Source organism: Mobula birostris, chromosome 29 (assembly GCF_030028105.1).
Source record: "Mobula birostris isolate sMobBir1 chromosome 29, sMobBir1.hap1, whole genome shotgun sequence".
Taxonomy (NCBI): Eukaryota; Metazoa; Chordata; class Chondrichthyes; order Myliobatiformes; family Myliobatidae; genus Mobula; species Mobula birostris.
Genome location: NC_092398.1, coordinates 18,677,346 through 19,149,953, shown reverse-complemented (window position 1 = coordinate 19,149,953; position 472,608 = coordinate 18,677,346). Strand labels below are relative to the sequence as shown.

Sequence of the window (472,608 nt, the reverse complement as noted above, 5' to 3'; positions counted from 1 at the left end):
CCCCTCTCACCCTTCATCTTCCTCCCCTCTCCCCACCATCTCCTTCCTCCCCTTCCCCTCCATTTCTCTCCTCCCCTGCCCTTCATCTTCCTCTCCTCCCCTCCTCTCTCCCCCTCCCCTCTTCCTCCTCCCCCTCACTCCTCTCCTCTCCCTGCCATCTCCTTCCTCCCCTCTCCCCTTCCATCCTTCTCCCCTCCACCTCCCCTCTCCCTCCTCTCCTCTCCCTGTCATCTCCCTCTGCTCCTTCCCTTTATCTTCCTCCCCTCCCTTCCTCCCTTCCATCTTCCTCCCCTTTACCTTCCCTCTCCCTCCTCCCCTTCCCCTCCATCTCCCTCCTCCCCTTCCCCTCCATCTCCCTCCTCCCCTCCCCTTCATCTTCCTCTCGTCCCCCTCCTCCTCCTCCTCTCCACTCCCTTTCCATCTTCCTCCCCTCTCCCTCCTCCCTCTCCCTGCCATCTCCCTCCTCCCCTCTCCCCACCATATCCCTACTCTTTCCTCCCTGCTCCAGTACTCCCCTACTGCTCCTCCCATCTCCCCCTTGATCTCCCTCCTTCCCCTCCCCTGTAGCTCGCTCCTCCCTATCTCCCTCCTCCACTATCTTCCATCTCCACCTCCTCCCTCTCCCCACCCCTCCACTGTTTCCCCACTGCCATTCTGTCTCCCCCACCCCTCCTGTCTCTTCACTCCTCCCTGATCCCGTGCCTCCACCCTCTCCCCGTCCTTCTCTCCCTCCTCCTGCTCCTGTACCCCATCACTCACACCCTCATTGCTCCAAAATCCAACCCTCCTCCCACCGCACCTTCTAATTCGCTCCATCCACCCCTTCCTCCCTCCTCCACTGTCACTCCAAACTTTCACTATATCCCCCCAATACCTCCCTCCACCTCACTGAACTCTTTCTTCCTCATTTCTCTGGACTTCTCCTCCTCCTCTGATCTCTCTCCACCCCCTACCCCCCACATTTGCTGTTCCACTCTCTCCCTTCACATTCACCTCCTCTCTCCTCTTCTCACCTGCAGCCTCCTCCTCCATTCACCCCTCCTGTTTCCAGTCTCTTCACTCCCACCAGCCCTTGTCCTTCTGTCCCTCCCCATTCCCCCCATCTCTCCTCCCACCCTCAACCTGTCCACTGTCCATCCTCCACTCTTTCTCAAGCCCTCCTCTCTCAGTTCCGTCCCGTTCCTCCCACCACCCCTCCAGTCTATGACTCTCCTCCCTCTCCCTCTATCCTATTCCCTCCACCCTTGCACTCCTCCCTGTTCCAAATCTCCTCCCTGCTCACTCTACCTTATGCCCTTCACAACCTCCCTCACCCCCTCCTCTGTCCACCCCTCCACTCTCTCTCCAACCCACCAGTCTTTACTTCTCTCCCATCAGCCCTTCAACCCCTCCCCTCCCTTTCTCCACCCCTTCTCCTAGCCACAACACCTACTCTGACCACCCCTCACAGCTCTCTCCCACCCTCAAACCTTTGTTCTTCCCTTTACCTCCCCTCCCTCCACTTTTCCATTCTCACTCCAGCTCTCCTTCCCTCCCCTAACTATTCCCGCTACTCTTCAACGTCTCTCCTCCCCCACTTCTGCCATTTTTTTCCCTTTCCCCACCCCCTCCCTGCTCTCCCTCTATTGCACCCCTCTCTCCTGTATTGCTAATCCTTCCCCCTCTCCTTTCCTCACCCTTTTGTTCCTAAGATTACCCGCACTTTATCCAAATCAGAATCAGGTTTAATATCGCCGGCATATGTTTTTTGTGGTTTTATGTAGCAATACGTTACAATACATAACAATAAAATATTATAAATTACAATAAGAAATATAGATAATAATTAAATTAGTACAAGAAGGTAGCAAAAATAGTGCATTAGTGTACATGAGTTCAATGTCCAATCAGAAATATGATGGCAGAGGGGAAGAGCCTGTTCCTGAATCGTTGAGTGTGTGTCTTCAGGCTTCTGTGCATCCTTCCTGATGGTAGCAATGAGAAGAAGACAAGCTCTGGGTGATGGGGGTCCATAATGATGAGGCATTGCTCCTTGAAGGTATCTCTCTCTCTCTCTCTCTCACTCACTCTCACGCTCTCACTCTATCTCTCTCTCCCTCTCTCTCTGTCACTTGCTCTCTCTCAGTCTGTGTGTGTCTCTGTCTCTTTCTCTCTCTATCACTTTCTTTCTGCCTCTCTTTATCATTCTCACTCTCTGTCACTCTCTTTGTGACTCTCCGTCTGTTTCTCTATCTTTGTCATTGTCTCTCTCTCTGCCTTTCACTCCATCCAGTTATCTCCAAATACCCCCTCCCCACTGTCTCCCCATCCCTCACCTCTCCCTGCCTTGCTTCCTCCATATTTCTGTACCTCTATTGCTCTCTCCACCATCTTCCTCTCCCCTCCCCAGCTCACCCCAGCCCCCCCTCCCCCCCTCACCACACCCCTCCCTCCTGCTGTGTGCTTGTTCAGTTTTGCTTCCCGCCCCGTGTGTGTGTGTGTGTGTGTGTGTGTGTGTGGGTGCGAAACATAGAAAACCTACAGCACAATAAAGGCCCTTTGGCCCACAATGCTGTGCCGAACATGGACTTACTTTACAAATTATCTCGGGTTACCCATAGTCCTCTATTTTTCGAAGCTCCATGTACCTGTCCAGGAGTCTCTTAAAAGACCCTATCATATCTGATTCCACCGCCGTCGCCGGTAGCCCATTCCACGCACTCACCACTCTCGGCATAAAAAACTTACCCCTGACATCTCCTCTGTACCTGCTTCCAAGCACCTTAAAACTGTGCCCTCTCGTGTTAGCCATTTCAGCTCTGGGGAAAAAGCCTCTGGCTATTCACACAATCAATGCCTCTCATCATCTTATACATCTTATCCTCTGTCGCTCCAAGGAGAAAAGTGTGTGTGTGTGTGTGTGTGTGTGAGAGAGAGAGAGAGAGAGAGAGAGAGAGAGAATGGGGAGTGAGGGGGTTGATCCCCTCTTGCAGGGAACAGGCTGCCTGTGTAAGAAAGAGAGAGAATGAGAATGAATGAATATGAATGAATCTCCTCTTACAGGCTTCAGACTGTCAGACTTCGTGTGTGTGCATGTGTGTGTGTGTGAGAGAGAGAGAGAGACAGTAAAAGTAAGTGGGAGTGAATGGAGAGTGCAAGCGTGAAAGGGTGAATCCCCTCTTACAGGGATGTATGTGTGGAAAACTTGCTTGTGAGCCAAAACATCTGCTTGAGTGTACTTCAATTAATAGTCCCACAGAGAGCCCTCAGTCCACAAAAGTATGCAAAGTATGTGTGATAATACATAGTGTGGCATGCAGAAGTTTGGGCACCCCGGTCAAAATTTCTGTTACTGTGAATAGCTACGCGAGTAAAAGATGACCTGATTTCCAAAAGGCATAAGGTTAAAGATGACACATTTCTTTAATATTTTAAGCAAGATTACTTTTTTTATTTCCATCTTTTACAGTTTCAAAATAACAAAAAAGGAAACGGGCCCAAAGCAAAAGTTTGGGCACTCTGCATGGTCAGTACTTAGTACCACCCCCTTTGGCAAGTATCACAGCTTGTAAACACTTTCTGTAGCCAGCTAAATCATTCAATTCTTGTTTGGTGGATTTTCACCCATTCTTCCTTGCAAAAGGCTTCTAGTTCTGTGAGATTCTTGAGCCATCTTGCATGCACTGCTCTTTTGAGGTCTATCCACAGATTTTTGATGATGTTTAGGTCAGGGGACTGTGAGGGCCATGGCAAAACCTTCAGCTTGCACCTCTTGAGGTAGTCCATTGTGGATTTTCTTTCTTTCTTTTTCAATCTTTTTATTAATTTTCAAATTCATAAACATAGCAACAATACTAATACAAAGAGATTGGGATTGCATTATTGGTAATTAACATATGTGAATATAAACTACAGATAATACAGGTACACTAGGCCTCCCAAACTCTTAATATAATTAAATATGATAAAAAGAAAAATGAAAAAAATAAAAAAAACAAACTAGAAAAAAAACTAAACAAAACAAAAACTAAACTAAAAAAAGCTGGGCTATTATATTACATTGGATACAATCATTAATGTCATTAACTCCACTCCTCTGTCCATATATTTTAGGTTAATAAAAAGGATTCGGAAAAGGTCAAGCTACATCATATGAAAGTGTTGAATAAATGGTCTCCAAGTCTCTTCAAATTTAACCGAAAGATCAAAAGTGACACTTCTGATTTTTTCTAAATTTAAACAAGATGTAGTTTGGGAAAACCATTGAAGTGTAGTAGGAGGATTGATCTCTTTCCAATTCAATAAAATAGATCTTCTAGCCATTAATATAACAAATGCAATCATCCGACGAAGAGGTAGTCCATTGTGGATTTTGAGGTGTGTTTAGGTTCATTATCCTGTGGTAGAAGCCATCCTCTTTTCATCTTTGGCTTTTTTACAGACGGTGTGATGTTTGCTTCCAGAATTTGCTGGTATTTAATTGAATTCATTCTTCCCTCTACCAGTGAAATGTTCCCCGTGCCACTGGCTGCAACACAAGCCCAAAGCATGATCGATCCACCCCCATGCTTAACAGTTGGTGAGGTGTTCTTTTCATGAAATTCTGCACCCTTTTTTCTCCAAACATACCTTTGCTCATTGTGGCCAAAAAGTTCTATTTTAACTTCATCAGTCCACAGGACTTGTTTCCAAAATGCATCAGGCTTGTTTAGATGTTCCTTTGCAAACTTCTGACGCTGAATTTTGTGGTGAGGATGCAGGAAAGGTTTTCTTCTGATGACTCTTCCACGAAGGTCATACTTGTCCAGGTGTGGCTGCACAGTAGAACAGTGCACCACCACTCCAGAGTCTGCTAAATCTTCCTGAAGGTCTTTTGCAGTCAAACGGGCGTTTTGATTTGTCTTTCTAGTAATCCTATGAGCAGTTCTCTCTGAAAGTTTTCTTGGTCTTCCAGACCTCAACTTGACCTCCACCATTCCTGTTAACTGCCATTTCTTAATTACATTACGAACTGAGGAAACGGCTACCTGAAAACGCTTTGCTATCTTCTTATAGCCTTCTCCTGCTTTGTGGGCATCAATTATTTTAATTTTCAGAGTGCTAGGCAGCTGCTTAGAGGAGTCTATGGCTGCTTATTGTCGGGACAAGGTTTGAGGAGTCAGGGTATTTATAAGGCTTTGAAATTTGCATCACTTGGCCTTTCCTAATGATGATTGTGAACAAGCCATAGCCCTAACAAGCTAAGTAAAGTTCGAGACCTTGGTAAAAGTTACCTGAGAGCTCAAATTTCTTGGGGTGCCCAAACTTTTGCATGGCTCTCCTTTCCTTTTTTTCCACTCTAAAATTGTACAATACAAAAATAATACACTAATCTTGCTTAAAAAGTTGAAAAGAATGCTTCATCTTTAACTTTATGGCTTTTGGAGATCAGTTCATCTTCTACTCACTTAACTATTCACAGTAACAGAAATTTTGACCAGGGGTGCCCAAACTTTTGCATACCACTGTATGTGCTTATGTGTGTGAGTTTCAGTATGTGTCTATATTTGTATATATGTGTGTATGACTGTGTGTTTGTATATGTGTGTGTGTGTGTGTGTGTGTGTGTGTGTGTGTGTGTGGCTCCAGTTACCTCCCATAGTCCAAAGACATACTGATTGGCAGGTTAATTGGTCATTGTAAATTGTCCCATAATTAGGCTACGATAAAATCGGGGAATTGCTGGGCTGCGCGGTTCAAAGGGCCTATTCTGCGTTGTATCTCAGTAAAATAAAATAAGTTAAAAAATATATATATGCACATACACACATCTGTGTGTATGTGTGTGTGTTAGTGCAGTGGGGAGATGTTCTCTGCTGTCTGGGACCGTGTCGGACCCTCCGAATTGGTGGACAGTAGAGGTGGGGGGGGGGGCGGGTGTGAACTTGTGGGGGAGGGAGAGCGAGCTCAGCCTTTGTCACATTTTCCATCCCTGGGGCATCCTGACAACGGCCCATAATGCCAGGAAGTGACAACTGATTATTGAGATGAAAATAAGACTGGTGGTGGCCCGCCAAAACCCAGCTCCTGTCCTGCTTTCGCCCGCCCTGCACCTTCCTGCTGCTCATCCCGTGCCTCTCCTCCTTTCTTCCCTGTTCTCCCTCACGCACCCCATTGGTCCCTCTCCCTGCCTCATCCTCTCTCTCACAGTCCCTCTCACAGAATCTCTCTCCTTCTCTCCCCTCCCTGCTTCTCCATCTCACTGACTCCCCTTCCCTCTCCTCCACTCTCCCAACCTCCCTCTCTTCCATTATCCCTCACCCATCCTTCTCCCAACCCCTCTTCCATCACCGCTCCCATCACCTCTCCCACCACCCCTCCCATCACCCCTCCCATCACCTTCCCATACCCCTCCCATCCCCCACTCCCATCACCCCTCCCACCCCCCTCCCATCACCCCTCTCATCACTTCTCCTATCACCCCTCCATTCACCCCTCCCACTCCCCTCTGATCACCCCTCCCATCACCTCTCCCATCACCTCTCCCATCACCCCTCCCACCCCCCTCCCATCACACCTCTCATCACCCCTCTCAATACCCCTTCTATCACCTCTCCACCCTCCTCCCATCACCCCTCCCATCACCTCTCCTGTCACCCCTCCCACCCCCTCCCATCACCTCTCCCACCCCCCCTTCCATCACCCCTCCCATCACCTCTCCCACCACCCCTCCATTCACCCCTCCCACTCCCCTCTCATCACCCCTCCCATCACCCCTCCCATCACCTCTCCCATCACCCTCCCACCCCTCTCCCATCACCCCTCCCACCCCACTCTCCCACACCCCCTCCCATCACCCCTGCCATCACCTCCCCATCACCCCTCCCATCACCTCTCCCACCCCCTCCCATCCCCAATTCTCTCTCCCTTCCCCCCAGAATCTCCCTCGTTTGTCTGCCCCAGTTCCTCCTCCCTCTCCTTTTCTATATCTCTCCCTCTGTTTCCACCCTCCCTCTCTCCCCTCTCTCACATCTGTGTCCCCCCACTCCCCTCCTCTCTCTCTCTGTCTCCCTTCCTCTTTATCTTCCCCTCCCTCTTTCCCCCATATCTCTCTTTCTCACTCTCCCATTTTTAGAACCTGGTATAACATGTCTTCCTGTGGTTTCAGCCTGTGCGTGACTCGCTGCTGCTGCTGCTGCTGCTGTGTGTGTGTGTGTGTGTGTGTGTGTGTGTGTGTGTGTGTGTGTGTGTGTGTGTGTGTGTGTGTGTGTGTGTGTGGCTTGCATATGCGGCCTGTGACCATACCAATTTCTCCTCCACCAGTTCAATTTAATGCCAGACAATGTTCACAGTATACAACCAGAAATCCTCACTCATCGCAGACGTCCACGAAACAGAGAGAAAAGAAACAAAGAACAAATGACAGAAAAATGTTAAAACCCCAAAACCCCACTTCCCATGCACAGGCAGCAGCAAAGCGTCAACCCTCCCACTTCCCCCACCCCCTTGCTTCTGCAAAAGCATTAGCTCCCCACCACCCACCAAGCAAATAGCAAGCCCACAGAGACCATGATCTATCGACCACCGAAAACTGCTGTTTACCTCAACACTTTGATATCTCAACACTTTGACATCTCAGCAGGCCCTCCCGCTCACTAACGAGGAAGAGAGAGAGAGAGAGATATCGCTCCTGCAACAACGAGAGGGGGAGGCCAACAGCTCGCTGTTTCAATGTCTTCAGCGTTGCTCATTTCGAGTTCCACCGACTCGAGAATCAGCAGACTCTCTCTCACCAGCGAGAGAGAGGGAGAGAGACAGAGAGAGCAATTGCTTGGTTCATTGGCTACATTGAGTCACCTCCAAGAGTGTGCGGGTGAGGGACAAGAATCTGGGAAATGGCGGTGGAGTGGGTAGTTGGGTGGGGTTTGGTGTAGAAGGGATCCCGATGGTCGGCAAAGACTCGGTGACCCAAATGGCCTGCTTCCCCACCCTGCGGCACTACAATTGGTGTAAATGAGGGGCTGACAGAGTTACTGAGAAAGCAATGAGACTAAATTGGTAAATTATAATTGTCAAGGACAAGAGAGGGGGAGATTGGGGCAGACAGGAGAGAGAGAGAGAGATAGAGATTCTAGGACAGTGAGGAGGGGATGGGGAAGACAGAGAGACAGACTGGAGGAGAATTCTCAGAGAGAGAGAGGGCGCCAGGATAGTGTAGTGGTTAGCGCGACACTATTACATCTTGGGATGTCGGAGTTCAGAGTTTAATCTCAGTATCCTCTGTAAGGAGATTCCCTGTGGGATGCATAGGTTTTACTTTACTCCTGATGCTCTGGTTTCCTCTCACAGTCCAAAGTTGTACTGGTCAGTAGGTTAATTGGTCATTGGAAACTGACCCATGATTAGGCAAGGGTTAAATTGGGGGTTGTCAGGGGTTGCTGGGCAGCATGGCTGGAAGGGCCAGAAGGGCCTATTGCTAAGTAAACAAACAAACAAACAAACAAATAAATAAATGAGGCTGAGAGAATGAGACAGAGGAGAGAGATTCTCAGAGAGATGGTGGGGGGGTGGGAGAGAGAGATAAGAGAGGTTCTAGGAGGGGAAAGAGAAAGAGGAGAGTTTGGGATAAGGAGTGAGGTGGTGGTGGGGGAGAAAGTGGTGGGAGAGGGAGCAAAAGATGCTGCAAGGGTGGGGAAGACAGTCAAGAAAGACATTCTGGAAAGGGGAAGGGAGAAAGAGTTTGGGAGAGGGAGAGAGATGGTGCTGAGGTGGGTCAGAAGGAGAAATGCAAGTGTGGGTGGGTCAGAAAGAGAAATGCAAAGACAGGGGAAAGACAGACAAGAAAGAGGGGAGAGAGGGAAGTGTTTTAGGAGAGGGAGAGAGATGGTGGTGGTTGGGCAGAGAAAGTGAAGAGAGAGGGGGACAGAGAGAGTGGGGGAGGTGCAGTGAGAGACATTGCTTTGTATGTTACCCACGCAACCATTCACCACATCAGTGCATTGAGGAAGTATGCAAGAAATTTCAGAGTAAAGTGTTATGGTTACAGAGAAAGTGCAATGCAGTGTAGACAGTTATGGTGGAGGGTAGAAGAGGTTCGAGAGGGAAAAAGAGGGAAAGTTAGTAGGGGTAAACTGGATTCCTGTGTGAGCTAGCACAAAACATGATGGGCTCAATGGCCCCTTTTCTACGGCACATGGAAATGTGCCTCTTTGCAAGTCATAGCCTTCTGCTGCACAGTCTGATCCAACCAACTGGACTGTGCTAACCAATATTCCCATCATTGGGTATATTTAAACCTCTGCTTCAAATACACCCAATGCCTTGCCTCCACATCTGTGTATGGCAATGAATTCAACAGATTCACCACCCTCTAGCTAAAGAAATTCCTCCTCATTTCTGTTCTAAAGGGACACTCCTCTATTCTGAGGATGTGCCCTCTGGTCATGGACTCCACCACAGGAAACATCCTCTCCATGGAAATTTAAAGCAGAGTTGATAGGTTCTTGATTAGTAAGGAATTCAAAGGTTATGGGTAAAAAACAGGAGAGTGGTGCTGAGAAGGAAAATAAATCAGACCTTAAAAGGCCGAGCAGACTCAATTGTCTGAATGGCATAATTGTGCTTCTATGATTTATGGTCTTATTAAAAAATCTCTACCTTCTCACCCTAAACTTGTGCCCTTTGATTCTAGATTTCCCAGCCCTGGGAAATAGACTATGTGCCTTCATCCTCTCTATGCCCCTTATGACTTTGTATCTCTAAGGTCACCCCTCATTCTCCTACACTCCAAGGGAAAAGGTCCCACCTACTCAAATTCTCTCCATAACTCAGTGCCTTGAATCTCAGAAACATGCTGGTAAACCTCCTCTGGCTTGGAGGAGGTCTGCAACAGCAGGGAGACCAAAACTGCGCACAGTACTCCAACTGTGGCCTCACAACCTTGCACAACTGCAAAGCAACAGCCCAAACCCTGTCCTCAGAGACCTGATCGATGAAAATTATCACACCAAATTCCATCTTCACTACTCTGGCTACCTGTGACGCCACTTTCAGGGAACCGTGTACCTGTACTGCTAGGTCTCTCTGTTCTGTAACTCACTCCAGATCCTGATGGTTCATTGTTAAAATCCTACCCTGCTTTGTCATTATACTGTGTGTGCTGGATACGGAAATAACTTGGTGGTTCAGAGCAGGCGAGAACACAGGATACACATGGCAATGTGATGAACAGTCTTCACAATGATAATTAGATTTCACTTTCCAGACTGTGGAGCAACAGCACAGTGCTCCCTCCTCACCACCCCTCCTGCGGCAGATGCGCGATCGGATCTGCTGAAACTCAGCCAGTCCATAGGACGAGAATGGGAGCTGCCTGACTTCTGACAGTCGCAGCCCCGGTGATATCTTTACTGGCCTGAGGGGGCACTACTGCGCACTGCCCGGCAGCACCTTTGAGCTGGGCATTACAAGGGGTGGGAGGTGACGGGGGGGTGGGGCAAGAGAATCCATTTCCCTGTCGCATGCGCTCCACCCTCTCATTTTGCAGGAAGGACTCAGCCCTTCCCTTCAGCATCCATCATCAAGGACCCCCTTCATCCAGGCCAAGCTGTCTCCCCGCTACCACCATCGGGCAGCAGGTACCAGAGCCTCAGGTCCCAGACCACCAGGGTAGGGACAATTATTACCTTTCCTGAACCGCTTGGATAATCACCCACCTCAACAATGAGTGGAATTCCACAACCTATGGACTCACTTTCGAGGACTCTACAACTCCCGGTTTCAAAATTATTTATTACTTATTTATCTATTACAATTATTACTATTTTCTTTTGGTATTTGTAGTTTGTTTTCTTTTGCACATTGGCTGCTTGTTTTAAGTACACTTAGTATCAGAGTATGTATCCAATACACAACCTAAAATTTCCTCTTCATTGACATTGACCGAGGGAGCCCTATTGAACATTGAAGCCCTGGAGTCCCTCCCTTCGCAGGATCAGCAGCAGAAAGTATTGACCTCCCCCATCCACCCCCACCCGTGCCAGCACCGACCACTCCCCCCTCCCACCATGTAGTTTTGCAATAATTCTATTATGTTTCTTTATCTTTATTTTATTGAGACACAGTGAAGACTAGATCCTTCTGGCCCTTGGGAGCTTCATTGCCCAGCAACCTCTGATTTAACCCTAGTCTAATGATGGGACAAGTTACAATGACCAATCAACCTACCAAGGTGAATGCCCACAAGAAAATGAATTTCAGGGTTGTGTATGGTGACATTTACATACTTTGATAATAAATTTACTTTGAACTTTGAACTCCACGTGCTGAGATGAATCTGTCAGTACCAGTGGGCACTGCAGGACCTCACACTTCACCCTGAAGGAAGATCGTAGCTCTCAAAAATTAATAGATTACCAGTTCACTTTGTTTAAATCAAAAACAGCCGAGGTCAAAGGCTATCCCCGGAGATTTGAGGCTGCTTCGGAATCAGAATTGAGATTATCACTGATGTACGTCATCAACTTTGGGGCATCAGTGGAGGGTATAAGCAGTCAACGTTTTGGGTTCTGGTGAAGGATCTCAGCTTGAAATGTTGACTGCTTATTCCCCTCACAGACACTACCTGACCTGCTGAGTTCTTCCGTAGAGAGAGTTAAAGGCACCAAGTTCCTGGGAGTTCACATCATGGATGACCTCACCTTGTCCCTCAATATCACCTCCCTGAATAAGAAGGCACAGCAGTACCTCCACTTCCTGAGGAGATTGAGATAAGTGAGGCTCACTGCCCCCAACTCATCTTAACTGAATTTTACAGGAGCACCATTGAGAATGTTCTGACAAGCTGCTTTTCCATCTGGTATGGGAGCAGCAGAGTATCAGATTGGAAGTACCTACAAAGGACTGTGAGAACGGTGTAGAAGATCATCGGGGTCTCCCTACCATCGATCGGGCACATTTAAAAGAAGCGCTGCATGCACAGGGCCCGTAGTATTATCATGGATCCCAACCATCCATCCAGCATCCTCTATGACTTTCTACCATCAGGCAGAAGACTCCAATCCATAAAGACAAGGATGGTCAAGATGGGAAGCAGTGTCTTCCCTCAGGCCATTAGGCTTCTGAACTCCATGCTGCAACACATTTGAAGTGTCACCGGAGAAGTCTTTTCATCTTTTTTTTCCCTCCAGTCCAGATGAAAGGTCCCAGTTCGAAACATCAACTATTTTCTCATTTCCATAGAAGCCGCCTGGCCCGCTGAGTTTCTCCGGCATCTTGTGTGCGTTGCTTTGGATTTCCAGCATCTACAGATTTTCTTGTGCTTTAAGTACTGTGCTCAGTTCTGGTCGCCTCATTATAGGAAGGAATTGGAAGCTTTGGAAAGGGTGCAGAATAATTTTGCCAGGATGCTGCCTGGATTAGAGAGCATGTCTTATAAGAATAAGTTGAGAGAGCTGGGGCTTTTCCCTTTGGAGTGAAACAGTATGAGAGGCTGCATGACAGAGATGTCCAAGATGATAAGAGGCATAGACCAAGTGGGCAGCCAGAGACAGAGTGGAAATGAGGGGGCATAATTTTAAGGAAACTATAGGGAAGGGATTTAAGAGTTGAGTTTTTTTCACCAAGAGCACTGGGTGTGGGGAATGCCATGTGTGGTCTTTGAGGCAGATACATTAGGGGCATAGAAGGGACTCTTAGATGGGCACATGGATGAAAGAAAAATGGAGGGCTATGTAGGAGGGAGGGTCAGATTGATCTTAGAGTAGGTTAAAAGTTGGCACAACATTGTAGGCTGAAGGGACTGTGCTGTGCTCTTCTATGTTCTTAATAGCTTGACTTGGTGTTTGGGTTTCAAGGTTGGCTGAGGGGAGAGGCATCGATAGGGTAGATGGTCAAGAGCATTTTTGCCCCGGGATCCGAGCGTCTAAGGTGAGAGGGGTAACTTCAAAGAAGATGTGCGGGGCAATTCTTTTCCTACACAGAGAGTGATATAGCAGTGATATTTTTCCCAAGGTTGAAATGTATAACACTAGAGGGCACTTAAGTTGAGGGGTGAAGTTCTAAAGGAGATGTGCAGGGCAAGTTTTTCAAATGGTACAAATGGTTCAATTTAATATTAGAGAATGTATACCGTATACAACCTGAAATTCTTACTCTTCACAGACATCCATGAAACAAGAAACCCCTAAGAATGATTGATAGAAACATCAGAACCCCAAAACCCCTCCTTCCACGCACAAGTGGCATCGACCTGCCTCCTCCCCCTATTCCCACTCGCGCCAGCAGAAGTGCTGACCACCCCCTCCCACTATGAAAGCAATAGCAAAAGCACCCAGCCGCCCTCCAAAGAGACCTCGATCTAAAGTTCACCAAAAACTACAGTCCGTAGCCCAGCACTGTGGTGTCTCAGACAGGCTGCCTCTCACCAGCCAGGGCGGTGGGTGCCTAGGATGCATTGCCACACATGGCGGTGGAGACAAATATGATACACGGATTCAAGAGGGTCATAGAAGAAAGAAGAAGAAAGCCCTTAACTCCGAGTGGAGTCAGCGGGACATCGTCATGACAGCATTTTTTTAGCGGGCTTTCTTATTTTTACGAGGCCGAGTTGCTAGCTCGACGCTCAATCCAGCATGGATGGAAAGCGTGCAGGGGAGATGGCTGGATTCGAACTCGGGAGCCTTCATTCCGAAGTCCGGCGCTGATGCCGCTACACCACCGGCCGGCTCAAGAGGGTCACAGCTAGTCATATTGATGCACGTTTGAAGGATTTTGACCCAACATCATGGGCCGAAGGGTCTGCACCCATGCCATACAATTCTCTGTTGAATGTCATGGCTAATGAAGACAAGCCTTCATCCTCCCCCCATCATCCTCATCTTCTTATTCTGGCTTCTTTATCCTTATTTCCAGTCCCAATGAATTGTCGCAACTCAAAACATAGAGGGCTCATTTCCCTCCATAGATGCTACCTGACCTGCTGAGTATTATGTGTGTGAGTGTGCCTGCGTGTGTGATTTCCAGCATCCGCAGAATTTCTTTTGTAATCAATTCCGGTGAATTGATTATGGGGAGCAAGGACATGGCAGACCAATTGAATAATTACTTTGGTTCTGTCTTCACTAAGGGGGACATAAATAATCTTCCGGAAATAGTAGGGGACAGAGGGTCCAGTGAGATGGAGGAACTGAGCGAAATACATGTTAGTAGGGAAGTGGTGTTGAAGGGATTAAAGGCAGATAAATCCCCAGGGCCAGATGGTCTGCATCCCAGAGTGCTTAAGGAAGTAGCCCAAGAAATAGTGGATGCATTAGTGATAATTTTTCAAAACTCTTTAGATTCTGGACTAGTTCCTGAGGATTGGAGGGTGGCTAATGTAACCCCACTTTTTAAAAAAGGAGGGAGAGAGAAACCGGGGAATTATAGACTGGTTAGCCTAACATTGGTGGTGGGGAAACTGCTAGAGTCAGTTATCAAAGATGTGATAACAGCACGTTTGGAAAGCGGTGAAATCATCGGACAAAGTCAGCATGGATTTCTGAAAGGAAAATCATGTCTGACGGATCTCATAGAATTTTTTGAGGATGTAACTAGTAGAGTGGATAGGGGAGAACCAGTGGATGTGGTATATTTGGATTTTCAAAAGGCTTTTGACAAGGTCCCACACAGGAGATTAGTGTGCAAACTTAAAGCACACGGCATTGGGGGTAAGGTATTGATGTGGATAGAGAATTGGTTGGCAGACAGGAAGCAAAGAGTGGGAATAAACGGGACCTTTTCAGAATGGTAGGCAGTGACTAGTGGGGTACTGCAAGGCTCAGTGCTGGGACCCCAGTTGTTTACAATATATATTAATGACTTGGATGAGGGAATTAAATGCAGCATCTCCAAATTTGCAGATGACACGAAGCTGGGCGGCAGTGTTAGCTGTGAGGAGGATGCTAAGAGGATGCAGGGTGACTTGGATAGGTTAGGTGAGTGGGCAAATTCATGGCAGATGCAATTTAATGTGGATAAATGTGAAATTATCCACTTTGGTGGCAAAAACAGGAAAACAGATTATTATCTGAATGGTGGCCGATTAGGAAAAGGGGAGGTGCAACGAGACCTGGGTGTCATTATACACCAGTCATGGAAAGTGGGCATGCAGGTATAGCAGGCGGTGAAAAAGGCGAATGGTATGCTGGCATTTATAGCAAGAGGATTCGAGTACAGGAGCAGGGAGGTACTACTGCAGTTGTACAAAGCCTTGGTGAGACCACACCTGGAGTATTGTGTGCAGATTTGGTCTCCTAATCTGAGGAAAGACATCCTTGCCATAGAGGGAGTACAAAGAAGGTTCACCAGATTGATTCCTGGGATGGCAGGACTTTCATATGATGAAAGACTGGATGAACTAGGCTTATACTCATTGGAATTTAGAAGATTGAGGGGGGATCTGATTGAAACGTACAAAATCCTAAAGGGATTGGACAGGCTAGATGCAGGAAGATTGTTCCTGATGTTGGGGAAGTCCAGAACGAGGGGTTACGGTTTGAGGATAAAGGGGAAGCCTTTTAGGACCAAGATTAGGAAAAACTTCTTCACACAGAGAGTGGTGAATCTGTGGAATTCTCTGCCACAGGAAACAGTTGAGGCCAGTTCATTGGCTATATTTAAGAGGGAGTTAGATATGGCCCTTGTGGCTAAAGTGGCTAAAGGGATCAGGGGGTATGGAGGGAAGGCTGGTACAGGGTTCTGAGTTGGATGATCAGCCATGATCGTACTGAATGGTGGTGCAGGCTCGAAGGGCTGAATGGCCTACTCCTGCACTTATTTTCTATGTTTCTATGTATCGATTGCATTTTCCACTGCCTGGAGTTTGATATACACACACACACACACACACACACACACACACACACACACACACAAAATACTCGGGGAATTCAGCAGGCCAGGCAGCATATATGGAGGGAAAAAGTAGCCAGAGTTTCAGGCCGACCCTTCATTGGGACTGACATGGGACGGGCAGGGCAGAAGAGAGAATGTTTGGGGTTTAAAGGTTCAAAAGTCCAATTTAATATCAGAGAAATGTATACAATATACACCCTGAAATACTTTTTCTTTGCAAACATCCCCGAAAACCGAGTAGTGCCCCAAAGAACGAATGACAGTTAAACCCCAAAGCACCCCCCAACTCCCCCCTCCCACACGTAAGTAGCGGTGAGCAACAATCCCCCCTACCCCCACCGGCAAAAAAAAAGCAAGTCGCTGGTACTGCAAAGCGTTGTGCTACCACGACATTACTGTAGCAGATATGATACTGGGATTTAAGGATCCGCACACCCAAGATACTGGTGGAGCTCAGCAGGTCGGGCAGCGGCTACGGAGGGGAATAAATAGTTGTCATTTTGGGCCAAGACCCTTCATTAGGACTTGGGGAAAGGGCAGGGCAGAAGACAGAATGTCCGGGTTGGGTGGGGGGTCTTTGATTATGCTGGCTGCATTACTGAGGCAGCGAGAAGTATAGACAGAGTCCATGGAGGAGGAGGCTGGATCCCTGTGATGTACTGAGCTGTGTCCAGTCTCAGGCAGAGCTTTTGCTGTACCAAGCCGTGATAGGATTCTTCCTGTGGCGCATTGATAAAATACAGCCACATGTTTCATCCAGCTGCCACTAACTAAATGAAATTGTCAAATAAATGCTCGTGATCTACCTTAGTTCATGCCAGGAAATGTTCTGAATCCCCCTAAACGTTTGTTTATGGATGCAATCTGGTTAGGCTGGCATGCCAACAAAGAGTCTCGGCCCTTTATTCCCTCCATTGATACTGTCTGACTTACTCATTTCCTCCAGCTTTACACCATAAGGAATAGGAGAGGAATTAGGCCATTCAGCCCATCGAACCTGCTCCACCATTCCATCCTGGCTAATTTATTATCCCTGTCAACTCCATTCTCCCCATAACCTTTGACATAACCTTTGTCAAGAAACTATCATACTCTGCTTTAAATAAACCCCAATGACTTTGACTCAACAGCCATCTGTTTGCAATGAATTCCACAGGTCCACCACCCTCTGGCTAAAGAAATTCCTCCTCATCAGTGTTCTAAATGGATGTCCCTTTATTCTGAGGCTGTGTCCTCTGGTCCTAGATTCCTCCTACTATAGGAAATGTCCTCTCCGTGGCCATGCTATCTAGGCCTTGCAATATTTGGTAGTTGCCCCTTCATTCTTTTAAACTGCAGTCAGTAAAGGCCCAAAAGCCATCAAATGCTCCTCATACATTAAACCTTTCAATCTTGTGAACCTCCTCTGAATCCTCTCCAATGGCAGGTACAAGGTCAAAAACTGCTCACAATACTCCAAATGTGGACTGACCAATGCTTATAAAGCCTCAGCATTATATCCTTGCTTTTATAGCCTAGTCCTCTCAAAATTAATGCAAACATTGCATATGCCTTCCTTTCCATGGACTCAACCTTAAAGTTAACCTTTAGGGAATCCTGCACGAGGACCCAAGTCCCTTTGCACCTCAGATTTCTGAATTTGCTCACTGTTTAGTAAATAGTCTACACCTTTACTCCTTCTACCAATGTGCACGACCATACACTTCCCTACACTGTACTCCATTTGCCAGTTCTTTGTCCATTCTCCCAATCTGTCTAAGTCCTTCTGCAGACTTCCTCCTTCATCAACACTAGCTGCCTCTCTGCCTATCTTTGTATCTTCTGCAAACTTGGCCACAAAGCCATCAATTCCATCATCCAAGCCATTGACATATAATGTGAAAAGAAGCAGACCCAGCAGTGGCCCCTGCAGAAGACAAGTCACTGGCAGCCAATCAGGAAAGGCTCCCTTTATTCCCACTATTTGCCTCCTGCTAGTCAGCCACTCTTCTATCCACACTAGTATCTTTCTTGTAGCATGTTTAGCAGTCTTGTGTGCGGCACCTCAAAGGGTTCTGAAAACTCAAGTGAAAAACAACCTCTAACTTTTGCCAAAGTACATGGCTACATGCTACACATATTTTATTTCTAATTGATCATGATTTCCAACATCTGCAGAGCCTCTCATGTTTCCTGATTTGTTTGAGGGAAATCAGTTCATTATTCAATAAGTTCCGGGAATTTCCCATTATCCTATTCCGAAGAAGTGAAGTGGGAGAGGAGGGGGTGGGAGGGGGCAGTGGGTGGATGGAGGTAAAGAGTCATCTTCTTTTGCTGAGTCATAGTCTGATAGGCACCTCTCTATTTTCGGACACTGTGACCTCACTCCAGCTGAGGTGTGAAATAGAACTTCCTGCCAATGGGCAAAGATGTGGCTTTGAAAAGGTTCTGTGTTGAACAGACGTGCAGTAAAGAGGGAGAGAGAGCAGGTCAGCTGTGGGAAGTGAGGGAGACTTGAACCGTCTGACCCACGACATGGTACACTGCAGAGGTGAGTGTGCGATGGGTCAGTGTGGAGGAAGCTTCACCCCATCGGAACCGTGCAGAGGGGGCTTCACTCTGTGTCTGACCCTGGGAGTGTGCAATAGGATGGTGTTGAGGGAGTTTCACTCTGCGCCTAATCCTGGGAGTGTGCGACGAGATGGTGTAGAGAGAGATTCAAACTGCGTGACCCTGGGATAGTGCGATGAGATGGTGTGGCAGGAGCCTCGTACTTTGTCTGACCCCAGGGATTTGTGATGGGAGGGTGCAGATGGAGCTTCACTCTGTGTCTGAGCCTGGGAGTGTGGGATGGGACTGTGTGAAGAGGGTGTTTCACTCTATGTCTGACCATGGCAGTGTGTAATGAGATGGTGTAGAGGGAACTTCATTCTTTGTGACCCTGGGTGTGTGTGATGTGATGGTGCACAGGAAATCTCACCCTGTGTCTGACCTCGGGACTGTGTTCGGTGCGGAGGGAGGCTCATCCTATGTCTGACCCCAGCAGTGTGTGAAGGGACAATCTGCAGGGAATGATGCCGTGCCGTGTCTAACTTTGGGAGAGTGTCAAGGGAGTTTCACACTATGTCGGACTCCAGAACTTTGTGACGGGAGAGTGTAGAGATAGCTGAGAAGAGACATAGCTATGCTCCAGTCTTCTGGCTCCTCACCTGTTGTTAAGGATGATTTAAATATCTTTCCTCAGGCCCCTGCAATTTCTGCATTTGCCTTCCACAGGGACTGGGGGAACACCTTGTCAGGCCCTGGGAATTTGTCCACCATAATTTTTCTCAAGACAGCAAAGACCTCCTCCTCTGTAATTTGTATAGGGTGCATGACCTTGCTGCTGCTTTGCCTCACTTCTATAGACTGTGTCAATCTCCCAAGTAAATACAAATGCCAAAAATCCCTTTTAAGGTTTTCCCCATCTGTTTTGGCTCCACGCTAAGATTACCATTCTGATCTTTCAGAGGATGAATTTTGTCCCTTGCAATCCTTTTACTCTTGACATATCTGTAGAATCCCCTAGGATCCTCCTTCACCTTGTCTGCTGGAGCAATCTCATGCTTTCTTTTATCCCTCCCGATTTATTTTAAAGTGTTCTCTTGCATACTCCTCGAGTACCTTATTTATTCCTACCTGCCCATACCTGCTATGCACCTCCCTTTTTTTTCTTAACCAGGGCCTCATTATCTCTCAAAAATCAAGGTTCCGTAGCTCTGTTACCCTTTCTTGTTATTCTGACAGGCACATACAAGTTTTGTATTTTCAAAATTTCACTTTTGAAGGCCTCCCATTTACTAAGTACAGCTTTGTCAGAAAACAGCTGGTCCCAATCCACACATCCCAGCTCCTTTCTGATGTCATTAAAATTGTCCTTTCTCCAATTTACAATCTCAACCCAAGGACCAGACCTATCTTTTTGCATACTTACTTTGAAACTAATGGCATGTCTCATTCCCTGATCAACTATCGCACACTCTCTCATTGGGACTTCTACATACTGGTTAATAAAACCTTCCCAAACACATTTGACAATCTCATCCCATCTAGTCCTTTTACGGTATGGGAGTCCCATTCAAAATTAGGGAAGCTAAAATCACCTATGATCACAACCATATGTTATTGCAACCGTCTGTAAGCTCTCCACAAAATAATTCCTTTAAATCTCACACTGTTGGATAGTCTATAAAATAGCCCCCATTAACATGGTCACCTTTCTTATTCCACAGTTCCACCCGTAAAGCCTCACTCGACGAGTTTCCAGTCTGTCCTGATTGACCACAGCCGTGATAATTACCCTGACTAGTAATACCACCTTTCCCCCTTTAATTCCTCCTGCTCTATCATGTCTAAAACAAGTGAACCACAGAATAGTGAGCTGCCAGTCTTTCCCCTCCTGCAACCATATCTCAGTAATGGCTACAATATCATAATTCCATGTGTTGATCAATTCCCCGAGCTCATCTACAATACTTCTTGCATTGAAATATATGCAATTCATATATTCTCTGCCAATTTAAAATATTTCTATAAGTCAACCCCTCAATCCAGATTCAAGGTTTATTTGCCGGTATACCACTGTAAAGGAGAACAAAACATTTGTTACTCCGGATGTGATGCAGCATAAAAAAAAAACCCACGATACAAATAAAGAACATGATTAAAAAACCCAAAACCCCACAATAAACATAAATATAAAAGCAATCCTACAAAACACAATGTATAAGCAACTCATATACATAGACTGATGGTATGTGAATGTAGTGGTGGTGGGGTGGGTTAATGGGTGGAGGTGGTAATCTGCCAGACGGCTTGGGGAGTGTAGCTGTTTTTGACACTGGCGGTCCTGGAGTGGATGCCGTGTATTTTCTCGCCTTCTCCAATGTTCCAAGGAATAAAGAGCTAGACTGGTCAACCTCTCCGTATAACTTCAGGCCCTCTAGACCTGGCAACACGTCCACAAATATTCTCAGAATCAGAATCACAATCAAGTTTAGTATCACCGGCATATATTGAGAAATTTGTTGTTATGTGGCAGCAGTACATCACAGTAAATATATAGCAACACTCACAACACGCTGGAGGAACTCAGCAGGTTGAGCAGCATCCGTGGAAACGATGAGTCGACGTTTCGGGCTGGAACCCTTCGTCAGGAAGGGTTCCGGCCGGAAACATCGACTCATCGTTTCCACGGATGCTGCCCGACTTGCTGAGTTCCCCCAGTGTGTTGTGAGTGTTGCTTTGATCCCAGCATCTGCAGAGTATTTTGTGTTTATAGTAAATATATATACAGTCAAAGTGTCATAGAAAGTACAGAAATAAATAGAACACAAGAAGTCGTGTGGCAGTGCTCAAGGGTTCAATGTCCATTCAGAAATCTGAAAGAAGATGTTCCTGAATCATTGAGTGTGTGCCTTCAGGCTCCTGTCACTCCTCCCAGTGTAGCAATGAGAAAAGGGCATGACCTGGATGGTGTGGGTCCCTTAAAGAAGGAAGCTGCCTTTTTAAGGATGCTACGGAGGCTAGTGGCCATGATGGAGCTGACTTGAGTACTCTGTACTCTTTTAAGTTAACCACGTCATTATTACAGGGTGACCAAAACTGTACACAGTAGTGCGGCCTCACTAATAACTTATACAACTCAACATAAAGTCCAAACTTCTTTACTCACTGCCGAGCACGATGAAGGCCAGCATGCTAAATGCCTTGCTACCTGTGACACTGCTTTCAATGTAAGCTATGCACTGTAATCCTATGTCCTTCTGTTCCATTACACTGCCCTGTGCCCTAAGTCTTACGCTGGTTGGACTTTCCAAAATGCGTCACCTCACACTTATCTGTATTGAAACCATTGAAAACTCCTCAGCCCACCCCCCAACTGATTAAGATCCCCCAGTAATTTAAGATGACCTTCTTCGCTATCATCACCATACACACACACACACACACACACACACACACACACACACACACACACACACACACACACACAGAAAGATGCCAGAAAAGGGCCAGCAATATCATGAGGGATTCCCCTACCCCCTCCCATTCTGGTTACGAACTGTTTATCCCACTCCCATCAGGGAGGAGGCCACATAGCATCCATGCCAGGACCACCAGACTCAGAAACAGATACTTCCCCCAAGCAGTAAGGCTGATCAACGCTTCTACCCACTAATCCGCCCCTCCTCACCTCCAACCACCACTACTTCATCAATTCCTGCCAGTGTCTCTTACGTACAGACTTTCCTGTGCTTAGTGTTACATTATAGACTGATAGTCAGTCTATATATATATATATATACATATAACCTATCTTCTATGTTTATATTTATCATTTTTAAAATTTTATTGCTCTTTTTTGAGTAACAATTATTTTATTCTCCTTTACACTTGTGTACTGCAAATGGCATTAGACAATACCGAACATCCTGTACGTTTGCACCCAAAATCATTGATACCAAGTATGAATAAGAAGGGTCCCAGCACCAAGCACCAGGCACATGACTACTTCACTGGCCTTCATTCTGAAAAACAACCTTCAACCACCACCCTCTGCTTCCTATCTCTGAGCTAATTTTGAATCCACCTGATTAACTCACCCCTGATTCCCTTCCACACCAGCCTACTGTGTGTGGGATCTTACTGAAGGCCATGCTAAAGTCTAAATAGACACTTATTTAATAGACACCTACTTTCTTGGCTCTTCAAAAAGACACCAACTCCTTGAAACTGATCTATATTCTGATGTATTCTTTGATAGCTATCTAGTCTATTCATAACCCCACCAATCTCTGTGGCATCTACAGATTATCTACACTTTGATCTTAAACACAAAATAATCTGCAGATGCTGGGGTCAAAGCAACACTCACAACATGCTGGAGGAAATCAGCAGGTCGGGTAGCATCCGTGGAAACGATCAGTCAATGTTTCGGGCCGGCACACTTCGCCCCTCTCCTAATCTGATAAACTTTTATCAGATCTCTCCATCTCTCCACAGAAAACAACGTAACTTTTTCCAACCTAACCTCACTGTTGGTATCTTCTTATGCGGGCAGCTTTTTCCGACACCTTTTCCAAAGCCTCTGCATACCCCTGTAATTGGGCGACCAGAATGGCGGTCTGTTCTCCGAGTGCGGCCGAGTAATAGTTCTACGTATCTGCAAAATGATAACCTCAGTGCCCCAAATGATGAAGGCAAAATGCCAGATGCCTTCTTTACCATCCTGTCTACTTGTTCAGCCATTTTCAGGAAGCTGTGGCCTTGGACCTCAAGATCCCTCTGAACATCATTGCTGTGAAAGGAGCTACCTTTAACAGTGTACTTTCCCTGTACATCAGATGTCCCGAAGAGTAACACTGCCTGCTCCAGAATTAGTATCAGGTTTAATAATTCCGACATATGTTATGAAATTAGTTGTTCCCTGCTGCAGCAGTGCAGCACAATACATAACAAATACCATAAATTACAATAAAAATATAAATTAAATTTAATAAACAGTGTAGAAGAGAACAAATAATACTGAGGTTGTGTTCATGGGTTTGTTCATTGTCCGTTCAGAAAACTGATGGTAGTATTGAGAAGAGGGCATGTCTTGGGTGATGGGGGGTTCTTCATGACAACTTGCCGGCATTAAACTCCATCTACCATTTCTCTGCACGTATCTGTAACCCATCTATATTCTGGTGTATTCTTTGACAGCTGACTACTTTGTCTGCAACCCCATCAATCTTTGTGGAATCTGCAAAACTCACCAACCTACTTTGATTTAAGACATTTATATACATATATATCTTATTATATATATCACAAACATCAGGGGTGGCATGGTAGCGTAGTGGTAAGCACAGTACTGTACAGTACCAGTGACCTGGGTTCAATTCCTGCCACTGCTTGTAAGAAGTTTGTATGTTGTCATATCGTGTGACATGGTTGATCATTATCTTGACTATGAGCGTTCTTGGCAAATTTTTTCTATAGGAGTCGTTTGCCATTGCCTGCTTCTGGGCAGTGTCTTTACAAGATGAGTGACCCCAGGCATTATCAATACTTCTCAGAGATTGTCTGCGTCAGTGGTCGCGTAACTAGGACTTATGGAATGCAGCAGCTGCTCATATGACCATCTAGCATGTACTCCCATGGCTTTATGTGACTCTTATCGGGCATTGGGGAGGGGGCTAAGCAGTTGCTACACCTTGCCCAAGGGTGACCTGCAGGCTAGCAGAGGGAAGGAGTAGCTTACATCTCCTCTGTTAGAGATGCATCTGCCACCTATCAACTTTGCCATCCCCGCAAAAACACCCCTATCTGTACGACAGGGTCTGCTCTGCACAAAGCCATACTGCCTGTCCCCAATCTTGCCATGCATTGATTCCAATGCATGTCCTTCTTATCCCTCTCCAATGCAGTTAAAGTTCTGTGTGTGTTCTGTACCTGGTTGCCTGTGATGCTGTGCAAGCAAATTTTTCCCGCTTGCCGCAGCATCACCACACCTCTGAAATCTTTTAACGAGCTTACGAAGAGGACCCTGGAACACTTTCTTGAAGATAACATACCTCCTTGTTTGTGTCAAGAGGCTGTAGGGATGTTTGATGGACCACCTTAGTCAGTTTCAGCTGTAGTTCAGTTCGAGGGCTGAGTGAAGGTTAGTCAGAAGATCGAGCGTGTCAGAATCGGGTTTGTTATCACCAGCATGTGCCGTGAAATTTGTTAACTTAGCAGCAGCAGTTCAATGCAATACATAATATAGAAGAAGAAGAAAAATTAATAATAATAATAAATGAATCAATTACAGTATACATATACTGAATAGATAAAAATTGTCCAAAAAACAGAAATAATATATATTTAAAAAGTGAGGTAGTGTTTATGGTTCAATGCCTATTTAGTAATCAGTTGGTAGAGGGGAAGAGTTTTGAATCACTGAGTGTGTGCCTTCAAGCTTCTGTGCCTCCCACCGGATGGTAACAGTGAGAAAAGGGCATGCTCTGGGTGCTGGAGGTCCTTAATAATGGATGCTGCCTTTCTGAGACAGCACTCCCTTGAAGGTGTCCTGAATACTTTGTAGACTAGTACCCAAGATGGAGCCAACTAAATTTACAACTCTCTGCAGCTTCTTTCGGTCCTGTACAGTAGCCCCCCCCCCCCCATACCAGACAGTGCCACAGCCTGTCAGAATGCTCTCCATGGTACATCTATAGAAGTTTTTGAGTGTATTTTTGACATACCAAATCTCTTCAAACTCTGAATAAAATACGGTCGCTGTCTTGCCCTCTTTATAACTACGTCAATATGTTAGGACAAGGTTGGGTCCTCAGAGATCTTGACACCCAGGAACTTGAAACTGCTCACTCTCTCTATGAGGATTGGTGTGTGTTCCTTCTTCTTACCCTTCCTGAAGTCCAGAATCAGCTCTTTCATCTTACTGATGTTGAGTGCAAGGTTGTTGCTGTGACGCCACTCCACTAGTTGGAATATCTCGCTCCTGTACGCCCTCTTGTCTCCTTCTGAGATTCTACCAACAATGGTTGTATCATCAGCAAATTTATGATGGTATTTGAGTTACGCCTAGCCACACAGTCATGGGTATAGAGAGAGTAGAGCAATGGGCTAAGTACACACCCCTGATGTGCACCAGTGTTGATAGTCAATGAAGAGGAGATATTATCACCAATCCGCACAGATTGTGGTCTCCTGGTTAGGAAGTCGAGGATCCAATTGAAGAGGGAGGTACAGAGGCCCAGGTTCTGTAAATTCTCAGGATTGTGGGAATGATGGTATTAAATGCTGAGTTATAGTCGATGAACAGCATCCTGACATAGGTGCTTGTATTGTCCAGGTGGTCTAAGGCCGTGTGAAGAGCTATTGAAATTGCATCTGCCATTGACCTATTGTGGTGATAGGCAAATTACAATGGGTCCAGGTCCTTGCTGAAGCAGGAGTTCAGTCTAGCATTTCAAAGCATTTCATCACTGTAGATGTGAGTGCTACCAGATGATAGTCATTAAAGCAGCTCACATTATTCTTCTTAGGCACAGGTATAATTGTTGCCTTTTTGAAGCAAGTGGGAAGTGGGAAAAGGTTGAAAATGACCCTGAATACTCCACAGGTGGTTGGCACAGGTTTTCATAGCCTTACCAGGTACTCCATTGGGACCTCCCGCCTTGTGAGGGTTCACAAAGACAGCCTAATATCAGCTTCTGAGACAGATATCACAGGGTCACCAGGTTGCAGCAGGGATCTTCACAGCTGTAGTTATATTCTCCCCTTCGAAGCGGGCAAAGAAGGCGTTGAGTTCATCTGGTAGTGAAGCATCGCTGCCATTCATGCTGTTGGGTTTCGCTTTGTAGGAAGTAATGTCTTGCAAGCCCTGCCAGAGCTGCCGTGGACGACACTGAAATGTAGTCAGAATCAGGTTTGCTATCACTTACACAGCACACACAAAATGTTGGAGGAAGTCAGCAGGTCAGAAGGTATTTATGGAGAGCAATAAACAGTCGATGTCTTGGAATATGAGGAAGTGTTCCTCCAAATTATATTCCTCATGTACAACTCATGTTCTGTGTGGGTTGCCTCCAATCTGATGGCATATCATCAATTTCTCTAAGTTCCGATAATTTCTCTCCTCGTTAACTTCCCTCTCTTTCTATTCCTCATTCTGACTCCCCGCTTATCCCATTTTTCTCCTCACCTGCCTCTGGTTCTCCACCTCCTTCACTTTCTCCCATGGTCCACCCTCCTCTTCTATCAGATTCTTCAGCCTTTTACCTCATCCACCTATCACCTCCCAGCATTTTGCATCTTCCCTATACAACCACCCACCTACCTTGCCCCTCACCTGGCTTCACCTAACACCTGCCAGCTTGTACTCCTTCCCCTCTTTCCTCCACGCCTTCTTATTCTGGATGCTTCCCCGTTCTTTTCCAGTCCTGAGGAAGGGTCTCAGCCTGATAACGTTGACTGTTTATTCCACTCCATAGATTTTTATTTTTGTTTTATTTAGAGATAAAGCATGGGACAGGCCCTTCGAGCTGTACTGTCCAGCAATCCCCGATTTAACCCTCGCCTAATCACAGGACAGTTTACAATGATCAATTAACCTATTAACCAGTGTGCCTTTGGACTGTGGGAGGAAACCCACGCAGTCACGGGGGTGGGGAATGTACTGTACCAACTGCTTATAGGCAGCGGCAGGAATTGAACCCGGGTCGCTGGTACTGTACAGTGTTGTACAAACCACTATGGTACTGTGCCACGTCTCAGCCTCATAATGTTGACGGTTTATTCCTCTCTGTAGGTGCTGCCTGACCTGCTGAGATCCTCCAGCATTTTATGTGTGTTGCTCTGGATTTCCAGCATCTTCAGAATCTCTTGTTTATTATCACTAATGCCTGCTTTGATTGATAGGATGTGGAGGCACCTTCATGAACTCCATACACTGTGCTAATCCTCTGATCTCAGTCTCTGCGACCAACATATAGTGCCGACACAGAGAAGACATGACAGCGCCTCTTCTTTCTTTGAAGCTGGAGTAGATTTGGCATGTCATCAACAAAAAAATCAACAAACTTCTATTGATGCATAATGGAGGATATCCTAACCAGTTGGTTCATGACCTGGAGTGCCCAGGAAAGTGGGAGAGACAGCCCACTCCATCAAAAGCAAAACCCTCCCCACCATTGAGCACATTTATATGGAGTGCCGCCACAAAAAAGCAGCATCCATCATCAAAGGTGGCACGATGGCCTAGTGGTTAGCACAATGCTTTACAGAACAGAACAGCTGGCTTCAATTCCCTCTGCTGACTGTGTGTGATTCCTTTGCATGTTCCGGATTCCCCCCACATTCCAAATACGTACAGGTTGGTAGAGTAATTGGTCATGTAAATTGCCCCATGATTAGGCTAGGGTTAAATCAGAGGTTGCAAGGTGGCACAGCTCAAAGGACCGGAAGGTTCCATGCTCTAGCTCAATAAATAAATAAAAAAGGACACCGACCATCCAGGCCACGCTGTCTTCTCACTTCCACCAACATACAGCAGGTACAGGAGCCTTAGGTCCCACACCACCAGGTTCAGGAATAGTTATTACCCCTCAGTCACCAGGCTCCTGAAATGCCATGGTAACTTCTTTCACCAATACTGTGAACCAATTCTACGATCTAGAAACTCACACTCAAAGACTCTTTACAACTTATGCTCTCAGTATTATTTTTATTTCCACAGTTTATCTTCTTCTGCACATTGGTTGTTTGTTAGACTTTCATAAGTATAGTTTTTATAAATTCTATTGTATTTCTTTTTTTCTCCTTTACACGTCTGCAAAGACCAGCTGGAGAAATGGGCTGAAAAATGGCAGATGGAATTTAATATTGACAAGCGTGAGGTGTTGCACTTCAGTAGGACCAACCAGAGTAGGTTTTACATTGTGAATGGCAGAGCACTGAAGAAGTGTGGTAGAACAAAGGGATCTTGGATTACAGGTCCATAATTCATTGAATGTGGTGTCACTGGTAGATAGGGTTGAAAAGAAAGTTTTTGGCACATTGGCTTTCATAAGTCAACGTTTCTAGGAGATGGGATGTTATGTTGAAGTTGTATAAGACATTGGTGAGGCCTAATTTGGAGTATTGTGTGCAGTTTTGGTCACCTACCTACAGGAAAGACATAAATAAGGTTGAAAGAGTACAGACAACAACCTCACTCCCTCTGAACGCACTGCCCTACACTCTCTCCGCACTAATCCCAACCTCACCATCAAACCTGCAGACAAAGGTGGTGCCATAGTAGTCTGGCGGACGGACCTCTACCTCACTGAGGACAAACGGCAGCTCTCTAACACTTCCTCTTACTTACCCCTGGAACAGGGCACACCAAAAAACATCAAACCATTGTCTCCCATACCTTCACCGCCCTTATCAACTTCAGAGACCTTCCATCCTCAGCTACAAAACTCATAATTCCCACACCCCCTACTGCTTGGTTTTACCTCCTCCCCAAGATCCACAAGCCTGAATGTCCCGGTAGACCCATAGTTTCTGCCTGCTCCTGCCCCAGCAAACTTGTATCTGTCTACCTGGACTCCATTTTGTCACCCATAGTTCAGTCCCTCCCTACCTACATTCGGGATACTTCCTATGTCCTCCACCTCTTCAATAACTTCCAGTACCCTGGTCCCAACCGCTTCATTTTCACTATGGATGCCCAATCCTTATACACCTCCATTCCCCATCAAGAAGGCCTCAAAGCCCTCCACTACTTCCTGGACAATAGACCTCACCAGTTCCCCACCAGCACTACCCTCCTCCGGTTGGCGGAACTGGTACTCACACTTAATAACTTCTCTTTTGGCTCTTCCCACTTTCTTCAGACCAAGGGTGTAGCTATGGCCACTAGCATGGGCCCCAGCTATGCCTGCCTCTTTGTTGGTTATGTGGAACAGTCTGTGCTCCAAACCTATACTGGTACTGCTCCCCAACTTTTCCTTCTCTACATTGACGACTACATTGGTGCTGCTTCCTGCATCCATGCTGAGCTTGTCAATTTCATCGACTTTACTTCAAACTTCCACCCAGCCCTCAAATTCACTTGGTCTATCTTGGACACTTCTCTCCCCTTTCTCGATCTCTCGGTCTCCAGCTCTGGAGACAGACTGTCCACTGACATCTTCTATAAGTCCACTGACTCTCATAACTACCTCGACTACTTGCCACATGCAGAGATGCCATTCCCTATTCCTAGTTCCTCCGTCTCCGCCGCATCTGCTCCCAGGATGAGGCTTTCCATTCCAGGACAACTCAAATGTCCTCTTTCTTTAAGGATCGTGGTTTCCCTTCTACCGTCATCAATGATGCCCTCACCCGCATCTCCTCCATTTCCTGCACTCTGGCCCTCACCCCATCCTCCCGCCACTACAACAGGGACAGAGTTCCCCTTGTCCTCACCTACCACCCCACCAGCCTCCGGATCCAGCACATTATCTTCTGCAACTTCCACCACCTTCAACAGGACCCCACCAAGCACATCTTTCCCTCGCCACTTTCCATAGGGATCGTTCCCTCCGCAACTCCCTGGTCCACACGTCCCTCCCCACAGATCTCCCACCCGGTACTTATCCCTGTAAGCGCAAGAGAGGAGGTCCCTACACCTCCTCTCTTGCCACCACTCAGGGCCCCAAGCAGTCCTTCCAGGTGAGGCAACACTTCACTTGTCAGTCTGTTGGGGTCATTTATTGCGTCTGGTGCTTCCGGTGCGGCCTCCTCTACATTGGTGAAACCCACGCAAATTGGGGGACCGCTTCGTCGAGCACCTCCTCTCCGTCTGCCTCAACAGTTAGGATCTTCTGGTTGCCACCCACTTCAACTCTGCTTCACATTCCCATTCGGATATGTCCGTACATGGCCTTCTCTACTGCCATGATGAGGTTAAACTCAGGTTAAAGGAGCAATATCTCATATACTGTCTGGGTAGTCTCCAGCCCCTTGGTATGAACATTGAATTCTCTAACTTCCAGTAATTCCCTCCCCCTCCCTTCCCCCATCCCAGTTTCACTCTGCCCCCTCCCCCAGCTGCCTACTACCTCCCTTATGGTTCCGCCTCCTTCTACTACCCATTGTGCTTTCCCCTTTTCCTTCTTCACCTTTCCTGCCTATCCCCTCCCTGCTTCCCTTCCCCCACCCCTTTATCTTTCCCCTTACTGGTTTTTCACCTGGAACCTTCCAGCCTTCACCTTCCCACCCTCCCCCCACCTTCTTTATAGGACCTCTGCCCCTTCCCTCTTCAGTCCTGATGAAGGGTTCCGGCCCAAAACATCGACTGATCGTTTCCATGGATGCTGCCTGACCTGCAGAGTTCCTCCAGCGTGTTGTGAGTGTTGCTTTGACCCCAGCATCTGCAGAGTATTTTGTGTTTAGCATTTACAAGGATGTTGCCAGGAACAATAAGGAAAGATCAAAAAGGTTAGGACTTTATTCCTTGGAACGTAGAAGATTGTGAGGAGATTTGATAGAGGTACACAACATTTTGAGGGGTATAAATCAAATATTTCAAAGGTACATTTAATGTCAGAGAAATGTATACGATATACATTGAAGATGCAAGCAAAGGAATTGCCATTAGGTGCTGTAGGTGGTGTAAATGCAAGCAGGCTTTTTCTACTGAGGTTGGGTGGGACTACACCAGAGGTCACGGGTTAAGGGTGAACATGAGGGGAAGCTTCTTCACTCAGAAGATGGTGAAAGTGTGGACAAGCTGCCAATGCAGTTGGAGGGAAGGAGGAATTTTTTTAGCCAGAGAGTGGTGAATCTGTGGAAACCTCTGCCACAGTGTGTGGTGGAGACCAAGTCCGTGGGTATATTTAAGGCAGAAGTTGATAGTTTCCTGATCTGCCAGGGGGTCAAAGGATATGGCAAGAAGGCAGGTGTATGGGGTTAAGTGGGATCTGGGATCATCCATGTTGGAATGGTGAAGCAGACTCGATAACTGAATGGCCTAATTTTGCTCTAATATCTTATGATCTTATAACATCCATGCCAGAACAACGAGACCCAAAAAGTTACTTTCTCCAAGCAGTAAGGCTGATCAATACCTCCATCCACTAACCCACCACCACGACTTTATCATTTCCTGTCAGTCACCTTATGTATAGACACTTTCTGGATATTCAATCAATCTATATATATAAGCTATCTCATGTATTTATCTTTATTGTGTCTTTTTAAATTTTATTGTGTTCCTTGTGTTATTGTGTTTTTTTTTGTGCTGCATCAGATCTGGAGTAACAATTATTTTGTTCTCCTTTACACTTGAGTACTGGAAATGACATTTGGACAGTTTTAAATCTTAAGGTAGTATATGGTAATGTATACATAATTTATCATAAATTTACTTCCAACACCTTTCCTTGTTTCTGTACCTCGCTGTACTTGTGCAATAAACTCAACTTGACAGGATATTCACTGACCATGAAGCATGTGATGGGATGGTGTGGAGGGAGCTTCACTTTGAGTCTGAGCCCAGATGTTTGGAGGAGATGGTGTGGATAGAGGGTAATCTGTGTCTAACCCTGTTGATGGAGATCTATGTTTTACTTGCAGGCTTTGTGTGGCTGGTTCTCAGCTTGTCGCTCTCTGTAACCATTGGCCATCGCTGCCCAAATAGTTTGCAACATGTTGTGGCGGCAGTTCAGGACACCAGCCTTGTGAGTAGATCTAATGGTTCTACAGGAGCTTTGGAGGTGGTGATGGTGGGGAGTGATTCTGTAATGATTCTCTATGTTCATTGCTACCAGCTTTACTGACCAAGGTCCCATTGACATTCTCTCCTAGTTATCAGATGTCCAACCTTCTCACCTCTTCCCATCCATCCAAGCCTTTCTCTCTCTCTGTAGTCTTTCACGTCCCATTCTCCTGCAAAAGCTCATCCATGGCCTTCAACTCTCCACACAGTCTGTCATCCACTCTGGTCCCTACACTCCCCTTCTTCCTGTATAAATCCCTTCCTTGCTCACACCTCCCATCTGTTTACCTCCTCTGCCCCTACACCGCTTGTCCTCCCGTTCAAACCCCTCCCTCGCACCCCCCCTGTAACCCCTACACTCCCCGTCCACCTGTTCAAATCCCTTCCTTGCCCCCTCCCTATCTTGGTTACCCTTATACCCCGTCCTCCTATTCAAACCCTTCCCGCACCCACTACCTATCTCTCTAACCCTTACACTCCCTGTCCTCTTGTTCAAACCCCTCCCTGGGCTCCTCCCTATCTCTGTAACCCCTACACTCTATCCTCTTGTTCAAACCCCTCCCTAACTCTGTAACCCTTACACTCCCCTTCTTCTTGTTCAAACCTCTCCCTGGCCCCCTCCCTATTTCTGTAACCCCTACACTCCCCGTCCTCTTGTTCAACCCCCCCCTCAGCCCCCTCTCTAGCTCTGTAACCCCTACACTCCCCAACCACCTGTTCAAATCCCTCCCTATCTCAATAACCCCTACATTCCCTGTCCTCCTATACAAACCCGTACGTGGCCGTCACTCTCTTGCCTATTTCTATAAACCCTACCCCCCAACTCAATCCAACACCTTTTTTCCTGACCTTTCCTGTTCAAACGCCTTGGGCTTGAACTCTACCACCCACCCCTCCTGCCGACCACGCTTTGCAGTCAGGGTTGTGGGTAATCCTGAAGGAGGGGCATCTCCCAGTTCTAAGCCAAGGTTCTCTCTTTCAGATAAAGTCATTCCCCAAGGACTACAAAGTGCGGGTCCACGTAACTTCCAATGACTTGGTGAGGACTTTTCTCTTGGATGGGTGTCGGGTGGGGGTGGGGGTAGTTATTTGGCTGGTATCCTTTGTATCTCATGCGATCTGTGGTGAGTGGTCAGTTTGACTTCCTTCAGGGCCGACATGTCCCCCTTAACCCTTCCCTATCCACGTTCCCCACTGTGTCCTTTCGAGGCATTTAACAAACTCATGGATGATAGATAAATGGAGGGCTATGTGGTATTGAAGAGTTAGATTGATCTACATGAAACGCTGTTGTAGGAGGACAGCAGCCATCATCAGAGATCCTCACCACCCAGGTCATGCTCTTCTCGCTGCTGTCATCAGATAGAAAGTACAAGAGCCTCAGGACGCGCACCACCAGGTTCAAGAACAGTTACTCCCCCTCAACCATCAGGCTCTTGAATAAAAGGGGATTACTACACTCACTTGCCCCATCATTGAAATGTTGCCACAACCAATGATCTCACTCTAAGGACTCTTTAACTTGTTATTTAATGTTCTCGTTATTTATTGCTATTTACTTATACTTGCATTTGCACAGTCTGTTGTCATCTGCACCGTGGCTGACCTTTCACTGATCATGTTATAGATTAGCTGAGTATGCCTGCAGGAGAGGGAACCTCAGGGTGGCATGTAGTGATATATATATATATATATATATACACACATAATAAAATTTACTTTGAACTTTAATTTACTTTGAACTTTAATTAACCGACTCTCAGTAATTAGAGTCGGTTAAATGGTTGGCACAATATCATGAGCCGAAGGGCTTTAATGCTTTATGCTTTTATTTATTTATTGAGAAACTGCTTGGAATAGACCCTTCTGGCCCCTTCGATCCATGCAGTTCAGCAAACCCCCAGTTTAACTCTAGCCAAATCATGGAACAATTCACAATAATTAACCTATAAACCCGTATATCTTTGGACTATGAGGGGAAACCCACATGCTCACGGGGAGAATGTACCAACTCCTTAAAGGCAGCGGTGGCAAATTGAATCTGGGTCGCCTGTGCTGTAAAGCATTGTGCTAACCACTACGGTACTGTGCCGCCCCATGTTCTAAATGCACTGAAAAGAACTTTTTTGGTACTAAATGTGTTATCTTTAAGATCATGTATGTTGACATTTTTCTTATCAATGCTGCTTATCTGATGCTCTGTGCCTGAGGTGTTGCTGCAAGTAAGCAAGTAAGATGTTGCTGGGAAGAGAGTGGCATCCCTCCACTTCCTCATCCAGGTCATTTATTAAAAAATCACGAAGAGAAGGGGTCCCAGAACAGATCCCTGAGGCACACCACTGGTCGCCTACATCCATGCAGAATGTGACCTGTCTACAACCACTCTTTGCCTTCTGTGGGCCAGCCAATTCTGAATTCACAAAACAATGTCCCCTTGGATCCCATGCCTCCTTACTTTCTCAATAAGCCTGGCATGGGGTACCTTATCAAATGCCTTGCTGAAATCCATATACATTACATCTACTGCTCAGATTTGACAGAGATATACAAAATTATGAAGGGTATAGATAAAGTAAATGCAAGCAGGCTTTTCCTTCTGAGGTTAGGTAGGACTACAACCAGCAGCCATGCATTAGGGTGAAAGGTGAAAAGTCTAAGGGGACGTGAGGGGAGGCTTCTTCACTCTGAGGTTTGTAAGAGTGTGGACTGAGCTGCCATCACAAGTGGTGTATGCGAGCTCGATTTCAATGTTTAACAGAAGTTTGGATAGGTAGGTGTATGGAAGATTACGGTACCGGTGCAGGCCGATGGGAGGAGGCTGTTTAAGTGGATCAGTTGAAGGACCTGTTTCTGTGCTGTACTTTTCTATAACTCTCTGACTCTAAGACAGGTGACCCCAGTCATTATAAACACTCTTCAGAGATTGTCTGCCTCCGTCAATTTCTTCCCCATTCTGATGCTTAGTCTGAACAACAACCGAACCTCTTGACCATGTCAGCATGTCTTTATGCATTAAGTTGCTGCCACGTGATTGGCTGATTAGATATTTGCATTAACATGCAGGTGCACCTAATAAAGTGGTTACCAAGTGCAGCACGCGATACAGCACTGATCTTTTAACCGATCCTTACATGACCAGGACTTTTGATGTGCACCTGCTGCTCATACAACCATCCATCACCTGCTCCCAGGGCTTCAGGTGATCTTAGTTGGGGGGAGGGCTAAGCAGGTGCTACACCTTGCCCAAATGTGATCTGCAGGCTAGCAAGAGAAGGAGTGCCTTACACCTCCTTTGGTAGAGACATATCTCCACCCTGCCATCCAGCACTGTGCTGGTGTCAAAAACAACACATTCCATGACATATTGAGAAAATGGTGGGTACATGCAATGCCCTGCCAGGGGTGGTGGTAAAGGCAGGTACATTAGGGACACTTAAAAAATTCTTACATACGATGGCACAAAAATGGTGGAGGGAAGGACTGGTTAAAAGGTCATCACTATATTGCGTGCTGCACTTGGTAGCCACTTTATTTGGTGCACCTGCGTGTTAATGCAAGTATCTAATCAGCCAATCACGTGGCAGCAACTTAATGCATAAAGGCATGCTGACATGGTCAAGAGGTTCGGTTGTTGTTCAGACCAAGCATCAGAATGGGGAAGAAATGTGATCTGTAACTTTGCCTGTGGAATGATTGCTGGTGCTAGACTGGGTGGATGGAGTATCTCTGAAACTGCTGACCTCCTGGGATTTTTCACGCACAACAGAGCACGTTGCAAGAAACAAAAAACATCAAGCGAGCAGCAGTTCTGTGGGTGAAAACAACAGATACTTGAACCAAATGGTATAATCCTGATCTCTACATAGCAACACTATGACCATTAAGAACAGTTGGCACTAAAATGGACTTTCTTCATTGTAATTGTGTTCCTTCTTGTAAAAAAATTGCATATAATTTCTGTTTAAATAATGTTTCACTTGTGAATGGATACAATAGATACATTATTGATCCCAAAGGAAATTACAATGTCACAGCAATATTATACATGCGCAGATGTACAAGTATACAAATATTAGCAGAGACATAAGAAAAAATGAAAAATAAGTTACCTCAGACAGTCTAACTGGAGGGGGTCATCACTTCCCCATCTATGGGTTGACTCATGAAGGAGCCTAATGGCCGAGGATAAGAATGACCTCATATAGCACTCTTTGGAGCAGGGCAGTTGTCTTAGAATATTACTAAAAGCACTTCTCTGTTCAGCCAAGGTGGCATGCAAAGGATGAGAAACATTGTTCAGCATTGCCAGGATTTTCCGTAGGGCCTGTTGTTCTACCACAGCCTCCAGTGTGTCCAGTCTGACTAATATAACAGAGCCAGCCTTTCGAATTAGTTTATTGAGCCTGTTAGCATCACCTGTGTTGATGCCATTGCCCCAGCATACTACCGCGTAGAAGATTGTACTGGCGACAACAGACTGGTAGAACATGTAAAGGAAAGGCCTGCATACTCCAAAGGACGTCAGTCTCCTCAGGAAGTAGAGGCAACTCCGGCCCTTCTTCTAAACAGCTGCTGCGTTGGTGCTCCACTCAAGTCTGTCATCTAGGTGCACCCAAGAATGTAGCGAATATGATGCTGACGCAAGTAAGTTTTTTAGCTGCACTTGTACACACACAAGGACTTGTGCCTCTGATAATAAACTCGACTTGGACACTGAGGCAGTGAATGCAGATAGTTCTGACCCCCAGGGCTGGGGAAATCAAGAACTAGGGGACTAACGGGAATAATTTGAAGGGGGTCCGAGGGGCAACTTCTTCACACAGTTTGGTGGTTAACTGGAAAGAGCTGCCAAAACAGCTGATAGAGGCAGGTATGATTACAATGTTTAAAAAACATTCACTTGGTATATTTAAAGTGGAGGTTGATATGTTCTTGATTAGCCACGGCATGAAAGGATATGGGGGGGGGAGGCAGGGGAATAGGGTTCAGAGGATTGATGAATCAGCTATGATGGTATGGTGGAGCAAACTCGATGGGCTGCATGGCTTAATTCTGCTCATATGTCTTATGGGCTATGTGTATGTAGATAGTGATCCATGTGAAGGTTAAATGTGCTCAATGATAGTGAAGGTTAAATGGGCTCAATGTGGGCAAATGGGGTTAGCTTGGGCCAGCATGGGCATGTTGGGCCAAAGGGCCTGTTTCTGTACCATATGAATTTATTATTTTCTGAATGTTTGTTGCCTCTCGTCTCTTGATTCCAATACCTCTTCTCTCAGTGAGTTCCAGATGTCACCCACTCTCTGTATAAAGAGGGGCACTGTGGGAGAAAGGGAAGGTGGAGGGACACCAGAGGGAAGTAATGGGTGGTGAGGAGAAGAGAAATGGTTAAGAGGGGAGCTAGAATGGGGGAATAGGAAAAGAGAGAAGGGGGAGGGGAGAGATTACCGGAAGTTAAGGAAATCAATATCCATGCCATCTGGTTGGAGGCTACCCACATGGAATATGAGGTGTTGCTCCTCCAAGCTGAGTCTGGCCTCATCATGGCAGTAGAGGGAACAATGGGCACTGACCATCATGGACTGACATGTTAGAATGAGAATGGGAAGTCGAATTGAAATGATGGACTGTATGGGCTCCCTGAATCGTGGTGAGGAAGGAAGTGGAGGGGTATATGTAGCACTTGTTCTGCTTGCAAGATATGTGGTCCATATCGAAGTTCAAAACAAATTTTATTATCAAAGTACATAGACGTCACCATATACAACCCTGAGGTTCATTTTCCTGTGGGCATACTCAGCAAATCTATAGAACAGTAACTATAATAGGATCAGTGAAACATCAACCAGAAGAGGACAAACTGTGCAAATATAAATAAATAGTAATAAATAGTGAGATCATGAGATAGAGTCCTTGAAAGTGAGATCATTAATTGCTGGAACATTTCAATGATGGGGCAAGTGAGGGTAGTTATCCCTTTTATTCAAGTGCCTGATGGTTGAGGGGTAGTAACTATTCTTGAACTCGGTGGTGCGAGACCTGAGGCACCTGTGCCTTCTATCTGAAGGCAGCAGTGAGAATAGAGCATGCCCAGGGTGGTGGGGATCTCTGATGATGGATGCTGCTTTCCTACAACAGCTTTTCATGTAGATGTGCTCACTGGTTGGAAGGGCTCATTCCTTGCATAGCCTTATGTCTGTCTAACAGCATCTTAAATGCTTTGATTGTTTATACAGTACTTCCACCACTAGTCTTGATAATCTGTTCTAGACACCCATCTGTGTGTAATATACAGTATTGAGAGAAAAGATCTATGCCTCTCGTAGTGCTCTATGCTTCTCAGAAGGCAGGTGGAGTAACAACACATACAAGATATTAGGACGTGTAAGACATAAGACCATAAGACACAAAAGCAGAATTAGGCCATTTGTCCCATCGAGTCTGCTCTGCCATTCCATCATGGCTGATTTATTATCCCTCTCAACCCCATTCTCCTGCCTTCCCCCTGTAACCGTTGATACTCTGGTTAATCAAGAACCTATCAACCTCCGCCTTAAATATACCCAGTGAATTGGCCTCCACAGCCATCTATGGCAAAAAATTCCAGAGATTCACTGCTCTCCAGCTAAAGAAATTCCTCTTCGTCTCCATTCTAAAAAGATGTCGTTCTATTCTGAGGCTGTGCCCGATGGTCTTTTCTCTCCCCCACTATAGGAAGCATCCTCTCCACATCCACTCTTTGTAGACCCCTTGGTTAATGGTAGGGGTCCATGGCATAAAAAAGGTTGGGAACCCCTGACATAAGCCTTTCAATATTCGATAGGTACGTGGAGAGAACAGGTTTAGAAGGATTTGGCTGAATGTGGGCAAATGGGATGAGAAATCTTGGTTGGCACAACCCAGAACTGCACATAATACTCTGAATTCAACCCCCTCTCTCTTTGTCTCTCTGCCTCTGACTCTCAGAATGCCACAGCCTGTGCCTACACAGTACTAGCCCTGCTCAAGGGAGACTGGCAAGCCCTGAAGGAGAATGTCTGGGAGGGGCAGCAGAACTGGAAGCTTATCGAGTGGATACTGAAAGGACTGGACGATCTGAATTTGAAGGAAAAGGTAGCCAGCCCCTCTCGCCGAGCCAGTGCCCATTAAACCACCCGACGATCCTGGTGGGCCGGACCCACTCGGTGGGATTGACCTCGCCCCTGGGACTGATCCCTCCCTGGCAATTGGACATCTCGGTGGAAAAGACCTCTCTGTCCGGCACTGTCCGGTCCCTGGGATTGACCTCTCAATGTGACCAACCCTGTGGTGGGACCGACCCCTCACTGGGGCTGATCCCTCACTCTGGGAGTTCCACTCTGGAACTGGATCTCTGACCCCACTCCCTGGGACTGACCCTCTGATCCCTCTTGCTGGGACTGAACCCTCTCTCTGCACACTGACTCCTCTGAGTTCTCTGAAGTTCTCCACAGAATGAGGGTGTACATAGTTGGCGCCAGGAGTGACCTCCCCCTCCCCAGACCGTGCTCTGTGGCCCCTCTTGATGCAGAATGAGGGATGTTTGTGGCAGGTGCCAGGACCCCTCCCTCTCTAGGGATTGAACTCCCTGTGACTGATCCCTCTCTGGCCTCTCGGCCGCCCTCTCTTTGCAGAACGAAACCTGTACATGGCAGGAGCCAGTCTCGAAGCTGATTAGTGTCACTCTGCAGGCCCTTGACCTTCTCAAGAGATCCCACTGCACCCCCTGCAACAACTGGGCTGGCCGCTGGTGCCGCCGGGACAGGGCAGCCACAGGGAATGATGTTCATCGGGTGGTGAGTACTAGACAGGGTGTGTGGTTGGTGGGGGGGAGAGAAGGGAGAGAGGGGGCCGGGAGGGTAGGGACACTGGAGAGAGAAGTAGAGAAGAAGAGGGGTGAGGGAGAGGGGAAGACAGGATGCAAGGAAAGGGGAGAGAGAGTACAGAGAGGGGAGACAAGGATGGTGTGATCACGTGAAAGAGGGCGTGAGAGCGAGGGAGAGAGACAGAGAGCAGGAGGGAGAAAGGGAATCCAAGAGAAGGTCAGAGAGGGAACTAACAGGAAGAGACTGGTGGCAGAGAGGGGGAGAGAGACAGAGGGTGGACAGGAATGGAGGGAGAGGAGGATCAGAGGGAGAGGGAGAGGAGGAGCAGAGGGACAGGGAGAGAAAGGGCAGTGACAGCGTGAGGGTAGATAAACAGAGTGAAAATAGAGGGGCAGAAAGAGAGCTGGGGAGAAGGAGAGGAGAAAGAAAGGACATAGAGAAAGGGAGAGGGGAGCGAGAGAGAGGGGAAGAGAGAGAGGGGGGAGAGGGAGAGAGGGGAGAGATGGAGAGAGGGGGAGGGGAAGAGAGAGGGAGGAGGGGAGAGGTGGAGAGAGGGGGGAGGGGAGAGGGGGGAGAGAGAGACGCACACACACACACACACACTCACACTTGGTGTGACCCAGGGAGGGAAAAAGACAGAGAAAGGTACTGAGGGACAGAGGGGCAGAGAGATGTGGGGGACACTGTCTCTCGCTCTTTATGTGGGGCACCCTCTCTCTCTCATCCCCTAAGTAACATCCACTCTCTCTCCCAGTCATTCACCCACTCTACCTCTGCCCTCTCACACCTCTTTTTCTCCCTTTCTTCCACAATTTCTCACCCCCTTTCTCCCCAATCACTCCCACATTCTTTCACTGCCCCAGTCACTCTCAACGTTTTTGCCTCTTGCAATCACTCATCGTCCCCTCCTTAAATCATTCTCATATTCTATCTCTCCTGCAATCACTCTTATCGTTTCTGTCTCTTCCACAATCTTTATTCTTCGGAATGTAGAAAGTTGAGAGGAGATTTGATAGAGGTGTTCTTCACCCCTCTCCCTGCCTTTTCACCCCTCTCCCTGCCCCTTCACCCCTCTCCCTGCCCTTTCACCCCTCTCCCTGCCCCTTCACCCCTCTCATTGCCCCTTCACCCCTCTCTCTGACCAACCTTCTCCCTATCCCTTCACCCCTCTCCCTGCTCTTTTGGCCCTCTTCCCACCCCCTCACCCCTCTCCTTGCCCCTTCACTCCTCTTCCCACCCCCTCACCCCTCTCCTTGCCCCCTCACCCCTCTCCTTGCCCCTTCACTCCTCTCCCCACCCCTTCACCTCTCTCTCTGCCTCTCATCCCTCAGCCTGCTGCTTAAACCGTCGAATAGGTGGAACTCTCACCACTCTAGTGTATAAATAATCACCACCATCCTAATAAGTAATAATCGTAATAAGGTGGATGAATTGAAAGTGCAGATTGTTATTAATGATTATGATATAGTTGGGATCACAGAGACATGGCTCTAGGGTGACCAGGGATGGGAGCTCAACGTTCAGGGATATTCAATATTCAGGAGGGATAGACATGAAGGAAGGGGAGGTGGGGTGGCGTTGCTGGTTAAAGAAGAGATTAACGCAAAAGAAAGGAAGGACATAAGCCGGGAAGATGTGGAATCGATATGGGTAGAGCTGCGTAACACTAAGGGGCAGAAGACGCTGGTGGGAGTTGTGTACAGGCCACCTAACAGTAGTAGTGAGGTCGGAGATGGTATTAAACAGGAAATTAGAAATGTGTGCAATAAAGGAACAGCAGTTATAATGGGTGACTTCAATCTACATGTAGATTGGGTGAACCAAGTTGGTAAAGGTGCTGAGGAAGAGGATTTCTTGGAATGTATGCGGGATGGTTTTTTGAACCAACATGTCGAGGAACCGACTAGAGAGCAGGCTATTCTGGACTGGGTTTTGAGCAATGAGGAAGGGTTAATTAGCAACCTTGTCGTGAGAGGCCCCTTGGGTAAGAGTGACCATAATATGGTGGAATTCTTCATTAAGATGGAGAGTGACATAGTTAATTCAGAAACAAAGGTTCTGAACTTAAAGAGGGGTAACTTTGAAGGTATGAGACGTGAATTAGCTAAGATAGACTGGCAAATGACACTTAAAGGATTGACGGTGGATATGCAATGGCAAGCATTTAAAGGTTGCATGGATGAACTGCAACAAATGTTCATCCCAGTTTGGCAAAAGAATAAATCAAGGAAGGTAGTGCACCCGTGGCTGACAAGAGAAATTAGGGATAGTATCAATTCCAAAGAAGCAGCATACAAATTAGCCAGAGAAAGTGGCTCACCTGAGGACTGGGAGAAATTCAGAGTTCAGCAGAGGAGGACAAAGGGCTTAATTAGGAAGGGGAAAAAAGATTATGAGAGAAAACTGGCAGGGAACATAAAAACGGACTGTAAAAGCTTTTATAGATATGTAAAAAGGAAAAGACTGGTAAAGACAAATGTAGGTCCCCTGCAGGCAGAAACAGGTGAGTTGATTATGGGGAGCAAGGACATGGCAGACCAATTGAATAATTACTTTGGTTCTGTCTTCACTAAGGAGGACATAAATAATCTTCCAGAAATAGTAGGGGACAGAGGGTCCAGTGAGATGGAGGAACTGAGCGAAATACATGTTAGTAGGGAAGTGGTGTTAGGTAAATTGAAGGGATTGAAGGCAGATAAATCCCCAGGGCCAGATGGTCTGCATCCCAGGGTGCTTAAGGAAGTAGCCCAAGAAATAGTGGATGCATTAGTGATAATTTTTCAAAACTCGTTAGATTCTGGACTAGTTCCTGAGGATTGGAGGGTGGCTAATGTAACTCCACTTTTTAAAAAAGGAGGGAGAGAGAAACCGGGAAATTATAGACCGGTTAGCCTAACGTCGGTGGTGGGGAAACTGCTGGAGTCAGTTATCAAGGATGTGATAACAGCACATTTGGAAAGTGGTGAAATGATCGGACAAAGTCAGCATGGATTTGTGAAAGGAAAATCATGTCTGACGAATCTCATAGAATTTTTTGAGGATGTAACTAGTAGAGTGGATAAGGGAGAACCTGTGGATGTGGTATATTTGGATTTTCAGAAGGCCTTTGACAAGGTCCCACACAGGAGATTAGTGTGCAAACTTAAAGCACACGGTATTGGGGGTAAGGTATTGGTGTGGGTGGAGAGTTGGTTAGCAGACAGGAAGCAAAGAGTGGGAATAAACGGGACCTTTTCAGAATGGCAGGCGGTGACTAGTGGGGTACCGCAAGGCTCAGTGCTTGGACCCCAGTTGTTTACAGTATATATTAATGACTTGGATGAGGGAATTAAATGCAGCATCTCCAAGTTTGCGGATGACACGAAGCTGGGTGGCAGTGTTAGCTGTGAGGAGGATGCTAAGAGGATGCAGGGTGACTTGGATAGGTTGGGTGAATGGGCAAATTCATGGCAGATGCAATTTAATGTGGATAAATGTGAAGTTATCCACTTTGGTGGCAAAAATAGGAAAACAGATTATTATCTGAATGGTGGCCGATTAGGAAAAGGGGAGGTGCAACGTGACCTGGGTGTCATTATACACCAGTCATTGAAAGTGGGCATGCAGGTACAGCAGGTGGTGAAAAAGGCGAATGGCATGCTGGCATTTATAGCGAGAGGATTTGAGTACAGGAGCAGGGAGGTACTACTGCAGTTGTACAAGGCCTTGGTGAGACCACACCTGGAGTATTGTGTGCAGTTTTGGTCCCCTAATCTGAGGAAAGACATCCTTGCCATAGAGGGAGTACAGAGAAGGTTCACCAGATTGATTCCTGGGATGGCAGGACTTTCATATGAAGAAAGAATGGATGAACTGGGCTTGTACTCGTTGGAATTTAGAAGATTGAGGGGGGATCTGATTGAAACGTATAAGATCCTAAAGGGATTGGACAGGCTAGATGCAGGAAGATTGTTCCCGATGTTGGGGAAGTCCAGAACGAGGGGTCACAGTTTGAGGATAGAGGGGAAGCCTTTTAGGACCGAGATTAGGAAAAACTTCTTCACACAGAGAGTGGTGAATCTGTGGAATTCTCTGCCACAGGAAACAGTCGAGGCCAGTTCATTGGCTATATTTAAGAGGGAGTTAGATATGGCCCTTGTGGCTACGGGGGTCAAGGGGTATGGAGGGAAGGCTGGGGCGGTGTTCTGAGTTGGATGATCAGCCATGATCATAATAAATGGTGGTGCAGGCTCAAAGGGCTGAATGGCCTACTCCTGCACCTATTTTCTATGTTTCTATGTTTCTAATTTGATAGAGGTATCCAAAGTTATGAGGGCTACAGATAGGGTGAATGCAAACAGGCTTTTTCTACTGAGATTATGGGTTAAGGGTAAAAGGTGAAAGGTTTAAGGGGAACACGAGGGGAAAACTTGTTCACTCAGAGGGTCATGAGAGTGTGAAATGAGTGGCCAGTACAAGTGGTGCGTGCGAGCTTGATTTCAATGTTTTCAAGTGAGGTTTGGATAGGTACATGGATGGTAAGGGTATGGATGACTATGATCTGGGTGCAGGTCGATGGGAGTAGGCAGTTTAAATGGTTGGCATATACTAGATGGGCCGAAGGGCCTGATTCTGTGCTGTACTTTTCTATGACTATAACAATCACTCACCTCCTTCTCTCTTCCCCAATCACTCCAAACCCTTTCCCACTCTCCCTCACTCCCAACCCCTTCTCCTTCTCTCCCCCACTCACACACCCTCTCTCACTGCCCCTTCTCCCACATATTCCTCTTTCTCTCTCTCTAGCCCACACTCCTCACTCACAACCTCTCTCTCTTCTCCACAGCCTCTGGCAACACCACTCCTGTCAGATGACCGTGCTGGGGTGAAGATCGACATAGAAGGCAGCACAGGCAGCCCCAGACCGAGGAGGACTGGCCCCAGCTGCCGCACCCCTGGCTCTGAGGAGGATGAAGAGAATAGCATATCCCAGAACCCCTCACTGACTCCCACCTCCCACAGTGGCAACAGCACGATCTGTAACTTGGCTCACGGCTGTCTCTTCGGGGCACCCAGAAGGCAGCCCTTCTGCCGGAAGTTATTCCAGCAGTGGAGGGTTCTGGCTCAGGAGCTCCGGCGGCTGCGCCAAGGGAGGAAGGGACAACTTGTTGCCCGACTTGTCCTCCGCGGGAGGGAGTAGATAAGTCAGGGCTGGCCCGGGGTATGTGTGACACAGAGGGGGTGTGGGTCAGCAAACTGCTAAGCGTGCCCTGCTTGACCCACTCATCCCTGCCCCTTCACCACCACCGTCTCTGTGGCTCCTTAACATCTCTATCTGATCCTTAGCCCCTTGCCCCACCTCTCAACATCCTCCCCACACTTCCCTACCCATGAACCCTTTGTCCCTGCTCTAGCCTCTCACCCACCGATGCCCCTTCACCCCTCATCCTTCCCCTTTAACCCTTTGCCCTACTCCTCTTCCGATTCCGTTAAACCCTTGCCCTGCCCCTTCACCTTTCCTTGCCATCTTAGCCTCTCTCGCCACCCCATTCACCCTTCAGTCCTCTCCCCACCCATTCGCCTTTCTCTCCATGCCTTCACCTCTCTCCCCACCCCTTCACCCTCCCCAGCCCCTTCGCCCCTCTCCCCAGTCCTTCATCCCTCTCCATGCCCCTTCACCCCCACCTCCTCCTTTCACCCTTCTCCATGCACATTCAGCCCTCTCCCCACCCATTCACCTCTCTCCCTGCCCTTCACCCCTCTCTGTGCACCTTCAGCCCCTGCTTTAACCTGTTGACCAGCTGGAACTCTTGCCATTACAATGCATGACCACCATCACTATTTTAATCCCTCTCCTTGTCTGCTCCCCTCCGCTGGGGTGAGAGCGATCCTCTCCACACCCTTCCCACGGTGCTGCCTCACACAATAGGAAGAAGTTGGAATAGTTCTCTAACACCCCCTCCACCCTCACAACTTACTTGCAGCGTTTCCTTGTGAATCTCACAACGAGAAGGAAACACTGCAAATGAGGGGAGGTGACCAGTTAACAGGAGGAAGGAAGGAAGGGGAGAGAGAGAGAGAGAGAGAGGAGAGAGAGAGAGGAGAGAGAGAGAGAGAGAGAGACAAGAGACAGAGAGGAGAGAGAGAGAGAGAGGAGAGAGAGAGAGAGAGAGAGAGGAGAGAGAGAGAGAGAGAGAGAGATGCACCCATACAGTGAGACACAGGGAGAAAATCACATACAGTGAGATAGCTTGAGAGAGAGAAGCAGACACAGTACAGACACATAGAGGGAGATACACAGTGAGATAGGGCGGCATGTTAGCGTAGTGGTTAGCACAATGCGCTTTACAGTACAGGTGACCCAGGTTCAATTCCCGCCGTTGCCTCTGAGGAGTTTATACATTTTCCTCGTGACCACGTGAGTTTCCTTTGGGTTTCCTTCCAAAGATGTATCAGTTGGTAGGTTGTATGGGTCACTGAAAATTGTCCCGTGATTAGGCTAAGTTTAAACTGAGCTGAGCAGCGGGGCTTGAAGAGCCTGTTCTGTGCTCTATCTCAATAAATAAATCAAAAAGGTGCAGACAAACAGAGACACACACAGTGAGAGAGGCAAACAGAGATGTACACAGTGAAAGGTGCAGACAGAGGGAGTGAGACGCACATACTGAGAGAGATAAAGAGAGAGATGTGGGGATATACACACAGAGACGAGAGAGACACACACATTGGGTAACATGCAGAGTGAGAAAGACATAGAAGTACACATACATACACACAATAAGAGACGCATCAATAAACAGAGAGAGGTATACACGCAGTGAGAGAGAGAGAGAGAGAGAGAGAGACATACTTAGTGAGGAACACATTGAGAGATACGCACAGTTAAAGTGAGGGAGAGTGAGACACACAGTGGGAGATACCCACAGAGTGAGAGATACACACAGCGGGAGAGACAGACACACAGACACAATGACGAACAGACACAGCTAGTGTGAGATAGTGGGATACACACAGTGACAGACACTGTGTGGGATACACAGTGTGAGACACACAGATGCACCCACACTCCGAGGAAAAAGACAGTGAGTGAGAGAGACTCGCACCCAGTGAATTATAGACAGAGAAAGAGGCACAAGCACAGTGTAGGGAAAGAGAAAGAACATACACAGAAAGAGGGAGACATGCGAGAGTGACAGAGTGAGAGCGAATGAGATTAGAGGCAGTGAGGTGCAGAGAACAGGCTTTCAGGGGTGTGACTTTGTGACTCCAGTGAGGCAGAGCGTTACACCAACAATCCCTTCCCACTCTTGCCACTTGTAAACTGAGGTGCCACTTATCTCGGTTGACGGTCCCAGCCACGAGGTCTCGGACACCCACCTCTCCACACATTTCCTACTATAGCAGCCTCACCAATGGTTTCACTGCGTTGGGCCAGTCCATTTTGGAAACATGTCTGTCTGTGTCTGTGCTGAGCTCTGCTTTCCTGTGCCTTTTGAAGAGTCATGGTCACAGATTGCAACTGTGATGCGATGTCTTGCGAGTTTACATTCCTGTATCCGAAATTTAAAATAAATGTTAACTACTCTCTGAGGTGGAGCCTGTCACTGTAACAATGCAATATATGAGTTACTTGGGGCGTCTGTGGCAGTGGCAGAGAAAGAGTGGGAGAGAGGGGGGCACAGGTAGAGCAAGCAGGGAGAGGGACAGAGGAGAGCGTTACAGGGAGGGGAGAAGTAGAGACAGAGAGGAAGGGATAGCGTGATAGGGAGAGAGGGCGATGGACATAAACGACCAAGAGAGCCAGGAGAGTCTGAGAGGAAGGAGAGAGATAGAGATGGAGGGATAGGAGAGGGAGTGAGGGCAGAGGGGAGAGATGAAGCAGGTCAGAGACAGGGAATAAGAGATAGGGTAGGAAAGAGAGAGGGAAGGAAGTACAGAGAGAGAGAAAGTGTGGCAGAGGTAGAGGATAAAGAGATACAGAGGGAGGAACAGAGAGGTCAGATGGAGAAAAGGAGGAAGGGTGGACAGAGAATGTGTGTCAGAGGGAAGAAGGAGTGTGGTAGAGGGAAGAAGGGAGGGATAGAGAGGGAAGTGCGAGGAAGGGGAAGAGACAGAGAGAGGGACAGAGGGGTTAGGGAGAGGGAAGAGAGTGAGGGAGGCACAGAGAGGAAAGAGTGAGTTACAGGGAAGAGAGATGAAGAAAGGGAGGGAAGAGGGACAAAGAGAATGGGAGCAGATGGGAGAGGGAAGAGAGGAGAACTGGGAAAGTGAGAAGAGGCAGCAGATTGGGAAGAGAGACAGACGGGGCAATGAGAGAGGGGGGCATACACATACAGATCCATTTAGAGTCTGTGGTGGCCAGTGCTATCTTGTTTGCTGTCGTGCGCTGGGGCAGCAGGCTGAGGGTAGCAGACACCAACAGAATCAACAAACTTATTCGTAAGGTCAGTGATGTTGTGAGGATGGAACTGGACTCTCTCACGGTGGTGTCTGAAAAGAGGATGCTGTCTAAGTTGCATGCCATCTTGGACAATGTCTCCCATCCACTACATAATGTACTGGTTGGGCACAGGAGTACATTCAGCCAGAGACTCATTCCACCGAGATGCAGCACTGAGCGTCATAGGAAGTCATTCCTGCCTGTGGCCATCAAACTTTACAACTCCTCCCTTGGAGGGTCAGACACCCTGAGCCAATAGGCTGGTCCTGGACTTATTTCCTGGCATAATTTACATATTACTATTTAACTATTTATGGTTTTATTACTATTTATTATTTATGGTGCAACTGTAACGAAAATCAATTTCCCCCGGGATCAATAAAGTATGACTATGACTATGACTGTGACTAGAAACAGGAAAATGTGGGGTAGGTGATACAGAGAAACAGCAAAGATGCAGAGATACAGACAGAAGACACTGTAAACATTGCCTCGGACAGGAGGTGTGCATCAAGAGAATCGGGGGTCGATGGTTTCAGCTCCTGACTCTTCATCAGAGAGGCAGGAGAAGGAATGGTTCGGATAAAGGGAACATTTCCTGAAAGGGCGAGGTCACGTCTGCAGCATGGACAAGTTGTAAAAGTCCTGTAGTCAAATGTGGTAACAGGGACAGATGAAAGGTGGAGGGTTTCCCAGCCATCCCAGACTCCCAAAGTACTGACAAAGACCTTTCAGCCCAGCACAGCCATGCCAATCTTTCTCCCCAGCTATTGTAATCCCATCTGCCCGTGTTAGTGCCACGTCTGTCAAGGAAGGTACATACACAGTGAGAGACAGAGAAAGACACACACACACATACACACAGTGAGAGACAGACACACTGTAAGAGACACAGAGGTACAGGCAGTGAGAGACAAAAAGAGAGACAGAGAGACACATCCACACTTTGACACAGAGAAAGAGATGAGAGAGATACAAACAGAGATTCAGACAGTGAGAGACGGAGACACATACACTGAGAGACATCTAGAGAGATACATACATAAAAATAGTGTATGCACAAAACACCTAGAGAGATACACACACAGTGAGAGACATCCAGAGAGAAATACACACATACACTGTGAGAGACACCTATAGAGTGAGAGACACTAAAAGAGAAATACACACATACACAGTAAGAGACACCTATAGAGTGACAGATACTAAAAGAGAAATTCACACATATACAGTGAGTTACCAAGACAGAGATACAGATACACACACACAAACCTAGAGAGATACACACTGCAGTGAGAGAGACACTTAGACATAGATACACACAGTGTGAGTCACCTAGAGAAAGCCACACACACGTACAGTGAGAATCACCTTGGGAGTGCAACACACACACCACATTCACACCAGCCTTTTTACCTATGTCTTGTAATCCCATTTGCCTTCGTTAGGACCACATCAATTGAGGATTTGCTTATTTAACCGTCAGTTTAAATACATTGTAACTGTCACCGATTCCACCGCCTCTTCTGAGGCAGCACATCCCAGATATCCACATCTGGAAAAAATAAATCTTCCTTTAAATCTCCTTTCTCTCCCTTAAACCTAAATACTCATGTTTTGATGCCTTACTGAGGTCAAAAGATTTTGATTCTCTATCCTATCTAATGATGGGATGGTAGCATAGTGGTTAGCACAATGCTAATTACAGCTCAGACTGGAGTTCAGAGTTCGATCCTGGCGACCTCTGTATGAAAGTTTGTACGTTCCTTCCTGGGAGTGCGTGGGTTTCTTGTGGTTGCTTTGGTTTCCTCCCATAGTCCAAAGACATACCTGCCGATAGGTTAACTAGTCTTTGCAAATAGTCCTGTGATTAGGCTGGGACTAATCTGTGAGTTGCTGGGCCTTGTGGCTCGGTGGGCCGTAAAGGCCTGTTCCAGGCTGTATCTTTAAATAAAATAAATAAATAACACGGGACAGCAAAGATTTTGCTTCCTGAATACTTTTGGGTGAATCTTATTGATTTTGGGCTGTTGATCATGAAAATTACCATGAAATTACCCTATCATGCACCATTTCTTAAAAAAATTGCCTGTATTTGTTATTTCAATTCAAAATTCAAGACAATTAAAATTTTGCCCACAATGTAAGCTGAAAAGTATCTTTATCTTGACCAGGCATGCCTCCGTATGTTCAGCAGGGCGGATGCTGCATGGCAGGGCAGGCTTTAGAAAGACTATAAATTTCCATGAAGGATTTTGATATTTGAGACAGACGTTTCCCAGAATAACTGATGCCGAGATTAAGGAAGGCATTTTTGTTGGTCCACAAATCAAACAGGTCATCAGTGACAGGCAACTCAAAGGACTTCTAGTGGGACCGAAGAAAATTGCAATGAAGGCACTCAAGGACGAGAAAATCTACAGATGCTGGATATCAAAGCAACACGTACACACAATGTTGGAGGGACTCAGCAGGCTAGGCAGCATCTATGGGAAAGAGTCAACAGTCGATATTTCGGGCCAAGACCCTTCATCAGGACTGGAAAACAAGGTGAGAAGTTAGAGCAAGAAGATGTGGGAAGGGAGGATGCACTTTATCGATTACAGCTCAGCATTTAATACATCGTCCCCTCAAAAAACAATCAGTAAACTGGCCCTCAATACTCCCTTGTGCAATTCGATCCTGAATTTCCTCAATTGCAGACCCCACCTGTAGCAGTCTTCTGTAAAAGCGGTGTGTCTTGCCAGACAGAATGTTTTAGCTTCGGTTAAAGATAAGGAGCCATGTTTCCAACTTAGGAATGTTGCGTCAGTCGATCAGGATTGTATGGTGTGAGAGAAGGTTCTAGAGAGCTGGGGGGAAGAATTTTCTGAAGGACGGTAGTCTGGCTTGGGGTCTTTAGGTAGGACGTGCGGGGGGGGGGGAAGAGCATCAGGGACGACGCTTGGAGGATTCCAAGAAGGGAAATTCTATATGCGGTTGGTGATGAGAATTCAGTGCTGTAAGTAAAGAGATACAGCCCTACTACCCCTGAATGAGCTCCAACATTTATGTACAGATTGGACTAGTTTAATTGTAAAGGGCCCTTTTACTTTTTCTTTACTTTTTCCTATTTTCTGTTTAATAAAGATGAAATTGGTAAATAGTTGTTATAATTTTATGTGGTGTGCGATCTGTTATTTCTTGGCAACCATTAATTGTGTATGGGCAGTATTTACACAGCATTTGCTCAGGTGAGGTTCCTTTAATTGGAACATCACAATGTTCCTGTTTGCCTGAATCCCAAACCATACTGACCCTAGCTGGGTATGCTTATGGAAGGCAGCCTCCTCACCGCTGAGTCATGTGGCTGTTACTGGAGTTAGCTAACGAACCAAGTAGGTGTACGAGTCCCGGTGAGAGGATTGCACCAATGACTGTGTGACTAATTACAGCCCCAACAGCATGTAGAAGTTCGCTGATGACTCCACTGTCGTGGGCTGTATTAAAGGCGGCGATAATCAGCATCATCAGGAGGGAGACTGGAAATGTGGCTGAGTGGTGTCATAACAGCAATGACTTATGGAGCTCAGGCTTCCCTCTCCTGAAGTCTACAATCAGCAAAACCAAGGGACTGATTGCAGACTTCAGGAGAGGGAAACTTGAGGTCCATGAGCCAGTACTCACTGGAGGATCAGAGGTGGAGAGGGGCAGTAACTTTAAATTCCTGGGTATCACTATCTCAGAGGACCTGTCCTGGACACATCATAGAAACGTAATTGCAAAGACAGCATGACATCGCCTCTACTTCCTTAGGAGTCTGAGGAGTTTGGGCTTGTCATCAAAAACTGAAACTTCTATCGATGTGTGGTGGAAAGTGTATTGACTGGCTGCATTATGGCCTGGTTTGGGAACACTTGATGCCTTAAGATGGCGTACATCGGCGACTCTCTGTGGGCTGCAGGAAATTGTACCAGCTTTCCTCTTGAATATACCCCTTTTGAACTACTTTCGCTGCAATCTACAGCATGTAAATTTTTTCTCAATAATGGATTATGAAATTACATCAATGATCTTCAGATCACACGTTCGACAATGCAGAGCAGTTAAGCGCCAAGGCCAAAAATGCAGCAGGCGAGGTGGAATTCAAACCAGGCTGAAGTGCAGGGGAATGAGGCCTCTTGTCGGTGAATATGCCGTCGCTTCAACATAAGATTGGTGATATTAGGGCACGGCTGCTGTATTTGAGGCAAATCTCAATTGGCTGGTGCACTGAGACTTGGTTAACGGCAGACGCAGCTATCCGACCAGAAGGTTTTACTATTTTCGGAATGGATTGAATCTCAAATTCTGGTAGGGAAATAGGTGGCGACGTGTGCTTTTTAGTTAATTCTCATTGGAACATGGACATTGGGGTTATGTCAACCTCTTGTTCCCCTGACAGGGGCCATTCTGCTAGCCTCGGGAGTTCTCATCTGTGACCCTGACCACAGTTGATTAACACCAGCAGCTGATTATAAGCAGGCACTGGAGAAACAGCACGACGCTGATTGTAAACAAGATGTGGCCCATCCCGTCGCATTTCAAATTATATTCGGCGACTTTAACCAGGCCTGTTTCAAGAAAACCTTGCTCAGTTAATACCAGCATGTAACCTGTTGCACCAGAGGTCCCAACGCACTGGACCACTGCAACACTACAGTAAGAAATGCCTGCATACAGACAGAGCTGAAAGAGCCAGGCTTCAGAGATCTCGCGGGAGGTTGAGAAACGGTAACAGGATTGCTTTGAATCACTGGACTGGGCCATCTGAGGACCTGAATGACTCCACCAGGGTCGTTACAGACTTTATTAAAGCAGCTAACAAGGAGTGTGCCCCCACAAAATCATTCAGGGTTTCCTCCCAACCAGAAACCCTGGATGAACAATGAAACCCAGAACCAGCTGAGAGCTAGGTCAGAGGCATTCAAGTTTGGAAATCAAGAATGCTGCAACAGGTGCAGGTATGATTTCCGGAAAGCCATCTCTCGGGTGAAGTGGAGATCTAGACTAGACTTGAATCAATGAGGGATGCTCGACAGCTGTGGCAGAGTGTGATTACGTAACCTCCAGCAAAGTTAAATCTTGTGACACAGGGGGCTGCAGAGCTTTGCTTCCAGTTGAGCTCAATGCCTTGCTTTGACAATCAGAACTGGGATTTTTAAGTATGGCCACAAAAAAAGGATCTTAGGGTTCTATGTGGTGACACGTATGTACTTTGATAATAAATTTTATTTTGAACTTTGTACTTTGAATTACGGTCTGGTATGGAAACACCAATGCTTCTAGCAGAAATTCCTACAAACAGTAGTGGATTTTGCCGAGTACATCACGGGTAAAACCCTCTCAACCTTTGAGCACATCTACATGAAACGTTGCCGTAGAAATGCAGCATCTACCACCAGGCCATGCTCTTTTCTCACTGCTTCCAGCAGGTAGAAGGTACTTGCACCAGCAGGTTCAAGAACAGTTACTACCCCTCAACCATCGGGCACAAAGAGGTTAACTATAGTACACCCATTCTACTTCTGATGTTCCCACAACTGACGATCTCACTTTAAGGACTCTTTATCTTGTTATTTCACGCTCTCATTATTTATTGCTATTTATGTTTGCATCTGCACAGTTTGTTGTTTATTGATCCTATTTACAGTTACTGATCTATGGATTTGCTAAGTGTGCCCACAGGAAAAAGAATGGGTGATGTGTATGTACTCCGATATATAAATAACCATATAACCATTACAGCACGGAAACATAATAAATACTTGTGATTCAAAGTGCTTTACATAGAACAAGATATAAAAATCAAACATAAAATTTTAGACAATATATAAGAGAATAAAATCACTCAAAAATTACAGTACAGGAGATTCTAATTAAAAGCTACAGTGAACATTAAAAAAAAAAGCCTCAATTAAAATGAGTTTAAAGTTAGGGCAGATCAGATCCTCTGGAAGGTTATTCCAGATATGTGGAGCATAGTAACTAAAAGCTGCTTCACCATGTTTGGTTTGACCCTCGGGACGGTAAATAAACCGGCCACAGACAACTCGAGAGCTCGGGAAGGTACAAAGTGCAGCAAGAGACTGAAGATGTACTTTGGCCCTACAACATTCAGTGCTTTAAAAACCAGTAGTGCTATTTTAAGGTCAATCCTCTGATGGACAGGAAGCCAGTGTAGCAATCTGAGAATTGGAGTGACATGTTCTACTTTCTTGATCTCAGTGAGAAATCTAGCAGCAGATCTTTTTTACAGAGACCTGCGAAAACAGCATTCGAGTAGCCAAGCCTACTAAAAATAAATGCATGGATGAGTTTTTTTAGATCTTCCTGAGATATTAGCGCTTTAACTATCACTATATTTTAAAGATGGTAATAGGCTGACTTTGTAGTTGTCTTAATATGGCAGTTAAAATTTAAGTCAGAGTCCATCACAACACCAAGGTTTCTGGTTCGGTGTGTGGTCTAGAATGACAGGGATTCTAAGCGAACACTGACTTTTGATTGTTCTTTTTTTTGGTACCAAAAACAATTATTTCAGTTTTCTCTTTGGTAGGTGAAACTGGGGGAGGGGTGAAGTAAAGAGCTGGGAAGTTGATCGGTGAAAGAGATGACGGGCTGAGAAGGGGGAAGCTGATAGGAGAGGGCAGAAAACCGTGGAAGAAAGGGAAGTGATTGGAGCACCAGAGGAAGGTGATAAGGAGATAAGCTGAGAGAGGAAAAATGGAATGGGGGAAGGGTGAGGGCGGGGGGCAATTACCGTAAGTTCAAGAAATCGATGTTCATGCCATGGTTTGGAGGCTACCCAAATGGAATACAAGTGTTGCTCCTCCAACCTGAGTGTGGTTTGATCGTGGTGGTAGAGGAGACCTTGGACTGACATGTCGGAATGTGAATGGGAAGTAGAAGTGAAATGGATGGCCACTGGGAGATCCTGCTTTTTTCGGTGGACACAGAAGTTAGGCAAAGCGGTCTCTCAATCTACCGTGGGTCACATCGATATAGAGGAGGCCACAATGGGAGCACCGGATACAGTAGATGACCCCAACAGACTCACAGGTGAAGTGTCGCCTCACCTGGGAAGACTGTTTGGGGCCCTGAATGGTCGTGAGGGAGGAGGTGTAGGGGCAGGTGTAGCACTTGTTCCATTTGCAAGGATAAGTGCCAGGAGGAAGAGCAGTGGGGAAGAACGAATGGACAGGGGAGTCACATAGGGAGCTATCTCTGCAGAAAACAGAAAGGTACTTGGTGGTGGGATCATGTTGGAGATGGCGGAAATTACAAAGAATTATCTGCTGGACACGGAGGCCAGTGGGGTAGTATTTCAGAATAAGAGGAACTCTATCTTTGGCGAGGTGGCGGGAGGATGGGGTGAGGGCAGACATGCACGAAATGGAAGAGATGCAGATTAGGGTAACGTTGATGGTGGAGGAAGGAAAGCCCCTTTCTTTGAAGAAGGAAGACATCTCAATAGTTCTGCAATGAAAATCCTCATCCTGAGAGCAGATGCGGCAGTGTCGGAGGGACTCTCAGAAGGTGATGGAATTTTTACAGGTGAAAGTATGGGAAGACATAGCTGTGAGAATCAGTGGGTTTATAAAAGATATCAGTCGATAAACTGTCTCCGGAGATAGGTAGAGATTGAGAAAGGGGAGGAAGATTTTGGAAATGGACCGTGTAAATTTGAGGGCGGGGTGGAAGTTGGAGGCAAAGTTGATGAAGTCGACGAGCTCAGCAAGGGTGCAGGAAGCAGCATTCAGGCAACAGCCTTCAAGGATGTTGTTGAAAATTTTCTTGGCAACTACAGAGCACTACTATGTGCAGCTGGTTGACACCATGCTTCAAGCATTCAAAACTATGAAGCACGAGTCACTAAAGATTCCTTTTCTGCATAAGCATTTAGACTTCACTGCAAATCTTGGTACTGTCAGTGATAAGCAAGGATAAAGGTTTCACTACGGCATTGCAGTCATGGAGAAATGGTATCGGAGCAACTGGAATCCATCAAAGCTGTCAGATTATTGTTGGATGCTTAAGCGAGAAGCCTCAGATACTGAGTATAAATTGAAATCAACAAAACAATTTTACCTTATTTGAACTATTGCAAAGCGTCAACACTGTTATGCAATTTTACACATTATATTCAAAAGTTCATTTCTTGTTTCTCCAAATTCCTATGTGATGTAAGTAGTCTGAAATTATATTTGTGTTCAGCTTCAAGTGGTCAGGTAAACAAAAAAACAATTATGAGGAAGCAACACTTACGAAAGAATTTGTTGTCCAGTGAAAACTCATGGATCTCTGAACCCGCTTCGCTGTAGGGAATGCTAGCCCATTCTCTCCCCATAACTAAAATCCTCCAATCATAGATGTACAATGGAATCGGATTGAGTTCATTACTGTCACATGTACCGAGGTACAGTGAAAAGCTTGTCTTTCATAGTGTTCATACAGGTCAGATCATTACACAGTGCATTGAGTAGAACAAGGTAAAACAATAACATTATGCAGATTAAAGTGTTACAGCGACAGAGAAAGTACAGTTCAGGTAAACAATGAGGCGAAAAATCATAATAAGGTAGATTGTAAGGTCAGGAGTCCATCTTATCGTACTAGGAGACCGTTCAATAGATTAATAACAGTGGGCTGGACTCTGCCCTTGAGCCTGATGGTATGAGTTTTCAGGCTTTTGTAAGTTCCATTGGGAAGGGGGAGAAGAGGGAATGTTCTGATTGGGTGGGGTCTTTGATTATGCTGTCTGCTTTACCAATGCAATAAGAAAACTAGACAGAGTCTGTAGAGGGGAGGATGGTTCTGTGTTGTCCAGAGCTCTCTGTGGTTCCTTACAGTCATGAGCAGAGCAGTTGACGTACCAGTGGAGAGCATTCTGATTGGTTGCTTCACGGCCTGGTGTAGAGGCTCCAACTCAAAGGATCTTAAGAGGATGCAGAGAGTTGTAGGCTTAGCCAGCTCCATCATCATCCAGGACACTCAAGATTCATCATGGCATCTAAAACTTTGTCAAATGTCTATAGATGTGCGGCGGAGAGTATATTGACTGGCACATCATGGCCAGGTATGGAAGCACCAATGCCTTTGAATGGAAGATCCTACAAAAAATAGTAGATACAGCCCATCAGGCTCTTGAACCAAAAGGGATAACTTTACTCAACTTCACTTGCCCTTCGTTGAAATATTCCCACAACCAATTGACTCACTTTCAAGGACTCTTCATCTCATGTTCTTGATATTTATTTATTTTATTCTTTCTTTTTTAATTTGCACAGTTTATTGTCTTTGGCATACTGGTTGAATGCCCAAGCAGTTTTTCACTGATTCTGTATTGGTTATTCTATAGAATTATTAAATATGTCCACAAGAAAATGAGTTTCTGGGTTGTATACGTGACATATATGTACTTTGAGAATAAATTTACTTTGAACTTTCTTTTATTTTGTTTTGTGTCATACATATATGGCAAGATCCTTAACAGTGTTGATGTACAGAGGGGTCTTGGGTCTAAATTCCTAGATCCCTGAAGATGGCAGTACAGGTTGACAAATTGGTAAAGGTGGTGCGTGGCAAGCTTACTTTTTTTTGGACATGGCACTGAGTTCATGTTTCAGGAGTTATTGTGCATCTTTAAAAAATCTCTGGTGAAGCTGCATCTGCAGTATCACATTTAGTTCCTGTCACTGCATTACAGGATGTGGAGGCTTCAGAGAGGGTGCAGAAGAGGTTCACCAGGATGCTGCTTGAATTAGAGGGCATGGGCTATATAGGGAGGTTAGACAAACTTGGGTTATTTTCTCTGGAGCAGCAGAGGACAAGGGGAGACCTGATAGAGGTTTATAAGATCATGAGAGACATAAACAATATCTTTTTCCTTGGGTCAAAATGTTTAATGTCAGAGGACATGTACTTAAGGTGAAAGGAGAAGAGCTCAAGTGTGTGGAGCAAGTTATAGAGGTGGGTGCTTGGAACGTGCTGCCAGGGCTGGTGGTAGAGGCAAACACACTAGAGCACGGGTCCCCAACCATTTTTATGCCATGGACCAATACCATTAAGCAAGGGGTCCATAGACCATCGGTTGAGAATCCCTGAACTACAGACACTTAAAAGTAACATTAGCAAATTTGCAGATGACACAAAGCTGGGTGGCAGTGTGAAATGTGAGGAGGTTGTTATGAGAATGCAGGGTGACTTGGACAGGTTGGGTGAGTGGGCAGATGCAGTTTAATGTGGATAAATGTGAGGTTATCCACTTTGGTAGGACAGGAAGGCAGATTACTATCTGAATGGTGTCAAGTTAGGAAAAGGGGAAGTACAATGAGATCTAGGTGTCCTTGTTCATCAGTCACTGAAAGTAAGCATGCAGGTACAGCAGGCAGTGAAGAAAGCTAGTGGCATGCTGGCCTTCATAACGAGGGGAATTGAGTATAGGAGCAAAGAGGTCCTTCTGCAGTTGTACAGGGCCCTGGTGAGACCACACCTGGAATATTGTGTACAGTTTTGGTCTCCAAATTTGAGGAAGGATATTCTAGCTATTGAGGGAGTGCAGCGTAGGTTCACGAAGTTAATTCCCGGGACGGAGGAACTGTCATATGTTGAAAGATTGGAGCGACTGGGGTTGTATACACTGAAATTTAGAACGATGAGAGGGGATCTGATTGAAACATATAAGATTATTAAGGGATTGGACACGCTAGAGGCAGGAAACTTGTTCCCGATGTTGGGGGAGTACAGAACCAGAGGCCACAGTTTAAGAATATGGGATAGACAATTAGAATGGAGTTGAGGAAAAACTTTTTCACACAGAGGGTTGTGGTTCTGTGGAATGCTCTGCCTCAGAAGGCAGTGGAGGCCAATTCTCTGGATTCTTTCAAAAAAAAGTTAGATAGAGCTCTTAAAGATAGCGGAGTGAAGGGATATGGGGAGAAGGCAGGAAAAGGGTACTGATTGTGGATGATCTGCCATGATCACAGTGAATGGTGGTGCTGGCTCGAAGGGCTGAATGGCCTACTCCTGCACCTATTGTCTTAGATAGGTTGTACAGAGAATGGAAGGATATGGCTAGTGTGTCGGCAGAAGGGATTAGATTCTTTAGACATTTAATTACTAGTTTAATTAGTTCAGTACAACATTATGGGCTGAAGGGCCTGTTCCTATGCTGTAATGTTTTATGTTCTATAATTTACATTAAATTGATGCAATCGATGTTTGTCTTGTCTATAACGTAGTGTGCTGCTTTTGCAGAAGGCTGAGTCTCCATGTATGCCCATGACCATACATTGGGACAACATAATAACATACAGTACAAGGGTATGTACAATAAACTTGCAAAACACTAATATTCATGGCACTGATACCTCATGACAACAAAACTGAACCTGAACTTGAACAAACTTCTATCAGTCTCCTCAGTAGGCTAAGGAAATTCAGCTTGTTCCCATTGACCGTCATCAGTTTTATCAATGCACCACAGAAAACGTCCAGTCTGGATGCGTACAACAGGAATTCTGCAGATGCTGGAAATTCAAGCAACACACATCAAAGTTGCTGGTGAACGCAGCAGGCCAGGCAGCATTTGAAGGAAGAGGTGCAGTCGACTCTTCAGGCCGAGACCCTTTGTCAGGACTAACTGAAGGAAGAGTGAGTAAGGGATTTGAAAGTTGGAGGGGGAGGGGGAGATCCAAAATGATAGGAGAAGACAGGAGGGGGAGGGATGGAGCCAAGAGCTGGACAGGTGATAGGCAAAAGGGGATATGAGAGGATCATGGGACAGGAGGTCCGGGAAGAAAGACAATGGGGGGGGGGACCCACAGGATGGGCAAGAGGTATATTCAGAGGGACAGAAGGAGAAAAAGGAGAGTGAGAGAAAGAATGTGTGCATAAAAATAAGTAACAGATGGGGTACGAGGGGGAGGTGGGGCCTTAGCGGAAGTTAGAGAAGTCGATGTTCATGCCATCAGGTTGGAGGCTACCCAGACGGAATATAAGGTGTTGTTCCTCCAACCTGAGTGTGGCTTCATCTTTACAGTAGAGGAGGCCGTGGATAGACATGTCAGAATGGGAATGGGTTGTGGAATTAAAATGTGTGGCCACTGGGAGATCCTGCTTTCTCTGGCGGACAGAGCGTAGATGTTCAGCAAAGCGGTCTCTCAGTCTGCGTCGGGTCTCGCCAATATATAAAAGCTGGATGCATCACAGCTTGGTATGGCAACTGGTCTGCAAGCGACCACAAAAATCTGCAGAGTTGTGGACACAGCTCAGCATATCACAGAAGCCAGCCTCCCCTCCATGGACTCTGTCTAGACTTCTTGTTGCCTTGTAAAGTAGCCAGCATTATCAAAGAGCCCACACAAGCTGGATATTCTCTCTTGGGGCAGAAGACTGAAAAGCCTGAAACCATCTCCCATCATGCTTCAGGACACCTTCTATTCTACTGTTATCAGACTCTTGAATGATTCCCTGGTAATGATAAGATGGACTCTTGACCTTACAATCTACATTGTTATGATCTTAGATTCACTGAAAAGTACAGTGGAAAAAAGGCCCTTTGGCCCATCTAGTGTGTGCTAAACCATTTAAACTGCCATTCCCATCAATCTGCATCTGGCCCATAGCTCTCCATGTCCCAGCCACCCATGCACCTATCCAAACTTTCCTTAAATGTTGAAATTGAGCTCGCACGCACCATTTGTGCTGGGAGCTCATTCCACACTCTCACGATCCTCTGAGTGAGGAAGTTTCTCCTCATGTTCCCCTTAAACTTTTCATCTTTCACCCTTGACCCATAACCTCCAGTTGTAGTCTCACCCATCCTCTGGAAAAAAGTTTGTTTGCATTTACACTCATAATTTTATAATATTGCATTTTATTGTTTACCTGAACTTTCTCTGCAGCTGTTATATTTTATTCTGCATTGTTTTTGCTTTATCGTATTCCAGTTCAATGCACCGTGTAATGACCGGATCTGTATAAGCAGTAAACAAGACAAGCTTTGCACTGTGTCCAGTACAAACGTTGTACATGAGACATAATAAACCAATAAACTAAGGGAGTCTGAAACTAGAAGGCACAAGTTTAAGGTGAGGGGGAGAGATTTAAAGGGGAATATTCTTCACACAGAGGGTGGTGGGTGTGTGGAATGAGCGCAGGAGTGGTGGAGTCGGGTACAGTTCATCATCATCATGTGCCTTGTCGCAACACATGGGTGTTTATGGTCAATTGACCATGATTGTTCTCTGTAAATTTTTCTACTGAAGTGGATTGCCATTATCTTCTAGTGGGCAGTGTCTTTACAAGATGGGTGACCCCAGGCATTGTCAATACTCTTCAGAGATTGTCTGCCTGGTGTCAGCGTTCACATCATCAAGACTTGTGATACACCAGCTGCTCATATGACTATTCAACACCTGCTCTCATGACCTCATGTGACCTTGATTGGGAGTGGGGGGGGGTGGGGGTTAAGCAAGTGCAACAACTTGCTGAAGGGTGACCTGCAGGCTAGCAGAGGAAAAAAGTGCCTTACACCTCCTTTGTTAGGGATGTATCTCCACTCCGCCACCCATAGTTTAAATGTGAGAGGTATACGGAGAGGAAAGCTTTGGAGGGATATGGGCCAGATGCGGGTAAATAGGATTAGCCTTCTCTAAGGATTGTCACTCCTTGTTGTGGTGGAAAGGCTTGTGATTTCTTGAGATTCCAAGAGCGATGCCATCTGGAACTTAACTCCTGGTAGGGTTCGCCACGGTGGTAAGGTCATTGGTGAGGCTCCAGCGATCCAACCAAGGCCTCAGTGGTAGAACTGATGGACGATGATGACACATCACGATGACATCAACACTGTGTGTATATCCCTGTGCGTGTGTATTCTCGGAATCAGAATCAAGTTTAGCATCACCGGCATATGTTGTGAAATTTGTTGTATGTGGCAGCAGTACAAAGCAATTCTTAATAATAGGAACGGTGTGTTTCATCAAAGTGTCATTGAAAAGTACAGAAATAAATAGAACGCAAGAAGTCATGTGGTAGTGTTCAAGCGTTCAATGTCCATTCAGGAATTTGATGACTGAAGGGAAGGAGATGTTCCTAAATCATTGAGTGCCTTCAGGCTCCTGTCACTCCTCCCTGATGGTAGCAATGAGAAGAGGGTGGTGTGGGTCCCTTACTGAGGTATGCTGCCTTTTTGAGGCATCGTTCCTTGAAGATGTCCTGGGTGCTACGGAGGCTAGTGGCCATGATGGAGCTGACTTGAGTACTCTGTACTTTTTGAGATAACGACGTCTTTCCTATTACAGGGTGACCACAACTGTACACAGTAGTGTGGCCTCACTAACAACTTATACAAATGCAAAATAAAATCCAAACTTCTTTACTCACTGCCCAGCTCGATGAAGGCCAGTGTGCTAAATGCCTTTTTCACCTCCTTGCTACCTGTGATGCCACTTTCAATGTAAGCTATGCACTGTAAACTGTAATCCTAAGTCCCCCTGTTCTGTTACACTACCCAAGTGCCCCAAGTCTTACGCTGGTTGGACTTTCCAAAATGCATCACCTCACACTTATCTGTATTGAAACCCATTGAAGGCTCTTCAGCCCACTTCCCCAACTGATTACGATCCCCCAGTAATTTACACTAACCTTCTTTGCTATCAGCACCACCTCCAAATTTTATATCAGCTGTAAATCTACTGGTCTAGCATTTCCGCCATCAAGCATGTGCGTGTGTGCGTGTCTATATATATATATATATATATACACATACACATACACACACATACAGAAAGGAGGTGCTGGTAAAGGGCCAGCAATATCATGAAGGATCCCCCACACCCTCCCATCCTGCTTATGGACTGTTTGTCCCACTCTCATTAGGGAGGAGGCCACATAGCATCCATGCCAGGACCACCAGACTCAGAAACAGATATTCCCCTCAAACAGTAAGGCTGATCAACACTTCCACCCACTAACCCAGCTCTCCTCACTTCCAACCACCAGTACTTTATCATTTCCTGCCAGAGTCATCTTATGTACACTCTCCTGTGTCAAGTGTTACATTACAGACTGATAATTAGTCTATGTGTATAACCTACCTTATGTGTTTATATTTATCGTATTTTTTTTATTTTATTGCTCTTTTTTGTGCTACATTGGATCCAAAGAAACAATTATTTTATTCTCCTTTACACTTGTGTACTGCAAATGGCATTAGGCAACGTTGAACACCTTGTGCGTTAGCATCCAAATCATTGATCCGAGTACAAATACGAAGGATCCCAGCACTGAGCACTGGACACATGACTACTTCGCTGGCCTTCATTCTGAAAACCACCTTCAACCACCACCCTCTGCTTCCTACCTCCGAGCTAATTTTGAATCCACCTAACTCACCCCGATTCCCTTCCAGACCACCCTACTGTGTGTTGGATCTTATTGAAGGCCATGCTAAAGTCTAAATAGACACTTATTTAATAGACACCTACTTTCTTGGCTCTCATTCCTTGAAACTAATCTACTGTATATTCTGATGTATTATTTGATAGCTATCTACTCTACCTACAACACTACCAATTTTCGTGGCATCTGCAAACTATCTACACTTTGATCTAACACGTTTATCTGCACTCTCAAGTGCATGTAGTCTAGTTTCTGCTTTGAGATAAAGATACTAACTCTCTGCACTCCCTCTACCTCTCCTAATCCGATAAACTTGTATCGGATCTCCCCACTGGTTCACAGAAAACGACGTAACTTTTTCCAACCTAACCTCACCGCTGGTATCTTCTTATGTGGGCAGGTTTTTCCGACGCCTTTTCTGAAGCCTCTGCATACTCCTGTAATTGGATGACCAGAATGGCGGTCTGTTCTCCGAGTGTGGCCGAGTAATAGTTCTACGTATCTGCAAAATGATAACCTCAGTGCCCCAAGTGATGAAGGCAAAATGCCAGATGCCTTCTTTACCATCCTGTCTACTTGTTCAGTCATTTTCAGGAAGCTGTGGCCTTGGACCTCAAGATCCCTTTGTACGTCATTGCTGTGAAAGGAGCTACCTTTAACAGTGTACTTTCCCTGTACATCAGATGTCCCGAAGACTAACACTGCCTGCTCCAGAATTAGTATCAGGTTTATTAATGCTGACACATGTTATGAAATTAGTTGTTCCCTGCTGCAGCAGTGCAGCACAATACATAACAAATACCATAAATTACAATAAAAATATAAATTAAATTTTAATAAACAGTGTAAAAGAGAAGTAATAATAGTGAGGTTGTGTTTATGGATTTGTTCATTGTCCGTTCAGAAAACTGGTGGTAGTATTGAGAAGAGGGCATGTCTTGGGTGATGGGGGCCCTTCATGACAACTTGCCGGCATTAAACTCCATCTACCATTTCTCTGCACGTATCTGTAACCGATCTATATTCTGGTGTATTCTTTGACAGCTGACTACTTTGTCTGCAACCCCATCAATCTTTGTGGAATCTGCAAAACTCACCAACCTACTTTGATTTAAGACATTTATACACACATATATCTTATATATATCACAAGGATCAAGGATCGCAGGTAGCATAGTGGTAAGCACAGTGCTCTACGGTACCAGCGACCCGGATTCAATTCCTGCCACTGCTCGTAAGAAGTTTGTATGCTCTCCGCATGAATGCGTGGGTTTCCTCCGGGTGCTCGAGTTTCCTCCTACAGTCCCAAGATGTACCAGTTGGTAGGTTAATTGGTCATTGTAAATTGTTCAGTAATTAGGTTAGGGTTAAATAGGGGGGATTGCTGGGCGGTGCAGCTCGAAGGGCTGGAAGGGCCTATTCCATGTTGTACCTCAAAAAATAAATGAATAAATCAAAGATTCCAGCAATAATCTCTATAGAACACTAGTGCTGATGGATCTACAGCTAGAATAACAGGCTTCCCTCTACTGCCCACTGCCATCTATGGGCAAGCCAGATCTAAATCCAAACTAAATGGATCCCTTGCATCTTCACTTTCTGGGTCTGTTTACTACAAGTAATCTTGTGAAATGCCTCACCAAAATCCACATAGACAATATCATTGCCCTACTCTCAGTAGTCATCTTCATCATTCAATCATTGTTCATTACGAGAAACAATGGCAGGAGGAGAAGATGGTGGCGCGACGCAACTCGCAGTGGCCACTCCAGTGGTGATGCCTGTTATTTGTCAAGTAGGGTGCCGTGCACAATCCTGATTTGATGGAGACGGAGGTGAGAGCACAGAGGAACATCTGGTGAAACTTCTGAAATGTCTGCTTCGCTGCTGCTGCTGCTACTGTGTGGTCCAGAATCTCCGGAGGAGAAGGCCCCGAGTCCTCGGCTTTGCTTGTTGCTCGGCAGCCAGGCGAGGTGGAAGCGCTCGGCAGAGGATGGTGCTCGGAGAGGCTGTGTTGGAAGGGCTGGTTGGAAGCTCGAAGTTTTCCGGCAGACTCAGAGTCTGCTGCGGTCGGGTGCTTCCAATGGCGCTGCATCGGCAAGTTGGTGGCGCTTGGAGGTTCATGGCAGGGAGAGTTTCTCCCTTCTGCTGCCTGCGTGAGATGATGAGTGTATCGGGACTTTGAGACTTTGTTAACCGTGCCCATGGTCTGCTCTTTATCAAATCATGGTATTGCTTTGCACTGTTGTAACTATATGTTATAATTATGTGGTTTTGTCACTTTTAGTCTTGGTTTGTCCTGTGTTTTCTTGTGATATCATTCTGGAGGAACGTTGTATCATTTTTTAATGCATGCGTTTCTAATTGACAATAAACGAGGACTGAGTGTCCTCATAATCTAATCTAATGTGTCGTATCCTGTGACATGGGCGATCATGGCCTTCACCATAATTGTTCTTGGCAAATTTTCTCTGCAGAAGTCATTTGCCATTGCCTTCTTCTGGGCAGTGTCTTTACAAGAAGAATGATCCCTGCCATGATCAATACTCCTCAGAGATTGTATGCATCAGTGGTCGCATAACCAGGACTTGTGGAATGCAGTGACCAGTGACCGCTCATATGACCATCCACCACCTACTCCCATGACTTTATGTGACCCTTATCGAGCATTGGGGCTGGGGGTGGCTAAGCAGTTGCTACACCTTGCCCAAGGATGACCTGCAGGCTAGCGGAGGAAAAGAGTGTCTCACACCTCCTTTGTTAGAGACGTATCTCCACTCCCCCACCTACAGTTTAACTGTGACAAGTACACGGATAGAAAAGCTTTAGGGGAATATGGGCCAGATGCGGGTAAATAGGATTAGCTTTCTCCAAGGAATGTCACTCCTTGCCATGGTTGAGAGGCTTGTGATTTCTTGAGATTCCGAGAGCAATGCCGTCTGGAGCTTAACTCCTGGTAGGGTATACCATGGTGGTAAGGTCAATGGCGAGGCTTCAGACAAAGAGCGATCCAACCAAGACCTCAGTGGTAGAACTGATAGAAGATGATGGCACATCACAATGGCAGTGAAGGTGGAGGAAAGCTGCAGCAGTGAAGGGTCCCCAGTCATCTTGGAAGCCATGCTACTGGACCCTGCCCCTGACCTGGTGCGGTGCCTCCTCATGTTAAATGAAGTCACGCACAGGCGTTCTCTATGAGTACAGCCCAAGAGCAACATCTTGGGAGAACATCACACTTGCATCAAGTGACTGCACTATTAAGTGGGATTAACTCAAGTAGTGACCTCGCTTGGCATGGATGTGTTGGGCCGAAGAGACTGTTTCCAGTCTGTAGGGCTTTTAATTAGTGAAACCCTTCAGAATCCTGCACTTCTCGATGCAGATCCCCACGATTCTACTCAGCTATCCAAGTCGAACCTATCTGATCTTCCTTCATGGGGTAAACCAGCATGGGCTTGGTCCAGTCAGCCCTTATTGACCTGCTGCCCATTCCCTTCCACACCCGAGAAATGACGAGATTGTGAAGACATGCCAATGTCGTTTATTTTGGCAACACACATCAAAATTGCTGGTGAACGCAGCAGGCCAGGCAGCATCTCTAGGAAGAGGTACAGTCGATGTTTTGGGCCGAGACCCTTCTGCAGGACTAACTGACAGAAGAGCTAGTAAGAGATTTGAAAGTGGGAGGGGGAGATCCGAAATGATAAATGAAGACAGGAGGGGGAGGGATGGAGCCAAGAGCTGGACAGTTGATCGTTTATTTTGGTCTGTCTTTACCCGTCGAGGTGGATTCTACTGATGGGAGTTTGGTCTTCGGTGGGTGCACTGCGAGCTGCACCCACCGTCGAGCACTCGACCTGCTGGTGGCACTTGCACACCAGGCTGTGGGCTGAGAGTGGATCTGACTATGCTGCATGGAGATAGAGATAGGGAGAGTGTGTGTGTGTGTGTGTGTGTGTGTGTGTGTGTGTGTGTGTGTGTGTATCACTCTGTGTGCATCCCTAAGTGTCTGTGTGTATATATGTATCTGTGTGTGTGTTTGTATGTGTGTGTATGCCTGTGTGTATCTGTGGGACAAAGAGCAGGGCTGAACCTTTGGACCTTTCCCACAGGTCAACTGCTGGTCTGCCTGAGTGACATAAGCAACTTTCTCTTCCCACCCACCACCCCTCTCCGTCGCTGCACCCGCCACACCTCATGGCCACTCGTCACCAGCTCGCTGCCCCGCCCTCTCTCGTCCCAATGCTGTCCTCGTCCTCCTGCTCCTCAGCTCTGCCTCAGTTGCCTGCCGAGCTCGTGCAGGTGGGCCAGCGCACGGGATCCCCGGAAGGAGATGGCCAGCCCCGATTGCCGGCGCAGCCACTCAGACACCCTCAGTGACAGCAGTGCTGCCAGGTCTGCATCTGTGTGTGAGAGGGTGGGGGTTGGGAGCGGGAGGGGAGAAAAAATGGGGGAGGGGCAACCCATCAGTCAAGGTTGAAAGACACTCAGACAGGTCTTCATATGAGAAAATTCTACAGGGATAGGGGCCGAATGTAGAACATACAACAGCACAGAATAGTTTCCACCCTTCCACCCAAAATGTGGTGCCGACCTTTCAACCTATTCTAAGATCGACTGTATCTAAACCTTCCTCCTGCACAGCCCTCCATTTATCTATCATCCATTTGCATATCTAAGAGTTCCTTAGATGCACCTGCCTCTACAACTCCTGGCAGCGCACTCCACACAGCCACCACTCTCTCTGTTTAGTACTTATTTCTGACATTCCCTCATGTACTTTCCACTCATCATCTTACAAAGTACGCCATTGCTCTCCTGGGAACAAAGCACAGGCTGTTCATAGTATGCCTCTTATCATCCTGTACACCTCTATCGAGTCACCTCTCATTCTGGTCCGCTGCAAAGAGAAAAGTCCTCCCTTGCTCAACCTATCCTCACAAGGCATGCTCCCTAATCCAGGCAGCTTCCTAGTAAATCTCTAAAGCTTCCATAACCTATCTTTCATATAACCCTGAGCAATGAATATTATCGCACAGTAATTGTATATTTTAACTGACTCTATGATCAATCTAACAATTCTCTCCTATATAACCCTCCATTTTTCTTTCGTCCCTGTGTCTGTCTAAGACTCTCTGATGTATCTGCCTCTCCCACCATCCCTGGCAGTACCTTCCACACACGCACCACTCTCTGTGTAAAACAAAACCTACCTCTGACATCCCCCTTATATCTTCCTCCACTCATCTTAAAAATACACCCGCTCGTATTAGCCATTACCGCCCTGCAAAAAGTCTCTGGCTATCCACTCATCCTCCTTCACTCCAGAGAGAAAAGCTTGCTCCAGCTTTCCTCAAAAGACATGCTCTCTAATCCAGGCAGCAACCTGGTAAATCTCCTCTGCACCTTCTCTAAAGCTTCTACATCCTTCCTTTAATGAGGTGACTAGAACTGAACACAATACTCCAAGTGTGGTCTAACCAGGGTTTTATACAGGTGCAACATTACCTTGTAGCTCAATCCCTTGACTAATGAAGACCCACATACATCGGGTTTTTTACCAACCCTACCAACTTGCACAATATCTTTGAGGGATCGATGGACATGGAGCCCATGATCCCTCCTTTCCTTGACACTGCTAAGAATCCTGCCATTAATCCTCCTTTGTCCTCCTTTTGACTTTCAAAACTGCATTGCTTCACACTCTTTCAGATTAAACTTCATCTGCCTCTTCTCATCCCAGCTCTCCATCCTATCATTGTCCCGTTGCAATCTACGGCAACCTTCTACACCGTCCACAACACCACCAAATGTGGGGAAATTGGGCTGAGCTCACATGGGAGTCATGATTAGCATGGACGGATACAAAATTATGAGGGGTATTGTAGTGTATTTAATATTTCAGTAATATTTGAGTATTTTGTTTGATTAAGCTTTTTTTGTTTGTTCACATAATTCATTATGGGTGAAATGTAATAACTATGTGAAGGGCATTTGTCATTATGCCACCATGTCATATTTGCGCACTTCACTGAAGCAGAAACAAAGTGGACACGTTATCCTGGGCTCCAGTGTTTTTCTTTCAATTGGTTTCTGCAGTTACAAAACATAACAGGTATAATTAAGGATTTTTCACACAGGTTCTCCTCCCTCAAGGTGGGTGAGACTTGAACTAGAGGTCATAGGTTTAGGGTGAAAGGTGAAATATTTAAGGGGACTCTGATAGAGGGCTTCCTCACTCAGAGGGTGGTGCAGTGTGGAATGAGCTACCAGTGAAGTGGTGGATGAGGGTTCATCGGTAACATCTAAGAGAAGTTTGGATAGGTACATGGATGAAAAGGGTATGAAGGGGAATGGTCCAGGTTCCGATAGATGGGACAAGGTAGGAAACCAGGCCAGTATGCACTAGATGGGCTGAAGAGTCTGTTTCTGTGCTGTATGAATCAGGAGCTCTAAACTTGCACCACCCTCACCTTAAAAGCTTTGCTCTTTGGCACTTGATAAGTCCACACCCTGGCGAGAAAGACACTCTACCTTATCTATGCCTCTTGCTGTCTGCAACTGTAACATTTTTGTTCTGCACTCTGCTATCGCTTTTCCCTTGACGTATTCATGTGATGAAGTGATCTGTACAAATGCATGCAAAACAAAGTTTATCGTTGTACCTCGGTACGTGTGATGATAATCAGGGTCGAGATCAAAGACGCCCATACTAAACCATATAGATCTCAGGCTGCGCATGTCCTCCCTGACCACATCAAACATGGATCCCAGGTGAGAAATGGCCTCAGCACTCACATTAAACATGGTTCCCAGGGCAAGGACGTCCTCCTGCCCATATGAGGCATGACTCCCAGGCAAGCAAACGCTTCCCTTCTCACATTAAACATGGATCTCAATCCAAAGATACCTTCCCTGACCACATCAAATATGGATCCCAGTGCAAGGGTGGCCTCCCTGCCCACTTCAAACATGGATCCTAGTCCAAGGTGGCCTCTCTGCCCATGTCAAACATGGATCCCAAGTGAGAAATGGCCTCCTTGTCTACATCTTCCCAGGCTGAAGATGGCCTCCATACCCTTGCCAAAAATGGACTCAAGATCAAAAATGCCAACCCTGTCCACATTAAACCATAAGGATCTCATTGCAGCTGTCCTCCTTGCCACATCAAACAGCTCCACGGTGAGCAAAAGCCTCTGTACTTACTTGCTTACTGGCCATTATGCTGCTGGTGCTTAGGGCAGCCATGAATATCTCTGTCTGTCCTTGGCCATCTTTTCTACTGTGGTTCGTGGTTCAGGGTTCAGGGTTCTCAGTCACACATAGATATAGAAGAGGCCTCCAAGAGGACCACAACCTTCATTGCTGTTTCCATAACAATTATTTTTTGAACAGTCAAAGTTGTTAGCCTTGAGCTGAACCCTCAAACATGGAGGATTGGTGGACAACTCTTAGTCTGGCCTCTACTCTTTAACCTGTTTGGCATGGGTGATTCTACCAAGAGCCAAAGCACAAGACCCTGACTCCAGCCAACATAGTTCTCAGGTCATTGAGGTATGCAAGCCTCCAAAAGGTTGTGGTCCTCTTGGAAGCCTCCATGCCCACATCAAACATGGATCCTGGTATGGAGATGCCCCAACCCCCTACACCAAACAAACCCGCAGTGACAAATGTAACCCTGTGCCAGTAGGTAACCTAAAGGTGGATGGGACTCACCGGTGTACGTGACGCTGCTGGGGCTTCCCTGCTCACGGTATTGGTGTAGGAGGAGGAGCTGGAAGGCATGGGCGAGCATCAGTTCCTTGACCTGCTCCTGCTGGGCTCGTCGGGCCAGAGCTGCCAGGAGCTCTCCGTTGCCGGAGGTGCAGCGGCCAGCTAGCACGAGAGCATGGGCTAGTGCCGCCCTCTCCCGCTGCACCCGGGACAGGCGTCGCAGTCGGCCGGCCATCAGCGCTCCAAAGAGGACCAGCAGCAGGGCAAAATTGAGCCGCAGTCCATACAGGCCCAGCACGATCAGGTTGGCGAAGAGGACAGCCCCGCCTGCTGCCAGGCTAAGGTAGAGGGAAGTCCGGCCTGGCAGGCTGACCCGCGGCTGTGCTGCGGGCAGCAGGTGCTCCAGGTTCTCCAGCGGGATGTCCTTGAATGACCGGAGGACCAACCTTCCCTCCCGCTCACGGGCCGCCATGATCACACGCTTGCAATAGCTCCTGGCAAGGAGGAGGAGGAAGGAGATCTGGAGTTAGGCTGTTATGCAGTGGGTGCTGTGTCTGCCCATATCAATCATGGATCCCAGATCAAGGTTAGTCTCTCTGCCCACATCAAACATAGATCTTCAGTCAATGGTGGCCTCACTGCTCACATGAAACATAGACCCTGGGTCAAGACTGGTGACTCTGTCTACGTTGTATATGGATCTCAGGTGAGTAATGACTTCCCTGCCCACATCAAACATCTATCCCAACTATTAATTTATTGATGTACAGCGTGGAATAGGCCCTTCTGGCCCTACGAGCCATGCCACCCAGTAACTCCCGAGTTAATCCTAGCCTAATCATGGGACAATTTACAGTGACCAATTAACCTACCAACCGGTATGTCTTTGGACTGTGGGAGGAAACCGGAGCACCCAGAGGAAACCCATGTGGTAAAAGGAAGAACGTACAAACTCCTTGCAGACAGCTGCAGGATTTGAACCCAGGTTGCTGGAACTGTAAAGCATTGTGTGAACCACTATGCTACCGTGCTGCTAAGCAGTGCCCTCCCCAGTCACATCAAACATGGACAAACACAATGGGTGCCTCAGTGCCCACATCAACCCTGGAACTTGGGCTGTAGATGTCTTCCTTGCCCACATCAAACACAGATCCTCAATTTGCTGGTAGAGGAGGGGGGACCATTGCTTTGCTGCTGCTTACACGTGGGAGGGGGGAGCTGGGGGAGACTTTGGGGTTCTAACATTTAACTGTCATTCATTCTTTGGGGGCACTCCTTTGTTTTCCTGGATGGTTGTGAAGAAAAAGCATTTCAGGATGTATATTGTATACATTTCTCTGACATTAAATGTACCTTTGAAACCTATGAAGGGTTGTCTCACTGTCCACATTAAACATCAATCCTAGGATGAAGGTGGCGACCCAATTAAACAAGGATACTGGGTCAAAGGTGGCCTCCCTGCTCACATGAAAAATGGATCACAGGTCAAGGGTGGCATTGAATACAGCAGTAAGAAAGTTATGATACAGTCAAAGAAGATATAGTTGAGTCCGCACTTGCAGTGTTGTGTACAGATTTGGTCATCCTGATATAGGAAAGATAGTTTTAAAACAGAACAAGTGGAAAAAAGATTCACCAGGATGTTGCCTAGACTTGGGGTGGGAGTGGGGAAGTGAGGCTGAGTTACAAAGAGTGGTTGCATAGACAAGGACATCATTCCCTGGAATGTAGGATATAATCATGAGGGGCACAGACAGGGTGAAGGTACACATGTTTTTTTCCAGGGAGGGGATTGCTAAAAGCAGGAAGGTGCAGTTTTAAGATCAGAGGTGAGAGATTTAAGAGGGATGTCAGGGGGAGCTTCTTCATGGAAATGATGGTGCGTATTTGGAATGAGCTGTTAGAAGAGGAGGAATTTCTTTAGCCAGAGAATGGTGAATCTGTGGACTTCATTGCCACAGGTAGCTGTGGAGGCCAAGTCATTGGGTATACTTAAGGCAAAGGTTTATAGGTTCTTGATTAGTGAGGGCATGAAGGCAGGACATTGGGGCCGAAAGGAAAATGGATCAGCCATGAGGAAATGGTACAGCAGACTCGATGGGCCAAACAACCTAATTCTGTTCCTATATCTTATGGTCTTAAAGAACTAGTGTCTGAGGCAGGTACATTTGTTCGTTTGTTTTGTGCTGTGTCGTAAAATGTTGGGGATCATGGCTTTTCCATGAGCGTGATTGTTTTTGGCAAATTTTTCTACAGAAGTTGTTTGCCATTGCCCTTGTCTGGACAGCACCTTTAGAAGACGGGTGACCCCAGCCATTACCTATACTCTTCAGAGGTTGTCTACCTGGCGTCAGTGGTCACATAACCAGGACTTGTGTTATGCACCAGCTGCTCATAAGACCATCCATCACCTGCTTCCATGGTTTCACATGACCCTGATTGGGGGGGGGGGGGGGAGCTAAGCAGGTGACTTGCAGGCTAGTGTTGGGAGGGCGTGCCTTACACCTCCTTTGGTAGAGATGTATCTCCACCCCACCACCCTGCAGGCACATTAGCAACGTTTAAAGGTCACTGAGATAAGATGAATAGGAGAGATTTAGCGGGTTGAGCGGCAAACATGGGCAGCTGGATAACACAGTTGGCATGAACGAGTTGGGCCAATGGGACATATGGCTTGGTCGGAGAAAATTGAGGAGACCACCAAGAGATTTTTTTAAAAGTATGTTAAAGGAAAATGAGTAAATAAGGAGAGAATAAGACCGCTTAAAAAACCAAGACAGAAATCTATGTGTGGAGCCATTGATGAATGGGCAGCATTCTCTGTGCAGCAAACAAAAAATACTGGAGGAACTCAACAGGTCAAGCAGTATTTATGAAAAGGAATAAACAGTCCACATTTCGGGTCGAGACCCTTCTTCAGGACTGGAAAGGAAGGGGTAAGATGCCAGAATAAAAAGGCGGGGTAGAGGAAGGTGATAAGTGAAGCCAGGTGGGTGGAAAAGGTAAAGGGCAGGAGAAGAAGGAATCTGATAGGAGAGGAGAGTTGTCAGTGACTACTTCTCCTTTGCAAGTCTGCTCCACCATTTCATCATGGCTGATCCATTTCCCTCTCAGCCACAATCTCCTGCCTTCTCCCCATATTCCTTCATGCCCTGACTACGCAAGTATCTATCAACATGTGCTTTAAGTAAACCCAATATATCCAATGACTTGGCCCCCACAGCCATCTCTGGCAATCAATTACACAGATTCACCGCCCTCCTGCTAAAGAAGTTCCTCCTCATCTCCATTTGAAATGGATGTTGCTCTATTCTGAGGCTGTATCCTCTGGTTTTAGGTTCCCCTACCACAGGAAACATCCTCTCCACATCCACTCTATTGAGGCCTTTCAATATTCAACAGGTTTCAATGAGAACCCCTTCATTCTTCTGAATTCCAGTGAGTTCAGGCCCAAAGCCATCAAACGCTCCTCATATGATAAGCCTTTCAATCCTGGAATCATTTTTGTGAACCTCCTTTGACCCTCTCCAATGTCAGCACATCCCTTCTTAGATAAGAGCCCAAAACTGCTCACAATACTCCAAGTGAGGCCCCACCAGTGCCTTTTAAAGCCTCAACATTATATTCTTGCTCTTATATTCCAGTCCTCCTGAAATGAATGCTAATACTGCATTTGCCGTCGTCACCACCCAGGTCCCTTTTCACCTCTGATTTTAGTATTTTCTCACCATTTAGAAAATAGCCTAATTACAGAGGCCCTTGCTAAGATAATTGCAACATTTCTATTCTCTAGTGAGGTTCCAGAAGACTGGAGGATACTAAATATTGTGCCTTTAACTAAGAAGGGCAGTAGATAAAGACCTGGTAGTTATAGGCCCGACAGCCTAATGTCTATGGCAGGTGAATTGCTGGAAAGTATTCTGAGAGATGATATGCAGTACTTGCATTGGGAAAGGCTGGGGTTGATTTGGGGTAGCCAGCAAGGCTTCATGCCTGGGAGATGTCGTACAAATTTGATTGAATACCTTGATGAACCAATAAGGAAGGTTGACCAGGGGAGGGTGGTAGATGTAGTATATGTGGATTTAAGTATGGCTTTTTATAAGGTTTCACATGTAAGCTGCTCTGGAAGATTTGATTGCATGCATATAGGGAGAGTCAGCAGGTTGGATACAAAATTGACAGGATGGTAGGAAACAGATACTGGTTGCATCACGTCCTGGAATGCAGAATACAGGGAAATTCCTTTAAAACAGAGATGAGGAGGAATTTCTTTAGCCAGAAGGTGGTATCTATGGAATTCATTGCCATGGCTGGCTGTGGAAACCAAGTCATTAGGTATATCTAAAGTGGGGTTAATAGGTTCTTGATTAGTAAGGGTATCGAAGGTTATGAGGAGAAGGCAGGAGAATGGGGTTGAGAGGAATATTAAATCACCCATGAAGGAATGGCGAAGAAAATTCGATGAACTGAATGGCCTACTTCTGTACCTATGCCTTACAGAGGCTCCAATGCACCGGATGGAAAGAGGCTGCAGAGGTAACCAGCTCCATTACGGCACAACACTTCCCACCATCGATGACAGCCTCAAGAGGCATTGCCTCAAGAAGGCGGCATCCATCACTGAGGAGACTCATCACCTGGGACATGCCCTATTCTCACTACTATCATTGGGGAGGAGATACAGGAGCCCGAAGAACCGCTCAATGTTCTAGGAATAGCGTCTTCCCTATGCCATCAAATTTCTGAACAGTCCATTAACCAATGATCTCTACCTCGCTCTACTTCTTTTTCTCTATTTAGTTATTACAACTTACAGTAATTTTTATTTCTTGTACTGTACTGCTACTGCAAAATATCAAATTTCCTGTCAAATAAACCTGATTCTGATGGTAGAAGGTTGTTTCTCAGACTGGACTTCTGTGAATAGCAGTACATCCTAGGGATCAGTGCTGGGCCCATTGTTATTTGTTATCTATAGTAATGATTTAGATGAGAATATACACTCAGTGGCCACTTTATTAGGTACACCTGCTTGTTAATGCAAATATCTAATCAGCTAATTGTGTGGCAGCAATTCAGTGCATAAAAGCACGATCAAGAGGTTCAGTTTTTGTTTAGACCAAACATCAGGATGGGAAGAAATGTGATCTGAGTGACTTTAGAACTGTGGAAAGATTGTTGCTGCTAGATAGAGTGGTTTGGGTGTCTCAAAAACTGCTGATCTCCTGGGATTTTCACACAACAGAATCAGAATTATTATCACCAGCATGTGATATGAAATCTGCTAACTTAGCAGCAGCTGTACAATGCAAAACATGATGATATAGAAAGAAAAAAAATCAATTATGTTAAGTATATATATTGAATAAATTACAAATAATGCAAAATCAGAAATAATATATATTAAAAAGAGTGAGTTTGGGTTCATGGGTTCAATATCCATTTCGGAATTTTTTGGCAGAGTGGACAAACTGTTCCTGAATCGCTAAGTGTGTGCCTTCAGCTTCTGTACCTCCTTCCTCATGGTAACAATGAGAAGAGGGCATGCCCTGGTGCTGGGGGTCCTTAATAATGGACGTTGCCTTTCTGAGGCATCGCTGCATGAAGATGTCTTGGATACTATGGAGGCTAGTGCCCAAGATGGAGCTGACTAATTTTACAACTTTCTGTAGCTTATTTCGGTCCTGTGTAGTAGCACCCCCATACCAGACAGTGATGTAGCCTGTCAGAATGCTCTTCATGGTACATCTATAGAAGTTTTCAGTGTTTTAGTTGACAAACCAAATCTCTTCAAACTCCTAATGAAACATAGTCACTGTCTTGCCTTCTTATATCTGCATCAATATGTTGGGATCAGGTTAGTCCCTCAGAGATCCTGACACCTAGGAACTTGAAACTGCTCTCTCTCCACTGCTGATCCCTCTATGAGGATTGATTCATGTTCCCTTATCTTACTCTTCTTGAAGTCCACAATCCGCTCTTTCATTTCCTGACACTGAATGCAAGTTGTTGCTGCGACACCACTCATCAAGCTCCTGTATGCTCTCTCATCTCCATCTGAAATTCTATCATCAATGGATGTATCATCAGCAAATTCATAGATGGTATTTGAGCTATACCTAACCATACAGTCATGGGTAGAGAAGTAGAGTAGTGGGCTAAGCACACACCCCTGAGGTGCGACAGTATTGATAGTCAGCGAGGAGGAGATATTATCACCAATCTGCACAGATTGTCCTGATTGTGCAACGTTCTCTAGAGTTTACATAGTGTGAAAAACAAAAAAAAAAAATCCAGTGAGTGGCAGTTCTGCGGGCGAAAATGTTTTGTTAATGAGAGAGATCAGCGGAGAATGACTAGAGTGATTCAAGCTGACAGGAAGGTGACAGTAACTCAAATGACTATGCATTACACGATGGTGTGCAGAAAGCATAACACATTGAACTTTGAAGTGGATGGGCTACAGCAGCAGAAGACTATGAACATAACTCCGTACATAATAAAGTAGCCATTGAGTGTATATTAATGACTTGGATGACAATACACAACAAAGATCTTGATCAGTTAGGGGTGGGCTGAGGAGTGGCAAATAGATTTCAATACCGTTAAGCAATCAGCCATCAACCCTCAACCATTAGGCTCTTGAACCAGAGGGGAGAACCTCACTTGCCCCCATCACTGAACTGTTCCGACAACCTATGGACTCACTTTCAAGGACTCATCATCTAAATGTTCTTGATATTTATTATTTTGTTTGTTTTTTTCCTTCTTGCATTTGCATAGTTTGTTGTCTTTTTCACATTGGTTGTTGGTCTATCATGTTGTGTGTGGTTTTTCATTGATTCTGTTGTGTTTCTACTGTGAAAGCCCACAAGAAAATAACTCTCAGGATAGTATATTGTGACAATATACTTTGATAATAAATCACTTTGCACTTTTGAGTATGAGATGATGGCTTTTGGAAAGTAGAACTTATACTATGAATTGTAGGGCACTAGGGAGTGTAATGGAATAGCTGGAAAGAGGGCATAATTTGCTGAGAGCAGCATGTGAGGTGGACGGGTGGTGAAAAAGGCAACAAAAGACACAAGACATAAGTTGCAAGAAAATGTTCGTGAATCCTTTGCAATTACCTGGTTTTCTGCATTAATTACTCATAAATTGTGGTCAGATCTTCATCTATGTCACAATAACAGATAAACACAATCTGCCTAAACTTATAACACACAAACAAATGTACTTCTCATAAATACTGAGTACACCATTTAAATAATCACAGTCCAGGTTCAAAAAAGTAAGTGAACCTGCAGAGTAATGACTTCTACAAATGCTATTAGGAGTCAGGTGTTTCAATCAATGAGATGAGGTTGGAGGTGTGGGTTGTAGAGGTGCCCAGCCCTATAAAATAAGGACACGCAAAGTCAGGTTACTGATAGAGCCTGCTCTTCTCAAAAAAGATCTGTTTATGGGCACCATGCCTCAATCACAGCAACTTTCAGAGGGCTTTAGAAGAAAAATTGTAGAGATGCATCAAGCTGGAAAAGGCTACAAAAACATTTCTATAGCGCTGAGTAATCATCAGTCCACAGTAAGGGGAATTGACTACAAATGGAGGAAATTCAGTACTGTTGCTGCTCTCCCTAAGAATGGGCATCCTGCAACGATCACACCAAGGGCACAACATGCAATGCTGAAGGAGGCGAGAAAGAACCCAAGGGTTACAGCAGGAGACCTGCAGAAATCCCTAGAATTCGTTGTCTCTGTTCATGCGGTCACTATAAGAAAAACAGTGAACAAGAATGCTGTTCATGGAAGGACACTATGGAGAAAACCACTGCTCTCCAAAAAAAAAACGCTGCTACACATCTCAAGTTTGCAAAGGACCACCTGGATGCTCCACAATACTTCTAGGACAATATTCGTTGGACAGATGAGACAAAAGTTGAACTTTTTGGCAGAAAAAGTATGTTTGGAAGAAAAAGGACAGTGGACACTAACACCAAAACTTCAGCTCAACTGTGAATATGGTGAAAGGAACATCATGGTTTGGGGCTGCTTTGCTGCCTTAGAGCCTGGAAGCTGGCAGTCATTGAGAAACAATGAACTCACAATGTATCAAGACATTTAACTGTTGAATGTCAGGGTAGCAGTCCATCACCTGTAGCTTAATAGAAGTTGGATGATGCATCAAGACAATGATCTGAAACACAAGAATAAATCAATGACAGGATGGTTTAAAAAGAAGAGAATTTGTGTTCTGGAATGGCCAAGTCACAATCAGAGTCAGCAGCTACAGGAAATGTTTGGTCGAAGTTATTGCTGCTAAAGGAGGTTCTACCAGTTATTAAATACAAGAGTTCACATACTTTTTCTAGCCCGGACTTTGAATGATTAAACAATATGTTCAATAAAAATATGAAAAGTAGAACTGTTTGTGTGTTATTTGTTCAGGCAGATTGTGTTTGTGTATTATTGGGACTGAGATGAAGATCACATACACATTTTATGAGTAATTAATGCAGAAAAACAGGTAATTGCAAAGGATTCATAAACTTTTTCTTGCAACTCATACTATGAATTGTAGGGCACTAGGGACTGTAATGGAACGGATGGATAGAGGGCATAATTCGCTGAAAGCAATATATGAGGTGGACAGGGTGGTGAAAAGGCAGCTTTCCTCAGTCAGGGCACTGAGTGCAGGAGACACAAAATGTTCTACAGATGATTGAAATCTTGACCAACAGAAACCAAATGCTTAAGAAATTCATCAGGTCAGGCAGAACCTATGGAGGGAAATACTGCCTGACCTCCAACATTTTGTGAGTGCTGATTGAGTTTAGCACTAGGGACATTATGTTGAGTTTGTATATGTTGTTGATGAAAATGCACGGAGCACTGTATACAGTTTTGGTCACCTTGATTTTGAAAGATGTAGTTAAGCTGGAAAGAGTGTGGAAAAAAATATCTTTGTGGATGTTGCCTGGACTAGAAGGCCTAAATTACAGGGAAGGGTTGGCTAGGCTAGGTCTTTATTGCCTAGAACATAGAGAATGAGGGGTGATTGTATAGTACAGGGGTTTCCAACCTGGGGTCCATGGAACCCTTGGTTAATGGTAGGGGGCCATGGCATAAAAAGGTTGGAAATCCTTGGTAAAGGGTTTCTTAAAATGGTGAGAGGCAGAGATAAGGCGCAAAGCAACAAGATTCACAATTCAATTTTATTTCACACATGTATGTCAAAACATACGGTGAAATAGGGAGTCCAAAAGTAAGGGGCATAGAATTACAGCGGGGGAGAAAAGATTTGAAAGGGACCTGAGGGGTAACTTCTCTCTTGTCTCCTGTACTCATTGCCCTGACTGCTGAAAGCTGCCATTTTTTCACCAACCTGCCCACCTCTAACACCGCTTTCAGTGAACCACAGTGGTGTAGAAAGTTTCTGAACCCTTTAGAATTTTCTCTATTTCTGCATAAGTATGACCTAAAATGTGATCAGATCCTCATGCAAATCCAAAAGCATTATACTGGTTCATTTATTTATTGAGAAAAATGATTAGGTCATATATGTATTTATTGGAAAAAGTATGTGAACCCTTATGTAATGCCTTCTAATTGTGTACAAATGGAGGAAACTCAGTATTATTGCTACTTTGCCGAGGAGTGTGCTTCCTGCAAACATCACACCATGAACACAATGTACAATGTTGATAGAAGTGAGAAAGAACCCAAGGGTAACAGATCTGCAGAAAACAGTGAAGTCATGGAAGAATACCACAGAGGAAACCACTGCTCTCCTAAAAAAAGACATTGCTGCACATCTCAAGTTTGCAAAAGGCTACTTGGGTGTCCTGCAATACTCTTGGACAGATGAGACGGAGGTTGAATATATAGGCAGAAATGCACAGTGCTATGTTTGGAGGAAAAATGCACCGCACACCAACATCAAAATGTCATCCCAACTGTGGAGCATGGTGGAAGGATCATAATGGTTTGAGGTGTGACAAAAGAGGGTTACAAAAGTACACATAGACTAAGATGTTAACTGTCCTGTGCTATCACAAGTGGGATCATCAGTTGATCTGCCACCTGTTTTCAGGAGAGAGAGATAAGTAAGACAATGGAGCAGCATTTGGAAACGTTAATGAGGAGACGAGAGAGTTTAACGGAAGGAGACACCGGTCTGAGTATTGTCAAGACCGGCTGCTTTGAACCCTGAACTGTTTGAAGTCTGATGGACAGGCGATACCCCAACAGGGGGGATAAAAAGGGACAGGTTCGCTAAGGCAACAGACACCACACACGACACCCGAGGTAACGAGACCCTGGAAGCAGTGCGCCCCCACAAGTCGGTGGGAGTTTTGGAGGTCTGGTCACGGGACCAGCCATAGACGCACAGGGTGGAAAGATACGGTCGGCGGGAACCTGGTGTGTGTCCACTCTTGCCTGGGTGCCAGGTTCACCGCTGAAGAACGATCGTGTCTGGAACAGAGGGGTCACAGTCGGTGACCTCAGAAGACATTACAAAGGGCTCGCCCGAAAGCTAACTGCAAGGAATATCGAAGGTCTGTTTGGAATCCGATTTGCATATTCATTCGTTCTCCTCTCTCTCTCTCCAACAGCACAACGGCGATTACTGCGAACTGAACTAAACTGAACTCTGTCACTTGTGATTGATCATCTTACCCCTAGACTGCGATAGAGCTTGATTGACCCTATTATCCTAGTTCTGTGTACATGTGTGATTATTCATTGCTAACCTGTTGCATTTATATCCTTACTATTAGAGTACTGTGTTGCTTATTTCTTTAATAAAACTTTCTTAGTTCCAGTAATCCAGACTCCAACTGAGTGGTCCATTTCTGCTGGTTTGGCAACCCAGTTACGGGGTACATGACATAAGTGGGGGCTCGTCCGGGATTTCGAACGCTAAATTTGGGACGGGGTAAATTGATTTGGTTAAAATTCCCGAAAGAAAGAAAAGGCAAACAGCAGAAATGGAGATTGAGGAATTTCTAAAGGCGCCGACCTTGGAGGCATTAGAGGATGCCAGGAAAGCGGAATTGGCAGCTGTGGCCAAACGGTTGAATCTTGTAAGGAGAAGTCGACAATGAGGAGAGAGGAGATACACAGAGCTATCGTAGAGCACTATGTATCTAAAGGTGTGTTTCCCCAAGGGGAGCTGGAGGTGATATCTATTGGAAAACCTGGTGGAGACACAGTACAGGTGCAGCTTGAAAAACTGAGACTCGAGCACGAGTTCCGGGTACGGCAGCTAGAACACGAAGGGAAACAGTTAGAACGACAACGAGAAGAGAGGCAGTTGGAGCGAGAAGAGAAACAGAGGGAAAGGGAATTCGAGTTGGAGAGGTTAAAGATAAGGGCAGAGCAGGGGCCTATGCCGAACCAAGGTGGAGGGTTCAGGGCGACCCAGGAGGTTAGGCTGGTTCCCCCATTTGACGATACCGATGTGGATCGGTACTTTCTCCATTTCGAAAAAGTTGCTGCAAGTCAGGACTGGCCAAGGGATAAGTGGGCTGTCTTGCTTCAGAGTGTACTTAAAGGGAAAGCCCAAAAAGCTTACTCGGCTTTGTCCGCGGAAGATGCCCAGAGGAATGAGGTGGTGAAAGAGGCCATCCTCAGGATTTATGAGTTGGTCCCGGAGGCATACTGGCAGAGGTTCTGGAATGTTAGGAAGCAGGGGGGCCGCACGTATTTAGAGTTTGCCCATGAGATGCAGACATATTGTGAGCGTTGGTGCGCCTCGAAGGGGGTAGATGGGGATTATGACAGACTGCTACAGCTGATCCTGATTGAGCAGTTTAAAGGTTGTGTCCCTGACGGTATGAGACCCTACCTAGATGAGAAAGAGACAGACACGTTAGCCGCAACTGCTAAGTTAGCGGATGAGTACGCGTTGACGCATAAAATGAAGTTTGCCCCAAGTAAAGGCTACCAGAAGGGTAGTCAGGACAGCGGGGAGAGTCCGCCAGAAAAGTCAGTAAGTAAGCCGGGGACTAGTGAGAAGGATAAGGTAGACCAGGAGCAGTCTGGTAGGAAGTCTCCTGGGGTCGTCTGTTATAATTGTGGGAAAGTCGGACACTTTGCGTCCAGGTGCTTTGCCCCAAAGAAGGAGACGGGAAAAGGAAAAACGGCGATTTCGACTGGTTGTATTGAGCTGGTAAACAAACCGCTAGGAGAGGAAAGGTCTGCCAAAGTTCAGGAAGGGCGCGAGAGGTTTATCTCGGCTGGATTGGTGTCGGTGAAGGAGGGGTTAAACCTAGTTCCAGTACGGATCTGGAGAGACGCGGGAGCGTGTCAGTCATTGATATTAAAGGGTGTGTTAGACTTTAGTTCAGAGACCGAGACTGGGAAAGTCAGGGTCATAAAAGGCATTGGACAAGGGACTGAGGCAGTCCCTTTGCACCAGATACACCTACAAAGCAACTTGGTCTCTGGACTAGTCACGATCAGGGTGAGGCCCGAATTACTGATGAAAGGCGTGGAAGTCTTGCTCGGTAATGACCTCGCCGGGGGAATTGTGTTCTCAGCAGTGAGATTGACAGTCAGCCTGCCAGCATTGAGGCCCCGCCCATGGACTCACAGGTTCATCCCGCTTGTGCAGTGACTCGGCGTGTGTCCAGAAAGACTGCCGAAGTAAATTTAGCTGAGACGTTTCTACCAGCCTTGTACCAGGAGGAGGTAGAAAGTGAAAAGAAGGAGTGTAGTGAAACAGGAGGAAGTGAAGGAGCTGAGGCAGACTTAGCATTAGCCAGGAAGGAATTTGTACAGGCGCAGGAGCTGATGGTTTCGGCGGAGACAGCTCTCTCTGAAGCAGGATTAATAAGAGAGCCAGTAGGCTATTGTGTGGAGGAGGGAGTGCTAAGGAAGAAAGGGAGACCAGGTACCATACCCGCAGATGAGGAATGGGGGAATGGTACAAAAAATTTATGAGGATGAGATTCTTAACCTGGCCCACAAGATACCCCTCGGTGGACATTTTGGGGGGAGGGAAACAGTCGGTGGAATCATGAAAGAGGTTTACTGGCTGCACAGGAGGAAGGATGTTATTGACTATTGCAGACGTGAGTTAACACAGTTAGAGGCTATTAACATGTTAAAAGCCCAGCACGATCAGAGAACAGATCTACCTGGTGATATCATGAAAATTAATGAGGCTAGGGTGCCACCTGATAAGGGGAGGACCCATTTTGAAAAGATAAGTGTGGTGCCTCACTATTGTGTTGACCCGTTTTGCTGATAAGGTCTCTCACCTAACCCCCGAACAAAGCGGGCCATTGATAAAGCTAATTAACCGGCACGCGCACATAGGTCTAGATGTCCCGAGGCGATGCAAAGAGCTGGGACATGAGGCTGTTGTCACATCAGGTTAGCCTAGTGAGCAACACCCCTATAGAATGATTAATTCAGTGACAAATGGGCTAAAGAACACAGAAGTGTATATTGGCGACGTAGTGGTCTGGAGTAACACATGGGAGGAGCTGTTTGAAAAGCTGTTTGAAGCCAACCTGACAGTAAATCTCGCAAAGAATGAATTCGGCCACGAAAAAGTCACTTACCTGGGACTTGTGGCAGGACAGGGGCAGCTGGCTCCGATGCAAGCTAAGGTGCGGGCTATCACTGAAGTCCCCACCCCAAAAGACAAGAGAGCACTGAGAAGGTTCTTGGAGATGGTGGGGTACTATCAGAAGTTTTGCAGAAAAAAAAACAACTTTGCGGATAGTACCCACCCTCTTACAAAGCCCTTGCCAAAGAATGCTAAGTGGGTATGGGACGACCCTTGTTATCTTGGTCCGGGACGAAAACCACTGAGAAGTTACACTGATCACAATTCATTAGTGTTTTTGGCCACTATGAAGTCTGCTAAGTTGGAGCCTGGTTTGAGAGGATTATTAAAATAACACATATAAAAGGAACAGAAAATGTGATTGCTGTCTGTAAGGTGTTGACAACTTAAAATTCTCTGTATTAGCCAAATAGCTGATGAAGATGTATATTTGTGTGTATCTAATAATGTATTCATGCTTATAATTTTTACCCCGGTAAAAATCCTTAAAGGGGATGGGTGTGACAAAAGAGGGTGACAAAAGTACACATAGACTAAATGTTAACTGTCCTGTGCTATCACAAGTGGGATCATCAGTTGATCTGCCACCTGTCTTCAGGAGAGAGAGATAAGTAAGACAATGGAGCAGAATTTGGAAATGTTAATGAGGAGACGAGAGAGTTTAACGGAAGGAGACACCGGTCTGAGTATTGTCAAGACCGGCTGCTTTGAACCCTGAACTGTTTGAAGTCTGATGGACAGGCGATACCCCAACAGGGGGGATAAAAAGGGACAGGTTCGCTAAGGCAACAGACACCACACACGACACCACGAGGTAACGAGACCCTGGAAGCAGTGCGCCCCCACAAGTCGGTGGGAGTTTTGGAGGTCTGGTCGCGGGACCAGCCATAGACGCACAGGGTGGAAAGATACGGTCGGCGGGAACCTGGTGTGTGTCCGCCCTTGCCTGGGTGCCAGGTTCACCGCTGAAGAACGATCGTGTCTGGAACAGAGGGGTCACAGTCGGTGACCTCAGAAGACATTACAAAGGGCTCGCCCGAAAGCTAACTGCGAGGAATATCGAAGGTCTGTTTGGAATCCAATTTGCATATTCATTCGTTCTCTCTCTCTCTCCAACGGCACGACGGCGATTACTGCGAACTGAACTAAACTGAACTCTGTCACTTGTGATTGATCATCTTACCCCTAGACTACGATAGAGCTTGATTGACCCTATTATCCTAGTTCTGTGTACATGTGTGGTTATTCATTGCTAACCTGTTGCAATTATATCCTTACTATTAGAGTACTGTGTTGCTTATTTCTTTAATAAAACTTTCTTAGTTCCAGTAATCCAGACTCCAACTGAGTGGTCCATTTCTGCTGGTTTGGCAACCCAGTTACGGGGTACGTAACAGAGGGTGCTTTGCTGCCTCAGGCCTGGGTAGCTTGAAATCGTTGAAGGAACAATGAATTTATAATTGTATCAAGACATTTTATAGAAGAATGTCAGGGTAGCAGTCCGTCACCTGAAGCTTAATAGACGTTGAATACTGCAACAAGACAATGATCCAAAAGACTATAGTAAACCAACAGCAGAATAGTTTTAAAAGTGTTTTGGAATGTCCTTGTTAAAGTCCTGATCTTAATCCTTCAGAAATATTGTAGAAGGACCTGAAGCAAGCAGTTCGTGCAGAAAGTCCAGGAAGTCAAGGAAGTCCATCGACATCCTGGAATTGAAGCAGTTTTGTAAGGACAAATGGCCTAAAATTCCTCCAAGCTGATGTGCAGGACTGATCAACAGTTACGGGAAACGTCTGGTTTATTGCTGTACAAGGGGTGATGAAGTTTACAGGTGTTGGGGAAGTAAGAAATGATTCTCTAATTCTGGTAAATAGCAGGTTAAAATTAGGTGCCAACTTGCGTATGTTCTGTTCTGTGAAAAGTTGGAGAGAATGTCCTTGACTGAAAAAAACTGCCTTCAGTGTTTTTTTTAGCAACTCACAGCTGTCCCTTTGAGAATGATCTGTGGGCTGTATTCACACATGCTGCATACATCATATCTTATGAGTTGATCTATGTTCCCACCTTCTGCCTATTCAAGTTTTACTGATAAGATAAGAGTTTGTCTGTACTTAAAACCTGTGATTTAGTGTACTCTCTTATCTAACTAATTAAGTTTGCTCTAACTGACTTGGCGGGAAAATCATGGTAATTAAGTGTTCTTTGTCTGTTAGTCCTATAAATTGTAGCATTCCAGCTTGTTAAATCAGAAGCTCGATTGAGCCACCAGGGAGACAGGTAGAAACTCTGTCTCTTTGATGTTCGGCTTCAAGTTTTCTCACTGGCTGAGCTCGAACAATAAACTAGTGAAAAGGTTAAAGTGAAGACTTGTGTGTGGTGTGATTATTTGATCTGGCAAAATTTAAGTTTACAGGGGGTCAGACTAGTTACTGAAAGCAAAGATGCACATACTTTTTCCAACAAATACACATAATATTGGATAATTTTTCTCAATAAATAAATGAGCCAACATAATGTTTTGTGTTATTTGTTTAATTAGGTTCTCTTTATTTAGCTTTAAGACTTATGTGAAGATCTGATCACATTTTAGGTCACATTTATACATAAATAGAGAAAATTCTAAAAGGTTCAGAAACTTTCTAGCACCACTGTAGTTCGCTGAAAGCAGCGTTAGAGGTGGGCTGGTAGGTGATAAAAAGGCAGCTTTCATCAGTCAGGGCACTGAGTACAGGAGACACAAGAAAAGTTACCCCTCAGGTCCCTTTCGGATCTTTCCTCATTGACCTTAATTCCATGCCCCTTACTTTTGGACTCCCTATTTCACTGTATGTTTTGACATACACGTGTGAAAAAAAATTGAATCGTGAATCTTGTTGCCTTGCGCGTTATCTTTGCCTCTCACCATTTTAAGAAACCCTTTACCAAGGATTCCCAAACTTTTTATGCCATGGGCCCCTATCATTAACTGAGGGTTCAGTCTCACTTCCGTCAGCATTGCACATTGTGCTGTTGGTGTGACTATTGCAGGATGCACACTCCTAGGGAGGGTAGCAACAATACTGACTTTCCTCCATTTGTACACAATTTCTCTCACTGTGGATTGATGAACACTCAGGTCTTTAGAAATGCTTCTGTAGCCTTTTCCAGCTTCATGCATCTCTACAATTCTTCCAAGGTCCTCTGAAAGTTGTTTTGATCAAGGCATGGTGCACATAAAGAGATCTTTCTTGAGAAGAGCAGGCTCTGTCAGTAACCTGACCTGTGTGTCTTTCTTATAGGGTAGGGCACCTTTCCAACTCACACCTCCAATCTCATCTTATTGATTGGAACACCTGACGCCAAATAGCTTTTGTAGAAGGCATCAATTACCCAAGGGTTCACATACTTTTCCCAACAAATACATGTAATACTGGATCATTTTTCTCAACAAATAAATGAAGAAGTATAATGTTTGGGTGTTATTTATTCTGGGTTCTCTTTATCTTGTTTTAGTACATGTGAAGATCTGATCACATTTTAGGTCATATTTATACAGAAATAGAGAAAATTCTACAGGTTCATAAACTTTCTCACATCACTGTATGCCCTCTGTCCGTCTTTCCATGACACTCTGGAGTATCATACAATTCATAGTATTCATCCTATTCTGGCTTGACTTGCCAAAATGCATCACTACAGAGCAAGGTGAGAGCATGTAACAAGCTGCCACAGGAAGAGGTTGAGGTTGGTACATTTAAGAAGCATTTTGATAGGTATGTGAAGGGGCAGGGCTTGGATGGATATAGAACACAGAACATAGAACAGTACAGCACAGTACAGGCCCTTTGGCCCACAATTTTGTGCCGACCCTCAAACCCTGCCTCCCATATAAGAAACCACCTTAGGTCGAGCCCAGGAAATTGGGACTAGATTGGTGGGCACTGGGACCTGCAGTCATGCTGTTTTGCTTTATGACTCCATCTTTGAGCCTTCAGTTGGTGGAGAAGCTTTGGGGAATTAAGATTCTTAACCTCTGTGCTGCACAACACAAAAGAAAGGACAGAGACTTAATAGGAACCTGAGGGGGCAACACTTTCACCTAGAGGTCAGTACATGGAACAAACTAACAGAGGAGGCGGTGGAGACAGGTAGAATAGCATAATTTAAGCATTTGGATGGGTCCATGCGTGTGAAAGTTTGAGAGGTATACGGGCCACATGCAGGCAGGTGGGACTAGCATTGTTGGGTATCTTGGTTGGCAAAGACCAGTTGGGCGAAGGGCCCGTGTGCTTTATGATACTAAGACAAGGGACAGATTTAACGGGAATCTGAGGTGCAACTTCTTCCACAACGAGTGTGGTCAATATATGGAATGAGCTGACAGAGTAAGTAGCTGAGGCAGGTACAATAGTATAAGTTAAGGAACACTTGGATGAGTCCATTAATACGTAAAGCTGAGAGGGATACGGGCCAAACACCAACAAATGGGACTGACTTGGATTGGGTCATTGCTCAGTTTGGACCAGTTGGGCCAAAGGGCCTAAGGGCCTGTTTCTGTGCTGTGGCAAGAAGAGAGGGGTGAGATTCAACAGAAACCTAAGGCAAACATTTCATCCAGAGGGTGCTTTGTACATGGAACAAACTGACAGAGGAAGTGATTTAGGCAGGTGTGACAGTATCTTTTAGATTATAAGACCATAAGACATAGGAGCAGAATGGCCTATTGAGTCTGCTCTGCCATTCAATCATAGCAGATTTATAATCCCTCTCAACCCCATTATCCTGCCTTCATCCCATAACCCTTGAACCTTGACTAGTCAAGGAACTCTCAACCTCCACTTTAAATATATCCAATGACTTGACCTCCACATCTGTATTCGGCAATAAATTCCACACATTCACTATCCTCTGGCTGAAGAAATTCCTCCTCATCTCTGTTCTAAAGGGACATCCTTCTAGTCTGATGATGTGCCCTCTCGTTCCCTCACTATAGGAAATATCCTCACCACACGGAGACACCTTTCTCCTTTATTACGGAGAGAGAGCGCCGGTGGTATGTCAAATACTGGGTGAGTGAGTAGTCTTTGGGGTACTGCAAGTCTGTGTCTTTGCTGTTGCTTTGCTCCATGCTTCATTGCTCGGTGGTGGGTGCCGACGCTTTTTTTTTGTTGATGGGGGCAAGGGGATTGTTGCTTCTGGCCACTTATGCATAGCAGGGAGGGGAGCTGGGGGGGGGACTTCTGGGGTTCTAACATTTAACTGTCATCCATTCTTTGGGGGCACTCCTCTGTTTTCATGGATGGTTGTGAAGGAAAAGCATTTCAGGATGTATATTGTATTAAATTTCAGTGTGCAGTTTTGGTCTCCAAATTTGAGGAAGGATATTCTAGCTATTGAGGGAGTGCAGCGTAGGTTCACGAAGTTAATTCCCGGGACGGAGGGACTGTCATATGTTGAAAGATTGGAGCGACTGGGCTTGTATACACTGGAATTTAGAAGGATGAGAGGGGATCTGATTGAAACATATAAGATTATGAAGGGATTGGACACACTAGAGGCAGGAAACATGTTCCCGATGTTGGGGGAGTCCAGAACCAGAGGCCACAGTTTAAGAATAAGGGGTAGACCATTTAGAACGGAGTTGAGGAAAAACTTTTTCACACAGAGGGTTGTGGATCTGTGGAATGCTCTGCCTAAGAAGGCAGTGGAGGCCAGTTCTCTGGATTCTTCCAAGAAAGACTTAGATAGAGCTCTTAAAGATAGCAGAGTCAAGGGATATGGGGAGAAGGCAGGAACAAGGTACTGATTGTGGATGATTAGCCACGATCACAGTGAATGGCGGTGCTGGCTCGAAGGGCCAAATGGCCTACTCCTGCACCTATTGTCTATTGTATACATTTCACTGATATTAAATGTGTCTTTGAAAGCTTTGAAACACACACACTCTATCTAGGCCTTCAGTATTTGATAGGTTTCAGTGAGACCCCCCTCATTCTTCTAAACGCCAGCCAGTACAGGCCCAGAACCATCAAATGCTATGTTAACCCTTTCATTCCCAAAATCATTTTCGTGAACCTCCTTTACATCCTCTCCAAAGCCAGAACATCATTTCTTAGATATGAAGTCCAAAATTTCAGAAGCGCTTGGACAGATCCATGGATAGGAAAGGCTTAGAGGGATACAGGTCAAATGCTGGTAATACGACCAATTTGGATGAGAATCTTGGTTAGCACAAAGTGGTTGGACAGAAGGGCCTGTTTCTATGCAGCATGACCTTGTGACTCCCCCCACCAAGTCCCCTGTCAGGGAGATAGATATCAGTGATCCTAGGTCGCTGGCACTCACCGGTCCTGGGGCAGCTTGACCTGGCGGCGGAAGAACAACCTCGAGGATTTCAGCTGCCTCATCTCCTGCGGCACCACCCCCTTGCGCAGGCCCAGAGCCCAGAATTTCATGTATTCATAGTCCTCCAGCCGGACATTGACCTGTGTGTGAGAGAGAGGAAGAGGGAGAGGGGAAATGTTGCTAAACCTGGGGATCAATAGGGGGCAGTGGGATTAGAACGGGAAATGATAAAGGGCAGTTGTGAGAGAGGGGGTAGTGGGTTTAGTATGGAAATAGATATAGGGTGTGGGGAGAGAGAGGGGCAGTGGAATTAGTATGGGATTGATACAAGACCATGCAGAGAGTCAGTAGGATTAGTTTGGGGACTGAACAGGGCTGTCGGCAGAGAGCATGGCTGCGTGTTCACACAGTGTCCAAGCGTACCTGGGACTTGAAGACGGGGTCGTGGTGCTGCATAGCGTACTGGATGGTTTTCTCAGACAGCTCGTTGAAGTTGGCCTGGTCCATCACATTGCTGAGGTTCCTTAGCACCGCCTTCTCCTGCTCCAGTTGTCTGGGTTCACCCAGGTTCAGGGCAGGCAACGTGTCTCGATCAGGGTTAATAGGCTCATACAGCCCCTGTGACAGCAGCAGAGAGCAGCCAGTGAGATACCTGCACAAGAACAGGCCCTTCTGCCCACCTGCACCGATCTCCTTGGCCCGCAATAAAACACAGTGCAAGCAAGATAATTAAGAATACACCATTGCCGTATTCAAGTTGAAGTTTAATTGTCATTCAACCATACATGAATACAGCCAAGCAAAACAGTGTCACTCTGGGGCCAAGGTGCAAGCACAGGACTGACAGTCCCATACAGCACAAGGCACATGTATCAGTAAAATACAGTCACACAAAAAAAAATAGTCCAAGATCCTGAATTGCAGCAGTCTGCAATCGAACACAATACAGCTCGTCTTAGGCTGAGCGAACACCAGGGGCAGCATCGACTCCAGCTTGGGTGCCGCGCCTCCAGTGCAGCATACTGACTCTGCCCCCTCTCTCCTGTGTGGCTGTAAACTGGCGACATCATGAATGGAGGCCTAGTCCTTGCTATGACCGAAGCCACACAGCTCCCCTGCTGATCGCCCCTGCCGTCCGCCAATAAGTGAGTGAATCGGATGTGCAGCCTTCTGCATTGACAATATCCAACAGGATCTTGCGATCACAAGAAAAGCGACTAAGATGATCACTCACTGTCAGCCTGCACACTGCCTTCACAGACCGACTCCTCCAATGCCTCTCTGACCCAGGCAGCAGCACAATCTGCATCAAGTCCAGCTCCTTCAGTTTCTCCACCAATGAGCAACTCGCTGATGGGGTAGACCTGCAGTATCTTAAGTTCTTAATGTCCAACACGGTCTTGTGATCGTAAAAAAAGTAAGTTTAAAAATAAGACAATAACACCTCCAGCTGACCCTGTAGAAGCTGCTGTGATCAAACACACTGCCATCTTACTGCTGAAAGCATGGTGACACTTGCAGGTTGCCCCCAGCACAACTCTGGACTGTGTTGGTCGTTGACGTAAATGGCACATTTCAAGGACTGTACACATGACAAAACAAAGCCAATCTTTACTCAGGAAAGAGTTAGATATTTTAAAACCACCAGGCTCCTGAATCAGCGTGGATAACTTCATTCAACTCTGCTGTGAACTGATTCTATGACCTAAAGACTTCAATGAGTCATTACAATTCTTTCTAACCAGGATGTAAAGCACAGTTGTACACATAATACACAATAACTTAGGACAGTAAGAATTAAACCTACCAATGAATTATGCATAGATAAACAAAGTAAGGTGTTTAAATTGAATATTGCAGGGTACAGTACAAATCATCCAGTGACACTCCAAATATGATGTTGCAGGGAGTTCAGAAGCCTCATGGCCCGAGGGAAAGCTGCTTTCTATCCTGACTGCTCAGGAGTCTCCTGCCTGATGGTAGAATATCAAAGAGGATGCTAGATGGATGGGGGGGGGGGGAGTCCTTGATAATACTAAGAGTCCTGCATATGCAGTGCTGCTGATAAATGTCCCCAATGGAAGGTAGTGCGACCTCTATGATCCTCTCAGCCATTCTCACAGTCCTTTGAAGGACTTTCGGTCCAGCGTTCTGCTGTTCCCATACCAGCTGGAGATGCAGCTTGTCAGGACACTCTCAGTGGTGTGCCTGTAAAATTCAGTTAAGATGGGGGTTGGAAGAGCATCGCTTGCATTATTGTCTGGTGTGGAAACTCCAAAGTTCAGGAATGGAAAAGGCTCCAGAAAGTGGTAGACACAGCCCAGTCCGTCACGGGCAAAGTCCTCCCCACCACTGAGCACAGTTACAAGGAGCACTGCCACAAGAAAACAGCACCCATCATTAGTCTGGCTATGCCCCTTCTCGTTACACCCATCAGGCAGGAGGTACAGGAGTCTGAGATCCCATATCATCAAGTTCAGGAATGATTTTTACCATACAACCACCAGGATCCTGAACTGGCGAGGATAATTTCATTCACAATAATTCTGAACTGATTGTATGACCTACTTTCAAGGACTTATTTATTGATTGAGATACAGGCAGTATAGGCCCTTCCAGCCCTTTGAGCCGTGCCTCCAAGCAATCCCCCGATTAAATCCCAGCCTAATCATGGGACAATTTACAATTAACCTACCAACTGGTACCTCTCTGGACTGCAGGTGGGAACTTGAGAACCTGGAGGAAACCCACATGGTCATGGGGAGAATAGAAAAACTCTTTATAGACAGCAACAGGAATTGAAACCAGGTTGCAGGTACTGTAAAGCATTGTGCTAACCGCTACACTACTGTGCAATCCTACAATTCTTTCTAACTTCTTAGAAAATCTCACCTCAACTCAGAACCAACCTACAGGCTCACTTTTGAGGACTCTTTGCAGCTCATGTTCTCAGTATTATTATTTATTTTCAGTTTGTATTTCTTTGTACATTGGTTGCTTGATAGTTTTTGTCTGTTTATGTATAACTCATCGTAAATTTTACTGTATTCCTATTTTTCCCTCTAAATCCCTGCAAGAAAATGAAACCCAAAGTAGCATATGCTAACAGGTACGTACTTTGATAATAAATTTACTTTGAACTTTGATGTTCTCAGTATTATTTTTATTTGCATTTTGTCTACTTTTGTGCATTGGTTGTCAGTCTTTGTATAGCTGACTGTAAAAATGTATTTTATTTTTTTTCCTGTAAATGCCTGAAAGGAAATCAAAGTTCAAAGTAAATTTTATTATCACAGAACATGATGTTACCACGTACAACCCTGAGATTAATTTTCCTGTGGGCATACTCAACTAATCTATAGAATAGCTACTATAACAGGATCAATGAAAGATCAACTAGAGTACAGAAGACAAAAAAACTGTGCAAATGCAAATACAAATACATAGCAATAAATAATGAGAACATGAGATACTGAAACAGAGTCCTTAAAGTGAGATCATTGGTTGTGGGAACATCTGAGTGGATGGGGAAATGAGTGTAGATTAGATTAGATTAGATTCGATTCAACTTTATTGTCATTGTGCCCAGTACAGATACAAAGCCAATGAAATGCAGTCAGCATCTGACCAGAATTACAAAGAATAATGTTATTTACAAAATAACTGTGAATAAAAAGTAACTGCTACAGCACACAAATATAGAAGTACTGAGACAGCACAATATGGGTGCAATACTGCTTAGCACTGTGATGTGAGGTTCAGCAGGGTCACAGCCTCTGGGAAGAAGCTCTTCCTGTACCTGCAGGAGCGGAGGCTCCTGTAGCGCCTACCGGATGGGAGAAGAGTAAAAAGTCCAAGGTTAAGGTGAGATGCATTCTTGATAATGCTTTTCGCCCTGCCTGGGCAGCGTTTATGGTAGATGTTCTCAATGGTGGGCAATTGGGTGCCGATAATCCACTGGGCAGTTTTCACCACACGCTGGAGTGCTTTGCGGTCCGATATGGGACAATTGCTGTACCACACTGAAATGCAGTTGGTGATTATGCTCTCAATGGTACAGCGGTAAAAGTCCATCAGTATCCTGGAACAGAGGTGAGCTCTCTTGATGCTTCGCAGGAAATAAAGGCGCTATTGCGCCTTTTTGATCAGGATGGAGGAGTTCAGGGAACAGGTGAGATCCTTGGAAATGTGGACACCAAGGAATTTGAAGCTTGATACACGCTCCTCTACTGCTCAGTTAATGTAGATGGGGACGTCAGTGTGGTTCCTAGCATGCCTGAAGTCCACAATGATCTCCTTGGTCTTCTGGGTGTTAAGGGCCAGGTTGCTGTCAGCACACCACGCGGCCAGGAGCTGGACCTCGTCCCTGTAGGTCGTCTCGTCATCTCCTCTGATCAGGCCAACCACCGTGGTGTTGTCTGCGAACTTGATTATGGAGTTCGAACCATGTACAGGAACATAGTCGTGGGTGAAAAGGGAGTACAGAAGAGGGCTCAGCACACAGCCTTGAGGCACGCCAGTGTTCAGGGTGACAGTGGAGGGGGAGAGGTTGTCTCACTTAACTGATTGGGGTCTGTTAGTCAGAAAGTCCAAGGGCCAATTTCAGAGGGATGAGCTGATACCAAGCTGGCAAAGTTTGGCGACCAGCTTGGAGGGGATCACAGTATTGAATGCCGAACTGAAGTCAATGAACAGTTATCCCCTTTTGTTCAAGAGCCCGATGGTTATGGGGTGGTACCTGTTCTTGAACCTGGCGGTGTGAGTCCTGAGGTACCTTCTACCTGACGGCAGCAGCGAGAAGCGAGCATGACCTGCCTGGGGTGTGGTATGGAAGCCGATACAGCAGATAAAGAAACTTGGCACATTACAGTTGATCATCACTAATTTTTATCAATCCACTAAAGAGGGCATCCGATCTGAATGCATCATAGCTTGGTACAGCAACTGCTCTGATGGAAGGAACTGCAGAGGGTTGTGGACACAGCTCATCACACTACGGAAACCAGACTCCCCTCCATGGACTGTCAGAATCAGAATCAGGTTTAATAGAACTGGCATATGTCATGAAATCTGTTGATTTGCAGCAGTTATTCATTGCAATACAGAATAATAAAAACTATAATTTCTAATAACAAATATATATAAAATTACATTAAGCAGTGCAAAAAAGTGAAAAAGGAAAAAAAATAGTGAGAGTAGCTCCGTCTGCCAGAACAAGCAAGATCTCCCAGTGGCCACCCATTTTAATTCCACTTCCCATTCCAATTTGTCCATCCATGGCCTCCTCCACTGTCGTGATAAGGCCAAACTTAGGTTGGAGGAACACCCTATATTCCATTTGGGTAGCCTCTCCTTGCCTGTGCATCGCCCCCCATGCCCCCCCCCCACCCCGGTGCTCCTTCCCTCTTTTTCTTTCTTCAATGGCCTTCTGTCTCTTTCACCAATCACCTTCCCAGCTCTTTACTTCATCCCTCCCCTGCTCCAGGTTTCACCTATCACCTGGTGGTTCTCTCTCCCCTCTCCCACCTTTTAAATCTACTCCTCAGCATTTTTTTCTCCGGTCCTGCTAAGAGTCTCGGCCCAAAACGTTGACTGTATGTTTCCATAGATGCTGCCTGGCTTGCTGAGTTCCTCCAGCATTTTGTGTGTGTTGCTTGAAAAAAATAGTGAGGTAGTGTTCATGAGTTCATTGTCCATTCAGAAATCTGACGGTGGAGGGCTAGAAGCTGTTGCTGAAACGTTGAATGAGTGTCTTCAGGCTCCTGTACCGTAGCCTTGATGATAGCAATAAGAGGGCATGTTCTGGGTGATGGGTGTCTCTAATAATGGATGCTACCTTTTTGAGACATCGCCATTTGAAGATATCCTGAATGTCGGGGAGGCTCATGCCCATGGTGGAGCTGGCTGAGTTTACAACCCTCTGCAGCTTTCTTTCTACACTTCTCACTGCCTTGGTAAAGCATAATCAAAGAATCCACCCACCTTGGACTTTCTCCCTTCTCTCCCTCTCCTATCGGACACAGACATAATAGGCATCCGTTAGTCTCGTGAGACCATGGATTTGCGCCTTGGAAGGTTTCCAGGGCTCAGGCCTGGGCAAGGTTGTACGGAAGACCGGCAGTTGCCCATGCTGCAAGTCTCCCTTCTCCACGACACCAATGTTGTCCAAGGGAAGAGCACTAGGGCGCATACAGCTCGGCACCGGTGTCTTCGCACAGCAATGCATGGTAAGTGCCTTGTTCAAGGACACAACACGCTGCCTCAGCCGAGGCTCGAACTAGCGACCTTCAGATCACTAGACCGACGCCTTAACCACTTGGTCTCTTATGACAGAGACATAAAAGGCTGAAAGTACATACAACCAGATTCTAACTCAGATTTATCCAGATGCATGTCGAAACATGTGGTGAAATGTGTCATTTACATTAACAAGTAACACACCCAAGGATGTTCTGGGGTTGTTGCACATTATGACACCAACCTAGCACACCCACTATTGTGAACACAACATTACAACACACACTCAGGGCCAAGGACAGCTTCCACCCTGCTGTTGTAAGACTATTGAATAGTTACCTACTATGATGAGATGGGCTCTTGACCTCACAATTGACCTTGTTGTGATCTTGTACCTTTTTTGTTCCTAAGGTTGTTGCAGCTGGGGGTGCAGTGGGGGTAAGCTTGCACTTTCTATTAAATGCTCCAATGACATATGCTTCAAATAGCCTCTGACTATGGTCCAGCTTCATATTGGCTTAGCTACCAAGCTCGGTGGAACTGTTTCTACTGACAGAAGGGGACAAAGGAGGGTTCCTGGTGCCTTAAAACCAGTCACTTCAGATAGGTGCGGCTTGTCAGCCACAGTTGACAGCTCATCTAGGAAAAGAATTCTGATCTGAAACCTCCAATGCCTTGCATCTATATCCACTCATGGGGAAGGATTCGGGATTAAACCCCAAGGGGAAAAAATCAGGAGCTGGAGTCCCTAAGGCAGCCCCACACTGAGTTCAACACTGAGTGGCCACTCCAGCCAAACTGAAATGGTCTCTGCCATTCTTTGGGTTTATCAGATGTGTGGAGAGGGGTGCTGCATGAGCAACAGCTTGTTCTCCACATTGTACTGCCCTGGCTCGCCTATCACTAGATAGCTAGGATGCTACATCCATGGTTGACCCCTCGACCAATGGACGGCCTTAAATCTTATACCTTATTGTTTACCTGCAATGCACTTTCTCTGTAACTGTGACACTTTATTCTGCATTCTGTTATTGTTTTACCTTGTTCTACCTCAGTACACTGTCTAACGATCGGGTTTCAGATTTCAGGATCACTGGGGCAGGTGGGACCTGTACAAGAGAGATGGGTTACACTTGAACTACAAGGGGATCAATATCCTTTCTGGGAGGTTTGTTAGTGCTATTGGGGAGGCTTTAAATTAGATTTGCAGGGGGATGGGAACCAGAGTGCCAGAGCTGACAGTGTGGCTGGGGTGAAAATAAATGATGTTAAAAGTTCAAGCAAAGCCGCAAATAGAAAGGTTGTGAGTGGTGGTAAAAATCTTCTGAGGTGTATATATTTCAACGCTAGGAGTATTGCGGGGAAGGCAGACGAGTTGAGAGCGTAGATTGACATGTAGAATTATGACGTTATAGCAATTAGTGAAACTTGGCTACAGGAGGGGCAGGACTGGCAGCTTAATATTCCAGGGCTCCGATGCTTCAGATGTGATACAAGCAGAGGAATGAAAGGTGGCGGTGGGGGGGGGGGGGGTAGCATTGCTTGTCAGGGAAAATGTTACAGCAGTGCTCAGGCAGGACAGATTAGAGGGCTTGTCTACTGAGTCCTTATGGGTGGAGCTGAGAAACAGGAAAGGTATGGCCACATTAGTGGGATTGTATTATAGACCACCCAACAGTCAGTGAAAATTGGAGGAGGAAATCTGTAGAGATAGCAGGCAACTGCAGGAAACATAAAGTTGTGGTGGTAGGGGATTTTAATTTTTCACATATTGATTGGGACTCCAATATTGTTAAGGGTCTAGATGGGTTAGAGTTTGTAAAATGTGTTCAGGAAAGTTTTCTAAATCAATATATAGAGGTACCAACTAGAGGGGATGCAATATTAGATCTCCTGTTAGGAAACCAGTTAGGACAAGTGACGGAAGTGTGTGTAGGGGAGCACTTTGGTTCCAGTGATCATAACACCATTAGTTTCAACTTGATCATGGACCAAGATAGATCTGGTCCTAGGGTTGAGGTTCTGAACTGGAAGGCGGCCAAATTTGAAGAAATGAGAAAGGATCCAAAAAGCGTGGATTGGGATAGGTTGTTCTCTGGCAAGGATGTGATCGGTAAGTGGGAAGCCTTCAAAGGAGAAATTTTGAGAGTGCAGAGCTTGTATGTTCCTGTCAGGATTAAAGGCAAAGTGAATAGGAATAAGGAACCTTGGTTCTCAAGGGATATTGCAACTCTGATAAAGAAGAAGAGAGAGTTGTATGACATGTATAGGAAACAGGGAGTAAATAAGGTGCTTGAGGAGTATAAAAAGTGCAAGAAAATACTTAAGGAGATCAGGAAGGCTAAAAGAAGACATGAGGTTGCCTTGGCAGTCAAAGTGAAGGATAATCCAAAGGGCTTTTATAGGTATATTAAGAGTAAAAGGATTGTAAGGGATAAAATTGGTCCTCTTGAAGATCAGAGTGGTTGGCTATGTGCGGAACCAAAAGAAATGGGGGAGATCTTAAATGGGTTTTTTGCATCTGTATTTACTAAGGAAACTGACATGAAGTCTATGGAATTAAGGGAAACAAGTAGTGAGATCATGGAAACTGTACAGATTGAAAATGAGGAGGTGTTTGCTATCTTGAGGCAAATTAAAGTGGATCAATCCCCAGGACCTGACAGGGTATTCCCTCGGACCCTGAAGGAGATTAGTGTTGAAATTGCAGGGGCCCTGGCAGATATATTTAAAATGTCGGTGTCTATGGGTGAGGTGCCGGAGGATTGGAGAGTGGCTTATGTTGTTCCGTTGTTTAAAAAAGGATCAAAAAGTAATCTGGAAAATTATAGGCTGGTAAATTTGACGTTGGTAGTGGGTAAGTTATTGGAGGGAGACAGAATCTACAAGCATTTGGATAGACAGGGACTTATTAGGGAGAGTCAACATGGCTTTGTGCGTGGTAGGTCATGTTTGACCAATCTATTGGAGTTTTTTGAGGAGGTTACCAGGAAAGTGGATGAAGGGAAGGCAGTGGATGTTGTCTACATGGACTTCAGTAAGGCCTTTGACAAGGTCCCGCATGGGAGGTTAGTTAGGAAAATTCAGTTGCTAGGTATACATGGAGAGGTGGTAAATTGGATTAGACATTGGCTCAATGGAAGAAGCCAAAGAATGGTAGCAGAGGATTGCTTCTCAGAGTGGAGGCCTGTGACTAGTGGTGTGCCACAGGGATCAGTGCTAGGTCCACTGTTATTGGTCATCTCTATCAATGATCTGGATGATAATGTGGTAAATTGGATCAGCAAATTTGCTGATGATACAAAGATTGGAGGTGTACTGGACAGTGAGGAAGATTTTCAAAGCTTGCAGAGGGATTTGGACCAGCTGGAAAAATGGGCTGAAAAATGGCAGATGGAGTTTAATACAAACAAGTGTGAGGTATTGCACTTTGGAAGGACAAACCAAGGTAGAACATACAGGGTAAATGGTAAGGCACTGAGGAGTGCAGTAGAACAGAGATACAAAATTCCCTAAAAGTGGTGTCACAGGTAGATAGGGTCGTAAAGAGAGCTTTTGGTACATTGGCCTTTATTAATCAAAGTATTGAGTATAAGAGCTGGAATGTTATGATGAGGTTGTATAAGGCATTGGTGAGGCCGAATCTCGAGTATTGTGTTCAGTTTTGGTCACCAAATTACAGGAAGGATATTAATAAGGTTGAAAGAGTGCAGGGAAGGTTTACAAAGATGTTGTCGGGACTTGAGAAACTCAGTTACAGAGAAAGGTTGAATAGGTTAGGACTTTATTCCCTGGAGCGTAGGAAAATGAAGGGAGATTTGATAGAGGTATATAAAATTATGATGGGTATAGATAGAGTGAATGCAGGCAGGCTCTTTCCACTGAGGCAAGGGGAGAAAAAAACCAGAGGACATGGGTTAAGGGTGAGCGGGGAAAAGTTTAAAGGGAACATTAACTGGGGCTTCTTCACACAGAGAGTGGTGGGAGTGTGGAATGAACTGCCAGACGAGGTGGTAAATGCGGGTTCTTTTTTAACATTTAAGAATAAATTGGACAGATACATGGATGGGAAGTGTATGGAGGGATATGGTCTGTGTGCAGGTCAGTGGGACTAGGCAGAAAATGGTTCCGCACAGCCAAGAAGGGCCAAAAGGCCTGTTTCTGTGCTGTAGTTTTTCTACGGTTTTTATGGTTTCTATCTGTATGAACAGTGTGCAAGACAGGGTTTTCACTGTATATTGGTATTGGTTTATTATTGTCACTTGTACCAAGTTATGTGTCAAAATGGTTGTTTTGATGCATCTAGTGTGGTAGGGTAGTGGTTGTTGCTCTCGCTTTCACCTTCCACTGCTGGCTAGCAGACTTGTGAAAAGGAAAGCTGAATGTGTAAATCTGCCCCCGCCAGAACACAGTCTCTCCAACAGCAAGTCTCATGTAGTGCCTCTGCACTGGTGACACACAAAAACTGAACTCTTTTTGGACTATAGAGGATGGGGAGGAGGTCTAGCTCCTACACACATAGCAGACAGGCCCACCAGTGTGCGGAAATACACTGGTGCTCGTGAATCAGATCCCCAGCTATGGGTAAATAGCACCACTGCCTTGTGGGCAGCCTCAGGAGGGACTTAGGCTATGGGAGTAAACCCAGACAGAAAATCTGGAGTGGGCTCCATAAGGCAGTTGGACGTCCCTGACTATCCTTGCGGCAGTTTCTGCAGCCAAGCTGGTGCCTACATATTGCTTCACTTTCTTTTGGACTACACCGGTGAGGCTGAGAAGGGGCTCTTGACACCTGGGGATCCCAGGATCTCCATACCTTCTACCCAGGCTTGATTGATTCATTGATTCACCCATTATCCTTTGAGGCAGACAGATGCCATCATCATCATGTACCAAGTTCAAAGGAGAGGTTGTATTTTCTTCATTTTTATTTAGATACAGCACAGAATAGGCCCTTCTGGCCTTTCGAGCTGTACTGCCAGTAACCCACGATTTAACTCTAGATTAATCACAGGACAACATACAATGACCAATTAAACTATTAACCAGGAGGAAACCGGAGAACCCAGAGGAAACACACACATTCCACAGGGAGAATGTACAAACTCCTTACCGCGGATGACGGAATTGAACTCCTGCAGGGCTAGTTTTTTTTTGTTAAACACAGGGAGTGAGGGTGACTGGAGACTGGAATGCTTTGCCAGGTGTGGTGGATGCAGGTACAATAGAAGCCTTCAAGAAGCTCTTAGACTGGCCTGTGAATGACTATGGACCACAGGCTGGCAGAAGGTACTATATGTCAATATTGTAAATAGTTTGGCATAACATCACAGGCCAAATGACTTGTTCCTGTGTGGTACTGTTGTGTTCTAAGGAGAGTTCAGCCTGTGTCCCTTGAAGACAGAAAGAAGCATCCTTGTTTTTTCTAATCTGCACCTGTCAAAACTTTGTAGGTTTCTACAAGATACACTCTCCTGCTTCTAAATAGAAGAATATGCGGGGTTCGGGGGAGGGGGGTTGGAGGGGGAATCTCATTGAAACCTATCAAATACCGAAAGGCCTATATAGAGTGGAAGTAAGGAGAATGCTTTCTTTAGTGGGGAAGTCAAGGGCCAGAGGGCACAGCCTCAGAATAGAAGGATGTCCATTTAGAACAGAGATGAGGAGGAATTTCTTCAGCCAGAGTCTGGTGAATCTGCATTATTCATTTCCACAGAGGGCTGCGGAGGCCAAGTCATTGTGTATATTTAAAACAGAGCTTGAAAGCTCATGATTAGCACGGGTGTCAAAGGCTATTGGGAGAATGGGGTTAAGAGGGAATTAAATCAGCCATGATGGAATGGTGGAGCAGACCCGATGGCTGAATGGCCTTATTCTACTCCTATATCTATGGTTTAAATCCCACCCATCATTCCCCCCCCCGACCCCAAACATTCAATGACAAGAGCATCACTGAATCCCCCCCCCCCCGCCCCCCGCATCATGTCTAATACTCTGGTGCATTACTACTGACCAAATATGAAGTGGAGTCGTGTGAGAAGTCAGAGGCTGGGAACCCTGGGTGAGTAACTGTATTGGGAAATCCCTGGTCCTGAACATGGATACTCGCAGTACAAACGTTTGGTGTCCTAGCTAAGTTCTTAACCAGCTGCATGCATACGTGACTCACAGACCAGTGGAGGAACTAGTCAGTTCAGCAGCATCCACAAGAGGAGAAAGGGACTGCAACAATGCTTCGAGACCTGATGCAGGGTTTCAACCTGGGATGTGGACAATTCCTTCCTCCACCCCAGTCCACAGATGCAGCTCAACCATAATTCACAGGAACACAATTAGGTCATTCAGCCCATCTATTTTACGCTGCCATTTGATCATGGCTGATTTATTATACCTCTCAACCTATTCCTCTGCGCTCTCCCTGTAACCTTTCATGCCCTTACTAATCAAGAACCTATCAACCTCCACTTTAAATGTATCCAATGACTTGGCCTCCATAGCCTTCTGTGACATTGAATTCCACAGATTCATCCCCCTCTCATTGAAGAAATGCCTCCTCATCAATGGTCTAAAGGGACACCCTTGTATTCTGAGGCTCTGGTTCTAGACTTCCTCACTATAAGAAACATCCTCTCCATGTAGGACTTTCAATATTCAATAAGTTTCAATGAGATTCCCCCTCAATCTTTTAAACTCCGGTGAGAACAGGCCCAGAGCTATCAAATAGCACTCATGTTAACACCACTGTTCCCAGGACCATTCTTGTGAACCCTCTCTGGACACTCTCCAATTTCAGCACATCCTTTCTTCGATATCGGGCCCAAAACTGCTCACAATACTGTACTCCAAATGTGATCTGACCAGTGCCTTAGAAAGCCTCAGCATTACATCTTTGCTCTTCTATTCTAGTCCTCTTGACATGAATGCTAACAGAACATGAGCCTTCCTGTCTCAAACTGCAAGTTAACCTTTAAGGAATCCTGCACGAGGACTCCCAAGTATCTTTCCACCTTTGATTTCTGAATTAGCTCCCCATCTAGAAAATAGTCTATGCCTTTATTCCTTCTACCAAAGTGCATGACCATACACTGGTCCAAGAGTTCAAATTTCAAAATTTATTATCAAAGTACATAAATATCAGCACAACCCTGAGAATTTATTTTCTTGCAGGCATACTCAATAAATCCAATGACCACATCAGAATTATCGAAAGACTGCACCCAACAGGGTGGACAATCAGTGTGCAAAAGACAACAAACTGCAAATATAAAAGGAAAAAACAATAATATGAAATAAATAAGCACCAAATATTGAGAACATGATATAATCCATCTGCAAACAACAGGAATTCTGCAGATGCTGGAAATTCAAGCAACACACATAAAAGTTGCTGGTGAACGCAGCAGGCCAGGCAGCATCTCTAGGAAGAGGTGCAGTCGACATTTCAGGCCGAGACCCTTCGTCAGGACTAACTTTAGTCCTGGCGAAGGGTCTCGGCCTGAAATGTCGACTGCACCTCTTCCTAGAGATGCTGCCTGGCCTGCTGCGTTCACCAGCAACTTTTATGTGTGTTGCTATAATCCATCTGTGCTCTTTGCCCTTCCTCCTAATCTGTCCAAGTTCTTCTTCACACTCCCCATTTCCTCAACACTACTTGCTCCTTCACCTATCTTTGACTCCTCAACACTACCTGTCCCTACATCAGGTTTCTTGTTGCTTCAGACTGCAGCATGACCAGTATGACAGACATGCTTCCTTCCATAACATCTTGTTCCATGTGACAATGATAAACCAATAGCAATCTACCATCTCCTGCGTCTCTTCTTGCTTAAGTCAGGGCACGGTCCACATTCACCCAGTCTTCCTGTTGAAACCTCAGCTCACAAATTCCCCTTCTCCTCAATCCCTTTGTAAAGGTGGTTCTTGGGGACCATAAGACTATTAGGAGCAGAAATAGGCCATTCAGCCCATCGAGTCAGCTCCACCATTCCATCATAGCTGATCCTAGATCTCACTCAACCCATAAACCTGCCTTGTCATAACCTTTGATGCCCTGACCAATCAGGAAACTATCAATTTATCAATTTTAACTCTAAATGTAGCCTTGGTCTCTTGATGACCACATTGGACTTTGAGCAAGTTATCCTTCATTGAAATCAGGGAGAAAGAAAAAACACAGGAAGACTGGAAATATAAAATAAAAAAAAGGAAAAAACATTGCGAATACTCCAGTAAGGCCTCAAAGTGGGGAAAGAAATGCTTGTAGAACAGAACTGACCAGAATAAGACCCATCATTTGTTCATGATGTGCCATGTCATATGACATGGGTGATCATGATCTTTCCAAGACCATGATTGTTCTCGGCAATTTTTTCCACATTAGTGGTTTGCCATTGCCTTCTTTTAGGCAGTGTCTTTACAAGACAGGCAACCCCAGCCATTATCAATACTCTTCAGAGATTGTCTACCTGGTGTTAGTGGTTGCATAACCAGGTCTTGTGATATGCACCACCTGCTCCCATATCTTCTCATGTCCCTGGTCCGGGGGGTGGGGTGGGCGGTCTTAAGCAGGTGCTACACCTTGCCCAAGGGTGACCTGCAGGCAAGCAGAGGGAAGGTGCGCCTTGCATCTCAAGCCTTGCAAAGTGCACCTGGTCCCTCAACTCCAGCTCCATAGCAAAGAAAGCCCAGAAGTATCTCTACTTTCTGCAAAGGTTGAGAAAAATCCATCTCCCACCCACTATCTTCACCACATTCTACAGAGGTTGTATTGAGAGCATCCTGAGCTGGTTCAGAAATTGCACCATCTCGGATCGCAAGACCCTGCAGCGGATAATGGGGTCAGCTGAGAAGATCATCAGGGTCTCTCTATCTGCCATTAGAGACATTTACACCACACGCTGCATCCGTAAAGCAAACAGCATTATGGAGGACCCCACGCACCCCTCATACAAACTCTTCTCCCTCCTGCCATAGGACCCCACGCACCCCTCATACAAACTCTTCTCCCTCCTGCCATCTGGCAAAAGGCACCGAAGTACTCAGGCTCTCATGACCAGATTATGTAACGGTTTCTTTCTCCAAGGCATCAGACTCAATACCCAGAGCCTGGACTGACACCAACCTACTGCTCTCTACTGAGCATATTGTCTTGTTTATTATTTATTGTAATGCCTGCACTGTTTTGTGCACTTTATGCAGTCCTGGGTAGGTCTGTAGTCTAGTGTAGTTTTGTGTCGTTCTTTTACGTAGTTCAGTGTAGTTTTTGTATTGTTCATGTAGCACCATAGTCCTGAAAAACATTGTCTCGTTTTTTCTGTGTACTGTACCTGCAGTTATGGTCAAAATGACAATAAAAAGTGACTTGACCTCCTTTAGCAGGGACACATTTCCACTCTGCCACCTATCACAGATGCCAGTCTAACTGATCTCATCTGCCTGCACATGGTTTGTATCCTTCTGCTCCCCATCAGTTCATGTGCCTGTCTGAATGCTTGTTACACCTTGCCAGCATGTCTGCTTCCATCAGCTGTCTTGTCAGTATGCTCCAGCCACCCATCACTTTCTGCATAAAAGTGTGCTCTTTATCTCCTTTAAACTTTACCCCTTTCACCTTAAACCTATTTTTATATCAAAATAAACTTTATTCATAATAAAAATATTTGCAAGAATAAACCATACAACACCTTTTTATTCTTACATTCACAGTCAATGTGTTATGTTTTATTAGTTCCTTAAGTTCCTGGGAGAGATAGTGGGGATAGCTCCCAGTACCTATTAAACGCTCCCACTGGCATGTGTCTGACAGCCCCTGACAATCAGTTCCAGCTCCTAGCTGTCACCTGTGACTTAGCTACTAAGCCTGGTGGAACCATTTCTAATGACAGAAGAAGGGGCAAAGGTGGGTAATCAGTGCCTTAAAACCAGTCACATTGGATAAATGGGGCATGTCAGCCATGGCTGGTAGCTCATCTAGAAGGAAAACTCTGATGTCAAACCTCCTCTGCCTTCCCCACTCGTAGGGAAGGCTTCGGGAGCATAGCCCAAGGAAAGATCCTGAGGCTGATTCCCTGCAGCAGTTCAACACTGATGGACAACTTCAGAGACGCTGCTGGTGCCAAACTGTATCGATTTCTGTTGTTCCTTTAAGTTCAGCAGCTGCGCAGAGAGGGGGAGCCTGCTGCTTGGGTGATAGCTTGCTCTTCATATTGTACCGCCTTAGCCTGCGTACTGCATTGTGTAGACAGCTAGGATGCAATATCCATGGTCAGCCTTGACCAATAGAGGGCCTCGTGTTCTATTGTATTTTTAAAAAACAACAGGACCATTGCCACTTATGTGACTACCTGGGTGATACATGTCTACAATAACTGAGGGGCTTCCTCATCCAACCGAACCCCGCGCAGAAGAGTAGGAGTCCCAGAACAGATCCCTGAGGCACACCACTGGTGACCGACCTCCATGCAGAATATGACACGTCTACAACCACTCTTTGCCTTCCGTGGGACCCCTACTCTTCATGATTTTTATAAATAACCTGGATGAGGAAGTGGAGGGATGGTTAGTAACCATAAAGGTTACAGGTGTTGTGGACAGTGTGGAGGGCTGTCAGAGGTTATAGCGGGACATTGATAGAATGCAAAACTGGGCTGAGAAGTGGCAGATGGAGTGCAACCCAAATAAGTGCGAGGTGGTTCATTCTGGTAGGTCAAATATGATGACAGGATATAGTATTAATGGTAAGACTCTTGGCAATGTGGAGGATCAGAGGGATCTTGGGGTCCGAATCCATAGGACAAGAGTCCCCAACCATTTTTTGCATCGTGGACCAGTTTAATATTGACAATATTCTTGCGGACCGGCCGACGGGGGGGGGGGGGGGGGGGGGTGTTAATAATGAGCAGAATATAGGTGATAAGTCAACTATAAGTCACTTATCAATGGCTAATACACTCAATCTTGTTTCTAAAAGGGTTTATCTACCGAATTTAATATTAAACACACAGCACATATTTTCCTTGCATGAATATAGTGGTAAGTCAATTATAAGTCATAAGGGGGTTCCTTATGTCCAGTCTATTCCGCAATTTAGCTTTCGTTGCATTCATTGCAGAAAACTCCGCTTCGCAGAGATATGATGTTGGAAATGGAAATGTTTTCAGTGCTTTTGTGGCTATCTCAGGATATTCAGCCTTGACTTTGATCGAGAATGCTGGCAGAGATGTTATGTCAAACATACTTTTGAGCCCACCGTCACCTGCAAGCTCGAGGAGTTGATCTTCTTCCCGCGCTGACATGGATGATTCACCGTGGACATTCACAAATGGGTCACAGACCCATTCCTTTGCAAGTCTTGGGTCATTTGTGGTTGGGGAGTAATGCTCGAATTCTGTCGACAGCGAAGATAGGTGTTCACGCACCAGCTGTGAGGAGGACGGTGTAGCCTCAGTCTCTCCCAGATTCCCAGCTAATGTTGGGAACATGTCAAATATGCCCTGTCCACTCCCCGTCCCCACAGTTCCAGTTTGGCTGTGAAAGCAGACACTTCATCTGCCAACTTGAAGACAGTTGTCATTCTCCCCTGAAGTGACAAATTGAGTTCATTGAGTAGGTTGAAGATGTCACACAGATAAGCGAGTTTTGCTACCCACTCCTCGTCACTGAAGTGTGCTGCCAGTGGTGACTTTTTCCCTGAAAGAAATCTCTGTAGCTGCTCTCTTAACTCAAAAACCCTGGCCACGGCTTTCCCCCTTGATAGCCACCTGACTTCAGTGTGTAAGAGAAGGCGTTTGTACTCTGCATCCATTTCCTCGCAAAGCTGCTCAAACAGACGTGAGTTAAGGGCTTTTGCTTTGATGTGATTGATAACTTCAACAATGCACTCAATACACTGTTAAGATCAGGTGACATTTTTCAGCTCGCCAGCATTTCTGTGTGTGACACAGTGTGTAGACCGGCATTCAGGAGCAACCTCTTTGACATGGGTAGTGAAACCAGACTCGTTACCGTTCCAACGGCTGTGCTTCGATGTCCTCCGCTATGTCATCGATTCTCCTTGAAACTGTGGTCGCTGAAAGAGAAACCTGTGCCATCTTGTTAGCTGCAGCTTCTCCCAACAGTTCACGACACATGTCCTTGGCAGCAGGCAGAATCAATTCTTCACCAACAGTGAAAGGCTTCCTAGCCTTAGCAATACGGCTAGCCACTAAGTACGACGCTCTCAGAGCAGCAGCATTTGTGGAGGTGGTGGCTCTCAGCACTTGCTTCTGTCCCGCTTGCTCACGTTTTCTCCCCTCAAAAAAACTCAACGGGTTTGTCTTTAAGTGCAGGGTGCTTGGACTCCAGGTGCTGAAGCAGTTGTGAGGGCTTCATTGCCTTATTAGACAGCTTGTCTCCACATATCACACACAGGGGGCTTGGAGCATGCGAGTCACCGGTCGCAATAAAGCCATATTTTATGTACAACTCCTCATATTTTCTGTTGAAGGAAGCTTTATTTTTTTTTGCAGTCTCAGCCTCAGCTGTGTCTGCGTTATCATCATCATTAGGCCTTTTATGTCCCCTACCATCTCTTCCAAAGAAGCTCTCAAGCGACGTTTGTTTTTTACTCATCGAGTAGTTGTAGGTTAATGACCGACTGATATCCACGCGTGGGTAATGACCTCGCGTGTGTTCAAGTTCAACAGTGGGCGTGACAGGGAATGAGTTAAGGTGCACTTGACTCATATCGTTTCCTCATGGCCCGGTATCGGTCCGCGTCCCAGTGGTTGGGGACCACTGCCATAGGACAGTCAAAGCTGCTGCACAGGTTGACTCTGTGGTTAAGAAAGCATACAGTGTATTGGCCTTCATCAATCGTGGGAGTGAGTTGAGAGGTAATGTTGCAGCTATATAGGACCCTGGTCAGACCCCACTTGGAGTACTGTGCTCAGTTCTGGTCACCTCACTATCGGAAGGATGTGGAAACTATAGAAAGGGTGCAGAGGAGATTTACAAGGATGTTGCCTGGATTGGGGAGCATGACTTATGGGAATAGGTAGAGTGAACTAGGCCTTTTTTCCTTGGAGCGACATAGGATGAGAGGTGACCTGATAGAGGTATATAAGATGATGAGAGGCATTGATTGTGTGGATTGTCAGAGGCTTTTTCCCCAGAGCTGAAATGGCTAGCACAAGAGGGCACAGTTTTAAGGTGCTTGGAAGTAGGTACAGAGGAGACGTCAGGGTAATTTTTTTTTATGCAGAGAGTGGTGAGAGTGTGGAATGGGCTGCCAGCGAGGGTGGTGGAGGCGGATACGATAGGGTCTTTTAAGAGACTCCTGGATAGGTACATGGAGGTCAGAAAAATAGAGGGCTATGGGTAACCCTAAGTAATTTCTAAGGTAAGGGCATTTTCGGTACAGCATTGTGGGCCGAAGGGCCTGTATTGTAATGCAGGTTTTCTATGTTTCTAACTGTGCTCCTCCCTATCTTAAACCTATGCCCTTTGGTATTAAATACACTCACCATTCCATACAAAAAAACTCACCTCAAATCTCCTTTAAACTTTAGTATTCGATCTGTAGTATTTAACATTGATTTTTATATTTTTTTTAATTCGAAGATATGCATGGAACAAGCCCTTCCAGCCCAATGAGCCACTCCACCCAGCAACCCACCTATTTAATCCTAGCCTAATCACAAGACAATTTACAACGACCAATTAACCTACTAACTAGTACATCTTTGGAACGTAGGAGGAAACCGGAGCACCTGGAGGAAACCCACACATTTACAGGGAACACACAAACTCCTTGCAGGTAGCGTCAGAATTGAACTCCAAAGTCTTGAGCTATGACAGTACTGCGTTACCCGCTATGCCACCATGGCACCCTCTTAAAACTATTAAGACTGTTGCCACTCATGTGGTCCACTGTGGTGATAGACGACTGCAATAATTGAGGGATTTCCTCACCCAATCTGACTGCAGCCTGTCCAGTAGTGGAAGAAACCCAACCTTCGACCTGTGCCCTCTGGTATTTGACACAGCCACCAGTCTCTGTGTGCAGAAACTTACTTGGTAAATTTCCTCTGAACTTCACCCTCCCGCTGTTAACCTATGCCTTTTAGATTTGACATTTCCACATTACTGTATAAGGGCTTGCTCTCTGAATCTCCTTTAAAATTTTCCCCTCTCACCTTAAACCTGTGCCGTCTAGTAACTGATACACCCACTACCCTCCATGTAAAGAAACTTGCCTCATAAATCTCCTTTGAACTTCACCCTCTCGCTTCAAACCAATGCCCTCTGGTGTTCAATATTTTGAAGCATCCACTGCTATCTGTGTTTAAAAAAAAGGTTGTCCTGCACATCTCAGAGCACTGCAGCTCAGAAAAAGACCCTTTGGTCCATATAGTCCATACTAGCCCAGTTTTCTGCCTGGTCCCATCTACCCATACCTGCATCAGAGCTGTCAAGCTCTTGCCATCCATGCGCCTATCCAAACCTCTCTTAAATGAACCCACATCTACTGCTTCTGCTGGCAGCTCTGTCCACTCTCACACCACCCCTTGAGTGAGGAAGTTCTCCCTCTGACTCCCCTTAAATATTTTACCTTTCACCCTAAACCTAGTATGACCTGTAGTTCTAGTCTCATCCAGCCCGAGGGGAAAATGCCCTTTTTGCATTAACATTAGATAGTGCCTTTAAGTAGCATTCACCCCCCTTGTACCGTATTTTATTGTTTCAGAACACTGAATCACAGTGGATTTAATTTGGCGCTTTTTTTAAAAAACACTGATCAACAGGCTGGCTCTATTATAGGAGTCAAACTGGACACACTGGAGGCTGTGGGAGAACGAAGGACCCTACGCAAAATCCTAGGAATGTTTCTCACCCTCTGCACCTTGTTTCTCACCTTGTCTGAAGACAGGAGCACTTTTAGTATTGGACTAATACAACTGCGCTGCTCCAAAGAGCGCTATACGAGGTCATTCTTACCCTTGGCCTTTAGGCTCTTCAATGAGTCAAGCTATAGCTGGGGAAGTGATGACCCCCTCCTGTTAGACTGTTTGAGGGAACTTATTTTTTATTCTTTCTTACTTCTCTTCTAATGTTTGTATATCTGTGCAGTTGTAATGCTACTGTGACACTGTAATTTCCTTGGGGGATCAATAAAGTACCTATCTATCATTTTCTCTTGGATTCACTGAGTGTGCCCACAAGAAAATAGATCTCAGGGTTGTATATGGTGACATATACTGCATGCACATTGATAACAAATTTACTTTGAGCTTTGTTCCTGTGATGACATTACAAACCAAGATTTTCATTGCAACCATGTAGACATGTACTTGAGCATATGACAAAACTCCACTTGTCATTACATTTCTACTCTGGGGAAAAGACTGACTCACCACCATATCAGGCCTCTCGTGATTTCATGCACTTCTCTCTGGTCACCCCTAAGATACTCTAGAGCAGGGGCGGTCAACCTTTTACATTCCATGTGTCAATTTTTTCACTCACGAGTTCAGATGTGCCATACAACTCTTGTACCCCCATTCAATTCTTGGAAAAATATGTTAACATAGAACTCGTGCGTGAAAAAAAAATCGCATCTGAACTCGTGCGTGAAAAAATTGACACATGGAATGTAAAAGGTTGGCCACCCCTGCTCTAGAGAAAACAATCCCAGTCTATCCCCCTCATCAGATCTCATACATTTCATTCAGGCAACATCTGGGAAATCACTTCAGCATCTTCTCCGAAGCCTCCACATCCTCCCTACAGTGCAATGGCCAGAACTGCAGATGATATTCTGAAGTTTCATATGCTGATGAAGAGGTTCATTAGGAGTTTGAGGACATTTGGTATGCCACCAAAGACACTTGCAAATTTCTATTGATGTATCGTGGAGAGCATTCTAAATGGTTACATCCATCTGGTACGGAAGGGCCACTGCACAGAATTGGAAAAAGCTGCAGAAAGTTGCAAACTCATCCAGCTCCATTACAGGCACTAACCTCCCCAGCATCGAGGACATCTTCAATAAGTGATAGCTCAAAAAGGCAGCATCTGTCATTAAGGGCCCCCATCACCCAGGGCATGTCCTCTTCTCATTGCTAATACTGGAAGGAGGTATAGGCGCCTGAAGACACACAAAGTTTTAGACACAGTTCCTTTCCCTCCACTATCAGATTTCTGAATGGACAATGAACCCATGTACACTACCTCACCATTTGTTTTCTTAATGCTTTTTTTTTTGCACTATTTAATTATAGCCCCTCAGCTATGTGGAGTACTTCGCCATGTATTCAACCTGAGCCTGAGGCTCCGGAGAGTTCCTGTATTGTGGAAGATGTCCTGCCTCGTCCCTGTGCCGAAGACGCCGCGCCCCAGCGGCCTCAATGACTACAGACCGGTGGCATTGACCTCCCACATCATGAAGACCCTGGAGAGACTTGTTCTGGAGCTGCTCCGGCCTATGATCAGACCACACTTAGATCCCCTCCAGTTTGCCTACCAGCCGCAACTAGGAGTTGAGGATGCCATCGTCTTCCTGCTGAACCGTGTCTACGCCCACCTGGACAAGCCAACGAGCACTGTGAGGGTCATGTTTTTTGACTTCTCCAGTGCGTTCAACACCATCCGCCCTGCTCTGCTGGGGGAGAAACTGACAGCGATGCAGGTGGATGCTTCCCTGGTGTCATGGATTCTTGATTACCTGACTGGCAGACCACTGTACGTGTGCTTGCAACAGTGTGTGTCCAACAGAGTGATCAGCAGCACTGGGGCTCCACAGGGGACTGTCTTGTCTCCCTTTCTCTTCACCATTTACTCTACTGCACAGAGTCTTGTCATCTTCAGAAGTTTTCGGATGACTCTGCCATAGTTGGATGTATCAGCAAGGGAGATGAGGCTGAGTACAGGGCTACAGTAGGAAACTTTGTCACATGGTGTGAGCAGAATTATCTGCAGCTTAATGTGAAAAAGACTAAGGAGCTGGTGGTAGACCTGGGGAGGGCTAAGGCACCGGTGACCCCTGTTTCCATCCAGGGGGTCAGTGTGGACATGGTGGAGGATTACAAATACCTGGGGATACGAATTGACAATAAACTGGACTGGTCAAAGAACACTGAGGCTGTCTACAAGAAGGGTCAGAGTCATCTCTATTTCCGAGGAGACTGAGGTTCTTTAACATCTGCCAGACGATGCTGAGGATGTTCTACGAGTCTGTGGTGGCCAGTGCTATCACGTTTGCTGTTGTGTGCTGGGGTAGCAGGCTGAGGGTGGCAGACACCAACAGAATCAACAAGCTCATTCGTAAGGCCAGTGATGTTGTGGGCATGGAACTGGACTCTCTCACGGTGGTGTCTGAAAAGAGGACGCTGTCTAAGTTGCGTGCCATCTTGGTCAATGTCTCCCATCCACTACATAATGTACTGGGTGGGCACAGGAGTACATTCAGCCAGAGACTCATTCCACCGAGATGCAGCACTGAGCGTCATCAGAAGTCATTCCTGTCTGTGGCCATCAAAATTTACAACTCCTCCCTTGGAGGGTCAGACATCCTGAGTCAATAGGCTGGTCCTGGACTTATTTCATAATTTACATATTACTTTTTTTATTTAACTATTTATGGTTCTATTACTATTATTTATGGAGCAACTGTAACGAAAACCAATTTCCCCCAGGATTAATAAAGTATGACTGTGACATACAAACATACATATACATCAGAATCAGGTTTAATATCACATGCTAATGACATGAAATATGTTGATTTTATAGCAGTACAATGGAATAAATAATAGGAAAAACTGAATTACACAGATAAATTATGTAGTGCAAAAATTGAAATAAAAATATTGAGGTAGTACACATATCTGCATACATATATACACACACACAATAAGTGTATATATAGATATATATTATTGCAATTTATAGCTTAAATTATGTATTGCAAAGTACTGCTGCTGCAAAGCAACATATTTTACAACAAACAAGAACATCACACGAGATCACACAAGACAAAGGAGCAGAAGTAGGCCATTCGGTCCATCGAGTCTGCTCCGCAGCTCCCCCATGAGTTAAACTATTCACCCATCTAGTTCCAATTTCCGGCTTTTTCCCCATATCCCTTGATACCCTGACTAATTAGATACCTGTCAATCTCCTCCTTAAACACCCTCAATGATCGGGCCTCCACAGCCATATGTGGCAACGAATTCCACAAATCCACGACCCTCTGGCTAAAAAAATTTCTCCTCATCTCTGTTTTAACTGGGTACCCTCTAATTCTAAGACTATGGCTTCTTGTCCTGGACTCACCCACCAAGGGAAACAACCTTTCCACATCTACTCTGTCCAACCCTTTCAACATTCGAAACGTTTCTATGAGATCCCCTCTCATTCAATCCAAGAGCCGACAGACGCTCCTCATATATTAGACCCTGCATTCCAGGAATCATCCTCGTAAATCTTCTCTGAACTCTCTCCAACATCAGTATATCCTTTCTAAGATAGGGGGCCCAAAACTGCACACAGTATTCCAAATGAGGACTCACTAATGCCCCATAGAGCCTCATCAACACCTCCTTACTCTTATACACTATTCCTCTTGAAATGAATGCCAACATAGCATTCGCTTTCCTTACCGCCGATCCAACTTGGTGGTTAACCTTCAGGGTATCCTGCATGAGGACCCCCAAGTCCCTTTGCACTTCCGATTTTTGAATTTTCTCCCCATCTAAATAATAATCTGCCTGATTATTTCTTCTTCCAAAATGTACAACCGTACATTTGCCAAACATCTGCAGATGCTGGAAATCCAAAGCAACACATAGGAACTCAGCAGGTTAGGCAGCATCTATGGGAAAGCGTAAACAGTAGACACTTCAGGCAATATCCTTCTTCAGGACTGAGGGGGAAGTGGGGGAGGGGGGAAGAATGCGCGAATTAAAAAGTGGGGGGTGAGGGGAAAGAGGCTGGCTGAAAGGTGATAGGTGAAGCCAGGTGGGTGGGAAAGGTGAAAGGCTAGAGAAGAAAATAATCTGATTGAGGAGGGTGGACAATGGGAGAAAGGGAAGGAGGGGGGACCCAGCGGGAAGTAATAAACAGGTGAGAAGAAGTAAATGTGCGGCGAATAAAGGAAGGGGGAGGGAAATTTTGTTCACCAGAAGGAGAAATCGATATTCATACCATCAGGTTGTGTGATACTCAGATGGAATATAGGGTGCAGTTCCTCCATCGAAGATGGGTTCATCTGGCACAAGAGGAGGCCATGGATCGACACGTCGGAATGGGAACAGTAATTAAAATGTTTAGCTACTGGGAAGTCCTGCTTCAGGCGGATGGTGTGACGGTGCTGGACGTAGCTGTCCCCCAACGGACACAATACAAGATCCCAGCAGATTCGTAGCTGAACTGTTGACTCTCCTGGAGGGACTGATTGAGGCCCTGAATGGAGGTGAGGGAGGTGGTATATGGGCAGGCGTAGCACTTAGGCAGCTTGCAAGGATAAGTGCGTGGAGGGAGGTTAATGGAGAGGAACAAATGGACAAGGGATTCACAGAGGGCGCAATCCTTACAGAGAGGGGAGGGAGGTAAAGACATGTTTAGTGGTAGAGTCCCTTTGGAGATGGCAGTAGTTGCAGAGGATAATGTTTTGGATATGGAGACACACACAAAATGTTGGACGGTTTCGGCCCAAAATGTCGACTGTACTTTTTTCCCCCAATAGATGCTCCCTGGCCTGGTGAGTTCCTCCTGCATTTTGTGTCTGTTGCTCAGATTTCTAGCATCTGCAGATTTTCCCTGTTTGTGCAAATGGAGGCAGATGGAGTGATAGGCAAGGACAAGAGGAACTCTATTACTATTACAACAGCCAGAAGATACTGCGAATGTAGATGTACGGGAAATGGAGGAGATGCGGATGAGGGCAGCATCAATAGAAGAGGGAGGGAAACGCCATTCTTTTAAGAAGGAGAACATTTCCGATGTCCTGGATTGGAAAGCCGCATCCTGCGAACAGATGAGGTGAAGGCAAAGAAACTGAGAAAAGGTTTTACAAGATACAGGGTGGGAAGAGGTATAGTTCAGACAAATACAGGATTCAGTAGGTTTATAAAAGATGTCGGTTGACCGTTCGTACGCAGAGATGGTGAGAGAGAGATCAAGAAAAGGTAGGAAAGTGTCAGAGATGGCCCGAGTGAATTTAAGGGCAGGGTGGAAGTTAGAGGCAAAATTGATGAGTGCATGGGTGCATGAGAAGCAGTGCAAATGCAGTCGTCAGAGTAGTGGAGAAAGAGTTGGTGAGTACAATGGGGAAAGCTTCGAACACAGACCGTTCTACATAGCTGATGAAGAGACAGGCATAGCTTGGGCCCATGCAAGCGCCCATGGCTACCCCTCGGGTTTGGAGAAAGTAGGAGCCGAAGGAAAATTGTTCAAGATGAGGCCCTGATCTACCAGATGGGGGACGGTAGGGTTGGGGTATTGGTTGGTATGTTATGACATACACCAGTGATATAAACCTGATTCTGATTTTGACAAGGCTTCTTCGCAAGGCCTGGCCTGCAAATGCTTCATTCTGCTCATATATCTCGTGGTCTTGTGCTGAGTATTTCCAGCATTTCCATTTTTTTTTCTCTTCAGTTTTTATTGTTTCAGGGGAGTTGTGTAAGAAGGGTTTGATGATCCCATTGAAATAGGAACAGTCTTTCTCCGACATCAGAGCACACTGCAGAGGACTGAGTGAGATTCATACAGTCGAGGAGCAGGCTGTCTGTCTGTCTGTCTAGGAACCATATCCAATGCGGATTTCGGTGACCACGGTTTTCCATATAGATCTATTCTTCGTTTTTTGGATGACTTCCATTTCCTCGATGTGTAGCCACCTGGCTGTGCTTTTGATGTACATAAGCCGAGGTCTTCCTCCAAGTTCCCCTCAATCTTCCCAGAGAGTATGTGTTTTTCTAGTTCATCTTTCCGCATGATGTGTCCTAGGAATCTGAGTTGTCTTTCTCTTATTGTTGGTATGAGTGATCGAACTGCTTGGGCTCTTCTGATAACTTCTTCATTTGATGTGTGTGTGGTCCGTGATATTTTTAACATTCTCCTGTAGAACCATAATTCAGTTGCTTCTGGTCTCTTTTCCATTGCTGGGGAAATGGTCCAGCATTCACTTCCATAAGTCTGGATATAATAAACGTAGCACTGCAAATGTAGGAGGCTGTAGGACTATTCAATTATAGGAGCAGAATTAGGCTATTTTGCCTGTTGGGTCTGCCCCACAATGTAATCATGGCCGATTTTATTTCCCTCAAACCCTTTCTCCCGCTTTTCCCTCTCACCCCCGGCTGAAGGAATTCTTCTATTCACAGTTCTAGTCACACCCAACCTCAGTGGAAAAAGCCTCTCATTTTATTTTAATCAAATCTCCCCTCATTCTCCTGCACTCCAGGGAATGGAGTTCTACCCGATACAACCTTTCCCTGTCACTCAGGCCCTCAAGTTACAGCAACAGCCTCATAAATTTTCTCTGCAATCCTTTAATCCTATTGATATATTTCCTGTCGGCAGGTGACCAGAAATGCACATAATATTCCAGATTTGGCCTCATCAACATCTTGTACATCTTCAACATAACATCCCAACTCCAGTACTCATTATTCTGATTTATGAAGGCCAATGTGCCAAAAGCTCTCTTTATGTCACGCAGGTGAGAAACTGCTAGAAAGTTCAGCAGTCTAATGAACAAGGAGGCAACTAAAAGAGAAAGAGAGTATGGCATGAGCTGAGAGGCGAGCTGGGAAGTCACCATGGTAACAGCTCAGAGTGCTTGAGCTAACGGACGCCGGAATTTTGGATGGGTTATAAAAAATTGATCCTTTGGTCTGATAACGGCAGAGGAGACACGACACGAGAGAACTGGGGAAGCTACCCGAGAAACCACTGGTGGAGTTTAAGACCACCACGAGGGTGGAGGCGACGGACCACTTAACTTTGACCCGTGATTACCAGTGTGGGTAAGAGCTTACCTGTGGGGGTCTGCTGGTGGTGAACCCATGCCGTGGGTTAGTAGGTCGTTCCCTAGAAGGGGCTCTGTCCACCTGTGTCTGTGTGGGGGTCACACGAAGTGACTCTGAAGACTTCACAGGCAAGAGCAACTAAAGCTGCCAACTTCAACATCAACTCAATTAACTCTCTCTCTCCATCAATTCAACTCGACGCAACACAAAGTGAACTGAACTGCATAAACTTACCTGACACCGTAAGACTGATATCTACCTCCTGGACTATTATTTTTGTATCCACACACACATTTACGGGTATATATAAAACAGTTTACAACCTGTATTGTATTATTTGGTTTAATGATATTAATTCATAGTAGTAAAAAATATAGTCTTAATTTATAGTGAACCAGATTCCAGGTGTGTTCCATTTCTGCTGGTCCTTTTCAACCCGTCACGGGGTTCGTGACATTTACAACCCAATACCACTTTCATGGAGTTACGATCTGTTTTCCCAGATCCCTCTGTTCTACTACACTCCTCAGTGCCCTACTGTTCACTGTGCCGTGCAAGTCCTACCCCCTAGTTTGACCTCCCAAAGTGCAACACATTACAATCGTCTGAATTAAATTCAATCTGCAATTTTTCCACATGGTATAGATGGTGCTGTAAGTCACAGGCCTCCAATCATAGGGGCAACCATCTACTATCACTCTTTTACTTCTCTCGCTAAGTCAATTTTCAATTCAGCTTACTACCTCATCCTGAATGCCAAGTGACTCAGCCTTGTGGGACCTGTCAAAGATTCTGCTAAGTCCATATAGATAATGTTCACTGTCTTTCCTTCATCAACTTTCAAATACTTACTTGTCCCTTGGATTACCATCCCATAATTTACCCACTATTCACAGTCCTAAATTTCCCAGCTTATTTCTAAAGCCTTTCTTGAACAACAGAACAACATTAGCTATCCTCCAGCACCTCAGCTGTGGCTTGCTGGGGGCCACGCAATTTCGGCACTAGTCTGCCACAAGATCTGAAGTGGCATCATGTCAGGTCCTGGGGGCTTATTCACCCTAATTTGCCTCCAGCAAGCAAGCACCTCCCCTTCTATAATCTGGATACTGTTATGCCTTAGTTCTATTGACTCTGTGTCCATCTACCAAGAAATTACAGATGTAAGAACTCCTTTCAGCTCCCTGCACAGATGAACACACTGACACTCAAGTGGGTCAATTTTGTTCCTTGCCATCCATTTGCTCTTAATGTATCTGTAGAAGCCCTTGTGATTCTCTTCACCTTGTTTGGTAGAGCAACCTCATGCCTTCCTTTAGCCACCCTGACTTCCCTCTGAAGTGTTCTCTTGCATTTCTAATACTTCTCAAGTGCTTCACTTGTACTTTGCTGCCTATACTTGGTATGTACCTCCTTCTTCTTAACCAATGCCTCAATATCCACTGAAAACTAAGGATCCTCGACCTGTTACTCTCTAAATTTCACTTTTGAAGGCCGCTCACTTATGAAGCTCACCTTTTCCAGAAAACCTGTCCTAATGTACACTTGCCAGATCCTTCTTAATGCCATCAAAACTGGCCTTTCTCCAATTTAGAATCTCAACCCTAGGTCTAGACCTAATCTTCACCACAGCTCAGTTGAAACTAATGGAGTAATGGTCACTACAATCAAAAGTGTTTCTGTGCACACACTTCTGTCACCTACCTAGCTGGGACCTCTAATGATTATGGAAACTTTTCTGAACATATTTGACAAACTCTATCCAATCTTGTTTTTTTACTGTCTAGGAAATGTTAATACATCTATCACAAAATCACCTATCACAAACTCACTTTTCTTGCTATCTCCAAATCTGCTCCTCTAAATCCCATTGACAATTGGATGGTCTATAATATAATCCCATTTATGTAGTTATTCCCTTCTTATTCCTCACTTCCACCCATATAGCCTGAGTAGGTGAGTCCTCCAGTCTGAGCATTATCACAACATTTTCCCTAATGAGCAATGACACCCTTCCCCCTTTAATATCTCTCCCTTTATCATGTCTAAAATAATGGAACCCCAGAACATTGAGCTGGTAGTCCAGCCCCTCCTGCAACTAAATCTCACTAACGGTTGCAATGTCATAGTTCCCATGCTCATTCACCTTACCTACAAAACTCCTTGCAGTGAAATAGATACAACTCAGAAAACTAGTCTCACCATGCTCAACCTTTCGGTTAAGGATTTAGGATTAACATCTACTTTCCCCAACAACCATTCCACTAACTGTCCTGGCACTATGCGTCCCAATCCCCTGCAAAATAGATAGGTGACAGACTTTTTCCAGGTTTCTAATGCATTTAAGGTGAGAGGGAAAAGTTCAAAGAAGATGAGGGAGCAACTTGTTGTTTTTACAGAGAGCAGTAGGTGCCTGGAATGCATGGTGGTAGATGAGATACGACAGAGCCATTTAAAAGGCAGATGAATGTGCAGGGAATGGAGGGATATGGACATTGTGTAGGCAGAAGGGACTAGTTTAGTTGGACATTTAATTACTAATTGAATTGGTTTAGAATGACTTCATATTCCCAAGCTGTACTATTATAAGTTCTTGTAGTCAATACCCTGGCTAATAAAGGAAAGTATCCCTGCTGTAACACACACAAAATGCTGGGGCCAGATCTCAGCAGAGCTGTGGAAATGAATAAATAGCTGATGTTTTGGGCTGAGACCCTTCTTCAGGACTGGAAAGAAAGGGGGAAAGATGCCAGAGTGAAAAGGAGGGGAGAGGGAAGGAGGATAGCTAGAAGGCGATAAGTGAAATTTGGTGGGTAGGAAAGGTAAAGGGCTGGAGAGGACAAAATCTGCTTGGAGAAGAGAGTAGACCATAGAAGAAAGGAAAGGAGGAGGGGCATCAGGGTGGGGGGAGATGAAAGGCAAGTGAGAAAAGATAAGAGGACAGTCTGGGGGAATAGAAGGAGGGAACTGAGGGGAAAATGTAATTATTAATTTATTGAGATACAGCACGGAATAGGCCCTTCAAGCTGTGCTGTCCAGCAATGCCCCAATTTAATCCAAGCCTAAATACGGGACAATATACCGTGCCCAAATAACCTACCAACTGGTACATCTTTTGACAGTGAGAGGAAACTGGAGCACCTGGAGGACACCTATGCATAGGGAGAAGATACAAACTCCTTACTGGGAGCAGCAGGAATTGAATACATGTCGCAGCTATTGTAAAGCATTGTGCTAACCACTACACTACTGCAAGCTGTTCGGTAGGAGAAATCAAAAAGAGATTTTTTTTTAAACTGGAAGGAGAAATCAATATTCATGCCATCAGGTTGGAGGCTACCCCAATGGAATATAAGGTGTTGCTCCTCCACCCTGAGGGCGGCTTCAACGTAGCACAAGAGGACACGGACCAACATGTCAGAATGGGAATGGGAGTTAGAATTAAAATGTTTGGCCACCATGAAGTTCTGCTTTTGGCAGATAGTGCTCAGTGAAGCGGTCCCCCAATTTATGACAGGTCTCACCAATGTAGTGGATTCTGCATCGGGAGTACCAGGCGCAATAGAAGACAGCAGCAACACTTCACCTGGAAGGTCTGTTTGGGGCCCTGAATGGAGGTGAGGGGGGACGTGAATGAGGAGGTGTAGCACTTTGGTCGCTTTCAGGGATGTGCTGGGAAGAAGACTAGTTGGGAGGGATGAATGGACAAGGGAATCCCTGCAGAAAGCTGGGGGGGCGGCGGCGCGGGGGGAGAGGGGAAGGTAAAGATATATTTGGTGGTAGGTCTGTTTGCAGATGATACCAAGATTGGTGGAGGGGCAGTAGTATTGCATGTTGGAAAACGTATGGTCATGCACATTGGTAGTAGAAGTAAATGGGCGGACTATTTTCTAAATGGGGAGAAAATCCAAAAATCTGAGATGCAAAGGGACTTGGGAGTCTTTGTGCAGGACACCCTGAAGGTTAACTTGCAGGTTGAGTCGGTGGTGAGGAATGCAAATGTAATGTTAGCATTTATTTCAAGAGGTCTAGAACATAAGAGTGGGGATGTGATGCTGAGGTTTCATAAGGCGCTGGTGAAGCCTCACCTTGAGTATTGTGTAGTTTTGGGCTCTTCATCTTAGAAGAGATGTGCTGGCATTGATGATTCCAGGAATGAAAGGGTTATCACACGAGGAACGTTTGATGGCTCTGGGCCTGTCCTTGCTGGAATTCAGAAAGATGGTGTTCTCATTGAAACCTTTCGAAAGTTAGAAGGCCTAAACAGAGTAGATGTGGAAAAGATGTTAGAGAGTCTAGGACAAAAGGGCACAGCCTCAGGATACAGGGGTGTCCATTCAAAACAGAGATGCAGAGAAATTTCTTTAGCCAGAGGGTGGTGAAATTGTGGAATTTGTTGCCATGTACAGTTGTGGAGGCCAGGCCGTTGGGTGTATTTAAGGCATAAATTGATAAATTCTTGACTGGACATTGTATCAAAGGTTACGGGAAGAAGGCCTGGAAATGGGTGTGAGGAGGAGGAAAGAAAAGTATCAGCCATGATTGAATGGCGGAGCAGACTCGATGGGCCAAATGGCCTAATTCTGCTCCTATGCCTTATGGTCTTATGTTTGGCGATGGTGAAGAATGTGTTGGGTGCTGAGGCTCATGGGGGTGATAGGCAAGGACAAAAGGGCTCATCACTGCTAAAGCGGCAGGAAGATGGGGTAAACATAGATATTTGGGAAATGGAGGAGATACCAACGTTAACAAAATACTGGAGGAACTCAGCGGGTCGGGCAGCATCTATGAAAATGAATAAACAGCGCTTTCGAGTCTTACACGATGGAAATAGGCTCTTCAGCTCAACTGGTGGTCCATGCTGAGCAAGATTCTGATCTAAGTTAGTCCCATCTGCTTGTTTGTTCCATATCTCTCAGTCCAATGCACCTGCCTTACCCACACCCTCTGGCAGCAATGAATGCTCACTACCTGCTTTCTCCACAACCTGGTGAGACCACACCTGGAATATTGTGTACAGTTTTGGTCTCCAAATTTGAGGAAGGACATCCTAGCTATGGAAGGAGTGCAATGTAGGTTCACGAGGTTAATTCCCGGGATGGTGGGACTGTGATATGTTGAAAGATTGGAGCAACTGGGGCTGTATACACTGGAATTTAGAAGGATAAGAGGGGATCTGATTGAAACATATAAGATTATTAAGGGATTGGACACGCTAGAGGCAGGAAACTTGTTCCTGATGTTGGGGGAGTCCAGAACCAGAGGCCACAGTTTAAGAATAAGGGGTAGACCATTTAGAATGGAGTTGAGGAAAAACTTTTTCACACAGAGGGTTGTGGTTCTGTGGAATGTTCTGCCTCAGAAGGCAGTGGAGGCCAATTCTCTGGATTCTTTCAAAAAAGAGTTAGATAGAGCTCTTAAAGATAGCGGAGTGAAGGGATATGGGGAGAAGGCAGGAAAAGGATACTGATTGTGGATGATCAGCCATGATCACAGTGAATGGCAGTGCTGGCTCGAAGGGCTGAATGGCCTACTCCTGCACCCATTGTCTGTTGTCTATTAACCACTCCACTAGCTGTCCTGCTAATCTATTTCCCAACCTGCAGCAATATAGTGGTGAATGTCCCCCGCACCCTGCTGCACACCATTACCACCCTGCGACAGTTTAGCACTGTGCCCTCACCATGAGGTGCTCCAGAACTGTGTGGTACTGCCTCACAGTAGCTGTTTCCGCCTCCTTGCACAAGGTCCTCAGTGAGGTTCTCGCCTCCTCCGAAGTGGAGCTCATTTCCTGTGGACAGGGAGGGAGAGCATTAGGTGTCTCTGTGTGTCTCCCCTCACTCCACTCCCCCAGGGTCTCTTTGTCTCCATTTCTCGGTGCTTGTCCTCTGCTTCTGCCCTCAGGCACCCAGTAAAGGATGCCCAAAGATCCCAGTCCCCCTCCACAAAACCAGGGGTAACCCCTCCCTCTCAGTACAGCATGGCACACCCAGTGTGTTTGGTGCCCAGGAACAGTAGGAGTACACTGGGTTACGCCCCTATACGGAAAGGGGACGGGGAAGAAAACCTCCCAGAGCCCTGTGGTAGTGCCTCACAGTGGTTGCTTCTGCCTCCTCGCACAAGGTCATCAGTGAGGCCCTTGCCTCCCCCAAAGCGGAAGAAGGGGTTGACTGAGTTGTCCCATCACACTGGAGGAAGGGTGTGACTTTATTCTGCATTCTGTTTTTGTTTACCTTGTTCTACCTCAATGCACTGTGCAATGAACTGATGGGTTAGAACAGCACGCAAGACAAGCTTTCACTGTACATCTCTACGTGAAACAATAATAAACTAATTTCAGTTCTAATTCTGCCCCTGCCCGGACTTCATTCCTCCACTGATTTCTGTCCTTTCCACTGCCTGGATCTCCCTCCTGTGACCCATCTTCCCAACGCCGCTCCTGTCCACCCCACTTCCTCCATCAAACCACCCTCCAGGACAGCGCTCCCCACCTCCGCCAACAGAAGATACCTTCAGTAACAGCTGCAGTAGAACATCCTTGTCGAAGGGGATGAAGTGTTCCTCATAGTCGTCCGGCATCTGCTCCGGCTCCTCAGGATTCACTCCTTCCCCGTGTGATGCAGAGTCACCGACCCTCACTCTGTTACCACTCAGTAGGGAGTAACCGACCCTCACTCCTGCCAGCTGCGTTCCAGACTGATTGGTTCTCACTCTGTCACCCCTCGACAGAGTGTTACCAACACTCGCCACTCTGCTCTGCGATCCGGTGTCAATGACCCTCAATCCTCTGGCTCTCAGCTGCGCCACCGTTGCCCAGGGGAGCCAAACCGGGATCCAGTGGGGCGGGAGAATGAGCGCAGTGCGGAGAGATGCCGGGAAACGGAGCATCCTGCCGGAAGGAGGAATGAAGAAGTGAATGACCAACCAAGGAGGAAGGTGGAGACCTACGCTACCCCTACCAGGGACTCTCTTCCTCTTTTTGTACAGGGGAGTGATCCAATCTACTCGCACTGATCCTAGGCACCAAACAAGCTTCAAGTTCCTGGCTGTTGATATCTCAGAGGATCTATCCTGGGCCCAGCATGTTGATACAATCACAGGGAAGGCACACCAACAGCTCATTACTACCTTCAGGGAGGACGTACAAGAGCATAACGATCCACACTCACAACTCAGGAAGTTTCTTCCCCTCTGTTGTCAGATTCCTGAATGGTCCATGAACACTACCTCGCCATTATTCTTTTGCAGAGCTTTTTTTTTTAAATGTAGCTTATAGTAATTAGTTATGCCTGCACTGGACTAATACCAGAAAATGACAAATTCCACGATTTGCATCAGTGGCAATAACCCTGATTCTGAGTTCAGTGCAACAGGAATAGGGCTGAAGGTGGAGGCAGATATGGTAGAGGTGTTTAAGAGGCTCTTAAGCATATGACTGTGGAGGGAATGGGGTGATATGGACATTGTGCAGGCGGAAGGGATTAGTTTAAATACCAGTTCAATTAGCTCGGCACATTTCATTGGTTTTTCACTCAATCCTGGAACACCTAGACAGCAAAGATGCAAACATCAGGATGTTTTGTCTACAGCTTGGCAATAAGTACTATCATCACCTCGAAACTAACCAATAAGCTTCAAGACCTTGGCCTCAATATCTCTTTGTACAATTGGATCCTCGATTTCCTCACTTGCAGACCCCAATCAGTTCGGATTGGCAATGACATTTCCTCCACAATCTCCAAGCCCTGTTCCTCTCTTCCTCCAACCCACACAGACAACAGTCCTTCGGCCCCAGGACAGGCCTCCCCAGCGGAGTCACAGAGATTTGCACGCCTGACTCCATCCAACAGGGCTTGACTTCCAGACTTCCAAGTCGACCCTTGGGCCGTGATCCTTGGCATCGATTCCAGGATACGCCAGTCATTGAACACTAGGCATTGAGCTCTGGACTTGACTGGACACTAGGCCTCAAACATCTCTACTGTAAGCCCAGGGGGTCATTCAAACTCCTTCTTCTTGCCCACAAGGAACTCCAACTCCACAACCCACTGACAAGTCAGGTAAAGATAATAAAGACAAGTATCCCTTGTATGTGCTTTAGAGTCCCTGTGAATGTTCAAAGTACAGAGGGATATAGACCCCAACCCCTCACCATGATTCCATCCCCTTTGGAGTGACCATCCAGAAGACAAAATACAGGACTAATTAAACAGGATTAATGCCAGTGTGGAGGAACAGTATCCTCAATAGAATCCTCAAAGTTGCCGCGCAAGTTGATTGGGTTGTTCAGGTGTGTATTGGCCTTCATCACTTGAAGGATTGAGTTCAAGTACCATTAGGTAATGTTGCAGCTCTATACAACCCAAATGTGGAACATTTTGTGTTCAATTCTGATTGCCCTATTATAGGATGCGGAAGTTTTTAGACAGGGTGAAGATCTGACTGGATTAGAAAGAATACCTTATGAAGAAAGGTTGAGTGAGCTAGGGCATTCCTCACCCTGCCAGGGTGCTGAGAGAGGGAACATTTACAAAACTCTTACATGGATGATAGGAAGATGTTGGGTGATGGAGGAGGGAAGGTTTAGATTGATCTTAGCGTAGATTAGTAGGTCAGCACAGTAGCGTAGTGGTTAGCAAAATGCTTTACGGTACCAGTGACCCGAGTGTAATTCCCACCACTGTCTATAAGAGGTTTGTACCAAATCCCCATAACCGAGTGGGTTTTCTCCATCTGCACTGGTTTCCTCCTGCAGTCTAAAGAGATGCCAAGTTGCCCCATGGTTAAACCGGGGGTTGCTGGGTGGTGCGACTTGAAGGGCCAGGAGGGTCTATTCTGCGCTGTATCTCAATAAATAAATACTGTAAACAAACAAATACCATGGGCAAAATGCTGTGTGTTGGAATGTTTCCACGTTCTTTAGGGTTGGGAAAGATGTACTCCATGATGCATTGGCAGAGTTCACTGTTCTCTGCAGCTTCTTAGCTTCCCGTATTTTGAATTGCAGTCCCCGACAGTCAGGAAACTTACATCTGTTAAAGTGTTCAGTGACACGTCAGATTTTACATCACCAACATGTCATGAAATTTGTTGTTATGCAGCAGCAATACATTGCAATGCATAATAATAAAAACTATAAATTACACCGTCTACATTTTAAAAAGTTAAATACATGATGCAAAAAGAGAAACAAAAAAAGAAAAAAAGTGAGGTAGCGTTCGTGGGTTCGATGTCCATTCAGAAATCTGATGGCAGGGGTAAGAACCTGTTCCTGAATTAATTGTTGAGTGTGCATCTTTAGGCTCCTGGACGTCCTCCCTGATGGTAACAATGAGGAGAGGGCATGTCCTTGGTGATGGGGATCCTTAATAATGGATACCACCTTTTTAAGGCATCACTCCTTGAAGATGCCCTAGACGCCAGGGAGGCTATTGTCCACGATGGAGCTGACAGAGCTCGCAACTTTCTGCAGCTTATTTCAATGCTGTGCTATGCCTCCCTATACCAGACAGTGATGCAGCCAGTTAGAATGCTCTCCATTGTACATTTGCAGAAATTTGCAAAAGGTTTTGGTAACATACCAAGTCTCCTCAAATTCCTGATGAAATATAACCACTTTATATATAGCCTTTGTAGCTTATCGATATGCTGGGCCCAGGGTAGTTCCTCAGAGGTGATAACATTCAGGAACCTCCGAAGAAAGTAAAGACACTGGCACACCTCCTTTGTGATTACATCTAAGTGCTGAGCTCATGACAGGTCATCTGATGTGTTAATGCTCAGGAGTTTAAAACTGCTGGCTCCCTCAACCACAGTTCCCCCAATGTAGATTGGCACATGTTCATCCCCTTTTCATTTCCTGAAGTCAACAGTCAGCTCTGTGGTTTTAATGAGGTTGACAGAAAGGTTTTGGTTGTAGCACCACTGAAACAACTGTCATCTGTGCCCTACGTTGGGCACTCTGACAAATCTTTATAAATGTAATGTGGAGATCATTCTGACTGGTTGCATTACTGCCTGGTATGGAGGCTCCAAAGCATAGGATCGCAAGAGGCAATTCCAAAGTTTCATACGCTGACAGAGAGGTTCATCAGGAGTTTGAGGAGAGTCACTAAAGACTCTAGAGCAAATTTCTAGGGTTACCCATAGCCCTCTATTTTTCTGAGCTCCATGTACCCGTCCAGGAGTCTCTTAAAAGATCCTATCGTATCTGCCTCCACCACCGTTGCCGGCAGCCCATTCCACGCACTCACTACTCTCTGCGTTTTAAAAAAAAACAAACAAACTTACCCCTGATATCTCCTCTGTACCTACTTCCCAGCACCTTAAAACTGTGCCCTCTCGTGCTAGCCATTTCAGCCCCGGGAAAAAGCCTCTGACTATCCACACGATCAATGCCTCTCATCATCTTATACGAAGGCAAGCAATGGGAAAGAGTTGCACCATCTTTCAAGTGGACCAATTGACAACCAGCACAGCAGAAGCGGCTTCCAACCAACAAGTAAAGTAACCCTTCGCATTAAACTACCCCATCATTTCTTTTTTCCCTATTCTATTTATTTACATATGTAATTTACAGTAATGTTAAATTGGGAATCACAAATTTAGAGGCAGGAAAGTTGTTTCCACCAGTGGGTGAGAGTAGAACTAGGGGACACAGCCTCAAGATTTGGGGGAGTAGATTTAGGACGGAGATGAGGAGGACCTGCTTTCCAAGAGAGTGGTGAATCTGTGGAATTCTCTGCCCAATAAAGCAGTGGAAGGCTACCTCAGTAAATATATTTAAGACAAGTTTGGATAGATTTTTGCATAGTAGGGGAATTAAGGGTTATGGGGAAAAGGCAGGTAGGTGGAGATGAATCCAAGGCCAAATCAGCCATGATCTTATTGAATGGCAGAGCAGGCTCGATGGACCAGATGGCCGACTCCTGCTCCTATTTCTTATGTTCTTCAACAGATGTACTGTAGAGTGCATTCTAACCAGCTGTATCACCGACTGGTACGGGCTACGGGCTGTCGTGGAGTGGGAAGGCACTGCACAGAATTGCAATTGACAACTTTCTGCAGTCTACGCAGTCAACTCCATCATGGGCACTCGTCTCCGTAGTATCCAGGACATTTTCAAGGAGCGATGCCTCAAAAAGGCGGCATCCATCATTAAGAACCCCCATCACCCAGGACAAGCCCTCTTCTCATTGCTACCATCAGGGTGGAGGTACAGCTACCTGAAGGCACACACTCAACTATTCAGGAACAGCTTCTTCTCCTCCTCCATCAGATTTCTGAATGGACATTGAACCCATGAACACTAACTACTTTTTTGCATTACTTATTTACAGTAATTCAGGTTTTTCTCTATTATGTATTGCATTGTATTGCTTCTGCAAAGTTAACGTTTCACGACATATGCTATTGATATTAAACCTGATTCTGTTGTCATTTACTTTCAGTTTATTATTTATTTATTGAGATACAGAGCAGAATAGGCCTTACCAGCCCTTTGAGCTGCACTGCCCAGCAATCTCCCGATTTAACCCTGGCCTAATCTCTGAACAATTTATAATGACCAAATAAGCTACCAACCGGTATGTCTCTGGACCGTGGGAGGAAATCAGAGCACCTGGAAAAAAAACACGCGTTCTCAGGGATGGCGTACAGACTCCTTACAGGCAGCAATCAGTGGGAATTGAACGCAGTTCGCTGGTAGTATAAAGTGTTGTGCCAACCACTAAATTACCTGCCACCTCAATTATCTGGATTATGTACAATTTAAGGGTACATCAGTTTATGGTTTGTCATGTATTGTGCTGCTATTGTAGAAAGCTAATTTTCATGATATTTAGATCCTAATTTTTCGTTTGGAGGTATTCATGTATGGTTGAATGACAATTAAACGAACTAATGATAATAAACTCAAAGTCGCATTTGAAACTTCAATCTTGCTGCCGGCTCTTCTCCCACTACAACTGCGCAGTGCGGACAGCGGCCGTTCACTCTGCCAATGCGGTTGCGCTGTGGCTGCAGCTGGGCAACAATACACCGGCACCTCGGCAACAGCACTTGCGCAGTGCCGACGTCACATGGCAGACAGCCGGCACCCCAGCTAGTCCTCCTCGTTACAAGGTGGCTGTGCGGTGTGGGCGGGGGCCATTCACTGCCGCCGCCTGCCCCGTCCATACAGTGGGACTGCGATTTGGTGGCGGATTTACGGCAGGAAAGAAGGAAGAAACGACGAGGTGGGGCCGGGACACGAGCGTGTTTACCTGTCGTGAGGCGGGGGGAGGCCCGTCAGGGATGTCGGAGCCGCCGACTACGGCCCCGGCCCGGCCGCTCTATCACGAGCGCCAGCGTCTCGAACTGTGTGCCGCGCATGCGCTCAACAACCTGCTGCAACGCCGCGCCTTCGGCAAGGATGAGCTGGACCGTCTGTGCTACAGGTAACCTGGCAACCGGCCGCGAAAGTGATGGCGGTTAGTGGGGTAGGGTCGTGTGGGGAGGGGCCAATAAGAAGACGGTAGTAGGAGGAAAGTTTTTGGAAAGACCAATAGAAAGAGGGGACGTAGGGAAAGGGGCCAATGGGAAGGAGCGAATGGTGGCCAAAGGGAGGAGGGAAGAGGAAGGGGAGTACGGAAGGGGCGGGGAAAGGGGGAAGGACAGCCAATAGGAAGGGGAATAGGGTTAGAGCGGGCTAATAGGAGGGGGAAGGGGTAAGGGAGGCCAATGGGAGGGGAAAGGGGGTAGGGGAGGTCAATAGGAGGGGGAAGGGAGGCCAATGGGAGGAGAAAGGGGATAAGGAAGGCCAGTGGGAGGGGGAAGGGGGTAAAGGGAGGCCAATGGGAGGGGGAAGTGAGTAAGGGAGGCCAATGGGAGAGAAGGGAGGACCAATGGGAAGGGCAGACGGAAGGGGGAAGAGAAGGCTAATGGGAGGGGTTGGAGGGGGAGAGGAAGGCCAACGGGAGGGGGAGAAAGGGGAGCCAATGGAAGTTGGTAGAGGGGAGGATTGGAGGGGGGTAAGGAAAAACAATTGTAGGGAAGCCAATGGAAGTGTGAAAAGGTAAGGGGTAGCGATCGGAAGGGTGGATGAGGGGGTAAGGGAGGGCAGTGTGGGCTAATGGGAGGAAAAACTTTTAAAGGTTCATGACGCTCTACCGGAATAAATTCCTGCACATCTCACTTCTAAAGAGATGGCCCATTATTGTGAGGTTGTGCCCTCGGATCTGAGACATTCCTCCTGATGGAAACATCAGCTCCATGTCCGCTTGATCCAGACCTGTCAATATAACAATAAGTACTTTATTGATCCCGAGCAGAGAGTTATTTGTTACAGCAGCAACATTTAAAACAGACTTAGCAATAATAATAAATTATAAGTCTAATAATAATAACTAATAATAAAGTAGAGATTAATAATAATATGCACAAAATATATATATATATATATATATATTAGGTAGGTTTGAGCGACATCTCCCTCCTGAGTACAGGGCCAGGCCCGGAGACATCAAATGCTCCTCATATGTTAAGCCTTTCATTTCGGGATCATTCTTGTGAACCTCTTCCATAGCTACGAAGCCCAAAATTGTTCACAATCCTCCAGATGTGGTCTGACCAATGCCTTACAAAATCTCTGTATTATCTCTTGCTTCTATATTCTGGTCCTTGAACTGGATCCCCGTGGAACTCCACTAATCACAGATCTCCGGCTTGAATGAGTGAGTCCCTTCAACCACAACCCTCTGTCTTCTATGTGCAAGCTACTTCTGAATCCAAACAACCAATTTGATGCAGATCCTATACATCTTAATCTTATGGGTTAGCCTCCCATGAGAGACTTTGTCAATTGCCGTACAAAGATCCATGTAGACAATATCCGTTGCCATAAATCTCTCTCGTCCCCTTGTCAAAGAGCTCAATTGAGTTGGTAAGGCATGGCCTGACCCACAGAAAGCCAGGCTGGCAGTCCCAAATTTGACCATGGGTTTCCAAATGCTCATATATCCTATTCTGAATAATTTTCTCCAGCAATTTTCCTGCAACTGTTGAGTTTATTGTCATCTGCACAAGTACATGTATTCACAGGTGCAATGAAAAACTGAGTTGCAGCAGCATCTCAGGGCCATCATGGAAACCAGCTTCCCCTCTGTCCACTCTTGTGTATATTTCTCGGTAAAGCGGCCCACATACCTAAAGCCCTCATCCACCCCGGACATTCTCTCTTCTCCCCTCTTCCCATTGGGCAAATGATATAAATGCACGTATCACCAAGTTCAAGGACAGCTTTTACCCAGCTGTTATTGAACTATTAAATGGTTCCCTACTTTGATAAAATGGACTCTTGACTTCACAATCTATCTCGTTGTAAACCTTCCACCTTATTGATTACTTGCAGTGCGCTTTCTCTGTTACACTTTATTCTGCATTCTGTTATTGTTTTGCTATGTTCTACGTCAATTCCCTGTGTAATGATCTGATCTGTATAAACAGAGTCCAAGATGAGCCTTTCGCTGTATCTCAGTACCTGAGAGAATAAATCAATTCCAATATTCTACGGTTGTACTGTGAAGAGCATTCTTACTAGTTGCGTCAACGCCTGGTATGGAGGGGGTCGCTGCACAGGATCGGAAGAAGCTTCAGAGGGTTGTAAACTCAGCCAGCTCCATCATGGGCACTAGCCTCCCCAGTATCCAGGACACCTTCCAAGAGGCGATGCCTCAAAAAGGCGGCATTCATCATGAACAACCCCCTTCACCCAGGACATGCCCTCTTCTCACTGCCACCATCAAGATGGAAGTACAGGAGTCTGAGGACACACACTCAACATTTCAGTAACAGCTTCTTCCCCTCCGCCATCAGATTTCTGAATGGACAATGAACACAATCTCAGTATTATTTTTCCTCTCTTTTTTGCAGTACTTATTTTTTATATATACTTACTGTAATTTATAGTTTTTATTATTAAGTATTATAATAATAATAATGCAGCAAAACAAAAAAATTCATGGCATACGTCAAATTCTGAAAATTCAAAGTTCGAAGTAAAAATTATTATCAAGATCATCATAGGCAGCTCTGAGATTCTGATTCAATACTAATAATAAATATAGCATCATAAAGCAGAAGCAACATTCACAAGAAAAGCATAAATTAAACATACCGTAAGTTTTTACAGGAGAAAACAATTAGAACGATAAAGTAAACACGAGGAATTCTGCAGACGCTGGAAATTCAAGCAACACACATCAAAATTGCTGGTGAACACAGCAGGCCAGGCAGCATCTCTAGGAAGAGGTACAGTCGACGTTTCAGTCCGAGACCCTTCGTCAGGACTAACTGAAGGAAGAGCTAGTGAGAGCTTTGAAAGTGGGAGGGGGAGGGGGAGGGGGAGGGGGAGGGGGAGATCCAAAATGATAGGAGAAGACAGGAGAGGGAGGGATGGAGCCAAGAGCTGGACAGGTGATTGGCAAAAGGAATATGAGAGGATCAGGGGACAGGAGGCCCAGGGAGAAGGAAAAGGGGGAGGGGGGAAAAACCCAGAGGATGGGCAAAGGGTATAGTCAGAGGGACAGAGGGAGAAAAAGGAGAGAGAGAGAAAGAATGTGTGTATATAAATAAATAATGGATGGGGTACGGGAGGGGGGAGGCGGGGCATTAGCAGAAGTTAGAGAAGTCAATGTTCATGCCATCAGGTTGGAGGTTACCCAGACGGAATATAAGGTGTTGTTCCTCCAACCTGAGTGTGGCTTCATCTTTACAGTAGAGGAGGCCGTGAATAGACATATAGACATAACAATAAAGTATCCATTTCAGTGGAGGTTGTTCACTGTGGTCATACTGTTGCTAAATTGTGGGGTTAGAGTTTTGCCAGTTGGTTCAAGAGACTGATGGTTGAAGGGAAGTAGCTGTTCCTGAACCTGGTGTGGGTCTTCAGGCTTCTGTACCTCATTCCTGAAGGTAGCTGTGAGAAGATGGTATGGCCCCAACGGTGGCAATCTTTGATGGTGGATGTGTGGATGTGTCAGCTTTTGTCGTCTTGAGGCAACGCCTCCTGCGGATACTACTGATGCTGGAAATGGATGTGCCCATGATGTATTTGGCTGAGTTCACCAATCCCTGTAACTTCTTGTGATCCGGTGCATTCGAATTGCCCTACCAGACTGTGATGCATCCAGTCAGGATACTTTCGACAGAATATCATTAACCTCCTAAGAAAGTGGAGATACTGGCATGCCTTCCTTGAGATTGCATCCATGTACTGGGTCCCACCTCTAAAGAATTTGAAGAGATTTGTCAGACAAGATCTGGTCTCTCCACCCTTACAGGCTGTCCCCGGACGCTATGCTCAACCCCCACCGCAGCATGCTGGGTACCGGCAACTATGACGTCAACGTGCTGATGGCAGCTCTCCTGTCTGAGGGGCTGGCAGCTATCTGGTGGGACAAACGCAGGTACTCCTCCTCCCCTCGACTCCTATCTTCCTTGCCGCACGTGTCAGTCCCCAAAAGATCTGGGAGGCTGGATGCAGAGATGGGGCAGGGGAGGATGTGGGATGTGGGTCACGTGCAATGATGAGGTGGTGCGCTTGCGGATCGGAGGGAGTACTTGATAAGATGAGGGGCGTACGTGGAGATGAAGGCATGAAGGCAGAGCTGATGGTGCACGTGGCACGTAAGCTGAGACTGTGCATAGTTTAACAGTACAGGACAGGATGTTTTGCCAAACTAGTTAAGCTAGTAAGTAAATGGCCTAACTAGACTAATCCCTTCTTCCTACATGATGTCCATTGACTTCCATTCCCTGCTCATCCATATGTCCATCTTAACAGCCTCTTGAATCATATCTGCTTCCTCCAGCGCCCCTGGCAGCGCATTCCCAGCACTCACCACTCTGTGTTTTTGAAAAAAATACTTTCCCAGCACAAACAACAGGAATTCTGCAGATGCTGGAAATTCAAGCAACACACATCAAAGTTGCTGGTGAGCGCAGCAGGCCAAGCAGCATCTGTAGGAAGAGGTGTAGTCGACGTTTCAGGCCGAGACCCTTCGTCAGGACTAACTGAAGGAAGAGTGAGTAAGGGATTTGAAAGTTGGAGGGGGAGGGGGAGATCCAAAATGATAGGAGAAGACAGGAGGGGGAGGGATAGAGCCAAGAGCTGGACAGGTGATAGGCAAAAGGGGATACGAGAAGATCATGGGACAGGAGGTCTGGGAAGAAAGACGGGGGGGGGGGGCACCCAGAGGATGGGCAAGAGGTATATTCAGAGGGACAGAGGGAGAAAAAGGAGAGTGAGAGAAAGAATGTGTGCATAAAAATAAGTAACAGATGGGGTACGAGGGGTAGGTGGGGCCTAGCGGAAGTTAGAGAAGTCGATGTTCATGCCATCAGGTTGGAGGCTACCCAGACGGAATATAAGGTGTTGTTCCTCCAACCTGAGTGTGGCTTCATCTTTACAGTAGAGTTCCCCCCCCCCCCCCATCTTTCTTCCCGGACCTCCTGTCCCATGATCCTCCCGTATCCCCTTTTGCCTATCACCTGTCCAGCTCTTGGCTCTATCCCTCCCCCTCTTGTCTTCTCCTATCATTTTGGATCTCCCCCTCCCCCTCCAACTTTCAAATCCCTTACTCACTCTTCCTTCAGTTAGTCCTGACGAAGGGTCTCGGCCTGAAACGTCGACTGCACCTCTTCCTACAGATGCTTCTTTCCCAGCACATCCCCTTTGACCTTTCCCCCTTCACCTTAAATGCAAGACCCTGATCGTCTTAAAGATGCTGACTGTCTACTCTTATCCTGTGACCCCTCTTCTTGTGAGACGGGCAAGGCTCACTGTCCATTCTTTCCCCCCTCCGTGATGACTCTTCCCACATCTCATCGATGTGCTGGTCCAGATAAATCACGACTGGATTGGTGCTGGCACACACCGCTGGTACTACCCTACCAAGAATGCAGGCTCTTGCCCCCTCTCCCCACCACCAACCTGTAACTCTGCCCCCTCCCATTGCCTCCCTGTCCACAGCAGGAGGTCCACCAGGATTCTGCCGAGATTAGAGGGCATTAGTCATAGCCTTAAAAAAGTACAGCTCAGAAACAGGTCCTTTGGCCTATCTAGTCCATGCCAACCCATATCCCTACCAGCCATGTACCTATCCAAACTTCTGTTAAATGTTGAAATTGAGCTTGCATGCACCGCTTGTGCTGGCAGCTCATGCCACACTCTGACGCCCTCAGGTTCTCCTTAAACTTTTCACCTTCCACCCTCAATCCATAACCTCTAGTTGTAGTCACACCCAACCTCAGTGGAAAAAGCCTGCGTAAATTTATGCTATCTATACCCCTCATAATTTTGTATACTTGTATCAAATCTCCCTTCAATCTTAAATGTTCCAAGGAATAAAGTCCTAACCTATCCAATCTTACCTTATAAGGAGAGGTTGAACAAATTTGTTTTGTTTTCTTTGGAGCAGAGGAGACTGAGGGGAAACCTGACAAGAGTTTTATAAGATTATGAGAGGTGTAGATATTGTAGACAATGGTCCCAACATATCCACTCTCTCCTGAACAGTCCCAGCCTATCAACTCTCTTCTTGTAAATCAAGCCCTCCAGAGAAACACATACAAGAACAAGAGGAACTCAGCAGGTCAGGCAGCATCTTTGGAAAAGAACAAACAGTCGATTTTTCGAGTTGAGACTCTGGAATTGAAGGGTTAAGAGTCCAGAATAAGAAAGTGGGAGGGGAATGAGCACAACCTGGCAGGTGATGGCTAAGACCAGGTGAGGGGGATGAAGTGAGAAGCTGGGAGGTGATAGATGGAAAAGATAAAGGGCTGAAGAAGGAATCTGATAGGAGAGGAGAGTGGCCCATGGGAGAAAGGGAAGAGGAGGGGCACCAGGGGAACGTGAAAGGCAAATGAGAAGAGGAGAAAAGGTAAGAAGGGAGCCAGAATGGGGAATGGGAGAAAAGAGAAGCAGGAGGGGGAAGAATTACTGGAAAATAGAGAAATTGATGTTCTTACTGTCAGGTTGAAGGCTACCTAGATGGAATATGAGGTGTTGCCTCATCGCGGTAGTAGAGGAGGCTATGGACCGACATGTCACAATTGGAATGGGGATTGGAATTAAAACAGTTGGCCACTTGGAAGTCCTGCTTGTTGAGGATGGAGCAAAGGTACTTGACAAAGCGGTCCGCAATCTACGGTATGTTGAGTCTCACCAATATAGAGGAGACAGCACAGGGAGTGCTGGACCTCCAGTTTCAGGAACACCCTCATGAATCTGAAGATCAGAATGAGCTGTCAACCCAAGAAGTGCTCGATTTCAATGGTTAAGAGAAGTTTGGATAGGTATATGAATGTAGAGGTATGGAGGGCTATGGTCCTGGTGGAGGTGTCTGGAAGTAGGTAGTTTAAATGGTTCAGCACTGACTAGATGGGCCAAAGGGTTCCTGTGCTGTACTTTTCTATGATTCTAAAATCTATTTTGCACCCTTTCCAGCTTAATCTGGTCTTTCCCACAGAACTATACGCAATATGCCTAATGTGGTCCCTTCTGTTTTATAAGGTGCTGGTTAGACCGCATCTGGATTATTGCACTCAGTTCTGGTCACTTCCATCACAGGGAGGAGGTGGAGAATTTGGCGAGGGTACAGAAGGGGTTCGCTGGGATGCCGCCTGGATTTGAGAGCATGTACCTCCTGCTTCGACTTCTCTCTTCTCCATAAGGAGAGGTCAGACAAACTTGGGTTGTTTTCTCTGGAGCAGCAGAGGCTGGGGGGAGACCTGATAGAGGTTCATAAAATTACGAGAGGCGTTGACAGAGTAGATAACTAGTATCTTTTTCTCCAGGGTGGAAATGTTGAATACTAGAGGCCAAGTTTTTTTTACACAGTGGGTGGTGGGTATCTGGAATGCCCTGCATTGATGGTAGAGGCAGATACAAAAGCAGCATGCAACAGGCACGTGATTGCGCAGGGAATGGAAGGAGGTTGAGGGATTAGATTAATTTGACCTCGTGAGTGGTCGGGTGTAGACAATCAGGAGGAGCATAGATTGAACAGTCTATAGTCATAGTCATACTTTATTGATCCCGGGGGAAATTGGTTTTCGTTACAGTTGCACCACAAATAATTAAATAGTAATTTGTAAATTATCCTATTTTCCAGGGTTGGGGAATCAAGAACTAGAGGACACAGGTTTAGCATGAGAGGGCAGAGATTTAATATAAGAACTGAGAGACAACTTGCTTTTTAACATAAAGGGTGGTGCTTATTTTCGACAAGCTATCAGAGGAAGTGATTGAGGCAGGTACGCTAACAGCATTTAAGAGAAACTTGGACAGAAACAAGTGTAGGAAAGAGACAGAAGAATATGGGGCAAAGGAGACAAACTTAGATGGAGGTATTGGATGGCAGGGATGAATTTGGCTGAAGGGCCAGTTTCCATTCTTTGTGACTCTGTCTAGATATGATGGGCAAAAGGACCTTGTCCTGTGCTGCCCTACAATGTGAGCTGCCAACAGCTCCTGTTAGCCATCATGTGCCCTTCTCTGCACTTCCTGCTCCCCTGTACTAATCTTCTCTCTCTCCTTCTCCCTCCCTCCCACCTCTGCTCCCTTCCCCCTCTTCCCCATCTCTCCCCTTATCACCCCTCTACCATTCATCCCCATCTCTCCATCCTCACCCTCTCACCCCTCTCTACTATCCCTCTTGACTAAAACACCCTTTGACCAAAACACCGCTCTCTCCCAACCACCCCTCTCTCAACCACCTTCCTCCCTCCCACTCTCTACACCACCCCTCTCTCTCCCCCTCCCTCTCTCTCCTCTCCCTCCTCCACCCTTCCCCCACCCCTCTTGCCCCTCCCCCACCACTCTCCCCACTTATCACTCACTCTCCACCCACCCTCTCCCCACCACCCACTCTCTCCCCACCACCCACTCTCTCTCCACCACCCACTCTCTCTCCACCACCCACTCTCTCCACCACCCACTCTCTCCACCACCCACTCTCTCCCCACCACCCTCTCCCCACCACCCACTCTCTCTCCACCCACTCTCTCCCCACCACCCTCTTTCTCTCCACCCATCCGCTCCCCACCACCCACTCTCTCTCCACCCACGCGCTCCCCACCACCCACTCTCTCTCCACCCACTCTCTCTCCACCCACCCACTCCCCACCACCCTCTCCCCACCACCCTCTCCCCACCACCCTCTCCGCCCACCATCCACTCTCACCTTCCCCTCTCTCACCTTCCCCTCTCTCACCCCTTCTCTCTCACCCCTTCTCTCTCCTCCCCCCTCTCTCCTCTCTCTCTCTCCCCCTCCCCTCCCCTCCCCCTTTCATCCCCTCTCTCCCCCTCCCTTCCCATCTTTTCTCGATCTTACCTCTTTCTTCCTGCTCTCCTACCTTCCCCCCACCACCCTATTTACCCTCTCCCCTTTTCTTGTCTCTCTCCTGCTTCTCTCTGCTTCTATCCCTCCTTCCTCTCTCCTCCTCCTCCTCTCTCCTCTCTGTACTTCCTCCACCCCCACCCCAGGTCCCTGGGCAGTCTGGATCTCAGCCGGGTCCTGGGCTTCATCCTTAACATCCCGTCCAATGTGTCTCTGGGCCCAGTGACTCTGCCCATCCGCCGCCAGCATTGGGTGGCTGTTCGGCCCGTCCATGGGTCCTACTACAACCTCGACTCCAAGCTCAAAGCCCCCGCTGCTATCGGCTCTGAGGCTGAGCTCAGGTGAGTGGGGTGGTGGGGTTTGGGATGGGAAAGTTGGGGGAGGGGGGTAGATGAGGGTTGACATGGAGGTGGTGGCCTGTGCAGCCTACCCTCCAGCCCCTTTTGTTTACGTCCCTTCCCTATCTCTGTAATCCCTGTATTCTCAGTCCATTCTGTTCAAACCCCCTTCCTTCTGTAACCCCTACACTCCCCATCCTCTTGCTCAAATCCCTCTCTCGCTCCGTTCCTCTCTGTAACCCCTTACATTCCCAGTCTCCCAGTTCAAAACCCTCCTTTGCCCCCTCCCTGTCCCTGTAACCTCTATACTCCCCATCCTCCTGTTCAAACCCTTCTCTCGCTCCTTCCCTATTTCTGTAAACTCTACACTCCCCAAACTCCTGATCAAACCTCTCCCTCGCCCCCCCATCTATCTTTGTAACCCCTACTCTCTCTGTCCTGCTATTCAAATCTCTGTTACCCCACATTCTCATGCCTTCTGTTCAAACCCCTCCCTCGTCCCTCCCTATCTGTGTAACCTACACTCCCCGTCACCCCGTTCAAAACCCTCCCTAGCCCACCCATTTATCTCTGCAATCCCTACACTCTCCATTCTCCTGTTCAACCCTTCCCCAGCCCTCCCTATCTCTGTAACTTTTACACTCCCTATCCTCCTATTCAAACCCCTCCCTCATCCCTTCCCTGTATCTGTTAACCCCCACACTCCCTATCCTCCTGTTCAAGCCCCTGCCTATCTTTATAACCCCCTACACTCCCCATCCTCCTGTTCAAACCCCTCCTTATCTCTTTTAACCCCTACACTCCCCATCCTCCTGATCAAACCCCTCCCTCGCCTCCTTCTTATCTCTGTAACCCCTACACTCCCCATCCTCCTGTTCAAACCCCTCCTTATCTCTTTTAACCCCTACAGTCCCCATCCTCCTGTTCAAACCCCTCCTTATCTCTTTTAACCCCTACAGTCCCCATCCTCCTGTTCAAACCCCTCCTTATCTCTTTTAACCCCTACAGTCCCCATCCTCCTGTTCAAACCCCTGCCTATCCCTGTAACCCCCTACACTCCCCATCCTTCTGACCAAACCCTCCTCCTTCTTATCTCTGTAACCCCTACACTCCCCATCCTCCTGTTCAAACCCCTCCTTCACCTCCTCCCTATCTCTGTAGTCCGTAGACTCCCCATTCTCCTGTTCAAACCCCTCCTTCGCCTCCTCCCTATCTCTGTAGTCCGTAGACTCCCCATTCTCCTGTTCAAACCCCTCCTTCACCTCCTCCCTATCTCCGTAGTCCGTGCACTTCCCACTCTCCTGTTCAAACCCCTCCTTCGCCTCCTCCCTATCTCCGTAGTCTGTGTACTTCCCATTCTCCTGTTCAAACCCCTCCTTCGCCTCCTCCCTATCTCCGTAGTCCGTGCACTTCCCATTCTCCTGTTCAAACACCTCTCTTGCCCTTCTCCCTATCATTGAAACCCTTACACTTCCCATCCTCCGGTTCAAACCCCTCCTTCGCCTCCTTCCTGTCTCTGTAGCCCCTACATTCACCATCCTCCAGTTCAAACCCCTCTCCCTAACTCTGTAACCTCTATATTCCCATTGATCCTGTTCAAAACCCTCCCTGACCCTCTCCCACCACTACCCCTTTGCTTATGGTCACATGCTTCTTTGTGTGGTTTAGCCCAACGGTTCTGTGCATTTCTGTAGTGTGAAGCTACCGTCTTGAGAACTGATGCTGGTTTGGCTGTTTTGTGCCGACAGGAAGTTCCTGACAGATCAGATTGCCCAGGACTCCTGTGAGCTACTGCTGGTGGTGGAGAGGGCAGTGGAGGAAGACGGCAGCTGGCTTTCCCCTCTCTGAAGGCCCGGAAGGCCAGATGGGGCATTGGATGGAGAGAGGGGCCAGGGAGTGGAGAGTAATAGAGGAGAGAGGGGAGACACAGTGAGGGGGGAGAGAGAGTGAAAGAGAAAGGGAGAGAGAAAGAAAGAATGGGGGCGGGGTGGGGAGATGGTGTGAGGGATAGAAAGGGAGAGATGGGGGAGACAGGCAGGGGAAGAGTGGGTGTAGAGAGAACCTTGCTTTCCCACCTCTTAACATGTGGATGGCAGTTTGGACATCAGATACAGAGAGAAGGGGGAAAAAGGAGGGGAAGCAGAGAGAGAGAGGGGAAGAGAGATGTAGATAAGAGTAGTTGAATGTGTACATAGAAACTTTACCTCACATCTCTGATTATCAAAAGATTAAGACACCAGATGGAGGGAGCAGAGGAGAAGGGTGGCGAGGGGAGGGGAGGGTAGAGAAGAGAATGGAGAGAGAAAACATTTGGGAAGGGAAAGAGAACAGGAGGGGTGGCTTAGGGAAAGGATTTGAGAGAGGTATGGGATAGATGGTGGGAGTGTTGTGTTCGAAGAGATAGATGGAGAGGGGAAAGGAGGAGGTTGGGAGGAGACCATCCTTTGTCCAGTCTGCACTTTAACCTTCCTCCCAGTTGTTGGAAAGCATGTGCCTCACCAGATCTGTTGGGCAGTTCGCAGTGGTAAGCCAGCATCTGGAAGAACCTGGCTGTCGGCAGGAATCCTGCTGAATTGGAGGGTGCTGAAGGAAATCCAGTCCTCCCTCCCTCCTTCACCCAGCCCCCCCAGAGCAAGGAGAGTGTGGGATCCTCTCCCCCTGCACCTCCTTACAGTAGTGGTGGTAATGAGATGGTGGGGGGAGATGTGGCTTGATTGTCACTCTGAATTTGCATGGAATGTAAATATGCAACCTCCATCATTCGATTCACTTGGAATATGTTGATTGCCCTACATATGCATACACACACATTAAAAAAAATATAATCAATATATCTCTCTCTGTCTCTCTCTCTCTCTCTCTCTCTCTCTCTCTCTCTCTCTCTCACACACACACACACACACACACACACACACACTCTCACACATGTTTTTCTCTCTGACATAAACTTTCACGCAATCTCTGTCTCTCCCTTTTGTATACATATATGCACACAAAGAGACACTCATTTGCACACCTTATGAATATGAGTATGCAATCTCCCACCCCAGCCACCCACTCCCCCATCCATCCTCATTGCAGCACTGAATAAATCTGCCCAATTCTTTAAATTAAGTTTTGTTTCTGCTGCAATCTGGTGGCTGATAAACTGACTTTCCTAGGCACCAGTCCATACCACAAACTGAATATACTTTGAATATGCAAATTCTCAGGGGCTGTGCATAGAACTTGTATATATTTCTCCACGCTAACGTGCCGTGGTTGTGATATTAATGTTCCAAATATGCAGTTTCTGCCTGCTTGTATTTTTTTGAAAATGCAGATTTTCCTGTCTTCTATATGATTTGAAATAAAAGGTTTTCTTGTGTGCGAGTCCAGTATGGGAATTATTGGAGCTTGTATTTCTAAGTTAGGTTCAAAATGATAAAATATACCCATGTTGTAAAAGTCAATCTCCAAGAGGACCATAAGCTTGTCATAGGGTTTGGAGGGTTGTGTGCCTCAGTGACCCAGAGAACTATGTAGACTGGAGTTAGAGCTTTGTGCTTTGACTCTTGATTGGGTCACCCATGCCAAACAGGTCAAAGGGTAGAGGCCAGAGTAAGAGTGGTCCACCAGTCCTCCAAGTTTGGGGCTTCAGCTTGGGGTTAATATCTCTGACTGGTAAAAAAAATAGTTTTGGAAACAGCAGGGAAGAATCCTTCTATATCCATGTGTGACTGCATGGACAGACAGAGATGAAAGACCTTCATTGCTGCCCTAAATGTCAGTGGCTAACAGGCAGTAAAAAAACCCAGTCCAAAGTAGTAGAAAAGTGGTCTTAGTGTTGCTTCTGAGGCAGTGATTACTGTTGTGCTAATTGGTTCAAGAACTGAATGGTTAAAGGGAAGCAGCTATTCCCGAATCTGTTGGTGTGAACCTTCAGGTTTCTGTACCTCCTGCCCGATAGGAGTTGTGAGAAGATGGCACAGCCCAGATGGTGGTTCTTTCATGATGCATGTTGCTTACCTCAAGTTTCGTTGCTATTCAACCATGCATGAATACCCACAAGTTTGATCGAGGGACGGCTGTGCAAGCACGTGGACGTCAGTGAGTTAGACTGGTGTGAAGTTTAAAAGGAGACAGCTTTACAGAGCTGGTGACAGAGTAGAGGGAGACAAAGTAGGAGGGCTTTGGTGATAATGGGTCGAAGCCAGGTAGGTTATCTGTGAAGAATAGAAACAAGAAGTATGTCTGTGAGGCCAGTGTTCTGTACTGGATGTCAGATGTGGGAAGTCTGGGAGATGCCCAGCCTCCTGGAGGCCACATCTGCGCCAGATGCATCGAATTGCAGCTCCTTAGGGACCGGGTTAGGGAGCTGGCGCTGCAGCTCGATGACCTTTGTCTGGTCAGGGGAAGTGAGGAGGTGATAGAGAGGAACTATAGGCAAGTAGTCACACCGGGGCCTTGGGAGGCAGGTAAGTGGGTAACAGGAGAGGGAAGGACAAGAGGCAGATGCTAGAGAGTACCCCTGTGGCTGTCCCCCTTAACAATAAGTATTCTGTTTGAGTACTGCTGGGGGAGAATGGCCTTTCTGGGGTAAGCAACTGTGGCCATGCCTCTGGCACAGAGTCTGGCCCTGTGGCTCAGAAGTTTAGGGAAAGGAAGCAATAATAGGGGACTCTATAATTAGGGGTCACACAGGCGATTCTGTGGACGCAGGAAAGAAACACGGATGGTAGTTTGCCTCCCAGGTGCCAGGGTCTGGGATGTTTCTGATCACGTCCACGATATCTTGAAGTGGGAAGGTGAACAGCCGGAGGTCCTGGTACATGTTGGTAACAACGACATAGGTAGGTAAAGAGAGAAGATCCTGAAAACAGACTACAGGGAGTTAGGAAGGAAGTTCAGAAGCAGGACCTCAAAGGTAGTAATCTTGGGATTACTGCCTGTGCCACGCGACCGTGAGTATAGGTATAGAGCTAAGGTGGAAGATAAATGTGTAGCTGAGGGATTGGAGAAGTGGGCAGGGATTCAGATTCCTGGATTGTTGGGACCTCTTTTGGAGCAGGCGTGACCCGTACAAAAAGGATAGGTTGCCCTTGAATCTGAGGGGAACTAATATCCTGGCAGGGAGGTTTCCTAAGGCTCTTGGGGAGGGTTTAAACTAGAATTGCTGGTGGCTGGGAACTGAACTGAAGAGATGGAGGAAAGGACTGTTGACTCACAAATAGAGAAAGCTTGGAGACAGTGCGAGAGGGAGGAGAGGCAGGTGATAAAGAAGGGATGCGTTCAGACTGATGGTTTGAGGTGTGTCTATTTGAATGCAAGAAGCATCATGAACAAAGTGAATGAGCTAAGAGTGTGGATTAGTACTTGGAGCTATGATGTTGTGGCCATTACAGAGACTTGGATCGTTCAGGGCAGGAATGGTTATTAGAGTGCCAGGCTTTAGATTTCAGAAAGGACAGGGAGGGAGGCAAAAGAGGTGGGGGTGTGGCACTGCTGATCAGAGATAGTGTCACAGCTGCAGAAAAGGAGGAAGTCATTTAGTCACTGTGGGTGGAAGTTAGAAACAGGAAGGAGTCAATAACTCTACTGAGTGTTTTTTATAGACCACCCAATAGTAACAGAGACACAGAGGGGCAGATAGGGAGACAGATTCTGGAAAGGTGTAAAAATAATAGGGTTGTTGTGCTGGGAGATTTTAATTTCCCAATGAGGTGGAGTTTGTTAGGTTTGTTCAGGAATGTTTCCTGACACAATATGTGGATAAGGCTACAAGAGGAGAGGCTGTACTTGATCTGGTATTGGGAAGTGAACCTGGTCAGGTGTCAGGTCTCTCAGTGGGAGAGCATCTTGGAGATAGGGATCACAAGTCTACCTCCTTTACCATAGCGTTGGAGAGGGATAGGAACAGACAATTTAGGAAAGTGTTTAATTGGAGTAAGGGGAAATATGAAGCTATCAGGCAGGAACTTGGAAGCATAAATTGGGAACAGATATTCTCAGGGAAGTGTATGGCAGAAATGTAGCAAATATTCAGGGGATAATTGTGTGGCGTTCTGTGCAGGTACGTTCCAATGAGATAGGGAAATGATGGTAGGGTACAGGAACCATGGTGTGCAAAGGCTGTTGAAATTCTAGTCAAGAAGAAAATAAAAGCTCACAAAAAGGTTCAAGAAACTAAGTAATGATAGAGACTTAGAAGATTATAAGGCTAGCAAGAAGGAACTTAACAATGAAATTAGGAGAGCCAGAAGGGGCCGTGAGAAAGCCTTGGCAAGCAGGATTAAGGAAAACCCCAAGGCATTCTGCAAGTATCTGAAGAGCAAGAGGATAAGACGTGAGAGAATAGGACCAATCAAGTGTGACAGTGGAAAAGTGTGTATGGAACCGGTGGAGATAACAGAGGTACTTAATGAATACTTTGCTTCAGTATTCACTACAGAAAAGGATCTTAGCGATTGTAAGGATGACTTACAGTGGCTTGAAAAGCTTGAGAATACAGACATCAAGAAAGAGGATGTGCTGGAGCTTTTGGAAAGCATCAAGTTGGATAAGTCTCCGGGACCGGATAATCTGTATCCCAGGCTACAGTGGGAGGCGAGAGAGGAGATTACTGAGCCTCTGGCAATGATATTTGCATCATCAATGGGGATGGGAGAGGTTCCGGTATTTGGAGGGTTTCGGTTGTTCCCTTATTTAAGAAAGGGAGCAGAGATAGCCCGGGAAATTATAGACCAATAAGTCTTACTTCAGTGGTTGGTAGGTTGATGGAGAAGTTCCAGAGAGGCAGGATTTATGAACATTTGGAGAGGCATAATATGATTAGGAATAGCATGGCTTGTCAAAGGCAGGCTGTGCCTTACGAGTCTGAATGAATTTTTTGAGGATGTGACTAAACACATAGATGAAGGTAGAGCAGTAGATGTCATGTATATGGATTTCAGCAAGGCATTTGATAAGGTACCCCATGTAAGGCTTATTGAGAAAGTCAGGAGGCATGAGATCAAAGGGGACCTTGCTTTGTGCATCTAGAATTGGCTTGCTCACAGAAGGCAAAGAGTGGTTGTAGATGGGTCATATTCTGCATGGAGGTCAGTGACCAGTGGTGTGCCTCAGGGATCTGTTCTGGGACCCCTTCTCTTTGTGATTTTTATAAATAAGCTGGATGAGGAAATGAAGGGATGGTTTAGTAAATTTGCTGATGACACAATTTTGGGGGTGTTGTGGATAGTGTGGTTGGCTGTCAGAGGTTACAGCCGGACATCGATAGGATGCAAAACTAGGCTGAGAAGTGGCAGATAGAGTTCAACCCAAATAAGTGTGAGGTGATTCATTTTGGTAGGTCAAATATGATGGCAGAATATAGTATTAATGGTAAGACTCTTGGCAGTGTGAAGGATCAGAGGGATCTTGGGGTCCGAGTCCATAGGACACTGAAAGCTGCTGTGCAGTTTGACTCCGTGGTTAAGAAGGCATACAGTGCATTGGCCTTCATCAATCATGGGGTTGAGTTTAAGAGCCAAGAGGTAATGTTGCAGCTATATAGGACCCTGGTCAGGTCCCATTTGGAGTACCGTGCTCAGTTCTGGTCACCTTACTACAGGATGGGTGTGGAAACTATAGAAAGGGTTCAGAGGAGATTTGCAAGGATGTTGACTTGATTGGGTAGCATGTCTTATGACAATAGGTTGAGTAAACTCGGCCTTTTCTTCTTGGAGCAGCGGAAGATGAGAGGTGACCTGATAGAGATGTATAAGATGATGAGAGGCATTGAGCGTGTGGATAGTCAGAGGCTTTTTCCCAGGGCTAAAATAGCTAACATGAGAGGGCACAGTTTTAATGTGCTTGGAAGTAGGTACAGAGGAGCTGTCAGGGGTAAGTTTTTTATGCAAAGAGTGGTGAGTGCTTGGAATGGGTTGCCGGCGATGGTGGTGGAGGCAGATACGACAGGATCTTTTAAGAGACTCCTGGATAGGTACATGGAGCTTAGAAAAATAGAGGGCCATGGTAACCTCAGGTAATTTATAAGTAAATACATGTTCTGCATAGCATTGTGGGCTGAAGTGTCTGTATTGTGCTGTAGGTTTTCTATGTTTCTAAGTACAGTACAGCTAAACAAAACAGAATTATTCTGGGGCCAAGGTGAAAAACACAGTATCAACAGTCACACACAGCAGAAGGCGCATATGGCACATGTAAGATATCAGTAAAATACAGTCACACCAAAAAAAAAAGTCCAGGACACTAAGTCCATGAATGTTGCAGCAGTCTGAAGTTGAACACAATACAGCTTGTCTTCTGCTGAGCGAACACTTGGGGGCAGCACTAATTGCAGCTTGGACAACACGCCACACCTCCTCCAGTAGAGTGCACCAACTGCAACACCCCTTCCTGGGCAGCTGGAAATAAGTGACACCATGTCTTGAGGCCTGGTCCTTGTTATGACCGAGGCCACGTAGCTCCCCGCTGTCCACCAATAAATCAGTGAATTGGACTTGCAGCATTCCACATTAACAATGTGAAACAGGTTCTTCTGATCAGAAGAAAAGTGACTGTTGGACTACACACGTTCTTCACACACCAACTCCTCTGATTCCTCTCTGATGCATGGAGCAGCAGCACGATCTGCACCAAGTCCAGCTCCTTCAGTTTCTCTGCCAATGACTAACTCAGTAGACCTGCAGTACTTTAACTTCTTGATATACAGCAGGGTCTTGCGATTGTAAAAAGAAATAATATGTTTAAATGGGTCGTAATGGGGTGACCAGGAAGATAAAGATCTTTAGGGATTAGCTTAATTTGTCACCGGTACATCATACCCCAGAGGCCCACCGTTGATCATGGATGTTGCATCTCAGCTGTGTTTGCAATACACCAGCCAGAGCTATACAATGTGGACTGCAAGCTGTTACCTATGTAGCGGGCTGTCCCTCTCTCCACACCTCTGACGAATCCAAAGGAACGGTAGAAACCAATACAGTTTGTCACCAGCGGCATTGCAGGAGTTGACAGTTAGTGCAGAACTCAATGTAGGGCTGCCTTGGAGGTTCCAGCTCTGGATTTTTCTTGGAGTTTACTCCCAAAGCCTTTGTCATGAATGGGTATAGCTACAAGACAGCGAGATTTGAGATTTGAGATCAGAGTTTTCCTTCTTTTAGACGAGCTGGCGACCACTGGTAACAAGCCTCATCCACGCAAAGCAACTGGTTTTAAGGCCCCAGTCACCTGCCTTTGCCCCTGTTCCTGTCAGTAGAAACATTTCTGCAGGGGTTAGTTATTAAGTCACGTGATGGCCAGGAGATGGACTTGGTTGTCAGAGTCTATTTGCGACATGGGACAGTGGAAGCATTTAATGGGTAATGGGAGCTTATCCCCACGATCTCCCCTAGCTATAATATTCTTAAGGAACAGTGTGCATCAAAACATCGAAATGTACACAGTGAAATCTGCCATTTGTGTCAATGGCCAACACAGCCTAAGAATGTGTGGGGGTCAACCCCCATGTGTGTTATGCTTCCAGTGCCAACATAGCATACCCACAACTTACTAATCCTAACCCGTATATCTTATGGAATGAGGGAGGAAACCCACACGGTCAAGGCGGCAGGAATGGAACCCCAGGTTCTGGTGCTGTAATGTGTTACACTAGCCACTATGCTACCATGCCACCCACAACACAAAATACTCCAACTTGAAAGTAAATTTACTATCAAAGTACATATATGCCACCATATACAACCCTGACAATTTTCTTGTGGGCATACTCAATAAATCAATAGAATAGAAACATAACAGAATTAAAGAAAGACCGCCCAACTAGGGCATTCAAACAAAACGTGGAAGACAGCAAACTGTGCAAATACAAAAAGAGGAATGAATGAATGAATAAATTAATTAATTAAAGGCATCCGTTAGTCTTGCAAGACCATGGATCTGCGCCTGGAAAGTCTTCACTCTCCAGGGCGCAGGCCTGGGCAAGGTTGTATGGAAGACCAGCAGTTGCCCATGCTGCAAATCTCCCCTCTCCACGACACCAATTTTGTCCAAGGGAGGGCATTAGGACCCATACAGCTTGGCACCAGTGTCGTCGCATATATATTGAGATAATGAGATGAATAGTCCTTAAAAGTGAGTCCATTGGTTGTGGGAACATTTCAATGATGGGGCAAGTGAAGTTGAGTGAATTTATCTCCTTTGGTTGAAGAGCCTGATGGTTGAGGAGTAATAACTGTTCCTGAATCTGGTGGTTCTGTGGTTGATAGGCTAAACAGCTTGAAGTTCCTCAGCATCCACATCACCGAAGATTTCACATGGTCTGTACACACTAGCTATGTGGTGAAAAAGGCACAACAGCACCTCTTTCACCTCAGACGGTTGAGAAAGTTTGGTATGGGACCCAAATCCTAGGAACTTTCTACAACTGAGAACATCCTGATTGGCTACATCGCTGCCTGGTATGGGAACTGTACCTCCCTTAATCGCAGGATTCTTCAGAGAGTGGTGCGGACAGCCCAGCACATCTGTAGTTGTGAACCTCCCATGATTCAGGACATTTACAAAGACAGGTGTGAAAGGAGGGCCCAAAAGGTCATTGGGGACCTGAATCACCCCAACCACAATCTATTCCACATCTGGGAAATGGTACTGCAGCATAAACGCCAGGACCAACAGGCTCCAGGACAGCTTCTTCCACCAGGCCATCAGACTGATTAACTCATGCTGATTTGAGTGTATGTCTATGTTACATTGACTGTTGTATTTATTATAAATTACTATGATTGCATATTGCACATTTAGATGGAGACGTAATATAAAGATTTTTACTCCTCATGTCTGTGAAGGATGTAAGAAATAAAGTCAATTCTGGGGCCAGCTGGTGGCACAACGACATCGGTGCTGGAGCCGGGAGCAGAGGTTCCCGGGTTCGAAACTAGTCGGGTCCACTCCCAAGTACGCCTTCCATCCGTGCCGTGTTGAGTGTCAAGATCGCAACTCGACCTCGTAAAAAAAATGAAGGGAAAATACTGCGAAACTGTCTGTGTGAGGAGTGGCGCACCACACAGTTTCTCCCTCGCTCCGCACCTTGTAAAAGCCATGAAAAAGACATCATCGTGGATGCACGCACACACAGACGCACACGTACAGTCTTGCACACACGCAGGCACATGCCAAAAAAAAAGAAAAAAAGGTCAGTTCAGTTCAATGGTGTGAGTCTTGAGGTGCCTATACCATCCTTCCTGATGACAGCAGTGAAAAGAGAGTATGTCCTGGGTGGTGGGGGTCCTTGATGATGCACAGTGATTCATGCTCAATGGTGGGGAGGGCTTTACCCATGACAGACTGGGCCATTTCCATTACTTTTTGCAGTGTGGCCTAAACAAAGTTTTGTACAGCTGCAACATGACAGGGCTGAGAATATACAAGCATTAGCAGGTAAGGAAGAGTTGGTAAGTTTGCAAACTTACTTGGGCAGCACGGTAGCGAGGTAGTTAGCACAACGCTTTGCAGAACCAGCAACCAGGGTTCAATTCCCGCTGCTGCCTGTAAGGAGTTTGTACATTCTCCCCGTGGAATGCGTGGATTTCCTCTGGCTGCTCCAGTTTCCTCGCACAGTTTAAAGATGTACCAGTTGATAGGTTAATTGGTCCCATGATTAGGCTAAGTTTAAGTCGGGATTGCTGACTGGCACAGCTCAAAGGGTGAAAGGACACATCTCGTGCTGTTTCTCAATAAATAAATCAATGGAAGAAGCCAAAGAGTGGTAGTAGAGAATTGCTTCTCCGAGTGGAGGCCTGTGACTAGTGGTGTGCCACAGGGATCAGTGCTGGGTCCATTGTTATTTGTCATCTATATCAATGATCTGGATGATAATGTGGTAAATTGGATCAGCAAATTTGTTGATGATACAAAGATTGGAGGTGTAGTAGACAGTGAGGAAGGTTTTCAGAGCCTGCAGAGGGACTTGGACCAGCTGGAAAAATGGGCTGCAAAATGGCAGATGGAGTTTAATACAGACAAGTGTGAGGTATTGCACGTTGGAAGGACAAACCAAGGTAGAACATACAGGGTTAATGGTAAGGCACTGAGGAGTGCAGTAGAACAGAGGGATCTGGGAATACAGATACAAAATTCCCTAAAAGCGGTGTCACAGGTAGATAGGGTTATAAAGAGAGCTTTTGGTACATTGGCCTTTATTAATCAAAGTATTGAGCATAAGAGCTGGAATGTTATGATGAGGTTGTATAAGGCATTGGTGAGGCCGAATCTGGAGTATTTTGTTCAGTTTTGGTCACCAAATTACAGGAAGGATATAAATAAGGTTGAAAGAGTGCAGAGAAGGTTTACAAGGATGTTGCCAGGACTTGAGAAACTCAGTTACAGAGAAAGGTTGAATAGGTTAGGATTTTATTCCCTGGAGCGTAGAAGAGTGAGGGGAGATTTGATAGAGGTATATAAAATTATGATAGGTTTCGATAGAGTGAATGCAAGCAGTCTTTTTCTACTGAGGCAAGGGGAGAAGAAAACCAGAGGACATGGGTTAAGGGTGAGGGGGAAAAGTTTAAAGGGAACATTAGGTGGGGCTTCTTCACACAGAGAGTGGTGGGAGAATGGAATGAGCTGCCAGACGAGGTGGTAAATGCGGGTTCTTTTTTAACATTTAAGAATAAATTGGACAGATACATGGATGGGAGGTGTATGGAGGGATATGGTCCGTGTGCAGGTCAGTGGGACCAGGCAGAAAATGGTTCAGCACAGCCAAGAAGGGCCAAAAGGCCTGTTTCTGTGCTGTAGTTTTTCTATGGTTTCTATAGTTTCTAAATACACATAAAGATGAAACCATCATAGGGAGTGAAGGGGAGAATAAAGAATAGCACTGGAATACACTGGACAACAAAGATTTTGTTTCCTGAATACCTTTGGTGTATCATGGATTTTGGGCTGCTGATCATGAACTTTTCCTATCACACACCACTTCTTTGAAATCACCTATATTTGTTATTTCAATTCATACGTCAGTGAAAATGCTTCACATAATGTAAGCTGAAACCATGAAGTACAACATGTCACTAAAAATTCATTTTCTACTTTCCATTTTGACCTCTTCCCTGCAAACCTTGGCACTGACAGTGATGAGCATGGTGAAAGGTTTCACCAGGACATTGCGGTCATGGAGAAATGGTAACAGGGCAACCAGAACCCATCAGTGCTGGCGGATTGTTGTTGGGCACTTAAGCAAAAAGCCTCAGACACTGAGTACAAATGAAAATCATCACAGAACATTTTTAGCTTAGTTGAACTATTGCAAAGCATCAGCACCATTATGCGATTAAATGGATTATATTCAATAAAATTTAATTTCTTGTTTCTCAAAATTCCTATGGGATTCAAGTAGTCTGCAATTATACTTGTGTTCAGCATCAAGTGATCTATCATAAACTAAAAGAATTAATGAGCAAGCAGCACTTTTGAAAAAATTTGCAGTCCAGTGATATTGATCGGCTGGATCAATGGACTGAGAAGTGGCAAGTGTGATTTAAAGTACAGAGTTCAAAGTAAATTTATTATCAAAGTACATACATAATCACCATATGCAGCCCTGAGATTCATTTTCTAGTGGGTATACTAAATTATCATAGAATAATAACCATAGTAGAATCAATTTAATTCAGGTAGTTGCAAGGTGATACAGTTTGGAACGGTAAATCATGGTAGGATACTTACATGGAATCGAAAGGCCTCGGTTCCTATTGTAGGCAAAGGGGCCTGGGAGTACAGGTGTGTAATTCTCTTACAGTGGAGCTACAGATAAACTGGGCAGGGCAAAAGCCTTTTGGCATGCTGGTCTTCATTAGTCATGGTACTGAATATAGAATTTGAGAGGATATACTATGATAATGTCTCAGGTTGTTACGGTCTTCTGTTGGACAGGCTGCAGCTGGCATATTCGGTTTGTTTTTCACCATCCTGTTACATGAAGGAAAAAGTGCCAAAAAAACGAACAAAGTAAAAAGTAAAAGGTTAAATTCTCCCTCTCTCTCTCTCTCTCTCTCTCTCTCGAAATTCTGCAGATGCTAAAAATCTGGAGTAATACACACAAAATGCTGGAGGAACTCATGTAGTTAGGCGGGAGGGAGGGAGGGAGGGAGGGATGGAGACCCTTTTCTCCCTCTACTTTCTCCCTATCTCTATCTCTGTCCCCCACCTGTGTTCTCACTTTCCCTATCTTTCCTCTCTCTCTTAAACAAATGAGATTCTGCAGATGCTGGAGATCCAGAATAACACACACACACACACACACACACACACACACACAAAATGCTGGAGCCAGGCAGCATCTATGGAAATGAATAAACAGTCAACATTTCAGGTTGAGACCCTTCATCAGCACCATTCTTTCACACTTTTTATCTCACTGTTTTTCTCTGCCCTTCTCTCCACATCTTTCTTTTGCCATGTTTCCTCTCTCCTCTTAATCTCCTTCCTGTTCCTCGTTCCTTCTCTCTTCTCTACCTTCCCCCTTCATCCTCTCTCACATCCTTCTTCTGTGCCTCTCTCTCCCCTTTGCTCTCCACACCTGCTCTCTCCCTTCCATCTCCTCTGTTATCTTCAATCTCCTTTTTGTTAATTCTCTACCCATATTTTTTACCCTCTCTTTCCCTCTTGTCCCCTTCCCCCACTCTCCCTTCCCCCTTTCTACCTCCCCATCATTCCCCCCTCCCTAGGCCCTTCTCACACTTTCCCTCTCTCTCCTGCTCTCTTCCTCTCTCCTACCTCTGCCCTCTTCTCCCTCTCCCCATCCCTCCTTCTCTCCCTTCCTTCCGTCCTTCAGACCTACTCCCTGCCCCACCCCACTCTGTCACAGATGCCTGACACCTACCGTGGTGAGCTGATGGACAGGGGACAGGTGTCTGGGAGCCTGCCTCCTGCGCACTTGAGTCCTGCTCACCATTGCTCACCCCTCCTCCACCCTCTTCCCAAACTCCCATGATTGTTTGCGCTACGGACCATATGCGGCTGCAGGATTGGCCTCTGCTACACACACACACACACAAAACTTTCTCTGATATTCCCCCTCTTTCTTTCTCATACTCCTCTTTCTCTGTTCTCTCTTACATTCTCTCATATTCCCCTCTCTGTGTTACTCCTGACCTTCCTCATCCCATCCCCTCTTTCCATAAGATATAGCAGCAGTATTGGGCTTTTTGGTCCATCGAGTCTACTCCGCCATTTCATCATGGCTGATCCATTCCCTCTCATCCCCAATCTCCTGCCTTCTACCTGTACCCCCTCATACCCTGACTAATGAAGAATCTATCAACTTTTGTCTTAAATATACCCAATTACTTGGCTTCCACTGCTACCTGTGGCAATGAATTCCACAGATACACCACTCTCTGGCTAAAGAAACTCCTTCTCATCTCCATTCTAAATGGACGTCCCTCTATTCTGAGGCCGTGTCTGCTGGTCTTAGACAACCATGCCATGGGAAACATCCTATCCACATCCACTGTATCAAGGCCTTTCATGCCTCACTTCTCTGGGTCCTTCTAATTTCTCCTTCTTCTGGTTGTCTACCTTCTCCTCTCACTCTCTCTCCCCACCTCCCTCTTCCTCTACATTCTCTCTCACTCTCTCCCCTCATCCAATCTCCCTCCATTTTTTGTTGACACTTCCTTTCTCATTATCTCCCTACCCCCTTTCCTCTTACTTTTATCTCTCTCCTTCCTCTGATCCCCTCTCTCACCTTTCTCTGGTACCCCCTCTCCCTCCCTCCACTACCTGCCCCTTTTGTCTCCCTCACTGTTCCAATCCCCTCCACTCTTTTTCTTCACTTCGTTCTGCCTTCTCCTCTTCTTTTCTTTTTCTCTCCTCCCTCGCTCTCCTTTCCTCCCGATTCCTCTCCAATCCCTGTCCCCGCTTCTCCCTGCTCTCTTCTCTTCTTCCTCCCCCGTCCTCTTTCATCCTCTACTACTCTCCTTCCCCTCTTTTTCTGCCATCTCACCTTTTCTGTCCCTCCATCTACCCTCACTCACAATCTTCGTTTCCCCTTTTACACTGCATCCTCTTAACCCACTCTCCCTCCCCCTCCACACCCCTCTTTCTCCCCCCTCTCCCTCCACCTCTCCCTTCTCTGTCTCCCTCCCCCTCTCCCTCCACCTCCTTCCCCTCTCTCCCTCCTCTTTCTCCCTCCTCTATCTCCCTCTGATTTCGCTCTCTCCTTTCTGCCCCCCTACTTTTTCTCCCCCTCTCTCCCCTTTTTCCCTCGCCTTTCTCCCGGTTCTCTCTCTCCCTTCTCCCTTTCACCCCTTTTCTCTTTTCTTCTCCTTCCCACCACTCTCTCTCTCTCTCACACACACCACACACACACACACACACACACACACACACACACACATTTCAGTTTCTCCCTCCCCTACACCCACCCCACCCCCACCTCCCACCTCCCGCTCCGCCTGCGTCTCTCCCGTCAGCAGTCAGCCGCTGACGAGATGCCATGCTGCCCTCGGCGCCCATGGTCCTGCACAGGTGCAGCGCGCCCGTCTTCCCGCAGACTGCACCGCGCTATGCCGGACTCCTCCAGGTAACGGCTGCCCGCCGTCAACCCTCCACACCGCGCACCCCCAACACCACCGACCCCGACCCCGCCAGGAGATCCAACGTTCTCGGCTGCGACGCCAATATTTTTCAGCAACTCTGACACTCGACTGAAGGGCTGAGAGTGGGCATCTGATTTATGGGTGGAGGTGGGGTTGGTGAGAGAGGGAGAGAGAAGTAGTCAGAGAGAGAAAGAGGTGTGAGAGGCAGTTAAAACGTGAGGGTGAGAGGTTAGCGGAGATAGGGAGGGAGAGAGGCAGAAAAAAGGAAGGGAAAGAAACAGGGGAGATGGAAGGGAAAGAGATAGTCAGAGAGAGAGAGAGAGAGTGTGAGAGAGAAAGAGAGAAAGAAAGATAGAAAGAGACTGAGATAGAGAGACGTGTAGAGAGAGATTGAGGAACTGAACCGAGAAAAGAGAGGGAAAGAGAGAGAACGGGAGAGGGAGAAACTGTGTGTGTGTGTGTGTGTGTGTGTGTGTGTGTGAGAGAGAGAGAGAGAGTGGAGAGAGTGAGGGAGAGAGAGAGACAGCGGGGTGGGGGGAGGGAGAATGAGAAAGACGGGGAAGGGAGAGAGAGAAAGAGATAGATGAAGAGAGAAAAAGAGAGAGTTAGAGATAGGGACACAAACACATGTTGGGAATGTGACGCATGTAGCAGCGGAGTTCTATTTGTGTCTCAGCATCTTCTTTCCCTCACCCGGTCCCGACGCGAAGGGGCCGCCACACTCGCCACAGTGAATGCGGCCTGACTGATTCGGACGCTTTCTTTCTCCTGAATTTCCTCTGAATCCTCTCCAATGCAAGCACGCTTTTCCTTAAATACGAGGCCCAAAATTGCTCACAATATTCTAAATGCAGCCTAAACTCGAAATGCATGCTAAAATGGCATCTGACGTTCTTACGACTGACCCAAACTGCAAGTTAACCTTTGCAAGTTGATTTGGGGATCTGTGCTGGGACTTGGATGAGAATGTGGATGGGTGGATTGTTACGCTTGCAGGCAATGCAGGATATAGATCAGTTGCAGATATGGGCGGAGAAAAGCTGATGGAGTTTAACTTGACCAAGTTGAAATTTTGCACTTTGGGAGATCAAATGTAACGGGACAATATAGCGTTAAAGGCAAAATCCTCAATGGTGTTTAAGTTCAGAGGGTTTGGGGTCCAAGTCTAAATCTCCCTGAAAGTTTTTGCAGTTTGACGAGGTGTAAAGGTGCTGCATTAGTCGACGCACTGAGTTCAAGAGTCGGGAAGTTATGTTACAACTTTATAAAATTCTGGTTTGGCGGCATCTGGAATATTGCAACACACATAAGAGTTGCTGGTGAACGCAGCAGGCCAGGCAGCAGTTAGTCCTGACGAAGGGTTTCGGCCCGAAACGTCGACTGCACCTCTTCCTAGAAATGCTGCCCGGCCTGCCGCGTTCACCAGCAACTTTTATGTGTGTTGCTTGAAATTCCAGCATCTGCAGATTTCCTCGTGTCTGGAATATTGCATTCAGTTCCCGTTGCCCCATTACAGGAGGGATGTGATGGATTTGGAGAGGGCTCAGAAGACGTTGACCTGGATTCGAGAGCGTGCCGCTGCAGGACACACATTTCACGATGTATGTCAGTGATATGAAAACTGATTCTGATTCTGAAAGGCTGGACAATCTACAGTTCTTTTCTCTGGCGGAGATGAGGGGAGCCTCGATAGAAGTGTGTAAGATTGTGAAGGACATAGATAGAGTAGATCGATGTTACCTTTCTTTTCCCCATGATCGAAATGTCTAATATTTCGAGCGTTTGCCTTTAAGGCGAGAAAGGGGGCAAGTTCAAAGGAGAGAGCGGCGAGTGCCTGGAATGCACTCTCCTGCGCTCCCACGAGTGGTGGTAGAAGCGAACGTCATGGTCCTCTTGGAAAGGCACATTGATGCGTAGGGAATCGAGGGACATGGACATTGTCCTGACGAAGGGTCTCGGCCCGAAACGTCGACTGTACCTCTTCCAAGAGATGCTGCCTGGCCTGCTGCGTTCACCAGCAACTTTCATGTGTGTTGCTTGAAATTCCAGCATCTGCAGATTTCCTCGTATATGAACATTGTGTTGGCAGAAGGGGTCAGTTTAATTACTTCGTGCAGCCCAACACTGCAGGCGTGTTCCTGTGCTGTACTTTGTGATCTGACTAGGACTTCCAATTCCCCTTGCAACTCCGATTTCGAAGTTTTCTCCCCATTTAAGAAAATATTCCAGAACTTTATCCTCCGGACTAAAGTGCATCACGTCACCCTCCCCTCTCCGGGTTTCCGAAATGACCTATCACCCCTTCCCCTTCCCCCACCCCTTCTCTCTCTCTGGGCTGTATCAAGTCACTGGTCACAATCTTATCGCGGGTGTCACCAGTCTGAGTCCCGCTGTCCTTGCCAACTCAGGACACTATGATAACAGCGTCGTCAAACTCATTCTCTGTCACCCCCGGTCCCGGCTGCGGAATGCGACGGAAAGAAGCCGCGTTGCCTTTTTAGGAAGGCGTTTATTTATACCGATTCAGCTGCCGCCTCGGGTGTGAAACAATTCGAACCCAAGGCAAGGGAGACAGTGAGTGAGTGGGGGAGGGGAGCAGGGAAACTTGGCAAAGATCGGGTTACCTGCTGCTTCATTCTTTGAAATTCCCGTCTCGGGATGGTGATCTTCCCCGTGCTTCACCACCAGGACCCTATTTCCCGTTCCGTTTACACTCACCGGGATCCCATTTTCCTCTCCCTTTATACCCACCTGTATCCCGTCTCCCGCTCCCTTTAAACCCAGAACCACTTTTAATATCACAGGCATGTGCCGTGAAATGTGCTGTTTTGCGGCAGAAATACATCACAATACATTAAAAAAACTCTAAATTACAAAAAGAAATATATTAAAAATAAATTAAATGAGTAGTGCAAAAAAAGAGCAAAATTAGGAGAAAAAACATATCGAGGAAGTATTCATGAGTTCATTGCCCATTCAGAATGGCGATGCTGAAGAAGCTTTCCTAAAACATTGAATGTGTGGTTAAAAACGCAAACACGAGGAATTCTGCAGATGCTGGAAATTCAAGCAACCCACACCAAAGTTGCTGGTGAACGCAGCAGGCCAGGCAGCATCTCTAGGAAGAGGTTCAGTCGACGTTTCGGGCCGAGACCCTTCGTCAGGACTAACTGAAAGAAGAGCTAGTAAGAGATGTGTGGTTCTTCAGGCTCTTGTACCTCCTCCTTGATGGTAGCAATGAGAAGAGGGCAAGTCCCGCATGATAGGGTTTTTAATGGCGGATGCCGCCTTTTTTGAAGCATCGCCTTTTGAAGACTTATTGAAACTCTGTTCCCCGCTACAGTTAAACCCACCGGGACCCCGTTTCCGGCTTCTTTTCATCCGACTGGGGCTTGGTTTTCTGCTCCCTTTAACCCCACCGTGACCCCGTTCTCCATCTGCTCATCGAAAATGGGCACCTCCGCTCCACCTGCCAAAAGCGGAATTTTCCAGTGGCCAAATATTTTGATTCCAATTCCCATTCCTACATGATGGTCCATGGTCTCGTCTTGTACCACGATGAGACTACCATCAGGGTGGAGGAGAAACGTCTGGGCAGCCTCCAACATGGAGGCATGAATATCTCTTTCCGGTAAAAAAGTTCCCTAACCCTCTCCTCTTCTTCTGTTCCCCATTCTGGTCTCTTATCTCTCCTCACCTGCCGATCACCCCCCACCCCTTAGTTCCATCCTCATTTCTTTTCTCATATGGCCCACCTCTTCTATCAGATGTCTTCCTCTCCATCCTGGCTTCATCTATCACCTTCTAGCTATTCTCATTCCCGTTCCCCACTTTTTTTTTACGTCTTTCCCCTTCCTTTGCACTCATGAAGAAGGGCATCTGTCTGAAACGTCCACTGTTTATTCATCTTCATAAAAGCTGCCTGACTTGCTGAAGTCCTCCTGCATTTTGCGTGTGTTGCATTGTTAACTCTCAGAAATTTAGAGGGTGCATCATGCAACCAGTGGGAAATGGATTGTTTTAAAGCATACAGTAAGGAGGATCCATGCCGGTGGAAGCGTTCAGGAACAGTATATTTTTCCAGGAGTTTGAGGAGACTTGATCTGGGAAATACAGGGTTTAACGTGTGGGTTCCTGGGGGTGTACACGCTGGAGGTTAGAAGAATGGCGGGGGGGGGGGGATCTCATTGAAACCTATCGAATATTGAAAACTGTAGAGAAAGAGTGGATGTGGAGAGGATTATTCCTAGTGGCGGAGTCTGGGAGAAAAGGGCGCAGTCTGATAATATAAGTACGTTCCTTTAGAACAAAGATGAGGAAGAATTTCGTTAGCTGGAGAGTGGTAAATCGGTGGAATTCATTGTCACAGACAGCTGCGGAGGTCAAGTCATTGGGTGTATTTAAAAGTGAGGTTGATAGATTCTTGATTAGTAAGGGCATCGACGATCACGGGGAGAAGGCAGGAAAATGGGTTTGAGACGGGTAATAAATCAGCCACGATAGAATGGCAGAGCAGACTCGATGTGCCTAATGGCCAAATTCTGCTCCCATGTCTTAGGATCTAATGGTCTAAGGACACCATAGAAAGCCAGAAAAGAAACTGTGTGTGTGTGTGTGTGTGTGTGTGTGTGTGTGTGTGTCTGTTGGGGGGGGGGCAGAGGTATTCGCAGCGTCGTTAGCCACGGATGACATGTAGACAAAGAGTGGTGAATGTAGTGTCTTAATTTGAGAAAGGGGGCAAAGACAAGCCTGGGAATTGTAGTCCAGTAAGTCTGACGTCTGTGATAGTTAAGTTACTGGAGCGGATTCTCGGAATCAGAGCCAGGTTTACTGTCGCTGACATATGTGATGAAATTTGTTGTCTTACAAGACCATAAGACAAAGGAGCAAAATTAGTCCATTCCGTGCTGTTTGATTCTAACTGCGCCAGTCCTTGTAACACCCACAGTCTGCGTCGTGGATGTAGAGAGGATGCTTCCCCTTGTGGGAGATGATAGAATGAAGTTGTGGTGGGGTTTGTGAGGGGGCATACATCACATAACAGGCCTTTCGGCCCAGCTGTTCCGTTCTGACCGAATGCATATCAATGCTAGTCCCATTTGCCCACGTTAAGCTATTTCCCCTCCAACTTTTCCAGTCCATCTTCCTGTCCAGGTGTTTTTTAAACGTAACTGTACCTGCCTCTATTACTTCCTGGGGCAGTTCCTTCCACACCTCTACTGCCCTCCATGTGGGAAAGTTGCCCCTCAGGTTCAAAGTAATGTTATTATCGAAGTACACATATGTCTCGATTCAGTGGATGAAGAGAGGATGTTTCCTATGGTGGGGAAGTCGAAGACAGAAGGACACAGTGGTAGAATCAAGGGGCGTCCATTTAGAACGGAGATGTGGAGGAACTTCTTTGGCCAGAGTGCAGTGAATCTGTGGAATTCGTTGCCACAGACGGCTATGGAGGCCAAGTCATTGGATATGTTTAAGTTTGAGGTTGATAGATTCTTGATTAGGCAGGGCATGAAGGGATACATGGAGAAAGCAGGAGACAGCGGCTGAGAAGGAAAATGGATCAGCCATGATGAAATGGCGGAGCGACTCTATGGGCCAAATGGCCTATTTCTGCTCCTATATCTTATGATTTTATGTCTCCATATACGCGTCCCATTTAAATCTTTTCGCTCCCATCTTAGACCTTAGCCCTCGAGTTTCAGACTCCCCCACGGGGGAGCAAGCACACAGACATAGTCTCTCACACAGGCACACGCATACACAAGTCGCATTCATATAAACATGCACAATCACACATAAATGGATAAACATAGTCACACGGTCTGATATACACACACAGAAATAGTCTCACACAGAGGCAGATACATACAGTGAGCTCTACTTTCTCTCTCTCTCTCTCTCTCTCTCTCTCACACACACACACACACACACACACACACACACACACACACACACAGTAACTTGAGTTCGGATAGAGCCCGGCACTGACAGGTATCCCCGGCACTCCAGACTCCCCTAACTAGTGAGCAGATTCCGGGGCTGAGTGCCTGAGGTTGTGTGTGTGTGTGTGTGTGTGTGTGTGTGTGTGTGTGTGTGTGTGTGTGTATGTGTATATGTGTGTGTGTGTGGGGTGGTGATGGTTGTTGGTGGTTGGGAGGTGACTACGGCAGGGACAGGAACGCAGAAGAGGGAGAAGAAATTCCTGAGACAAGTGTCCTGGGACCCCCGCGAGCTATTTTCGCCGGGTGACAGATGTAAAAATATCTCAGGCAGCTGCTGTTGAGAGCGAGCAGGTGTAGAGGGGGTAAACATGCACTTAAAAGGAAAAGAGTTGGACGCCAGGGGATTGGGCCGGATCTGAGTGCTGGGGATTCGGTGCTGCCAGATACTGCGGCCGGCTCACCATTGGCCGAGAGGGGCAGGGGTTGGGACGGAGGGCGTGGGGAGGGGTTTCTGGGGAGAGGTGGGTGGAGAAGGAGAGAAGGGTGCCGGAGGCTGCAGAGATCGAAGCAGCATGCGCAGGGGACGGAGGCTCGATTCAGGAGGGACGGATGAGGGCTGAGGGAGAGCGGAGGGACGGATGTTCCTGGAGGGGCGAGGGCTGCCCCGCTGGGGAGTGGGGGCATTCGGGACCACCAAGATCCTGTGTGGAGTGATCAGCGTGAGTGGGAAGCGAGGGACCGGGTGACGCAAGTGGTTACGGGGATTTTGTGTGTGTGTGTGTGTGTGTGTGTGTGTGTGTGTGTGTGTGTGTGTGTGTGTGTAGGTGCGTGTGTGTAGGTGCGTGTGTGGGAGGACATTTGGTAGGCTGAACAGAACATGGAATTTTGTGCGTGGGGCTATGTCTGGGTGTCAGTGTGAGAGGATCGGCATGTGTGTGTGTGTGGGGGGGGCGGATCTGTACAATGGCCCCTGTGTGTGTGTGTGTATATATATATATATATATATAGAGGGAGTGATGGGTGTCTGTGTGACTGTGCTAGTCTGTGTGTGTTTGTGTGGGATTCGGTGTCTGTGTGTTTGGTGAGTGTGTGGGGTGTCTACGTGGAACGGGGTATATGTGCGTGTGTGGGGTGTCTGTCTGGGCGTGTGTGTGTTCTCACGTGGGGATGTCGATGTTTGTAGGGTGGTGTTGGTGTGGGGAGTAGCGCGTGTGGTGGGGGGTGGTGGTGGAGTTTTATTGTCTGTTGGTTATTGCAGTCATTCGGGGAGAGCTGCTGTCACATTCAGTCCCCTTCGCACCTAGCGCTCTCTCATCTTCTCACTCTTCTTCCAGGTTACGTAGAAACGTGTCGTTCCGTCCCACACCCAACAAGCCACAGAACTGCTGCCCACCATCACCCAATCACACATCCCTCCAGCTTCACATCGAGATCCCCTCCTACGGTGTACTCCTCCTGTACGCACCCACAGACCCGACACCCCTTCCCTTCCATAAGACTCGGCCTTATCTCCATCCTGTGTGAGCTGCGGGAGAGGGTGGGTAAACTCTCAAGAAGTCGGGCAGCGTCCGTAGAGAGGGGAAGAGGGTCTTGTGGAACCCCGGCTCAGAACTGGGAAAGGAAAAGGTTATATTTGGTTTTCGCCTAGCCCTCTAATTCTGGACTCCGTTCTCGGTCCTCAGGGGACGCAGGATGCACCCGGCTCCGGCGAGGCGCTGCCGCAAGGGTACCCGGCCCAGTACCCTCCTCCGCCTCCTCAGACCCGTCTGCCGGCCGAATACCCCGCTCCGCTCCCTCACCCCAGCCAGGAGTACGCGGGGCAATCGGTTACGGAGGCTGGCCTTCGACTCTACCCCCAGCCCCAGGCTCTGATTGAGACGACGACGGCGGTGGAAGGACCGATAACCGGAATCCCCCCTCCCCCCGCGGTAAGTGGCGAGTGACTCCGGACTGCCGGCCGGGCAGATCACGATGAGATTACTGCAATTTAAATATTTTTATTATTGTCAGATGTACCGATATGCAGTGAAAAGTTTTCCTTGCATGTACTGTTCATACCGATCAATTCACTCAGGTGGCTGGGTAGAGATTCGTCTCTGCCAAAGGAGGTGTAAAGCACCCTTTCCCTCCGCTAGGCTGCAGGTCACCCTTAGGCAAGGTGTAGCACCTGCTTAGCACCCCCAGCAAGTGAAGCCATGGGAACAGGTGGTGGATGGTCGTATGAGCAGCTGGTGCGTATCACAGCTTCTGGTTATGCGACCAGTGACGCCAGGCAAGCAATCTGTGAAGATTATTGACAATGTATTTGAGAGTTGTGCCTTGATTTGTTGGTTAGGCTGGCTATATTTGTGCATATGTCCCCACCCCCCAACCCCCCAGGAATCATCTAACTATAATGTCCATTTTCTGTTGGAGAACTGAAGTTTGGGATGAAGGGAGAGGTACGGATGGAACAGGAGGGTAGCGTAACGTAATGCTATTACAGAGCCAGTTACCCAGGTTCAATTTCCGCCGCTGTCTCTAAGGACTTTTTGTACATTCTACCCTCGATGAGTCCTCCTTTGGTCAGGGTTGGCCATGGATGTTGCTTCCTAGCTGTCTGGATATGCAGGCTAGGGTGGTACAATTCTGCTCTTACCGCGTGGGTTTCCTCCCTGTGCTCCTTTCCTCTCACATTCCAAAGGCGCAGGTCATTTGTTCACCTGGGTGTAATTGGGCGGAACAGGCTCGTTGGATTGTATGTCTCAATAATAATAATAATAATAATAATAATCCAGACACGTCGGTACCCATATTAGCCGGTGCTCTGGTCAGCATCTGTTCCCCATGTTAGGGGCGGAGGAGACTAAATCCTGGCCTGTAAATGCAAAAAGCAATACCCTTTCGCTTTTAAAGTGGAGAGATGTCTATGGAATAGAGTGATGAGATCACAGCATGCGGATTGCCAGGGCATGCCTGGAGCTAGCGATGAGCATCACAGTTAATGAACGGTTAGTAGTGCACTGTTGGATAGTCGGGCAGGCACCGGCAAACCCGAAAAGATACCGCCAAGATTCCGAGTAGCTTATCAACACCACAGGCCGCGACTGCTGCAAGTGTTTCCCGGAGGAGCAGTCTTACAACAGACACCACTCAAGCAGTTAAGAGAAGAAAGACACGCATGAAATGATCATTAGAAGTAAACACATTTATAATAAGTGTATACTACCGAGTAACGGAACTTGAGTCTCACATGACAGGATACAGAGATAAACCACCGGAACGGTTACACAGTAATATCTATGTCAATATTCAAGCACTACTAGAATAGTCCAAAAGTTCCTAGCAATTGAAAAATGAGTGTGCTTGGCTATGCCTGTACCTCAGGTTTTACCAGCCTGAGCGAGAAAAATAAATACATTAATAATTGTTGTTCGTCCATCGTCGACGTCGATGAGGACTTCGACACCATAATGGTGGTGTCGAGACTAGCGCGTGACTTGGATTGAAGTGAGGGAGAGTTGCGCAGCGTCAGCCTCACTCTCTCTTCCCAATTCCCATCTGGATCCAGTGGCAAGACAGAGTCTAGACGGCTGGAGATGGGACTAGGCGCAGTGGATGACCAGGACATCTTCTGTGTCTTGTCCTGCTCTACACTTTCCACGACGCTTGCAGAGACCGCCTTCTTGGCCGTTGGACCTTCCATTGGTCTCGTCCGCTCAATCCACCAGAGTCTGTCTTCACATGCTGGGATAGACAACTCCCTATCTCACCGAGGGTTTGAGACCTGTTGGCTACCCTCACCTGGTTTAGCCGGCTTGTCGAAGTCGTTGACCGGGGTGTGGCCGCTGTCGCATGCAAACAGCTACGGGGAGCCACAGGTGAGAGCTGAGTGCCAGGTGGGGACCAAAGGTGAACTAACCGCCCTGAAAAGGACGTGACATGTTCCCTCACCAGAGAAGCTACCCCTCCTTGACACCCCATATACATTAATAATAATAATAATAACAATAGCTGGTGTCGCCTGTCTTGTAAAGATACTGCTCAGAAGAACGCTATGACAAACCAATTCTGTGAAAAACTTGCCAAGAACAATCATGGTCATGGAAAGACCATGATCATCCACGTCATATGTCATGGCACCTAATGAATGAACCTGGGTAGTAAAAGGTAAACCAATACCAGAATACCAAATAAAGTATAACAGCTACACAGAAAGTGCAGTGTAGATAGAAAATAAAGGGCAAGGTCATAATGAGGTAGGTTATGTGGCCAAGACTCTACCCTATCATTCTGGGGAACCATTAAGTAGATAATGGTGTTGACGTTATCCTAGAGCCTGGTGGTACTCGCTTTTAGGCTTTTGTATCTTCTGTCAATGGGAGAGGGGAGAAGAGGAATGTCTGGGGAGGGTGGGGTCTTTGATTATACTGGCTATTTAACTGAAGCAGTGAGAAGAATGGAAAGTCCGTAGAAAGGAGGTCAGATTCCACGATGCACTGAGCTGTGTCCACAAATCCTCGTGGTTTTTTTGTGGTCATGAGTAGAGCAGTTGCCATACCTAGCTGTGATGCATCCAGATAAGATGCTTTTTATGGTGCATCAACAAACATTGTTAAGGGTCGATGAGGACATGCAAAATTTCTTCACCCTCCTGAAGAAGTAAAGGCTTTGGTGAGCCATCTGCAAGTTTCTTGGCTGTGACACCTACCTGGTTTGACCAGGACAGGCTGATGGTGATATCCACTGCTGGGAACTTGATGCTGTCAACCGTCTCGGCCTCAACATGGTTAATGTGGACAGGAGCATGTTCACCGCATCCCTTTTAGAACTCAATGACCAACTCTTTTGTTGACGTTGAGCACAGTTTTGCCATTACAGTATCTCTTTCTCATTCCTGTACTCCAACTCATCATTATTTGAGATCTGGGATTCTGTGGTTGTATCATCTGGAAACGTAGATGGTGGCTGAGCAGAATCTGGAGACCTCAAAATCTGTAGTCCATAAGGGGCCCTAGGAGCAGAAGTAGTCCATCAAGTCTGCTCTGCCATTCCATGATGGCTGGTCTATTATCCTTCTCAATCCCATTCTCTTGCCTTCTCCCTGTAACTTTTGGAGCCTTGACTAATCGAGAACTTATCAACTTCTGCTTTGAATAACTTGGTCTCCACAGCTGTCTGTGGCAATGAATTTCACAGATTCACCACCCTCTGGCTAAAGAAATTTCTTGTCATCTCTGGTCTAAATGAACATTCCTCTATTATGAGGCTGTGCCCTCTGGTCCTAGACTCATCCACTTTTAGAAGTATCTTCTCCATATCTACTCTGTCTAGGCCCTTTCAATATTCAATAGGAGTCATGAGATCCCACCTCATTCTTCTAAACTCCAGTGAGTACGGGTGCAGAGCCATCACACACTCCTCATGCATTAACCCTTTCATTCATGGAATCATTCTCATGAACCTCCCCTGGACCCTCTCCAATGCTAGAACATCTTTTCTTAGATAAGGGGCCCAAAGCTGCTCAAGTACTTCTAGTGTGGTCTGACTAATGCCTTATAAAGTCTCAGCTCTTATATTATAGTCCTCTCGAAATGAATGTTGATATTGCATTTGCTTTCCTTACCACCAACTCAACCTGCAAGTTTAGAGAATCCTGCACAAGGACTCCCAAGTCCCTTTGCACCTATGAGTTTTGAATTTTCTCCCCATTTAGAAAATAGTCTATGAGTCTGGGTCAGCATGGTAGTGTAAGGATTAGCACAACACTTTATAGTACCAGTGACCTGGGTTCAATTCCTGCCACTGCCTGGAAGGAGTTTATATGTTCTCCCTTTGACTGTGTGGGATTCCTCTGGGTGTTTTGGTTTCCTCCCACAGTCTAAAGACATATTGGTTTGTAGGTTAATTGGTTATTGTAAGTTGTCCCCAAATTAGGTTACGATTAAATGGGGGCATTGCTGGGTCGCGTGGCTTGGAAGGCCAAAGGCCTACTCCATGCTGTATCTCAATAAATAAATAACATATTGATTTCTTCTACCAAAGTGGATGACCATACACTTCCCTACACTATTCCATCTGCCACTTCTTTGTTCATTCTTCCAATCTTTCCAAGTCTCACTGCTTCCTGAACACTACTTGTCCCTCTACCTACCTTTGTATCTTCTGCAAACCTTTGTATCTTTCACAAAGCCATCAATTCTACCATCCAAATTATTGATGTAAAACGTGGAAAGAAGTAGTCCCAATACCGAGCCCCACGGAACACTACTTGTATCTGGTAGCCATCCCGAATATGCTCCCTTTATTCTGACACTTTCCCTCTGCCTATCAACCAATCTTCTAGTATCTTTCCTAGTATACCATGAACTCCCATCTTATTAAGCAGCTGCATGTGCGGCACCTTGTCAGAGGCCTTCTGAAAATCCAAGTAAACAACATCTACTAACTCTCCTTTGTCTATCCTGCCTCTCATTTCCTCATAGAATTCCACCAGTTTTATCAGGCTAAATTCCCCCTTAAGGAAACCATGCTGACTTTGGTCTATAATCATGACTGCACTGCAATAGAAGAGAAGTCTGAGAACGTAGTCTTGTGGAGCACCAGTGTTCCGAATAATTGCTTTGGAGGTGTTGCTGAATATCCTAGCAGATTGTGTCTGTTCATTGGGAAGCCAAGAATCTAGCTGCAGAGTACAGCTCGATCAATTAAAGTGAGAGTACATCCTACACATCACAGTGAGTATACAGTGTGGCCAATCATGTTGGAAATAAAATACTGTACAGAGACAGTATGGTATGGTCAGTCGAGTGAGAGTACAGTCAGACCAATGACAGTGAAACATACAGTCGGATCAATGACAATATTAGTATAGATCAGCCAGCCACAGTGATGCGATCCCATTGCCTAGACTAATTCTCCCTGCAGTGTGTTCAGGCCACATTCCTGAGGGTGATCCCGGGTGAGGGAAACCTTGGGGTATAGGAAGGAACTGGAAGAAGTCGACACGGTCACACAGAAAGTGGGCCAACTCCACCTATACAGGCACAGCACCGGAGGCCAGGATCGAACTAGGGCCGCTGGAGTTGGGAGGCAGTGGCTTTACCTGCTGCACCATGGGGCACAGATCTTCATAGCTGAACCCTACACTCTGTTGCACCATCTAATAAACCACATGGTTCACATTTGTCAGGGTGTAGCCTCATGTTCTCAACTAACCTACTCTTTGCAAATTTTGTCGCTGTTTATTCTGGGTGAGCGGTAGACGACTGCATAGAATGGTACGGATGTATGGATCTGTGTGTGTGTATGTGTGTGGGTGTGTAGATGTGGGTGTGTGTTTGTGTATAGGTGTGTGTATGTGTGTGGACATGTGTGTGTATGTGTGTGTGGACGTGTGTCTGCGTGTGTGTGTATGGGTGTGTGATTGTGTGTGGATGTGTGTGTGGACGTGTGTGTGTGTGTGTGTGTGTGTGTGTGTGTGGAAGTCTCTATTTGTATGTGGTGTGTGTGTGTATGGTGTGTATGTCTTTATGTGCATTTGTGTAAATGTTTGTGTGTCTGTGGGAGCTTGTATGTCTGTGACTGTGCGCATACTTGTATAACTTTGTGTGTGACCACTGAAGGGACATTCTGTGTGATAGTGTTATAGATCCTCTCTCTGGTCTCAGTAATTGATTGCATACCAGTTACTAACTATAAATGTCTGGTATAGAGGGGCCTCTGCACCGGATGGGAGAAAATAGCAGTAGGTTGTGAATATATCCAGCTCCACCATGGGCAATAGCCTCCCCAGCATCAAGGACATCCTCAAAAAGAGGTGGCTCAGAAAGGCGACATCTATTATTAAGCACCCTCATCATCCAGGACAGGCCTTATTCTCATTGCTACCATCAATAAGGAGATAAAGGAGACAAAAGACCCACACTCAATGCTTTAGGATCAGCTTCTTCCTCTTGACCATAAGATTTCCGAATGGACATCAAACCCACCTCGTTATACACTTGTCACCATAACGTGCCACGTCGTATGACGTGGGTGATCATGGTCTCATGACCATGATACCGTAGTTAGTTGCAAATTTTTCTGCAGAAGTGACTTGCCCTTGTCTCCTTCTGGACAGTGTCTTTACAAGACATGTGGCCCCAGCCATTATCAATACTCTTTTGAGATCGTCTGCCTGGCGTCAGTGGTCGCATAACCAGGATTTGTGATATGCACCAGCTGCTCGTGCGACCGTCCACCACCTGTTCCCGTGGCTTCATGTGACCCTGATCAGTGGGGAGGGGGTGCTAAGCAGGCGCTACACTTTGCCCAAGGGTGACCTGCAGGCAAGCAGAAGGAAGGAGCGAACGCCTCAGATCTCCTTTGGCAGAGTCACAAATCCACCCCGCCACCCACAATCTACCTCAATACCTCAATGTCTACATTACCTCAATATTCTTTCTTCTTTTTTGCTCTCATTTAGCACTTACTTAATTGATTTTTAAATATATTTCTCTTTGTAATTTATATATTTTTATTATTATGCATCACATTGTAGTGCTGCCACAAAAGAACAAATGTAAAAATGTATGCCTGCAATATTAATCCTGATTCTGATTAACATTAGAGATACCAGTCACAAGTTGCTGGGTGTTATGTAATATCATATCCAACTCACTGGTCACTCTATTCGACCAGTAAAGATTCTCATCATTCATAACAGTGTGTGATATAATATTATTGATGCCCAACATTGACCACAATGTGTATTATAAATTCTTCTCTGATCACAGTGTGTGATATCATTCACTTTGTATTATGGATCTCTGTCTTTGGTCACTGTGAAAAATCTATCCGCCTCAGCAGTGTATGATATAATATTTTAGATTTCCTCAATGGCCATGGTGTATAATTTAATTTCATAGATCCCTGTTTCTGATTGTGTGGGCACGTGGCCAAGTGGTTGAGGCATTGAACTAGTTACCTGAAGGTTGTGAGTTCGAGCCCCAGCCGAGGGAACATGTTGTGTCCTTGAGCAAGGCACTTAATCACACATTGCTCTGCGACGACACTGGCGCCAAGCTGTATGGGTCCTAATGCCCTTCCCTTGGACAACATTGGTGTCGTGGAGAGGGGGGACTTGCAGCATGGGCAACTGCTCGTCTTCCATACAACCTTGTCCAGGCCTGCGCCCTGGAGAGTGAAGACTTTCCAGGCGCAGATCCATGGTCTCGCAAGACTAATGGATTCCTTTACTGTCACTGATAATTGTTTTTTGAGGTTTTGAAACCCCAGGGCAGGTATTTATGATATAGAGTTACACATAAACCTGACTGGGCACCTTGTGTGATACAGTATTGTAGTTTTATATCATTATAGGGTCACTGATAGTTTCCTGTCATTTGTTCCCATGTATGAAAAACCAGAATAGGTTTCCTTCATTGAAGTGTCACTCTTTTAAATACAGTATTATAGATCACCCCCGCTGGCCAGTGCATGATAAATTATTTCAGATTTCCCTCACTCTGTTGAATATAACAGTACAGATCCCTGTCACTGGATTTTGCGGGTTTTGTAATGTTGTGGATCAATGAGTGGCCTATCACAGTGGTGTGTTTGATACAATATCGATGCCCTCAATAAAACGTTCAGAAGTCTCAAAGGCTCATTTTATTATCAAAGTATGTATGCAAAATACAACTCTGAGATTCGTCTTCTCCAGATAGCTATGAAATACAGATAAACCATAGAAGTCATTGAAAGAAAAGACATCAACCCCCTGCACAAAACGTAAAAGAACAAAACTGCAAACCCAGACCTCCTTCCTTTGCAAAAAAACTAACATATTGCCCACAAGAAAAAAAAGCTGTGACAATAACATCAAGCCCACAAACACCTCTGTCATACACAAAAAACTAACAGGTCACCCACACTGCAAAACGGCAACAACAATATCAAACCCCAAACTCCCAGCCCGCCCATCAGCAACGAGAAAGCACGAAAAAAGACGGAAGTGAAAGAGGTCAATATGTAATACAGTTAGTTTGAACTACACTGGTCACTGTGTGCAACATAATAGTGTTGAGGGGGTCACTGATTGTGGTATAATATGATAGATTTACGTTACCAGCAAGTGTGTGATATAATACTATAGATCACTGTTGTTGGAGTCAAACTGTGATATTATATTATGGACACACCCCTCCTTTACTGGTCACCATATGTGATGTATTATTATAGATCTCCCTCACGTATCATTATATATCCTGTCACTAGTCCATGTGTGTGGTGCAATATAAGTCCTCAATTGTCACTGCATGCAATATGTTATTATAGACCCCATCAGTGTATACTGTGTGTGATATTATCACTGGTTACATTGTGTGCTTCATAATATTGTTGATTCCTATCACTGGTCACTGTATATTATATATACCTCTTACCATATACACAATATACATCTTCCCGTCACTACCCACTGTGTGGTACAACATCATGGATCCACAGACTGGTCACTGTGTGCATGATATAATGCTACAGATATCCCTGTCACTGGTTGCTGGGTGATATCCCTCAGCAGTCACTGCGTGTGATATAATGTAATAGATTCCCATAACTGTGGTCATGATGTATGATATATTATATATCCCCTTCACAGTTCACAATGTGTAATATAATATTTTAGATCCTGTCACTGTTTCCTGTGTCTGATATAACACCCCCCACCCTTCTCTGGTGACTGGGTGCAATATACTGTACTATGCAATATAAATGTAATGTGCAATATAATTTTTGCTCACTCACTCATCCAAAAACTAGAATTATGGCAGGTAATGTGATGTGGAATGCCTAGAGAAGAGCCTACATGATTACAAAGAGAATGTCAGAAACACACACACACACACACACACACACACACACACACACACACACGTGAGGATCGATCTCTGGTCCCCAGCGCACTGAAGGAACGTCTCTACATGCCACTCGACTGTGTTGCCCAGATTCGAACATATTGTGTAAGGCATTCACTCTTCCTCAGGGAGGGATGTTTCATCCAATGAGAACATCCCCGAAGACTAGCCATGAAGCTCTCAGAAGGCAAAAATTCAACAAAGCTTTGCAAAGCTTTTTTTGAAAGGATTGTCACCCTTTTCCCCATTTCTGTCACCGTTATCAACAGGAAGATTCGAGTCAGCAGGACACCACCCAGCTGTCTCAAGAGTCAGAGGACAACAAGGTGCAAGCCAAACGTCTCCATGTCTCCAACATCCCATTCCGATTCAGAGATCCCGACCTGCGGCAGATGTTTGGGGTGAGTATTTTGTGGTGTGTGTGTGTGTGTGTATGTGTGTGTGTGTGTGTGTGTGTGTGTGTGTGTGTGTGTGTGTGTGTGTGTGTGTGTCAGCACGAGCGAATCAGAGATAGAGACAGAGTTGGGGGAGAGACTGGGAGAGGGAGAGATGGGGAGAGAGAGAAAAAGAGAGACTGTGTGTTTGTTATTCTATGCTGGAATTGGAATTAGAATTGCTTTATTGCATGACCCTATCTGTGTGAGTGAGAGAGAGAGAGATAGACAGACAACCAGAGATAGAAAAGGGGCAGAGAATGAGAGAGGGTGAGGGTAGAGAGAGATACTGGTGTGACTCTTTGTTGGAATTGGAATTGGTTTATTGTGTGACACTCTGTGTGTGTGTGTGTGTGTGTTCTTCTGAAGGCCTTGGGCAGTGTTGTGTCCAAAGAAGGAGGTTGCACTCTTGGGCGGAGCCAACTACAGAATCAGGATAACCCAAGGCCTTGTAAAGCAGCCTGATAGTTCTAATGGAGGCTATAGATCATCTTGTACAGTCAGTGGTCGCCTTTGCCTTAGCCTTTTCCTTGAACTTTCCAGCCAATGGAGCTGGTTTGTTGGGCAGGGCAGGTCAGTATTCACTAGGGTTTAGAAGGAAGGTGGCTTTATTGATAGGTAGAAATCTCCAGAGGACTTTACAGCATGGCCAATAGACAGGATATAGAGCAAAGAGACTGGTGGATGGTCTGGGGTAAGGGCAGGAGAGGTCAGTAACCAATAGCCTGTCAGCAGTAAGTTCAACAGAGTTCAGTGACACAGTCCAGGATATGGTCACCAGTGATCGCTGAACAATTGACAGTCAGGATGTGGTCAACAGCGGTCAGTAACCAAAAGACAGTTCGGGATGAGGTCAGCAGTGGTCACTAACTAGTGGTACCACCAATATACAGGCTGATGATTTCACTAGAAGTCAGTAAACAATGGATAGTCCAGGATACTATCACCAGTGGTCAGCGACCAGTAGATAGTCCAAGATAAAGTCACCACGGACCAATGACAGTGCAGAATAAGGTCACTGTGACCAATGACCATCCAGAGTAAGGTCAACAGTGACCTACAACAGTTCAGGGTAAGGTCACAAGTGACCAATGAAGGTTCAGGGTGGGGCACCAGAAGTCAGTAACCACTATTCTGCGAAGTGATAAGATTACCATTCTGAGCAGTTCGGTGTAGTTCCATCTTGATAAAAGACGAGAGAGGTGCCTCACCATCGTCTGTTAGTTCAATGTGAAGCCTGTCCTAATTTGTTTCCTTTGGTTCTGGTGGTCGCTCTGTGGACTGCATGTCCCATTGGGATCTGGGATTCTGCTCTGGTCATGCTCTCTAATCACTACTGATCTCTTCTACTCTCTTCCAGCAATTCGGCAAAATTCTAGACGTTGAAATTATCTTCAATGAACGGGGATCGAAGGTTTGTATTGTAGAGCAATGTGCACAGAGTACAATATGGCACCAAAACACACTCTTCGACCCGTTGACCTGTGCCCAACCAGTCACCAATCACGCTTACCTACCCATCTCTGTTTCATCCCTCCTGGTTCCATATCTGCCCATCTCACCCTATCTCCATCAGGTTCCACTTATCAGCCACCATTCCACCTCCTTCCCCACCTAATTCCATCTGCCCATCATTTCCTCCCCATCTGGTCTCATTCCATGCCCTCACGTCTTTCACTCTTTCCCAACCTGGATCCAACAATCATATACCAGCCTTTGTTCCACACCCCTAGCAGTACTGTACACGGTGTTATACAGGAAAAGACCCAGCTCCAAACAGTACTGTACACTGGTGTTATACGGTGACAGACCCGTCTTTATCGGTACTATGCCCCAATGTTCTACAGCAATAGGTCCTTCCCCACTGATAATGTAACCAAGTGTTGTACTTTGATAGATCCATTCCAGCCGGTACTGTATCCTGCATTGATATAGTACAGACCTGTCCTAATAGTATCGTACCCCAGTGTTGTACAGGCACATTCAGACACATTGCATTAACACAAGCTTCCACCTTATTATTCACAGGGCTTTGGATTTGTCACATTCGAGAGCAGCGTTGACGCAGACCGGGCCCGTGAGAAGCTTAACGGTACTATTGTGGAGGGCCGTAAGATTGAGGTGGGTTTTGCAGTGTCTCTGTAAATTAAATAGGGAGTGTTGGCATTGAGTATGGAGGGGTAACAACCCAAGTTTCTGACAGATGGTAAACAGTGAAACAACTCCACAAAGCTGGGGTTTAAAGTTGGGCTTGAGGGTGGCTGGAGGAATTGCCACCAGAAGGGCCTATTCTGCCCTTGGTATTGAATCTCAATAATTAATAAGATAAAAAAGTTAGTCCTATTGTCTTCCTGCTTTGGCAATGTTGGATTCCAATTTCCGGTGCTGTGTATGCATTTGTTCAGGTGGGTTCTCTCTCTCCCTCTCCTCTCCCTCTCGCTCTCTCTTCCTGTCTATCTCTCTTCCTCTCTCTGTCCATCTCTATCTCTCTCCTGCTCTGCCTCAGTGTTCATCAACCTCTCTCCATCTCCCCCTCTTCTCGTCCCTTCATCTCCCCATCTTCTCATCCCTTCATCTCCCCATCTCTCTGCCTCTACGTCTCGGCCTTTGTCTCTGTCTGCCTGCCCCTCTTTTTTGCTCTGTCTCTCTCTTTTTCTCTGTGCCTCTCTGTTCATCTGCCTGTCAGTCTGTCTGTCTCTCTTTGTAGAATTTGCACGTTTGCCTGTGACTGTGTGGGTTTCTTCTGGTTACTCCGATTTCCTTACACAAACTGCCTCCCAACAAAACTATTGTGTGTGAGTTAAGAAGTAGCTGTTCTCTGACCCAATTGGTGTGTACCTCCAGCTTGATGGGAGCTGTGAAAAAATGGCGTAGCCCTGATTTTGGGGGATCATTGATGATGAAAGTTGCCTTCTTGAGGCAGTGCCTATTGTAGATACTATCAACGGTGGGGAGGGATGCACACGTGATGTATTGGGCTGAGTCCAGTAGTCTCTGCAGCTTTCTAAATTCAGGCAAATTTGAACAACCATACTAGACCATGATGCTTCCAACAGCACATCTGCAGAGATCTGTCGGAGTGACTCGCCGAACCTCCTTCATAGTCTCTGAAAAGAGCTGGCGCACCTTCTTTGCAGTTTCAGCAATTGTGTACAGTATCGGATAAGTTTACACTGAGGAACTTGAAAGTGTTGACAATCTCCAGTAAAGAACAGTGGCACATGTTCATCCTCCTCCCCCTTCCTGTGGTCACCTGTCCCTTTTTTTTAAACTTTTGGCTTCTTAGTGTTGTTACTGAGGTGCCATTCAACCAGGTGGTCCCTATCTCCCAATGCACTGCCTGTGACTCACCCAATGACAATGGTGTTATCAGCGAACTGGCACACATCAGTGGCTGTATTCGGCCCTTCGAGCATGCACCGCCATTCAGTATGATCATGGCTGATCATCCAACTCAGAACCCTGTACCTGCTTTCCCTCCATACCCCCTGATCCCTTTAGCCACAAGGGCCATATCTAACTCCCTCTTAAATATAGTCAATGAACTGACCGCAACTGTTTCCCACGGCAGAGAATTCCACAGATTCAGCGTTCTCTGTGTGAAGAAGTTTTTCCTCATCTCGGTCCTAAAAGGCTTCCCCTTTATCCTTAAACTGTGACCCCTCGTTCCGGACTTCCCCAACATTGGGAACAATCTTCCTGCATCTAGCCTGTCCAATCTCTTTAGGATTTTATACGTTTCAATAAGATCCCCCCTCAATCTTCTAAATTCCAGCGAGTATAAACCTGGTTAATCCACTCTTTCATCATATGAAAGTCCTGCCATTCCAGGAATCAATCTGGTGAACCTCCTTTGTACTCCCTCTATGGCAAGGATGTCTTTCCTCAGATTAGGGGACCAAAACTGCACACAATACTCCAGGTGTGGTCTCACCAAGGCCTTGTACAACTGCAGTAGTACCTCCCTGCTCCTGTACTCGAATCCTCTTGCTATGAATGCCAGCATTCCATTCGCCTTTTTCACCGCCTGCTGTACCTGCACGCCCACTTCTAATGACTGGTGTACAATGACACCCAGGTCTGGTTGCACCTCCCCTTTTCCTAATCGGCCACCATTCAGATAATAATCTGTTTTCCTGTTCTTGCCACCAAAGTGGATAACCTCACATTTGTCCATATTAAATTGCATTTGCCATGAATTTTCCCACTCACCTAACCTATCCAAGTCACCCTGCATCCTCTTAGCATCTTCCTCACAGCTAACACTGCCACCCAGCTTCGTGTCATCCGCAAACTTGGAGATGCTGCATTTAATTCCCTCGTCTAAGTCATTAATATATATTGTAAACAACTGGGGTCCCAGCACTGAGCCTTGCGGTACCCCACTAGTCACTGCCTGCCATTCTGAAAAGGTCCCGTTTATTCCCACTCTTTGCTTCCTGTCTGCCAACCAATTCTCTATCCACATCAATACCTTACCCCCAATACCGTGTGTTTAAGTTTGCACACTGATCTCCTGTGTGGGACCTTGTCAAAAGCCTTTTGAAAATCCAAATATACCACATCCACTGGTTCTCCCCTATCCACTCTACTAGTTACATCCTCAAAAAATTCTATGAGATTCGTCAGACATGATTTTCCTTTCAGAAATCCATGCTGACTTTGTCCGATGATTTCACTGCTTTCCCAATGTGCTGTTATCACATCTTTGATAACTGACTCCAGCAGTTTCCCCACCACCGATGTTAGGCTAACCGGTCTGTAATTCCCTGGTTTCTCTCTCCCTCATTTTTTAAAAAGCGGGGCTATTGTTGGCTTTATGCTCCTGGGTTTTTGTACTTTGATTACACCCAGATCCTTGGTTTTATATTCCAGGTCAACAATGCGACAGCGAGGGTGGTGAACCCCAAGAAATCCCCGGCTCCTTATATCAATGGTGAGTGGAGACAGCGGCAGGATCTAAAATCACAGCATTGAAACGCGTGCAGTTCAGCTTGGGGCCAGAGTGTTTGGGACAGGACAGGATGTGGCCTGAGGGATTAGCTGGGAGCTAGATAATCAGGAATCGCTGAAGTCATGGGCTATTGTACTTGGGAAGAAAAGACTTCCTAAAGAGGGGTTCGTCGAACCTTTGTTCTGCCTTGTGTCCCAGTGGACAGCCATTATCATTGCATTGCCATTCTCTCACCGACGTGTCTGTTTTTGACTTCTTCTACTGCCAGGTTGAAGCTAAATGAAGTTTAGAAAAATATCTTCCTATTCCTTGAGTGGTGAATCTGTGCAATTCAGACACTGGGTATATTTAAAACGGAGGTTCATAGCTTCTTGATGAGTAAGGGCGCCAAGAGGGAGAAGTCAGGACAATGGGGTTGAGGAGCATAATAAATCATTCATGATGGAATGGTGGAGCAGACTCAGTGCCGATTGGCTGAGTTCAGCTCCTATGTCTTATGATCTTATGGACTATTCCTCCCGGGCTGCGCCCATCCTGTTGATAGGAACGTTGAATTCCCGAACTCCCAATAACTGCTCCTCCTCTGTCACTTTTTTATTTGCTCCTTTCTCTCTTCCCCTGATCTACTTATACTCCATTGACATATCTCTTCCCTCTCCCCACTCTCTCCACCTGCCCACCACCCACCCCCTCCACCCACTGGTTCCCCTCCCAACATTCCTCCCTTAATTCCACGCTCTGCCTTCCTTTCCTATCAGAGTTGGCCATCCTCAGCTCTTTGTCATTTCTACCTCTTGCCTTCCAGCTTATTACATGGTTCTCACTTTCTGCCCTCCCACATCTCTCAGCATCCACACCTGGATCTACCCATCACCTGCCATCTCTTTTCACTTTACACTGCACGCTGTCAGAGCAGTGCTACCAGGATAATCAAGGACATGACCCACCCAGCCAACACACTTTTTGTCCCTCTTCCCTCCGGGAGAAGGCTCGGGAGCTTGAAGACTCATATGGCCAGATTTGGGAACAGCTTCTTTCCAACTGTGATAAGACTGCTGAATGGATCCTGACCCGGATCTGGGCCGTATCCTCCAAATATCCCCCACCTGCCTCTTGGTTTTTTTTGCACTACCTTACTTTCCTGTTTCTATTTATGATTTATAATTTAAATTTTTAATATTTACTATTGATTTGTACTCCAGGGAGCATGAAGAGCAGAATCAAATATCGCTGTGATGATTGTATGCTCTAGTATCAATTGTTTGGCGACAATAAAGTATAAAGTATCTCTTACTCCACCCCTTTCAGTCTGTGGACATGGAGTTCCCAACCTGGGGTCCACGAACCTCTTGCTTAACGGTATTGGTCCATGGCATAAAAAGGTTGGGAGCCCTTGCTCTAGGTGAACGATCTCTACTTGAAACATTGGCAATCCATTCCACCCCCCCCACCTTATAGATGTTCCCTGATCCACTGAGTTTGTCTAGCACTTTGTGTGTTGGTTCAGATTCCAGCATTTGCAGTCCCTTGAATCTACGTAACGTGGATGTCTTATGCTGGCTGACCCTGTATGCTGATTGCACTCATTGACAACGACTTGACTTCCATACTGAGAGCACTGAAACAGGCCACTTGGCCCAACTCATCCATGCCTGAGAATATGCCCATCTAAGCCAGTCCCGCTTGTCTGTGTTTGTCCCATATCCTTCCAAACCTTTCCCATCTACATATCTCCCCAAACATCTGTTAAATGTTGTTCTTGTAACTGCATGCTTGACTTAATTAGTTGAGGCATCGAACAAGAGCCAGGAAGTTATGTTGTAGTTAGCTAGGGAATTTTGGGAGTGTTGGGCATCCTACTATAGGACAACTGTGGAGCATTTGGGGAGAGTTCAGAATAGGCTTACAAGGATGCTGCCGGATCAGAGGACTTCGTCTCCATGGAGATATTGGACAAGCTTGGGCTGCTTTTTCTAGGGCAGTAGAGTCTGAGGGGAGACCCGATAGAAGTTTATGAGAAGTATGGGTAGCATCCCTGCCCTAGGGTTGAAGTGTCTGAATTAGAGGGAATTCACTTAAAGTGAGGGAGAGAAACATTCAAAGAAGCTGTGCTGGGCAAGTCCCTTTAGAGAGGAAGTCTGGAAGCTTCCATGGAATTGTGGATGCAGATATGACAGAAGCATTCGCTCAATTCGCATGGCAGACTATTGTCGGACAAAGGGCCTGTTGCTGTACTGTACCATTCTATGTTTTCTATCACTTCCTCTGGCAGCTTGTTCAACAGATACAACACCTTCTGCGTGAACAAGTTACCCTTCGTGTCCCCTTTAAATCTTTTACATATGACCTTAAATCTCTGCCCTCTAGTTGCTAGTTCTACTCCCCTGTGATTAAGAATGAGTGCATCCATCCTGTCTATGCCCCCACCCCTATAATTTTTAAAACTTCTATAACTTCAGGCCTCATTCCACTATACTCCAAGAAATAAAGTCCTAACCTGCCATCTCTCTCTGTATTTTAAGCCTTCAAATCCTGGCAACATTCTCATAAATCTCTGCATTTTATTTCTTCCTCACTAGAGCTGGGAAATGGAATGGCTCCATTGTATCAAACTGGGCAAGTATTGATGAGATGGGATGAAGGGTCTCAGACTGGGTATTGTCTTCCTCTGTTTTTACCTCATCGTCCATTTTCTTTACAGGATGGAAGATTAATCCGATGGTCGGAGCTGTCTACGCCCCAGAAATATTCACAGGTAAGCATGAAACAATTCCAGTTTTAACGCTGCAGCTCACTGCTTTAAAGTATCCCGAGGCCCTTAATGCACAGTGACCACAGTGTCCCACGTTACAGCAGTTTGGCTACCTGAAATTTGCCCTTACAGTATTTCCAAAATCACGACCACAAACTTGAGAGATGGAACAAAAGAAACAGGTCACTTTTATGAAATAAATTAATATTCTCAAAATGGATAAAAAGGAAACTACCAAGGGTGGGAATCATGGGCTGCTGTTCCACAGCAGGAAGCTGTTTAAGAGATTTGTTTCAGAAACTGACAAGGCAGTCTCTTGTACTGACACTCGTATCATGGTACTTTCTCAAAAATGTCCAGTTGTAGTTAAAGTGAAACAGAAACTGCCTCCTCTGCATACAATACAATCAGAATTCCCCTACTGGGAGATCTCAATGGGTGGAGTAGCATCTGTTGGGTTGGGGGAGGCATTGTCTCTGGTTCAGGAATGAGAGTGGAGAGGTGAAATGCCTGGTGTAAAAAGAAGGGGAGTAGCAATCCCTCCTCTCCACTTTCAGTTCTGCTGCAGAGTTCTGTACCGAAATGTCAACAGTTCCTTTCCTCCCTTGGACACGTGCTGGACCGGCTGAGGTCCTCTGGCAAATTGTTTGTTGCTCAAGTCTCCAGCATCTGCCACATCTTGTGTCCTCACTTCATACTTGTTGTCGCTACATACAATGGAGGTGGCAATGCATTACTTCTCGATTGTTTTCCGTTCTTGTTTAACGCCTCGTTCTCGGTCCCTGCACAGTGGCTGGTTTCCCATATCCAGTGGCCGCTGCAGCTCCAGCCATCGCCTACAGAGGGACCCACCTCCGAGGCCGGGGCAGGGCTGTTTACAACACCATCCGGACTGCAACGGCACCTTCGCCTCTCCCGACCTATGGAGGGTAAGCACGGCCCCTTTACTAAATTCAACGCAAGACTGCTGGGGTCATGCGGGGAAGGAGATGACCATTGTTTTAATTTTGATCAGGTGCAGCGGGGTCTTGGGGTGTTGATAGGGTGGTTAAAGGTGAATGGAATTTCTGCCTTCATGGGTTGAGGTGTTGAGTGTAAAGTTGGGAAATTATGACAGAACTGTATAAAAGTTTGGCCAGAATAAGGTTTAATATCACTGCCATATGTTGTGAAATTTGTTCTTTTGCCGCAGCAGTACATAATAATAGTAAAAAAGATATAATTATAATAAGAAATATCTTTAAAAATCTAATTAAATAAATAGTGTGACAAGAGAGCAAAAAATGTGAACTAGTGTGAAAATGTGAACCAGCCAGAAATCTGATGGCAGAGGGGAAGAAACTATTCTTAAAGCATTGAGTGTGTGTCTTCAGGCCACTGTACCTCCTCCTGGATGGTAGCATGAGAAGAGAGCTTGTCCTGAGTGATGGGGTCCTTAACGATGGATGTTGCCTTCTTGAGACATTGTTTTCTGCAGATGTGGTGAGGCAGATGTGGCAGATGTGTTAGGGTTGCTCATCCCGTTACAGGAAGGGCATGGAGGATCTGTATCAAAATCAGAATCAGAATCTCTGAGGGCATCCACCAAGCCCCATTCATGAGTCCAAAAACATCTTCTCACCAACAACACTTAAAATCCTGAATACAACTATGTAGCCAACTTGTGATAGCAAGCATTTGATTAAGCTAGAAAGGGTTGTAGAAGAGACTTACAAGGATGTTGACAGGACTGGAGGGCTTGAGGTACAGGGAGAGAATGAGTAGGCTGGGAGCCTTGATTTTTGGTATGGAGGACGCTGAGGGGTGATTCAACAGGTTAGGCTGCATCTGTGGATGTTTTGGGCCAAAACCCTTCAACAGGACAGAGTACTCCCACTGTTCTGGCCATCCAGCTATAGGAGGAATTCCATCAAGCTGGACAGGGAACAGAAAAGATTCACCAGGCTGCATGTGAGACTGAAGGTTCTGAAGAAAGGTAGGATAGACGGGATCTTTTCCCTGGAGTGAAGGAAGTTGCGGGATCCCCTTACAGAGGTTTATAAAATCACGAGGAGTGTTGATAAAATGGATGGCTAATGATTTCTCCATTGGATTGGGGATTCTAAAAGAAGATGTTGTTTCAATGTGAGAGGGGAATAATTTTAAGGAGTCTCGAAGGGCAACTTTTCCACCCAGAGAATGGTGGGTACATGGATCAAGCTGCCGCGGAAGTGACAAAGACAAGTACAATCACGGGGCTTAAAAGACATTTTACACATGTACATGGATAATAAAAGGTCAGTCCAAAAGAGAAAAGAGACCAAACACAGGCAAAAGGACTGAGTCAGGAAGGCAACTTGGTCAGCATGGATGAGTTGGGCTGAAGGGCCTGTTTCACTTCTATATTACTCTACATCTCAACGTCTTTTCTAATGTGCTCTGCCCAGGCTGGTCTTCAAGTTTCAACTGAACTTTGATATAACATACAGTAATTAAAAAATCCTTTCTTTTGAGCCTTCATAATAAACTGTGTTTGAAATGCCCTGTTAATTTGCTCTGTCATTAGTAATAAAGCACATGCGCAAATTTCCCAGGTCCCTTCGAATCACCCAGACCGCTTATGCTTTAAGAAACACTCGGTAGTAACACTGACTTTCTTTTCTTATGTTTGACTTTCAGAGTTGTCTATCAAGATGCTTTATACGGGGCAGATGTGTATGTAGGTATTTCTTTGTGTGCAAGAGTGAACTATGATAGCTAATAATAATACACTCTCTCTCTACTCCTCTTCCCCTCTCCTCCTCTCACCCTCTCTCCCTCTCTCGCACTTTCCCTTTCTCCCTTTCTCCTTCTCACGCCCCTCCCCTCCCTCTTTTGCACTCTTGCTTGCTTTTGCGCTCTCTCTCTCCCCCTCACTCTGTCTCTTTCACTTTCTTGCCCTCACTCTCTAGTCTCTCTCTTCTACTCTTATCCCATTTCCTTCAGCATTCAGATTCCCCTCACTTCTCTGACCTCTGAGATCTTCTTCTCCCTGCCTTCTAATCTCTCTACCTCTGCCGCTTCACGCTTTGAACAGACCTGATCATTTGGAAACCCTCATCTGCCGCTGCAGTCCTCTCCATGCCGCAACCCTTGCTCCCACCAGCTTGCCCACGTTCGCTGTCTCACAGTCTCTTTCATCTCCATGCTACCTTTTTGTCTTTGGCAATTTTCTGGAACTCTCTCCCGAGGAGGACGCTAGATGCAGGGTATGTGAATACATTTGAGGCAGAGGGAGTTAGTGGGGGTGTGATAACTTACCCAGGAGTAAATGGGTGTGTGTGGAGGCAATGATTACATTGGCCAGTTCTTGGGGTTAGGGGTGGGCTAGAAACGCTACTTCTTTTATGGAGTCACATAGCACAAAAGCAGTCCTTCAGCCCAACTGGTCCATGCCAGCCAAGTTGCCCCAGTTCATGCTAGTCGACATCGGTGCATCGCCTTCTAAACCTTTCTTATCCAGTTACATATCAAACTGTCTTTCAAAAGTTATTGTAAAAACCCCAACCACCTTCTCTGGCAGCTCATTCCACAGCCATACCACCCTTTGTGTAAAAACAAAAGCTGTGCCAGTACCCATTCAGTCTTTATCCTATCATCCTAAACCCATGCCCTCTGTTTTTTCATTCCACATCCTTGGGAAAAAAAAAACAAATGCATTTATTCCATCTTTGCCCCTCATGATTTCATACACCTCTGTAAGATCACCTCTCAATTTCATACCCTTTACAGTGTAAAGTCCTAGCTTACCCAACCTCTCCCTTGATACCAGACCCTCAAGTCCCAGCAATATCTTTGTTCCCTGTGTTGCAGTGCTCTACGTTCTAAACCTTACAGCACCTTTTTGTTTATGATGTTAAGCATACTTCCTATAGCAACGCAAGAAAAGCTGACGACAATAACCCCCACAGGGCCTCATTGGTGTCTTGTATAATCCCACCAAGTCCTCCCCACTTCTACACTCAATACCCTGACTAATTCTGGCCAGCGTGCTAAAAGCCATCTTCACAATCTGGCCACGCGTGAGTCCACTTTTTCAGGTAGGCAGCATGGTCCCGTAGTCCATATCCTTGCGTGCATGTAACCACAGCCCAGTCCCAATCTACAATTGGTGCCCAGAGGATCTCCAACACAAACTCTTTGCTTCTATCTGAAAGTTCGAGATCCATCATTGTCTCACTCTGGTGCTAGCATCTGTAGTTCTCCCCTGGCTTATCTTATTACAATGCTCATGGAAACAAGTATTTGAAATGTAAGGAAAACATTCTGACCTGCAATAGTGTTGCGCTGATCACTAACAGAGAAAACAACCCAAGTCAGTGCAACCTTTCCCAATAGCACATGTCCTCTAATCCAGGTAACAGTTCGGGGTGAGGGCTAAGAGAAGCCGAATGACACATTGATGGCGCAGCACTGTTCCCTCTAAGTTGTGCAAGTGCGCAGCCACACAGTAATTGAAATGCTCCCACGCACATAGCCTTTGTTGCCAATGCAGTTGGAATATTCTTAACATTTAAACATTTTAAAGTGTCGCGCAGTTTTCAGGCTGAGTAAATCTTGCCTTCTCCGATCAATGGTTGGTCTGTGCGGCTGCTTAAGAGAAAAGAAATAGAGGGAGGCTAGTGAAAAACCTCTCTGCTTTGGTGAAAGGCCAGAGACCAGCAACTTTCCATTTGTCACCCCATAGGTGCTACTTAAAGCAGGAATGTGTGAGGTCATTGAAGAATCAAAAGACAGTCTATTATTCTAAATAGGGAGAATTGGGTGAAAATAAGTGAAAAAAGTGATACCTTTTTAAGAGGCACATAAGTAGACAGAGCAGTCATTCAGACTTTTTATCTCCAGTTTAGAAGCGTCAAGTACGATGAAGGCATGTCTTATGAGGAAAGGTTGGGCAAGCTACAGCTTTTCTCTGTGGAGCGAAGGAAGATGAGAGGCAACTTGACAGTGGTGCACAGGATGATGAGGCATCCACAAAATGGACAGCCAGAGATTATTTCCTAGGGTGGCAATGGCTAACATGGGAGGACATACTGGGGGAAATCACAGTGGGATGTCAGAGATAGTTTATTTTTTACACAGAGACATGTGGAACACACTGACGAGGGCAGTGATAGCGGCTGATGCAGTTGGGATATTTAAGAGACTCTTAGATAGGCACATGGATGAAAAAAAAAAGTGAGGTCTCTATGAGATGGAAGGTTTACATTGATCTTGGAGTAAGATCGGCAATTCATCGCGTGTCAAAGGACCAGTGTTGTACTGTTCCTTGTCCAGTGTACCATGTACCAGCTAATCTGCCTTTGAGGAGAGAGGGAGGAAAGTTCTAAGTAGGCAAATTATTTTTACGCAGGGAGTGGACGGTGCTTGGAAAAGGTTGCTGGAGGTACTGGTGGAATTAGACACCATAGTGGCATTTAAGTATCTGTCAGACAGGCCCATGAATAAGCAGGGTTCAGAAAGAGATGGGCCATGTACAGGCAGGTGAGATTTAATTTGACTCGGCATCACATTTGATGCAGACCGTATGGTCTGTTGATGTGCTGTACTATAATGTGCTCTATGAGTGAGGTGCAGGAGGATGTAATGGTGTTCCCACGGTAGCGTAGTGGTTATACCAACACTATTACAACGTCGGAGTTTGGAATTCAGTTCCAGTGCCCTCTGTAATCAAGTTTTCACTTTCCTTCCCGTGTGTGCACGGGTTTCCTGCGGGTGCTCTGCTTTCCTCCCACAGTCCAAATACATACCGGTTAGTAGGTTAATTGGCTGTTGTAAATTGTCCTAGGTTTAGGCTTGTGTCAAATCGCTAGCTTTCTGGGCAGCACGGCTCGAAGGGCTCGAAGGGCATGTTCCATACTGTATCTCTAAATGAAACAAGTAAGTGTCATTAATCACAGAAACAATGTTGGTAGGCTACTGGTTAGCAAAGTAAATGGCACACTGGTCTGCATTGCAAGCAGTTTGGAGATTAGAACTAGATTCCTCTTTTATACAGTTGTATCGCACTTGTTTTTCCCCATATTTAACAGCAGATGTGCCAGCACCAGAGACTGGGAATTCGGCTAGCTAATTACAGGAATGAGAGAGTTGGACCACCATGTGAGGCTGAAGAAGGGATTGCTGATGCTTAGGATGATGGGGGATCCTGTTGTATCATGAAGGATTCTGAGGTGTCTTCGCAGGGTGATTGCATCAGTGGGAGAATCTCGAATGATTGGTGGAAGGGGTGGTCACTTACAATGGGGATGCATAGGAGACTCCCCTCACTGTGGTCGTGCATGTGTCTGGGTCTGCTCAGAGATCAGTGTGGAGGCTGGATGGATGAAGGTATTTCACCAATGAAGGGTCTCTGCCTGAAATGTTGACTGGTTATTTCCCTCCAGTGATGCTACCTCTCTTGCTACGCTCCCTTCAGGCCCACTGAGCCGCATCTTCTAGCAAACCACCTATTTACTTTTACTTGTATTTGGAGATACAATGCGGACTAAACCCTTTAACTTTATCCTAACCTCAGGAGGATTTACAATGGCCAAGTAACCTACTAACTGCTACATCTTTGGAATGTGGGAGGAAACCGGAGCACCCGGAATAAACCCACATGCTTCGCGGGGAGGATGTGCAAACTTCTTAATGGCGGCATCGGAATTGAATGCTGAACTCCAACGCCCTGATGCTGTAATGATGTCGCGCTAACCGACTAGGTTACCACAGCGTGCGCGTGCGTGTGTGTGTGTGTGTGTGTGTGTGTGTGTGTGTGTGTGTGTGTTTGTGTACGTCTGCTGAATCTATTCTGCTTAATAGCATTTAAGAAACAGGAAGATAAACCATTGAGAGCTTGGGGAATCGAGGGCCACGGGGAATTATCAGAGAAGAGAAATGTTGAAGGTGCAGATTTGGGGGTTGAAGCCCATAGCTCCCTGGAAGTGGCTGAATAGGTTGATAGGGTTGCACGCTTGCCATTATTAGTCGAGGAATGGAGTTCAAGAGTCAGGAGGTTACGTTGTTACTTCATAAAACCCTTGTGAGGCCTCATCTAGAGCCTTGCATCCAGTTCTGGTCACTCCATTACAGGCAGGACTTGGAAGCTTTGGGGAGGGCGCAGAAGAGTTCTACCAGGATGATGCTGAGATTATGGAAGTCGCGTGCTCTGAGGGGAGATTGGACAAACTTCGGTTGTTTTCTGTGGAGTAGCACAGGCCTGATTGAAGATTATGAGGGACTTGGAATAGACAGCTGAGAGTAGACAGCCAGCATCTTTCTCCCCAGGATCAAATACTTGAGGGCATGCACATACATTGAGAGAGCAGATGCGCGAGGGGTACATTTTTACACACACAGAGTTATGGGTTTCTGGAATGCACTGTCAGGGATGGCAGTGGATGCAGATCCCATTGAGCTATATGAGAGGCTCTTAGACATGCATGTGAATGTGAAGTGATTGGAGGAATTATGAACCTTATATATGCAGAATGGATTATTAGGGATTTAATTACTCACTTAGTTAGTTCTGTAGTGCATCCTTGACTGGAGGGCCAGTTCCTCGTTGTATTGTTCTATATTCTATCTATATTCTGTGAAAAGTAGTCAGGGCAGATATGCCTTGATCTAATGACGGGTGGGTCCTTAACTTATTCTTTCCTGTGCTGATATTTTCTGGCATTTTATGTTTTTCCATTGCTTTTAATCGACTTTTAATTTGCTTCTCAACATTTTGTTATTTCTGTTCCAGGGCGGTTACACCACATATCGAGTGGCTCAGCCAACTGCAGCTGCTACGACGTACAGTGACGGGTAGGTGCTTCTCACAAAGTCAAACTTGAGTTCGTATCTTTATATGTATAAGTACAGACTTGCACAGTAGCAATGAAAAACCATTTTGCAACTCAATAATAGGCATGCGGCCACACAGCACTGAAAAATTAAACATGAGTTATGCACTCCATTTTATGAGAATTATCACAGTTGGATTGATAAAGGATCCATTGTAGTGTAAGTTAGTCAGATTGTTGTTAAACTGTTGATAATAGGGTTGTGCTGGTTGGTTCAAGAACCGAATGGTTGCAGGGAAGTAGCTGTCCCCAAACTTGTTGCATCCATCAACAAGAACCCCACCATTCTGGCGATGCTCTTTTCTCAACACTGCCATCGGGAAGGAGGTACAAGAGTCTTAGGTCCCAAACCAGTAGAATCAGAAACAGTTATTGCCCTTAAACCATCAGGCTCCTGAACCAGCATGGATAACCTCACTCACCTCAACACTGAACTGATTCCACAACGTATGGGCTCTCTGTCAAGGACTCTACACTCATGTTGTCGGTGTTATTTATTTATTTGTTTACTTATTTATAGACAATAGACAATAGGTGCAGAAGTAGACCATTCGGCCCTTCGAGCCTGCACCGCCATTCTGAGATCATGGCTGATCATCTACTATCAATACCCGGTTCCTGCCTTGTCCCCATAACCCTTGATTCCCCTATCCATAAGATACCTATCTAGCTCCTTCTTGAAAGCATCCAGAGAATTGGCCTCCACTGCCTTCTGAGGCAGCGCGTTCCACACCTCCACAACTCTCTCGGAGAAGAAGTTCCTCCTCAACTCTGTCCTAAATGACCTACCCCTTATTTTTAAACCATGCCCTCGGGTACTGGATTCTCCCAGCATCTGGAACATATTTCCTGCCTCTATCTTGTCCAATCCCTTAATAATCTTATATGTCTCAATCAGATCTCCCCTCAATCTCCTTAATTCCAGCGTGTACAAGCCCAGTCTCTCTAACCTCTCTGCGTAAGACAGTCCGGACATCCCAGGAATTAACCTAGTGAACCTACGCTGCACCTCCTCCACAGCCAGGATGTCCTTCCTTAACCCTGGAGACCAAAACTGCACACAATACTCCAACTGTGGTCTCACCAGGGCCCTGTACAAATGCAAAAGGATTTCCTTGCTCTTGTACTCAATTCCCTTTGTAATAAAGGCCAACATTCCATCAGGCTTCTTCACTGCCTGCTGCACTTGCTCATTCACCTTCAGAGACTGATGAACAAGTACTCCTAGATCTCTTTGTATTTCACCCTTACCTAACTCCACACCGTTCAGATAATAATCTGCCTTCCTGTTCTTGCTCCCAAAGTGAATAACCTCACACTTTTTCACATTAAACGCCATCTGCCAAGTTTCTGCCCACTCACCCAGCCTATCCAAGTCACCTTAAATTCTCCTAACATCCTCATCACATGTCACACTGCCACCCAGCTTAGAATCATCAGCAAACTTGCTGATGTTATTCACAATGCCTTCCTCTAAATCATTGACGTAAATCGTAAATAGCTGTGGTCCCAATACCGATCCCTGTGGCACCCCACTAGCCACCACCTGCCATTCCGAGAAACACCCATTCACTGCCACCCTTTGCTTTCTATCTGCCAACCAGTTTTCTATCCATGTCAATATCCTCCCCCCAATGCCATGAGCTCTGATTTTACCCACCAATCTCCTATGTGGTACCTTACCAAATGCCTTCTGAAAGTCAAGGTACACCACATCCACTGGATCTCCCGTGTCTATCTTCCTGGTTACATCCTCAAAAAACTCCAATAGATTAGTCAAGCATGATTTGCCCTTGGTAAATCCATGCTGGCTCGGCCCAATCCTATCACTGCTATCAAGATATGCCGCTATTTCATCTTTAATAATGGACTCTAGCATCTTCCCCACTACTGATGTTAGGCTAACAGGGTGATAGTTCTCTGTTTTCTCCCTCCCTCCTTTCTTAAAAAGTAGGATAACATTTGCCATTCGCCAATCCTCAGGAACTGATCCTGAATCTAGCAACATTGGAAAATGAGCACCAATGCATCCGCAATTTCCAGAGCCACCTCCTTTAGTACCCTAGGATGCAGACCATCTGGACCTGGGGATTTGTTAGCCTTCAGTCCCTTCAGTCTACTCATCACCGTTTCCTTCCTAATGTAATCTGTTTCAGTTCCTCTGTTACCCTATGTCCTTGGCCCATCCATACATCTGGGAGATTGCTTGTGTCTTCCCTAGTGAAGACAGATCCAAAGTACTTATTAAATTCGTCTTCCATTTCTCTGTTTCCCATAACAATTTCTCCCAATTCATTCTTCAAGGGCCCAACATTGTTCTTAACTATCTTCCTTCTCTTCACATACCTAAAAAAACCTTTGCTATCCTCCTTTATATTCCTAGCTAGCCTGCGTTCATACCTCATTTTTTCTCCCCGTATTGCCTTTTTAGTTAAGTTCTGTTGCTCTTTAAAAATTTCCTAATCATCCGTCTTCCCACTCACCTTAGCTCTGTTATACTTCTTCTTTTTTAATGCTATGCTATCTCTGACTTCCTTTGTCAACCACTGTGGCCACTTTCCCCCCTTTGAATCCTTCCTTCTCCGGGGGATGAACTGATTTTGCACCTTGTACATTATCCTCAAGAATACCTGCCATTGCTGTTCCACTGTCTTTTCTGCTAGGATATCCGACCAGTCAACTTTGGCCAGCTCCTCCCTCATGGCTCCATAGTCTCCTTTGTTCAACTGCAATACTGACACTTCTGATCTGCCCTTATCCCTCTCAACTTGCAGATAAAAACTTATCATATTATGGTCACTACCTCCTAATGGCTCCTTTACTTCAAGATCACTTATCAAATCCTGTTCATTGCACAACACTAAATCCAGAATAGCCTTATCCCTGGTTGGCTCTCGTACAAGCTGCTCCAAAAATGCATCCTGTGAGCACTCTACAAACTCCCTATCCTGGGGTCCAGTACCAACCTGATTTTCCCAGTTCACCTGCATGTTGAAATCCCCCATAACTACAGCGACATTTCCTTTGCCACATGCCATTGTTAACTCCCTATTCAACATGCACCCAATATCCATGCTACTGTTTGGGGGCCTGTAGATAACACCTATTAGGGTCTTTTTGCCCTTATTGTTCCTCAGTTCTGTCCACACTGACTCTACTTCTCCTGATTCTATGTCCCCCCTTGCAAGGGACTGAATCTCATTCCTTATCAACAGGGCCACCCCACCCCCTCTGCCCACATTTCTGTCCCTTCGATAGCATGTATACCCTTGTACATTCAATTCCCAGGTCTGATCCCCCTGCAGCCATGTCTCCGTTATCCCAACAACATCATAGTTACCCATTCGCACCTGTGCTTCAAGCTCATCCGCCTTATTTCTGACACTTCATGCATTCAGATATAGAATTTTTAACCCATTTCTCCTCTCTCTGCTTAAATCGCTGCCTATTGTGCATAACCCAGCTCCCCGAACTCTCACCGGGCTATACGCCCCTTGAATTTTGTTGTCCTTCTTAAACTTACTTACTCTTTCTGCACATTTAACTCCATGCTCCGTCAGACCATCCCTCTGCACATGTATCCTCCTTATCACTCGTTCCGCCTCACCTTTCTCTACTTCATACTTAATATTCCGGAACTGTGTAATCCCCACCTGTCCTTTATACTTCATCTCGCTATCCTCTCTCACATTCTGGATCCCTGCCCCCTGCAAATTTAGTTTAACCCCCCCCCCCCAAGCAGCACTAGCAAACTTTCCTGCAAGAATGTTAGTACCCCTCCAGTTCAGGTGTAAACCGCCCCATTGGAACAGATCCCACCTTCCCTGGAACAAAGCCCAATTATCTAAAAACCTGAAGCCCTCCCTCCTGCACCATCCTCTCAGCCACATATTGATCTGTATAATCCTTCTGTTCCTCGCCACACTCGCACGTAGCACAGGTAGCAATCCTGAGATTGTTACCTTGGAGGTCCTGCCTTCAGCTTCGCACCTAACTCCCTGAACTCACTACGCAGGACCCCCTCACTCTTCCTACCCACGTCGTTGGTCCCTACATGGACCACAACATCTGGTCTTGCCCTCCCTCTCAAGAATAACCTGCACCCGATCTGAGATGTCCCAGACCCCGGCACCAGGGAGGCAACATACCAGCCGAGACTCCCGATCTCCCCCACAGAATCTCCTATCTGCCCCCCTGACTATAGAATCCCCTATCACTACCGCTGTTCTCTCTTCCCTCTTCCCCTTCTGAGTCGAGGGTCCAACCTCAGTGCCAGAGACAGGACCACTGCAACTTGTTCCTGGTAGGTCATCCCCACCAACAGTATCCAAAATGGCATACTTATTGTTGATGGGAATGGCCACAGGGGTGCTCTGCTCTCTCTGCCTGCTCCCCCTCCATCTCCTTTGTTATTATTATTATTTTTATACTTATTACTTTTTTTCTCAGCTCAAGCTGGTAAACCTGAGGTATGGGCATAGCCAAGCACACTCATTTCTCAATTACTAGGAACTTTGGTGGTGTTTAGTATTGTGGCTTTCTGAAGATTTACACAGACATTGCTGTGTAGCTCTAATTGTTTAGTGCTATTGTGTAATGACTTTGGAATGACACCAGTTGTAGATATTGCTATTGGAAAAAGTATATCTTGTTCATGTTTCAATTTTAATAGTTCAATTTTAATTCAGCACATTTCTGGTGTTTTTCACTTATTCAGTTCTGTATGTTATGTGTTTTTGGAATGGCTAAGCATTTTAAGTAAGTTGTTCTTGCTTGTTTATGTTGTATTATTATTATTATTATTTGTATTTGTAGTTTGTCTTCTTTTGCACATTGTCTGTTTGTCAGTCTTTGTGGACAGTTTTCCACTAATTGTATTTCTTTCAATGTGATCTACTGAGAATGCCTGCAAGAAAATACATCTCAAGGTTGTATATGGTGACATATATGTACTTCGATAATAAATTTACACTGAACTTTGAACTCTGATGGTGTGGAATTTCAGGCAGTTGGAGTATTATAAGCAGTTTGGGACCCCTTATCTAAGAAAAGGATGCACTGGCATTGAACAGTATCTAGAGGAAGTTCATGAGAATGATCCTGCAAATGAAAGGTTTAATATATGAGGAGCATTTCACGGCTCTAGGCCTGTACTTGCTGGAGTTCAGGAGAATGAGGGAGGATCTCATTGAAACCTATCGAATATTGAAAGACCTAAGTAGAGTGGACATGATGTTTCCTGTAGTGGGGGAGTCGAGGTCTGGAGGGCACAGCCTCAAAATAAAAGAACATTCCTTTAGAACAAAAACAAGGGGGAATTTCTTTAGCCAGAGGATGGTGAATCTGTAGAATTCATTGCAACAGGTGGCTGGGGAGGCAAAGTGATACGGTATATTAAAGGCAGGGTTGATTAGTAAAGGCATCAAAGGTTACGGGGTAAAAGAAGGAGAATGGGGTTGAGTAGGAATGATAAATCAGCCGTGGTGGAACGGTGGAGCGGACTCGTTGGGCAGAATGATACATTTCTGTTCCTCTGTTTTATGGTCTTATGGACTCAGTAGTATGGGCAACTTTAGAAAATTCTGCAACTAACTACGGCACCACATTTCCCCATTGACAGAGGTAGGTTTGGAGGGTTTATTGGTGGCCCTGACATTGTCACACCATCCTATTTGTTTGCAATTAAAATAACTGGAGGTAATTCGCTTGAACATTTCAGGTACGGCAGAGTGTACACCGCAGCTGATCCCTACCATCATGCCCTGGGACCTGCCGCAACTTATGGTGTCGGGACAGTGGTGAGTGCCCAAACCTGAATGGAATTGGGGCTATATGAATTAAGATATGGAATTATTTAGGTTGCAGGGTTTAATCTGGTGGTTTGAGAGGATGTGGATTCAAGAAATGTCCCTTTTTTGAGTTAATGGGGAGACTGGGGCTTGTGTTATAACAAGAGTAACATACACAAGACACTGGAGGATCTCAGCAGGTTAGGCACCATCGATGGAAAGGAATAAATGTGGACTCTTTATTCCTTTCCACAGATGCTCCTTGATTTGCTGAGCCCTTCCAGCATTTTGCATCTGTTACTCTGGATTTGCAGCACCTGCAGAATCCCTTATCGTTGTAACAAGAGGTTGGATAGGCAGGGTTTTTTTTTCTCCCTGGTGTGCATGAAGTTAGCCTTATAGAAGTTTATAAAATTACAAGGGGCAGAAATTCAAGTGAAGTCGTGATGTGGTTAACTACATACATGTAGACAGAAACGAGTCAATGTTACTTCAAACCAGCATATAAAGCACTGTAGTACACATAACGCACATAACACAATAACGTATGAAGGTAAGGATAATGTCTACAATTGAATTACACATAAATAACAAATGAGTGCATTAATATTAAATATTGTAAGGTACAGAACAGATTAACCAGTGACACTTCGAATACGATACGGCAGGGTGTTCAGAAACCGAATGGCCTGGGGGAAGAAACTGACCATTCTTACTTTTATGCATTGTAAACTTTTGCCTGATGTTAGAAAGGATGCTGGATGGATGGGTGGGGTCCTTAATAATACTAAGGACCCCGCGCATGCAGCGCTCCTGATAGTGTCCCTGATGGATGGATCCTCTCAGCTGTTCTCACAGTCCTTTGTAGGGACTTCTGGTCTGATGTTCGACTGCTGCCATACCTGATGGAGATGCAACTTGTTAGGGTGCTTTCAGAGGTCCTCCAGTAAAATGCAGTTAAATTTGGGAATTGGGGCCTTGCTTGTCTCAATCTTCTTGGGAAGTGGAGACGCAGCTCTGCCTTCTTGTTCAGGGAGGTGATATTAAGGGACCAGGTGAGGTCATTCATGATGTGAACTCCCAGGAACTTGGTGCACTTAACTCTCTCTATAGAGAAGACGAAGAAGAAAGCCCTTAACTTTGAGTGGAGTTATCGGGACACCATCATGACAGTGTTTCTTTTAGCAGGCTTTCTTATTTTTATGAGGCCGAGTTGCTAGCTCGATGCTCAACACAGCATGGATGGAAAGCGTGCAAGGGAGCCAGCTGGATTCGAACTCGGGAGCCTTCGCTCCGAAGTCTGGCGCTGATGCCACTACGCCACCAGCTGGCTCTCTCTATAGAGCAGCCATGTATTCACAGAGAGGAATGGTTCGTCTGCACCTTCCTGAAGATTTCCTTCGTCATCTCGACGTTCAGGCTTACGTTGTTCTTCTCACACCAATCCATGAGCTTCTCCACCTCCCCTCAATTCTCCATTTCATCACCGTCATCGTTCTTGATCATTAAAGTAGGGAATTCAACAATCAGTGGCCACTGTACACCTGCTTGTTAATGCAAATAACTAATCAGCCAATTATATGGCAGCAGCTCAGTACTTGAAAGCATGCAGATGTGTTCAAGAGATTCAGTTGTTGTTCAGACCAAATATCAGAATGGGGGAAGAAATGTGTTCTAAGTGACTTTGATCATGGAAAGATTGTTGGTGCCAAATGGGGTGATTTGAGTATCTTAGAAACTGCTGACCTGGAATTTTCATGCACAACAGTCTCTGGAATGCTGCAAAAAGCAAACAAACAAACAAAGAAAAAATCCACCAAGTGGCAGTTCTGCGGACAAAAATGCCTTGTTAATGACAGGAGTCACAGGAAGATTGGCCAGAGTGATTCAATGTGCAAGGAAGGTGACAGTAACGCAAATAACCATGCATTACAACAGTGGTGTGCAGAAGAGCATCTATGTATACACAACAAATCAAATCTTGAAGTGGATAGGCCACAGCAGCAGAAGACCACGTACATTCACACAGTGGCCACATTATTAGGTACTTCCTGTACCTCCTAAGCTAGCGGGCAGAGTTTTAAGGAAATAAGCGGGTGTTTTAAAAGGGAACCCAGGAGGTAACTTTCACCACACAGAGAATGGTGGGTGTCTGAGAGGAGCAGCCAGCGCAAATCATAGAGGCAGGATCCATGTCAATGTCAATATCACAGATAGCGAAAGCCTAAGTGAGTAGAGGCCAAATGCAGGCAAATGGGGACCAGCTCAGACAGACATCATGAAGGATAAATATTTAGGCAAAAGGGTGAGATATTTTGAGAGGGTGGTGTTAGGGATGGGGTGAGTAGCAATTTGACTCCGTGGTTGGTGAGCTCATATGGTCGGGGAGTCTAGAACCAGAGGGCAGAGCCCCAGAATAGAAGGATTACCCTTTAGAACAAGGCTGAGAATGAATTTCATTGCCACAGATGGCTATTGAGGCCAGGTCATAGGGTATATTTAAAGTGGAGGTTGATGGGCTCTTGATTGATCAGGGTGACAAAGGTTACCAAGAGGAGGCAGAAAAATGGGTTGGAGAGAGATGATAAGTCACCCATGATGGAATGGCGAAGCAGAATTCATGGGCTGAAAGGCCTAATTATGCTCCTACATCTTACAGTCTAAGGCGAGGTTAAGGTGAGGTATGCTTTCTTGAAATGGCATCACAAGCATGTTGATGTGGCAACCACAAAACATAAAGTAATAAAGAAAAAGACTGAGCAAAGCAAGACATCAGTGCAAATAAATATCAAACACAATCAGAGACAAGTCCATACTAGTGCAACTGGTGTTCCTCTCTGTTCCATTCCTAAGGTAGAATACAATTTGGACATGAATCTTATATTGTCCCTACACTTGCTTTCATTGATTGAATATAACAGTCAGGGAGCCATGTTATAGCTGACCAGAATATTGGTTAGGTTGTACCTTGAGAATTGTATGCATTTCAGAACAGGAAGGACGTGGAGGCTTTAGAGAAAGTGCAGAAGAGGTTCACTAGGATGCTGACTAGATTAGAGCATATTAACTTTAAGGAGAGGTTGGACAATGACCATAAGATACAGAAGCAGAATTAGGGCATTTGGCCCATCGAATCTGTTCCAGCATTTCATCATGGCTGATCCATTTTCCCTCTCAGCCATAATCTCCTGCCTTCTCCCCATATCTGTTCATGCTCTGACTAATCAAGCACCTATCAACCTCTGCCTTAAATATGGCCAATGACTTAGCCTCCACAGCCGTCTGTGGCAACAAATTCTATAGATTCTCCTCTCTCTGGCTGAAGAAATTCCTCCTCATCTCCGTTCTAAAAGGATAACCCTCTATTCTGAGGCTGTGTCCCCTGGTCTTAGACTCCCCCATCATAGGAAACATCCTCTCCACGTCCACTCAATTGAGGCCTTTCAACATTCGGTAAGTTTCAATAAAGTCACCATGAGGTTTCAATGAGCTTAGTTTCTTTTCTCTGGAGCGTTGGAGGCTGACAGATGACCTAATAGAGATTCACAAAATGATGATAAACATTAATTCTGCCCAAGGATCTCGGCCCAAAACGTCAACGGTACTCTTTCCATATATGCTGCCTGGCCTGCTGAGTTCCTGTTGCCTGGATTTCCAGCATCTGCAGATTTTCTCTTGTTTGTCATAAGAAACATTAATCAGAAGTTGTCTTCAAGGATAGATATGCCAAATACGGAGTGTAAAGGTCTATGGGGAGAATTTAAAGGAGATGTTAGTGTAAGTAGGAACATGGTAAAAGTATTTACATATCAGGGTAGAAAAGTCAAATACTAGATGGTAGAGCTTTGAGGTGGGAAGGGTAAAATTGAAAGGGAAGGGTAAATTTATTTTTTTTTTTCACATTTGATAGATGCCTGGGGAGGTGATGGAAGCAGACGCAATTGTAAAATTCAAGAGGCATTTAGGCAGGCACATGAAGAGACTGGGAACAGAGGGATACGGATCATGAGCAGGCAGAGCTTAATTTGGTGTCATAGTCAGCACAGATGTAGTGGGCCGAAGGGCCTGTTGATGCGCCCGTCCTGTGCTGTTTGATAAAGTCTGGGTAACCATTACTAAGCTGCGCGTTTCATTGTCTGATTGCAGGCCGGTCTGTATCGTGGAGGATACAACAGATTTACTCCGTACTAAATGAGGCACAGACTGAAGAATAAAGGTCCCCGGCCTCGGAGGCTCCCCTCTGACTGACCTCGTCGGATAACGTAAAGTTACCTTCTGGAGGCTGGAGCGTGCCTTCGATCTCCTGCGCGGCGCCAACCGTGTCTTGGTTGAACTTAGAAGACTCACTGGTTGATTTTTGGTTTTGAATTTGCTCTGAGGGAGATGAATTCACACGACATACGCCGCATAACCGAGGACCGTGAACAGGCACCGCTCCTCCCACAGGTGCTAACGTTTAAGGATTACCAATGCGTTTGAGGCTTGCTCAGGTTACTTTGACTAAAGCAGGAGGGAGATATAATTTAGGAGTTTCCCGGGAGCACTCGGGATTTATTTTCGTTTTGTTGTTTATATTATTGCTTCTTAAAAATCTTCTCCCTGATGTTCAAGTTAACAAAATGAGTGGGAGAAGTCCGGTTTATTTAAGGTATTCATTAGATTCCTCCTTCCCCATCTCCTTGTCTGAGTCTCCATCGCGCATTTAGGCCCGCCAATCCGAGTTTCGTGACGCAGCGGGTACAAGTGCTTTCTCGCTGCATCCTGACGTCTGGTCGCGCAAGCCTGCGTATGTTTGTGTGCGATTATGTAGTTCGCACATTTTTTTCTCTGCTTGAGAACGCCTCCGCCCCCCCCCCCTCAGTGATCAGCTTTCCTTCCCTCATGTCAAAGGCGTGCGTGTCGATAGGTTATCATGCGTCCTACACCGTGGGCGAAGGGTAGGACCTTGGGGAGCTGAACGGGTGTGTGTGTGTTGGGGGTGGGGGGGTGGGTGGGTGGGTGGGGGAGATCTGGTTGGTGTGGGTAGGTCGGCAGGGACGCGGCGGGCCGATACCCTAAATGTTGTATTCTCCGTGCTTCCATTACTCAGTGCCCTCACGCTGAATGTCCCCGTTGCTCGCTTCTGTTCCGGAAACGTCGATAAAGTTTTAGACTTAGTTCAAGACAAACCAGATCGAGTTTACAACTGGTTACAATATTCATAAGATATTAGCTAATCGGCCCATAGAGTCTGCTCCGCCATTCACTTTTTGCAGATTTGCCGTCAACCCCGTTCTCCCGCCTTCCTGCACCGGAAAAGGGAATTGCTGCCAAGTCAGTTGGGCTATGACAGTGCAGTGGCCTTCCATCATGCACCTGCGCCAAAACGTAGTCCCACTGGAAGTCCAGAGCTTGCTCTTCAGGATCCTGGGAGGGTCTGTACAGTCAGTTCGATTCCTTACACTGGTTGCCTTCGGCATACCTCAGGGTTAACTAATACCTGTAACACAGAGAGAGTTTTATCCTGTTCCGGAGGTTTATGCCCGGGGCAGTGAGGGAGTTTGATTCTATTCTTAATTCCGTGACCTGGGAATGTGTGATGAACCAGCATAGGAGTTTTACTCTGTGTCTAACTTTGGGAGTGTGAGGCAGAAGGAACATGGTGTCAGACACAGCCTCGGTCTGTACCGAGCCCCGTGACGGGATACAGGAGAGGGAATTTTACTCTGCGACTAACGCCGTGCACTGGGACTACGTGGAGGGAAAGCGCAGAGCGAGATTCATTCTGCGTCTGACCCCGCACGGTGGGAGTGCGTGATGGGATAGTGTTGGGGGGAGGTCACTGTGTCTGACCTTGAGAGTGTGTGATGGGACAGTGTGGAACTTCACTCTGTGTCTGACCCCGGGAGTGGGTGACATGACATCATAGAGGTAGCATCACTCTGTATCTGACCCCGTGACGGAACAGCACAGAGCGAGAATTACTCTGTACTTGACGTAGAACGCTGACCAGCATGTCCAGAGCAACCCACACAAAATTTTAAAGGAACTCAGCGGGACAGACAGTATCTATGGAGGGGAATAAGCAGTCCACGTTTCGAGCTGAGAAAACTCGGGGACTGTTTACTTCCATCCGGACATGCTGCCTGACGTGCCAAATCCTTCTGTATTTTGGGTGTGTTATTTTGAATGTTGATGTTCAGTGAGAAAATGGAATATATTCGTTTGCCCGCACTGGCCACTCTCCCCGAGTCTATTACAGCTGATGTTGTAAGGCCAACGGCTGAGTGAGGGTGAGGATGGTGTGAAGCATTTATCACCTGCCGCCATTCTTTTTGTTCATCTCAAAGACATCGCTAAAACAGTTTGAAAATACCAATCCCAGGAACTCTTGGAACTTATTCCCTTTCTCCTTCCTCAGCGTTCCTCAGATTTCCTCTCAGAATGTTCAGCTGCTGTCCCTCATCTTCCAGATCCCTGGTTCCACCACAAAATCCAGGCGTGCGTGTGTGTGTGGGAGAGGGGGTGAGGTGGGGCTATGAATTCAGTGTGACGAAGGGCCACGCTCGCGAGTGCCGCGAGACCGCAGTCAGAGAAGGGCGACTGCATTGCTGGCTTGTTGTTGAAACTTTGACCACGCGTCGCCCAACAATGCTACCCCACTTTAAAGCAGACCCCTCCCTCCTCTCCCACTCCGGTAGACGGGGGATTCTCACCAGTGCAATTTGGAACCCTGACCACAGCTGTCAGTCGGAAGGTCTCTTTCGCCCGTGCGTCCCTGTCTAACTCCTACTCTCCTCGCTGCTGTTCTGCGCTAGTTTCCTGGATTTCCTACTTTTGTACTGGTCAGTGCATGGACACCAAAGTCTGATAATAAAATTGCCGTGGGTTTGCACACTCTTGCGCATGTACAGTTGCATTTTTGAGTAACTATCCTCTTTGCAAATGCATTATGGGAATGTTTACCTCCTTCCCCTTTCTACCCGCCAGTCCTCCCGCTCCAAAAATGTCCCCCTTGTGCGTCTTCACAAATTAACACAGTTTCCGGCGCCTTCCTGTTTTAGTATGTATGGCTTTCCTCTGTCTTACAGCATTGTGCGATTTCCCAGAAACTCTAGACATTTCCCCATCACCCTTACTGGCTCCCTAGTTCCTACACCACTCCGAGTGGTCTTCTAGTACGTTTGCTTTCCCACATCGCGATCCTAGACTTGACCATCTTCCCTTTCCTCGAACTCGCAGCCAAGTGCCTCGAAGACCCAGCGACTCCGGTTCGATCCTGACTGGCGGCGATGTCTCTGCGCGTGACCACATGGGTCCTCCTCCCCCCGCAGCCCCGCTCTTCGCCCTCGGCAGCTTTCGATTTCTTCCCACAACCCGGAAACGATCTGAATTCATAGGTTAATTTACCCATATATAAATGGCCCTAATATGGGCCGGGGTCGGGAGCTGGTAAATCTGGGAAGTTGATTGGCTTCTGATAATAGGTTGACGGGAAGGAGGTGTTGATTAAAATAGAATGATAGAGTTGATAGACAGGCATAATTAAGAATCACGATGCTGCTCTCTTCAATGGGGAAATGATGTGAAAACGACCCACACAGTCCTGGAATAAATTTTAGTTCTTCTGTCGAGCTTTCAGTCAATGGGTACACCGTTCCATCCAATTTTATCAAGTTTGAGGGATGATGTGTGCACATGCACATGCACACGCACACACACACACACACACACGCACGCACGCACGCGCGCACGCACGCACACACACACACACACACGCACGCACACACGCACGCACACACGCACGCACGCACGTGCCGATGTCGGGATCGAACCCGGGTTGCCAAGCTTTGAGGCAGCGGCTCTGCCGCTGGGCCACCTTGCCGCTTGCCCCCGTTCCTTTTTCTAACTTGCTGGTTGCATTTGTTGAAACCCTGCCCCTCCTATAATTACATTTCCAATGCTCTTCATAAAGTTGTACAACTGGGAAATAGAGGCCATTCGGTCTAACGTCCATTTTGCTCAAGGTCCTACTTGTAGAGCAGTATAGCACAGAAAAAACGCTTTCGGACCAGGATACCCGTGTTGACCATAATGCTTAATTAAACTAAGTCTGTTGCCTGAGGTGACCATAATGCTAAGTTAAACTAAGTCTATTGCCTGCACGTGGTCTGTATCACCCCATCCCCTGCATGCTCTTGTGCCTCTCTAAATGCCTCTGAAAACGTCACAATCGTGTGTGCTCCTACCACCATCGCAGTAGGTAGGCACCTACCACTAAAAAAACAATGACCAGCATATCCTTCAAACATTCCCTCTTGGACTTGAAGGCTGTGCCATCTAGCAATTAACATTTCTGTCCCTGCGAGGGCAAAACTCCGTGACTCTCCACCCTCTTATCATTTAATTGAATTCTATCAGGTTTCGCCACCACCCCTTCCCCTCTTCCCAGCCTGCTACACTCTAGAGAAAACAACCCATTTGACCAACCTCATCTTGTAGCTAATACTCTCTAATACAAGCAGCATCGTGATGAGCCTCTTCTGCACCCTCTCTTAAACTTTCATAACCTGTCTGTAACGGGGCTGATCGAGGTTATCATATTTGCCCGTGCTTGGCTCACATCCCCCTCAACCTTTCTTATCCATGCACCTGTCCGTGTCTTTTAAACGTTGTAATTGTGCACGCCTCTTTCACTTCCTCTGGCACTACACCAATTTCCTCCCTACCCCACATTTCACATCTCTGCACTCTTTGCAGCCCACTCCCTGTCTTGTCATCATTTGAAAATTTGCCGCACGGGTATTTCCAGCTTTTTATGCTTTATTTCAGGTTTTCAACACGTCCACTATTTCTTTCGCCCCTCACTGAAGCATAACGTAAACAACGCGTGGTAGTATCAAGATCGTACCAGTTCAGCTAGACTTCCCTCCCCTCCCCCCATGTAACCTGTGTGGGCAAATATGACCAAATGGGCAGCGCAGTTAGTTCAATATGACCCAGGATGGTTAAAGAAGACCCCAATGCCCCCTCTCTTTTTTTAATTTCATTCCTTATTGTGGTTTCTCCCCCAGTTCTCTGGCTGCTCACGTCCAGCAGCGGCATTCCCACGGCCGACTGCTGCATCCTCAGCCCCGGCCTCCTTAGTCGCTTGCTCATCTGACCTCTGACCTCATCTGCCTCTTGTCTTCCAACTTCCCTGAGGGAAACAGACAGAAAAAAAAACACGTGAGGTTGGAGGTTTGTGCAAATTGGACAGGGCTTATCCTAACTATGCCCCTCTCCCGGTGGACAGCTGGGCTTGGATGTGCATGAGCAGCAAGAAGCTACTCGACTCCTCAAGCCTGCTCCACCATTTTGTAAGTCACTGGCTGATCTGCATGTCACCTTAACGTTGACATTCTCGCTTCCCCGGTGAATGGGTCACCCTTTGCTTACTGTTTGCTTTTTGCAGTTTGTTACAATATACTTAGGGACAATTCACTGTGCTTCCACAAATATGTTTCAAGAAACGCAAAAGAGGGTTATATGATATAAGATCATAGGATAAGAAAGTCTTACACCGTGGGGGTTTAAATTGTCCCGTGATTAGTTTAGGGTTAAATCGGGCGTTGTCTGGGGCTGCTGGGCACTGCGACTCCAAGGACTGGAAGGGCCTGTTCCGCGTGGGCTCTCTAAATAATCTGTTGCCTTGTTTCAAGGTCGTTGGAGTTTAGACTTAGATACAATTTACCGAGCGTTGGCAAGGCCAGTCCCACAAAACAGGACTGACACCCATGTTTAAGATTCATGCATTGGCATTGTAGTCAATTGGAAAGAGATCCATTAGGATAAAAGTGGTGTCCCATCACGGGCGGCTAAGTAAATCAGATGGAGTTGGGAATAATGGGGTCTGATTTTCCAGGAGCATGTAAGATCCCGACGTGCAATGGCAGGGTAGATATCAATATTTTTCCAGCAACGGGAGAGTCTGTAACGGTTTTCAGCGGGGATAGCCCATTAGAATGCAGATGCTCAGGAATTTCTCTCAGAGGACGGAGAATTGCCGCAATTCTCTATCCAACAAGGCTTATTTAAACAGGATATTTTTTTCTTTGAAAGATTGAGAAGAATGAGATCTCGAGGATCTTGCACTGTAGAGAAGTTAAGCTCAGGGTTAGATCAGTCAAGGTGACATTATTTGGTGGGGCAGGTTTGAAGGGCCGAGTGGCCTCTTGCTGCTCCTGTTTTCTGCTGCATTCGGCTCAGCTTTGCATACCAAGTACAGGCAGAAGTATCTAATCTCACGCAATGGGGGTGAAAAAAAACCTTAACTAAGGTTGTAATTTTTAATGGACAACACTGACCTCTTTCACCCATAGCCTCCAGGTTAAATTCTGATGAGCGTCATGGACCAGAAGGAAGGGCGGGCTGTAAAGTGAACTCCTGACGGGGCAACGCCAGTTCTGCGCTGCATACAAGGTCAAATTTTCACCTCCACGAGTCTTAACGGCCCCCAAGAACTCAAAGATAACCTGGCGATGTCTCACCCGTGGTCTGTATTGTTTACAGTTTCTTCAACTCGAACCTCGCTCACTGGATCGCGTCTCTTATCCTCTTCTCTTGTCTACCTCAACTTCTGAATTCCTTCAAACTATTTACACACACTTATGCCTATTTTGGCTTTGATTTTTTTATATGGAACTCTGCAATTAAATTGATTTTTCTCCTTGTAATTTCTCTATTTCTCTGTCTATGTCTGTGCTGAAATATAATCACGAACCTCTTACTCAAAGCTTTTTTCCCCCTCTCTCTTTAATGTCTATTTGGCTTCTCCTCAGTCCCTGTTGCAACTGAGGAGGGCAGCTTTTGCTATATTCTATTCTGTACCTGTTTCTATGTTCCTATCTTGTATCTATCCATTTCTAAATCTCTGTATGTAACAGTAGGGCGCGTAAATCCGCCTCTGTATCTCTGCTTGTAACTATCTCTCTGCACCGCCTCTGTATTTCAACTGATGCAGTTGTGTGTTTTAAGCTAAATCTATTTCATTCTTTGTATTCAAGATGACATGTATCAGTGCTTCTATTTGTATCTATCGTATGTTCTGCTTCTAAATTACAGGGGAATTGTGCAGCTTTCTCAGATACCTGTGGACACCTCCCCCTCTCTCCGTTTCTGTTTATTTTCAAACTGCAATCCTGTTTATCTCTAGCTGAACTGTCACTAACTCCACCTTCACTTGCTGTGTTACATCCCCATTCTACTCCGATCCCGTGTCTGGAGCCTGAGGTGAATGTTCGCCTTGCGCCTTGGGTGGTGATCTTGCCTGCTTGAAGGAGGCGGGGCAGGGGCAAGGACGGGGAGTGTGGGACGATCTCCAAAACAAAACCTCTCACCTATCTTAGAAAGTCATACAGAACAGAGGATCCCTCTCATCCTAAACTATATCCTCTAGTTCTGATTTCCCCACTGCTGGGGCGTTGAAGGATGACGGGGAGATCGAAGTACGTGAGGGAGGGGATTGCTGGAGTTGGGAGATATGATAGAAGGAGACAGAACAGAAAAAATATACACCCTAAACCTCTGTTCCTAGTTCGTGATTCCCCTACTCTGCGAGAAAGACTGTGTGCCCCTATATATTGTCCTACCCTCCAATGAATAGCCCCAACCTTCTCAACCTTTCTGCATAACAGTCCCGCGAGTCCCTGAACGTCTGCTCCATACTATTTTATCTGCTCCGTACTCTTTCCAGTTCGGTGCATTCCCTAATGTCTGATCCTGTTCCGGTTCAGTTCCTCTGTTTGTCGAGTTGTGGATGACAAATGTCTGCCGTTCACTTAGAAGTTCAACCGCAGAGGGCAAGTGGTAGAGATGCTGAGGAACATCTCCGCCACCTGACCCCATCGCTGTCGGCGTAGTGCTTGCAGTTTCTCCCCGTTACGCTCTCGAGTGCTAAGGTTTCATCCCACATTCTTGGGTCACTTGAATCCTGGTGCGTAGGAGTACACAATAACAGGGGGATGAAAGTGGATTTTGGAATCATAAGGCACGGGATGTCATAGAGTCATAGAGTAACTCTTTGGCCAGTTGGGTGCATGCTAGCCTCAGTATCCTCCCTGCTCGTCCCAAATATCTGCGGTTGGCCCATAAGATTCTAAGCTCTGTCCCTCCGTGTGGCTATACAAATACCTCTTAAATGTTGCAGCGGTACGTACCTCGATCACCTCTCTGGCAGTTAATTCCAGGTAATCACTGTGCTTTAGTCATAGTCATACTTTATTGATCCCGGGGGAAATTGGTTTATGTTACAGTTGCCCATAAATAATAAATAGTAATAGAACCATAAATAGTTAAATAGTAATATGTAAATTATGAAATAAGTCCAGGACCAGCATATTGGCTCAGGGTGTCTGACCCTCCAAGGGAGGAGTTGTAAAGTTTGATGGCCACAGGCAGGAATGGCTTCCTATGATGCTCTGTGCTGCATCTCGGTGGAATGAGTCTCTGGCTGAATGTACTCCTGTGCCCACCCAGTACATTATGTAGTGGATGAGAAACATTGACCAAGATGGCGTGCAACTTAGACAGCATCCTCTTTTCAGATACCACCGTGAGAGAGTCCAGTTCCATCCCCACAACATCACTGGCCTTACGAATGAGTTTGTTTACTCTGTTGGTGTCTGCTACCTTCAGCCTGCTGCCCCAGCACACAACAGCAAACATGATAGCACTGGCCACCATGGACTTGTAGAACATCCTCAGCATTGTCCGGCAGATGTTAAAGGACCTCAGTCTCCTCAGGAAATAGAGGAAGTTACCTCTAAGGTCCATTTGAAATCTCATCCCTCATCTTGTCTCTGCCCTCCAAATTTTGTACTCCTCAACACTGTACATAGACTATGATCATCCACCTTATATCATATCTGGATCATATCCTCATGATTTTAAAAATCTGCCGAGGTCACCCTCATTCTCCTATGTTCCAAAGAAAATGAGATCCAGTAGGATCAACCCCTCCCTGCAACTCAAACTCACCCGTCCAGGAAAAATCCTTTAAATCTCTTCTGCACCGTCTCCAGTTTACCAATATGCAAGCCATAACAGGGTAACCAAAACTGCACGAAGAAGGTCAGAAGAGGTTAGGGAAGAGTCTAGGGATGTATTTGAATTAAGGTCGAATGAGTTTACGTTTGATTCCTGTAGTGAGTGAGCCGAGGACCAGAGGGCAAAGCTTCATAATACAATGACGCCGCTTTATAGCAGAGATGAGGAGGATCTTTCTTTTAGCCAGAGGATGGCAAATTCATTGCCACTGCCGGCAGGAGAGGCCAATCCATTGGATATATTTAAAGCGGAGATTGATAGGTTCTTGATTACTTTGGGCGTCAAAGATTACACGGGGGGAGGGGTAGGGAGGCAGGACAATGTTGAGGTTGTTAATAAATCAGCCATGATGGAATGGCCGAGTAGAACCGATGATCCGAATGGCCTATTTTGCTCCTATATCTTATGGTTTTATGGCATTAGGCAGCGATAGAGTCTCAGGGCACGGGAGACAGGCCCTTCGGCTCAAGAACGCTAATCCTAAATTAATCCCATTTTACACTCTCCATCTACCCGTCAATCCCAATTCCACTTTCTACCCACACACTAGAGACAATATACGGCAGCCTCCGACCCGCACTTCCTTGACATGTGTGTGGAGACTGGAACACCCTGAGGGAGGAAACCCACATGGTCACAGGGAAAACGTGCAACCTCCACACAGATAGGTAAACTGTCAGGCGGAGAGGCGCAGACAAAGACACACAAACACGAGAGGAGGTCGGACTCGAACCGACATCGCTAGAGCTGTGAGGCAGCGGCTCCGCCCTTTGAAATGACCGCATCGTCCCATTGCCCGTTTTCTCTCCCCCCCCCCCCCGCCCCCACTTTTTCGCTTTGGATTGCTTGAGCGGTTGGTGGAGGCAGGTCCACTGACATTTACGAGGTATTTATCCGACAGCTCGAAACGTCACGCCACGGAAAGCCAGGGCCATGGAATTGGTGCAGATATTTGATGAGCAGCACGGAAATGACAGGCCGAGTGGCTTGTTTCCATGTCTGATGACTCTATACATCTGCGGACAATCTCATATTTAGAGCCGTCCTTACTACAGTTGAACACGATAAATGGTTAACATTTTCAAATGCGGTGCTGCAGAATGTGTTGCTTGTTAGCTCGTTGACTTATTTGGTTTTCCCGAGGTGGATACTGGGGCTGGGCAGAACGCACGTGAGCGAGGCAATGACATTTTTTTCGCCACATTGTCAGATTTCCCTTAAGGCTCGCTTAATTTGCAATAGTCGATCTCCATGAAGAACCATTAGCCATCCCAATGACATCATGGACAGCTTAGTGTGGGTGGGCAGAGGGAAGGGTAGAAAACCTGTCTCTTCTGATGATGCAGGTGTTGCTCCTAGGTCCCTGGTTCACTGCACAAGTACACTCAGGCGAATAGAGAGTAGTTCCTGTAAATGGCAGCAGTTTTCTAGTATCAGGTACAATCTGTGTCCCTGAGTGAGGTCGATCTCAAACTATTTGGAATCATAGAAAAATCGCCGAGGCTGGATGTAAAATGGTAACAACTTCCTCAGTTAACACTATCGACCTCCAACGCACTCCTTGTCCATCTCTCCATCTCCGTTTCAGTTTCCTGCACATCTCAACCCAGCTGTTCCACATCTCTATCCCTTATTCTCTCACCTCCATTACTTCCACATCTGTTTCTGTAACCTCTACAGTCACCTGTTTCTTCCTTTCAGTGTTTTTCACCTCTGTCTCTTTATTATAACCGTTAACTATATCTTTACCTCTATGTTGGTTTCCCTATCATCTTTGTCGTAGTTGCCTCTATCTCCTTGTCTCTCTCTCTCTCTCTCTCTCTCTGTATGTCTCTCTCTCCCTCTTTCCCTCCCATCACCACTATCACTGTCAACACCATTCTTTGATCTGTATCTTTTGAATCCTCAACTTTAATTGCCGTCATCTAGATTTCTGTAGAGTCGGTTATTGCCATCAAATGTCTTTCCTTTATCACTCTCTATATCTCTCCACCTCTTCCTTGATCTTTATACTCATAGACTTTGTTCTCTGTCACTCCACTTCCCTTTGTCTCTAAGTACAAGGTATTCTACAGATGCTGGAAATTTGGAGTAATACATACAATATGCTTCAGGAATTCAGCAAGTCAGGCAGCATCCATGGAAAGGATTATTCCTTTGCAAAGGCACTGCCTGACTTACTGATCTCTCATCATCTTCATTTTGTCTCACAATGGCTATCCTTATAAATCTCTCTCTCTCTCTCTCTCTCTCTCTCTCTCTGTCTCACCCTCTCTCTGCCATTCTGTCTCTAACCCTCTATATAGCAATACTCACTCCATCTCTAATCCTATTTCTCATCTTTCATTTAGGCATATTCCAAACTTTATCTCAATATACAGTACATCTGTATCTAAATCTAGATCTTTCTGCGAGAATCACTCCTCTTGTAAGCTGCAGTTGTTATTTTTTTTTTTTTGTTTTAGTCCTATATTTTACTCCATATGGCACAATAGTAGTTTATTCGTAGCTCCCGCCTCCACTTCTTGACCGTGTTATTAATTCTTATTTCTGCATTATTCATTGGTCTGTCTAATGTTGTATCTGTCAGTCCTTTACCTATTTACTGCCATTGCCAATATTATTGCACAAAGTTCACCGCTCCTATTGTAAATATATTTCACTACATGTAGTTGAGCTGTTTATTTTATTTAGAGATAAATCATGGTCCTGGCCCCACGAGACTGGGCTGCCCAAATATATGTGACCAATTAACCTGCTAACCTGAGCACCCAGAGGGAAAATGTGGTTACAGAGAGAATGTACAAGCTCCTTACAGATGGCGACAGAATTGAATCCGGGTCGCTGGTGTTATGCTAAACGCTATGCTACCATGCAGCCATTCAGAAAGGAGATGCAACAAAAAGAAGCGGAGGCTATGAAAAGTTATCTCTTTTGCCCTATCTCTCTTCTACCCCAATCTCACACTATCTCCCTCTCTATCTCTAGCATCATCCCCATCTCTGTCTCTACCTTATGTCTCTATTTCTATGTCTGTCTACAATGCTTTCCATATTACAATCTATCTCTCAAACACCATCTATGTCTATATAAACATTCCTATTTTGACTCCATTAATCTCTCTTCCTCTGTATGTCTCCCCTAGTCTGTCACACACACCACTCTACCGATCTCTATAACCCCACCTTTGTCTCTCGTTCTATCTTATTGTCTCAATAATTAGCTCAATTTCTACCTCTATCTCTATTTCTATCTCTACATCTATTTTGATCTGTATCTCTATCTCTATGTCTAATTCTATCTCAGTCTCTAACAACATCACTACTTCCAATATTATTGCTGTTTCTAAATGTCGTGGTCACAATCTCTATTTCTGTCCATGTCTCAGCTTCTATCCCTATCCCTATTCATCCCTGTCTGGATGTAAGTCCCCCAATATGTTTATCTGATTTTCTATTGATTTTTCATATCTCTCCCTGTCCGTTTCTCATTATATTGTTATCACTGACTCTGTTGTTATTAAATCCTCCTTATATCTCCATTTCTATTTCAATTTCCACCACTTCTTTCATATCTCTGTTGTCATAGCTCCACAGCTAGCTGCATCTCTACCTTTACTGCTATCACAATTGCCATTTTTATGCCTACCTGTTCTCTATCATTCTGCCTCTATCTGTAACCGTATCACTATATCTCTCTGTCTCAATCTCTATCACAAGACATATCCATATTTATATCTTTACTATTATTTTTATATCTGCACCACTATCACTATTGCTTTCTATGCCTATACCTATACCGTAGCCATGGTTTTTTTTATCTGTATACCTGTATGTCTATCTCTATCTCTAACTCTTTATCTATCTCTATTTCTGTCTTTTTCTCTGTTGCTATCTGTATCACAATGTATGTCCTCATTTATATCTTTACTATTATTTCTATATCTCCACCACTATTTATATTCTCTCTGTACCTATCTCTATTTGGCTGCATATTTGTAAGTCTATTTCTATTTCTATTTCAATATCTTTATCTATATCCATATCTTACTCTACCTCTATCCCTTTATTTGTCTCTGTCCCTGTCTCCCTCTCTATTTCCATCACAATTTATATTCTTTATTTATATATTTACAATTATTTCTATATCTGTATGGCTATCCTTATTCACATCTATAGAGTACCTATGTCTATTTACCTGTTTAACTGTAGGTCTATCTCTATCTCTCTATCTAGCTGTATTTCTATCTATAACTCTATATCTATCTGTAAACTCTATATTTCTATCAGTAACTCCAATTTCCTCTCCCTCATGTATTGTATGCTTGCATCAATCTATAGATACACTCACTATCTCTATCTCTCTTGCTCTCTCTTGCTATCTCTGTCTATCACAATGTATATCCTTATTTTTATCTTTATTATTAATTCGATATTTCCACCATATCTACATTCCTCTCAATGCCTACCCTATGTCTCCTGCTACATCTCTATATTATTTCACTGCTCTCATATCTATGTAATCATTTTTCTACAGCTTTCTCTATATCGTTATTGCTATCTCTATTGCCATCGCTATGTTTAGGTCTTCTCTATCTGTGTCACTAAATGTATATCAATCTTTAACTCTATCCCTGTCAAAATCTACCAGTATCTCTATTCCTGTCTATGCCTATCCCTATTAAATACCTACAGTTACAGATAAACAGCATGTATCTGCATAAATGTAAAGCTATCTCTAACTCTTAATCTATCCCAATTGCTATCCCTACCTCTATCTAAATCTCTATCTCTATTTCTATCCCTATGTCTCAATCTGTATTTTATCTGTATCTCTGTCTCTACCTCTGTCTCTGTCTCTGTTTCTGCCTCTATCTTGATTGCTATCTCTATCTCAGTCTCCATTGGTATCTCTATATTTCTATGGCTAACTTCAAATCTCTCTCTGTCGTATATTGTATGCTTGCACCAATTTATTGGCACGCTCACTATCCCTATCTATCTTGGTGTGTTTCTTCTGCTACATCTCTATTTCATTTCACTTCTTTCATATTGATATAATCATAGTTCTAAAGCCACCTTCATCTCCATTTCTATCACTATCTCTATTGCCATCAGTATGTTTAGTTCTTCTCCATTTTTATCTCCATCTCTGTACCTGTCAAAATCCATATCCTTACTTTATCACTAGATATCTACCAGTACGTCTATTTCAATGCCTATCCCTATTAAATAGCTACAGTTATAGTTATACTGTATGTATCTGTACAACTGTAAGGCAATATCTAACTACTTATCTTTCCTTTTCGCTATCCCTATTTCTATCTCTATCTTTATCTTTATCCCAAAACTCCAACTCTATCGCTATCTCTGTCTCTAGCTGAATCTATATCTCTATGCCTATCTATATCTCTATCTCCATTTCTGTCTCTGATTTGGTCTCTATCTGTATCTCTGTCTCTATGCCTATCTCTATCTCTACCTCTATCTTGATCACTATCTTTATCTCAATCTCTATGTCTATCTATAACTATATTTCTTTGGCTAACGTAAAATACCTTTCCCTCATGTATTGTATGCTTGCACCAATTTATAGGAATGCTTGCTGTCCCTGTCTGTCTCTGTGTGTTTCTACTGCTACATCTCTATTTCATTTCACTTCTTTCATAATGATATTGTCATAGTTCAACAGCTATCCTCATCTCTATCTTTATCATTATCTCTATCCCAATCATGACGTTTAGCTTTTTTCTATCTCTACCTCTGTCAAAACCTATATCCTTATTTCTGTCCTTACTTTATCCCTATATGTCTACCAGTATCTCCTTTCCTCTCTGTGCCAATCCCTGTTAAATACCTACAATTACAGATATGCAGTATGTATCTCTATAACTCTGCCATCTCTAGCTCTTAATCTATCCCTATTGCTATCTCTACCTCTACCCTCTATCTCTATCTCTTAATCTACCTCTATCCCGAAACCCCACCTCTATCTCTATCTCTAACTCTATCTGTATCTGTATCCGTATATCTCTTTCTCTTGTACCTGTATCCGATTCTGTATCTCTATGCTTATCTCTATCTCTCCCTCTATCTTAATCACTGTTGAGACATCTATCTCTATGTTTATCTGTAGGTCTATATTTCTATCGCTAATAAAATCCCTCTCCTTCATTTATTGTACTCTTGCACTAATTTGTAGGAATGCTCACTATCCCTATCTGTCTCTGTGTGTTTCTACTGCTACATCACTATTTCATTTCACTTCTGTCATATCGATCATCATAGTTCTACACCTATCTCAATCTAAATCTTCATTGCTATCTCTATCGCCATTGCTGTGTTCTTTTCTATATCTATCCATGCCAAAATCTATATCTTTATTTCTATCATTACATTATCTCTATATGTCTACCAGTACTTCTATTCCTCTCTATACCTATCCTTACTTAGTACTGACTGTTACAGTTATACAGTATGTATCTGTATAACTGTAAAGCTATGCCTCACTTTCAATTTATCCCTATTTCTACCTCTGTCTCTTAATTTACCTCTATCTCTATCTCAAACACCAACTCCGCCTCTTTCACTAACTTTGTCTCTGTCTCTATCTGTGTCTGTATCTCTAGGTCTACCTCTATCTCTGTCTCTATCTTGATCACTATCTCTATCTCAGTCACTATCTCTATCTGGATCGCTCTCTATTTCAATCTCTATGTCTATCTGTCACTCTATATTTCTCTGGCTGTCTCTCCCTGGTGTATTGTAACACTTGCACCGATTTATAGGTACACTCAATATCCCTATCTGCCTCTGTGTGGTTCTATTGCTACATCACTATTTCATTTCGTGTCTCTCATATTGATATCACCACAGTTCTACAGCTATCTCCATCTCCATCTTTATCGCTGTCTCTATCACCATCACTATGTTTAACTGTTATCTATCTTTATCTCTGCCTCTATCCCTGTGAAAATCTATATCCTTATTTCCTGACGAAGGGTCTCGGCCTGAAACGTCGACTGTACCTCTTCCTAGAGATGCTGCCTGGCCTGCTGCGTTCACCAGCAACTTTGATGTGTGTTGCTTGAATTTCCAGCATCTGTAGAATTCCTGTTGTTTTCCTTATTTCCATGTTTACTTTATCTGTCTATGTCTACCAGTACCTCTATTCCTCATTAAATACCTACGGTTACAGCTATTCTCTAACTCTTATTGTATCCCCTATGACCATTCCTAACTCTATCTCTATCTATGCTCCTATCTTTGTTTCAGTCTTTATCCCTATCTGTATCAGTATCTGTATCTTTATGCCTATGTATATCTCAACCTCTATTTCAATTGCCCTCTCTGTATCTCAGTTGCTATCTCTACATCTATCTGTAGCTATATTTCTTTGGCTAACTTCAAGTACCTCTCCCTCGTGTATTGTATGCTTCTTTTATATTAATACTGTCATAGGTCCACAGCTATATCTATCTCCATCTTTTATCGCTATGTCTAACACCATCACCATGTTTAGCTGTTCTCTATGTCTATCTCTGTCAAATCTATATCCTTATTTCCATCCTTACTTTATCTCTTTATGTCTACCAGTATCTCCATTCCTCTCTATGCCTATCCCTATTAAAAACCTACAGTCACAGATATACAGTATGGATCTGTATAACTGTAAGGCTATCTCTAAAGCTTATTCGATTCCTATCGCTACCCCTACCTCTTTCTTTGTCTCTATCTCAGTTTCTATCTCAGTCTCTACCTCTATCTCAGTCTCTACATCTATCTCAGTCTCTATCTCAGGCTCCACCTCTATCCTTATCTCTATTTCAGTCTGTACTTCTATTCCTATTTCAGTCTCTACTTCTATCTCTACCTCTGTCTCTATCCCAAAACACCAACTCTATCTGTATCGCTATCTCTATCTGTGACTCAGTGTCTATCTCTGTCTCTGCCTCTGTATCTATCTGTATCTGTATCTGTCTCTATGCCTATCTCCATCTCTACCTCTCTCTATCTCTATCTCTATGTCTATCTGTAACTTTATACTTCTACCTCTCGCTCATGCATTGTATGCTGCCACCAATTTATAGGCATGCCCACTATCCCTGTCTGTCTCTCTGTGTTTCTATTCCTACTTTATCCCTATATGTCTACCAGTATCTCCATTTCTCTCTATGCCTATCCCTGTTAAATACCTACAGTTGCAGATGTACAGTATGTATCTCTATAACTCTAAGGTTATGTCTAAATCTTAATCTATTCCTATAACTATCCTTTCCTGTAACTCTGTCTCAAATTCTGCCTCAAACACTATATCTATCTCTATCCCAAAACCCCAGCTCTATCCCTATCTGTATCTCTGTCTCTATCTGTCTCTGTTGCTATCTGTACCTGTATCTGTTTCTCTGTCTCTATGCCTATCTCTAGCTCTACTTCTATGTTGATTGCTATCATTATCTATATCTCCATGTCAATCTGTAGCTCTATATTTCTATATGCCAATCTCTATCTTTACCTCTGTCTCGATTGCTATCTCTATCTCTCTATCTCTGCCTCTATCTTTCTCTGTCTCTATCTGCATCTGTATCTCTGTCTCTGTTGCTATTTGTACCTGTCCCTGTATCTCTATATGTTTCTCTATCTCTATGCTTATTTCTATCTCTACTTCTATCTCAATCACTATCACTATCTCTATCTCTATGTCAATCTCTCGCTCTATTTTTCTCTATACCTATCTCTATCTCTACCTCTATCTTGATCGCTATCTCTATCTTGATTGCAATGTCTATCTGAAACTCTATACATGCTTGCACCAATTTATAGCTACGCTCATTATCCCTGTCTTTCTCTGTGTGTTTCTATCCTTACTTTATCCCTATATGTCCATCAGTATCTTCATTCCTCTCTGTGCCTATCCCTATTAAATACTTACAGTTACAGATATACAGTATGTATCTATATAACATTAAGATTATCTCTAAATCTTAATCTATCCCCATCACTAACCCTATCTCCATCTCTATCTCAATCTCTACCTCTAACTATATATCTATCCCTATCCAAAAACCCCAACTCTACCTGTATCTGTATGTTTCTCTATCTCTATGCCTATCTCTATCTCTACCTCTATCTCAATCGCTATCTCTGCCTGTTTCTCTACCTCTGCCTGTATCTCTACCTCTGCCTCTGCCTCAATGTCTCCTACTATCTCTAACTCTATCTTTCTCTCTATTTGTACCTGTATTTGTATCTTAATCTGTTTCTCTATCTCTACCTCTATCTGGATCACTATCACTTTCCTTATGTCTATCTATAAATTTCTATATGCCTATTTCAATCTCTAGCTCTATCTTGATCACTATCTCTAGTTCAATTTCTACCTCTACCTGTATCTCTGCATGTTTTTCTATCTCTACCTGTATCTCTACCTCTCCCTCTGCCTCTTTGTCTGCCTGTCTCTTTCTCTTCCTCAGTCTCTACTTCTATCTCTATCTTTCTCTCTATCTGTACCTGTATTTGTATATTAATCTGTTTCTCTATCTCTCCCTCAATCTGAATTGCTATTGCTTTCTCTATCTCTATGTCTATCTGTAGCTCTATATTTCTATATGCCTATCTCTATCTCTACCTCTATCTGGATTGCTCCTGCTGTCTCTAACTCTATGTCTATTTGTGGGTTTATATTTCTATATGCCTATCTCTATCTCTGCCTCTATCTCGATCACTATCTCTAGTTCAGACTCTATCTCTGCCTGTTTCTCTACCTCTACCTGTATCTCTACCTCTGCCTCTGCCTCTATCTCTAATTCTATCTCTATCTCTATCTTTCTCTCTACTTGTACCTTTATTTGTATCTTAATCTGTTTCTCTATCTCCACCTCTATCTGGATGGCTAGCACTTTCTTTATCTCTATGTCAATTTGTAGCTCTATATTTCTATATGCCTATCTCAATCTCTGCCTCTATCTCCATCACTATCTCTAGTTCAGTTTCTATCTCTACCTGTTTCTCTACTTCTACCTCTACCTGTGTCTCTGTCTCTGCCTCTGTCCCTGCCTCTGCCTCAGTTTCTACTTCTATCTCTATCTCTATCTTTTTCTCTTCACCTGTACCTGTATTTACATCTTAATCTGTTTCTCTATCTCAATCTCTGTCTGGATTGCCATTGCTGTCTCTATCTCTATGTCTATCTGTAGCCCAATATTTCTATCTGCCTATCTCTATCTCTACCTCTGTCTCCAGTTCAGTCTCTATCCCTACTTATATCTCTAGCTGTTTCTCTACCTCTCCCTCTACCTTTGCCTCTGATTCTGCCTCTGCTTCCACCTCTGCCTCTGTCTCTGTTTCTGCTTCTGCCTCAGTCTCTACTTCTTTCTCTATCTCTATCTTTCTCTCTACTTGTACCTTTATTTGTATCTTAATCTGTTTCTCTATCTCCACCTCTATCTGGATTGCTAGTGCTTTCTTTATCTCTATGTCTACCTGTGGGTCTATATTTCTATATGCCTATCTCTATCTCTACCTCTATCTCCATCACTATCTCTATCTCTACCTGTTTCTCTACTTCTACCTCTACCTGTGTCTCTATCTCTACTTCTATCTCTATCTTTGTCTCTCTCTCCACCTGTACCTGTATTTGTATCTTAACCTGTTTCTCTATCTCTGCCTCTATCTGGATTGCTATTGCTCTCTCTATCTCTATATCTATCTGTAGCTGTATATTTCTATATGACTATCTCTATCTCTACCTCTATGTCTACCTTTATGTTTCGCTATGTCTACCTCTACCTTTGCCTCTGCTCTCTGCCTCTGCCTCTGCCTCAACCTCTACTTCTATCTCTATCTCTAACTCTATCTTTCTCTCTGTCTGCACCTGTATTTGTATCTTAATCTGTTTCTCTCTCTCTCTCCCTCTATCTGGATTGCTATTGCTGTCTCTATCTCTATGTCTATCTTTAGCTCTATATTTCCATATACCTATCTCTATCTCTACCTCTATCTCGAACACTATCTCTAGTTCAGTTTCTATCTCTACCTGTTTCCCTACTTCTACCTCTACCTATGTCCCTGTCTTTGTCTCTGTGTCTGCCTCTGCCTCAGTCTCTACTTCTATCTCTATCTCTATCTTTCACTCCATCTGTACCTGTATTTGTATCTTAATCTGTTTCTCTATCTCTACCTCTATCTGGATGGCTAGCACTTTCTTTATCTCTATGTCAATTTGTAGCTCTATATTTCTATATGCCTATCTCAATCTCTGCCTCTATCTTCATCACTATCTCTAGTTCAGTTTCTATCTCTACTTGTTTCTCTACTTCTACCTCTACCTGTGTCTCTGTCTCTGCCTCTGTCCCTGCCTCTGCCTCAGTTTCTACTTCTATCTCTATCTCTATCTTTTTCTCTTCACCTGTACCTGTATTTACATCTTAATCTGTTTCTCTATCTCGATCTCTGTCTGGATTGCCATTGCTGTCTCTATCTCTATGTCTATCTGTAGCCCAATATTTCTGTCTGCCTATCTCTATCTCTACCTCTGTCTCCAGTTCAGTCTCTATCCCTACTTATATCTCTAGCTGTTTCTCTACCTCTCCCTCTACCTTTGCCTCTGATTCTGTCTCTGCCTCCACCTCTGCCTCTGTCTCTGTCTCTGCTTCTGCCTCAGTCTCTACTTCTATCTCTATCTCTATCTTTCTCTCTACTTGTACCTTTATTTGTATCTTAATCTGTTTCTCTATCTCCACCTCTATCTGGATTGCTAGTACTTTCTTTATCTCTATGTCTACCTGTGGGTCTATATTTCTATATGCCTATCTCTATCTCTACCTCTATCTCCATCACTATCTCTATCTCTACCTGTTTCTCTACTTCTACCTCTACCTGTGTCTCTATCTCTACTTCTATCTCTATCTTTGTCTCTCTCTCCACCTGTACCTGTATTTGTATCTTAACCTGTTTCTCTATCTCTGCCTCTATCTGGATTGCTATTGCTCTCTCTATCTCTATATCTATCTGTAGCTGTATATTTCTATATGCCTATCTCTATCTCTACCTCTATGTCTACCTTTATGTTTCGCTATGTCTACCTCTACCTCTACCTTTGCCTCTGCTCTCTGCCTCTGCCTCTGCCTCAACCTCTACTTCTATCTCTATCTCTAACTCTATCTTTCTCTCTGTCTGTACCTGTATTTGTATCTTAATCTTTTTCTCTATCTCTCACTCTATCTCGATTACTATTGGTGTCTCTATCTCTATGTCTATCTCTAGCTCAGTAGTTCTATATGCCTATCTCTATGTCTACCTATATCTCTACCTGTTTCTCTACCTCTCCCTCTACCCTTGCCTCTGCCTCTGTCTCTGCTTCTGTCTCTGTCTCTGCTTCTGCCTCTCCCTCAATCTCTACTTCTATCCCTATCTCTGTCTTTCTCTCTATCTGTACCTGTATGTTATCTTAATCCGTTTCTCTATCTCTACCTCTATCTGGATTGCTATCACTTTCTTTATCTCTATGTCTATCTGTGGGTCAATATTTCTATATGCCTATCTCTATCTCTACCTTTATCTCGTTTGCTATCTCTAGTTCAGTTTCTATCTCTACCTGTTTCTCTACTTCTACATCTACCTGTGTCTCTATCTCTACTTCTATCTCTATCTTTGTCTCTCTCTCCACCTGTACCTTTATTTGTATCTTAACCTGTTTCTCTATCTCTGCCTCTATCTGGATTGCTATTGCTCTCTCTACTTCTATATCTATCTGTAGCTGTATATTTCTATATGCCTATCTCTATCTCTACCTCTATGTCTACCTCTATGTTTCGCTATGTCTACCTCTACCTTTGCCTCTGCTCTCTGCCTCTGCCTCTGCCTCAACCTCTACTTCTATCTCTATCTCTAACTTTCTCTCTATCTGTACCTGTATCTACCTCTATATCTCTATCTACCTCTATCTGGATCACTATCACTTTCGTTATCTCTATGTCTATCTGTGGATCTATATTTCTATATGCCTATCTCTATCTCGTTCACTATCTCTAGTTCAGTTTCTATTTCTACCTGTATCTCTACCTGTTTATTTACTTTTACCTCTACCTGTGTCTCTGCCTCTGTCTGTCTCTGTCTCTGCCTCAATCTCTGCTTCTATCTCTATTTTTTTTCTCCATCTGTACCTGAATATGTATCTTAATCTGTTTCTCTATCTCTACCTCTATCTGGATCACTAGCACTTTCTTTATCTCTATGTCAATTTGTGGTTCTATATGCCTATCTCTATATCTACCTCTACCTCAATCACTATCTCTAGTTCAGTTTCTATCTCTACCGGTATCGCTACCTGTTTCTCTACTTCTACCTCTACCTCTATCTCTTCCTTTGCCTCTGCTTCTGTCTCTGCCTCTACCTCAATCTCTACTTCTATCTCTATCTTTCTCTTCATTTGTATCTGTATTTGTATCTTAATCTTTTTCTCTATCTATACCTCTATCCAGATTGCTACTGCTGTCTCTATCTCTTTGTCTATTTGTAACTCTATATTTCTATATGCCTATCTCTATCTCTACCTCTATCTCGTTCGCTATCTCTAGTTCAGTTTCTATCTCTACCTGTTTCTCTACTTCTACCTCTACCTGTGTCTCTGTCTCTGCCTCTGTCCCTGCCTCTGCCTCTACTTTTGCCTATGCCTCTGCGTCTGCCTCTATCTCTACTTCTATCTCCATCTCTCTCTCCTCCTGTACCTGTATTTGTATCTTAACCTGTTTCTCTATCTCTAACTCTATCTGGATTGCTATTGCTATCTCTATCTCTATGTCTATCTGTAGCTCTTTATTTCTATATGCCCATCTCTTTTGACCTCTATCTTGATCACTATCTCTAGCTCAATCTGTATCTCAACCTCTGTCTCTATCTCTATCTTTCTTTGTCTTGCTCTGTCTCTATCTGTTCCTGTATCTTTATCTTAATCTGTTTCTTTATCTCTATGCCTATCTCTATCTCTACCTCTAACTCGATTGCTATTTCTATCTCTATGTCTATCTGTAGCTCGATATTTATGTTGCTAACTGGAAATCCCTGTGTTGTATATTGTATGCTTGCACCGATTTATAGGAACACTCCCTGTCCCTATCTGTCTCTGTGTGTTTCTACTGGTACATCACTATTTCATTTCACTTCTCTCATATCGATCGTCATAGCTCTACAGCTATCTCAATCTGAATCTTTATTGCTATCTCTATCATCATCGCTATGTTCTTGTCTATATCTCGATATTGATCCATGTCAAAATCTAAATCCTTATTTCTATCATTCCATTGTCTTATATGTCTACCAGTACCTTGATTCCTCTCTATACATATCCCTATTTAGTACCTATCATTACAGCTCTATAGTATGTAAACATATAACTGAAAGGCTATGTCTCACTCTTAATTTATCCTTGTTCTATCTCTGTCTCTTAATCCATCTCTGTCTCAAACCCCATCTCTACCTCTATCACTAACTTTTTCTGTATCTGTATCTGTATCTGTACCCTCTTCTCTATCTCTATGTCTATGTCTTCTCTAACTCTATCTGGATTGCTATCTCTATCTCAATCTTTATGTCTATCTGTAACTCTGTATTATTGTGGCTACCTTCAAATCCCTCTCTCTTGTGTATCATACACTGGCACCAATTTTTAGGTATGCTTCACTATCCCTATCCATCTCTTGTTCATTTCTAATGCTACATCTCAACATCATTTCACTTATTTCATTTCAACATTGTCATAGTTCTACAGCTATCTCCATCTCTATCTTTATTGCTATTTCTATCACCATCACTATGTTTAGCTCTCCTTTATCTTTAACTCTATCTCAGTCCCTGTCAAAATCTATATCCTTATTTCTATTCTTACTTTATCTTTATATGTCTGAGTCTGGCACATGGCCAAGTGGTTAAGGCGTCGGTCTAGTGATCTGAAGGTCGCTAGTTCGAGCATCAGCTGAGGCAGCATATTGTGCTCTTGAGCAAGGCACTTAACCACACATTGCTCTGCGACGACACCGGTGCCAAGCTGAATCGGCCCTAGTGCCCTTCCCTTGGACAACATCAGTGGCGTGGAGAGGGGATGCTTGCAGCATGGGCAACTGCCAGTCTTCCATACAACCTTGCCCAGGCCTGCACCCTGGAAACCTTCCAAGGCGCAAATCCATGGTCTCACAAGACTAACGGATGTCTATATATAACTTCAAGTACCTCTCCCTTGTGTATTATATGCTTGCACCAATTCGTAGGAATGCTCACTATTGCAATATGTCTCTAGGTGTTCCTACTTCTGCAATTCTACATTATTTCATTTATTTCGACATTGCAATCTTTATCATTGTCTCTATTGCCATCACTATGCTTAGCTCTTCTCTATCTTTAACTCTATCTCTATCCCTGTCAAAAACTGTATCCTTATTTCTATCCTTACTTTATCTCTATATGTCTTCCAGTATCTCCATTCCTCCCTAGGCTTACTCCTATTAAATACCTACAGTTACAGTTATACAGTATGCATCTGTATTACTGTAAGGCTATCTCTAACTTTTAATCTATCCCTATCACTACCCCTACCTCTATCTCTATCTGTCTTTCTATATCAATCTCAATCTCTGCCTCTATCTCTATCTATGCTTCCATCTCTTAATCTACCTCTATCTCCAAACCCCAACTCTGTCTCTATCTCTATCACTATCTGTATCTGTATCTCTATCTCTATGTTTATCTGTAACACTATACTTCTATGGCTAACATCAAGTATCTCTCCTTTGTGTATTGTACTTTTGGACCAATTTTTAGGAACACTCACTATTGCTATCTGTCTCTGTCTGTTTCTACTGCTATGTCTCTACATCATTTCACTACTTTCATTTTGATATCATCATAATCCTAAAGCTATCTCCATCACCAACTTTATCGCTATTTCCATCACCATCACTATGTTTAGCTCTCCTCTATCTTTAATTCTATCTCTATCCCTGTCAAAATCTATATCCTTATTTATATCTTTACTTTGTCTCTATGTTCATCCACTATCTTCATTCCTCTCTCTGTTCATCCCTATTAATACCTACAGTTACAGTTATACAGTATGAATCTCTGACTCTTGATCTATCGCAATCACTATCCCTATCTCTATCTCTACCTCCACCTCTTAATCTATCTCTATTCCAAACCCCAACTCTATCTCTATCTCTCTAACTCTACCTCTATCCTATCTCTATCTCTGTCTCTGTCTCTATCTGTACCTTTTTGCGCATCTATATCTATATCACTGTGCCTCACTATCTCTACCTCTATCTTGAACTATACCTCTATTACTATCTCCATCTGTAATCTATCTCTGTCTCTATCTCTTTGTCTATCTGTAGCTCTATATTTCTATCACTAACTTCAAATCCCTCTCCCTCTTGTATTTTATGCTTGCACCCATTTACAGGTATGCTCACTATCTCTGTCTCTGTGTGTTTCTGCTGCTACATCTCTGCTTCATTTCACTTCTCTCATATCGATCGTCATAGTTATTCAGCTATTTCAATCTTTATCTTTTTTGCCATTGCTATGTTCTTCTCTATATATCTCTCTCAATCTATGTGAAAATCTATATCCTTATTTATATCATTACTTTATCTCTATATGTCTACCAGCACCTCTAGCCCTATGCCTAGCCCTATTAATAATCTACCATTACAGTTATACAGTACGTAGCTGTCTAACTGTAAGGCTGTGTCTCACTCTTAATTTATCCTTATTTCTATCTCTATCTTTATCTCTGTGTCTATCTGTACCTGCATCTGTATCTCTATGCCTATCCCTATCTATATCTCAGTTGCTATCTTTTTCTCTATCTCTATCTCTGGCTATCTGTAGCTCTATATTTCTATGGCTAACTTCAAACCTCTCTGCTTCATGTTTCTATGACTAACTTCAAATCTCTCTGCCTCATGTATTGTATGTTTGCGCCGGTTTGTATGAATCCCTACTGTCCCAATTTGTCTCTGTGGGTTTCTACTGCTGCATCTCTATTCCTTTTCACTTGTTTCACAACGATGGTCATAGTTCTACTGCTATCTCAATCTCTATCCTTATTGCTATCTCTATCAGCATTGCTATGTTCCTTTCCTTTCTATCTCTATTCTAGCACTGCCAAAATCTATATCTTATACAGTATGTATCTCTGTAACTGTAAGGCTATGTCTAACTCTAATCTATCTCTATCTCTATCTCCATCTTCATCTCCATCACCATCTCCATCTTCATCACCATCACTATCTCTTTCTCCATCTCTATCTATATCTTTACATCTATCTCTGTTTATCTCTCTCTATGTCAATCTTTTTCTCTATCCCTATCTGTATCTCTATCTTCATCTCTATCTCTATGCTTATTGCTAAGTCTGTATCAGTATTGATCTCTAACTCTATATCTATATCTATAGGTATGTCTTTGACAATCTGTATCTCTGTTAAATTCTATATTCTTATCTTGATACTGATGTTTGTTCCTATATCTCCATCTCTGCCTTGATTCCCCACTATACCTATCCCGATACAATAGCCATGTCTATTTATTTGTGTAACTCTGTCTATTTCTATCTCTATCTCTTTATCCATCTCTCTCGATGTCTATCTCTGCTTCTATCTCTATCACTATCTGTATCTCTATTTCTAAGCTTATCACTATCTCTGTCACTATCACTATCTCTCCCTATATCTATCTCTCACTCTAGTTCTATCTGTCTCTCTATGTCTATCTCCATATCAATCTCTATCTCAATCTCTACCTCTACCCCTATCTCTGTCTCTATCTCTATGTTCATCACTATCTCTATTTCGGTCTCAATCCGTATCTCTATCTCCAACCCTATCTCTATACCTCTACCTATCTCTATCTCTATCTCTATCCCTTTCTCTGTACCTATACCTATCTCTATCTCCAACTCTGTATCTATATCTGTATCTTTGACAATCTGTATCTCTGTCAAAATCTATATTCTTATCTCGATACTGACATTTATCCCTATATCTCCAGCTCTACTGCGATTCCCCTTTATACCTACCCTGATACAATAACCATGTCAACTTATCTATATAACTCTGTCTATCTCTCTCTAGCTCTTATCTTTCTCTATCTATGTCTATCTCTACTTCTATCTCTATAACAATCTGTATCTCTATTTCTATGCTTATCACAATCTCTATCACTATCTCTCCCTAACTCTAACTCTCACTCTAGTTCTATCTGTCTCTCTCTGTCTATCTCTATATCTATCTCAATCTCTATCTCTCCCCTACCTCTGTGTTTACCTTTTTCTCTATCTCTGTCTCTATGTTTATTGTTATCTCTGTTTTGGTCTCAATCCCTGTCTCTATCTCTAACCCTATCTCTATACCTACCTCTATCTCTATCTAAATATCAATATTTATATGTCACAGCCATTGTCTCTATCAAAACCCATATCCTGTCTCGATACTTACTTTCATCTCTACATCTGTATGTCTACCTTTATTCCTTTCTATGCCTTTCCCTACACGGTACCTATGTCTATTTAACTGTGTCACTGTGTCTATCCCTATCTCTCCCTCTTTATCTATCTCTATCTCTATTTCTATCCATAACTCTATATATAACTATCTCTATCTATATCTCTACCCTTGTCTCTATCTCTATCACAATGTATAACCTTATTTGTATCTTTAGTGCTAATTCTATATCACTACCACTATCTCCATTCCTCTCTATGGCCATTCCTATATTGTATATATGTTTTTTTTTTGTCTGTTTAACAGTAAGTCTATCTCAATTTATTTATCTATCTCTATCTCTATCTCCATGTCTATTTCTATATCTATATTTATCTATCTTTACCTCTATCACTATCTCTAGCTTTTTTACCTATCTGTACGCTATCCTTATCTCCATCTCCATCACTACCTCTATCTCTATTTCTATATCCGTCTCTGTCTCTACCTCTATGTCTATTTGTAAATATATATTTCTATCACTGACTACATCTCTCTCAAGTGTTGTACGCTTGTACAAATTTATACCTATGCTCTCTGTTTGTCTCTGTGTGTTTCTCCTGCTACATTTCTATTTCATTTCCCTTCTTTCATAACTGTAATTGTCAAATTTCTACAGCTATCTCTGTCTTTATCATTATCTCTATATCAATCTCTATCTTTATATATATCTCTATCTATCTGCATCTACCTTTATTTTAATATCTGCATCTATCTCGATCATTATATCTGCATCTATCACTACCTCTATCCCTTAAAAGTCCATATCCTTATTTCTATCCTTACTTTTATCTCTTTATCTCTCCCAGTAATGCACTATTCCTCTGTATGCCTATCCCTATTAAGTACCTACAGTTCCAGTTATACAATATGTATCCGTGTAACTGTAAGGCTATCTCTAACTTAGTCTATCCTTATATCCATCTCTGTCTCTATCTGTATATCTATCTCATTACCATCTCTATGTTTAAACCTACAGTATCTCTATTTCTATCTCAATCTCTGTCTCTACCACTATCTCAATTCCTCTTTATGCCTATGCCTATACAGTACTGATGTCAATTTAGCTATTTAACTGTAAGTCTATCTCTATCTCTATCTCTGTCCCCATCTCCGTCTCACTTTCTATCATCTCTATCTTAACCTCAATCTTGGTCTCTAAGTCTCTGTATACTTCTATGTCTATTTCTCTCTCTCTCTCTCTCTCTAGCTCTTTGTCTATGCATATCTCTATATTGATCTCTACTTTTATGTCTATCTGCAATTCTCCATTGCTAAGTACAACTTCACTCTCTCTCTCATATTGTACTCTTCCACCAATTTGTAGGTGCATTCGCTATCCCAATTCATCTCTGTTTATTTCCTCTGCTATATCCCTATTTTATTCCACTTCTTTCATATCTATATCATCATATTTCTACAGGTATCTCTGCCTCTAGCTTTATCACTATCTCTATTGCCATCACTATGTCTAGCCCTTCCCTATCTCTACCTCTACCTCTATCCCTATCTGTAGATCTGTATCTATATCCCTATCCCTGCTAAGATCTATATCATTTTTATCCATACATTTGTCTCTATATCTCCACCAGTATCTCTATTCCTCTCTATACCTATCCTTATTAAGTACCTATAAATACAGTATGTACCTGTATATCTCTAAGACTCTCTCTAACTCTTAATCTATGTGCATCTCTACTTCTATCTCTGTCTCTTCATCTATCTCTATCCCAATCCCCTTCCTTATCTCTATTTCTATTTCTATCTCTATTACAATGTATATCCTTATTTATATTTTTACTTTTTTTTCAGCATCTCTACAACTATTTCCATTCCTGTACCTATACAGTACCTATGTCTTTATCTGTTTAACTGTAAGGCTATCTCTATCTCTATCTCTGCCTCTATATATCCACATCTATCACTACATCTACTATTATCTATCTGCTTCACTCTCTATATTTCTGCCTATTCATCTCTATCTCTACCTGTATCTCTATTCCTCTTTAAACCTATCCTTATTAAGTATCTACAGTTACTTAAATCTGTATAACCACAAGGCTATCTCTAATTCTTAATCTATCCCTGTCTCTGTCTCTATTTTTATGTCAATTGCTCTCTATCTCTATTGCTATCTGTATCTATATCACAATGTAAGGTTCATGCCTAGCTCTTAATTAATGCCTATCTCTATTTCTATCTTTATCTCTATCTCTATCTCTAAGTCCATTTCCATTTCCATCTTTGCTGGTATATCTGTCTTTATCTCTATCTCTACCTCTATCTCTATCTCCAATGCTTTCCCTATCTGTATATCTATCTCTATCTTTATCTCCATCTCTGTCTCTGACTTGGTTTCTATCTGTATCTCTATATTTATCTCTATCTCTATCTCAATCTCAGTCTCTATCTTCTCTATCTCTCCGTAACATTATACTTCTACAGCTCACAACAGCTGCCTCTCTCTCATGTATTGTATGCTTACTATCCCTACCTGTCTCTGATTCTCCTATTTCATTTCACTTCTTTCATATCTATATTATTATATATCTACGGTGTCTGAATCTCTATGTTTATTGCTATCTCTATTACCAATATGATTAGCTCTTCTCTATAACTGTCTCTATCTCTTTCTCTAAATCTGCATCTGTTTTTATCTCTATCACTGTTAAAACCTATATCCTTATTTCTCTCCTTATTTTTAGCTCTATATCTCCAGCAGTATCTCTATTCCTCTCTATACCTGTCCTTAATAAGAACCTACCATTACAGTTATACAGAATAAATCCGTATCATCACAAGGCTATCTCTATCTCTTAATCTATCCCTGTCTCTATCTTTATGTCAATCACTCTTTATCCCTATTGTACCTGTATCTATATCACAATGTTAGTGCTTAATTATACCTTTACTATTATGTCTATATCTCTGCACTACCTATAAGCCTCTCGATGAATATACTTATACCTACCTCTTTATCCGTGAAGTTATCTCCATCTCCACCTCTTCCTCTGCCTCTAGCTCTATCTCTATTTCTATCTCTACCTCCATCTCTATATCAATCCCTATCTCTATCTGCATCTTTATCTCTAGTCCATATGCCCATTTTTAGCTCTAACTCTACCTGTATCTCCATTGCAATCACCATTACTATTAACTCTTTATTTCTACCAATATATCTGTGCCTTTCTGTGCTTCTCCCTATACAAATCTTTATTTTTGTGTACCTGCATGTCTATATGTATCTCTATTTAAGAGAATTCTCTTAGAATTCTAAGAGAAATATCATCTCTTTTTCAATCTCTATCACATTGTTTGCCCTTATTAATATATTTCCTAATCTATATCAATCCCACTGTCTATATTCCTCTCTATGCCTATATCTCCCTCTATTTGGAATTATATCTGTAAGTCTATTTTTATCGCTATCTTCATCCTTGTCTATATCCCTGTCTCTATCTCAATATCTCTCCATATCTCTATTTCTATTTCATTATCTATTGCTTTCTCAGTCTCTATCTCTATCTGTACTGTATCTCTATCTCTATTTCTATTTCTATATACATCTGTATCTATATCTGTATCTATATCTGTATCTCCATCTATATCTCTATCTCGATCTCTGCAATGTTTATCCTTACTAATACCTTTACTATTATTTGTATATCTCTATCACCATCTATATTCCTCTCTATGCCTGTCCCAATTTTGAAGCATATCTGTAAGTCTATCTCCATCTCTATTTCCGTGTCTATGTCTAACTCTAACTCTACCTATATCTCCATCAATATACCTCTCTCCTTGGTGTAATGCCTCTCCTTATTGCCATCACTATTGCCACATCTGTTTATCACCTCTATTCTCTCTCAATCTTTGTATCTATATGATTCTCTCTGGTTATTTCTATACCTAAATATCTATGTCTGTAACTCATCTTGTCTCTGCCTCTTTGTCTGTAATTCCCAATTTATGACTGTAGTTTTCAAATTATCTTATTACTTTCTGCAGCACTCCCTACTGCTACCAATACTCTATGTCTATACCTACCTCTACATCTACCTCTACCTATCTCTATCTCTATTTCTCTGTCTCTTACTCTATCTCTATCTTTATCTCTTAACCTATCTCTATGTCTATTTCAATCTCTATCTCAATATCTGTCTCTATCTTTATACCTATATCTAGCATAATCTCTATCTCTCGCTCTATTTCTATTTCAACCTCTATGTCTATCTCTATCTCTATATCGATCACAACGTACCTCTCTAACGCTATCGCTGTCTGTCTTTGTACTGCATCTGTCTCGAACTCCATCTTTATTATAATCCATATCAAACTTTATCTAAATCTAACACCTTCTTTTCTATCTTCCCCATCTCTATGACCATTCCTATAGCTCTCTTTCAATCTCCATCGCCATGTGTCAATCTCTATCTCTACTTTTTGTCTCTGTTTTCTTTATTATAATCAATCTATCTCTGAGTTAGTGACCATTCCTAAACCTGACATTGTTTATGCCTGTCTCTCTATTTCTCTAATCCAACCCTCCTGCATGTCTCTTCTTTTTTCTTTCTCTCTGATCTATTTATAGTTATCACTCACTATCCCTGTCTGCTACTGCTTCTCCTGCTGCATCTCTATTTGATTTCTCTTCTTTTATATTTGTATCATCATATATTTTCAGCCATTTCAATCTCTATCTTTTCACTATGTCAATCACCACCTTTCTATTTAGCTCTTCCCTATCTCAATCTGTATCTCTACCTCTATATCTATCTCTATACAATATCTGTACCTCTATTGCTGTACCTGTCAAAATCTATATCCTTATTTCTATGTTCACTTTTACCTCTATGTCTCTACCAGTTTCTCTATTCCTCTCCATGCCTATCCCCATCAAGTATCTGCAGTTACAGTTATACATCTCTAATTCTTAATCTATCTTTATCTGTATCTGTACTATCTCTATCTCTGTATTCACTGCTATCTCTATCTGTATCTGCATCTGTATCGATATCTCAAACTCTACCACTATCTATTTCATAATGTTTATCCTTATATATATTTTTACTATCTACAACTATCTGTATTAATCTCTCTGCCTAGCCCTGTACGTAACTTTTTTTTGGATGCATATCTGTAATTCTATCCCTATCTCTAACTCTATTGCGATCTCTATGTCTATCTCCATTGCTATCTGTGTCCTATCTCTGTCCCTATTTTCATGATTTCTTTCATTACTCTATCATCATAACTTTACAGTTATCTCAATTTTCATCCTTATCTTTGGCTATCGCCATCATTATGTTCATCTCTTGTCTCTATCTCTGTTGTGATCTCTAACTCTATCTATATCACCATTGCAATCTATATCTTTATTTTGAGCTTTGCTGTTACATCTCTATCTATAGCAATACTCATATCCTGCCCTATGCATACTGTATTCCTATTTCTATTTGTATCTATACCTGAAAAACCATATGTCTATCTCTATCTCTTTTATTATTTCTATCCTGATTGCTATCTCTAGCTCTATCTCTACCTATATCCCCAATGCAATCCCCATCATTACTATGAACTCCAAATCTCTACCAATAAATTTGTTCCTCTCTGTGCTTCTCCCTTTACTTATCTCTATTTTTATGTGTACCTGCATGAATATATGTACCTCTATCTCTTTCACAACCTCTGTCACCCTATCTCCATCTTCATCTCTATCACTTTCTCTGTATCAGTTTCTATTTGTATCTATCTCCACCTCTATCCCTACCTCTATCTCAGTCTCCAATCCATTTCTGTAACTCTATATTTTGATTGCTAACTATAGCTCTGTGTCTCTCCTCTATTGTATACTTGCAATAATTTATAGATAAGCTCACTATCCCTATCTCTATTTGTTTCTTCTGCTACATCTCTATTTCCTGTAACTTCTTTCATATCTATATGGTCATATTTCAACAGCTATTTGAACCTTTATCATTATCTTTCTCGCCATTGCTGTGTTTATCTCTTCTCTATGTCTATCTCTAAACCTGTATTATCTCTATCTCAGTGTCTATCCCTCTGTCTCTATCTCTATCTCAATATCTATCTCCACCTTTATACAGTACCTATCTCTATGTCTGTCTCTGTCTCTATCTGTAACATTATCTCTATCACAATCTCTATCATTTATCTTTACTATTTCTATCTATCTACCACTATTTCTATTCCTCTCTATGTCTATCCCTATACAGTATCTATGCCTATTTAACTGTTTAACTGTAAGTCTTTCTATCTCTTTATCTCTCTTTATATCTATCTCAATCTCTTTCTTTATGTCTGTCAATGTCAATCTATATCTCTATCCGTATCTCTATCTATATCTGTAACTCCATCCCTATGTCTATCTGTAACAATATATTTTTATTGCATATGACAACTACTTTTCTGTTATGTTATGCATGCTTGCACCAATTTATATGTACGCTCACTATCCCTAACTGTCTCTGTTTGTTTCTCCTGCTACATAGCTATTTCATTTCACTTCTTTCATATCTATATTGTCATATATCTGCAGCTATCTCAATCTCTATCTTTAACACTACCTCTATCTCCATCACTATGCTTATGTCTTCTCTTTCTCTATCTCTATATCATTACGTCTGACTCCCACTCTCCTTCTTTCCCATGTACAGCTGCATTAATTTATTGTTATTTATCACTATCCCTGTCTTTATTTGTTTCTCCTGCTACATCTATGTTTAATTTACCATCAAATATTTCATTACTCTGCAGTCATATGTTTGCAACCATCTTAATCTTCATTTTTATCACTGTCTTTGTTGCCATCTATGTGTTTATCTGCTCTCTCTATCCCTATCTCTATCACTATCCCTATTTCTATCTCCATTGCAATTTAAATCTTTATTTCTAACCTTCCTATTATCTCTATATCTCTACCAATACTTATATCCCTTTCCGTGCATACAGTATACCTACCTTTATTCGTATGTATATCTGTATCTTTATGTCTATCGCAATCTCCATCTGTATCTTTATCTCTATCCTTATCTCTCTAACTCTAACTCTACCTATATCTCCATTGCTATTGTACAATATTTGCTATTGTAACAACTGACACTATATCTCTACCAATATATCTGCATGTCTCTATGTTTCTGCCTATACCTATCTCTATTTTTCTGTGTACTTGCATGTCTATATGTAACCCTATCTCTATCACGATCTTTATGTCTCTCTATCTCCATCTCCATCTCTATATCTCTGTATTGGTTTCTAACTGTATCTCTCCTCTCTACCTCTGTCTCTACCGCTACCTCTATCTCAGTCTCCAAATTTTACTGTAACTCTACACTGTATCTCTATTGCTAAGTAGAGCTCCATGTCTCTCATGTATTGTATGCTAGCATTAATTTATAGTTATGGTCACTATCCCAACCTGTATTTATTTCTCCTGCTACATAGCTATTTCTTGTTACTTCATTCATACCTATATTGTTGTATTTCTACAGGTATTTCAAACTTTATCACTATCTCTGAGACCATCACCATGTTTAGCCCTTCAGTATGTCTGTCTCTAAATTGGAATTATCTATATCTCTGTCTCTGTCAAAATCAGTATACCTATTTCTATACCTACTTTTATCCCTATTTTTCTACTATCTCTAATTCTCTCTCTGCCTATCTCTATAGAAATAGTATCTATTTCTGTGTATCTTTATAAATGTAAGACTATCTCTGTCTCATCCTCGGTCACGATCTGTACCTGTATCTCTATTTCTATCTTTGTCTTTGTCTCTATCTCTATGTCTATCTAGGTCTCTGTCCCCATGTCTTTCTTTAACTCTGTCTCCATCTCTATCTGTATCTGTATCTGTATGTGTATCTCTCTCTCTAGCTCCATATCTATCTGTATCTACTCTATATCTGTATGTATATTTCACCTTGATCTATATCTCCAGTGCATTGTTTACCCCGTTTTAATATTGTTGCTATTATTTCTATATCCCTATCACTGTTTATATTCCTTTCTACGCCTATCCCTATACCTGCCTATATTTTGTTGCATATCTGTCAGTCTATCTCTGTCACTATCTCTATCTCTATCTCTCTGTCCAACTCTACCTAGATCTCCATTGCAACCTCAATGGTTACTGTTAACTCCATATCTCTGCCACTATATCTGCTCATCTCTATGCTTCTCCCTATACTTGCTTCTATTTATCTGCGTACCCGCATGCCTATATGTATGTGTATCTCTATCGCAATATTAATGACTCTTCATCTCCATCCATATCTCTATCTCTATCATGATCTCTATCTCTATCTCTATGTCTTTCTCTATCTTTATCTCCATTTTCAACATTTCCATCCATCTCTATCATGCCTCTATGTGTATCCCTATTTCTACCTCTATTTCTGTCAAAATGTACATCCCTATAATGTATATCTTTTCTTTTATTACATATCTCTGGCACTATCTCTTTTTCTCTCTATGTATATTCCTGTTGCTATGTTTAGTTACCTGTAAGTCTATCTCTGTCACTATCACTTTATCTGTCTAAATCTCTAACACTAAATGTATCTCTAACTCCATTGCAATCTCTATCCTTATTTCTACACTTACTATTATCTTTATATCTCTGTCACCATGTATATCCCTCCCTTTGCTTTTCCATATACCTCTTTCTATTTGTATGTATGCCTATAGATTTATTTCTATCTATATCTATTGCGATCTATCTATCTGTAACTATATCAGTATTTGTATATCTGTATCTCTATTTGAATCTTTATATCTATATCTTTCTCATTTTCTATTTCTGTCAAAACCTATATGTTTATTTATGTCCTCACCTTTATGTCCACATCTCCAGCACTATCTCTATGGCTAACCCTATATCCCTGTCTATTTATCTGTATACCTGAAGGTCTATCGCTATCATCATCTCCATATCTGTCTCTATCTCTAGCTCTGTATTTAGCACTAACAATATCTCTATTGATAGCCCTCCCTCTGTCTGTCTCCCTCTTTATCATGACCTCTATATCTGTCACCACCTCCCTCTACCACCATCTGTCAATCTGTACTCAATCTGTACCTCTACTGTTTGTTTTTGTCTTTGACCTCATAATCAATATTTCTGTCTCTATCTCTGACTATATAACTATTCTTAACCTGACTTTGTTTATGCTTATTTCTATCTCTGTGACTCCAACTCTCCAACATGTCCCCTCCTTTTTGTCTCTCTGATCTATCCTTGCAGCAGTGTATAGGTATCGATCACTATCCATACCTGTTGTCATTTCTCTTGCTACATCTCTATTTCATATTTAATCACTTCATCTATATTTAATTTCAATCGGTCTTATCACTATCTGTATTCATATCTCGACATCTATCTCTATCACAATTTTTATCTATGGATCCATCTGTATCTCTATCACCATTTCTGTGCTTATTCCTATACATTTCTCTCTCTATATCTCTATATAGTTGTCAGTCTCCTTCTGTGCCCAACTTTTAATTCCATATCTACTTCGGTGTACCTTTAATTATATGTATATATACCATTATTTCTATATCTCTACCACTGTCTACACTTACATTCCTTCCTGTGCTTACCCTTATAGCTATCTCTGTTTGTATATATACCTGTAAATCGGCTTTATGTGTATGTGTATCTGTATCTGTACCTCTATGTCTGTGTTTATCTCTATCTCTATCCCTGCCTCACCTATATCACTCCATCTCTGTCTCTGGCTCTATCCTTATTTATTGCTCTATTTCTATTCCTGTTTATATCTGTATCTGTAACTGTATCTGTACCTCTATCTCTATCTGTATCCATCTCTGTGGCCTTCTGTATCTCTATCTCTGCCCCTGTCTCTGATTCTTTTTCTTTCTTCATCTTTGACTCCTTGTCTGTTTCTGTCTTTATTTCTATCTGTCGCTATCCCTATCTGTAGGTTTCTCTACTGACACCTCTATTGTAAACTCGATCTTCTACCAACATGTCTATCTCTGTCTCCGTCTAGATCACTGTCTCTATCTGTTTTTGAAAACAGACATTGGAGTGCATAACTCTCTTTATATGTTTTTATCTCTTTTTACTGCTTCATCTTTCTCTGTGTCAGTTTTTATATCCATAGATATCTGTAGTTATTGCTATATATATCAATCTTTCCCTTCTTCTTCTGTACTGGTCATCTCTATCAATAATACTTTCTATCTCTGTCCCCATTTCTCAATCTCCCTGTGCTGCTTCTACTTACTTACTATCTTGGTGTACTTTGCTTTCTGCATCACCACCTTTATGATTTTATCACTACATTTATCTATATCCCTCTCTCTCCCTGACATGCCTCTGCTGCCAGACCTATCTAGGATATCGGCTAAATCTATCTCTAAGTGTATCCTCAAATGCACCTCTATTTCTGTATCCATCTCTGTTTCTTTCTCTATCTCTGGTCTCTGCCTTACTATGTTTGAGTATGCCTCCATCCCTATTACTATCTCCTCCTGCATTGCTGTCTTTATCTCTATATCTATCTTAATATATTGTCCTTTATGCTTATCACCATCTTTGTTTTTATGAGCACTTCAATGTCGCTGCCTGCTTTATCATAATTGATATGTTTATCCCTACCTCTGCGATGTTGCTGTGTTGTTCCTGGCTGTCGACGTGTGTCCCTCTCACCCCTTTTCTTCATTTATCCACTTCTAGCTTTGTCTCTATCTCTTTATCTCTCTATCTTTATTCTTACCCCATCCCTATTGCTTTTATTATCTCTATCTCTGCCAATCACTATATATAACTCTACCAGTGCATATATATCTGTGCCTGTATATCTATCTCTAGGTCGATCTCTTCTGTGGTCTCTATCTGTATCTTGATCTTTAGTATCTCTTTCTCTCTATATCTATCTATTCCCATCACTATCTTTATTCTTATCTCTATCTCTGTCTATCTCTATATCCAACTCTTCCTGTGTATTTATATCTTTATTGTGTCTGTATCTCTATCTCTAGGCTGATCTCATCTTCTTCTTTGGTCTCCATCCCTATCTAGATCTCTATCTCTACTTCTTTTTTCACTTCAGTCTATATCTTTCTCTATATGGCCTTTTCTGCACTATCATTCTTTCTCTCTCTCTCTCTCTCTATCTCAATAGGTTCAATAGGTGCATCTAATGTCAGAGAAATGTATACAATATACCTCCAGAAATTCTTTTTCTTTGCAGACATCTGTACCCTATCTTACCTATCTCTGACTCGTTCTTGTAATGTATGAATATCTCTCTCACTCTCATGCCATTTTTATTATATTGATCTCCAGCTCCAGCTCTATATTTTTCTTTATCTCTGATTTTGACCTTGTTCCTTCCCTTATCTCTACCACTATTGTAATCCCTATCACTATCATTACTTCTATCTGTCTTGAATCCTGTCTCTGCCTATCTCTATCTCAAACTCTCTCCACTATTATCTCCATTGTGTTCACGTGTCAACATTTCTATTGATATTTCTATCTCTTTATTAATCCCTATTTCCACATTTCATTCCATACCTATCCTCATTTCCCTTTGGCTCTATCCCTGTCACTACCCTTCCTACATTTGTCTCTGTACACTCTGTTCTTCTATCTTAATCTTTATCTCTCCTTTTAATCCTATCTTTAAGCTTATGGCTTTCTCTAAAACATTCTTTGCATCTCTCTCTCTTTCTGTGTCGTTCAACTTTTCCCAGCGTGCACTTTTAGTACCGTTCCTATCTTTGTTTGTGTGTGTGCTTATCCCTATATCTGTCTGTCTACTTCATTCCCTATTTATATCTGTATTTCCATCTATCTCTATATCCATGTACCTGTTACCCTAGCTCCAAATGATTTGCTATTTCTGTCTCAATGTCCATCAACATCTCTATCTCTACCTTCTTTTCTATCATTTTCTCTTTCACTGTATCTCAATTTTAATATCTATATTCTCTCTCTTATTAGCCATGTCTCTCTCTCAGTCTTATACTCTATAACGATCTTCATTTCACATGCTAAACATGGTTATATATATCTAGCTATATCTCTGTCTCAGCTATACTTTTATCCCTGTATCAATTTTTATCTCTACCTCTACCTTTGCTCTGCCTCTGCCATTACTTCCATCTTTTTCTGCATCCATATCATTACCATTATACCCCATTTCTATCTCTAACCATCATATCTATCTCCATCTAAATTCTCTACGTCTATCCTCAGTGTTCATCTCTATCTGATTCTATCTCTATTTCTTTCTCTCTATCTCTGCTTTAAATTCTATCCCTGTCTATCTCAATCGCTATCTGTAATTTCTATCTCTATTTCCATCTGTCACTGCATGCATGCTTATCATGATCATTATCACCACCTCAATCTTAATATCTTAATCCATGTTGCTATCGTTCTATGTTTAGTTCTATTATTTCCTTTCTTAAGGTCCATTTCCCTCTTCCTGTCTACGCCTATAGAACTATCCTTATCCCTGACATTCTGATGATCCATCTGTATTGCTCTCGCTGTCTTCCTCACTGACTCTTGCATTCATTTTCTCTCTAATTCTGCACTTGCCTCTGTTGCTAACTTTCTATATATCTTTATAACTGTATCCCTGTCTTTATCGCTGTCTCTATATCTATTTAAATTCTCTATGACTACCTCTAGCTCTACTTCTGCCTCTAACCCTATCTCTATCAGGATCTTCATATCAATCTCCATCTCCTTCTCTATCTCCACCTCTGTCTCTGTCTCTGACTTTGTCTATATCTCTATCTCTATTTATACCTCTATTTCTATCTCCATCATCATCTCCCAACCTTTATCTTTATTGATCTCTTCCTCCCAATCAATCTATTTCCCTATCGTCATCTATAAAAGTCTTTGTAACCCTGAGGAGTGTTCTTAACTCCTCTTTTGCTTTCTGGCTCTCCACCTCTCTATCCATTCCCACTATGTCAACCACTTTCTCTGTATCCATCTCTATCTATCTTTAGCTATCTATATCAAATCTATCCTGTCTTCATTCGTCTTTAACCTAACACCATCTCAACCACTATCACTATTTTTGTCTTCTCTATTGTTTTCTTTAGTACAATGACATTCTCCCCTGTTCTCTGTGTATTTTCTCTCTCATCTGACTCACTCTCTGCTCCATCTCTCGGACAATCTACTCTCTGATAAATCTATATCCGTATCTATCTACAAACAAGAGAAAATCTGCAGATGCTGGAAATCTGAGAAACACAGACAAAAATGCTGGAGGAACTCAGCAGGCCAGGCAGCATTTATGGAAGAAAGTACAGTAGATGTTTCAGGTCCTGCTGTAGGGTTTCAGCCCGAAACATTGATCATAATTTTTTCCATAGATGCTGCCTGGCCTGCTGAGTTCCTTCAGCATTTTGTGTCCCTATCTATCTATATCCCTATCTCTATTGCTATGACTATTGCTGTCCTTATCTCTACATTTATCCAACTCGATTAACTTTATGGCAAATTCTGTCTCTCACTCGTGGTATCTCACTCTCCCTGTAAATATGTATTAGCGATTCCATGGCTTTATGTCCATCTCTGTATCTCTATCCCTATCCGCAGCACCATCTATTTCTGTTTGTCTGTATCTTTATCTATCACAAACTCTATCACTCTCTAAATTCCTAATGCCCCCTCTATTTATATCTCCAAAGCTATCTCTACCACTATCCATATATAACTACCTATCCAAATCTTTAACTATATCTGTATCCTCATCTTTGATTGCACATTGGTATCTTTCTCTCCATTCCATTCTCTGATTGAACTTAGTCACAATCTCTTGACATAAGCAACTCCGTAATTTCTAGCTATTTTTTCTTTTTTCTAGCAGCTTTATCTTTTTCTAAATTTGTCCCTATGTCTATCTCCATCTCTAACTCTGTCTATGTCTATCAACATCTCTACCTCTATTGCTATCACTATCTCTCATCTCTCTCTCTCTCTATATCACTATCTCTATCTTTGCCTGTCTCTACCTCTATATCTCCATCAGTTATAAATATGCCCATGGTATCCAGCTATCTCATTAGATCTTTAGATACGGTACAGCTTTAACTTCCTCTATATCTGTCCCTACGTCTAACTCCATTCTTCAGCCTCTCTATCTCAGCATCCATCTGTCTCTCTTCATCGCCATCACCAATTATCTCTATGTCCAACTATCTCCCTACCTGTATCTATATCTCTATAACTTTCTATATTTCAATATCTGTCTTTGTCTCTGCCTGTCTGTATTTCTATCTATATCTGTATCTGTATCTCTCTCAATCTAAATATATATCTCTCTCTACCTCTATCTGTACCTCTATCTTGACCTCTGTCTTTCTATTTCTATCTCTAAATCTGTCTCTGTCTATATAGCTATCACTATCTCTGTTTCTATGTCCACCTCTATCACTCTCTCTCTCTAATCCTATATCTCTGTGTAATTCTGCCTTTTCCTCTAATTCTATCCCAATCTCTACCTCTACCACTACATCTATTTATATTCTATCTCTACCTCTATGTCCCATCTCTATCCCTATCTCTTGTGTTTATCTGTATCTCTACCTGTATCTTTTTCTGTATTTCTAGCTCTGTCTATATATCACTCACCATCTCTATCTTGTCTAATTCTCTCTGTCTCTGTTTCCATCTCTATCTCTCTAATTCTATATATTTGTAATTCTCTCTCTATCTCTGTCTCTATCTCTACTAGTATCTCTGTCTCAATCACAATCTCTAGCTCTATCTCTATATCTCTAATTTATTATTTCTTTGTAATTCTATCACAATCTCTCTCTACCTCTAGTTCTATCTTCATATGTATCACTTTCTCCATCTTTATCCCTGTCTCTATCTCTTTCAGTATCTCTTTCCCAATCACAGTCTCTATCATGATCTCTACTTCTATGTCTATCTCTATCACTATCCACATCCTTGTAACTCTATTTTTTCATAATTCTATCTTTAACTATCTCTTTCTCTATCTCATCTATCTTCTTTCTCTTTACCTATCTCTGATTATCCTGACATCTATCTTCTTAATTTAATCTCCTTGTCTTTTTCTATTGGCATCTCTATCTCTCTTTTAATCTATTTCTCTCGCTGCCTCCCTCTCTAGTTCTATCTCTATCTCTATCTCTGTCTTTATCTCTCTCACTATCTTTACCCATACATCTATCTATATTGCTATTTTTAACTCAACCTCCAGCTCTCACTGTATCTATCTTAATCTATATTGATATATCTATCTCTGACAATCTCTATGTCTATCTCTATCTCTCATGTTCGCTATCACTATCTCTATCTCTAGCTATCTCTCTTACTGTACATCTTTCTATTTCTATCTGTCTCAATCTCTCATTTCCATCTCTATCTCTATTTATAGAGCTATATCTAAGTCTGTCTCTACATCTATATCTCTCTCATCTCTATATCTATCTCTATGTCAAACACTATATCTGTCGCTACCTCCATCTTTCTATTTCCATCCTTATCTATGTCTCTGTCTATATCACTATCACTATCTTGATTGCTTTTTCTATGTTTATCTCTAACACTATCTGAATGTCTGTAATTTTATATCTTCATAATTCTATTCTTCTCTAATTCTAACCCTATCTCTAAACGTCTCTGCAATTCCATACCTCTGTCTCTACCTCTAGAATACGTTTATCAGTACTCTATCTCTACCTCTACATCCACTTCTCTGTCTCATCCCTATCATTATCAGTTTCTATCTCTAATTCTATAACTTTTCATTATTCTACCTCTACCTATATCTCTTTTGCAAAATCTATTTCATTCTCCATCTTTCTCTCTCTCTAATTCTATGCCTATCACTATCTCTTACTTCATGTCTATCAAAATTTCCTCAGTATCTATACTTCTATCTCTATCTCCATCTATATCTCTACGTATATCTGTATCGCTGTCTCGCTCTTTCACCGTATCTGCCTTTATCTCTACCTCTATCTCTCTCTATTACTATTTCTATGTCTATCTCTATCACAATCTCCATCTCTGTAATTCTATATCTCTTTTTAATTCTTCTCTAACTCACTCTTTCTCTGATTTTATCTCAAGCTCTATCTCTATATTTCTCTCTATCTCTGCTTTTGATTTCACCTCTACTTCTAAGCTTTCTAATTCTCTCTCGCTATTTCTATCTCTATCTCTCTCAATGTCTGTCCCTGTCTCTGTCTCTATTCATACATCTAACTATCTCTATCTTAACTCTCTCTCTCTCTATCTCTAACTCTGTCTCTATCTCTATCTTTATCAGTACTCTGTCTCTATATCTCTATATCTATTTCTATCCATCTCTATCTCTGCTTCTGCCCCCCTCTATATATACATCTGTACTCTATCTCTTTCTTATCTCTGTCTCTAACTCAACCTCTATATCTTCATCTCTGTATATCACTCTCTCTACTTCTGCCTGCATCTGTATCTATATCTGCATGTATATCACAATTTCTTTCTCCATCTTTATCTCCTTCCCTATCTCTATTGCTATCTCTGTCCTTTTCACTATCTCTCCCTCTATCTCCATTGCTATCTTTCTCTATTACTATTTCTGTGTCTATCCCTATCACTATCTCTATCCTTCTAATTCTATATCTCTTTGTAATTCAATCACTAACTCTGCATGTACATTGCTATGCCTTTTTCCTTCTCCATCGCTATCTCCTTTTCTATCTCTATTTCAATCCCTATCTCTATCATTATCTCTTCCCCTATCTCTACCTCCATCTCGATCTCTATCTAACTATCTCTCTCTATCTTCCACATTCTTTCTCTCTCTATTTCTACATCTACCTCTATCTCTAATTCTTTGGCAATTTCTATATTCTCTTATTCTAGATCTTTATCTATCTCTATCTCTGTCTTATTCTCTGTGTTTCTTTCTCCATCTTAATCTCTATGTGTGTCTCTATCCATCACTCTCTCAAATTCTATCTGTCTTTCTCCATTTCCATCACTATCCCTATCTCTCTCTTTCATTCTGTCTACTTCTATCTCTATCTCTGTCTTTATCTCTTTTGTCTCTATCTATCTCAATGTCTTTCTCTATCACTAGCTCTACTCTATCTCTACCAATATCTCTACCACTATCTGTATCTATTAGATATCTACAAAGGTATTTAATTTGCATATCTCTATCTCTATTATTGTCTCTGTCTCTACCTATATCATGATCTGTATCTCTAGCTCTCTTTCTCTGTCTATCTTTATCTCTATCTCCTGCTCTCTTTCTCTCTCCATTCCTATCTCCATCTCTCTCTGGTTCTTTCTCTATCTCTATCTTATTCTCTGTTTCTGCCTTCATCTCTCTTTTTATCTCTATGTCTGTCTCTTACTTCATTATCTCAAATTCTCTTTATTTTTATTGTGATCCCCATCCCTCTATTTTGATCTTTCTTTGATTCTATACCAATCTCTATCTCTACCTTTATATCTCCCTCTACCTCTACCTGTATCTTTTACCTCTATCTCTATTCTGTGAATGTCTCTATCTCTGTATCTATCCATAGGTATCTCTATCTTTATCTCAATCTCTATCACTTTCCTTGTCACTTTATGGCTGTCCCCTGTTTTCTGTCTGTTGGCTCTCTCTTCCCATTTCTGTTTTATTCTCTCTCTTGAGCTCGTTCAAGCTATCTCACTCTGAAACTATTTCAGTATCTGTCTGTGCCACTATGCTAATTCCTTCTCCTTCTCTCTCTCCCTCCTTGCCCTAATCTACTGTATATCTTAATTGTGTATCTATGGATATACATATATCTCTGTATCTCTATCCCTATTGCCATCCCCATCTATATCTGTCTGTCTACATCCCTATTTCAATCGCTACCTCTCTTTGAATCGCTATCTCATGCTCTATCACTATCTCCATCCATATTTCCATCACTATTCATATCTCAAACTGTATCCTTACTTATCTCTATCAAGATCAAGATCAGCTGTATTTCATTTCTGTCTCTCTATCCGACATTCTGTCTAGATCTGTGTCACAATCTCTATATATAAATCTCTATAGCATTTAGATACCTCAATAGATATTGAGCTATTTTCAGCTTTATCTCTTTACATCTGTCCATATGTCTAGATGCATCCTTCAGCCTCTCTGCCTTTGCATCCATTGTTCTCTTCTTCGCCATCACCAATTATTGCTACCTCTAACTAACTGCGTCACTATCTATCTCTTTCTCTATCTGTATATCTCTATTGTTTTTCTATATCCCTTGTGTCTCTATATAAATCACTATCTCTCTCTCTCTCTCTCTCTCTCTATTTATATCTCTATCTCTCTGTCTCTAGCTCTGTTGCTATCTCTTTTCTACCTCTAACTAACTAATTTCATATTCCTATCTCTATTTCTATTGCTACATCTATTTCCATCTCTATCTCTATTTCTCCCTGTCTATCTCTAACTCTGTTTCTATATCATTGATTCTATCTCCCTGTTTCCACCTCTATATCTATCTCTATCTCTACCTCCATCTATATAGCTATATTTGTCTCTGACTGTCTCTATATCTATACCTGTATTTGTCATTCTGTCTCTAGCTCTATCTCTTTAATTCTCCGTCTTTCCCTCTAATTCTACCTCTCTCTATTTCTCTGTCTCAATCTCTCTTAATTTTATTCCTATGTCTCTCTTTTTATACATCTATACCCATCTCTGTATGACTCTATTTCTGTATCTCGATCTCTCATATCTACCTCTACCTGGAAATCTATTTCTATCTCTAATCTCTAACTCTTCCTGCATCTCTCATCACTATTTCTATCTGTCTCTATTTCTATCTTTATCTCTATATCTATTGCTGTCTCTATCTCTATTTCTAGCTCCATCTCTTAGTTTGTTTTTCTTTATCTCTATCTCTGTCTCTATTTACCTCCTTTCTGAATCTTTATCACCATCTCTGTATTTGTCTCTATCTCTATATCTATCACTGCCTCTATCTCTATTTCTATTTCTGTCTCTCTCTCTGTCTGTCTTTATCGCTATCTCCATGTCTATCTCTTGCTAATTTTATCTCTACATCCATCTCTATCTGAATCTCTCATTTCCATCTCTATCTATATCTCAATCTATCTCTATTTATCTGTATCACTATCTCTTTCTGTTTTATTCTCTGCATCTATATTATTATCTCAGTCTAGCTCTCCCTCCCATTATCCCTACCTCTACCTTCTCTACCTTTATCTCTTTCTCATCCCTATTTCTATCTATACCTCTATCTCGATCTCTACCTCTACCTCTTTCTCCTCTTCAATCGCTATCTCTATCGATATGCATCAGAGTCTGAATCTAAATCTCACTTTGTTTCTATCCTTTCAGTATCACTGCCAAAGTCAACATGATCCTTTATCTGTCACTTTCTGTACCTGTATGTCTACTTGTATCTTCTTCTCTGCTGCTTTGCTATTGCTATCTCCCTCTCTATCTCTAATATTATCTGCAACTTTAGCTCTTCTGTCTGTCTCTGTCATCTTCTTTATCATTGTTGAATTTTCTATCCATCTATAAATATATTCTTAACCCTAGCTCTCTGTCAATATCTTCCTGCCTCCCTATGTAGCTTTTTTTAGCTCTTTCTCATCCCTTTTCCCTATCTCCATCTCTTTCTCTATCTCCATTTCTATCTATTTTGCCTTATAGATGTTTTTATTTGTCCCAATCTCTAACTCCATCTCATCCCCTATCTCCACTTCTATCATGCTTTCCATGTGTATCACAATACATCTACCCCCTGCTGTCTATTTGCACTGCCCTCTCCCTGTCTCTCCCGCTGCTGTCTCCCTCTCTTTACCCTCCCCTCTTTCAATCATCCCATATAAATCTATGTCATTATCTATCTCTATTCCTATCTCTATCACTATCTCTATCTCTGTTATTTATTGAATTCGAACTCTACATCTGTCAATAAAGATATTCCTGATTCCGGCTCTCTATCGATCTGTCCATCGCGCTCTCACTATCTGCCCTCTCTCAGCTATTATTTCTATCTCTCCTACTCTGTCTTCATTTCTATGTACTTTATTTCTTTAACCCCCTTTACATTGGTCTCAATCAAAGTTTTTCTCCACCTCTATCTCTAGTTTCAATACCTTGATATCTCTACTGCCTTCCTTGTCAAAATACAAATGTTTATATCTGTCCCCTGTTCTCTGCCTGTTTGCCCTCTCTTCCTTGCTCTGTCTTATTCTCTGTCTCTCTCTTTCCCCCATTGAATCTATCCTTCTATAAATCTATCTTGGTATCTATTTTTGTCTCTATCGCCATCATGATCACTTTCTCAGACCCTATCTGTAGCTCTTTTCATATTTTTATCAGTATCTCTCAACGCTGTTGCTAATTCTCTCTCTCTCTCTTTTTCTCCCAATCTCTGGGTACATTTGCATTTTCCTTTCCATGGATACACATATATTTCTTAATCTCTATCCCTATTCCCATCCTCAATTACATCTGTTTGTCTAAGGCCCTATCTCAATCCTTATCTTTGCTTAAATTTCTTTCTCCTGCTCTGTTCCTATCTCTGTCCATACCTCCATCACTATCCATACCTCAACCTCTACCCTTATCCTTATCTTTATCAGCATTAACATCTTCTGTTGTATTTCAGTCTATGTCTCTATCCCTTTCTCTGTCTACAACTGTGCCACTATTTCTATACTTAAACATCTCTATAGTATCCAGCTGGCTCATTAGATCTTTAGCTATTTTCAAGTTTTATCTTTTTCTATGTCTATTACTACATCTAGCTCTATCCTTCAGCCTCTCTGCCTTTCATTCGTCCGTCTGTCTTCATCACCATCACCAAATATCTCTATCTTTATCTCTATCTCTATCATTATATGTACATCTATCACTGTCACTATATCTATCACAATCTATCTCCCTACTTCTATTTCTATCTCTATCTCTATTGCTATCATTATCCCCATCACTATTTCTATATCTTTGTCACTATCTCTATCTCTCTGATTCTGTCTCTATCTCTATTTCCATCTATCTCTCTAATTCTATCTCTCTCTATTCTGCTCTGCCTCAATCTCACTCCAATTTTGACTCTATCTCTATCTTTGACGCTAATTCTATCTCTAGTTCTATAAATATATCTATTTCTGTCTGCCACTATATACCCATATCTCAATCTCTCATCTGTACCTCCACCTCCTTCTCCAGTTCAATTTCTACCTCTATCTCTACCTGCATATCTCATCTCTACCTTATCTCCATCTCTATCTTTATCTTTTTCTCCATCTCTATCTTGCTTTGTATCTCCGTTTCCATCTCTATCTCTATCTATCTGTATCACTATCTTATCTCTATCAACATCACTATCTTTATCTGCTTCTCTCTCTGCATCTATATCGTTATCTGTCTTTCTCTGTCCATCACTATTCCCTTTTTTACCTCCATCCCTGTGTTATTTTCCAGCTCTATCTCAATTTCCCTCATTCTATCTCCCGCTCTCTCTATTCATTTTCCTGTATCTAGCTCTCTCTAATTCTATCCCTATCTCTGTCATTCTATTTCTATCAATATTTCTATCAGTATCTCATCTCTATCCCTACCTATATGTAATTCAACATTCCTAGCCTTATCTCTATCTCCGTTATCTCTGTCTGTTTCTAATTCTATCACTGGCAATAGCTTTCTCATTTTATCTCTATCTCCATCTACATCTCCATCTAACTATCTATATTTTTCACTCTTTCTCTATTTCTATCTATAGTGCTCCTGTATCTGTTTCACTTCCTGCGTCTATATTGCTTTCTCAGTCTCTAGCTCTATCGTTCTCTCTGTCTCTCTCTGTTTCTTTCTGTTTCTCTCTATCTCTGTCTGTTTATCTGTCTATCTGTCTGTCTGCCTATCTGTCTCTCTCCCTTCCCCTTCCCCCCTCTCTCCTTCTATCTCTATCTCTATTTCTATCTATCTCTCCATTTCTGTGTCCACCTCTATCTCTATCATCTTTTTCCATTTCAGCCTCCATCCTTATCAGTATGCATCCGTGTATGAATCCAACTCTAACTCTGTGCTTTGTTTCTATCCTTTCATATCTATCAATTCCCCAAGACTCTCTATCACTTTTCTGCATCTGTATCTCTGTCTCCTTCTCTGTGTCTAACATTTTTGTCTGCAACTCTATTGTTGTCTCTGTATCTATCTCTATTTCCCCTTCTACCTATGGCTAACATTTTCTTTTTCATTTTTGATGTTTCTATCCATCTATAAATGTAAACTTAAGCCTAGTTCTCTGTCAATGTCTCCCTCCCTCCTGTGCCAAGTAGCTTTTTAGTTCATTCTCTTCCCTTTTCACCACCTCCACCTCTCTCCCTGTTTCCATTTCTATCTATCTTTTTTGCTTATCGTTGTCTACATTTGTTGCCACCTCATACTCTATTTCTATGTTGATCTCTATTGGTTTCTTTATCACAATATATTTGTCTCCTGCTGTCTGTATTTGCATTGTCCTCCCCCTTATCTTTCCCTTCCCCGTGCTCTTTCTATCTCAATCTCTCTCTCCCTCTCTCTCTTTCTCTTTCTCCATCTCTCTCTCCCTTTTTCAATCTACCCTTATACAAATTTCTATCTCAGTTCTATCTTGGGATCTATCTCTATTCCTATCTCGATCACTATCACTACCTCTATAATATTCTTTTTCACATTTGAAATATCCACCTGTCAACAAAGATATTCCTAAATCTGACTCTCTGTTGACCTGTCCCTTCTGAGGTTGCTAACTGCTCTCTTGCAGCCATGACCTCTATTTATAACTCTTTCTCTGTCTCAATTCCAAACTATTTTGTTTCTTTATCTCTGTGTTTCTTTGAATCCATTGATATTCTTCTCTACCTTTCTCACTGTTTTCAAGTTTTCAATATCTCTCTACCACTTTCCTGTCCCCTGTTGTTTCTCTTTTTGCCCTTTCTTTACCGCTCGGTCTTACTCTTTCTCTTGTTCAACTTATCCTTCTGTAAATCTATATTAATCTATCTCAGTATCTACCTGTGACCCTATCTTCATCACTGGGCAGTTTTCTAACCCCTATCGGTAGCACTTTTCATATTTTATTTGTATCTATCAACACTACCACTAATTTTCTCTCACTCTCTTTCTCCCAATCTCTGGGCACATCTATATTTGCTTTACTATGGATGAACATATATCCCTTTATCTATATCCCTATCCCTATCACCATCTGTATCTATCTGCCTACATCCCTATCTCAGTCCCTATCTCTACTTAAATCTCAATCTCACCCTCTATCCCTCCCTCTTTCCATATGTCTGTCACTATGCATATCTCAAACCCCATCCTTATAATTATCTCCATCGGTATCAAAATCATCAGCTATACTTCATATCTCTCTCTATCCCTTTCTCTATCCAGAGCTGTGTCACTATTTCTAAACATAAATATCTCTATGGTATCTAGATATCTCATTATATCTTTTGCCTTATTGTTTTCTAAAACTTTCCCTATGTCTAGCTGCATTCTGCAGCCTCTCTGTGTTTGCAACCATCTATCTCTCATTTTCGCTATCACCAGTGATTGCTTCCTCTATCTATCTCACGCTCCCCATCTCTAACTCTATCTCTATCTCTATTTCTCTGTCTCCATCTCCATCTCTATTGCTCCCTATCTATGTTGCCATCGTATCTTAATCACCATCTTTATCAACGTTGCTATCTCTATCTGTATCTCTCTCTGCATCTATATCGCTATCTCTACCTTTAACGCTATCGCCCTTTTGTCTCTATCTTTATGTTATTTTCCATCTCTACCTTTATCTCTCTCTCTAATTCTATCTCCCGCTCCCTCTATTCCTATATCTCTAACTCTCTCTAATTCTATTTCTATTCTATTTCTATTGCTATATGTATCAGTATCTCATCTCTATCTCTATGTAATCTAACATCCCATCTCTATCTAGGTCTCTCTCTAATGCTATCCTGAGCTCTATCTCATTTTATCTTTACCTTTTTCTGCATATCTAGCTAACTATCTCTATCACTAACTGTTTCTCTATCTCTTCCTATATTGGTAAATGTACCTGTATCACTCTCTGCATCTCTATTGCTATCTCAGCCTCTGCTTCTGGCTCTATCGCTTGCCCCAACCCCCCTCTCTCTCTCTATGCTTATCTCTATCTATCTATCCCTTTTTTTTCAGTTCGGTTTCTATCCCTTTCGCTGTGCATCTGTGTATGAATCTAACTCTGACTCTGTGCTTTGTTTCTGTCCTTTCAATATCTCAAAGTCCCCATGGCTCTCTACCAATCATTTTCTGCATCTGCATATCTATCACCTTCTCTGATGCTTCACAGTTGCTACACCTCCCTCTTTCTCTAACATTTTTATCTGCAACTATCATTGTCTCTGTGTCTATCTCCATCTCTTCTTCCATCTGACTCTAATGTTTATGTTATCAATTTGGAAGTTTCCATCCTTCTAAAAATATATTCTTAACTCTAGCTCTCTATCGATATCTTCCCCCCTCCTTCACTTTTTTTTAGTTCTTTCTCATCCCTTTCCCTACCTACATTTCTATCTTTTTTCCCTTATCATTGTCTACATTTGTCATCTTATTCTCTATCTTTATTTCTATGTTGCTGTCTATTTGGTTTCATTATCAGAATGTATTTATCCCCCGCTGTATCTGTATTTGCAACGTTCCCCCGTTTCTCCCTCCCTATCTCTTTATCTCTCTCTCTGTTTCTCTTCCTCATTCAATCTACCCTTATATGATTTTCTATCTCTATTCCTATCTCTATCACTATCACTACCTCTTATATTCTTTATCACATTTGAAATATCCATCTGTCTATAAAGATATTTCTAACTGACTTGTCGATCTGTCCATCCCTAGCTCACTAACTGCTGTCTTGCAGCAATTACCTCTTCTTATAACTTCTTTTGTCTTCATTTCTAACTATTTTATTTCTTTATTTCTGTGCTTATTTGTCTCCATTAAAGCCCTTCTCTACCCTTATTACTATTTTCAAGATTTTGACATCTCTCTGCCACTATCCCTGTCACAATACATCTGTCCCCTGTTGTCTGTCTGTTTGCTGTTTCTTCCCCATGCTGTCTTATGCTCTCTCTGTCTCTCCGTCTCTGTCTGTCTGTGTCTTTCTCATTCTCTGTCTCGCTTGTTCAATCCAGCCTTCTGTAAATCTATTTTGATATCTATCTCTGAATTTATCTTCATTGCTCGGTACTTTCCCAACACGTATCTGTAGAACTTCACATATTTTTTTCCGTATCTCTCAAAACTATTGCTAATTTCCCTGCTTTCTCTTTTCTCCAGTCTCTGGACACATCTATGTTTGCTTTACCATGGATGTACATATATCCCTTTATCTCCATCTCTATTTCTATCTCATTGTCCATCTCTAGCTCTCTAATTCTTTTCCTCTATTTCTATCTTTATCTCTACCACTCTCTAATTCTATCCATCTGTCATCTGATCTCTATCACTTCCTCTGTCTCTATATCTCTGTTGCTATATTTACCAGTATCTCATCTCTGACTCTACCTATCTCTATCTATTTCCATCCCTATCACTGCCTCTATCCACCTCCCTATCTCTATGTCTACCTCTTTCTCCAGTCCGGTCTCTATCCCTATCGATATGCATATGTGTATGAATCTAATTTTGAATCTGTTCTCTGTTTCTATCCTTTCAGTACCTCTGTCAAAGTCCCCTTGATACTCTATCACGTTCTGCATCTGTATCTGCATCTCTGTTTCCTCCTCTCATGCTTCATTATTGCTATCTCCCTATCTAGTTCTAACCCTCTCTCTCTTTTTCTCTGTCTCTGTCTCTCTCACTTGCATAACCCAGCCTTCTGTAAATCGATCTCAGTATCTGTCTCTGAGCCTACCTTCTTTGCTGCCCCATCTGTAGAATTTTTCATGTTTTTAATCAGTATCTCTCAACACCATCGCTAATTCTCTCTCTCGTTCTCTCTCTCTCTCTCTCTCTCTCTCTCCCTCTCTGTCTTTCTCTCTCCCAATCTCTGAGCATGCTTTTCGATGGATATACATTTATCATTTTATCTCTATCCCATCCCTATCTTATCTATCTGCCTAAATCCGTATATCATTCCCTATAAATATCCCTGTTCAATATATGTCACATGCTCTATTGCTATCTCTGTACCTTTCTCCATCACCATCCATATCTCAGTCCTTACCCTTATCTTTATCTCTATCACCATCAATATCATCAGCTGTATTTTGTATATCCCTATTACTTTCTGTATCTAGATCTTTGTCACTATCTCTATACATAATTATCTCAGTGGTATCTCATCACATCTTTAGCTATTTGACAGGTTTATTATTTTCTAGGTCTTTCCCGTCTAGCTCCGTTCTCTAGTCTCTCTGTCTCTGCATCCATCTCTCTGTCTTCTGCACCATCACCAGTTATCAGTACTTCTAAATATCTATCTCACTATCTCTATATCTATTTCAATCTCTATACCTATGTCTATCTCTATCTCTACCCCATCGCTGTCACTATCTCTATCCATATATTTATTGCCATCTCTACATCTGTTGCTATCTATCTCTCTCTATTTCTATATCTCTCACAAATGATATCACTATCTTTATCTCTATTTCTCCCAGTACTTCTGTATTTGCTTTTCCATGCATATCCACATATCTGTTTATCTCTATAGCTATCTCCATCCCCATTTATAGCTGTCTACCCAAATTCCTGTCCCTGCATAAATCTCTATCTTATGCTCTGTCCCTATCTCCATACAATTCTCCATCACTATCCACATCTCAGGTCATCTGTATTTTGTCTCTGTCTCTATCTCTTTCTCTGTCGAGATAGATGCCGCGATCTCTGAATATGTATCTAAGTATCTCTGTGGTATCTAGCTGTCTCAATAGACCTTTAGCTATCTTATAGCTTTATCATTTTCTATTTCTGTCTCGATGTCTGACTGCATCACTCAGCCTCATTCCCCGCATCCAACTGTCTCACTACATCACCATCACCAATTATTGTTGCCTCTAACTACTGATTTCTCTATCTGTATCTGTATATCTATGTCTATCATTATCTCTATGTTTATCTCTATTTCTAAAACTATCTCTTTCTGTATATCTATCACTATCTCTCTTTATTTCTGTATCCATCTGTCTCTATTGCCATCGCTACTCCATCTCTATTTCTGTCTTAATCTCTACACTCTAAATCTATCTCTATCTCAATCATGCTTTCAGTCTCTCTCAAATTCTGTCCCTATCTCTGTATCTATTCTTGTCTATACCTATCCCTATACCTATCTCTGTTTGTATGTATATCTGTATCTCTATCTCCCTCTCTATCTTTACCTCTTTCATCTATCCCTTAAATTCTATCTCTTTATTTATATCTATATTGCTATCTGTTTATTTGACTCTGTCTGCTTCTAGCTCTTTCTGTATCTCTATCTTGATCAATTTCTATATAACTATCTCTTTCGCTGTCTGTTTGTAATTTTATTTCTATCTGCATTTCTATCGCTATGTCTTACTCTATTGCTACCTTTATCTCTATCTCTATTTGTATGTCTACATGTAAGTCTACCTCTATCGCTATCTCTATCTGTATTTTTATCTCTACCTCTATCTCCTTTGTGTTTTTCTCTGTCTCTATTGTATCTGTCTGTCTATCACAATGACCAATTCTATCTCTATCCCTATCTATCTCTATTGATATCACTAAATCCATCTCTGAATGTCTCTGTCTCTCTCTATATAACTCTGATATCTTTCTCTAGCTTTCTACTTCTATCTCTAACTATTATATTTTCTATCCCTATTCATCTCTCTCTCCCTATCTCTTTAATTCTATGCCTCGGTCTATATCTACCTCTATCTCTGTCTCTATCACTATCTCCATCTCTATTGCTATGTCTGTCTCTATTTCTATTGCCATCTTCATTTATCTCTAGCGCCAACTATCTATATCACTATCCTATCTCAATCTCTATATCTATCTATATCGGTATCTCTACCTGTTTCTCGCTTTACATCTATATCATTTATATTTTTCTCTGTCTCTGTCTATCTCTATACTTTCTCTATCTCTATGCCTATCGCTATCTTCCTCTCTAACTCTATCACTATATCACTATGTATAAATATTGGTATCTCAATCTCTAACTCTGTCTCTATCTCCATGATTCTCTCTATATTTGTCTCAAATTCTATTACTCTATATAACGTTCTCTCACATTATCTCTATATCGATCTCTGTCTCTATCTCTATGGCTATCTCTACACGTATGTCTCTTTATTTCCTTCCCTGTCTCTGTTCCCATCCCTATCTCTCTTTCATTCTATCTCTCTCTGTATCTATCCATATTTCTTTCACTATATCTTACTCTATGTTCACTTGTAAGTCTATCTCTATCGCTATCTTTATCTGTTTACCTCCTATCTTTACCTCAATCTCCATCTCTAACTCTATATCATATTCTCTGTCTCTATCACTGTATCTATCGCTATATCGCTCTATCTCTATTGATATCACTATATCCATCTCTGACTGTCTCTATCCCTCTGTCTATCTCTAATATCTCTCTCTATCTTCCTACCTCTATCTCAAACTCCACCTTGTTCTCTGTCTCTATTGGTATCTGTCTATCTCTTTAATTCTATCCATCTATCTATATCTCTATCTCTATCTCCATCTTCACCTCTATCTCTATCGCTATCCTATCTCAATCTATATCTCCATATATATGTAAGTATCTCTTATTGTTTCTCTATTTGCATCTATATCGCTATATCTTTCTGTCTTTGTCTCTCTATACTTTTATCTCTCTCTATCTCTAACTCTATTGCTATCTCTATCTCCAACTCTGTGTCTATCCCTCTCTCTATGGCTATCTCTTCCTATATCTACTCTGTTTCTATCTCTATCTGTCGCCTCTTCTCTATCTAATTTGATATTTCTATCCCTATCTCTTTCTTTCTCTCTATCTATATCTGTGTCTCTATCTATATCTTTATCTCTATTTCTTTCTCCATCTGCACCTATTGCGCTCTCTATCTCCATACATACCTCTGTCCATAACTTCATTTCTATCTGGATCTCTCTCTATCTATATCTCTATCTTTGTTTCAATCTTTCATATTTCAATCTTTACTATTACTTCTATATCTCTACCAATATCTATATTCCTCTTTATGTCTACCCCATATCTATCTCTATTTGTATGCATAGTCTATCACTATATACCTATCGTTAACTATCTCTCCAATTCTATCTCTCTGTCTAATTGTGTGTCTTTGTCTATCTCTGCTTCTCTCACTATTTCTTGCAAATTCTAACTTTCTCTCTCTCTTTCTATATATATCTTTATCTAGTTCTACCTTCTACTATTTCTATCTGTTTTATTACATCTGTAACTATATTTCTATCTCTTTCTTTATGTCCACCTCTGCCAACTTTGGTCTGTATCAGTATTTCTATGTATCTATGTCTGAATATAACTCTCACCCTGTGCTTTGTTTCTATCCTTTCAGCATCTCTGTCAACCTAACCCTAACTCTCTGTTGAGCACTCCCTCCCGCACATGATATCTGGCTCTTTGGCTCCTTCTCCTGCCTTATCTTGATGTTCATCTCTTTTTCTGTCTCTCTTTCTAACTATCCTTGTTTCTTATTGTTGTTTTCATTTGTCTCCCTCTCATCCTCTACCGCTATTGCAATGTTACCCTCTATCGGATTCTTTATCATATCTATCCCCTGCTCTCTATTTGTACTGTTCCCCTCACTCTCTCTCCCTCTTTCTCTTTCAATCTACCTTTATATACACCTATTTCACTATCTATCTATGTTGCTATTACTATCTCTATTCAATTCTTTAGCACAATTGAATTCTCCATCCGCCTATAAGTGTGTTCTTAACTCCGACTCTGTTGAGCTCTCACTATTGGCTCCCTACCTCTGCTTTTATTTCTATCTCTATTTCTTTTTCTGTCTCCATTTCTAATTATTTTATTTCTTTTTCACTGCTTTTTTTTGTCTCCATTTACATCCTTCTTGAAATTTTCCTACATTTTTATGATTTCGATGTCTCTCCACCACTTTCCATATCAGAATATATCTGTCTCCTGCACTCTGTCTATTTGCTCTTTCACCTCCCCATCTTACTCTCTGACTCTTTCGTTCCCTCGTTCAATCTAACTTACTATCAATTTATAATGGCATATATCTCTGTCCCTCTCCCTGTGTCCAATACACTATCACTTTCTCAGCACCTATCTGTAGCACATTTCATGCCTTTATCTGTATTTTCATGTTATTGTTTGCTCTTTCCCCAATCTCCAGCTACATCTGTATCTGTGCTTTCATGGATACACATATATACATATATCGCTGTACCTCTATCCCTATCCCCATCTGCATTTATATCTATCTGTCTAAATCTCTATCTATCGAAATCTCTATCTCACTTTCTATCCCTATCTTGATCCATATCTCAATCCCTATCTTTAAATCTATCAGTATCAATATCTTCAGCTGTATTTTGATTCCCTGTCTCCACTTACATCGCTATCTCCGTATACAAATATCTCTATGGTATCTTGGTGTCTCATTAGATATTTAGCTATTTTACAGCTTTATTGTTTTCAATGACTGTCACTATGTCTAGCTCCATCTTTCAGCCCCATTTCCATCTTTGGATCTGTCTCTCTTTCTTCATCACCATTTTCAATTATCTCCACATCTATTTTCCTATCTTTATCTCTATGTCTATGTCTATCTGTCTCTATCTTGATCCCCTTCTCCACGTACCTGGTTCTGTATTCATCTTGATCTCAGTCTGCATCTTTCTCTGCAATCTCTCTTTCCATCTCTTACTCTGACCCTGTCTACATCTGTATTAATAACTCCATCTGTATCTACGTTTCTAACTCTACCTCAATATCTTTACTTCTATATTTTATCACTATCTTTGTTTCTGAGTTCATCTCTATATATGTGGATCTATCAGCATCTCTTCTTGTTCAGAATCAAACCCTCTATCTATATTTCTGCTTATAATGCTATTTTGTCCCTGACTGTCGATTTTGTTGCCTTCCCTCCCTCACCCATCTCTCTCCATTTCCTCCATGACTATCTCTGTCTCCATTCTCTATCAATATTTATATTTTTAACTCTGCCTTTATCTCTGTCTACAGCTCTATGTCTACTTCCATAAATATCTCTATATCTGTCTGCAACATATCATTTAGTGTATAACAATAGAATCCTCTATCTCTGACTCTGTCTACCTGACAGAGCGCTGTCCCTCCTCTTCCCTCTTTTACCCCTCTCCTCCACCCCACTCACTCTCTCTCTACAGTTAATATCACACCATGTAGCTTTCCTCCTGAACACTTTCCTTTATTTCAGTTGCTACCTTCATCTACATTACATCATGCCGTGCTGTCCCTGTAGCTCTGCTCCCCTTCACTGCTTTTGCTCTTATCCATGATTGCCTTACCTCTCATGATTTATCTCTATCTATGTCTCCATTTCATTTCTCCATATCTCTACCTTTGTCTTTCTAGTCCTATCTCTATCTCTCCCTCTACCTCTGTCGCTATCTCTGTCTCTATCTGTAGCTCTATCTCTCTTTAACTCTATCGCCATCTAACTCTACCTCTACCTCTATCTATTTCTATCTCTATCTCTACCTCTATCTGTAGCTCTAATTCTCTCTATCTCTATCTCTATTGCTATCCCTATCGCTATTTCTATCTCCAGCTCTATCTCTATGTCTATTGATAGAGTTCAGTGTTCTATATCAGTATCCGAGGTTAGTCTCAACAATGTATCTCTTTTTCACTCTATTTCTACCTCTCTATCTCTGCCCATATGTATCTCGACCTTCACTTCCATCTCTATCTCGACCTCATCTCTGTTTTTGCATTTCTATCTTTATCATACCCTATCTCTTCATCCCTGTCTCTATGACTTCGTTTTTATACCTTTGTCTTTCTGAATATTTTTATTTCACCATATCCATGTCTGTCTCTGTCTCAGCCTCCATATGAGTACCCCTCTTGGTCTTTCGTCTTGCCCTATCTTTTTATCTGTCTACTTCTGTCTTCACATCTCTGACTATGTCACCGTTTTTCTCTATCAATATCTGCCTGGTTCTTTTTATCTGTAGTTCAATTTCTGTCAATCTCTATCTGCACCACTATGAATAAATATGTCTAGATCCTTTCTCAATGGATTGCTAAAGAAATACAAATAAATGGTATATTCATTGTTATCTCTATATCCTTCTCTATCTCCATCTCTATTGACATCTCCAACTCAATCTCTACCTCTGTCTCCATCTCTGTCTGTATCTGCCTGTATGGAGAGATTTCTGTCTCTATTGTTGTCCCACCTACATATCTACCTGTATCACAACTTGCTTTTGACATTTCAAGTTTTGCATATCAATATCTAAGCTCTACCTTTGTACTCTGTTGCTCTGTCTCTCCTATCTATATCTCTTCCTATCTACACCTCGAAGTCTATCACATGTCTATCTTTGTTCAGTGCTTTCTCCATCTTTAGATGTACCCTGTTTACTATCTTTAACTCTGCATCTATCTCAGTGGCAATGTTTCATTAGCTCGATCTCTAGTAAGGAGTCTTCTTTCATTCACGTCTCCATCTCTGCCTCCACCACAATACGTGTTTCATTCTCTAGGCTTATTTCTACCCCAGCTCGTCTAGGTGTTAACCAATCTGTTTCTGAATCTACTTATCTCTTTGTCAAACTCTTTCTACATTTCTATAGCTCTTGCTGAATATGTCCATTTCACTTAAACCATCTTGTCTCATTCCGTTCTTCTATATGAATCTTCAATTCCATCCCTATCCCCTTCCCTATTTACTTTTGATGTGCCACTGTGTCCAGCTCCATGTTTATCTTCCACTGATCACGATCACTATCACTAAATTTAGCTCTGCCTTTATCATTTTATTTATCGCTACTTTTTGTATCTTTATCTTTGTATGTAGTATATCACTTACTATCTGAATGTTTTTTTCTTTACCGGTATCTCTTTCTATATCTTTATTTTAACTACCTGCCTTTACCTCGATCTCCCTCTCTAGGTATCGTTGTCTAGATCAATATCTCCATCTCCATTCCTAATTCAATCTGTGTTTATCTATTTCCTTCTATCTTTCTCATCTCTTCACTCTTTCTTCATCTCTGTACCTACCTCTATTTCTCTATCCAAATATCTTCAGTTGGCTGTATCCATTTGGACCTGACCATATCTATCTCTTTGTATCAATTCCCATGTCTATCTCAGTCTCTATACATATCACTGCCTCTATGTCTAGCCCTATCTCAATATCTATCTCTTTCCCTGTCTCCACTTTTGCTTCTATTTCCCATCCCTGTCACACTTTCTATGTCTATTCCATATCCAACTTCATCTCCTTATCAGTCTCTGTATCTCCTCCATTTACCATGTCTATTGACTTTGTTTCTTACTATTTCTCCTTCTCTATCGCTGGGTCATACCTTACTCTAACTCCACTTCTCTATATATATTTTACTTTAGTTGCACCCAACCAACATCACTTCCATATCTCTGTCTCTATATATCTTCTGCTAACTGCATCTCTGCATCAATTTCATTATCCTTGCCTATTTCTGTCTCTGTCAATATTGAATTTTTTGTCCATTTGTTTCACCTGTAACTATTTCTCTTCTTGCATCTGTTTCTCACTCTGTCTATACTTGAATGCCCAATTTCTGATGTATCTATACCAATGTCTAGACCTCCCTACATACTAATCCACATTTCTACCTCATCTTCTTCCCTCTCTTTATCAATTTCTGGTTCCATCCTGTCATATAATTCCCCCACCCGCTACCTAGATTTTCCTGTCTGACCCATCCTGTACATTTATCCCTGTGTCCCAACTCAATATTCATTCTTCTGTGCACATCTACCTCAATATCAGTCTCTTATTAAGTATCGTTAGGATTAGACATCAATCTTTCAAATTTATCTATATTTCTACCTCCACTACCTGTACCTCTCTCTGCCTCTATCACTACCTCTGTCTCTACAGTATCTCCATCACTATCTCTTTGCATATCTCTATGTGTATCTTTATTTCTCTATCCCTATCTCTATTTCTATCTCTATGCGTATCTCTATATCTCTATTCCTATCTCTATCTCTGCCTCAGTCTCTATCTCTATAACTATCTCTATATTTATATCTATTTCCATCTCTATATCTCTATCTCTTTCTCAATACCTATCTCTATCTCTTTCTCAATACCTATCTCTAACTCTACCTCTACCTTCTACCTCTCTCTATCCCCATCTCTACCCACCTTTATCTCCCTAACTAATCTTATCTGTATATTTCTAGTCCACTTGTACATTTATTACAATCTTCATGTCAACCTATATGCCCATTTCTAGTTAAACTTCATGAGAGTTCTCTATCTATATCTGAATTATACCTACATCTCTATCCTTTTCTCATTTTCTGGCTATAGCCCATTAACTACCCCTATCTTCTCTGTGCCCCCACTTGTTTCTATGTCTCTCACTCCCCAACCTTTTCACCCTATCTGCTTCATTCTCAGATTCTGTCTGAATAGCTCAGTTTCTCTGTGTCCGCTTGTATTTGTGTCTCACTACCTGCATATCAATGTCCATGTCTATGTTATTGACTTCCCTATGTACTTACCCAGCTATTCCCATTTCTAAACTGTGTCTATCTCTCTTTCTGTCTCTGTCTGTCTATCTATGAATCTATCTATCTTCATCCCTACATCTATAATCACTACATATATTCACGTTCACTCTACATATGTGCCCGTAGGAATTCTATATTTTTATCTTATATCTCTTTGTCTGTGCCTCAATATCCATGCAACTTATGCAGTTTTACATTTGCATTGAAATATGATTAATACATTTCCCTAATCTCCATTTAATCTATTTGATTAGCCTTATTCCTTCAAATCTATCCATATAATCTCAGTGTCATATGCACACTCCTTATTGCACTCACATCCTTTCTCACATTTCCTTGTCGATCTGCTATTTCATCTATATACGTATTACTCATTATTTCTTTCAGTTTGTGAACTATCTTCATTGGTACATCTACTTATCTCTGTAAACCTTTCATTTATATTCCTTCCTTATCATAGAACATTGAGAAGTACAAACCAGAGACCAGCAGCACACCACTAGTCCCAGGCTGCTAGTCAGTGGGGTAACCACCTACTACCACTCTGCCTCCTCCTGCAAAGCCAATGTCTAATCTAATTTACTACCTCATTTTGAATGCCAAGGGACTGAACCTTTTGACTAAGCTCCGATGTGGAATCTTGTCAAATGCCATGTAGACGACATCCACTGCCTTGCCATCATGCACTTTCATTGTAACTTCCTCAAAAAGCTGTATAAGATTGGCCAGACATGACTTACCATGCATGAAGCAGAGATATTTAATCAACTACCTATATATCCAGTCCCTTAGAATACCTTCCACTAACTGTCCTACAACTGATGTCAGACTAATTGGCTGATAATTTTCCAATTTATGTTTAGAGCCTTACTTAAACTGCAGAATAACATTGGCTATCCTGCAATCCTCTGATACCCCCCCGTCACTAAGGATGATTTAAATATCTCTTTTGGGGACCCGGCAGTTTCTGCACTTGTGGCCAGTGGGGCTCAAGGAGAGACCTTATCAAGCCCTGGGGGTTTATTCACCCTGATTTGCCTCAGGATAGCAAACATCCCCTCCTCAGTAATCTGAAGTCGATGCTGCTTTGCCTCACTTCTATAAACACTGTGTCCATCTCCTGAATATTAGTATCCATCATCTTTGTTTATTGGAACTCCACCTCTCTGTCTCTATTCCCCGTCTTATTTTTATCTTTAGTTTCCTGCTTGTTATAATCTACCAAACTCATATTTCCATCTCCTGACCTACACATATATAAACACTTCTTCTATATCTCTTTTATTATCACTATATGTTCCTTGATTCTAATGTAACATATTTATATTTCTGTTTATGTTTATTTATCTTCTCTCAGTATGAAACACTATTGTATCTCATCTTACTCTTTCCTTCAGTTCTCGACCTCCAGCTCTTTTCTTGTCCATCAAACACACTCAGCTTCATGAACTGCACCTCTACCTAGGCCCATGTCTTCATTGTTATTGCAGGCTTGATTTTTGCTTGCGTCTCTGCTGACGTGTCTATGCAGCAATCCCTCTAACTGTTGATCTAACCCTTTATCCCCCTCCATATATACTTTTGTTCAAATCTAAATGTGCCTCTGCTTCAATCTTTCTATGTCCAGCCATCTCCAACGTTCTCCCGTCAAGCTATTCCCAACATTCAATTTCTGTGTTTATGTGTATAAGCTCTGATCTTTATTTCCTTTTGTCGCTATAACATTAATATACCTTTATTTGCTTTGTTTCTCTTTTCTTGCTGTGTGCAACCATGTCAGTAACTCTGTTTCTCCATCTATCCCTTGTATCTGTTTATGATATGTTTGATACGGCTGGAAGATCCAGATACGGAGAACAAAATTTACACAACGCTCCAGGTAATATTTCAACTAGACCCTTTAAAACATAGAGTAATATCGCACAGGAACAGGATATTTGGCTCACAGTGTCCATGATGCCAAATTAAGAATCCCATGTTGTTGCACAAAGTCTATATCTCTTCATGTGCACCCTATTTATGTACCTACCTGTTTAAATGACACATGTGCTTCTATCACATCTATTGGTACCATATTACAGTCAATGTATGCACATTTCCTTGAACGTCTCTAAAGGAAATTTTCCCCCTTAACTAGTATCTACTACCCAGAAGACCATAAAACCAAAAGATATAGGAGCAGAATTTGGCCATTTGCCCCATCCAGTCTGCTCCACCATTTTATCATGGCTGATCCATTTCCCTTTCATCCGCAATCTCCTGCCTTCTCCCCATATCCCTTCATACTCTACTAATCATTAATCTATCAACCTTTGCTTTAAATATACCCAATGACTTGGCCTCTACAGCTGCCTCTGGGAAAGAGAATTCTACAGATTCACTGCTCTCTGTCTTAGGAAATTTCTACTCATCTCAGTTCTAAAAGGACATCCTTTCATTCTGAGACTGCATCCATTGGTCTTCGACTCCCTATCCATATGAAACATCCTCGCCACATCCACTTTATTGTTGCCTTTATGTCAATATGTACAAAAATTTCTGGCTGGTCACCCTCCCCTTTCAGAATTTTGTGGACCCGAACCGAGGCATTCCTGACCGTGATATCTGGGAGGCAATATGCAATCCAGGTGTCTCTATCACATCTCTATTTCTCTAACTATAGAATATAGTATCTCCTATCACTACTGCATTCCTCTTCACCTCTCTTCTGAGCCCCAGCCCCAGACTGAGTGCCACAGACCTGGTCGTTGCAGCTTCTTCCTGGTAGGTAGTCCCCCTAAACATGATCCAAAATGGTATTGTTGAGGAGAACAACCACAGGGATACTGTGCACTGGCTGCCCATTTCCTTTCCTTCTCCTGACAGTCACCCAGTTACCCGCCTTCTGCAATCTAGGGGTGACTACCTCCCTGTAGCTCCTGTTTTTGCCGCCTACCCCATCTCTTCCTCTCATAGTTTTATGTATTCCTTAGCGGTCTCCCCAGAGCAATATATATATATATATATATAATCCAGAGAAAACAATCCACGTTCGCTTAACTTCTCCTTAGTACTAATAATCTCGGATCCGGGCAAGATTTGATGGACTACTACCACTCCTTCCCCAAAACTTCCACATCATTCCTGCAATGCCTTGAGCAGAACTGCAAAAAGTAACAACAGTTTATATTTATAGCTTGTTCTTAAATACCTCAACTGGCAATTGTAAGAGGATTCACGTTTGCAAGGTAAAGAAGATAGGAGCTAATTTATACGCAGTTTATCCCATCAGACAGAAAGCAGACAATGAACAAACTATCTGTGACAGCAGCAATCAGTGCTTCTGAGGGATAAGTGTTGACCAAAGCACCATCTCTCTATCTTATAGTCTCGACTAGTTTCTTACCTAGAAGGAAAATTGGCCCTCCAGTTAGAACCTTGGCCAAAGTGTAGTAGTTCCATCAAACTGCATAGATGCTGAATTAACATTTCAAGGCAGCAGACACCACCCAACATAGCAAAAGAGATTTTAAAAAGAGACTGAAAATGCTTTAAATATAATCAGAAACAGTAACAATTGCAGATGTTCCAGTGAAGGGTTTTTGGCATCTGAAACGCCGACTTCTTCTCTTTCTCTTCAAATGTCAGCATTTCCAATATGTTCTGTTTACATTTCAGATTTCCAGTGTCTGATATTGTTTTTGATGGGTTTCGAAGCAAATTTGCTAGATACAGGGAAAAGGCCCAAGTAGTGTGTTCGTGTGTGTGTGTGAAAAGAGGGTTGGAATGGGGTTGGCACAGTAGTTAATGCTGCTGCCTCACATGTGTCAGAGCCTGTATTATCATATCCCACATTTTACTGGAATGAAACATATCCTTAAAATATTTTATTTGTCTAATAGAAGATCAGGGACAAAATATTTTATACTGTTCTTAAATCTATAGAATCATCTTCTGTGGACCCCTTCGTGCGTATTCTAATTTAATTTCCATTTACATGCGCACTCTGTATTTTGATTAGTGCAAAATATGACACCTTGTACTTATCGCAACAAAGAAGACTTCTATTCGGCCCTTCGGCTCCCTGTCAGCTCCTAGGGATGAGTCACAGTTCATCCACCTGCTATCCCTTTATTTCCCAAGGAAGAAGGCTCTATGGTCTTCATTAACCATCAATCACCCATTTACGCTAATTCCACTTTAATCTCCTATGAAACTCCCCCTCCCACAGATTCCACCACTCACCTGCACACCAGGGTCAAATTAGAGCGGAAATTAACCCAGAAACTCGAAAGTATTTTGAACGTAGGAAGAGATCAAAGCAGCCTACTCAGCCACAGGCCAAAGCCCCACACATGCAGATCGTCAGCTCCAGATGCCGAGATCGAAGTCGGGCTACCAGTGTTGCACGGCTTTATATGCAGCATATTCGACATCTGAGATTAATAAAATTTGATGCAAATAGCCAAAATGCGTCATTACGTGCTGCCCAAATCGAGCCCAATTTTCTTTATGCGATGGATCTTGTGAATTTCTAACCCGTTTAATGTTGCAAGGTAGATCATAAGAAATCATTCCCAAAACAATGGTCTAAAGCCAGAGTTTACAGTTTCATGGCAAAACAAGATATTGTCAGAAAGTCATACAGGATTGAAATAGACATGGATTCAGAACATCTGGCTCATGGTGTTCGTGATAGATAGATAGATAGATAGATAGACAGATAAATAGACATACTTTATTGATCTCAAGGGAAATTGGGTTTCGTTACAGCTGCACCAACCAAGAACGAATCCCAATGGACGTCATTCTCAATCCGTACTCACATCTTTTCAGAGAACCTGACGTTTCTATGTACCCGCGGGCTCGTGTGATAATATTTGGAGTGTCTCCGCCTACAGTTCCGATTGCACTTAGGATATGGGCAATGAAATTCGTCTTCAGATTGCTTCTAAATATTCTACAAGTAGCCTTGAAACGATACACTTTGGTTTTGGTCGCCTGTGGTATTAGGAAATATTCCACACTATCCTATCGCACCTGGCTTGATCCACTCTAATGAGCTGAACTAGCCTGTCCTTTATTCCCTCATACACGAAAACCCCGAACACACCCAATATCCCCGTGAATCTACAGTTACCCCTCTCGAATTCTCATGATGTTTGGGTATTCCGCTGCAAAAGCAAATGAACCCGGGTTTCGTTATTTGAAGAGATGCCGGTTTGTAATAGGGCTACGACAGGCTAAAGCGTTGTGCTCGTTGGATTGGTCTGGGCAGGACGTCCATCAAATGTTGGGCGGTGTGTAAAATTAGCGGTCCATACAGTAGAGCCTTCGGCTGCTGGAGTATATTCTCCAGAAGCCACGTGAAACGACTCGTTAGATAACATGGGCAGTCCGCGTTGCAGATTAACAACGTCAATTTTTTTTCCAGAAAAATTTCAGGGTAATTGAGCAATGTTCTCATCAGTAAATGCAGTGAATTCGGATTATTCCCACATTTTCATTATATTTACCCAAAAATTTCAGGCCGATACGTAGAATTAACCGGAAGTGGGTTTTTTAAGATTACAATCGAATCATTGCGCACCTTGTGGGTGAGACAAGTGTAACTGTTTCGAGGCCATCTCTTCCGCGCATCTATCCACAGTAATGCTGACATTATTTCTGTATCTATTATCGTGCCAAGGATTCCAAGGCATCGATGTTTACGAGTGCTTTTGGAACGTGAAGATGTACACTGAATCGCCACTTTATAAGGCACAGAAGTAGAATCCGCTGTGGTTTTCTGCTGCTGTAGCACATCCACTTCAATGTTTGACGTGTTTTACATTCAGAGATGATCTTCTGCACACTACTGTTGCAATTCGTTGTTATATGAGCTACAGTCGCATTTCTGTCAGCTTGTACCAACCTGGCTAATCTCCCCTGACCGCTCTCATTAACAAGGCGTTGTTTTTGTTTCCTGCAACATGCTCCGTAATCTCTAGAGCAGATGTTCCCAATCCTTTTAATGCAATGGACCCGACCATTAACCGGAGGGTCTGTGGATCATAGGCTGGGAACCCCTATTCCCGAGACTGCTGTGCGTGAAGGTCCCATGAGAGCAGCGGTTTCTGAGATACTCAAGTCATCCCGTCTGGCACCAACAATTATTCCACAGTCAAAGTCACTTAGACCACATTTCTTCCTATTCTGATGTTTGGTCGGAACCTTTTGACAATGTTTGTATGCTCTTATGCATTGCCTTGCTGCCACACGATTGGCTGCTTAGATATTAGCATTAACGAGCTGGTGTACAGGTGTACCTAATAAAGTGGCTACTAAGTATGCGTTATCCTCACACGGCAAAAGACTCCCCTCTCCCTTGATACAGTTAACCTCTGTAACTTTTCATTAGGTCCAAGGCTGCGGCATGTGTGATTCTCCCTGTCAAATTGTCAGCTCTTCTCGTAAAATATAATCAATAAAACAACTTGAATTGAAACAATTTCCCGCGTGTTTTTATTTTTACGATGATTGCAGTTGATAGGCCTTGTTGATGAAGTTGTTTACGACAATGATTCAAAGGTAAACGAGAGAACGTGAGAAATGTTCAGCTGTTCAGGCAACAACCCTGGAGAGAGACTCAGGAGTGGTTGATTGGTGTCCAAAATCCACGGGTGACACAGTAGCGCAGCGGTTAGCGCTACGCTATTACATCTCAGCGGGTCGGAGTTCGGATTTCAGTTCCGAGGTCATCTGTAAGAAGGTTTGTATATTCATCTCGTGCGCGCGTGTGTTTGCTACAAGTGCGGCGGTTTCCTCCCATAGTCCAAAGAGTAGGCTACTTGGTTATTGTAACTTGCCCAGTGATTAGGCTAGGGTTAAATCGTTGGGTTGCTGGGCCGGGAGGGCCTGTTTCACGCTGTATCAGTAAATCCATAAATAAGTCAATAATATACAAGTAACTGATTGAGCAAGGAAGGAGGTAACTGAATAAATAAATAGCTAGATAGATAAGTAAACAAACAAACAAACAAACACAAATGATGCTGCACGCGATCGGCATGTCAGACAATACCAGAAGGGAGAAACAGAATTAAATAGTCCAAGTTTAAAATGAACATAGAGAAAAACTAATACGCCCATCAGGCCATGGGGCACCACGATAGCGTATAGGTTAGCGCGACGCTGTTAGAGCTCGGGCCGTCCAACATTCCAAAGACAATAGAAGTTTAATTGGTCATTGTAAAATTTCCTGTGATCAGGTTAGGACAATAGGTGGGTCGCTGGACAGTCCGGCTCAGTGGGCCTGTTCCACGCTGTATCTCTAAACAAATTACTGTAGTACAAGTAAATAAAGGTCATGCCATGTGGGAAAAGAAACAGGGTTAACGTTTAACAGCTAATATTTCAAATTGAAGTGTATAATTCATGGTAGCATATGAGAGAAAGTGGATGAAGGGAGAATCAATTACAGGGAATATGAGTAGGGAGACGAGATTGCTGTGTGGACTGACTTGGGCTCGATAGCTTCAATGACATTCTTGTACAATATGTCTAAAGAAAAAATGCATTAACAGCTATATTTACTGATGCTTCTAGCTGTCCACATTCACGAGGAGTGCCCCGCGAGCCGCAGAAACCATTGGGCAAAAGAGGATATTTATCAGGATGCTGCCTGGTTTAGAGGGCATGTGCTATTAGGAGAGGCTGGATAAACTTGAGTTTTCTCTGTTGTTGGAGGCTGATGGGAGAACTGATAGAGGTTTACAAGATTATTAGAGTCATAGACTGAGTGGCTGTGTGCCAGGGTGGAAATGTCAAATACTAGAGGGCATATATTGAAGGTGAGAGGGGATATGTTCGAGGGGTATGTGAGGGGTAGGTTTGTTACTCATTGAGTCATGGATGCCTGGAATGCGCTGTTTGGTATGGTGATCGGGGCGAATATGTTAGAGGCTTTAAAGAGGTGTTTCGATAGGCACATGGATGTAAAGAAAATGGAGGGATATAAACATAGTGTAGGACGGAGGGATTAGTGTTTGGGTGTTTCTGATTTGCTTTTTAGATGGTCTGCACAACATTATGGGCCGAACGGCCTATTCCTTTGCTGCACTCTTCTATGTTCTATGCTCTATAAGGCGTTTTATGTTTAAGAAAAATCTGTAACAACTCATTTATTGTTCTCTGAACATTGCACAGAAAGAGCGTGGGTAACACAACTTCACGTAATATGGCATCAGTTCCAACCGGCCTCTTAAAGTGAAACCCAACTCAATGTGTGAATTATGTAAGTTTCTACCAATTGCATTACGCTACCCTGCATCAGGATTGAGACTGCAGAGGGTGTTTTCGATGCAAAGAACGCACAGAATGCTGCGGGTAGGAAGTCGAGATGATTCAAAGTAAATTTTATTATCAATATATAAAATAGCTGTCCATATTGAACCCTGAGATTTATTTTTCTGTGTGCATACCGACCAAATCTATAGGATAGTAACTATTACAAGATCAATAAAAGATCAACCAGAGTGCAGAAGAGAACAAACTGTGCAAATGTAAATACAAATAAATAGCAATAAATAACGATAACATGTGATAATGAGATAAAGAGTCTATAAAGTTAGATTGCTGGTAGTAAGAAAATTTCATTGATAAGGCAAGTGAGTGTAGTTATCCCCTTTTATTCACGAAGCTGATGGTTGAGGGGTAGTAACAGTTACTGGTTCTGATCCAGGGCTATAACCAGCATTGTTCTAAGGTTTTTTGCCCTCCCTCATTTCCTTTCTTATTTTCAACTCTTGACTGGTGCAAAGCAATGAGACCAGGTGACCCATACACTGAGCTTCCTCCAATTCCACCTGCAAGCCTGCCACTTACAGAATAAATAGCTACTTGTCTGAGAATGGTCTCAGGTTTAGCATGTCATTAGCTGAAAACTGCATCCGCATTCCATTGCTCTGATTATATTATCCCAGAGCAGGAAATCAATTTGAAACAGTTCACAAAATGGAGGATGCCAGGGCACGCTCACAAAATCACCACCTATAATTTACAGTCACTGACTGTTATTCTTTCTGTCCAACACAATGTTGGCGCCGGAGTGTGTGGGGTCGCTGCAGGCTGACAAATAAACTTGAATTTTCAATCTTTAAAATTATGAGGGGCATAGATAGGGTAGGTAGACAAAGGCTTTTCCACAGGGTAGAAATATTAAGCACAAGGGGACATCTTTAGAGTTGTTGGTGGTGGGGTGCGTAGCGAAGCACAGCCCTTTATGCAGGGAGTGGTAGATGCCTGGAATTGTTACCAGGGGTAGTAGTGGAAGCAGGTAGTGTAATAGAATTTAAGAGGATTTAGATAGACACATGAATCTTAAAGTAATGGGGTGATATGGATGATATACAGGGTGATAGGTAGTTCAATTTGGCATCAGGATCGGCTGCTTCATGGGAGAGACTGAGACTCTGGTCAAGGGAAAAAAAGAGGTACTTTCCAGGTTTAGACAGCTGGGTTCAAGTTAATGGTTTCAGGAGTACATGGGATGCAAGAGTACACAAGGTAAATTGAAAGGGCAAAAAAGACATAAGATTGTCACGGGGGCGGGGGGGGGGCGTTGATGGCGGACCCAAATGCAAGACACAGACACTGAAGTACAAGGAACAGGACTTGACTAGAGTAGCGACGTTGCAGGATGCATACAAGGAGCAGGGTCAAGAACACAGACTTGGTCTAGGACATGACAAGACAGGGAACCCGGACTAGGAACTATGCACGAGAAGCCTGAGCTTGGGCTCCGAGACTGGACAAGGACCCAGAACCTGGGCGTTGCCTCGGGCTCGAACCCAGAACCAGGCAAGGACAGGATATGGCTGGGGTCTTGAGTCTTGAGGCTTGACGCTGGGTTCTTGGGTCTTGCGGCTGCAGGCATGGGTCTTGGGTCTTGGGTCTTGCGGCTGCAGGCAGGGGTCTTGGGTCTTGGAATGCGGAAGCCGATAACTCGAAGGCTGGAGCTCGGAGACAGACTGGGAACTGTACATCATCATAGAGCTGGGACTTATCCTTCGCAAAGACGGGACTCATCTTTAACTCAACACCAACATGAGACAGGGCAGTACGTAGACAAAGAGGCGGGACTCATCCATAGACAAGCCGGGACTCAACTTTATCTCTACACCAAGGTGGGACAGGTCCACCTGTTGGGTAATGGCAGAACGGCCGGACTTACCCAACAGAGGCAAAGACAAGACAGGACAGGTCCCCCCACAGGCCAACGGAAGAACGGCCTGACTTACCCCACGGAGGGGAGGACAAGAAGAGACAAACACCAAAGAACGACAGACAGTTCCATCTCTGCTTCGGGGTTGCTCCGAGTCGCAGTTACAGCCAGCAACCTCAGCTGGCTACAGAAACAGCTGGATCCCTACCTAGCTCGGAGTGGCTGACGGCCCCTCAGCTGGCCCAGGAAATGGCCGAATCCATAAAACAAAGACAGCTCCGACTACTGACAGCAAGATTCCATGAGGCGATGCTTCACTAACGCAGCCTAAAGATGGAAAGTGGTCGCTCTAGCCTTCCACCAGCAGGTTGCTCCCAGGGAATCTTGACAAGACAAACCAGCAGCCCACACTCAACTCCAAGGCTACTTATATTCTAAGCCCCAAGATGAGAATCAGGTGCTATGATTAACTCAACCAAAACAAGGGACAGCTGGAAGACCCGGAGTCCGGAGTCCATGGACTGGACCATGAACCGGAATATGGTCTTCACGGACCGGACCATAGCAGAGAAGGTAGTGGAAAATGAAGAAGCAATATTCTCTCACAGAACGTGGTGGATATGTGGAAAAGAAGAAGTGGTATAACAGGTAAAATTGCAAACTCTGAGCTGTTTTTCTGTGATTCTGCTTCTCTGAGATTATTTCTCTCTGATATTCTGCATCTCAGAGGTTCTACTTTACCGTGCTTCTGATTTTCTCTGAATCTGCATTACTGAGATTCTGCTCTTTTGAGATTTTGCTTCTTTGATCTTTAGCTTCTCTGTGATCCAGCTTCACCGAGATTCACCTTCTATGCGATTCTGCTTCTCTGAGGTTCTTCCCTGTTGAGAATCTGCTCCTCTGAGATGATGCTTCTCTGTGATTCTGATCTCTGAGATCCCGCTTCTCTGATATTCTGCTTTTCTGTGTTCCAGCTGCTCCCTGATTCGGCTCTCAGACAACTGCCCAATCCTGTTCCCATGTTTTATGGCCTTATGGTCACATATATTCTACCAGGATATGTGTTAGGGACTGTGCACCAAATAGGTCAATCCGGGTGTTCCAAAACCAGGAAACCACTGGTGCACCGGGAGTTCCACACCCTGCTGAATCCAGGACGTCAACATTAATAACAGGTGACCCTGTCTTTTTGAACAGAAGGGAATCGGTATGTTACCAGCCACTCTGATAATGCACCAGAACCTACAGTTACCATTGCAGACATAAGAGCTGACGTCAGGGAAATGAATCAACGGAAAACACCTGGCCCATGGCTATGCCCTTAGATCCCCTGCAGATCGACTGGCAGGGATACTTAGGGAGATTTTGACCTCTCCCTGCTTCAGACTAAGTTTCACATTTGTTTTAGAAAGACCATTACCATCGCTGTATCGAAGGTGGTCGTGGAACGCAGTAACTTCAGCCTCTCCGAGAACCTCGACCAACTGCAACTCGCCTACCGCTGAAGCAGGTCCACGACAGAGGCCATCGCTCTGACGGTTCGTTCACTTCTGGTCAACAAAGTTACCTATGACAGTCTCGTAACGACATTGCTGCATATTGACTATAGCTCCGCCTTCGGTACCATAACTTCAAGTAAACTCATCACCAAATCCAAGGCCTGAGTCTCAACAACACCTTTTGCGGCTGAATTTTTGACTTCCTTACCAACAGACCGCAATCAGTAAGGATAGTCAGCGACATCACCTCTGCTCTTACCTTTAATAATAGTGTCCCTCAGTTGTGCGCTCTCAGCTCCTTACTCTACGCTCTATATACTCCCTATACCCTGCTTGGCCAGATCCTGTTCTAACTCCATCTACAGGTTTGCAGATGATACTACTACTGCGGGCCATATCTCAAACAATGATAAATTGGAGTGCAGGAAGGAGATTGAGCGACTAGTAACACAGTGCCACAGAGTCACAGAGCAATACAACACAGAATCATGACCTCGTCCCATCGACTCCGTGCCGTACACCGACCTTCACCCAGAGCAGAGCATTACGTGCTGCTCCCATCCATATACCTATCGAAATTTCTCTTCACTGTTGAAATACAACCCGCATCCCCCACAGTACGCTAGCACTCGTTGCATCCTCTCATCATCCTCTGAGTGTAGTTCCCATCAGATTCTCCTTGAACAAATCACCTTTCATGCTTAGCCCATGACCGGCCTTTCTAGTCACACCCAACCACAGTGAAAAATACCTGCTTGTGTTTACCCTATCTATACTCCTTATGATGTTGTTTCAAATCTCTCCTCATTCTCCTACGTTTCATGGGATAAAGTCCTAACCTATCCAACCGGTCCCTATAACTCAGGTGCTCAAGTCTGGAAGCATCCTTGTAATTTTTTTCTTCTCACTTAAAATCTTATTAACGTCTTTCCTGTAGGTAAGTGACCAGAGATGCACACAATACTGTATAAATTAGGCCTCTCCAGCGTATGCAACTTCAATATAATATCCAAACTCTTGTACTCAATACTTCGAGTTATGAAGGCAAATGTGCAATAGCTCTCTTTATGACCATATCTACCTGTCACTCCACTTTCGAGGAATTATAGGTCTGCATTTTCAGATCGCTCTGTTTTACCGTACTCAGTGCCCTGCCTCTCACCGTGTATGCCCTACCCTGGTTTGTCCTCCCAAAGCGCGACACTTCTCACTTGTCTGTATTAAATTCCATCTGCTATTTTCAGCCCACTTTTTCGAACTTGGTTCAGATCCCGTTGCAAGTTTTGACAGCCTTCCTTGCTAAACCCACTACACCCAATTTTGGTAGCATCCACAAATTTGCTGATCCAGTATACTACAGTATCACCCAGATTGTTGATAGAGATGACAATATAACAACAATCTTTCCATCAATGTCAGCAAGACAAAGAGAAGGCCATGGACCTTAGAAGGCGATGCGGCGTGTATATGCTCCTATTTACATCAACAGCGGTGAAGACGAAAGAGGGCTGTGAGCTTTACGTTCCTTGGAGTGAATATCATCAATGGCCTGTCTTGATCCGACCTCGCCCAAGGAAGATCAGCAACACCTCTACTTCATCAGGAGACTAAATAAACTTTGAATCTTCTTTTTGATTCTCTTTAATTTACGTATATCGACGCAACAAAGGAAGTATCCTACCCAGATGCATCTCAGCTTGGTATGGCAATTTCTCTGCCTGTGACCGCAAGAAGCTGCAGGGAGTTGTGGACACAGCTCAGCACATAACGTGAACTAGGCTTCCCTCCATGGACTACCTACATTCCTAACTCTCCATGTAACGCAGTCAACATAATCAACCATTCCGCCCACTGAGGACATTCTCTCTTCTTCTCCGATATGTCAGAAAATCCAATAAACTGCAAACACTTGCCACAGGATCAAAGCCTGCTCCTATCGCACTGTTATAAAACATTTGAACTCTTATCTAATACGATGAGATGGACAATGCGTCCCCTGATGTGTTACTTGCAGTGAACTTTCTCTATACCTGTTGATTTCGCACTTTGCTGTTTTACATTTACTACTGTCAATGCACTGTTTTAATAAATCGATGAACGGCATGTAAGTCGTTTTACGGTGCACCGATACATATGACTATGAAATAAATCAACCAGGAATGCGGAATGACATGATTCAAATCTTTTAAAGGCCATGGTAGGTGAGATGTTAAGACGTTGTCTCTAGTGGTAGAAATGCAACGTGTACATAACTCTCTGACTCAATGGAATATTGAACGCAATTCTGGTCGCCGCATTATAGGAAGGAAGCAAAGACATGAACAGAATAATTCACAAAGAAGATTTACGGGAGCCAGTCCTGCGATGAAGGACCATGGTTAAAAGATAGATTAAGGAGACCGGAACTTTTGTTTCTGGAGATGTCCGACAGGAGATTTGATGGAAGTTCTTAAAGCGAGGAGTGACGCGGTAGGATTGGTGGAGAACACTTGGGCGAAGGAGGTACCTCGGGATCCATCAGGTTTAGAAAAAGCTATTATCCCTCAGCCAATAATGCTCTTAAATCAGAGGGGATACCTTCCACTTAACTTCACGTTTCCCATCACTGAATTGTTCCCACAGCACATGGACTCACTTTCAAGGGTCTTCATCTCAAGTTCCCGATATTACTTTATCTATCTATCTATCTATCTATCTATCTATCTATCTATCTACCTATCTATATCTATCTATCATTTTGTATTTGTCTATTTATTTATTCATGTATCTATTTAGTTATCTATCTATCTACTTATTCATTCTTCTTCTTGTTTTGTAGTTATAAAATGTTTGCATAATGGTTCTTTGTTGTCCTGTTATGGCTGTCTTTCTTTGATTCTATCGTATTTCTTAGTATTTACTTGTTGTATGTGGTGAGCCGTACAGCATGGATTTTGATAATGTATTTTGTTTGAATATTTAATTGTCAGTGGGAGGATAAAGAAACAGTGCTTTTGAAGCAGGTGTACGACTTGGAGTTAATTTACTTTCATGAACCACAGCTTGCGGTGACTAGCTCATATCAGGGTACAACACGCTTCCTGTTGCGTCCAAAATGTCCCGGTTATTGGCTGAAGAGTCTAACTTGTCTGGGTATAACACCCGCAGTTAATGATCTCAGGAAACACCGTTTCAGTTAATGACTCCCATGCGTCCTTGTCGAAGATTTTTCATGGTAACTTACTGGCAGTCAGTCCCACAACTATTTATATTTACCCTTTTCGATGCATTTGCTGATGAGGCGTGCAGCAGAGTGCTTAGATAAAAATCTGAATGGCAATTTTTGGAAACCTCCTCCTCTCTGTTTTTCCATCTTCGTCTGTTCAGCACGTTACTGTGTCGCTGATTTCTGGGAAAGAAACACGAAGCTGATATTGCTGGAGGTAAGAGACCGAATACTGGGCACACCGCTCGTTTAAAATTATCAGCCTTCCCCTTCCGCGTTGCCAGCGGGATGGTTCAGTGAGGGAGAAATTGAAAGAGAGAGGAGAAAAGAAGAGGAAAGGAGGGAGAGAGGGAGAGGGGAAGGGGGAGAGGGAGAAAGGGAGGGAGCGGGAGGGAGAGAGAAGGCGAGGAAGAGCGAAAAAACATAAAGGCAATGTTTGGTTGCATTCTCCTTCCTCCTGTATGTCCTTGTGTGAGTGAGCGAGGGAAAGGGAAGGTAAGAGAAAGAATAGAGAAAGAGAAATTCGGGGGGGGGGGGCGCGGGGGGTGGGTGGAGAGAGAGAGAGAAAATGTTCAGTGAATACGTATAATACCGCATTTTTTATTATTATTGCCAGTATGTATGTGCCAGCGTTTCCGTGTGTTTGCACGACAGTGCTTTCCCATATGTAAGCGTGTGGCAGAATATGTTTGTCCCTGGCTCTGGCTGCATGTGAGTGAGTGTGCACTTGACCATGTTTGCTTGCGCTGGTGCGATTACGTCCACGTTGGGCTGTGCAAATGCAGCTGTGTTGGTAAATGTGTGTGAATGTGTGGTTAAGCACGTGTGTGTGCAAGTGGCTGTATGAGAAGAGGGCATGTATGTACACGCGCCTGTTTAGGTCTGTGTGTGGGGTGTCTGTGATTTTGTGTATTCGCTTTTATGTGAGGCTTTCTGTTCGCTTTCCACTCCCCACACCGCTTTGTCTGTCCGTCTGTGTGTCTTTCATTCTCTGTCTGTGTCTGTCTCTTCTCTCTCTCCGTCACGCACTCTCTCACATACTCTCTGTCTGTCTGCCTGTCTGCCTTTAACTCTCTCTTTCAATCTCTCTCTCTCTCTCTCTTTCTCTCTCCCCCTCTCTCTCTTTCTCTCTCCCCCCCCCTCACACACACACACACTGACACTCTGTCTGTCTTTCTCTTATGCGCGCGTGCACAAATGCCTTTTATGTAAGGTATGGGTGACATCTCCACCCTATCTCTCGCAGGTTTGTTACCTCTCAGTGATTCAGTGACTCACAATAGAACGACAACGGTGCAGACGAGGACAATGCTATTCTGACAGCTGCGAGCGAGGATGAAGAGTCATTAAGATGTCCCTTAGCTGTTTTACATGGCCATGTAAGTTTCTCTATTTCCTTCGACGCCCTAACACAATAAATCTGTCACCCACGGCCTAATAAACTTCGCCGTCACGTAAAATAATATATACCATTTGAAAGACGATCAAAAACGCAGTGTATGTTACCTTAGAATAGCCGGGCACAAGAGTAGGCCTTCGCTTCGCGGTGATTGCGGCGACCTTGATGTCAATCAGAACTAATCACAGCTGCCCACACACTGTATAAATATAGAAAATAATCGATTTGGTATTAATAGGATATTTATCCAGGAACTGACTGAAAAACGAAATAAACAAACAAATAAACAAACCAAGTAAGTAAACAGACCGCTAACTACGCAGGAACAATTGGGTAAATAATGAAATTCGAATGAGTGAGTAAGAAAAGAAAAAGAGCTTGTTGTTTACTCGGCGTAAAAGAGAGGCGAGACTGCGTAGGCCCATGACGTCAGCCAGCAGAGCGCGAAAGGTTTCAAAAGAAGACCGCTATATCCAGCGGGAAGCAGAGTGAGAGGCGGCAGAGTGATAGGGCTTTGGCTCAACGGGCTTAGGAGGTAACTGGAAGAGGCGAGGTAGGTTTACCTGTGTTAATTGCGGGAAGGAAGTAGTATGAGTGTGAGGCCAGTTTTCTGTTCTCGGTGTCAGGTGTGGGAGGGCCTGGAGTCTCCCAGCCTCCCGGACGGCCATATCTGCACCAGGTGTGTCGAGCTGCATCTCCTAAGGGACCGAGTTAGGGAACTGGAGATACAGCTCGATGACCTTTGCTTGGTCAGGCAGAGCGAGGAGGTGATAGAAAGGAGTTATAGGCAGGTGGTCACACCGGGGCCGCGGGAGACAGACAAGTGGGTCACAGTCAGGAAGTAGAAGGGGAAGAGTCAGGTACTAGAGAGTACCCCTGTGGCTATACCCCTCGAAAATAAGTACTCCTGTTTGAGTACTGTTGGGGGGGGGGGCAGCCTACCTGGGAGAAGCGACAGTGGCCGTGCCTCTGTCACAGAGTATGGCCCTGTGGCTCAAAAGGGTCGGAAAGGAAGAGGATGGCAGCAGTGATAGGAGACTTAATAGTTAGGGGGTCAGACAGGCGATTCTGTGGACGCAGGAAAGAAACTCGGATGATAGTTTGCCTCCCAGGTGCCAGGGTCCGGGATGTTTCAGATCGTGTCAAGTTATCCTGCAGTGGGAGGGAGAACCGCCAGAGGTCGTGGCACATATTGGTACCAATGACGTAGGTAGGAAAAGGGAAGAGGTTCTGAAAAAAGACTACAGGGAGTTAGGAAAGAAGTTGAGAAACAGGACTGCAAAGGTAGTAATCTCGAGATTACTGCCTGTGCCACATGACAGTGAGTATAGGAATAGAATATGGTGGAGGATATATGCGTGGCTGAGGGATTGGAGCAGGGGGCAGGGATTCCGATTTCTGGATCATTGGGACCTCTTTTGGGGCAGGTGTGACCTGTACAAAAAGGATGAGATGCACTTAAATCTCAGGGGGACCAATATCCTGGCGGGAGGGTTTGATAAGGCTAGTGGGGAGAGTTTAAACTGGATTATTGGGGGGTGGGAACCGAACTGCAGGGAGACTGGGGAAGAGGAGGTTGTCTCACAAATAGAGAAAGCTTGTAGAGAATAGGCAGGTGATACAGAAGGGACGCTCTCAGACTGAAGGTTTGAGATGTGTCTATTTTAACGCAAGGAGTGTTGTGAACAAAGCGGATGAGCTTAGAGCGTGGATCAGTACTTGGAGATATGATGTGGTGGCCATTGCAGAGACTTAGATGGCATAGGGACAGGAATGGTTACTTCAGGTGCTGGGTTTTAGATGTTTCAGAAAGGACAAGGAGGGAGGCAAAAGAGGTGGAGGCGTGGCACTGTTGATCAGAGATAGTGTCATGGCTGCAGGAAAGGTGGACGCCATGGAGGAATTGTCTACGGAGTCTCTGTGGGTGGAGGTTAGGAGAAAGAAGGGGTCAATAACTTTACTGGGTAATTTTTATAGGCCACCCAATAGTAACGGGGGTATCAAGGAGCAGATAGGAAAACAAATCCTGGAAAGGTGTAATAATAACAAAGTTGTCGTGATGGGAGATTTTAGTTTCCCAAATATCGATTGGCATCTCCCTAGAGCAAGTGTTTCAGATGGGGTGGCGTTTGTTCGGTATGTTCAGGAAAGTTTCTTGACACAATATGTAGATAAGCCTACAAGAGGAGAGGCTGTACTTGATTTGGTATTGGGAAATGAACCTGGTCAGGTGTCAGATCTCTCAGTGGGAGAGCATTTTGGGGATAGTGATCATCATTCTATCTACTTTACAATAGCATTAGAGGGAGATAGGAACAGACAAGTTAGAAAAGCGTTTAATTGGAGTAAGGGGAATTATAAGGCTGTCAGGCAGTAAATTGGAGGATTAATTTGGAAACAGATGCTCTCAGGGAAAAGTACGGAAGAAATGTGGCAAATGTTCAGGGGATATTTGTGTGGAAGTCTGCATAGGTACGATCCAATGAGACAAGGAAGTTATGGTAGGGTACAGGAACCGTGGTGTACAAAGGCTTTAATAAATCTAGTCAAGAAGAAAAGAATAGCTTACAAAAAGTTCAAAGAGCTAGGTGATGTTAGAGATCTAGAAGATTAGAAGGCTAACAGGAAGGAGCTTAAGAAGGAAATTAGGAGAGCCAGAAGGGGCCATGAGAAAGCCTTGGCCGGCAGGATTAAGAAAAACCCCAAGGCCTTCTACAAGTATGTGAAGAGCAAGAGGATAAGACGTGAAAGAACAGGACCTATCACGTTTGACAGTGGAGAGAGTATATATGGAACCGGAGGAAATAACAGAGGTACTTAATGAATATGTTACTTCAGTATTCACGATGGAAAAGGATGTTGCTGATTGTAGTGATGACTTGCAGCAGACTGAAAAACTTGAGCATGTAGATGTTAAGAAAGAGGATATGCTGGAGCTTTTGGAAAGCATCAAGTTGGATAAGTCGCCGGGATCGGATGAGATGTACCCCAGGCTACAGTGGGAGGTAAGGAAGGAGATTGCCTAGCCTCTGGCGATGATCTTTGCATCACCAATGGGGACGGGAGAGGTTCCGGAGGATTGGAGGGTTGCGGATGTTGTTTCTTTATTCAAGAAAGGGAGTAGAAATAGCCCAGGAAATTATTGACCAGTGATTCTTACCTCAGTGGTTGGTAAGTTGTTGGAGAAGATCCTGAGAGGCAGGATTTATGAATATTTGGAGAGGTATAATATGATTAGGAGTAGTCAGCATGGCTTTGTCAAGGGCAGATCATGGCTTACGATACTGATTGAATTTCTTGAGGATGTGACTAAACACATTGATGAAGGAAGAGCAGTTGATGTAGTGTATATGGATTTCAGCAAGGCATTTGATAAGGTACCTCATGCAAGGCTTATTGTGAAAGTAAGGAGTCATGGGATCCAAGGTGATATTGCTTTGTGGATCCGGAACTGGCTTGCCCACAGAAGGCAAAGAAAGGTTGTAGACGGGTCATATTCTGCATGAAGGTCGGTGACCAGTGGAGTGCATCAGGGATTTGTTCTGGGACCCTTACACTTCGTGATTTTTATAAATGACCTGGATGAGGAAGTGGAGGGATGGGTTAATAAGTTTATTGATGACAGAAAGGTTGGAGGTGTGGATAGTGTGGAGGGCTGTCAGAATTTACAGCGTGTCATTGATAGGGTGCAAATCTGGGCTGAGAAGTGGCAGATGGAGTTCAACCCAGATAAGTGTGAAGTGGTTCATTTTGGTAGGTTATATATGCTAGCAGAATATAGTATTAATGGTAAGACTGTTGGTAGTGTGAAGGATCAGAGGGATGTTGGGGTCCGAGTCCATAGCACACTCAAAGCATCTACGCAGGTTGACTCTGTAGTTAAGAAGGCATACGGTGTATTGGCCTTCATCAATCGTGGAATTGAATTTAGGAGCTGAGAGGTAATATTCAAGCTATATAGGACCCTGGTCAGACCACACTTTGAGTACTGTGCTCAGTTCTGGTCACCTCACTACAGAAAGGATGTGGAAGCCATAGAAAGGTTGCAGAGGAGATTTACAAGGATGTTGCCTGGATTGGCACGCATGGTTTATGAGAATAGGCTGAGTGAACTCGGCCTTTTCTCGTTGGAGCGACAGAGGCTGAGAGGTGACCTGACAGAGGCATATAAGATAATGAGAGGCATTGATCGTGTGGATAGTCAGAGGCTTTTTCCCTCAGGCTGAAATGGCTAACACGAGAGGACACAGTTTTAAGGTGCTTGGAAATAGGTACATAGGAGATGTCAGGGTTAAGTTTTTTACGCAGAGAATAATGAGTACGTGGAATGGGCTGCCGGCGACGGTGGTGGAGGCGGATACAGCTGAGTCTTTTAAGAGACTCCTGAATAGGTACATGGAGCTATATATATAATAATGTATACATGTATGGCGGACGAGTAGAAGCTATTCGTAAAGCAGTGGGTGTCTTCAGGCTCTTGTATATCATTTCCTGATAGAAGTAATAAGAAGGGGACTTATCCTGGGAGACAGTGGACTTAAATAATGTACGTCTCCTTCTCGAGGCATCGCTCTTTTGAAAATGTGCTCGATACCAGGGAAGTCTTACCCCATAAGATTGTCTGATGACTGATAACATTGCCTCCGGCAACTCAGCAAGATTCCTGAGACTGGACGGTCCATGCCTACCACCTCCGTCAACCAGCGGGGCAAGAGTGGAGAAAGTATAGGCAGAACATCTGGATGTCATTCTGCCGGCTACGCACAATCTTATTATGGAACTATAACATTGCTGCTTCACTATGAGCAGGGTTATCATCCAGCAACTCCCTCCCTAACAGCAAAGCTTCTTTCTCCTCAAGGACTGCTCTCCGCAAAGCCTCAGAATGGAAGGGGATTCCTTAGAACAGAGATGAGGAATTTCTTTAGCTAGTGGGTGGCGAATCTGTGGAGTTCGTTGCCACAAACGGCTGTGGAGACCAAGTAGTTTTATTTAAAACGGGGGGTAGATAGTTTTTTGATTATTAATGGCGTCAAAGATAACAGGGAGAAAGCGGGAGAATTGGGTTGAGAGGAATAATAAATCAGCCATGGTGGAATGGCCGAGTGGAATCAATGGGTCGAATGGCTTAATTCTGCTCTCATGACTTAGATCTTATGCAGCGGTTACAGGCGGCAGCTCAAGCCGCTCTATCAAGGGCAATTTAGGGCGGGTGGGCAATTAAGTGCCAGTTTATCCTGTGAAATCCACATACTTTGAATGAATAGAATAAACGCATCATACAGAATCAATATATTTTTCTTCCTCTGCCCCTCACATTGGCCCTTGCCATAATATAATTTATCTCTCTGCCTCTTCACATTGTCCCCATGTTTCCACTTATGTACACTTCACGTTACGCCATCACCTACCACGAATACGGGCACCTTTGAGCCAGCACATTCCGTGTCCCAGCACATTGTCCCAGCCCTCAAATGCCACCCCGGATTCCTTACGAAATAAAGCAGCTTGGAACATCCTTGGTTTTATTTTTGCTCTACATTTGCTATCTGAGCCTTTGCACAATCCTCTGATTCTTTTTTCACCTGTAGTAAACCGGGAAACTTGACTGTACTTCTCTCTCCACCTTGCATGTTGGGTTATTTCAATATTTATTTCAATATTTTTTTTGTGCTTCTGTCCGTAGCCACACGATGGTGAAGCACGTAACAGAACCTTCGTCGCACGCAGGTCCGATTCTGACCTCCCTTGTGACCTCCCTTGTGGCCTGTTTTGTCTCACCGTTTCAGTCGAAGCTGGCTGTTGGATTATTACTAAGCCCAGCAAGACGTTATATCTGACCTTTGTGATCATATCCTAAGCTGAACACGGGAGCCGTTTGGTTCAACCTTCAAACGTTTAGCGGTGATTTCCCGACAAGCCCGGGAAGAGACTTTTCTCTTTCCAAACAATACCTGATCATACAGGAACTTGATTCAACGAACTTCATCTGTGCCCAAGCGTTAATGATCATAAAACATAGGACTAGAATTAGGGCATTCGGCTTATCGAGTGTGATGCTCTATTCCATTGTAGCAGATTTATTATACCTTGGAATCCCATACACCTGTCTTCTCTTAGTAATGCTTGGCGCCCTTACTAATCAAGAACAGAAATCTCCGCTTTAAATATCCCCAATGACTTGGCCTTCCACAGCCGCCTGTGATTAACCACTCTAATCTCTGTTCTAAAGGAATGTCTTTGCGTTCTGATGCTTTGCTCTAGTCCCAGACTCTTCTATTCGAAGAAACACCCTTTCTACGTCCATTCAACCTAGGCCTTTCAATATGCCTTAGGTTTCAGTGAGATTCCCCCCTCATTATTCTAAATTCCAGCGAAAGCAGTCCCAAAGCCATCAAACCTTTCTCATACGTTAAACATTTCAGTCGCGGGTTTATTCTGGTGAACCCGTCTGGACCCTATTTAAATCCAGCACAGCCGTTGTTTAGGTAAGCGGCCCAAAATTACACGCAATATTCCAAGTGAGATTTGTCTAATGACTTATGAAGACTCAGCGTTATATCTTTAATATTAGATTCTCGTCCTCACGAAATTAATGCTAACATTGCATTTGTCGTATACTGTACGAGGACCCATTTACTATCAGAGAAATGTATACGGTATACAACCTGCAGTCGTTTTTCTTTGCAGACGTCCACGAAAAACGGAAGAGCGCCCAAAGAATGACTGGTAGTTAAAACGTTAGAACACAAAGCCCCCCACCCACGCACAAGCAGCAGCTTCCCCACCCCCAACCCCACTCACTTTTAACAAAAACATCATCAGCATCCTCCACCCGCCAAACATACAATCGCAATGTCCCCAATAAAGACCATGATATGCAGTACAACAAAAACTAATTACCCGACAATTTGGCATGTCACAGGCCCCCCCTCTCTCTTTCTCTCTCTCTCCCGAATAAAGTAAAAATAAAATCAGGTATCCCCTTTCACAGTGAGAGGGGAGACATAACAAAACAACTCGCTGACTTACGGGGTCCCTGTGAACCTCCGATTTCTAAATTCGCTCCTTCTTTTGATAATATTCTTCTACCGAAGTGCAGACCATCCACAAGCTTCACCCCTTTATTCTGCAGAGGCATTTTCAGTTCCTGAAAATGGGCCCACACACAATGCTTCAGAGCTGTTGCTTTGATGCAAGAAAATAAATGTTGTTCCTACACACGTGGGCCTTTTCCCCTATAATTAGAAGCATGTTTCTACTATTTCAGAAAACATCCCCCTTGCTGATATGTAAAATAATTTCGGCCGAAACTCGGGACGAAATAAGCTTTCGCTATGATCTGAAATTTTCCCCTTTGAGGGTACTGGTTGCAACCTGAGAAAGCCAAACAGACATGAGAAACAGGAATTCATCGAGTCATAACGATACGTTTAAGAGGAAAGGCCCCTCGGCACAGCCTGTCCATGGCGACAAGATGCCTACGTGAGCTTGTCCCATTTTCCATGGTTTGGAGTACATCGTTCTAAACTTTTGCTATGCATTTGTCTGTCCAAATGATTTTAACCGTCTTAATTGTGTGACCCTCGGCTACATCCTCTGGCAGGGCTTTCCATACCTTTCTATCAGTCGCCCTTTAATCTTTGCATTACACGGAGTAAAGCCCTAGTCTGTCCAGACTCTCAACAAACTCAATCTCCAGTTCCTGGCAACACCCTCGTAGCTTTCTCTTCATTCTTTTCAGCTTAGCCACATATGAGCGTGCTAAATGCGTTTTCTTCACCATCTTGCCTAACAGTGATACCGCTTTGAAGATATTTCTAATCTCTCTGTTTCCTGACGCTCCTTAGTTTCCCAAGTGCTACGATGGGTTGCCTGTTTTAGAATGCATCACCTGACATTTATCCGTATTGAAGTAGGTTTACCACCCCTCGGACATGATTATTTATTGATTATTTAGAGATACAGAGCCTTAACAGGCCCTTTTGACCCATCCAACCAAGCCGCTTAGCAACCCACCGATTTTGATTAGTCAATGCATGAAGAGTTACGGGGAGAAACAGGGAGGGAAATGGATCAATTATGATGAAATGCAGCGGAGAGGGAAAAGAATCCGGCATGATGAAATGGCGTAGAAGATTCGATGGTCCAAATAGCCGAATTTGCTCCTATATCTTACGGCTTTACGGTCGTAACCCTAGCTTAATCACAGGACAATTTACAGTGACTAAGCTACCATTAGCTTCTTCGTTGGACCTAGCGAGGTAGCCCATGCGCATACAGGAAGATCATACACGGTAGGTCGCCGGAAATTGAACTCCGAACTCCGATGGCCTGAGCTGTAATCACGTCCCGCCAGCCATGCGCTGCTGTGGCACTCTACAATAACCTACGATTACCTTCTTGAAGACGAACCGAGAAGTTTGCTTCTCCTTCCTTTCGTTCCATACATAATTTCTAATGCACCATGCAAATAACCTGAAGGAAGGCGGGTTGTGTAATTTATGCAGGCAGGCACACACTCGTAACTGTTTCTGTTTAAATTATAGAACACAATTAGAAAGATGCCGAGAAGTGTGTATGGAACCGGAGGAGATAGCAGAGGTACTTAATGAATACTTTGCTTAAGTATTCACTACGGAAAATGATCTTGGCGGTTGTAGGGATGAACTACAGCGGACTGAAAAGCTTGAGCATATGGATATTAAGAAGGAGGATGGGCTGGAACTTTTGGAAAGCATCAAGTTCGATGAGTCACCGGGACCGGACGAGATGTACCCCAGGCTACTATGGGAGGCGAGGGAGGAGATTGCTGAGCCTCTGATGATGATATTTGCATCATCAATGTGGACGGGAGAGGTTCTGGAGGATTGGAGGGCTGCGGATGTTGTTCTTTTATTCAAGAAACGGAGTAGAGATAGCCCAGGAAATCATAGACCAGTGAGTCTTACTTCATTGGTTGGTAAATTGATGGAGAAGATCCTGAGAGGCAGGATTTATGAACATTTCCAAAGGCATAATTTGATTAGGGATAGTCAGCATGGCTTTGTCAAAGGCAGGTCGTGCTTACGAGCCTGATTCAATTTTTTGAGGATGTGACTAAACACATTGATGAAGGTACAGCAGTAGATGTAGCGTATATGGATTTCAGCAAGACATTTGATAAGGTACCCCATGCGAGGCGAATTGAGAAAGTAAGGAGGCACGGGATCCAAGGGGATATTGCTTTCTGGATCCAGAATTGGCTTGCCCACAGAAGGCAAAGAGTGGCTGTAGATGGATCATATTCTGCATGGAGCTCGGTGACCAGTGGTGTGCCTCAGTGATCTGTTCTGGGACTCCTTTTCTTCGTAACTTTTACAAATGACCGGATGAGGAAGCGGAGGGATGAGTTAGTAAATTTGCTGATGACACAAAGGTTGGGGGTGTTGTGGATAGTATGGAGCTGTCAGAGGTTACAGCGGGGTACCGATAGGATGCAAAACTGGGCTGAGAAGTGGCAGATGGAGTTCAACCCAGATAAGTGTGAGGTGGTTCATTTTAGTAGGTCAAATATTTGGCAGTATAGAGGATCAGAGGTATCTTTTGGTCCGAGTCCATAGGACGATCGAAGCAGCTATGCAGGTTGACTCTGTGGTTAAGAAGGCATACGGTGCATTGGCCTTTATCAATCGTGGGATTGAATTCAGGAGCTGAGAGGTAATTTTGCAGATATATAGGATCCTGGTCAGTCCCCACTTGGAGTACTGTGCTCAGTTCTGGTCCCCTCACTACAGGAAGAATGTGGAAACTATAGAAAGGGTGCAGAGGAGATTTACAAGGACGTTGTCTGGATTGGAGAGCTTGCCTTATGAGAATAGGTTGAGTGAACTTGGCCTTTTCTCCTTGGTGCGATGGAGGATGAGAGGTGACCTGACAGAGGTGTATAAGTTGGTGAGAGGCATTGATTGTGTGGACAGTAAGAGGCTTTTTCCGTAGGGCTGAAATTATTAACACGAGAGGGCACAGTTTTAAGGTGCTTGGAAGTAGGTACACAGGAGGTGTCAGGGGGAAGATTGTTACGCAGAGAGTGATGAGTACGTGGAATGGGCTGCCGGCGACGGTGGAGGCCGATACAGTTGGGTCTTTTAAGAGACTCCTGGATAGGTACATGGAGCTTTGAAAAATAGAGGGCTATGGGTAACCCTAGGTAATTTCTAAAACAAGTACATGTAAAATAAGGGCCTGTATTGAGCTGTAGGGTTTCTGTGTTCTATGTTCGGTGAACCCAGTAAGACTACCTTCTTTAGAACATAGAATAGAAAAGATTACAGCATAAGAAAAGACCATTGGACCCACGATGTCTTTTCTACAATGATGCCTTTCTAGCCTGCACGTGCTGTAATACCTCCATTCACTGCCTCTTCAAACTGCTATCCAAACTTATCCGAATCCGCCAGTTCCCCCGACAACGCATTCCAGGCGCTCATAGCTCTCCGAAAATTGCCATTTTTTTAAAAGTTAAAGATCAATGTTTTTATTTTTAATGTTTTTAGTTTTTAAGTTTTCATTGGAAACCTCCTTTAAAGGATCCTCCCTCCTTGAAACGATTCCTTCGCTTACTTGACATTTCCTCTCTGGGGAAAAAAAAAGCTGGTGTTTCCTTATTGAAGACAATCCGGAAGAGAGACCCAAAATACAATTCTGTTGACAAAAATGTGGAAACAATTATGCCTTTCTTGTTGCAGCAAGGTAAAATTACCGTCCGCAAGCAAATACCGGAGCCTCATTTAGTCTGACAAATGCAATCATTTCAATTTAATTAATTTTCCTTTCTTCACCTTGTCTCCTCTGCTCCCTGGAGGCAATTAATAGTAGCTAGTTTATGGACCAGCACTTCTTTCGGATGTGCAAGATAATCAGTATAATGGGGACTTTAACCGAGGGAACTTTCCAAAAATGCGCAGGCAGTGATCCAAGTCGTCATTAAATTCAGTCCCTGCAGCCCTGCTGCAATAGTGTTGCCTGCAGCACCAGGATTATCCTTCGCTCTCTTCTGGAAGTGGGTCGATTAAAGTATCAAGTGATTTAACTACGATTCGTGCACAGCAGACACAGTGAAGGTTATGTACATTTTAACGTGATTCACGGCAGTTGCATATGAGTCCTAGAAATCGTGCTGCAACCACGTGAGAAAGAGTTGCTTCAAGCGAACATCTCACAGCTCCAGGGAGCGGCTTTGATCCCAGCCTCCCAATCTCTGCAAGTGCGTGCGTGCGCACGCGCGTTTGAGTGTAGCAACAACCCCACTACTGTGTATCTTCCATATTCCCCCCATTCTCGTCACGGTCAAGTGTCTACCTAAAGAGGCTCTTAAGGTGCAACAAACTGCCTTCTCCCACAACTAGCCCTGGTGGCCCATTCCAGACGCCCACCATACTTTACACTTTACCCCCTCTCTAACCTTAAAATCACGTCTTTTGGTATTTCACATTTCTACCCTCTGGAAAAGATTCTATCTATCCCTCTCAGGTCTTGCATCAGCCTTTGCTGTTTTGTAGAGAACGGTTCAAGTTTTTCCGACGTTTCCTTAGAGCTCACACGTTTCAATTTATGCAGCGTTCTGATAAGCCTCTTCCCTACCCCTTTCCACAGTTTCCATACCTGCTCCACATTTGGACCATGTCGCTGGCGCCAAGCCCTCAATATCCATACCACTTCAGCATTTTCCCTTAGGAAGTTCATACTTTTTAATAACACAGCCACTTACTGTTCTAAACAATGAGTGGAATCCCGGCCATTATATCCCATTCATCACAGTTAACCCTCCCTGACTGAAAGGTCTCTCATGAAATAACACATTTCCTGGATTTGAAGGTCTGAAAATGTTAACAGTTCTCTAGGCGTGGTCCAATTCGCCTAGTCCAGAGACGGCTCTCGACCAAAAATGCTGCCTCACCCTCTGTGTTCCTCCAGCGCGTTTTCCCCCTTCTATGTTCAACTCTCCTATCACATTCCTTGCACAGTTGCAGTGAGACACTCCTATCATTACACTCAAATCCCCTTGAACCCAGAGTCCAACATACCTCTTATCGAATGGATCTCTGGACCAGCTGTCTGCGTCTTATGCACAAGAACCGCTTTCCAGAGTGTTTTTCTAATGCAATCATTCTCCATTCCAAAGTCAGCAGGCTGACTTACCACCCAGGCGATGCATTGTTTCTCGCTGCTCCCATCAGGTAGATGGTACAAGTGCCTCAGGATTCGCACCGGCAGGTTGAAGAACCGTTACTATCCCTAACCATCAGGCTCTTGAACAAAAGGAGATAACTACACTCACCTGCCCATTCATTGAAGTGTTACCAAAATCAATGATCTCACTTTCAAGATTCTTTATCTTGTTATCTCATGTTCTCGTTATTTGTTGCTATTTATTTATATTTGTACATGAACAGCTTGTTGTCTTTTGCACCTCAGACGTAATTTCGACACCCAAATTACCCTTCAAGCTCTCTCTCTGAACAGTGCTGCGATTCTCTTCACAAATTTACTCCTCGCTTGTTTCGTGTTGACCTCTTATTTTGGTTGCCATATATTAGCTTCCATTCCTCATGATTAATATATATATAATAGCAGTCTGTGACGACAGCAGTAATGCTTCTGGTGTTTGATAACCTGCGAATGATCCCGTTTTCCCGGCTAGGTTTTATTCAAGTCATTTTCCCGTACGAATACATAATTTTCAACGCCTTATCATTTGCCCAATCACTCCAACATTGTGCTCTAATTGTTCCAGATTCCAGTATCTGTTGCCAGTTTTGTCTTCAGTCCGCTTTAGCATCCTTCATGCACAGCAATATACTCTTAGAAGAATATGATCCATCTTGACTTCTTTTCTTTTATCTGATCACTTAATATTTTGTGAGACACCTGGTCACACGAATTCTGGAATCTACGTGGAAAACCATTTTTTCTTTCCTATTTCACAGCTGTGCTCAACACTTCCTCTTACAGGTCTTCTTTAAATATGCGAAACACGATTAGCAATCCACACTTTCACTCAGTAGCCACTTTATCAGGTACACACGTACGCCTGCTGGATAATCCAATTATTTAATCAGCCAATCACGTGGCAGCAAAACAATGCATAAAAGCATGCAGACATGATCAAGAGGTTCAGATGTTATTCAGACCAAGTACCAGAATGGGGAAGAAATGTGACCGAGGTAACTTTGACTGTAGAACAGTTGTTTGTGCTAGACCGAGTGGTTTAAGTGTCTCAGAAACTGCAGAACTCCAAGGATTTTCACGCACGACCCTCTATAAAGTTTACAAATAATGGTGCGGAAACCAAATAAACAAAGAACATCCACTGAGCGCCAGTTTTCCGGGAAAAAAATCCTTGTTAATCAGAGGTCAGTGGTAAACGGCTAGACTGGTTCAAGCGGACTAAAAAGCGACAGCAAATTAGATAACTAGGCGTTACAACGGTGGTTTTCAGAAGAGCAAATCTGAACTCAGAACACCTCGAATCTTGACGTAGATGGGCTACAGCAGCAGAGGAGTTACAAATGTTCATAATAACATGGCCAGGGAGCGTATAGACATTGTTGCAAGCACAGCAAACGTTGTTAATTTTACTGAGAGCCTGAAGACCACACCCGGGTACCTAATAAAGTGGCCTCTGAATGTATATTCCCCAGTAGTCTGCCCACGTAATAAAAATGCATCACAGGAACGGCCCCGTGTGGCCTCCGATGTCGGTGCCGAACAGGATGCCGACTGAACCTAAATGTCTGTACATGATCCATGCCGTGCTATATCTGTATAATCATGTGCCAGTCAGAAAATCTCCTCTTAAATACCAAGATTGTATCAGCTTTTACCATCAAACATGACAGCCTGTTAAATGAAACTTTTACATCTTCATTTCTCTTAACCTGCTCCCTCCATAAACTGATGTGCTGTAGTACAATGGCATGCAAAAGTTTGGGCATACCTGGTCAAAATTTCTGTTACTGGGAATAGCTGAGCGAGTAAGAGGAACTGGTTTCCAAAAAGCATAAAGTTGAAGATGACATATTTCTCCAATATTTTAAGCAAGATTACTTTTTCATTTCCATCTTTTACAATTCCAAAATAACAAAAAAGGAAAAGGGCCCGAAGCAAAAGTTTGGGCACACTGCATGATCAGTACTTAGTAACACCCACTCTGGTAAGTATCACAGCTTGTAAACGCTTTCTGTAGCCAGCTAAACGTCCTTCAATTCTTGTTTGGGGGATTTTCGCCGATTCTTCCTTGCAAAAGGCTTCCAGTTCTGTGAGATTCTTGGGACATCTTGCACGCACTGTTCTTTTGACGTCTATCCAGAGATTTTAGATGATTTTTAGGTCGGGGGATTGTGAGGGCCATGGTAAAACCTTACCTTGCGCCTCTTGAGGTAGTCCATTATGGGTTTTGAGGTGTGGTTAGGATCATTATCTTGTTGTAGAAGCCATCCTCCTTTCACCTTCAGCTTTTTTACAGACGGTGTGATGCTTGTTTCCAGAATTTTCAGGAATTTAATTGATTTCATTCTTCCCTCTACCAGTGAAATGTTCCCCGTGCAACTCCTAATACACAAGCCCAAAGCAAGATCGATCAACCCCGTACTTAACAGTTGGAGAGGTGTTCTTTTCATGAAATTCTGCACCCTGTTTTCTCCAAACATAACTTTGCTCATTGCGGCCAAAAAGTTATATTTTAACTTCATCAGTCCACTGGACTTGTTTCCAAAATGAATCAGGCTTGTTTAGATGTTCCTTTCCAAACTTCGGACGCTGAAGTTTGTGGTGAGGACGCAAGAAATGTTTTATTCTGATGACTCTTCCATGAAGGTCATATTTGTGCTGGTGTCGCTGCACAGTAGAACAGTGCACCACCACTCCAGAGTCTGCTAAATCTTCCTGAAGGTCTTTTGCAGTCAAACGGGGGTTTCGATTTTCCTTTCTGGCAATCCTACGAGCAGTTCTCTCGGAAAGTTTTCTTGGTCTTACAGACCTCAACTTGACCTCCACCGTTCCTGTTAACTGCTATTTCTCAATTACATTACGAACTGAGGAAACGGCTACATGAAAACGCTTTGTCATCTTCTTACAGCCTTCTGCTGCTTTGTGGGCATCATTTATTTTAATTTTCAGAGCGCTAGGCAGCTGCTTAGAGGAGCCCATGGCTGCTGATTGTTGGGGCAAGATTTGAGGAGTTAGGGTATTTATAAAGCTTTGAAATTTGCATCACCTGGCCGTTCCTAACGATGACTGTGAACAGGCCATAGCTCTAACAAGATAATTAAGGCCTGAGACCTTGGTAAAAGTTATCTGAGAGCTCAAATCTCTTGGGGTGCCCAAACTTCTGCATGGTGCTCGTTTCCTTTTTTTCACTCTAAAATTGCACAGAACAAAAATAATACACTAATCTTGCTTAAAATGTTGAAAAGAATGTTTCATCTTTAACTTTATGATTTCAGGAGATTACTTCATCTTCTACTCACTTAACTATTCACAGTAACAGAAATTTTGACCAGGGGTGCCCAAACTTTTGCACACTTCTGTATTTGAAATCTGTAACCAGGCAAAATGATCTCAACTCTCTACCCTATCATAACACTTCCGAAAAATATTAGTAAACAGAACGGCTCTGGTAATTACATGGCCAGTAACTTTATTGTATGTTTATGCATAATTAATAAAGAAATACTTGATTAGTTCTGAGAGGAGGGTGCTTCAATCAGGTCCACTGCCCGAGTACAAAAGGCAACAGCAGGTCGCTACAGCGAAAAACAGTTTTGACCAGCGGCCAATTCGAACTTCAGAAGTTTTGAGAGGAAGGGATGTCAGTGAGATCAATAGCATGTCGCTAGAGCGAAAAGAAATTTTGATCAGCGAGCAATCGGCGTTTGGGATTAATTAGCAAGATCAAAGTAAAACAAGCCAGGGGCAAGCGCAGTGGCCTTCGTCTTAGTGGAAAGAGTCAGTATGGTGACCTTGAGGCTTTAGTTCTTCGAAGCTTCAGAGAAGCGAATCTTCGGTCAGAGAAAGCAAAAGGAAAGCTCAAGGTTACGGTTAGTTTCATTCTCTTCTTTATGTCTGCTCAGCTAGGGCAGTCGGATGACAGGCAGGATAGTGAAATGCTCTTCTTGCGGGATGTGAGAAGACAGGGAGACCTCAAGTGTCCCTGATGAGTACAACTGCGAGAAGTGTATCTAGCTGCAGCTTCTGAAAAACCGCGTTGACGTGTTGGAAATGGAACTGGCAGAACTCCGGATCATTTGGGAGGCTGAAGGGTGATGGATAGGATATGTAATGAGGTAGTTACACCCAAGGTGCAGGACACACGAAATTGAGTGACAGCCAGGAAGAGGAAAAGGGTTAAGGAGCCAGTGCAGACTACTCCTGTGTCTATCCCGCCTTAGCAACAAGTATACCACTTTGGATATTGTCGGGTATGACGTAACATAAGAAAGTCACGGTGGTCAGGTCACTGGCACTGAGTCTGCCTCTGGGACACAGAAGGGAAGCGGGGAGAATAAGCATGCGGTAGTGATACGGGGATTCGTTAGTTAGGGGAACAGCAGGATGTTCAGTGGGCGAGAACGAAATTCACTCATGGTATGTTGTGTCCCGTTGCCAGGTTTCGGGATATCTCAGATCGAGCCCCCAGCATTCTTAAATGGGAGGGAGACAGCCAAAAGTCGTGGTCTATGTACGTACCGATGACATGGATAGGACGAGTGACGTGGTTCTGCATAGTTAGTTCAGGGAGTTAGGTGTTATGTTACAGGGCAGGACCTCCAGGGTTGTGATCTTAGGATTGCTACCTGTGCCCCGTGCCAGTGAGCAGTGAGGCCAGAATTACAAAGATAATACCGTTTATACCGTGGCTAACGTGTTGGTGTAAAAGTGTGTGGGGGGGGGGGTGCATAGGAGTTTTGGATCATTGGGCTCTCTTCCAGGGAAGATGAGACCTGTAAAGAAGCGACGGTTCACACCTGAACTGAATGGGGATTAATATCCTAGCGGGAAGGTTTGCTAATGCTGCACTGTGGGGTTAAACTAGAGATGCAGGGGGATGGGGACCAGGGCAGCAGAACAGTTAGTGGAGAGGTTGTAGAGGCAGATGCTGGTAAGACCCCACTCAAAGTTAGTAATCAGAAGGTTGAGCATGGTGGGACTAGTGTCCTGAGTGGCGTATATTTCAGTGCAAGAAGTATCGGAGGAAAGTCAGCTGATAACGCTGAATATGACGTAGCTGATTTACAAGCAGAGGCAACGTGTACTGAGGAGAGACTTCTGTTAGGACAAAATTGAAATCAAGAGAATGAGCTGCAACGGAAAAGGTGGACAAAATCGAAGAAGGCGAAGACAGGACTGAAGATGTTATATTTGAATCTGTGCAGTATACAGAATAAGGTAGATAAACTTGAAACGCAGTTGCAGATTGGCAGGTATGATATTGTAGGCATCACTGAATCATGGCTGAAGGAAGATTATATCTGGGACCTTAATGTCCAAAGATACACAATGTTTTGGAAAAACAGGCAGGAAGGCAAAGCTGGTAAAAAATGAAATCAAATAATGAGAAAATTGACATAAGTTCGTAAGGTGTTGAATCATTGTGGATAGAGTTAAGGAACTACAAAGATAAAATGACTTTGATGTGAATTGTATTCGGACTCCCAAACAGTAGTAAGGGTGTGATCTACAAATTACAACGGGAGATAGAAAATGCCTGCCAAACAGGGCAATATTACAATAGTCATGGGGGATTTTAATATGCAGGTAGATTGGTAAAATCAGGTTGGTTCTGGATTCCAGGAAGCAGGATTTCTGCCTACGAGATGGCTTTTAAGAGTACTCGTGATTGAACCCACAAAGCGATAGCTATTCTCGACTGGCAATGAAGCAGAATTGATTACTGAGCTTAAGGTAAAAGAACCCGTAGGGGAAAGTGATCATATCATGGTCGCGGTCAGCCTGAACTTTGAGAAGGAGAAGCTAAAGTCAGATGTATCAGTATTACAGTGCAGTAAAGGGAACTCAAGAGAGGAGTTGGCTAGCAATGATTGGAAACGAACTTTGGTAGTGATGACAGTAGGGCAGCAATGGCTGGAATTTCTGGAAGGGAATTCGGAGGATCCATCCTGAAGAGGAAGATGTAGTTTAAAGGAAATATGAGATAACCATGGCTCACAAGAGTTGTCAAAGCCGACATCAAAGCCAAAAGGAGGACATGAAATAGAGCAAAAATCAGTAGTAAGCTAGAAGATAAGGAACTGTAAAAACTAACAGAAGTCAACTAAAAATGTCATTAAGTAGGATAGATGGAATACCAATATATAAGCCAGTCAATAACATGAAAGATATACCAACAATTCTTCAGATATGTGAAAGAGAGGCGAGAGTGGATATCAGACAGCTGCACGACGATCCTGGACAGGTAACAATGGAGGACAAAGAAATGGTGTACAGAGTGAATAAGTATTCTGCTTAACTTTTCACTGTAGAAGACATTAGAAGTATGGTGGCAGTTTCATGTATCAGGGAGCATAAAGTGTATGAAGTTACCGAAACTACAGAGAAGGCTCTTGGAAACTGAAAGGTCCGAAGGTAGATAGCGCACCTAGACCGGATGATGTACACCACGGCGCTCTGAAAGAGGGGACTAAAGAGATTATGGAGGCAGTGATCTTTCAAGAAATCCAAGATTCGAGAATGGTTCCGAAAGGCTGGAAAATTGGGAATGTAATTCCACTTTTCAAGAAGGGAGAGAGGCAGAAGAAAGGAAATTATAGGCCGGTAATTCTGACCGCTGTGGTTGTAAAGATGTTGGAGACGATTATAGCGATGAGGTTTCAGGGTACCCGGATGCCCACGATAAAATAGGCCATATTGGCATGGTTTCTTCAAGGGAAAATCTTGCGTGACAACCAGTGGCTGATTGGCAGAAGGCAAAGAGTGGGACAAAGTTACCCTTTTCTGATTGGCAGTTGGTGAGTAGTGGTATTCCACAGGAGTCTGTGTTGGGACAGATTCTCGTTACGATATATGCCAATGATTTGGATGATGGAATTGATGGCTTTGTTGCAAAGTTTGGAGATAATATGAAGATAGGTGGAGGAGTAGCAGTTTTGAGGAAGTAGAGGGGGTACAAATGGCCTTAGATCAGGACAATGGGCAAATAAAAGACAGATGGAATACAGTGTAGGGAAGTGTATGGTCATGCACTTTGGTTGAAGAAATGAAAAAGCTCTTTACTTTATACATGGTGAGAATATACAAAAAACTGAGGTGAAAAGGTCTTGCAAGTCCTTGTGCAGGATTTCCGTAAGGTTAATTTGCAGTTTGAGTCTGCTGTGAGGAAGGCAAATGCAACGTTAGCATTCATTTCAAGAAGACTCTACTATAAAAGCATAGATGTAATGTTGAGACTTTGGAAAGAACTGATGAAGCCTCTCTTGGAGTATTGAGAGCATTTTGGGCGCCTTTTAATAGAAGGGATGTGCTGAAACTGGAGAAGGTTCAAAGGAAGTTCTGAAAATTATTCCAGGATTGAATGGCCTGTCAAACGATGAGCGTCTGATTGCTCTGGGCCTGGATTCACTGGAATTCAGAGGAAAGAGCAGTGACCAAATTAAAACATATCGAATGGTGGACAAGGAGAGATGTTTCCTGAGGAGAGAATGTTTCCTAAGGCGGGAGAGTCATAGCCTCAGGATAGGGTGGCGTCCTTTTAGAATGGAGATGACAAAGAAATTCTTGAGCAGAGAATCGGGAATCCATGGAAGCCAATTCTTATGGTTTCTTAAGGCAGAGTTTGATAGTTTCTTGATGGTCAGGGTGTAAAGGGATACGCGGAGAAGGCAGGAGATTGGAGCTGAGAGAAAAATTGATGAAATGGCGGAGCTGACTCGATAGGCCAAATAGTCTAATTCTGCTGCTCTATCTTACGTTCTTTTGACCATAATTCAAATTGCTCCTAATGAGAGTGACGGGATTTGAAAGTGTGTTTCAGGGTCGTAATATGCATCCCCTCGAGGACATTCTGAACAGCATGAGGACTACTCAGGTTAACTTCCTGAAATGCACACTGCCATGTACTTTTCCTTGGATCTCTCTCTCTCCTTCACCATTTGCCGGCGCACACACGCACACACGAGTGCATACAAACACACACAGACCCACAAACATGTACAGTGCATATACACACGAACACTGAAGCATAAAGATACGCACATATACACAAAAAACATACCTTGTCCAACATAGAAGTATGTAGGCAAACACACAAATGCTGGAGGAGCTCAGCAGGCCATGCAGCATCGGTGGAAAAGAGACCAGTCGACGTTTCGGACCGAGACTCTTAAGCAGGACTGGAGAAAAGAAAAGATGAGTAGATGTAAAAGGAGGGTGGAAGGAGAGAGAGAGAAACTCAAGGTGATAGGTGAAACCTGGAGGGGGAGGGGTGAAATAAAGAGCTGGGGAATTAATTGATGAAAGAAATAAGGGGGTGGAGAGCGGGGAATCAAATAGGAGAGGACAGAAGGACATGGAAGGAAAAGGGGGTGGGGAGTGGGAAGAAGAGCACCAGAGGGAGGCAATGGATAGGTAAGGAGATAAGTTAAGAGAGGGAAAAGCGGATGGGAAATGGTGGAGGAAAGAGAGTGGGAGCCATTACTGGAAGTTCGAAAATCAATGATTATTTTAACAGTTTGGAGGCTACACAGACGGAATATAAGGCGTTGTTCCTCCCTCATGAATGTAGCCTCATCGCGTTAGTAGAGGCCATGGATGGAGATATCGGAACTGGAATGGGAAGTGGAATTAAAATCGGTGACCACTGGAAGGCTGTCCGCCAGAAAAAGCGGGAACCATGGCATGACTTCTTATTATGCTCTATAATTGTTGCTGAATTTTTTTTCTCTATTTAAGTAATAAATTATTTTACTTGTAGCTTTAAATAAATGTAAATGTTTTTTTTTAGCAGTTATTTGCTATTCCCAGTTGTTTTCACCGTGAATCAGAAATCAAATATTTATATAGGTCCTATGTAATGACCGGAAAGGTAGTGAGCCATGGGGCTGAGGTATACGAACCGAGTGGGCACAGATCCAAAAATGCTTTGGAACTCAGAAAAAGGATAGCGTTAGCTTTCACTGTGTATTTGTTTAAAGCATAAATTTACATATGGGGAAACTAATAGCAAGTGGTAAGGAAATGTTGTATTACTAATAGGTTATGTACTACGGGGATTTCTACAGTGAAGGACAAGTGCTGTCAAATGAGCCGGAGCATGAGAATGTAGGTGTAGAGAAGTGAGAAAATGGGTGCTGATGATAAGCATTGAAAGAAATTTCGTGATACCCTTGCAAACCTCAGGAAGGAGTAGGTAGTGGCTGGTATATTTACGTGTCATGCAACTCAGGAGACCTACATCTGTGCAGAACAAACTTTCCATTGTTCATCAAGGGCTCGAATTGTTGCAGAGGGACCTCGCTTCCTATGCGTTGACTTCTGTAATTGGGGAAGAGTTTTAAATACGGGCAGGCGCTGCTTTGTATCTTCGCGTTCAATGTGATATAATGTCACTCTCTTTGAGAAACAGGTTCATTTGGACATTTGTGAGGCCACAGTAAAGTAGCAGTTAGCACGACGCTGTTAGAGCTCGGGGCCTCCCGGAGTTTGGAGTTCAATTCAGGAGGCATCTGCAAAGAGCTTGTACATTCTCCCCGTGACAGCGCCTGAAGAAGAAGAAGAACGAGAACAAGAACTTGTTGTTGTTGGTCTTGAACGTGGCTTGGACAGGACGAGAGACTCCTGGACAGGACGAGGGAACCCCAACACAGGACGAGGGAACCCCAGCACCGGGCTGGGCACGGTACTCCTGGGCTGGACGAGGCAAATGGACAGAACGAGAACACGAAGCCTTGACTAGGTCGAGGGAGACAGGAACGCAGAGACTTGGTCTTGGGAGACAGGAACGCAGAACACAAGCCTTGGTCTAGAGAGGACAGGAACGCAGACCCGGAACCCATCCTTGGGAGCAGGACTTGGGGTCGGGTCTCTACACAGATTCAGAACCCCTCCTAGTGAGCAGGACGTAGGGCCGGGAGACGTACAGAGAACACAGAGAGACAGTTCTCAACACAAGGTAGCGGCAAACTGCCGGACCTACCTAGCGAAGGCATGGACATAGAGACAGTTTAAAACAACGATAGACGGTTCCTTATCTAGGCACAGCAAGGCTCTGGACTTGCTCCGGTGGTTGAACTTCACAGCGGTGCAGGCAAAGGTTGCAGGCAAGGGGTACAGGCGAGGCAAGGCTCCAGGGGCGGCAAGGCGAGGCAAGGGTCCAGGAGGAAGGGGCAGAGAAGGGATTCAGACAGGGGGTTTGGACAGGACCAATCCAGCAAATGAAGCTGAACCAAGGAGCTATTTATGTAGCCAGCCCAAAATGTGAACCAGCTGCCTCAATTAGAGAACCCACTAGAAAAAGAGAAAACCAGAAAACCTGAAATAAGGAGCGATTTAACTCCCTGCAACGTTTGAAATATATGTTTAGCAAAAGGATCATTCACAGTTCAAAGTTCCGGATTTCACAGACCAGCCCTTGACAGAAGAAGAAGTAGAAGAAGAAGAAGAAGAAGTAGAAGTAGAATAATTGCGACGTGGGAGGAAACACAACATCCCGGGGAAGAATACAACATTTAGACGACAGTTTCGAAGGTGGTAGTAGGGGTTAGAGGAGGCGGGGGGGGGGGGGCGGGCGGTGTTCTTAAACGAGATCGTACAGACAATTAACGGTCTGCAAAGTAATGGCGACGTAAAGGTCCTATTTAAAGTATATACGTATTTCTCCGACTCTGAAGATAACTGCCATCGCCAGCGGACAGACTTCAATCCACCGAATTGCAGTATGTAAATAGGTTAGATTCCTAGATTCCTCAAGTAAATATCAATGCAAATCTGACACGAAGAATTGGTTATTTATTGGATATTTCTGAATTTATTCGCTTGTTTTTATGGTTTGCTGAATTTGTCTTTTTTTTCCTGCACATTGGGTGTTTGACGGTCTTCTTTTTCCATTGGGGTTCTTTGTTTTGTGCTGCCTGTAAGGAGACAAATCTCCAGGTTGAAAACAATATATACATTGATAATGAATGTAGTTTGAACTTTGAACTGTGAATGAACCTTTTGCTTAACATATATTTCAAACGTTGCAGGGAGTTAAATGCTTGGTGGCTACCAGCTTAAATATTAGAAACATAGAAACATAAAAAACCTACAGCACAATACAGGCCCTTCGACCCACAATGCTGTGCAGAACATGTACTTAGAAATTACCTAGGGTTACCGATAGTCCTCTATTTTTCTAAGCTCCATGTACCTATCGAGGAGTCTCTTAAAAGACCCTATTGCATCTGCCTCCACCACCATCGCCGGCAGCTCATTCGACACACTCACCACCCTCTGCGTAAAAAACATACCCTTTACATCTCCTCTGTACCTACTTCCAAGCACTTTAAAACTATACCCTCTCATGTTAGCCATTTTAGCCCTGGGAAAAAGCTTCTGACTATCCCTACGATCAATGCCCCAAACCATCTTATAGACATCTATCAGGTCACATCTCATCCTCCGTCGCTCCAAAGAGAAAAGGCCGAGTTCACCCAACCTATTTACATAAGGCATGCTCTCGAATCCAGGCAACATCCTTGTAAATCTCTTCTGCTTCCTTTCTATTGTTTCCACATTCTTCCTGAAGTGAGGCGACCAGAACTGAGCACAGTATTCCAAATGGGTCTGACCAGGGCTCTGTATAGCTGCAACATTACCTCTCGGCTCCCAAACTCAGTCCCACGGTTGGTGAAGGCCAATGCACCGTATGCCTTCTTAACCACAGAGTCAACCTGCACAGCTGATCTGAGTGTCTTATGGACTCGGACCCAAAAACCCCTTCGATCCCGCACACTGTCAAGAGTCTTATTTGTCTGTGTTGAACTCCATCTGTCACTTCTCAGCCCAGTTTTGCATCCTATTGATGTCCCGCTGTAACCTCTGACAGCTCTCCACACTATCCACAACACTCCCAACCTTTGTGTTATCAGCAAATTTACTAACCATCTCTCCACTTACTCATCCAGGTCATTTATAAAAATCACGAAGAGAAGGGGTCCCAGAACAAATCTTTGAGGCACACCACTGTTCACCGACCTCTATGCAGAATATGACCCGTCTACAACCACTCGTTGCCTCTTTGCAATGTCCCCTTGGATCCCATACCTGCTTACTTTCTCAATAAGCCTCGCAAGGGGTACCTTATCAAATGCTTTACTGAAATCCATATACACTACATCTACTGCTCTACCTTCATCAATGTGTTTAGTCACATTCTCAAAAAATTCAATCAGGCTCGTAAGACACGGCCTGCCATTGGCAAAGCAATGCTGACTATTCCTAAGTATATTATGCTTCTTCAGATGTTCATAAATCCTGCCTCTCAGGATCTTTTCCGTCAACTTACCTGGGCTATCTCTACTCCCTTTCTTGAATAAGGGATCAACATCCGCAACCCATTCAGTACAGGATTTTCGCTGTCTCTTTCTTTCACCTCACTCTCCGATGTTGCTAATCTGCATACACAGTTCTTAAGTTGTCGTTCACCCGGGTAATTCGTTATGATAGTATTCCAGTGTGAAACTACAGGTATGTCTTTCCGCTAATGCGGTAAGGTTAACTTGGAGTAGACTGTTTCAATCATTTTACGGGGTAGCCTCGGGGTAAGATTCCATCTGCTTGTTAGAGATAAGAAAACTGCTGGAGTTGCAGGTTTGGTATCATCCGGTCGGCTCAAGTTCCACTTCTCCCTCTTGTGCTCAGGAAGTCACAGAATCTACAACGGCATCTTACACTCTATTGGAGCGGAAGCCTGATTGTATGTAAGTGCGATTTTGGGACCCGTGCCTGCTTTTCACCTTGCGATAGCGAACACATCTGGGTAACTTAAATTTGTGACGGGAAAAGCTAGAACGGGGACGTGCCTGATGTGAAATGCTTCACGCGCTGTGTTTTGATGTTTATTGGACGTCTTTTTTCTCCTATTAGATCTTGAAATAAAAAGGCAAATGTACAGCATAATTCCCAGTTTGTGGTTAAGTTTTCTTATTGTGCCTCGTCTATAAATATTCCGGCAGAATTCATGGGTAATGTGATGTGTTGATGTAAAACGCCTGCTTGTTGCTTAAGGGGACTTGCAACACGGTAACGAAATTGAAAATCGGCCCGGTTTAAAATTAACAAGCGTTGTCTGACGATCGATTATGATTCGACCCCATCAGGGAATTTCTGCGCATGAGGTTGATCTGAATAACGCAGATTCACAGAATTGACTGAATTGTACACCGTAGACTGAACATGAAGAGGGCCTACTTCCTTCTGATTTTCTGTAAGCGAATTTATAATATTTCGGTTGTCGGTTTAACATTGCACTTAGCTTCGGGCGCTTAATCAGACTGAAAAGATTTATGATTTGTACTTCCTTATACCGAGTTAATTACCTCCGTCCTCTGAAGGTCTGAAACTTAATTCGGATATTCTGGTACAAAATAGAACATTAATAATTTATTTTAATGAAAGCCTATTGTAAATCAGAACTGGTGGGTAATGTTCTAATCGGGATTAATTTGTTAAAGTTAGAGTTGATTCCTAAGAAATATTTCGATCTTGAATTCCTTATGATGTGTATTACTTAATTACGTCGAGAAAAGGAATTGAATTTGGCAGATTTTGTAATTTTGAGGAATATTTGTCAGCAGTGGCCCAGCTGTTCCCGTATAAAGTTTTCATAACCCGAGGTCAATTTTATGGTGTGTGATTTCGAGAGTGAAACCTGAAACTTGATCAAGGCAGGCGTTCTGCTGACGATCTAATAAAGTGGGTACCGGAAGGGAAAGACAAGCACGCAGAGATATTAAAAAAAAGCAACAATTAGAGAAGGGTGGAGAAAGGTAGAGCTAGGGAAACAAAGTAAGGGAATAGTGGAATAGTTGATAGGGGAGATGGCGGAGGGTGGTGGAGAGAGAGAGAGAGAGAGAGAAATGATAGACATGATAGACAGATTGCTGGATGGATACATAGATGGATAGATAGAGTTATAAATAGTTATATAAATATTACTGAGATAAACAAATAAATAAATGAATGAATGAATGGGATGACAAGAATGAGAACAGGATATGGCCACGATGATGGCGAGACTTAATGACAGATGTCGCCTTCCTGTAAAGTCTCCTCCTGTAGATATCCTTGGTGGAGGAATCTGAACTGGCGGAGTCCACTTCTTTACCATCTTTCTCGACCTTTTCTACTACTATGAACAATCTGTGTACACTCGCAGCTATCTGCTCTGCTAACTTTACCAAAACTAATGCCTTTAGATCTCATCGCTTCTTCTCCAGCTTATTTCCAACACGTCACCATTCACCTAGACTCATAGTCGCATAGAGAACTACAGCACAAAAACAGGTCCTTTATCCAAACATGTCCGTGTCGTAATATTATTCTGCATAGGCCCATCGACCTGCACCTGATCCATAATCCTCCATACCTCAAACATCCTTGAAGTTATCCATATTTCTCTTAAATGTTATAGAGTCAGAGGCCGTCTGGATTGAACACCTTTTCTGCGTTAAATCCATTCTATCTCTATTTTCTACAGCCTCCTGTGGGAATGCAAATTTTAGGTTGCTGGGGCCTAGGAAGAATTAACTCTTTGCTAACCATTGGTAAGTTACCATAAGTTATAGGAGCCAATGAGGCCATTTGGCCCATCGAGTCTCTTCCGCCATGCAATCATAGTTGATCCTTACCCACCCCCCGCCCCTTTGCCCCACTCCCCGGCCTTCTCCATGTATCTTTTGATGTCGTAGTCAATCATAAATAGATCAATTTCCGCCTTAAATATACCTAACAACCTACCTCCACAGTTGCCTGTGGTAATAAATTCCACAAATTCACCACCCCTGGTAAAGACATGTCTCCGTATTTCTATTTTAAATGGACGCTCCTTTATCCTGATGCTGTAACTTTTTGTCCTAGACTCCCCCACCATGGTAAACATCCTTTCCACATCTACTCTGTCTAGGTCTTGCAACGTTCGCAAGGTTTCAATGAGATCCACCCCCCTTACCTATCCTTCTAAATTTCAGCGAGGATGACCCCAGAACCATCAAATGTTCCTCACATAATAACCCTTTCATTCCCCGAATCATCGTTGTGAACCTCCTCTGACCCTTTTCCAATGCCGGCACGTCTTTTCTAAGACAAGGAGCCCAAAACTCTTCAAAATCCTCAAGCTGAGGTCTCACCAGTGCCTTAGAAAGACTCAGCATCACATCCCTGCTCATATATTCTAGACATCTTGAAATGAATTCCAACATTACATTTGCCTTCCTTACCACGGACTCAACATGCAAGTTAACTTTGAGGGTGTTCTGCACAAGGACACCCAAGTGCCCTTGCATGTCAGATTTTTGGAATTTCTCTCCGTTTAGAAAACAATCCGCACATTTATTTCTTATACCGAAGTGCATGACATGCGTTTTACAACATTGTATTTAATTTACCACTTTCTTGCCTATTCCTCCAATCTGCCTGAATCCTTCTGCACCCATTCTATTTTCTCAACACTACCTGCCCCTCCACTCATCGTCGTATCATCTGCAAACCTGACAACAAAGGGATCTATTCCATCATCGAAATCATTGATATACAGCATAAAAAGAAACAGTTCCAACACCGATCACTGCGGAATAACACCAGTTACTGGCAGTCAACCAGAAAAGGAATCCTTTATTCCCACTCACTGCCTCCTACCAATCAGTCAACGCCCTAACCATCCTAGTAACTTTTCTGTAATACCATGGGCTCTTAACTTGGTAAGCAGCCTCATGTATGTCACCTTGTCAAAGGCCTTCTGAGAATCCAAATATACAACATCCACTGCACCCCCTTTATCTATCCCACTTGTAGTCTCCTCAAAGAATTACAACAAGTTCGTCAGGGAAGATTTCCCTTACGGAAACTATGCTGACTTTGTCCTATCTTTTTCTGTCTCCCCAAGTACTTCATAACCTCACCTTTAACAATTCAAGCCAAAATCTTCCCAACCACTGAGTCCAGGCTAACTTCCCTTTCTGCTGCCTTCCTCCTTTCTTAAAGACTGGGGTGACATTTGCAATTTCCCACTCCTCTGGAACCATGCCAGAGTCCAATGATTCTTGAAAGATCTTTACTAATGCCTCCTAAATCTATACCGCTACCTGTTTTAGAATCTTCAGGTGCAGTTTATCTGGTCTGGGTGACTTTTTTTTTTTTTTTTTTTTAGCTTTTTGAGCACCCTCTCCCTTATAATAGTAACTGCACTCACTGTGTCTTCCCTCACACCCTTCAACACAAGGCATATTGCTAGTGACTTCCGCAGTGAAGACTGATGCAAAATACTTATTTAGTTCATCTGACATCTCCTTTTCCCCTGTTATTATTTCTCTGGCCTCATTTTCTAACAGTCCTATATCCACTCTAATCTCTCTAAATTTTTATACACTTGAAGTAGCCTTTTCAATCCACCTTGATATATTTTGCTAGCTTGCTTTCACATTTCATCTTTTCCTTCCTAATGATTTTTTTAGTTGCTCTCTGTCAGTTTTAAAAGCTGAATCCTTTATCTTCCCACTTTTTTTTTTTGCTCTATTATATACCTTCTCTTTTGCTTTTTCATTCGCTTCGACGTCTCTTGCCAGCCACGGTTGTAGTGCAGTATTTTGCCATTTGAGTATTTCTTTGTTTTTGGAATACATCTACCCCGCAGCTATCTGATTTTACCCAGAGACTCAAGTGATTGCTGCTCTGCTATGATCCCAGGTCAGTATCTGTTTACAATTTACATTGGCCAACTCCTTTCTAATATTACTGTAACTTGCTTTACTCCACTAAAATACTGCAACGTCAAACTTTACTTTCTCCCTATCAAATTTCAAGTTGAACTTACTATACATAAAGACAGCCTTTATAGCTGTCTGTAGCAAAAAATTCCATAGATTCACCACTCTCTGGCTACCACATCACTGTTCCAAAAGGATGTCCCTCTATTTTGAGGCTGTGCCCTCCGGTCATAGAAAACATCCACCATATGTTTCCCACCATAGGAAACATCCTCTCCACAGCCACTCCATCAAGGCCTTTCAGCATCAATACGTTTGAGCGAGGTCACCCCTGATTCTTCTGAACTCCAGAGTACACAGGTCCAGAGCCATCAAATGCTCTTCTCTTTTGACAAGCTATTCAAACTTGGAATCATTTTCGTGAACTTCCTTTGAACCCTCTCAAGTTTCAGCATATCCGGTCTAAGATAAGGGGCCCAAACCTGCTCACAATGCTTAAAGTGAGGCCTCACCAGTTCTTTATACAGTCTCAACATTACATTATATTCTATCTCTCTTGAAAGGAATGCTAACATTGCATTTGCTTTCCTCATCACAAACTCAATCTGTAAAGTAATCTTTAAGGAATCCTGTACACGGACTCCCAAGGCACCTTGCACCTCTCCATTTAGAAAATAGTCAATCCTTTCATTTTTTCTGCCTAAGTGCATAACCATACACTGTATGGTTTTCGACACTGTATGAGATTACTTTGCACTGTCTAAGTCTTTCTGTAGCCTCTCTGCTTCCTCAAAACTATTAACAATTCCACCTATCTTCATATTGTCTGAAATCTTTGCAACAAAACCATCAATTCCATCATCCAAATCTTTCAGAATAAGCATAAAAAGAATCAGTCCCAATACAGAATCCCTGTGGAAGACCACTAGTCACCGTTAACCAGCCAGAAATGGCTCACTTTATTCCCACACTTTGCCTCCTCCTGCCAATCGCCACTGCTTTATCCAGGATAGAATATTCCTGTAACACTATGGGCGCATAGCTTGTTAAGCAGCCTCATATGTATCAACTTATCTAAAGCCTTCTGAAAATCCAAGTGCACAACATCAGCCGATTCTTCATTGGCTATCCTGTTTGTCATATCTTCAAAGAATTCCAACAGATTTCTCAGCAAGATCTTCCTTTGACGAAACCGGGATGACTACGGCCCATTTTATCATATGCTTCCAAGCACCCCGAGGCCTCATCCTTAATAATCGGCTCCAAATTCTTTCCAACCAGAGGTTAGACTTACTGGCCTATAGTTTCCATTCTTCTGCCCCTCTCCCTTCTTGAAGAATGGGTGTCAATTTTCCAGTCTTCCAGAACCATTCCAGAAACTCGTGATTCCTGTAAGATCATTACTAATACCTCCACCATCTCTTCAGTCACCCCTTTCAGAGCCCTGTGGTGTACATAGAAACATAGAAACACAGAAAATAGGTGCAGAAGTAGGCCATTCGGCCCCTCGAGCCTGAACCGCCATTCAGTATGATCATGGTTGATCATCCAACTCAGAACCCTGTACCTGCCCTCTCTTCATACCCCCTGATCCCTTTAGACACAAGGGCGATATCTAACTCCCTCTTAAATATAGCCAATGAACTGGCCTCAACTGTTTCCTGTGGCAGAGAATTCCACAGATTCACCACTCTCTGTCTGAAGACGTTTTTCCGCATTTCGGTCCTAAAAGGCTTCCCCTTTATCCTCAAACTGTGGCCCCTCGTTCTGGACTTCCCCAACATCGGGAACAATCTTCCTACATCTAGCCTGTCCAATCCCTTTAGAATTTTATACTTTTCAATAAGATCCCCCCTCAATCTTCTAAATTCCAGAGAGTATAAGCCTAGTCGATCCAGTCTTTCAACATATGAAAGTCCTGCCATCCCAGGAATCAATCTGGTGAACCTTCTTTGTACTCCCTCTATTGCAAGAATGTCTTTCCTCAGATTAGGGGATCAAAACTGCACACAATACTCCAGGTGTGGTCTCACCAACGCCTTGTACAAGTGCAGTAGTACCTCCCTGCTCCTGTACTCGAATCCTCTTGCTATGAACGCCAGCATACCATTTGCCTTTTTCACCACCTGCTGTACCTGCATGCCCACTTTCAATGACTGGTGTACATGACACCCAGGTCTCGTTGCACTTCCCCTTTTCCTAATCGGCCACCATTAAGATAATAATCTGTTTTCCTGTTCTTGCCACCAAAGTGGATAAACTCACATTTATCCACATTAAATTGCATCTGCCATGAATTTGCCCGCTCACCTAACCTATCCACGTCACCCTGCATCCTCTTAGCAACTTCCTCACAGCTAACACTGCCGTCCAGCTTCGTGTCATCCGCAAACTTGGAGATGCTGCATTTAATTCCCTCGTCTAAGTCATTAATATATATTGTAAACAACTGGAGTCCCAGCACTGAGCCTTGCGGTACCCCACTAGTCACTGCCTGCCATTCTGAAAAGGTACCGTTTATTCCCACTCTTTTCTTCCTGTCTGCCAACCAATTCTCTATCCACATCAATACCATACCTCCAATACCGTGTGCTTTAAGCTTGCACACTAATCTCCTGTGTGGGACCTTGCCAAAAACCTTCCGAAAATCCAAAATATACCACATCCACTGGTTCTCCCTTATTTACTCTACTAGTTACATCCTCAAAAAATTCTATGAGATTCGTCAGACATGATTTTCCTTTCAGAAATCCATGCTGACTTTGTCCGATGATTTCACCGCTTTCCAAATGTGCTATTATCACGTCCTTGATAACTGACTCTAGTATTTTTCCCACCACCGATGTCAGGCTTACCGGTCTATAATTGCCTGGTTTCTCTCTCCCTCCTTTTTTAAAAAGCAGAGTTACATTAGCCACCCTCCAATCCTCAGGAACTAATCAAGAATCTAAAGAGTTTTGAAAAATTATCACTAATGCATCCACTATTTCTTGGGCTACTTCCTTAAGCACTCTGGGATGCAGACCATCTGGCCCTGGGGATTTATCTGCCTTCAGTCCCTTCAATTTACCTAACACCACTTCCCTATTAACATGTATTTCCCTCAGTTCCTCCATCTCACTAGACCCTGGGGTCCCCTACTATTTCCCGAAGATTATTTATGTCCTCCTTAGCGAAGACGGAACCAGAGTAGTTATTCAATTGGTCTGCCATGTCCTTGTTCCCCATGATCAATTCACCTGTTTCTGACTGTAAGGGACCTACATTTGTCTTATCCAATCTTTTTCTTTTCACATATCTATAAATGCTTTTACAGTCAGTGTTTATGTTCCCTGCCGGCTTTCTCTCATCATCTTTTTTCCCTTTCCTAATTAAGCCCTTTGTCCTCCTCTGCTGGACTCTGAGTTTCTCCCAGTCCTCAGGTGTGCCGCTCTTTCTGGCTAATTTGTATGTTTCTTCTTTGGAATTGATACTATCCCTAATTCCCCTTGTCAGACTCGGGTGCACAACCTTCCCTGGTTTATTCTTTTGCCAAACTGGGATGAACAATTGTAGTTCATCCATGTGATCTTTAAATGCTTGCCATTGCATATCCACCGTCAACCCTTTAAGTATCAGTTGCCAGTCTATCTTAGCTAATTTACGTCTCATACCTTCAAAATTACCCTTCTTTAAGTTCAGAACCTTTGTTATTGAATTAATTGTATCACTCTCCATCTTAATGAAGAATTCAACCATATTATGGTCACTCTTACCCAAGGGGCCTCGCACGACAAGATTGCTAATTAACCCTTCCCCATTGTTCAATACCCAGTCTAGAATGGCCTGCTCTCTAGTTCGTTCCTCGACATGTTGGCTCAGAAAACCATCCCGCATACATTCCAAGAAATCCTCTGCCTCAGCACACTTACCAATTTGGTTCACCCAATCTATATGTAGATTGAAGTCACCCACTATAACTGCTGTTCCTTTATTGCACGCATTTCTAATTTCCTGTTTAATGCCCAACTACTACTGTTAGGTGGCCTGTACACAACTCCCACCAGCGTTTTCAGCCCCTTAGTGTTATGCAGCTCTACCCATATCGATTCCACATCCTCCCGACTAATGTCCTTTCTTTCTATTGTGTTAATCTCCTCTCTAACCAGCAATGCCACCCACCTCCTTTTCTTTCATGTCTATCCCTCCTGAATATTGAATATCCCTGAATGTTGAGCTCCCATCCTTGGTCACACTGGAGCCATGTCTCTGTGATCCCAACTATATCATATGCATTAATAACTATCTGCACATTCAATTCATCCACCTTGTTACGAATGCTCCTTGCATTGACACACAAAGCTTTCAGGCTTGCTTTTACAACACTCTTAGTCCTTATACAATTATGTTGAAAAGTGGCCCATTTTTGATTTTTGCCCTGGATTTGCCGACCTGCCACTTTTACTTTTTACCTTACTACTATTTGCTTCTATCCTCATTTTACACCCCTCTGTCTCTATGCACTTGTTCCCATCCCCCGCCACATTAGTTTAAATCTTCCTGAACAACAGTAGCAAACGCTCCCCCTAGGACATTGGTTCCTGTCCAGCCCAGGTGCAGACCATCCTCTTTGTACCGGTTCCACCTCCTCCAGAACTGGTTCCAATGCCCCAGAAATTTGAATCCCTCCCCCTTGCTCCATTTTCAAGCCACATATTCATCTGAAATATCCTCCTATTTCTACTCTGACTAGCACGTGGCACTAGTAGTAATCTCGAGATTATTACCTTTGTGGTCCTACTTTTTAGTTTATCCTTTAACTCCCTAAATTCACCTTATAGGACCTCATCACGGTTTTTACCTATATCGTTGGTAGATATGTGCACCACGACCACTGGCTGTTCACCTTCCCACTCCAGAATGTCCTGCAGCCGCTCAGAGACATCCTTGACCCTTGCACCAAGGAGGCAACATACCCTCCTGTAGTCTCGTTTGCTGCCGCAGAAATGCCTATCTGTCCCCCTTGCAAGCGATCCCCTATCACTACAGCTCTCCCACTCCTTTTCCTTCCCTCCTGTGCCGCAGAGCCTCCCATGGTACCATGAATTCGGCTGCTGCTGCCTATCGCCTGATGAGACATCTCCCCCAACAGTATCCAGAACAGTATATCTGTTTAGGAGGGAGATCATCTTGTCCAGGTGACTTATCTACCTTCAGAACTTTCAGTTACCAAGAACCTTCTCTGTAGTTATAGTAGTTTTACACTCTTCATGTCCCTTAACACCTGGAACTTTCACCGCACTGCTAGTGTCTTGTTCAGTGAAGAATGAAGTTAAATACTTATTCACCTCGTACGGCGTTTCTTTGTTCCCCGTTATTACAGCATTGTTTTGCAGCGGTCCGATATTCACTGTTGCCTCTCTTTTACACTTTACGTACCTGAAGAAACTTTTGTTATATCTTTAATAATGCTGTGTAGCTTACTTTCGTATTCCATCTTTCCCTTCAGAATAACTTTTTAGTTGCCTTCTGTTGGATCTTACAAGCTTTACAATCCTCTAAATCACCGCAAATTTTTGCTCTACTATATGCCCTCCTCTTAGATTTTTTGTTGGCTTTGACTTCTCTTGTTAGCCACAGTTGTGCCATCTTTCCTTTAGAATACTTTTTCCTCTTTCCGTTGTTCTATCCCGTGTTCCGAATTGCTGCCAGAAATTCCAGCCATTGCTACTCTGCCGTCATCGTCGCCGGAGATCGTTTCCTATCAGTCCAGACCAAATCCTCTCTCATGCCTCTGTAATTCCTTTTACTCCACTATAATGATGATACATCTGATTTCAGCGCCTCTTTCTCAAATTTCAGGGGAAATTCCATCATATTATATCACTTTCTCCGAAGGCTTTCTTTATTACCTTAAACTCTCCAATCAATTCTAGCCGATCCCTTAGTTAGCTCAATCACGAGCTGCAGTAAAATGCCATTTCGTAGGTACTGTAGATATTCCTCCTCCTGGAATCGTGAACCAACCTAATTTTCTCAATCTACCTGCATATTGAAATCTCCCATGATCATTGTAATATTGCCCTTCTGGGATGCATTTTCTAACACACGTTGTAATTTGTAGACCACATCCCTAGTATTGTTTTGGTACAGCTCCCATCAAGGTAGTTTTACCCTGGCTATTTCAATACTCTATCCATAATGATTCAACATCTTCCGAACTATGTCACCTATGTCAGCTCTCTTTAATGATTCGATCTGAATTTTTTACCAACAGAGCAAGGACGTCCCTTTGCTGTCTGCCAGTCCTTTCGATACAATGTGTATCTTTGGACTTCACACTCCCAGCTATAATCTTCTTAACCATTCATTGATATCTACAACATTATACCTGCCAACCACCAACTATGCTGCAAGTTCATCTACTTTATTTTTTTACGTACATTGCGCCCATTCAAATACAACCCTTTCAGTCCTGTATTCAGCCTTTTAAATTTTGTCCGCCTTTTACGCTATAACTCATCCTGTTGATTACAATTTTGGCCTAACAGAAGTCTCTCCTCATTACGCTTTGCCTCTGGTTGTAAATCAGCTACGCTGTTTTCAGCACTATCACCTACCTTTCCCACGATACCTCTTGCACTGATATATACGCAGCTCAGGACACCAGTCGCACCATGCTCAAACTTTTCCTTCCGTACCATATCTGAGTTCTTACCAACATCTGCCTCCACAACCTCTCCACTAACTGGTCTACCACTCTGGTTCTCATCCTCCTGCATCTCAGGTCTAAACCCACCGTGAAGCATTAACAAAGCTTTCTGCTAGGACATTAGTACCCCTCCAGTTCAGGTGCAAACCGAACCTTCTATACAGGTCCACCTTCCCTCGAAGAGAGCCCAATGATCCAGAAAATCGTATGGCCTCACTCCCATACATTTTTAACTGTATAAGCTGCCGAATTCTGGCCTCTCTGGCACGTGGCACAGGGAGCAAACCTAAGACCACAACCCTGAAGGTCTTGTCCATTAGCCTAGCATCCAACTTCTTTTGCCGAAACTCGTTACTTATCATATCCATGTCATTTGTACCTATGTGGACCACGACCTCTGGCTGTTCACACTCCCACCTTACAATTCTGAGGGCTCGATCCAAGATATCCCGGACCCTGGCACCCGTAATAGGAATCTCGTTTTCGCTTTCAGAACCTCTTGTCCAGTTCCTTAACTAACTAATTCCTGATTCACCACAGCACGCCTCTTCTTCCCCCTTGTATTCTGAGTCACGGAGCTCATACAACAGCTGTTGCCCAGGTGCTTCATCAGTTACAGCTCATATGAAATCTAGGCTAGAGTTTGCCAGAAAGCATGTAAAAATACTCTGAAATCAGCTGAAATCATGCTGTGGGGATGCTTCATTGCAGCAGGCCCTTTAAGGCTTGTGAAGGTAGAGAGTAATATGAATGCAGCAAAATATAAGGAAATCCTGGAGGAAAATCTGATGCAGTCTGCAAGAGAACTGCGACTTGGGAGATTTGTTTTTCAGCAGACTATGACCCCAAGCATAAAATCAAAGTTACACAGGAATATTTAAAAACAGCAAAGTTAATGACTTGGAGTGGCCATGTCAGAGTCCAATTGAGAATTTGTGGCTGGACTTGTAAATGTCTGGTCATTCACGATCCCCATGCAATCTGACAGAGCCTGAGCAGTTTTGTCAGGAAGAATGGGAATAATTGTTGTGTCCATACGTGAAAAGCTGACAACACATTCTAAAGGCTGTAATTTCTGCCAAAGGTGCATCTACTAAATGCTGACTTGAAGGCGGGTGAATACTTATGCAATCAATTCTTTTGTGTTTTATGTTTGTAGTTAACTTAGATCACTTTGTAGAAATCTGTTTTCACTTTGACACGAAGTAGTCTGTTTTCGTTGATCAATATCAAAGAAGAGCCAGACTAAATCCACTGTCATTCAATGTTGTAAAACAATAAAACATGAAAACTTCCAAGGCGTTGAATACATTTTATGGACACTATATATTCTAGGTTACATAGGCGTACTAGTGGGGAATAGACGACTCTTCAATAGGTAACCAGTACGGTTTTCAGGTTCTCAGTATAATAACAACGTTCGTTGTACTTGCACGAATGGCGATACAATCCCTGGCCACTTTATTAGGTGAAGTCTGTGCATAATAAAGAGGCCACTGAGTGCATTTTCGTGGTCCTCTGCTGCTGTAGCACATCCACGTCCAGCTTCGAAGTGCTTTGAGTTCAGAAATGTTCTTCTGCAAATCACCGTTGCAACGCCTAGTTATTTGAGTTACTGTCACATTTTTTTGTTCGCTGAAACACACCCAGCCTCTCATTAGCAACACACATCAAAGTTGCTGGTGAACATAGCAGGCCAGGCAGCATCTCTAGGAAGAGGTACAGTCGACGTTTCGGGCCGAGACCCGACGAAGTCCTGACGAAGGGTCTCGGCCTGAAACGTGAACTGTACCTCTTCCCAGAGATGCTGCCTGGCCTGCTGCGTTCACCAACAACTTTGATGTGTGTTGCTTGAATTTCAAGCATCTGCAGAATTCCTCGTGTTTGTTGCCTCTCATTAACACGGAGTTTTCGCCCGCAAATCTGCCGCTCACTGGACGCTCTTGTCTGTTAGCTGATTGTTTTCCGCACCACTCTATAGAGACTGTTGTGCAGGAAAATCCCAGGAGAGCAGCAATTTCTGAGATATTCAAAGTATTCGGTCTACCACCAACAATCATTCCACAGTCAAAGTTACCCTGGTCACATTTCTTTCCCATTCTGATATTTGGTCTGAATAGCATTTTGAATCTCTTGACAAAGCTCTCCAGGCTTCTAATGCCCGGACTGGCAACTGGTCAAAGCTTTATTACGCTGTCGTGTCCGCTCTTGCCTTTTATCCTCGGACAGTGGACATGATTGAGGTTCCCTCCTCTCCAAGCTTCAGATGTCCGGATTGGCCACGAGACAAAGCTTGATTTCTCGGTCAGTTCCTCCAACTCCTTTGTGCGTTTCTCCAATATTCCAATATGTGCAATATTTTGTACCTCGATTTAAATAATTACATAATAAAATTACGGTCGTCCTTAGAATGGTGGCCATTGTTGAGTCCCACAATTTCCCCCAGTAGATTTTGACCGACCTGCTGAGTTCTTCCAGCAGCCTATTTCTTTTGCTCTAGATTTCAGAATATGTGCACACTGGTGTCACCATTTGTATCAACAACATCCTTCGAGGTAGAAAAATGTCATTCAGTCTCAGTAATAGCAATACAGCTCGAATTCACTTAGTTCCAGAACAATCATAATGTCAACCATGCGGCTGAAGCTCGATGCCAAGGAGGAAATGATACTGTACATAACAATAAAATTTTTCTACACAGTTTAGCATGGTGTTACCGATGATAAATGTACTACAAGATCTTTTGTTTTCTTTTTCAGTGCAAATTGCTCTCTCGATGGCTCCACACGGTATGATGTAAATTTAATAATTTTTTTACTTATGATATTAACTGTTCGTGATTGTATTCGAGTTCAGGTTGATGATCCACTGTTGGTATCTCACCATCTTCCCATGAAAATAATATCTGTCTTCTACGAATTGAGATGGTAGGGAAACGTGTTTCTTGGAGAATTGAACGTATTCGAGTCATAAAGTCCCATACCTTATAGACACGGAAAGAAGACCTTCTGCCACCCGATCACTACCGACTGGGCGGTATGGTAGCTTTCATTACAGGCGACCCAGGTTCAATTCTGCCTCTGCCTGTATGGAATTTCTACGTCCTCCCTGTGGTTTCCTCCCGCAGTCCAAAGATGTTCCAGTTGGTATGTTAATTGGTCATTGTAAATTGTCCCATGATTAGGCTAGCATTAAATCAGTGGGGGCGGCGTGGCTCGAAGGGCTGTAAGGGCCCATTGTGCACTGTATAGTAAATAAATAAATTCTCATTTGCCCGGGTTTGACCCATATCCCTCTGGGGATTTAACCTCGCCTTTCCCTGTCCAAGTGCATTTGAAATGTTGACAATATACCTGCCTCATCCACTTCTAGCAGTTCATTCTAGGAGCGAGTAAGTTTCTCGCGTCATTCCCATTACATCTGTCCCCTTTAGTTTCTGATTTCCCAATTTGTGTTCCACACGATCTTACAGCCCTCAATAAAATCACCCTTCCTCCTCCAATGAATAAATTTACACCCTGAGTAACTTCTGCCTGTAACCCAGGCCCTTGTCAGGACGCCGCAGCAAGGATGCAATCATAGACCAAGTACTGTGCTCACTGTGATACTTATTGAATAGCAGGACAACAAAGTCGGCGTCAAAGTTCAGGCGGAGATCAAAAAATCCAGAGAAATCCAAAAATCAGAATCGGGAAACAGGCAGAGCCGATATTCAGACGGACAGAGTTCAGATACGAATGCTAGAAAGGCTCGGGAAAGGTCACGGACACAATCTGGCAACAAATAGGTGAAAACACAGGACTAAAGTACACTGAGCAATAAACAGAGAGGCAGATGACAGATGAAGCGCAATGAGACACAAGTGGCAGAAAAACAGGTAATAATGGGAAACAGGTGAGAGGCCGAGTAATCAGTGATACAGGGGCCGGAGTAGAGCAGGAGTGGGGACAGGAACACACGGGGCAAGAAAACAAACAAGAGCACATGACACTAGAAAACCACAGAATGACGGTTAGGGGGAAAACACACAAAAAGACAGATTTCAACTGGATGTACTGACAGTAAGCCCCTCTCCCCTCTACGGACACCTGTTAGCGTCACGGCAGGAGGAACTGGGTGCTGGCGATGAATGTCCCTGTTGAGAGTGGGGTCCAGGATGTTACAGGCGGGTATCCAGCACCTCTCCTCAGGACCATAGCCCTCCCAGACAAGAAGGTACTGGAAGGCACGACTTCAGTGACGAACGCCCCACAGTCGACGCACCGTGAAGGCCTCTGACCCGTCGACGAGCCGTGGGGGAGGGGGGATGTTGGTGACAGGACACAGGGGATCGCTCATGATAGGGTTGATGCGGGACACATGGATTGTGGGATAAATGCGGCAGAGAGTGGAGGGGAGCTTGAGACGGACGGCAGCAGGGCTGTTGACTTTAGCCGTGGGAAAAGGGCCGATAAAGCAGGGGGCGAGTTTGCGGAAATCTACCTTGAGGGCAGGTCTCGGGTTGAAGGTCACACACGCTGTTCCTGTCGGTATCGTAGGGCCGTGGAGCGATTGCAGTCAGCTTGATACTTGATCCTAGCTGAGGCATGGAGAGGACACAAAGAGTGCGCTTGCACGTCCGATAGCAACAGCGGATGAATGCCTCGGCAGATGGAACGCAAATCTCCTCTTCCTGGGCAAGGAAATAGTGGAGGTTGGTAGTCAAGGTAGCATTCGAAGGGCGACAGACCGTTGGATGAGGACCGATGAGAGTTTATGGCCTACTCGGCCCAGGGTAACTGTTGACTCCACGCGGAGGGGTTCTGGGAGACCAGACATCGCAATACTGTCTCAGGCTGTTGGTTGGCCCTCTCGGTCTGGCCATTGGCCTGTAAGTGGAATCCTGAAGACAGACTCACAGACGCACCCAGAAGATTGCATAATGCCCTCCAGAAGTTGGATGTGAATTGAGAACCCCTGTCTGACATAACATCTACAGGTAAACCGTGTAATTTTAAAACATGTAGTATTAGTAATTTGGCTGTTTCTTTGGCAGAGGGTTGTTTAGGTAAAGGAATGAAGTGTACAGACTTGGAGAAGCGATCAACTGCTGTGAGAATGGTGGTGTTCCCATCTGATTGGGGAAGATCGGTCACGAAGTCTAGGGCAATGTGGGAGCAGGATCTCTTGGGGATAGACAGGGGTTGTAACAGACCAGCGGGTGACCGGTCAGAATTCTTGCCTTGAGTACAGATTGAGCAGGCTGAGACGTAGTTGCGGATGTCATCTCCCATGGAGAGCCACCAGAAACGCCGACTGATGAAGGCCTGAGTACGCCTGGTTCCAGGGTGATAGGAAAACCGGGAAGAGTGACCCCACTGCAGTACCTGTGAGCGGACAGAGCTGGGAACATAAACACGGTTAGTGGGGTATTGACTAGGGGCTGCCTCGCTTGGTTGAGCCGCATGCACAATGGATTCAATGTCCAATTGCTCTGCACCGACGAGACAGTAACGAGGGAGGATGATATTGGGTACCTCAGGGGTCTCAGAGGAGAGAAATATTCTGGAGAGGCCATCAGGTTTTCCATTCTTGGAACTGGGGCGGAAAGACAGAGTAAAATTGAATCTTTAGAAAAACGGAGACCAACGAGCTTGATGGGAATTAAGACGCTTGGCCATACGGATATATTCCAGATTCTTGTGATCCATCCAGACCAAGAATGGCACCTTCAGCCAATGCCTCCACTCCTCCAGAGCTAGCTTCACAGCCAGCAGCTCCCAGTTTCCGACAGCGTAATTCCGCTCCGTGGGAGTGAGGCGGTGAGAGAAGAAGGCGCAGAGGTGTACCTTCTCATCCTTGGCCGAGCGCTGAGAGAGAACAGCTCCTATGCCAATGTCAGACGCATCAAACTCCACGATGAGCTGCCGGTCGGTGTCGGGTTGAATCAGGATGGGGGTAGAGTTGAAACCTTGCTTCAGGTCAGAGAATGCTTTTTCAGCAGCAGAGGACCAGGAGAATCTGACAGGAGATGAGGTAACAGCAGTGAGTGGTGCAGCCAGTGTACTGTGATTTCTGATGAGGCGGCGATAGAAGTTAGCGAAGCCCAAGAAGCGTTGCAACTCCCGACAAGTCGAAGGTTGGCGCCATTCGACCACCGCCCTGACCTTCCGTTGGTCCATCAGAATGGAACTGCGTGAAATTACATACCCCAGGAAGGAGACTGCATTGCGATGAAACTCACATTTCTCAGCCTTCGCGGATGCGGACAAGATGGTAGCCGTTACGGAGATCAAGCTTGGCGAAAACTGAGGCTCCTTGTGGAGGTTAAAATGCCGAGGTCATGAGAGGAAGAGGATAGCGTTTCTTAACAGTGACTTCATTCAGGCCCCGGTAATCAGTGCATAGACGCAAGGAGCCATCCTTCTTTCCAACAGAGAAAACACTGGCACCAGCAGGGATGCTGGATGATGCCTGCAGCCAGAGAGTCTTGAATGCACTTACTCATGGCTTCTGTTTCAGGTACGGACAAGGAATACAAGCGGGCCTTTAGGGGAGATGTGCCAGACAAGAGCTCAATGGCCCAATTATATCGACGATGAGGCGGCCCGGGAATTGCTGAGCACAGCCTTGAGGTCCATGTCTTCAGGAGGGATGGCAGAAAAGTCCGGAAATCCGTAGGCTACCGTGGCTCGATCAGTCGGAACTGTTGTTGGTTGTAATTCAAAATAAGGTTGCACTATGGAAGAAAAGACTGGCAGGTATCGGGCTCAACTGAGTACTTTTCTGGAGGAGGCAGACGGGGCTATTGGACGGGAAAAGTAAGCGAGAACGCATAGGGCAAAGCGGAAGATGCAGTCGCGGAATGTTGGTGGGCGCTCCAGAACAGCTGTAGTGACTGAGTCTGGGCCCCAAGATTCGTTAAAATCGGCAGAAAGTGACTCCACTGCCTTGAACACGGACTCCAGCTGGTTCTGGTGTCTCCCCAGCATCACTCCCTGTTGTTCCAGGGTACCACTCAGATGACCAGGGTGTGCTGTATCCATTCTGGGCAGATCGTACTGTCAGGGCGCTGAAGCAGGGACCCAATCGCAGGACTAAATACTGTGCGCACTGTGATATTTATTGAGCAGCAAATCCAGAGAGGCAACAAATCGGTGTCAAAGTTCAGGCGGAGATTAAAAAAATCCAAAAAGATGCATAAATCAGAATCGGGAGATAGGCAGAGTCGATATTTAGACGGACGGAGTTCAGATACGAATGCTGGAAAGACTCAGGCAAACTCATCTGGCAACAAATTGGCGAAAACACAGGATTAAAATACACTGAGCAATAAACAGAGAGGCAGATGATAGGTGGAGCCCAAAGAGACACAAGTGGCAGCAAAACAGGTAATAATGGTAAAGAAGTGAGAGGCGGAGTAATCAGTATCACACGGGCCGGAGTAGAGTAGGAGCGGGGACAGGAACACATGGGTCATGAAAACAAACAAGTGCACATGGCAATACAAAACCAGAGAATGACAGCTAGGGAGAAACCACATAAAAAGACAGAGTTCAACTGGAGGTACTGACAGCCCTGGAGTCCTGGCAACATCCTTGTAACTTTTTCTATGCCCTCTTTTCAACTTAATGCTAGCTTTCCTAAATGAGGGTACTAAAGCTGAACACAATTTGAGAAATTGCACCTCACTACCGTCGTATGCAACTGCAAGTTAATAACGCAATTTCAATACTCAATCGCATTTATTCGCATTTCAGTTAATGCTAGTTAATGGCATTCAAGAGGCTTTTAGTTTGGCACTTAGACATGCAGGCAATGATGGGTTGGTCAGAGTGATATGTTTAGTTTAATTTGGCGGAGATATGCTGAGCTGAAGAACCTGTCCCTGTGCTGTGTTCTACTATGATCTCTATTCTTTGTTTGCAGACCACAAGGTAACTTTACGTTTGGAAATTCAACCAAGAGCTGCGTTTACTGGAGAACGGGTTGTCCTGAAGTGTTTATGGTCCGATCTAAATCCAGACCCTTATGCACCCTACCGGTGGTATAAAAATAACCAGTTCACGAAACTTACGTATCATAATACTTACGTCATCAACTCAGCGAAACTTTCGGACGCAGCAAGATACCGCTGTGAGTTTAACTCTCATCAGTGGAAATGGGTTTCACAGGACGAAAACGTTGTTGTTACAGGTTGGTCTCAAGTTTGATCTTGTTCTTTTATGCACCATTAACAATCATAGAGCCAAGGAGTTATGCAGACCACTCGGCCCAACCAGCCTATGACCAACAAGATAGAAATCCAATTTGCGAGTAATCTTCAGTCCCTTATTGAGGAAATAAATCAGGGCCCTGTATGCTCAGAAGGTTCACAGAGCCTAGGCCTAAGGATCCAATTACATAGCTCCTTAAAACTGAGCATGCAATTAGATAGCGTAGATAGCATAGAAGGAGTGTGACATGTTTGCCTTCTTTGGACGTAACATTGAGCAAAATCTCCATCAGCACAGGTGCACCACCAGACCAGACTGTGTGTTTAGCCCCCTGCTCTACTCGCTTAATACTTTTGACTGTGAGACTAAGCACAGCTGCAATGTCATATTGAAGTTTTCTGACGACACGACAGTCTTTGGCCGAATCAAAGGTGGTGACTAATCAGCAGAGAGGAGCGCAATTGAGAATCTATTTGAGCGGTGTCTCAACAACAACCTCTTACTCAATGTCAGCAAGATCAAGGAGCTGATTATTGACTTCAGGAGGAGGAAGCCGGAGGCCCATGAGTCAGTTCTCATCAGAGAATTGGAGGTGCAATGCGTTAGCAACTTTAAATTCCTCGGTGTTGTCATCTGAGGATGGTACCAGTGTTCAGAATGCAAGTGCTATTCCGAAGAACGAACAGCGGCGCCTTTACTTTCTTAGAAGTTTATGAAGATTCGCCATGTCATTTAAAACTTTGACAACAATACAGTACATATTTCTATAAACTTGTTTTTACATAACGAGTACCCTCTAACAGTATTTTGACGAGTTGCACCATGGCCTAGCATGGAAACATGAATGTCTTTGAACCTGAAAAGTCTACAAAAAGTAGCGCATACAGCCTGTCCATCATGGGTTAAACTCTTCCCAAAGCGCTGTTACAGGAAAGCATCATCAATTATTAAGGACCATACTATCTACGCTCTGCTCTCTTCTTGCAGCTGCAATCAGGAAGAAGGTACAGCAATCATCGAATCAACACCATCTGGTTCTGGAACGGTTATTATCTCCTCTACCATCAGGCTATTGAACCAGAGTGGAGAATCACTCGCCCATCACTGAACTGTTCCCACATACTATTGATGACTTTCAGTGACACTTCAACTCATAGTCTTGATATTTATTACTTACTCATTATGTAAAAACAAGTTTATAGAAATATGTATTGTTGTCTTTTTCTTTCTTTCTGGAGTGTGGAGACTAAAAAGCGACCTGAAAGATGTTAACTATTTATCAGAGGCATAAATAGAGCGGATAGTCGGAGTCTTTATCTCTAGGGTCGTCGATATGTCGCATCTGGCATTTTCCAGTTGGCGGACAATTTCCTTCCACGCTGCTCTGACATATTGCGAAATCGTGTACTTGGCAAGATGTAGCAGTGGTTTGCCATTGCCTTCTGCCCGGTGAGTTTTTATTTAAGAGATCACCAGCTCTTAAACCAGCACAGATGGAGAGCGTGCAAGGGAGCCGGCCGGATTCGAACTCGGGACCTCTCGCCCTGAAGTTCAGCGCTGATGCCGTAAAGCCACTTGTCAAATGCTTGAGGGCATGAATTAAAGATGATAAACGGTGAGTCTAAATAAAATGGGAACGCAACATGTTTTGTCTTACTGGTGGGTCCCTGGCATGGAAACAATGGTGGAGGAGGTGGCAACGAATACGGAGGTAGGTTTAACGAAGCTATTAGATAGGCATATAAATATACAGTCTAAAGGGATGTGGATCATGGTAAGGCAGATGAGATTTAGTTTAACTGGGAACTAAGTTCGGCATAGACGCTACGGGCCGAAGGGTTGGTGCCTGCGTTATACTGGTCTATGTTCTCCGCACCTACACTATGCTCTCGGTTCGTATGTTCGTAACGACACATTTTTCTCCGCACCTACTCATATACCAGCCGCTAAATATTTGCCAGAAACTTAGATTTTACTTTAGTTCTGCTCTGCCTCCGTTGGGTACTAATACAGCGTTTAATAAAAATTATCTTGCAATACCCTCCTCACCACTAGGCGGTAAAATCGTCCTTGAAGTCGACCGGTCTTCAGTTTTCGAGGGAGAAACTCTGCAGCTGACTTGCCGGTGCAAAAACTCACGTAGGAGATACCAAGTCAAATTTGCCAAAAATTGGATCCTGTTTCATTCCTCGACGGGGGTCAATAAGATTACGGTGCACAGAATGAAAGTCAATGGCTTTAAGGATAGTGGATATTATCGTTGCATTATTGACAGCAAACATTCCAATGCAGTGAACGTGGTTGTTAATGGTATGTATATATTTGTGAGAAGGGTCCTCTGGAGACTGTGGGGCGGGGGTGGGGGTGTGTGTGGGGGAGGTGGTTGCTTGTTGTGCATTTCTTTCCATTCAAGTAGCTATACATAAACCATTTACATCCGTGTCACGACCTCGGGTCGATGGTAGAGTATTCTGCGGTTTCTGACTTTTTTCGCTGTTTTTTTGTATGTTCTTAGTTTTATTACTTATAATTATCTGAAAATTTCGGAGTTTTTCGGGTTATTGTTAACCCTTGTCCTTGATGATTTCCAATTAATTCTCCGAGACTGAGCAGCTCTCCAATTAAGTATCCTTGGACTTTGATCTTTTATTAGAATAGTTAGTTGTTAGCTTCTTATTAGTCTGGGTAACACACACGAAATTCTGGAGGAACTCAGCAAGTCAGGCAGCATCTATGGAAAAAAGTATACTCGACGTTTCAGTTCGATACCGTTTTGTATATGTTAATTGAATTTTCAGCATCTCTTGCTTGCCTATTCGTCTGGGGTTTCTTGAGCTCCGCACAGATCCTTTCATGTTCTGGGCCGTATCCAAAGGGCAGTGTTATTCCCCCGTTGGCATGGTCGCCCTGATCCTTGTCTAGTGAAGTTCTGACCTAGTTATTCTGAGTTATCCAAGACCATGCCATTTGTACTGTTCTGTTCTGTCTCTTTTGTTAACGAAAATTATTAGTTTTGTTTAACCATTCCGAGTCTGTATGATCCTGTGCTCGCGGCCGAAGATACAGCATGACACATCGTGCTTTTCTCCGGGCGGGAACTATTCGCTGAAGGTCAAGTTTGACCTAGGGTGGGTTGAACGATCAATGTGTGAGATAGAGAGCTGTCGTCACAGGATGGTCGAAGGCCATTGTCACGTGGCGACAGCCATTCGGCACCAAGCATCCAGGAGCTATTTATTACGATGAATAGACTTGACCCATTCCGTCGACTGCTCATTTCCTTCCATAAACGCTGTCTCAGCTAATGAGTTCCTCGAGCTACTTTATGTGTTGCAGCCATTTAATCGAAACCTATTGTGATTCAGTTTTACCCTCCCCCAGATTCCCGTTACTTTTCCCGGGTAAGCACTGGCTAGCGGACAAAGGACGAGATAACATGCGATGCTGCTGGTCTTGACGACAACGGCTGGTTTAGAATTATACTTAGATTGTTTGCACTGTAGCCCAGCTAGTCGACCCACTGCCTGACGGCGACGATGACCCTATACCATCCTGTTGTGGAGCTGTATGTGTGGAGATTGAGCGACCGCCCTATGAGTGCGTAGATTTCCTCCGGTTGCTACACTCTCTTCCCGCACTTCACGAGGATTACATTTTATTTTGGCTGAATTGTCACTGCTATATTGATTATTTGTGCATTGGCCGGGACGTGGTTTGGGGAGTGGTAAAAAAGTATGTGACCGGTGGTGTAGTGGCATCCACACCGGACTTCTAGGCGAGTGGTTCTGGATTTGAATCCGGCCAGCTCCTGCCCGCCTTCCATCCGTGCTGAGTTGAGTGTCGAGTTAGCCTCGAATAAACAAAAACACAACAGATAAAAAGGCTAAGGAAACGATAAGTTTGCCGCCCGATGCTCCACAAGGTGCGGAAAGGAACAACAACAAATAAGAATGTAGCCATTCAACGAGGATTGGGATTAATGATTAATGGATGATTGATAGATTTGCCTAGCCGAAGGGCCGTATTTCTCTGCGACTCTAATTCCCGCTGAAAATTCTCCCCAACTAATTAAGTATTACACTATTAACATTTCTTCTAATTAACAATTGATTTATTACTGTCATAAGTACCGAGTTACAATGCAAAACTTTGTTTTGCATGTCTACCATACAGATTAGTTCGCTACGTAAGTATATCGAGGTAGTACAAAGGGAAAAGCCGTAACAGAAAGCAGAATGAAGTGAGATACAGTATAAGAGAATGTACAGTGCAGTCAGACAGTGGATTAATGGCCATGCCAAGATACCTTGTGTGATCAGGGGTCCATATATTCGTAGAAGAGATCCGATCAAGAAACTTTTAACAACGGCATAGAGGCTGTCTTTGAGCATTATCGTGTCTGTTACTAATTACAGTTTGTGTTAGTAAGCATGCTGCGTCAATGTACTTTATATCTTCACAGAACTGTTTTCCAAGCCGGTGCTGAGGATCGAACAAGCTCCCGAAATATTGGAGGGGGAACGATTAACACTGGATTGCTTTGTCCAAACGATCAATTCTAACTTCCCTCTGAGATACGCTTTCTACAAAGACATCGAGACACTGAATGCTATTTCAGAACATCGTGAAATGCACTTGGGAACCGTGACGCCAGAAAACTCAGGAACTTACTTTTGCGAAGCATCTTCGGTGGTGCTGGATGTGCGAAAGAGGAGCGACAAGGTTTCCGTCTCGGTAAGAGGTAAGTTTTGCAGCCAAACCGTGTATAAACAGTGACACCAACATTGTTTGTGCCGTGGGGCATGAAGTATGGTATTTATGGTTTCAGTACGATTTAAACCAACTGGGAAAGCGGACCAAGTAATGGCAGATGGAACTGAACTGAGACAATTGGGAACCGATGCATTCTGGGGTTGCTTACCAGAGCAAGATTTAGGCAGTGAATGGCAGGGTTCCTTGGCAGTGTTTTGAATAGGCAGTCCTACAGATCCAATCCATTGGTCAATAAAAGTGGGGATATAAGTTGAAAAACTTGTGAAAAAGGCGTATGACATGCTCGGAGTATCTGAAAGTGACTCTGACAGAAGACGATCAGCTGACAAAGTGAATCTTAGCAAGTGGTAATCTGCTATGTAGCAGTTTGGCTATGAAACCTGGAGTGGCGGGACGGGTTAATGAGTGAAGCTGTTGATCAGTCTGATGGCTTGGGGGAGGTAACTGCTTTTGAGTCTGTTTGTCCAGGCGTGGATGCTACGTAGCCTCTGGCCTAATGGGAGTGCGATAGACAGTGAAAGTTTAATAATGTACACATTAGAGTCGCGTTGACGTCTTAGGTTTTTTTCCCGAATTTTAAAGTTTAGTTTCAACGGAATCATTAATCTGATATGATTCAGTACAAAAAATGGGAGGGAGTGATAATATACGAGGCTATTTGCTTTGTCGAGCAATAAAAACATAGAAACATAGAAAATCTACAGCACAATATAGGCTCTTCGGCCTTCAAAGTTGTGCTGAACGTGTCCCTACCTTAGAAATTACTGGTCTTACCCATAGCTCTCTATTTTTCTAAGCTCCATGTACCTATCCAAAAGTCTCTTAACAGGCCCTTTCCTTTCCGCCTCCACCACCGTTGCCGGCAGTCCATTCCACGCACTCACCACTCTCTGCGTAAAAAACTTACCCCTGACATCTTCTCTGTACCTACTCCCCAGCACCTTAAACCTGTGTCCTCTGGTGGCAACCATTTCAGCCCTGGGAAAAAGCCCCTGACTATCCACACGATCAATGCCTCTCATCATCTCTATCAGGTCACCCTTCATTCTCCGTCGCTCCAAGGAGAAAAGGCCAAGTTCACTCAACCTGTTTTCATAAGGCGTGCTCCACAATCCAGGCAACATTCTTTTTAAATCTCCTCTGCACCCTTTCTATGGTTTCCACATCCGTCCTGTAGTGAGGCTACCAGAACTGAGCACAGTACTCTACGTGGGCTCTGACCAGAGTCCTATATAGCTGCAATATTACCTCTCGGCTCCTAAATTCAATTCCACGATTAATGAAAGCCAATGCACTGTATGCCTTCTTAAACACAGTCAACCTGCGCAGCTGCTTTGAGTGCCCTATGGGCTCGGACCTCAAGATCCCTCTGATGCTCCCCACTGCCAAGAGTCTTACCGTTAATGTATGTTCTGCCATCATATTTGACCTACCAAAATGAACCACTTCACACTTATCTGGGTTGAACTCCATCTCCACTTATCGGCCCAGTTTTGCATCCTATCAATGTCCCGTTGTAATCTCTGACAGCCCTCCACACTATCCACAATACCTTCAACCTTTGTGTCATCAGCAAACTAACTAACCCGTCCTTCCACTTTCTCATCCAGGTCATTTATAAAAATCACAAGGAGTAGGGGTACCAGAACAGATCCCTGAGGCACAACACTGGTCACCGACCTCGATGCAGAATATGAGCCGTCTACAACCACTCTTTGCCTTCTGTGGGCAAGCCGATTCTGGATCCACGAATCAATGTCCCCTTGGATCCCATGCCTCCTTACTTTCTCAATAAGCCTTGCATGGGGCACCTTATCAAATGACTTGCTGAAATCCATATACACTACATCTATTGCTCTTCCTTCATCAATGTGTTTAGTCCAATCCTCAAAAAATTCAATCAGGCTCGTGAAGCACGACCCGCCCTTGACAAAGCCATGCTAAATATTCACAATCATGTTATACCTCTCCAAATGTTCATAAGTCCTGCCTCTCAGGATCTTCTGCATCAACTTACCAACCAATGAAGTAAGACTCACTGGTCTATGATTTCCTGAGCTATCTCTACTCCCTTTCTTGAATAAAGGAACAACATCCTCAACCCTCCAGTCCTCCGGAACCTCTCCTGTCCCCATTGATGATTCAAAGATCATCGCTAGAGGCTCAGCAATCTCCTCCCTCGCCTCTCACAGTAGCCTGGGGTATATCTCATCCGGTCCCGGCGACTTATCCAACTTGATGCTTTCCAAAAGCTCCAGCACAAAAGCTCCAGCACATCCTCTATCTTAATAAGTACGTGCTCAAGCTTTTCAGTCTGCTGCAAGTCAGCACTACAATCGCCACGATCCTTTTCAATAGTGAATACCGAAGTAAAGTATTCATTAAGTACAGCTGCTATTTCCTCCGGTTCCATACACACTTTCCCACTGTCACACTTGATGGGTCCTATTGTTTCACGTCTTATCCTCTTGCTCTTCACATATTTGCAAAATGCCTTGGGGTTTTCCGTAATCCTGCCCGCCAAGGCCTTCACATGGCCCCTTTTGGCTCTCCTAATTTCCTTTTTAAGCTCCTTCCTGTTAGCCTTATAATCTTCTAGATCTCTAACATTACCTAGATCTCTGAACCTTTGGTAAGTTTTTCTTTTCTTTATGACTAGATTTATTACAGCCTTTGTACACCACGGTTCCTGTACCCTACCATAACTTCATTGTCTCATTGGAATATACCTATGCAGAACTCCACACAAACATCCCCTGAACATTTGCCACATTTCTTCCGTACTTTTCCCTGAGAACATCTGTTTATAACTTAACCTTCCATTTTCCTGACCGACACCTTCATAATTCCCTTTACTCCAATTAAACGCTTTTCTAACTTTTCTGTTCCTATCTCTCTTTAATGCTATTGTAAAGGAAATAGAATTATGATCACTATCTCCAAAATGTTCTCCCACTGAGAGATCTGACACCTGACCAGGTTCATTTCCCAATACCAAATCAAGTACAGTCTCTCCTCTTGTAGGCTTATCGACATATTGTGTCAAGAAACCCTCCTGAACACACCAAATAAACTCCACCCGATTTAAACCCCTTGCTCTAGGGAGATGCTAATCGATATTTGGGAAATTAAATCTCCTATTACGACAACTCTGTTATTATTACACCTTCCTAGGATTTTTTTCCCTATTTGCTCTTCGATATCACTGTTACTATTGGGCGGCCTATAAAAACACCCAGTAAAGTTATTGACCCCTTCCTGTTCCTAACCTCTACCCACAGAGACTCCGTAGACAATCCCTCCATGATGTCCACGTTCTCTGCAGCTGTGACACTATCTCTGATCAACAGTGCCACGCCCCCACCTCTGTTGCCTCCCTCTCTGTCCTTTCTGAAACATCTAAAACCCAGCATCTGAAGTAACTATTCTTGGCCCTGAGCTATCAAAGTCTCTGTATTGGCCATCACATCATAGCTCCAAGTACCGATCCACGCTCTAAGCTCATCCGCTTTGTTCACAATACCCCTTGAGTTGAAATAGACACATCTCAATCCGTCCGTCTGAGCGCGTCCCTTCTCTATTACCTACCTATCCTCCCTCACACACTGTCTCCAAGCTTTCTCCAATTGTGAGCCAACCGCCTCTTCTCCAGTCTCCTCAATTCGGATCCCGCCCCCAACAATTCCAGTTTAAACTCTCCCCAGTAGCTTTAGCAAACCTCCCCGCCAGGATATTGGTCCCTCTGGGATTCAAGTGCAACCCGTCCTTTTTGTACAGGTCACATCTGCCCCAAAAGAGGTCACAATGATCCAGAAATCTGAATCCCTGCCGCCTGCTCCAATCCCTCAGCCACGCATTAATCCTCCAGCTCATGCTATTCCTGTACTCACTGTCGCGTGGCACAGGCAGTAATCCCGAGTTTATGACCTTTGCGGTCCTGCTTATCAACTCACTGTGATCTTTCTTCAGGATCTCTTCCGTTTTCCGACCTATGTCGTTGGTACCAATATGTACCATGACCTCTGGCTGTTCTCCCTTCCACTGCAGGATATCTTGGACGCGATCTGAAACATCCCGGACCCTGGCACTTTGTAGGCAAACAACCATCCGAGTTTCTTTTCTGCGTCCACATAATCGCCTGTCGGGCCCCCTATCTATAGAGTCCCCTATCACTGCTGCCTTCCTCTTCCATTCCTTACTCTTGTGAGCCACAGGGCCGGGCTCTGTACCAGAGGCACAGCCACTGTTGCTTCCCCCATGTAGGCTGCCCCACCCCCCAACAGTACTCAAACTGCAGTACTTATTGTCAAGAGTTACAGCCACAGGGGTACTCTCTAGAACCTGACTCTTCCCCTTCCCTCTCCTGACTGTTATCCACTTGTCTGTCTCCCGTGGCCTTAGTGTGACCACCTGCCTATAACTCCTTTCTATCACTTCCTCGCTCTCCCTGACCAGACGAAGGTCATCGTGCTGCATCTCCAGTTCCCTTACGCGGTCCCTTAGGAGCTGCAGCTCGACACACCAGGCGCAGATATGGTCAACCGGGAGGCTGGGAGACTCCAGGACCTCCTACATCTGACACCCTGCACAGAAAATCGGCCTCACACACGTACTACTTCCTTTCCATAATCAACACAGGCAAACCTACCTCGCCTTGTTTCAGCCTAAGCCCGTTGAGCCAAAGCCCTATCACTCTGCTACCTCTCACTCCGCTGCCCGCTGGATATGGTGGTCTTCTTTTCAAACTTTTCCTGCTCTACTGGCTGACGTCACGCGCCTGCGCATTCTTGCCTGTCTTTTACCCCGAGTATTAAAACTGCCTTCGCTCCGGAAATCCTTAGCCGTTCATTCGCAGCCTCCTTGCTCCGAATAGGTGCTTTAGAATCGTATTCGGACAGTTCGGCACGGTGGCCGAGCAGGTCAAACCACTGCCTCGCAGCGACTGCGACCCTATTCCATTCTGACACCGGCGTGTGGAGCTTAAACGATCGCCCTGTGATCGCATAGGTTTCCCCCGGATGCTGCGCTCTCTTCTGGCATTCTTCTTCTTCTTCAGGTGCCTTGCGCGTTACACGCTTGGGTGCTCATGGCTCTCCACATCGAACGATCCCTCGCAGCGTCAATGATATCTCGCATATTTAGATCTGTTAGTTCTTACACAGTGTCCACATATTTTCTTCTTTGCTTTCCTCTTCCGCGTTTTCCTGGCATAAGGCCTTGTAATGTAAAGTATTCTATTTCTCCCTTTCTGATGACATGGCCCAGGAAGTTAAGTTTCCTCTCCTTTAATGTTCTCATTAAAGATCTTTTTGTATGGGCAATTTGGAGTACTGTCTCATTAGTTACCCTATCTCTATATGATATTTTCAGCATTCTTCTAAGAAATCACATTTCTGTTGCATCTAAGTTACTTTGGAGTTCTGCTGTTATAGTCCATGTTTCGTAAGCATACAGCAAGATTCACCAAATGTAACGTTTTAGTAGCCCAAGCCTTGTTGTCATAGAAATGTGTCTGTTGGTAAAAATGAGTTTCATTTTTTGGAAGTTGGTTTTGGCAATGGCAATTCTTCTTTCTATTTCTACTTCACTTCTAGCACCTTGTGATATAAAGCTACCAAGGCAATTAAAGCTGGTCTTTTGTTCAGTCTCTTGGTTACCGCTGTACAATTATCAGTTGGGAGTATCCTGCTGTATTGATATTACAATACATTTGGTTTTTTTTACAGTTGATAGTTAGACTAAAATCTGTACTTGTTTGTACTACTTTGTCTCGGAGGATTTGTAGGTCTTCTGCAGCACTTGCTATAGGGTGGTATCATCTGCATATCTTATATTGTTGATGTTAACGCCTACAATTTTTATTCCATCTAGGTCTTCTATTTCTCTGAGAATCATTTCACTATATATATTAAATAATTCCGGTGAGGCAACGAATTCTTGTCTAATTCCTCTTTGAATTTTAGTCCAACTGCTTACATTATCATCATTTTTTACTGCCGCCGTTTGATTCCAATATAAATTTTGAAGCGGTTGTTGGTCCCTTCCATCAATATTTAGTTTACTGAGAATTTGAAATAATTTTTCATGTTACACTTCGTCGAATGCTTTAGTGAAATCAATAAAACATAAAAATACATCATTTTGATATTCAATTGCCCTTTCTGAAAGCATTCGTAGTGTGGAAATTGCGTTCATAGTTCCTCTGTCCTCAATAAACCCATATTGCAGTTTAGAACCCATATCGCAGCGTCAATGATATCTCGCACATTTAGATCTGTTAGTTCTTTCACAGTGTCCACATATTTTCTTCTTTGTTTTCTTCTTCCGCTTTTTTTCTGGCATACGGCCTTGTAGTGTAAATTATTGTATTTCTCCCTTTCTGATTACATGGCCCAGGAATTTAAGTTTTCTCTCATTTAATGTTCTCATTAAAGATTAACCCATATTGGCAGATGGAGGTTAATACAGACAAGAGTCAGGCATTGCACTTTGGAAGGACAAACCAAGGTAGAACATACAGGGTAAATGGTAAGGCACTGAAGAGTGCAGTAAAACACAGGGATCTGGGAATACAGATACAAAATTCCCTAAAAGTGGCGTCACAGGTAGATAGGGTCATAAAGAGAGCTTTTGGTACATTGGCCTTTCTTAATCAAAATATTGAGTATAAGAGCTGGAATGTTATGATGAGGTTGTATAAGGCATTGGTGAAGCCGAATCTGGAGTATTGTGTTCAGTTTTGGTCACCAAATTACAGGAAGGATATTAATAAGGTTGAACGAGTGCAGAGAAGTTTTACAAGGATGTCCCCGGGACTTAAGAAACTCAATTACAGAGAAATGTTGAATAGGTTAGGACTTTATTCCCTGGAGCGTAGAAGAATGAGGGGAGATTTGATAGGTATATAAAATTATGATGGGTATAGACAAAGTGAATGCCAGCAGCCTTTTTCCACTGAGGCAAGGGGAGAAAAAAATAGAGGACACGGGTTAAGAGTGAGGGGGGGAAAAGTTTAAAGAGAACATTGGGGGGGGGGGCTTCTTCACACAGAGAGTGGTGCGAGTGTGCAATGAGCTGCCAGACGAGGTGGTAAATGCGGTTTCTTTTTTAACATTTAAGAATAAATGGGACAGCTACATGGATGGAAGGTGTACAGAGGGATATGGTCAGGGTGTAGGTCAGTGGGACTAGGCAGAAAATAGTTCGGCACAGCCAAGAAGGGCAAAAGGCCTTTTTCTGTGCTGTAGTTTTTCTATGGTTTCTATGGTTCTAGAAGTTTCTGGTCTTAACTTGTTTTTATGTCGACTCAGAACAATTCTCAAAAAAACCTTTATTATGTGACTCATAAGGCTGATTGTTCTATAATTTTCACAGTCAATATTTCCAGGAATTTTTGGCAGAGTTATAATACTGATTTCAAGAGATCGTCAGGCAATACACCAGACTCATATATGCCATTAAACATTTTAAAAAGAATATCTATGCCCAGATCTTCTTGGGCTTGTATCATTTCCACTGAAATTTCATTAGGTCCAGTGGCTTTACCATGTTTCATGTTTTTCATTGCTTTAGTTCTTTCTTCTTTGGTAATAGGTGGGCCACAATTAGGGTGTTTAATATCTGGGGGTTCCCCTCTATTACCTTCAAAAAACTGTTCTATATACTGAATTCACCTCTCACATACTTTATCTCGATCTGTTAGCATGGATCCGTCTGCTGATCTTATGCATCCTGTAGAGGAGGTGCTCTTAATTCCAGTAATTTCCTTAATTTTCTTGTGCATTTCTTTGCTGTTGTTAATATGGCCTTCTACTTCATTGCATTTTTGATTCAGCCATTCTTCCTCTGCAATATTTCACAATTGTCTGGTCTGTCTGTCCAGCTCTCTGTATTGCACTTCATTATTCTTCACTAACCTTCTTTGTTCCACCAGATCTAGAATTTCTTGGGTTATCCACCCCTTGTTGGATTTCTTGTCCTGGGATTATCTCCTCTGCTGGTGGATGTTTAGCATATTTAAATCTGTCCCAAATAGGTGTTTCGTTTTCGTTGAGGTGTTCTTTTACAGCTGTTTTCAATTGTTGCTTAAGTATGCTATCATTTTTAAGTTCTCCCAACATATATTTCTTACTCTTTTTTCCACGTTTCATTTTCTTTAATTTTGTTTTGATGGTAGCTATTGCTGGATGGCAATCTGAACCACAGTCTGCTCCTGGGAAGACTTCAGAATTTCTGATATTATTTCTGAAGCGTTCATTGATGGCAATGATCTCTATTTGATTCCTTGTTCTATCTCCAGGGCTAATCCAAGTACACAATCTACGTGGATGATTTTTATGCCAAGTATTGGTGATCACTTGGTTGTTGCTGAAACACCAATCAGTAAACCTTTCTCTATTTTCATTTTTCTCCCCTAACCCAAAAGGTCTTATAATGTTATAGAAACATAGAAACATAGAAAATAGGTGCAGGAGTAGGCCATTCGGCCCTTCGAGCCGGCACCGCCATTTATTATGATCATGGCTGATCATCCAACTCAGAACTCTGCCCCAGCCTTCCCTCCATACCCCCTGATCCCCGTAGCCACAAGGGCCATATCTAACTCCCTCTTAAATATAGCCAATGAACTGGCCTCAACTGTTTCCTGTGGCAGAGAATTCCACAGATTCACCACTCTCTGTGTGAAGAAGTTTTTCCTAATCTCGGTCCTAAAAGGCTTCCCCTTTATCCTCAAACTGTGACCCCTCGTTCTGGACTTCCCCAACATCGGGAACAATCTTCCTTCATCTAGCCTGTCCAATCCCTTTAGGATTTTACACGTTTCAATCAGATCCCCCCTCAATCTTCTAAATTCCAACGAGTACAAGCCCAGTTCATCCAGTCTTTCGTCATATGAAAGTCCTGCCATCCCAGGAATCAATCTGGTGAACCTTCTTTGTACTCCCTCTATGGCAAGGATGTCTTTCCTCAGATTAGGGGACCAAAACTGCACACAATAATCCAGGTGTGGTCTCACCAAGGCCTTGTACAACTGCAGTAGTACCTCCATGCTCCTGTACTCGAATCCTCTCGCTATAAATGCCAGCATACCATTCGCCTTTTTCACCGCCTGCTGTACCTGCATGCCCACTTTCAATGACTGGTGTATAATGACACCCAGGTCTCGTTGCACCTCCCCTTTTCCTAATCGGCCACCATTCAGATAATAATCTGTTTTCCTATTTTTGCGACCAAAGTGGATAACTTCACATTTATCCACATTAAATTGCATCTGCCATGAATTTGCCCGCTCACCCAACCTATCCAAGTCAGTCTGCATCCTCTTAGCATCCTCCTCACAGCTAACACTGCCACCCAGCTTCGTGTCATCCGCAAACTTGGAGATGCTGCATTTAATTCCCTCATCCAAGTCATTAATATATATTGTAAACAACTGGGGTCCCAGCACTGAGCCTTGCGGTACCCCACTAGTCACTGCCTGCCATTCTGAAAAGGTCCCGTTTATTCCCACTCTTTGCTTCCTGTCTGCTAACCAATTCTCTATCCACATCAAACCTTACCCCAATACCGTGTGCTTTAAGTTTGCACACTAATCTCCTGTGTGGCACCTTGTCAAAAGCCTTCTGAAAATCCACATATACCACATCTACTGGTTCTCCCCTATCCACTCTACTAGTTACATCCTCAAAAAATTCTATCAGATTCATCAAACATGATTTTCCTTTCACAAATCCATGCTGACTTTGTCCGATGATTTCACCGATTTCCAAATGTGCTGTTATCACATCTTTGATAACTGACTCCAGCAGTTTCCCCACCACTGACGTTAGGCTATAATTCCCCGGTTTCTCTCTCCCTCCTTTTTTAAAAAAGTGGGGTTACATGAGCCATCCTCCAATCCTCAGGAACTAGTCCAGAATCTAACGAGTTTTGAAAAATTATCACTAATACATCCACTATTTCTTGGGCTACTTCCTTACGCACTCTGGGATGCAGACCATCTGGCCCTTGGGATTTATCTGCCTTCAATCCCTTCAATTTACCTAACACCACTTCCCTACTAACATGTATTTCGCTCAGTTCCTCCACCTCACTGGACCCTCTGTCCCCTACTATTTCTGGAAGATTATATATGTCCTCCTTAGTGAAGACAGAACCAAAGTAATTATTCAATTGGTCTGCCATGTCCTTGCTCCCCATAATCAATTCACCTGTTTCTGTCTGTAGGGGACCTACATTTGTCTTTACCAGTCTTTTCCTTTTTACATATCTATAAAAGCTTTTACAGTCAGTTTTTATGTTCCCTGCCAGTTTTCTCTCATAATTTTTTTTCCCCCCTTCCTAATTAAGCCCTTTGTCCTCCCCTGCTGAACTCTGAATTTCTCCCAGTCCTCAGGTGAGCCACTTTTTCTGGCTAATTTGTATGCTTCTTCTTTGGAATTGATACTATCCCTAATTTCTTTTGTCAGCCACGGGTGCACTACCTTCCTTGATTTATTCTTTTGCCAAACTGGGTTGAGCAATTGTTGTAGTTCATCCATGCAATCTTTAAATGCTTGCCATTGCATATCCACCGTCAATCCTTTAAGTGTCATTTGCCAGTCTATCTTAGCTAATTCACGTTTCATACCTTCAAAGTTACCCCTCTTTAAGTTCAGAACCTTTGTTTCTGAATTAACTATGTCACTCTCCATCTTAATGAAGAATTCCACCATATTATGGTCACTCTTACCCAAGGGGCCACTCACGACAAGATTGCTAATTAACCCTTCCTCATTGCTCAAAACCCTGTCCAGAATAACCTGCCCTCTAGTTGGTTCCTCGACATGTTGGTTCAAAAAACCATCCCGCATACATTCCAAGATATCCTCTTCCTCAGCACCTTTACCAATTTGGTTCACCCAATCTACATGTAGATTGAAGTCACCCATTATAACTGCTGTTCCTTTATTGCACACATTTCGAATTTCCTGTTTAATACCATCTCCGACCTCACTACTACTGTTAGGTGGCCTGTACACAACTCCCACCAGCGTTTTCTGCCCCTTAGTGTTACGCAGCTCTACCCATATCGATTCCACATCTTCCCGGCTTATGTCCTTCCTTTCTATTGCGTTAATCTCCTCTTTAAACAGCAACGCCACCCCATCTCCTTTTCTTTCATGTCTATCCCTCCTGAATATTGAATATCCCTGAATGTTGAGCTCCCATCCTTGGTCACCCTGGAGCCATGTCTCTGTGATCCCTACTATATCATAATCATTAATAACAATCTGCACTTTCAATTCATCCACCTTGTTACGAATGCTCCTTGCATTGACACACAAAGCCTTCAGGCGCTCTTTTACAACTCTCTTAGCCCTTATACAATTATGTTGAAAAGTGGCCCTTTTTAATGCTTGCCCTGGATATTTCGGCCTGCCACTTTTACTTTTCTCCTTACTACTTTTTGCTTCTACCCTCACTTTACACCCCTCTGTCTCTCTGCACTCGTTCTCATCCCCCTGTTGTGAACTAACCTCCTCACGCCTAGCTTCTTTAATTTGATTCCCACCCCCCAACCATTCTAGTTTAAAGTCACTTCAGTAGCCCTTGCTAATCTCCCTGCCAGGATATTGGTCCCCCTAGGATTCAAGTGTAACCCGTCCTTTTTGTACAGATCACGCCTGCACCAAAAGAGGTCCCAATGATCCAAAAACTTGAATCCCTGCCCCCTGCTCCAATCCCTCAGCCACGCATTTATCCTCCACCTCATCGCATTCCTACTCTCACTGTCGCGTGGCACAGGCAGTGATCCCGAGATTACTACCTTTGCGGTCCTTTTTCTCAACTCCCTTCCTAGCTCCCTATATTCTCCTTTCAGGACCTCATCCCTTTTCCTACCTATGTCATTGGTACCTATATGTACCACGACCTCTGGCTCCTCACCCTCCCACTTCAGGATATCTTGAACACGATCAGAAATATCCCGGACCCTGGCACCAGGGAGGCAAACTACCATCCAGGTCTCTGGACTGCGTCCACAGAATCGCCTATCTGACCCCCTTACTATCGAGTCCCCTATCACAACTGCCCTCCTCTTCCTTGCCCTACCCTTCTGAGCTAGAGGGCCAGACTCTATGCCGGAGGGACGGCCACTGTCGCTTCCCCCGGGTAAGCTGTCCCCCCCAACAGTACTCAAACAGGAGTACCTATTGTTAAGGGGCACAGCCACCGGGGTACTCTCTATTATCTGACTCTTCCCCTTCCCCCTCCTAACCGTGACCCACTTGTCTGCCTCCCGTGGCCCCGGTGTGACCACCTGCCTGCAACTCCTCTCTATCAACTCCTCACTCTCCCTGATCAGACGAAGGTCATCGAGCTGCAGCTCTAGTTCCGTAACGCGGTCCCTCAGCAGCTGCATCTCGATGCACTTGGCGCAGATGTAGACGTCCGGGAGGCTTGAAGACTCCAGGGCCTCCCACATCCGACACAGAGGACAGCAAACTGCCCTCACACTCATACTGCCCCTCTCCTCAAATAACAACAGAAAATGAATGCCAAACCTTCCTCGCCTTGTCGGTTTCCGCCTAAGCCCGTTGAGCCGAAGCCCTTAAGCCTTCACTCTGCTCCCGGATCACTCCGCAGTCCGCAAACTACGCTGCCCGCTCTATGAGGCTCTGTTCCTTTTAAATCTGCCGCGCTGCACTGCCCGACGTCACACGCCTGCGCAGTCCCGCTTCTCTGAATGCCGTTGGAGAAAAAAAAACGAAAATTTCAAAAATGTCTTTCTCGGCACTAGCGCTCCGACTCTCAGACTCTCAGACTTCCTTCTTCGAATCAAACCTGAAGCAGGATTTCTGCCCTTTTGAATCTGCCGCGTTGCACTGCCCGACGTCACACGCCTGCGCAGTCCCGCCTCTCTGAACGCCGTTGTAGAAAAAAAAAACGAAAATTTCAAACATGTCTTTCTCGGCACTCCCGCTCAGACTCTCAGACTCTCAGACTTCCTTCTTCGAATCAAACCCGAAGCAGGATTTCTGACCTTTTAAATCTGCCGCGCTGCACTTCCCGACATCACACGCCTGCGCTGTCCCGCCTCTCTGAACGCCGTTGGAGGAAAAAAAACCGAAAATTTCAAAAACGTCTTTCTCGGCACTCCCGCTCCGACTCTCAGACTCTCAGACTCCTTCTTCGAATCAAACCCGAAGCAGGATTTCTGCCCTTTTAAATCTGCCGCGCTGCACTGCCCGACGTCACACGCCTGCGCAGTCAGCCTCTCTGAACGCCGTTGGAGAAAAAAACCCGAAAATTTCAAAAATGTCTTTTTCGGCACTCCCGCTCCGACTCTCAGACTCTCAGACTTCCTTCTTCGAATCAACCCTTTCCTGTCCAACTTTCGAGTTAAAATTTCCCATGACTAGTTTTATATCCTGAGATTTACATTGCTTATAGGTACTGTCGAGATCTTCACAAAACTTGTTTGTATCCTCTTCATCCGCATCATTTGTTGGCGCATAGGCTTCGATTATGCTAATGTTAAAAGGGTTACCCCTTAATTTAAATAAAAGCAGCCGGTCCGATATCGCTCAATATGCGATACTTGGTACTTGTTTGCTCCAAATAATTCCAACTCCATACGTATGCTGTTAACCCCTAGAATACATTATCAGAGAACTTTTCATCGTGAATTTGCCACTGTCGGTCCATCTAATTTCTGACAGACCTAAGATATCAACTTCCAACCTCTTAATTTCATTTAATGTGTTGTACAACTATCCTTTCTGGTAAAGTGTACGGATGTACCATGTTGCTACCCTAAGCCTTTTCCTATTGCTTACAGTCTCTAGATGATGGTCTGGTGCCACCTGCAGCACATGACTACCCCCAGCGAGCGAGGTGTTGGCATTCTAATGGCACGGATTGCAGCTTATTTGGCTAAGTCGACCCTACTTTGTTGGTTATTTATGTAAGATATCCATGCAGATCAGTTCGCTACATCGGTCTATCGAGGCAGTACAAAGGGGAAAACCATAACAGAAAGCAGAATGAACTAACAAAGAATAGAATATACTTTGCAGGCAGAAAATATATTAACGACCATGCTCAGGTAGCTTGTGAGGTCAAGAGTCCATATTACTGTAGAAGAAGTCCGACCAAGATTCTTCTCATAGCGCCTTAGAAGCTGCCTTTGAGCTCGTTCGTGTCTGTTACTAATTGTCCTTTGTGCTAGTGAGCATGCTCCGTCAATGTATTCTATATCTTCACAGAACTCTTTTCCAAACCGTTGCTGAGGATCGATCATGCTCTCGAATTTTTGGAGGGAGAACTATTAACACTGGATTGCTTTGTTGAAACGATACTTTACGATGTTCCTCTGCATTACGCGTTCCACAAAGACTTCAGGGTTCTGAATGCCAATTCAGAGTTCCATGAAATGTACTTAGGAGCCCTGAGGCTGGAAAACTCGGGAACCTACTTTTGCGAAGCAAGTTCGCAGCAGCTGGATGTGAGAAAGACGAGTGAAGAGGTATTCATTTCAGTAAGAGGTACGTTTTTAAGCCAAAACGTTTATAAACCTCGCAAGCGATGACACCGAATGTGGAGATGCCGTGGGCCATGAAGTATTTATGGTTTCAGTAGGATATAAATCAACCGGTAAAGCAGAAATAATGGCAGATGGAAATGACTGAGACAAGTAGGAAGTGATGTACTCTGGGTATGTCTCCCAGGGCAAGACATGCAGTGAATGACGGGGTCCCTTGGTAGTATATTGAACATGCAGACCTACAGGTCGAAGTCCATATCTCAACGAAGGTGGCAATATAGGTTTTTCAAGCTAGTGACGACGGAATACGGCATTCCCGGCTCAGGCACTGAGCATTGGAGCTGGGACGCCATGTTACACGATGTTTCTGAGATCGCATATGTCGCATTGTGTGCACAGCTGGTCGCCATTTCATGTGAAGGGCTTTACGTTGGAGAGCAGATTCACACCGATATTAACGGGTATTACAGGTGCGGTGATGGGGCTTGAGTAGTTGAGATACATTGGAGAGGCCAAGGTTTTCTTTCATCTAGGCCCACAATAAAATATTTCACAAACTTTCTTTTATTTTAATACCCAGGAAGAGATGGATCCTGAGTCGCACGTTGAGTTGCCCGAATGTATTACTCCGTGAATCAATACAGTGAATAAACTGTTTGAATATTGTGTTTTTTTTCTAAAACGATCTAAGTTAGCATTGAAAGGTATATTCACACGAAGAGCAAATGGTAAGGAGCATTTATTCCACAGCGTTAAAACAGGTCTGCTAAAACTATCTTCATCAGGGAGCAAACAGATACCCTAATCTCCATGTGGGTCCACTGCGATAAGTGCCGTGTTTGAACGGAAGTGTTGAAGGAGTTCAAAGGTGCAATGGTTCAATTTTATGTCAGAGGGTGTATAGAGGATACAACCTGAATTATTTTTTTTCTTTCAACGAAGACATCCACGAAACAGAAGAAAAATGTAAAGGATAAACGACAGGAAGTCTTTAGAGGCCCAAAGCCCTCCTAACCCCCTCCCACGCACAAGCAGCAGTAAAAGCATCAACCTTCCCCTCCTCGCCAGCTGCCTCAACAAAAAAGCATCGCCCCACCACCCACCCTGCAATGAATAGTGAAGCCCCCCTCAGGGATCATGATCTAAAATCAATCAAACACCACAGTTCACCCGACAGTTCGATATGCCACGGGCTCTCTCTCTCATTAACACACGCGAGACAGGAATCGCTCCTGCCACAGTTAGAGGAAGCCCAACAGCTCATGGTTTCGATGTTATCGTCCGCAGCGTGGTGTATTTCGACAGCAGCCTGTACTGCTGTCTCGATGTTCCGGTTTCCCAGGACACGTTATTCGGCGTCGGCGGCGTGGAATCGGTTCGCCCAAGGGCCGCAGAACCGCACGCCAAAGGCGCCCTTCTTCCAGTCCGCTCCTGGAAATATTGATAACGCAGCCGCTCGGCGAGCTCCAAGAGCAGGGACCGACCGCCGTGAAGGGTCGCAGTTGTAGATCACGGACTCCTACAGGATCCTAGCCACCTTGAGAAGGAAAGAAGAGAGTAATTACGTATTTGGGATAATAATAATGATCATGTTTACTATCCCGAGAATAATAATTATCGAGCAAATCCGGAAAAATGAAGCAATTATCAGTATTGAAGAAAACGTAAACCAATGGAAGACATGACCCTCCATGGAGGACATCCCTACGATCTGAGCAGACTAGGTGTCGACAAAGAAGCGTCGAAAATCTGGCTCAGAGTTGCAGACCTCTTCCCAGAAACAGAAGGATTCCTTGTGGCAATCGAGCACCTGGTAGCTAACACAGAAATATCAAAAATACATAATAAAAAACTAACAAATTGAAGGCGATAAATGTAGAAAGTGCCAGCTAAAATCAGAAACAATCCAACACCTTACAGAATCCTGTAGCAGTTTAACTCAATCTGATTACCTACACTGGCACAATCAAATGTAAACATCATTCACGAAAATTCTGCTTTAAAATGAAAACTCATAAAAGAAATCATATCTTACTATAAATAAAAGCCTGATGCAGTTTTAGAGTCAGAATCCCACAAATTATATTACAAACGATCCGTTATTATAGATAGGGTAATCGATAATAATCGTTCCGATATAATAGTACAGGATAAACAAGTAAAACACCTTACTTAACAGATGTAGCCATTCCAAACACAAATAACGTATAGAAATCAAAAAGAGAAAACACCATAAGAACACTGAATTAAAAGACGATATTGAAAGACTTTGTTTGGATAGTAATATCTACCACCGGTATCATCCCAAAGGCACTACACAATAGCATTACACAATTAGGGCTACACAGCAGTATCTATGTAAATCTTCAGAAAGGTGCTACAGGAGCTTTACGTCCCACACCATCTGTTTCAGGAATAGTTACAACCTTTCAACCTTCTGAACTACCGTATGTAACGTTGCTCAAACAACTCTGAACTGGACTCATTTTCAAGGACTCTATAACTCATGCTTTTATTTATTTATTTATCTATCTATCTATCTATTTATTTATTTATTTATTTATTTATTTATTTGCACCGTTTGTCTTCTATGCGTCTCTCTTTGTGTGCATTTTGATTATATTGCATTTTTTCTGTTCTTCTGTGAATGCCTGCAAGAAAATAAACCTCGGCAGAATATGATGACATACATGTAATTTGTGTCACAATGGGGGCGCTGGGAGTGGACCCAAATGCAAGACACAGAAACACTATGTGGGGTAAACTCAACTGAGTTTATTGCTCGTTGAAAGGAGAACAAAGCAGAAGTAGGAATAGCGTACTGGACATGGACTCGGGCCTTAGGCTAGGCTGGGACTAAGGGTCTGGGCTAGCACCCGGAATCACGCACCGCCGGGGCCAGGACTTGAGACTTGGAGACGCTGGGGCCAGGACTTGAGACTTGGGGCTCGAGGCTGAGGTCTTGGCTCTTGAGGCTCGAGGCTGGGGTCTTGGCTCTTGAGGCTCGCAGTATCTTCGGTGATTTTGTGAACGCTGTCGCCCCGAATGGCTGAAAGCCGGAGACTATAAACTGCCGGTTCAGCCCAGAGTGAATTGCCTCCAATCACCAAGCCCGAGGGACACAGGAAAACAGGGAACCAAAGGGAAACAGGGAGTCGACGGTCCGGATCGTAACATACACAAAGTAAATTTAAAGGGTCCCCGATCCGGACCATGACAATTTGATAATAAATTTCTTTTGAACTTCGATTTGTAATAGCCTTTAATCTGATCAATGACATTTGACGTGAAGTACTTATTCAGCTCTTGGTTTGTAGACAATTATTCATTGATCTTATGTTATGCACTTACAGAGCTCTTCTCCAAACCAATACTACAGGCGGATTATGAAGCTGAAATATTTGAAGGAGACTCATTAATGCTCACCTGCTTTGTCCAAATGAACAGTTCCAATGCACTTCTTCAATACACATTTTACAAAGACGACGAAGCACTGGAGGGAGCTTCAGATATCAACCAAATATGGATGGAAACGGTGTCATTGCAAGACTCCGGTACATACTCCTGCGAAGCAAATACTCTGACCCAGGCTGTGGTGAAGAGCAGCAATGAAGTGTTTATTTCAGTAAACCGTAAGTACACTTATCTATGACAAACTTATTTTAAGATTTCACTTCCATTTCTGTCACTTCGAGTACTAGAGTGTATAGATTTAAGGTAATGATATGACGCAGGTGTTATTTTACGCAGAGATTGTGAGGGACTAAAACGGTGTCAGCGGTAGAAGTAAATTAAATCGTGACATTAGAGCATTTAGATAGGTACATGAATAAGTAGGCCGTGGAATAATACGGGACATGCGTTGTTGTGGTAGTTAATGGATTAAACCTATGCCACTCAGTTAGCCGCTCCCATATGGGAAGATTTCAGATACTGTACCAGCAGGGTTATCAGTAAAACGAGTTGAATAGGCTGCACACCCTCCGGGTGTCCATTTCTGTACTCTCCCTCAATATCGAACACACCATGTGTAGCTCCATTACGTTAGTTAATTTAGCGTCATGCCTGGTACACAAATGGTGTGCCGAGCGATCTGTTCATGTATTGCTCTATTTTTAAACAAAGAAGCGTAACGTCCTAATGTGGACAAATAAGTTGTCCGCATTCTGGCGTCATGCATCTCTGCTTAAAAATTACAGTATTTGTTTAAAGGCAGATTAAAAGTAGCAATTGCAGTTGGATCCACTATTTTCTCTCGGCATTCCCTTCCAGATATCGACCACTCAGAAAACTGTCTTTCAGATGATCGTTAGAACTCTTTATTCTCAACTAACTACATGAGACCAGAAGACCATAAGACAAAGGAGCAGAAGTCGGCCATTCAGCCCATCGAGTCTGCTCCGCCACTTTATCATGAGCTGATCCATTTTCCCATTTAGTCCCACTCCCCCGCCTTCTCACCATAACCTTTGATGCCCTGGCTACTCAGATACCTATCAATCTCTGCCTTAAATACACCCAATCACTTGGCCTCCACTGCCGCCCATGGCAAAAAAATTCCATAGATTCACCACCCTCTCGCTAAAAAAATTCTTCGCATCTCTGTTCTGAAGGGGAGCCCTTCAATCCTTAAGTCATGCCCTCTCGTACTAGACTCCCCCATCATGGAAAAGAACTTTGCCACATCCGCTCTGTCCATGCCTTTGAACATTCGAAATATTTCTATGAGGTCCCCCTCATTCTTTTAAACTCCAAGGAATACAGTCCAAGAGCGGACAAACGTTCCTCATATGCTAACCCTCTCATTACCGGAATCATTCTAGTGAACCTTCTCTACCCTCTCCAACGTCAGCACATCCTTTTTAAATAAGGAGCCCCAAACTGCCCACAGTACTCCAAGTGAGGTCTCACCAGTGCCTTATGGAGCCTCAACATCACATCCCTGCTCCTATACTCTATTCCTCTAGAAATTAATGCAAACATTGCGTTCGCCTTCTTCACCACCGACTCAAGCTGGAGGTTAACCTTAAGGGTATCCTGCACGAGGACTCCCAAGCCCCTTTGCATCTCAGAACTTTGAATTCTTTCCCGATTTAAGTAATAGTCTGCCCTTTCATTTCTTCTGCCAAAGTGCATAACCATACGTATTCCAACATTGTATTTCATTTGCCACTTCTTCCAATCTATCCAAGTCTCTCTGCAGACTCTCTGTTTCCGCAGCACTACCGGCCCCTCCACCTATCTTTGTATCATCAGCAGACTTTGCCACAAAGCTATCTATTCCATAATCTAAATCGTTTATGTAAACGTAAAAAGAAGCGGCCCCAACATGGACCCCTGTGGAACACCACTGGTAACGGGCAGCCAACCAGAATAGGATCCCCTAATTCCCACTCACTGTTTCCTGCAAATCAGCCAACCCCCTATCTACGTATGTAACTTTCCCATAATTCTATGGGCTCTTATTTTGTTAAGCAGCCTTATGTGGGGCACCTTGTCAAAGGCCTTCTGAAAATCCAAATATACAACATCCACTGCATCTCCCTTGTCTAGCCTACTTGTAATTTCCTCAAAAAATTGTAATAGGTTTGTCAGGCAGGATTTTCCTTTAAGGAATCCATGCTGAGTTCTGCCTATTTTGTCATATGCCTCCAGGTACTCCCTAACCTCATCCTTGACAATCGACTCCATCAACTTCCCAACCACTGATGTCAAGCGAACAGGTCTATAATTTCCTTTTTGCTTCCTTGCCCCCTTCTTAAATAGCAGAGTGACATTTGCAATCTTCCAGTCCTCCAGAACCATGCCAGAATCTATCGACTTTTGAAAGATCATTGCTAATGCCTCCGCAATCTCCACAGCTACTTCCTTCAGAACACGAGGGTGCATTCCATCTGGTCTGGGAGATTTATCTACCTTCAGACTATTCAGCTTCCTGAGTACTTTCTCTGTCGTAATTGTGACTACGCAAACTTCTCTTCCCTGCTACCCTTGAGTGTCCGGTATCCTGCTGTCTTCCTCAGTGAAGACTGATGCAAAATACTGGTTCAGTTCCTCCGCTATCTCCTTATCTCCCATTACAATTTCTACAGCATGATTTTCTATCGGTCCTATATCTACTGTCACCCGTCTTTTACCCTTTATATACTTGAAAACGTTTTTAGTATCCTCTTTGATATTATTTGCTAGCTTCCTTTCATAGTTCATGTTTTCCCTCTTAAAGACTTCCTTAGTTTCCTTTTGTAAGCTTTTAAAAACTTTCCAATCCTCTGTCTTCCCACTAATTTTTTCTTCCATGTATGCCCTCTCCTTTGCTTTAACTTTGGCTTTGATTTCTCTTGTCAGCCAAGGTTGCATCCTTTTTCCATTCGAAAATTTCATCTTTTATGGAATATATCTGTCTTGCACCTTCTTCACTTCTCGCATAAACTCCTGCCACTGCTGCTCTGCTGTCCTTCTCGCCAGTGTCCCTTTCCTGTCAACTTTGGCCAGTTTCTCTCTCATGTCACTGTAATTTCCTTTACTCCACTGAAATACCGACACATCTGTTTTTGGCTGCTATTTTTCAAATTTCACAGTGGACTCAATCATGCTATGATCACTACCTCCTAAGGGTTCCTTCACTTCAATCTCTCTAATCACCTCCGGTTCATTACGTCTGGCTACCTGCCTATTCCTCCGATACACCGTGTATCCTTGGCCGTTCAGCTCCCAGAGACATGCATCCTTTAGCCACGTCTCAGTGGTGGCCACAATATCATACCTGCCAATCCGTAGCTGTACGACAAGATTATCCACCTTATTCCTTATGCTGCGTGCATTTAGGTATAACACCTTAAGACCAGGATTTAGTACTTTTTGCTTTGATTGCACTGCAACTTTATTGCACTGCAACTCATCCTAATGGCTGCAAATTTGCCCCATCACCTGCCTGTCTTTCCTGACATCTTTACTGCTCACTATATTAGATTTATTTCTGTTCTCCCCTTCTTCGCTCTATCATTCCGGTTCCCATCCCACTGCCAAATTAGTTTAAACCCTCCTTAACAGCTCTTTTAAACCTTCTCGCCAGGATATTGGTCCCCTTCAGGTTCAGGTGCAACCCGTCCATTTTGAACAGGTAATACTTCCCCCAGAAGAGATCCCAATGATCCAAGAATCTGAAACCCTGCCCCCTGCACCATCTTTCAGCCACGCATTCATCTGCCTCATCCTACTCTTCCTGCCCACTGGCACATGGCACAGGTAGCAATCCCGAGAGTACTACCCTGGAGGTCCTGCTTCTCAGCTTCCTTCCAAACTCCCGGAACTCTCTCTTCAGGACCTCCTCCCTTCTCCTATCTATGTTCATTGGTACCAACATGTACCAAGACAACTGGCTGCTCGCCCTCTCCCTTCAGAATATTCTGGACCCGATCCGAGACTTTCCGTACCCTGGCATCTGGGAGGCAACACACCATGTGGGTATCTCTATGAGGCTCACAGAATCTCCTGTCTGTTCCCCTGACTATGGAATCCCCTATGACTACCGCATTCCTCTTCTCCCTCCTTCCCTCCTGCACAACAGCGCCAGGCTCGGTGCCAGAGACCTGGCTACTGTGGGCGTCCCCTGTCAGGTCATCCCCCTCAGCAGCATCCAGAACAAGATACTTGTTGCTGAGGGGGACTGCCACAGGGACAACCAACTCTGCGATCTCTTACTTTTTCTACACCACCCCCTCCACACGAGAAAATACTCTGTTTATCTACTGTGTTTATTCCTCTCATCATCTTTTGCACGTTCGCCATGGAATCCTTTAGTCTCCTTCCGACCAGGGAAAACAATTGCAGCTTTTCCAATCGCTCTGCTTAAACAAAGTCTCATAATCCAGGCAACGGTCAGGCGAACCTCATGTGCACTCTTTCCAGCGCAAACCCACACTACCTCTGGTGTGGAGCACGCAGTACCCCAAGCGTGTTCTAATCTGTCTTTTGTAAAATTACATCACAAAGCCCCATTTCTTATATCCTAAGAAGTGAATCACGCTATGTATTTCCTTTAGATTTGTATCAACCACGTTGTCATTTTCAGGTATCCACAGACTGTGGGATTAATTTATTCAATTTCATTACTCTTTAGATGAATACGTCTGTCCTCAGTTATTGTTAATGTATTCAGCATTCCACTTTTGATAAAATAGACCATTTTATCTTTTGGTATGTTCCCGCTTGCTCGAAAGTAATGCGTGAAAATTACACTGCAATTGTAAGTATTTTTCAGAAACAATTCGTCCACAGAACGAAAGCTGGTCAGGCCAATATTTTTCCAACATTTCATAATGCACCAAATATGAAACCACTCAGATCATGTGCGAGGCATCATATGAATATTAAGAAAGAGCAATTCGGTTCTATGTCTGTTTAAAATCGATGATATTAAATTTAGCTGAAGTTATTTCGTCCCGCTCATTTTGAATTGTGATGCAATGTCAAAGGAAAAATATTGCAGACATTCAGCCTTTCTCTGCCCTTCATAATTTTGTACACTGAACAATGTCACAGCTCAAACCCATTCATTTCAAGGAAAAAACTCTCGCCTGCCCAACATCTCGGCTCCAAATCAGTGCAGTGCAGTATCTGGCCACGTTGAGTAGGCGGCGTTTCCAGTTGATTGCATTCTTTATTGAGGCCACAAAAGTACATAACAGGGTTAAAAAAAAAGACTGAATTCAGTGCGCAAATATCTTGGATGTAGAGGAAATTGGCTTCGATCAGGCGGTTGGCAGCTTTCGTAGTTGAGATAAGTTTCGGATGAATAGGAAAGCAAATGTTTCAAGTTCTGTCAAACTAGAGGCATAGCACGTTGATGCCACCAAACATAAATAAGGTGATTTCTCACTTATAGTTTGATTTGATCTTATAGCGCTTAAAAGAAAGTCCTTTAGCCATTGCAGAGCGCACAGCCTTCTAGTAGAATGTATTAAGTTCGATTTCCCACTTCTCTCCCCTGTAATCTATTCAATATCAGCAGCTCCTCAGTTGTGTCCTGTTCTGCAGCTGCTATGCATTTACGCCGGGGTAACCTACAGAGGAAATTGTCTTCCGGCATATTATTGGGATGTGGGGAAAAAACAGCGTTCTGTACAAACCCGACGCAGACTGGGAGACCGCTTTGCTGAACATCTACGCTCTGTCCGCCAGAGAAAGCAGGATCTCCCAGTGGCCACACATTTTAATTCCACATCCCATTCCCATTCTGACATGTCTATCCACGGCCTCCTCTACTGTAAAGGTGAAGCCACACTCAGGTTGGAGGAACAACACCTTATATTCCGTCTGGGTAGCCTCCAACCTGATGGCATGAACATCGACTTCCCTAACTTCCGCTAAGGCCCCACCTCCCCCTCGTACCCCATCTGTTACTTATTTTTACGCACACATTCTTTCTCTCACTCTGCTTTTTCTCCCTCTGTCCCTCCTAATATACCTCTTGCCCATCCTCTGGGTCCCCCCCCCCTTGTCTTTCTTCCCGGACCTCCTGTCCCATGATCCTCTCGTGTTCCCTTTTGCCTATCACCCGTCCAGCTCTTGGCTCTATCCCTCCCCCTCCTGTCTTCTCCTATCATTTTGGATCTTCCCCTCCCCCTCCAACTTTCAAATCCCTTACTCACTCTTCCTTCAGTTAGTCCTGACGAAGGGTCTCGGCCTGAAACGTCGACTGCACCTCTTCCTGCAGATGCTGCCTAGCCTGCTGCGTTCACCAGCAAATTTGATGTGTGTTGCTTGAATTTCCAGCATCTGCAGAATTCCTGTTGTTTTCTGTACAAACACACTTGGTCACATGGAAGTAAATCGGATAGTTTCCAGACAATCACCACCGACGGACAGGTTCACAGCCGGGTCTCATAGCTGCGAGGCGGCAGTAATGCTCTGTCTAAGATGTAATACATTTTACCTCGAGAACACTCAGTTACAGAACACTACAGCAAGTACGTGGGTGAGGCGGGAGATAACTCTTTGAAGTCTGAGCTGAGCGCATGATGTTGCACAAAACATGGGAGAATGTAACTTTTTTGTAATGGAAGTATTTATTTAAAAACAGAATTTTATGAATCTTTATAAAATGAAAGAAAAACCTTTCAATGCTGGATACATTTTCGTGAACCCGGTTTGAGCCCTCTCCAATGTCAGCAATCCTTTCTTTGATAAGGGGCCCAAAACTGTTCAAAATACTGCAGTGGATTATTGGGACTAGGCCAGACAGGATCTTGACTGGTATGGACGTGTTGCCGCAGAGCACCCGCTTCCGTGATCTATTAGTCTATGACTCAGTAATGCTAACAGAGTTTAAAACTAAATTTATTTAAGAGAGAATGTTGGTTGGACGGACGGACAGTTAAAGTTAATTCTTGACTGGATGCCAAACACTCTAAACATTTTACATCGATAGGAAGTTCAACATGTTCCTAAATCAGGGTATTTCTCCAAGTCACGAGAAATCGGTTTCCTTTTTGGAACTACGGATGTCTGTCCAAATCAGAAGATCTTAAATATGTGATAACTATTTCAAGTCCATATTTTCTTCCTCTTTGCAGATAGTTTCTCAAAACCGACATTGAGGGCAGAATCCGAGACACAATTATTTGAAGGCCAGATTTTAAAGCTTGCGTGTCAAGTTGAAGTTTTTCGACCGGTTACGCTGGCTTTCGCATTTTACAAAGATGGAGCGGCTCTCAATTACTTCTATGATGAGAATTTTTACGTTTCGAGGGTATCTTGGCCAGACGATTCGGGCATTTACCAATGTCAAGTGACTGCTCTGCGAGGCGTAGTGAAGATGATGAGTGATCAGCTTTCCATCTCAGTCCGAGGCACGTAAAACTCCTCCCGATTGCTTACTGGTTTTGACAACCGTGGCAAATGTTCTCGAAGAATGCTTCATTCTAGACGGGCATTTGTATGGACGTCAATTGACAAAGGGGTGGGGGTTGAGTTGTTTGAAGGAAAAGTTCTCAAGCAATATGCATTTAATTATCGCTTTCCTACACAATGTGATAATAACCCTAAGGATAGGAAGCATACTGTAAATTGATTTTAAGTTAATATCTCCAGCGATGAGTGCTTAAAGAACAAACCATTCGCCCCGTGGTGCCCATTCTGACTCTCAGAAAAATACCATCAAAGAATTCCCCTAATTTCCCAATGAAATAATGCGACATAATTTGGCAAGGTATTGCAGGGGGAAGTGGCTAAGAGAAGTGCTACTGATGCATTGAGAGAAATTATACCGGGGAAGTCATACACAGTAAACGGGCGACCTGATGGATATGTATAGATACTGTAGATGTTTATCATGAGGGGAATGGATACAGTGGATTGTCAAAGTCTCATTGGTAGGGTCGGGGAGGTCTGTATTAGGATGATATGTTTATATTGGAAGTCGAACGATATAAAGGAGAACTGAGGGGTCGTTTTATCATACAGAAAGTCGTGGGTGCATGGAATGTGCTGTCAGCGAAATTGGGAGAGTTGTTAGTGGGATCGTGGGGGAGGAAGAGAGAGAGAGATAGATAGATAGAGAGAGAGACAGAGAGAGAGAGAGAGAGAGAGAGAGAGAGAGAGAGAGAGAGAGAGAGCGCTACCCACTGCATGGTACAATTGCAGCAGGGATTTCCACACTCGTCCATTTACCTTATACAGGACAGAGTAATATTTTGTTCGCAGAGTCAGATGCAATCTGCTATTCTTACCAACCCTGCCAATGCGACTCTGACAGTCTACTGTATCCATTCTCCTCATGATAAACATCCATCAGGTCACCATTCAGCATCGTTCGATCCAGAGGAAAAGAAGCCGCACCCTTTCCGGTATTTCCTTATAACTCAAGACACCCAGCCTCAGTAACAAACTCGTGAAGCTTTTCTGCACTTTTTCCAGCATACTAGGATGCTACCTGTAGCTGGGCGACTGTAATTTCAAACTTCACTCAAACTGAAGAATCACCAACATCTCGTACAGCAGTAAAGTGACGTCCCATCTCCTTGTATTAACTATTCTGTACAGTCGTCATGATTTAACTCTGTGACGGATCTTTCTGATATTATGCAAACATAATACACACACACACACACACACACACACACACACACACGTGTTTGACTTTCCACTTGTACCGTTCTTTCTCTCTTTCTCCCTCTGACGTTCTCCATTGAACTACAAGATCATTAGACATAGGAGCAAGACATATGTCATTCGGCCATTCGTGTCTGCTCCGGCATTTTATCATGGCTGATTTATTGTCCTTCTGAATTTCACTCCCCTGCCTTCTCCCCATAACTGTTGACACCTTTAATAATCAAAAGCCTATCAAGTAAAGTAAAGGCATCCGTTAGACCTGCGAGACCATGGATCTGCGCCTGGAAAGTCTTCACTCTCCAGGGCACAGGCCTGGGCAAGGTTGTATGGAAGACCAGCAGTTGCCCATGCTGCATGTCTCCCCTCTCCATGACACCAATGTTGTCCAAGGAAAGGGCATTAGGACCCATACAGCTTGGCACCAGCGTCGTCGCAGAGCAATGTGTGATTAAGTGCCTTGCTCAAGGACACAACAGGTCGCCTCGGCTGGGGCTCGAACTCACGACCTTCAGGTTGCTAGTCCAATGCCTTAACCACTTGGCCACGAGCCCACAAATGCCTACCAACCCTGCTTTAAATGTACCCAATGTCGTGGCTTCCACAGTCCTATGTGGCAATAAATTACACAGACTGACCACTATTGTCTCAGTTCGAGAGGGACTTTCTTCTTTCGAAGGCTTTGGCTACTAGTCCTAGACGACCCTGCTATAGGGCACATCCTCTCTCTATGCCTTTCATTATTCGATTGATAAAGAATCTTAGGTTCAAGAAGTTCATGCCAGCTAAGCCCCGCCCTTGCACGTCTCCATCCAAGTGCTTCTTAAATGATACTGTTGCATCTGCCTGTTCCGCATAGTTGTCACCCTTTGTGTGAAGAAGTTCCTCTTAAGTCCCATTTGAATCTTTTCCCTCGCACACCAAATTAATACATCCTGGTTTTGGACTGCCATACTGTAGGGAAAAATTTTCTCCGTCTACCTTATCCTGCAATTCTAAACATTTCCGTAAGGTCTTCTCTCAATATCAGACTTTTTAAAGAAGGGAGTACTAGCCTGGCCCGAGCTCATCTGTAACTCAGGCACTCACATCCTGGAAACATCATCGTAAATCTTTCGATCACTTCTTTCCGATGGAAGGGCGACCAGATCTTTACACAGTGCTCCAAGCATGTTTAAGAGTTAGGTTTTGCTATATACCCTGGAGGTGTATGACTATCATTAACAATGCATACGGTAATACCAAATCATTAGGCGTGATCTTAATTTCCTCAGTTTTTATTGTCAAAGCGTGATCCATCAACTGGTCAGTTCTGTTGCTATTTATTCTCGAAGATTGTTGATTAGAATTAGAGCGAAACCCACAAAAAAGCAGAAAAGGAACTTTTTCTTGTATTAGTTTAAAGGTGTTAGCGAATTTGGCCAACTCAAGGAAAGAAGGAAGGGGTCGTGTTTCATCATATAACATTAACTGAGAGCTTGAAAGGACATAAGATATTAGAAATGAAATGCTGCTGGTGCAACGACGGCAGCGGATCTGGTACCGATAGCTGATGCTGGACTTGCTGAAAACACTTGGAGGTTGATGGGGATATGTAGGGAAAGATTTTTCAACCCAGGCATTGGCCTAAAGCATACGGTATCAGTTCGATAGCTCTAGAAAATAGCTGGTATTTAGTTGAATAAATGTGATGAAATTTCAGTATACACGATTGTATTAATGGCGCCTGATTTGTACCTTTGTTATTGACCAAGTTAAGAGTGAAAATCCTTTCCTTATCATCGACGGTACTTCTCCATTTAAACAACGGAAATTCTCTAAAGCGACTAATTTCAGGCTGAGTGTATACATCTACGTGTAATTTTCCTGCACATCAACTCATCAATTCTAGTGAAGCGCATGAAATGTGTCAGATAAAATGCATAGGTAGGAGAAGTTTGCTAACACCATTTCATGGAGTTTCCTTTCCGAAGTGCAGTACACTTTGTCCAAGATGTCGATGTTTACCTCATTTTCAGATCTAAATCCGGGATTATCCACCCAGCACGAAGGATTCTGGAACCTATATCCAGCTTCCTTTGACCAATTAGATCGCTAGTACGAACAGCCACCTACAGAATAAAATAATTAAAGAATACGTCGAGACTTTGGAGCAATACATAGGACAAAACGGACTAATGCAATTAGAGGTACAATGGCCAGTGCCCTACAGTTCCCTGCATGTGTAACGATCTCTTTAAGGTTGCTATTGTATCCTCTTCCAGTACCTCGCCTATCAACTCGTTGCAGGTAGCCAGCACACCTTATACAAAACTTGTCCATTAGGTCTCCACTAAATTGATCTTCTCTCACCTTAATCAAACCGAACATCCATAACTGTCTGAAGAAAATATTTCTGAGTCCTAACAATACAACCTGCAATGAAATCTTACTTCCTTCCATACCCAATTGTTTTCCACACTTGTACGTTTGTTTACTGCGTTTCAACATCGATCAACATATCTATGAGTTCTTCTGCATGTACCAAACTTTTCAGGTTTTTTTTGCCAGTGTCGGTATTAGTCAGTACCAATAGTGGCGATGGCGCTTACTGCCCCTACCCATTGAAATGCGTGCAGAATAGGTGACAGAAAAAACTCGAGCGCTAACCTGAGTACTCAATTCTTTAAGAAGCTCCGATTCATCTCATATAACTATCAGTCATTTTAATGTCGACAGAGTCACAATGATTTTATATGCTTTTCTTCTTAGGAATTCCCGTGTCCAAGCCAGTACTTACAATGAGTCCAACCAAAGAGCTGATGGAAGGAGGCACGGCGCTCCTAACCTGCACTGTGACCAATGGCTCTAAACCTATTACTTATATTTTCCTCAAAGATGGGGAGAAGGAATTATACCGAGAGGAATCAAACCAGACTGAAATTCCACACGAAATTGCTAATGTAAACAAAATCTTGGAAGGAAATTATAGCTGTGTTGTTGAAAACGCCGTGTCGGAACTCCGCCTTTACAGTGACTTCATTAAGATTACAGTAACCGGTGAGTTATCGTGGATATTTCTATGGTGGAATCAACTAGGACACCAGATTATCCAAGGATTTGTTCCGTTATTAAATTCGGGTTTGACCAAGAACTCCAGGAGTGTTTAGAGCTCTGGTGTTTATAGGGTGGAGAGCGATTAAATGGTTATGGCATCCGAATGTGCGCTCAAGGACTTTAATAATTGCAGGGGCTCAAGTCAGAGCCTAGATTAGGTCAACGAGTGAGTACGTGGCAAGAAGACTATAGGAGGAATTCAGATCTATGGAGAATAAAACAAGAAATACTTGTAAGCAATACACTACAGTAGAGACCTGTAGCGCACATGTCGAAGACCATAAGACGGTAACAGAAGTACGGCAACCTGCTCCGTCATTCCATGATGGCTGATATATTTTCTCCTCTCAATCCCATTTTCCTGCCTTTCCCCCGTAACCTTTGATACCGTTACTATTCAAAAGCCTATCAACCAGCACTTTTAATATACCCAATGATCTAGCCTCCGTAGCCATCTGTAGCAATTAATTCAGCAAGCTTGGCCTAAATAAATTCCTATTATCTGTGTTCTAAAGGGATATCCTTGCATTCCGAGTCTGTGCCTTCTGGTCGCAGACTCTACCATTGGACACTTCCCCTCCACGTTCACTCTTATCGAATCATTCCAATATTTGGCAGGTTTCAATCACATTTGCCATGAGTTAATGGAAGAAATCTGTACACGCCTCAACGGGGAGAAGATGTAATCCCGATAAAGGTAGCGCTAAAGAATAGGATTGAACCCTGTTCTCTTTTGCTCTGAGGCAGCGCTTTCCCCGCTGCGCATTCCGTTAAGGCTTTCACGGAAGGTGTCTCTGTGTTTGATGACATTTCACTATTTTCATTACAGGGCAAAGTCCCGCAACCAGAATTAGTCTTTCAACTCTTTCCTGTCTTCTCGTCACTGCCCTGATTGGATTGTACTTCCTCAGGCGTCGGAGCAAGAAACAGAGTAAGTGATGATCTAATGTCGCAAATAGGTGTCTGACAGAGGGAAACTTATCAAATTACCTGAATTCAACACTGAGATAGGGAGGCTGGAGCATATCCAGTCAGATGATTAGAGGGTACATTGGCAAATTGGTGCAACGAAAGACGTGACGCGCATTTCGTCCATATAGATGAATTTATTAAATATGCACCGAGATAATTTAAGGGTCAACCAATGCACAGAGGGCAGAATAAGATGATATAGTTATAGAAAAGTGTACCGCAGAAAGGCAGTAAAGTTTAAGGTCGTAACATGTCAGACTGTGGCGTCAAAACTTCATCTTATCAGACTCGGGGCTGTTTAATAGTCTTATATTAGGGTAGAAGCTGCCTTTGAGACTGGTGTTATGTTAGCGGAGAAGAGAGAATGCTCCTCAAACATGCTTTGCACATCCTTTCAATTGTCCAGGTAATCAGGAGCCTCAAAGTTCAGAAAGCCAAAAAGATGAAGAAATAACGGGGCAGTTAAACGGACGGGCAGCCTCACTTCAGTGGACTGAACACAAACTCTCTGCAAAGTGATTATCGAATTTACGTTTGGTTTCTCCACTGTAGATGAAGCCACACCGTTGCCAGTAAATTTAATTCACCTACCTATAAGAAGTACAAGCGAATCATTCTTTCTCCTTGAACTTGCGTTTTGGTCCCTGAATGGCGGAGAGGAAGAGATGGAAGGACAGGTGTTTCAACACCTGAGGTTTCAAGGGAAAGTGTCTTAAGAAAAGGGGAGTTGGTGAGAATGGAAATGTGAAACAAGGAAACAGGAAGGGAACTGTCCTAGCAAATGCTGAAAAGGGAAGGGAAAAGAAGCAGCTGGGAGCCCTCACTCACTCATTGACCAGTTGATCTGGTTCCAATCTAACCTTATAGTCTCTACAGCCTCAACCCAAGTGAGATACCACACTACTCCCCATCAAACCCCGCCACACTCCCTATATTCCATATTGTAATGTAGAATGTCGTGAGTAACTATGCAGGTAAGTAAACAAATATCGAGGATGCTATCACTCTAAAAACAAACATCAATAAAATACGGGAGATACTCAGCAGGCCAGGCAGTATCTATGCAAAGGGAACAGACCTAATGTAAAACGTCTTTTGTAAGGTAAAGAAAAGTCATAACCGTAGCTTTCATATGCTTTCTGTAATGGGTTTGCTTAAGTGAAAATCCTGCCTGATGTTCCTGTTAGAACTCTTTGAGAAGATTACAAGTAGGATTGACCAGATGTAACATTTTAGTAGCCTAAGCCTTGTTATCATAGAAATGTGTCTGCTGGTAAAAATGGGTTAAATGAGAGGAAACTTAAATTCCTGGGCAATGTCATCAGAAAGGAAGAAATAGAATGCCTTACATTACAAGACCGTATGCCTGGGAAACGCGGAAGAGGAAGGCAAAGAAGAAAATATATGGACACTGTGAAAGAACTAACAGATCTAAATATGCGAAATATCATTGACGCTGTGAGGGATCGTTCGATGTGGAGAGCCATTATCGCCCAAACGTGTAACGTTCAAGGCACATGAAGAAGAAGAAGAGACAAGCAGGATAGATAAAGGGGATGCATTGGATGTTGTGTATTTGGACCTTCAGAAGGCCTTAGACAAGGTGCCTCACATGAGTTAAGAGCCCGTGATATTAAAGGAATATTCCTATCATGGTTAGAGCATTGGCTGATTGGAAGAAGACAGTGAGTGGAAATAAAAGGGTCCTTGTCTGGTTGGCTGCCAGTGACTAGTGGTGTTCCGCAGAGGTCGGTGTTGGGACTATTCCTTTTTATGCTGTATATAAATGATTTAAATGATGAAATAGATGGCTTTGTTGCCAAGCTTGCAGATGATACGAAGATTGGTGGAGGGGCAGGTAGTATTGAGGAAACAGGTAGGATACAGAAGGACTTAAACAGATTAGGAGAATGGGTAAGAAAGTGGCAAATAAAATATAATGCTGGGAAATACGTGGTCATGCTCTTTGGTAGTAGAAATAAAAGTGCAGACTATTTTCTAAACGGGGAAAAAATCCAAAAATCTGAGATGCCTAGGGACTTGGAAGTCATTGTTCAGAACACCGTAAAGGTTAACTTGCAGGTTGATTCAGTGGTGAAGAAGGCAAATAGAATGTTAGCATTCATTTCAAGAGTTCTAGAATACAAGAACAGGGATGTGATGCTGAGGCTTTATAAGACACTGGTGAGACTTCACCTTGAGTACTGTCTACAGTTTTGGGCTCCTCATCTTAGAAGAGAAGTGCTGGCATTGGAGAGAGTCTAGAAGAGGTTCACAAGGATGATTTCAGGAATGAAACGGCTATCATACGAGGAACGTTTGATGGCTCTGCGTCTGTAATCGCTAGAATTTAGAAGGATGAGGGGGGATCTCATTGAAACCTTTCGAATGTTGAAAGGCCTAGACAGAGTAGATGTGGAAAGGATGTTTCCCATGGTGGGAGAGTCTAGGACAAGCAGGCAGTACCTCAGGATAAAGGGGCGCCCATTCAAAACAGAGATGCGGAGAAATTTCTTTAGCTAGAGGGTGGTGAAATTGTGGAATATATTGCCACGTGCAGCTGTGGAGGTCAGCTTGTAGGGTGTATTTAAAGCAGAAACTGATAGGTTTTTGATTGGACATGGCACCAAAGGTTATGGGGAGAAGGCCGTTAAATGGGGTTGAGGAGGAGAAAAAAAAGGTTAGCCACGATTAACTGGCGGAGCAGACTCGATGGTCATGTGGCCTAATTCTACTCCTATGTCTTAAGGTATTATGGTCTTAAAACTGCTCACAATATTCCAAGGGAGGCTTCTGTTTTGCCACTGAACATACTTAAGGATTTATATTAAAACATGATTATTGTTAGCCAATATAGCTTGAAGAATTATCAGGAACCCAAACCAACTTATAGAATTCAAACAACATAAGCTAGGTATTGTGCTAAAATCTGTCTCTTTTATAGTCTCTACAGGTGAACCCGCAAGTGCTTCGCAAAGTCAGTGGTGAGTCAGAAAAAAAACTTAATATTACAATGTCATAGCTATAATAACGATGATACTGTGTCGACCTGAATGGACGGAAGCAAAGCAGGGACACGTAATGTGGTATTTTCAGCACATGTACTGAACGTTCCTAATTTTATGGAATGATAATAACGGTCAGGATTCAAGATTGTTTAATGTCATCTCCATCAGTCAAGTGTAAAGCAGAAGGAAGTAATTGTTCAGATCCGATCATAAGGGGAAATAAACATCAATACAAAAGTACAATAATAAGAAGAAACAAATTACATATAAATACATAAGACAGCTTATATGAATAGATTGATTTTATGTCTATGAAGTGACACTAGACACCTTTAAGTGTACATAAGACACTTAAAGGTAATGATAAAGTAGCGGCGGTGTGAGTGTGGAGGGGCGGTGCAGTAGATGAATGTACAGTGCTGATCAGCCTTGCGGTTTGGGGAAAGTTTCTGTTTTTGGGTCTAGTGGTCCTGGCGTGGATGCTACGTATCTTCCTTTCCTATCTGAGTATTCACAGTATTAATCACTTTATTATTATTATTAGTTTAGTTTTTGTGTTTGCGCAGTTCGTCAGACTGTGTGTGTATGTATTCTCTGCATTGATTCTATTGGTTTCTTTTATTCTACAGTGACTGCCTGCAAGCAAGTGAATCTTAGATAGTAGTTGGTAACATATACGTAAATTTACTTTGAACCTCGTTGCATCAGTCGTTAATATTTGAGTGTGCCTTTCCTTGCAGGATGAATGCGGGGAATGGATCTCAGCCAAATAATGACGAAACAACCTTAAATAACTTGGAGTATGCTGTGGTAGGGATTGCTCGGGATTCTGGTGAGCAGGCGTTCTTTGATAAAACACCAAATTTTACCCGGTGATATTTTCGACTCCCCTGTCAGAAGGGTTAGCTTGAAAAGTCGGCATATCACTTGGTGCTCGTGTTCGTACCCTGAGCTAGCGTCCGATTTCCGGCTCCGTCTGTGCTGAGTTAACCCCCTTTCCCCGTGATCACATGGTTTTTAATCATTTGCTCCCATTTCTTTGCCCATCCCAATGATGTGAAGAGGAGCTGACTGATTATCCTTAATATACGGCAATATGGTTCGTTCGTTATGTGAAGTGTCATAGGACGTGTCCGATCACGGTCTTTCTATGATAATGCTGTTCCTGGCAAATTTTCCTAAAGAAACGGTTAGCCGTTGCCTTCTTCTGTGCAGTGTCTTCACAAGTCGGGCGACCTCAGATATAATCAAACCTCCTCAGAGTTTGTCTGCTTTGAGTTAGTGGTGGCATAACAAGGACGTGATATGCACCAGCTTATAATACTACCATCTACCACCTACTCCCATGGCTTCAGGGCACTCTGATCGGGGCTGCTGGTGATGATGGGTCGGGGAGGGAGGTAGCTAAGCCAGAGCTACATCTTGCCCAAGATGACTTGCAGGCGAGCAGAGGGAAGGAGCTCCTTTTGGTGGAGACGTATCATCAACCCGCCACACAGGATATGCTAAGTATGGTACTACCTCGCATTCCTTTGAACTCCGGTGAAATGAAGGTACAGCCTACTTTTGATACTGATTGGGTAAAACATCATCCCAGGAAAGAACACGGTAAACTTACAGATGAATGCTCCAAAATCTTGAACTGTTGGCTAATGAGACCGACTTCAATCTATCTGCCCTTTCATGGACGCGAACAGCTTTATGAAATTTTCTCTGGGCTTAGTTCCTTCAATGACTTAAGCATCGGATTCCCTTCACCTGAAATCCATCCTCTTGGACAACAATTCAGTTAATTCGTCTCGGAATTTCAGTAGAGCAGAAGAAGCTGACTACGTTTTAATACTTCCACGAAGTTTCTTCTGTCTTTATATTTGGTCAAATACGCAAAGGTTAAGCTTTCTTTCTGTTACATATTAATCCTTATAAAGGTCAGAAAAAGTATTGTTTTTCTTTCCATTTAGATTCCACTGAATTGTCTGCTGGCGTTGTTTATTCGGAATGCATCATAAAGGAACAAAGCGACTATGGTAAGTTATGACATGTTTTATACTGCCAGCAGAGTGTGGGAATAATGTATGCAGCACGATGCAGACCCAAGCAGTTAACTCACATTACATGCTGGCAAAGACTGAACCCAAGGGCGGACGAAGGACAGATTCCTACGTGGAAACGCCGACCAGGGTTTAATCATAAGAGTTCCACCAAGACCTCGGTGGCTCCGCAGGGCGTCACCCCGAGACGAGATATTCCGAAAGCTGGCACCCAGTGATAAGCTTTAATCGGGAGTCTACTTAAATAATCAGAGGAAGTGGAAAACCCGTGGCGTCAAAACAAACTTAATATTAAACTGAAAGCACAACTGTTTAACGGCTCTCGTTAAGACAACTATTAACAAAATCAGGTGACCTAGAAACCTCAGAGTCCAAGGCTCTTCGGCTCCTCGCACGGGACCAAAGGCATCATGACAGTCAGCATTGTACAAGACATGCGATCATAGAAAGACAGAAACATAGAAAACGTACAGCACAATACAGGCCTTTAGGCTCACGATGCTGTGCCGAAAATGTACTTACTTTAGAAATTACCTAGAGTTACCCGTAGCCCTCTATTTTTCTAAGTTCAATGTCCCTATCCAGGAGTCTCTTAAAAGACCCTATCGTATCTGCCTCCACCACCGTCGCCGGCAGCCTATTCCACGCATTCACCGCTCTCTGTGTAAAAAAAAAACGTACCCCTGACATCTCCTCTGTATCTACTTCCAAGCACCTTAAAACTGTGTCCTCTTGCGTTTGCCATTTCATCCCTGGGGAAAAGCATCTAACTATCCACACGATCAATGCCTCTCACAATCATATACACATCTATCAGGTCACCTCTGTTCCTCCGTCGCTCCAAGGAGAAAAGACCGAGCTCACTCAACATATTCTCATAAGGCATGCTTCCCAATCGAGGCAACATTCTTGTAAATATCCTCTGCACCCTTTCTATAGTTTCCACATCCTTCCTGTAGTGAGCTGGACAGAACCGAGCACAGTACGCCGTGGGGTTTAATCCCCTACACTGCCAAGAGTCTTACCATTAATACTAAGTTCTGTCATCATATTTGACCTACCAAAATGAACCACCTCACACTTATTTGGGTTGAACTCCACCTGCCATTTCTAAGCCCAGTTTTCTATCCTATCGATGTCCCGCTGTAACGTCTGACAGCCCTCCACACTATCCACAACAACCCCAACCTCTGTGTCATCAGTAAATTTATTAACCGACCCCTCCACTTCCTCATCCAGGTTATTTATAAAAATCACGAACAGAAAGGGTCCCAGGACTGATCCCTGAGGCACACTGGTCGTCATTGACCTCCATCCAGAATATGACTGCTCTACAACAACTCTTTGCCTTTTGTGGGCAGCCATTTCTGTATCCACAAAGCAAGGTTCCCATAGATCCTATTCTTACTTACTTTCTCAATAGGTCTTGCATGAGGTACCTTGGCAAGTGCCTTGCCGAATCCATATACGCTGCATCTACAGCTCTACCTTCATCAACCTGCATAGTCACATCTTCAAAAAATTCAATCAGGCTCGTAAGGCACGACCTGCTTTTGACAAAGCCATGCTAACTATCTCTAACCATATTATGCCTCTCCAAATGTTCATAAATCCTGCCTCCAAGATCTTTTCCATCAGGTTATGTAAGACTCACCGGTCTATAATTTCCTGAGATATCTCTACTCTCTTTCTTGAGTAAGGGAACAACATCTGCAACCCTTCAATCCTCCAGAACCTCTCCCGTCCCCACTGATGATACAAAGATCATTGTCAGAGGCTCAGCAGTCTCCTCCCTCGCCTCCCACAGTAGCCTTGGGTATATCTCGTCCTGTCCCAGAGACTTATCCGACTTAATGCTTTCCAAAAGCTTCAACACATCCTCTTTCTTAATGTCTGTATGCTCAAGGTTTTCAATCCGCTGTAAGTCATCCGTACAATCTCCAAAGTCCTTTTCCGTAGTGAATACTGAAGCAATGTATTCATTAAGTATCTCTGCTATCACCTCCAGTTCCATACACACTTTTCCACTGCCACACTTGATTGGTCCTATTCTCTCATGTCTTATCCTCTTGCTCTTCACATACTTATAGAATGTCTTGGGGTTCTCTTTAATGATGCTCGCCAAGGCCCTCTCATGTTCCCTTCTGGCTCTCCTAATTTCATTCTTAAGCTCCTTCCTGCTAGCCTTATAACCTTCTAGATCTCTATCATTGCCTAGTTTTTTGAAACTTTCGTTAGCTTTTCTTTTCTTCTTGACTAGATTTGCAACAGCCTTTGTACTCCACGGTTCCTGTACCCTACTATCATTTCCTGTCTCATTGGAACTTACCTATACAGAGCGCCACTCAAATATCCCCTGAACATTTGCCACATTTCTCACGTACATTTCCGTGAAAACATCTGCTCCCAATTTATGCTTCCAAGTTCCTGCTTGATAGCTTCATATTTCCCCTGACGCCAGTTAAACGCTTTCCTAACTTCTCTGTTTCTATCCCTTTCCAATGTTATCGTAAAAAATATAGAATTGTTATCACTATCTCCAAAATGCTCTATCACTGCGAAACCTGAAACCGAACCAGGTTCCTTTCTCAATGCCAGATAAAGTACAGCCTCTCCTCTTGTACGTTTTTCTACATATTGTGTCAGGAAACCTTCCTGAACACACCTAACAAACTGCATCGCGTCTAATCCCCTTGCTCCAGCGAGATGCCAATCAATATTTGGGAAATTTAAATCTCCCACCACGACAACCCTGTTATTATTACACCTTTCCAGAATCTGTTTCTCTATCTGCTCCTCGATGTCCATGTTACAACTGGGTGGTCAACAAAAAACATCCAGTAGAGTTATTGACCCCTCCTTCTTTTTAACCTCCACCCACAGAGACTCAGTAGATAATCCCTCCGTGACCTCCTCCTTTTCTGCAGCCGTGAAACTATCTCTGATCAGCAGTGCAACGCTTCCACCTCTTTGCCTCCTTCCCTGTCCTCTCTTAGCCATGCCTGCCCCTCAGACATCCAAGTCTCTGTAATGACCACAACATCCCAGCTCCATGTACTGATCCGCACTCTAAGTTAATCCGCTTTGTCCTTGCATTAAAATAGACACATCTCAAACCATCGGTCTGAACGTATCCTTTCTCTATTACCTGCCTATCCTCCCTCTCGCACTGTTTCCAAGCTTTCTCTGTTTGTGAACCAACCGCCACTTCCTCCGTCCTTTTAGGTCGGTTCCCAACCCCCAGAAATTCTAATTTAAACTCTCCCCAATAGCCTTAGCAAAACTCCATGCCGGTATATTAGTCCCCCTCGGATTCAAGTGCAACCCGTCCTTTTTGTACAGGTCACAACTGCCCCAAAAGAGGCCCCAGTGATCCAGAAATCTGAATCCCTGCCGCCTACTCCAATTCCTCAGCCACACATTTATCCTCCACCTCACTCTATTCCTATACTCAGCGTTGCGTGGCACAGGCAGCAATTCCGAGATTTCTACATTTGAGGCCCCGTTTCTCAACTTCCTTCCTAACTGCTTGTAGTCTGTTTTCAGGACCTCCTCCCCTTTCCTACCTGCGTCGTTGGTACCAATATGTACCACGACCTTTAGCTGTTCACTTTAGGATATCGTGGACGCGATCAGAAACATCCCGGACCCTAGCACCTGCGAGGCAAACTACCATCCATGTTTCTTTCCTGCGTCTATAGAATCGCCTGTCTGACCCACTAACTATAGAGTCCCCTATTAATGCTGCCTTTTCCTTTCCCTACCCTTCTGAGCCACAGGGTCAGACTCTGTGCCAGAGGCGCCACCACTATTCCTTTCCACAGGTAGGCCATCCCCCCGGGGGAGGGTTAGGGGGCTGGAATCATAGGGTCATGTGACACAGGAAAAATAAAGTTTACCCATATGATCATGCTGACCATCATCTGCGCCAAACACTAATTATCCGCATTTGAATCATGACCTTATCCATCTTGCTTCCAATGACTTTTTCGATGTTATGCAAATCAATGCATCCAAACCTCCACAGGCCGCAAGTTCCAGATTCCTATCTCCATAAGGGTTACGCTCACAGATCTCGATTTTGTAGATGACATAGTCCTGCTCTCTGACCAGATGGAGGAAGCACAGCAGCTACTGAGAAAAGTTGAAATTGAGTGCAATGAAGTTGGACTTCACCTAAACGCTAAAAAGACAGAGTACATGGCGTTTAACTGCAACGAATGTACTCTCAGGACCGTAAAGAATGATACCATTAAGAAAGTATTTGACTTCAGGTACCTCGGGTCAAGAATGATGAGTTCGGAGGAGGACATAAAGATACGGAAGGTGCTGGCGTGGAGGGCTATGAACGACATGTAGGAAATCTGGAAGTCGAACCTGACCAGACGGCTTAAAAAGAGGATCTTCATAGCAGTCATAGAGTCCATTCTCATGGACGGATGCGAGAAGTGGACACTCACCAAGACGATGCGAAAGTCTCTAGATGGTTGCTACACACGAATGCTCCGCATGGCTCTTGACGTGAGTTGACAACAGCACATGACGAACGTCGAGCTCTATAACGACCTACCGATGCTCACCACTGAAATTGAGGCGAGAAGACTGCAACTAGCGGGGCACTGTCTACGCCACCCCGAGCTACCTGCTAGCCTAGTCATCATATGGGAGCCCAAACATGGGAGGATGAACCCTGGGAGTCCTCCCAAAACTATGGTCGACACGCTCCTAGAAGACAGCGGTGCGGCTAACGCAGATGAACAGAACACACTGATGAAGGAGAGGGAGAAGTGGAGATTCAGTCATCGTGCCCGACGCCGGCCCCCTAGGCCTGAGTCGACGTAGTAGTAGTAGTAGTAGTAGTAACAAGGGTTAATGGAAATCTCCTTATATCCCCTCCAGTTTTTTTTATTTATATAGAAAGTTCGGGCGGAACAGGCCCTTTTGACCCAATGAGCTTCACTGCACTGCAGCCCACCTTACTCCTAGCGTTATCACAGTACAATTTACAACAACCATTTTACCTGCTAGCATGTATGCATCTCGTACAGGACCTTCACTGTCACGTAGCGCTCAGGCGTTCTCAAAAAATCTGATTTGCATGAAAAGAATGTAAACTCCATGTCTAAGCTTCCTAAATTTCCTTTCTCACGATAGTTAGGTTTCAATGATCCTCATATAGGATTAAACAGGGCACAAGGCTAGAGTAGCGATTACCGCTATGCCATTGCTGGTCGGGGATTTCCGAATTTCGGAGTTCAATCCCGGAGCCGTCTATAGGGAGATCGTGCGTTGTTCATGTGTATCGCGTGACTTTCCTCTGGGTGCTCTGGTTTGCTTCAGTTCGTAAGTTACTTGGTCATTGTAAATTATCCTGTGAAATTTGGCAAGGATTCGTTGTGTTGGAGTGGCCTTTTCCGCCCTCGAAATGAATCAAAGTTTAAAAAGTTCGAAGTAAATTGTATTATCAGAGCACATACATGTCATCACATACTACCCTGCGATTCTTTTTCCTGCAGGCATACTTATCAAATCTATAGAACAGTAACAGAATCAATGGAAAACAAATAGCAAATGCTGATATAAGTAAATAACAATAAATAACTGGCATGAAATAACAAGATTAAGAGTCCTTATGTGAAACCATCGTTTGTAGGAATACTAGAAATAGAATGTCGTTATCTCCTTTTAATCAAGAGCCTGATGGTTGAGGGGTAGTAACTATTCTTGAAACTGATGGTGCGAGTCCTGAAGTACCTTCTACTTTATGGCAGCAACGAGAAAAGAACATGGTCTAGGTGATGAGCATCTTTGATGATAAATGCCGCTTTTCTGCAGCAAAGTTTCATGTAGATGTACTCAATGGTCGGGAGGGCTTTATCCGTGATGTACTGGGTTACGTAAATAAGTAAACATGTTTACGATTGATGGTGAACGCTAATAAATCAACATGACTTTCTGAAGGTTTTTTATTCCTTTACAGCTAACACAAGAGAAGTTTCAAGAGAGAAAAGAGTAAGTAATGTGTATAACTACGATGTGCTCGTTGTGGTTAGATCTTGGTCAGCAAAATACATGGCTCGTCCAGCAGTTTTAGGGTTCATATTTGCCCAGAGTAATGGGGCTGTGAACTATTCCAAGTAACGCATTTACAATAAAAACAGCTAAGGGATCTCGTCATCTTCACTAGCCGTTCCTAATAACGTTTGTAAATTTGTGAATCACTGTTTTAGAATGCTATAGACAATGTGGTGAAATCAGTAAATGTTATTGCTCAGGCGCTTCATCATTCGCAGTCATGTAAATTGAAGAACCGCAGTGGATAACCATGTTAAATTAGTGGACCACGTGGTTATAGTTGCGTTCTCATCCGTGTGATCTCATCTGCAAGAAGTTGTGTATCAGTCAAATACATCTGGACGTATTGTTACATTAAATAAAACTAGTTCCGGCATTTTCTGCAAATGGCTGAGCATATTCACAGTGATGTTGCTTTGACTGGACGCATCAGAGAGAGAGAGAGAGAGAGAGAGAGAGAGAGTGGATAAGTAAGCTGGGACTGATTTTACTGGAGAGACGGAACCTAAGGGGCGATCTTACAGAGATTTGTAAATCCATGAGGGCATAATATTTTACCCTGGGCTGGAGAGTCCGCAAATGGCCATGGATTTAAGATGTGAGGAGGACTATGAAAAGAAGCTTCGGGAAAAGTTTCACAAATGTGTCTTGGTCGGTATTCGGACGGTACTCGCGGAGGAGGTGGTAGAGGCGGGTACATTTACGACATTTAAAATGGATGATGGAGAGAAAGGTTTAGAGGAGTATTGGCCACACACAGATAAATTGTGCAATCATAGATAGGCATCTTGATCGGCATGGAGGTGTTCGGCAAAATGGCCCGTTTGACTCTTCCGAATTTCTGTGAATGTAAATGCAGAAAATGCTCAACAGATAAGGCAGGATTAGGGGAACTTAAAAATGCTTTTTTATATAAATCTGAGGATTATTGCCAGTATTTAGATAGTTATTTTTTGCAAAGTTTGTGATTTAACGCAATTGTTCACCTGTGACTTTCAAACCTGCAAATCCACGTTTTATTAGGGCACGCTTTAATCAATTGTGCGCCAGCAGCAGTCCAATCTCACATGTGTACTCTAATTCCAGAATAACCTGGTGAGCCCCAGCGATTACAGCGTCGTGTATGCCGCAGTGAATCACATGAAAATGGGTGCCGGTTTGGAAAGGTCTGACACAGATGAACCAGACAGCAGTGAAACAAACTTCTATGAAAACTTTGCAAGAAAGTAAAACGACACGGACAACTTCAACTGAAATTCTGCGTTCAAAACAGTTGGACTTTGAAGGGGATATTATTTTTACTTTTCATTTTCAGTGTTAAGCCAATGTATTCCAAGAGTAACACACACAAATACTGAAGGAAATTAGCAGGGGTCAGAAGTGAGTGCGATTGTTATTACTAGGGAGAAGGTACTTTGGAATTCAAAGGTCTGAAAATGGATAAGTCACCTAAACCATATGGTTTAAACACTAGGGCTCTGAAAGAGGTGGCTGTGGAGACTGTGGAGGCATTGGTAATGATCTCTCAAGAATCAGTAGATTCTGATATGTTTCTAGAGGACTGAAAAATTGTGGAAGGTCAATCCATTCTTCAAGAAGGGAGGAAATTATAGGCTAGTTTGCGTGATCTCAATGGTGGGGAAAATGTTGGAGATCATTTTCTGGTTGGCTGCGAATAACCAGGGGTGTTCCGCAGGGTTCGGTGTTGGGATCACTTCATTGTACGTTATATTTCAATGATTTAGATGACGGAATTGATGTCTTTGTAGCCGAGTTTGCGGACGATACTAAGTTACCTGTAGGTGCAGAGCAGGCAGTAAAGTGGAAACAGGAAAGCTGCAGAAGGATCTAGACAGTTTGAGAGAATAGGCAAAGGAGTGGCAGATAGAATACAGCGTCGGGACCTGTATGGTCATGCACTTAGGCGGAAGGAATAAAAGCATGGATTATTTTCTAACCGGGCAGAACATTCAAAAGTCCCAGTTGTAAAAAGACTTGGGAGTCTTCGTGCAGGATTCCCCAAACGTTTACGGCAGGTTGAATCGGCGGTGAGACAGGCAAAAACAAATCATTTCGAAGTGCCAAGAATATAGCAGCAAGGATGGAATGCTGAAACTTTGTAAGTCACTGGTGAGTCCTTACTTGAAATATTGTGAACAATTTGGGCCTCTTATATATGAAAGGATGTGTTGACATTGCACAGGTTTCAGGGGAGGTTCACGAGAATGATTCCGGGAATAAAGGGACTATCCAGTGGGGAGCGTTTTATGGATCTGGGCCGATACTCAATGGAACTTGAAAGAACGAGAGGGGATCTCATTGAAACCTATCGAATTTTGAAATATCTAGTTACAGTCGATGTGGCGAGGATGTTTCCTATTGTGAAGGAGTCTAGGATCAGCGGGTACTACCTCAGAATACAGGGACTTCCATTTAGAATGGAGATGAATGGGATTATCTTTAGCCAGCGGGTGGTGAATGTGTGGAATTCGTCGCCACTGGCGGCTGTGGAGATCAGGTCATTGGGTATATTTAAGGCAGAGGTTGACAGGTTGAATGCTATAATTGCACTCCTCCATTTTACGGACTTATGGCCTTATGGTCAGGCAGCATCATTGAAGAGGAATACAGTGATGAAGGGTCTCTGCCCGAATAATCGATTGCGTATTTCTGCATAGATGCTACGGGACCTGCTGAATTTCTTCAGCATTTTGTCTGTTGCTCTGGATTTTAGCGTCAGCAAAGTCTTCTGTGTTGATGCATTCCGAAAGTTGTATTTTTATTGGTTGGTACGTGTTCTTCAGCATTAAACATGTATATTATGTCATTTTGCAGTCCTGGTAGATAACAAAATGCCGACGGGTCCAACATGTTACTTTGATTTGGTACTTTTTCATGTTTGACACTATCACCTGCACCACAAATTTTTTTTTAGTTAGCTGGCGAATGTTGCAAGTTGCGTCGTTCAAATTTTACAAGCACCATCCAGTCGCTCAACAAAATTAAACTCCAATATATATTTAAGCGCCCTGAATGCTAGGCTGGAGGTTGGGCGTGTTCAAAAATCAGCTCTATTAAACTTGATTTTTCTTCTATCCGATCTCCGAATTTGCCTACCATTATCAAAAAACAATGTAGTTTACAACTGAATCTGGAGTTAAAATTGAACACCCTCTTACCTTTAGGATCATGGCTTTTGTTTCACTCTGTCAAAAAAAAAAAGGAACAGAAATTATATTGAAACATTTCGAAGTCCAGCCAATTTCAAATTAGAGTTTATAATCACATTTAGAAATACATGTGTGGAGAGGTACAATGAAAAACTTACTTGCAACAAAATCACAGGCAAAAAAAGGAAATTAGAGAAGGGAAATGAACAAGAAGAAATAGCACAGATACAGCTCATTTCACAATGAAAATCATTAGAACAAATGCTATTTTTTGCAAAGCGGTGGTCAAAGTGGCCATGATGCTATTTTACTGAGTAGCAATTAGGATTATTCAGTTTAGTTTAAGAATCTAGTGCTTGAAGGAAAGCAAGCTTTAGAACCAAGTGGAGCCATTTGACATTACATTTAATGGTTTATTAATGTTTTGGGAAAGTCGGGTACTTCTGGTTCCGTGATTGCTGGCTAAGACATCTTACTTATTTCTTGCACCCAATATCATTCAGCCCATCGGGAAAAGGCTGCAAAACATATATTTCCCACCACATATTTCTGCTGAATGCGTCGTAGATTATGCGACCAGTACCGAACATAAAACTTCAATTTAAGATGTATCAGCGTTTATGACGGTGAAGCAGGAAGTCCCTGCTTTCACAACTATCTTCAAACTTGTAAACCTCTTCGTCTTTGAATGACTGATGCACACATGCATCCAGGTCTCTTTGCTCCTGTACACCTTTGAGAATGGTACACTTTATCGTATGCATAGCGTTAAGTTTAAAGGAGAAAGATTATGTATAATGTACAGCTTATTTATAATTCCCCTTTAACAAAGAGAATATCAGGCACAACCAGTTTGGTGTTGGAAGCAAACCCAGTGGTGGAGTTTACGAAGCATTTTGACAGGCACCTGAACGTGCAAGTAATTGAAGAATATGGATCGTATGCAGACACGTGGGTTTAGTTTATTTTGAAGGTGAAATCGTATAGCACAGCATCCGGGCTCTTTGGTGCACGAAGTTGTGCTAAGTTATTTAAACTAGCAATTAAATAGCCAACTAAGCGAATCCTTTCTGCCTCCGCAAAGTCCATGACCCTATAAGGCCATAAAGCCATAAGACTGAGGAACAGTTACAATAACATTCGACCTATCGAGTCTGTTCGCCCATTCCATCATGCCTCATTTATTATCTCTCTCAAACCCATTCTCCTGGGTTCTCCCCATAGACTTCGACACCCTTTCAAATAAAAAGAGCTTTAAGTATACTTAATGGTGTACCCCTCACAGCCGTCTATGGCAATGCATTCGTCTGGCAAAAGAAATTGCGTCTCATCTCTTTTCTAAGGTGACATCCTTCTATCCCGAGTATGACGATATCCTGAGGTATTCATTACGGACTGTGCCTTTAAAAAGAGAGAGAGAACGTGCAGCTGTACAGCACAAACAGTTTGTTACAGAGAGAGAGAGAGAGAGAGAGAGAGAGAGAGAGAGAGAGAGAGAGGCGAAGACTGCTCGCAGGTTGTTTGGGATTTCTGCAAGGACACTACCAGCTTCTGAGTTCCTACAGAGAGAGAGAGAGAGAGAGAGAGAGAGAGAGAGAGAAAGAGAGAGAGAGAGGAGCTACTTGATGGACAGCTGGTGTTCAGCACAACAGTACTTAAACCAGCGTAGTTCCTTGTTTCACAGGACACGCAGACGCACTAAAGTGTGGTGAAGTTACCACTATCCTTTTCAGGTGCCCACGAGTGTGGGACTGAGGATCGATTGAGAGGAATCGATCTGTGATTATTAGTGCGTGAAAGAGCGACCCTGTGGAGTCTACCAGTGTGTCTAACCCTAGCTTGGGTTGGTAGATTATCACCTGATGAAGGCGCTCTTAAGTTGGTCAAGTATGGCTAACTTGGAAGTTTTGGAGGACAACGGGAAGAAGCGACGGCATCAGCTTACATAGACAACCTCAACAGCGCTCTCTCTCTCTCTCTCTCTCTCTCTCTCTCTCTCTCTCTCTCTCTCTCTCCCCACCATTACTCAACTCAATAACACCAACTGAACTGACTTCATTTACTCATCATCGTAAGACTGTATCTATTTACCCCATAAGCTTGAAGAAGCTTGGCTTTTATATTTCCACACTCATATATGGATGAATTTTGCTAAACTGTTCGATTTATCTGATCTTTATACTACTATATTGCATAGTTACTAATAAAATAGCTTTAGTTAACAGCAAACTCAAGATGTTTTTCCATTTCTGCTGGTTCTTGAACCCATTACGGGGTACGTAACACGAGGCTGTGGTCTTGAGTCCTGGACTCTGCAATATTGTAAATATAATCTCCATCCCACTCCATCTAGGCTTTTCAATATTCAATAGGTTTCAATAAGATTCCTGCTCCTCCTTACCCCAGCACTTATGTTTTCTCAGAAACCATGGACTCGTTTTCAAGGATTCTTCATCCCATGTTCTCGATATTTATTACTGATTTAGCTGTTATTACTATTCCCCTTTTTTTTGAATTTGCGGAGTTTGTGTCTCTTGTACGTTGGCTGTTTGTCATTCATTGTTCCCTTTCATTGATTTTATTGCATTGTATTTACTGTGAATGTCCTCAAGAAAATGAATCTCATGGTTGCCTATGGTAACCTGTATGTAGTTCGGTAATAAATTTACTTTGAACTCTGAACCTTTCATTCTTCGAAACTTTCGATCCGTCGACCCGCTGAAGTCTTCCCGAAGTTTATATGTCACTCCGGTTTCCAGCATCTGCATTCTCTTTTGCGACTGCTCTGCAGCATTTCCACAGAGTTCGAAGACGATACTCATTCAACAGATACCACTTCTGCTGATAAAACAACTTTATAATTTTTATCGACGGCATCTGTTCTCTCCAGCAATCCTGTGGCCGAATTCCACTATTGCACTAACATGTGTCTTGCGTGCCAGAAATACGCAACTGGATCGCGAGGGTGTCGCGTCCATAATCATCACAATGAGCTCTTTGCACGTTCTCTAGGCCTGTGAATACATTCGTTTGTCAATCTGTTCCAGCAGAAGAATTAAAGAAGTTGCCTGACCGAGGGGGGTTTCATATTAAGGGACGCTGGATATATGTACGCTGAGCGGCTGAGGATGTGGTAGTTGGTTTTGTGGTTTGCTTTTTCTCAAGCAAATTATGCAGAAGGTAAATATGTAAACTGCAGTGATACCTCTACATAATCATTATGCTATGTCAGTTGAATCCTCGGGGATTAAATGCTCAGTAATGCAAGATCTAACAGATTCTGCCGTCAACCATCGTTACAAAGGGCACTATCACATTGTTTCCTGCGGGTTTCTTGTGTACATGCAGATAATCACTGGGTCGTCTTAGACAGATGAGGAAAACGCAGAACCTTGAACAGCAGATAAGAATGTTTTTACTAGATTACAACACACACTGCGGTCGGAGTAAATCATTGCTGACCGTTGGGACCTGCTCTCTCCAGGTATCTTACTGCCAACGACCCGTCAAAATCTTATCAGTCGCCAACAGAACAGAATCCACTCGCCGACTCTGGAATTGATACACTTGACGTCGTTTCCTCTTCACTACAGTGCGGCATGAATTCAAACTAATTGGAACGTGCAAGGGAATAGTGCACGGCCTGTGGGCCGTATAGTATATGAGCTGACTGGTCTGGTTGTGACCTCGCGAACTCTCCCGACGTTCCATTAAATAATTCCACCCGGCTGTACGCCTGAGGTTCAGTGGAAAGGAGAGATGAAGGAAATCAAACGAGCGTGCCCCGGTGATTTGAATGAATTGTGCTGTGAAGCTCTGAAAAACTGGCTTAGCGGAGCGAGACTCCCATGTTTCAGTTATGTGTGTGTGTGATATAGAGAGAGTGAGAGTTAGTGTCGGGGGCGGAGGGGGGGGGGGGGGGGGGGGAGAACGAGACGACTTGGCCACAGGGAAAGTGAACTGAAAAGCTTGCTTTGCAGCGAAAAGGCATGGGCACGATGGGCTGAGTGGCCTCAGATTTTTTCTTCAGCAATTCTATGACATCATTTTATGCATCATTGCAGGGTGGTGAGTGGGAAGGTGAACACGCAGTGGTTGGATTAATCACGTGTTGATATAATTGTGCTATTGAGATGTACAGTATAAAACGTGTGCTTTGGCACCCCCCCCCCCATGCCCATACCAACATTTTTGTCGATCTACAATAATCCCACTTGCTACTGTCACCTGTTGCGATTTAACTGTTTAAGAATTTTATCCAAATGCCCATTTAAACCCAAGAACTGTGCGTAATTCTGCCAACTCCACAGGCAGCGCACTCCCAATGCCACCAATGCCTCTGCAAAACATAGATGTGAACCCCTTCAATGCCCCCTCTTCATAACTTAATCCAAATGCCCTCTTGTTCTTTTTCCTACCGTAGGAGAATAGCTTTGAATATCTACCAAATCTCTCCCTGTCGTAATATTTTATACTTCCCGCTGGCATTTCTCAGCTTCACTCGCTACAGGAGAAGCAGGCCGAGACGATCCAGCCTCGCCCACCACCAAATTCCCACGATCCTGGGAGCATCGCAGGGAGCCCCCTCTTCGTTCCATCCAGCGCAATAGCATCCTGAGCAGGCGATGTACGTGATAACAGCCGACAACCTGAGAATGGTGTCGGAATTACAGGAGGTTACGGAAATGGAAAGAGTGCTATCATTAATGGTTTCGCTAGAAAGTCATTGTGATAGCAAATCCAACACAGTATTGGCAAACCGATTGATTTAGCCAAACCACAGTTTGCTTCGCATGAGCGGAGTAAGAACGGCAATGGGGCAGTATGATTAAGCATTTTTACTGAATCATGTTACTAATAGTACATACCGGGAGCTTACTGTTTAGGAGCTACAAACTCGGCCCGCTGAGACGAAAAAATGCGCACTTAAAAGCTTGCTTCAACAAAGAGAGCCCAGATGGATTCTCTGCCCTATTGAAAGACCGCATGCGTAACGGCCGTTTTCTTGGAATCGACACAATGCAGTTTGTGTTTGCTGGTTGGAGGGCGGAGAAGAGCTGAAGGAGGCAAGATGCTGGAAATACACATAATGTACTGGAGGAGCTCAGCATGTCAGGAACATCTATGGATGGGAAAAACCTTCATCAGGATTTGAAGGATAGAAGTAGCATTACAGCAACTCTGATTAAAATAAGCTACTCAACCGATAAATTGCAAGCATTTAAGGTTGCCTTCGATGTACAAATGCTCACCAGCAGGCCACGAAACCAAACGTTTTGACTAGTGTTGTTTTTTTTCTTCTTGCCTTGTGCCAGTATCAACGTCATCGTGCCATAATATAACTATTGAACATAGATCGAAGATAGGAAGAGTTGCAAAAGAGAGACACAACACGGAAGAAAGGAACACGGATTCTGAACCGCAATCAAACACCAGTTAATGTTAATCTTACATGGGCCCCACAGTTTTAATTTTCCTGGCGTTCTCATAAGCTCCCCTCCCACACCATCATCATCTCCCCAGATCTTATCGCTCAGTTACACGCAGATAAACAGTGCGTAAACGATCTACCAAACCCCAAATCGAGTGTGGGTAGAGCATAGGACAGCCGAAGGAAGCTGTTTTAGGGAGTATAATTTACTGAAACAATGTTCTGAATTTAGGTTCCTGCATTGACTATTGTTCATTGTTGGACAACACTATTCGCTCTCTTCCACTGCCGACAACTTCGGTAAATCTCGCCTCCAAGCTATTAATCGGTTAACTGTAAGGGTACTTGTGCTGAGCTTCAATTCCCAGATGTCTTTCCATGAGTTATGGCATACCAGTGCTTGCATGTACTAGTTATGAAGAGCCAAATTCGTCGAACCTGATCTTCGTGAAGTTCCTGAACTAGGGTCGTAGACCGCTGCATTAACTGGTTTGTCTTTCTACAAATGCTGCTCCAGATCACTGTACTTGCAGTGTTATATTTTTTTTCTCTGTGAAATGCTCTTCACAGGACCCGACCTAGATTAGCGTGACAGGCAGGTATAGCTCTGGAGCCCATTTTACCTTGGTGTTAGGTGGACCCTTATTCACTTCCTTAGAACAGTTAGAACTGAAATAAGCGAGTTTTAAAACAAACAAAATATTGGAAATTAAAATTAAATGATTAAAATACGTGTACTCGGTCACGTTTCTTTTTACTTAGATATGAAACTATGGAATCAGGATGCGGGACATAAACAAGAAGACAGCCAGAACTGCTCTGATGTTCCTTCAGCTCATTTCCCATAGTCTTGTTATTGTTTGTTTATTATTTATCAGATTATCCACCCTATAGTATACTGTTCTTCCTACTTCCTATTTGCTCAATTAGAACAGTGGAGATGTCAGACAGGATAGTAGAATGCTCCGCTTGCGGAATGTGGCAAAACAGGGAGACCTTCAGTGTCCCTGATGACTGCTACTGCGGAAAGTGCATCAGGCTGCAGCTTCTGTCACCCCGCATTAAGTATTTGATGATGAAACTGGATGAACTTAGGATCATTCGGGAGGCAGAGGGGTGATAGACAGGGCATATAGAAAGGTAGTTACACCCAAGGTTCAGGACACAGGAAACCGTATGACAGCCAGGAAGGGTAAACCGGTTAAACAACCAGTGTAGGGGAAAGTAACAGGTCTCTCTTGGTGAGTCTGACTCTGTGATTCACAAAGAAATAAGGGAGAAGAGGTGAGCTGTTGTGCAAGGGGGTTCGTTGGTTAGGAAAACTGAAAAGAGATTCTGTGCACAAGAACGAGATTCTCTGATGGTATATTGAACCCCAACCCCACCCCTCCCCACCGTGTTACAAGATACCGGAGCATCTCAGATAGAGTCCTCAGCATTCTTAATTGGGAAGGAGAACAACCAGTTTGTATCTTGCTTTATGCCTCTCATCAGACTCCGACGCTCTAGAGAAGGCAACACAAGTGTGTTCAAAGTCTCCTTATAGCCAACACCATCAAAAGCAAGAAATAAGAAATATACTGGTTAACCTCTTCTGCGCCTTTTCTGGTGCTTCCAGATTATGGTTGGATTCATCTCATTGCGTTTGTCATGAGTATACCTGACATCCCAAAAGCAGTCTTTTGTAGAAAAGGGTTTGGTCATCGATTCAGTGCACCCGCTGAAAAGCTAATATCAAATTCATACTTCATCGCAATAATAAGGATATTGATTTATTTCATTTTGAAATTCGTTATGCAATGAAACTTTTACACAAATATATGGCCATCCACCCGTTTATTGCTATGCATTATTCATTTGGGTTGACCGATGGTCTGCCGAAAAAGAATACAATCGGACTGACAGAAGAAAAATATAATTGTCTCAGAAAATCACATGTCCTTAAAGATAGCACTAACTCCCAAATTACATCCAGCAACTTATTCGGAAAAGTAAGATCATGCTGAAGTATACATTGCTTTTTTGTTTTCAAAAATTGTGATACCATTTGCAGACGAATACATGAAATAATTGCACGTTGGCAAGCAACATTCTGAACTACCATTCAGCTCCTCCATCTGGCATTCTTAGATGGCAGGATAACTACTTAAATTACGCACACTACCAAAATACATATGTGAAGATGATAATAATTACTTAAATGCTAACTTCAACAAATCTCGCCCATTGTCGTCATGGGTATGTGCAGAGTGGTTCGGGAGTAGGTGAAGGACTTCAAATTAATTAATTAATGTAGGCGGACTTTTGCATTGATGAGAATTAGCGGATTAAATTACGAATGTGAGGATAATTGAAAATTGACATAGGTTTCACATTGATAAAGCAAATTCCGTTAAGAGTTTTCAACACAAGGGATTCTGCAGAAGCTGGGAATCCAGAGCGGCATACTGAAAGTGCTGGAGGAACGCAGCAGGTCAGGCAGTAATAGAGTGAAAACCTGGTCGAATGATCTCTTACTGAATGTCAGCAAGACCATAGAGCTGATTATTTTCTTCAGGAGAAGAATAACAGAATTCCATGAGCCAGTGCTTACCGGAGGATCAGAGGTGGTGGGGCTCCTGGGCTCAGCATGTAAGTGCATCTACGAAGTGAGTACGGCAGCGCACTTAATTCCTTAAGAGTTTACGAAGATTCGGCACGACATCTAAAACTTTGACAAACTTCTAAAGGTGTGCAGTTGAGAGCATATTGAGTGTAGTTGAGTATGGAAGTACCTGTGCCCTTGAGCAGAAAATCCCACTAAATGTAAAAGATACGGCCTAGCCCATCACTGAAAAATCCTCCCCACCACTGAGTACCTATCCACAAAGCGTTGTAGCAGGAAAGCAGCATCCATCATCAGAGACACTCAGCAGCCAGTATATATTCTCTTCGCGCTGCTGCTATTAGGAAGAAGGCGCAGGAGCCTCATGACTCACACCTCCAGATTCAGCAACAATTATTATTTATTAAACATCAGGCTCTTGAACCAAAGTCGTTCAGAAGATTAGAAGATTTATGGGAAGTTCTAAGGTTGGCTGGAATCAAAAACGTCAGTTCTGAGTGGCTGGTGGAGCCAGGGGCTGTCCACAACTTTTTAAAAGCATTTGGACGAGGCCTATAATCGCCACGCCAGATAAATCCCTTTGACAAGTGCTGGTAAGCGGAATTAGAATACAGTTCAACATGCAGATAATCGAACAAGTGGCTTGTTATTAGCTTCTTAAGTCTATTCTTGATGAGTATGTATGCTTACGGATGTCAGCTTAATCAGGTGGAGACTCAGAATAATGTCTCTTTCTGATGATTAACAGAGCTTGAGTCGTCACGAATAATATTTTTCTATGCATCTCAGGACATCGTCGGTTTGTTTCGTTGTTTTATTTACTATATTGCCTTGTGATGTAGATGGATTAGATTCAACCGACAAAGCTTTTCTGGGCAATAGTGTCCCCTCTACCCCCGTTACTTTTTCGCTGTAGCCTATTTAGCACACAATTGCATCGTCCAGTGTGGAAAATAATGGTATAGTTTTCGTTGGGAAATGTCAGGGAACCGGAGTTACCAGAGGAAATCCACTCGGCAATAGGACGGATATGGAGATTCCACACGCAGGCTGGCGCAGAGGTCGTGATCGAATCCAGATCACTGGCGTTTTAAGGCAGAGTTACAGTAACTGCGCTACTTCTTCTCTCTGTTGAGCAAATATCTACTCAATGCGCGAGTTATCTCACTTAGCTTGCATTGAACTTATCCCTTTCTGGAAAGAGTGTCAAATTGTTTGGAAGGTGATAACAGTTGAGCTTGCCATTGGTTGGCCTAAAGGCTTGCTACACTGTGCATCTGCATGTTGTACAGCAGATCTTATCAACATAGAGGGCAATGTGACCATAAGACAAAGGAGGATAATTTGGCCATTCAACCCATCGCGTCTGCTATGCCATTCCATCATGGCTAATTTATTTTCGCTCTCAACTAACCTTTAATGCCCTTAGCAATGAAGAACCCAAAACCACCCCTTTAAATATACCCAATGGCTAGAAACAGCTGACAATAAGACCGTAAAGCATAGGAGCAGAATTAGGCTATTCCTCCCAGGGAATCTACTCCCATGGAATCAATTATGGCTGATTTATTATTCCCTATAAACGCATTTCTTTTGATTTCTCACTCGCAAGTGCTAACAATTTAACGGATCAGGAACCAATTATACTCCTCTTTAAATTTATATAAACACATATAAATGATTCCATTGCATTGTTTGCAACTACTCTAAACGCTAGCAGGAAAAGAATTTCAGAGTGGTGCCATACACGTATGTTGATAATGAATTCATTTGAAGATCGCAACTGTGATGAGGAAATGCACTTTTATTCTGAGGTTGTGCCCTCTGGTCATCGGCTCTCTCACTATCAGAAGCTTTCTCTCTGTCCAATCTTATCCAACCTTAGAGCGGCATTTTTAGGTCTTAAGGAATTTGCGACTGAACGCGGGACTACCTCTGATAAAGGAGATATCTCAAGTGACAGTTAGCTTTCTGTGTTATTCAACAGGGACAGGAGTAGGGGAGTATTTTTTAAGGTGGGAAAGCCGTTGCACTTGCGCTGTTATCTCTCGATTTCTGAAGCCCTGGTCCGAGAGAGAAGAACACAGGTTCTTACTTTATAGAGCAGTATTTCGATGGATATTTTAAGAGAGCATCTTGCAAACAATTGTGTATCAATGCTTGCTGAGCGCGGTCATGAAGTCACCGATGACCCATGTATCATGCGGATGGAAAAACACAGCTTGTCAACGAAATATGATCCTCTTGTATTCTCTGCCAATGGATATTATAGATTTTGCATCACCTGGACGACTTAAAGAAGAGGTAAATGACATAGTTTTAAGATAGGCGTATTGGAGACCATAGAGAATCGATACAGAGGAGGAGGTGAGGCCCGGAAATATTAAATGGCAAGACTGGCTTGAAGAGCACGCTGCTCCTGGTTTCTCATGTTCCTATTCTTCAATATCAACCCCATATTTCAAAATATCAACCATAATGACACTTAACATTTGACTTTTAAACATGATGAGCAGAGACGTATATAACAGTTGACATTCATCGCCACAATACATTGCCTCAACTTGGTTTGCTTTTTGCTTACAGGCTACTGTGAAGGTTTACCCTACGACGACGAGTGACTACTCTCTAAAGGTTATGAAATAAGGCTTCATGTGGAGACCTCTTGGTGAGTATTGCGTGTCGTTCAAAAACTCCGTGCTCTGGCTGGCGTAATAGGAATTTTCACCTTCTTGTTCTCTTGGGGTTTCCAGATCCTGGAACAGAAATAGTTAAAAGCTCGTAAGTTCCAGTGTATGGGATCTTTCTCTTTCTTTGCTTCACGTCTGCGTATTCCAAGCGCGCGCACATACAGCCAGACACGCATGCACAACTCTACAAAGGTTGAAAGGGGTTGGAGGGATATATGTCAAATACAGTCCCATACACAAACACATGCTTGCATATACAGTACATAAGCCCAAATACACATAAACACACACTGACAAACACGCCACAGACGCAAAGGTTTGTAGTAGCGAGTGACATCTTGCAGGTCGGTAGCTATAGTGCGCCGATGGTGATTACAAAGTTAATGGCATGTTCATTTTGTGAGATGTAGGAACTTTGGGAGAACTTAGGTCTCCCTGATAACTACATCTGCGGGAAGTGCACCGAGTTGCAGCTCCTCAGAGACTGTGTTAAGGAACTGGAGCTGCAGCTCGATGACCCTCAATTTATACAGAGGAGTAGGAAAGTGATAGATACGAGCTACAGGGAGTTAGTCATCACTAAGGTGCAGGAGACAGTTTCCCGAGTGACTGTAATAAGCAGGTAGTGCAGAGTACCCCTGTGGCTGTTCACTTTAATAATAAGCATCCTACTTTGGAGAGGGATGTGGGTGAAATGGGGAGAAACCGCGGCAAGCAGGTCTCTGGCATTGTGTATGACTCTGCGGCTCACAAGGAGCGGGGAGAGAAGAGGAGTGTAGTATTAATAGGGAACTTTGTAGACAGGGCAGCAGATAGATTTTTCTGTGAATGTGACAAAGAGATACCGAAGGTATTTTGCTTCCCAGATGGCATGGTCAGGGATGCTTTGGATCGATCCATATCATTCAAAAGGGGGAGTGTAAACAGCCAGAGGTCGTATTACATATTTGTACCAACGACATAGGTAGGAAATGGAAGGAGATCCCGAAGATAGAATATAGGGATTTAGGCAGAAAGCTGTAAAGCACGACCTCCAGGGCAGCAATCTCTCGATTGCAGCTCATGTCACGCGCTAGTGAGGGTAGCATGAGAGGGGTTGGGAAATGAATGCCTGGCTAAGACGTGATTTCAGATTTCTGGATCTGAAATGATCGGGATCTATTCTGGGGAAGGTGTAACCTACACAAAAAGGAACGGTTAAACCCTGAATCCGAAAGGGACCAATATAGTTGCAGACAGGTTTGTTAGAGCTGTTCAGGAGGGTTTAAACTAATGTGACAGAGGTATGAGAAACGGAATGACACGGTTGAGAATGGGGCAGTTGGTATATCAGTAGAAGTTGAGTGCAGACAGACTGTAAGGAAGGACAGGCAGATGATAGGGAAAAATGGCCTATTGTCAGTGGAATGAGTTGAAGTGTAACATGGGGGAAAACTGAAAACGGTGATGAATACAGGACTGGAGATGTTGTATTCGAATGCACCGGTAGACGAAATAAGCTAGATGATCGTACAGGGCAATTGAAGATTAGATGGTGCGACATTCTGGGCACCACTGAGTCGTAGATGAATGAGGATTATAATTGGGAGCTTCATACACACGGATACACATTGTAGCGAAATGACAGGCAGTTATGCAGGGTGTTTGGCGTGGTTCTGTTGGTAAAAAGAAATAAAATCCTTATAAAGAGGTGACATAGGACTGGAAAATCTATAAACCTGAGTATTAAGAAACTACAAGAGTGAAAAAAGCCCTGATAGACTTATGTCATACACATTCACGCAGAAATATATCAACACACACACACACACACACACACACACACACTCAAACGTGCACGCAGGCACGCATATACACACATCCACACAGACGCATATAATCAAGCACAAACAAAAAAGCACTCAGAAACATAACACAGACATAAATATAAACATACAGGTATACACGCACATAGATAAACATATACACACGCATTCATGCACATGCAACAGGCTCAAACGTCAGCTCTCACATGTAGATAGACAGATGGACACACAGGCAGAATTCACAGTGCATTTTACATCTAGTCATTGAGTACAACGGGGACAGTTAGTACATATTGTAGGTTACAGGTTGGGGACCAAATATTTCCTCTGCCTGAGAGGTATTTCTGTCTTTCAAAGCTCCGATCAATACAGATGTGATATACCAAAACGCTCATAAAAAAAAAATCGAGGGGGTACTTACACGTGAAAACCTAAATGAACGCCTAATGCTCACTCGATCTGTAGGAAGAAAGTCATGTAGATAATATATTAAGGATAGTTTAACAGCTTTTTTCTTAATACTCTATGCCTTGGAGCAACCGAATAAGTCTACAATGTTTAATAATCCGTTGGAAAAAATAATTGAGCAATGCCTGTTAATAATATCACTGTGGATCGGAAACCACCGAGATATTTTAGAATTATCTGTAGAATGAGGTGGCTTAAAATTATAGATACGTAGTGTGCAAAATTACTTTGAAAAACTGAGATCAATGTCATATCACATCTGGCTTGACAGCAGGTATGTCCTGTTCTTTCCAACTTTGAGCCAATGATTAAAAGCAGCAAAACCTGGACCTGGGCAGAGAAAGCAACTTGCACCAGATGCTGCAATCTGAAGATGAAGAAAATAAAAAGAACCACTGGAAGATCCGTTTAGGTCAGGCAGCATCTGTGGAAGGAAATGGACAGTCGATGTTTCGGATCGAGAGCCTTCTCCTGCACTGAAATACTAGAGCTGAGATAGCAAGTAAAATGAGAAGGGGACATGAGCTGGCAAGCGGTAGCTGGATTCAGGTGAGGAGGGGAATATTGACAGATGGAGTCAGGATGGCTGGACTTTTGTATAGTAGGGGTATTAAAGATTATGGAAAGAGGCCGGTGGGTGGAGCTGAGCTCACGGCAAGATCAGCCATTATTGAATGGCGGAGCAGGATCTTCGCGCCAAACGGTTTACTGCTGCTCCCGCTCCTAATGTTCTTATCAACGAGGGAATTCTGAACGTCTGAACATCAAAGGATTGCTTTTTGCAACTATACAAAACCAACTTTAATTCGCCCAGCTCATTTTCTCTCTAGTAGTTCGAAGTGGTAATCGTAAATCAGGGCAATCACCCGGAACAGGTCCAATCGGGAGGGAGGGATGTAATATAAACATTTGGTAAATGTACACATCGACCGACAAATCACATACAATTATCTCACTCTTTGAAACAATCATAAGTACTTAAATTAAATCGAATATAATCCTGCTATAGATGGATATTGTCTTATTTTCCTCAGGCTGTCCTAGTTTCCCTTTAGTGGAAGATGCAGATTGTGCATTGCAAAGCACCAAATACATCACAACGATGCATTTCACAATAAATAACTGATACGATCCGTGGTAACCCATTAACATTTGGCAGAGGAAGTGATTTAAGTTGAGGAGTTCTGGAGCTCCGACCTTAAACAGATTTCATTTAATATCGACTTTCCTATATTAACGCTCTCTGTTATACTTAACTTTCAACGGCAATATTTACAGACATGATCCCGCTGAGTCAGTGCCTTTTTTTCTGTTTTGTGTACGGCATTTCAGCCTTTGCTGAATAAACGATAAGACAAAGATTAGCCATGTTCTCACTGGATTATGGGGCATTGGCGCCCCCTAACAATCTGTTATTGTCAACTAACATTTCGCTGGTGTATTATTTGTCAGAAGTGTACAAGCGAAACATGATTTTCTTCATAGAGAACCGTAAAAGCACAAAAGAAATTGTACGTCCCTTCCCTATGGATTTTTAAAGTTGAAGACCGATGAAATAAACACTAATCCGTTCTCTAAAAACAACTTAACTATTAAGCAACTTTTTTCTTCCTGGTTTTACTTCCTAGATTATTGACTGCCATGATAGTACAAGCTAGTTGGTTGTTCAGACAGATATATTGAGCTCACTGTTGTTGGTTACCATTGTATACTGAGCGAATGTCGCATGTGACAAGTAATATAAAAATAACAGGAAATTCCTCACCAAAGGAACCGTCCTGTCTTCTTTAAGTGAAAGTTTGAATCGACTGTTTGTAATGGTTGAGGGCACCAATTTAAGCACCTAATCCAATAGTACCCATTTGACGTTAACGCTAATCAGTTTTTGGTTCCTTAAGGGGTGGTAATGGGGACAAGCTCCCACTACCTATTAAATGCTCCCCATGGCGTGCGCCTCAAATAGCCTCTGACAACTAAGTCCAAATCCTGGCCTTCACGTGTGGCTTAGCTACTAAACCCAACGGAACCGTTTATACTGAAAGGAGAAAGGATAAAGGCAGGTTTCTAGCACCTTGAAACCAGTCGCTTCGGGAAGGTGGGGCCCGTCAGCGTGGTTGGCAGCTCATCTAGGAGAAGGAGCACCCTAATCTCAAACTTCAGTTTCCTTGCGGCTATACCCACACATAGGGAAGGCTTCGGGAATAAATCCCAAGGGAAAAATACGCACCTGGATTCCATGAAGCAGTCTTACATTGAGTTCAATGCTGACAGACAACTCCTGCGACGCTTCTAGTACCACACTCTATCGGTCTCAGCCGTTCCTTTAGGTTCACCAGATGCAGAGAGAGGGAGCTTGCTATATGGGCAACAGGTTGCTCGCCATATTGTTCTGCCCAGGCGTGTATCTAGGCAGCTAGGACGCAATGTGCAAGATCAACCCTAACTGACGGAGGCCACAGAAGCAGCAGTAATCAATGTAGAATCCAAGGCATACTGACTTAAAAATACGTTGAAGTAGCACTTTGATGTAGGATAATATTATAGTTTATTATTCGCTTCCAGGAGTGAGAATGGAAGCGCATACGTCTGTGGTGTTCCGAAGGCTTTTAGATAGACTCACAGATGTTCAAGAAGTGTAGGTATAAACACCATGTGCAGGCAAAAGTGGGTACTTTAATTTTGCATCGCGCCATGCACAGTCATCGTGGGCCATATGTCCTGTTACAGTGCTGCGTGACATTGATCCACGTTAACTTCTAAATTTAGTTGTTCTAAAAACACAGCTTTCCTAGACTTTGTACATTACTGCCCGAGTACGTAATGGTAGATTCCATTTACCATCCTTCACGTTCAAACCTCCTGTTCCCACGAAATTCTGTAAAATATCTTTCTTTTGCAGCAACTTCAATTCATCTGCCAACAATCTCCTTATATTGCCCATTCAGGCGTCTGAATTCGACAGCGAAATTACGCTTCCCAATTCTTGTATATAGTAGTGTTCTGGTGTATTCTTATTCTTATTCTACTCCCTATACTGACTATCTTGCTGACACACGTAAAGTCTCTGGTGAATAAAATCGATGATCTCAGAGCTAGGGTGCTGAATCAGAGGGTCATTAGAAACGCGTGTGTCCTTTGTTTCACGGAATCCTGGTTAACTACTTCCTTACCGGATGCAGCGATTCAAATCGACGGGTTTACTATATACATCAGGGTACATCTATAGAGTCTCCCAAAAGCAGATGTGGGGGAGTATGTCTCATGACCAACTCTCCTTGCTGCACAAATATATCAGTGCTGTCCCAATTTAACCAATTCCCCCCGGGATCAATAAAGTATGATTATGACTATGACTATTCTGCTCTCCAGACCTGGAATATCTAGTAGTTAAGTGCCATCCTTTTTATTTACCAACGGAGTTCTCCGGGGTCAGTGCATATTCCACTTCAGGCCAATTTAAATCAGGCTTTAGATTATCTGAGCAATGGGATAAACATGCACGAAACAGTACTCCCTAACGCCTTCACCATCGTTTTGTGAGACTTTAACCAGGCCAGTCTGAAAACAAAACACTAACCAATTACCATCAACAAATCACTTGCAATGCCAGAGGAAACAACACACTGGACCATTGCTACACCACCATCAAGAATGCATACCGTGCTATTCCACGCTCTCACTTCGGGAAGTCTGATCACCTGGCTTTAATTGTACTCCCTAGGCATAGGCAGAGACTGAAGACTGCAGCACCAGCGTCAGTACTGAGGACCAAGAAGGTATGGACAATGGAAACACAGCAGCATCTAAAGGACTGCTTTGAACCGGTGGACTGGACTGTATTCAGATATTCATCTTCGAACCAGGGTGAGTATGCTGCAGTTGTTACCGACTTCATTAAAACCTGTGTGAATGAGTGTGCGCCTACAAATACTTACAGTACATTCCCAAATCAAAAGTTGCGTCAAAAGTCAACAATTGTACCAGTGCCTAGGAAGAATAATGTAAGATGTCTTAATGACTAATGTCCGGTAGCACGCACATCCACAGTGATTAAATACTTTAAGAGGTTGGTCAGGACTAGACTGAACTCCTGCCTCAGCAAGAATCTGGGCCCATTGTAATTTGCTTATCGTCAAAATAGGTCAACTACAGACCCAGTCACAATGGCTCTCCACACAGCTTTAGAGCACCTGGACAACACAAACACCGATGTCAGGCTGCTGTTCAGCGACATTTAAGACCATCATTCCCACAATCCTAATTGAGAAATTGCAGAACCTGGGCCTCTGTACCAACCTCTGCAATTGTATCCTCGTCTTCCTAACTGGAAGACCACAATCTGTGCGGATTGGTGATAACATCTCCTCCTCGCTGACGATCAACGCTGACGCACCTCAGGGGTGTGTGCTTAGCCCACTGCTCGACTCTCTATTTACACATGACTGTGTGGCTAGGCGTAGCTCAAACACCATCTATAAATTTGCTGGTGATACAACCATTGTTGGTAGAATCTCAGGTGGTGTAGACAGGGCGTACAGGAGTGAGATATGCCAACTAGTGGAATGGTGCCGCAGCAACAACCTGGCACTCAACGTCAGTAAGACGAAAGAGCTGATTGTGGACTTCAACAATGGTAAGACGAAGGAACACATGCCAATTTTCATAGAGCGATCAAAAGTGGTGAGAGTGAGCAGTTTCAAGCTCCTGGGTGTCAAGATCTCTGAGGATCTAACCTGGTCCCAACATATCGATGTAGTTATAAAAAAGGCAAGAGAGGGGCTATACTTCATTAGAAGTTTGAAGAGATTTGGCTTGTCAACAAATACACACAAATACTTCTATAGATGTACCATGGAGAGCATTCTGACAGGCTGCAGCACTGTCTGGTATGGGTGTGGGGGTGGGGGGGGGGTTGTGAGGGGTGGTGGCGCTACCGCGCAGGACCAAAACAAGCTGCCGAGGGTGTAAATCTAGTCAGTTCCATCTTGGGTAATACGCTACAAAGTACCCAGGACATCTTTAAGGGAGCGGTGTCTCAGAAAGACAGCGTCCTTTATTAAGGACCTCCAGCACCCAGGGCATGCCCTTTTCTCACTATTACCATCAGGTAGGAGGTACAGAAGTCTGAAGGCACACACTCAGCGATCCAGGAACAGGTTCTTCTCCTCTGCCATTCGAACATTTAACCCTTGGACACTACTTCACTTTTCTTTTAATAAACAATATTTCTGTTTTTTGCACGTTTTTTAATCTATTCAATATACGCATACTGTAATTGATATACAAATTTATTGTTATTATTTACTTAGTTTATTTATTATCTTCTATATTATGTATTGCATTGAACTGCTGCTGTTAAGTTAACAAATTTCACATCACATGCCGGTAATAATAAACCTGATTCTGATTTTGATTCTGATATTTTACGGCGCATAACCTGACGTTGCATTACGCCTTACGTTCGGAGCTGCCATTCTGCCTTTTTTCGTCAGTCCTGCATGCCTCATCTCTTATTTTCGTAAAACAACACAGCTGAAGTACATTTTTATGGTCACATATCATTGAAAGGTATCTGTACAACTTTGCATTTATCAATACGCACATGCGTAAAACGACATAGAGGGAATAAGGAAATTAAAACCGAGCTTTTAAATTTATTTGATGCAAACGAGACTTACATGGAGAACAGGTATTGCTGTCCGGTGTTGTCCATAGATTATCCCTAAAGCAAGGAAAACAGTATTCAAAAATTGTTAGGCTTATTTCCTATTCTCTCCAAGCAAAAACAAAAAAAAACAACTCGATTTTTGAATTTTGTATTTTAGAAGCAAATAGTTGTTGTAATGGCCGTTTACTTAAGAATGATTACGTCGTCACGGGAAAGTTGCATTGGATGGTTGCTTTCTGTGTGAAGCAAGGAAAGCAATTGTTCGGGAAATGGAAGAGATTTTTTTTTTGCAGCACGGTTGAAGTTCTGGAAAGCTGTAGTGAAGCTAATGTGTCCCTTTTTAAGAGTAGTTGCAATAACAGGCTATGTAGCAACAGGATAGTGAGCTCAACATCCGTGGTGGGAACGCTCCTGCAAAATAATTTTGGCAGACAGGATTTATCTGGTGGTCCTGGCACCCACGCAGGACCACCGAATTCAAGAAGAGTTACTTCTAAGCCGTCAGGCTGATCAACACCTACGTGTATTAACCCACACCATCACAACCACATTATCACAAATTTGCTGTCAGACTCCCTTTTCTAGAGGTACTGCTGTGTCTAGCGTTACTTTATGTACATGTAATCAGTCTATGTATATTAGCTAATATTATCTATTTATATTGATTGTGTTTTTAATTATGTTCTTTGTGCTTACTGTGCTTTTTATGCTGCATTGATCCGGAAGAGTAAAATTTTCGTACTCCTTTACACTTATGTACTGAAGATTGACAAGAAAAACTCCCGAATCTTTGAATAAAAAATATTGGTCCTGCATTTGGAAAGGCAACGACTGATTAGGGACAGTCAGAAGCTTTGTGCATTGAAAATCGACTCTGATGAAACTGATTGAGTTTTGCTTTCGAACGAGTGATCGAAAGAATTGATGTAGGCAATGCAAATGGTGTTACCTACATGGGCTTTATCATGGCCGTGGACAATTTCCCATCTGACAGGCTGGCTGGCCTTATCTCAAATAATAACGAGGCAGTCTACAGAGAAGAAGTCATCACCCTGACACAGTGATGCCAAGAAAATAAAATAACCTCTCCCTCAATTTCGCAAAAATAAAGGAGCTGGTTGTGGACTACAGGAGGAACGGAGAAAGGTTCACCCATTGACATCAATGGTTCTGGAGCTGAGAGGGTGAACAGCTTCAAGTTCATTGTTATACACATCGCCGACGATTTTACATGATCTGTACATACCGGCTGTGTGGTGAAGAAAGCACAACCGTGCCTTTTTCACCTCAGGTGCATGAAAAAGTTAGGCATGAGACCCCTAATCTTAAGGGATTTCTACAGGGGCACAATTGAAAGTACCCTCACTAGCTGTATCACTGCCTGGTATGGGAACTGTACTTCCCCCAATCGCAGAGAGTGCGGCGAACAGCCCAGCGCATCTGTGCATGTGAACTTCCCACAATGCAGGACATTTACAGCGACAGGTGCGTAAAAGGGCCCGAACGGTCATTGGGGACCTGAGTCACCCCAATCACAAACTTTTCCAGCTGCTACCATCCAGCAAACTGTACCGAAGCATAAAAGCCAGGACCAACAGGATAGCTTCTCCCACCAGACCGTCACTGATAAATTTAAGCTGGCATAATTGTATATTTAAGCTATACTGTTCTGTTGTATGATTTACTGTACGTAATCTTTATTAAAACTGACTATAATTTGCACATTCAGACGGAGACGTAACGTAAAGATTTTTACTCCTCACTTATGTGAAGGATATAAGAAATAAAGTCAATTCAATTCAATTACAGCGAACAAGATCGCATGTTTTCCAGGTTAAACTAAGGAATTGGTAACAAAATAGCAGAAGGAGCCACAGAATAGAAACATTAAAACGCAGAAACATAGAAAACCTACAGCACAATACAAACCCTTCGGCCCACAATGCTGTGGCGAACATGTACTTACTTTAGAAATTATCTACTGTTGCCCATAGCGCTCTATATTTCTAAGCACCATGTACCTATCCAAGAGTCGCCTTAAAGACCGTATCGCATCTGCCTCCACCAACTTTGTCGGCAGCCCATTCCACGCACTCGCCACTCTCCGCGTAAAAAAACTTACCCCTGACATCTCCTCTGTACCGACTTCCAAGCACCTTAAAACTGTTTCCTGTCGTGTTAGCCATTTCAGCCCTGGGAAATAACCTCTGACCATCCACACGATCAATGCCTCTCATCATCTTATACACCTCGATCGGGTCATCTCTGATTGTACGTCTCTCCAAGGAGAAAAGGCCAAGTTCACACAACCGATTCTCATAAGGCATGCTTGCTAATCCAGGAATCATCCTTGTAAGTTTCCTCTGCACCCTTTCTATAGTTTCCACATTTCCTGGAGTGAGCTGACCAGAACAGAACACAGTACTCCAAGTGGGGTCTGACCAGGGTCCTATATAGCTGCAATATTACGTCTCGGCTCCTAAACTCAATCCCACGATTGATGAAGGCCAATGCGCCGTATGCTTTCTTAACCACAAAGTCAACCTGAACGTCAGCTTTGAGTGTCCTATGGACTCGGACCTCAAGATCCTTCTGTTCCCCCGCACTGCCAAGAGTCTTACTATTAATACAATATCCTGCCATCGTATTTGACCTACCAAATCGAAACACCTCTGCAATCTCCTCCCTCGCAGAGCAGAGCAGACTGTGGTGTAAATCGTCCTGTCCCGGTGACTTATACAACTTGATGCTTTCCAAAAGCTCCAGCACATCCTCTTTCTTAATGTCTATTTGCTCAAGCTTTACAGTCCGCTGTTAGTCATCCCTACAATCGCCATGCTCCTTTTCTGCAGTGAGTACTGAAGTAAAGTATTCATTAAGTACCTCCGCTACCTCCTCCAGTTCCATACACACTTTTCCACTGTCACACTTGATTGGTCCTATTCTCTCACGTCTTATCCTCTTGTTCCTCACATATCTGTAGAATGCCTTGGGGATTTCCTTAATCCTGCTCGCCAAGGCCTTACCATGGGCCCCTCTGATTCTCCTAATTTCATTCTTAATTTCCTTCCTGCTTGTCTTATAATTGTCCAGATCTCTATCATTACCTAGTTTTTTGAAACTTTCGTAAGTTTTTCTTTTCTTCTTGACTAGATTTGTAACTGCCTTTGTACACCACGTTTTCTGTACCTTACCACCCTTTCCCTGTCTCATTGAAACGTACCTTTGCCGAACGCCATGCAAATATCCCTTGAACATTTGCCACACTCTGCCGTACATTTCCTTCAGAACATCTGTTCCCAATTTATGCTTCCAAGTACCTGCCTGATAGCTTCATATTTCTCCTTACTCCAATTAAACACTTTCATAACTTGACAGTTCCTATCCCTCTCCAATGCTATGCTGAAGGAGATAGAATTATGATCATTATCTCCAAAATGCTCTCGCGCTGGGAGACCTGACACCTGACCAGGTTCATTTCCCGATACCAGATCAATACAGTCTCTCCTCCTGTAGGCTTATCTACATACTGTGTCAAGAAACCTTCCTGAACACACCTAACAAACTCCACCCCCTCTAAACCCCTCGCTCTCGGGACATGCCAATCAATATTGGGGAAATTAAAATCCTCCATCACGACAACCCTGTTATTACTGCACCGTTCCAGAACCCGTCTTCCTATCTGCTCCTCGATGAACTTGTTACTATTGGGTGGTCTATAAAAACACCCAGTGGAACTATTGGCTCCTTCCATTTCCTAAATTCCTCTCACAGTGACTCAGTAGAAAATCCTTCCATGACTTCCTCTTTTTCTGCAGCTGTGACACTATCTCCGGTCAGCCGTTCCAACTCCCCACCTCTATCTGATTTTGGAGGATTTTTTTTTCAGACTTGCGAGAGAGTTTGTTCTACACGGAGGATGGTAGGTGCGAGGAACACGCTGCCAGGATCAGCGATAAAAGAAAGTTACAGATAAATGTTGAACAGCATTTATTCAGGCACAAGAAAAGTTAGAGATGAAAAATATATACCATGAATAGGCATAAGGGATGAGTTTAAATTCGCATCTGCGTAGTAACGGTTGTCCGAAAGGCTTATTCTTGTGTTGTACTTTTTAATGTCCTTTTTCGGATTACGTAAGTCATGCACTTCGGGAAGATGAATCAGAGTACAGATACAGTGAATGGCAGGACCCTGGAGAATGTTACAGAGCCGAGAGCTATAGGGGTACAAATAGACTTTTCACTGAAATTAACGGAACCACCGGAGAAGATGTCCACGAAGGCATTTGACAGGATTGCCTCGTCGGTCACACCTTTGATTATACCAGATGGGACGTTGTGTTCTTTCTGTAAAAGCCCCTTCTATACATTGAATTCTTATCTCCATTTTGCAGGAAGAATAAGATTAAGCCAGATAGGATGCTGAAAAAATTTAGATGGATGCTTCTGCATCTGGAAGACTAGAGTTACACGGGGAGCTGGGATAGGCTAGCACTATTCTATCTGAAAGACGTGGAAGACGTCCTGCCTCGTCCCTGTGCCGAAGACGCCGCGCCCCAGCGGCCTCAATGACTACAGACGGGTGGCATTGACCTCCCACATCATGAAGACCCTGGAGAGACTTGTTCTGTATCTATTCCGGCCTAAGGTCAGGCCACACTTAGATCCCCTCCAGTTTGCCTACCAGCCACGACTGGGAGTTGAGGATGCCATCGTCTAACTGCTGAACCGTGTCTACGCCCACCTGGACAAGCCAGCCAGCACTGTGAGGGTCATGTTTTTTTGACTTCTCCAGTGCGCTCAACACCATCCGCCCTGCTCTGCTGAGGAAGGAGCTGACAGCGATGCAAGTGGATGCTTTCCTGGTGTCATGGATTCTTGATTACCTGACTGGCAGACCACACTACGTATGCTTGCAACACTGTGTGTTCGACAGAGTGATCAACAGCACTGGGGCTCCACAGGGGACTGTATTGTCTCCCTTTGTCTTCACCATTTACACCTCGGACTTCAACTACTGCACAGAGTCTTGTCATCTTCAGAGGTTTTCTGATGACTCTGCCATAGTTGGATGCGTCAGCAAAGGAGATGAGGCTGAGTACAGGGCTACGGTAGGAAACTTTGTCACATGGTGTGAGCAGAATTATCTGCAGCTTAATGTGAAAAAGACTAAGGAGCTGGTGGTAGACCTGAGGAGAGCTAAGGTACCGGTGACCTCTGTTTCCATCCGGTGTGGACATGGTGGAGGATTACAAACACCTGGGGATACGAATTGACAGTAAACTGGACTGGTCAAAGAACACTGAGGCTGTCTACAAGAAGGGTCAGAGCCGTCCCTATTTCCTGAGGAGACTGAGGTCCTTTAACATCTGCCAGAAGATGCTGAGGATGTTCTACGAGTCCGTGGTGGCCAGTGCGATCATATTTGCTGTTGTGTGCTGGGGCAGCAGGCTGAGGGTAGCAGACACCAATAGGATCAACAAACTCATTCGTAAGGCCAGTGATGTTGTGGGGATGGAACTGGGCTCTCTGACGGTGGTGTCTGAAAAGAGGATGCTGTCCAAGTTGCATGCCATCTTGGACAATGTCTCCCATCCACTAAATAATGTATTGATTGGGCACAGCAGTACATTCAACCAGAGACTCATTCCACCGAGATGCAACACAGAGCGTCATAGGAAGTCATTCCTGCCTGTGGCCATCAAACTTTACAACTTCTCCCTTGGAGAGTCAGACACCCTGAGCCAACAGGCTGGTGCTGGAATTATTTACATATTACTAGTTAACTATTTATGGTTTTATTACTACTTAATTATTTATGGTGCAACTGTAACGAAAACCAATTTCCCCCGGGATCAATAAAGTATGACAATGACTATGACTATGACTATATGGAGTACAGACTGAGCCGTGACCAGGCCAACATGTCCCTAAAACGCAGGCCTTCTAGCCCTGGCAACATCCTTGTAAACACATTTTTTTTTTTTTTTGCATTTTTACAGTTTAACCACATCTTTCCTATAACAGGGTGTATAAAACTATATACTGTGCTCCAAATGTAGCCTCACCGACAACTTATAGAATTACAACTTCTACGCCGCAACTGTTGTATACTTCGTGCCCTAACTGGTGGAGGCCATAAATTATTCACCACTCTGTCGACCAGAGACTCTGCTTTCACCGAAATATGCACTTGTACTTCTAAGTTCCTCTCATTCATAGTATGAATCCTGCGCTATTTTGACTTTCAAATCTGCATCACTTCATACTTATGAGCAATTAAATCCATTTGCCACTTATCGGCCCACTTCCATGTAAGCAAAATCCCACTATAATCCAAGTAGGCAACACACACACAATGCTGGAATAACTCAGCAGCTTAGGCTGCATCTACGGAAAAGAGTAAACTGTCGTTATTTCGGGAGGAGTCTCTTCGTGAGGACTGACAGGCAAAAGGGAGATACCTCAATTAAAAGGTGGCAGGAGGGGAGAGAGACCATGCGGAAGGTGATAGGTGAAGCCATGTGGGTGGGTAAAGTCAAGGGCTAGAGAAGAAAGGATCATATAGGAGAAGATATTGGACAATAGGAGAAAAGGGAGGAGGAGGGGACCTAGGGTGAAATAATAGGTGAGAGGAAGTCAGAGGTCAGAGCGGGGAATGGAGGCAGGGTTGTGCGGAATTTTGTTGACCGGAAGGAGAAATTGATATTCATATAATCAAGTTGGTGGGTATCCAGATGGAATATAAGGTGTTGATTCTCCACCCTAATAATCTACGGTAACCTTCACAATCAACGAAACACAATTTCATGTCATCGACGGACTTATTAATCAAGCTCGCCTATGCACATAGCCACGTGTGGCTGAGGATTTTATAGTAGGTTTGCTGACTAAAGTAAAGAGCCCCGTGGCCGTAAGTGAATGGCAGAATGTGGTCGAATTGACGAAAATACGAGCAAAGTCAAATGACATTAACATAGATAGGAGCTTGATGCACTCACAGGAGATTGAAACAGACACTTTCTCAGGGCTAAAGCAGAAAAAATGAAAAGCTGGATGCAAATACCATTCCGAGTGGTTCTATAATTCGCTAATAACTTTATTTGCTGTAAAATGTCTTGTCATGTCTCTTCTAGTGTTTTAATAGTTAGAATACATTTACTTGGTTCTGTCAGGCCTTCTCCCGCTGACACCTCCCAGCCTACACATGCAGACATTTACCCGTCTGCACCAAACTAATATGATCCATTTTCCATTTGTTCCAGATTCATACTCTGCAGCCTATGCATCTCCAGTTTTCATCCATATTCTTTGTTTACTCATCCAACAAGCTGGTCTCAACCATTTGCTCCCAGCTTTTAATCTCCCTGTCTAAAGTTTACCTTGTTGCTTATTGTGCTCAGTTTCTGTTCTCCCTTGTTTTGTGTCCCTCGTGTATTGTTAATTTCTGGTCGATTGTTAAAGTTATATTTCACTGATATATCGTCTCTGCGCTCTGCATTTGGATCCAGCCCCCTGCTTAGGAGAATTTTGCCTTCAGCTTTACACTTTCATTTTCCTCATAATATATACCTACAGCCTGATTTCTTGCAAGGACCTCTGCCCAACGGATTGCCCCGTCAGCTATTGTTTCTATCTGTTCTAGTTCTGGTAATATCCTCCTAAACAACATATGACCTATCTTCAGTTCAATCACATTTATCATTGTATATGGTGAACAGCATGATACTGAATTGTGGTATAAACGGACCATTGGGTGTAAGGATAATAGAGCCATAAATCATCAAACTATGCCTATAACAACGAATACGTTTCTTTCCTTGAGTTTGGTCTGTATACCACGGTGGTAAGGAAGGAAATGCAATGGTAGCATTCGTTCAAGAGTACTAGAATATAAAAGCACGGATTTATGAGGACATGGTCAGATCACACCTGGAGAATTGTGAGTGGTTTTAGGCCTACATCAAAGAAATGGATGTGCCGGCATTGCATTGAAGAGAATGACTGTGAAAATGCATTGATTACTGCGGCCGTGCAGCAACTGAAATGTTCCCACGGATAAACCCTTTGTTGCCGCGAATATGCAATAAACAGAGACGAGAAAAAGTTTACGAAGCGTGAAATATTTTCTCTGTTGTTCTGTATTTTATTATAACTGTGAATGAAGAAATACAATCAAAAGTATGTGATTTTTTTCAGTTTTCATTCTGAATATTCATAGCATACGTATTACAAAAAATAAATAAAATAATGTGCCACGTAGCTTTCAGGCAGTGTAAAAATGTACTGCTCAGATCACTGATTGGTCTACACAGCTGTAAAAAGAAACAAAGGGAACATTGACCATGAGGAGGGTTTAAAATCTCCGGGCCTGTACTCGCTGGAGTTTAGAAGAATGAGGGGGTTCTCTTTGAAAGCTGTCGAATATTGAAAGGTCTTGATAGAGTCAACGTGGAAAGTATGATTCCTATTGCGAGTGAGTCTCGGCAGAGGGAACAACCTCAGAATGAAAGGACGGAGATAACAAGGCATTTCTTTAGCGAGAGAGTGGTCAATGTTTCGATATTTTCATTTCATGATTTATTTCCTCAGGGGGAGGTATTATCATAAATTAATTTTGAACAACTTTACTTTTAGTTCAGAAACTGCGTTACTAATGGAAGAGAGAGGGCACGGAAATGATATCCACGTCTAAAGACATCAACATCTTGTGTACAGTATGAACTGTAATCTGTAATGTACTGCAAACTGTATTCAAATTCCGGCGAGAGGAAAATAAGTGTTTTCATAAACACGCGCTTCTGTTGAAAGTAACATTCACTCACCTATTGTTTCTGTTCCTTCTGGCGTTGGCTGCAAGTGAATAATAAAAATAGTAAAAATTATTCTGTGTTTTGCTTTAAAGTCAAGGTTTAAGTCAAGGCATCATGTCACCCGCACTTAATAAAGAACGGAACATTAATGTTTAAACCTACTACAAAACACAATCTGTTATCGATATTCTTCTTTACATCTGGAAAGTTTAACCTGTTGCTTGGGATAAAGGTTCAATATCCAATTGGCTGTCAAGTACATAAAGGTCGCAATCAGATACCAGAATGATTTCCACATAGCACACACCGGGGTGGCTTGGAGCATGCGAGTCACCGGTCGCAATAAAACCATATTTTATATACAACTCGTCCCATTTTCTGTTGAAAGAAGCTTTCTTTTTTTTGCAGTCTCGGTCTAAGTTGTCTCGGCGTGATCATCATCGTTAGGTCTTTTATGTCCCCTACCGCCTCTTCTAAAGAAACTCTTCGAGTAGTTGTCGATTAATGAATGACTGATGACCTCGCGTGCTTTCAAGTTCAACAGTGGACGTGACAGGGGATGAGGGAAGGTGCAGCTGACTCATATCGTTTCATATCGTCAAATCATATCGTTTCCTCGCTGCCCGGTAACACATGCTCTGCGGCCCGGTACCGATCCGCGGCCTGGTGGACTTAAAGAAGCCAAACCAGTTGTTTCATGTATGCCAAAAGTCAAAATGCTGATATTCCCAAAGTAGAGGCACAAAGTCATAGAAAAGTGCAGCAAAGAAACAGGCCTTTCTGCCTAGCTAGTCCGTGCTGAACCATTTAAACTGCCTTTACCTATCGACCTGCACCGGGACCTCAGTCCAACAATCCACGTAATTGTCCAAACGTCTCTTAAACCTTGTAATCGAGCTTGTATGCACCACTTGCGCTGGCAGCTCGTTTCACACTTTCCCAACCCTCTGAGTGAAGCAATTTCCCCTCATGTTTCCCTTAAAATTTTTACCTTTCACACTTAACCCATGATATATGATTGTAGTTCCACCCAACCTCAGTGGAAAAAGCATGAGGACTCTCGTAATGTTTTATACCTCTTTGAAATCTCCTCCTCGCTCTTCTACCTTCCTAGGAATAAAATTGTATCTTTCTTTACAACTCAGGTACTCAAGTCCTGGCAACATCGTTTTAAATTTTCTCCGAACTCTTTCTACATCATTTACATTGTTCTTTCAGGTGACCAGAACTTCACATGAAGAAGAAGAAAGCCCTTAACTCCGAGTGGAGTCATCGGAACGCCGTCATGGCAGCTTTTTTTTTTTTTTTTTTTTTAGCAGGCTTTCTTAGTTTTACGAGGCCGAGTTGCTAGCTCGCCGCTCAACCCAGCACGGATGAAAACCGTGCAAGGGATCCGCTGGATTCGAACTCGGGAGCCTTCTGTCCGAAGTCCGGCGCTCATGCCACTACGCCACCAGCCGGCAAAACTGCACATAATACTCCAAATTTGGCCTAACCAATGTCTTGTACAACTGCAACATAACATGCCATCTCCTGTACTCAATACTTTGATTTATGAAGGCCTGTGTGCCAAAAACTTTATTTATGATCCTATCTATTTGTGACGCCATGTTCAATGAATTATGGATGTGTATTGCCGATTCCTTTGTTCTACCACACTCCTCAGTACCCTGCCATTCACTGTGTAAGACTTATCTTGGTTGGTCTTACCGAAGTTCAACACCTCGCACTTGTCTCCATTAAATTTCATCTGCCATTTTGCAGACAAATTTTCCAGTTGGCCCACAGCCATTAAGTACTTTCATGCTGTCCACTACACCGGCAACCTTGGTGTCATCGAGAAATCTGCTGATCCAGTTAAACACATTTACATCCAGATCGTTGATATAAATGATAAAAAAAACAACAGGCCCAGCACCGATTCCTGCTGCCTCCGGTCAGATAGGCAACTATCTACCACCACTGTCGGCCTTCTCCCACAAAGCCAATGTCTGATCCAATTTACTACGTCATCTTGAATGCGGAGCAGCTGAAATTTCTTGACCAACTTCCTATGCAGAAACTTGTCAAAGTTCTTGCTAAAGTTTATGTAGAGAACATCGACTGCCTTGTCTGCATTAGCTATCCTGGTAACTTACTCGAAAAATTCTGTAAGGTTGGTTAGTCACGACCTACCATGGACGAAGCCGCGCTGACAATCCTTTATCAGTCCATGGCTATCCAAATACCTGTTTATCAGGTCTCTCAGTAATACCTTCCAATAACTTTCTCACTACTGACGTCAAGCTCAGCTACTTATAATTTCCTGGTTTAGTTTTGGAGCCTTTCTTGAACAGCAGAACATTAGCTATCGTCCAGTCCTCTGGTACCTTATCTGTCGCTAAGTATAGTTTAGTTACCTCTGTTAGGGTCCCGGAAATTCCTGTACTCGACTCCCGCAGGAACCTAGAGAACACTGTTACAATAATCTCCCCTTGTAATAATGATCAGTGAGGAGGTGATTCTTGCAACAACACTTTGTCAAGCTTAAGGGATTTATCCACCTTAATTTTCTTCAGGACAGAAAACAGCTGATCCTCTGTAATCTGATAGGGTCCCTTGAAGTTGATACCGCTTTGCCTCACTTCTATAGACTCCTCATCCATCTCAAGAGTAAATACAGACGCAAAAAGTTTATCTGTTATCTCCTCATCTCATTTGGATGCACACATGGATTACCATTGTGATCTTCTAAGGGAATAATTATTGTCCCTTACAATCGTTTTGCTCTTAAAAATCTGTAGAAATCCTAAGGAATCTCTTTCACCTTGTCAGCTAGGGCAAACTCTTGCCTTCTATTAGCACTCCTGATTTCTTTCCCAAGTGTTCCCTTGCACTTCGTGTAATCCAAAAACACGCCACTTGCTCCCACCTGCCTATATCTGTGGTGCACCTCCTTTCCTTTTAACCAGGGCCTCAGTGTTCCCAACACCTACTATCTTTACCTTTTATTCTGACAGGCATGTACGCGCTTTGTACTCTCAAAAATTCACTTTTGAAGTCCGAGAGCTCATTTGTCACGAAACAGCCTTTCCGAATCCACAATTTCTAGATCCTTTCTGATATCATCAAAATGGCATTTTTTCCAATTTAGAATATCAACTCGTGGACCTGACATATCTTTTTGCATATTTGCTTTGAAACGGGTGGCATTGTGATCACTAGATGCAATGTGTTCTTTACACAAATCTCTATCGCCTGCTCTGTCTCATTCCCTGATATTAGATCAAGCATCATGCACTCTGTCGTTGGGACTTCTACGTACTGTTTAAGGAAGTGTTCCTGAATTCATTTGACAAACTCTATCCAGTCTAGTGTTTTTACAGTTTGGGAATCCCAGTCAATATGTGGAAAGCTAAAATCAATTACTATAACTACATTATGCTTCAGTCAACAATACCGCTTTCAAATGTGTTCCTCCATATCCCTCGGACTGCTACCTAACTGTAATATAGCCTCATTAACATGGTCATATATTACTTACTTTTTAGTTTTTTAAAAAATCAAAGTGCACTTATTATCAAAGCATATATAAATAATGCAACCTTGACTTTTGTTTGCTGATCAGAGTCGCAAAGCAAGGAGACCGAAAGAGTCAAATAAAAACACGAGACCAACCCCAGTGCCCACAGAGAAAGAGGAGAAAAATCGAAACAAAATATGCAAAGAATAGAACCGTGAATCACCAAACAGCATTCAGAAACAAATTACGACTTCAGATCGAAACCCCGGACTAACTCGGTGTAGGACCAAAGCCTTGGTATTCAGTTCAGCATATTAGCGGGGGAATCCCCGCAAAGTTCGCAGACACGAATCATAGCACCAGCGGGTAGTCTCACAGCCTTAGCATCCCGGAGATAGCCGCCAGCCGTCATTCAATACAATTATGGCCGAACCTCCACTTTCATATCTCCTCCTCATATAGCATTGGGAAATATACGCAGCACTTTTTTTCTAACATATTTCATTCTTAGTCCTACAGTGCCATTGACAGTAGAGAATTCCACATGTTATTTTACGTCCCTTATTCCCCCCCCCCCCACCTTCCTGGTTTCATACAAACACTGAGCAAGGACTCATCCATCGGATATCTTTGCCCTATTTGCTTCCCTCCATTCCTACCCCAGTGATTCCCGTTGTGACTTTGTTTCCAGATCAGATTCCCACAATGGTAGTCCTTGTGTTCCCTGCTTATCTACCTCCATCCTGTCTCCATCTTTATCCTCCTTCCTTTTAGCTCATCTCACAGTTACTGCTTCGCCACAAGAAACGCATCGTTATAAATACAATGCGTTGTATAACATTGCGTTTGCATTTCGATTTATTTTTGTTGCATTTTTAGATTTTGTACATGATTGTTGTGAGTCCTTTTTTTAAGTACCTCATCGGGCCCGGAGTAGCAATATTTTTGCTTTGTTTCCCAGTTTGTTATCTTTCGAAAATAGCTTATTTACCCGGTCTCTGTCCTGAGCGATTGTTGTTTGGTTCTATTGTATTTCCTTGTATTTACTGTGAACGCCCGGAAGAAAAAAATCTCAGTGTAGTATACGCTGATATACGTACTTTGAAAATGAATTGATTTTGAACTTTCATAATTTCGATCTCTTCTACATACATGTACTGAAGAATGAAAATAAACAATCTTGAATATCTTCCAAACCCACCACATCTCTCCACAACCAGACCCACCCTTCATTTTCCTTCTTCTTCTCATTGCACCATTTCCCAGTCTCAACCCTCACTGCCTGTCTCTATGCTGGCATTCTTCACTTTCCTCTCAGGCCTAGAGACAAAACGATGCTAATTCTTTGTCCAACCCCCACAGGGAGAATCGGGGAGTTCATCAACCTGAGAGTTTCTTGCTCCTTAAGGTTGCGTCCCTCTTGGGGAAGATTTTTTCGACCTCACTTCTAGGTGATAGATTCCCTATTCCGTGAATCTGTCACTCGGCATTAGCCATCGGTGACATCATCTCCCTATCATGTTTGTCTAGAGGTTTATAATTTCTATAAGACCCCACCTCATGCTTTAATATTACGATGAAAATGGGGGTAACAGGTTCTCTTGCCAGACCTGCCACTCCAGGGATTACGTTAATAAACCTTACTTGCACTTTACCTACGATAAGAATATCTTTCCTCAGATAAAGAGACCAATAGACATAGAAAAATTCATATGAACTCTCGTCTGTACTTCTGTATGTGGACACGTTCTCCTTATTTCAAGAAACCCTCCGGACTCCTTAGTGCATCTAAATCGGAGGTTTGAACCATTGGTATACAAGGCTATCCAATTCCAATAAGATCCTCATTTTTGCTGGAGGGAACAAGAGAGAAGGATTCTATACAATGGTTCGGCTGGAGAAACTTCTTACCTTCATGTGTCGAGACCCTATGGTGTTCTTTGCCCTTGTAATTGTGGTAAAGATCATATCATCTGACGAATTTAATGGCTATGGAGAAGCATTTGAATGACTGGAGAATTCACTGGATTGAGCAGTTGAAACTCGAGTTGTTAAGCCATGGTCAAATTGAACGGCAGAGTAAGGCTTGACCTCCTGTTTTCTTGTGATCCTGTGTTCCGTTCTTCTATACTACTTATAGTGGCTCAATAGCAGTCTTTCCAACATGAATAACTTCATTTTATTAGCATGAAACCGTATCTGTTGTACGTTTGTCCATACATGCGGTTTCCCATATAAAGAGAACGAAATACCAACTCATAATCGCAGCAGAAGGTATAACTTAAAAACAGTAAAGGATTCACGGTCGAGAAATTGAAGGTCGAAGTATCAGAATTTTCGCACGGTTTTAAACCGATGAGCCTCGCAGCGTTTCCTGACGAGCACGGTACATGTACATTGGGGATTGCATTGACTATACTGCACTCATATAGTGCCATCGTACTCACATATTTTTCTGCGGACAAACCACACGATTGCAATGACGATCAATCCCAGTACAATCGCTCCTGCCACGATCGCAATCAATATCCAGGTATTCACTGTTGGAAAACAAATTAACAAATAAATAAACGAATGAATAAATAAGTAAATAAATCATTGTAACCGACTGGGGGAATAAAAAAATATTTCTGCGTCTGCTAATAAATGCACAACAGACATAATAGCGGAATATAATATTAAGAGAATGTATTCTTTCCCATTAATGATAAACAATGGATGTTCCAATATAATATCCATTATTTCGCTGATGAGGTTTTATTACCCACGGCCGCCCATTGTACAAAAAAGTGGTTTATAAAAGGACACCAGTAACATCAGTAACAATGCCATTAGCACAGCAGGGTAATTAAGGATTATGGTGAAAAGGCAGGTAGGTGGAGCTGAACACATGGACAGCACGGTTATGGTTTTATTGGAAAGCGGGACAGGCTCAACGGGCTGGGTGGCGTATTTCTGCTCCTACTTGTTATGCTCTTATGCTTATGTGTTCAACTTTTACATCTTCCAACAATCACCTCCCAGCATTTCACATCATCAACCTTTCCCTACACACCCACATTTCCCTTTCCCCTTGTCTCACCTATCATCTCCCTGCTTGTACTCTCCCCCCCACCCCCGCCTTCGTATCCTGACTTCATCCCCCTTCCTTTCCATTCTCGATGTAGTGTCTTGGCCCGAAGCCTTCACTGTTCATTCCCGCCCATAGATGCTGGCCGCGCTGCTGAGCTCCTGCGTTTCCCATGAAACTTCCTTAAGCGGAAAACTGGAGGGACCAACACCACCTTCTTCCGGAAAGTGACATGTAAGTGGAGATCAGGCATCGAGAAGCTAAAGGGAATATCATGCTACTTCTGTAAAACAGAGAACCCTTGTCCCAATTAAAAGCAAAGCGTTATCAGCCTAAAATTTCAGTTCTGCTTTTTTGTCTGTGCCCCTTTCCATGAGATACGAGTTCAGGATATCGGCGTCTGGATGCCATTGCGCAGAGTCCGCTGTCTCAGTGGGTCTTTAGCTGCAAGAACACAGCAGATGAGCAGTAGGTATGTCTTGGGTTGCACCTGTTTGGAGTTCCTGGATCAAAGGTTCAGCTCTGCATCACGCAGTTATCAATATCAATATGCAGGTTTACATAAAAATAACATTTTTCTGCGAAGAAACAGCTGAGACTCTATGTCTTGCCGAAGTTACAAAATGAATCCAGTGTTTCAGTTCTGCATTTATTTCCTTTGTAAAGATGCATTTTTAGACATTGCAGGTGGAATTGAGTGATCAATCTTTCACGAGTTAGACATGTGACTACTGTGCCTCATAATGGAGTCATAGCACGGCGGTGTAGCACTTGGCTCGCGCCTCGGGGCTGAGTTCCGGCGCCGTTCTGTAAGGAGTGTCTGTACGTTCTAACCCTGGAATACTTGGGGTTTCCACGGGTGCTCTAGTCTCCTCCTACAGTCCGAAGACGTACCGGTTAGGTTAATTGGTCAATGCTAAATTGTCCCGTGATTAGTTTAGGATTAATCGGAGTTGTGACGTGGCTCGGGTAGCGCGGCTCTGTATGGCTAAATAAATAAATAACAACGCGGAAAGATCTCCAGCTGTCTGTCTGTCTATCTATCTATCTATCTATCTATTACCTATCGAATCCGCGGAGCATGAAGTACACATTGACACTAAGTCCAACAGCTCCATTTTTATTCTTCCCAAATGTCAACAGATTCTACCGCTTTAACAAGGGGCAATGGACACCGGTCAATTGATCTTGCAGCCAATGGGTATCAGTTTGGATATTCCTAAAGTTGCGTGAAATCTACACAGTCAGCCCTTATCATGATTTTCTATCACGACTAGGCCTCACTCACCAGGGGAAATGTCCCAGCGCCAGCCCATGCAACCTCTCCTTATAGCTCAAACCCTCAACCTCCTGCACCTCTGGGGAAACAGTCCAAGCCTATCTTGGCATTCTGTGTAACTCAGCACTCCAGTTCCGATAGCATCTCGCGGAAATTTTCTGCACTCTTTCCAGCATAATTACATCCCTGAAATAGCCCGGTTAGCGAAACTGCACACAGTACTGCAGGTGGGGTCTCATCAACGTCTTGTAAAACTGTAACACGACGTTCTACCCCCTCTACTCAATACCCTGAACGATGAACCCAGTCTATCGCTGCAAACTATCTCTTAGGGCTCGCGTTCCCCCTTACGTCACAGAGTATTCTTGGCTGTTACGTTAATAAATGTAATATATGGTGTATGGTGTTGTTATGTGGATATTAATGACTGTTTCTGAAAGGATAGCTTCCACGTAAATACGTGCGTGAGCAGACTGATGGGACTCCGCTGAGAACTCTTAATGATTTGATAGGCCGATTGGCCTAATTTTGTGGCGAAAGGAAATACAAGAGATGTTTATCTGAAAAATAATTGAACATCGACTTCTCTAACTTCTGCTAATGCCCCACCTCCCCCTCGTACCCCATCTGTTACTTATTTTTATACACACATTCTTTCTCTCACTCTCCTTTTTCTCCCTCTGTCCCTCTGAATATACCCCTTGCCCATCCTCTGGGTCCCCCTCCCCTTGTCTTTCTTCCCGGACCTCATGACCCATGATCCTCTCGTATCCCTTTTGCCTATCACCTGTCCAGCTCTTGGCTCCATCCCTCCCCCTCCTGTCTTCTCCTATCATTTTGGATCTGCCCCTCCCCCTCCAACTTTCAAATCCCTTACTCACTCTTCCTTCAGTTAGTTCTGATGAAGGGTCTCGGCCTGAAACGTCGACTGCACCTCTTCCTAGAAATGCTGCCTGGCCTGCTGCGTTCACCAGCAACTTTGATGTGTGTTGCTTGATGATTTAATCAAAATCGCATTTTGACGTGATATCAAAGAACACACGAAACGAACGGAGGCTGGTGCAATTTACACGTTTAGGGACATTTACGCAGGTACAGGGGAAATAAAAGATTTAGAACGACATGGACCAAACACAAGCAAATGGAAACAACTTTGGTAGCAGCTGAGTCAGTATTTATGAGATCGGCTCGCTGTGTGACTCGCAAATGCTGAAGGAGCCAAGAAACCAACAACACGACACCTTGAAGGCATCGATTCAAGAACACTCAATTTGTCTTCATCATTTAACTTCTCAACATTCCAATCTGTACATGCACCAGCAAATTGACCCGATCGTTGGTGGTGTGGGGTGCTGGTGATGGTAGAGGTTGTGTTGAGGGTGCTGGTGGCGGTGGTGGTAGTTGTGTATGTGTGTGTGTGTGTGTGTGTGTGTGTGTGTGTGTGTGTGTGTGTTTCGAGCTGAGGGGGATGGCGTTTCACTGCAGTACGCCCGATAGTAAGATATGATGGAACGATATGTGCTGACAGCAACCATATACATGGTATCGAAACTTGTTTGTTTTGCTATATTACATGGAATATTAATTGCTTATTAAATACCATTTTGCGAATGGCGTTCGATATATACCTTTGAATGGTAGATCATCGGAAGATTGTCCCTCTGAGGCTGCATCTGAAAGAGTCAGGTTCGGGATATTAAATATATATCGAAAATGCAGCGATGTACATAATTGTATATGATTCATCGATGGAGCCGACTGATTTTACAAGTTTCTGCAAACTTGTGCAAAACCGCCCCCATTACACACACCTGTATGCCATTTTGTCACCCCTGACATTTTGCCAACAATGGTGCGCCAGTGTTGATTGTCAGCGAGGTGGAGATGCTATTTCAAATCCGCACAGATTGTGGTCTTGTAGAGAGAGTAAAAAAAGACCCATGTTCTGGTAGCTTTTCTATCAGGTCTGTAGGAATGGTGATGTTATTTCCTGAGCTATAGTCAATAAACAGCACCTGATATAGGTTTTTAAACTGTCTAGGTCAGTGGTCCCCAACCTCTGGGCCCACAGTTACGTGCCGGGCTAATTAATTAGCTTGTTTATTTCGTTTTTTTTCTTAAAGATGTGCTGGGTGCTTTCCGGCTACCACTGCACTCCTGCATGCTTCGTGGCGCGGTATGAGTCCGCGGCCTGGATGTTGGGGACCACTGGTCTAGGTGACCCAAGACTGCATGGTGAGCCATTGAGATTGCGTCTACTGCAGACCTATTGTGGCGATAGGCAAACTGCAGCGGGTCCAGGTCCTTCCTGAGAGAGCCGTTGATTCTAGCCATAACCAACCTTTCAAAGCATTTCATTGCCGTAGATGTGAGTGCTACTGTCTGATGGTCGATGAGACAGCTCACACCGCTCTTCTTGAGTACAGGAATAATTGTTGCTCTTTTGAAACAGGCGGGAAGTGCTGATTAATGATGAGAGATTGAAAATCTCGGCTGTAAATGACCATGTGTTTAATCTTGACTCTTAAATTTTGATGTCGGGAAGGCTTGGCAATTCAGGCAGGGACTGGGAGGGGTGTTTGAGGGAATGCTGGTTGATGTCAGAAGCTATTGATGAATATTAGAATCCGAAACTCAACTTCACTGTCCAATGTTGCGCGCAGAGCACTCTTGAACATTTCCAGAGCCAAACAGATCCTATTGAAGAGCGGTACCCCGTATTCCGCCTGGATAGGTTTTAACCCAATAGCGTGAACATTGACTTTTGCAATTTCAGTTTACCCGTACCGACTGCACTATTTTATCCCTGTATATTTCCCAGAACATCCGCATTCATCTCCCTCCTTCGCCTGGTTTCATCTTCCCATCTCTATGCCTTAATGGTTGCATTTGTCATCTACCCCACATATACAATTTCAACATCTGCAGCCCTTCCAGTGTTCTCCTCCAGGCCCTTGTCTCTACTTCCCGTTACCCCTATCCCACCTGGCTCCCACGTCACTTACCCCGCTTTTCATTCCTTTTGTCACCGTGATTGGCCCATCAACCACTGCCTCCCAATGTTGACTGCTATTCTGATGGGTTTCCTTTTACTTAATTTCGTTAATAAGGAGGCAGAGCATCGTTGTAAGTATTCAGCTCAAAATAAGTGAGAGGTACTTGACGGTACCTCAGGCAACATCAGAGTTGCGAGGCAGCAGCTGATGGGCCAAGACAGCTGCGGTCTCATCACTGCTGCGGCCCTCCTCCGCCTTCACTTCCGCTGTAATGTGTCGTCATCTTGTGCCAACGACACAGTGTGATCTAGAGTTTATCCTGTCGCACTAAAGGACCGGTCGGTCGTTTTATTACAGGGAAAGAGTAGTGCGTATTCGGCGATGCCGAGAACGTTGAAGGTAATTGAGACTGTAGAACGGAAATGAAGTCTGTTCTTGATAATTGCTGGCAGTTTTGCAGAGTGAATATTTATACTGCTTGTTGCGCACTTTCCCACTCTCAATTATGAGTTAAGTCAAGGGTTATGCTTGAATCGATGGATTCGTTTCCCACAATATCATAAGATGGAGCCGGCGAGACAGAGTGACGTTTTGCAAGTAGTAAACAAAACTAATAACTATTCTACAAAATGTACAATTTCGCACCCACGATCACTGCAGTCCGCAGCCTGTGATTTCCCTTGGCGAGGGAACTGTCTATACGTCCTAGCGTTTATGTTGGATCTTGAAATATTCGGCGTACTGCACAAACGAATTGCAGCGGCCATTGCTGGTGCAGACGTAGGGCCGGATTGAACATTTGCGGCGGACTGAAGCAGCAGGGCTCGGCAGGAGAGCTGATAACAAATCGATGTTTAGGCAATTTAACCTGCCGAGCCACAATAAAAAGATTAAGCCTCTCAAGCCGAGGCTGGTGGATGAACCGGTGTTCAGGTCACTACTCCGTGGGTTTTACGCGCTTCAGAGCTAAAATGACCCTGCGGCTCCGGCCTGTAGCTACCTGCACTCGCTTCAGTGCTGAGCCTGACTCCGTGACTATGGACTGACATTCGCTGACTCTGCAATTTATGTTTTGTGTATTGTTTGTTTTGCTTTGTTTTTATTGTTTTCACGATTTGTTCTTTCTTTTTCGCACATTGAGTGTCTTTGTTGTATGGGGGTCTTCGTGAAGTCTGTTGTTTGTGTTTGTTTTGAATCTGCCTCCAAGAATATGAATCCCAAGGATTTATATGCTATATATACTCTGACAATAAATGCACTTTGAACATTAAATATCAAGCAGTCATAGGTTAACATGCCCACTCCTGACCTCATCACAGAGGGAGTAAATTAATGAAACAACTATTCAAATTACTTTTGATGTAGATGTAGCAATGCAGCTAAAAATCGGACTCAAAAATAAAATGGCGCTACACGGGCTAGATAGGAGGTTAGATAAGGCAAAAGCAATGACTTAAGATCAAAAGCAGGAGATTAAAACAGCCATTATACCATTGTTAACTACACAGGTTTGTATCAAAGCCCGTCTTGCATTGTAAGCTAAACAATAAGAGAAAGAGAAATTACAGATTGGCAGTTGCTGAAAACATTAGTTGTAAAATCAAAAGTTTTGCTTGCATCCTACCGTGCACCATTAATTCCACCTCACTGCTGAGGTGGGATGTCTCCCACTGTCTTGAAATTTGTTTCCTGTAGAAACAGTGATATGTCCCCTGATCGCTTGCGGAGACGTTATAGATGTTGAACGTGGCCGTGTCTTCTGTTCGGGGAACAGTCCGCTGTGCGTCGAAGGTGGCTTTGCCAACTCGTTTCAGATAAAATGTGCTGCCGGGATACAAGCCAGGGGACCGGCATTCAATACGAACATCCTCCCCTTTCTTAAAAACTCTATCCGAAGAAATGGATATAGCAGGCTGCGGCAATACACGTGTGGTATCTTTGAGAGATAAAAAGAAACAGAGTGATAACCCATCAGTAAATTAACGGTATCAGGTACAATGGAGTATACATTTGGTTTCTGGGTTTCATCGGTGCAACTTCTGTCTTAATTTAATCGCGTATTTCGCCCCCTTTCCTTGCCGGATTTGGCCACATTGACGTTGACTGAACCAATATTTCGCTAGTAACGCAGTGGAGAGGGTCCGCGAAACTGCTTCTTCACGTGTTAGACATCTAGGTTCAGACCTGACCGCGACTCACGACTCATTGACCGCGACCTGACATGATGCGTCACTCTCAGGGGACGCATGAGCTTCCAGCCTGTGCTCTGATTTCCGCATCAGTCTCAAAGACTGCTGGCTTGTAGGCTAATTCTTCTAGTTCTTCTTAAGCTAATCATGCCTATTGGGGCAGAGGTCTCCGACACTAGATCGACAGAATCCTCTGCCTGGGGTAAATCTTTCAAGTTATCTCAGGTGTAGCCAATCTTCAAAGCACCGTCTCTACTGGGGATGAGGTCTTTGGATTTGCTGTTAGCAAATCTGTAGCTCTGGGTTTTATGGTCTGGGGTTTCTAGCTCTATGTCCAACACTGCTCCTTTCGCGGCCGACTTTGGGATCGTCCATGGCGAAGTTTTGGAGGCTAATTTGTCACGGTAAATGGCGGGCAATGAATCACATACAACATGGATTTAGGCCCATCGGTACAACCAGTGTATGACGTTCAAATTTCTCATGAAAGTGAATCCAAAATGCCTTTGTTCTCCCCATATCCACAAAGTGTTCCTCCTATCCATGGTCTAGTCCCTGTGTCTCTGAAAAAATGTTGCAATTCTCTCAGCTGATTCTATTCACACATTACCCCCTAGCTCACAAAACTACTATTCTGGAGGCCAAGCCTTTATGAAAATTTAAGGCAGAGATTGATAGATTGTGATTGGTTAGGGCATGATGGAATGCAAGGTGAAGGAAGGAGACTGGGGCTGAGAGGAAAATTGGATCAGCCGTTATGAAATGGCGGAACAGACTCGATGGCCAAATTATATTCCTATATGTTATGGTCTAACTGTGGTTTCTACTGAATCGGTTCCCTCCAAATTTTCTTTTCTTTTCTTGATTCCACATCTCTGAGTACGCGTGTAAATTCATTCTGGAGGTGTTGGAATCAGTGACAATCGCAACATTTAAGAACAGCTTAGAAAGGTACACATAACCAAGACGTTCAAGGATTCGGTCCCCACGAAGGATGCTGGAAATAATAAAGATGTGTATAACAGTCGAAATGAATGAGGCGAGCCCCACTGCACCGCCTGAGGAATTGCTTGGAATCTGCCCTCTGCTTTTTTGGGAAGTATATCATAAAGAAAACTCTTGAACTTACTGGACTCAACAGTCACTGAATCATTAAATTTGAATTTTCTTTTGAAAGGGATTAAAACAAAATTATTCATTCGTCAAGAAATTGTGGAAGTGGCTGACAGTTCTGACTGAAAATGAAACAGCGGGCTGCCTAATGCGCCACTGAGATGAACCATTGCCACTAATTACTTCAGTGGAGTTATTGTGAAGCCTTTCCCTTACCATGCCGGCCTGTGAGTTATCTCGTATTATGACACAGTTGCCGTGAATTGAATAGAATTGGAATTGCTGTTGCCAAGGGTGTTGGCAACATAAACTATTGTAGCTTCGAATTAAGCAAGAGAACAGACTAAATTGCGTATTTTCTTCTTTCTGTTCCTTGAACTTGCATCACGCAATCAGCAGTCGCATTTGTTCCTTCTTTTCAATCGCACACATATATAAGTAACGCAATATACACGTAGGACCAAAACCGAGAGTCTACTAAATGGATTGGATTGGTTCTTAAGCAATGAATCTAACGTTTTAAAGTTGCCCTGCGTTTAGTTGGGTAACCATACTGTTCTCGAAAATTAATCAGCTTAGTGGAGCTGCGGAAGATAAAACAGTGGAAAACTTCGGTGCCAGTCATGTACAGACCACTAAAGGCGTGTAGCGGAAACGAGGGAAGTTCATGCTTGTTAATGGTACCCAGATGATCTGCGGGAGATTTAATATGAGGAGGCAGACAACAAGAGTCAGATAGAGGAGGAAAGAACACACGAGGAGAGAAGAGAGAGGAAGGAGAAAATCAGAAATTAGGCGGCACACATCAAAGTTGCTGGTGAACGCAGCAGGCCAGGCAGCATCTCTAGGAAGAGGTACAGTCGACGTTTCGGGACGACACCCTTCGTCAGGACTAACTGAAAGAAGAGATAGTAAGAGATTTGAAAGTGGGAGGGCGAGGGGGAGATCCAAAATGATAGAGGAAGACAGGAAGGGGAGGGATGGAGCCAAGAGCTCGACAGTTGATTGGCAAAAGGGATATGAGAGGATCATGGACAGGAGGCCTAGGGAGAAAGAAAAGGGGGAGGGGGGAAACCCAGAAGATGGGCAAGGGGTATAGTGAGAGGGACAGAGGGAGAAAAAGGAGAGGGAGAAAAATAATGTGTGTATATAAATAAATAACGGATGGGATACGAGGCAGAAGTGGGGCATTAGCGGAAGTTTGAGAAGTCATGGCATGGGAAACAGAAAAAAACGTTACTGCCTGATCTCAACATAAGCTTGCCATCAAAAGGCAGCATCTGGTAGTAGTTGGAGGGTATTCTGTCTGGAAGGCAGTGACCAGTGATTTCCACAGGGATCTTTTCAGGGCCTTCTGTTCTTCGCGAATTAGTTTTTTTATAATGACATGGACGAGTACATGTAATGGTACGTTAATAAGTGTGCAGATTATACGAAGATTGACGGTGTCTTGGAGGGTGTGGAAGACAGACTTAGATTAGAGTGAGGCATTGACAGGATGCAGAGCTGGGCTGAATAGCAGTAGATGGAAACACGTAAAGTATTCACTTTGGAACTTCTAATTTATTTAGTTACAGGTGGCCTCACTATAGAAAGAACTTGGAAAGTTTAGAAAGGATGCAGAGGAAATTTACCAGAATGATGCTCGGATAGAGTGTATGTTATGAGGATAGGATACGCAAGCTAGGGCTTTACTGTTTGGTGAAAAGTAGTGGCGGTAATGCTTTATACAAGGGGGAACAACATTAAGCTCTTATGAGGAAAAAATTGGGGGAATGTCAGCGGTAGGTACTTTTACACAGAGAGTAGCAGGTGCATGGAACGTGCTGCCAGTGGTCGTGGTAGAGGCAGATACATTAGGCCCATTATAGAGACTCTTAGAGAGGCAGAGGAATGAATGAACAATGGAAGTAAGGTTTAGCTTTATCTTGGAGTAGATCAAACATCACGGCTCAAAGGGCCTACACTGAGCTGTACTGTTCAATGTTCTATGAGAGGGAGATGCAGTGTGTAAGAGAGACAATTAATAAAGCATAATAAAGTAACAAACACACAAAAAAAAATCAGCAACGAAGTTGTTGGATATCTGTAAACCCGGAACAAACAAAAATAAGAACGATGTAGAGGTCTGACAGGTAAGGTCACATTCGCGGGGAAACTTGAACGATATCAGCAACCACCTTTTGATATTAACACCTATCTGGCCTTCGATCAATAAGGCGATCGAGATTTTCAAAGTAGAGCTTCGTGGCAGTTTCTCCGAGTTGTGGAGTGACCACTCAGCAGGAGGTGGGTAAGAAGAGCTACCTTTCAGTGAAGACAGCGTTCAACACTTAATAAGCAGAGCTTTACGACAGTTGGACAGTTGACATCAGGGTGTGCGCCAAAAAAAGCTAGCTTTCAATCAGGAAGGCGATCGGGACATTACAGGCAGAGTTTTGCGGCCGTTTCTCTTAGTTGAGCAGCGACCAATCATCAAGAGAGATTCATTGGAAAGAGTCAAATAAACAGCACAGGTGCAAGTGGTAGGTCCCTCCCTTTCTGTTCTTATTTGTTCATTCCTAGTCTTTTAGGGCATCGCAGTTTTTTGAGAATTGCTCCAGGGGCCGAGTTCTTATTTCTCACTGCGAGTGGGATGTGGGAAGTCTGGCGGACCAGCAGTCTCCCGGATAAACACACCTGCACCAGGGCACCGAGCTGCAGCATCTAAGAGAATGCGTTAAGGAACTGGAGCTGTAGCTCGATGGCCTTGACGCATACGGGACAACGAGGAGGTGATAGACAGGAGCTAAACATAAGCACCTCTAGATTGCAGGGGACAGGTAATTGGGTAACTGTCAGGAGGAGAAGAAAGGCACAGAAAGGGCAGAACACACCTAAGGCCGTTCTCCTCGATAATATGCATGCAACGTTCGGTACAATTGAGAAGAACGACCTACCAGAGGAAGCCACAGGCTTTGGCACTGAGTCTAGTGCTGTTGCTCGGAAGAACAATGAGGTGAAGAGGAATGCAGTGTTGATAGGAGATTCCCTGGTCAGATGAACACAGACAAGATTCTGTGCGGGCATTAAAGATACAGCGATGGCATGTTGCCTCCTTGATGCAAGGATCAGGGATATCGCCGATCTTGTCCATGGCATTCTCAAGGGTGAGGATGAGCAGTCAGGAGTCTTGGTGCATATTGACACCAATGACATTGCTAGACAAGTTGATGAGGTTCTGAAGAAAGATTTTAGAGAGCCAGATAAAAAGCTGAGAAACACGACCTCCAGGATTGTAATCTATGACTTGATGCCTGTGCCACCTGCCAGTAAGGGTAGGGCTATGATGATTAACCAGGCAAATGAGTGGAAGAAGAAATCTTGCAGTGTTACAGATTTATAGATCATTGTGGCCGCTTCTGGGGAATGTACGATCTGTAAAAAAGAGTCGGGTTACATCTGAACCAGAGGATGGCGAGAGTTGTTCAGGAGGGTTTAAACTAATTTGGCAGGGGAATGGCAACTGGAGTCATAGTGCCAAAGATGAGGTAGCTAGTTTACAAACAGAGGCAATGTGTGATGAGGAGAGGCTGTTGCCAGAGCAAACATGTCGTCAACAGGATGAGTAGCAACGTGAAAGGTGGACAACATTGAAAATGGTGAATATAGGACTAAAGGTGTTATATTTGAATGCGCACCATATACAGAATAAGGTAGATGAACTTGCAGCACAGTTACAGATTAGCATGTATGATGTGGCAAGAATCACGGAATCATGGCTGAAAGATGATTGTAGCTGAAAGCATAATGCCCAAGGACACACATTGTTTCGAAAGGACAGGGAGGAAGGCAGAGGGAGTGGGGCTTCTCTGTTAGTAAAAATGAAATCAAATCATTAGAAAGAAGTGACCCTAATCATTTGAACGTGGTCGGAAAGTGTTGAATAATCGTGGAAAGAGCTAAGAAATTGCAAGGCTGAAAAATCCCTGATGAGCGTTATATGCACACCCCAGAGGATGAGGATGTAGTTTAAAAATTACAATGGGGGAGAGAAAATGCATGCCAAAAGGGCGATGTTACAGTAGTCATGGGGAATTTCGAAGTGCAAGTAGATTAGAAAAAAAAATAGGTTGGTGCTGGATTCCAAGAGGGGGATTTCCAGGATGCGTACAATATGGCGTTTTAGAGCAGCTAGTGTTTGAGCCCACTAGGGGACAAGCTATTCTGGTCTGGGTTTTGTGCAACGAAACGGAATTCATTGGAGAGCTTAAGGTAAAAGAACCTTTAGTGTTAAGTGATTATAATTTGTAAGAATTCACCATGAAATTTGAGAAGGAAAAGCGAATTTCAGATGTATCAGTATTACGGTGGAGTAAAGGGAATTACTGAGGTATGAGAGGGGAGTTGACACGAATTGTTTGCAAAAGAACACTGGTAGGTGTGACGGCAGAGGAGCAATGGCTGGAATTTCTTGAAACAATTCGGAAGGCACGGGATACATATATAGATCACAGAGCGAAGTATGTATTCTAAAGTCAAGATGCTACTACTGTAGCTAACAAGTGAAGTTAACGCCAACATAAAAGATAAAGAGAGGGTGTATAAAAGAGCAAAAATTACTGGGAAATTAGAGGGTTGGGAAGCTTATAAAAACCAAAAGGAGTCAACTAAAAGTCATTAAGAAGGTAAAGATGGATTAAGAAATTGAGCTATCCAATAATATTAAAGAGGATACCAAATGTTACTTCAGATACATAAAGTGTAAAAGGGAGACGACAGTTGATATCGAACGACTGGAACGATACTGGAGAGGGAGTAATGGGGGACAAGGAAATGGAGTACTCACTGAATACGTATTTTACACCAGTTTTCACTGTGGAAAACTCTAGTCGTGTTGTGTAAGTTCCATTTGTCAGGGTTCATAAAATGTATAAAGTTGCTATTACGAGAGAGGAGGTCCTTTGGAAACTGAAAGGTCAGAATGTAGCTATGAGACCTAGACCAGATGGTGTACACCCCAGGGTACTGGAAAAGGTGGGTGGAGAAATCGTGGAGGCATTAGTAATAATCTTTTAAGCATCACTAGAGTCTGTAATTGTTCCGGAAGGCTGAGAAATAGAAAATGTCAGTCTACTCTTCAAGAAGGGAGAGAGGCAGAGAGGCAGAAAAAAATACACCATAATGGTTAGGAAGACGTTGACGTCGATTATTAAGAATGAAATCACAGAGCATTTCAAGGCAAATGACAAACTGGGCGTAGTCAGCATGGTTTCCTCAAGGGAAAATATTGCCTGACAAATCTGTTGGAATTCCTTGAAGAAACACGAAGCAGAAACACCATGACAACGGAGAATCGGTTGATGTTGTGTGCTTGGATTATCTGAACTTCGTTGACAAGGTGCCACACATGAGGCTGCGTAACAAGCTACGAGCTCATTATATTACGGAAGAGATTCTAGAAAGGATAAAGCATTGGCTGATTGACAGAAGGGGAATACAGGGAATAAAGGAAGCATTTTCTGGTTGGCTGTCAGTGATTATCGTGTTCCACAGGGGTCTGTTTTGGGACCGTTTGGCTTTACGTTATATTTCAATGATTTGGATGATGGAATTGATGGCTTTGATGAAATGGTTGCAGACGATATGGAAATAGGTGGAGTAGCAGGTAGATTTTAGGAAGCATAGATGTTACGGAAAGACTCCGACTGATTAGGAGAATGGTCAATGAAGTGGCAGATGGAATACAGAGTCGGGAAGTGTATGGTCATGCACTTGATTGACAAGAATTAAAAGGGTTGACTATTTTCTAAATTGAGAGAAATACAGGATCAAAACTGAGGCACAAAGGGACCTGGGAGTGCTTGTGTAAGATGCTCGAACGGTTAATTTGCAGTTTGAGTCTGTGGTGAGGAAGGCAAACGTGATGTCAATATTCATTCCAAGATAACTAGGATATAAAAATAATGATGTAATGTTGAATTTTTATAAAGCACTGGTGAAGCCTCACTTGGAACATTATGGGCTATTTTGCGCCCCTTATCTTAAAGGAATGTAGTGAAACTAGAGAAGCTTCAAAGGAGTTTCACGAAAGTGATTCTAGAATTGAACGGTTAGTATATGAACCTCATATTCTAAATGCTTGAGGAACTCAGCAGGCAGGAAGCACCCACCGAAAATAATAAACAGTGGATATTTCGGGCCGAGATCCTTCACTGGACTCTTTTCCATACACGTCGCCTGGCCTGCTGAGTTCCTCCAGCACTTATGTGTGTTTCTGCAGATGTTCTCTTGTTTGTGTTATGAAGAGAGTTTGATGCCTCTGGGCCTGTATTCACTAGAATTTTTTTCAGAAGGATGAGAAGTGACCTCAAGGAAACCTATCGAATGGTGAAAGGCCTTGAAAGATTGGATATGGTGGAAGAGTCTAAGACCAGAGGGCACAGCCTCAGAATAGAGAGGCGTCCTTATGGAACGGAGATGAGCAGGAATTGTTTTAACCAGTGTGTTGTAAATCTGTGGAATTCTTTTCCAGAGGCAGTGTGCAGGTCAGATCGTTCTGTATAATTCCGGCAGCAGTTTTTAGTTTTTTGATTGGTAAGGGCATGAAGGGATGTGGGAAGAAGGCAGGAAACAGGGGCTGAGAGGAAAATTGGATCAACGCGATGACTGTCCCCTATATCGTATGGTCTTAGGGTGCTATAGTAACTCAGATTTTGTACTCTCAGCAGTTTTCTCATTTATGATTAAAGTAGTGCAACTTTATAGGGCATCTCAGTTTTGTCTATTTTTATTTCCTCTCTGCATTCTTCTTATCATAACTCCACCTGACGAGAAGCCTCCTCTCGATATCTGTTATCGCTATATTCCTGTATATGTCAGTCTATGATCTACATTAGCTTTTAATCTGCCCCTTATGTACTGCGTTCCTTCTGTGCCTCCCACGTTTGTGAGGATCTGCACTCTCAGATGCAGAGAAGTATAATGAGAATATACAGTAGGCACCTGAAGAGTATAAATCAAGAGAAGGGTTTTGGAGTACGTGCAAATTTCCATGCTATTGTCAAGGAAACTAGAGATGGTGATAAAGAAGGCATATGCCGTACTTGTATTTCTCACCTTTTTTTATCCTGGCGCCTTTCCCCTTCCTTTCCAGACCGAAAGAACGGTCTCAGCCAAACGCCGATAGTTTATTAATTTCCCTAAACGCTGCCTAACCTATTGAGTTGTTCCAGAATTGTGTGTGTGGTGCTCTGAATTTCTAGTTTGGAGCACTGTTTACAGTGAACATTCAGTTAACTGGAATGTTGCTTGGATTAGATTGTTATCTATGAGAAATGATGGGTAGAGTTAGGTTGTTTTCTCCAGAGTGACATAGCGCGACTTTTGATAGAGGTTTATAAATTTATGAAAGCCATAGGTGGGGTAGGTAGCCGTAGTCTTTTTTTTCCCAGAATGAAACTTGTCAAGTTCCTGGAGGAGCAGATTTATAGTAAGTGGACAACCATTTATAGGCGATTAACGACTCACTTTCTTTTACTGCCAGGTTGTCGCTGGCTGGAATTCACTGTTAGTGGAAACAGTAAAAGCAGATGCAACAGCAATGTTTAAGCGATATTAGGTCTGACACACAAAAGGGCAGGAGATACATGGATGAAGAGCATGTACATGCAGATGTCAGATAACAGTAACTTAAGCACGATCGACTCAGACAGTCTATGTTTGATGCTGTACGTCTCCTTTTCTGCAGCTTGCTATATGCAATTTTTCCCCTAATTTTTCTCTGTTTGGGCACAATATTCATGCTCATTCCTCGTCCACAGGTGCCAGCACATCCTGTGGAACACCGCTAATATTTTCTCTATCTACTGCAGTGTGATATGCTTTCCAAAATCAGTGGCATTTTGCCTTCAATAGAAGAAGGGTTTGTGGGAAGTAGGTACCCTGAAGAAATGGATTGAATGAATATTAAATATTGTGGGAAATGAGGCTGCGTGGGTAGTGATGGAAACAGATGCAGAGTCAACAAATATCAGCCAATAATATTTTGAATGACGGGACAGGTGGAGGTGCCCAACACAGTTGTTGTTATTTCTTAAGATTTTGTTTTGACGCGGTTTACACTTCCCCGGCAGCATTAGGTTGCAGATACACAGAAAGACGCAGCAGGTAAACAAGATTAAAGAACAACCAGGCTCTCGTTTACAGCAATCCTACATCAAGCTCGTTTTCCTTAACTCTCCCAGAGCCAATGGTTCAGACCTGATCTACAGGATGTTTTATACTCTCCCCGTGACCGCGTAGGGTTCTACTGCGTGCCTCTCTCCCAAAGACGTCGTGGTTAGCAGGTTAATTGGCTACCGTAAATTGTCTCTGACTTGCAGCAGAATGCCAGCTCAACAGAAGGTAGACAGAGTAAAAGAAAATAAATTTAATGTAAAATATAAGAGATTCTGCAGATGTTGGAAATCCAGATCCCTCTGTACTTCAATGCTCCTTCCTTGTACCGTTCATTTTATCTCGTGAATTGCAGAATCTCACACTTATTAAAATAAATTTGTATTTATCTGTCCATATTTTCAGCTGTTCTACATACCTTGACATACTTCCTGACTATCTAAAACTCAACTTATTCCACGGAGTTCTTCAGTCAGACAAAATTCTGGAAATCTCCTCTGTTCCTCCCATCTCCATAAAAGACATCCTGCTATATCATTGCTGGAAGTAGGTACAAGCTACTTCAGCTATTCATTGGATTACAGTTGCGTGCTATTATGGCATGCCTTTATTATACCTTAACAAATAAAAAACCCAAGAATGGTATTGTATCCACTTATCCACCCGCCCTCCCTCTTTCATAAGTCAGTGGGTATACAGTAAGCAAATGTATTTCCCGAGACAATGTGCATGTTGATGTATGCTGCTTCTGTCTCATTTATGGGGACTTTAAATGTCAAGGCAAAGCTCACTTGCAGAGAGTAACTATACTTAAAAAAAATCACACTAACCTGTTTGAAGCGATTCCTTGACTTGTGACAACTGACCTGCTACAAAAGGGAAAACACAATGTTATACAGACACATGCGATTCTGTAATACTACGAATCAGGTGTCTGGCTAAATCTGCTTCCAATGTACCGAGTAGACTAATTCTGCTCTCATGTCTTATGGTCGTATTAGTTCCCTGGTTAGTAAGGGTGTCAAAAGTTACAAAAGGAAGGAAGAAGAATGGTGTTGAGAGGCTAATAATCAGCCATGTCTGACCTAGCACGCGCGCTGTTTGTTCAGAAGACCAAATTTACAGCATCTGCAATTTTTATTACATTTATCTTAAATCCATTTCCCGTTGTTCTGCCAACAGCTGGAGAATCGTAAGCTCAAGATAGGATGCTCACATTATATTCTATGATAGAAACACTACAAAGAATCCATTGAGTGATTTAGAAAGAAAACGTTAAACGTTGGACAGAAGAGAGCAGGACGAATAACAATGCATCCTTTATCCCTCAGATTAACATGACACTGTTTCAACACTAACGAGGAAATATGCATTGTCATTTGGCTTCGTTGACACAGTTCAATTGACCCTCTAACACCACCATAGGTAAAACCACGGCGTGCCGTATAATTTAAGCATGGTCTGCGACGTCCATCAGTTCAACACCCCACCTCACTCTTCTCATAATATAATAGCAGACTAGTTAATAATATGAAAGCAGATTGCAAAGCCTTTTTTAGATGCATAAAAAGTACGAGAGAAGGAGGAATGGATATTGGACCACTGAAAAATGACACCAGGAAAATAATAATGGGGAAAAGGGAAACTGCAGAAGAACTTTGATAGAGGTACACAAAATTATGAGCAGTACAGACAGGAAAAATGCAAGTATGCTTTTCCTTTTCACTGAAAGTGGGTGGGGTGAGACTAGACCTAGAGATTAATGGTAAACTGTGAAAGGGGAACACGAGGCGGAAATGGTTCATTCAGAGGGACCACAGGTTGTGAATGAGCTGCCAGCAGACACAATGGATGCAGGTTCAGTTTTAACATAGAAGATGTTTGGATAAATACATTGATGAGAGGGCATGAAAGGTTGATGGGTCTGGGTAGTAAAACAGATCGGTACAGTCTAAATGGGCAGAACGGTCTGTTTCTGTACTGTAGTTCTCTAAGACTCCGAGTCTGTGACCCTTCGTTATTTGGCTTTAGCTGAAAGCCGAACTCATCACAACATTTGAACGCTAGGCCCTAATATTAAAATGATAATGGACCATAAAAAATGGAAGCAGATTTAGGCCATTCGGCCCATCAAGTCTAGAAATCATTTCATTATGGCTGATGCACTTCCCCACTTAACACCATTGTGTTGCGCTATACGTTATAAAACACTGTTCTATTATGCTTTTGTCTTGTTTTATTCATGCGAAAACATTCGCGTAATGATTTATAACCAATTTCTTTGACAGGGGTTATTACTTGCATTAATTTAGCCATGCAGTGATATGAGCCACAGTCATGTTGCAATGTGTGTTAACACGTACTTGTTTTAGAAATGTGTGCAGGATATTATCAATGAATAACCGACAAAATTAGTTTCAATCATATCTGAATCACACACTACGACAGTAAAAACAAACATATTATCATAGAAACGGGAAAATATCCGATTGCATGCATAGCAACACACATACAAAATATAAACACGAGAAATTCTGGAGATGTTGGAAATCCAAAGCAATGTAGTCAAAATTCTGCAGGAACTGAACAGGTCAGCAGCACCTGTGGAAATGAATACACAGTAGACGTTTCGAGAAGAGACCCTTCTCCAGGACAGGAAAGGAAGGAGGAAGTCCCAAAAACAAAGGTGGGAGGGAGGGGAAGGATGATTTGCTAAAAGATGATGGGAGAAGCAAGGTGGACTGGGAAAGTAGACAGCTTGAGGAGAAGGAATCTGATAGAAGAAGAGAGAGAACAACTTGAGAACGGGAAGGGGGAGAACCAGCGGGAAGCGATATGCCGGTGAGGAGCAGAGGTAAGAGTCCAGATTGGGGAATGGAAAAAGTGGGAAGAGGGACGGAAAATTTATTTTACTTGAAGGAGGAATCGATGTTGATGCCATCAGATTACAGGATGCCCAGGCAGAATATGAGATGTTGTTTCTGCATTCTGATGGCATTCCATAGTCTCTGAAATGTCAAAACTGACCGCCGTTGGTCTAGCTCTGATAAGCTGAAGTATTGCACAGCAGCCAGTTTGCTGCATGGTAACGAACAATACACCCAGATCCTTCAGATTCGTTAGAATCAGGAAGGAACTAGCCTGCCTTTGTTCTTGTGATAGCAGGGTGTGTTACAATTACTTAAAGGGGAAATCAGCCCTACGCCTCATGCAACACACACAAAATGCTGGAGGAACTCAGCAGGCCAGGCAGCATCTATGGAAAAGAGTGCAGTTAATGTTTCAGGCCGAGACCTTTCAGCACATGCAGATTTTCTATTCTCTTGCACATGGTGACTCACTTGTAAATCAGCGCTGATTTCGTAGCAGCACTCCCCCAGTCAGCCAGCTGACTTCTAAAACAAAATTTCCAGCCTCAGTGGTTACAGATAAACAGTAAAACCAAAATGTTCTGATTCAGAGGAGCGGCGGCCACCGCTGAACCACGGTTACCATGAAAAATTATCAACTAGTTTCATTTTCCTGTTGTGATTTTTTTCCCATCCAAAGTGTATCCGCGTATCTTCAAAGATGAATGTTAAACATCATATGCTGCTAATAACTTGGAGAAATGTAGACATTACTCACCAATTGTAAGAAGTATCAGCGTGAAAGGCATCCTGAGATGACACTGGTTGGGTGATACAGGCGCGGACATTAGAGATAATAAGTCTGCGAGAGAGAACGGTTGCAGAGTTCGGTCGGTATGTTTGTTGCTGCAGGTATCAGATCCACAATCTCTTGTGTTGCTTCAGAACGTAAGTCAATGACCTCATGTTATGTGTCACTTCCCTTTGAAAACCGGGCTATGAGCTATCCAATTGTAAATTTGCTTTTCAGTTTCAATAAGCAAAAGAAGGAAGGACTAAATGAGAGACTGTGCTACAAATGTAATAAATTTTACGTACGTAAGCTCTTGGGTTGTAGGTAAATACAAACTCACTCTTTAAGTTGAATTATTAATTATATAAATATTACTTGTAGCAGTGAGCAAAAACAAACACACAAAAAAGGATATGCGGGGGTTATTTTCTTGTAACAGACTATATAAGGTGAATTGTCACAGTCTATTCTTCGGGAGGGGAGTGCCAAATTTGAGGACAGAGACAACGGGCTGAGAGTGGAAGCACTTAAAGGAGATCTGAGGGGCTAGTGGTCATACTGAGCTGAAAAGAATCTGCTGGAGGAACGCAGCGGATTTAGAATCGTCCTTGGGATATATCAGTTGTTGACGTTTCATTGGCGCCCTATGGGGGCAGTGCATAAATTAGACTTCATTTTTTCATAACTAGTTGATGTGCAACTCAGTCTGATTAATAGCCATTGTGCGATTTAAGCTCAAGTTTATTGTCATTCAAGCAAACACATGTATACGTCTAAACAAAGCATCTTTCCTCTGGGGTCAAGATAAAAAATAGCAGTACCAATAAACACGTATATTGTTACATATGGAACCTATATACCCAATCCAGCACATGTCGACGTTAAATTATATTAGCATGCTCCTGAGTGGCATGGACAGAAGGTTGGTAGGTTGACATAAAATGCGAGGTGCATGTTTATCTCGGGCAGTGTAATGTTACTGGCACTAAGTATTGTAGGAAAAAGCTGTAGCATCAGCAGGTGAAACGGAAGGAATAAAATGCTAAAAGTGCCAGCGCATGATGAGAATGCGTCAAAGAGCTGGAGAGTATGGTGGCGGCATTCATACAGAGTGTACATGTGTGCGGGGTGGCAGCAGGCTGATAAGAAGTCTAAGAGCCTGATGGAGGAAACTTACCCAGCCTTCTGCTTTGGTTCTGACAGCTGACAGCTGACAGCTGCGGTGCCTGCTGCCGGCAGGAGGTCAAGGAGATTGTGGAAAGGATAGGAAGTATCTTTGACAATGCTGACTGCAATCGGGTTCGTGGAATGTGATATGAATCGACAATTTCTAGAATGTTAAACATGGAAACATTTTCACAAGTAATGCTGGCCTGAGAAACTAAATTAATAAATGAATGTAGCTCAGTACCCTGCTTGAAGGAGAATGCTGGAGGTTGCCTTGTTAAGGAATATGTACAGCAAATACTAGAAGTCAGACTGAACCGTTACGCACGGATGTGGTGAGGGGCCTACGAGTATCGGCATAATTTATGCACTGGCATATTGACATGATTTAGGTGGCCCTGAATTTATAATCTAACGGCTCTGTTTTTTTTTACTTAAGTTCAACAGCGAATATTGAGACGTGTTTTTTTCAGTCAGGAGTAAGTAATCCTGGGCTGCTGGTATCCATCAAGACCTTACAGTGAAACTACTGCTTAATTTAAAAACAATCTTCTATTCCGATGAATCGGAACAAGTCGAGGTGAAATATTCACCATACACTGCACCTCTTGTGACTTTGGATCTAAATGTCCATCCGTACTGTATTCTCTGCAACTGAAAGGATATGTTTTTCATCCTGTTATTGTTTTCTCTTGTACTACCTCGATGGACGGTTGCGAGGACATGGTCTACATGGGAGACAAAATAGATATTTTTACTGCAACTCCGTACATGTGACAATAATAAATTATTTTACCAATTTAATTTTGAATTAACCTTTATGCTTTTGTTTATTAACTAGATGTCAGCAAAATAATGCTTATTTCCTGTGAGAAGGAGGGGTCTAGCTGAAATTTTCAATATTTACTCTTCATGTGGTCAACTTCAAAATAGAGGGAAGACTCAATAATTTAACGTTGATTCACTAAAGGCAGCAGAACGTAGGATGGAGGCATAAAAGAAGAGATGATGGAATCTGGAACAAATAAGGAAACAAATAAATAAATAAACTGTGACAACTAAGTACGTAATAAATTAAAAATCCAGCGAATAATGTGAATAAACGAGAGAACAAAGCCATCGGGAAATAAATCATAAATAAATAAATCAGTCCATAAAGAAATAAGTAAAAAACAAGTAAATAAATAAATAGACATATGGAACAATAAATAAATAAACAAACACAGATAGACAAACAACCAAAGAAATAACTGTCCAAGTTAATAAAAAAATTACTAAGAATAAATATAAAGGTAGAGAAGACAAGAGGAGATAACTGAACGACTAAATGAATTTGGATGTGACTGCAGAGGTCAATTCTTGAACGACACAGATGTTCACAGCGGGGATAGGAGAGTTGTCTTGTTGTTGCTTTCTTTCTCTGCAGGACTGTCTCCTGGTCCGCGCGAGACCTCTCTTCTAAGTTGCTCTGATTAAGTTTAAGAAAGGCGCGACAACCAATTTTGTCTCGTACCCTATGTTCCAGATGTTGGGGGAGTAAGGCCGCTATAAGCAATGCTGGCCTTGACGACGTGTTTATACAAGGTCTACCACATTTTCTGCTTCCCTCTGATAACTGGCCACACAGCAGCTGCTTAGAGAGTCTGGAGTCCTCCAAGTGCGTAACATGTAGGGTCCAACAAAGATGTGCTTTCAGGATCAAAGCTTCAGTACTGACAGTTTCAGTCCTATACAGGACATCCAGGTCTGTGACACCAGCGGCTGCCTATAATGGATCTCAGCCTGATCATGTGGAAGAGCTTCGGCAGTTTGAATTAACTTCTGTATCTAGTCCACGTTTCACAGCCATACAGGAGACTAGTGAGGACCACAGCCTTTCACAAGTTGATCTTAGTGGACAGTTTGATATTGTGCTGATTAGCACATGTGATCGCAGACGGCGAAGTTCTGACCAGCCTTGAAATTCTAGGCGTTGATTTCTATATTCAAGGCACCATCACTGGAGGTGACAATGCCGAGGTATTTAAATACCTCAGTGCTATGCCTTCAATGGTGATAGAGTCGAAACAGCAGCGGATACAGGATCAGGATGAAAAAGGCCTGTGCTTTTTCAAGACTTTTTGTTTGAAGTCGTGTTATTGGGTACACATTGGGTATGTAGCATTGGTATATATTTGCCCAATAGGATATCTACAGCTGGTATCATCCCAATGTCGGGAGGAGGCGACAGCAGCGCGCTGAGCGCACGCAGCTCTCTGGTGAAAATGATATCGTATCCGTTAAATAGGGGCCGTGGACAATTCTGATTTGATGGAGACAGACGTGAAAGCACAGAGGAACACCTTGAGAAATTTCTGAAACGCTGGTTCGCTGCCGCTGTTACTGCGCGATCGAGAATCTTCCGTAGGGAAGGCCTCAAAATCCCCGGCTTTGCCTGCTGCTGGCGACCGAGACTGAGGTCGAATCGTTCGGATAGAGATGGCGCTCGGTACTCGGTGTCGGAGGGCTGATCGGAGGCTCGAAGTTTTCGGACGACTCAGAGTCGGACTGTGGTCGGGCATGGCAGGGAGAGTTTTCTTCCTTCTCCCGTCTGTGTGAGATGTGGGACTTTCGAGGAACTTTGAACTCTTTTACCGTGCCGTGGACTGTTCTTCATCAAGTTATGGTATTGTTGCACTGTTGTAACTATATGTTATAATTATTAGGTTTTGTTAGTTTTTTCAGTCTTGGTCTGTCCTGTGTTTTGTGATATCACACTGGAGTAATATTGTATCATTTCTTAATGCATGCATTACTAAGTGACAATAAAAGAGGACTGCGTGTCCTCATAATCTAAAAAAAGAAACTCACTGCAAAATAGCGTTAAACAATTGGGCTTAGACAGCAATATTTATGTAAATCTCCAGAAAACCGCAACACTAAACGCCACTAACGTAGTCCGAAAGTTTCTAGTAATTGAGAAGTGAGTGCGCGTGGCTCTGCCCGTGCTTCAGGTTTGACCATCTTGAGCTACGAAAGAAAGAGATAAATAGATTAAGTACCTGAGAAACCTAATGCATTAATCAACATCAGAGAAGGAAGCTGCTAGGCAATGTTTTGGATGGAGACCTGCATTAGCAGAGAGTTTCGTGAGATCATGTCCAATATAAAGAGGTCGGAAGGAGCATTAAAACCGGGGTTATCGAGAAATAGGTAGAAGAAGGCGAGAGAGAGAGGGAGAACGATGGAAGGAAGATGTAGTGGTTGGCCGGTGATAGGTAGAGGCAGATAATGAAGAAGAAAGGAAAGGAAAACAGGGAGAGGCATGGAACTAGGCGCAGGAGGAGTGGTTAGAAGGGTAGAGATTGAGAAATAGTCTGGAAGGTGACAGTGGAAACAAAAGGCAGCAGATGGTGAATTTGACAAGTTGGAAAGATGATTAATGGAACTATTTGTGAAGGGATGAGACACAGCACATATAGTCTATGGGTTATTGGCAGATGCAATTAAATGGTGTGGAGATCAGAAACAGAGAGAACGGAGTACAAGGAGTATCGATTATCGGACATGTGGAAATTCATTATTCATACTGCTTAACTGCACACTACACAGGAAGAATATGAAGTATTCTTTGCCCGTGTTTGCGGTGGCTGCGCGCTAGCACTGGATACAATATAGCGAAGGCGGACAATTCACTGTGGGGAAGCCAAAGGGATTGGATATAGCACGCACCTTAAAGTTGAGAATGGCTGTTGAAGATTAAGTGGAGGTGTCCCGAAATATAGTCGCTGGCTATACGCTTGCTTTCACCAATGCAGTGGAATTCACGCGGGAACATCGTATCCAGTAAGCTGACAATATAAGAAATTCGACTACAAGTTAGCTTTGAACTTAAAAGAATTAGGTATGGTCTATGGCCAGGCAGGAAATGCAGATTCTACGAGCAGATGTCGCTAGAGCCACCTTGTGTGGGAATTCAGAAGGTTGAATGAAAGATGAGAAAATATATGAGTTCAATTGAACATAACAGACATTACTGAGAACTGTTAGAGTTTCAACCGCCCGGTTATTACTGAGAGCTGTTGGAGTAACACACTTTAATCATCACAATTCTTCTTCGTTGCGTTTTGACTGTTGTCAGATTGCGAATCATCCGGGGTAGACGAAAGGACCTCACATGCAGAAATGCAGTAAGAAAAGGCCTTCCAGATCTTTGTAATTGCTCGAACATTTGGATCATGGCTGCTTTTTATTAACCTCTGCTCCAGTGTGCATTTGGGAACAGTGTGTTATGTTCCTACACCCACTAATTCTTTTGACATTCAAATAACTGCCGACGAATTCTGATGCCCGGTCTAAACTGCATACGTCGAGGTACACCGAGCCGGCACAGATGCCACTTGATCTGTTGACCTGTTCCAGTATTCTGGTCCTGTACTCAATATCTGCACTCTATTCATCTACCAATGTTCATTTGAAGAAACATAATGACCGAACCTTCAACCACGGAGGAAAGCAAATCTAAGGATGAACACACCTTCAGGTATCAAAATTCCCTGATACTAACTTGATTAACTGAACCTCTGTATTTTCGACTGTATACCCTGATTACATAATATAGAACACAGAAGACTACAGTACAACTCGATGCAGTGTCGAAATAATTAAGCTAATGACACATTATCGTTCCTGTCTGCTCAATATGGATGTCTCTCTATTCTCTGTACAGTCGATAAGGGAAAAGAAGTCACGGATTCAGTGCAGAGTACCTCTGTGGCCATCCCCCTCAACAACAGATTTATCGCTTTGGATACTGTTGGGTGGTGGTTGACCTCACATGGGGAATGTCTCTGCCTCTGTGACTCAGAAGGGAAGGGGAGAGAAGAGGTAAGCTTTGGGCTACGGGATTCGTTAACTAGGGGAATAACCATGAGGTTCTGAGGGCGAGAATTGGAGAAGACGCAGTAAAAGTTACATGCGCAAGTCCAGCAAAGAGTTTTAAGAACCCTTTCTCCATAAAAGGGTGGTGGTGGTGGGCGGGGGGGGGGGAGTACCTTCTAGCAGAGCAGTTAACGTGGGAGTGGTCTGCGTCAGTGTGGTAACGTCAACATGGCTGCGGCGAGAACAGGCGGAGCGAAGGCAAGTAGGTAAGTTCATTCCTTATTCCTTACTTCTTTTTGTTACTTAACTCTAGAGAGAATAGGGGATAAGTCTACAGGGCCAGTATTCTATCTGAGTGTCAGACCTGAGATTCCGGGACGCACCCAGCCTCGCCTCACCGATGGCCACATCTGCACCAGATGCACGAGATGCAGCTCCTTAGAGAGACCGTTGTAGGGAAGTGGAGATGTAGTTCGATGACTTTCGACTTGGAAGGAAGGTGAAGGGGAGATAGGAGCTACAGAGAGGTAGTCATCCCAAGGCTGCAGGAGACAGATAAATAGGTGACTGTCAAGAGAGGGAAGGCAGTACGTCAGATAGTGGACAGAACCCATGTGACTGTCCCTTGCCACAATAAGCACTCCATTTTAAATATTGGTGGGGCGGGATGGGTACGACCTACATTGTGGAATCAACAGCAGCCGCCGTAACTCTGCCACTTAGTCTGGCCCTGTGGCAGAAGAAGGGTAGGGAAATTAAGAGGATGGCAGAGGTAATAAGGGATTCTATAGTTGCGTAAACAGATTGGCGATTTTGTTGTTGCGAAAAAGAAACACTGATGGTAGTTTGCTGTACAGGTGCCAGGGTCCCTGATGTTTATGGACGCATCCACAGTATCCTGGAAAGGGAAAGTGAGCAGCTAGAAGTGGTGCTACATATTGGTATCAAAGACATACGAAGAAAAAGTGAGGAGGTTCTGAAAACAGAATAGAGGGAATACGCAAAGAGGCTGACAGCAGGACCTCAAGGGCAGAAATGTCAGGACTGATGCCTCTGCCATGCGACATTAAGGATGGGAACAGAATGAGGTGACAGATAAATGCGTGGCTGAAGAACTGAAGAAGGGGCAGGGATTCCGATTTTTCGATAATTTGGACCTCTTCTGGGGCAGGTGTGATCTGTAGAAAAAGTACGGTTTCATTTGAATCCGAGTGGGGCCAATATTCTTATAGGCAGGTTTACTAGAACTGTTCGGAGTGGTTTATACTAATATGACAGAGGGACGGGAGCGAGCATGTTAGCACTGAGGTTGACCCTGGAGCTTTAGAAGTAGATGATGGATGATGGATCTTTGGGCTCTCTTCCAGGAACTAATATTCTAGGAAGAAAGTTTGTTAATGCTGTTCGGTAGGGTCTAAACTAGAGTTGTAAGGGGAGAGGAACCAGAGGGCCAGAACAGTTAGTGGAGAGGCTGTGCAGGCAGGGTGTTGATAAAACCCCATACAAAGTTAAGAATCAAAAGATTGAGTATGATGCGACTAGTATGCTGAGGTACGCACATTTCAATGCAAGAAGTGTTGTAGGACAGGACGATGATAGTTCTAAAGATGAGGTAGCTGGTTTACAAACAGAGGCAATGTGGAGTGAAGAGAAGCCGTTGATAGGGCAAAATTGGATGAGTTGTAACGTACAGGATGGATAAAATTGAAAAGGGTGAATACAGGACTGAAGGTGTTATATTTGAATGCACGCAGTATACGGAATAACGTAGATCGACTTGTAGCATAGTTACAGATTGGCATCTATATGCAGGCACCACTGATTCATGGCGGAAGGAAGATTCACCTGTGAACTGTACAAAAAAAAAAAAACGGGTTGCACTTGAATCCCAGTGGGACCGATATCTTGCCATTCAGGTTTGCTAAGGCTTTTGGGGAGAGTTTAAATTAGAATTGCTGTGGGGTGGGAACCGAACTATAGAAACGGAGTAAAGGGCGTACAAATAGAGAAAGCTTGTAGGCAGTGCGTGAAGAAGGATAGAGGATAGGCAGGTGATAGAGAAAGGACTAGCTCAGACCGATCGTTGAGATGTGTCTATTTCAATGCGAGGAGTACTAAGAACAAAGCGGATGAACTTAGAGCGTGGATTAGTTGTGGCCATTACAGAAACTTGGATGGTTCAGAGGCAGGAATGGTTACTTAGAGTGCCAGGCTTTCGATGTTCAGAAAGGGCAGGGAGGGAGACAAAAGAGGCAGGGGGCATGGCACTGCTGATCAGAGATAGTGTCACGGCTACAGAAAAGGACGAAGTACTGGTGGGATTGTCTACTGGGTCTCTGTGGGTGGAGCTTAGGAACAGGAAGGGGTCAATAACTCTACTGGGTGTTTTTTTATAGACCACCCAATAGTAAAAGGGACATCGAGGAGCAGATAGGGAGACAGATTCGGGAACGGTGTAATAATAGCAGGGTTGCCTTGGTGGGAGACTTTAATCCTCCAAATATTGATTGGCATCTTCCCAGAGAAAGGGGTTTAGATGAGGTAGAGTTTGTTAGGTGTGTTTCGGAAGGTTTCTTGACACAGTATGTAGATAAGCCTACAAGAGGAGAGGATGTACTTGATATGGTATTGGGAAATGAACTTGGTCAGGTATCAGATCTCCCACTGGGAGAGCATTTTAGAGATAGTGACCACAATTCTACCTCCTTTATAATAACATTGGAGAGGGTTAGGAACAGACAAGTTAGGAAAGCGTTTAATTGGAGTAAGGTGAAATATGAGGCTATCAGGCAGGAACTTGGAAGCACAAATTGGGAACAGATGTTATGGCAGAAAGTTGGCAAATGTTCAGGGGATATTGTGTGGAATTCTGCATAGGTACGCTTCAATAAGATAAGGGAAAGGATGGTAGGGTACAGGAACTGTGGTGTACAAAGGCTGTTGTAAATCTAGTTAAGAAGAAAAGAAAAACTTGGTAATGACAGAGATCCAGAAGACTATAAAGCTAGCAGGAAGGAGTTTAAGAATGAAATTAGGAGAGACAGAAGGGGCCGTGAGATTATTTTGGCAGGCAGGATTAAGGAAAACCCTAAGATTCTACAAGCATGTGAAAAGCAAGAAGATAAGGCGTGAGAGAATAGGACCAAACAAGTGAGACAGTGGAAAAATGGGTATGGAACCGAAGGAATTAGCAGAGGTACTTAATGAATATTTTGCTTCAATTCCTACGGAATTCACTACGGAAAAAGATCTTGGCGGTTGTAGGGATGACTTACAGCAGACTGAAAAGCTTCAGTAGACAGATATTAAGAAAGAGGATGTGCTGGAGATTTTGGAAGTCAAAAAGTTGGATACGTCACCGAGACTACTGTGGGAGGCGAATGAGGAGATTGCTGAGCCTCTAGAGATGATCTTTGCATCATCAAAGAGGACGGAAGAGGTTCGGATGTATTGGAGGGTCGTGGATGTTGTTCCCTTATTCAAGAAAGGAAGTAGAAGTAGCCCAGGAAATTATAGACCAGGTAATCTTACTTCAGTGGTCGGTAAGTTGATGGAAACGTTCCTGAGTGGCAGGTTTTATGAACATTTCAAGAGGCATAATATGATTAGGAATAGTCAGCACGGCTTTGTCAAAGGCAGGTGATGCCTTACGAGCCTGATCAAAATATTTTGAGGATGTGACTGAACACATTGATGAAGGTAGAGCAGTAGATGCAGTGTATATAGATTTCAGCAAAGCACTTGATACGGTTCCTCATGCAAAGCTTATTGATAATGTTAAGAAACATAGTATCCAAGGGGACATTGCTTGTGGATCCAAAATTGGCTTGCACACAGAAGGGAAAGACTGGTTGTAGGCGGGACATATTCTGCATGGAGGTCGGTGATTAGTGGTTTGTCTCAGGGATCTGTTCTGGAACCCCTACTCTTCGTGATTTTTATAAATGACCTGAATGAAGAAGTGGAGGGATGAGTTTTTAAATTTGTTGATGACATAAAATTTGGGGTGTTTGGGAAAGTGTGGAGGGCTGTCGGAGGTTAGAGCGGGACATTGATAGGATGCAAAACTAGGCTGAGAAGTGGCAGATGGAAGTCAAACCAGATGAATGTGAGGTGGTTCATTTTGGTAGATCAAATATGATGGCAGAATATAGCATTAATTGTAAGACTCACCAGTGTGGAGGATCAGAGGGATCTTGGGGTAAGAGCCCATAGGATACTCAAAGCTGCTACTCAGCTTGACTCTGTCGTTAAGAACACATATTGTGTATTTTCTTTCGTCAACCGTGGGAGTGAGTTTAAAAGCCGGGAAGTAATGTTGCAGCTATATAGGACCCTTGTCAGACCCCTTTTGGAGTACTGTGCTCAGTTCAGGTCGCCTCACTACACGCAGGATGTGGAAGCCATAGAAAATGTGCAGAGGAGATTTACAAGGATGTTGCCTGGATCGGGGAGCATTCCTTATGAGAATAGATTGAGTGAACTCCGCTTTTTCTCCTCAGAGCGACGAAGGATGAGAGGTGACCTGATAGAGGTGTATAAGATGATAAGAGGCATTGATCGAGTGGATAGTCAGAGGCTTTTTCTCCCCCCAGTGTTGAAAAGGCTAACACGAGAGGGCACAATTTTAAGGTGCTTGGAAGTAGGTACAAAGGAGATGTCAGGGGTAGGTGTTTTACGCAGAAAGTGGTGAGTGTGTGGAATGGGCTTCCGGCGACGGTGGTGGAGCCAGATACGATAGGGTCTTTTAAGAGACTCCTGGATAGGTACATGGAGCTTAAAAACAGAGGGTTATCGGTAACCCTAGGTAATTTCCAAGGTAAGTACATTTTCGGCACAGCATTGTGGGTTGAAGAGCCTGTATTGTGCTGTAGGTTTTCTACGTTTCTAACCCGCACAATAATGTCCAAGTGTACAAATTCTATCGAAAGGACTGGCAGAAATGCAGAGGGTGCGGTGTTGCTCTTTTGGGAAAAAATGAAATCAAATCTTTAGAAAGAAGTGACATAGTATCGGAAGGAATTGAATCACCGTTGATGGAGCTAGGCAACTGCAAGTGTAAAAAGTCCTTGAAATGAGCGGTACACAGACACTGAAAGAGTAGTAAAGGTGTGGACTACAATTTACACCAGGAGATAGAAAATGCATGCCAAAGGTCAATGTTATAATAGTCAACGGGGATTTCATGTTATAACAGTTATGGGAGATTTCATCTTATAATAGTCATAAACAGCTTGGAAAAATCAGGATGGGTTTGGATTCCAAGAGGAGGAATTTCTAGAATGCCTACGAGATGACTTTTTAGAACAACTCATGATCTTGCCCACTGGAGTACCAGCTGTTCTGGTTTGGGTATTGTACAATGAACTAGAATTGATTAGCGAGCTTAAGATAAAAACACTTAGGCAACGTGCCACAGTGGGGGCGCTGATCGCGGACCCAAATGCAAGACACAGACACTGAAGTACAAGGAACAGGACTTGACTAGAGTATGGACGTGACAGGATACAGACAAGGAGCAGGGACAAGAAAGTAGACTTGGGCTAGGACATGGGCAAGAAACAGGGAAACCGGTCAAGGAACTATGAACTAGGAGCCTGGGCTTGGGCTCCGAACCAGAGACTGGGCAAGGACCCAAAACCTGGGTCTTGCCTCGTGCTCGGGCCCCAGAACCGGGCAAGGACATGACTACCGGACAGGACGTGGCTGGGGTCTTGGCTCTTGAGGCTGCAGGCTGGGGTCTTGGTCTTGAGGCTTGAGGCTGGGGTCTTGGTCTTGGGGCTTGAGCTTGGAGACAGACTGGGAACTGTACATCAACATACAGCCGGGACTTATCCTTCGAAAAGCCGGGACTCATCCTTAACACGACACCAACATGAGACAGGACAGTACATAGACATAGAGCAGGGAGTTATACTTAGACAAGTCAGGACTCAACTTCTCCACACCACGGTGGGACAGGACCATCTATAGGGTAACGGCAGAACGGCCAGACTTACCCAACAGAGGCAAAGACAAAACAAGACAAGACAGGTCTCCCCTCAGGGAAACAGCAGAACGGCCTGACTTACCCCACGGAGGCGAGGACAAGAAGAGGCAAACACCAAAGAACGACAGACAGTTCCATCTCTGCATCAGGGTTGCTCCGAGTAGCAGTTACGGCCAGCAACCTCAGCTGGCTACAGAAACAGCCTTATCGTTACCTAGCTCAGAGTGGCTGACGGCCACTCAGCTGGCCCAGGAAACGGCCGAATCCATACCGCAAAGACAGCTCTGACTACTGACAGTAAGGCTCCACGAGGGGACGGTTCCCCAACGCGGCCTAAAGATGGCAAATGGCCACACTAGCCTTCCACCAACAGATTGCTCCCAAGGGATCTTGACAAGACAAAACAGCAGCTCACACTCAACCCTAAGGCTACTTATATTCCAAGCCGCAAGATGTGAATCAGATGCCTATGATTAACTCAACCAAACAAGGGACAGCTGGAAGACCCGGAGTCCTGAGTCCACGGACTGGACCGTGATCCGGAATGCGGACTTCACTGACCGGACCATGACAGAACGTGATCGTAATATGGTCAAATTCACGCTGACTTATGCGATGGAGAATCTAATGTCAGGTGTATCAGTATTATAGTGGAGTAAAGGGAATTACAGAGGTCTGGGGGAGGAGATGACCAGAATTGATTGGAAAAGAACATTGGCAGGGATGACGGCAGCGTAGCAATTTCTGGAATTTCTACAAGCAATTCGGCAAGCACATATATGATATGTACATCCCAATGAGGAAGAAGTGTTCTAAAGGAAAGATGACACAACCGTGCCCAATAACAGAAGTCAAAATCAACATTAAGACCAAAGAGAGGTCAGAAAAGAGAACAAAAATTTGTCGAAGGTTAGAGGTTTGGGATGCTTTTAAAACCATCGGAAATCAACTAAAAAGTCATTAAGATGTTAAAGTTGAAATACAAAAGTAAGCTACCCAATAATATTAAAAGAAATTCCAAAATTTTCCTCAGATACATAACTGTAAAAGAGAGGCGAGAATGGATATCGGACCACTGAGAAACAATGCTAGAGAGGGATTAATGGGAGACAAAGAATTTGCGGATAATTAAACTAAAATGTTGCACCAATCTTCACTGTGGAAGACACTAGCCGTATGGTGGAAGGTCCAGGTGTGAGGTGTCATGAAGTGTGAATTTACCAAAACCAGAAAGAAGTTTCTTGGGAAACTGAAATGCCTCAAAGTAAATAAGTCATCTGGATCTGTTGGTGTACATCTCAGGTTCTGAAAGAGGTGGTTGAATAGGTTGTGAAGGCATTAGTAATGATCTTCCTAGAGTACTTTGGTTTTGGAATGATTCCAAAAGACTGGAAAATTGACAAATGTCACCACACTCGACAAGAAGAGAGAAAGATGCAGAAGAAAGAAACTACAGGCCAGTTAGTCTGAGCTTAGTGGTTGGGAAATGTTGGAGTCGATTATTTAGGATGAGGTCTTGGAGGCACATGATCAAAGAGGCCGTAGTCAGCATGGTTTCCTCAAGGAAAAATCTTGCCTGGCAGATCTGTTGGAATTCCTTGAAGAAATAACGAGAATCAGTTGATATTAAGTACTTGGATTTTCAGAAGACCTGTCACCAGGTGCCACATATGGGACTGCGTAATAAGCAGCGAGACAGATATATTACAAGAAAGATTCTAGCATCGATAAAACAGAGACTGATTGCCAGAACGCAAACAGTAGGGATGAAGGGAGAATTTTCTCGCTGGCTGCCGATTTGTGGTTTTCCACAGGGACTATTTTGGGAGGAATTATTTACGTCATATATCAATGATTTGCATAACAGGATTGATGGTTTTGCTGGAAAGTTTGCAGAGGGCAGGTAGTTTGAAGGACGTAGAAAGGCTACGGAAAACAGAGTGGGGAAATAATTTTCAGACGAAATATGGAACATAAGACCATAAGATAAAGGAGCAGAGTTAGGCCATGTGGCTCATCGAGTCTGCTGCGCCATTCTATCATGCTGATCCTTTTTTCTATATCCTACCCGACCCCAGTTCCCGCACTTCTCTCCATACCTTTGATCCCATGCCCATCAAGAACCTATCAATCTCTGCCTTAAATGTACCTAACGACCTAACCTCCACAGCTGCATGTAGCAACAAATCCCACAAATTCACCAACCTTTGGTTGAAGACATTTCTCTGCATCTCTATTTTGAAAGTGCGCCTTTCTCTCCTGAGACTCTGCCCTCTTGCTGTAGACTCTCCCACCATGGGAAACATCCTTTCCACATCTACTCTATCTAGGCCCTTCAACATTCGGAAGGTTTCAATGGGATCCACACTCATCATTCTAAATTCCAGCAAGTACAGACCAGCAGCCATCAAACGTTCCTCGTATTATATCCCTTTCATTCGTGGAATCATCCTTGTGAATCTCCTCTGGACCTTCTTTAATGCCAGCACATCTTTTCTGAGATGAGGAGCCCAAATCTGTTCACAATATTCAAGGTGCGGCCTCACCTGCATTAAAAAGGCACAGCATCTCTTTCTTGCTCTTGAATTCTAGACCACTTCAAATGAGTGCTAACGTTGCAGTTGTCTTCCTCACCAACGACTCAATCTGCAAGTTAACCTTCAGGGTGTTCTGCACAAGGACTCCAAATCCCTCTGCATCTCAGATTCCTGGATTTTCTTCCCGTTTAGAAAATAGTCCGCACATTTGTTTCTACTACCAAAGCGCATGACCATGCATATGTCAACATTGTATTTCATGTCGGAACGTGTATGCTCATGCACTTCGGAAGAAAAAAATAAAAGAGTAGACTTCCAAGTTCTTTTGCCGGATTCCCTGAAGGTTAATTTGCGGGTTAAGTCAGCGGTGAGCAACCCGAATGCGATGTTAGCATTCATTTCAAGAAGACTAATATATAAAAGTAAGACTGTACTGCTGAGATTTTATAAAGCAGTGGTGCTGAGGCACCATTTACAGTACCGGGACCCAATATCTTAGAAAGGATCTGTTGAAACTGGGAATGTTTCAAAGGACGTAAATGATAATGATTCCAGGAATGAATGGATTGCCGGATGAAAAGCGTTGGATGGCACGGGGCCTGTATTCACAAGAATTCATATGAATGAGAGATGACCTAATTGAAACCTAACAAACTCCACCCCATTTAAACCCCTTGCACTGTGAAAGTCGTTGACAGGTTGGATGAGAGGGGATGTTTCTTAAAATGAGAGTCTTAGACTATTAGACACAACCTCAGAATAGAGGGATGTCCTTTTAGAACGGAGATGAGGAGGATTTTTAAAAACCGTAACGAGGTGAATCTGTAGAATTATTTGCCATCTACAGCTGTCCTTATGTATATTTAAGGCAGAGGTTGATAGATTCTTGATTGGTCTGGGTCTGAGAGGATAGGAGGAGAGGGCAGGAGATTGCTGCTGAGAGGAAAATTGACTTAACGATGATGAAGTGGGGGAGAGTCGATGGGCCAAATATCCTAATTCTGTACATGTATCTTATGGTCTTATTATCTTATTGTCTCTGTACATTCATGTAATTCTTGAAGATTCTCTTAACTGCCTCTATGATATCTGCATCTCTACTGTACAGGCATTACAGGATCTCAACTCTCGCTGTGCAAAACAAAAAGGAAAATAAAATCGCCTTGAGCACCTCTTTTGAACATGCCCCCTATCTAGTTAAATGACTGCCTTCTGACTATTGCCCAGTAGCACTTACATCCACAATGATAAAGTGATTTGAAGGTCTGGTGTTGAAACATATCAGCTCCTAAATGGGTGGCAACGGATCTTCCCCAATTAGCCCACTGGTTAACCAGGCCCACAGCAGATGTCATCTCATTGGTTCCTCACAGAATCCTGGAACATCTGGACAACAAAGATGCAAGCATGATTGATGCTCTTTACAGAGCACACGTCAGCAATTAATACCATCATCCCCTCGAAACTAATGAGTAAACTCTAGGACCTGGACCGCTTTGTCTAATTGGATCCAGGATGTCCTGACTTGAAGACCCCAGTCATTTCGGATTTGTAAACACACCTTTTTCACAATCTCCAGCAGCACAGGTGCAAGACAGGGCTATGTGTTCAGCCCCCTGTATTACTCGCTTTACACCTAAGACTGTGTTAAGTACACCTTCAACATCATATTCAAATTTGCTGATGACAACACTTTTGCAGGCCGTATCAATGGTGGAGAGAAATCAGCATACAGGAGGGAGATTGAAAATTCGGCTGAGTGGTGGTAAAAGAACAACCTCTCACTCAGTGTCAGAAAGACCAAAGAACTAATTGTAGATTTAGGACAGGGAAGCTAGAGGTCCAATCATCATCGGAGGATCAATAACTTTAAATTCCTGGTTGTCATCATCTCAGAGGACTTGTGCTGGACCCATCATAGAAATGCAATTGTAAAGAAAGCAGGGCAGAAACCTTACTTCCTTATAAGGGTGTGGAGCTTCAGCATGGTATTTAAAACCTTGCCAAGGTTCTATAGGTGTGCAGTGGGAAGGTTAGTGACTGACTGCTTAGTGGCTGGGTTCCCGCACCATTGAGCCCATTTACATGAAGCGCTGGCGTTGGAAAACAACTTTATTCATCAAAGATCCTCACCACCCAGGTCATGCCCTTTTCTCGTTGCTGTCATCATGTGGAAGGTACAAGTGCCTCATGACTAACACAACCAATTACATAAACAGTTACTACCCCTCAATCATCAGGCCCTTAATCAAAAGAGGATAATTCCATTCGCCTGTTGAGTTCTTCCCACAATCATTGATCTCATTTTAAGACTCTTTATCGTGTTATTTCATGCTCGCATTACTTATTGCTCTTTATTTATAGTTACAGATAGTTTGTTGACTTGTATGCTCTTGCTCTTTCATTGATACTGTTTACAGGGACTATTGTATAGACTTTTTAAGGAGCCCGTAGGAGACGGAATGTCAGGGTTGTATTTGGCGACATAGAGTCATAAATTCATAGATAAGTGCAGCACAGAAACGTGCCTTTCGGCCCACACACTGCACACCGAAACCATTTAAACTGCCTACTTCCAACAACTTTCAATGAGATATCTCTACTATCATAAACCTATCCAAACTTCTTTTTAGCATCGGAATCGAGCTCGCATGGACCACTTGTGCTGAGTAAAGGCTTCTCACCTTTCACCCTTAACTCAGGTTATCTGGTTATAGTTCCACCCAACCTCAGTGTTATATAACTCTATCAAATCACCTTTTAATCTTCTACATTCTAAAGAATATAGTCCTAACCTCTTTAATCCTTCCTTATAACTCAAGTCCTCCAGATAGTGCAACATCCTTGGAAATTTTCTCAGTACTCTTTCAATTTTTTTTCCATCTTTCATATACCAAAACTGCACGCAATACTCTAAATTTGGCCTCACCAACGTAGTATACAACTTCAATATACCATACCACCTTCTGTACTATTTACATTGATTTATGTAGGTCATTATGCCAAAAGATTTCTTTACGGGCCTATCTACCTGTAAAGCCACTTTCAACAAATTCTTTAACAGTAATGCTAGATCCAATTGTTGTGCACACATTTCTCAGTGCCCTAGCGTTCGCTGTGTAAGAGCTACACTGGCTGGTCCGACCAAAGTGCAAAACCTCGCACCTGTCTGCATTAAATTCCATCTGCTATTTTCCAGCCAATTTTTCCAGCTGATGCAGATCCCTCTACAAGCCATGATAGGCTTCCTCGCTGTCCACTGTGACCCCAAGTCTTGGTGTTATCCGGAAATTTGCTAACCACATAATCAGATTATCATCCAGATCATTCAAGGACCCATCAAGGATCCCTGCACCGCACTAGTAGTCACAGGATTTTAGTCAGAGAATGACCATCCTCTGCCTTCTCCCACAAAGCCAATGTCTAATTCAATTTGCTGAGCGACTGAATCTTCTTCACCAGCCTCCCGACCTTTTGAAATGCATCCACTGTCTTGTCTTCATCTACTTTCCTGTAACGTCCTCTGAAAACTCTATGAGATTGGTTAGGATGGTAGTTTGCCTGCCAGGTGCCAGGGTTTGTGATTTTTCTGAGCGCGTCCACAATATCCTGAAATGGGAGGGTGAGAAGCCAGAAGTCGTGGTACATATTGGTACCCACGACATAGGTAGGAAAAGGGTGGAGGTCCTGAAAGCAGAATACTGGTAGTTAGGAATGAAGCTGAGAAGCAGGGCCTCACAGTTAGCAATCTCAGGATTGTTGCCTGTGCCACGCGATAGTGGGTATTGGAATAGAGAGAGGTGGTGGATAAATACGTAGCTTAAGGTTTGGAAAATGGGGCAGGAACTGAGATTTCGGATCACTGGGGCAAGTGCGACCTGTACAAAAAGATAGGTAGCATATGAATCCGAGGGAGACCAATATCCTGGAGAGGAGGTTTGCTACTGCTGTTGGGGTGCGTTCAAACTAGAATTTTAGGAAGGTGGAAGCTAAAGTGAAGAGGCAAAGAATGGGGAGGTTGGAGAACATGTAGAGACACTTGTATGGAATTTGTGGGAAAGGATAGGCAGATATGAGAGCAAAGATGCACTCAGCCTGATGGTTTAAGATGCGTCTATTTAAATGCAAGAAGTATCATGAACAAGGCGGGTGAATTTAGAGGGTAGGTCATTACATGGAGCTGTGACGATGTATCCCTTACAGAAACTTGGATGCCTCAGGAGCAGGAATGGCTGTTGAGTGTGCCAAGCTTTAGATATTTCAAAAAGAACAGAGAGGGAGGCAAAAGAAATGGGAACGTGGCATTGCTAATTATTGATAGTGTCACGGGAGCAGAAAAGGAGGAAATCATGGAAGGATGGTCTACTGAGTCAGTATGGGTGGAAGTCGGAGACAGGAAAAGGGCAATAACTCTACTGGGTGTTTTTTATAGACCTCCCAATAGTGACATTGAATAAAGGAGCAGATATAGAGGCAGGTTCTGGAATAGTGCAATGATAATAGGGTTGTTGTGATGGGAGGTTTTAACTTTCGTAATATTGATTAACGTCTCCTTAGTGCAAGGGGTTTAAGTGGGGTGGAGTTTGTTAGGTGTGTTCAGGAAGGTTTCCTAACGCAATATGTAGATAAGTCAACTAGATAAGAAGCTGTACGTGATCTATTATTGGGAAATGAACCTGGTCAGGTTTCAGATCTCTCGGTGGGAGAGCATTTTGGAGGTAGTGACCAAAATTCTATATCTTTCACCATAGGGCTTGAAAGGGTTAGGAACAAAAACTTTGGGAAACATTTAATTGGGGTAGGAGGGAAATATGATGCTATTAATCTGAACTTGGGAGCATAAATTCGGAGGAGATGTTCTCAGGGAAATGCACGGTAGAAATGTGGCAAATGTTCAGGGAGCATTTGCATGGAGTTCTGCATGGGTATTTTCCATTGAGGCAGGGAAAGGATAGTACGGTTAAAGAACCATGGTGTATAAAGTATGTAGAAAACCAAAGAAGAAAAGAAAAGCTTACGAAGGTTCAAGAAACTAGGCACTGTTAGAGCTCCAGAAAATTACAAGATTGCTAGGAAGGAACTTAAGAAGTTGTGCCAGAAGGGGCCATGAGAGGACTTGGTGAGCAGGATTCAGGAAAACCCAAGGAATTTTACAAGTATGCGAAGAGCAAGAGGATGAACCGTGTGAGAATAGAACCAATCAGGTGCGATAGTGAAAACGTGTGCATCGAGTCGGAGGAGGTAGAAAAGGTACTTAACGAATACTTTGCTTCAGTATTCACCAGAGAAAAAGACCTTGGCAATTGTGGGGATGACTTAGAGCGAACCGAATCGCTTGAGCAAATACACTTTAAGAAAGAAGTTGTGCTGGAGCATTTGAAAAGAATTAACTGGATAAGTCACCGGGACAGGATATAGCCCAGGCTACTGTGAGAAGCGAGGGAAGAGATTGCTGAGTCTCTTGCGATAATCTTTGCGTCATCGATAGAGATGGGTGATGTACCGGACGATTGGAGGGTTGCAAATGTTCAAGAAAAGGAGTAGACATAACCCAGGAAATTATAGGCTATAATTATAGTGAGTCTGACTTCAGTGGTGGGCAAGTTGTTGGAAAGGATCTTGACAGGCAGGATTTATGAGCATCTGGAGAGACATAATCTGGTTAGGAATAGTCAGCATGGCTTTGTCAAGGGCGGGTCGTGCCTTAGGACCCTAATTGACTTCTTAGAGCATGTAGCAAAACAGATTGATGAAGATAGAGCAGAGTATGTAGTGTATATAGATGTCAGTAAGGCGTTTGGTAAGGTTCCCCATGCAAGGTTAATTGAAAAAGTAAGGACACACGGGATTCAAAGAGACCTTGATTTGTGGATTCAGAATGGGCTTGCCAACAGAAGGCAAAGTGTGGTTGTAAATGTTTCGTATTCTGCATGGAGGACGGTGACCAGTGGTGTTCCGCAGGGATCTGTTCTGGGACAACTCCTCTTTGTGATTTACATAAATAACCTGGATGAAGAAGTTGAAGGGTGGGTTAGTAGGCTTTCGGATGACACAACGTTGAGGGTGTTGTGGATAGTCTGGTGGGTTGTCAGAATTTACAGCGGGACATCGATAGGATGCAGAACTAGGCTGAGAAGTGGCAGATGGGCATCAACCCTGATAAGTGTGAAGCGGTTCAGTTCGGTAGGTCCAACTTGAAAACAGATTATAATATAAATGGTAAGACTATTGTCGGTGTGAAGGATCTGAGGGATCTTGGGATCCGCTTCGAGAAGACACTCAAAGCTGTTACGCAGATTGATAGTTTTGTTAAGAAGGTGTTTAACGTTTTGGCATTCATCAACCGTGGGATTGAGTTCAAGAATCGTGAGGTAATGTTACAGCTATATAAGACCTTGGTCAGACTCCACTTGGAGTACTGTGTTCAGTTCTGGTCACCTCATAACAGGAAGGATGTGGATACTATAGAGAGAGTGCAGGTGAGATTTATAAGGATGTTGCCTGGATTGCAGAGCGTACCTTATGATAATAAGCTGCGTGTACTTTGCCTTGGCTCCTTGGAATGATGTAGGATGCGAGGTGACCTAATAAAAGTGTACAAGATGATGAGGGCATTGATTGTATGAATAGCCAGAAGCTTTTTCCCAGAACTCAAATAGCTGACACGAGGGGACATAGTTTTAAGCCACTTGGAAATAGGTACCGAGGTCAGACGTAAGTATTTCACACCGATAGTGGTGGGGCGTAGAATGCATGCGTGCAGGGTCATTTAACAGCCTCCTAGAGAGATACATGGTGCTTAGAAAAATAGAGGGCTCTGGAAATTCGAGGCAGTTTCTGCAGTATTCTTCCTTCTTCTTCTACAACATTGCGGGCCGAAGGGCCTGTAATGTGCTGTAAATTTCTATGTTCTATGTTGTTAGATATGACCTACCTCGCATGAAGCCATGCTGACTGTTCTTAATCAGTCAATGTCTATCCAAATACTTATATATCTGGTGCCTTAGAATACATGCTTGTGTTCTGAAAACAAATTTTACTTTGAACTTTGAACTGAAATTTGATATTAGTTATTTCCATCGTGGGGAAAATATAGGATTAATTTCAAGGACCTTCTTGATTCGACGTAAGCATACATATGTATTAGCAAATTGTTGTTGTGTATTGGCACGGTATTGAACAAGAAGCAAGAACAGTCAACAATTATTAAGAATAAGTAGGCATATTGAACACTGAATTATATAAACATCCTGAATGTAGCAACAGATTTTCATCTCATGTTTTGCACTCTTTTGAATTGAACCATTTAGCTCATCGAAGGCGACTGAGCTGTCAGAACATTCTCATCTGTTCCGCTATTCTGCTTATTTTACATCAGTACGACCCTCGCCCGGCCACTCACACACACCAGGGCACAGCTTTCAATAGTCAATATTACCAATTTATCGGCGATCATTAGGAAAGAGCAGAAACTGGAGCACTACCGCAGGGAACCCACACTATAACACTAAGAATGCGAAGAGTTCACAAAGGCAACAACCGAGGGAAGATTCATTACATGGTCGGAGGAGCTCTGAGTAATATTTCAGATGCAGTATTACCTACCGCCCCACTGCCAATTTGCCAGTAATATCACTCCTTTAGAATAGTGTATTTCTACATAAAATAATCTCCTATTATCCCAACTGACAAAGACAATCTGTTTAACCTGACCTCAACAGACAATGCTCATCATGTCTTAATCAAACTGGTCATCCTTCTTTACTCGAGCTCGAGCTTTCATCGGCGGCTTCAAAATCAGATAGGATGGTCTAAAAGACTCATAGAACCTCCGTAAGGTCTCTTTACCTTTTACTCTTTTACTCATGTTCTCTCGCAATGAACGGAAAATATCACCTGCATTATTAATTGCGCGCGGTACCGGCATACTAACTCTCAGCAACTCCCGGTGAAGGGCACACAGAATTCCTGACAAAAGGAATGTATGAATTTGTGTTTATTATCATCTGTCCGATAGTAATATGTGGGCATTTTTTAACGTTTACACACATGGTAAATAGATAAACATTAGATATTTTGTTGGTATGCTCACCAGTTTCATCTTGAATTAATATTTGAAATTCCTTTTGCGTGTTAACCTCATAATTACTGTTCCAAAGGATCATCTTTCCTGCTTCTTCAGCCTCTTCATTGTTTAGCGGAAGTAAGTGAAGCTGCAGGTGTCACGTGACAATGAGCCCCTGTTGTGCGTTTCACCCTCCGACTCATGCCCAATTGCTTGCAAGTTCTGAGATATGCTCCGACGCGCAGCGGTACTTCCTCCGCAACACCTGCCATCACTATTCCCACAGAGGGCCCTTAAATGCAGCTAAATGTTCCTACTGTGACATGGTTATTTTCTGTTCGTTTCCCCACAATAATTACAAAGAAAATTCGTGTGATAGGGGCCTATGCGGAGTCCTGTATTAGCTTTCGATCAGATGCGTTTGCCTTCAGAAGCAGTGGTCTCATGTAAGTAAACTAAGTTGCATCACTATAAAAGGTGCTGGTTCTGCGCAGCTCTCGTCAATACATTGCGTAAAAGACGTGGCGTGTACAGAGGCAGCTCACCATGGTGTTACCTTGTTTGAAGTATATCAGCTATATGCTCTCATTCCGTCCTACTTATTTACATTTTGCATTTCTTATTGTTATGTATTGCACTGCATGGTTGCCGCAAAGTAACAAATTCGACGAATCACCATGATTCTGATTATGATAAGCATTGGTTGGACAAATTTGTGCTATTCTCTTCGGAGCGCCGGAACCTGCGGGGCGATAGAAAAGGAGCATATAGAAGTGCATAAGATTATGAGGACCTGCTCCTCGGAGGTAGAATATCAGAGCCATTTGTAATAAAGTGGAACTATCACTTACTGTTTGCGGCGAGAGGGGAGTCATTAAAGGAGATCTGCGAGACGATTTATTTTAAACATGGAATGTGGTCCACTCTCCAATCACCTTGCCAGGAGAAGTGATGGACATATGTATAATAGACGAGTCATTCAGAGGGACGGATGGAGAGACAGGTGATGGGGTAAGCAGATCATATGCATGCAGATGGGACCTGTTAGATTGACATCAAGGTCGCTGTTGATGTGGCGAGGCTGAAAATAACTGCTCCTACGCTGTGCTGCTCTGTGTTCATTTTCTAGTTTTGTAGTTATAGTTGGCACACCTGTGCATTTGGGTAAAACATATGTTATGTAATGCCCTCGACGTGAAATAGGATCTGAGGGCTGGGCTGCGGAATTTTAGATATTGAAATCGTATTCATAACATTTTCAACAATATTGTCATGCACACACTAAAACGTTGTTTCTCAGTTGTGCTTTGCTATGATACCGGATGGTGGGGTAAACCCTAGGTTGCTGCGCCCATCTCCGGTAACCTGGTTCGAATCAGACGTCGAGCGCTCTATTTCTGGAGCTTGCAAAAGCAACGCGTGACCTCAGTGCTCTCTTTTTCTCCAGTGTTCCAAAAGCAACGTTGAATAATTAGATGCACCACACATAAAAATTGCCGGTGAACGCAGCAGGCCAGGCTGCATCTATAGGAAGAGGTACAGTCGACGTTTTGAGGAGGGTCTCGACCTGCGTTCACCAGCAATTTTTATGTGTGTTGCTTGAAATTCCAGCATCTGCAGATTTCCTCGTGTTTGAAGGATTAGATGATTATTTTGAAATGGGCGTTAGCGCAATATGGTGGCGGGAAAATCGGAAATCGATAAGTACGTGAGATAGAATAAAGCTGCAGAGGAAGGAATGCGAATTCTCCACCTGTCGGTATTACTTCCTTTTATATTCATCGACCAAAAATCATGAACGACGCGAGTATAATTATTTGTCTTTCATTGTTAACCAAAGCATGCTGCCTACTACATCAATAATTAATTATAAGGCTAAAACGATAACGGAAACAAATCGGCGACGGTATTTGTTTCAATGAAGAAGCATTTCAAACAACACTTGACTTGTACCATTGGGAAAGACTTAAAACATATTTTAGAGGGATGCGTACCGACAGGAGGCAAATTGAACAAATAAATTGGCACCTGGTCGGCAAGGGCAAATTGGTTGGAAAAACAATGCTTTTAAGCTTGTATTTACAAGATATTTCGATATTTATTTAATATTAATGCTGTGTATTTAATAGATATATTAAATCTATTTGTTATCTATCTATCTATTTATTTATCTATCTATCTATCGATCTATCGATCTATCGATCTATCTATCTATCTATCTATCTATCTATCTATCTATCTATCTATCTATTTAGGTACAGCGTGGCATATGCCTTTCCAGCTCATTTCAGTCGCTCCGGTTTTACCCTAGCCTGATCACGGGACAGCTGACAATGGCCAATTAACCTACCAACCGGTACGTCTTTTAATTGTGGTAGTAAACTGGAGGAAACCCACATGGTGCCGGCGGGAACGTGCAATCTCCTTAAAGGCAGTGACCGGACTTGAACCCTGGTCGCTGGTACTGGAAAGTGTTGCGCTACTTACTACTGTCATGATCCCGTCCGTGGAATCCTCGTTCCGGATTCTGGTCCGGTCCGTGGACTCCGGACTCCGGGCCTTCCTGCTGTCCCTTGTTTCAGTGGGACTTAATTATAGGCACCTGATGCTCGTCTTGGGGCTGGGAATATAAGTGGCCCAGAGTTCGAATGTGGTTACTGATTCATCTCGTCAGGATCGTGTCAGCGCCTCCGTGGGGGAAGTCAGGCTGTCGTTGCCGTTACCTTGCGGTTGGATCCGTGCCTTCCTGTCCTTGCCTCCGTTGGGTAAGCCAGGCCGTCTTTGCCGTTACGCTGAGGCTGGACTGTTCCCTTCCCTTCCCCTTCCTTCTGAAGCCTTGCCTGCAACCTGTGTTTGGAGCCTTGCCTGCAACCTAGTCAAGTTCAACCACCGGAGCGAGACTGGAGCCTTGCTGTGTCAAGATAAGGAACTGCCTATCGTTCAGTTAGAAATGTCTCTGTGTCCACGCCTTCGCTAGGTAGGTCCGGCCGTTTGCCGCTACCTAGTGTTGAGAACCGTCTCTGCGTCCACGCCTTTGCTAGGTAGGTTCGGCCGTTTGCTGCTACCTAGTGTTCGGAACCGTCTCGTCGAGTTTGGCATTCTGTGGTCCTTGTCCAGTCTCTGGCTCGGAGTCAGAACCCAAGCCTCGCACGTCCTCGCCATGAAGAACCCAGGCCATGTCCAATCCTGTAGCCACGTCATGCCTTCGCCCCGTTCCGGGTCCCGAGCCCGAGTCAAGACGCAGGTTCTGGGTCCTTGTCCAGTCTATAGCTCGGAGTCCATGTCCGGGTTCCAAGTTCCTAGTTCCTTGACCTGGTCCCGCTTGCCTAGCCAATGTCCTAGCGCAAGTCTGTGTTCTTGTTCCAGCTCCTAGTTTGCATCCAGGCACGTCCCTAACCCAGCTCTCTAGTCAGGTCCTGTTCTTAGTACTTCAGTGTCTGTGTCTTGCATTTGGGTCAGCCACCAGGGCCCCCTTATGACAACTACACTATCATGCCGTCCCACGGTACTTATTTGTGAAGCAAAACTTCGTACCATTCGCTTGTGTTAAACCAAAATGTGTGTTATTTAGAATAGAGGAAATCGATGCTTTACAAACAAGGCCAAGGAGCAGGGAAGGACTATCTCCTCTCCCTGTATTAAGACAACCTTACTAGTTTTCGCTTTCTTACTGCACAATCTATTCATACTGATATGTATTTCTCATTGTAACTTATGGTATATTTTCTGTATCTCACTGCCCTGATGTCGATATGCAACTCATTTCATGACTTACGTCAACGATACCTGAATCGGATTCTGATTCTGGTATTGGGTTGTGTTGCTATATTGATGTCTTGACTGATAAACTGAAATTGTGCATAAAAATCCCGCCAGGTTGGTCTGGACTTTCAGTAGACTAAATCATTCTCAAACCACCGATCTCCTACTAGGCTCTATCTTCCCTCTGCTCTTCGTATCAGCCACCTCTCCTCTCCACTCTCTGTTGAAAGGCAGGGTCTTAGCAGAAACACCAACAACGCCACCCCACCACCACCAACAACAAGGTGCAGAATGGGTTTTGGTGACAGTGATATATGATGGTAGTGTTCCATCTCTGCCTGTTATGAGTTTGTAAGTTCTCCCTGTGATCGGGTAGGTGTCCTGCGGATGCTTGTAATATGATTGGCTGGATTAACTGCTGGTCGAAAGCTGTTTATGCCGTACCCGTTCGCGGGATGCAACAGCTCTCTCTCAACCGTCTCGAATTCACCACAACTTGTTCCCATTCCAACCTCACTCCTTCGGAACGCTCTGCTCTCCACTCTCTCCGCACCAATCCTAACCTTATTATTAAACCCACCGATAATTGGGGTGCTGTTGTAGTCTGGCGTACTGACCTCTACCTTGCCGAGGCACAGCGACAACCCGTGGATACCTTCTCTTATTTACCCCTCGATCGTGACCCCACTAAGGAGCACCAGGCCATTGTTTCCCACATCATCACCGACTTTATCCGCTCAGGGGATCTCCTATCAACTGCTACCAACCTTATAGTTCCCACACCCCGTACTTCCCGTTTCTACCTCCTACCTAAGATCCACATACCTGCCTGCCCTGGCAGACCTATTGTCTCAGCTTGCTCCTGCCCCACCGAACTCGTTTCTGCATACTCGACACGGTTTTATCCCCCCTTGTTCAATCCCTTCCTACCTATGTTCATGACACTTCTCACGCTCTTACACCTTTCGATAATTTTAAGTTCCCTGGCCGCCCCCCCTGCTTTATTTTCACCATGGATGTCCAGTCTCTATATACTTCCATCCCCATCAGGAAGGTCTCCAAACTCTCCGCTTCTTTTTGGATTCCAGACCTAATCAGTTCTCCTCTACCACCACTCTGCTCCGTCTAGCTGAATTAGTCCTTACTCTTAATAATTTTTCCTTTGGCTCCTACCACTTCCTCCGAACTAAAGGTGTAGCTATGGGCACCCGTATGGGTCCTAGCTATGCCTGCTATTTTGTTGGCTTTGTGGAACAATCTATGTTCCGTGTCTGTTCTGGTATCTGTCCCCCACTTTTCCTTCACTACATCGACGACTGCATTGCTGCCGCTTCCTGCACGCATGCTGAGCTCGTTGACTTTATTAACTTTGCCTCCAACTTTCACCCTGCCCTCAAATTTTCCTGGTCCATTTCCGACACCTTCTTCCCCTTTCTAGGTCTTTCTGTCTCTGTCTCAGCAGACAGCTTATCCGCTGATGTCTACTGTAAGCCTACTGACTCTCACAGCTATCTGGACTATTCCTCTTCTCACCCTGTGTCTTGCAAAAATGCCATCCCCTTCTCGCAATTCCTCCGTCTGCGCCGCATCTGCTGTCAGGATGAGGCTTTTCATTCCAGGACGAGGGAGATGTCCTCCTTTTTTAAAGAAAGGGGCTTCCCTTCCTCCACTATCAACTCTGCTCTCAAACGCAGCTCCCCCATTTCACGCACATCTGCTCTCACTCCATCCTCCCGCCACCCCACTAGGAATAGGGCTTCCCTGGTCCTCACCTACCACCCCATCAGCCTCCGGGTCCAACATATTATTCTCCGTAACTTCCGCCACCTCCAACGGGATCCCACCATTAAGCACATCTTTCCCTCCCCTAACTCTCTGCTTTCAGCAGGGATCGCTCCCTACGCGACTCCCTTGTCCATTCGTCCCCCCCATCCCTCCCCACTGATCTCCCTCCTGTCACTTAACCTTGTAAGCAGAACAAGTGCTACACATGCCCTTTCACTTCCTCCCTTACCACCATTCAGGGCCCCAGACAGTCCTTCCAGGTGAGGCGACACTTCACCTGTGAGTCGGCAGGGGTGATATACTGCGTCCGGTGCTCCTGATGTGGCCTTCTATATATTGGCGAGACCCGACGCGGACTGGGAGACCGCTTTGCTGAACACCTACGCTCTGTCCACCAGAGAAAGCAGGATCTCCCAGTGGCCACACATTTTAATTCTACATCCCATTCCCATTCTGACATGTCTATCCACGTCCTCTTCTACTGTGAAGACGAAGCCGCACTCAGGTTGGAGGAACAACACCTTATATTCCGTTTGGGTAGCCTCCAACCTGATGGCATGAGCATCGACTTCTCTAATTTCCGCTAATGCCCCACATCTCCCTCGTACCACATCCGTTATTTATTTTTATACACACATTCTTTCTCTCACTCTCCTTTTTCTCCCTCTGTCTCTCTGACTATACCCCTTGCTCATCCTCTGGGTTCCCCCCCCCTTGTCTTTCTCCCCGGACCTCCTGTCCCATGATCCTCTCATATCCCCTTTGCCAATCACCTGTCCAGCTCTTGGCTCCATCCCTCCCCCTCCTGTCTTCTCCTATCATTTTGGATCTCCCCTCCCCCTCCCACTTTCAAATCTCTTACTAACTCTTCCTTCAGTTAGTCCTGACGAAGGGTCTCGGCCTGAAACGTCGACTGTACCTCTTCCTAGGGATGCTGCCTGGCCTGCTGCGTTCACCAGCAACCTTGATGTGTGTCGCTCTCTCTCATGGTTTACCTTGCGTGCCACGGTACCGGTTTCCAGTTCCAGATGCATTTGGTGTATAAGAATAGCACATGCGAGATAATAATGGGCTTTTCCTTTGTCTGTAGGGGCTCATCTCGTAGGTCCCGACCACTACTGAAGAGTGATTGGAAAAGTATGCTGCAGATGAATGAGGGCCCACGCGCACACTTGCCTAAGTACCCGTTGTATGTTTTGTTTTGTGGTCATATAACTTGGCGAGTCTTAATGAAGTACTTATAGAGTTTGATGTGCTACTGAATGTTTAATGTCGTAGATTTTGTAACATAAACAGACTTAGATGTTTGGTTGAATACTTTACTGTTTGTCTGTAAATAAAGGTTTATTGTGATTTTTTGTAAATGATGTATTCTGTCATACTTACGAAACTTGTGAACCTGCTTTCTCGTGACAGTGTCCCATTTTCCTCCCATAGTTTGAAGACGTAGAAACATAGAAACGTAGAAAACCTACAGCACAATACAGGCCCTTCGGCCCACAAAGTTGTGCCGAACATGTCTCTACCTTAGAAATTACTTGGTTTACCTATAGCCCACTATTTTTCTAAGCTCCATGTACCTATCTAACAGTCTCTTAAAAGACCCTATCTTATCCGCTTTCACCACCGTTGCCGGCAGCCCATTCCACGCACTCACCACACTCTGAGTGAAAAACTTACACCCGACATCTCCTCTGTATCTACTCCCCAGGACCTAAAAGCTGTGTCCTCTTGTGGCAACCATTTCAGCCCTGGGAAAAAGCCTCTGACTATCCACACGATCAATGCTTCTCATCATCTTATACACTTATGTCAGGTAACCTCTCATCCTCCGTCGCTCCAAGGAGAATAGGCCAAGTTCACTCAACCTATTCTCAAAAGGCATGCTCCCCAATCCAGGCAACATCCCAGTAAATCTCCTCTGCACCCTTTCTATGGCTTCCAGATCCTTTCTATAGTGAGGCGACCAGAACTGAGCACAGTTTTCTGACCAGGGTCCTATATAACTGCAACATTACCTATCGGCTACTAAATTCAATTCCACGATTGACGAATGCCAATACACCGTACACCTTCTTAACCACAGAGTCAACATGTGCAGTTGCTTTGAGCGTCCTATGGACTCCGTCCCCAAGATCCCTCTGATCCTCCACACTGCCAAGAGTCTTACCATTAATACTATATTCTGCCATCATATTGGGCCTACCAAAATGAGCCACTTCATACTTATAATAGCTCAGCAGAAAGCAGTGGATTAGACAATCAAGATTTGAATAGCTCAGACTCAGCAGAAAGCAGCTGATTGAACAATTGAGGTCAGGTGACCAAGCAGTTTGAAATGATCAAACAAATAAATAGAGGGGTAGCTCAAGCGGAGGGGCCTGTGGACAGCGGCCAGTGAGTGAGTGGGCCAGTGAAGGAGTGGAGCTTTGAGGCTTTGACTCGATGGATTTTGTCAGTTTTGGCAGTTGGACTATGCAATCAAGTCAATCAAGATTTGAAAAGCTCAGCAGAAAGCAGTTGATTAGACAATCAAGATTTGAATAGCTCAGACTCAGCAGAAAGCAGCTGATTGGGCAATCGAAGTCAGGTGACCAAACAGTTTAAAAAGCTCAAACAAATAAATAGCGGGGTAGCTCAAGCGGAGCGGCCAGTGAGTGAGTGGGCCAGTGAAGGAGTGGGGCTTTGTTGCTTTGACTGGAGGGGTTCTGGCAGTTTTGGCAGTTGGACTGTACAATCAAGTCAACCAAGATTTGAATAGCTCAGACCCAGCAGAAAGCAGCTGATTTGGCAATCGAGGTCAAGTGACCACGCAGTTTGAAAAGCTCAAACAAATAAATGGAGGGGTAGCTCAAGAGGAGCGGCCTGCGGAAAGCGGACAGTGAGTGAGTGAGCCAGTGAAGGAGTGGAGTTCGAGGCTTTCACCCGAGAGGTTTCGACGAGAAGGGGCGGAGGAAGAGCTTGCTCCAATGCGTCCTGAGAGGGTAATGTGCCTCTCATATGAGATGTGGCAGTTTTGGGGGAACTCCCCTCTCCCGCAGAGTCACATCTGCCAGAAGTGCATGCGGCTGGGCGATCTGGAAGACCGTATAAGGAATGGTGAGCAGCAGCTGGATGACCTTCGACTCATAAGGGAGAATGAGGCAGTCATAGATGAGAGCTACAGGGAGGTAGTCACACCTAGGCTGCCAGAAACCGGTCGTTGGGTGATAGTCAGAGAGCGGAAAGCGAAGGTGAGTAGACAGGTAATGCAGAGCACCCCTGTAGCCAATTCACTGAATAAGTTTACCGTCCTGGATACTATTGGCGGGAACGACCGACCTGGTGTGAGCCACGGTGGCAGGGCCTCTGGCACTGAGTCTGACCCTGTGGTGCAGAAGGTAGGACGGAGAAGAGGAGAGCTGTCGTCATTGGAGACTCTATAGTCAGGGGAGCAGATAGGAGATTTTGCGGACGTGAGAAGGACACCCGCATGATTTTTTGACTCCCGGGTGCCAGGGTCCGGGATGTCTCTGACCGTGTGAACGACATCCTGATACGAGAGGGAAAGGAACCAGACGTTTAGATACATGTTGGCAAGAACGACATAAGCAGGAAGAGGGTTGAGGTCCTGAAGTGTGAGTTTCGGGAACTAGGCAGAAGGCTGAAGAACAGGACCTCAAGGGTGGCGTTCTCAGGATTGCTGCCAGTGCTACGTGATAGTGATGGTAATAATTGGAGGAGATGGCAGTTGAATGCGTAGCTGAGGAGTTGGTGCAGGAGGCAGTGTTTTAGATTTTTGGATCATTGGAATCTCTTCTGGGGAAGGTGGAACCTATACAGATGGGATGGGTTACACCTGAACTCAAGAGGAAGCAATATCCTTGCAGGTAGCTTTGCTGGCATGGTTCGGGAGGGTTTAAACTAATTTGCGAGGGGGATGGGACCCGGAGCGATAGAGAAGTGAAAGAAGTTCATGGAGTAAAGCCAGGCCTAACATATAGCAAGGCTTCGAGGAAAGAGAAGCAGAAAGAGGGAGTAAAGTAGAAGCATCAGGAACAAAGGTGATGAACTGAGAGATTGGATACACACATGGATTTGTGATGTACTGGCCATTACAGAGACTTGACTGGCACCAGGGCAGGAATGGATTCTCAATATTCCTGGATTTCAGTGCTTTAAAAGGGATAGAGAGGAGGGAAAGGGAAGGAGGGGTGGCTTTACCGGTCAGGGATACTATTACAGCTACAGAAAGGGAGGGAAATGTAGCAGGATCCTCTTTTGAATCAGTATGGGTGGAAGTCAGGAGCAGGAAGGGAGCAGTTACTGGGGGTATTCTATAGGCTCCCTGGTAGCAGCAGAGATACCGAGGAGCAGATTGGTAGGCAGATTTTGGAAAGGTGCAAAAATTACAGGGTTATTATCATAGGTGACTTTAACTTCCATAATACTGATTGGCACTTGATTAGTTCCAAGGGACTGGACGGGGCAGAGCTTGTTAAGTGTGTCCAGGACGGATTCCTGTCACAGTATGTTGACAGGCCGACTAGGTGGAATGCCATACAAGATCTAGTACTAGGTAATGAACCGGGTCAGGTCACAGATAACTCAGTGGGTGAGCATCTGAGGGGCAGTGACCACCGCTCCATGCTCTTTAGCATTATCATGGAAAAGGATAGAATCAGAGAGGACAGGAAAAATTTTAATTGGAGAAGGGCAAATTATGAGGCTATAAGGCTAGAACTTGCGGGTGTGAATTGGGATGATGTTTTTGCAGGAAAACGTACTATAGACATGTGGTCGATGTTTAGGGATCTCTTGCAGGATGTTAGGGATAAATCTGTCCCGGTGAGGAAGGTAAAGGATGGTAGGGTGAAAGAACCGTGGGTGACAAGTGAGGTGGAAAATGTAGTCAGGTGGAAGAAGGCAGCATACATGAGGTTTAGGAAGCAAGGATCAGATGGATCTATTGAGGAATATAGGGTAGCAAGAAAGGAGCTTAAGAAGAGGCTGAGAAGAGCAAGAAGAGGGCATGAGAAGGTCTTGGCGAGTAAGGTAAAGGAAAATCTCAAGGCATTCTTCAATTATGTGAAGAACAAAAGGATGACAGGAGTGAAGGTAGGACCGATTGGAGATAAAGGTGAGCAGATGTGCCTGGAGACTGTGGAAGTGAGCGAGGTCCTCAGTGAATACTTCTCTTCGGTTTTCACCAATGAGAGGGAACTTGATGAAGGTGAGGACAATACTAATGAGGTTGATGTTCTGGAGCATGTTGATATTAACGGAGAGGAGGTGTTGGAGTTATTAAAATATCTTAGGACGGACAAGGGCCCGGGGCCTGACGGAATATTCTCCAGACTGCTCCATGAAGCGAGGGAAGAGATTGCTGTGCTTCTGGCTAGGATCATTATGTCCTCGTTGTCTACGGTAATGGTACCGGAGGACTGGAGGGAGGCTAATGTTGTCCCCTTGCTCAAAAAAGATAGTAGGGATAGTCTGGGTAATTATAGACCACCGAGCCCTATGTCTGTGGTGGGAAAGCTGCTGGAAAAGATTCTTAGAGATGGGATCTATGGGCTTTCAGAGAATCATGGTGTGATCAGGGACAGTCATCATGGCTTTATGAAGCGCAAATCGTATCTAACAAGCCTGATAGAGTTCTTTATGGAGGCAACCTGGCATATGAATGAGGGTAGTGCACTGGATGTGATCTATATGGATGTTAGTACGGCATTTGACAAGGTTCCACACGGCAGACTTATTCAGAAAGTCAGAAGGCATGGGATCCAGGGAAGTTTGGCCAGGTTGATTCAGAATTGGCTTGCCTGCAGAAGGCAGAGGGTCGTGGTGGAGGGAGTATATTCGTGATTTTTATTAACGAACTGGATGTGGGAGTAGAAGGGTGAGTTATCAATTTTGCGGACGACACAGAGGTTGTTGGTGTTGTAGATAGTGTAGAGGATTGTTAAAGATTGCAGAGAGATATTGATAGGATGTAGAGTGGTCTGAGTGTAGAGTGGCAGATGGAGTTCAACCCGGAGAAGTGTGAGGTGGTACACTTTGGAAGGACAAACTCCAAGACAGATTACAAAGTAAATGGCAGGGTACTTGGTAGTGTGGAGGAGCAGAGGGATCTGGGGGTACATATCCATAGATCCCTGAAAGTTGCCTCACAGGTAGATAGGGTAATTAAGAAAGCTTATGGGTTGTTAGCGTTCATAATTTGAGGGATAGAGTTTAAGAGTCGCGAGGTAATGATGCAGCTCTATAAAACTGTGGTTAGGCCACACTTGGAGTACTGTGTTCAGTTCTGGGCGCCTCACTATAGGAAGGATGTGGAAGCATTGGCAAGGGTACAGAGGAGATTTACCAGGATGCCGCCTGGTTTAGAGTGTATGGATTGTGACCAGAGATTAAGGGAGCTAGGGCTTTACTCTTTGGAGAGAAGGAGGATGATAGGAGACATGATAGAGTTATATAAGCTTTTAAGAGGAATAGACAGAGTGGATAGCCAGCGCCTCTTCCCCAGGGCACCACTGCTCAATACAAGAGGACATGGCTTTAAGGTAAGGGGCGGGAAGTTCAAAGAAGGCTTTTTACTCAGAGTGGTTGGTGCGTGGAATACACTGCCTGAGTCAGTGGTGGAGGCAGATACACTAGTGAAATTTAAGAGACTACTAGATAGATATATGGAGATATTGAAGGTGGGGGGGTTATATGGGAGGCAGGGTTTAAGGGTCGGCACAACAATGTGGGCTGAAGAGCCTGTACTGTGCTGTACTATTCTATGTTCTATGTTCTATGCTATCTAGGTTGAACTTCATCTGCCACTTCTCAGCCCGGTTTTGCATCCTATCAACGTCCCGCTGTAACCTCTGACAGCCCTCCACACTATCCATAACACCTCCATCCGTTGTGTCATCAGTAAACTTACTAACCCATCCACCCACTTCCTCATCCAGGTTATTTATAAAAATTACGAAGAGTAAGGGTCCCAGAAAAGATCCCTGAGGCACTCCACTGGTGACCGACTGAAATGCAGAATATGACCCGTCTACAGCAATCTCCTCCCGCTCTTCCCAGAGTAGCCTGGGGTTCATCTCATCCGGTCCCGGCGACTTATCGAACTTGATGCTTTCCAGAGGCTCCACAACATCCTCTTTCTTAATATATGCATGCTCAAACTTTTCAGTCTGCTGCAAGTAATCACTACAATCTCCAAGTTGTTTTTCCACAGTGAATACTGAAGTAAAGTATTCATTAAGCACCTCTCCTATTCCCTCCGGATTCATACATACATTCCCACTGTCACACTTGATAGGCCCTATTCTTTCACGTCTTATACTCTTGCTCTTCACATACTTGTAGAATGCCTTGGGGTTTTCCTTAATCCTACCCGTCAAAGCCTTCTCCTGGATACTTCTGGCTCTCCTAATTTCCTCTTTAAGCTCCTTCCTATTAGCCTCATAATCTTCTTGATCTCTAACATTACCTAGCTCTCTAAACCTTTTGTAAGCTTTTCTATTCTTCTTGACTAGATTTATTACAGCCTTTGTACACCACGGCTTCTGTACCCTACCATAACTTCCCTGTCTCATTGGAACGTACCTATGCCGAATTCCACACAAATATCCCCTGAACATTTGCCACATTTCTTCCGTACTTTTCCCTGAGAGCATCTGTTTCCAATTTCAGCTTCCATTTTCCTGCTTGATAGCCTCATAATTCCCCTTACTCCAATTGAACGCTTTTCCAACTTGTCTGTTCCTATCTCGCTCCAATGGTCATGTAACGGAGATAGAATTATGATCACTATCTCCAAAATACTCTCTCACTGCGAGTCCTGACACCTGACCAGGTTCATTTCCCAAATGCAAAATCAAATACAGCCTCTCCTCTTGTAGGCTTATCTGCATATTGTGTCAGGAAACCTTCCTGAACACAACTAATAAACTCCACCCGATTTAAACCGGAGATGCCAATCGATATGTGGGAAATTAAAATCTCTCATCACGACAACTCCGTTATTATTGCACCTTTCGAGGACCTGTGTCCCTATCTGCTCCTCGATATCCCTGTTACTATTGGGCGGCCTATAAAATGACCCAGTAAATTTATTGATCCATTCCTGTTCCTAACCTCCACCCACAGAGACTCCGTAGGCAATCCTTCCATGGCGTTCACCTTTTCTTCAGCCGTGACACTATCTCTGATCAACAGTGCCAAGCCGCCTCCTCTTTTGCCTCCCTCCCTGTCCTTTCTGAGACATCTAAAACCCGGCACTTGAAGTAACCATTCCTGGCCCTGAGCCATCCAAGTCTCTGTAATGGCCACCACATTATATCTCTAATGCTGATACAGGCTTTGTTCATCCGCTTTGTTCATAACACTCCTTGTGTTAAAATAGACACATCTGAAACCTTCGGTCTGAGCGCGTCTCTTCTCTAACACCTGCGTTCCTCTCGCACGGCCTACAAGCTTTCTCTATTCGTTAGCCTACCTCCTCTTCCCCAGTCTCTTCAGTTCGGTTCCCACCCCCCCAACAATTCTAGTTTAAACTCTCCCAATAGCCTTAGCAAACCTCCCCTCTAGGATATTGGTCCTCCGGGATTCAAGTGCAACCCGTCCTTTTTGTACAGATCACACCTGCAATAAAAGAGGTCCCGACGATCCAGAAATCTGAATCCCTACCCCCTGTTTCAATCCCTCAGCCACACATTTATCTTCCAGCTCCTTCTATTCCTATTCTCACTGTCGCGTTGCACAGGCAGTAATCCCGAGATTACTACCTTTGCGGTCCTTCTTCTCAACTCCCTTCCCAACTCCCTGTAACCTAATTTCAGGACCTCTTCCCTTTTCCTACCTATGTCATTGGTACCAATATGTACTAAGACCTCTGGCTGTTTTCCCTCCCACTGTAGGATATCTTGGATGTGATCTGAAACATCCCGGACCCTGGCACCTGGGATATACCATGTGGTAGGTTAATCGTTCATTGTCAAATGTTCTGTGATTAGGTTCATTTGAACTGTGCTCATTTCTGGCCACCTCACTACAGGGAGGATGTGGATACTCTAGAAACAGTGCAGAGGAGATTTACAAGGATGTTGCCTGGATTGGAGAGAATTCCTCATGAGAATAGGTTGAGTGAGCTTGGCAGATTTAAATAATTTGACTTGCAATATGACTCAAAGCAGAAAGAAACTTTTTTCTTCTTCTCTGCACTTGCAACGCTGCTCCGTAGTTCGGGAAAAAGTATTTGTATTAATCGAGGTATAAGATAATTACTCTAGCTCAGCACCGGCTTGCTGTTTGGTATGTTGGATAATTTCAGCACTGCTGCGTAAAACGGGAATGCGATATAATGCTAGTTTTTTCCCTTATAAAATAATTACATATAGTACACTGAGAACAAATCTTTCTGGGAAATGCGATCACTTCGAATTCCAAGTGGCTGTCATTGTGAAGAGGTAACTATTGCTTCGGCGACTAGTGCTATAGAATCGATTTTTGCAGGAACGCAAGGGTCCCAGTTTGAAGACTGTCTGCACTGGCCTGACGTTGTCTCACAACGGAATATGTGCATGAAAACAAGTGCTTTTTCTCGGAGCACCTTGGCCATATTGTTGGCAAGAGGGGTCGCACGCTAGTCGTAAGAGAAATATCACCCGACATACAACATAGAAACGGCCTTTCATACATTTTCATACAGACCATCGCTTATTCATGCACAGCGATTTGGTTTGCCAAAATGTCTTTGATAGCCTTGCATGTTTTCGCGATTAGAATGCTCTCCATAGATTTCTTGATTGTGAAAGTATCCGCTACCCAAGCATACAGTGTTGTGTCTGGTTAGGTGATGAAAGCAGGTACTTCAACCGTCAAATGAACTGACCCAGTAAACCATTTGTATGATTCAAGGGCTTCAAAGGTGCAATTTATTGTCAGAGAAATGTATACAATATACATCCTGAAACACTGTTTCTTCACAACTATCCACATAAACAGAGGAGTGCCCCAAAGAATGAACGGCAGTCAAATGTTAGAACCCAAAGACCCTCGCCAACTCCATCCTACCGCGCGTAAGCGGCAGCAAACAACGATTCCCCTGTCCCCACCGGTAAAAAATAAGTATCGGCACGCGCCACCGAGCACTCAAGCATGAGCAAAGCAACATTAAAGACGCAGACTTGCAGTTACCCCAAAGACTACATTGTTTACCCGGCATTCGACATGCCACAGGTTCTCTCTCTTCCTAATAAGGGATAAAAGAGGTGTCTCCGTTTTCACAGCCAGCGGGCAGAGATAACAAACAACCCGCTGGTTAACGATGTTAAAAGTCCGCCACGACGTTTTTTTTCGAGCCCTGTGCCCAAAGATCACGAGTCCCTGGGCACACAGTCGCAGGTATTCCGACTCACCACGACACACAGGTCTCCTGTCGTGAAACCGACCCTCGATCCGCCCGTCTCCAGAGGCCCGAGATCGTAGGCTTCCAAAGCCGAGCCAATACTTAGGTCGAGCTCTTGGCATGCCGAACAACGGCCAGTCCTAAAAACACTAGGCAGGGTCCCATTCCCGCAAAGTACCGTAGTCAGTGTGTAACTCCAGGTCAGGGTCTTCGAAATTTCCCTGAAAGGTAAAATAACGATATTAAAGATGGAAATAGAGCTGGTTCCGAAGTTGCAAGCAAAGGAGTCGCCGTTTAGCGCCATCATCACTCCGCTCCTCATTCGAAGCCACTTTTGGGTCAGCTCACTTCCAAACATCGTGCCCTTATCCTGATTAAGTCCAGATGAAGGTTCTCGAACCGAAATGTCGCTTCTTCATTCCGTTCTATTAATACTGTCTGCCTTGCTGAATTCCATGTTTGATTGTGTTACTACCCTCAGGCTATGTCCTCTAAGTCGCTATAATTATTTAATGAGGAAGTGTTTCCAGTCTTCCGCAACAAATGCTTCATGTCGCCATCTATCTGCCCCCCTCTACACATGCAGGTGTCTTCCGCAAAGAAAGCAAATACAGTCTAACGGTCTCTCCTCTTAACTGGGCCCACCTATGCCGGAGAAATGCCTGTATAGGTTTTCCTTTGCAGTCAAACTGCCCCCACCTCATATTACGATGATCTAAGCAACCACATCACTCCAGCTGTGGCTGAACGTAAGAGTTCAGCATTAACGGCATTTCAGTGACGTAATATAGAACAATTGAGAGGAAGACCAATGATCTTAAACAGTTTGATTTGCGATGGGTCTATTCACAGAATTCTACAGCACGAGAACTGTCCGCCAATTTAATGCATCTTAGACCGATCGTTCATCATATCTCACGCGACTTCCTGCTTTAAAAATGTCCCAGGAATACTCATCTGCGTCGCCATTTCACTACCGCCCGTATGACTACATCCACTAGTCGCTGTTTTACTCATCTTATCATTTTGTCCCGTTCTTCCTGCGGGCTCTTTCGTATCTTTCAACCCGTCTTTCCGACATCAGTTAGTTCCACCTATCACCCATCAGTCGTTGTTGCATCCATACTCATCACCGCTTTATTTTGGCTCGCTTACCTCTATGCTGTCAGTCCTGATGGTGACTCACGACCTAAATGTCGAATATATATTTGCCTCTATGGTTGCTGCCTAACCTGCTGAGTTCTTCCAGAAGGTTACTTTTGCTCCAGGTTCCAGTATATGCTGACTACTGTGTTCATTCAGTCGCTTGCGCGGCCCCATTCCCAGTAGGAGGCTTTGTCTTGGTATTCCATTCTTGTCAACAGCAATTCTCTTTTTGAAGTATATAATCCATAGATAAATGTCTTGCTTTTCAGCAGATGTGACAGTTTCAACTATTCAAGGCAACGCTTTCATGAATAATGTAACGATTATTCAAAGAATAGCACAAAATTAAAGGGGATGATTTTCTGGCAGCCATGTCCCTTAGACTGCATTGCTGGCACAGGTAAAGGCGGTTTGCAATATTGATAACTTATTCGATCAATTTTTTTTTTGCATAGCAGGAAAAAGAAAATGCAACAAACACACAGCATGCCAGGTAGCATCTGTGAAGTTGTGCAGAGAACAACTTTGCACAACCATTCAACTTATTCGAAACTGCCGAGTCACCGAGCGATAGGATCATACAGTTTGAAACAGCCCCATGGTTCACCTCACGTGTGTCGTTGAAGGCGTCTTCAGCACTCGGTGTAGAATAGTGAACACACTGAAAATGCATGGATTCTGATTGAATTGGACGGGGAATTTCGTCCAGTACTTGAAATACAGAAATGCAAGGTGCCGAGAAACTGCTACCGTATTTTTTGCTGTAAGGCTATGGAAAGTCTGGCTTTCATGCAGATTCAACAACTCGTAAAACAATTAGATCGGCACATGGTTGGATACATTGCCGGAGTGAAATGAAATGAGAGAAGAAAGAAAGAAAGGGAGAAAGGAAGGAAGAAATGAAGAAAGAAAGAAAGAAAGAAAGAAAGAAAGAGAAAGGAAGGAAAGAATAAAGAAAGGATGAAAAATATACAGAGAAAATCTGCTACAACTGGAAATCCAAAGCAGCTCACCCAAAATGCTGGAGGAACTCAGCAAGAATTGAGAGTCAAAAAGAAGGATCTTGGACCGAAACGTTGACTATTTATTCTTTAACATGGATGCTGCTTGGCATGTTGAGTTCCTCCACCGTTTGTGTGTGTGTTACGTCAGAGAGATGGATAGATATATAGATAGATAGAGAAGTAGATAGATAGGCAGATGGACTAGCAGACAGATCTGTAGAGAGAAACAAAGAAAAGAAGATAATTAGATAGAAATAGATTTATAGATACAGTATATATACTATTCTAAATTACACTCTCTTTATTATCTCCCCTTCCTGAACTCCCTTGGTCTTTCCATCCTTTGTCAACCTTGCTGAGTATTAGCACTCGCTATGCCCTCGCAATATGTTTCTTCAGGTGGTACTCAGAGAGAGCCGTCTATATTCATAGTTCCCAATCAATGCAGAGATGTTCTAATATCATGAGAAATTTATAACAGTTCCTCTTACAGTATGTCCTCAGCAAGGATTTCATTCCATCTAGCCTCGTGCATATCCTTATTTGTGAAATATCGTACCATCTCAATCCAGATTTCCGTAGGTTCATCTAAGTTTTCTACCTTGTACGTTTAGGCCCATACCTGCTTTTCTACTTGCATCCTCGATGCTACTAATCATCTGCCTGGCCATTAATATGCTTACTCATGGGCTCTGCAGATATTCGGTGATATTCTTGAATCAAGTAATAGGGCGTACATATTCCAGCCTCCAGTCATCGGTAACGCCACTGAAGCTACTCACTGTGCGAACACTGTCTCAGCTCTCTTCCCTCCCGGGCAATTGGGCCACCCCTCGCGCCGATCTTCTGGCTCTTCCTACAATTTCCCAACGAATCATTAATCCTACCACTATCAGAATGTTCTCATCGGTAATTTCGATTTCCAAAATATTTCACGTTACATTTTCCACTTGGTTAAGACGACGCACCAGGTCTTACCTTAAGAATTAATAGACTTAAACTTTCATAAATTATTCACCATCCAGCCACTCAAATGATGCCTAAAATTGATGACATCTTTGCGATTCTCTTGGCGAAGTTGCTTGCCACTATCTGAGTAAATTTCGCTTAACAGAATAAGTTCAGCTGTGGTATGGTTCCAGCAATAGCTTCGGAGTATTCAAGTTGACCAAAGCTAGTGCTGAAGAACAGAGAGCCTTTGGAAGGCAAGTACATCGTTCGCCGGAGGTAGCGTCGCAGATAGACAGTATGCTGACGAAGGCGTTGTCATGTTGGCCATCATCAACAGAGTGGACAGATCTGAACACAAATTCTGACTCACTGACGCCTTCAAGAATAACAAACCAACTTATAAACTCACAGTTCTAGCTGAAGAAGCCCGCGTAAAAAAGCCCCCTTCACCACCTTGGACGCTAAGTATAGAAACTGGGATTTTACGCTGAAGTGGTGCAAGACGGTGGTGAGGCGAAGCTTAGAATAGTATGTGAAGCTTTGTCCACCTTGTTGTGGAAAATATGACACAGCTGGAAATTTGTGAGGATGTTGCCGGTAGTCGAGGGACTGTTTCACGAGGGGAAAAAAAGCAGAAAAGCTTGGAACTATTTTTGTTGGAGCATAGCCCAATAGGAGCTATTGTTAGAGAGGTGTATAAAACAGCAAAATGTAGTCTTTTTGTTCCCCCATAGTTAAAGAATTACATACAAGAGATATAATGTTTGAGATTGCAGGCGTGAAGTTTATATTGATCTACAAGAAAAACTGTTTGGAGCAGGAACGTTGAAAACATTTTATGAGGCGCAAGGCCAAATGAAAAGCAAGACTTAGAGGGATATAGGCCTAACAGAGGCAAATATCACGAGCAATAGATGTTACCCTTCGTCAGTATTAACCAGCTATGCCGAGGGCCCTCTTTCCGTGCTGTATGACTGTGAGTTTTTTCCACGTAGGCACGTAAGCACAGAAATGTTTGTTCGCCTTTAGAATCACAAATATTAGACCATGCCGACTAATCTGCCCACGTGTTGGCCTCATTTTCTGTACCATGTCACTGTAAACCTTTCCTGCCCACGTGCCTACCCCAAATTCTTTTAACCGTTGTAATTGCACCCTAGTTTATGACTTTCCCTGGTGGAGTGTGGGGTTCATTCTGTACCTGTCAGCCTCTAGAACAGTGTGAGAGTGTGGAGTTCATTCTGTGCCTGTCAGTCTCTGGTACCGTGTGAGTGTGGGGCTCATTCTGCACCAGTCAGTCGCTGTTACAGTATGAGAGTGTGGGGTTCATTCTGTACCTGTCAGTCTCTCATACACATTAGATTTCCTGGAGATATTACCGTTTGTATCTTAACCAAGTGCCGTCTGATTTGATGCTCGCCTGTTCAGCGAAATAGACTAGCCATTTTTTATAGCCTTCATGATTTTGTGCTTGCTCACCTATAAGGACAATGTTCCTTTAAAAAGTAACAGTGATATTTCAGTGCCAAGTGTTCACATTCGTCTCGCTGGGTTAATAATCCTTAATTTATTCTTTTCTCAAGTGCGCCCCCATGCGCCAGAGGGCATGTAGTGCCACAAAATGCTGAACGCACAAGTTTATTGATGTACTGTATATATGCCACAGGGCAAATATTTTCAATGTGACGACACTGGTGCCCAGAGGTGAATTTGAGTCTCTGTTCTCAAGCCGTTTTAGTAATATTCTGAAACATCGTGCTGATTCCAGATGCTCATCCCCAGCAGAAACATTTTGAAAGGTGTAGTTATGATTCCTGAACATTAAAACAACCTGAAACAACAAACGGAATAAACACGTTCAGTACGAGTGAATATATTGTGAATGGACCACCATTAATTGAAGTAAAGTCCAATGCAAACGAAAGAAATGACAATCAGGTCATGAAAACATGCAATGCAAAAATAAATAAATGAATGAACAAACAAACAAATAAATAAATGAATGAACGAATAATTGAAACAATCTGCAAGTTAGGGGCCACCTACATAAAAAGAGACAGTTAAGGCTTTAGTTATGATGACACAATGCGGACTGAAAATATTAACTAGTCACATTTAGGAGCCTTAATGTAGTGTCTCGGCGAAATGTCCTCTGTTTACTGTACTACCTTCCGTGGATGTTGCCTGACCTGCTGAGTTCCTCCAGAACGATTTGTGTGCTGTGCGTTGTATGCACCTGGGACACTGGGAACATGTCGTGCCGTTCACGTCACCACATTAGAGGAAGGCTATATACTCTGGAGACCTCGCAGAAGAAGTTTACGAGGCCGAAATTGAAGGTTAGTAGTTTAACGAATTTGGAAGAACGTTAGATTGTTTGACAGCCATAGGGGCAATGCAGCAAGGGGGCAGATTCGTCTCCCAAATGTGTCCATGCTGACCTCTGTGTCCAGTTAATTAGCCCAATTTCATATATTCGGCCTATTTCATTCCAAGCGCCGCCCCTCCATGCACGTTCTTACTCGATTCCTTTGTACATGCCTCAAACACCTGTGGCAGCACGTTTGAGATACTCACCAGGCGGCGTGGCAAAAGTGGCCTTTTGGGCCATTTTAAATCTTTCTCCTCTCATCCTCAATCTATGCAACCTATGTTGTCCGTCTGCCCTTGCCCTGGGGTATAAACTATTAGCACCCAGTTTAATCCGAAAGATTTTCTAGAGATTCGGTGGTTGAAAGGCGATGTGATAATAGTTAGAGAGAATGGTAGGTGCATTGAACAGTAACATTTAAAAAGCATTCAGATAGGCACATGAGGAAGAAGGGATGCAGATCAAAGGCAGCAAGAAGATACTATTTCAAAGTGGCATCATGGTCATTTCCGAATTTGTTGGCCGCAGGCGATGGTCGCCATATCTAGTGCCTGTTTATTTCCAGTCTTTCCTAAGCAGAATGCCATATATTTCAAAGAAGTGAAGGTAATAAGATAGGACGTCTTAGAATATATGCACACTACAGGAAAGCAAGTGTTTGCAACTATGAAGCATATTAGTTTAGAGAAAATTTTAAACTTGTTCATATATATCTCCGAGGGGCAGACGCCTGGGTAGAAATTACAGAGATATTTGATTCATTGTCTACCTCAGGTGAAGTTCCAGAAGACTGGAGGATTGGTAATGTTGTCCCATTTTTCATATAGTGTGGCAAGGAAATACCAAAGAACTGACTTCATTTGTAGCGAAATTACTGGGGGAATTCTGAGGGAGAACTACCATCATTTAGATATTCAAGACCTGTTCGGGAATAGACAGCATTGTTTTGCGCGTAGAAGCTCATGTCTGATGTCTCTCTTTAAAATTATCTAATAGGCAACCACGGTAATAGTCGAAATTTGAACAGTGGATGTTGTCTGTATGAACTTCAGTAAAGCCTATAACAAGATCGCCCATGGTAGGCAGGTCTGGAAAGTTAGATTGCATGTTATTCAGTGTTATTCAGGAGGAGTTAGCGAAGGGCGTTCAGAGATGGTTCCATAACATATTGAAGACCGATTCTGAGGCTAGAAACTAGTCATGAGTGGAGTGATTGGGGCATCAGTGTTGTTACATCAGTTATTTATTACTTACGAAAATAATTTGGGTATGAATGCACATGGTATGTTTGATAGTTTGATGATGATACCAGGGATTCTTGTGGATAGTGAAGGCAGAAAGCAATGAGTTGTAAATAGATCTTCATCAGTTGGGCAGATGACCAGGGATTGACAGTGGATTTCAACTTTGATACGTCTGACTTAATCGATTTGGATACTGAAAGCCGGCTAAGCCCTATGCAATGAATGGCAAGGCACGGATGAGTGTTGTGGTACAATGGTGTATAAGAATACACCTGCACAGTACGCTGAAAGCGGCCGCAGATGTAGACAGCGTGGTCAAGAAGGCTTTCAGCATGCTGTCGTTCAGGACATCGAATTCGTGGTAGAGGCATTTTGTTGCAATTCTTTAAGTTGTTGGTGAGACCACACAAGAAGTACTGTATACAGGTTTGTCTACTCTGTTATAGGAATGACATTGTGAAGCTGGAGAGGATGCATGTGAGATTTAAAAGGATGCTGACAGACGTCGAATATGTTATTTATAGGGAGAGTTAGGACTCTTTGGATCGTTATTCCGTGAAGCATAGGAAATTGAGGCGTAACCTCATAGAAGGGCTTGGAAAATTATGCGTCGAAAGCGGGCAACGAGAAATATCAGGGAGATTGTTCTGGTTGGCACGGATCAGCCAATCATGCGTTGTATTACGCTGTGATTCAATGAACCATAAAGGGGTTTCCCAGTGGTGGACTGTTCCATATTCTGTGTAAACTTGAGACAGTGGAAGCTAACTTCTTCTGATAAATTGTGCTCATTGCAAATGTCTGTCAGCTGATCCGATTTGAAAATGTTAGAGATGGCTCATAAAAATGAGGAAACAACAAAGAAAACAACCAGCGTCAGCGAAATTGCACGTCACATGCGTAAGTTAACAGTGAAGTAATTGCAATTATATCAAAATTGAATGCGAACAGGTGAAACAAAACCAAATGATGGAAGTTTATAATGAAAAAGGAAAAATAGGGAATACCCACTAGGACAGG

The 472,608-nt window shown here is 44.0% G+C and overlaps 6 protein-coding genes and 2 long non-coding RNA genes across 25 annotated transcripts in view; 4 read left to right on the top strand and 4 right to left on the bottom strand.

Moving 5' to 3' along the window:
* Positions 1-47,520, top strand: part of LOC140190270 (uncharacterized) — a 103,526-nt gene extending 56,006 nt beyond the window's left edge. For 2 of the 5 annotated variants that reach the window (XM_072246851.1, XM_072246852.1), the window contains exons 2-6: positions 31,966-32,069; positions 33,090-33,146; positions 39,074-39,220; positions 39,760-39,921; positions 44,777-47,520. In XM_072246851.1, coding sequence (XP_072102952.1) covers positions 31,966-32,069; positions 33,090-33,146; positions 39,074-39,220; positions 39,760-39,921; positions 44,777-45,130 — 824 coding nt within the window. In that variant the 3' untranslated portion in view covers positions 45,131-47,520. Of the gene's footprint in view, positions 1-7,597; positions 7,832-18,274; positions 18,380-31,965; positions 32,070-33,089; positions 33,147-39,073; positions 39,221-39,759; positions 39,922-44,776 lie in introns of those variants that run through there. The other 3 variants (XM_072246850.1, XM_072246853.1, XM_072246854.1) reach the window with 3 other exon arrangements.
* Positions 47,521-54,166: 6,646 nt separating this feature from the next.
* LOC140190268 (transmembrane protein 143-like) lies at positions 54,167-132,154 on the bottom strand. 2 transcript variants are annotated; one of them, XR_011883575.1, is made up of 8 exons: positions 131,935-132,154; positions 126,182-126,560; positions 125,355-125,462; positions 91,845-92,039; positions 91,422-91,561; positions 71,510-72,000; positions 67,988-68,196; positions 54,167-57,501 (listed from the first exon to the last, which is right to left on the bottom strand). XR_011883575.1 is itself a non-coding variant. In XM_072246848.1 (7 exons), the coding sequence occupies exons 2-7, from the start codon at positions 126,557-126,559 to the stop codon at positions 68,060-68,062; spliced, it is 1,449 nt and encodes a 482-aa protein (XP_072102949.1). In that variant the 5' UTR covers position 126,560; positions 131,935-132,154; the 3' UTR covers positions 67,319-68,059. The 2 variants fall into 2 exon arrangements, 1 of the variants encoding a protein (XP_072102949.1); XM_072246848.1 differs by lacking the exon at positions 54,167-57,501 and having other exon boundaries at positions 67,319-68,196.
* Positions 131,753-144,306, top strand: josd2 (Josephin domain containing 2). 2 transcript variants are annotated; one of them, XM_072246855.1, is made up of 4 exons: positions 131,753-132,108; positions 135,991-136,116; positions 141,198-141,392; positions 143,138-144,306. In XM_072246855.1, exons 1-4 carry the CDS (start codon positions 131,966-131,968, stop codon positions 143,235-143,237), a joined length of 564 nt encoding a protein of 187 aa, XP_072102956.1. In that variant the 5' UTR covers positions 131,753-131,965; the 3' UTR covers positions 143,238-144,306. The 2 variants fall into 2 exon arrangements, with proteins under 2 accessions (XP_072102956.1, XP_072102957.1); XM_072246856.1 differs by lacking the exon at positions 135,991-136,116.
* Positions 144,307-164,455: 20,149 nt separating this feature from the next.
* LOC140190213 (RNA binding protein fox-1 homolog 3-like) lies at positions 164,456-207,599 on the top strand. Of its 3 annotated transcripts, XR_011883554.1 has the most exons (13): positions 164,456-164,639; positions 165,603-165,848; positions 175,067-175,198; positions 176,592-176,645; positions 177,260-177,352; positions 180,107-180,167; positions 182,887-182,940; positions 183,728-183,866; positions 185,596-185,635; positions 190,688-190,749; positions 196,507-196,585; positions 200,723-201,022; positions 206,917-207,599. XR_011883554.1 is itself a non-coding variant. In XM_072246762.1 (12 exons), the coding sequence occupies exons 1-12, from the start codon at positions 164,559-164,561 to the stop codon at positions 200,765-200,767; spliced, it is 1,086 nt and encodes a 361-aa protein (XP_072102863.1). In that variant the 5' UTR covers positions 164,456-164,558; the 3' UTR covers positions 200,768-201,557. The 3 variants fall into 3 exon arrangements, 2 of the variants coding, with proteins under 2 accessions (XP_072102863.1, XP_072102864.1); XM_072246762.1 differs by lacking the exon at positions 206,917-207,599 and having other exon boundaries at positions 200,723-201,557; XM_072246763.1 differs by lacking the exons at positions 185,596-185,635; positions 206,917-207,599 and having other exon boundaries at positions 200,723-201,557.
* Positions 205,470-286,380, bottom strand: LOC140190214 (uncharacterized). Its single transcript, XR_011883555.1, has 4 exons — positions 286,296-286,380; positions 279,371-279,462; positions 277,915-278,047; positions 205,470-205,754 (listed from the first exon to the last, which is right to left on the bottom strand). It is a non-coding gene; the product is annotated as an uncharacterized lncRNA (long non-coding RNA).
* Positions 277,845-372,841, top strand: LOC140190212 (Fc receptor-like protein 5). Of its 4 annotated transcripts, XM_072246757.1 has the most exons (17): positions 277,846-278,081; positions 279,111-279,243; positions 304,616-304,722; positions 317,669-317,698; positions 322,818-323,084; positions 325,160-325,414; positions 327,567-327,845; positions 342,127-342,405; positions 345,758-346,036; positions 352,979-353,254; positions 357,267-357,554; positions 358,441-358,542; positions 361,528-361,567; positions 362,332-362,423; positions 363,553-363,618; positions 369,623-369,654; positions 370,804-372,841. In XM_072246757.1, exons 3-17 carry the CDS (start codon positions 304,692-304,694, stop codon positions 370,945-370,947), a joined length of 2,460 nt encoding a protein of 819 aa, XP_072102858.1. In that variant the 5' UTR covers positions 277,846-278,081; positions 279,111-279,243; positions 304,616-304,691; the 3' UTR covers positions 370,948-372,841. The 4 variants fall into 4 exon arrangements, with proteins under 4 accessions (XP_072102861.1, XP_072102858.1, XP_072102860.1 ...); XM_072246760.1 differs by lacking the exon at positions 325,160-325,414 and having other exon boundaries at positions 277,845-278,081; positions 370,804-372,840; XM_072246759.1 differs by lacking the exon at positions 304,616-304,722.
* On the bottom strand, positions 356,529-378,334 carry LOC140190215 (uncharacterized). The gene is made up of 3 exons (XR_011883556.1): positions 378,140-378,334; positions 372,897-372,923; positions 356,529-356,626 (listed from the first exon to the last, which is right to left on the bottom strand). It is a non-coding gene; the product is annotated as an uncharacterized lncRNA (long non-coding RNA).
* Positions 378,335-380,077: 1,743 nt separating this feature from the next.
* On the bottom strand, positions 380,078-449,063 carry LOC140190217 (uncharacterized). Of its 7 annotated transcripts, none has more exons than XM_072246771.1 (14): positions 448,963-449,063; positions 431,196-431,314; positions 430,335-430,493; positions 428,090-428,212; positions 427,495-427,647; positions 426,303-426,386; positions 423,506-423,544; positions 412,841-413,152; positions 409,849-409,893; positions 406,319-406,411; positions 400,382-400,409; positions 391,565-391,608; positions 385,840-385,877; positions 380,078-383,679 (listed from the first exon to the last, which is right to left on the bottom strand). In XM_072246771.1, the coding sequence occupies exons 4-14, from the start codon at positions 428,157-428,159 to the stop codon at positions 383,545-383,547; spliced, it is 1,041 nt and encodes a 346-aa protein (XP_072102872.1). In that variant the 5' UTR covers positions 428,160-428,212; positions 430,335-430,493; positions 431,196-431,314; positions 448,963-449,063; the 3' UTR covers positions 380,078-383,544. The 7 variants fall into 7 exon arrangements, with proteins under 7 accessions (XP_072102872.1, XP_072102867.1, XP_072102868.1 ...); XM_072246766.1 differs by having other exon boundaries at positions 430,418-430,493; XM_072246767.1 differs by having other exon boundaries at positions 423,506-423,541; positions 430,418-430,493.
* Positions 449,064-472,608: the final 23,545 nt, after the last annotated feature.

Coding starts and splice junctions, on each gene's coding strand:
- LOC140190268 (XM_072246848.1), bottom strand. CDS start 126,559: ATGCTCCGTTTCCCGGCATCTCTCCGCACTGCGCTCATTCTCCCGCCC. Junction 91,562..91,844: donor ACCCCGTCTTCAAGTCCCAG/GTACGCTTGGAC, acceptor TCTCACACACAG/GTCAATGTCCGGCTGGAGGA. Junction 68,197..71,509: donor CAGCAGCGTCACGTACACCG/GTGAGTCCCATC, acceptor TCTCACACACAG/ATGCAGACCTGGCAGCACTG.
- josd2 (XM_072246855.1), top strand. CDS start 131,966: ATGTCGGAGCCGCCGACTACGGCCCCGGCCCGGCCGCTCTATCACGAG. Junction 132,109..135,990: donor CTGGACCGTCTGTGCTACAG/GTAACCTGGCAA, acceptor CCACCCTTACAG/GCTGTCCCCGGACGCTATGC. Junction 141,393..143,137: donor GGCTCTGAGGCTGAGCTCAG/GTGAGTGGGGTG, acceptor TTGTGCCGACAG/GAAGTTCCTGACAGATCAGA.
- LOC140190213 (XM_072246762.1), top strand. CDS start 164,559: ATGTTCCTGGAGGGGCGAGGGCTGCCCCGCTGGGGAGTGGGGGCATTC. Junction 180,168..182,886: donor CCCGGCTCCTTATATCAATG/GTGAGTGGAGAC, acceptor TTTTCTTTACAG/GATGGAAGATTAATCCGATG. Junction 196,586..200,722: donor CTTATGGTGTCGGGACAGTG/GTGAGTGCCCAA, acceptor GTCTGATTGCAG/GCCGGTCTGTATCGTGGAGG.
- LOC140190212 (XM_072246757.1), top strand. CDS start 304,692: ATGAAGAGGGCCTACTTCCTTCTGATTTTCT. Junction 327,846..342,126: donor GGTTTCCGTCTCGGTAAGAG/GTAAGTTTTGCA, acceptor ATATCTTCACAG/AACTCTTTTCCAAACCGTTG. Junction 357,555..358,440: donor CATTAAGATTACAGTAACCG/GTGAGTTATCGT, acceptor TTTTCATTACAG/GGCAAAGTCCCGCAACCAGA.
- LOC140190217 (XM_072246766.1), bottom strand. CDS start 430,487: ATGGTCAAACCTGAAGCACGGGCAGAGCCACGCGCACTCACTTCTCAA. Junction 426,387..427,494: donor GAACCAAAGCAGAAGGCTGG/GTAAGTTTCCTC, acceptor TCTCTCTCGCAG/ACTTATTATCTCTAATGTCC. Junction 406,412..409,848: donor CGATGATCTACCATTCAAAG/GTATATATCGAA, acceptor GTTTTCCAACAG/TGAATACCTGGATATTGATT.